Consider the following 576,716-nt stretch of genomic DNA (forward strand, 5'->3'; position numbering starts at 1 on the left):
TTGTGTTTAAAAATGTACTATCCTGCAAAAGAATGATGTTGGACCTTTATCACACCATAAATAAAAATGAACTTAAAATGGATCAAAGACCTAATTGTAAGAGCTAAAACTCTTAGAAGAAAACATAGGGCAAAAGCTTCACGACATTGGACTTGGCAATGATTTCTTGGATGTGACAGCCAAAAGCACAGTTTGGGATGATGAAAAAGTTCTAGGTGGTTAATGGTGGATGGTTGCACAGCAGTGTGAATTACATAAGTAACTACACTAAGCTGTACAGTTAAAAATGGTTAAAATGCTGAACTTTGTCATGTACAGTTACCACAATAAAAATTATTATATTTCATGCGTACTAAAGAATATAACATATATAACGTAAAGATAAAAAGGAGCACCTATGTGCTCACCACTGGGTTAGGAAAGTAATAACGGTCATTCCTTCCACGGATAACCACTCTTCTGATTTTGTGTTTCTCATTCCCATGTTTTTCTACCTTGATATATCCCTAAATGATGTATTAATTATTGTATGTGTTTTTTTTTTTTGCGGTACGTGGGCCTCTCACTGTTGTGGCCTCTCCCGTTGTGGAGCACAGGCTCCGGAGGCGCAGGCTCAGCGGCCATGGCTCACAGGCCCAGCCGCCCCGCGGCATGTGGGATCTTCCCGCACCAGGGCACGAACCCGTGTCCCCTGCATCGGCAGGCGGACTCTCAACCACTGCGCCACCAGGGAAGCCTTATTGTATGTTTTTAAACTTTATATAAATGATATTTGGTATGTATTTTGGAAGTGCTGTTTCTTCCTCATGATTTTTAGGTTTTATCCACATTGATGCATGTAGCTGTCATTTATTCATTTTCACTGTGTTTGGAAGGCATTAAGTAAATACACCACATTTTATTAATCCATTCTCCCGTGTATGGAAACATCAGTTGTTTTCAGTCATTTTGCTGTTTGTTACCAGCAATGCCATGCTAAACATTCCTGTAAGTGTCTTGCAGGGCACATATCTAAGAGACAAAAATAGACTTAGTAGTACTGTTCCTGCCTCATGGGATAAAGACATTTTCAGCTTTATATGAGAATGCCAAGTTCTACGCACCGTTTTACAGACGGTACGATTTACAGCCCCATCAGCAGTGTATAAGAGCCCTATTGGCTCCACATACTTGTCAATACTTAGAATTTTCAAGACTTAAATATTTTTCCCTGACTAGCAAGTTGAAATGGTATCCTATTGTGGTTTTGATTTGCATTTCCCTTAAGTTGATCATCTCTTCCTTGTTTATAGGTCCTTCCTGATTCCTCTTCAGTGAAATACCTGTTCACCCCATCCAGGAATCATTTGGGCAATTGCCACGGAAGAGTAAATCACCTGTGAGGATTTGAAGGTAGTTCCCCTCTGATGCATAGAAATAGGGTTCCTGGAATCACTGAAAGTTGTCACCGGTAAGAGTGTGGAAATATAGCTCCATTTCCCAGGAAAGGGGTTACAGTCAAACCTTTTGTGCTTGTACTTCTTGTCTTTCTGTTAAGACAAGAAGAGGTTCAGCACTCTGGATGGAAGTAAAATCTCAGCCCAAGTAGGTTTAAATGATAAAGGAATTTATGAGCTCGTGTCCCTGAAAAGTCCAGCGGTAGGATGGCTGTCCAGCTCACTTGGATCTAGAGGCTGGAGAAGCCATCAGGGCTCTGAATCCATTTCCCTGCTCCTCTTGGGCCTCAGCTTTTTCCTCAGCCTGGGTCCTGCCATCATCATCCCCATCCCCATCATCATTGCCTGGACTTACTGAGCATTTACCATGATCCAGGCATCGTTCCAAGTGTTTAGTATAATGAAGCCATTTAACCCTCTCAATAACCCTCTGTGGTAGGCGCCAGAATCCCACTGCGCATATGGGGAAACTAAGGAGCAGCCCCACAGGGGGTAAGTGACTGCGCTACACAAGATCTGAGGATTCTGGCCCAGAGCCTGCACCTGGCGCTCTTCCAAGTCTCCCTCGGAATTCCACCCTTCAGAGAAAGAGAGCAGCTATGTCCCAGCACTCCTTCTCCAGAAAAAGGCCTGAGATTTACTCTAACTGGACCAGCTTTCGTGACATGCCTACCTGTATTAGTCAGGGTCCCAGAGAGCTAGAACTAATAGGACGTGCCACTGGGGTTGTGAAGAAGTAGGGACAGTGCTCAGGACGGGGCGGATGGGGGCAGAAAACACAGGAGTGGAGCCAGCGGGTCTGGAGCCTCGGGGGAACCCGGAGTGGCGCGGGGAAGCTCAGAGGGACTGCAGGACCTACGAGGCGGGTCGTTAAATTATGGAATATACTTTCATGTTTGGGAAATGAAAAAAAAAACAAACTACTGCTTTTATAATACAAATACAGAAAATAAAGAACTACAAGACATCCTGGATCCTTGGGGTAAACTGAATGGTTAGGTATGGACACTTCCCTGCGGAAATATATCTTCCCTGTGGAGTAGGTTGATCTATATATTAGTTCTATATTTTGGAATTATTAGCTTGATGTTTAATGAAAATATAAATGAGAATATTATTATTTATCTTATAGGATTACCATGAAGATAAGAGATAAAGAATCTGGGGCTTCCCTGATGGCGCAGTGGTTGAGAGTCTGCCTGCCGATGCAGGGGACACGGGTTCGTGCCCTGGTCCGGGAAGATCCCACATGCCACGGAGCGGCTGGGCCCGTGAGCCATGTCCACTGGGCCTGCGCGTCTGGAGCCTGTGCTCCGCAACGGGAGAGGCCACAACAGTGAGAGGCCCGCGTACCGCAAAAAAAAAAAAAAAAAAAGAGATAAAGAATCTGGAGGTTCCTAGACAGATAGAAGGGCTTATCATTTCTTTCTGTGCCTCTTTGCTTTTTTTTCTAGCAAGCTCCTTCTGTTACATGTTCTGTTCAGCGCTGTGTCCACTAGGGGGCAGAGGAAGAATGGGCTGGAGATTGGAAAACGTAACCAGAGACCAGAGCTATTACCCATGTTCAGACATTGTCAATAATGTTTACCGTCAGTTCAAAGTGGGTTCAAGATTAATAGGACTAGACATCTTAACTGCCTTTGCTCAACTCATTTTCCCCTTCATGTGCAGAATCCTCTTCCATAATTTATCAAATCCATTCCTGTAAGTTTCCCTTAAGGCAAAGAGTGTAATTTTCTATCGTGGGAAAGAAAATCATTTATTTCTTCAATTTTCCGACTTTCTTTTGTAACTTCTTACAGCACCTGCGAATTACTGGGTACACAGTTATAACCCACTAAACTTGGCAGTTCTCATTGGGAAGAAACTAAAGTTGTTATCTGTTTCAAACAGACCAACGGCTTGACATCTACAACTACAACACTGCAAAACAAACTTGAAACATCCCAGGAGGGCGAGCCGGGGCGGGGGGGGGCGGCCAGGAGGAAAGAGACCTTCCCTTGGATGCCCCCCTTTAAGAAAAAGGGGAAATAAAAAATCAGAAAGGAAGTACTATTCGGTGTCCTTTAAGTTGGAGGGCAGAAAGATTTTTCCATCGGAGCAAACTGCAATGACATTAGCTCCCTCCCCAGGTCATGTGCTTTCCAACACTGCCCTGGCTCTGATACCCGGCTACTAAACTTGTTTGCTCTGTAACTAATGTTCTACTTTTTCCAGACCTAATTGGCACTTCTCCTACCCAAGTTGAGATCACATGGCTAAGTAGGTCGGATCACTACATCCTGACGATGCTGTGTCTCATGTTTCAGATTCCGTTCCCAGCTCCCTGCAGGACTCAGAGGGTCTGGTGCAGGAACCCTGGCAGGAACATTCTAGCAAAATCCAGGATTTCACTAGCCAAAAAAACCCAACTTCCAATCTGTGAAGGGAATAACTTTATAACTTGTACAAGGATCAAAGGAGCACATAAGCGGAGAAAGAGAAAAGAAAATGGAAGAACACCTCAAAGAAAAAGATTTTCTTAAGGAAAAAAGGGACATAAAATTTCTACAGTAGAAACTTGTCTCCATGATTCACTTTCAAGCTCTGGTCAAAAAAGAACTTTCTGGAAAAAGTTTTCATCCTTGTGATGACCTTGCTCACTCGGACATGACTTTCGGGTGGCCTGAGGACACACACAGTTGTGAGGCTGACCTTGTTCAGAACGTTCCCAGCAAGCAGGGTCCTTTCCTCAGGGATCCTTTCTGCTCAGCGAGCAGGTAGGAGGGGGCAGTGGAAGAGCCAGGGACACTTCAGACAAGCTCAGGTCAGACAGGCTTCCCTCTAACCCCAGGTGACACAAAAATCTTCTTCCTAGAGCCTTCTGTAGAAGGAAACGGCTCCCCCCGCCCTCTGGCTGCCACCCTGTACCTCATGATCTAGCTCACTCACCCCGTTGACCTTGTGCCCTGGCATGAAAAGATCGTTATCACTCTACCCCCTCCACCTCACACCACTGCCAGCCACAAACATGCTCGACAACTTGTTTCCTGGGCTTGGAGAATCAGAGAAGTCTTCCTAGAGGAAGTGACACCTATAATCTCACTGAAATAAAGGACAGGAGCCAGCCACCGGGGGGGGGGGGGGAGTAAAAGAGTGCTCGAGGCAGGGTACATGTGCAAAGGCCCAGGGGCGAGTGAGAGCATCATGCATTCTGGGAGCTAGAATGAGCCCCATATGGTTGAACGAGTCGGGGAGGTGGCCAGAGATGAGGCAGGGGCCCTCTAGTTCCTTGCCCCTCAAAGTGCAATGCACAGGCCAGCAGCGCTGGCTTCAGCCGGGAGCTTATTAGAAATGCAGAAGTTCAGGCCTGATTCCAGATTTACTCTCCCCCAGGGGATCTGATGCGCAATCACATTTGCCAAGCCTTCTTCTAAGTACATTCAGCAGTTCAGGCTTGAGAGCAATAGGCAACATCGACATGATTAAGCAGGTGAATCACATGATTAAGGCACATGACTTAGAGAAACCATTCTTGCTGCAAAGTGGAGGGAAAGTGGGTGAGTTAGTAGAGACCAAAATCGAAGGCAAGGAGGCGGAGTAAGAGGCCGGCGCGGTTGTCCTGGCAGGAGAGGCGGCCGCCCTGCTTGGGTGGGAGGACTAAGGGATGCAGGGAACTGGGTGGATCTGATGCACAGCTGGGGACGCAGCAGCAGGGGCAGTGGCCAAGCTGCCTGGGGCTGCCCTGGAGTTTCTCCCAAACGCAGGGCCTGGTGACAGCTCCGCCCAGGCAGGGCCGGGCAGCCGGCAGGAGCCCATGGGGTAGGGGCAGCAGTGTCGTGGGTGCGGGGAAGCAATAGACTCGAAAACAAGAGTCCCTCTGTGTCTGCGCACGTGGCCCGACGCAGCACGTGAGCCAACTGGTTCCGCACCCGTGCCAGGAGTGTCGCAGCCGAGCAGGGACTCCAGCGCCCCTGGGCAGCACTGCTGTCGCGCCCGTGATTCACCATCCAGCTCAGCAAGCCCCGTGGAAAGCAGGAAGCCTGCTCAGGGTTCTTGGGGGAAAATCCAGCAGCCTTCGTATTTAGCAAGGACGATTTGTGTTAGAGAAATGTGACAGCCCAAACGGTCCCCTCCCTAAAAATCTCAGCAAAAGAAAGTGGCTAAGAACTTACATGCAAAATACATTTGTGGAAAAAAACCCTGCTTCCAGGCAAGAGCAGAATCTCTCTGTACCTGAAGAATGGTGCCAAGAAGCAGAATTCACCCAGCAAGACTGCCACCATTCGAGCAAATCAACAGTAAAGGAGTTAAAAGTCAAAAGGAAAATTCTAGATTTCTTTTTATGCCAAATGTATGGATAATAAGGAAGGTGGGTCAGTCTTCCAATTCCTCTTGCTGGGTGAAGGGGTGAGATCAAGATGAACACAGGTCTGAGCACCCACTGTGGGATACAGGAGTGAAAGGCGGCTGGGCAAGGGGGTGGGTGGAGGCGGGCTCGCTCTGCTCAGAGAGGACACAGAGCTCATCCTCAGTGCTGTGAGCCACAGGAGAGTCCCCTTCAGTCACACGCACAGCCGTGGCCACCGTCCAAAATAACCGCGGAGGGGGTGGAGGCTGGAGGACGGGAGGGATGCTCGGGGCCTGACTGGCTAACAGATCCATCCCTCACCTGTCACGGTGCTGCCAGAGCCTTCTGCCCTCTGTCCACCTGCTCTGCCCAGCAGTTGGGGACAGACAGGCAGCTTCTCTTCTGCTGCCATGAAAAGCAACAATCACTGGGAATATGGATGAAACACAAAAAGGAAGGTCCGGAGTCCCTGGCATTCACCCTGCCCCTCCTCATAGCCGGACTCAAAGCGCACTGGAGACTGTAACTGCACCCGAGGCGCTAATTAAGAAAACTCATCCAACATGACGACTGGGCCCCTGAGACGCTCAGGGCAGTGGGCATCACGCCATGCAAGGGGAGGGTCAGGAGGGAGGTGGCCCAGACACAGAGGCCCTGGAGTCAGAAAATCCAGTTCAGCCACTTGCTAGGACAAGTCAGCCGATCTCTCCAAGCCTCAGTTTTCTCATGCATAACAAGGAGATGATACAATGAAAAAAAAAGAAGAAGAGGAAATATTCAGATAGGAGCTCCCTAATTGTTCTGCGTCAATCACCTTGGATCTACCTGTATCTACCCCCGCATTCCCTAGCCCCCTTCCTGTTGCAAGGCAAGAATCATCCTATTGAAATATCCCACCGATCTCTGCACTTGACTGTGGGCTCTAACCCCTCCCGCTCTCCGGACAGCCTTGTTCTCCCCTAGTTTCTGCATCATCATTTTCTGTGATGATAGGTCATCATCATCACATCACATCATAACGCTCTGTATCTCTCATCTTCAAAACCACCACCACCAGCAAAGAAGAGCCAACCTCTCCACCTCCCCTTCTTCTCCAGTTACCATCCATCCACTCATCTGACTTCCTTCACGGCAAAACTTCAAGACAGAGCTGTCCATCCTTCTTCCTGGCTCCTAGGAGTTCAGGCCTCAGCCCACTCCAGCAGGCTGCTGGCTTCCCCACTCTGCTGGACACTCATTGCCAAGGTGGACGCCATTCCCTGCTACAGCAGCACACCACATAACTGGCCCACCCCTCCCTCCCTTTCTGAAACACTTCTCCCTCTGGGCTTCAGGGATGCCACGTGCTTGGTTCCTACCTTCCTCATGGCAGGTGACTCTCAACCCCCGTTGCTGGCTCCTTCATCAACGCCCCACTGTGGAGGTCGCCAGGGCTCCGTGTGGGGCCGCCTCGATTTCCTATCCAGGTTTCCCGGTCCCCAGGTTGCCTGATTAAAGCCCCTCAGCCTGAAATACCTTTCCTGTGCTGCGGACTTTGCAATCTGTTGTCTCCTGACTCGTCTTCTGAGGCAGTGGCCCCCAACCTTTTTGGCACCAGGGACCGGTGTCCTGGAAGCCGATTTTTCCGTGGACGGGGGAGGGGAGGGGGATGGTTCAGGCTGTAACACGAGCGATGGGGCGTGGCAGATGGAGCTCCGCCCTCCCCCCACCCGCCGCTCACCTCCTGCTGTGCGGCCCCGCCCCTAACAGGCTGCGGACTGGTGCCGGGGCTTGGGGACCCCTATTCCGAGGTGCAGACTCGTATCTATCTTTATGTGGTTGTCCAGCAGGAACCTCAGATGGAAATTGCCCAAACCCAACCTCTTGATTCCCTTCCCAAAACCAACGCCCCGGGGTCTTCCCGTCTCGGTAGGTAGGGCTCCACCATCCATCCAACGGTGCTCACCCCCGAACCCTCCCTTTTCCTGATTCCCCACGTGACGGGTACCACCTCCAGCTGCTTTCGACTGTCTTCTATCTCCACTGCCACCAACCTGGTTCAGGCTGCCTTACACTAAGCCTGTCCTGACTGGGTTTCCGTGCTTCCCCTCTGATCCCTCTGCAGCCACCAGGAGGGGTTCATTCAGGGAGTGAACTCCTTGTCTCAAAACCCTTCACTGGTTTCCTCCCGAGAAAAATCCAGGTTCCATTCTGGGCTGCAAGGCCTGGTAACCGGCCCTCCTTCTTCTGTAACTGCTTTCGGTTCCACTCTTTCCTCTGCTTACGATGCCGCAGCCGCACTGGCTTCCTTTCAGGGCCTGGACTAGAGTGAGCTCTTTCTTGCCTCAGGGCCTTTGCACTCACTGCTTCTGCTATTTGAAACCTCTTTCTCCAAAGCTTTGCAAGGCTGGTTCCTCCTCATTCTTCAGGTTATCACCTCAAGTGTCACCTCCTCAGAGACCTTCTCTGACCCCAACACTTAAAATAGGCCCTTGTGGCCCCTCGCCAAGACTCTACGCGTTGTTTTCAAGGCACCCATTGCAATCTGAAGTTGTTCATTTGCTTTCCTGTTTACTGTCCATCTCTCTCGGCTAGAGAGTCAGCTGCCCCAGGGCAAGGATCTTGTCTGCTGTGCTCATTGCTGCGTCCCCATAGCACAGAACTGTGTCTGGCACTTAGCTGATGTTAGACACAGAACTCTGGGTGGATTACCTGCCTCACAGGGGTTTTGTGAGCATTAAATGAGAACGTAAGTCAGAGTCCAGAATGCTAACCATCACACCATGTAACCCCTCTGAGAATTTAAGAGCGCAGCATAGCTCACCACCCAGAGCGAGCCCGCAGCCCCTTAGAGCTGTTACTACCTCCGTAGCTGATGATTCCTAGGACGTCCAAGGGACCACATGAACATGCCACAGGTCTGTGACCCAGCTCTACACTTACTTTCCTCCTGAAATAGAGCGGCAGGTTCTACCTAACTTTTGGTCCTTGATGGATTTGGGGTTTCCAACATCACAGAGAGCAACCATATTTAATTTTTGATGACCCATGAACCAGTATAAAACTGGGAAGTGGTACTAGCCTCTGCTATGACAAAGAACCATCATTAGGTAGGAATCAAAACCGTCTGGACCAAAGCTTAGAGGCATAACTGCTGGCACCAAGAAACAATCCAATGACACGTTTTGTCAGGAGGTTACTGGCACAGGCAGACAAGAAACCTCCATGGTGTGAAGCTGAAAGCTCAGTGTCCAGAGGCAGACTGCCCAGCTCCAACTCTGTTCAGTGTATGACCCTGACCCAAGTCGTGTGCTTCAGTTTCCTCACTGTATGATGGGGACACCAGGGGCATTTGGCTCAGAGGGTTGCAAACATGAAAAGGTCACCTGTGTAAGATGCTCAGAAGAGTGCCCGGTACGTGGCAACACTCAACACATTTTAGTTCTTCTTCGTTTTCTTCTTACTCCAAGTAATCTAAAAAGCAGAAGTGAGGCAAAAATACTTTAACTACCAAATGCCAAATATACTTAAAAACAAACTGTTTTTCTGAGTCTAGACACAGAGTGAGGGTGTGTCAGAGCTGGACCTGCGGGGAGGGCAAGGTGAACTCTCAGGGCAGCAGGGTCACTGCTGCCGGATTGAGACAGAGACCCCTGGGCTTGAGGTGTGGTTTTGATTTGGGGGATGGAGTGCCACTGTATACAGTGCACCATGAAAGTTAAGAATTGGAAACAGTGTTTAGGGGTTAATATCCAGAATATATAAAGAACTACTACTGCTCGATAGCAAAAACCAATTTTTAAAATGGGCAAAGGACACATCTCTGAGGAAGATACACAAGTGACCAATAAGCACACGAAAGGATGCTCGATCTCATCAGCATTAGGGAAATGCAAATCTAAACCACATGGGATGCCACTTCACACCCATTAGGATGGGCGTTGCCAAAAAGAAAACAGAAAGTAAAGTGAGGATGTGGGGCAACAAGATCCAATGCAGCCAAAACTAATTAATTAATTAAAAAAAATGACTTCACCTTCCAGTGCAGGGGGTGCGGGTTCGATCCCTGGTTGGGGAGCTAAGATCCCACATGCCTTGTGGCCAAAACCAAAACAAAAAAACAGAAGCACTATTGTAACAAATTCAATGAAGACTTTAAAAATGGTCCACATCAAAAAAAAAAATCTAAAAAAAACAAAACAGGGTCTTCCCTGGTGACGCAGTGGTTAAGAATCCACCTGCCAATGCAGGGGACACAGGTTCAAGCCCTGGTCTGGGAAGATCCCACATGCCGTGGAGCAACTAAGCCCGTGTGCCACAACTACTGAGCCTGCGCTCTAGAGCCCGCGAACCACAACTACTGAAGCCCACACGCCTAGAGCCCGTGCACTGCAACAAGAGAAGCCACCGCAATGAGAAGCCTGCGCACCGCAACAAAGAGTAGCACCCGCTCGCCGCAACTAGAGAAAGACCACGCGCAGCAACAAAGACCCAACGCAGACAAAAATAAAAAGATAAACAAATTTATTAAAAAAAACCCCAAAAAACAAAACAAATGAATAAACAAAATGTGGTGTAATTTTTTTTTTTTTTTTTTTCGGTACGCGGGCCTCTCACTGTTGTGGCCTCTCCCGTTGAAGAGCACAGGCTCCGGACATACGGGCCCAGCCGCTCTGCAGCATGTGGGATCTTCCCGGACCAGGGCACGAACCTGTGTCCCCTGCATCGGCAGGCAGACTCTCAACCACTGCGCCACCAGGGAAGCCCAATGTGGTGTAATTGTACAAATATTATTCAGCTATAAAAAGTGAGAGACAACTCGAATGGACCTCGAGGGCATTATGCCAAGTGAAATAAGCCAGACACAGAAGGACAAACACTGTATGATTCACACATATGCGGCACCTAAAGTAGTCAAATTCAGAGACAGCAGAATGGCGGTGGCCAGGGGCTGGGGCGAGGAGGGAATGGGAGTTATTACTTAATGGGCAGAGTTTCAGTTTTGCAACATGAAAAGTTCTGGAGATGGATGGCGGTGACGGTTGCACAACAGTGTGAATGCACTTAATGCCGCTGAACTGTATGCTTAATAATGATGAAGATGATAAATCTTATGTGTATTTTACCAGGATTGTTTTTAAAAAGAAAACAATACAGTGTTTCTATCAACCTCATTACAGAAGCTTGGTTCAAAATTTCAAATATTTGTTCAAATGAGAGTAATTTAACAAACACCCACCAGTTGCTAAGTCCTGTGCTGGGAGCCCAGGGAGGAGACAGAAAGGTCACAGTTCCCGTGAGGGAATGAGAGCAAGAGGGCGCAGGGCAGAAAAAGACACGAGGAACTTGATAACCTAACTAAAGAGGCAGACTGGATGAGGAGGCTTTTTTTTTTTTAAGTTTTTTTGATGTGGACCATTTTTTTTTTGAAGTCTTTATTGAATTTGTTACAATATTGCTTCCGTTTTTTAAAAAATTTATTTATTTTTGGCTGTGTTGGGTCTTCGTTGCTGCACGCAGGCTTTCTCTAGTTGCGGCGAGTGGGGGCTACTCTTTGTTGCGGTGTGCGGGCTTCTCACTGAGGTGGCTTCTCTTGTTGTGGAGCATGGGCTCTAGAGTGCAGGCTCAGTAGTTGTGGCAAGCGGGCTTCAGTAGTTATGGCTCAGGGGCTCTAGAGCACAGGCTCAGTAGTTGTGGCACACAGGCTTAGTTGCTCCGCGGCATGTGGGATCTTCCCGGACCAGGGCTCGAACCCCTGTCCCCTGCCAATTCTTAACCACTGCGCCACCAGAGAAGCCCTGCTTCTGTTTTATGTTTTGGTTTTTTGGCCCTGAGGCATGTAGGATCTCAGCTCCCCGACCGGGGCTTGAACCCAAACCCCCTGCACTGGAAGGTGGACCGCCAGGGAAGTCCCGTGTATGAGGAATCTTACCAGAGAGGGGTGCACAGGGCTTGAGCTTTAGAGGAAGAAAGCAGACATCAGCACCCCAAACCCAAGACTGCAGGGAAAGAGGACTGAAAACAGGCTACAGAAAAACTTAGGGGGTGATTAACCAAGACCTCTGGAAAAGAAAATCTTTAAAATGACAGCGTAGGGTAGTGATAGAAGAAAAGAAACAGTTGGCTGCTGTCAATGGGGCACCTTCTCCGACAGTTCCACAGGGAGAGAATGACTCCAGCGAGGCCGAATGAAATCCACCCCAGGACCACCAACTGCAGCGATGCCTCCTGCACTGTCGCTTTCCCCCTGAGAATTTGCACTTTCAAGAATATCCATGTTATTCACACCAAGACTTTCTTCTCTGCAACATAGCAGAGCCGTTGCTGGGAGCTGGCCAGGGCCCTGGCGTCAGCAACTGGAAGTGTCGGGATGACTGCGTCCTAGGAAGCAGACCTGGGAGGGAGGAAAGAACTGGGAGGCTGAGGTCATTCTTGCTCTTCGCTTGTGCACATCAGAGGCCACGCCGAACACGACACCTGATGCAAAAAGGGAGGCTTCACTCACTTGAAATGCAGAAATATTTATTTTGGTTTCCTTCATTGTTTTTGGAAATTCTGTTTTGGTTTATAAAACATAGAAATAGCCAACACTTAAAGCAAACATTCAAAACCCCATTGTGACAAATTATTGACTTCTTGTGCAATTAAGAATGCACATATGAAGCTAGGCTACCAAATAGCGTTATTACAACGACAACTCTTTAGGGCAAACCCTGTTGTGCTTGTATAATACAGGTAGTCACATATCCACAAACAACTGCTTTCAACATATAAATGACAACTAAATTCAGTCACACGTGGCAAAGACTTGCAGTAAAGTGAAATGCTGTTAATTACCCAAATTAACTTAAAAAAAAAATCCCTTGAGAAGCTAATCCCAGGAAATGAGTTTTCCAGATTCCTATGTCTTAGAATTTTGGCTTGTCAAATACATTTCATAGAAATCAGGTAGCATTATGATAGAAGAGCATTTATTAATTACCATCCATTTCAATAAGTACCCAAGTGTATCTACTCCCTTAATTTTTTTTTTTTTTTTTTTTTTTTGCGGTACGCGGGCCTCTCACTGCTGTGGCTTCTCCCGTTGCAGAGCACAGGTTCCGGACGCACAGGCTCAGGGGCCATGGCTCACGGGCCCAGCCGCTCCGCGGCATGTGGGATCCTCCTGGACCGGGATACGAACCCGTGTCCCCTGCATCGGCAGGCGGACTCTCAACCACTGCGCCACCAGGGAAGCCCCCTTAATATTTTTAAAGACATGCCTTGCCTGAGAGTTTATTCTGGGGAAAAAAAGCCACTTAATCACAACATACTCTTCTGATATGAAAACCACATTAAAAACCATCACAGACAGAGCGACGGGTTCAGTGAAGATAAAGTGGACAGTTCTTCAGGCGTCACAGTTGAACATGGCTGATCCAGGTCATCGTTTCCTTGTTGAAATGCTTGTCTTCACTGCAGAGTCTAAGGCAGATTTTTTTAATAACCCCTGGGAAGGGATGGAGGGAGGGAATCGGGTCTCGAGAAGAGGGTCGGCGAATATTCTGCTCTGTGGACGCCAGAATCCACCCGCTCTGGTGAGCGGCCATCCATCCATACCTGCGTTGTTCTGAGTTAGGTCCATCCTCTGCTCCAACAGGAGTGACAGGGGTTAATCAGAAGGGTCACATGAGATGGGGAGGGGACGGTGGCAGGGATTAAAAAAAAACCTCTGGTCCACTTGCAACCTCCTGCAGCTGGGACAGTTCTTGTTTATAAGGGACGGTTCCCTCCAGTGCACGGTACTCTTCGGAGCAGCAGACACCTGCAGAATTTGCAGCAAGCAGCAGACATCTCAGAAATAGCAAAGTCCTAACCACTTGGTTAGCAAAACAGGGAGACAGGTTTTCACCCTCCTTTTAAACTGAGGAAGTCGTAAATAACTTAGCACATTTATAGTTTCCCCTTTACAATTTTTTTAAGGCTCATTTTGGAAATTATGTATCACCGTGAACATGGTCTGCAATGCGACGTGACCATAAGGCAGTGTTCCATTCCCTCTAAGCTTCCTGTCATGAGAATCTGAACGCACGAGGCAGACAAAGACGCTCCTTCCCTACTTGCTGTTGTCAAAACTACCCACTGAGGCCACGGGCGGGAGAAGACCGCGGAGGCATGCGGCCTCTTCCCAACTTCCTTCCTCGCATTAGATTTTGATGGTGGAATAAAGTTCATCGATCTGTGACCTGAAATACTTCCGAAGCTCTGGCCTTTTAGCCTTCATCGTTGGGGTCAGAAGGCCGTTGTCGACAGAGAATAATTCAGGGTGGAGACTAATACCTTTGACCTGCAAAGAAACCAGGCAGTCAAAGGAGGAAAGGGGCACGGAGGCCACCTGAGTCTAAAAAGCACTTAAGCTTCCCAAGGGATAAAGACCCTTCTGGGCGACTCAAGCCAGCCTCTCAGGCCAGGTCCCGCTGCACTGTCTCAACAAAGGGCAGTGGCCTGTTGTCAGTACAGAATCAGGACTGTAGCCTGACCTCCAGGAAGAGAATTCACACCCTTGGTTACAAAAATCCCCTCCCCTACCAAACCACTCCACTATCCCTTCCGCACAGATGTCTTTACGTCACCTCATCCTCTTCTATAATATATTCACAAAAAGCATCCTCCAGTCAAAACCCCGTTTTGCAGGAATTCATACACTTGGATGCAAGTCTTACCTGTTCAAATGGTTTTAGGCCAGCATCCTTCCCAAGTCTCACCATGTCTTCCAGAACAGCTTTTTGGACACCCTAATAAGGCAAGAAAAGTAAGATCCTTACTCCCGTGGCGGGAGTCCCTGAACTTTGCACTTAATGCAAAGGGCGGGTCAGAAGTAGGCTGCACACTTCAGAACCTACCTTGCTTCTGCACAGCTCTTCAAAGGAGCCTTCAAAGCCTCGCTTCCGGGCCCAGGGACCTAGCGTCTCAATATCTGGTACCACAATTGCTATGAGAAATGCCTTTAACAGAGACAAGTAAGTTATTAACGGGCTTGATCCAGATGCTCTAAAATTGTGGTTCTTTATTATCTGCAGCCTGGGCCCCTGGGAGAATCTGATGGGAGTTACAGATCCTCTTTTCAGAGCATGTTACCAGCCCCAGAGTCTGTGGGGCCCAGGTTAACTCCTGCCTCTGAAATATAGACAGCGTTGGGGATTTTGCAATAAATGTTTTAAAACAACCATTGGAAATCAAAACCTAATAAAACCCTAATTTTTACTTACTCATATATATTTTAAAAAATAAAACAGGGTCAAATAAGCAAACAAGGGGATAGATATCAGATAACTGCTTTACAAAAAGAGAAAATGTATGCAGATTCATTTAGAAAAAACTCTAATACCTCATTCTTTACAATTTAGAGACAACGAAACTGAATAAAAATTAGAGGCATGGGTATGATTCCAGGTCGAAGAAAAATAGGTTCACTTTCTTGTAAGAAAATATTCTTCCAAAATTATTTGAAAATTTCAAGATTTGTAGAAATATTAACCCTCAGGAAACCAGACACCCTTCTCTTCCTTCCCACCATCTGTCCAAAATTTTAGCAAATGATGTCTCATTGCAATACTGATGTTGGTTTTCGACTTTAAGATATGTTGGCTCACAACCACGATTTGCTCAAAAATGACGTAGGAGACATATCATAACAAGTTGGGTTTAATATGTTTGAAAATTCTAAACTTTCCTATAACCTGCATATCAATATTTCCCCTCATAATTAAATTAGAAGCTTATTTTACCCACTCCCTTGGTATCCTTATCCAACTTCCCTTGGTAATATGAAATTAAAGAGAAAAAAACTTTTCTGGATAAGAATTGCCAAGAATAAGAGGTACAAATTTCCAGTTACAAAATAGATGAGAAAAGAAAGAAACGCCAAGCAGTAAAAACCAGTAACGTGTTGATAACATTCCAGCACATCAGACATGAAAGTCAACTCACACCCATCGCAAACTTCCCATCACACTGAAAGGCCCTGGACTTCTAGGCCCGGGCCACGCCGGCCACAGAATTCACGGCTGGGGCAGTGCGTACCTGCAAGCTCTCTCCGTGGACAAACACCTGAGCGACAGGTTCACTTCGCTGGTAGATGTTTTCAATCTTCTCTGGAGCTATGTACTCTCCTTGTGCCAGTTTAAAGATGTGCTTTTTCCTGTCGATGATCTTCAAGGTGCCATTCTGTTTGGAGGGCGGGGAGCGGCCTGTGAGCAGGTCTGGCAGCTGCATTCCCCCCAGCAGCAGGCATTTCCTGTACACTATCATTTAATCCTAATAACCTCTGGCAGGGGTCAGCTGTTAACCCATTTTGCAGAGAGGCAAACTGAGGCTTAGAGAGATTATGTAACCTCCCCCAGGCCACTGAGCAGAGTAGAGAGACAGAGAAGGGACTTGGGAGCCCCCCTCACTCCCAGCCAACCAGAGCACCCCACTTGCTCCCTTCAGCTCAGCAAGTTTCACTTTGTCTCATATCTGAATCGGCCGCTCGATGGGGTAAAGGTCCTCGAGAGCTGAGACGCGCTCATCCTCCCACAGGGCTCTGCGCAGAGCAGGGGCTGCAGAGGCAGCAGCTCACTTCCCTCTGTCCCTGTTCCAGGGCGGGGGCAGGAGGGGGCTGTCAGCTGCCCCCATGATGACTGTGGGGATGCGAGAATCTCCAGACCAGACTCGCCAAATGCCAGTAGCTCCCACCTCCCCATCTCCCGTAAACAAAACCCCATCCCCACCCGAGGCCACTCTCTCGCTTCGTAGGGTCATCCACTGGAAAGTTCTCTCAGCCCACATCAGTTTTCCTCCGTTTCCAAAGGGAGCCGACTGAGGTCCAGGGAGATTATGAGATGTGCTCCTTAGAGCCATAGTCAGAATTAGAACGGATACTTCATCCCTCCTGAGTCTGGAAAGAGGGACTTAATTTATTTCTAAATAGCCTGGGTGGACTTGCCTGCTGGTCCAGTGGGTAAGATTCCAAGCTCCCAATGTAGGGGGTCTGGGTTCAATCCCTGGTGGGGGAACTAAATCCTGTATGCATGCCACAACTGAGAGTCCACATGCTGCAACTAAAGATCCCACATGCTGCAACTAAGACCCAGCGTAGCCAAAATAAATCAATAATAAATAAATAAATAAATATTAAGAAAAAGAAAAAAAAGAACCATGATGAAGTACCATAATGACTATGAAAAAACTAAATAGCTTGGGTACTCTGAAATTAATTGGGGGGGTATTCTTCAAAACAATAAAAATTTCAGAGTATAAAGCACCATAAAAGAGGGCAGACAGCAGAAGCAAGAAGAACTACAGTCCTGCAACTGGTGGAACAAACACCACATTCACAGAAAGACAGACAAGATGAAAAGGCAGAGGGCTATGTATCAGATGAAGGAACAAGATAAAACCCCAGAAAAACAACTAAATGAAGTGGAGATAGGCAACCTTCCAGAAAAAGAATTCAGAATAATGATAGTGAAGATGATCCAGGACCTTGGAAAAAGAACAGAGGCAAAGATTGAGAAGATGCAAGAAATGTTTAACAAAGACCTAGAAGAATTAAAGAACAAACACCTAGAAGAATTAAAGAACAAACAAAGATGAACAATACAATAACTGAAATGAAAAATACACTAGAAGGAATCAACAGCAGAATAACTGAGGCAGAAGATAAGTGACCTGGAAGACAGAATGGTGGAATTCACTGCTGCGGAACAGAATAAAGAAAAAAGAATGAAAAGAAATGAAGACAGCCTAAGAGACCTCTGGGACAACATTAAACGCAACAACATTTGCATTACAGGGGTCCCAGAAGGAGAAGAGAGAGAGAAAGGACCAGAGAAAATATTTGCAGAGATTATAGTCGAAAACTTCCCTAACATGGGAAAGGAAATAGCCACCCAAGTCCAGGAAGGGCAGCGAGTCCCATACGGGATAAACCCAGGAGAAACACGCCGAGACACATAGTAATCAAATTGGCAAAAATTAAAGACAAAGAAAAATTTTTGAAAGCAGCAAGGGAAAAACGACAAATAACATACAAGGGAACTCCCATAAGGTTAACAGATGTTTTCTCAGCAGAAATTCTATAAGCCAGAAGGGAGTGGCATGATATACTTAAAGTGATGAAAGGGAAGAACCTACAACCAAGATTACTCTACCTGGCAAGGATCTCATTGCGATTTGATGGAGAAATCAAAAGCTTTACAGACAAGCAAAAGCTAAGAGAATTCAGCACCACCAAACCAGTTCTACAACAAATGCTACAGGAACTTCTCTAAGTGGGAAACACAAGAGAAGAAAAGGACCTACAAAAACAAACCCAAAACAATTCAGAAAATGGTAATTCAGAACACACATATCAATAATTACCTTAAATGTCAATGGATTAAATGCTCCAACCAAAAGACTCAGGCTCGCTGAATGGATACAAAAACAAGACCAGTATATATGTTGTGTACAAGAGACCCACTTCAGACCTAGGGACACATACAGACTGAAAGTGAGGGGATGGAAAAAGATATTCCATGCAAATGGAAATCAAAAGAAAGCTGGAGGGCTTCCCTGGTGGTGAAGTGGTTGAGAGTCAGCCTGCTGATGCAGGGGACACGGGTTCATGCCCCGGTCCGGGAAGATCCCACATGCCACAGAGCGGCTAGGCCCGTGAGTCATGGCCACTGAGCCTGTGCGTCCGGAGCCTGTGCTCTGCAACGGGAGAGGCCACAACAGTGAGAGGCCCGCGTACAACAACAACAACAACAAAAAAGAAAGCTGGAATAGCAATACTCATATCGGATAAAATAGACTTTAAAATAAAGAATGTTACAAGAGACAAGGAAGGACACTACATAATGATCAAGGGATCAATCCAAGAAGAAGATATAACAATTATAAATATATATGCACCCAACACAGGAGCACCTCAATACATAAGGCAACTGCTAACAGCTGAAAAAGAGGAAATCGACAGTAACACAATAATAGTGGGGGACTTTAACACCTTACTTACACCAATGGACAGATCATTAAAAATGAAAATTAATAAGGAAACAAAAGCTTTAAATGACACAGTAGACTAGATAGATTTAATTGATATTTATAGGACATTCCATCCAAAAACAGCAGATTACACTTTCTTCTCAAGTGCGCACGGAACATTCTCCAGGATAGATCACATCTTGGGTCACAAATCAAGCCTCAGTAAATTTAAGAAAACTGAAATCATATTAAGCACCTTTTCAGACCACAATGCTATGAGATTAGAAATGAATTACAGGGAAAAAAACGTAAAATACACAAACATATGGAGGCTAAACACTCCGTTACTAAATAACAAAGAGATCACTGAAGAAATCAAAGAGGAAATCAAAAAATACCTAGACACAAATGACAATGAAAACACGACCATCCAAAACCTGTGGGATGCAGCAAAAGCAGTTCTAAGAGGGAAGTTTACAGCTATACTAGTCTATCTCAAGAAACAAGAAAAATCTCAAATAAACAATCTAACCTTACACCTAAAGGAACCAGAGAAAGAAGAACGAACAAAACCCAAAGTTAGCAGAAATCATAAAGATCAGAGCAGAAATAAATGAAATAGAAACAAAGAAAACAATAGCAAAGATCAATAAAACTAAAAGCTGGTTCTTTGAGAAGATAAACAGAATTGATAAACCATTAGCCAGACTCATCAGGAAAAAGAGGGAGAGGACTCAAATAAATAAAATTAGAAATGAAAAAGGAGAAGTTACAACAGACACCACAGAAATACAAAGCATCCTAAGAGACTACTACAAGCAACTCTATGCCAATAAAATAGACAACCTGGAAGAAAATGGACAAATTCTTAGAAAGGTATAAGCTTCTAAGACTGAACCAGGAAGAAAAAGAAAATATGAACAGTCCAATCACAAGTAATGAAATTGAAACTGTGATTAAAAATTTTCCAAACAAAAGTCCAGGACCAGATGGCTTCACAGGTGAATTCTACCAAACATTTAGAGAAGAGCTAACACCCATCCTTCTCAAACTCTTCCAAAAAATTGCAGAGGAAGGAACACTCCCAAACTCATTCTATGGGGCCACCATCACCCTGATACCAAAACCAGACAAAGATTGTACAAAAAAAGAAAATTACAGACCAATATCACTGATGAATATAGATGCAAAAATCGTCAACAAAATACTAGCAAACAGAATCCAACAACACATTAAAAGGATCATACACCATGATCAAGTGAGATTTATCCCAGGGATGCAAGGATTCTTCAATATACGCAAATCAATCAATGTGATAAACCATATGAACAAGATGAAGAAGAAAAACCATATTATCATCTCAATTGACACAGAAAAAGCTTTTGACAAAATTCAACACCCATTTATGATAAAAACTCTCCAGGAAGTGGGCATAGAGGGAACCTACCTCAACATAATAAAGGCCATATATGACAAACCCACAGCAACATCATTCTCAATGGTGAAAAACTGAAATAATTTCCTCTAAGATCAGGAACAAGGCAAGGATGTCCACTCTCACCACTACTATTCAACATGGTTTTGGAAGTCCTAGCCACGGCAATCAGAGAAGAAAAAGAAATAAAAGGAATACAAATTGGAAAAGGAGAAGTAAAACTGTGACTGTTTGCAGATGACATGATACTATACATAGAGAATCCTAAAGATGCCACCAGAAAACTACTAGAGCCAATCAATGAGTTTGGTAAAGCTGCAGGATACAAAATTAATGCACAGAAATCTCTTGCATTCCTATACACTAATGATGAAAAATCTGGAAGAGAAATTAAGGAAACACTCCCATTTACCACTGCAACAAAGAGAATAAAATACCTAGGAATAAACCTACTTAGGGAGACAAAAGACCTGTATGCAGAAAACTATAAGACACTGATGAAAGAAATTAAAAATGGTACCAACAGATGGAGAGATATACCATGTTCTGGGACTGGAAGAATCAATACTGTGAAAATGACTATACTACCCAAAGCAATCTACAGATTCAATGCAATCCCTGTCAAATTACCAATGGCATTTTTTACGGAACTAAAACAAAAATCTTAAAATTTGTATGGAGACACAAAAGACCCCGAATAGCCAAAGCAGTCTTGAGGGAAAAAAACGGAGCTGGAGGAATCAGACTCCCTGACTTCAGACTACACTACAAAGCTACAGTAATCAAGACAATATGGTAATGGCACAAAAACAGAAACACAGATCAATGGAACAAGATAGAAAGCCCAGAGGTAAACCCATGCACCTATGGTCAACTAATCTATGACAAAGGAGGCATGGATATACAATGGAGAAAAGACAGTCTCTTCAATAAGTGGTGCCAGGAAAACTGGACAGCTACCTGTAAAAGAATGAAATTAGAACACTCCCTAACACCATACACAAAAATAAACTCAAAATGGATTAGAGACCTAAATGTAAGATTGGACACTATAAAACTCTTAGAGGAAAACATAGGAAGAACACTCTTTGACATAAACCTCAGCAAGATCTTTTTTGATCCACCTCCTAGAGTAATGGAAATAAAAACAAAAATAAACAAATGGGACCTAATTAAACTTAAAAGCTTTTGCACAGCAAAGGAAACCATAAACAAGACGAAAAGACAACCCTCAGAATGGGAGAAAATATTTGCAAACGAATCAACGGACAAAGGATTAATCTCCAAAATATATAAATAGCTCATGCAGCTCAATGTTAAAAAAACAAACAACCCAATCCAAAAATGGGCAGAAGACCTAAATAGACATTTCTCCAAAGAAGACATACAGATGGCCAAGAAGCACGTGAAAAGCTGCTCAACATCACTAATTATTACAGAAATGCAAATCAAAACTACAATGAGGTATCACCTCACACCAGTTAGAATGGGCATCATCAGAAAATCTACAAACAACAAATGCTGGAGAGGGTGTGGAGAAAAGGGAAGCCTCTTGCACTGTTGGTGGGAATGTAAACTGACACAGCCACTATGGAGAACAGTATGGAGCTTCCTTAAAAAACTAAAAATAGAATTACCATATGACCCAGCAATCCCACTACTGGGCATATACCCTGAGAAAACCATAATTCAAAAAGGCACATGCACCCCAATCTTCATTGCAGCACTATTTACAATAGCCAGGTCATGGAAGCAACCTAAATGCCCATCAACAGATGAATGGATAAAGATGTGGCACATATATACAATGGACTATTACTCAGCCATAAAAAGGAACGAAATTGGGTCATTTGTTGAGATGTGGATGGACCTAGAGACTGTCATACAGAGTGAAGTAAGTCAGAAAGAGAAAAACAAATATCGTATATTAATGCATATATGTGGAACCTAGAAAAATGGTACAGATGAACTGGTTTGCAGGGCAGAAATTGAGACACAGATGTAGAGAACAAACATAGGGACACCAAGGGGGGAAAGTGATGGTGGGGGGATGGTGGTGTGATGCATTGGGAGATTGGGATTGACATGTATACACTGATGTGTATACAATTGATGACTAATAAGAACCTGCTCTATAAAAAAATAAAATTAAAAAATTAAAAAAAAAAAGTTCTAAACTAATGTTCCCTAAACCAATGGTCATCATGTTTTTCTCCTTTTTTCAAACTGTCCAAGAACAGCAGAAATAAAGGGGAATTTCTATGTAATCATTCCTCATAGGTGATAAATAAGTAAATAAATAAATAAAGCACCTGTAAGACTAGAACAATACAGAATAATAAAAATTACACTAGCCATTTGAGTGCTTGCAATTAAGCACAGTAACAACTTTAAAAACCAGTGGTGTCACCACAACAAGCAAAAGTGGTGAAACCTACAGGTCGGCTTTTTGCACAAGCATCTCACTCCCAAGACGGACTCTGTATTTCTCTACAATAAACGGTTCTGAGGCTAAGTTCAAAGGGATGGCCTGATCCTCTAAGTACTTATCCTGTTTTTACTGAGATGACAATGCTAAGAAACATGTGTGTTCACAAATTTTCGCCTGTCGTACATGCCTGGCAGCCTATGCAGTGCCCCCAGACCTTAACTAAGGCCTCAACATCAAGGCACAGCAGTGAAATGTGAAAAGCCAGACACAGTGTCTCCGGATTTCAAGCCGGAAGCAGCAGCCGGAAAGGATGTCAAGCATCAAAACAAAACATATTTGCTGCCGTTAAAGTGAAAATGCTACACGAGGATGCTAAGTATAAGCCTGTTTCCTGCAGAAGATGGAAGGGTCTATGCTCCACCACTCGGTGAGGAGAAAGGGGAGGGAAAGTTAGGGTGCCACCGCGACGTGGGGCTTTTTCTTCCCTACGGTGGAACAAAAGGGTCTGTGAACAAGGGAGGGGACCACTTACTGGTAACCACTTTCCAATGTCCCCTGTGTGCAACCAGCCGTCTTTATCCAGAGCTTCTGCTGTGTTTGTTGGGTCCTTTAAGTAGCCTTGAAATACATTAGCCCCTTTCACACACACCTGAGGGGAAAAGATCGGGAGGGAGGCGTGGGAGTTGGAAGAAGGTGGATGAAAGGTACAAACATCCAGTTATAAGATAAATAAGGACCAGGGGTGTCATGTACAGCATGGCAACTATAGTTAGCACAGCCGTATGGAAGATTTTAAAGTTGTTAAGAGAGCAGATCTTAAAGAGTTCTCATCACAAGGGAAAAAACCACATTTCTTCTTTTTTTTGTATCTTTATGAGAGGATGGATGTTTACTAAACTTGCTGCGGTGATCATTTCACAATATATGCGAGTCAAATCATGATGCTGTACACCTTAAACTCACACCGTGCTAGATGTCAATTATATCTCAACAAAACTGGAGGGGGAAAAAGATGATCTGTTAAGAGCACTGACTGGGGCTTCTCCAGAGAAAACTCGTGTGTGTGTGTGTGTGTGTGTGTGTGTGTGTGTGTGTGTGTGTGTGTGTGTGTGTGTGTGTGTGTGTGTGTGTGTGTGTGTGTGTGTCTCCCAGAGCTACCAGAGCCCCGCTGGCATCGTGGCAGCACCTCCAATCCCCCACTTCCCTTCCATAATGGCCTTGGCTGTAGTCAAGTTCCAGGGCTCACGCTCACCCTAGGCTCTGGATCAGAGCTTCTGGAAAATCCCAAAGGGGGTGAAATCCCAAAGCAATTTGGCCTTCCTTCCTCTAGCCAGTAGCTCACTAACAGGCATGGAGGGCAATTAGCAGACAGGAAGCCGTGGCCCAGGACTTCAGGCCCTGGAGCCTCTGTACCCTCCTGGGCCCTCGGCCCCATCGTGGCTGGCGGCAGAAGGCAGGCATTAGAGCCCCCCACCTCCCTACCCGCCCTGCGAGTTAGGCATAAATGTACCGTCAAAAAGAAGCCTGTGTGACTCAGGGTCACCAGCAACACCAAGCTCAGTGGCTTTACGTGCTGTGGTGCTGAGAGGTGGCTGGTTACTGGAGGAGCCCGCAGTGAGGGGGTGACTGCGGGATTTCACTCACCTCGCCCTCGCCCTTGGCAGCCATGTAATTCATTTCTTCCACATCGACAAGCTTTATAATGTTGCAAGGCATTGGGGCACCAACATGGCCTGTATATCAAATAAAAGATGATCACTCCTACCGTGACTACCGATATCCTTAGGACAGATCACTTTTATCACAAACAAGCCCACTCACGATGAGAACAGAGGGTATAAACCTCTGGTTTCGGCAATCACAGCCTGTCTCCCCCTGGTAAATTACAGAGGTTATTCCTAGAAAAGAGACAAAAACAGTCCAATGTCTCCTAGGGAGCTTTCCCAAGCCTGACGCTCCAAATTATTTTTCAAAGTATAAATGACCTGGCTGCTCATTTTCAGGGTTTCTTTGAACACCTGGAAGCAGGTTTCCTGAAACTTTCACCTGGTTCCCATGATCTGAGGGCCCTGCTCTCCCTCATACAGAGGTCACGTCCCCGTTCTCTATAAGAACAGACCTTGATGGGTCAGATGGTTCTGACTAATACGGCCTTATTCCCTTGATTATAAACGAACATGTTTTACATGTAAGTTTATGAAGACAGGACATGGATTCTTTTCACAACTCACTTAACTCTCTTGCCAGACAGTGCTAGGACTGGGTTCTTTTCCCAAAACAAAAGTAACAGATATTAGATTAAGTTTTAAGAGCATCACAAGTCATTCTTCCTATGTTTTGATAATTTTAGCTTAAAGAAATCACTATTCAAATTCTCTAGCCGGTAAGGCACCAGGAGTTAAAAATTAAACAAACAGGGACTTCCCTGGTGGCGCAGTGGTTAAGAATTCACCTGCCAATGCAGAGGACACGGGTTCGATCCCTGGTCCGGGAAGATTCCACATGCCACGGAGCAACTAAGCCCGTGTGCCACAACTACTGAGCCTGCGCTCTAGAGCATGTGAGCCACAACTACTGAGCCCATGTGCCACCACTACTGAAGCTCATGTGCCTAGAGCCCGTGCTCCACAACAAGAGAAGCCACCGCAATGAGAAGCCCACGCACAGCAACGAAGAGTAGCCCCTGCTCGCCACAACTAGAGAAAGCCCACACGCAGCAACGAAGACCCAACACAGCCAAAAATAAATAAATAAATAAATTTATTAAAAAAAAATATTAAACAAACACCATGAAAAAGGTTCACAGACTGTTAGTGCCAATCGCAGAGGAATTATGCTACTAGAAAGTGCTTGATACTAGGATCTATGTCATTAGATGCTCATACGTGTAAAACAGCAAACAAATCACAGAATTTATTTATCACAGCGTAGAATACACTGCCGGTGTGGGACAGGGGAAAGCACAGGAGTTTTGTGGTCAGACCTGGGTTGGAATCCTGGCTCCAAAACATAAAGCTGTGTAAATTCTTATACATTACTGACATGCTTTTTAGCCAACAATCAGTCATGTCCTCGCAGAGGTAACAGGGCTTCTCTCACAGGGGCGCTGGGATGAAGCACATATAATATGCATCATAAACTCCTGAGGCAGAACCTCAGGCAGGACAGTTTGTCCTCCCCTGTTTTTTCCTTTGGGGACAAAGGACTTGTGTTTATTTCTGTCTGGAGTCTCTGGAAATTTAATTAAAATTTACCAGCAAATAATTAGGCCCCAATCAATTCCTGGAAAGCTCTGTTGGGCCAAACATTCTGAACCTGGTATAAAGAACATCATCTCTAGATGTGACCTTCAGGATCTACGTAAGTCTCTGTTGCCACCCACCCAGGTTGACAGTCAGAGCCTCAAAGTCACATCCCACTCTGCCACAGGGCCCCCTGGTTTCCAAGATTGTTGACCCCAAGGCCTAATCATCAGAGACACAGCACTTGTTTAAGTTGGTTTATTAACCCAATTCCAGTCATTCCAATGCCAAAAGTAAGATCCCAATAAGGAAAGTCCTGCCATCATACCTGCGGTCCAGTCCCCAGGCACAGTCAGGCAGCACCCGGCAGTGCACTCGGTCTGTCCATAGCCTTCGTAGAACTGGGTCACCAAGAGGTGGGACAGGAAGAGAGGGGGACAGTCACACCTCTGCTGGAAGTGCTCAGTAACTGAGTTCCTCTAGCTCGTTTGGTAACCTCAGCCCATACACTACAACACGCTTTATTACAGCACCCAACGTATTCACCCACGTAGGAGACAATGCCATTCACAGGTCACGCCGTGCACTACCTGCCCAGGGACTCACTCGCTCCGTCGGCTCGCCTACTTATCACCCAGTCTCTGCTGGCTCCCCCTCCCCCTTAAGAAAGGGTCTCTGCATGCTTTGCAGGTCGCCTTATCACTTACTGCCAATCCCCATGCCCTCACACTTGATCTAAAGGCATCTTCTGTGCCTCATCCTAGAGAAAATCACCCAGCGGTAGACACAAATGCATATTCTGCCTGGGGTAAAAGATATATACAGGCACACTTCATTTTATTTGCTTTGCAGATACTGCATTTCTTACAAATTGAAGGTTTGTGGCAACGCTGCGTTGTCAGATGACGGTTAGCAATAAAGTATTTTTAAATTAAGATATACACATTGCTTTTTAGACATAATACTACTGCACACTTAACAGACTACAGACTAGTGTAAACATTACTTTTATCTGCACCAGGAACCCAAAAAGTTCACGTGACTGGCTTTACTGCGATATTGGCTTTGTTGCAACATTGGTTTTACTGCAGTGGTCTGGAACTGAACCTGCTGTATCTCCGAGGTGTGCCTATACCCCTTTCTCCAAGCAACCTAGGAATAACATGATCTTCCAAACAACAATACGGCACACGGAGGAGAAGAAGAGTGCCTTTTGGAAAGCAGACTCCTGGGCAGGACTCGGTCCGAGACCAGGGGTGGGTGCGGAGGGAGGCGCCTCACCTGGCAGCCCAGCGCGGCTCTCAGGAAGGTCAGCACGGTGGCGGACACGGGCGCTGCTCCTGTGATCATCAGCCGTACTTTTCCTCCCAGGCTTGACTTGCAAGGCAGGGAGAGGGGAGAGGGTGAGGGGCAAGTGACTGGAAGGTGGCGGGCTTCTCAAAGATTCCTTCTTGGAACCCCGATACTCTAACCCACCAGCTCCTTGTCTGCAGGCTGCACAGAACTCACTGCGCCCGACGACGCACAGGCACCCCAAGGGGGACACCTGACTGGAGTTTGGTTCCACCCGAAACCACTCCATTCACTCTCGACAGGTGTGGAAAATAAAGCAACACCTCTATACCTGCAGGTGTTTTAAGGAATTAGAACAAGAGTGTCATGGGTTTATAGCAACCACCACCTTCTGGGGGACATAATATTATTCCGTATTCTTTATCACTCATGCCTAAAAAAATACCTCAAGAGTTCCAGAACGGTAAAACAAAATGGAGAATCAGAAAGGCTATGCTACCTGATTCCTTTTCTGCCCTGGATAGCTAAACACTGTTCAGATTTATCTTGGACACTGAGGTTTTGCTAATGGCTTTGTCCTTAGTTTTTAGAAATGTGCCAGAAATTCTCCCTCTCACCTTCTCTTTTAAAAACAGTCCTCACACAATATAGGGGTAGGGGATTAAGAGGTACAAACTATTAGGTATAAAATAAGCTACAAGGATATATTGCACAACATGGGGAATATAGCCAATATTTTATAATAACTATAAATGGAGTATAATCTTTAGAAATTGTGAATTACTATATTGTACACCTGTAACTTATATAATATTGTACATCAACTATACTTCAATTGAAAAAAAAAAAAAAAGAGCCCTCACAGAAAGTTTGAAACGCAAAGGCGTTTACATGACAAATAACCGTTGTGAGTCAATGTGCTACCTGTATTTTGTGGAAGATCAACTTATCCCACAGGCTGTTGTTTCTAATGATGCCACTGCGAAGCTCGGCTTCTTTCCTCCTGGAGGCAAAGTCCAACAGCCATCGCTTCAGCGTGGTGTTTGCCTGAGCAAAAATCTAAGTCAAGAAGCAAGAAGGTTTCACAATAAGTAGGATGGCGAGATACTAAGAAGTCAGATAATAACAAGTGTCGGTAAAAATGTAGAGAAATTGGAACCCTCATACACTGCTGGTGGGAATGTAAAATGGTGCAGCTGCTTTAGAAAACAGACCGGCGGTTCCTCGGTTAAACACAGAGTTACTGTACAACTAGCAATTCCGCTCCTAGCACATACCTGAGAGAATGAAAACACATGTCCACACAGCCTCTTGCCCGTGAATGTTCACAGCAGCATTATTCATAATAGCCAAAAAGCAGAAACAACCCAAATGCCCATCAATGGATGGATGGATAAATAAAACGTGTTGTATCCATGCAGTGGAATATTATTTGGCCATTAAAAGGAATGAAGTATGGATGCATGCTATGACATGGATGGACCTTGAAAGCATACTAAGCAAAAGAAGCCAGCAACAAAAGAATATTGCGTGATTCCATTCGCATGAAAATCCAGAATAGGGGAATCTATAGATTCAGAAAGTAGATGAGTTTTTTGGGTGGTGGAGGGAGGTAGCAGGGTGGAGGATGATACCACATCCTTTTTGAGGTGATAAAAATGTTCTAAAATGGACTGTAATGATGGTTGCAGAACTCTGTGAATGTACTAAAAACCTTTGAATTGTACACTTAATGGGTGAATTGCATGTAATGTGAATTATATCTCAATAAAGCTGTTTTACAGTTTTTAAAAAAGAACTATTAAGAAAATGAGAAGGTTGGCACTTCCCTGGTGGCGCAGTGGTTAAGAATCTGCCTGCCAAGGCAGGGGACACAGGTTCGATCCCTGGTCCGGAAGATTCCACATGCCGCAGAGCAACTAAGCCCATGCGCGACAACTACTGAGTCTGCGCTCTAGAGCTCGCGTGCCACAACTACTGAACCCATGTGCCACAACTACTGAGGCTGCACGCCACAGCTACTGAAGCCCGCGTGCCTAGAGGCCGTGCTCCACAACAAGAGAAGCTACTGCAATGAGAAGCCCGCGCACCACAGCAAAGAGTAGCCCCCGCTCATCGCAACTACAGAAAGCCCGTGGGCAGCAACGAAGATCCAACGCAGCCAAAAATAAATAAATTTTTTTAAAAAATGAGAAGGTTCTCATAGATGATGAAAGCCATGTCTCAAAATAAAGAGTATTAGAATTGCCCAGTCCAAATTCATTCTGGAGACTGCTCACACCACACGGGTCCTGCCCCAGCTGTGGGGTCCGTGCTCTAAAGGCTCACCATCTCCTCTCGGTCCCTGGTTTGGTTTAGTCACGTCTCTCAGGGTGGCTAAGTAAGTAATATTTTTCATGCAGTGGGGCTTTACAATTTATAAAGCCTTTTCATATGATGTAATTAGCATCTTTATGAGATGGAGGAGGTAACAGTCCACTGTAAAGATGAGAAAACAGAGGCTCAAAGAGTTTATCATGAAAATAAAACAAGCTCCACCTCACACCTGTATTGTGCCTTCCAGTTGACAAGGTGTGTCCACAGGCACTTTCTCTTATAACCGTCACTCACAGCTCTGGGAGGTAAAAGCACTCAGCTTTATTAGCAGAGGGGTAAACTGCAGTCCCTCGAGAGAGTAAGGGCAGCGGCCATGGTCACACATGGTCTTGGACTCAAGGTCTGGACCTCTGCCCCTTCTCTTCGCTTGGCACTTACTCGGTCAAACATCCGGTTCAGCAGTCTGGGTACCACAGGGAAGACGGTGGGTTGAAGGGTCTTGAGATCATCCATAAGCAGCCTGATGTCTCCTTGGAAAAATCCTATTTTAGCTCCGTGACTCAGCATCAAAAACTAGAGAGGTAAATGGAAACATCCAACATGTCATCATTGCAGCAGGCATCACACAACACACACAGACACACAAGGCTCCAGTGTTAGCATTTCAGACCAGCTTCCAGAAATCATAAAGTTCCTAAATGTAGGGAGCTTTTAAAACAACGTGCTTGCGTCCTTGTACAACACGGGCACGTGGCATCGCTCTCGATTATCCTGAAGATAAAAGGACTAGTAAGAAACCAGGGAACGTGGTTTTCAGTGATTATCAGAGAGCTTCTGCTATTTTAGCTTCAATAATAAATATCTGCTGAATGAATGACATGGTATGCGATAATCCAAGTATTTTTAGCCTTCTAGAAACTTTAGGTCTAACTTATTCTCATCAGAAAAACTTAGCTACTTGCCTTAGCTTTTTAAAGTCTCATCTCTTCTATCTGAATCTAACTAAAAAATTCTGAGTAGTCAGAATACGCTGCGGCTGAGGCACTAGGCCATCTGTACCGCAGCAGTTTGCATTCAGCTGTAACCTAGTGCCTGAATTTTTTCCTGTCTGATGCAAGCTGCACTGGCAAGCCACAGGCACTTGACAAAGAGTCTGCCTGTTTTAAATTTTAAAAAGAAAGAGAGATTCAAGAGATGATGCAACGGAAGTACAAACGGTCTCAGGCTTGAAAGCAGAAACAACTAGAAAGGTTCATTGTTTAAAAATTAAAGCTCGGAGGTTTCTGTTCAGTGTGGCCTGCCTCCTGGGCACACTTTGAAAACTAGTTCCACTGTCAACACGTCTGCAATCACTCTGTAAACTCACAAGGTCTCCTGAGGCGTGCAGGAGACACAAGTATCTGATGGAAGATCCTTGATCCTTTGGGGGAAGTGAATCCTACAGGGCAGCAGCTAGTCAAAGGGCCGGGATTTTATCAGCTGCCCCGCTCTCTCTAACACCTGCCCAGTACCTGCAACACAGCTGGTGCCCCGTGAACATTCATTAAATGAGTGAGCAGTGCTCACTGCTTCTCCTATAAGCATACAATCCAAAACTGTCCAAGAAGGAAAAAAGATGGTTCTTGGTCAGTTTTTAAATTAGTCACACACTCGTGTATGAGGAGCTCAGGCAGAGGTCAGCTAAAGGTCATCCCGCTTTGCCAAAGGCACTTGGAATATTGCTGAAAAAATGAATCTGGAATCAACTTGTGCCTTATGAACAAGCAGTCAAAAATAGAGACTTCCCTGGCGGTCCAGTGGTTAGGACTCCGTACCTTCCACTGCAGAGAGCACGGGTTCGATCGCTGGTCGGGGTACTAAGATCCCAGAAGCCGTATGGCGTGGCCCAAAAAAAAAAAAAAATAGAGACTTCTTACAGAACTGAAGCCTCACCAGCCTTTGTGGGATGGTATTCATAAAAATTCTACATTCACAGCTCATCTTTCTGAATTCACGTCCATATTCGTGTCCTTCAAAAGTCTGAGCTTCCAATTTTAAAATGAGTATTAAAGTTCAAGTATCTGGACCCAGAAAAAAAATTATACTCTTAAATAATTAGCTCAATTTCTAAAATGGGCCTGAGCAAAGAACTCTCTACGTAGAGGACAGTCTGCACACTCAAACTTATCTGCATGAACCACTCATGCATGTGTGCAATGGTAAAAATGAAATGTCTGTGTCACTAGCATTCAAGACAAGTGCTTTCTGTAAAACACAACAACTTAGCAGAACACAACCAAACACATATGCACAAACAAAATAAAACTCAGTGCCTACCTCTACAACTTTCTCAAACATGTGGGCGAGAGGCAAGAAAGAGATCAAAGTATCATCTGAGGAAGCAACGAATGCACCCTGGAAAGCAAAGACACCAGATAGGCAGAAAAGCATTAGAATTTCCAGGAATTTTCCATTTTATTATTATAAATTACAAATTATTAATCTTAATATTAACATTAACTGTAAACATTTACTTCAATGATTCATGAATTCTAAGTTTTCTTTGAAGGTCAATAAGGAAATTAAAATTTCACTTGGTAAGGTACTAAATGTTGAACTCTGTTTAGAAAGTATATACAAAAAGGATTAAGAAAGTGTAAGTATAAGTGAAAGTGAGATTGAGCTTCTGCAGTCGCCAAAGGTGCCCATTCCCCGAAACCATTAAGCACAGGCTCCTACCACGAAAAGTAGACCGTATGGAGCCCTCCCAGAGACATGTAATTTGCAAAAGCAAATTATGTAAAAGTGTGCAAAGGATATGAGGGAAAGGCATTCATTATATTTTTCAATAAGTACTTTTTTAAACGGCAAGTTTGAAATAGACCTTTGGCGTTACAGACTGAATTGTGACCATCCCCCTCAAAGTCATATGTTAAAGCCCTAGCCCCCAAAGTGACTGTATTTGGAGACAGGGAAGGTCATTAAGGTTAAATGAGGTCATGAGGGTGGGGCCCTGATCCAATAAGGCTGGTGTCCTTGTAAGAACAGGAAGAAACACTAGAAACCTCTCTCTTGTTCTCCATATGCAAACAGAGGAGAGGTCGGGGGAGGGGTGGTGAGGGGCCTGCGGTCTACAAGCCAAGAAGGGAGCCTTCACCAGAACCAAACCTGCTGGCACCTCGATCATGGACTTCTACCCTCCAAAACTGTGAGAGAATACATGTCTGTTGTTTAAGCCATCCAGTCTGCGTTATTTTGTTGCGGCAGCCCAGGCAGACTAAGATACTTACAAAGCAAACTTTAAGATTATAGGAAGTAACTAAAGTTTGAGGCTTTAATCCTTCTTATAAAGTGGAAGTCAAATCCAATCAAGCATAATAAATAATAAAAACGATAATAATCCAAAAAGCCTTCAGCAGCATTTAATATTTCTTTGTCAACTTAAAGAAATTAATTCTTTTCCATACTAAAATAGGAGATAAAAACAAGAGAGTCAGTTCTTCTCTGTCCTTTCCTGCAAACATTTATAGAGCAGTATCCAAATAAAGTTTTACCATATAAAAGATGGAATAAATTCTATCTGTCAATTCATCCTAACGGTCACAGCAGGAGTTGGGGATTAGGTCCACAGTGAAAACTATTTGGGAGAAGGTGAATGTACGAAAGCTCAGACCTTATCTGTATTTCAGACAGTGTTTCAAATATAGCCCATGCCTAACATGATAGGGTGGCTTTTACCACCTTCATCCTTGAGGCCTGATGCCAACCAATGGAGATGAAGAAAGATGACAATATCCCCAAAGTTTACCTCTGTCATTTTAATAAATGCTGAACAATCGCTCACTACATTTTGATGGGTGATCAGTGCTCCTTTGGGGTTGCCTGTGAACACATATGAACAGAACAAAGTTAGAGGACAGAAACTCCATCCAAGAATGATGGACATGACAGAAGCCCAGAAACCCCATATCATTAGTGCCTCTGATGCCTGTAGTGTGAGGTACACCCATGAAAGCCAAAAGTTAGTCACATTAAATTCCTGAGCCATCTGCAATCCTTTAAAATGAAACTTATTATCTTAAACCATCTTTACTAATATGGGCAAGTTTTAGAGGGTGTGTGTAGCAGTAAGAGAAGAAAATCCAGCAATTTTATTTCTGGAAACCATGGATACACTTTGTCCCAGGAAGATGGGTGATCCTACCTACTGTGACCTTTCATAAATGTTTGAGGACGTACTCAGATTCTGGGAACGTCTTATAGAGCTACCGTAAGACAGGCTTGAACACTTCTGTCTCTTCTAGTTCTAGTCCATCTATAGCTCGAATAAGTCATCCACAAGAAGAGGCAGGGAATATACACTTCCAGATACCACTCAGAAACAGTTCCTTTTCAAAACTGACCTGTAGTGCCACTTGTGAAGCAAATTATTGCAACATCTTCAGGTGCTGGAGGCTGCAGCATATTAAAAAAAAAAAAAAGCCAGTATAAATCAGAATAGAATAGAAAACTTTAAGTCATAAAATAATCACTCAAGATTTCTACTAGACTCTGAGCTAATTAGACACGGAAGCTACACAGAGGCTGGGGCAGGGTCGCACATGGTGCACTCACCTTGGGCTTCCGTCTGTTGGCTCTTCCCAGGTCCTTAAAGAGAAGAGAAAAAAAAAATCTTAAATGGAAACATTTTCTAAATGTAAAGAACAAAAGTCACATCAAGTCAGTTCAAGCTGACTTTTCTGTGGGATTCACTCCCAGCTGACTCAAAGACAGCACAGATTTCAAATTAAATAAACTACAGCAATTTTCATTAACCTGAACCCAAATACTTACCCATCGTTCTAAGAAGCCATTTTCTGGTTGTTTTCTCTCTTATATAAAACTATATCAATGGTATTAGGACTGGCCTTTGAAACAGGATTTATTCAGAAGACAGGAATCCAAGTCTTTTACACGTTCTTCTGGTTTCCACTCCCCTATCACAGCCTTTAACAAAGCCCGGCTCTGCACCGTAATCAGAGAACCACAGCTGCTCTGTATCCTTCCAAAACCAGAGCTCAGCACAGATATGTGATCACCCCATTCTGCAGAACTGACATCTTCAATCTGGAGAGAGAAAATCAGTCTCTGCCAGACTTAACTGGTGGCCATTCTGGAGAGGCTCAACTATCTGTACTCCCCACATGGATCAGAGGAAGGATTGGGGCATCTCCAATTATAAAACAGGCCACGACAGAAGCTTTAAGACCACTCGCGAATGGCTATGAAGGTTAAGAACGACAGATTCATTTCTGAGGTACGGCATTTCCCAAAGGCGGACTCCCAGTTACTACCAAGGGCTAATTCTGATGGTGTTACTTCATGAAGGTGTCTCCATGACCATTTTAATATCTATTAATTTTTTTAATGAACTATTAATATTCTTTTCCTATGAAAATCGAACAGCTTGAGTGAGCATGTGGAATGAGCATGCCTAGAAATAAATGGAAATTAGATGGGTGGGCTCAGGGCTCAGTGAGTTTCTACCCAGCATACAGTTTTAAACAGTTTTTAATCCTAATCACACTTTAAATTATATATATAACAGACCACTAATTAAAAATAGGAACATTGACATCCAAATAGAAGTCAACTAAGAGTTAAAGTAATGATAATTCCACCAATCTTTTTTCTAAAATAATCTTTATCAGATCCAAATTTCCACTCATCTTTTTAAAATTCTTACATTAACTTCTTAAGATCTCTAATTCTTCAAAAATTGATGTTAAGTAAAATAAAGCAAGTTATATGCAATTAGAGTTTTAATTTATTAGAAAAAAATTATCCAAATTAGTCCATTATTTTCCAAGAGAGTTTCATAGCCTGAAGCCTGACTTATGTCATTATTTAGGAAAAAATACAGCTATTATAAAAATTAAAGTTGTCATCTTTAGGTTCCAAATGCCAAAATAAAAAAGAACCATAAACAGAAGGAAAACTGAATTCTACTTAATGAAGTATTTGGGGGTGATAAAATTTGTACCCTACTGAAAATGAATAAAAAAAGACAAATCAGGGCTTCCCTGGTGGCGCAGTGGTTGAGAGTCCGCCTGCCGATGCAGGGGACACGGGTTCGTGCCCCGGTCCGGGAAGATCCCACATGCCGCGGAGCGGCTGGGCCTGTGAGCCATGGCCGCTGAGCCTGCGCGTCCGGAGCCTGTGCTCCGCAACGGGAGAGGCCACAACAGTGAGAGGCCCGCGTACCGCAAAAAAAAAAAAAAAAAAAAAAAGACAAATCAGTGAAGTGAATAAAGAGATAGAATGATTAATCTGTGATAAAGCAGATATATTAAAATGTTAATTGTAGACTCTTGGTGGGATATAGTGGTCTACTGCTCAATTCTTTCAACTTATTTGCATATTTGAAAATTTTCATAACAAAATATTGGAAAAAATGCAAAAATACCAATGTTTCTATTTTTGATGCTATAAAAATAGACATTAATAAAAATTAGATCACATGATCAACCAAAAAGTTAGTTTTAAATTCATTGCTTAAAAATTTAATATTTTGCTTATAAAAATTTTAAAAACCCAATATGGATCATATTATACAGGTAAGTGTAAAACAATGTCTTTTACAAATATTTTAATATAAACTTTACATTATAATCTTTGGTCACTTACTTATCTAAATTTTAATCTTAAGATTACTTCTTTATCATACAGAGCAGTCAAAAAAGACAAAAAGAAGCTTGTGTATGTGTCTGTGTGTGGTGGGGGCAGCAGGAAGAGGAAAAATGGGGGAAAAGATATAATTATGAAATGGGGTTACAAGTAAAAAATACAAAAATAGGGAAATGCTAGGTGAAAATCTAGTTAAAAACCCAATTTAACAATTCAGCACATCCATTAGCTCTTATGGACTCCTGTTGTATGCTATCGTGTGTGTGTGTGTGTGTGTGTGTGTGTGTGTGTGTGTGTGTGTGAGAGAGAGAGGCAGAAGCTCTGACAGAACAAATGACAGATTCTCTGTGACAACTAAGTTCCCCAGGAAAAGTTTTATAGATCCTTCCTCGTAGCTCAAATTCTTGATAGAAGGAGAACTGTAAATAAAATTCAAAACCCTATTTTTATAACAGTTCCAGGAAAATATTTATAATATTTTCAGAAAGAGAATGACTTATTCTACTGAACCTATTACTTCCCGTGATGTGCACATAATAACAAGGGCCTCCTCTTGCCCAGTTTTGGATTGAAGTTTAATCCAAAAACTGAGGAGACTAGCTTCTTGTAGGATCCGAAGTCAAACAATCAATTAAGGTATGGACCACACTCATTTTCCTAGAATGGTTACCTTTAAAGTTGTGATTAATGTGAATCTTAAATATAATACAAGAATAAATCAAATCAAGCCTCTATGCTAGACATTCACCAGGACCCTATAAAAGCAACCTGGGGAAAGGAATAACGAGGCAGATTTCTATGTCTGGCTCCGTTTAAGAGATAAATCAGTAAGTAAAAGGTGTTAAAGCCTAAAGAGGACATACAAACTTAAATCTCTGCCTGAATCTGAATTCCCATTTCCAGCATTTATTGGCATGGCTTGTCAGTGCTCTGGAGTGAGTATGTGAGCACTGCAGCTCGCCTGACGAGAACACTTCCTGTAAAATGTGATGGATTACCACTGGGCAGGCGGGTAGAATTCTTCTTTCCAGTAATGAGACAGAGATCTCTGCTCTCCATCTTTTACAGGACCAGCCAGAGTTGGGACTTTGTGGCCGCACTGGACACCACATTTGAGCCAAAATGACCTCAGGGAAACCCTGCAGCGAGGTGGGCAGGGCAGGGTGACTCACCTCCATCGCCTTCAAGCTGATGAGCTCCACCCCGCACTTCTTGCCTCGGTCGGACAGATTACTGCCATAGGAGTCCATGAGAACGATAGTTTTAAGGGATGGTGTTAATTTATTTTCTACACCTTCTAATAAGAGGATGGCCTTCCCTGGTTTGTCCACAAAAACCAGAGAGAGTTCAGCTGGAAGTGAAGAGACACAGTGAGGAACCAGCTCTGGGATACTAAAAGCTTGACTGTAACATCTGACACCAGGTTAAGTACTACATTTTTGAATAGGAGGGTAGATGTACATTTAAATGGAAAAATCCCTATCATATAATGTATCAGCAAATGTAGCCTCTGTATCTAACCAATAACTATGCCAAGTGCCCCTGAAGGCCGAAAACATACCTTTGTTGATGATGTAGGTGATTGCTTCTGCCCCGAGGGTGTCATAGAGGGGAACGATCACCATCGAATAAGCAAAGCATCCCTGTTCAATGATCACCCACTAAAGAAAACGTAAAGATCAGGGTGAGAAAATAAGATATTGTGGAACCACTCCAGGGAAAACAATACTCTATAGAGATTCAACATGGAAACACCAGATGTAGCAAAACTGACATCTGTGTATCTACTACTATGTGCCAGGCACCAAAGGGATTCCTAATGAGAGCAAAACACTTGCTCACTTCTTAAAAGGAAAGTACAATTTGCCTGAAAATTTGAGGCAAATATGTGAAAAGAGAATGAACAGCATGAGAGTGACGGGCTCAGAGGCAAGACAGCCTGCAGTGGGCCTCCTTGGTCGGGGAGGTAACCGAACTTGCCCTTTGCAAGAGCAGCACGATTTGGACAGGTGGAGTGAAAGGTAAGGGGACTCTGGGAGCCGGGACTGTGAGATCAAAGCAGGGAGGGTAAAGGGAGACCCAAGAGGGAAGAGATATGGGAACATATGTATATGTATAACTGATTCACTTTGTTATAAAGCAGAAACTAACACACCATTGTAAAGCAATTATACTCCAATAAAAATGTTAAAAAAAAGCAGGGAGGGTGGTCCAGTGGGTAAGAATCTGCCTTCCAATGCAGCGGTCGCAGGTTCGATCTCTGGTCAGGGAACTAAGATCCCACATGCCACGGAGCAACTAAGCCCACGTGCCACAACTACTGAGCCCGTGTGCCACAACTAGAGAGAAGCCTGCGTGCCGCAATGAAAGATCCTGCATGCCGCAAGGAAGATCCCACGCGCCACAACTAAGACCCAACGCAGCCAAATAAATATTTTTAAAAAAAAGGCAGCGAGAGGGGGCATCAGTGAGCTACCAGGCTGGCAGGGACGGCCCAGCAGGGCTGTGGGGACTGGCTAGGCTGGAGCGAGGGCTGGAGCCGGCCTGAGGCCATGGGGGAGCCTGGCTCTATGTCCCTGGCAAGGTGCAGCCTCTGGGGTTTCTCGGCCAAACAGCAACTGGGGCTCTAAGGGACAGCAATCTGGCCACAGTGTGCCGTAGGGCCTGGGACTAGGGGAAGAGGGACACAGTGTCTACCGGGAAAACTGTCCTGGAAGGTTCCCTAGGAAAGTGAGGAAGGAAAGAAGTGACACAGTCACTGGTCATCTTCCTCTAAACACATCAGCCACACAGCAACTGACCCGCCTACAAGGCAGATGCAGCAGAGTCCCTCTTTCGCTTATAATCCTCAGTGGTGCCCATCGTCCGCAGAACACACGGCACAGATAAGGGCACAACGGCCATGGCGAGCAAGCACAACCCACTCACATTCACTTGGCCTGGAGCTGTCTCTCTCTCTCATCCTGCCACTCCACCCTCCACCACAGTGAAATGCTTCATCCCCCATCACAGACATGCTGCTCCACGCAAGCGTGCCATTGTTCCTGACATTCCCTTGGCCTCCCCACCCTCGTAGGCATCAAGACTCCACCTTGGACTTTGCTGGTAGCGCAGTGGTTAAGAATCCACCTGCCAACGCACGGGACATGGGTTCAAGCCCTGGTCCGGGAAGATCCCACATGCCACGGGGCAACTAAGCTCGCGCACCACAACTACTGGGCCTGCGCTCTAGAGCCTGCACGCCACAACTACTGAGCCCATGTGCTGCAACTACTGAAGCCCACACGCCTAGAGCCTGTGCTCCCCAACAAGAGAAGCCACGGCAATGAGAAGCTCGTGCACTGCACGAAGAGTAGCCCCAGCTCGCCGCAACTAGAGAAAGCCTGTGCCCAGCAACGAAGACCCAAGGCAGCCAAAAATAATAAATAAATAAATTTATTAAAAACAACCCGCTGAGAAACCACTCTAATTTATAAAATAGTAGCACAGGGATTGAACCAACATGTCTTTTGGACCCAAGTAGGTCTAAGAATCAATTCAATTTCTTCAAGCCCAGTGCTTGAATTTTTCTGCACCAGCTATGCCACTATTTGTTTACTCACACTACAGGCAATAGCTCCAGAGGGCTTCTCATTTAAATGTAATTTAATACAGTGGTTTACAGAAGCACCAGGCATGGGCCTGGATGGCTAAACAACAGTCTGCTTGCCCAAATTAAGGCCAGCTCCCAGTGAGGCCCCTTCCCCATGGCCCCTGGGATTTTAAACTTTATAATCTGGGCAGAGAGAGCCCAGACCTTTTAGAGAGAAAGGATGAGAGTTTGCTACTGACAAAAATGTATCCAAGTTTCTCTGTCATTTATTAATGCCATTTTTCTAATCACAGAGGAAGCCCTTAAAGTGGGAAGACTTCTTTGTTAGTTATTTGTTCTAAGACCTTCTTCACTCGTTTTTGTTTGGGGACCTGATTTTAAAAAAACAAAAACCATGATTTTCTTTAAAAGTGATTTTTTTTTTTTCCTACCTAAAGGCTAAGAAGGGCCTGGTTTGGGTTTTCATACATGTAACTCTCTAAGGCATAACACAAAGTCATGTTCTTAGAGGTAATCAGACCAAAGAATCTGGTCTGAAGCAGAGACAGGTGTGAACCCTAACTGGTTCTTCCATCTGAGACCTCTCCAAACCATGTACGGTCAGTGCCTAATGGTTAATACCTCAGGTCTGTTCTGAGAAAAGATGCCGATGAACTGATCTGGGGCCGCCTTGAAGCCCTTGTGGAGCAGCGCCGAGCCCACACACTCTGACATTTCTGCAACCTAAAACGGGGGAGAAAAAATGAGGAAGAGCATCAGGCCCAACTCAAGGAACACAGCTTCCTGTGATGGCCAAGCCTAATACCTTAGCCAAGAAGCAGCACTGCCTGCGGGGAAGAACAGGGGCAAACAGGTATTCCTTTAGTTACACATTTTTGTAAAGTTCAAGGTTTGAATCACCAGAACTCACTGTAAGAAAACTGATCATACAGTTCCTTCTGCAAAGCAAATGAACTTCACCCCAACAGCTGCAGGTCACAGATGATACATGTCAGAGTTTCTATACTTTAGTTTCGTTTCTATACTTTTATACTTCAGTTTTATAAAATTATAAAAGCAATCCAGGGACACAGAACTTTGTGTCTGTGTTTATAAAGAGCAACCAAGCAGCCAAAACTTGTCCTTTGATATAAACACACAAACAACAAGTTTGGGGGAGATCGTTTAAAAAAAAATAAGAACAAGCTCTTATCATTACGCTCCACAATTGTATTCTTGAGAATTTATTCTTTGGAAATAACCCAATCCTAACCAGAGGTTTGAAAAAACTTTAGGTACAAAGATATGTATTTCAAAATTATCTAAAGTCACAAAAGTCTAGGGGAAAAAAGACCAATGGCTGGATGGTTAAGTAAATGATGGTAAATCTCTAAGAAAATGTTCTACAGCTAGTAAATACTACAGTTATGAAAACCATATCAAACAGAGTATTTGTAACAATTTTAAGTAAGATAAATGAATACAAAAACGCATACTATTAATTACAACTATGTAAAAATAGGTAGATTCATAAAAATTAGGCAGGGCTATATCCCTGCCCCCATCCCTCATCCTCTCCTCATTCTTACCCCAAATGAACTAAAAAATTTTTTTTTGAATCTTAATTTGGAATTCTTTTCTTTATTCTCAGTTGGTAAATTCTCAAGAGCACTTTAAATCCACACTCACACCCGCAGAAAACAGAACCACACCTATTCCTACCCCAGAAGCCTGTGGGTTCTGGCACACAGTGCCCCCCCGTACGCAGCAATGGCGGTGAAAGCAACACTGGCCAGGCGACAGCAAGAATGACATTAACATGCTTATTACTTCCATACCCCATGCACTGTTTCACAACTCCTGCTTGTGTGTAAGGGCTGGGAACCCGCGAGTACCTAGATGGTTTTCAGAGCTTATTGGGATTCTATGCATGTACTTGTATCTCTAGAACGAGGGTCCAGACCTTTCTTCAAAAAACCTTACAGGGGTTCCTAGCCCCAAAAGCTAAGAATCACTGGGCTAGGGGGAAAAAGTGATTTAAATATACAAATTCAGGGCTTCCCTGGTGGCGCAGTGGTTGAGAGTCTGCCTGCCGATGCAGGGGACACGGGTTCATGCCCCGGTCTGGGAAGATCCCACATGCCGCGGAGCGGCTGGGCCCGTGAGCCATGGCCGCTGAGCCTGCGTGTCCAGAGCCTGTGCTCCGCAATGGGAGAGGCCACAACAGTGAGAGGCCCAAGTACCGCAAAAAAAAAAAAAAAAAAGTAAAAATATACAAATTCAAAGTTAGCTTAAGTCTATTTTTTTACTCTTCACCAGCCTCTGTCTGAAATGTACAAATGTACTTCTGAAACCCCAGTGATTTCCAATCTGCCTTCAAACATCCCACCTGCAATGGACCTGTTTTCTCTCCTCCAGCCAATATATCAGAAGCAATAGAGGAATAGATCACTGTAGGTAACTGTAGTGTAAACCCCAAGGCTGGGCTTTCTCTTGTTTTGTAATGCAAGTGCCTGCCTTAAGCTTTGATCTCTGACCATCCACTTCCAAGCCAAGGCTGACGCATCACCAGCCATAGGCTAGATAAGGAGCCAGGCCCCCTCCCCGCATGAGGCTCCTTTGTTTTACAGATCTCCGTTGATGTTGATAACTGACAGTCTGAGCCACTTGTTTTCTCTCTTCCTGTGCTTTAAGTTCCTGCTCTTCTGTTTCAAATTCATTAATAAGAGTGAGCCCTCGAAACCCTAGGCCCCCATCTTTGACCCCAATAAAGCAGAACCCCAGGTGCTCTACGCTCTCTCTCCCCCTACCCGAGGCCTCGCTTGTGTGGCCCAGGTGTGTTGCGTCATTTCCATGTCCTGTAGTAAGAAAGCTTTATTTTTTCCAAGTTTCCTTATGGTTATTGCTGAAAGGCGTCTTGCAATCATAATATGAACCACGAGGGCTGGTCCAGCCACAATACTGGTTATTGACAGGCTGAGACCTGAACAAAACAGTAACATGACAAGAAGATGATGTAACCCAGAAGCACGTGAAGATTCTGTGAGGCCTGAAGACCATCGTGCAATGTGAAATTTCCAACACACATGAACTGTTTTTACACCACTTGTGAAAACGAGGGATCTGAAAACTACTATTTGGCTCTGGTAGGACAGAATAAACACTGAGAAATCCCTCTGCCCACCGGACCTACAGCTCATTACTCCTTCCTGCCCGACGTTCAACGGCTCCAAGAACTGCCACGTTCCAGCACTGTGGCTCGCGTGAGGCGGCCACACAGCCAGCAAACTCACCTGCTTGTATGAAAGCCATTCATAGGGTTGGTCTGGTTTCCTAGAACCTAAACATGGGCCATTATCTGAAAGGAGAAAAAAATTAAAAAAAAAAAGGATGGACTTAACATGCATAAATATTCCTAGATTCTCGTTTTAACACACATAAATATTCCTGGATTCTCGTTTGTATCTTTCATTCCACAAAGTATCAGGTAGATTCTACTGTGGTCCTCAGATGTGAAACAATGAATTCAGATTGGAAATGTTTTCTCCCTGGGTTTTGGTCTGAGTCTTTGTTTGTTTCTTTATTTCTATTTTGTTTCTTACATGGGGCAGGAGGGAGAGGGGCTGCAAGGCCGGGCAGCTTCTGGGTACCCGGGGTCTTCCGTGCCATCCTCAGGGATGAAGGGCAGTCCCACGAGCTGACACCCCACAAGTGTCTCTGACGGAACCCCGCTTCCTTGGATGTCAGTGTTTATTTCTCAAAATACGGGTCTCCTGGTCAAGCAAGTTTGAGAAATGTTGGATCAGGCGCAATTAAACAGGTCTCTTTACTGCAAGAAACGCCAGAGCCTATTCTGAGCTAAAAGACGTGTGACCACGGAAGCCCCTTGGCCGCGGGGCACACCCAGCGGGACCCGTGTGCAGTGAGACTCACTCTGCGGAAGTTATGGGAGGAGACAGGGAGCTTGGAGCCAGACTGAGTGGGAGAAAGTTGGGAGCAAATATGGCTTTCTGACAAAAGACCCCTCTTTCTGAAGGAGAAACATGAAGCATTAGTCACACGGATTCAGTCAAATGCTCACTTGAGATCTGTACGCCCCTCTGGAAACCTTCATATAGCGTTCTGACGTCATCATAGAAATACACCAAGGGCTCGTCACTGTCCAGGAGCACGGATCTCCGGGCACCATCGCTGCCCTGGGGAAAAGACAGACAGACAGAAAGCACGTCAGCAGGAAGTATCAAAAATAAAAGTCTGCCGTGTGCACCTTCAATCCTCTCCAGGGTCTGGGAGCAGCTGCTCGGTGAGCATTTGCTGGATGAACTCCAGGGCGGGACGTGCTGGCGTCTGGTATAAATCATCCACCTGGAGACAAGTGCAGGCTTCAGAGAAGCAAGGCTGGGACCATGTCCATCCAGGACCCCTGGGAAAAGGAAGCAACTGAGGGAAAAAGAAAAGAGGCTCACAGACCTCTAAGCACTGGTCCTGCCAGACAAGGCTGAGGAGTCTGAGGACTGGACACCAACCCCCTAAATGCACTGTGCTGATTCTCAAACTGTGCCCAGCAGCACAGAAGACCGATTTTTGTCAGGTCTTGAGGAAAGAACACACTGTTCAGTTTTACTTCCATCATGTTAGCTATATTCTTTTGGAGATCATGTGTACTGCTTTTTCTCTTTGCCAACTTCAGTTTCTCAGGTAGCATCTACTAGTTACCATCATCAGCTATAAAATGTAGGATGTGCATGGATACACTGACCTGCAGCACTTGTAAGGAGGCAGAGTTGCTACCGTTGTGCCCCCTCCTCTAAGTTGCCATCTGTTGGCTCAGAAAGCACACCCGTTATGGACAAGAACCCCTAACTGGCAAGTCATCTCAAGAGGCAGGAATTCTCAACCAGTGAGCAGCTCAGCATGCTGGGGCCCCAGAGATACTGCAAGGGGTAGAGATGTATTTTTGTTTAAAATTTCTTGGGGGAGATTAGATTATGATACAAGGACTTCTGGTACCACAAGAAAGCACGGTTCAAAAGTGGGAGACATTGTTTCTAGCATGAGGTTTGAAGGAAGAAACTAGGAAAGGCTTCACGAAGGGGCAAAAGGCGAGGTCTCAAAGAGGAAACAGTCTGAAGAGGCAGAGCTGATGGGGAAACAGGATGCACTCCAGGGGACAGACCAATGTGGAGACCCTTTATAAGGCAAAGAGACAGCCAGACAGGTGCTGGTGGATTCTTTTCCTTGTTGTTGTTGTTTTTTAAAAAATAGGATTCTTCACTCCTCGTCCCATTAGCTCTTTCCTTCCCCTATTAAGTTATTGTTTATAGGGGATTTCCCTGGTGGTCCAGTGGTTAAGAATCTGCCTTCCAGTGCAGGGGACATGGGTTCGATCCCTGCTCGGGGAACTAAGATCCCACACGCTGTGGGGCAACTAAGCCCGTGAGCTTGGGAGCCTGCGCTCCGCAACTAGAGAGAAGCCCGCGTGCTGCAACTAAGACCCAACACAGCCAAATAAATAAATAAATATTTTTTTAAAAGTTATCGTTTAGGGCTTCCCTGGTGGTGCGGTGGTTGAGAGTCCGCCTGCCGATGCAGGGGACAAGGGTTCATGCCCTGGTCCGGGAGGATCCCACATGCCGCGGAGCGGCTGGGCCCGTGAGCCATGGCTGCTGAGCCTGCGCGTCTGGAGCCTGTGCTTCGCAGCGGGAGAGGCCACAACAGTGAGAGGACCGCATACCGCAAAAAAAAAAAAAAAAAAGTTATCATTTATATACTTATTAAAATGTTTAATAGTATAGAAGTATGTCGAGGAAAAAAATGACTAGCCCCTGTTATCAGTTTGGTGAGCTCCTTCTAGACATTTTTTTTTTGCTTATATGTTTATATACATTCTTTTAGTATCTACTATGTGCTACATATGTGTGTTTAACTCTTGCTCTACAACTGCTAATAGTCTTCTGGGGTAAACATCACCCAATCGTATTTTCTCATCGTCACACAGTCTTATCTTGGCAGAAACTTTCTAAGACCTGTAGCCATGATTCCAAAATACAATTATTAACTACAACATGCTACTTTATAAAAGCAAAGAAGTTATTCTTCGTGCACATAAAGATGGAAAAATCTCTTCCCTTGAGAATCCTGCATTATTATTGCTTAATCTCGGAGTCTGTTTTCTTTTCTGTAAAATGGGGATATCACGTGCCCATGTCCAGGGTTAGTTTTAGTTAAACAAGAACTTTCCTGTAAAACACTAATGTGTAGAATGTTACTCAGACACCTGATAACGTGTCCTAACTACAAGGCCAGTCCTTCTTAGCCTATATCATTTCACCAACAAATATTCAGATTAAAATTCAGAAGCAATTCGTGGCTTTATAGTAAACATCAGAAGCCTCTTCAACCCAGGAAGCTACCCCAAAGACCCAGGGTATCGAGGCTAAGACAGAAAGAGAGAGACAGGAGACTGAAAGACACAAAATGGAAGGAGAGAAAACGCTGAGAAAAGTAAAAGGTGCGCCTGCTAAAGGGGAGCCAGCCGCCATTAAATAGCTGTCTCCTGGCCACCCGCCGACCTGCGACCTGCTCTGCGTGTCACCACATGGCCTGAAGGCCCAGGCAGCCCGGCGGCCCGCGGAGAGGCCCTCATGACCTCAGCCTAGCGTGGTGCCACCTACACCTCTCCTCAGGACGGTCGCTCATCCGTGGCACTACTCAGTTGTCTCTCTGCAAAAGCAATAATGCCTTCCCAGTGCGTTCTGCTGAGCGGTGCCCACGGCTGCCAACAGAGCTGGTGGGAACCAGGCAAATAAGATACAGGGTTTGTTCTGAAGGCAGCTAAACCTTATCCCTACATGACCAGAGGGACTCCAGGAGTACTGGCTGAGCAGAGGAGCGTGGAGGGAGCTGGAACGAATAGAGAGGAGAAGCCTAGAATCTACAGAGCACAGGCTCACCCCAGAGCTGAGGTCCTCAGAGGATGGTCAAGGTAACACCTGGCCCTTGTAGGGAAAGCATTTAGTGAGCCCTCTGCCAGATCTACCAAGTTGGAAACTCTGGGGGTGTGATCCAGCAGCCGCGTTTCAGCTGGCCCTTCCGGGGACTCTGGTGCGCCAGCCTGGAGGCATTAAGGTCCCCAGCAGGGGAGTGGTGAATATACGGGTAATGCTTTAAAATCTACAAGGAGGGTGAGCAGTGTACGGAACAGGACGGACAGAGACCAGCTGACGTGGGCCTAGACTAGGGCAGGGACGTGAGACTGGAGGCGCTAAGCACGAATGAATGGGACTGGTAGGTAACTGGATGCAGGAAAACAGGAAGGGAGAGTCGGAGGCCTGAGACAACAGCAGTTCCGATTTATCCAAAATAGGAAACTAGGGATTGGGGGTAGGTTTGAAAAAAGAGATGAAGTTTAGCTCTGGATATATGGAGACCCTATCTCTTCAAGACAACAGGTCAACTCCCCAGTTCCAACTTTGAGAATCACTGCTCTGGAGTATTGTTTTATAACAAACTTTTGCCTAAGTAATTCTTTGGTTACGCTACCGTTTTGGTGGTATATGATCTTCAGGACTTTGAGAGGCATGCTGGTAAAACAGCCAAATCAAAGTTAAAGAAGCTAATCACATCCCAAATAAGGCCATCATCTTGGCAAAGGAACCCGAGGACAAGACATTTATTATTACTCTAATTAGCAAAGTAGCAAAAGTTTGACGATAAAGCAGTAAATGAATTCTATGCCAGAACTGTACAATTTAAGGTATAGGTGAAACACTGGGTGACAGGTCACATTGTCACTTAACTGTAAGGCGTAGTCTATAATTTCAGGAGAGGAGCTGAGTGAAATGAGGGTAGGGAAGACCGAGCAACAAGGTCTGTGTTTCGTTGCTCCATGATGATCACAGTATGCCCATAAGGCCTCATCATTTTTTTTTTTAATGGTTAAGATGGTAAACATTATGTGTATTTTATCACAATTAGAAGTAATATTTTTTAAAATTTTTAAATTAATTAATATATTTACTTTTGGCTGTGCTGGGTCTTCGTTTCTGTGTGAGGGCTTTCTCTAGTTGCGGCAAGTGGGGGCCACTCTTCATCAGGGTGCGTGGGCCTCTCACTATCGCGGCCTCTCTTGTTGCGGAGCACAGGCTCCAGACGCGCAGGCTCAGTAGTTGTGGCTCACGGGCCTAGTTGTTCCACGGCATGTGGGATCTTCCCAGACCAGGGCTCGAACCCATGTCCCCTGCATTGGCAGGCAGATTCTCAACCAATGCGCCACCAGGGAAGCCCGGGACTCATCATTTTTGATGTGCATACGAGTTACCGTTCATCTTGAACGAAAGTGCTACCCATAAACCCTGGGTGTTAGCAACCTTAGTTACACCTGCAAGGTGAGGGCTTACATGCTGAGTGCAACAGAAGCTCAAATGTCCATATGTGCTACAGAATTGAGCCATTTCAAAGGCAGGGCATTTAACTATCGGGTTATCCAAGTACATGCAGCTATTTCTAGGAACACCTACTTAAATGAAGAAATATTTTAAATCTGGCCTCTCTGGACTTCTGACATAACCTACAGATGGGGGGTGAAGGTGCGGGTTTCAGTTGTACTCAAAAAACAGGGAGAGCTATGCAGACAACCCCAGTGGAATGTGCAGGAAATTGGCCAATAAGATTGAGTCAGGGAGGATCAAGGGTTTTTTCTTTCCTCTTTAATGTGGTTTATACAGTTTTCCCAGTTTTAAAAAAAGAAAAGATTGTGAGTCAGTGGGTAGTGACCATCCTACCGTCAAATCGCGGTCACGAGGATATTTGGCAATGGCTATACAAGCAAAGGTTCCTCTAGAGGTCAGTCTCCCCACGTGGGCTGAGTTAGGAAATAAAAGTTCAAGTTCCCCTCAGGGGCAGTAAGGACAGGAAGACAGTGAACATCTGTGAATCGATGGTTCCCAGCACTAGAGCTCTTGCCAATATTTGAGAAAAAGGAACATCTGATGGTGAGACTCATTTTGCATCACTCCCATATTTAAATGCAAAAGCAGGGACTTCCCTGGTGGCACAGTGGTTAAGAATCTGCCTGCCAATGCAGGGGACAAGGGTTCGAGCCCTGGTCCGGGAAGATCCCACATGCCGAGGAACTAACTGAGCCTGTGCTTTAGAACCCATGAGCCACAACTACTGAAGCCTGTGCGCCTAGAGCCCGTGCTCCGCAACAAGAGAAGCCACCGCAATGAGAAGCCCACGCACCGCAATGAAGAGTAGCCCCTGCTCGCCGCAACTAGAGAAAGCCCGCGCGCAGCAATGAAGACCCAATGTAGCCAAAAATAAATATAAATGAATGAATGAATGAATGAATGAATGCAAAAGCAAATTATTACATCCTTGAGGATTTCTCAGGGATAGAAAGGCCTGAGCTTTACAAATTGTGGTCCCACTTATCTCCATCTAGAAAATGGCCCCAACAGTCAACCACCTATTATGTTACTACCATTTATTTCCTCTAAGGAGATGGATTGGGGGAGGGCAGGAAGTAGGAGGGAGGGAGGGAGGGAGGGAGGAGGGGAAGGAAGGGACAGAAGCAGAGAGGGAGTGGGGAGAACCCAGTAACATCTAAAGAGGCTGCTGAAGACTGGGCTGGATTTTATCTAATCCACCTCTAGGGAGAAAAGCAGCAGGTGGAAACCACAGTTCTCGGGGGTAAAAATGACTTTTTTTTGCTCTTTCCAATATCGTCCATGTAAAATACACTCCTCCCAGCATGTAGATTTCACATGCATCTTACCTGTTCAGGCCACCATCACCTGCAGCCTTTTATAAACAGGCACACAGAGACTTTTCCATCCGGGGACCTAGAGGCTCTCTGGTCATCAGTTCTATCCAGCAACACGAGATCTTTGACAGAGCAAACTAGGGCCTTTATTCAAGACCAGCCAATAGGTGATGTTCCCAACCAGATGTTTTAGGATAATGAACAGGGTATTTTAAAAATACCTAGACTCCTCCATTATGTTGACATAAATGTAACCACGCAACCATGAACCCTCAGGTTTACTACTTGCGCTCACCATTTAACCAGCCAACTTCCTGAGATCCTTTACACACAGTGAGTGAAGAAGGGGCAGAAGCATCCGTTACAACTGGTGCTGGGTGTTCTCATCTGAGTGCAGGAGGTTTGGAAGGAAGTATTCACTTCGAAGATGAGAAAATGGACAAACAGACAGTGGGGAGACCTTCCCGTCTCAGTCCTACGTCTAAAATGCGGCAGAGCGAGCTTCAGACCAGCCTGTAGGACATCCGGGTTCAAACTCGCCCACACACGGTTCATCTCCACCTTGCAGGAGACAAGCCCAGATCCTGGTGGCCACCTGGGGGGGGTCTGGTTCTCTATCACTCTCCTCTAATCCTCAGGAGGCTTTCCTGTCCCCCCACCTCAGCTTCCTCTCCAGTTTTCAGCTTCCTGAGCGCCCCCTGTACCGACGGGAGGACCTGCCTAAGGGGTGGGGGAGGCCGACTCAGTACTTAGCAAACCAGTTCTGTGCCGCCAAACACAGGTCAATCTCGTCACCAGAGAAAACTAGCCAACTGCACGAGGGAAAAAGCTCCCTCCCACCTCCGTGGAAGGGGAGAGAGTTCAGAGGCACAAAATCCAAATTCCCACAAACACACACTGGTCCAGCAAAACAAGCCTGCCTGTAGCGTCTCTGCGTGCTGGCCACTGAGAACGTGCGAGGCACTAGCTCACAGGCGGAAGGAAACGCGTCTGTTCCTTACCCTTGCTCGGCCCTTTAGAGGCTGCTGTGAAGGCGAGGTTTTTGCCCAGAGGCTCAGAAGGCCTACATCTGCCATGTTTCATTCGACAGGAGTGGACCTTGCTTGGGGCGAGGCTAATTAATTAATTTACTTATTTAGTTATTTATTGGGCCGCGTTGGGTCTTCGTTGCCGCACGCGGGCTTTCTCTAGTTGCAGCGAGCGGGGGCTACTCTTCGTTGTGGTGCGTGGCCTTCTCATTGCGGTGGCTTCTCTTGTGGCAGAGCATGGGCTCTAGGCACGTGGGCTTCAGTAGTTGCAGCACATGGGCTCAGTAGTTGTGGCTCGTGGGCTCTAGAGCCCAGGCTCAGTAGCTGTCGCGCACGGGCTTAGCTGCTCCGCAGCATGTGGCATCTTCCCGGACCAGGGCTTGAACCCGTGTCCCCTCCATCCCACCCTCTGTGCCCCAACTGCTAGGACAACTGGCTGAAAATGCCCTCTGAAGTTGTGATGTTTCTGGAAAACCTGTGTGAAAATTCTCTGAATTTCACAGCAGCAAGGTCGCCAGTGGTGGGGCTAGAAGGGCACATCTCTGCCCACCTCTTTACCTGACCACATGCATAATCATATCACAGGGGAGAACAGGCCGTGGGGAACAGTGACAGAAGCTTGCAATTACAAATGGTAAGTAAGTGAGCGTTAATGCCTAATCACAGATCTACACAAGGATCCCAGACAGATATGAAGCCAGAGCCTCATACCAAGGATTCTTCCAAAGTCTCACACGCTCTCCTAGTCGACTGTTCCCAGGCTTCCCAGAGATGAGAATGAGGTTCACGTTTACGTTCATATTTACACATGACTGCAGGAACAAGGCTGCCCCCTCCCTTCCTCCTAGTGTGGACCTGGCTCAGACCAAGGCCTGAGGAGGCTAACGCCCCTCGCAGATGCCCTGCCAGTCTTCCGCACGCCCACAGGGCTGTGTCAGAGGAGTGAGTGATCCCGCCATCTGGCCGCACCTGCCCTTCCTGGACAACCTTCCTCTTGCTCTGCCCTTGCAGCTTCCCCTCGGGCTCGTCCCGACGCTGCTGCCCCTCATCCTGCCCAATTCAACAGCTGCTTAAGCCCCTCCACTCAGGTCCAGAAGGGCATCGCCATCCTCGCTGTGCTTTTCCAGCTTTGCTGAGGTGTAATTGACAACACTGTAACATATCTACAGAGGACAATGTGACGTGATACACACACGCGTCGTGAAAGGATCCCCCCATCGAGTGAATTAACACATCCGTCACCTCACATATTTACCCTTTTAAATCTTTTTTGGACACTTAAGTTCTACTCTCTCAGCAAATTTCAATTATACGATACAACATTATCAACTACAGTCACCATGTCAGACATCAGACCCTCAGACCTTATTCCTCTGACAGCTGAAAGTCTGGACCCTTTACCAACCTCTCCCTGTTTCCTCCACCCACCCAGCCCCTGGCAACCACCATTCTACTCACTGTTTCTAGGAGTTCAACTCTTTTTTTGGGGGGGCACCATCATCACCCCTTTGTCTCCACAAGTCCAGGGTAAGAACTTCATAAAAGCTTTCAAACAACGACCTGCTCTCTTCTCGTGTGGAAACTGCTTTGCCAGTTTGCAAGGAGGTCTTTACACCCACACCCTGTGTTGAGCGTGACTCTGCCAGCCACGGGGGAAATCCTACTCAGTGACAGACTCCATAGGCACCTGCACACATGGACTAAGAATGCCAGTCCGTGTCACAGTGGGCACGTGAGCTGGGAGGCCAGAGGTTTGTCCAGATGAGCAATGGCATCAAGAAGGCCTCCCTGGAGGAGGGGACTTTTGAATTCGAAAGCCTTGCTATTTACTGAGCACGTCTTCCACAGGCTGGATGTGCTACCTTTATTTGCTTCTTTCAAGTTCTTCCTGATAAAGAACCGTGGTTCTAGTTTTATGGCATGAAGACAAGTCACTCATGTGACTCTTAGTTTGAGGATGGCCCTTGTCCTCTGCCAGGGCTGGAAGGAGTCCTTGGTGGTCCTTCCTGCTGGACTGTACACTCCACAAGGGCAGCAGCCTCTTCCTGCCTGATCTGGGCACACCATGTATTTGCTGAATGAATGCCCATCTCACACCTACTCTGTGACTCAGGGAGGATCGAATCCAGAGTGTCACAGCCTCTATATTTGACTTTCAGCAGCACGGGATTAAAATGCTAAGGCAAGTTCCTCACCATATATATATCCCAACATATGAATGTTTAAATCTCAACCTTTCATGCAAAAGGGTCACCCAGCCAGCATGTGACCTGGATGTCATGAGGTTATCTGGGGTGGAAGTAAGTCATCCATCACGGAGACAGGATGAGTTATACCCAGAGAACTGGTTCTACATATTGAAAGGTATGAACCCACACTAAGCCAAGCCCTGGTAACAAGTCTAAACAGTGACTGTTAAAGACTGACTGGTCGAGTTACCAGAGGTACATTTTCAACTAAGTTGTGACAGTCTTCAAATGAAGCCTTTAAAATGCTAAGGGGCTTCCCTGGTGGCGCAGTGGTTGAGAGTCCGCCTGCCGATGCAGGGGACACGGGTTCGTGCCCCGGGCCGGGAAGATCCCACATGCCACGGCGCGGCTGGGCCCATGAGCCATGGCCGCTGAGCCTGCGCGTCCGGAGACTGTGCTCTGCAACGGGAGAGGCCACAACAGTGAGAGGTCCGCGTACTGCAAAAAAAAAAAACAAAGAAAAACCAAAAAAACCAAAACGCTAAGGACTGGAAGGTATAAAAACGTTTTTACTCGCTACAATGTATTCCCTTCTCTAATTTTTAAGAACAAAACAGTTAACTTGAGTTTTCGTTTCAGTGCATTATAATCTCGTGGTAGGTCTCAAAAATCTTTCCAACGTAATTTGAGAAGATAGCCATCTCAATGCGTGTAAGACATCTTTCATCAATTGGAGGAATTCACATACTCTTCCTGCCACCTCCTTCCCGCAATGGCAATGGTTCTCGTCTATACTTTGTAATGGTTTGTTGCCTAAACCCCTTAAACCCAGGCCCACGACCCCATGAGCACCGAGTTCTGCTCTAACCCCACCTATGCCCGACCCGGTCCAGGGAAGGCAGAAGCTCACCACAACTCGCGCGGGCTGCTGTCCAGGTTCTGACAGCGCTCTGCCCCTCCCCCGGCCCCCACCTCCACCTCATTCTTGACAGTTTCTGATCCTATCGATACATCCAACCTGTGTGGGGGACCCCAGACTCTGTTTCTTACCCTACCTGTACCTTCTCCTCCTTCCATTACTACCTTTGGACTCATTTGCCTGTAACTCCGTTTTCAGAAGAGTCTGCCCCTGGGTTTAGAAACTCTAGCCACTGACTCATCAAATTTACCTACCTACACGGATCCAAAGTTTCCTTATTATCCTGCTTTATCCTTTTCCCCCGACCAGAGTCCTAGTTATAGTACATAACTTTCAACTACCGTAATGAGGCAGCATAACAGAGTTCCAGAACTTCCACTAACTGTATGGTATAATTTCACCTCTATGGGCTCAGTTATTTTCTCGTGTATAAAATGTGAGGGTTCAAAGAGAAGACCTTCATGGAAGAAGAAACTAACATTTACTGAACACTTCTCTTGGGCCGAGCGGATGCTGCTTGCATCTGTGCAGTCTCTGAACACGGCGGGAGGGAAGGTCCCATCACTTCCGTTCTCCAGATGAGGAATCTGAAGGTCAGGCTGGGTGAGCTGCCCAAGGCCGCCTGGTCCAAGCAGAGCGGTCAGGTCCAGCCTCGGCCACAGCTGCCCCTGTCCCTCTGGTCCCTTCCGGCTCCAAAATGCTCTCCTACGCCCCGTAACTGCAACTACCACGGCCTGGGCCCTGACCAATCCCAAAGGGTTTCTGGTCACTCCAGCAAAGATCACCTTCACAAGTGGGACATGAGATCTCAATTCCAGAGAACAGGTTGAGACCAGCTAAAACTGGAAAACTTGCACATCACTTGTGAATGTGATTTGAAAAACAAAAACCAAAAAAACCCAGATATACACACAAAAACTTGCTTTCATCCCCTGCTCAAAGTTACGGAGCTACAGTAGAGAAACGCTGTGGAAGACAGAATTCTTCCCGGACACGTACTGTTGCAGGTTGGGAGCTGTACCTGCAGACAGAGGGCAACGGCTCTCTAAATAGGGTCTTGATCAAACCAGGCTCAAACATTTATGAGAGACTTTTGGGATTCCGTTGCCAACTCCAGTTTCGCTGCCCTATGCTACAGCGTGTGTCTGTATCACCTTTCCTGCACAGGTCTACAGCACGGGTGCTAACATCCACTTTATTACCCTGATTTGTAAAAGGAAATTTTAGAAGCTTTAACTTATCCAGAACCTCTGTGCTGCTGCTTTATTTATTTATTTTCTTCCTTTTTTTTGGCCACACTGTGCGTCATGCAGGATCTTAGTGCCGTGACCTGGGATGGAACCCACGCTCCCTGCAGTGGAATCGTGGAGTCCTAACCACTGGACCGCCAGGGAGGTCCCCACTGTGCTGCTGCTTTAAAAGAAAAGTGTGACTGGGAAGCAGCCCGTGTGGGTAGTGATGAGATGCAGCCAAACCCAAAGGGCAGATTCCTCTCATTCTCACAGCCATGAAGAGTTTACGGGAAGAGGAGGGTGAAAAAACTGCCTATGCAAAATGGGAGGGGGGTGTGAAGGTGGGGATGGGCAAATGGTGCTTACTTGGCTTCAAAGTGGGAACAAAGCAACAATGCTTTATTCCGCCGATCAGCCCCTTCAACAGTGCCAGCCAGACAGGCTCCTGATTAACACTTAATGAATTAAGTTACTGTTTCTGCCGTGCAAGTCCATATGACGATGCTAGCTAGACAAAAGTATCTATGTTACTAAGTATCATAATCCCAAATTCAATATTTTAAGTTCTTTTTTAGATATGCAAAGCAAATTTTGTATCTCTTCCTAAGACCTACAAATTCTGAAAATCAGAGCTAAATCTATTCCTATAAGCAAGGAGAAAAATCAGGAAGCCATACCCCAGGTAATGGAATTAGAGATTTTAATTTTCTTTCTGCTTATCTGCAGTTTTAAATTGTTCTACAGAGAACATGTATGATTATTTTAATAAGGCTCAATAACTTTATGCTAAACTGGAACTTAAAAACCACATTGTAAGTGCCTCTCCAATTTCTCATACGATAAGAATTTGGCTTTTTAAATTTTCACAGTTACTGCTTAATTAAAAATATCTTAAATCTATACTGGCCAAGTACTCTTTTCAGAGTGATGGCAATGCTACGGTGAGACACCAGGTCCTCTGCCAGAAGAGAAGGGATGCCAAAAACTTCACACATATTAGAAAAAATTAACTTCTATTTACGTTTGGTATATGACTAGCTGTTGTGAAATACTAAATTTACCTTCTAACTAGAAATAAAATACAAAGCCAGCTTTCCTCAGCAGTAGTTCATTCTATTTTTACATTTTGGCATGAATTACACTGACATATCATTTTATATATTTTAAGAGTTTCACATTAATGAATCCAAGAAATTGTCTGAAATGAAACAAAGAACTGAAACCCTATAAATAACAAAAAGGTATTAATTAGGCCAGGGCTTCATTTGGAAGGACACACTCTCCTGCTCGTGACCATCAGTCCAGGTCAGAGGAGGGCAGGGAGGGCGTGGGGGGCGACCATTCACTGCTACATCTAAAAGTACATGAGGTGATTCTCTGTTTCCCACTGCTTTTCTTTTGCGAGTCATAAATCCTGAAAATGAATTCTGACCTGGGTAGGGGAAAGCAGGAAACTACAGAGAGTAGGTGAAGAGTCAAAGCACCAGGGCTTCCCTGGTGGCACAGTGGTTGGGAGTCTGCCTGCCGATGCAGGGGACACGGGTTCGTGCCCCGGTCTGGGAGGATCCCACATGCCGCGGAGCGGCTGGGCCCGTGAACCATGGCCGCTGAGCCTGCTCGTCCGGAGCCGTGCTCTGCAACGGGAGAGGCCACAACAGTGAGAGGCCCGCGTACCGCAAAAAAAAAAAATTAAAAAAAAAAGAGTCAAAGCACCAGTGAACACCTGGCTGCTTCATCTTTTCTATTAACCTTAAAAAGAGATTCTCGAGGGAAGGAAGGTAGAGCAGGAGCGCTGAGACCCTCCCTTTGGACTTCCCGATCACCTCCCCCTGCAGTAAGCCCGAATTACGGAACATCACTCTCTGCTTGGTTCTTAGAGCGATGAGAGCCTGACCTTTTGTTTGGCCAAGTTAAACACAACCATGGCACCCAACTCTACCTTACATATCTCTTTTTTTTTTCCTGATTTTTTTTTTTACATCTTTATTGGAGTATAATTGCTTTACAATGGTGTGTTAGTTTCTGCTTTATAACAAAGTGAATCAGTTATACATATACATATGTTCCCATACCTCCTCCCTCTTGCGTCTCCCTCCCTCCCACCCTCCCTATCCCACCTTACACACCTCTTGAATGTCCTTGATTCTTCAGACCCATCCTAAATTCTGTGGCCACATTAACCCTGCAGGCTCCCAGTCCGGCCTCATCCTATTAGAACTCTCCAAGTCCCAACTCCCTCACGTGAGAGGCACCGGCATCACAACTAACTGCCGAACAATCGTCAACAGGAAGACACCGGAACTCACCAAAAAAGACACCCCACATCCAAAGACAAACGAGAAGCCCCAGTGAGACGGTAGAGGGGCACAATCACAATAAAATCAAATCCCATAACCGCTGGGTGGGTGACTCACAAACTGGAGAACACTTATACCACTGAAGTCCACCCACTGGAGTGAAGGCTCTGAGCCCCACGTCAGGCTTCCCCACGTGGGGGTCCGGCAACGGGAGGAGGAATTCCCAGAGAATCAGACTTTGAAGGCTAGTGGGATTTGATTGCAGGACTTTGAAAGGACTGGGGGAAACAGAGACTCTGCTCTTGAAGGGCACACACAAAGTAGTGTGCGCACTGGGACCCAGGGTAAGAAGCAGTGACCCCAGGGGAGACTGAGACAGACCTACCTGCTAGTGTTGGAGGGTCTCCTGCAGAGGCGGGGGGTGGGTGGGGGTGGGGGTGGTGGTGGTGGTGGTGGTGGTGGCTGTGGCTCACCTCAGGGACAAGGACACTGCAGGCTCCAGTGCTGGGTTGCCTCAGGCCAAACAACTAACAGGGAGGGATCTCAGCCCCACCCATCACTAGACAAGCAGATTAAAGTTTTACTGAGCTCTGTCCACCAGAGCAGCACCCACCTCTACCCACCACCAGTCCCACCAACCATGAAGCTTGCACAAGCCTCTTAGATAGCCTTATCCACCAGAGGGCAGACAGCAGAAGCAAGAAGAACTACAATCGGGCAGCCTGTGGAACAAAAACCACATTCACAGAAACATAGACAAAATGAAAAGGCAGAGGACTATGTACCAGATGAAGGAACAAGATAAAACCCCAGAAAACCAACTAAATGAAGTGGAGAGAGGCAATCTTCCAGAAAAAGAATTCAGAATAATGATAGTGAGATGATCCAGGACCTCAGAAAAAGAATGGAGGCAAAGATCGAGAAGATGCAAGAAATGTTTCACAAAGATGTAGAAGAATTAAAGAACAAACAGAGGCGAACGATACAATAACTAAAATGAGAAGTACACTAGAAGGAATCAATACCAGAATAACTGAGGCAGAAGAACGGATAAGTGACCTGGAAGACAGAATGGTGGAATTCACTGCTGAGGAACAGAATAAAGAAAAAAGAATGAAAAGAAATGAAGACAGCCTAAGAGACCTCTGGACATTAAACGCAACAACATTCGCATTATAGGGGTCCCAGAAGGAGAAGAAAAAGAGAAAGAACCTGAGAAAATATTTGCAGAGATTACGGTCAAAAAATTCCCTAACATGGGAAAGGAAATAGCCACCCAAGTCCAGGAAGCGCAGAGGGTCCCAGGCAGGATAAAACCAAGGAGAAACATGCCGAGACACATAGTAATCAAACTGACAAAAAAAATTATTAAAAGCAACAAGGGAAAAATGACAAATAACATACAAGGGAACTCCCATAAGGTTAACAGCTGCTTTCTCAGCAGAAACTCCACAAGCCAGAAGGGAGTGGCATGATATATTTAAAGTGATGAAAGGGAAGAACCTATAACCAAGATTACCCAGCAAGGGTCTCATTCAGATATGACGGAGAAATCAAAAGCTTTCCAGACAAGCAAAAGCTAAGAGAATTCAGCACCACCAAACCAGCTCTACAACAAATGCTAAAGGAACTTCTCTAAGTGGGAAACACAAGAGAAGAAAAGGACCTGCAAAAACAAACCCAAAACGTTCAGAAAATGGTAATTCAGAACACACATATCGATAATTACCTTAAATGTCAATGGATTAAATGCTCCAACCAAAAGACACAGGCTCGTTGAATGGACACAAAAACAAGACCTGTATATATGCTGTCTACAGAGATGCTCTTCAGACCTAGGGACACATACAGACTGAAAGTGAGGGGATGCAAAGAGATATTCCATGCAAATGGAAATCAAAAGAAAGCTGAAGTAGCAATACTCATATCAGATAGAATAGACTCTAAAGGATGTTACAAGAGACAAGGAAGGACACTACATAATGATTAAGGGATCAATCCAAGAAGAAGATATAATAACAATTATAAATATATATGCACCCAACATAGGAGCACCTCAATACATAAGGCAAATGCTAACAGCTATAAAAGAGGAAATTGACAGTAACACAACAACAGTGGGGGATTTTAAAACCTCACTTACACCAATGGACAGATCACCCATACAGAAAATTAATAAGGAAACAAAAGCTTTAAATGACACAGTAGACCAGATAGATTTAATTGATATTTATGCAACATTCCATCTGAAAACAGCAGATTACACTTTCTTCCCAAGTGTACACAGAACACTCTCCAGGATAGATCACATCTTGGGTCACAAGTCAAGCCTCGGTAAATTTAAGAAAACTGAAATCATATCAAGCATTTTTTCCGACCGCAACACTGAGATTAGAAGTAAATTACAGGGAGAAAAACGTAAAAAGCACGAACACATGGAGGCTAAACAATACATTACTAAATAACCAAGAGATCACTGAAGAAATCAAAGAGGAAATCAAAAACTACCTAGAGACAATGAAAACACGACCATCCAAAACCTATGGGATGCAGCAAAAGCAGTTCTAAGAGGGAAGTTTATAGCAATACAATCCTACCTCAAGAAACAAGAAAAACCTCAAATAAACAATCTAACCTTACACCTAAAGGAACCAGAGAAAGAAGAACAAACAAAACCCAAAGTTAGTAGATGGAAAGAAATCATAAAGATCAGAGCAGAAATAAATGAAATAGAAACAAAGAAAACAATAGCAAAGATCAATAAAACTAAAAGTTGGTTCTTTGAGAAGATAAACAAAATTGATAAACCATTAGCCAGACTCATCAAGAAAAAGAGGGAGAGGACTCAAATTAATAAAATTGGAAATGAAAAAGGAGAAGTTGCAACAGACACTGCAGATATTACAAAGCATCCTACTACAAGCAACTCTATGCCAATAAAATGGACAACCTGGAAGAAATGGACAAATTCTTAGAAAAGCACAGCCTTCTGAGACTGAACCAGGAAGAAATAGAAAATAAAAACAGACCAATCACAAGCAATGAAATTGAAACTGTGATTAAAAATTGTCCAACAAACAAAAGCCCAGGACCAGTTGGCCTCACAGGTGAATTCTATCAAACATTTAAAGAAGAGTTAACACCTATCCTTCTCAAACTCTTCCAAAAAATTGCAGAGGAAGGAACACTCCCAAACTCATTCTATGAGGCCACCATCACCCTGACACCAAAATCAGAGAAAGATACTACAAAAAAAGAAAATTACAGACCAATATCACTAATGAATATAGATGCAAAAACCTACAACAAAATACAAGCAAACAGAATCCAACAACATGTTAAAAAGATCATACACCATGATCAAGTGAGATTTATCCCAGGGATGCAAGGATTCTTCAATATACACAAATCAATCAATGTGATATTAACAAATTGAAGAATTAAAACCATATGATCATCTCAATAGATGCAGAAAAGGCTTTTGACAAAACTCAACACCCATTTATGATAAAAAGTCTCCAGAAAGTGGGCATAGAGGGAACCTACCTCAACATAATAAAGGCCATAGATGACAAACCCACAGCAAACATCATTCTCAATGGTGAAAACCTGAAAGCATTTCCTCTGAGATCAGGAACAAGACAAGGATGTCCACTCTCACAACTATTATTCAATATAGTTTTGTAAGTCCTAGCCACAGCAATCAGAGAAGAAAAAGAAATAAAAGGTATACAAATTGGAAAAGAAGAAGTAAAACTGTCACTGTTTGCAGATGACATGATACTATACATAGAGAATCCTAAAGATGCCACCAGAAAACTACTAGAGCTAATCAATGAATTTGGTAAAGTTGCAGGATACAAAATTAATGCACAGAAACTTCTTGCATTCCTATACACTAACAACAAAAGATCAGAAAGAGAAATTAAGGAAACAATCCCATTCACCACTGCAACAAAAAGAATAAAATACCTAGGAATAAATCTAAGGTTTACCTAAGGAGGTAAAAGTCCTGTACTCAGAAAACTATAAGACACTGATAAAAGAAATTAAAGATGACTCAAACAGATGGAGAGATATACCATGTTCTTAGACTGGAAGAATCAATATTGTGAAAATGACTATACAAAGCATTTGCAATGCTTTGCAAATTTAGCAATGCTTTAGCAAATTTAGCAATGCTTTAGCAATTTAGCAATTTAGCAATGCTATGCAAATGCTTTGCATAAAGCAATCTACAGATTCAATGCAGTCCCTATCAAATTAACAATGGCACTTTTTACAGAACTAGAACAAAAAATCTTAAAACGTGTAAGGAGGCAAAAAGACCCTGAATAGCCAAAGCAATCTTGAGGGAAAAAAACAGAGCTAGAGGAATCAGACTCCCTGACTTCAGACTACACTACAAAGCTACAGTAATCAAGACAATATGGTAATGGCATAAAAACAGAAATACAGATCAATGGAGCAGGATAGAAAACCCAGAGATAAACCCAAGCACCTATGGTCAAACTAATCTACGACAAAGGAGCCAAGGATATACAATGAAGAAAAGACAGTCTCTTCAATAAGTGGTGCTGGGAAAACTGGACAGCTACATGTAAAAGAATGAAATTAGAACACTCCCTAACACCATACAGAAAAATAAATTCAAAATGGATTCAAGACCTAAATGTAAGACCGGACAGTATAAAACTCTTAGATGTAAACAGGAAGAACACTCTTTGACATAAATCACAGCAAGATCTTTTTTGATCCACCTCCTAGAGTAATGGAAGTAAAAACAAATATAAACAAATAGGACCTAATGAAATTTAAAAGCTTTTGCACAGCAAAGGAAACTATAAACAAGTTGAAAAGACAACCCTCAGAATGGGAGAAATATCTGCAAATGAATCAACGGACGACGGATTAATCTCCAAAATATACAAGCAGCTCATTCAGCTCAATATCAAAAAAACAAACAACCCAATCCAAAAATGGGCAGAACACCTAAATAGGCATTTCTCCAAAGAAGACATGCAGATGGCCAAGAGGCACATGAAAAGCTGCTCAACATCACTAATTATTAGAGAAATGCAAATCAAAACTACAATGAGGTATCACCTCATGCTGGTTAGAATGGGCATCATCAGAAAATCTACAAACAAATGCTGGAGAGGGTGTGGAGAAAAGGGAACCCTCTTGCACTGTTGGTGGGAATGTAAATTGATATAGCCACTGGAGGTTCCTTATAAAACTAAAAATAGAATTACCATATGACCCAGCAATCCCACTACTGGGCATATACCCAGAGGAAACCATAATTCAAAAAGACACATGCACCCTAATGTTCACTGCAGCACTATTTACAATAGCCAGGTCATGGAAGCAACCTAAATGCCCATCGACAGATGAATGGATAAAGAAGATGTGGTACATATATACAATGGAATATTACTCAGCTATAAAAAGGAATGAAATTGGGTCACTTGTAGAGATGTGGATGGATCTAGAGACTGTCATATAGAGTGAAGTAAGTCAGAAAGAGAAAAAGAAGTATCATATATTAATGCATATATGTGGAATCTAGAAAAATAGTACAGATGGACCTGTTTGCAAGGCAGAAACAGAGACACAGATGTAGAGAACAAACGTATGGATACCAAGGAGGGAAAGCGGCGGGGGTGGGGTGGTGGTGGTGGGATGAATTGGGAGACTGGGATTGACATGTATACACTAATATGTATAAAATAGATAACTAATAAGCTGCTGTATAAAAAAATAAAATAAAATTCAAGAATTAAAAAAAAGCTTAAAAAAACAAAAAACAGATGTACCATACTAATGTTAGATGTTAATAATAGCAGAAATAGATGTGGGATTTAGGAAATTCTGTAATTTTTCTGTAAATCTAAAACTGTTCTAAAATCTCAACTAAAAAAAAATTTGATATAAAGAAGCAATTAATGAGTATGCAGCCAAAACAAAAAAAGAAACAAATACCTGAGTCCTTTTTAACCCCTGTGCAATGTGTTCCAGGTATCAGACAACCACAGGTGAAATCCTTCTTTCTCTAACAATTGACTACCGTCTTCTCCGCTGAGGGCAGGGACCCTGTGCCTGTCCTTTCCCCTCTCAGGATCCTCCGGGCACAGCTCAGAGCCCAGCGCAGGGCAGAAGCCCCATGAGATTACGGGACGAGCCTCTGCTCCGTGTGATGTGGCCAGACACCCAAGCAGCATCACTGCCTGTGTCCCTCTGCCCTATTTTTTTGCCCTCCTCTTCTCATCACTGCTGAAATTCTGTTTGGGGAGCACATTCAGTTTACAAAGTGCCCCACCAATATCTGCTTGTGATTAGGATCTTGCCCGACGCCGCCTTCGATGGGGCTTGGAACCTGTGGAGAGAGAGGCAGAGGCCCGGGGGCGGCCAGGCTCCACTTACCGCCACCTGCACCGACTGCATGGCCAGGTCGCACGGTGGCTTCAGGGCCCGCGGCCGTGTGGCATACCAGAAGGTGGTGAGCGCCGCGAACGCACCGAAGCCCATGAGCGTGTTGGTTGGAAGGGTGCGCACGTACTGCCGGAAGTCAACCATCTCTGGCATCCGAAAGAACTGGGACAGCTCGTGGGCTTGCATCGTCCTGGGTTGGTAGCACCCTACACCGATATCTGCCAGAGAGAAAAACGTCACGTTCATTCCAGGGTGGCGCGATGCTGCTCCAGACTCCCCGGGGCCGATCATCAGCTCGACGCTGGCTGACCAATCGGGGGCATTAAAGCCACAGGCTGATGGTCCAGGTCTTTTCCTGGCTGTCAAATCTCATTTTTCTAAAAACATTTTAGGAATTCGTTTTACTTCTATCACCTTGTGTAAAGTTTTCGTTGACCATATTAAAAAGATTTAGTCACTCAGAATTCCTGCCATATAATGTTCCAAGGGGCATAAGTTACTATTTTCTTGCCTTATATTCTCTCTCTTGTTCTCTTCCACCTAATCAAACACACTCAACTCTCATTATCACAGCTGATGGGGAGGAGAACAGAGAGCAGAAAGTAGCCCGAACCACCCGAAGGCCATCAGTTTCCATTTCTTCTGACAAAGCTCAGCACAAGCTCCCCAGCTGGTGAAAGAGACCAAGCCAGGTTTTGAGTGGGCCCCTCACCTTCCCCACAAAAGCAGCCGTATAAGCGCAGGGGAAACTGGCGTTGGCTATGCTAACAAAACAGTGTCACTTATATTCCTCAAGCTATTATAGCTAAAATAAATAATAAAAGGGTGTGCATAAATATCTAGAGATATTTATCTAGCAAATATCTAGAGAGATTATAGCATAGTATTTGAGAGAAAGTACAAAATAGTATTTAAGATCCTAGATTCTACAGCCAAATCCCACCCCCCCCCAGCTCATCAGCTGTATGACTGGGGACAAATCACTTGCCCTTTCTGTGCCTCAGTTTCCTCAACCATAAAAACAGCACCTATCTCATAGGGCTTTTATAAGGACTAAATGGTTCACATAAAGAGCTTAGAATGGTGTGAGGCACCACAATGTGTTCAATCCACGTTGGGCATTATTATTATTTCCTCTATCGACATTCTGTGATTAGTCCTGCATGGAGAACAGTAAGAGACAGAGGTAACAAAAGATGACACAACTACGAGGAGTTTACATACAAAATTAAGAAGCCAAAACACACAGAAGAAAATCAGATGAACAGCCCCATATATATATTAAAGCCTCAAATTGAATATTATAAACAATTTATATATATATATATCAATGTAAAAATTAATGTGCAGTACAGAGAACAAATAAGAATAATTCTAATTAGAAAATTATTGATGAATAACTGCTCTAAAGTATGTTTGGCAGTACAGGGAAGGAAATCCTAGGAAACGATCTGAAAGACTTTTCTCAGAAACTGCCTGGCAATGCGACATGTTAACCTTTATCATTAATTCAGACGGTATTTTTGAGCTCCTTATTTTATGTTTTTTAAACAGCTAGGTCCCAAGACTGAAAATCGTTTTTTTTTTTCCAAATATAGAAATCCTCTTCAAATTTAAATCTTCATCACCGTATATATCTTTTTACAGAGCTGCAGAATATCAGGGGCTTTCACTGGCCGTCAGTTCTCTAGGAGGCAATGTAATGCAATCTTGTGCTACAACAGCCCTGTGTAGGCATACGTACACACACACAGACACACAGACAATTTTGAGCTTTAACATGACAACGGAGAAGGAGCAGGTAAGTGCATTTCTGCAGGTCATAACTGTGCAGAGAAAGCACCAGCACTTATAAAACCACTGACCATCTGTGCCACCAACAGCTGGCTGCTGGGTGACACACCACTGCAGAAACAGACTAGGCCGCGGGGCAGGGGCGGAGTAGGGGGTGGACGTGCTCACCCAGTGCTTAGCCAGCCTGCCAAGGTCTCTCAGGGCATCCGTCACATGCGCAGTCCTGTGCTGCTGCCCACTGGGCTAAAGGTAACTAGCAGACAAAATCCGTACTTGACTTCCCAAGAGAACAGACAGTGGAGGATAGGCCAATGAGAAGCTGGGCGCAGTCACCCCACTGGGCAGGGACAGGACCAGTGAGTGTCAATGCCGGTGCCAGTTCCGAAGACAGACACTGTTTTCTTTCTGCTCAGCATCCCAAGAAGGAGAGACAATGGGCATATTTTTTTTAAAACCACTGAAATGAACGATCAGATGTTGGGTGGTCATGTCAAACGGACATAAGACAGATCAAGAAAGTAACTGATTATCGGTACACTGACAGCGGGTTTCTTCTAGATGAATTCATAACTCGAACTGAACTACCCCAGCCATTCAACAAATCTGGGCATCTTGTGTGGGCTAGGAGCTGGGAAGAAAGTGCCAGATGAGCTGGTCTGGGCTCTCAACGGGCTAACCAGCTAGTGGGGGAGATAAACAAGCAGTATCTGTCTGCAAGGTGGAGTAAGTGTTAGCACCGTTAAGATCCAGTGATCAGGGAAGACCTCTCTGAGGAGGGGATGTTTACACCGAGACCTCGAGGATAAGCAGACAAATCAAGTCCAGGTCTTACTGGCCCCGAGTGGTCAGATTTCACAAACAGTATTGCAACCCCACGGTTGCGCAGAAACCTTATGCATACAGTGTGCACACCTGCCTTTCCCTCCAATCATCTGGCTGTCTGCATCACCCCACAGCACTTCGAGTCTGGATGGGAGGTACCCGCCCTATTTATTACACACAAGCCTGCCCTTCCCTCCTCTCTCCCCAGAGTCCCTGAAGTCATTTCCATGAAACCTAGATCGTGCGAATTTACAGGAGTTGTTCAACAGACTCACATCCCTGTGTGAGAATATTAAATCATCCCCCCAGAAACAAACACAGTCATAAACAAGTGATTAATTTTTTATATTCTATTATATTCAGCATCAGCAATAGGCAAGCTACAAGTAGACGGCGTTGTACTAAGGAAGAAACGTCTACTTCTAGAAATAGGTCTAGGAAAGAAAACTTAAAACAAAACAGAACCCAGAAAATTGCTGATTCGGTAGCATTATACTAAGAAAGAAATAAGTCTATTTCTAGAAATAAGGAAAGAAAACTTAAAACAAAACCCAGAAAATTGCTGATTCGGTAGCATTATACTAAGAAAGAAATGTCTATTTCTAGAAGTAAGTCTAGGAGAGAAAACTTAAAAAAAAGAAAAAACAAAACCCAGAAAATTGCTGATTCAGTAGCATTGTACTAAGAAAGAAATGTCTATTTCTAGAAATAAGTCTAGGAAAGGAAACTTAAAACAAAACAAAACCCAGAAAATGGCTGATTCGGTAGCATTGTACTAAGAAAGAAATGTCTACTTCTAGAAGTAAGTCTAGGAAAGAAAACTTAAAAAAAAAAAAAAACAAAACCCAGAAAATTGCTGATTCGGTAGCATTATACTAAGAAAGAAATAAGTCTATTTCTAGAAATAAGTTTAGGAAAGAAAACTTAAAAAAAAAACAAAACAAAACAGAAAAGTGCTGATTCAGTAGCACCCATGCAAGAACATTTTATTAGGTACTAATCCGTAACACTAAGGATTTCAATCCAGCTAAATTCTTATCTTTCGTGGGTGATGATGACAAGCTATCGCAGTTTAATTCATGCCTTTTAGCTGGCAGCCAGGTAGCGAGCTGCCAGTCCACTTTGCTGAACAAATGGGCTAATGCTGTCCATGGGAGAACTACAGTCCACACAGGGAAGAACGCAGGCAATGCCTCACGCAGATCCACGTAAGGGAGAACTCTTCGATGTGAATGGGGAGCGTTATAAATCTTTTCCCTGCCATTTAACTGCTCTTAAGGAAACGGCACTTGGGCTATTTAGAAATGGAGGCAGACCTACATTCAAAGAAAATTAGCCACAATAAATAGCCTTTCAATGCTCCAGCTGAACACAAACACCACGTCTTAAGACAGTCCCAGCAGGTCTCTAAGAAGTATCAAGACTCACGTACTTGCCAACAAGCGGTTAAAACCCAGATTTTATGCTTGTTCCAACGGTGCTCTAGTTGGAATCTTTTTCCTAATTCTTAAATTTCCACATCACCATCTCAGGCAGTTTTTTATAGCCCAGGCATATAATCATGGTGCTGTTTGCTAAGAACATGATTCAGTCGGCTTTTAAGCCGGCTTAAGCGGCCAGTATTTGTTGCACACACAAGGCTACTGGCAGCCAGCTCCTCCTCCCCTATAGCTACTCTCACACCGACAGAAAGTGAGCTCGCTCAGTTGAGTCTTTTGAAATTCCTATAAAGCTGGAGTCTAAAACCACAGGATGACGGGGAGTGTACCAATGGTGGGGGAAACCTGGCACAAGCTCACTGCAAAGAACCAGAGCAGAGGACGCCTTTAAATAGACCTGGGTAGAAATAGATGTACGAGCAGGGGAATAGAAACTGGACTGCATGACTGTCAGAAAACAGAAATCCTGGCACCCATCTGCCCGAACTTTGGGAAGAGGAGCTAAATGATACAATTAGCATCAATGTGGTGTTTTGGAAAGGCTTTCACATCGTGTGTCTCACTTAAACATCAAAATATAAAATCTGATGAGGAAACAGAGGCTGGACACTTAACAAGGCTTCCGGAAGGTACCTCCCAAGACCGGGACACCAACCCAACTAAACTCATGCTTTTTCCTCTACAGGAACAATTCTTACCCTGTGCTGGGCCGCTGACTCGCTCCACTGAGAACATGCACGTGCTTGTTTGCACCTGGGGCTCCCAAGCCCCCCACAGCCCACACCCCAGGTTAGGAACCATGAGAGCAGGCGGCCTCTACAGGTCCCTCCAGCACTCACACGCCACAGTATTAGGAGAGCTCGCCATCTGAAATCCATCTCACTCTCCATGTCCTACAGAACCGCTAGCATTCACCCCTTTACCTTGGCCTGGGAGCATGTGGGTTCAAGGCCCACTGTACACAAAGGGTCACCTCTTACCATTCCGTTTGCACCAGGAAAAAAGTGGCTCAGAGCCAGAGGTGACTCACAAGGGCATCATTCTCTATGGACACACACACACACACACACACACACACACACGCACGCACAGCTCCTGCGATTCTGCAAACAGATACTTACATTAGCATTTTATTTTCTTCGTGTCATTTATAAATCCCCCAAATGGGTGAGCTGGATGTTTCTCTCCTTCTAAAGTTCCTCGAGCTTTCATCCAGCTAAATAATAGCGGTCTGATGGACTATTTCACCAGGAATGCAGCCCTCAAACAAACCCACACAAATAGGACCCTTGCCCCGGCAGCAGCAAATGAAGAAGTCCTGACGTCTCGACTTCAAGTAGCAAAAAGCCAAGCTGGCGAGATGCTGCCATTCTTTATCCACCTCCTCCCCTGCACAACAGGCTATTTACAGAGGCCTGAAAGTGCCCTCTGTGTCCCGCACTAGCTGGGCACAGCTCAGCCTCGAGAGCAACAAGAGAGCAGCAGCCAGACCGTGCGCTGTTCTTTCAACGGGGCCTCTCCAGACCCGCTGGATTCTTGCTCCTTAACCCTGGCTGGCAAAGTACCTAAAGCTAGATTTGCTTGAACCATCCCCTCTGGAACCGAAAGAGCAGTCAGGCTCCCTGCAGAGAGTGGGAGCTACAGAAGCTCCACAGAGGTGCCCAGGTCTGCTGTTCCAACCCCATCCCACGGGGGAATTCCTGACGGCGGTCGCTGCCCCTGGACCATCTCCTCATCCTGAGCACAAGAAGGACAAGGACCACTTGGGTCACTCAGGGATCCCAGGCACAAGGAGCAAGTAGTTCCACAGGGAATTATCCCCATCCGCCGCCTTGGGGCTTTCCTCCACAAGGAAGCATAGTAAACCTTAAAGCCGCCTAATTTTCATTAAAGTGATTCTGTGTGTGGATCCCCAGTTCCATTTCCAAGGAGATTTTAAAAGGACAAAGGGAGCGGAGATGCTTTGTTTTTAGAAAACTGTTCTATTGAAATAGTTGAGGCAAGCTGAGTAATTCTACACTCAAGCACTCCCTGCCCATCTCCTTAAAGCTGTCCCAGAGCGGGACACAAAGCTTTCACAGGCAAGTATAGGGCTAGACTGACTTTCTACCAGTAAGATTAGGGCCAGGCCTCACCCGTTCACACTGGCCACCGGCCACCACTATCACATACATCCCAAAATAAAGAGATTCTAAATATAACGTGCCCAACTGGAACAGATCAACTTTTAGGGATCAGATGAAACTGGTCAAATGCCTGCTTATTACAGTCTCTGTATTCACCAAGCTATACATATATTTAAGTCACACAACAATATACATTACTTTAGAAATATTTACTGGTTTTCTATTCACATTTCATTAATATTTTATTCAAAGTCTTTGAACATGCTTCTTCCAACAGGGTCTTCAGAATCTCCAAAGCCACATTTTGAGGATTAACAGTTTTCTGTGGCCTATCTTCACATTTTTCTCTTCCATTTAAGCTGGTTAAGTGGAAGCATTTTTTGAACTCCCATCTGCAGCTACCACTGCAAAAATTCTCCCAGGTCACAGGACCACATCTGTATAATGTTAGGACAGTTAAAAAAAAAAAATCTGTCCTATGGGTCCATATTCATATAACTAAACCACATACTTCACTGCTTTTTAAACTGATGTTTAAAAGGTTTTTATAATAATATCCAACGCTTGCCTTTGTAAAGTCCAACCCCCAGAAGTAATTACCCAGCCAGCATTCAATTTCTTTGCCTTAGACTTTTACAAGAACCCAAGATTTGGATTGGCAGGTGTGGCTTCAAGACAGGGTGCCCAGGCTTCCCTGGTGGCGCAGTGGTTGAGAATCCGCCTGCATTGACACGGGTTCGAGCCCTGGTCCGGGAAGATCCCACATGCCACGGAGCAACTATGCCCGTGTGCCACAACTACTGAGCCTGCGCTCTAGAGCCCGAAAGCCACAACTACTGAAGCCTGCGTGCCTAGAGCCCGTGCTCCACAACAAGAGAAGCCACCGCAATGAGAAGCCCACCCACCACAACGAACAGCAGTCCCCTCTCGCCGCAACTAGAGAAAGCCCGTGTGCAGCAACGAAGACCCAACGCAAACAAAAATAAATAAATAAAATAAATAAATGAAAAAAAAGACTGGGTGCCCCTCTACTGATGTTGTTCAAAATAAAGTGCCCGAGAGAGCACTCTGTAGCATGAAAGGCTTGGTAAGACTTTAACGTGAGGACTGAAAGAGGGTTTGGGAAAACCTCACCTTCTATTGGACACGTACATGATTTAATATCCACTTGGGGGTACAAACTTCGAAAACTTGCAGACGCCATTCATGAGGCTTGGAAGTAAACTGCATAACAACAATACAGACAGAAAATAGAGAATAACAAGGTGCCAGTAGGTGCAAAAGAAACTGTGGACACCATCACACCGTCTCGGGGGAGCTGTGTGTGGACGCAGGAGGTGAGTGTGGCCTAAGAAAATGAGCGTAACTTCAGGCTCCGGGGATGAGAAGCAGCTCCCCACCTCAGCTCAAGGATTTGGAGCAAGTTAATCCGGAACGCATGACAGGGTAAGCTGCACGGGAGATGGGAAGGAAGATGTTTGGGGAAATCAGCGTGAGGTTACGATGTCTGTGAGGCCACTGTGAGTGAAGCACGTAGCACGTGTCAGGCCGGTGCGAAGCAGTCACCCATGAGAGCACGTGTAGTAACAGTCCTCACTGCACGGAGTTGTTACTGTCAATGCAAAGACCAGGAAACCGTGCGGGGAAGGTCAAGTCCCTCCCCAGCACCACACAAGAACAGGACTAGAGGCTGGGCTGAGGGCAAGGCCACTGGACCTTAAGAGGCAAGTGCTGGCACCCAGGCACACGGTGATTCAAATCTACACAAAGGTGGGACACAATGCAGGGGATGACAAAAAGCGAGGACACATGGGGCTTTAAAAAGCTGGGATGTGACCCCCAATGTCCACCCACAGGTGAAGAGATAAACAGAATGCGGTGCATGCACACGATGGAATATTCTTCAGCCTTTACAAAAGACGGCAATTCTGATACACGCCATGACGTGGGTGAACCTTGAAAACGTTATGCCAAGTGAGAGAAGCCAGACACAAAAGGACGCATACCATACGATTCTGCTTATACCAGGGGCCTAAAATAGGTGAATCATGGAGACAGAAAAAGACACACGGGGGTGGGGGGTTTACTGCTTCACAGTACAGTTTCTGCTTCGGAAGATGAGAAATTCTGGACTAGAGTGTGGTGATGGTTATACAACGCTGGAAATGTACGTAACGCCACGGAATGGCACACTTAACGCCACAGAATTGCACACTTAACGCCACAGAATTGCACACTTAGTGCCACGGAATTGCACACTTAGCAATGGTTAAAATGGTAAATTTTATATTACTCATATTTTACCAGAATTTAAAAAAATTTAATCACTGAAAAAAAAATATGTAACAGGATTCAGTAACTAAGTGGATATAAATGGAAAAAAGAGAAGGAATTGGAAGGTGAGTTTTGGAGTCTGGAGAATGGTGGTGGAGCCATGAAGTGCGGAGGTGGCCGTGAGGCATCTCTAGGCCCTCGTCCTGGGGCAAGTGGAAGGGCGATCCCCCCTCTCCCCCTGTCCTCTGGGCTCCTCTGCCAACCCAGCCTCAGGGCTGCCACGGAGGCAGGTGTCACAGCGCACGCCACCTCCATTCCTCCTAGGCACCCCTGCCCTTGCTGCACCGTACGAGCCCCCCAAAGCCCAGAAGAAGGTCCCTGTGCCTCCAAACCCACTCCGCAGTCCCCTCACCTACAGCTCTCCTCCCTGGTCCTGCTTTAAGATGTCCAGGGCTTCCCTGGTGGCGCAGTGGCTGAGAGTCCGTCTGCCAGTGCAGGGGATGTAGGTTCGAGCCCTGGTCCGGGAAGATCTCACATGCCACGGAGCAGCTGGGCCCGTGCACCACAACTACTGAGCCTGCGCTCTAGAGCCTGCGAGCCAGAACTACTGAGCCTGCGAGCCACAACCACTGGGGCCCGCGTGCCTAGAGCCCGTGCTCTGCAGCAGGAGAGGCCACCACAATGAGAGGCCTGCGCACTGCAGCGGAGAGTGTCCCCTGCTCGCCGCAGCTAGAGGGACCCTGCGCACAGCAGCGAAGACCCAACGCAGCCAGAAAAAAAAAAAAAAATGTCCAAATCCTACCCAAATAGGCCAGAGGCTGCTTTCCCGAATAAATTCTTACAGGACCCACTCAGTCAGAAGCCGGGAGTCCTTCCTCTGAATTCCAGGAATGCTTTAGTTGTAGCCCTCGTGTGGTCCTTAGCGTCTCCTGTTTTGCGCTTATGGCGAGTGTATGCTTCCCTTGGGGAGAGGCTACCCCTCCTCATGGACCAGAGCCCTGGCCCAACCGTCTCAAGATGCCCTCAGTGCTTAACATGGTGCCCTGCCCAGAACAGGTGCTTCCTAAACATCTCCTGAGTCATGAACGACCCTCTGTGATTCTGCCCAGTTCTCTACTGCAAGCCTCTGGAAGATGTGTACACAGAGCTGTGATTCTCCAAAGAGAAAGCGGGTATTCAGGCCATTTCCAAACTTCAGCATCTTCCCTTGGCACCCTCGCTGCTGCTATGAGGCAGTGAGCTGGGAGGAAGCAGCACCTTCCAGGGGACCTGAAGGGGAAAGAAACAAACCAGCAGACAGGATGGTAAGCCACTGACTGAGAGGCTACCTCAGAATGTCCATTTTCCCATCTTCCCATTGCCTATTTCTCAAACTCTTTCACTTATGTATGATGTCACCCCCAAGGTCATCTAAGGGCAAGGGTCCTCACTTCTCCTTTGTAGAAATCCATTCAGACATGTGATTGCAGGTTAGTTTACAACAAATCAAGGCTGCCCATGAGGAAGACAAGACAGCAAACCCCTTTCTTAAATAGAACAGCCAATGCCAGCGGAAGGGCTGAGTCCAGAGCCTGACCCCAGGGCTGGCCACCAATTTCTGTAAGTGAGTTTTATCTCTGAAAGGAAAGCAAATCCTCCCAACCACAGAAACTGCCCAGGGGCTGGAACACAATGGCAGGCTGGCGTGAGGAGCCCTTAGAAAGGCCCAGGGCGTGGACGGGTGGGTGGCCATCTGGGATGCAAGGAATGCTCGAAGCAGGACCTGTCCAGCATTCCCCAGAGAGAAAAAAAACCACCAAGCACAGCTCTCCTCCCTTCTCTCTTCAACACAGATACAGAGACCTGTCAGGCACATCCACTTGGGAAAACGATAATTATAGTCAGGCCCTGCCTGGTGAAGATATGCAGGTCACCTAAAAGCCTCTCTGTCAGGGTGAAATTTTAGTGGCATGGATTTAAGAGGAAATGTTTCCATTCAAAAAAAACATTCCGAAGAGAAGCAAGATGTTTCCACTGGTCTTCAAACAGCGATTCACTACTGTTAAGTGGTATCTAGATACGAGTCACGACGGGGCAGGGCTGTTTCCCAGGAAGAGCCAGAGAAGGGAACGGCCCTGGACAGAGCAGACCCACAGTCCGCCGGCTCTGCTTCAGCGGCTGGAGACCGGGCGGCTGTTTGTTAGGCTGGGCCCAGGCTTCTGCGAGAACCAAGACAGAAGAGGCTCCTGCAGGCGAGGCTTCCCGCTCATCAGTGGGTCTGACAGGCATGTTGTTTCAGCTGATCTGGGCACACGGAGGGTCCTGATTACGTCTGGGGGCCTGCATGTCACAGAGAATGACACCGTGGTATGGGGCAGTCAGGCAACACAAGGAGAGCCTGTTATGATAATAGCTGGAGAAGAAATAAAATTCCTGTGGCCACTAAACAATCCAGAAGAAAAGATTCTCTACCTTCCTGGCATGTAATGAACCACAAAGTAAACCCCGAAGCAGAAGGCTCCCCGAGAGGAGGGGACAACAATCGAACAGGAAACAGGACCCACGTCTTTCACAATGACCAGGGCTGGACCCAGCCGGCAGGGGCCCTCCTCTAAGGGCCTCAGGACCAGGAAGAGGTCCATTTGTTTGAGCAGCTGCACACAGAGAAGGCACCGAAGTCCTGGGGTCCCTTCAGATGCTCTGTCCAAAGCTAGCAACTTCCGGTAGTGGCTATGGGAGCGGGCAGAACAGAATCATGAAAGAACGCTAGACCCACAGGCACGGAGCTCTTTGTCCAGGTACTGGCTGTGCCCCGTGAGCTGCAAAACCTGAGCCAGCCCCCTGCTGCCTGCGCAGGCCCCCGGGGGACAAGGAAGGGAGGGGGAACAGAGGGAAGCTCCGCCCCTTCTGTCTCCAACACCACAGAGCATCTCCAAGGTGATGCTCAAGGAGGCAAAAGCTGGCCAGGCAGTCCTGGCACTTGGGACTAAATAACAGGATCCCACCCACCCAGAAACTCCGGGTGATGGAAGGACATAAAAAGAAAACAGCCCATTGTTAAAAAAAAACCATCAGGGCTTCCCTGGTGGCGCAGTGGTTGAGAGTCCGCCTGCCGATGCAGTGGACACGGATTCGTGCCCCGGTCCGGGAAGATCCCACATGCCGCGGAGCGGCTGGGCCCGTGAGCCATGGCCGCTGAGCCTGCGCGTCCGGAGCCTGTGCTCCGCAACGGGAGAGGCCACAACAGTGAGAGGCCCGCGTACCGCAAAAAAAAAAAAAAAAAAAAAAAAAAAAAGAAAAAAAGCCCCCATCAATTCTATGGGTATTTGTTTTATGGTTTTATTACTCTTTGTACTTTGCTGTATTTTTTTTTTTTTTTTTAGTTTCTCAAGATAAACAAGCTATAACTAGGTCAGGTCAGTTCATTTCCTCCTGTATTTATGTATTTCCCACCTGCTCCAGAAAGGGCCCTGGGTGGTAACCTGTCCTTCCAGCAAAGTGACAGATGGGGTGAAAGCCCCTCCCAGAAAATATATATCTAAGCTCTCACCGTCTGCCCTAACCTGTAAGAGTTAACACACCTGCAGGAGTTAACTCACCTGCAGGAGTTAACGCACCTGCAGGAGTTAATGCACCTGCAGGAGTTAACGCACCTGCAGGAGTTAACCAAACTATGCAGGGCCCTGGGCTCCAGGAGCCAGAGGGGAGAAAGCACTGTGTATGGGCTGGAGCACAGAGGGAGGGCAGTCCAGCGAGCCGAGAGCCAGACAGGAACAGGCAGAGGCAGCTGGGGGTGGGGAAACGTCAAGGCCCGGCCTGTGCTGGCAGCACTCGGGGTGGCGGGTAGGTTAAGGACAACAGTGACATAGACCAGAGGCCCCGACACGCCTCTCTCCCAGGAGAGCAGCCTGGCGGCAGTCTGAGCAAAGCTGGTGCAGGAGCCAGAGGGAAGCAGGACCAGCCCTTGCAGCTCCCAGAGGTTGCAAATGTCAGTGACCTGGATAAGCAGGCTGAGGGGACACAAGGTTGGGTAGAGATACTTACACCTCTGAAAACAGACCAAGGTTCCAAAGGGACAGATAAACCAGAGAAATGGCTAACAAAGCAGGGGTGAGTGGAACACAGAATAAAAGGCAGATTTCTACCCAGAGAGAGAGCAAGGCCAGCTACTCCCAAACTTGGAAGAAATCCACTTTTGAGCGTTGACAGATCTCAGCTCTGGGGACACCGTCAGTGGTGCGGCAGGAAAGCGACAGGAGAAACAGAGAAAAGGTTCAAGAGGATTTGGCTCACTGTGTGAGAAGGGATGAGGGAGGCCTCGGTGAGCGAGGGTTACACCCAGAGTTCAGGTAACTATAAGAGGTGATTAGCCCTGGGGAAGCTAAAGACAAAACGAATCTAACCAGTTACAGAGGATTATAGAATAATGACCCAGTGTTTAAAAGAAGGAAGGGAAAAAAAAGAGATTGTCCCATCTGGCCGTACCTCCTCGGAACAGGTGACGCTAGTTGGGGGTCTTTATTTTCCCTTTATGTTTTGTTTAAATTTTTATTATGAAAATTTCCAAATCTATTCAAAAGTATACAGGGTAGTATAAGAAGCCACCACGTACCCATAATAACCCCAGCTTCAGTTTCAATAATGATCAACATCTTGTCAGCATTGTTTCATTCTTAAAAAACAATTTAAAAGGAAATCCCAAACTTCTTATCATTCAAGTGACACTTCTGAGGCCCGTTTTAGCTCTACGATCCTTTTAGCTCTACGATCCTACAGCTTTGAGAACTTAGTTAAGAGGAGTAAAACGGGCACAGCTGCTGTAACTTGCCACTGACCAAAGGTTTAAACAAAGACAGCCAACTCAAATATTGACTTGAAGTGGCCAACCCAGCATGATATTTAATTGTCCTGCAAGAAAAAGGTACATATGTACACACTGAGAATATTTAGGCAGCACCCACTCTACATCAAGCACTGCCTGACGCACAGGAGTGAATGAATAAAACAGAAAAAAATGAAATCCTTGTCCTAAAGATGCTTCTTTCTACATTGTCAAGTTTTGGCCAAAGGCAAAACATCTTCCAGATTTAACCTGGCTCTCCTAAAGTCAGAGGCTAATTTGACACGAATCACAACCCAGTGTCACAAAGCAGTGTCTATCCCCCCTTAACTAACAAATTCCTTTCTTTTAACAATGGCATTTGGAGGGGTCTTGCCCTACTGGTGGCAGAGAAGGAGTTAATTTTCTGGCTCTCTAAACTTCTGACAATGCATCAAAAATCATAAGTAAATGTATCCCTGATATGTAGATGCACTTATTTATAAACTGTATACATGTACAAATATTTTCTGAACATTATGAAACATACAATTATGAATTTAAAAAGAAAGCTAAAAAATAAATATCTACAGAAGTTCTAATACATCCACCTGCACCCTTATAGATGGTCTCCCCAACCTGGGGCACATGCACCCCATCTTGGAGACCAGCGCCCCACCTCCTCTCTGTCACCTGCCTGGCTAGAGTCTCTGTCAGTTCCCGACTACGGGCAGCGGTAAATACAACTGCTAACCGGAGCGCCTGCAAAAGCCCGCGGCGCCCAGGACGCAGGGTAACAGTGCCGGCCCAAGCTGCACACGGACTTTCTATCCAGGGGGAGACAAAAATACTCCGCGTCGCCCTGTGATGGAAAGAAGCGTGCCGGGGAGGGCAGTACAGCACACGTCACAGGCACCCGGGCTAGTGCCGAGGCCAAGCGGACTGAGCGGGCTGCTCTGGAGGAAGGAGACTCTAGGCAAGGGCCCTGGCAGGTTAAGGGCCTGGCTCATCGGAGGCGGTCTGTCCCGGGACCTCAGCTAGAGTCCCTGCGTGCCCTGCAGAGAGGCCCTGGAGTCTGACGTGCTGCTCTCTGACTCATGCCAGGAGGGGAAACACAGCCCGGCACCGGCATCTAGCCTGCTTGGGCTGCTGGGCATACCCTCTGCATTGCGGGTCCCTCCCCGGTGAGCTGGTTGGTTGGATGGTGTGACAGCAAGGTCCCTGCCAGCTACTCAGCCTGGGGCGCCTCCGGAGATTTTCAACGCCTTGATCTCAGCTACAAGATCTAAGCCTTGCACAGGATCATAACATACAAACCTGGAACGATGAAATGTACATTCTTGTCAGTGACACCGTCTATGAGACATCTGTCCATCTGAATGTCTCCTGGTCTCAATCAATCATCAGATAACACTAAGCACTTACTGGCAGCGAGGCCCTGCGTTAAACGCTGCTGAAAACAGAAACAACGGTGACTAGGTCTCCTAAATGCACAGAGCTCAGGGCGTGGCTGGGGACCTAGTGCGGAAGCGAGCTATGCGCGTACGAAGAGGCAAAGGAAGGGCGCTGGGGGGCGCTCAAAACGCGGGGTAACCAGTACAGCCTGGCACCAAGCAACTGGAAAAGAAGGAGGCCGACCACCAGAACAGGGTTCAGGAGAGCCTCCCCGGCCAGGCGCTAACTCTACAGTTTCTGAATTAGGGGTGAGGGCTCTTGGGGTAGCAGCTGTCTTCTAACCGGAATGGGAGTGTTTCATCATTTTAACCACCAGTTGCTGTCAGCCGAGGGTTTCAGTGAGTGATGTGGAGTCTGAGGACGGCGACGGTCCCTCTGGGGAAAGTGCCTCTGAAGAGTGGAGCGATGCGCAACGAGGGTGGGATGAAGAACGTCACTGCAGACGGGGGACGGTGGGCACACAGGCCCGGGAGCCTCGTCCGGGGCACGGGACGGTGAGTTGGGTGGAAGACAGAGTAATGGGTGCAGAGGCCTTGGTTCAACCCTGTGCCACCAGAGTCTCTTTCCAAAAGTCCCAGCTTGGGCTTCCCTGGTGGCGCAGTGGTTGGGAGTCTGCCTGCCGATGCAGGGGACACGGGTTCGTGCCCCGGTCCGGGAGGATCCCACATGCCGCGGAGCGGCTGGGCCCATGAGCCGTGGCCGCTGAGCCTGCGCGTCCGGAGCCTGTGTTCCGCCAACGGGAGAGGCCACAGCAGTGAGAGGCCCGCGTACCGCAAAAAAAACAAAACAAAACAAACAAAAAAAAGTCCCAGCTCGTGGTGGTTTGGGAGACTCATGGGAAACAGCAGGTTGGAACCAGACCCCAGAAGCCCCCGAGAGTCAAGCTACGTGAAGACTTGGGGCCTTCCAGAGGGGCCCTGGAAGGCTTCTGGGCGGAGGAGGGATTCAATCCGAACTCTGTGTTAGGAAGAGTCATCATCCTCCCCTTCTTTTTTTAACTAAGGACTTTTGCTGTCTAAACTGGAGGTGAGAGACTCTGGATCAGGGCAGTGACATGGACAATGAAAGGAAGAAATGTGTGTGTGCTGGGCAGCACGGTACAGAATAAGCAGGACCTGCTGACTGGCAGGATCTTGGGGCACAAGTCAAGGATGACCCCGAGGTCCAGCCGTTCCTCGAACAGGCATAGGGCCCAGGGACAAACGCCATGTGTGTCACGGCCCGAGGGGAACACAGTGTGTGTAACCTTGGTAAGTCACCTCCTCTCCTGCACCAGGTACTGCATCGGGCGATGAGTGAGTTAGGCTCAGGGACCCAGGGAACCTGGGGTGCGCTGGAGTGTCTCAGAGGTGAGGAAGCAGCCGCGTCTCGAGTCTCTGTGATCTGGGATTCCCACCCCTCCCTCCTTAAACCATGGCAGCCCTGCTTTTATTTATTTCATATATTGGGGTTCTGCCTAAAATTGTCCTGGGGAAAGGAGGCCATAACCACTGGACTATACCTCTGTGCCTTCAAACCCTGCAAATCCACAATTCTATTCTCTTGTCTATTAAAAGTCTCCAGCGCGATCTAGAACAAGACTAACTTCCAGGGCACGCAAAGCCTTTTACTCTTTAATTTTCTAGAACGTCACAGCTGTGTAACAAGTGATCTCGTCACTCGCCGAATGGAGCTGAATCAAAATCTGTTGTCGTTTCAGCCCGCTGGTAGTAAAGACAGCGTGTGAATGAGATAGGGGATGACCAAGGAGCAATGATACGGAAGAAGAACCAGCTCTGTCCTCAGTCTTGCTGGATAACCTAGAACTTTCCAGGCCCCCCCGGACTAAGAACCCTTCGAGTTCAAGAAGCAGAGCCAAGCCATTAGGCGCTCCGGCCCTGAAGCCAAACTGCCGAGGTTCAAACCCTGGTTTGGGAGACTTAATCCCTGCACCTGCTCCTTTACCTTCCGTAAAATATGGATAAAAGTAGGACCTACCTTACAGGGTAGGTGGGAGGATTAATGTGTTAACAGATCTGAAGCACCAAGAACAGTGCCTGGCTCTATGAGCTGTCATCACCCCCCATCCTGTCCACTCAGCTGACACTGCCTTGCTCTGCAGTTGACAGCTGAGCCTGGAGGGAGAAACGAGCTCCTGCAGGAACTTTCTCTTTACTCTGGTTAACAAAAGAATAAATGGTACTCAGGGCATTTTGGCCTTACGTATATGGATATTTTTCCCACAAGAAACCTGTGGGGAAAGTGCCAACTTCTACAGCGGCCAAGTAAGTGTGCAAATGGACAGATAATACATTTATCAGAAGTCCCTCTAGAATGAGGAAATGGTGCAAAAGGCAGCCCACATTTCCTCCTGTGATGCCCTAACTTCTTTTCACTTACCTTTCCAAAGCATGAAATCCTTATTTGAACAGCTTTTGACTAGAACACATGAACCCAAAAGTCCATTAAAACCATACACTAATAAAAATAATTTCCAAATCATTGTCAGTTTCAACAATTTTAAAGCAGAACTTGCCCAAACTTAAAAAAAAGATATACTGAAATACATAAGAAGCTTGGTGAACTGCTCTGAAATAGACAGCTGTTCCTAAATATCCAACGATAGGGGAAAGGTGAATAAATTATGGCGCATCCCGTAAACCATAGAAGGCAGTCACCTTCAAAACTCATTTTTTTCAATAGTATGTAACATGAAAAAAATTGTTCACGATATAACTTAGGTGATTAAAATTGATCAAAAGTTTTATCTTCTATTAAAAATATACACTTAAGCTTAAAAAAATCTGGAAAAATACCAAAAGGAAATACATGAAAATGTTACTAATATTCAATCTCTTGAAGAGAGGTTTTTGTTTTGGGGGGTTTTTTTTGGCCATACCATGCAGCTTGCAGGATCTCAGTTCCCCCACCACGGACTGAACCCGGGCCACAGCAGTGAAAGCCCAGAATCCTAACCAGTAGGCCACCAGGGAACTCCCAGATTTATTTTTTATAGTTCACAAATTTTCTATAACAAGCATAGATTTCTATTACAACATTAAATGTATATATTATAAAAATGATGTCTTATTGTATACTGTATTTATATAAACATATAATTTTATTTATACATACAGATTTTCTGAGGCAAATGGTTTTGACTTAGATATTAGACAGCTTTCAAATTTTATTTAGAACTTGAAAACTACATGGAGGCACCAGGCCTGAAATCTTAGATTCTAGAGACAAGACGCTGGCCTCCAGCCACATGTATTCTTCTGCAGCAGGGAAACAGAGTCCTCACCCCCAGCTAAGTTTTTGGCCAAAGAAAGTGCCACCCCTCCAAGCCGGCCAAATTTCAGGGAAGGCTCTGTCATATTTCTCCTTCCCTCTTGATTCCACAAAAGTTATGACTAATAACTGTGTTGCCTCCAACACAGTTAAGAAATTCTAAATGTTAGGATGTGAGAAAGCAGAAAAATGAACCGAACTCAAATTATGTGACCCTTTTCTCTTGTCACTGTGGTACAAATTATGTATCACCTCGAGCTTACACAAACTAGGATTTCTTAAGAGCTGGCATTCAGCATTTTAGATGAGGAAAGGGTGAGGAAATGGCATGGAGTTGCGGACACAAGCACTGGTAAGTTTGCCTCTACCTTCTAGTTCATCACGTACAGCTATGACTTCGGGGCTTGTGCTTGTTTAAAAGCTCTCCAAAGCTCCTTTAAGTACTAGAACGTTGAAACTCAAACTCAACCCCTGGCACCTTCTCTGTTCCCTGAGACTTGGCCTCCAGGCAGGAGTGTCAAAGCAAAGTGACTCTAATGTGTTTGTCTGCACATCAAGTTGGACCGATAACCTTCAATAAAAACTCTGGCATCTTTGATCTCCCTCCTGACTGGCCACGGCCTGTCAGACAGCAGAGCTTGAAGAGGACTTAGGATAACTACAGCTCTGAGCTGCCTTAAAGGATGTTCTTTTGTATTTTCTAAGACAGGGAGTCTAACACATTGCATCATCCAAACAATACTGTTCACAAAACGTGATCAATTCTGTCAACACTGACAGAATTTGGTTATAACAGATAGTAAATGCAAAAGAATAATGGACATAGGTGGCAAATTTGCACAATAAATTCAGCAACCGACCTTAAAAAATTATCTATTCCCCCAAGGTTACTGAGTATCACATCTAGAAACTACTACTATTCCTACAAGTCTCCCTCTTTCCAGAAAAGTGAAACTTGAAGGGAGAGAGGAGAAATCCCCAGCTGTAATGACAAAACATGATCTTTCCCCAGGCCCTCCTCCAAACTTCCACAAGACAGCTACATCAAAAACCAAAGATGTAACCAGCCCTGGATATCAAGCAGGACACTGTGGCGTGCGGTACACTGTCAGCTATTCCAAAGCTCAACCAGAAGCAGAGACAGTTATGAACACTTGACCTTTGTGATATAAACAGACACCTGTCTCTACCTGCCTTTGTCACAAGTATCTATCTCTTAAATGCCCCAAATTTAAAAGCCCAGAGATTCTTTTTAGTCAGGCTGCTCACAACGATAATAAAAATACTGCCAAACTATGCATAACAGAGACGGGAAGGAAATAGGTCAACATGCTTATAATTGTGAGAGAAGGGCGATTTAATAAAAGTCTTTTCATTTTACAGCAAATGCAGAAAACAGAAATCTGTAACACATGGTCTATGATGCGTCTATCTTATTTTAAGTGGGGGAGGGAGGTATGAAGTGTGCTACTCTTCAGGGTTTGCTTTTTCTAGTCACAGAATTTTAGCTGTGAAAGACTTTGGTCTAATGCAGTCTTTTCCAAATGAGGAGTCAAGTTTCATACTAGGAAGGGATTCTCCCAGTTGAGTCAGAATAAGAAAAAAAGTCTCCCAGGACTGGCTCTACCCTGATGGCAAGCGAAGGTGAAAGTCCCACCTTCTCAAGCCCACCCAACCAGACTGTCAACTCAGACTTTAAGTTTTAAGCCAATCTAACCTGCCACCTCCATCTGAAAACGCTGCATCAAACCAGAGGTTTTGACTGGCTTTTTGTTTGTTAAGTGTTAAGCAAATAATTGTTTACATTGAGATAATCACAGGTGAAATCTGTGTCAGAAACAAATTTAACCAGTTTCTCTTATGCTAAGCAAAGGTCAAGAATAAAAGTAAGAATATTAACAGTTAGGGCACTCTGTATATTCCTGCATCAACAAGAAGCTTAAAAGTCTGAACTTTCAAAGGCAAGGGCACTTTTATAATGGTCTTAGTTAAGCTCCATAACCTTGAAAGTGAGTGGGGTGGGGAAGGAGTCTGGTCTCTCGGTTCTCGCGCACGTGTTCATTCAAGTCACCGTCTAGGCTACACGGTAATAGATAACATGATTTTTGCTTCCTAATTTCAAAACATGCCAGGCTCTTTGTTCATTCAAGTCACCGTCTAGGCTACAAGGTAATAGATAACATGATTTTTGCTTCCTAATTTCAAAACATGCCAGGCTCTTTAAATGACTCCATCACGGCCATGTGCAGCGGATATGGGCACTCCTCTGCAAGCACCGCGAGAATTTCCACATGGTGGCAACAGACTTTTGATGCTGCCTTTGACCCTCCCGCGGGCGCTGCGCGCAGGGGCCACCGTCACGCCGAGGCTGGGAGACCGCCTGCTCCGATGCTTCCACGCGCGGTCCGAGAGCGCCTGAAACCCCGCCACGGGGGCAGGAAGGAGGCCGCGGCCCAGAGAGCACCGTCACGGCCCCGCCGGATCATCGCCTGGTATCTGCAACTCCGGGTCCGGCTTCCCGCCGGGCCGGTCCCCGCCGCCACACAAACAAGGACCCGGTCCGGCGGCGCGCGTCACACGCACCACGCCGTGCACCAGCCCCAAACCCGCGCCGCCCGTGGGGAGCTGCGGGCCGGCATCCCCGGCTCCGGCACGGGAAGCGGCGGCGGCTAGGGCGGCCCGGAGGCCTCCGCGGCGGCGGGAACCCGAGGAGCTGCGGGGCAGAGGCCAGAAAAGCGGAACGTCCCTGCGAGCCGAGGCCCTGTTCGCGTGCCTCCGCTGCGGCCGCAACCTCCTGGGCTCGGGCCGGCAGGGCAGCCTCAGCCCCGCGCCCCGCCGAGACGCCGGCGCCGCAGCGGGCACGGATGCGGCTCCCCGCGGCAGGAGCACTCACCTCCTCCACAGGCTCGGCTGTGCACCGCCGGCTGTCACCGCAGCCCACTGCTGACCCCGAGCCGACTTCGGATCCTATTTAAGGGGGCCGCCGCCACTGCGTGGCTGGCTACGCCCCACGCCCCGCCGCCTTGTAGCCAGGCTGCGGCGGGTGCTCGTGCCGCGCCCGCCCCGCCCCGCCCCGCCCGCCGCGTTCTCGCCTTCCCGTCTGGTCGCGCGCATGCCGGGAGGGCACGGAGTGTCCCGGGGCACACGTATCTCTAGTCGTCCGAACTGCCGTGGATTTCGTAATGAGTCCGAGGAAGGGCAAGGGGTAAATTGTGGTGGCTCAGCCCGGAAGGCTGCGGTGCTGCGGCGGCCGGGAAACGCCGTTTTGCGTTTTCCACCCGCAACCGCGTGCCCCGCTGACTCCTTGGCGGGAGGGGGCTTTTGCAGTGAGGGGCCCTGGGGGCCCGAGGACTTTCCTTTCCTATTTTCGTTGGCAGCGACGTGCGTAACCCCTTTTAACCTGATTTCACTACGGCCCCCACATAGAGTTTCGCCACACTCCCTGGCTGGGAAGGGTCTCGTCTGGATTTCTGCAGAGCCCTGGACATGAAGCAACCCGGACAGATGAGCCCAGGTATAGGTGGAGCAGAGCGCATGCTCGACATCGCTCAAGGGCGGTGTTCACCTGACAATTCTTGTGGCCTGTCCACTGCTCAGTCCTGGCTGTGCTATTTTGAGGACTTCTGTCTGCGAGCATGCGATGCCGATTTGGGGCTTTCAGAAGCCAACGCAATTTTTTTCAGGCTCGGAGCCCAAATGTTATTTTTCCTCTTAGCACCTGTGGCCTGCCAGTATCCTTAACCTCTAATACCGGTGGTCCCAGTTACAGTGGCGCTTGTGCCCCGCAGTGCGTGGAGGGCACTTATCTAGTACTGCTTGGAATTGGAGGCAGGAGAAGAATTATTGTTGTAATAAACACCTCTAATAATGACAGATAACTTTTACTGAAACATTTCACACACATTATTTTATTGAATCTTCATCATAACCCTATGAGGTGGGTGCAGTCATTATTCCCTTTTCACAGATTCAGAAACTGAGGCCCAGAGAGGTTGAATGCTAGTGAGGGCAAAAGTCACTGGGAACTCAGGCAGTCGGCCTCCAGAGCACGTCCATAATAGTCAGGCCGTGCAAGTGTACTTGTACTTAACATTCTGGTGAACTTGTGCTCACAGAGACCTCAAAGCGGACTGCAGCTGACTCCACGATAATCTCCTAAGGACTTCCCCCTGGGCTTCTCTCACTGCTCCAGAAGCTGATGGTGAGGCAGCCCACACCCCGGCGGCCTCTACAACAGCTCACTTCTCCTAGGCCCCCTTCTCATCTAGATCTGCTAGATCTTGACTCTCCACTTAAAAGAAAAAAATGGACTCCACTTTCGTTTGTATGGGTTTCCACTTGCTAATCCTGGATTTAGATCTCTGCCTGTGTCTCCTTCTCCGCACCCATAATTTCATCATTTCAGCCCCTCCTTTGCCCCCTGACTTCTCCTGCCGGTCCTTCAGCCCCGGTGCCTCCTCAGATGCTTCCCAAGGTCTGTGGTGCATTAGTTTGCTGGGGCAACCATAACTAAGTGCCACAAACTGGGTGGCTTAAGCAACAGAAAAGTATCGTCTTACAGTTCTGGAGGCTAGATGTTCAAAATCAAGGTGAGAGCAGAGTTGGTTCCCTCTGAAGGCTGTGTGGGGAGACTCTGTTCCAGGCCTCTCTCTAGAGCCGTCCTCTCCCTATGTCTCTTTGTGTGGCTCTCCCTCCATATGTGCCTGTGTCCAGATTTCTCCATATAAGGACACCAGTCCAACTGGATTAGGGTCCACAATAATGACCCCACTTTAACATGATTACCTCTGTAAAGACTCTATCTCCAGATAAGGTCACATTCTGAGGTCCTAGGGGTTAATACTTCAACGTATAAATGGGGGGGCCCTCAATTCCACCCATAACATGTCACAGTTGTCATTGGCTGCCTCCTCTTATCCCTTCCCTCTCCAGGGACACTTTTCTCCTAATGAGCATGCCTGTCCCTGGGTTCTAGCCCTTAATTCAGGCTCTAGACCGGGACCGGCACACGACCGGGGATTGCATCTCGATTCCTAGCCCGCTGGCAGAAGCTACTCTGTGACGCTGGGAAGCAACTTCACTCCCCAGAAGTCCAGGTTTCCCCTCAGGAATTAAGGGGGCTAGAAGAAATAATTTCTCAGGTCCTTTTCGGCACTAACACTTCTTTTTAACATCTTGATTGGAGTATAATTGCTTTACAATGTTGTATTAGTTTCTGCTGTATAACAAAGTGAATCAGCTATACATATACATCACCTCCCTCTTGCATCTCCCTCCCACCCTCCCTATCCCACTCTTCTAGGTGGTCACAAAGACTTTTTATAAAGCCTTTGCTCTGTAATCATTTCAAAAACTTTCACAGTTTATGGGGTTGTCCTGTGACCATCAGATATAGACATGATGGGTGGCAGTATTGCACAGAAGTTGAGAACACAGGCTTTGGGATTGGGCCAACCTGCATAAAGCCCCATTCCATCCTCTGTAAAACGAGATTAAGAGTACGGACCTTAGAAGGGTGTCACAAGGACTGCCATCCTCTGGCCTCAGTCTTCTCATTAAATGAAAGTTCCAGACTCCACAGCTGGGGGTTCCATTTTGTGACTCGCGTAGAAGTAGGAATCCAGTCTCAAACCTCTTTTCTACTTTATTTCTTCCAAAAGACTCTCTACCTGAGCGACCAAGAGCCAACTGGATGTTTCAGTGCAATGAATTTCCTAACAGAAGCTTGAGTCTTCTCAGTTGTTCTCACCCCCATTACATTTTGGCTTGATTAGAATTTTGTGGCTAATTCCAGCTAGATCTAAATCTACATCAATCTTCTAGAGAAGCTAAAGTGAGTCAAAGTCCTCCTTTGGAGACAAGCTGAGGGGCAGGTTGACAATGGCCTTGTCTCCAAAGCCCTCACTTGCAGTTGCCCCCTGTGAAGTTGTGATGATTATTAATCGTCTACATCTGTTGCTTTTGAGCATGGTCCTCTGAACTAAGCCACATCAGTTAATAATGGCTGGATTGTGAAGCAACTATATTCCAATAAAAATTTTTTTTAAATGTATGAACAATTAAAAAAAAATGGCTGGGACTTCCCTGGTGGTCCAGTGGGTAAGACTATGCGCTCCCAATGCAGGGGGCCCAGGATTGATCCCTGGTCGGGGAACTACATCTCGCATGCATGCCACAACTAAGAGTTTGTATGCCACAACTAAAAAATCCCACATGCCGCAACGAAGATCCTGCGTGATGCAACTAAGACCCGGCACAGCTAAAATAAATAAAGTAAGTAATAATGGCCAATGTGCTTTTACTTCCAGACCTTGGGAGGTGGATGGTTAAAGAAAGGGTTGGCATCAGTAGACATCTACGTTAGACATATAACTGTCTCCCCCATGAAACTGTAAGTGTCTGGAGAGCAGGCACTGTATCCTATTAATCTTCATAAACCACCACCACCCCACACGCCTATGCAAGTCCTAGCATACTATTTACAAACAGTACATACTCAGTTGTTGAACTGGACATACTTTTCTAACTATTCACACATGATCAAACAAGCATGGATCCAGGTTTTGTGGAACTGGAAGTTTATGTAATTTAGGGGGCCTCCTTAAGAAAATTACAAAGTTGAATACAAAAGAGAAAGTTTCTATAGATTGAAACAAGAAATAAAAATAAATTTCAAATTTTAAAACTTTATAACACCATACACTTCACAAAAACTAGGAGAAATCTAAACATTTTATTAATTTTTTCCGACCTCTATAATAAGTTTTTACCGCTACCATTTTGGCTGCATACTCATTAATTGCTTCTTTATATGAGATTTTTTAAAAGTTTATTTATTTATTTAAAATAATCTCTATTTTTAAAAATATTTATTTATTTATTATTTATTTTTGTCTGCGTTGGGTCTTCGTTGCTGCACGCGGGCTTTTTCTAGTTGTGGTGAGCGGGGGCTACTCTTCATTGCAGTGCGCGGGCTTCTCATTGCGGTGGCTTCTCTTGTTGCAGAGCACAGGCTCTAGGCACACAGACTTCAGTAGTTGTGGCACATGGGCTCAGTAGTTGTGGCTCGCGGACTCTAGAGCACGGGCTCAATAGTTGTGGCGCATGGGCTTAGTTGCTCCGTGGCATGTGGGATCTTCCTGGACCAGGGCTCAAATCTGTGTCCCCTGCATTGGCAGGCGGATTCTTAACCACTGCACCACCAGGGAAGTCCTAAAATTTATTTTTTAGAACAGTTTTAGATTTACAGAAAAATTGCAGAATTTCCATGAACCCCACACCCAATTTCTGCTATTATTAATATCTAACATTAGTATGATACATTTGCTTTTAGTTTTTGCTTTCTTTTCTTTAATTTTTTTATTCTTGAATTTTCTTTTTTATTTTTTATGCAGCAGGTTCTTATTAGTTATCTATTTCATACATATTAGTGTATATATGTCCATCCCAATCTCCCAGTTCATCCCACCCCGCCCCCTGCTCTCCTCCTTGGTGTCCATACGTTTGTTCTCTACATCTGTGCCTCTGTTTCTGCCTTGCAAATGGGTTCATCTGTATCATTTTTCTAGATTCCACATATATGTGTTAATATACGATATTTGTTTTTCTCCTTCTGACTTACTTTACTCTGTATGACAGTCTCTAGGTCCATACACTTCTCTACAAATGACCCAGTTTTGTTCTTTTTATGGCTGAGTAATATTCCATTGTATATATGTACCACATCTTCTTTATCCATTCGTCTGTCGATGGGCATTTAGGTTGCTGCCATGACCTGGCTATTGTGAATACTGCTGCAATGAACATTGGGGTGCATGTGTCTCTTTTTTTTAAATTTAATTTTATTTATTTTTTTATACAGCAGGTTCTTATTAGTTATCTCTCTCTTTTTTTTAGTGTTTTTATCTTCATTTTTTAAAAAAATATTTATTTATTTATTGAATTTTAGAATTTTATTTATCTTTTTATACAGCAGGTTCTCATTAGTTATCCATTTTATACATATTAGAGTATATATGTCAGTTCCAATCTCCCAATTCATCACACACACACCCCCCGCCAGTTTCCCCCCTTGGTGTCCATATATTTGTTCTCTACATGTGTCTCTGTTTCTGCCCTGCAAACTGGTTCATCTGTACCATTTTTCTAGATTCCACATATATGTGTTAATATACGATATTTGTTATTCTCTTTCTGACTTACTTCACTCTGTATGACAGTCTCTAGATCCATCCACGTCTCGACAAATGACCGAATTTCGTTCCTTTTTATGGCTGAGTAATATTCCATTGTATATATGCACCACATCTTCTTTATCCATTCGTCTGTCGATGGGAATTTAGGTTGCTTCCATGACCTGGCTATTGTAAATAGTGCTGCAATGACCATTGGGGTGCATGTGTCTTTTTGAATTATCGTTTTCTCTGGGTATATGCCCAGTAGTGGGATTGCTGGGTCATATGGTAATTCTATTTTTAGTTTTATAAGGAACCTCCATGCTGTTCTCCATAGTGGCTGTATCAATTTACATTCCCACCAACAGTGCAGGAAGGTTCCCTTTTCTCCACACCCTCTCCAGCATTTGTTGTTTGTAGATTTTCTGATGATTCCCATTCTAACTGGCATGAGGTGATACCTAATTGTAGTTTTGATTTGCATTTCTCTAATAATTAGTGATATTCAGCAGCTTTTCATGTGCCTCTTGGCCATCTGTATGTCTTTGGAGAAATGTCTATTTAGGTCTTCTGCCCATTTTTTGATTGGGATTTTTGTTTTTTTAATATTGAGCTGTATGAGCTGTTTACATATTTTGGAGATTAATCCTTTGTTGATTCATTTACAAATATTTTCACCCATTCTAAGGGTTGTCTTTTTGACTTATTTATAGTTTCCTTTGCTTTGCAAAAGCTTTTAGGTATCATTAGGTCCCATTTGTTTATTTTTGTTTTTACTTCCATTACTCTAGGAGATGGGTCAAAAAAGATCTTGCTGTGATTTATGTCAAAGAGTGTTCTTCCTGTTTTCCTCTAAGAGTTTTATACTGTCCGGTCTTACATTTAGGTCTTGAATCCATTTTGAGTTTATTTTTGTGTATGGTGTTAGGGAGTGTTCTAATTTCATTCTTTTATATTTACCTGTTCAGTTTTCCTGGCACCACTTATTGAAGAGACTGTCTTTTCTCCATTGTATACCCTTAGCTCCTTTGTCATAGATTAGTTGACCATAGGTGTGTATATTGAAGAACCCTTGCATCCCTTGGATAAATCCGACTTGATCAAGGTGTATGATCCTTTTAATGTGTTGTTGGATTCTGTTTGCTAGTATTTTGTTGAGGATTTTTGCATCTATATTCATCAGTGACATTGGACTGTAATTTTCTTTTTTTGTAGTATCTTTGTCTGGTTTTGGTATCAGGGTGATGGTGGCCTCATAGAATGAGTTTGGGAGTATTCCTTCCTCCTCAATTTTTTGGAAGAGTTTGAGAAGGATGGGTGTCAGCTCTTCTCTAAATGTTTGACAGAATACACCTGTGAAGCCATCTGGTCCTGGATTTTTGTTTGTTGGAAGATTTTTAATCACAGTTTCAATTTCATCACTTGTGAGTGGTCTGTTCATATTTTCTATTTCTTCCTACTTCAGTCCTGGAAGGTTTTACCTTTCTAAGAATTTGTCCATTTCTTCCAGGCTGTCAGTTTTATTGGCATAGTGTTGCTTGTAGTAGTCTCTTATGATGCTTTGTATTTCTGTGGTGTCCGTTGTAACTTCTCCTTTTTCATTTCTAAATTTATTGACTTGAGTTCTCTCCCTCTCTTCCTGATGAGTCTGGCTAAAGCTTTATCAACTTTGTTTATCTTCTCAAAGAACCAGCATTTAGTTTAATTGATCTTTGCTATTGTTTTCTTTGTTTCTATTTCATTTATTTCTGCTCCGATATTTGTGATTTCTTTCCTTGTATTAACTTTGGGTTTTGTTTGTTCTTCTTTCTCTAGTTCCTTTAGGTGTTAGATTAGATAGTTTACTTGAGGTTTTTCTTGTTTCTTGAGGTAGGATTGTATTGGTATAAACTTCCCTCTTAGAACTGCTTTTGCTGCATCTCATAGGTTTTGGATGGTCGTGTTTTCATTGTCATTTGTCTCTAGGTAGTTTTTGATTTCCTCTTTGATTTCTTTAGTGATCTCTTGGTTATTTAGTAATGTATTGTTTAGCCTCCATGTGTTTGTGTTTTTTACGTTTTTTTCCCTGTAATTTATTTCTAATCTCATAGCGTTGTGGTTGGAAAAGATACTTGAAATGATTTCAATTTTCTTAAATTTACCAAGGCTTGATTTGTGACCCAAGATGTGATCTATCCTGGAGAATGTTCCATGTGCACTTGGGAAGAAAGTGTAATCTGCTGTTTGAGGATGGAATGTTGCATAAATATCAATTAAATCTATCTGGTCTACTGTGTCATTTAAAGCTTTTGTTTCCTTATTAATTTTCTGTATGGATGATCTGTCCATTGGTGTAAGCGAGGTGTTAAAATCCCCCACTATTATTGTGATACTGTCGATTTCCTCTTTTATAGCTGTTAGCATTTGCCTTATGTGTTGAGGTGCTCCTATGTTGCGTGCATATATATTTACAATTGTTATATCTTCTTCTTGGATTGATCCCTTGATCATTATGTAGTGTCCTTCCTTGGCTCTTGTAACACCCTTTATTTTAAAGTCTATTCTATCTGATACGAGTATTGCTACTCCAGCTTTCTTTTGACTTCCATTTGCATGGAATATCTTTTTGCATCCCCCACTTTCAGTCTGTATGTGTCCCTAGGTCTGAAGTGGGTCTCTTGTAGACAGCATATATATGGGTCTTATTGTTGTACCCATTCAGTGAGCCTGTGTCTTTTGGTTGAAGCATTTAATCCATTGACATTTAAGGTAATTATTGATATGTGTGTTCTGAATTACCATTTTCTGAATTGTTTTGGGTTTGTTTTTGTAGGTCCTTTTCTTCTCTTGTGTTTCCCACTTAGAGAAGTTCCTGTAGCATTTGTTGTAGAGCTGGTTTGGTGGTGCTGAATTCTCTTAGCTTTTGCTTGTCTGGAAAGCTTTTGATTTCTCCGTCAAATCTGAATGAGACCCTTGCTGGGTAATCTTGGTTATAGGTTCTTCCCTTTCATCACTTTAAATATATTGTGCCACTCCCTTCTGGCTTGTAGAGTTTCTGCTGAGAAAGCAGCTGTTAACGTTATGGGAGTTCCCTTATTTGTCATTTTTCCCTTGTTGCTTTTAATAATTTTTCCTTGTCTTTAATTTTTGTCAGTTTGATTACTATGTGTCTTGGCGTGTTTCTCCTTGGTTTTATCCTGCCTGGGACCCTCTGCGCTTCCCGGACTTGGGTGGCTATTTCCTTTCCCATGTTAGGGAATTTTTTGACCATAATCTCTTCAAATATTTTCTCGGGTTCTTTCTCTTTTTCTTCTCCTTCTGGGACCCCTATAATGCGAATGTTAGTGCATTTAATGTTGTCCCAGAGGTCTCTTAGGCTGCCTTCATTTCTTTTCATTCTCTTTTATTTATTCTATTCCTTGGCAGTGATTTCCACCATTCTGTCTTCCAGGTCACTTATCTGTTCTTCTGCCTCAGTTATTCTGCTATTGATTCCTTCTAGTGTAGTTTTCATTTCAGTTATTGTATTGTTCATCTCTGTTTGTTTGTTCTTTAATTCTTCTAGGTCTTTGTTAAACATTTCTTGCGTCTTCTCGATCTTTGCCTCCATTCTTTTTCTGAGGTCCTGGATCATCTTCACTATCATTATTCTGAAGTCTTTTTCTGGAAGGTTGCCTATCTCCACTTCATTTAGTTGTTTTTCTGGGATTTTATCTTGTTCCTTCATTTGGTACATCGTCCTCTGCCTTTTCATTTTGTCTATGTTTCTGTGAATGTGGTTTTTGTTCCACAGGCTGCCCGATTGTAGTTCTTCTTGCTTCTGCTGTCTGCCCTCTGGTGGATTAGGCTATCTAAGAGGCTTGTGTAAGTTTCCTGATGGGAGGGACTGTTGGTAGGTAGAGCTCTGATGGGCAGAGCTTAGTAAAACTTTAATCTGCTTGTCTAGTGATGGGTAGGGCTGAGTTCCCTCCCTGTTTGTTGTTTGGCCTGAGGTGACCCAGCACTGTAGCCTGCAGGCCCTTTTGTGGAGCTAATGGCAGACTCTGGGAAGGCTCATACCAAGGAGTACTTCCCAGAACTTCTGCTGCCAGTGTCCTTGTCCTCATGGTAAGCCACAGCTGGCCCCTGCCTCTCTGGGAGACCCTCCAACACTAGCAGGTAGGTCTGGTTAAGTCTCCCCTGGGGTCACTGCTCCTTCCCCTTGGTCCCGATCCACACACTACTTTGTGTGTGCCCTTCAAGAGTAGAGTCCCTGTTTCCCCAAGTCCTGTCGAAGTCCTGCAATCAAATCCCACTAGCCTTCCATGTCTGATTCTCTGGGAATTCCTCCTCCTGTTGCCAGGCCCCCAGGCTGGGATGCCTGACGTGGGGCTCAGAACCTTCACTCCACTGGGTGGACTTCTGTGGTATAAGTGTTCTCCAGTTTGTGAGTGACCCACCCAGCAGTTATGGAATTTGATTTTATTGTGATTGTGCCCCTCCTACCCTCTCATTGGGGCGTCTCCTTTGTCTTTGGATGTGGGGTATCTTTTTTGGTGAGTTCCAGTGTCTTCCTGTTGATGATTGTTCAGCAGTTTGTTGTGATTCTGGTGCTCTCGCAAGAGGGAGTGAGCACATGTCCTTCTGCTCTGCCATCTTGTTTTAATGAATTAAAACAAGATGTTTGTTTTAATGAATTTTTTTTTGGCCATGCCAGGTCTTAGTTGTAGCATGTAGGATCTTTGTTGCGGGGTGCAGGATCTTTAGTTGTGGCGCATGGGATCTTTTATTTGCAGCATGTGAGATCTAGCTCCCCAACCAAGGATCAAACCTGGGCCCCCTGCATTGGGAGCGTGGAGTCTTAACCACTGGACCACCAGGGAAGTCCCCAGTATGGTACATTTGCTAACATTAATGAGCCACCATTGATACTTTTTTATAACTAAAGTTTATACTTCATTCAGATTCCCTTATTTTTTACCTAATGTCCTTTTCCTGTTCCTGACCAGACACTATACTACATTTTGTGGTTGTATCTCCTTAGACTCCTCTTGGCTGTGACAGTTTCTCAGACGATCCTTGTTTTTGATCTTGACAGTTTTGAGAAATACTGGTTATTTTATTTTGTAAAATGTCCTTCTATTGGGATTTGTCCGGGGTTTTTCTCACAATAAGTATGGATTTTGGGGAAGGAAGACCACATATGATATTTTTATTATATAATTTTCTACAGAGAGAATAGAAGGAAAGTTCATTCTTTTCCTTCAGCATGGTTGATGGAATTTTTTTTTAATGATAGCTTTGATTAGCTGTTGATGAGAACCAGATCCAGTGCTTTCCATTTTAAAGAAACGCTGATCAGAAGAATTTTCAGTAGTATAGCTTCTGGCTATGTACCTTTCACCCTGTGTTTCTCTTTCATTGCCCAAATACTTCCAGATGCCTTAGGACAGGTTGATAAGGAAATATGAGCACTGGCCCTGAGATTTTCTGCCAGGATACTGCGTGAGTTGGCAGAGAGAATAGTCCTGAAGGCTTTCTTACACTTTGAGGTTATGAATATGCGTGCAAGTGACTGAACATCCCATATATATCTCCCCAAACCCACAGTAATATATGCCCAACTCCAGTTCCCCTTAGCTGGGTGCCAAAAACGACCTGACCACTTCAGCACTGCCAAGGGAGGGGTGGTGACAGAGGGGACTTGGAGTAGAGAATGGCAACAGTGTTAACTGATTGCAGTTAAATTATCTTACTTTTGCAAATTTTGCAGAAACATTGAACTATGTGAACATGTTGCTAGAGCCCTTTCCAGGTCTTACAAGGGGCTCCTGTAAGGAAGGGACCTGAAAATTAAGCTACGTTAGCTTCACAGTTGGCAGGACTTTTTGCAGAGCTACCGTGCTACTGGTCAGATTTGCTAGTGCAGCTCTCTTGTGCTTCCAGCAATAGGGAGGGAGGATATTTCTCCAAAATGACACTGTTCTGGAGCTACTGATGATTATCACATGGTCTTTAGTTGCCCTAATGAAGCCATAGTCCTCCCGTCTCCCACATCCCTTTTATTTTTTAAATGCACTTGGACCACCGACTCTGTTAACTTTATGAGGGAGAGCTAGACCACAGCTGCGCAGGCAGTGACTTCTCTGGGTTTGCCCCTCTTCCTCCTGGGTGAGGGTCCACCAGCTCTCCTAGAGGCGCTCTCCAGGCCCTCTCCTGGCTTTTCAGGGCTGCCCCAACACAGAGCTGTTGGATGAGGACAGGACTTCCAGACTCTATCCTGCACTCCCACAACACTAGACTTTCTGTTTCTTGAGGTGGGATGAAGATTGTTTTTTAGTCCATCAAATAGAAATTGTAAGAACCCCAATCTTCCAATTCAACTGGCTTCTCATTGTCAACCAATGAAATTCAAACTCTTTATCAGAACTTGTGAGACGCCCTTCATAAGATGCTGGTTGCTTTTCTCACCAGCGAGCTCTCTGGCCACTCCCCTCTCCAGCTGCGTGGAACTACTTGCAGGTTAAGAGCTAAAGTTTTGAAGTCAGACCATTTGAATTCAAATTCCACAATTTGCCGGTTGCAGACCTAGGGCAAAAACCCCTCTGGACCCTAGCTTTCTCATCTGCCAAATGAGTATAGTACTGTATTTTGTCCAATCTAAATCAAAATCAATTGTAAGATGCACCATTACTTTATGTACCCCTGAAAAAGAAAAAAAAAATGTTGCGCGTTATAACTGCAAGACATCATCTGTTGGGTGATGCATCCTATATTGATTAGCTTTTATAGCAAATCACCTTAAAACTAAGTGGCTTAAAACAATGATCGTTTATTAGCTTATGATTCTGTGGGCTGGCACTTGGGCCAGGTTCAGCTAGTCAGTTCCTCTGTTAGTCTCTCTTGGGCTCTCTCTTGCAGCTGGTCAGCTGGTGGATAAACTGGGGCCAGATGGTCCAGGGATGGCCTCGCTCACATGTTTGATGGTTGTCAGGCTATCTGCTGGGGTCCTTTAGTTTTCTTCCACACGGCCACTTCAGTTAGCTAGTTCAAGCATGTTCAATCGGTGGTCTCAAGGCTGTAACTCAGCGAAGGGGACAAGCCCCAATGTACAATTGCTTTTCAAACCTCTGCTTGCATCATGTTTGCTGCTCTTCCATTGGCCAAAGCAAGCCACATGACCATGTCAAGAATCCATGTGGGAAGGAACTACCCAAGGACATGGATACAAGGAGGGGAACCGTGGTGGCCATTTTGCAAACTATGTACCTCACATCCTGATTCTAGAGATGTAAAAATTAAAAAATAAAATCTGGAAAATTATGCAGCTAAGAATACACAAAATATAGTAATAGTGATGGACTAGACTTGTTATGGTGATAACTAGACTTATTATGGTGATCATTTTGCAATATATACATATCAAATAATTATCTTGTACATCTGAAACCAATATAATGTTATATGTCAATTATGTCTCAATTTAAGAACATAAGGGAGAGAAGAAATATATTTGCTAAAGGGAACATAGAGTTTAAGAATATTTATTTTGTCTGTAGCTTTAACTTATAAAGGTGGGAGAAATTAGAGCATGTGTAAACCTACAAGCTTTGAGTCAGAAGCCAGCAAAATGGAAGAGATTGAAAATAAAATGGGAACAGGGATTATTGGTGGAGTCCGACCTCAATGTTGGAAGAGATGGGAGGGAAATGTTTTTGAAAACAGGTAAAGCTGCTAGCAGAGGAAAAGACCTTTTTCTGGGACTGGAGGGAAAGAAGTACAAGAGGATACAGATAAAGTTGGAAGATATTAGAGTTGAAGGAGAAAGGAATCCCACCCTTTACTCTTATGACTAAAGTAAGTCAAATATTCTCCATTCTAAACAGTAGATACTTACAAAGCCTTCCCCCTCAGCCCCCATTTCCTTCAGAGATTACAATCCTGCAGTCCTTTTGTTTTCACAGAAGAAATAATGCTCTTGCAGGAAAAATAATGCTTCTGTGGGTTTTTGCCAAGGAAATAGTTCCTTGATCAACCTGAAAGCATGTAGGACTGCCCAGTTCAACGGAAGACAATGGTACACACAGCTTCCCCTAAGGAGTGTCTGCTCTGGAGCATTCCTGGCAGGTCCACCATTTGAGCCCTCCAGCTGTACATAAACTTCACTGAGTCTGCACAGTTTATAGAATTAAAGCTCCCAATTCATAGCCACTACTGCTCTGACAAACCACAAATTCCTGGAATGTCACTTTAAACAGTTTAGGGTGACAAGATGAAATATATCACCAAGAGAGCTCCTTTCAAGGTATTTAAGTATGAATCACAGTCCTGTCTTCCATACATGGTACTCTCTTTTCGCTCAATAATCACTCAGCCAACCTAATAGAGGAATACTTAAGCCAATATTTTTGAAAATGTGTTTTCTGCTTATTAGAAGAAAACTATAATTTCTGAAGGAAAGAAAATCCTATATCTGATTCCTGAATAAACACTGGGAGAGATATGGATAGATAGGTAGATGATGCTGATAGATAAATAGATACAGATGGATGGATGGATGGATGGGTGGATAGATGTGTCTGGAGTATGGTAGGCTCTTTTGGGGCTGTTTGTCACCTTCTATCCAAGAAAGGACCATTACGTTAAAAAAGGGGTGTCTCTCATGACATATGTCACAGAGTGCTTGGCACCAAGTGAACACTCTATAATTACTAGTATTTTTGCTTCTCTTTGGAAAGCCTTTGTATCTATTCCTCTTTCTACCTACAACCCCTTAAATTCTTATTTATCCTCCAAAACCTAACTGAGGCACCACTTTCTCCAGGACACGTGCACACGTGCACACACACACGTTTCTTGTTCCCAGAGCTGTGCTACCCTGCACTTCAGACGCAGGGCCTTTGTTGTGGCCTGGCTTTGAGCTCCTTGACAGCGCATACGCGGCGTCTAGACATCTTCCAGCCCCGTGCCAATGCAGTGCCTGGCACTTGATACGCGTTTATTTAATTGAGCTGACAGGTCACCTCCGGTAGAACTGCTTCTCATTCCCTTGGGTATAATCCTTCCTTCCTCTGGAGGTGCTCCCACAGCTCTTTATAATGTTTCTGGTATAGGACTTGTCACATTCAATTGTGATCACTTGTTTGTGCAACACGCACACATATAGACTGTGCCTTGTTCACCTTTATATGACACAGAGCTCATAGCACCAAGTCTGGTGGTAGCAGTGAATTATCTACAGACACCTGTTAAATGAATAATAACAGCATTTCAAATCTCCATTCCTCTTATACTCAGGAAGGCAGATGGCAGGAACTGGCCTGGGTTAGGTAAGCCTGGAGTAGGCCTGGGGAGACCAAGTTTCCAGTTCTGGCTTTTTCACCAATTAACTGTGTGATTTGGCTTCCAACCTGGGCTTTACCTGTCTGGGCCTCGTTGGTGTCATCTTAAAATGCTTTGAACAGGTAACATAATTCTAATGTGGTCCATTCTACCTTTAAAGTTCTAGGACTTAGTTTAAAGGTACATTGGAGGATGCACATAAAAGGCCTTAGGGGACTTCCCTGGTGGTCCAGTGGTTAAGACTCCGTGCTCCCAATGCAGGGGGCACGGGCTTGATCCCTGGTCCTGGGAACTAAGATCCCACGTGCTGAGCAGTGCAGCCAAAAAATAAAGTTAAAAAAAAAAATCCTTCTGTTTTAGGAAAAAGGTACTTAAACTACTTATTTATTTATTCAACAGATATTTATTAAGTGTTTTCTATGTGTCAGGCACTGCTCAAGGTAGGCTTCAGGGAAATAGCAGTGAACAAGAAAAGTCCTCACCACCGTATGAGAGCTTACATTCTAACAGGGAGGGGGCCAACAGTAAAGAAACAACTCTAACAATGTAAGGTGGCGATACATGCTATTAAGAAAATTAAAACGATAGAAAAATAAAAGTTGGGATTGAGAGTGACAGAAGGAGAGAGGCACTCCCTACATAGGCTGGGAGGGAAGGCTTCTAGAGGAAGTGAAAGAGCTTTTTGAGCAGAGGTTTAAACGAAGGAAGGGATTGAGTCCCATGAAAACAGGTGGGGAGAATTTTCCAAGAAGAGTGATCAAATAAAGGGCGAGTGCAAAGGTCTCAGGTTGGCGTGTTTAAGGAAGAGCAGGAAGGTCAGAGAGGACAGAACGGAATAAGGAATGTTTCAGGAAATGGGACAAGCAAGTGCAAAAGCTCTGAGTCAAGTTTAAGAAGGACAAGGCTGGGCTTCCCTGGTGGTACAGTGATAAGAATCCGCCTGCCAATCACAGGGGACACGGGTTTGAGCCCTGGTCAGGGAAGATCCCACATGCCACGGAGCAACTAAGTCCATGCGCCACAACTACAGAGCCTGTGCTCTAGAGCCCATGAACCACAACTACTGAGCCTGTGTTCTAGAGCCCACGAGCCACAACTACTGAGCCTGTGAGCCACAACTACTGAGCCTGTGTTCTAGAGCCCACGAGCCACAACTACTGAGCCCATGTGCCACAACTACCTAGAGCCTGTGCTCTGCGACAAGAGAAGCCACCGCACCGCAACGAAGAGTAGCTCCCACTCGATGCAACTAAAGAAAGCCCACATGCAGCAATGAAGACCCAACACAACCAAAATAAATAAATAAATAAACAAATAAATAAATAAATTTATTAAAATAAAAATGTTTAAAAGAAGAGAGGGCAAGGCTATCAACAGAGTATAAGAGTGAGCCAGGAAAACAGACAGGGATGACTTCAGAGAAGTGGCCAAGGGTCAACCTTCGTCCACAAGTTTTTTATTATTCCCTTATATCAGGGTGGCAGGCACTGTGCTAAGCTCTGGGAACACAGCCCTGAACTGGCCCTGCCCTCAAGGAGCTTAAGTCCCTTCAATGGACTCCCAAGTATGTCAAACACGTTTTCAGTCATCAACTTTATTTTCCATCACTTCCTATCTTGCCAACTTCAGTCGAACTCTTCTAGTCCATCAAGCTTTTGCTTAAGATGTGTGCTTTGCCCAGGTTTGCCCTCATTACCATCTCACACATGTAAAGCTTCCTTAGTCTTTATGGCCCAGCTCAAATGCCAGTTCCTTCAGGAAATTTCTAACACCCTAGGCTTGAAGAAATCGCTGCCGTTCCATCCATCCATCTATCACATTCATTGATTCTTTTTCTTTCTAACAGGTAGCAGGCCTGTCCTGGGCACTGCTGATGCAGCAGTGGGCAAAAAACAATCTTACTTTTGACAACATCAGAATGTAACGGCAAAGTTCAACAAGAAATCAATCATTGAAATACAGGGAAATATTACCATCAGTCGTTTTTTTAATCAGGCACTTGCTGTATGCTCAATGCCATATTAAACACGAGAAGTAACAAAAAGTAAAATAGGAAATCCTGACTTTAAGCATGTCTCCTGCTTTACGAATAGAATTTTTAAACAATTTTTCAGTGTAGAGAATAGATATTAAATATCTGCTTATTAAAGATTTAATATAAAGTCCAAACAATAGAAATTCAATTGGATAATTGAGTATGATGATGAAAATATCTATATATGACTTTCACTGATAATGGAGTAGATCTCTCAAATAATAAATTTCTATAGAAGTCAATCAATTAATCAAAAAATATTGCAAAACACTCTACCAACTAGACACTGTGGGAGAATCCCCCTCAGGGTGTTTATATTTATATTTAACTGTGGGGATAAGACCTACACATACGAAAAGATAACTGCATTTAAGAAATGAGACAGTGAAGGATCGGAAGCAAATCAGTAAATAATATAAATTCAGAGAAGTATTGCGGGGGGAGGCTTTGAATCAGTCCTTTCATGATGAGCAAAATTCACAGGATGAAAATGAGCAAAGGTGGAACTTCAATTTTGGGAAATAATGACTGCAAAGGCCTGTCTAAGAAATGGTGAGGTATTACAAATCACACAGAAGAGTGCAGAGTTCATTCAGACTCGGGGAGTTAGCACTAGACTGTTTCACTCATCATCATCCCCAGCACCTAGCATATGGCCTGACATAAATATTTGTGGGATGAATGGATTTTTTAAAATGAATGAATAGGCCATAGGGGGCTACGTAGATTCATATTCAGGAAAATGACTTAGAAAAAATGGTGCTTCTGGAAGATTAACCTGGTAGAAATGAACATGATGAGTAGGACTGAGTAGGGAGGAAAGTGAAGAGCGGCCCACCCCCTGGGAAACGTGTAGTCACGGGGAAGAACGTGATGCTCCAGGTAGTGCCCACAGGTCTAAGAAACATCTGAAGCACTGCACAAGAGTTGGCGATGGATATGAGGGATCGGGGGCCTAGGAGGATGGCCGTGGTTTGTACGGGAAGAGGATGTTTAAGGAGGATCGTCCCAGGACAAGGTGAAATTTAGGGGCTGGGGAAGGGAGGCCATGGAGATGTAGAGCCTTAGTCTAATCGCAGAGATGAGCAGGGAAGATGCCTGCTCTCCTGTCATGGAAGGGAACAGGCTGAGGTCCCTGGGAAAGCTTCCTGCTCAGCATGTCCCTCTTCCCTTAAGCTAATTTTCCTTGCAATTCTGCAGCAGTACAAGCTCATTAAATAACCCAGTCAGCAAAATGTGCCTGTGATTTAGTCCCATGAATGTTTGATTTCTTTTATCTGTGAGCATTCATTTTATCTGTGATCCAGCAGTTGAAAGCTATTTGTATGTTTTGTATGTTCTAAGTGGAGGGGCGAGGGCTCTGCTTTGCTTGCTTCTGAGCTAGGGAGCATCGTTGGTGACGTGCCCAAAAGCACCGGGATGGAGAGTGATGCTGCTATGGCTACTGTACCCACCACCGGGGGAAGGCCGGGGTCAAACAGTTAATAAACAGATAGGCAAAGCCTCGACCCGCCTGCCTCTGGATCCTACATCTGCAGAGAGCTTTATAAATAGAGTTAATTTCTGTCTGGACCAGCCTAACTGAATACTTGCTTGAAGGCAAGCGTATATTTAGATGACTGCCCCAGCTGTTTCCATCCCGCAGTTTGTGTGCCTGATTGAAGCACGTTTGTTAAATACAGATAAAAATGTTCTTATGGTCAAGTTTATTGGGCATCCATTTCTTTGTCTTTGTCAGAAGGATAATAATGGTTCACAGAGTTTCTGGGGGCAGTGGCAGCAACATGTGGGCCAATTAGGAACAGTAGTGCCAGTGAAAGACCAAGGCGGCTTGTACCAAAGTGGTAGCAGTGGTGGAGAAAGTGGATATATCTGGAATATATTTTATAGTAGAACCAACAAGACTTGTTTCTTGATTGGATGGGGTTGGGTGGTGTTATTCATGGGGGAAATAGAGTACTTAAAATGATTAGGTTTTTGCCCTGAAAAACTGGTGGATCGTGGTTCCATTTATTGAGATTAGAAGGACTTTGGCAGAAACAAGTTTGAGAGAAAAAAATAAATAATTCTGCTTTGGAGATGTTAAGTTTGAGAGGTCTACTACCCATCTAAGCAGAGTTTCTGAGCAGGCTGTCAGATGTACACTCAGGGGAGCTCCGGCAATGGAGATTCAGATCTGGGAGATAGAGTTTGCAAATCTCCAACCTCCTTCTCAGGTGTTAGGCTAAGGTAAGGAGGGGGAAGAAATCCTTCTCGGCTTCAGAGAAATGAGGAACTGATGTCTATTTGTCAATTTATATTTTCATTTGTTCCTCAGATATTTATTGAGTGCTTTTCAGTGCTAGATGGTGTGTTGAATTCTGTGGTTACAATGGTAATAAGATGAGTAAAAATAGATACAATCACTGCCCTCATCGACCTTGACACCTAGGTCATAGTTGCAACACTATGCAACACAATCTGAGCTTCGTATGTAAATTTAAATTTTCTAGTAGCCACATTAAAAAGCTAAAAAGAATTAGATGAAATTAATTTTAATAATATATGTTATTTAACCCAATATGTCCCCAAATAATATCATTACAACATGTAATCAATATCAAAATTATTAATGAGATATTTTACTTTTTTTAAATTAGGTGTTCAAAATCCATTGTGTATTTTACACGTACAGCACATCTCAGCTCAGATTAACCACGTTTCAAGCATTGAGCAGCCATACGTGGCTATTGGACAGCTCAGACCTAGAGTGTGCTGTACAACTTTGCTCCGTGATATGCAAACCCCTCCCTCTGCCCACTGATTATCTCAGGACATCGGGGACCATCTGGGGCTCCAGGTTGCTGTACAATAGCGAGGTGGAACCTCTGAGGATCACAGCCCCAGAGCAAAACCATCAGTTCATGCTGCCTGAAGGGCCAGCAATGGCAACCTGATGACACAGGTGTTATCATTCCACAGATCAGTATCCAGCTGTCCCCAGCCACACCTAGATTAATTAGTGACCCACTGGAGGATAACTGCTGTGTGCTTTTAAAATGGCAGCATTGCCACCATGGTAAATATGTTTACTGGCAAGGTTAAAAAAAAAAGTTGGCGTTCTGTAAATCAAGCTGTCTCAATCCCGCATTCTCTGTGGACAACCTCCCTTGTCATGTGTCCCTGACACGTGCTGGTGACTCCACTTGGTGGTATTTCTCCTCTGAATCCCAGCACCTGGCCATGGTAGGGCTCACTGTGTGTTCAGCAAGTGAACACGGGAATGGTATGCTTGTTCCATGACTCAGGGGAGGAAAGTGTGTAGGATTATGTTTCTGAACTTGGTTTCTTCTTCAAATGACAGATATAGACAAAGACTAATGCCTTCTCTGACATCTTCCTCCCAGGAAGAATCAACACGGGTATTTCTTTCTTTAACAAGTATGCGTCATAGCTGGTTGCCTCTTCCCCATCACGTGCAGTTCAAAGGTCAGTAAAAAGAGGTCTTGAGGACAGCGGCTTCTGAAACCTAAGAGAGGTGCAGAAGCTCCAACAGTGAGATGGGGCTTCATTGGGAGCAAGCTGCTAGGAAAAGTACTTCTTCCCGACCACTTCAAGAAGGCTGCCCGTGCAGACATGCCTGTGGCAGTTTCCCTGCTTAACTTTTTCCCTGAAGATTCCATGTCTAAAGACAGATTCAGCCCAGCGTGGGCATGCATGTTGAAAATCGCCCAGCCTTTCTACCTTTTGCCTTTTTGGTTCATCTGCTATTTCACGAGAGTCTGAACACTAGGTCCTCCCCCGGCTTCCTGAGCCTAGAGATGTGCCTTGCGGGGGCGTTGGCCATGAAGGAATGAGACAGGCTGTGATAACCTGGGGCCTTCGAAAAGCAGTAGACAAGGACTGATCAGGGAGCTGCAGGAAGGCGAGCCTGCCCGCGGACTTGAGGGAAGGAGAGGAAGGAAGCTGGGATGGACTCTTCCTCGCAGTCGTGGTAAAGTTGGGCAGAGCCAGAGGGAGCCTGAGACAGAGTCCCCAGCCAGCCAGAAGAGCTCCATGTCCCCCAGGAAGGGGCCGTTCCTAGCGCCCCTGCCACCTTCAGTCATCGGTGGGGAGCTGCCTGTGGGGAGCGAGACCTTGGCCAAGGCAGAGATGGATTTCAGAGCAGCAGCTGGTGTCCTGGACCAGCGATGCTCCTGGTAGCTGGAGGTCTGGAAGGTGCGCCCCCATGGCCGCTTTCAGGCCCGTGCCAGTTTCTCTCATGAACAAGCTGTGTGGGCCCTGCATGGTTCATACACAGAGCAAGTGCCACATGACATGGGGGGCTGTGCCCTGGAATTGACACTGAGGTCCTAGGTCAAGCTCCTGATCATCACTTATTAGCTCTGTGACCTTAGAAGAGTCACCGAGCCTCTCAGAGTCTTGGTTTCTTGATTTGAAACCAATACCTGTCTCACGGTGTTGTGGAAAACGAAATGAGCTCACGTGGGAGAGAGTGCTTTGTACAGTGTTGATACAAATGCTGAATGCCCGAGTTGAACAAAATCAACAAAGCACAATTATTAAAGACCAACAACAGAAAGTCTGGAATCTTGCTCTAAGGAAGGTCTGTGGCAATGAGAGGGACTTTCCCCATCTTTGTGGTTACATTTGTGGAACACGACACGCTAGCCCAGTATGCAAGTTCCACAGGGTCTCTATCACTTAGTGGATGTCAGTTGCTAGACTATGTTCCAGGCAGATATTTATGAAAATTTTAAAATGCACAAAGATTGGAGAAGATGAAGAGTGTTTTCAGAAAGGCCTAAAATTTTATAGAAGATGGCTATTCTGCAGTTCCTGAATAATTTACAGTGGAGGATGATTCGTGGTGAGTCAGTGGTAGCTGCCTACTGCTTCCCTGCTTTCCTCTTCTGCCTTCTAAGGTGAGGAAGATGCTGGGAACAAAAAGCTGTTTGAGTTACAGGTCATCTGGCAGTTTTTATTCCAGGGCAATATTGAGATTTGAAAGTCTGGGGCCCTGCCTCTTAGAGACCCCAGAGTGACAGCACAGAAGTAAGCAGTGACTCAGAGGCCTCTTCCAGAGACTCAGATTCCAGGGCAGACTCGCTCACTGGGCAAAGGATTCTAGAAGATGGTGAGAGTGAAACTGGAAGAACAAAGCTGGAAAGACCCTGTGAGTTTATTTTTAAATAGTTGAAGGACTCAGAACCACATAGATTTTATTCCGGAAAAAAGGCATTGAAGAAGCTAATCTGTTAGAATCCAGGCTTCTAATGTTAGCTCTGAGTAAATGAAATTAGGCATTGGACTGGTAGCAACCGGGTAGCCAAGGGTGGAGACTGAACTGCACGAGGTGATGCACACCATCAACAATTTACTCAACTATGAGGAAACAGGTCAACCCACCTGAGGACACCCCCGGACGGAAGACTCCCCAACCAGGCTACTTGCTTCCCTGCTGAGCTCCGTGAAGTGTTTTGTTTCATTTAGCCACCACCCACAGATTAAAGGCAATGATTTCTCCTTCAAAGACAGCCCTGGAGTTACAGCTTTCCCACCTTCTCTTTCTTTCTGGCCACACTACCTCTTCCGGTCCATGGCAGCCCACAGCCAGTTCAAAGGGCACAGGACACAGCGTGAGCGCGTAAACCAGACACCGATGGAGGGGGTCTGAACAAACCAGGGTTTCTGCAAGTGTGGTCCATGGACCACCCGCATCAGAGTCCCCTGCATATCTCACCAAGGAGGAGATTTCAGCAGCCCCACCCAGACCTACTTATTCAGAATGTCTGGGAGTGGAATCCAGAATCTGCATTCTCTCCCCACCAACACACACTAGTTTTCCCCAAGCCATTCTTTTGCACACAAGAGTGTGAGACGCAATTAGATGATCACTAAGCTCTCAGATCAAAAACCTTCATGATCCTGATTTGAGAAAATATATCTTATTTTTCAGTTATTTACAGTTTTAAAGTTTTAAGCTCTTTTTTCCCTGTATATACTCTCTGGACTTTCTCTTTTATTAGTCAGGGATCTATTTTTTAAGTCTCAACAAAGTATTCATAATGTATATAGTATATTACATGCACAACCCTATGTTTTCATGGGGGACGGGAATACTGACAAAAATATACGAGGCGCCCTGCCCTGAAGGTGCATACAGGCCACAGGAGGAGCTAAGACTACATGGAACCAACTTTGCTGCAAGGCGGAGGGTCACCAAATCACAGGATAGATAACTCAAGAGGCCCCCTTCTGACTGGTCGGTACTTGGCCTTGCCAGTAGTGAAATATGCTGAACATCAATCGTGGCAATAAGTACTATATGACTAGTGGAAACAAAGTTCGTCAAGGTTTGAGAGGAGGAAGATATCACAACCAACTGAGGCAGTGAGGGGAGCTTCACAGGACACGTGGCAACTGAGTGAGCCCATCAAGGATAGGTAAGATTTCAATGGGAAGAGGACATTCCAGTAGAGGAAATGGTATGAGAAAGGCATAGGGGTAGGGAATTGTGAGGTGTGGTCAGAGAATGCAGAGAAGTTCAGTTTGGAGTGAGTGGAGAGGGGTTTCATTGGAAAGATGGTTGGTTCCCGTCAAGTCAAACCACTCCAAAACCTAAAGGCTTAAAACAACAACAGCCATTTATTTTGCTCATGAATCTATAGCTTGCCTTTGTTCTACTCAACATCAGCTTAATTGGGGCTGGGGGATCCACTTTCATGAGGACCCCGTCCCACGGCTGGAGGGTTGGCTGTCTCTTCTTCTTTATGTGGGCTCCTCTATAGTTTGGGCTTCCCCACAGCTGCTGGGTTGCAAGAGTAAGCATTCCCAGAGAGCCAGGTGGAAGACGTGTCGCCTTTACGACCTAGTTCAGGGAGTCAGAGTATCACTTTGGCTGTGAGCAGGAGCCCAGATGCAAAGAGAGGGAACAGGGACTCCGCCTCCCAATGCGAGGAGCATCAAAGTTCTTTGTAAGAAGAGAAGGTGGGAAGGGAGAAGTGATAGCCAATTTTAGAAAATATATGTGAGAACCATCTCTAATGATGCATTAAATGTAATATAAAGCACTTTTAAAAAACACAGATAATTTTATTATTATATCATGGCAACCTTTCAAATAGGCAAAGCTAATATTATTCTTATTTTGCAGATGAGGAAACAAAACTGAGAGAGACAAGAGTAGAAAGGTGGATTTGCCGTGAATTTAATGAAGCTTTAGTTTCAGAGGCCCTCACTAGCACTGACACTTTCTTCCAAGGCCCTAAGAGGATCCCAGAATTGTGTTCACAGGGTCATATGTTTTGTAAATTTTCAGAGGTAAGATATCTTAACTGCAATTGGTTAAATCCATTGTACTTTTCCACTTTGACCTCCTCTCCATCACATTACTCCTTGTGTCAGGTGTCACTGGAATGATGATGAGCATTTTGGAGATCCTGTTAAGGGGAAAGTGAATTATGGATACATTTAGTTTTGGTGGAGTGGGATTTATAGATGTGGATTTCAGTAACTTCAACATATAGTTGTTATTACTGGGCTTCCCAAAGCAGAAATGACTTCCAGAAACACTCCTATGGCTTACTGGAACTCATCCAGGAATGTGATACTAAAGTCCGAGGCCAGAGCTCGTACTGTGATCTGACTGTGTCCTATGGTATCTGGAATTAGAATGAAAACATATGCGCGGTGGAGGAGAAACAAAGTGTGAAACTTATATAACCAGAAGCTAGTCTGTGGAGAATTCTTCCAATCAGAAAATAATTGTTGTACCTGCCCAAAGTCAGAATACAATGCAAGGAAAGCAGGTAAACATTATGATACAAATATTAAGAGAGAAACTCTCTGAAAGGAAGAACTGGAACTCAGAGCTGCTGGCAACCAAGAAAGTTAACGATGCCTGCAGCGGGTTTGCAGGAAGTGGAAGAAAAATGAGGCTATCTGGCTGTTACCATGAAAGATGAACTTGTAGAGAATAGGAATGGGGTCACAATCATTATCAACTCATCAACAAAAAGCTCCAATAAAGTACCATTTTGCACATTACACTGTGCAGGGATACTGGAGTGTAGAAGATGGCCTTTCGTTACACATGCTGGATTAGACATGGTTTCTGACCGGTATAATGGAAGGTAACATAAAATGAAGCTAACTCAGGCTAGCTCATTGGGTAAAACCAACAACAGAAGGAAAATAAGACACTACTTACGTGATGCAATAACTGTATCTACGTTGTTCATTGGCACACAATATTTGTTACTTGAAATGGAATGCAGGTAGCATGTTTTGGAAGAAGAAAAATGGGAAATAATCATTGAAGTCCTATGCTTAAACAGGGCAGGAATCAGAGAAATCCAACTGCAGAGGGTTTGTGGAGGAAATAGGATTCTAAGAATCACAAAGTTGGCTGGGCAGGGAGGTTATTCCCAGTGCATGCTCCAAATAACTGTTGGGTACATTTCATGATGCAATTACAGTGTAAGAGGTAAAGGAACTTTGAGCGTGCTTGAAATGAGTGATCTGAATAACAATTGCTATCCTTTTTTAGATACCTGTGTCTAAGCAGAAGAAAATAAATTAGGTAAAATAATCTTCATTCCTGATGATGCCTTTGAAAGAGAAACAATCTTAGTTGTGCTTGTTAAAGATCATAGGGTCCACAACATCATCAGAAATGGTGGGTTTGGGGTCCAATGGATGAAGTTGATGAGTGCAGTAGCAATAGTGAGATCTAAAGGAGAAGATGAGAGTTAATAGAGGTCAGACTAGGACGGTTTTAGTAGCCATGGGAAAAGGCGGCATGTCCATGAAGAGATGACCGTGGCAAGGGGTGGAGATGAACGGAAGCTCACTCTGAGGATTACTGGTGGTGTTGGCCTCTCCAGGAACAAGAAATAACCTCCTATGTTTGTCTTGCTACTACCTCTAGCTACAGCCTCGTTCTCTCTGTATATTTATGTCTCACATTAATGGGCAGTGCCTGCTAACTGGGTTCCTCCCCATCTGGGTTCCATGCTGTCATGGTAGAAGTCTTTTCCTAATCCCCTCAGTCTTTTCTCCCCACAGGAGCCCTGGGCACAGTAGGGCTCTCTCCTTTTGGAAACTCTCTTCCCTGATTTGTGACTTCCGTGACCTACATTAGTGTCTTATCTCTCTCTCTCTCTCTGCCCCTTCCTTTCATCTTTCAGTGACTCCTTTCCCACATCATGCTCCTCAACTGTGGGCACCCCCAGGTGTCAATCCTAGTCCTCTGGTCTGCTCTCTTTATACTGGACTCTTGTTCATTTTCACTTTTCAAATAAATACATTTATAATAATCTCCAAATCTGCATTTCCACAGACCACCTTTTTGTCAAAGCTTGTAGTACATACTCCTTTATGTATTATTATCATTTCAAGCTCAAAACATCCAAAACTTACCTCCTCAGCTATCTCCCAAAACTAACTCCCCCCCTCACTTCCTAATTTCTGGCCATGTTATCACACTTCACACCCAAATTCTTCTAAATTTGTGTCTTTGGGCTTTTGTGTTCCTTTGTCCCTTACATCAGTCACCAAGTCCTGTGGACTCATCTTTGCCATGTTGGCAAATTCATACCTGTCTCTCCTTATCCCAAGAAGCCCAAGCCATCTCGTTACATCTCTCCAGGGAGTAGAATGTTTGTTGTTTTTCTCTAAATTATCTTCCTTAAACACTGCTTCGGTAGCAGTGGTAGTAGTATCATAGTAGTATCATAACTAAACACTTACTGTATGTCAAGTACTTTAGTAGAAGCTTTAAATACATTACCACATTTAAGCCTTTCAACTCTATGAATTGATACTACTGTTAAACACATTTTACATTTACTGAATCTCAGCAAGTTTAACCATGTTTCCCAGAGTCTACAGCTAACATGAATGTGGCCTTGAACTTCTGTCTTGTCATGCTACATATGTGCTAAAAAATCTACAACAGTCTCCTGTTGCTTTTCAGGTCAAATCCAGCATCCAGTGTCTCCATAATCTAGCCTCACCAATCTGTCTAGTTTACTGCCTTCTGCTCTCCAGAGTGGCACCTTTCTTAACGGCCCCACCTTCCTATGTAATGGGTGGAGCACAGACATTGGATCATGAATCTGACATCTACCGCTTCCCTACATCTGAGTTCTCTTATTTGTGAAATACCTACCTCATAATCCCAGGATGGCTGTGAGGACTCGATACAATGAATGTAAAGGGCCTGGCATGGTACAAGGAACATAATAGGTGCATAATAAACAGGACCCACTGTGGCTGTTACTATTATTCCTGCCTCTGTGCCTATGTTCATGATATTCCCCATGTAGGAAATGCTTGTCCTTCATATTGCTCTAGCCTAACAGTTCCTGAAGGCCAAATCCCATTTTTATTTTTTAATCATTTTTATTTTTTATTATTTATTTATTTTTAAAATTGAGTATAGTTGACTTATGATATTATAGCAGATATTATATTAGACAGTAGATATTAGGTTAGATTTGATATTTTTATAGATTACAATGTTATTATAAAATATTGACTATATTCTCTGTGCTGTACATTACATCCCTGTGGATTATTTATTTTATAACTGGTAGTTTGTATGTCTTAATCCCCAATCCCATCTTTATTAAAGTTTTCCTTTACTCCAGCACACATTGGTCTCTCCCGTCTACAATTCTGAATGCACTTTTTATATAACTAGACAACTAGTATCATATACTATCTTATTCTTGAATGGTTTTGCATAAATCAGCCTCACAAGTTACTTGTGAACTTGTTTGTGTTTCTTCTGTTCTCATCTCAAAGCTCTTGGCAAAGTGTACCAAAGTGATTTGTTAATTGATTGATGGGGAAATTTAAACATTAGGAGAAATGTGAGAGGAAAAAGGAGCAAATTGGATATTCTCTTGTTTGATTTGATTTAGCAATCAATGATGGTGTTTAGATTATCCTGTAAGAAGCCTGAACCAGTAGGGGAGATACAGAAAAAGAATTGATATCAACTGTAGTATAGGGACAGAGAAATGGTAGATCTCTGTATTATTCATCTCTTACTTTTAAATTCTTTCTCCTAAAGAAGAGATAAACCCAGGAGGAAATGCTGTGAGACACATCTTCAGGCAGTGAAAGAGACAGAATGGTGTGAAGATGCACTGAGCTGGAAATACTGAAGAGAGGGTCCAAGACATTCACGTTTGTAAACCACACAGAAAAAACCAGGAAGCACATTTAAACAGAAAAACCCAGGCAATATTAAAGAAGTGAGATTGTGACTGATGAAAGAGTAAGAGGAAAAGCCTTAAATGAACTCAAGGACCCAGTAAATTCGTGGAAAGCCAGATTCATTGCTTAACTAGCCACTAAGGAAGGAAATCAGATAACCATATTATTTTGAAAGAAACCAGATTATGTTTATTGAGTGACCTGGAAGAAGTGAAAAAGGCTAGATACAGGTGCTTTGTTTTGGTTTCTGAGATCGAGTCATGCCAGGGAGCCCATCTGCTGTATTCATAAGATGCCAAAATCGGGAGAGATCTTGACAAGCTGATGAACTCTGACTGGTGGGACTGGCCACCATGGACGAGCAGCCAAGGAGAATTGAAAGGAGAGCATGTATTCATGGCTTTGAAGCCCTGTATTATTCTGCAGAGGGGATGTAGGTTATATTATATGACGTGAAGGCAGAGTAAGTAGCCAGCTTGCTGTAAATCACCTGCAGAGCAGCCTTGTTGGCCTCAGGCCAAGGCAAGTAGGCAAGGCTGCTTACTCCAAAGACTCTGCAGTCACTAGCTTGTTCGACTTAAAGGATAAGAGGGATGTGTTCACCAGGTGTGCAAACTGCTATATCAGACAATCCCAGAACTCTAATGTCCAATCAGGTGTTAGGCAGGTGGCCTTCCACATAGTAATTCAGGGAAGCAGCTCCGTCAGTGAAGTTCTGCTGTCTTCAACCCAAGATCATCCTGGAATCATCCATCAGCGAATGGGGGAAGTGGGAAGAGAACTTCCTTAGTCCCTAAGTGGCAGGATCACTTCCTCTACATTCCATTGATGAGAACAAGTTGTAAGGCCCTACCTAGATGCACTGGTGACTGGGAAATTAATTTGACTGTTTTCCTAGGATTATGGAATAGGAGGGGTGAGTTAATCCCTATGGAGGAAAATATTGGGTTGGATTTTTAAAAATCCAAATAATGATTCAAATTTTTCTACCAATCAACATGCCTATAAGCATGGAATGATTTAATTTTTCATTTCAAACAGATGTTTTGGGTTGTGAAGACCCAAAAAGCCTATGGGTCTCATGTGCTTTTTGGTAAAAGAATGTGAGTAAATGGAGATTGCAAAAGTTTATTTGTTGAATCAATGAGTTACTAAATTAATGAAGCTTCTATAGGGATATAGTGGGAGCTAATTCTTCCCCACCAAGAACATAGAAATAAAAAAAAAAGTCTAAGAAACAGAAATGAGAATTATGAAAATTAATCATTCAGCCAAGAATTACAGCATTTATTAAGAGACAAAAGTACAGAGTTTTGAAATAGCTGAGCTCTAGGAACTTCAATGTTTCAGTTTTGCATCAGGGTGCTATTTCGTTCCCAAAGTTATTTGAGGTCTCCAAACCTCTTTCAGATTGAAGGAAATTATCATGCTTTTCATGCAAGTACCTTAATGTAGCAAGTTGAGGGTATTTTATAGAAGTGTCAAAGGTAGATTTGAAAATTAAAAAAAATGACCAGTATGATAGAGGTTATACAGACAGAAAAGATCATTCTCAAACAATAGCATGAGAGATATGAGTTGGGAATAAAGACTAGAGTTCTTTGTCTATGGCAGAGAAAATGTGCAGAATCTCCCCCTGGAAGACAGACAGACTTACTTAAAGTCATTAGACCAATAACCGTGTTTTCTCTCTTAGAGGTCTCGGGTAACAGAAAAGATGTTTCAGCTCTAAATACAGTTTTATAGCAGAAAGATGTCACCTAATTTAATGCCCACTATAAAACTAAAAGGAAGTAAAGTCTTGAAGCAGTAAAATAATTTGCCCAATGTCACAGTTGGAGTGAATAGTCTAATTCTACTCCATAAAGAGGTATTAGCAATCCTATGGTTGTGTTGAAATTGAGGTTACTTGGATGCAAAATATCATGGGTCCTTTGACAAAATGGGTGACAGGAGGGAGGAACAGAGGGATGGGAGGCCCGTTTCTGAAGCAGTAGGTAAAGAAAGTGTCTATAAGCAGGTGGGCAAGGCCTGGGACTGGGGGACACAGGCAGCCTTCTAGTGCTCAGGAGCCGAGAGGATGAAGCACGGTTCCCAGACATCTGTTTATGGCAGGAAGTGACACTATGGGTCAGTTCAAATCCCAGAGACGGGGCCAGGCTGGGTGCCAAGTCCACTGACAGTTGAACCGGGATTCAGAATAAGGCTGGCCTCCCCATGGCCTACAGACTAGCTAGGGCAACAGACCAGACTTAAGGAAGCGGTGCTTAGCTAGAGATGGGCGCAGGGAGAGAGAGGGCTGGGGACTAGGTGAGCCCCCTGGATGCTTCTGGAAGCTGCCAGGTCTCACACAAGGTCCCTCCAAGAGTCACCTAAGCCCAGCAATTGTGGCCAGGCCACAGGACCCAGTCTGGGCTGGTGGCTTATCCTCAAGCCCCCTAGGTATGTGAGGAGGGGTGGAGACACTCATGGTTTGCATCTGTGGCGTCCAGGACTGACTCCAGGGTTGCGGGGGATGGAAGGATGTAACTGCGGGTTGATTAGGAAGGCAAGGCCCCCAGAGCAGGGTCGATTATGTGGAAATGTGGTGGATCAAGTGGACATGAAGAACAGACCCAGCAGCTCTGCTGTCTCCAAAAGGTCCTAGGTTGGTCCTCTGAAGACCGGGAACTTCAGCTCAGCTTTGCCACTCATTGGTTGTGTGCCCCAGGCAAACGGTTTGTATCTCTAGGTTGTGGCTTCTTCCTTTTAAGGGAGGAACCATACAGCTGACGAGGAGGGTCACCGAATCTCAGAGAGCTTGTGCCGATGGCGGGGATGCTGGAGCATCAAGGGGTCTGAGGCACACAGAAGTGCTCCCAGAGCTGGAAGCCGCTGGACAAGTGGCAGCTGTCACCCTTCTCAGTCACCTCTCCCCTGGGGCCAAAACCCATTCTTCTGGATTTTCCCTCACTGGTCAATGATCCATTTTCTCCTCATAGGATCAAGTCTAGAGTTGAACAAAGTCCATGAAGGAAGGACTGCCTACCTAAATAATGTTATTCCCTATACCCATTCAGGCAACACCACTACCAGCGAACAGTCATTGAATCCTTCTTCAGTTGCCAGATTCCACACTAGGTGCCTTGCATTCCTGACCCCTCCCCCAACAACCCTATCACATAGTTTGTCAATTAGCCCCAATTTATAGATGAAGTCACTGAGACACGCAGAAGTTACAAACCAGTGGTGGAATCAGAACTTGAACTCAGGCAGCCTGTGCTTTATAACCACCAAACCACACCGTCTTTCCTAGGCAAGGCTGCTAGATCACGAACAAGCAGGAACAGAGAGTAGAGAAGGAATTTTCAGTGGTAAGAACTGGTAACTGGAGATTTGGGGAAAGAGAAATGAAAAGAATTGAAATGGAGAAGAGAAAAACATTAGTTTTTTGTGGGGAAAATACAGGGAATAAAATTTGTCTTGAGAATAAGATGAAAATGAAGCCGTGAAAGCCAGTTTTATTCATGCATCATAGACTTATAAATTAGACATTCACTGAATAGCTAGAATTAAACATGATATCAGCTTTTAGGGGACTCACAGTCTAAAAACCAGATGTTCATACACCTCCAAAATCTAGTTCAACAACAGGAGAGGTTTCTAGTAGAGTGTGGAAAGGGCTGCCTAAAATAGATCCCTAGGCCAAAAGTTACAGAAGAATTGCAAGAGCTGGCAGGGGAGGGAGGGGGAGGTTCTTGTGAAGAAAGTCAAATAATTCCACTCATTCAGGTCAAGCTTCCTCCCCTCATCCCAGCCGTATCAGACAAGAAAGAACAAACTTAGGGTCAATTATTTGGGGGCAGAGACAGGATGTAGAAATGAGGCCACTGGGGACTCCTTACTTTGCAAAGCCTTGAAATTATCTCAGTTTTGCTCTGATTCCTCGGTGGAGACGTGTTGAACCCCTGAGTCTACTGACCTCTGCCTGATATTTGCAGATCGGCTTTGTGAGTCTCTAGAAGACAGTTCATGGCCTTTTGTAAGTAGAGAGAGGGCCAACACAATGATTCAAAAGCTGTGGCAGGACTATTTTCAAAGAAATAAAATCCTGGCGTTAGAAAAGCGAAGCTCTTAATCTTTCGGATACGGATGTAAACCATCGGAATGGGATGCAGTGGGCAGGATTAACAGAGTAACTGTAGTCCAGATGCTTCGGGAAGCTGGAAAACCCAAAACATAACAGGGAGAAAAGCAGGATGGCAGACTGAGCAGGAACCACAGGTCTCTCTGGTTCCGTAAATTCTGATTCCCCCCTCAGCCCCTCACCCATCATCAGGCCTGTTCTCTATACGGATGGGGTATGAGTTTACACCAAGGGAGAAAGTCCATCTCAACTGCTTCTCTTCTTTCACTTATGTTTTCTCCCCAAATATAAAAATAGCACACTCAAGAGAAGGATTTAGAAAATATAGAAAGAGATAAAAAAGAAAGAATTTCTTATAATCTCAATATTTGTTATCTCCTGCCCTAAGGGGCCACCTGTCTTGTTTACCAAGCTCTACCCCCAGATCCTAGAAGAGTAACTGGCACATAGTAGGCATTTAATTCCACATCTTTTCTGTATGAATCAATCCCAATTTTAAAAATGAATCAATCGGTATCCAGAGATTACATCTTAATATCAGTTGCACATCATCTCATATTTCAAAGCATGCATTTTCTGTAAACTTGTGTATTTTTTTCCTGGGCATGTTTTTATTGTGGTAAAATACACCTAACATAAAATTTATCATTTTAACGGTTTTAAAGTATACAATTCAGAATCTGCCTGCCAATGCAGGGGACACGGGTTCAATCCCTGGTCCCAGAAGATCTCACATGCCGCGGAGCAACTAAACCCGTGCGCCACAACTACTGAACCTGTGCTATAGAGCCCGCGAGCCACAGCTACTGAGCCTGTGTGCCACAACTACTGAAGCCCGCGTGCCTAGAGCCTGTGCTCTGCAACAAGAGAAGCCCACGCACCACGACAAAGAGTGGCCTCTGCTCGCCGCAACTAGAGAAAGCAAAGAAGACCCAAAGCAACCAAAAAAAAAAAATCACAGGACTAGTGTGGTCTGTTTGCCTAAAGAATTATTTTTGTGTGTGATTCACTGGTAACATTTCTTCTTCTTCAAGACAGAATTAAAGCTTTTTTCATTGTCAAAAAGAAAAAAGTATACAATTCAGTGGCATTAAATATATTCATAAGATTGTACAACCACCACCACCATCCATTTCAGAACTTCTCATCATCCCAAACTGAAACTCTATATTCATTAAACAGTACTCCCCATTCATTCCTCCTCCAGCCCCTGATAACCGCTGCTCTACTTTCTGTCCCTATGAATTTACATATTCTAGGTACCCCCTATAAACGGAATCATACACTATTAGTCCCTCTGTGCCTGACTTGTTTCACTTAGCGTAATATTTTCAGTGTTCATCCATGTTGTAGCATGTAACAGAATTTCATTTCTTTTAAAGGCTGACCACTATTCCATTATGTGTGTGTGTGTTTCACATTTTATTTATCCATTCATTTCTTGATGGACATTTGGGTTTTTCCAGTACATATTTACAATTTTGCATCTCCTTTTTTCACTTTATAGTATCTCATGATCATTCTCCATTTTATTAAAATATTTCTTATTGTATATTACATATAATATGAATATATTTACATATATAATAATTATAGTTATTATAATTATGTTATATATTTATCTATTTTATTATTTTCTTTTGGCAGGCACATTTTATCTGATTGAGAGACAGTGTCGCTATAATCGTTCTCCTAAGTTTGAACACTTAGGTTATTTTGCCATGGTAAGCAAGGCTGCAACACCCTTGGACATAAGCCTTTGTCCAAGTGTGTTTGTGATATTATTATTTTCTAAGGATAGATTCTTAGAAGGTGAATTACTGTGACAATTATGTTATCTAAACCTCTCTTGATGTTTTCTTTCCAATTTGCTTGGCAAATGGCTTTCCAGAAAACAGTATGGTGGTTCCTCAAAAAATTAAAAATAGAACTACCATACAATCCAGCAATTCCACCTTTGGGTATTTATCTGAAGAAAACAAAAACAAAAATTTGAAAAGATATCTGCACCCCCATTTTCACTGCAACATTATTTGTAATAGACAGACATGGAAGCAACCTAAGTGCCCATCAATGAATGAATGGACAAAGAAGATGTGATACACACACACACACACACACACACACACACACACACAGAGGAATATTACTCAGCCATAAAAAAAAGAATGGAATCTTGCCATTTGCAACGACATGGATGGACCTTGAAATACTGCATGATTTCACTTATATGTGGAATCTAAAACAAAACAAACAAATAAAAAAGCCAAGCTCATAGATACAGAGATCAGATTGGTGGTTGCCAGAGAGGGGATGTGAGGGGTGGGCAAAATGGGTGAAGGAAGCCAAAAGGTACAAACTTCCAGTTATAAAATAAATAAGCCACAGGGATGTCATGTACAGCATGCTGACTATAGCAAATAAGACTGTATTGTGTATTTGAAAGTTGCTAAGAGAGTAGATCTTAAATCATTTTCATCACAAGAAAAGATAATTTTGTAACTGTGATGACAAATGGTAACTAGACTTATCATAGTGATCATTTCACAATGTATATAAATGTCAAAGCATTATGTTGTACCTGAAACTAATACTATAACATTATTTGTCAATTATACCTCAATAATTAAAAATAAAAATAAATAAATAAAAATAAAAATTTTAATTTTTTGCTTGTTGTTGGGATAGAAGGATACAATCGATTTTTGTATATTGGTATATCCAGTAACCTTGCTAACTAATTAAATTTAATAATTTAGCTGTAGATCATTTTGGATAGTCTATGTACACCACCAAATTGCCTGTGAATAGGGGCAGTTTTCGTCCTTGTGTTCATATTCTTACACTTGTTTTCTTTATCTTTCTTATTAGTTGGCTCAGATATTCTTGTCTCATTCTCAGTTCCAGAGGGAAAGTTTTTAACATTTAATCATAATGTTTGTGTACGTTTTTTTTTTTAGGTGCATTTTATCAGATTCAAGCAGTTTTATTTACATTTGCTAAAAGCTCTAATCATGAATATATATTGAATTTTGGCAAGTTCTTTTTTGGCACTTATCTATAAGGTAATATGATATTTTCCCCTACTGTTAATATGACAAAAATTTTCAGGTGTTAAACCATTCTTTTTTTGTTTCAAATGTGATGGTTTTATTTTATTTTCTTCTGATGCAAAACCAAAGATTCCACTACAGCACAGAGACCAATATAATAAAAGGTCATGAGGAAGTGAGGGACAGGCAGGACGTGATGTACAAACTGGAGGATCATGTCATTTCTTTATAACATGACAGTACATCGTCACTGAGGAACACACTCAAAATAACACTTCGGAACTAAAAGGTGGCACAAACGTGACAACCTCCAGGAATGCCTTCAAGCACCTCCCTTAGGATGGACTTATGATCTCTAGACTTCAGTATGGGCAAGATTACAATTCTTCGGAAGAATAAAAGTTTGCACTTTTCAAATTTCACAGAAGACCTTGACTAAGGTCAAGACATAGTGGGTTCATTTCTCTTAATTCCCAGGGACAAAGCTGGTGCATTACTCAAAACCACATTAAGCTTCTTAGTTCAAATCCCGACCCAACCTTGTGATTTCCCGCATTGAAGTTCCTTCCATCAATCAAAGCAGATAGGGTCAGTCTGACTCCTGGGCAAAGTGTTCGGGTATGGCCCTGTCCAATCAAGCTGGCATGACTTACTTTAGCAGATAGAGAAGTTCTATAAGTCACTTTGTATTTAGCGGTGATGTCAGAAACGGGTATCCTTGACTGCCAGCCACCCAAGAGAGGTTCGGTGACATTTCAATCTGCTCCTTAACCTTCTGCTGGATAGAACCTCCAAATTCAGGGCCATGGTTCACAGAAGTGAGGAGCTGGAAGTCTGCAGCCTTGTAGCCCAGGGCAAAATTATTCCGTGACAGTTTGGACTTGGCTGTGTCAAAGCTCATCAAAGCTCATCTGATAGTCAGCAAGCCAGCCCTCAAAGACTGACAGAGGCCACTCACAGATGGCTGGTTCAGAAAAATCGATCAGTTAGTTCATTACTAGGTACAGTTTAGTGATATTCTATTGTGTTAAAATTCCATAATTTGTTTATACCTTCACCGTTTGGTGGACATTGGAATTGTTGCGTCACGTGTAAGTGTATGTTTAACTTTTTAAGAAACTACCAAATTATTTTCCAGAGTGGTTTTGCCATGTATTTTCATTTTTATATATTTAAAACCCCGTAAGACTTCACTATTATGGTTTCAATCCTCAATATTCGTTTATATTTCCCTTTATGTTTATCTTCTATTTTTCTTTTCACTCTTTTTTGCATCTCTGAGCTACTAGCTGGAATCATTTTCTTTCTGGCTGAAGAACATCTTTTAGTATTTTCATTAGTGTTGGTCTGCTGATGATGAATTTTTTTCATTTTTGTTTGTCTGAAAATGTATTTGTTTCACCTACATTTTTGAAGGATATTTTTGCTGTCAGTCTGGTTGCTCCTTTGAAGCTCATTTTTCTTCTTCTGTTAGCTACATTTAACACCTTTTTGCCCTTCATCTCCAGCAGTTGTACTGTGGTGTGCTTAGGTGTGATATGTTTTATAGTGACCTTCTTGGTTTTATTGTGCTTCTTGAATCTGTAGTTTGATATCATCCATCCATTTTGGAAAATTCTCAGTTGGTATCTTGGCAAATATTGCTTCTGTTTAATTCTCTCTTTCTTCTTCTTCTGGACCAATTCCTCATACAATTTTCACTATAGCTCCTATGTTTCTTAGCCTCTTTTCTGCGTTTATTATCCTTTTGTTCCTCTGTGCTTTTATTTTGGATGTTTATTACTGATTTTCCAGTTCACTGTTCTCTCTCCAGCTGCTAAACACATTATAAAATTTTTCTGTTATAGAAGTTTCATTTTAAAAATCATTTCCAGTTTTCTACATAAATTCTCAATTTCACCTTTTATCTCTGTAAACATATTAAGTACAGTTATTTTAAGGTTTGTGTCAGATTATTTGTATACTTGTAAGTCTGTTTTTATTATTGTTTGCCCCCCTTGGTTAGCTATCACATTAACTTGTCTCCTCATTTTCCTGATTTTTTTTTTAATGAGTAGCAGATACTGTATATGAAAAATTGGGAGATAAATTGGAGTCTAAGATGATGGTATCTTTAAATAGAGCACTTATGTTTTTCTTCTTGTTAGTAGCTGAGATTATCTGAAGCTTGCTTAAGTCCCTTTGAAGGTCAGTTCATTTAGAGTTCACACTTAGTCCTAGAGTGTAGCCTTGTAGCTTATCCAAAGCTTAGAGGGGTTCCTGGGATCCTCTTCTTCGGTAGTTTGTGAATTCCAGGTTTTTCTCCTAACTTCATGAATTTGTCAGTACCTCTGTTGAGCTGCTCAGCTTCTCATCTGCCTCTTCCGGAAGCTCCAGAGACCTGAATGCAATGACCATCGCTTTGTGTTTCCTTCTTTTTTAAGATTGTGGATCCTTGATTCTTCCTGACTTCATAATTCCTTGATGACTTCAAACATTAAAAAAATAATTGTTCAGATATTCTAGTTCTCAGCAGGAGGATTAATCCAAATTATTTACACTACCACATCCAGAACTGGAATTCCTAAGAACAAAAATGTTTAGGTATAAATGAAAAGAATCAGAGTGAAGGAGAAGGCAGACTACAAAATAAAATATTAGAAATCATATGTACATGAACATAAATATGAAGAACATAAAATGAACATAAGTGAAACATAGCTATAGACTCTTAATATTCCTCAATATTTCTTTTATCTTTGACTTTCCATATACATATGAATATTCATATATATATGGATATATATTCTCCCCTATGAATATTCATCTCCTTATTTTGGTACATTTGCCTGAGAAGTGTGAGGAAATTTGTTACATAAACCCAAACTGTCAAGTTATTTGTGAGAATATATAAGAAATTTAGAGGGGGAAAAAGAAATGGTATACACTGCAGTTACTTAGTAATAAAACAATATAATAAGGTATGAATAGTAAATTAATTATTAGGGACAGAAAGTTGCCATTCAAAAATTAATTACAGTCATTCCTCAGTGTTCACAGGGGATTGTTTCCAGGATCCACACCCCTGCCCCGCTCTCCCATACCAAAATTCCCTAATGCTCATGTCCTTTATATAAAATGGTAGTACTAGCATATAACTCATGCACAACCTCCCATTTACTTTAAATCATCTCTAGATTACTTATAATACCTAATACAATGTAAATGCTATGTAAATAGTTGCTAGTGTGTGGCAAATTCCAGTTCTGTCTTTTGGAGCTTTCTGGCATTTAAAAAATGTATATATTTTCAATCTGCAGTTAATTGAATGCGCAATTGTGGAACTCACGGTTACAGAGGGCCAAATGTAGTTGATAAAAATATGTGAGAATAGTAAAGACTTAAAATATAATAATTAGGATGACTACGGTTCCTGGGAGGGAGTGAAAAAAACTAAGAGCAGATCAGTACTACCAAAATAAAAGCACAGCAGCATTAACAAAAAGAAAAAAAAGAAATCTTAAAGAAACGTTATCACCAACAAAAATAATAGAAAATCAAGTGGTGCTAGAATAAGATTTAAGGAAATAAAAGTTCTTAAACAGAAAACTCCCTTAAATATAAATTCTTATTGCAAATCAGTTTTACATAAGTTAATCTATTATTTCCCACCTCAATAGTTACAATGCATATTATATATTTCAAGATTTTTTGTTATTTTAGGACTTTATAATCAGCTTTTTAGGATCACTACTTTGAACACAGTCTTTATTGAACAGATGGAAATATGAAATGTGTATGGGAATAGGATGAATCTACACAGACTCAATTTATCCTGGACTATGTTTTTGGAAAAAATTCCTGATATAATTTTTGTTTCCTTGTATTGGCTTCTTTTTCATAAAAACCTGCTTACAAAAAGGTTCCAGTGATGTGATTAATCAATGATATGAAGTAAAAGTACAACTTTCAGAGTTGTAGCAATTCAGTACAACAGTACAAAGTCAAAAGATACACTTATAAATGCAGGAGAAGAAAGGAAATAGAATTAGTGAGGATGGAGAGTTAGAAGCAGTTAAACGAGTATTTTAGCTTGAAGCCATTCGTTGGTTATTATGACAAGGAAGTCTACTGAATGAGGTTGAAAGCAAAACCAGCCGACCAAGGCTAGGACTTAAGAGCATGATAATTCGTTTACTTGAGAATGAAAGAGCACACCATGTACAGCACTGCAGGCACTCAAGCTTGGTATATTCTAGAAGTCAACATGGAGAAGAAGATGCTAGATAGACACAAGAACATTGAGCTCTTTTAGTCCTGCTTTTATAATTGGAGAACAACTTGAAAATATGGAGAGCATATTACAGAAAATACATAGTACTGTAGAACATAAACCTGGTATATGAAAACTGAAAACCGGGTCAAGAAACACAGTGTTCATACAAGCCACTAAAGTATGAGGCCAAAATATAAGTGAAAATACATAGATTTCACTCTGAAAATAGGATATATTTTTCTTAATCTCACTTTCTGACTCAGGGGGTCTCCCTTATGGGTTTCTTTTCCCGAATTATATGAAATGGTTTGATGGACTCATCCACTGATTTGATCCAGAAATCCTCCTCCTGTTTTGAGTAATCCTAAATTGTCTTAAAGAATGGTATGAAATCCCTAAACAAATGAATTACCAGTTGTAATTTGCTTTAATTAAAAAACTAAATATGTACCAGAAGGGATTTATGGAGACCATGTGGGATGTTGTAAAACCAAAAAATCCAAGAGTGCATCCTTTCTAAAAAGTTTGGAATCCTTGCACTACTTAAAGTATATATGTGCCACATCTCCTTTATCCATTCATCTGTCGATGGACACTTAGGTTGTTTCCATCTCTGGGCTATTGTAAATAGTGCTGCAGTGAACATTGTGGTACATGACTCTTTTTGAATTATGGTTTTCTCAGGGTATATGCCCGGTAGTGGGATTGCTGGGTCTTATGGTAGCTCTATTTTTAGTTTGTTTGTTTGTTTGTTTTTGCGGTACGTGGGCCTCTCACTGTTGTGGCCTCTCCCGTTGCGGAGCACAGGCTCCGGACGCGTAGGCTCAGCGGCCATGGCTCACGGGCTCAGCCGCTCCGTGGCATGTGGGATCTTCCCGGACCGGGGCACCAACCCGCGTCCCCTGCATCGGCAGGTGGACTCTCAACCACTGTGCCACCAGGGAAGCCCTATTTTTAGTTTTTTAAGGAACCTCCATACTGTTTTCCATAGTGGTTGTATCAATTTATATTCCCATGAAAAAGAAATGAAATTGAGTTATTTGTAGTGAGGTGGATGGATCTAGAGTCTGTCATACAGAGTGAAGATAAGTCAGAAAGAAAAACAAATACCGTATGCTAACACATATATATGGAAACTAAAAAAAAAAATTGGTACTGATGAACCTAGTTGCAGGGCAGGAATAAAGAGGTAGACCTAGAAAATGGACTTGAGGACATGGGATGGGAAGGTGAAACTGGGGCGAAGTGAGAGTAGAATCGACATATATACACTACCGAATGTAAAATAGTTGGCTGGTGGGAAGCAGCTGCATAGCACAGGGAAATCTGCTCCATGCTTTGCGATGACCTAGAGGGATGGGATAGGGAGGCGGAGAGAGAGGCTCAAGAGGGAGGGGATATGGGGACACGTGTACACGTATGGCTGATTCGCCTTGTTGTGCAACAGAAACTAACAGTATCGTGAAGCAATTATACTCCAATAAAGATCTATTAAAAAAAAATCTCCCCCCCACACACAAAAAATAAAGTGTATCTGAAAACACTAATTTCCATACATATGTCTCAAGGTGGTCTGAGGCTGCAACATATCAAACAAACCCCAAGGAACTGAGGGGAAAAAGTCATGGTTCCAGGACGCTTAATATAAACAATGGGTTGATTTATGCTTTTTGCTTTTCATCAAGTTGAGTTCTGTGTCACTTGTAAAGCTATTGTCTCTCGAGTTCCAACTTACTTTCTGTGTTCGGCTTTGTAACGGTGGGGCTGGGACTCCACATACATTTTTCTTTTGCCAGCTGGCTCCCTCCTGCCAATAAGGTGCCCTAGAGGAAGACTGGTGGGAGGGAAGGAGGAAAGGGATCTACTCCTTCTGGTGGCTTCCAGTGGGCTTCCTGGTTGCTTCCTGTTCTGGTCGGCATCAGAGCCTTGCTTCTTCCCCACTGCAGCCGTGCTTGTTGCAGATGCAGCAGTGTGCAGCTCTCCTAACCTTCCTAGAACCAGCCTCATTGTTCCCTGCATACACACCAGCACCAGCTGCCAGCATCGGGGCCTCAGAGCCTAGGCTTCTGCTCTGTGGGTCCCTTTTCTAAGCATCTAAGTTTTAAACATTCCAACATCTTTCCTTCATTGGAACCCTAGGGGGGTATCTGCTTCCTGCACTTGCTGATTCAATCTATGAAGTGTGGTACCTTCTGTTCTGTTTTTGCCTTGTCAGTTACTTTGATGGGTAGAATAATGGTCCCCCGAAGATATCCATGTCTTAATCCCCCACACCTGTGAATATGTTACCTTACACGGCAGAAGGAACTTTGCAGTTAATTTAAGGATCTTGGGATGGGAAGAGTATCCTGGACTATCTGTAATGTAATCACAAGGGTCGACATGCGTGGGCGCAGGAAGGTCAGAGTCAGAGAAGGAGGCGTGACAATGGAAGCAGAGGCTGGAGTGACGTGAGGCCAGTGAGACAAGAAATACAGGTGATCGCTCAAAGCTGGAGAAGACAAAAAAACAGACTGTCCCCCAGAGCCTCCAGAAGCAACACAATTCTGCTGACACCTTGATTTTAGTCCAGTGAAACTGATTTTGGACTTCTGACCTCCAGAACTATAAGATAATAAATTTGTGCTGTCTTAAGCCACTCCATTTGTGGTATAATTTGTTACAGCAGCAATAGGAAGCTGCTGTAGTTACCTAGTTTATAATGCTTTACATTAAATTCTGTCTGTTAAAATAACTGCTGAGGTTTGTACCCCCTGACTTGCCCCTGACTGATTCAAGTAGAATCTGCACATCTAGTTCTGCATTGTTAAAAGGGTAAGTATTGCTCAGTTAGTTTTTTAATTTGAATTCTCAGGTCTCAGTTGTATTTTCCAAGTTTAACATTAGTTTGTGATGACATACTTAGCGTTGAATTTTTGGAAAAGAGTTTTCTTCTCCTATTTGTAAAATCTCATCCTTCTTATTAAGGTCAACTTTATATTATGGAATATAACATTAAAATATAGGAACTAAATTAGAAATTAAAACAAAGGACACAAACATAAATTTGTAAGGTTGTCATGACAATCAGGAAAAACGAGTCTAAGATCTGTGGTGTTCACTATGGTCACTGGGTGGGAAGCAGGGCAGAACACCTGGACTGGCTGGGACTGGGAGTCCAGTTAATGACGAAATGAGTGAATGTTACTTCTCTGGACATGAAGGCACAATCCAGTGACTGGGAAGTCCAGGGAGACTGCGAGACAGAAGCAAATGCAAATGCTAGGAGTTTAGTGAAGGTATGAGGTCACAGCTGTGCATAGTGGTTCTGGTAATTGAGCTGAATCCAACATCCAGGGAATGCCCAATGAACTAGAAGCAAGGCTGCCATCACGGCTTTTAGTAGACAAATAGAGTTCGTGGTCTAGGGGAGTCTACAAAGGCAGTAATGAGCAGGTGGATCCCAACAGGGTCTCTACAGAAGGGATTTTGACCTCTAGTCTCAAAGCAGATATGTGAATAGATGTAGTGTTTACTCTGATTTCTGTAACGTCTACCCCTCACTGTGAGGATATGCAAGGACTCCAAGTCAATTTAGAGGTTTCAAAAAAACATACATATATAAAGAGATTTATTTCAAGGAATCAGTTAACACTATTTTGCAGGCTGGCAAGTCCAAAATCTGCAGGATGGGCCAGCAGCCTGGAGACCCAGGAAGAGTTGATGCTGCAGTTCAAGTTGGAAGGCCGTCTGCTGGCAGAATTCCTTCTTGCTTGGGGGAGGTAAGTCTTGGTTCTATTAAGGCCTTCAACTGATTGGATGAAGCCCACCCACCTTATGGAGAGTAATCTGCTTTACAAAAAGCCCACCAATTTAGATGTAAGTCTCATCTAAAACCATCCTCACAGAAACATCCAGATTAATGTTTGACCAAATATTTGGATATCATGGCCCAGCCAAGTTGACACATAAAATTAACCATCACAACCTTCTTGCCTAGCTACTGAGGTAGAGGAGGATATTATATTTTAAGATCAGAGGATGTTAACATAGCTTTTCTTTCTTCCCATACCCTGAAGACAGAACAACTCGAGAAGTAAATTATATAGTGCTCTCTTCAAGCACAGGCTCTCAGCTTAAACAAACCCAATTTTACTTTGTTTCAAGGCTTAAAAAATTATAATTATAGTAGAACATCATATATTTAGAAAGAAATAATCTGGGGAAATGTTTCCCATATAATGTAATTGCAAAGACAGAAATCTTCCCCCTGGGGTGGTGGTGTTGAGAAGCAAAAGCTTCATAAAGCACATGCATGTTTTTTGGGTTTTTTTATCTAAAGGAGAGGCAACTGTATGAAACATAAGACCACCAATTACAACAGTGAGACAGTGAAGGAAGTGAGAAGTGAGAATTCATAGCTAAAGGAAACAATAACCATGAGACCTCTGATTGCTTTCTACTTCTTCAACAAACAATTGAGTGTCACTTAGTATTTGGGTACAGTAGTGCCACACATCTCAATAGCTCCTGAAGGTATTTTAGTCCTAGAGCACAGGACAATAATTAACAAAATAACTGAGTTATTAAATTGGCTTATATTCAGTACAACACTGAATCTATAAGAAAGGGAGAATAGATATTGAATCGAGATGGAAAACTGAGTGTACGTTTCTACCCCCATGCAAAACATTCAGAAAAAATACCTTAAAACATTAAAAGAATGAATTCAAAAGAGAGAGAGAAAATAAGAGGCACAACCAGAAACTTAAAACTTTGAAAAAATTCATGAATGATAAAAAGCAGAAGGGATCATATTAACCGAGGAAACCCTAAACCAAAACACATTCAGAAGGTAGCTATGGGGTCAGGGGAGCTTCTGGCAGAATTCCAAGCTCAGAGTCAAGGGAACAAGGACCAGAAGTAACCGAGGAAATAAGCAAGTTGCCAAGTGAACAACCGAGAGAGGTAGGCCCCTCCTCCTTCCTGCTCCTGTGTGGAGTGCCAGCATCGGCAGAGTTTAGCACCTGCTACAGCAGGGCTGGCCAACCAGAGCACAGGATCTGCGCCATTGTCCCCAGAGAGATCTGAGATGTGTGTCAGACGTCCAAGCGGGATGCCAAATAGGCCACTGCAAATTTGACTGTGGAACTCGGGAAAGGTAGGGGCTGGAGACACAAATTTGGAGTCATCATATTTGGATGGTAATTAAAGCCATAAGTAAGACTAGATGAGATCACCTAGGGAAATAATGTGTACAAAGAAGAGAAGAGGGCCCAGGACTGAGAGCCAGGACACCCCAACATATGGAGACAGGTTATATCTGTGTGACACTGAAACAACCAGTTAGTTAAATTAGTTTAAACATGTGAAAAAATGAGTGGAATGGGTCACTGGTGGTTATGCAGAAGGGGACTTGCCCACATAGACCAGAACTGAAACATGGTGTAGTCCCTGACCAAATCCAGGACAGTTTGACTGGGAGCTTTGTTGTTTTGTTTTTTTGTTTTTTTTTCGGTACGCGGGCCTCTCACTGTTGTGGCCTCTCCCGTTGTGGAGCACAGGCTCCGGACGCGCAGGCTCAGCGGCCATGGCTCCCGGGCCCAGCCGCTCCACGGCATGTGGGATCCTCCCGGACCGGGGCACGAACCCGTGTCCCCTGTATCGGCAGGCGGACTCTCAACCACTGCGCCACCAGGGAAGCCCTGCCTGGGAGCTTTTTGAGAAGAGCCTATTTGTTCATCTTTATATATCTGAGCTGCCACACAATAGGTGCTTGATAAATGTTTAATGAACAAATTTGTAAATTTAAAAACAAACTTTGCACTGTTTGGGGAGAATTTCGACCAAATTTCTAATTGTTGTTAAGCATTTTCTCCACCCATCTCAATGTTTGCTCTCCGTTTTGGTCCCTTTGCAAGTAATGTCTAGAAACATACCTTTTAGATTCAAAGACTTTTAAATAATAAAGGACCTTCTTCCTTTTTACCTACCTCAGTATTAAATTAGCAGTTTGTCATTTATTTCTAATTTTCCAGCTGCACTAATTTCACTTTTCCATCAAGACCTTTTTGAGAAAAACATGAGATAAGGAAATATTCCCTCCATGGAATCCTCCAAGGATGATGGTGGAAGGTGATTATCTGAGGATAAGAGTTGTGACTACACGGTTCAGCTACTTTTTCCCAAAAGAAGGTCTCAGTACTTTACTAAAATACATTTACGGATGAAATAAGATGTCTAAGGTTTCTAGTGTTGGGGAGCCATTGGTAGGGACAGAGGGAGGATAAAGCGACAAGAAATATATGCAAAAGAAAAAAATGTACTGTGGAATATTTCCATACCAATAAATATAGCTCTACCTCATAATTTTTTAGGACTTCAGAGATTTCCATTTTACAAATTTATAACAACTCACTTAACACAATCTACATACTTGGACATTTAATTTTCTCTTATCATAAACATTTGTTGCAGACAGTTTCAAACTCAGTCTGATTATTTTCTTGGGAGAGAGATTAGTAGATTAAAAGATATGCATTTGAAAGGGTTTTTGACAGGTCCTGCCAAATTTCTCTTCGGAAGAGTTGCATCAACTTAAATTCCCATTATCAGCGACCTCCTTTCCCACACCATTGCTAACTTAGGGTATTATGATTCTTTGAAATATTTGTCAATTATATGGGTGAAAAAGTAGCTTAGTGTTGTTATAATTTACTTTTTTTTGCTTACATTTTTTTCACATTTTTATTAAGGTGCAATTTACCAAGCTGTTAAAGAGGCAAGAAGAAAAATGGTACCTGGTGCCTCTTCTTTGCTCCAGAGTGCCTCGCACAGTGTCTGACTTTGCCCAACAGGCTTCCACCAAGTGCCCTTAGGTTCCAAGTGCCTGAGCAGTCAAACAGCAAGGTGCTGACTAGGCTGAGAAATCTGAGCCCGTGTCCCAACCCTTTGCATCTTGTATCGAAACCACGGTCTTTCACAAGATTGCAGAATGGTGTCTTAAGGATGAAGAAATATATCTCTTTTTAAACAGTTTATCAAATGATGAAAGACCCTTGTTATTGGGAATATGTTGGAGAAGAAAAAAAAAAGAACAAACCCTGTAGAAATCAGAATGTGAAAAGCAGTTCCAACAGCAAGAAGTTCTTTGCTTTGGGGGCAAATGTCAATCAAGAGCCTAACCCTAACCACACATCCCGTCTCAGGATTTAGTAGGAAACTTTATAACTCTGAGACGAGGAAGAGGTTTCTTTTGGAGTGCCCGCAGTTTGGGTTTGTGGTTCATTCTTGCCACCTGTGTTACTGACCTGAGAGGTGCGGGCTTTGGTTTCCCCATTGTCTGCTATGCTTGTCTCGGTCAGTAGCACAATGGAGTGAAGGCTTTTAGGCTCTTAGAGGACTACTGTACAAGTGATAATCAATCACAGCTCCAAAAGCATGAAATGGCATTTTATCACACAGTCAGTGAAGTGCTTGGGTTTTCTCTACAGGAACAGAAATTATTATATTGCATAGGGCCATCTTTTTCTTTAAAAGGGGAGAAAAATCCACTTCCGATTCAGGTAGGATATTGAGGATTGCAGAAGAGTGAATGCTTTTTGGAATTACGTGCTTGTGCAAGGAAAGGGAGTGAGGACAAAATGCTAATGAAATACAGAAACCAAACCTACTGAAGCATGGAAAAGGTCTGGCATCATATTCAAGCTGCAACAAAGTACTTCACTTATAGCAAAGCTGCACTCAGCCACTGATACTCAGCCTGTCCACATCAGGAGGGCTTCTCCCCAGCAGGGACAGCCCCCTCAGGAGACGGGACAGAATCGCATCTTAGAGCCCGGGGATCTCAGGATGTGCCTCGTACAGACTTCTCATAGCAGGGTAACAGCCAGCCCAGAGGAGACCCACTGGACACGCTGCTGGGCCATCACCCCTCCAGTGCTTTCCCTCCACCCACCCCAGGCCTCTCCAGCCCCCTCTCCTATCGGCTGCTCCTCTATGGGGGCAGGAGAAACTCTTCGGTACTTTACTAAAATACATTTACGGATGAAATAAGATGTCTAAGGTTTCTAGTGTTGGGGAGCCATTGGTAGGGACAGAGATGAAACAAAATGGCTATGAGTTGATAACTGCTAACGTTGATCATGGATACGTGGAGGTTATTGTACTATTCTCTCTATTTTCACCTATGTTTGAAATTTTTCATAACAAAATACTTTTTAAAAATCATGAGACAGTGAAAAAAAAACCAAAAAGGAAATCCTCTCTAAAAATCAGGGTGAGGGGAGCTAGGAGGTTCCTACAGAGCACTGGTCTGGTGTCCTCCACATGGCTTTTGACAATAATTATGAACAATAGTGTTAATAATCAGAACAATGAGTGAAAAGCCTGGAATTGTGAAGCTCAGTAGATATAAAGCCAGTCCAGGAATCTACCCTCTGAACAAGCACTTCAGATGACTCAGAAGTAGGTGGCCCAAGGGCCACAGTTTGAGAAACTCTTCACTAATGAGCCTGATTTTTTGCTCCAAATGGGCTCATTTTCTTTATTCTAGCAAGACCACTCTAACAGTAGGATATGGGCAATTAACTCAACTAACTGCATTAGCACAAAGGGTTTGAAAACTGTGATGATGGGTAAGAGCTGCCCAAGTGCTATGTACCTGACTACTGCACCCTAACATATTATTGACAGAACAATCTTCCATAGTTCTTAGAATTTTGTATGCCTCAGATTAAAGGACCACTGGTTAGAATAATATTGTTAGGAGATTGAATAGAAAAACTATTAATTATTAAGAAAAAAATAGGAAAATACTGAAAGTTCTTAGTATTGATGAAAGCCCTTGATTTAAAGTTTTTTTTTAAAACTTACATCACTTGATTGAAACAAAATATTAATATACTAGCATTTCTTTGGCATGTCTAGGGAACCAGGTCAAGTTCTGGGGAAGGGATTAACCAACAGTGTTCCCCTCTAGGTCCCAGTTGCTAATTTTGGATCAAGTCATGTAGTCTGTAACATTTGAGAGGAAGGTTGTAGGGAAACAGGATTTCTCATAACTTGTTTTAGGACTGCAGAATGTCACAACCCCAACTGAGGGAAATTCGGCAATTACAGATTCCTGTGCCATTTGACCAAGCAATCCTACTTCTAAGTATTTTCCTGTAGACACAACTCCACACGTGATACAGCATTGCCACATTGATTGTAATAGCAAACAATTGGAAATAAGCCAGCTGCCCATCAGTAGCAGAATGGTTAAATATGCCATATATTAAGATATTATTTGTTTGACTTTGAATAAAGAAAAGCTTGAAGGAAGTAGTGAAAATGGTTAACTATAGCTAGGGTAACCAAATTGTTTTTTTGCCTAAATGGGATATTTTTGAGAGTGAAAGGGGTCACTATTAATATTTGTACCAAGACAATAGGTACAGCTTGGTACAGTCCTAGACAAACCAGTCTGTACCTAGAGGGGTGGGAATGGGGTCTGGGGGACAGAGTAACTGGGGCCAGGTGGGAGTGACACTTCACAAAGTCACCTTGTTATGTTGCTTTGACTTTGGAATTATGCATGTATATTACCTATTGGAAGTAACAAAAATAAAACTGAGAAAATATTCGAGAAATTATCATGGCCTTTGTAAAATTTGCTACTGGATTTTAATGGTCTTTAATGGTAGACAAGCATTTAATAATTTATCAACTCCCTATTGGCAATGTTTGAAGACAAGACCAGAGCATGAATGAATGCAGAGCTACGTTCTCACAGGTGAACATTCCAGTAGGGAGCTGAGGATATTCAACCTTCATTGATTCCATCTATCCATTCAGTCACTCATTCAGCTTTCAGCATATATTAATTGAGCACCTTTTATGTGCCAGGCTAAGTAGGCACTGGGAGTTCTCTGGCACTCGGGATAGATCCTGACCTCCTCATGGACCTCTGGACCAGTACACAGGACATAAGAACAGCATGGTGAAGTGCAGACAGAAATGTAGCAATGAGACGGGTACAAGGGCTTCCCTGAGGAGAGCACTGAGCAGTTGAAAGTGAGTGAAAGAAAGAATGGGGGCTTCCCTGGTGGCGCAGTGGTTAAGAATCCGCCTGCCAATGCAGGGGACATGGGTTTGATCCCAGGTCCAGGAAGATCCCACATGCTGCGGAGCAACGAAGCCCGTACGCCACAACTACTGAGCCTGCGTGCCACAACTACTGAAGCCCACATGCCTATAGCCTGTGCTCTGCAACAAGAGAAGCCACCGAGATGAGAAGCCCACGTACCGCAATGAAGAGTAGCCCCCGCTCACTGCAACTAGAGAAAGCCCGCACGCAGCGACAAAGGCCCAACGTGCCAGAAATAAATAAGTACATTTAAAAATATAAATATTAAAAAAAAGAAAACTTCCCATCTTAAAAAAAAAACAAAAAAAGAATCGATGAATGAATGCAATTGCATAAAATGACCTCTTACATCTCTTCCAAATGTGCAATTCACTTGTTGTATGACACAGAGCTACTAATATTCTGGAAGAATGGGATGGAGTAAACTCAGTTGCTCAGCTTGGTTAATGAGAGGGGCTGGTAACAGGATAGTCCAGAGTGCTGGGTCTTAGTCCCCCTCGTCCACTGGCCTCTATGAGATTTCAGGGAAGGTAACGAGATTCTCTAAACTTTAGAAAACATAAAATAATGGTGTTTGGCAAATTGTTCTCTGTAGTTCTTCTAGATCCATAATTCTCTGTCCGATGTGCAGATTTTTATCTAGATATTTCCTTCTACTTCAATAGCAGACATTTAACTTTCTCATCTCAGGACCTTTGCAAACGCTGTTCCCTCTGCTTGCAATGGCCTTGATCTCAATCTTCACATCCCCATCTGTTAGGTCTCAATTTCACCTTTTCAAAGATCAATTATCAAAGTTGTGACCTTGTTAGTTTCTGTTTCCTTCCCGGATCTTATAATTTCCAGGTATTTTATCTGAAATTGTAGGCTTTGTAAAGCAGGAATACTGTCTGTCTTGTGTCTCTAGGGTCTGGCGCTGGGAAGTAGTGGGTTCGCATATGGATATGTTGAATGAATCAGAGAAAAGGTCCTGTCATTCCATCATACCCTACTTGCCTGAGGTGAGTGGGAGGTGACATCAATAACCTCTAAGGTCCCCGTTTCTGGCGTGGACAACAGCTGTGTCTTGTCCAGACCAACCTGGCACCAGCTCCTCCGCCCCCCATCCCCATTTTGCGGGGAGGGGAGTGCTTGCACTTGTGTTGCTGCAACACTTAAAGTGATTGCAGGCTGGGGTGGCAGGTTTTGGAGGCAGTTAATCCTGTTTCCAAATCTGGATATTTCAGAGAAATAGCTCCACATGACACTTGCTTTTCTGCCTGGATACAATTTTTGCAAAACCAATAATTATTTATAGCAGTTTACACAACTGACATATAATTCTGCTGGGACGAAAGTAGCAGAGTTGACAGGAAGCTTGCCAATTATGTAGTATTTCAGGCCCCTCAGTGCAAATCTATTCTCTAACAGACAGAAAATGATCTTTCTTTGGGTCTCTCCCTTTCCATGATTTTTTCTCACTTTTGCTGTTTTTTTTTTTAAATCCTTTACCGATAGTCTTTTATTATAGAGATTTTTGTAGAGCTTATACTTTTTAAAATATATTTTTATTTATTTATTTTTTGGCTGCGTTGGGTCTCCTTGCTGTGCGTGGGCTTTCTCTAGTTGCAGCGAGCGGGGGCTTCTCTTGGTTGCGGTGCGGTTCTCATTGCAGTGGCTTCTCTTATTGCATAGCACAGGCTCTAGGCGCATGGGCTTCAGTAGTTGCGGAGTGCGGGCTCAGTAGCTGTGGCGCACGGGCTTAGCTGCTCCGCGGCATGTGAGATCTTCCCAGGGCTCGAAACCGTGTCTCCTGCATTGGCAGGTGGATTCTTAAGCACTGCGCCACCAGGGAAGTCCCTCACTTTTGCTTTTGAATTGAACTTTAGAGGCTACAGCTAGCTTAATGTAGGAGTTACCATGAGGACCTATCACTCTACTCAAGCATTGATTCTCCTCTCCATTCACTTTATCAATGACATCAGCCCAGGCTGGAAATAAACACTGAGGAAAAGCCAGCTAATGGGAACAGACAAAGTTTTAAAAATTGTTTAATTGGGCTCTGCAAATGAAGAGTTATTTGGAAAATGTCCTCAAGGTCACCACTTAATCAAATGTTCTCTCCTCTTGCCTTCCGCTGACCTTTAGACCTCTGAGAATGCTGTAGAGCAATGGAACATGGAGAGCTGGCTGGAGCTGGGGATAAGATTCACTCCCAAAAGTTTGTTTGACAGGTGATGATGCGGAGGCCCAGATGGTGGAGCGTTTTGCCTGCAGCATAAGGCATGGGAGTGGCCGAGGTGGGAACCAAAACCCGGGGCCCACACCCTCCACATCTATCCCAGTTCATCTCCACGCCCCGCCTGTCAGCATCAGGGTGAGATGAGGCCTGGGTTTTCTGTTTTCTGCCCAAATCAGGCTGACTGCCTGGTGAAGAGGAAGCATCCCATCTGTATTAATTTGCCAGGGCTGCTGCAACAAAGCACTTCAAACTAGGTGGCTTCAAGCCACAGAAATGTGTTGTCTCATGGTTCTGGAGGCTAGAAGACCAAGACAGATCAGGTGTCAGCAGGGTAGGTTCCTTCTGGGGGCTGCGATGAGAATCTGCTCCACGGTGCTCTCCCAGCTTCCGGAGGCCCCAGGAGTTCCTTGGCTGTGGGAGTGTAACTCCGGTGTCTGCTTCCATCTTCACATGGCCTCTTCCTCCGGCCCCCAACCCCGCTGTGTGTGTCACATCATCTTCCCTCTGTGCCTGTCTGTCTCATGCCCAAATTTCCCCTTTTATGAAGACATCAGTCATATTGGAATAGGGCCCATCCTAATGCCCTTATTTTAACTTGATTACCTCTGTAGAGGACCTATTTCCAAATAAGGCCACATTCCGAGGTACTGGGGGTTAGGACATCCTACCTCTTTTTGGGGGAAATACAATTCAACTCACAACACAATCTAATCACTTTCCTCTGTCAACGGAACTGCGAAACTACCATCTGACAGGGCTGAACAGGGAGAAGACAGATAACGAAACAACACCCCGGTGGAGCTTAAACAAAGAAGCAGATACAAGCTGAAATTGAAAAGTTTTCTTATTATTAGTTGTTCTTGTTATCTGCTTTCAGCATCCTCCCTACCAAGTTTTCTGTTATTCAGTCATCAATTCATCATAGATTTACTGAATTCTTACCATGTGCTAGGTTCTGTTCTAGGGGCTAGATACGCAGCGATAAACAAAACACACAACTCTGGCCCTCATGGAGCTTAGTTCTAGTTGCCAGAGACAGACAAAAATATGTCAGATTATAGTAAATTTTATGAAGGAAAATAAAGCAAGGAAGGGTAACGAGTGCCAAGGGAGAGGAGTCATACGGTTTTAGGTTAGATAGTGAGGGAAGAGCTTCCTGAGCAAGTGACACCGGACAACGACATAAAGGAGCTGCGAGGAGGCCATGTCGACACCTGGGGGAAGAGCGTTCGAGGCAGAAGGAACAGCAATTACAAAGGCCCTGAGGTCGGAGCGTGTCTGGAGCATGGAGGACAAGCAAGGAGTCCGCGTGGCTGGAGCAGAGGGAGTGAAGGGGGACGGGCAGGGGGAGGTGAGGCTGTGGGGGGTGCACAGAAGTATACGGAGCCGTCAGCCTCCCAGGACATCGTAAGGATGCTGGCCTTTCGCTGAGATGGCAGCCAATGACAGGTTTTGAGTAAAGCAGTGGCAGGATCTGACTTACAGCTTAAAAGAATGCCTTTGGCTGCTGCACTGAGAACAGACTAGGACAGCAAGGGTGGAAAGAGGGAGGTCGGCCCAGAGGCCACTGCGGTGATCTCGGCAGGAGGTGCTGAGTGGACGGACAGGTGAAACGGGGCTGTGTTCTAGAATCTAGAGACTGTGAAGGCAGAGCTTGCCTGCTCCCCTAGTGGACCAGATGTAAAGTTTGTGAGAGGAAGGGAAGGGTCAAGAACGACTCCAAGACTTTTGGCCTGAGCAAGTGGAAGCATGGGACTAAGATGTGAAAACGGGGATTTGGCAGAGAAAGACAAGAGCTCAGCTTGAATCAAGTAAAGTCCGAGAGGCCATTAGCCTCCCAGAGGAGATGCCAGCGCGCTCGCAAGTAGCACGTGCCTGTGGCAGGGCCAGAGTCTTCCGAGGGCTTTGAAGCCCCGCCTTCTTTCCCAGTCCCGCCTTTCTCAGTCCCGCACAACTACCCAATGTTATCCCCATTCCTTTCTCCCTCTTTCTGCTGCTTCCTGCTCCTAAGACTTCTTTGGTGTTTTTCTCATTTTTGGAATGTCATCTCAACTCATTTCTTCCTGTCTGAATTCAAACCACCCTTTAGTTTTCATTTATTCATTCAACAAACACTCCTCTGAGGCAGACACTGCATAGGCTGCAGTTGGGTCCCTGTGCCTCTCGGGAGCCTTTCCCTTCATCCTCACTGCTCTCCTCTGGTCTCAACCACCGACTGAGCCCTCGCTGCCTGCAGCCCTCCTTCTGGCCTCCAGTCAGACACAGCCCTGACTGTCATGAACAATTCGGGGTGAATGTCCTGCTCCCTAATGAAGATGCAAGCTGTCCTCATCGAGCACATGTGGTACACGTTCGATGAGTCCTTGTGGGATTGAATTCACAGCTCTGGTTCACTGGTTTGGTCTGCAGAGCCTCAGTCTCTGGTAGCACCTCCAGACCCAGCCCAAGCTCCTCCCGCCTCTCCAGGGGTCTCCGCCACCGGTAAAGGAACAGGAGGGAGGAGGGGAAGGAGTGAAGGAAAGGGAGGGTGAGGGTCTCAGTTGTCAGTGTGGGACTCTTGGCCTTGATCTAATGGGCTGCGAGCCTTTGATTCTCCGGCTCCAGTGCACAGCCTACCCCCTGAGCCCAGGTAATGAGCACGTCTCTGAGAAGGAGGTTTCATGGTGTCATATAAACAGCATGGCTTTGCTCTGTAGCTGACCTGGGCTTGGATTCTGGCTCTGCTACCTGCTAGCTGGCAACATTAAGCAACCACTTAACTTCTACATTCCTCATCTTACTCACCTCTACGATGACACACTCTTCAATATGTATAGATGGCAGGTAGCACAGTGCCAGACATACAGAACGTGCCCAGGAAATAAACGCCGTATGCCTTGAAAGGGCCCACAAGGGCCTCCTCTGACTCCTGTGCTGGGCCATGCCAGTTCTAGGATGGCCAGTCCCTTGCCTACTGGCTTTGCCCGATTCCAGGGGGCCAGCATGAGCTACCTGCCCCACAGGCGTGGACAATGGATGTGTCCCTGGGAGAAGTAGGCAGGAGAGAGCATTTGTATGGGGGAGTCACAAAGAGCTTCGGGGGCTCCATGGGAACCTCAGCCTCCTCTTTCCCTGGATCTCGACAACCTCCCTCTCTCCCAGTTTGATAGGGCTTGATCCCAATCATCGTAGGTGCGTGGAGAGTGAGAGAAATCGAGCCTCTCTTTTGCTCTCAGAAAGTGGAGTGTGATCACACACAAGGTGAGTAGTTGCTGGAAGGACCAGCCACCAACCTCCTGCAGGATAGTGGAGTGGTCCTGAGGCTTCGTCTACAGAGGCCAAATCAAGTGGAGTCCTCTCTCCTCACCCAGCCAGGAATATCTGGGTCTCAGAGAAAGAAGGAGGGGATTATGAAATGAAAGTACAAGAGAACGATTCTCTGCACCTTCCTTCAGGGCACTTGCAAAGACGTGATTCCATGAACTCCCCATCCCTGGCCGAGGTGTACAGTCCCCAGGTCATAGATGAGGACATTGCCCAGAGCAATTTCAATGGAAGAGCCCTGACCAGAACCCAAGTTTTCCGACTCCAAGACCAGTATTCTTCCCCCGCCTCTATCCTGTCTCAGATACGGGTCTCAGTCCCCCTCTTCCTGCACAAGCATCCATGACAATCAGCTCACTGACTGATCCTACATTTTACGCCCTGCTTGACTTTTTGAAAAGATGACCTATGTTACACTGTTAAAGTGCCCATTTTCCTAGCACGGATGAAGAACTTGAAACCTGGCCAAGGGAGACTCAGGGCTGTGACTTTCCTTTGCTTGAGTTATCCAACATGCAATTGCCAAATCTGGGTACATCCCACTGCTTTCCCCAAACTGGCAGGAGCGGATCAGAACCTCTTATCTCTTTACCCTTTCTTCCATTTGTTTTTTAGGTAAAGGATGAAACGTTTCCAGCTCGGCAGAACTCCCAACAGATAAATAATTAATAGAAAAGAGCACTGAGCTAAAGGTCAGTGCCAAGTTCTGCCTGATCAGCAGTCTTCACCTTTGTCCCTGCACCAGCCCCCTTTACACGTCCTAAATCTGCAGACTCAACCTCAGTCTGGCCCCGGGTCAATCCTGTCCACAGTTTAGTGGATTTAGCCCAAGGCCGTAGCACCTTTTTCTGGCCCTTGCTTCGTGCACTCCTGCTTTACTCCCCAAATGGACTCCATCTTGGACTTGATCGTTGGATTCCTGCTCTATTTCTTAAACTTGAATATCCATGTGTGTGTCTTGCCAACCACTTCAGTCCTTATAGGGCTGAGTTTCTGAGTTTCTAGTGCCAGACACCCTTCCAGGAGCAGGAAACCTGTTCTTGAAAATGGGCCCAGTGCCTGGGGCCTGCTGCCTGCCCCCAGGGCACCAAACCCCACCTGCCTGCAAGATCTCCCAACGGTACCTGCTCCCAGCTTCTCGTTGGGTTCCAACAGCTGTCAGTTATACCACCTCTTTCTGTAGCCACAGCCTTCAGAGACCTCACTCTGTTTCGCAGAGTGTCCCTGCTCTTAGCAAAGGCCTCTCAGTGTGCTCTCCAGGTGCCTGTCCCATTCGGGTAGGGACACCTAGTCCCAGGATCTTATCCTCATGCCCCTTCCCATCTGACAGGTAACCAGGTCATGCAAGCCGTGTCCCCGGACAGGACAGTACAGAGAAATGGCTCTAGTCCTGGCTTTCTACTAACTGGCTAAGTAGCTCCAGGCAAGTCATGTGACCTCCCTGAGCCTCCCTCCTCAACCTCAAAATGGCAAGTACTAAAGCTGCTAAAATGGGGGGCAGGTGGGGAGAGTATCTAGAGGTCCCCTGGATCATTTGCAATTTGAGGATTTTGTGATTTACACAATTCATTTATATCATGAATAAGATGGAAGGCCCTTGTTCTCAACACATGAACGCACAGAGTGATGGTTAACTTTATGTGTCGACCTGACTGGGCTTAGGGATGCCCAGATGGCTGGCGAAACACTCTTTCTGGGTGTGTCTGCAAGTATGTCTCCAGAGGAGACTAGCATTTGAACAGGTAGTCTGAGTAAAGAAGATTGCCCTCACCACTGGGCATGATCCACTCTGTTGAGGGCCTGAATAGAACAAGAACAATAAAAAACACCAGGAAGGGCAAATTTGCTGTCTCTGATGGAGCAGGGACATCATCTCCTGCCCTTGGACATAGATGCCCCTAGTTCTTGGGCCTTTGGACCAACTGACCCCCAATTCTCAGCCTCCATAACCACACAAGCCAATTCCTATAACATATTTCTTATCTATCTACCTACCTACCTACCTATCTACTTACCTATCTGCATATATTCTTTCTCTATAAAGAACTTTAATATAACACCCTTGCTTTATGCCCAATTCTGGTGTGTTTAAAATAAAACAGGGCTGGGCTTCCCTGGTGGCGCAGTGGTTGAGCGTCCGCCTGCTGATGCAGGGGACGCGGGTTTGTGCCCGGGTCCGGGAAGATCCCACATGCTGCGGAGCGGCTGGGCCCACGAGCCATGGCCGCTGAGCCTGCGCGTCCGGAGTCTGTGCTCTGCAGCGGGAGGGGCTGCGACAGTGAGAGGCCCGCATACCACAAGAAAAAAAAAAAGAGTAAAATAAAACAAAGACGTTCAGTTGCTACAGCCACGATCATCCTAAGGGAGCTTGAGGCTCAGGAGAAAGGATGCAGCTACATGTGATGGGTGCTCATCACTCTCTGCCCCACCCAGGTCTGGCCTGAGACTCATTTTTAACGTGGCCCTCCAGGCAGCCTGGATCAATTTGTTGCAAGATGGAACGTATTGGTCTCCTTCCCTGGAGCAAACCCCACTGTGTGTAACCATTTCCCACAAATCCATGAACTCAGGTGAAATTCCACGCACGCTAGAGACAGCCTGGGAAAGAGAGACTGGCCCCCAAGGACAAGATGCTACCTGGTGGGGGCCTGGAGAGGACAGGGGCTGCTGCCTTTTGTCCAGCCCCTTCCCCAGGGCTGCGCCTGTAGGAGCTTCGAGCCTTTTCAGGCCTGGCTGACATGGCCCCTCCTGCTCGCCTGTGTTACCTGCACAGTCACACACTGTTTTCTGTTTGACAAGGACAAGTCCTCTCCCAGGCCTTTGGTGTGGCAAACCTCTGCCCTAGGCATATTTCAGGGCAAGGAGAAAGGATTCATCAATAATGCATCTACATGACCTATTCTGGGCATTTTCAAAATAAAATGTTTGGAACTGATTTTACTTCTTACACCTGAATAATTTTATAGATCTCAGTTTATAGACCAGAAGAAGACATAATTTCGTATCTGTAAAAATGAATAGAGTAGGTTTGCTTATAAACATGTATTTCAGTTTCTTTGGCCAGCTATCATATTTGTTATTTGTTCTCTGAATCTGAAAAGCTGAGCTTATCTTTCAAAATCAACAACAACAACAAAACCCTGCCTGTGCCCACCATGGAGCCCGTGGAGGGCTGGATGGGTGGACGTGTTGGCAGGTTGGGAAGGCTTCCTGCCTGTGGAGACACAGGCCCTTGGGTCTGTCCCCTCCAAGGCTGCAAGTGTAAGAAGGAAAACATCCCCCTCGTTCACAACAGTCTTGGAAGGTAGTTTGGACAAGTGTTACTCTTATTTTGCAAATGAGGAAATTAAGGCTCAGAGAGGGCTTTTCTGGAGATCTCTTGATTAGCTCTGAATGGAAACACAACTCAGTCCCCTGACTCTGCTGCTCTAGCTGGGACCTGAAGCTACGACAATTCTGCTCTGACATGCTTGAGCCCCATCCTTTCTCACCTTCCCTAGAGACACACTTCAGGCCCTGAACATCAATGCACACAGGGAGCCAGCCCCAGAGGAAACTGTTGCCTGAACTAAAAGATTCTCCGGGGAAATGGATACAGGCCCACAGTCACAGCTAATGCAGGAGAGACACAGGGGCCTGTGCAAGGAGTTCATGGAGGGGATGTGACTGCCGGTGGACCCATGACCTGGACCCAGGTGACTGGAGGCTCCTCACCCTGTCCCCGTCCTTAGAATGTGCGTTCAGCTTGCCATCCCTGCTCCCAGAAGCTGCCCCAAGGACACAGCCTTGACATAATGATGTGGGTTGAGACCATCTGGATGACATATGTGACTGAGCCCAGTGAAGGCTTCTATATAAACTTCTAAGATCTGGCGATGGACGTGGAGACCTACTGTCTTTCAGGGCCCAAGACAAGAGTCCTACGTCAGTCCCCTTGCTTATTTTCTTTTCTCTTTCTTTTTTTTTTTAAATTTCCTTTTTATTTTTGGCTGCGTTGGAACTTCGTTGGACCTTCGTTGCTGCGTGGGCTTTCTCTAGTTGCGGCGAGCTAGGGCTACTCTTCGTTGCAGTTCGCAGGCTTCTCATTGTGGTGGCTTCTCTTGTTGCGGAGCACGGGCTCTAGGCATGCGGGCTTCAGTAGTTGTGGCACATGGGCTCAGTAGTTGTGGCGCACAGGCTTAGTTGCTCCGTAGCATGTGGGATCTTCCTGGACCAGGGCTCGAACCCGTGTCCCCTGCATTGGCAGGTGGACTCTTAACCACTGCGCCACCAGGGAAGCCCCTCCCCTTAATTATTAAACCTGTCACCCACAGATCGGGAGTGTCTGCCTCTTTCTTCAGTCTCTCCTTGCCCTGTTGAGTACAGGGGCCAGTTTGTAAACCAACAGAGAGAGGTTCTCATCCTCCGTGTTGCTAGAACATGCCTATGTACGGAGGGAGGAATCAGACTTAGGACTTCAAATGAGGCGAATATTAAAAGTCCATTCAGATGCCTGTAGGTTCCCATTTCAGTGGTCAATCTGACAGTTTCCTTACCTACCACACCTTGCTAAGTGACAGCAAATCAAGGAACCTAGACCCCTGGGTTCTGGTAAAATGGGGAAAATAAGAAAACTCACCTCATAGGGTCATTATGAGGGCAAACTGAGACAATTAGCTTTGTAAACAGAGAACTTCTACAACAAAGACACCATGATTATTAGTAGGTATTTGGAGTGTGGACTATATGCAAATAGCAGGTGGTTTCTGCTTCCTCTTAAAGAGATTGTAATCTAGGAGGAGTACAAACTATATTCACAAGATGCTTTAAAGACAACTGCATTCCTGAAGAACTACACCATTCAAAACTTGTCTAATTCAAGTATAATGTTCTTATAGTTATAATCACAAAATGGGTGGGGGGGAACATGTTCTCAGAGTACACAAATCTATAATCATAGTAACATATTTTTGCTTTAATGATGCTTTAAAAAAATGTCTTAATAATATATCCCTTTTAGTTTGCAGTCTTTCTCCCAAATTAACAGCACTGCGGATCACGGCTAGGGCCTTCTTTCTCTCTTGCATCTAACTCCATTTCATAGTAATTTACAGCACATTTTCACCAACAGTACTTTTTTTTTTAATAAAAGTTTAGATGGTACTATCATAGGATAGAAAAGATGTCAAACTCTCAAAACGATGAATGTTAAAATAACATCACTATAGTCACCAAAATCACTCACAAAACCCCCTGTGCTTGATTCACAGAGACAAGGCCCTTGGGGGTTTCTGTTTACCGCTAATGTGGGTTGGCCCCCAGACAAGGGATTTTCCCTAAGTTGGTGTTCTGGATTTGTTATGCCCTTCTGGATCGATCATACAAATCTGAAGGAATTTGCACTATTTCAAATATTTTATTACTATTTTACACAGCATGATTTAAAATTTGCATAATTCAAATTCACATGAAATTTGAGTGCATTGTTTCAATGAGAGCAACTCAGAGCAAAGAGCATTCAAGTGGCTGCTAAGCCCTCCGAAAGGAATAAAGGTGGGAACAACTGCCTGGGGGGAGGAGGGATGCTGGCTAATCGGGAGATACTTTTTGAAGAAGGAACATTCTGAATACTTTGGATTAAAATATATTTTGAATATGTTTGAATGGAAAATCATTTGGAATGTGTTGAATAGAAGACATGCTCTAATTACTACGATATGCCAATTCTTTGGTCCCCCTGGAAATTGCTCAATTTCAGAATCAATAGTTCTTCTGATTGCTGCACTTTTGAAAAGACCTTGGATCCCTTTCTATTTTGAAAAGCTCTGCCATTATCATTTGGGCTTCACTCAGAATCATGGTAAACACCCAGGGGCAGAGAATGAAGCCACCACTAAAGGATAAGGTGTTCTGCCTCAGATTCCGGGGGGGGGGGGGCAGAATTTAAGTCTACTTCTCAAGTTCAGGGCATGGATCATGTGATATTTCTCAATAACTAAGAGTAACCATGAATATCTGCCTGAAAGAAGCTTAAGTGGGAGTTCTAGCTTCGGTTGCCAAAGGATACATTAAATGCTCTTTGGTGCTTATTGGAATAATGGAATAGATAATTTAGGTTGCTTAGGGCAACACAAAGTTTTTTTTGTTTTTTTTCCCTGAATGGACAATTAGAAACCCTGACTTTATAACAGCAACAAAATTCCTTCTCTGCTTGAACTAGCACATCAGCAGATTAATCAACAAATATTTAAGTTCCTGCAGTGGAACCTCTGACTTCCTTGTTTAATAACTCTTGACGAATTCTCTAATATCCTGTCAAAGAAAACATCTCTTCTACCAAATCATCTTAAAACATTTTTATTTTTCCATTTCATCCTTAGACTAGCTAAAAGTGGTGTTTGGTTATTACTGTTCATTTCCCCCCACTCCCACAAAGAGATGGGTTAATTCAGTCCTCTGTCTCTTTCCAGTTCTAAGTTCTACAACCTCAGGTCAGGAAAGCAAATTTATGTTTTCATGTTATAAAAGATGGACTCATAGGTTAAGATCACCTTGTCCAGTGGTTCCCAAATCTGGTTGTGCATCAAAATCACGTGGAGACTATATAGACATAGAGACACAGATATGTAACTGAATGGTAGCCAATGTTCCATTCATCTATAGCATTTCACTTAGGAACCACTATTCATCTTACAGGCAAGGAAACTGAAGGTCACAACTTGTGGCGGAGCTGAGCCAAGAGACCCCAAGCTCCCGACTCACAGGCTGTTCAAGTTCCACTGAAGCTTCCGTTACATTCAATAACTACAGGGATTAAAGAGAGAAACATCTCTCAGAGAAATTCCAAATGGATTTTTGGGCATATCTATTTTATCTCTTTCCTCTAGATCTCCACTCTTTATAAGAATATTGGGTCTCAAGTTCCTTACTAGTAAGAACCTTAATTAAAAGTGACTAATAGCACATAATCCTATCCCAAGTGCTATTGGAAACAAAAGGCAAAGGTTCAGTTTCAGCCCATTAGGAGCTCGCTGAATCTATCATCAGCATTTACTGAAGGCTCATTGTGTGCACGGCTCTATGCTAGACTCTCTGGGGTTATAAAAAAATTTTTTTTTAGTTAAAAAAACAATAAAAGGTGGGTTCCAAAGGAATTTGCAGCTTAAGAGAGGGAACCCAAACATATAAAAAGGTTATGACACCAATGTGTGCAATAGTGATTTCTCTTCTTGGGTGTGTTAGGGCAGGTTGACTGCTGTAACATACAAACTCCCAAATGTTTAATATAAATTCTTGGTAGGTGGACAGCTTTCCTGCAGGTGGGGACTCAGGCTCTCCATCTTTTTCCCATCTTTTAGCTCCGCCATCTTCACCACCAGTTTCCACGCAGTATCAGCTACCTGTTGATAGTGCTTTCAAATGATTAGAACCATAAAGAAGATTCCTCACTGAATCAGTTATAAGGCGGCTCTTCTGTTTGGGATTCTCGTTAAGCATGAAGGAGCTCACGGCTCAATGTCCCACTCAACCTTTGTAACTCAGCATGACCTCATCACAGGCATCCTGTGCACGAATTTCCCATCTAGTCTCCTCCTCCTTTACTTTTATTTTCCCTTTGCTCTGATTTCTTTCCTTATTTTTAAAAATTTTATGGAGGTATAAATTTTGGTAAACCCCAAAATACAAATGTAATAAGTAAAATCAAACCTAAGAATATAAACGCTGCTATGTCATCTCAAAGCCTTTCTAATGAAGTACAAACTGCACGTGAAGATATGATATCCTGCTACTGAATCCAAAGAGGAAAACAGGGCAACTTTGCCAGCTTCTGTGATACTTTTTAATCCAAAGAACCAGTAGCAAAACAGAGAAGGTAAGGTTCTCTTCCTAGACTGTGTGGTGACAGCCCTCGGACCCAGCTCCCTGCCCATGGAACACACGGAGGGGCAGAGGTCTTAAACGGGTCCCCCCTTTGTGGCCGGGATATGGGATCCAACCTCACCAACAGAACTGCTTTTAGCACAAACGACAACAACAAAAACCTTCCTTTTTGTGGGCGTGGGGCAGGGAAGAGAGGAGGTAACTGAGAAAACAGACTCAGCAGAGGAAAGCCCATTTTTAAGGATCATGTAATAATAGGCAAATTTTTCACTGCAAATAGGTACACAGCTACTCCTGCTAATCTTTAACAAGATTACACCCACTCGCCTTCCTGGCACCAGGCTGGGCAGAGAATTCAGGGAGCAGATATTTTCTGAGGATTCCTTTTGGCTCTTCCGTGGGCCCTGCACGATCCTGACACAGGCTACCAGCCAAGGCCGAGTGTAAGATGACTCGGGGTTCTCTGGCCAGATGGACTGGTGCTGGACAGACCATATGAGAAAACAGTATATGTATACACACATCTACATATATATTAAGCTTTCGCACACATATATAAAGTGCTTTTTTCCCCTATTTTGCAATATATACTTACAGTTTAAAAAAAAACCTCATGGAAAATTTAGAAAACAAAAATCATTCCTCACCCATCTCCCAGGGGCAAACTGTACTTTTACATACCTCTTTCCTACTTTCATATATATATACATGTATGTGCTTATGTGTGTATTTATATATATATATATAGATCACATAATTGGGTTCATATTATATATGTCATCTTGTAGTCTTTTTTGGATTCAACATTATATCATGAGATTTTTGGTCATCTCACTGAAAAATCTTTAAGGACAGTATTAGTAAAAGCTAATATGACTGGACCATGATTTCCCCCATCATTTCATATTATTGAACATTTCTGCTGTGTCCAGTTTTAAGTGTAACAGAAGGGAGAGTCGTGTGTACGTGTGTCACTGGCTGAGCTTCAGTGGCATATCTAAAAGGAGGCATGTGCCCAGACGCCCTCCTTTAACCCCCTGGGGGCGGGGACTGCTAAGGATGGATCTGCTTTCAAATATTGTACATCAGTGGCTGTGTGTTTGGTCTGAGCCCTATTTTAAAGACTGCTGTATCTCACTGCCTCTAGATGAGGACCAGCTCTCTAGCTGGAGCTAGAGTCCCCTCATTCCATCTGCCTTATATCCAACTGGGAGCATATATCCTGATTTACCTGGATGGTCCCAGTTGATGCTGGTTATCCCTGCGCAATTAGTAATAGCTCCCCTTTTCACCCTTAAAAGTGTTTACATCTGGAAGATCAATGATATGGTCACCACCTATACCCTGCCTGCTTCACTCACCTAAGTTCCTGCCATGGAAGCATCTGAGGTGACAACATGCTCCTGTGCTCTCTCGGGTGGTGAAGGAGCAGCAGGGCCTTCTGGATCTCCCTAAAACTTCACCCCAAGAACACTGGCCCTGTGGGTGTGCATAAAGCTTTCTACCTTCCAAACACATGCAGCATGTGATAAAAGCATTTCTATTGAGGTTGGTGGAAATTCGATTTTAGATCTTATATTTTTAGGTATATTACATGGATTTATTACAACAACTCAAGAGAATAAATATTTACCCATCTTATCTGTAGTTTTCTAACACAGCATTATGCACACAATAGATGCTCAATTAATGCCACAAATTCACTGTCTTTAAGATTGACATTAAAAAACAAACCTTAATAAAATTTGTGACAATTCTGATGTAGAAAAACTTCCTGCTAGACAAAGCTAGAAGAAGGGACAGTTGAACTGGAATGTTAACAATGTATTTTGAAACAAGCACTAAAATAGAATACTTTGTTATTTTTTTAATCTGAGTAATCAACCTGGCATTTATTTTTTAAAAACAGAAATAGTTCTATTTTTGTGTAATAGGAAAGTAAATATCACCAATAACGCCATCCTCCAAAATGAGCACTGCAAACACTTTGGTTCATATCTTTCCAGATTATGTACTATAAATGCAATCACCAAACAGGTGTGGGATGGGTAGCCCCATCTCCTCTGGGGGCGGGGGGGGTTGGGCAGCATTCTCTACACAGAGAAGTAATTGGAAACTGGCCACACTTTCTCTCCTGCAAATGTCCCTGCTGGATGACCCTCTGCCATCATGGGTTTCTACCATTGCCCATGTTGCTGTGTGGGACTCTGAGCTGTGGTCCTTCCAGCTGGAACCTGGGCAGAGGTTCTAGGTGAGAGTAGAGGGCTAGGACCTCCTCTATGCCACCTGACCCTTTTCATCTCCACCAGAGTAGCCCCACCCGACTGCAAGGTGAGGGCAATTGTAAAAAGGAATTACAATGACTTTCTCACCAATGTTCATAGCAGCACTATTCACAATAGCCAAAAGGCGCAAACAACGCACATGTCCGTCAACAGATGAATGCATAAAATGTGGCATATACTTACAACAGCATAGTATTCATCCTTAAAAGGAGTGAAGTTCTGATGCAGGCTACAACATACATGAACCTTAAAGACATTATGCTAAGTATGCTAAGTGAAAAAAGTCAGACACAAATGGACAAATACTGTATGATTCCGTTTATATGAGATACCTGGAAGGGGCAAATTCATAGTGACAGACAGCAGAACAGAGATTACCAGGGGCTGGGGAAAGGAGGACTGGGGAGTTGTCGTTTAATGGGTACAAAGTTTCTGTTTGGGATGATGAAATAGTTCTGGAAATTGATAGTGATGATGGTTGCACAACAGTGCGAATATACTTAACGCCACTGAATTCTACACTTAGAAAGGGTTAAAATGGTAAATTTTATGTTATGTATATTTTATTACCAAAAAAAAGAGGCTTTGAAAAAAAGAAGAATTACAATGTGAGAGAGTGAGTGTTAAGGTTCTACACATGGACAGTCGTCCTCGGGGCCCCTGGTGACCTAGTCTCCCGGGGGGGATGCCCAGGGCCCTTCCTACCCCTGCAAACCTGATTTTCTCATCCTCAGTTTGCATCCATGATCCTCTCATTCCAACACAAGCCCCCACTGCTGCCAGTGTCTCTGTTCATAAGTTCACCCCACCCTCTGAAAAACTCCACTCCTTCCCATAGGGTGCACCCTCATTCATGGGTTCTTCTCCCCACTCAGGGCACCAAGCGGGCTGCAGGCCTGTTGGGATTTTTCTAGCTGATCTAGTAAGCAAACACACCTCTTAGAGACAAATGATTATTCTTCCTGGAGACGGTGGAGTTGAACCCATCCTGAGGAGCTCCTCGATTAGCAAGGCACTCGCTCGGCTCCTAAGGCTAGTGGTCTCCAGCCTTAAATGGAGGAGAGTTTGGTTTTTGATGTTCTTCTAAGGAATCTCTTGCTGGAATCACGAAAGGGTCTTTTTCCCCTGTAACATCTACTCTCTCATCCCCTAGGAGCCATTTCATATAAATGACTCCAGAGCCATTTCATATAAAAGGTGGGGAGAGGGTGGCAGTTTCTCCTGTCACATAAACATAGAAACTCCAGCAACAGAGTTTTGATTGTGCCAAAGACTCAGATACACTGAAATGGGGAGATGCAGAGACAGTCCAGGTGCCGGGGACAGGCCAATCTCCTTAAAAATCAAGGGATGTTAAAGGACATGTGAGCAATCATCTAGGCACACCCTTGATTTGCCAGAAGCTCCATGGGAAGGAACTTGTATCCTGTCCAAAGCTGGGATCCCAGTGCACATGGAGAAAATCTGATGGGCTCGGTGGGCCCTGACAGACACGAGGTCCGAGCACCGGGTCCCCAGGAGGCTACCTCCGCACAGGTGAGGAAGGAGGGTTGAAAGAGCCAGACTCAGCAGCAGAATGGGCCTTGGGCTCTGACTCTCCAAGGTCATGGGTGATGTGCCCTGCCTCATTCCTAAGGTGGGGCACAGGCACCCCAGGAAGGAGAGTACTTGTAAAGAAGTAACTAAACTAAATTAAAGGACGATCTTCTTGGGAGCTTAAATCACCGGGATAAGGAACCTGCTCAAAAGGCTAGACTGGAGCAGTGGAAGGGTCTTCCCACAGGCTGGAGACAGCTGAAAGCCAGCAGGGGTGGAGCAGGTGAGGGGAGAACAGACACCCCAGGACCAGCAGAAGTCATGGGCGGCTGGACCACGTGAGCAGCTCAAGAGTCAGGAGGAAGCTGGCCTCACTGGGGGCACCAAGGGCTGTGAGACGGGCAGAGCTGCAGGGGCATCAGCTTGCCTATTTGCGAAAGACCCGTCTCCCATCACCATGCTTCCCTTATCCTCAGAGAAGCTGGACGAAGGATATTGCTTCTTTCAGAGGTTAAATGTTGAACCAGGTGTGATCTTGATAAAAACTAAACATCCTTCTGCTCTCTGCTCCACCTGCCCCTTTATCCATCCAAATAAACAAAAGCAAAAGTAAAAGACAATAATAGCAATCAGGTATATGAAAGGCCTGATCTAGACTCTTCTCCAAGGAGAAAGTCTCTTTCAATGGCTACCAATTTCTGTCACCCAGATCACCGCCACCTGAGTGCTACCTTCACAAGAAAAGACACCCATTGTCCTCCATGTTTTCATCATTGGGTTATCATGTCACTTCTTTGGGAAGATTACATGATGTTCCTATTTCAATGTGGATTTGAACAAACAGCCCAAGGGGAGAAATAATGTATTCTTTAAGGGGGGGGGGTAAGTGTACTTCTTTTCTCACGCACCTTGAAAACAGACTGCCTTCTGTGTGAGAACTGCCAATAAGCAGCAAGACACACAAGGAAGAATCAAGTAAACAGAAGCCTTTGAACATGCCACACATACTCTGCTCCCAACTGGTCTGACCACAGTGTTACAAGCCACGGCTTGGGCAGCCCTCTCCCCAGTCAGATAAGGGACATGTTAAACCAACAGTGCCAACAGTTTGCAAGAGAGGGAAGAGCACGGAGGGCATGATTTCATCCCAGAATTTCATTGCTCATTAGCCAACCTGCATAGCTGGCATGAGACCCTACCTACAGCAGGCCTGGCTGAGCCACAGGCAGTTTCTAGAAACTCCAGGGTACAGTTATTGTGTTAATTTCTCCCCATACCAATGCCCACGTGGGGCCTCTGCTCTCTGACTTCTCAAACTGGACTGACAGCCAGGGCCCAGAAGTTGGCCAAAGGGGTCATGGGAACAAGTACCTAATGCAGTTGATATAAGCTGGTGCACATGGAGCCCATTCACAAGCACATTGGGATCCATTCCGTTCCACCATTCAAGACCCCTGCCTTTGACTGGCACTCAGGAGAGAGCATGGCTTCCACCCATGTTTCAGCATCACGTCTCCCATAACCCCTGGGTTGCCAGATGTTGGTGGGTTGCCAGATGTTGGTGTCCTAGTGGAGTTACCCTGATGTCTTAAAAAGGTTTTATTCCTCATTCTAGAGGAGAAAGGGACTGTGGTTATAGGAACAAGAAATGTACCAAGTGGAGAAGGTAGCAGGGGTGTCCCCAAGAACTGAACAGTGACATCTACTGTGTCAGTACTGGCTACAGAACTTGTATTCATTCATTCATTCACTCATTCACTCATTATTTTATTTTTCTAAATTGTGTATATGTGTGTGCATGTGTGTGTGTGCGCATGTGTTTGCGTGCGTGTGCATGTGTGTGTGTGTGAGGCACAGCGTGCAAAGGTGACTTCTTTCTGCCCTGTTTACCGGTTTACTTGAGGCCGCAAGACTTTAAGTAGATGGATAAGTGGCGAGCTGGACTAAAGGAGTGCTTAAGGCACAGTGGCTTACCTTTGGGCTGAAGACAGAGTTAGGCTTTACTGAACTCTGTTCCAGTGCAGTTTTAGGTAATGCAGATGGAGGAGTGGGCCTAGAAAGGCTGAAAGAGACGTTTTAAAAAGACTGAGGTCAGCCCTAAAAAAGGGTGAAATCCTGCCATTTGCAACAACGTGGATGGACCTCAAGGACATTATGTGAAGTGAAATTTGTGAAGACAAATCCGGACGACCTCACTTATATGGGATATTTAGAAAAAAGAAAAGAAAAAACAAAAAAAACCCAGCTCATAGATGCAGAGAATAGACTGATGGTTGTCAGAGGCGGGGTTGGGGGAATTGGATGAAAATTGTCAGAAGTACAAACTTGCGGTTATAAAATAAATAAGAAACAGGGATATAAGGTACAGCTTGGCAACTATAGTTAATAATATGTAGTGCACATTTGAAAGTTGCTAGTAGTAGATCTTAAAGGTTCTCATCATGGGAAAAAAAATTATACCTATGTATGGTGATGGATATTAACGAGACCTTGTGGTGGGCATTTCACAATATATATAAATATTGAATCATCATGTTGTGCACTAAAATTAATGTAATGTTGTACGTCGATCTTACCTCAATTAAAAATTATTTTTAGCAAGTTATTAAAAAGGAAGAGAGACTGAGGCAGGCACAGCTGCCAGAGGGAATGGAAATTTGGGAGAAGAGGGTATGGCTTTTGTGATTCGCAGTTCCCACCTGTGCTGGGGCACTGCCAAGCCTGGGACCATGACCGATCCCATGTCTCTCTCCCACCATGTCTACCCACACCGGTGGTCTACGCCATTTTCAGTGACCATCAGCTGCAGATAGGGATTTTCTGTTCGGAGAAGCCTAGGTTTCTCAGAAGGGTTTTAAGGGGCTTTAGGGATCTGTGGTATTACTCCCTCTTCCACAGGCCCAAGAAACTGCCATTAAAATTCCATGTATTTTACACTGTAACAAAGATATAGACAAGGGGATAGGGCCTACCTCTGACCTGGGGAGTCAGGAAAGACTCAAGAAGCAGCTTTCAAACTTGATCTTGTAGGGTGAGTGGGAATTTTCTAGAAAGAAGAAGATGGGTAGGGAAGTGGGTCTCAAAAGCAAGCCCAGGACAGATGCTGGTGATTAATTTTTTCACTGGCCTGGGAAAAATGAGAAAAATAAGGGCAAGGTAGTAAGTTTTTCAAAATGTAGATTTATTCAATTTGAAGAAATTTTAGTTTGAGATGAGGTTTCTTCCTACTTTTGGAGTGTTGCAGTTTTTCGTTTTCTTATGAAATCAAGATGGTAACAAATTATATCATTATGATTTCAAGCATCTCTTGTTTGGCCCAATAAAAATAACACACATTAAAAAAAAAAGGTACTGGTCTTTGAAATTCCAAGACCTGAGAAGGGTGGGTAACCGTAGTCCAGGTTGAGGGAATTGATAATGCAGAGGCCGGCCTGCTGAGAAATACCAGGGCGCTTGTGGAGAAGTGGGAGGAGTCCAGCATGTGGTGGACGATGGGGTCAGAGCAGTGGTTTCGGGTTAGATGGGGGAGGGCCTTTTATAAGAAGCTCAGACTTTATCTTTTAGGAAGCAGGAACCAGTAGGGGTTTATAAGTGGAGGAGACAGCTGACTATATATCTTCTGTTGGAAGATGAACAATGCTCCAGTACAGCACATAGACTGCAGAAGAAAGAAATGAGACAGTGATATAATATAAGATGAGGGTGTTAATTATAACCCATAGCCATAGGAATGAGGAAACAGAACAAGACTTTAGAGACTATCCTAAGATGGAATTGGTCTCAAAGACATTCAGGGGAAGGCTATAAAGAATGCTTTAAGGCACGATCAACCAACAGAAATGACCAGTGTATCCGAGCATATCTGAGGATGTCTCAAAGCTGAGTTGTACAGCCTGCAAATAGCCTATCAATCCTCTAGGCTCACAACTCCCAGTTGCTAAACCAACCTGAACAGTTAAGAGCACCAGGGTTACCACAAATCCACACCACCTAAAAAAAGTGTGCTTTTGGGGCCACTGGCCACTGGCCAGGACTTAAATGTGGCATTTTTGAGAATAAGAGATGACAGTTTCAAAAGACTTTGGGGGCCAGGCAAATTTAAGGAGCAGAATGGATTTGTAAGTGCGATGATGAACTACAGCTGACACTAGGTCCCAGTGAAAGGGCTGCAATAGGGAACAGTGGAGACTGTGGCAGACCAGAGCCCACATGCCCTGCCTAAGGCTGGGCAGCTGCTATTCTGCACCAGTCTATCGTTGCAAAGTGGGAAAGAGGTCAGATCTTCTGGTATGTTTTAACAAAGCTGGAAATCTGGATTTTTGTTGTCAGCTAATTCAAGTTTAAAAAATAACCACAACATTATGGGAGTCAAAATCCACTCTGTTTGTAAGCTGAATGTATTCCATTGACCTCCAATCTGAGACCTTTAGACCAGGGATTAGATAACTATTAAGCTAATAGAGATCCACAACAAGACCTCACACAAGAAAGAAAAATGTGAAGCCATTTAGCAATAAGGGTAAGCTCTGAATCATCTGTGGGAAGAAAGAAAAGGATATGAAATATTTTTTAAATTCAGAATTAACAAACAGTAATCTTGATTCTCCACTTCTATTTCCAGTGGACACAACAATGGGTTTTGGAAACTACTTGTAACCTCCAAGCAATGCTAGGCGACTGTCACATTTGTTTTTCACAATTGCTTTCTATGAAGGAAGAACAAATATTATTATTCTCATTTGACTGATGAGAAAACGGAGGCAGGATGAGGTCTGCAGCTGCTCTAAAGCCGCCGAGTATGGTGGGAGCAGAGCTGAGGCCGGAACCTCGTCTACTGTCACTACCCCAGACGTCAGGCTACACAGCCACTCTGATGGGCTCCCCTGGTGTATGGGGATAATCAGGTTTATCCCCTCTCCGAACAGAAAATCCCTATCTGCAGCTGATGGTCGCTGAAAAGTGGCATAGACCATCGGTGTGGGTAGACATGGTGGGAGAGAGGGTCCAGGCAGCACAGAGCTCACCTGGGATCACTCATGGTCCCAGGCTTGGCAGTGCCCCAGCAAAGGTAGGAACCATGAATCATAATCCAGGTGTGTGAAGAGCGACCTCTCTTGTCTGCATCATCCCACAGGGGCTGCCCTGGGGGACTTTCTTTCTTCAGTTCTCTCCACCTGCAGGATGTCAACAGGATTGCTTTCCTGTCCTCAATGCTGTCTTCAGAACTGTTGCAGGGGCTGGATGTAGGCCTGATGGATTTTCTCCTAGGTTCCTAACTCTAGGAACTCTATTTTTTTTAATTAATTAATTTTTTTATTGACATATAGTTGATTTACAATGTTGTGTTAGTTTCAGCAAAGTGATTCAGATATATATATATATATGTTATACATATATATATTCTTTTTCAGATTCTTTTCTCATATAGGTTATTACAAAATATTGAGCTAAAGTTCCCTCTGCTATATAGTAGGTCCTTGTTGTCTGTCTATTTTATATATAGTAGTGTGTATATGTAAGGTAACTTATTTTGAAAGTCATTTTGGGGGGTCTATTTTATTTATTTATTTTTAAAATTTATTTATTTAATTTAATTTTGGCTGTGTTGGGTCTTCGTTGCTGCACGCGGGCCTTCTCTAGTTGCGGTGAGTGGGGGCTACTCTTTGTTGCGGTGCACAGGCTTCTCATTGCGGTGGCTTCTCTTTGTTGTAGAGCATGGGCTTTAGGCACGTGGGCTTCAGCAGTTGTGGCATGTGAGCTCAGTAGTTGTGGCACACGGGCTCAGTTGCTCCGTGGCATGTGGGATATTCCTGGAACAGGGCTCGAACCCGCGTCCCCTGCATTGGCAGGTGGATTCTTAACCACTGCGCCACCAGGGAAGCCCTGGGGGTCTATTTTAAAACTTCCATTCACTTTTGTAAACTAACATGAAAACATATGCAATACTTGGAAAATATGTGTGTAGTTAAGCAGTGATTCATAAATGTACACTTGAGGAAACTTGTATAAAATCTAAGAAATGAATGAGAAATCAAGGGGGCAAAATATTATAGTAGCTTAGAACAGGGATGGTGGAGCCAGGAAGCCTGGGTTTAAATCCTGGCTCTACCCTTTCCTAGAAAGGTTACTGTGGAAACTTACTCCACAAGTTCCCTAATATTTGTATCTACCTCGTAATGTCCTTGGGAGGGTTAAGTGAATGAGCGGGTTGACTACCTGGGAAACAGAGTCGGAATGGAGATTAGCGTGCAGGGCTTTGATTGGGGGCTGCTCTCAGAATCAGCTCAGGTGAGGGAAGACGAGGAAGCGAGTCTGGACACAGGGAGACGCTGGATTGTGATGTAGTCTCTTCAAAGGCCTCAGCCAACCCCACAAGGAGCTCTGAACCTCGTAGAACCTTTCAGAGCTGTCCCGAGTTGGGGTAGAGGGCCTAGACCTTTGTACCCCACACAGGTCGGTCAACGGATACAGGCTGCACCAGGGAAGGCAGGATGCCTCAGGCAAAATGGGGCTCTTCAGCCAAGAACAAGTCCCTGAGAGGGGCTGACACTGGAGAGCTGTCTGCAGGCAACACCCCAGCAGCTGCAGGAGCAAGTCCTTCACTCTGGCGTGAAGATCTGAGCCACGCAATGAAGCATCCGCTACAATGAGACCACCCACCCACCAAGGCAAATTCTATCTAAGTGTGGAAAACACAGTAGAAGTGATCAATGCATAACTTTCAAGTATTTAGGTCACATCCTTATTTTCAAAGCACAAACAAACATAAATATATAATCAGAGAATTACAGTCATAGAAGATAGTGGGCATTTTACTGTTTATCTCCTCCAGTTTCTTTATTTACGGATGAAGCAAATTGAAGAACAGAGAGGTTTAATGATTTCCCCAGGTCATGGCAGAGTCTAGATTTAAATTCAGGTCATTGGACTTCAGGTTCAGTGCCCCTGCCACCATGTCACAATAAGGCACATTGTAACAGGAACAGCAAAGAGACTCCATCTTTCATGCCAACTCTGATGAATTCGTAGTGGCTGCCTGGATGAATATGTTGAGAAGGAGATTTCAAATTAGAGCTTCAACAGAATAATCTCACTAGAGTCCTATTCTGGGTTTTATAACTTCCTTGGCCTAATGATGAACACAAAAATGACAAGCAAGTTAAACATAGGACTTTTAGAGGAAAGTAGACTATTACCCTAGAAAGAAGAATGCCAAATTTGGTTTATTTATAACTTGAAGGTATCTAGCTGGATTACTTTTTTCCCCACAGAAGGTGGTTCCTTAAGTTATATTTCCTCTTTCCTCACTTGCAAAGTGAGGGTGTTGAGCCACCTAATTTTGGAGGCTCTTTTCAGCATCCGGAAATCTCTGTTGGTGAATGACCGGGTTGTCTCTTGGCACCACTGAGAAGGCTGAGGACATTTCCAGCTCCCTGTAGGTGACTGCATGAAGGTGAGCAAGGGTACACATCCTCATTCCTCACAACAATGAGAGGCCTAGGGCTCCAGTGCCAAAGCTTATGGGAATAAAACTTTTTTTAAAATTGTTTTTATTGTGGTAAAATATACATGTCATAAAAGTTAGCATTTTAACCATTTTTATTTTATTGTTTTTTAAAATGTATTTATTTTATTTATTTATTTTTGGCTGCATTGGGTCTTCGTTGCTGCACACGGGCTTTCTCTAGTTGTGGCGAGCGGGGGCTACTGTTTGCTGTGGTGAGCGGGCTTCTCACTGCAGTGGCTTCTCTTGTTGCGGAGCATGGGCTCTAGGTGTGTGGGCTTCAGTAGTTGTGGCACGTGGGCTCAGTAGTTGTGGCACACAGGCTCTAGAGTGCAGACTCAGTAGTTGTGGCACACAGGCTCTAGAGCGCAGGCTCAGTAGTTGTGGCGCACGGGCTTAGTTGCTCTGCGGCATGTGGGATCTTCCCGGACCAGGGCTCGAACCTGTGCCCCTGCGTTGGCAGACGGATTCTTAACCACTGTGCCACTAGGGAAGCCCTTAACCATTTTTAAATGTATAATTCAGTGGCATAAATCCATGCACAGTGTTGCTCAACCATGTAAAGAATTGTTTCACCCTCTCATGCTGAAACTCTGTACCCAATCAACACGAACTCCCCTGTCCCTTCTCTCAGCCCCTCATAACCTCCGTTTCACTCTCTGTGTCTATGAGTTTGCCTATTCTAGGTACCCCATTCAATTGGAGTCATATAATATTTTTCCTTTTGTGTCTGGCTTATTTCACTCAGGATGTTTTCAAGATTCATCCATGCTGTAGCATGTGTCAGTACTTCATTCCTTTTTTGGGCCAAATACTATTCTGTTGTATGTCTATGTCACATTTTGTTTATCTTATTGTGTTTGGCTAGTGTGAATAATGCTATCAAACTTGGTGTGGAAATAATACTTTTTGCACCCAGTTCATGCCTGACACCTTAGAATCATGAAATCATTAGGGATTACCTATTGCTCATCTTATAGATAAAGAAACAAAGGCCCAGAAAGACCCACCCCTCACTCATGGCAGCCTTAACAGGAGACACCAGTACCATGAGATCTAAAACTTAGATTCACCATTGGGTGCAATCATGGTAAAATGAGTGCCCTGTTTTTTACAATCTTTGTTTGGTTTATCTGCAGCAGATAGGAGAGGTATGATTTTAAAATAACAGGACTTACTTTAATAGCTATCCAGTACTTGTCATACTAAGTGCTCAACTTACCTACTGTTTTACAACTAGCTTAAATTTAGCAGCACACTATTTTGTTATGTTCACAAATTTGGGGGGTCTGGAATTTAGACAGAGTATGGCAGGGGTTGCCTGTCTCTGCTCCACAATGTCTCGGGCCTCAGTCGGGGAGACTCAAATACCTGGGAGCAACTTGAACAGCTGGGCACTAAAATCATCTGAAATGTCTTTGCTCGTATGTCGGATGCCTGAGCTGGAATGCCTCAAAGGCTGGGCTGTTGACTAGTGCATCTACACTTGACCTCTCCTGGTGTGCTGGGCTTCCTCACAACATGGTGGAACCAGGGTAATCATGCTTCTTACATGGCCGCTCAAGGCTCTAAAAATGCGTATCCAGTCAACAAGGCAGGAACGGCATTTATGCCCTTTCAGGACCTGGCCTTGGTAGTCACATAGTACCACTTCCATTGAATTCTGTTGGCCAGAGAAGTCACAGGACTACTCACTTTCAAGGTAGGGGACACAAACCCCATCTTTCACGGGAAAAGTATCAAAGAAGTTGTGGCCATGATTTAAAACCACTGCAACAATATAAACTATTATATATAGAATGAATAAACAACAAGGTCCTACTGTGTAGTACAGGGAACTACATTCAATATCCTGTGATAAACCATAATGGAAAAGAATATATATATATATATACACACATGTATATATATATGTGTATATATATACATATATATATGTATCTGAATCACTTTGCTGTACAGAAGTTAACACAACGTTGTAAATGCACTATATTTCAATAAAAAAAAAACCCACCGCACCTAGTGAATATTGCCCCCTTCAAAGAAGACATCAACTGAATACTGTCTCCATTGGGATACCATGTAACTGACCCAGTGCTGCCGTCCTTGCTTACAGCTTTCTAGGGTGCCCTTTTGGAAATCCAGCTAGACTCTACTGAATATCCTTTTGACTTACTGGTGCTGGTGAGTCTTTAAAGGTGGATTTGATTTGGGGAAAATCCAGTGATGGAGGTGGACGGTTAACTGAAGATTCATCAAACATTTCGTGAACTACCAGTATGTGCTGGGCACTAGGGAGACTCATCGATATATAGTTCATTTTTTAGTTAAAAACTACCAGACTTGGAGTGTGACCGCCCGCCCCCCCAAATCTAACCAGATTGATTGTCTCGTATGTCTAGCAAATGCCCATGAAGGTACTCCCCCAAAAGGAGCACATTCAGAACCACTTATATTTTGGGCAGTAGTCGTGCCCCCTCTCCACCCCACGTCTTTGAAGGAAAGCCATCACGTGAAGAGGTAAATTCTGGTGTGTTTGTTTAAAAGATCACGTCCCATTTTCTAAGTCATAATTTTCAGGAGGGTGGTAAGCTAACTGGACGAGAGCTATGACTCCACGCGCCTTTTTCTTCTGGAGTCATCCAAATGGTGGAGCTGTGAAAGGGAAAACAGGAATATGTGTTCTTCTACTCAGGCGATCACACCAGATCTGTTTAGGTCTCCTGTTGACTGTCAGGCAGCCTTCCTGAACATAGCCTTGGGGCTTTCATGTTTCAGATATAAACGTTGTCAGGGAAGGCTTAATCACAGAAAGCCGTCTTCCTACAGACATCGGCCTTGCTGTCCGCTCCTCCTGTCCTAGAGGGCTGTTAGGTTGCCAAGGCAACCAGCAGTCCTCTGTGAAATGTTCCCAGCCTTTCCCATGAATACAGAATTTGAATCTGTAGCTTATCATCTGACTTTTTACGTAAGTGCACAGTAGGTTGAAGAGGGTAATTTCCACCTTGAAAACTAAGTGATAGCCTAGAGACCAGGCCAGTAAACAGGGCACACAGGGATGGCAAACCCTACACTTCCCCACCCTAAAAGTGATTGCCGTCTCTATGGTTTTCAAGGGAGCTCAAGCTCTCTCACATTTTGTATCTGACTTGCCCAAAAACCCATGCCTGTGAAAGAACTGTTTAATGTGGGTATCTCTTCAACTATACCAACTTATCTCCTTCTTTTAAATGCCATAGAGTGGTCCAACTAATGTTCTGAGTATCAGTCCTAAATGAAATGGGGTCACAGAAAACAAAAAACTGGAAGAGCCAAGACATGTGCTTTTCTAAGATGGCGATCTGGCTAGCACATTAGCCTGAGCTCTTGACCTGTATGATGCTTCTAGAAAAAAGGTGTTTCATTGTGCTAAGAGCACTGGGCTAAGAATGAGAGTCCTGGCCTTCTCTTACTGCATGACATTCTCATCCGAACCTCAGATACATCATCAATAAGATGAGAATCATAACATACTTCACAAGGTTGCTTTAAAAGTCCCTTGTAATATTTGATACAGTCTACAGATATTTTTTTAAAACCTCTAAGATTGTTCATTTTAAAAACAGTGTTAACCAAAATTTTCCAAGTATAAAACAAAACAGGAAACCCCCAAATTATTTTTACAACTTAAGTCAAGGACAAGATGGTTGAGATTCTCACAGATCTTGAACAAACTACCATCCTCTGAATATCAGAATCAGAAACTAAAATGCAGAGATTGATCCATAAGAATTAAGTATCTGTGAAACAGAAGGGAAGGAGGCAGGGCACAACCTTTGAAAGAATGACACAGGCCGAGGACATGACATAAACTGCTTAGACCCAAATGGGTCCAAGATGGCGGACAAGTCAACTTCCACTAGACCTTGAGCCTCAGTATAGGCTCACATCAGCAAGCTAAATGACACACCCACAGGAGCCATGACAGTTCCAAGACACCATAAGGATCAAAAGTGGGCGGTGGCCCAATTCCTGGAAATCCCCGCCCCTTCCTAAAATAGCTGGAACACTCCTCCCACTCATTAGCCTATGAAATTACCCGCTCCTATAAAAACTGACAGCCCCATACCCTGGTGCCTTTCTCACCTTCTGAGATGGCCCACACTCTGTCTGTGGAGTGTGTTTCTCTCTAAATAAATCCACTTCTTACCTATCACTTGGTCTCTCAGTGAATTCTTTCTGCGATGAGACATCAAGAACCTGAGCTTCATTAAGTCCTGAAACCAGGTGTGTGATCTCAGTTGGAAGACTGTGGGTTTTGGCCTGCTTTGAGTCCCAGCTGCATGGGTTTGAGTTCCAATCTGAGTTCTGGCCGGGTTTGAGTCCCAGCACGTGGGTTCAAGTCCCAGTCTGAAGTGTACACCTTCATCTGAGCTTTACTTACTATGTGGGGGCAGCCCGGGAGCTGGCTTAGGCTTTATTTGGCAATAAGCGAACCAGGTTACATACGCCTTTAGACATTGGACACAGAGCACAAACAGAGCAAGGCATGTGTGCAAACCAGACTCCTTAAACAATTTTGAATTAGGTGAACCTATAACACGGTCTGGAAGATCTCAAGCAAATTATTTTCTTTATTTAGGGGAAAAAACTCTGCATAATAAGACTAATATCACCAGCCTACTTGAATCCACTTAAGAAATACAAATACCTCCTTAAGTCAAAAGAGTCATAGCTGTCCCTTGGATATAGAATGAAAAATTAAAGATTTTTAAAAATTAAGTTCATTTACTATGCAGTGTTCTCATGTATATTTTCCCGGCAAGTAAGGTGAGGTCACTTAACGCTCTGACTTCCGGGTTCTTCCTCCTCTCCCCAGCATCTCAATACTGGACTGCCCAAGGGTCTTGGTTCTCCTTCTTTCTCTATATTCTCATTTCCTTGGTGATCTCACATAATCCGTGGCTTTAAATACCGTGCATTTTCCCTATGCTGACAGCATCCAAATGTATATCTCCAGCTCAGACCTCTCTCCTAAATGCCAAGCTGAGATGTATCCACTTGGATGTCAAGGAGAAATTTCAAAGTTCACATGTTTAACACTGCTTCCACCCTTAGCATTCTCACATCCCAGTTAGTGGCAACTCCATGTTCCAAATGCCAAATACATTCTTTTTTTTCTTTTTTTTTTTTTTTTTGGCTGTGTCAGGTCTTAGTTGTGGCGCGCGGGCTCAGTTGCCCCACGGCATGTGGGATCTTAGTTCCCCGACCAGGGATCAAACCAACATCCCCTGCACTGGAAGGTGGATTCTTAACCACTGGACCCCACCAGGGAAGCCCCCTGCCAAATATATTCTTGACTCCTTTATCTCACACACATCACGCAGCCATTAGGAAGTCGTGTTGGCTCTACCTTCAAAATATACCACGGATCTAAACACTTCTCACTCCCTTCCCTGTTACCGCTCTAGTTCACGCTACCGCCCTCTGTCTCCTCAAGCACTGCTACAGCTACATCCTCCTCCTGGGTATCCCTGCATCCATCCTTTAGTCTACCATTGACACAGTTTACATTTATTTTCAACACATAAGTTAGATCATGTCACTTCTCTGTTCAAAGTTCTCCAATGGTTCCTCATTCCACACCGAGGAAAACCCAAAGTCTTTACGATTGCTTCCATGTCAGACACTAAGATCGGTTCCCGTGAGCTCCCTGAGCTCATTCCCCCGCCACTAACATCGTCCTCGCACCCGAGGATGCGCCCCTCTTTTCTACGGTGTAAGCTCTGTGAGGCAGGGAGCTTGGTATGTGCTGTTCTCTGTTGCATCCTAAACTAACGTTATGGAGCTTGGCATGGCAGCAGACCGCTGGGTAAGCATTTGCTGAATGGATACGTGAATCAACGAACGCATAAGTCTCAGGCATCCCTTGAAAACAGGGAAGGAGGGTGAATATCCTCACCTCTTTGACTCCAGAGCAGGGCTGGGCAACCTAGAGCCTGCAGGCCCAAATCAAGCCTGCCACCTGTTTTTGCAAATAAAGGTTTACTGGAACCATGGCCAGGCCCATTTGTTTGCATGCTACCTGTGGCTGCTTACCCACACACTATACCAGCAGAGTTGAGCAGTTGCTACGGAAAGTGTATGGTCAACAGAGCCTAAAATATATACTATCTGGTTCTTTACAGAAAAAGTTTGCTGTCCCTTGACCTAGAGGGTGCAAACTGAAAGGGAGAATTCAGCTACTCCTTGCTGTTCATGCAAAAATCCAGCCACCAAACCCAAAAAATGAAACACACTCAGATTTGGGTGAGCCAGTCAGTCGGTAAGTACCATACAAATTCCACAACCTCACTTTGGGGGAATGGCTAGCCTAGAAATGCTCCTATCCCACGCACAGGCAGTATTCGGTCTGTCAAGGCGGCAAAAAGTAGCCCTGTCTGCCCACACACATCACTAATGGGAAGATGAGGCAAGTTAGTCTATTTTTTTACATCTACATCCATTAATGTCTCAAGAGTTGAAAAATTTCCTGTAACTGCCTATTTTTAATCATGTTGCCACAGAAAGGTCATTTGTATCACATGCTTTGACTCAAAGACGCACTTCATTTCCTTAAAATAGAGTCAGCTCTCATCCACCTTGAAGACAGGGCTGCTCAGAACCCTGACTGGCACAGTGGGTGGGCTGGGGGCTCAGCAGGTGCTGCTTCGGGATACAAACATCTGTGCCTGGAAGAGGCGAAGGGGGCCTGTGGGACCCTGTCTGAAATGAGGCCGTCCAGCAGGCGGGCCCTGGCTGGAGGGCTTCCCTGGGAAGTTGTTGGCCACAGGATGACTCAGGTTTGGGACTGCTGTGGGCCTGCCCCGGCTTCCCTGGGGATTCCTGGGATGTGGAAGGACTCTGTATAGAGGAGGCGACTGAGAACTGGGCAAAGTGTAGATTATACCCTTGGTAATGGCTAGAATCACACCAACCATCAGTAGCCGTGACCCCGGACCCATGAAATGTGGAATTTTGCTGCCTTTGCTCTAGTCACTGCGGAAAAACATTCCTACTTCTCCACTTCCCAGGCAGAACTGTCCCATGGGCTGGGGTCCTCCCTTAAGGAGAAAAATAAAAATCTGCGACGTGAATAAGAGAAGGCTGCTGAGAAGTGGAATATTTCCTACCCTATCAGTAAACAAAGGATGTCAGTCAGTCATCAGCAACTGCAGCCCTCCAATGTGAGCTGGTGAGCCCTGAGGGAATTCAGGAAGGAAAGAATACCTGCCATCTAGCAGCCATCAGACTGCAGCCACTCCTTACCATAGGCCCTGAGGAAACACAGGAAGTGAAAACACAGGATACTGGCCCAGATAGCTGAGATACTTATCAAAGGAATGATTTCAGTGAGCCCAGACTCTTGCGTCTTCCCATACATACAAAAGTGCTAAATTCCTTAACTTGGGATATCTGGTTCTCTTTAATTAACAATAATCTTTTGATGTTCCAACTACCTGCCCTTTGCTGCAAAACTCCTACATAACCTGGCTCCCCCCTCACCTCCTCGGAGCAGTCTCTCAGAGTTACTTGAGATGCTGCCCCCTGGGCTTGAAGTCCTAAGAATTCTCACCAAATAAAATATAACTCTCAGCTTTTAGGTTGTGTGTATTTTTTAAGTCGACATTGCGGAGGGGATCAATCAATCAAGTGGTCCCCAAAGACGGTGCCGGTCACTTTGTAAAACAAAACAAAACTCACTAGAATTCAATGCAAGGTGAGGACCTTCATTCAGGGGTAAATTCCACCTGATAGCCAAGGAAAACGCCAGATTGAAAGTTGATTTGAGGAACCCTCAGAATTGTTTGCATACTAGTAAGACAAGCCTTGATCCGCAGCAACTGATTTCTGAGCTCAGGTCCCTCTAGGTGGTGACAGGATTTTTATTCTTTGAAGAATGTTAAGACCTGGCTGGTTCTGTTAAGACTTATCCAAATCCAGAGAGCTGGGTTGTAGAAACCTCTAAACTTCTCTCCATGATTCCAGGAATGATTAAAGTGAAAAGGAAATTCAAGGACAAAGAACAGGCTGAGGGCCCTGGTGGATCTCTAGCCTCAGCCTCCCAGCTCTCTGCCCTGGAGCCTACGTCTCCCAAGTGGCTACTGCCATTGTTATTAACAGCATTACTTACCTGGAGACGGCTTATCTTCTACAGGAATGCTGGGGAACCAGAGGTACTTCCGCAGGATATTTCAAAGGCACCTTGGACTAGACCTTTGCCAGGTGGCTGTCTCTTTTCCTCAGCTTGGATGAAGGGAGACGAATGAGGGGAAATAACTCAGTGGACGACTCTTTCTTGGATGCATTACCTGAAAGTCAAGAAGGGAATACTCCTGAGGCTCTGTTCTGACTACTTTTCAGGCTCCACAAGGAAATAATAAGAATTCACAATAATCTACTAATTGATACAAAGGAAAGTTATTTCGTTGTGAGCCTCGACTTAGTATGTGTTAAATAATAGTGAAACCGTGCACCTCAGACTGGGACTTGAACCCACACAGGCGGGACTCGAACCCGGCCAACACCCAGTCTTCCAACTGAGATCACACACCTGGTTTCAGGACTTAATGAAGCTCAGGTTCTTGATGTCTCATCGCAGAAAGAATTCACTGAGAGACCAAGTGATAGGTAAGAAGTGGATTTATTTAGAGAGAAACACACTCCACAGACAGAGTGTGGGCCATCTCAGAAGGTGAGACAGGCACCAGGGTATGGGGCTGTCAGTTTTTATAGGAGCGGGTAATTTCATAGGCTAATGAGTGGGAGGAGTGTTCCAGCTATTTTAGGAAGGGGCGGGGATTTCCAGGAATTGGGCCACCGCCCACTTTTGATCCTTATGGTGTCTTGGAACTGTCATGGCTCCTGTGGGTGTATCATTTAGCTTGCTGATGTGAGCGAATACTGAGGCTCAAGGTCTAGTGGAAGTTGACTTGTCCGCCATCTTGGACCCATTTGGGTCTAATCAGTTTATGTCATGTCCTCGGGCTGTGTCATTCTTTCAAAGGTTGTGCCCTGCCTCCTTCCCTCCTGTTTTTTTTTTTTTTTTTTTACCGATACGCGGGCCTCTCACTGTTGTGGCCTCTCCCGTTGCGGAACACAGGCTCCGGACGCGCAGGCTCAGTGGCCATGGCTCACGGGCCCAGCCGCTCCGCGGCATGTGGGATCTTCCCGGACCGGGGCATGAACCCGTGTCCCCTGCATCGGCAGGCGGACTCTCAACCACTGCGCCACCAGGGAAGCCCCCTCCTGTTTCAATAGAGTTTACAACCTTTACAGAGTAAGTCACCAAACACTGTGAGGGGAGAAAGTAGAAAAGACCCATGAGGGAATACGCACAGGGATACACAGATAATTCTATTTTCCAAAAATATTTATTTATTTATTTGCCTGCACCGGCTCTTAGTTGTGGCACATGGAATCTTTAGTTGCGGCATGTGGGATCTTAGATCCCCGACCAGGGATCGAACCCGGGTCCCCTGCATTGAGGGTGCATAGTCTTAGCCACTGGACCACCAGGGAATTCCCTCTATTTTTAAATAAGGTGTTGAAGTGTCAGTTGCCTTTGACCTCAGGAAAAATACCCATACACAAAGTCACATCGAATTTGGGCCTGAAACTAGGGTCCTCACATGATTACTTGAATGTACCCCATCGCCTTCAACACCACAAGGGCAAGACTGCTACGGACGCTGCTGCCTGTGGGGGGCGCCTCCTCGCTCCTGGGAAGGGCACTGGCCCTCAGAGAAGGCCACCATAGCATTCAACATGAGCATTTTTTAAGGAATGGTGGCCTCTCCTAAAGACATCTCTCCCTGCAGCGCCACCCTGTTTCTGTGCTCCCCCAGGTATTGATATATCTCGTCCAGCCCAGGTGCCAGAACCTTCTCTGGGGAAACCCAGCCCCTCCCCTAACGCGAAGGGAGTCCCTGTCCCTTTGGAATCTGGCAAACACAGCCGCCTGGGGCTGTGGCCACCTACTGGTGTGCTTCTGCTGGCTTCCAGGGGGCTGGGAAGTAACGAAGGAACAGGATGGGGCCTGTGGAGGGCTTACTTCCAAACCAGTCTCTCCACCAACAAACAGTGCTGCTGGCTGCCTCTGAGTTTACCTCATTACCGTGAGAACTGCCTTCTTCGGAAAGTCACACTGTTCAGTCTCACAGGAGGAAGGGACATATCTCTAATTAACTTGACTTCTACCTACTGTGCCCATTTTAATTTCAAAACACACTCCCCTCCATCCAATTATCGGCGGTTCCTCTGAGTCCTCTGAAAGGCAGGCCCCAGCCCAAGATGGTAGGGGCATGTGGTCTCGGTTTTCCCACCACATAGGACTTTCTGTTTATGTCTGGTGTCTCCTGACCACGCCCGGTTTGCCCTGAGTCCTGTGCTGACCTACAGGACGCAGGGCTGCCTGACTTCAGACTGTCTTCCTGGGTCTGGCTCCTGTCGGCTCCGTGCTGAGGTTTCTCCCCTGTGAGGCTGTCAGCTCCACCACTCTCCCCGAGAACAAGCCTGCAAACAGTGCAGTGGGCATGCAGACCCTGGATGTGGGTGAGGGCAGGAGAGGCGGGCAGCCGCCTTGGCTAGAGAAGAGCGGAGGTCCCCTCTCACCTCGTCATCTAGGCTGGAGTGGGGCTACCCCCTCCCAGACTCAGATGTGACTGGAATCCTGGTACCTGTGAGCTGGAAGAAAACTTTGCTCATGAGTGAGTAAACCAAAGCCCACAGCTCAGGTCAAAGAGCTGAACTTGGCCTCTTGACTCTCAATCCACACTCTTTCCACTGCAGTGAACTGCCTCAAGCTTTCATTTCTGGTCAATTAATCTCTTCATTCTAAACTCTTCAGGTGCACAGAGGGAGAAAAATCTTCCAGTGGGTCCTCTGGAAGGGGTGGGGGGAGTTGGACAGAGGCAAGGTAGGTTTCTCCCTGCTCTGTGCTAACCCCTAAAGAGCTCTTCTAAAGTTACCATCTCTGAGCCTGGCCCCAGCTGCCTGGCATCTCATACCTACCGTCCTGAGCTGGAGGCCTGGGAGCATTTCCCAGGTCTTGGCCGCTGTCCCAGGAGGAAGTGGGGCTTCATAGCTGGTGAGATAACATCAGTATTAAAAATGCCTTCTTAGTGATACGCTATGTCTGTTTCCTAGAGAATGACCCGTGTGCTCTTGGGGATCTACTAATATTTTCCTTGTCTGTCCTGTGACCCACGACCTAGCGTGAACCTGGCTATGTGTTTCCTGGACTCCTGATTGCCCAGCAGATGACACCTTTGACCCACTGACCCCCTGATCTTCTGTATGTCTCTGGCCTCACTCTGGACACTCATGCTCTGACTGCCCACATCTGGGTCCTCCTCCAGGCCTGCTCTGTACCTGTGTCTGCCTCTAGCACAGCTCTCCCTGCCCTGCCAAGTTCTGAGACCTGGTTGATCTCTATATGGGTTTAAACCAGCCTGACCTTAAATACAGAAGCCTGAGAAACAAGCTCGTTGCTGTTTTGCCCATGATTATGTCACTGTACAGTACCATGGAACCACCCTGCACAAAACTTGACATATGAAATGCAAACTTTCCAAGCAAATACACCAAGAGGTGTTTGAGATTTTTTTACAAAGAGACTGGAAACATTGAAAAGTTAGATTTGGAAGGGACATTAACAATATTTCAGTCCAGCATTTCCCAAAGTGAGTTCTAGGAAAAACAAAGGAATATACGTTCATATATTATTCAATGAAAAAGACTTCTGTGCTCAAATGAATTGGGAAGACACGACATATGACAGCCCTCTCACAGGGATTAAAAATATATGTTAGCAAATTAAAGACTCTGGAAAATCCTCCCTCAGTGAAACCTCTTGAACTTTAACTCAATATTTCCCACGTTAATTTCAATAAAGAACGCTCTCTTCTTCCATACATCTTAATCCTGTAGATCTAGTGTTCTGTGGACGATATGCCAGGAGATATGGCTGAAGTGAGTCCAAACCTTCTTCCAGCAGAGGAAGAGGGGCAGCCTTAATGCGGATTCGGAGACTTGCTCAAGGTCACACACTTAGGACCAGGTAGAACTGTTTCCAGAACAGGACTTCCAAATTCCTATTCCAGTACTCTTTCCTCTAAACCCTGTTGATTCCTTTTTAACAAATGTATTCCTCTGAGAATTCCTCAAAATATTAAGCATTCTCAGTGCTCTTGAAATTAAATTCAAGGATCACAACTGTATTCACACAATGCTTCTGGAATATACATTTTTTATGAAGTGAGAAGAAAGCTTGCTTTTTTATTTAAGGCAACCAGTAGAGACTAGATTAACTATTCTCATTCATCACAGGGACTAGTTGGCAACACTGGTTATCAATCATTTAAAACAGCAGCTAGCTGTCTCCATAATTTGCATTTTTCAGGTTCCTGAGGCCTGGGACGAGGCACTTTTGTGATCTCTTTAGGCTCTTTGGTAAGTGATAATACAAATACAGAAAGTAGGGAAATCAAGGTAATGTTTCTTCAAACTGAGCTTTCTTCTTTTTCTTTTTTTTTTTTGGCGGTATCACTGTTGTGGCCTCTCCCGTTGTGGAGCACAGGCTCCGGACGCGCAGGCTCAGCGGCCATGGCTCACAGGCCCAGCCGCTCCGCGGCATGTGGGATCTTCCCGGACCGGGGCACAAACCTGCGTCCCCTGCATCAGCAGGCGGACTCTCAACCACTGTGCCACCAGGGAAGCCCTCTTTTTTTTTTTAAATTCAAAATCTATCCTGGCAAATGCAAATTAAAGCAATGAGATACCATAGATACCATTTTGCATCTACTAGAATGGCTAAGGACAACAACAAATACCAAGTGCTGACACGGATGAGGCGCAACTAATTAGAAGCCTCAGACATTGCTGATGCGAATGCAAATGGTGCAGCCTCTTTGGAAAACAGTTTAGTAGTTTCTCATAAGGATAAACATTCACTTACTATATGACTCAGCCATTCCTAAGTATTACCCCAGAGAAATAAAAACTTACGTTCACATAAAAATTCGTAGGCAAACATTTATAGAACCTTTCTTCATAAACTTATGTTCACATAAAAATTCGTATTCAGGGCTTCCCTTGTGGCTCAGTGGTTAAGAATCCACCTGCCAATGCAGGGGACACGGGCTCGAGCCCTGGTCCAGGAAGATCCCACATGCCACGGAACAACCAAGCCTGTGAGCCACAACTACTGAGCCCGCGTGCCACAACTACTGAGCCCGTATGCCACAACTACTGAAGCCTGCGCACCTAGAGCCCATGCTCCACAACAAGAGAAGCCATCGCAATGAGAAGCCCGCACACCACGATGAAGAGTAGCCCCCGCTCGCCGCAACTAGAGAAAGCCCGCGCGCAGCAATAAAGACCCAACACAGCCAAAAATAAATATAAATAAATTAATTAATTAAAAAAATTCGTATGCAAATATTTATAGAACCTTTCTTGATAATTGCCAACACTGGAAACAACCTAAATGTCTATCAACAGGTGAATGTATAAACAAACTCTCATAAATACATACAATGGAATACACCCCAGTAATAAAAAGGAATGACGTTTTGATAAATGGAACTTCTCCGGGGCTTTGTGCTGAGGGAAAAAACAAAACAAAACAAAACAAAAACTAATCTCCAGAGGTCACGGACTATATGACTCAATTTATACAACTTCTTGAAATGACAAAATTGTAGAGATGGAGAACAGGTTAGTGGTTGCCATGGGTGAGGAATGGTGGGAGGGGGTGGGGGAAGAGGGCGACTATAAAGGAGTTGTACTAGGGAGGTCTCTGTGGTGTTGGGATAGCTCTGTATGTTGGTTGAGGTGGTGGTTACACAACTCTGTGCCTGTGATAAAATGGCAAACATTGTATCAAGTCAGTTTCCTGCTTCTGATCTTGTACTATAGTTTTGCAAGATGCAACCACTGGAGGAAACTGGTTGAGGGTATAGGGGACCCCTTGGCACTATCTTTGCAACTTCCTGTGACCCTATTTCAAAATGAAAAGTTTATACACACACATATATACACACATGCATCCATGCACACACATATATGATACACACAATAACATGGATAAATCTCAAATACATTATGCTAAGCAAAGTAAGGTAGGCACAAAAGGCTCATGCATTCTGAATGATTTCATTTATATGACATTCTGGAAAAGGCAAAACTTTAGGGGTGGAGAACAGATTAGTGGTTTCCAGGGATTACGTGGGAGGCAGCAATGGGGAGTTGGGGATGATGAGACTGTTCTGTATCCTGATTGCTCTGGGGTCACATGAATCTAGACATGTGTTAAAACGTATGGAACTGCACATCAAAAAAATGTTACTGTTTGTAAATTTTTAAATAAACGTTAAAAAATAAATTGTCAGTAAAAGACAGAAAATTATAATTTCTATTCCAAGAAACTATTGTAATTGCTTTTGCATAAATTACACATCTGGTTTTCACAATGTAAATGTTCATAGTGACACTACCCAAAGGGGAAACACATTCCCTGAGATTGTGTGATTAAGTAAGGAGTTATCTTTGCATGCATTTAATCTCTTCAGTGTTTTAGATGTTAACAATACAAATGAGAAGCTGTGATGACTTTTGTTTTATTGACCAGCCAGCTCAAATTACAGCTGGATGTTTACCAAAGCTTGAATGATTATACCATGAAATTAAAGTCTGAACAGGGTATGGGAAAGCTAACCTGAAACCAAAAGAGAGTTTTGGGAAAAAAAAGAAAGGAAGGAAGGAAGGAGGGCGGGAGAGAGAGAGAGAAACGAAAGAAAGAAAGAAAGAGAAAGAAAGGAGGGAGGGAGGGAGGGAGAGAGAGAGAGAGAAAGAAAGAAAGAAAGAAATGAAAGAAAAGAAAGAAAGAGAAAGAAAGGAGGGAGGGAGGGAGAGAGAGAGAGAGAAAGAAAGAAAGAAAGAAAGAAAGAAAGAAAGAAAGAAAGAAAGAAAGAAAGAAAGAAAGAAAGAAAGAAAGGAAGAAAGGGAAAGAGAAAAAGAAAGAAGGAAGGAAGGAAAGAAAGAGAAAAAGAGAGAAGGAAAGAACTCAGGTGTACATTCCGTATTTAGCAGTTGATTCTTTGGACTCATTGGGAGATTTGGAATGTAATATGTTTGCTCTCCACCGCACCCCACCCCTGAGAGTCTCTCCCAGCAGGTTTATTTACTCATTGCTTAACTTCTGTGGAATGCTTTCTCACCTGAGTATATCAACAACAGGATAAGACTAGAGGATAGGCAACCAGAGCTGAATCAGTGGGACAGGTGACTGATAGATCAACAACTGTGAATTTCAAGTCACCACTGTTGTGCTCAGGTATTTTCTTCATGTTATTTTTGGCTTGGTTCCACATCAGAAAGTTTAAACGCTGAAGTTTAAACAGCTTTTAAGAAAAATCTTTTGATGTCCAATCATCTTTTCGTAGTTCTCAAGATTTCTTTCTCAGCATCATGACATATAAACATTAAAAACTGAAATCCCCAGCTGGTGTTTAGTCACCAATAAAAATGGAATTTCAACTCTGGCGTGTGCCTTCTCCCGCCTCTGGGAAGGTGCTGCTTCCCATTCTCTCTGTGTCTATCACACCAGTGCTAAGCTTCTCTTCACATTTAAAAATGGAAATTTCTGACTCTGAGCTCAAAGTGCCTCAAATGATGTTGGTGGGAACTGAGCTTTAAAATACTTATCACTTAATTTCCTTTACTATTATAGCTCAGAGAGGCATGCCATGTGGGCCTTTTGCTGTTTGTTTACATTTCTAAACTTTTTATTAAAGTAATAAAAGCATGAATTTTAAAGAGTCTAATAGTTCTACAACGTTTGTTTTGACAAACAGTAATTCCCCCACCAACTCTTCTCCAGAAGAAACACTTTCCAGCGTCTGAGCTGAAGCTTTTGGTATTGACCTCTACATCTCTAAATAAGATGCTCACGTATTGCTTTTGAAGGGTAGCAGGATAAAACGCCCCAAGATATGCTACTTTGGTGTATTTGTTATTTTGAGATGTAAACACTTGAAAAACAGCAATGAAGGGAGGGGCTTTCTCTGAACTCCCTTATCTGCCTAAAGACAGATCCTCCAAAAAGAACCAATGGTCACAGATCCCCTCTGGGAGTTTCATCAACCAGGAAAGAGGGACTCTTATCACCAGAAAGGAGACTAGAAGTTGACACCACACCCAGACACACATCATCACAATCTATCACACCTTCTGTCTACTCTTCCAAAGGCCCATTCATTGTCCTAAATATCACTTACTCTTCCCTCAGAGACCCACGTCCCCCCTCCCCTTTCCCTATGAAGATGGCAGTTAAGTTTGAATTCTAAGGCACTTCGGGAGTTTCTCAGTTTTCCTGTATATCTTCCACGCAAACATGAGGTACACATATTAATAAACTTCTATTTGTTTTTCTTCGTTCATCTTTTAGAACAGAGGTCTTAGATAACAACTCAGAAGAGTAGAGGAAACATTATTTTTCTTCCCACACAGTTTCCCTGATTTTTCACTTTTAGGCATTATCTATTGACTTACCACTTCGCAAGCTAGGAAGAGATTTGACTCTCTCTCCTCCCCAGACTCCCACGGAACACATACACCCTTCCCATCCCCTTATCTTTCCAGCACAGTAATATCGTAATTTTTGTTAGATCTTTATTCGGTGTTTATATCTTTACAACCACGTAAATGCTACACTGAGCGAAGTCTTGTAATAAACTACAATGACTTTTCCTCTCCTGAACAGCTTTTTATTTCCCTGGATAGTAACTTTGTTATGATGATGATGGTGATTAGTGCTTATCACAAATGCAAACACAAAGTCTCATTGAATTACATAAGCATGCACCCTCTCAAGACATTTGGAACATCACATATTTCATCCATTTGGCCTTCTCGAAGAAATATCTCCCTCATTCTCTGACAGGCTCCAGTCTGAACTGTTTGTTCCCAACAACCGGGGTAGAACCACCATCCAGGGATTTTCCTTCACCATCTTCCTGGGGGTTCCCTTCACTTCACTCTTGTGTTGGATCTCCTGTTTCCTGGATCTTGTGTCTTCTTCCTTGGTTTACTCCCTTGTTTTGGCAAAACATATCCTTTAGTAGCTTCCTCATAAAGACACGTGGGAAATACAAGTTTTGAAACATTGTCTTTCTAGAAATGTCCTTATTCAGTCCTCATGCATAATTGATGTTGTGCCTATGCATAGAATTCTAAGGTAGGAGCCATGTTTCTTCAGAGTTTTGAAGGCATTGCTTTATTGTCTTCTAGCCTCTGGTATTACTGCCGAGAAACCTGATGCCGTTTTAATCTGACCCATCCATCCTTTCATCATCTAAGATCTTCTCTTTATCCCAGGAGTTCTAAGGTCTCACCATGACACACCTTGGTTTGTGTCTGTTTTCCTCCCTGCGTGTCAGCCTGGAAACGTACCATTCTAACCTGAAAAACAGTTTTGGATTATTTTGTCCATGATTTCTTCCACTCCAGTTTGTCTGTTCTCTCTTTCTGAATCTCTTATTATTTAGATAATGTGACCTCACATAGGTTTTGGGTTTTTGCTCTACTTTTTGGAAGAGTTCCTCAGTTTTATCTTCCAATTTATAAAATTTCTATTATCATGCTTCAGAATTTGTTTAAAGCTCCTTTTTCTTCAAAAGTTCTGGTTTTATACCATTCAGCTACTGTTTCAAGGTTGAAATATCTTTTCTTGTATCCTGGAAGATACTAACCAACCCTGATTTTTTTTTTTTTTAAGCTTCTGTTCTTTGAATATCTCTGTTGTTTTCATGTTGCTTTCATGATGTTGGTTTGTCTTGGTCTGGATCTTTCACATCAGGGTTCTCCTCACATGTGGTAAATCTTGACCATATGCTCATTAGGGTGATATGTGGCAGGGGCTTATCAACAGTGAACTTCACCCTAGAGTGGTCTGGCTGAGTTGTTTCATTGGGAAACTCATCATCAGTATCTCTAAGATTTGCTTCTTGGGCTGGTCAGATTCCCAGAGGACTTTTCCAGTCTCATACCTGGAGGACAAAGGCCTGGCTGCCAGTATGCTCAAATATCATCAAATGAATGATAGAGTAATCCTTCAGAAAACATTATGGTGTCTATAAATTAGGCAGCCTGATGTAGTAGAGCTCTGGATTGAGAGTTTGAAGTCTGGGTTCTACTAACATTTTGGCTATAATCTATCTGGTGACCTTAAGCAAATCCCTTTATATCTTGGAGGCTCAATTTTCTCATCTAAAAAATGAGTGCCACTTCTCAACTTTAATGTACATGAAAATTGACATTACTGTGTTCTGGGTCCCACCTCCAGCGACTCTAATTTGGTTCTTCTGAGATGAGGCCAAGAACCTGCATCTCTAAGAAGCAACTTGAGTGATTCTGATACAAGTGGGCTGGCGACCACACCAAATGGAGCATCGATTTAGACCTTTGTTTATGTATCCAACGAACATTTACTGAGCACCTCCTATATGTTTTAGGAGCTGGAGAAGCAAGAAGGGCCCTGCTCTCTGGAGTTTACACTCTCGTGGGGGAGACAGCCAAAAATACATAAATAAATAGATAAATAGCACCATACAATACTAAGTGATAACTGCTGCGTAGAAAAAGAAATGAAGCCTAGGGACAGAGAAGGGTTGGAACGAGCAGTCGAGCCTTCCAGCTGAAAGACGATCGACTCACCTAGCACGTGTACACCACAGTGTCCAAACAGCAAGTTGTATTAGACACTTGTCCTGGCCCGATTGCTTCTAGAGGCCACGGATGACACCAGAGAAGTGTGGCGTGCAGCTGGCTGCTTATTCTTCAGCAAAGAATGTCACTGGCAAGCAAGCAGCAAACAGTTCCAGAAAATGTGCAATTATGTGCCCCACAGTGTGGTGCTGATTCTAAGTGCAGTGGAAGTTTTCCAAGGATGGGGATCAGCCTGGGCTGAAGTGGATAAAGAAGCTTCTTGGAAGACGGTTCTGAGACAGCGCTCAGAAGATGTGTTGGTTTGAGAGATGGAAACCAGTACCCCAGTGGGCTTTATAAAGATTTTTAGGTTGTTGATGAGGTTGGCAAAGATGTTCAAACCTAGAGAGGTTTGATACCTGCAGCTGTCAAAGGAGAAGCACAACCGTGGAGGAAAAGCAGGGATGTAATCTACAAATGATAAATGTAATTAACACTGCTGTATGTTATATATGAAAATTGTTAAGAGAGCAAATCCGGGCTTCCCTGGTGGCGCAGTGGTTGAGAGTCCGCCTGCCGATGCAGAGGACACGGGTTCGTGCCCCGGTTTCGGAAGATCCCACATGCCGCGGAGCGGCTGGGCCTGTGAGCCATGGCCGCTGAACCTGCGTGTCCGGAGCCTGTGCTCCGCAACGGGAGAGGCCACAACATTGAGAGGCCCGCGTACCGCAAAAAAAAAAAAAAAAAAAAAAAGAGAGAGCAAATCCTATAAGTTCTCATAACAAGGAAGAAAATTTCTTTTCTTTTTCTTGAATTTTATATCTATATGAGATGATGGATGTTCACTAAACTTATTGTGGTAATTACTTCATGATGTATGCAAGTCAAATCATTATGTTATTCACCTTAAACTTAACCAGTGCTGTATGTCAATTAGATCTCAATAAAGTTGGAAGAAAAAAATTTTAATAAATAAATAAAAGTTTAATAAATAAATAAAATTTTAAAAGGAGAAGCACAACCTTGGAGAAAAAGCAGGGGACACAAGCTCTCACCTTGCCTTAGCCACAGATTAATTTTAGGGCCTTGGACATATCATTTAATCTCTCTGAGCTTTAATTTCTTCACTCATAAGAGAGGGATAATAACTTACGTCAACCTCTTCCACGGGCATAGAGTAAGCGGAAAAAGGAGCTGATAGCTGGGAAGACAGTTAGGATAATAAAGAATAGTTGGAAGAAGGCTATTAGTAAGTATGATCTTTAGGATTTTACAGCTCACAATTGGAAATCTCTCTGTAACTGCACCATGGAGAGTCTCGAAGCTATGAACTCCCTGTGGGCGCCTTACCTTCAAACCCATCAGATTCCATGGATACTAAACCCAGTTTTTATGGTTTTATCTTCCACTATATAGATTTAATATTCACCACTGGCTTAGATCCCTGTATCTCCTTCCAAGCAGCCCCTGACTCACTGCTTGGGGTGGCCTAGGCACACAGGAGAATAGCGACCCAAGATCCCTGCTCTGACTTAAGCTACATAAAAATGGAATACATGGCACACTTTAAAATCAAATTTCTCATATTTTGAGCGAAAGATCAAATCCGTAATTTGTGATCAGCCCAGGGCTCTGGGTCTCCAACTGGCCCATGAGGAGTGGGTGGGTGGAGGGCCACACGCGGCACGTCTTCCATGAGCATCAGCTCTGGTTCATGGAAAGGAACTTTAAATCTCATTGTCATATTAAGTCAAACATGCTTAACTTGGCATCTTTGGTCTCACAAGCCTGTGTCTAAAAAGGAAATTCTAATCCTCTTTTAATACTAAAATTACGATGTCATGAGCTCACACCAGGCTGCTCACTGGAATTTCTAAGAATTCCCAACGGCACTGCCTCACATATTCTAGGACATATTACTTTGCTTTTGCTACCCTTACCCTTTGTTTCTTCAAGTTGTTGCCATAATGGAGTCTCTGATCTCTACAGTTCCGGGAGCTATCTGCCCCTTTGGGCCCAGCTGTCCTTAGCTGGTGACCACCACTGCCACCCACACTCAGCCTCATGGAAAGGACAGTCCCCTCTCTCAATCCCTGCAGCTCAACTGAGCTGGTGTGCTGTGAGCCTAGGGGTAACTGAAGGGCCATACAGAGGTGACGCACCTGCACTGGAAGGGTTTAGCGGTCGCCCCCCCACCCCGTCTTGGTCACCCTCACGATCACCATTCTGCCCTCAACAGGCTTCGTGGGGCACAGGGCGCCATATCACCACCCACTGCTCACAGCCCACCAGTTAGAATCCCCATGTAGCTCCATACCTTGGAATCGAAGCCAAATAAACCCCAGAGGAAAAAAATCGTACTTCCCCCAGTCTCAGTCCCCCTCTTTTCCTACTCTGGGATTAAGTTTTTTTCAGGATGACCAACGGTAGGAACGTCCATTTGTTCAGAAGAAAACACTCACTCCCACCCACAAGGTCTGGTCACCACCGGCCAATACCACTCAGTAGAGTAATTAACAATGCATTTCACAAAATCCAGCCCAGTCAGTTTCTGGCGCGGTCAAGAATCAGTCCAAGAGGACAAATATTGTGTGATTTCACATACAAGGTTCCTAGAGCGGTCAAATTCCTAGGGATAGAGAATAGAATGAGGGTTGCCAGGGGCTGGGGGAGGGGGCATGAGGTGTTAAGATGTAATGGGCATGAGAGTTTCACTGGGAGGAGCTAAAGCTGTTCCGAATGGCGGGGATGGCTGCACAATAATGTGAATGTACTTAATGCCACATTTTACAAAACGGTTAAAATGATAATTTTTTTTGGAATTTTAGAATTTTATTTATTTTTTTATACAGCAGGTTCTTATTAGTTAGCCATTTTATACATATCAGCGTATATATGTCAATCCCAATCTCCCAATAAAATGATAATTTTTATGTTATGTATATTTTACCACAATTTTAGAAAAAGAATCAGCTCAGGCTGCACTGTGCCAGTCGGCCAGTTCTTGTCACCGGTTTCCTTCCGGCGTGAGGTGACATGGAGACCAGGCCCTCGGGGCAGAGCCCAGCTCTCCTGTGCGCATGACTGGACTGAAAGGCGTACAACCATTTCCCAAGAACAACAGATTTTTCCTGCTCAGGCTAAATCCACATTTGGAGAGAAAAAAATTTTTCTTCTAACTCTTCAGGGGTGCAGTTGGCTGGTACTCACAACTGCCCTCAGGGCATTGGGGGCTCCCTGAGAACATTGAGCTTGTGCGTGCTTCATGGTTCTGTGACCCAAAGGCCCCTCTGGAATGACTTTCTCAAAACAGAAAAGTCTCTGCAGGGTATGTAGAGCCTCAGCTTCCGGTGCAGAAAACTGCTGGCAACTTTTAAATGGCAGAGAGTAAACTAGCCAGGCTCTATAAGCACCTGTTTGCACACAGGGAGACACTGGTGCGTGATCAAAATTTGCACGGATTTGACAGTGCAAACTTGAGTTCAAAGACATTTTAGTCTTCCCTCTGGCTACACCCTCCTTCCTTTTTGGATTATTTGTTCTCTGGCTCTCAGCCCTCAGGAGCGTTTTTATGGAAAGGTTTGGGAATCCCGATCCAGTTGTAGCTTTGGCTGGAACTGCCTGCTTCAAGGAAGTCCCAGGTTGAAGCCCTCCTGGATGGAGGACCCACCCAGACACCTGGGAAACACACACTGTTGAACAGCATAATATTCTCCACGGGTACGCATTGTGATTACAGGGACTGTAAAGGGAGTTTACACAGGAGGAAGGAAAAAAGAACTACTTTTTGTGCTTCAGTGAAATCTCCCAAGAATTCCCCAGTGTGGTTTACAGGCCCCCCCTGGAAGAGTGTACTGCACACCCGTCTGGCCCGGAAATGCCAAACCCCTCATCAGCTCTCGGTAGGCCTCAGTGGGGCTCTGGAGTCCAACACACTCACCCAAGAAAAACAGAATTCCAAGATGTCGCTATGAATTACCCTAAAGTGGTCATAACAGGTTCTCTTAAGATAGGATTCTGTTCAGCAAGAAAAAATATTTGAGTGCCGATCAAACCTGGACCTAAGCTGATAGATTTTGTTTACTACCATTAAAAAGGCTGTCTGCTGCCCCAACTTTCTGAGAAGTTTTGTAAGGAAATTCACTGTTATTCTGCTTGTCTGCCCAGCATCTAAACTTTGCATTTCAGAAACCTCCCCACCCCACCCCCTTACTGAGGCAAAGTTTGCCTTACACGACAAAGGAAGAAAATGCCAGAGACTCACTTCCCCAGACTCCCTTGAAGGTCAGGCAGTGACCTAGTCTCTGCCCATCAGAGGGCCCCAGCCCAGGTTTTCCACTAGAAGCTACTGATGTGAAGGAAGAGGCAGAGGCAGCACCCGCAGTGATGCTGGGTGGAGGCAGCCGCAGGAGCTCTAGGAGCACCAGCCAGCACTCCTGGTAGCCTGTAGTCCTACCAGAGGCAGCAGGGTTTCTGCGTGTGCTTTCGGCAGTTGTTCCTGGTTGTGCAGTCCCCAAGCCTAATTCTCCAGCCTTCCTGGCCATTCTATCAGCTATGCAATATCCTTTTTCAGAAAATCCCTTTCTAGTAAAATAAACCAGAGTCACTTCCTGCTACTTAAAGCTAAAATTCCCAAATGAAGTATTCTGTTTGCATTATACACAGTGTTGTGTAAAAGAGAATCTTCGTTTTGTTTTATTTTATTCTTTAAAGATTTTTTGATGTGGACCATTTTTAAAGTCTTTCATTGAGTTTGTTACAATGTTGCTTCTGTTTTATGTTTTGTTTTTTTTGGCCCCAAGCCATGTGGGATCTTAGCTCCTAGACCAGAGATCGAACCTGCACCCTCTGCATTGGAAGGTGAAGTCTTAACCACTGAACCACCAGGGAAGTCCCACCTTTGTTTTATTTTAGATTAAACCCTCATTTTGACACAAAACATGGAACATAGCAGGGTGCTTTTAAATTGATACTCAATTCTCTAAAAACATCAGCAGTAAGGCTATATTTCCTAAAGCACAGGTCTTTATAGAGGAGAGGAGAGGCAGAGGAATGGACATTATAAAGAATCTGTAGTGCACAAAATATTTCCCAGTGGTCTGAGTAATCCATGTACCTAACAAAGATACCTAAAACTCCAAGAGTGCCAGATAGTAGGAAGCTCCTAGGCCAGGGCATGCAGGACCCAGAGGGAGGATCAAGAAGGAAGAGGCTCCTGGTTTTCATTCTTTCTCCCTCATCCATCCTCTCCCAGTGTTCCCAGGGCAGTACATTACCCATCAGTATAAAAAGAGCAGTGGGGCCCTTGCTGACCCCTGCAGGGACTTGTGGGAACAAGGCAGAGAGCGATGCATAGGACTTGCTTTCAAAACCTTTGGCCCTATGCAGCCACTATAGAAAACAGTATGGAGGTTCCTCAGAAAACTAAAAATAAAATTACCATATGATCCAGCAATCCCACTCCTGGGTATACATCCAGACAAAACTATAATTCAAAAAGATATATGCACCCCCAAGTTCATAGCAGCACTATTCATAACAGCTGACAAGGAAACAACCTAAATGTCCATCGACAGATGAATGGATAAGGAAGGTGTGGTACATATATACAATGGAATACTACTCAGCCATAAAAAAGAATGAAATAATGCCATCTGCAGCAACGTGGACGCAACTAGAGATTATCATACTAAGTGAAATAAGTCAGAAAGAGAAAGACAAATACCATATGATATCACTTATATGTGGAATCTAAAATATCACACAAATGATCCTGTCTACAGAACAGAAACAGGCTCACAGACATAGAGAACAGACTTGTGGTTGCCAAGAGGGGGCAGAGAGGGGGAGGGATCGACTGGGAGTTTGGGGTTGGTAGATGCAAACTATTACATTTAGAATGGATAAACAACAAGGTCCTACTGTAGAGCACAGGGAATTACATCTAATCTCCTGGGATAAAACATAATGGAAAAGAATATAGAAAAGAATGTGTATATATGTATAACTGAGTCACTCTGCTGTACAGAAGAAATTAACACAACATTGTAAGACAACTATATTTCAGTTAAAGAAAACAAAACAAAACTTTGGCCCTAAGCAGGGCTGTTCCCAGCTGTGAGCTGGTTCCTGTGATTGGTTCATGCTCATGGTCATGTGGGGCTTCGGGTTCCTCACTTGTAAAATGGGGGGAGGGGTGTGAGTTAAATCAGTGGTTCTCAAATCCCAGCTCCAGAACTGGTTCTGGACTGGGAAGAAGTCTTCGTTTTTCACAGATCCATGTAGAAATGAGAAAACACTCCCTAAAAATCTAATGAGTTTTTCATAAAGCTAATTTATTTCTATCAAAACACTAAGTTATATTTCGTTTAATATATAATTATAGTATGTAATGTAATTATAATATATAACGTAACAGGGTGACAGTGAATAATAGGTGCTTTAAATTATTTTATTTGAATAAATTAAAAGTTGGCAACTCGGTACAGGTCTTCCAAATCCTTTTTAGGAATTTTATCAGTCTGTGAAATCCAAATATCTGGAAACTGTTAGGTTAACTAAACTCTAGTTTCCCTCCTGCTCTAAACTTCTTTGTGTCTATGCATTTGACTCAGTGAAATACCTGGGGAGTAAATAGTTGAGAGTCAGATTTTAATTTAATATTAAACTGAGCGTAATACTCATGCAATAATATATTCCTTTTATTTAAGAGATTTTATTCATTTTATTTTATTTATTTATTTTCGACTGCGTTGGGTCTTTGTTGCTGCGCGTGGGCTTTCTCTCAGTTGCGGCAAGCGGGGTCTACTCTTCCTTCTGTTATGTGGGCTTCTTGTTGCAGTAGCTTCTCTTGTTGCGGAGCACAGGCTCTAGGTGCGTGGGCTTCAGTAGTTGTGGCACGCAGACTCAGTAGTTGTGGTGCACGGGCTTAGTTGCTCCGTGGCATGTGGGATCTTCCCAGACCAGGGCTCAAACCCGTGTCCCCTGTGTTGGCATGCGGATTCTTAACCACTGCGCCACCAGGGAAGCCCAATAATATATTCTTATGGCATTGGTTGAATTTAATTAATACCCCTGCCTTAGTCCCTAATATCTACTATAAATGGATTTCAGCAAAGACTGTATGCCTCCCTTTAGCCAGTGGTGAACAGTTAACTCTGACTGCAGCTAGCCGCCTGCCTCCTTTCAGAAAACCTTGAGCGAAGGACAATATTCTGACCTTTTACCTAGTTAGCAGTCAGCATTCGCACTATTACTAGTTCTGCCCACTGCTTCCCAGGCATGACTTGCTGCCAAAACTGGGCCCATGCTCAGCACGTGTCACCTGGATCCATTTCAGAAACAGTTGGGGGGTGACTTCGACTGGCAGGGCCCTACACAGGTGAGTCTGTGCTTTGAGAACAGCTGGTTATTTCTAAGTCTCAGTCTGTGAGTTGCTTAGAGTGTTGATTTCCATTCACCCCAGGACGTGCTGGGGATAGAAATGGCAGGAATCTTAATTTATGCTGGTATTTAACTATCACTATGCTTACAATATGAAGCTTTACTAACTGAAAAGTAGCTCTATTGTTTAGTTTCTCGTTTTTGCCCGAGTATCCCAGTTCCCACTCAAGGTATAAAAATACCCAACCTCTTCCTGAGTCCTACTCTAAGCTAGGTTCTTTTTTTTCATGAAATTGTGTCCCTTTCATCCTGAGGCCTTATCTCAATCTGTAAAGGGATATAATTACAGTTGGCCTCCATACCTGTGAGTTCTGCATCTGCAGACTCAACCTCCTTGGATACAGATGGCCTACTGGACCACCCCATATTACATAAGGGACTTGAGCATCTGTGGGTTTTGGTACCAAGGGCGACCTGGAACCAATTCCCCACGGATACCAAGGGAGGACTGTACATGTTTATTTGTGTGATTATTTGAATAACAGCCACCATTTGCTCTGGGTGCAAAATACTAAGAGATCCAGGATCAGGTACAATTTTGTTTACCATTTTACACCCAGCACCATATGCCCAGCACACAGCAGGCATTCAGTAAATGTTTACTGACTGAATAAGCAAGATGAAGTGCCCAGGAACGTGTCTCTGCTTAAGGGCAAGTTGTCAAAAAATACTTGTTCATTCTCAACAACCAACTTTCTGCTACTCTGTGGCTTTGAATCTAATGACTTGGGCTTCCCTGGTGGCGCAATAGTTGAGAGTCCGCCTGCCGATGCAGGGGATACGGGTTCGCGCCCCGGTCCGGGAAGATCGCACATGCCGCGGAGCGGCTGGGCGGGTGAGCTATGGCCGCTGAGCCTGCGCATCCGGAGCCTGTGCTCAGCAACGGGAGAGGCCACAACAGTGAGAGGCCCGCGTGCAGCAAAAAAAAAAAAAAAAAAAAAAAAAAAATCTAATGACTTTAAGTATATACTAAAACCAAGTCAAAGTGCTGATACTAACCATTTGGAAGCTGATTCTTGGGGGAAAATCAACTGACAATAGTGGCTATGCTCCCTGTGTTGTACAATATATCCTTGTAGCTTATTTTATACCTAATACTTTGTCCTTAATCCCCTACCCCTATATTGCCCCCCCTTCCCTCTCCCCACTGGCAACCACTAGTTTGTTCTCTATATCTGTGAGCCTGCTTCTTTTTTGTTACATTCAGTAGTTTGTTGTATTTTTAAAATTCCACACATAAGTGGTATCATACAGTATCTGTCTTTCTCTGTCTGGTTTAATCCACTTAGCATAATGGGTAGGCTCCTTTTAGAACCATAGGCTGGAGGAGGAGGTGCCTCCTTTGTCCTGCAAGCAAGGAGCAGCCCTATGCCAGGGACAAGAAGGTTCTGGGAACAGGCGCAAAGGTTCTTCCAGGTCCCTGAGCAGTCAGGTGCTAAAACAAGTCCTGGCACTGGCTTGGTCTTAGGGTACAGAGTATGTGCTAACCAAAGGAGATGATTTCTAGCGCAAAGAAACTTGTCCTCCAGGTCATGAGGACCTCGTGGCCGGCCATGACTCGGCTGGGAATTTAGCTTTCCCCTCAAGTGCTGGCATGAGGGCCCCATTCCAGAGTTCGAAGTGGTGAAGCTGCCCCGGGCACACCTTGTCAAGGACACCTTCTCCTTAGCTGCCTCAGGACAGGATGGAGCCAGACCACCCCCCTGGGCTTGACAGTCTGAAGGTACGAGGGGTCACCCCAGGTACCTGACATCATTATGGGACTCGGGCAGACTCTTCTTGTCCCTGTGCACGTTATCAAAGTCTCGTGCTCCCACCTGGTCTTTCCCCATTAGCGATGGGGTACAGCCCAGCAGGTAAACAATCGGGGAGTTTGATTTGGTTTGCTGTTTGTTGTTTTGAGGGAGAAGTGAACTGACACTGGGGTTCCCTCACCACCTCTTTCCCCCTCTCTCCACTGAAATGGGGCACTTCCGAATTGTCTATCCTTTGCCCTGTTTGTCACACAGAAGGCTCATATACTCGGGACTTCTTTGGTGCCCCTCCCCCCATTTATACCACCTGCGGGGGCTCCATCCCACATCTGCTGAGTACTTCCTCCCAGTGTGCCCCATCACCTCAGACTCAAGTTCAAAGCTTACTTCTTCATCTGTCCTCCAACAACCTTCCCCTGTGGAATCCTGTATTTCCCTCACTGATGCTAATATTCCCTCATCACCCAGGCTGAAAGTCACCTGCCTCCGACCTGTGCCCCTGCCATCAGTGACAGGCCTTCCCAGTCTTCCTCTGCAGCCCCTCTTGTCTACCCTCTCCTTCCACTGCAGACCCTGGGCGACACCTCTATGACCCAATGACCCCCCACCACCAGCACATCCTGAATGGTCTCACCTCCATCCTCTCCATTCTTTAACCTATGGGCCCATGGATTGGGCCTCCCGAGTCTCCCAGGGAACTTGTTAGAACACGGAGGCCTGGACCCCACTGCAGCCTGACTAAAATGGAACCTTTGGAGGTGGGACAGTGGCATCTGCCTTCAAACTGAAAGCCTGACACTCAATCATATTCTGAACTCATCCGGGATGTCATGGTGATGACACAGACTTTGGAGTCACACGCTCCTTGGGTTCAGATCCCAGGTTGATCACTTACTGGTTTTGTGATCTTTAACAAACTATTTAACCTCTTGCTGCCTCAGTTTCCTCCTCTGTAGAATGGGGGTCGACGTGAGGATTAAATGTCATGATACATGAGACACACCTAGATCAGCAGAAACACTATTTACGGTTAAGATTCTCCCACCTAGTACACCAGCCATGGATGAACCTTCCATTTCAAAGCACCACTTTCATTAAGTCACTGTCCTTACTCAAAAACGTCCAACATTTGCTTTCAAAGAGTAGAGTTTGGAAAGCAGGAAAAAATAATTTTATGGTGAAGAAACCTGACAAAGAGTAGCTTGGCCAGGGGGTCGAGAATAACATCAACCATGATGTCACGTTGACAGTATGTGGCCCCTAATAGGGTGAGATTACAGGGCGTTTTACCTCTGTGGTCTCCCTCCAAAAACCCAGATCCCTAGTGTAACCACGAGGAAAATATCAGACAAACCCAAATTAAAGGACCGTCTACAAAATACCTGACCAGTACTCCTCAGAACTGTCTGGGTCACCAATCTCAAGGAAAGTCTGAGAAACTGTCACAACCAAGAGGCACTTAAGGAGATATGACATCTAAATGTAATGTGTCCTGATATGATTCTGGAATAGGAAAAGGACACTAGGTAAAAATTAAGGAAATCTGAATACAGCAGGGACTTCAGTTAACAGTAATGTATCAACATTTGTTCATTAATTATAATAAGTGTACCATACTAACATAAGATATCAGTAATCAGGGAAACAATGTCAAGTTTGTGAGAACCCTCTGTACTATCTTTGCGCTTTTGGATGGGTACAGATTTGGATGGGTATCATGATGGAATGAATCATGGATGAGAAAAGGGGCATTAGGGGAAATCTGAGTAAAGAGTGGACTTCAGTTAAAAATAACGTATCAGTGTTGGCTCACTAATTGTGACAAATACACCATAGTAATATAACATCTTAACATCGGGGAAACTGGGTGAGGGCTATATGGGAACTCTTTGTATTGTCTTTGCAACTTTTTGGTAAATCTAAAACTATTCTAAAATTAAAAATTTATTCAAATAAAAAAGGAAAGTCCAACGACTCCCACCGTCTACTCCACCAGCTCATTAGTCTGACATCCAACCCCGTCTCCCACCGCTCTCAATGGGAACCCTCCACTCCACCTCGCTGGGTCTTCCAGGGACTCACCACCCAACCCCCAGCAAGCACTGTGCTCTGAGCCCCTACCATGCGGAGCTCGGCCTCACTCCCACCTCCTTTCAATACTCAAGATCCTACCAGACTTTTTGGGCCCAGGTGGGGTGGCCCTTCTTCACAATTCCTGCCGTGACCCAGACTGCTTCCTCCTCTGAATTCTTACACTGCTTCCTTCTTTCCCTCCCTCTGTATTTGCATTTTGCCTGGTAGTGTGGTTGAATCCATCTCTCCCCCACCAAAGGCAGGACTACCTGGCCTTTCTCTGTGTCCCTGTGTTACCTATCATGTTCCTCTAACCCTCCAGACCACTCTCCTCCTCCTAAGAGAGTCTTTGCAAGTGCTTTTTAAAAAACTGTGGTAAAATATACACAACATAAAATTTACCATTTTAGCCATTTTTAAGTATACAATCTGAGGCATGAAGCATATCCACATTGCTGTGCAACCATCAATACCATCCATCTTCAGAACTTTCATCTTCTCAAACTGAAACTCTATCCCATTAAACACGCACCTTTCCCATTGAGTCCTCCCTCCGGCCCCTGACCTTTGTGTTATATTTGCCAACATCCGTTTACAGACATAAGTAACACCAGCATCAATAATCAGATTAAAAAGCTCTTGGCCAAGCCTCAGATGGATTAATATATAAAGGTGACTACCGTATCCACCTCTCGTCCATCCTCTGCAGATGTTATAAGCTTGCTCTTTGCTCCAAAGAAAGGAGAATCAAGGAAATCAAGCATTCTACATGTGATAATGTTAATAGTATCCACTGGAGGATAGCCCATTCCTCCCATTTGGCCCTTAGCTGACTGAAATCTAAGCCTTAGTTTACATTTCCTCTGACCACATATTTATTAGTAATAGTGTTGCTGCTGTCATATGCTATTGGAAATAACACTTGATTGTATTGGTCAGAGTAAGCAAAGGTAACAGCCCTAAGGACAAATCCTTAAATCCCAATAGCTTAATACAGCTAAGATTTATTTCTTGCCCTTGTAAGTCAGGTGGCTCTCCTGCATGGCACTCCTCCAAAAGGTGACTCAGAGTCACCTTCCTTCTTGTGATTCCACTGTCTTGGAGTCCTTTTCTTCTAGCCATGCATGTAAATGGCAGAGAGAGAAAAAGCAGAGAAGGAACCCTGATCTAAACAGCCTCAGACTGGAAATGACGTTTCACTTCTGTCCACATTCCATTAGTAAGAACCAGTCATATGACACCACGTGCAAGCGGGGAACATACCCTTCCTGTGTGCCAGGAGGAAAAGAAAATGGTTTGATGATCGCATAGCATTGTCTCAGCTATAATAACATCACAGATACCTTGAGCTTGGTGATCCTCTTTGAGACCAGTAAGGTCTTTGGCTAATTCTCTGGAGAGATTTGTCCAGAAAATTCTGTTGTCGGGCTTCATGATAATAATACCCATCATTTACTGAAAGGTTACTGCACGTGAGACAACAAACTAAATGTTTTACATGCATCACTCTACTTAATCCTGTAACTACTTTAGAAGCAAATATAATTGTTCAGATTCTTATTTTACACATGAGAAAAATAGTTTTGGTCCCCTGTACTAGTTTAGCTTGCCGATGGCCGCCTTCTCGTTGCGTCTTCACATGGTTTTCCTGTGTGCATGTGCATATCTGTGTCCATACTCCTTCTTATTATAAGGACACCAGTCATCATATTAGGGCTCACCCTAGAGACCTCATTTTAACTTAGTTACCTCTTTAAATGATTTGTCTCCAAATACAGTTACATTCTGAGGTACTAGAGGTTAGGACTTCAACATATAAATTTTGGGAGGACACAATTCAGTCCCTAACATCTCCCAAGTTTTCTTATGTGAATTTATCCTATAAAAATAATGAAGAATGTATGTAAAAATTTCACAAGTTGTTTTGTGCAACCTTGCTTCTAATAACAAAAATGTTCAGCTGCAATGAACAGAAAACCCAACTTAAAGTGGCTTAAACATAACAAGGAGTTCGGATGTAGGTGGTTATTGATATTGGGTTAAAGGCTCTCTGAAACCCTATTACTGTTTTCTTATGCCCATCACCTGATGGTTACATAATGGCTACTGCAGCTCCAGACATCGTGTCTGTGTTTAAGGTAGGGGAAAAGGGAAAGAAGAATTGCATTTTCTATCTCTTTTCATCAGGAAAGAAAAACTCCCAGAAATCTCCACAGTAAACTTTCTCTAATGTTTCCTGGGTTAGAACTGGGTCCCTTATCTAGCTCTAGCTGAACAACTAGGAAGGAGAGAGCTTTAGGGTGAGTTTAGAGTGTATAAAGCTCCAGGGTGCCAGGTTGGAGAGAAGGAAAATCTGCATCAGGGCCACTGAGGCTCCCTTTTAAGGATTAACATTACTAGAACATTCTGGGTGAATCAGGACTGCTCCACTTCATTGGGGAAGAAGTTAGGATCATTGATGTGAGCTCAGCAAGTAGTTCCATGATATATGGCTGACACTCACCCAGGGTGTGGCTCCAGCGGGTCTCCCTTACAGACTTAGCACCCTCTTTTGGAAGCAGTGGTTAAGTTTATGAGCATAAGCTTATAAACTTGGAAATCTGATTGTAGGCATCACTGTTGCTTGTGTGGCAATCTAGCGCACAAGAGGCAAACCAATTTTCTACAAGGGCACTATGGCTGGTAAGAGAACAAAGCCAGTGAATCACCCAGGATCTGGAGGGCTGTGTAGCCTCTCCATCATCGTCTCCAGTTGCATTTAGAATAAGAACCAAGCCTTCTGGACACCTGGGATTATTAGACAATTGAGGGGCAGGGAGGCCCAACCGCTATGAGCAAGGTTTCCATTAACTGGAAGAATAAAAGGAGAGTCTGTGACTGCACGCCAGGTGGGTCATAAACACCCCGAGTAGCTTATTTTTTCTAAAATGTCTAAAATGTCTACAATGAATATGTTCTAGTTTTGTAACTAGGGAACAAAACATAATAAAATGGTCTTAAAAAGAATAAAGATAGGTATTACTATTGACCAAAAAAAAAAAAAAAAGCCAAATTCTTAATTATTTCAAGGTATATTTTACATAATAGCAAAAAAATTGTAAACAATCCAAATGCATAATGTACTGTCATACATTCATCTGAAAGAATATAGAGCCATTAAAACAGTAAATATATGGACTGTGTCAACACACGGAAAGTGCACAGGAATAAAAAGAACAAAGGCACACACGATCATTGAATGCTGCCATGGAAAGTCATGTTTAGACAGTGATAAGAATGAAAAATAATAGAGTTAGGTCAATAGTTGGCGTTTTCAAGCAAAAAGATTCTTTGTGTTTAGGAGAGGTGTGAGGTATAAGTCTCCATAGAAAGATTTTTCTTTTTTAAATAGCAAATCTAGTTGATATGGTCTCTGTTAGGGACAGTGTGACCACATTTTCCCTGGGGTTCAGGGCTGTCTCAGGCAAAAGAAGAATGTACATTTATGCCCCAGCCCTCTTGCCTAGCTTTGCCCGACTCAGGGCTCCTCTCTCTCCCGCTCTCTCTCTGTCTCTGTCTCTGTCTCTCTCTCTCTCTCTCTTTCTCTCTCTGTCTATCTCTATCTCTCTCTTTAATCTCTCTATCTCTTTCCCTATCTCTCTGCCTATCTTTCTGTCTCTCTATCTCTCTATCTTTATCTCTCTCTTTATCTCTCTATCTCTCTATCTCTATGTCTCTCTTTATCTCTCTCTATCTCTCTTTCTATCTCTCTCCTTCTCTCTCTCTCTCTCTCTCTCTCTACCTGTATATCTCTTTCTCTGTCTCTGTCTCTTGCCAAAGACCAAATTCGTTAAGTCCATTCGCTCAGGCCTTGCCCTTTGCTCCTTGGTAGGCAGCCAATGTGGACGAATTAACCTCTGCTTATATATAATCAGTTGGGACACAGCAGAATGTTTCCCTTCTTAGAAAACAGTTTTTTTTCTATACAATATTATTTTCTACTCCCCCTTTCCTCCGATTAAAAAAGTAACAGGTACCCATTACAACAAATTTCTAAAGTTTACAAATTATATTGGGGAACACTGTTATGTTTGTGGGGCCTGCCACATTCACAGCCGTTCCTAGGGGTTCCTTACCCACAGCTGGCCGTGCTGTGTGCTGTGTGGCTCTGCCCTCCGCCCCCACCCCAGCCACGGCTGGCTGGACCACGGTGGATACCGGGCTCAAGGGCAGCCAAACCACGGGCTGGCCGCGGTCCACGGGGTGGGCTCCTGTGAAAGCCTTCCCCTGGTTTCACCGTGACTCACTGAGCCCATCAGGTCCTCTCTTGGGGAGTTTAAATGGGAGGCACACAGGAGTGGAAAGTGTGTAGGAGGAACGTTAGTCTGAGGACATTCGGAGAGAGAAGGAAGGAAGCGAAAGCTGGAGGAAGCGGACTCGCACACAGACAGGAGGCATGGAGGACAGGCGGAGTTTAGCTGGTGGTAGGAGAAGAGAGAGAGAGCCTAAGGCAACGTTAGACTCCTGGCTTCATGAGGGAAGGGAGCACGTTTGTATTCTGTCTGGAGAGAAACAGGGCCTGGCACATGGAAGTCATCCAGTGAGAGTCTGGATTGACTGACAGGATGAGAGACGAAGACAGGGAGGGGCAGATGGACGTCTGAGGGCAGCAACCTGCTGCCTCTGCAGACCTCTGAGCAGGCGACTGCCTCCATCTCACCCCCAAGGTCCCCATTCCAGTCTCCCCTGCGGACAAGGTCTTCTGTATTGCCTCACAGTTCCTCACAGTAAACCTCATCCTTCCAGTTCTTAGAAGCTCAGAGAGGCCAACAGAGAAATGTACAACAAAGAACAAAACAAAACTCCTCCATGAGCCAGGGGTGATCACTGTTCACTCTCATCCTGAAAACCTATTTTGTGTTCCATTATTTTAATATTAAACAAGTGAAATATCTCCACACCACAAATAATCCTCTCAAAACATGGTTTCAGTGGCTGCACTTAGTCCCTTCACTCTAAGGAGTATTAGGTGTTAGGTGTCAGACACTGAGGCTATTTCTGACAGCTTGCTTCGTGAATAACGCCCTGCTGTCCACACAGAGTCTTGTACGTGAATGTTTGTAGCAGCTTTATTCCTAGTGTCTGCCAAACACTAGAAACAACCCAAACACACAACAACAGGAACATGGATAAACAAACTATGGTACATCCATATGGTGGGATACTACCCAGCAACACAAAGGTACAAACGACTGATGGGCACAATACCATGGATGCATCTCAGAAACACCATGCCAAGTGGAAGTAGCCAGACAGAAAAGGCTACACACTTGTGTGATTCCACTTATATGATCTTCATGGAAAGGCAAAACTATAGGATGAAAAGCACATCAGCGGTTGCCAGGGGCTGGGGCTTGCGGGAGGGAACTGATGACAAGGGGCAGCACAGGTGAACTTCTTGGAATGATGGAAAAACTTTTGGTTGTGCTGGTGTTTACAGGACTATATACATTGACATAACTCATCCAGCTGTATACCTAATAAGAGTAAATTTTATGGTATGTAAATGATACCCGCAATAAATATGACCTCCCGAAAGTAATAGTGTCATGAAGAAAGTCCCTTCTACAGGTCTCTTTGAATAGCTATGAGTTTATCCTTTGGATAGATTTCCAGAAGCAGACTCACTGGGTCAAAGTGTATGCACATTTTAACTTTAGTTAATTAACAATTAAATTTAAATAGCCACGTGAGGCTAGTGGCTACCGTGTGGGCCAGCACAACTCTAGAGCACATCTGGTCCCTCACTGCAGGAGCAATGGCACCAGCGTCCAGTCGGCCTCACTGCAGGGCCCAGGCCTGATTACTCTCTGCCTCCTACTCCAGGGTCAGGACACAGGGTCCTGTTTTGCTCCTGGTGCTGGAGTACCTGCCTCTGTGCACTCCCTGGATTCTCTCCCCGTGCTCCTGGGCGCCTGCCCTACTTGACACAGCCCTCTGGGGACTGGAATCCTGCACTCAGCACCTTGGCAGGTGGATGCCAGGGCTTCAGGTACCACGCTCTATTCACCTCCAACCCTCCTAGGCTGTCTGTCTTCCTACCTGTCTGGGCTTCTGCCTTGTTTACTGCTAGGACTTGCCTCTCTAGAAGCCTGGCTCATCCATGGTCATCACTGGAAGGAGAATCTTGATAATCTTTTTTTTTTTTGCGGTACGCGGGCCTCTCACTGTTGTGGCCTCTCCCATTGTGGAGCACAGGCTCCAGACGCGCAGGCTCAGCGGCCATGGCTCACAGGCCCAGCCGCTCCGCGGCATGTGGGATCTTCCCGGACCGGGGCACGAACCTGAGTCCCCTGCCTCGGCAGGTGGACTCTCAACCACTGCGCCACCAGGGAAGCCCTCTTTTTTTTTCTTAATTTATTTAGTTGGTTGTGCCGGGTCTTAGTTGTGCTAGGCAGGCTCCTTAGTTGCGCTAGGCAGGCTCCTTAGTTGCGGCAGGCAGACTCCTTAGTTGCAGCTTGCCGGCTCCTTAGTTGTAGCATGCAAACTCTTAGTTGTGGCATGTATGTGGGATCTAGTTCCCTGACCAGGGATCGAACCTGGGCCCCCTGCAGTGGGAGTGTGGAGTCTTAACCACCGTGCTGCCAGGAAAGTCCTTATTGTCTTTTTTATGATCTCTCTCTCTCTGTCTCTCTCTTTTATCTTTTATTCCGAGTCTCAGCACTTATCTTTGAAAACTGACCTTGCCCTTGGAATCTCCTCCTAAATACTGGTGCCATCCACGTCCAGGTGTGTCAGAGGGCTGGGTGGAGAGAGGGGAAGCATGTGGAGATCAGCAGCTGTACAATGCAGGAGACACGGGTTCGAGCTCTGGTCCAGGAAGATCCCACATGCCGCGGAGCAACTAAGCCCATGTGCCACAACTACTGAGCCTGTGCTCTAGAGCCCACGAGCCACAACTACTGAAGCCCGCACACCTAGAGCCTGTGCTCTGCAACAAGAGAAGCCACCGCAATGAGAAGCCCGCGCACCGCAACGAAGAGTAGCCCCTGCTGGCCGCAACCAGAGAAAAACCTGCACACAGCAACGAAGACCCAACGCAGCCAAAAGTAAAATAAATTTTTAAAAATTAATTAATTTTTAAAAATTAAAAAAGAGAGAGAGGGAGGGAGAGGCTCCCTTTCCTAACTCGGCCAAGGTCAACACCCACCTTCAGAGCTTCGTTTCTGACAGAGGGCATGGGTCTTCCCCAGATGATAACACTGGAAAAGCCCCCTTCCTCAGAGAAGACCAGCTCTGCCCACAGGCTGTGACCTTGCCTCGTAGTCTCTCCAGTACAAGGCAACAGAGCACAACGGTCACCTCCCATCCCTAGGAGAATCGGGATACCCTTGGGGTTGGGGTGTGGGTGGGATATGAATGGGGGCCATTTGCTCACACTGCCTCAGTCCCACCCTGTCCCCCTGGACCACAGCCTCCCTGGTTCTGCTCTTCCAACGTCAGCTGAGCCGAACTGGGCAGGAGGCCTCTCATTCCTCTGTGTCAGGACGTCTAAGTTATCCGACAGGCAGAAGCACATCTGGGGCAGGAAAGGAGATGTGGCTCTTGTCCTACACAAGCAGTCTCCCAAAATGACAAGACATGTCAACGATTGTAGAGATAACATATTTCACTGCTGACACGGCCAATATGGTGAACAGACACTGGAAGAAGCAGCACGGGGTGTGTACTGGAGCAGGGCGTTGGGACGCACACAGCACTAGAGGGGTGCCTTGTGTACACACTTGTTTTCCCACAGCCAGTGCTGTCCCTGCCCTCAGCACACACCGTGAGCCGCCAGCGGTGCCCCTCGGGTTGCACAGAGGAGAGTGAATTCATAATAATGGGGGAAAAAGAAAGGCGACAGTCTGGAAAACCTAATGCTCTGTTAAAGGGGTTTCTAAATGGCAGCCACAAAAGTATTTTGTGAGTCTATCATCTGCCTGGTCCCTTAGCAACTCAGCAATCAGTGTCAGACCTTTGACGGGATTAGCTCAAATGTGATCGACTATACATGTGGTATTTTATATGCATACTCCCCTGATGTCCATTGCCATCGAAAGATGTTTAATATTCAGACTGGTATTTATTTTACCAGTAAAATGTGGCATCTTTGGTTTAGCTATATAATATGTAACACAACGTGATTGCAGAACAGGAGGCTCTGAACGAGTTCATCTTCCAGTTACAGGATCCATCATGCCCTTCAGACACAGCCTGTAATCAGGGTATTGAGGACTGGAAGGGATTGGAGAAAGAGGTCACCGATCTTCCATGAGCTTCAAGGCAAAACAAATGATCGTTGATGCTGAAATTTTCTGGTCATTGTTCAGTCTTCCTCTGTTGATTCGGAGGGTTTATGAGGTCCTCGCAGAGACACCCTGAGGATACCAGCCCAGGGCTGCAGAGGACACAGGTGTCCAGGCTGATTCTAATGATGGACTCTAGAAACCGTGCACGTTGGCCTCTGTCCTGTGGAGGTGTAGCACATATTGCGCAGAGTATTTGGTTCCATAAGCTGAAAAGTTTGGATTTTAGTTGAAATTTTAGAGATTAGTAAAAGGACATCCCATCAGCCTTATGAAGCAGATGGTAAGTACTGTACTTATGACCATTCTTTGCAATTTATTGCACCTTATTATACCTTGCACAGAGGTGCTAAGATCCGGTGCGCAGTTCAGACTTGAAAAAACTCACACAGTTTTTAAAAGGTCTGAGCGATTTGAATGATTTAACCCAATACGAGAGCTTCAGCTACTCCACAGCCCCCAGTAATTCCCCACATCTCTTGCAGAGCCTAAGCTCCACCTCGCCGCTTCCACAGTTCCCTGGACACCCGACCTGGGTCTCCCACAAGCATCTCCAGCTCACTTGCCTCAACTCTGGCCTCTCATCTCCCTCAGAAGCACCTGTGTAACCCCCCAAGCTGGGAGCTCAGAGGCATCCCTCCTCTCTGCTCCCCTTTATCCCCGGCCGCCTGGCCCCCAAGCCCGTAGATGCTGGGTAAGAAACACCGCTCCGCTGCTCCCCGTCTGTTTCCGGGTTCCTCCTCCCACAGGCTCACTGCAGCAATTCTCCAACTGGTCCCCCTGCCTCCAGGCTCCACCCCTCCCACCTCCACCTTGTCTAAGAGCCATTCTTCTTGAGACAGATCTGCTTAAAAGCTTTCAAAAGATCAAACTGAAACTCTGCAGAGGGGTGAACAAAGCCTTTCAGCGTCTGCCCTCCAGGCTGACCTGAAAGTCCTTTCTCCTCCCAGCCCCCAGACTCCCAACTCACAGCCACACTGAGCTGTGCTCCAGGCCCTGACCACGTGCAAGCACCCACCTCATGTTCCCTCTGCCTGGCACACACCCGCTATCCATCTGGTACACTCACTCACCCTTCGAGACCCTCCTATGAAACATTCCCAACTCCCCAGCAGCTACACCTCTTAGAGTCCTTAAATAATTTTTTGTTTTCATGTGTGACTGTGTGTGTGTGTGTGTGTGTCCCACTAGATTACAACCTCCTGGGGGGCAGGGGGCAGGTAACTCACGCCCAGGGCACACCGTCTAGCACAGAGTGGAGGCAGTTCTCGTCCATACAGATTTGAGCAGTTCCATTACGGCTGAGACAGGGCTCGAGAAAAGTGATTCTTTATAACCACTGAAGAGGTACAAGGGTAGTGACCCCTTGTCCAAAGAGCCTCTTAATCCTAGACATCACTTATGAAGCATTTATACTAGGGGTCAGATTCTGCACCAGACACTTCCCTCATTGTTTCAGCAAATCCTCACTACCATGCTATGCAGACAGAGGCAGTACTACATTTTATAGGAAACTAGATTCTACAGCACAGGAGCCTCCGAGAGGCTAAGCCACGGGCCCAAGGCCTGGACTCAGCTACCGCACTGGCGAAGCAGCAGCTCCAGAATGTGTCCTTTCCTATCCGACAGTGGTGGAGTGGATTCTGCTCCAGGCAGGTGTCCTTGAGGAACTTGCTAGGGTTTAAGGGTGGCTGTGGGAAGGAGAAGGATGCTGGCTGGGTCGGAAAACTCAGGGAGACGTTTCACTTGTAGTGGCTTCTGATTGGTTGGACACAGTTTCTTTCCATCTGAGCTTGATCTGTTGCTCACCAAGTGCATTCTAAGGGCCCTCAAAGTCCACCAACAAAGCAGAGACATCCAGGACCCTGGTGATCCAGCCGATGGACCTGTGATTAAGTGCGGCGGGGCAGTGGGGACTGCAGCTCCCAGGGAACCCCAGAATAAAAGCGACTTTGGCTTGCTTGGGTAGGAATCCATCCAAAAAGAAATGTATCATCTGTTTCTCTCCAACATCTGCAAAGGACCTTCCACAGATTGGGCCCACGTGTGGGTCTGGGGCAGCTCCTTGCCAGATGTGTGCCAACTTGCCCTCTCTCCAGAGGCCCAACCTGGGGTTAATCGTCTCCGTATCTATTCTCAGCCACATTCATTTCCCATGGTGGAAATTAGGTTTTGACAGTGTTCCTTTCACATTTAATCTGTTGATTCTAATGACAACCAGACCAACAGCTCAATGATGACTCTTTCTCTGTATTAAACAGATGGTTCCCCCAGAACACAAGGCCCCTTCAGAAAGCCCCTCCCTCCCCCTACTTCAGCCCCTCCTCGTGAGACAGGAAAGCATCCTATTTGTTCAGCTCTTTACCTTTATTCCAAAAAGGAAGTGCAGGGAAGCAGCATCCTAGATAGAGCTTGCTAGCCAGGGGGACACCTAGTGATGAGAGTGATGAAATACAACAAGGAGGGGTTAAGAATAGTCTTTTTTTTTTTAACAGCTTTACTGAGGTATGACTGACATACAAACATTGAATACATTTAAAGTGTACAACTTGATCTTTTGACACAGTACATCATGAAACGATCACCAAATCAAGCTAATTAATATATCCATTGTCTCCATATAGCTACTGTCGACAAAAATATCAAACAACATTCAAGCTAAGAAGAAAGAAAAGAGAACTTCATTCAAGTCAAACTGAGGATTATAACCCGGAAACATTCTCAGAAGCTCTGAGAACTGCTCTATTGATCAGGAGTTAGAAATGGAGATTTGTACATTTTAGAGACAAAGAAGTTATGTATCATACTGACAGGTTAGCATTGTGTACACAGTTCATCAAAGATTTTTTTTCCAATTATGCATGTAGAGACAAGCTTTTGGTCAATGCAACCCCTTGTATGAGATGAAAAAGAAATATATTAATCATAGAATTACAATGCTGGCATCTGAAGAAAGGGGCCAACTTTTTCTCAAGGTTTGATTTCATCTTCATGCTTTGAGGAGGTCTGGTTAATGTATAATGTAGGTACACATTGCACATTGGGAAAGGCCTGCCACAAAGGGGGCATGGCATTTGTTTTTTTTGTTTATATGTTTGGTTTTCTTTCTGTCTTAGTTTGATTGTCCTGCCATAGATAATTTATGATTTTCCTCATCACTACCATTTTCTTTTGGGTTTTTTTGGGGGGGGTTGGGGAGTGGGGAGGGTGTTTGTGTGTGTGTGGTGAGAAGACTTAATGCAAGATCTACTCTGTTAGCAAATTTCAATTATACAAAACAGTAATTGTTAACTATAACCACCACGCTGTACGTTAGATCTCAAGACTTATTCATCTTGCATAACTGAAACTTTGTACCCTTTGAGGTTAAGAATATTCTTTTGAGTCTTTCCTTTTTTTTTTTTTTAGGATTTGTAAATTGTATCACTTAAGATGGAATGCTACAGGTCAGAACCTCACCACATTTTTAAAATCTGGCATTTCTAGGGAAATTGTCATTGGTCACCCTTTCCACTGCATTGGGTCCATGAACGTATATTTTAAAACAAAACAAAACTCTTACTTTCAAAGCTCTTTGTCATCCCCCCCAAAGTATTTTCAGGCATCTCATAATTTGGGGGGCAGAGTTAGCAAAAACAGAGGCAACAAGAGAGAGAGAGCCTCAGCCAGTGTGCAGGGGACAGGATTCTGGTCCCTGCTCTGTCCCAGTGAGTGTAGGGCAAGTCACTGACCTCCCTGACCCTCAGTTTCCTTAGCAAGGTTGAACTACAGGATCTTTAGGGTTCCTTCCAGCTTTAAAATTACTTAAATGTATGATATATAATCATGCAATGGATAATTATTTAGACCTGTTGGGGGCTAGAGGCTGAAGGCGGAAGAAAACTAGCCTCTGTCCTTGGTAACCTTTCTGGTACTAGGCACTAGTCATGTAGGTCATAGGGGAAGGGGCCAAAGGGTCCTCCACTCCCATTTTACAAGCCCACTTATGAATTATTCATGTCTTACACACAGGCCTAAGGGGGTGGGAGGGTGGTTAGGATTAGGGTTAGGTAATTGCTGGTTTGACCTCTGAGAGGAGATAAACTGGGGAAAAGGAATGTTGTTTGCTAAGAGTAGGTAGAGCACGGGCTTTTCAGACGGAAAGGGAACTTACAGATTATCTAGTCCACAACCACCTACTTCCAGGCCAACAAACTCCAATTGCCCTAAGTGACTGGATCAAGATCATAGAGCTAGTTAGTTGCAGAGTCAAAACAGTCCACTGCAAGGAAAATCTGTTCTGAATAGCAAGAAACTCATGGTATTCATAACCCCACACATCCAATGGTAGAGAGGCTGGTTTCCACATTAATGATCACAGGAGTCACAGAATACAGCATAAAACTGTGACATATGTTAAAAGTCATCACTCTGTGCATGCATTAATCACAAGCAGACCCCCAGATGCCCTTGAGAGAGCAGAAGAGAGAGGTGGTCCCCAGGAGAGGGAAGGGACAACTCTTAGGAGGCTATTTGTTTCTTGGATACAGAATCTGATCAAAGACAAAGGCCCCTTCCTCCGGAAGCTTGAGCCAAGTACAAAATATTCCATTTAAAACATTTTAAATATTGTTTTTGAACGTGAAGAATTAATTACTGCTGAATTTCTTCCCTGAGGTTTTGCATGTTGGAAAGAGGTCAGTTTGACCAGCCTCATCTCTTTTTCACTCTCCTCCTCCCTGACTCTCCTCCAACCACACTGATGGCCTCTGTCCTGGTCCCTGAACCCGGCAGTCACCCTCCTGCCTCAGACCCACGCACAGGCTGCCTGGAATGATCATCTCCCATAATCCGCCTGACTCACACCTTCTCCTTCAAGTCTCCACTCAAATGTCATCTTCACAGAGGCACTCGCTGACCACCCTATAATTTAGGCAACAGTCCCACTCCTGGTCCCCTTTGCTCAGCTCTATTCCCTTCAACACTCTATATTGTTTACCTGTCTCCCCTCTAGTGTGGAAGCTTCAGGAGAGCAAGGCCTTGATGTTTTGCTCCCTGTGGTGCCTGGGGCCCTACAACAGTGTCTGGCACGTGGGAAGCACTTAATCAATATTTTTAGAGTGCATGCAAGCTCTTACTCACTTCCTGGTTTTGCCCCTGCTTGCCTCAGCCTTCAGACTGTAGCCTCTTTCTCAGATCGGCTCAAGTCCCAGCCCACAACTGGAAACAGTTCACCTTCTGAGCAGAGACAGGATAGTCTTGATGCTGAAAGCTCAGCCACTGTACACTGGTGCCAAATCGAATCTCAGAGACAGGATTTGGGGTGAAGTACAAAAGAATAGCTTTATTGCTTTGCCAGGCAAAGGGGGACATAGCGGGCTCCTGCCCTTGAAAACTATGTGTTCCAACCCAGGGGAGTTTGGTGAGGAGTTTTATGGCAAAGGGTCAAGGGTGAGGTTGCTGATAAGGTTAGGGTGTGTGCAGGGCCTACATTCCTTTAATCTTGTCTCAGGTAATATTCTTCTTCTTTTTTATTTTTATAAATTTACTTATTTTATTTATTTATTTTTGGCTGTGTTGGGTCTTCATTGCTGCGTGCAGGCTTTCTCTAGTTGCAGTGAGCAGGGGCTACCCCAAGTTTTTTGGGGAAAAAACTTGGTTTTAATCCCCACTTCAGGTTTATGCTTCCCCGTGTCTTTCAGGGAACAGGGCAACAACCACTCTGACTACTTCCTGCTGAAATGGGGCATAGTCCTGTCTAAATTTCAGGGAATAGATACCAAATTAGAAATATTTGAGTTCCAAGTCCTGGATCCGAGGCTTATATGATTAAGATCTCAATCCCTTAGGAATAAGCTTGAAACCATTCCGGACCTGGCACTTCAGACAGACTGGTAGTCAGTTGTTTTCAAACCATTCCCTGTAAGGGGAAGACTGACCAAGGCAATCCTCAGGACCCTGAAGTAGGAAGTTGATCATATATCCAGCAGTCAGAATTATCAAAAGAATCAGCATATGAACCCATAGTTTCATGGGGAAAGGTAAAAGGTATGAGAAAGGATAAGAGAACAGAATTCTCATTTTGCTTGTCAGAAAAAATACTTAAGGTCTCCCAAAGGGTAAGATGCCCACTTCTCGGGAGTCTGCTTGCTGGCTATAGGCAGGCTTGGCTGGTCAGTCTCTGGTAATCTTCTTACTCTAGGTACCTGAGGTTTTGCTCCATCCAAATTTATTTTTTTAATTAATTTATTTTTTATTTATTTATTTTTGGCTGCATTGGGTCTTCATTGCTGTGCGTGGCTCTCTCTAGTTGCGGTGAGCCGGGCTACTCTTTGTTGCGGTGCACGTGTTCCTCACTGTGGTGTCTTCTCTTGTTGCGGAGCACGGGCTCTAGGCACACAGGCTTCAGTTGTTGTGGTGCACAGGCTTAGTTGCTCCACAGCACGTGGGATCTTCCCAGACCAGGGATCGAACCCGTGTCCCCTCCACTGTGCTACCAGGGAAGTCCTCCATGCAATTTTAGAGAGGCATGGGTTTTAAGAAGTACATTACAGGACCCCTTCCATTTCTCTTCAAGCTGCTGCTCAGGTCCTTGCTCTTGTCATACTTTCAGCAGCAGCTGCAGCTGAAGGTATGCAAGAGAGCTTCCAGGCAAGGGAGAGACATGTGGGACACAAATTCATGCATAGCAGTTAACACTTGACCAATCTGTTGTATATACTGTTTAATTTTTACCTCCTGTGTTAGAAGTGTTTCTCTTCTCTTTGTTTACTCTTAGGAGTGAAGAATGGTCTCTCATATATAATTTTGTAGGGCTCAATCCTAGCCCGCTTCTAGGGGCGACCTGTATACAGAGGAGAGCAATTGGCAAGATCTTGTTCCATTTTAGATGTGTTTCTTGGCATAGCTTTCCGAGAGTTTTCTTCAGAGTGTGATTCATCTTCTCAGCCTTTCCCGTAGATTGGGGTCTCCATGCTGAGTGAAGTTTCCATTTTATACCTAAAGCTTTGTTTACTGTTTGTCTTATGTCTGCAATGAAAGCAGGTCCATTGTCACTCTGAATAGTAGAGGGAAGGCCATACCTAGGAATAATGTCCTTAAGAAGGGTTTTGTCACTTCTGATACTTTTTCTGTTCTGGTTGGAAAGGCCTCTACTCAAACTTGAACCAGGTGTAATCCTCTTAAATCTTTAGCCAAAATCTCATTGAAGAGGGTGGGAGAATTTTTAAATCCTTGTGGCATCCCAAGTCTGACATACCTCAGAAAATTCAAGTTCACAATAAGAATGTGTCTGAAATCACATCCACAGTGGTCACCTAGTCTTACCATAATTACTCCATTTTGACTTTCAAATGCATTCCCCTCCTCAATTTCAAAGCAGATGTAAAATGCATGTCTCAAAGGCCACAAAACAGGCTGCTTTTTTTGGTTTTTGATTTTTGTTTTTTTTTTGCGGTACGCAGGCCTCTCACTGTTGTGGCCTCTCCCGTGGTGGAGCACAGGCTCCAGACGCACAGGCTCAGCGGCCATGGCTCCCAGCCCCAGCCGCTCCGCGGCATGTGGGATCTTCCTGGACCGGGGCACGAACCCACGTCCCCTGCATCGGCAGGCGGACTCCCAACCACTGCACAGGCTGCTTTTTTAAAAAGTTAAACCATATATAGGCCAGAGTGACTTCCTCATATCTCAATACATGCACATTTTTCATCATTTCCCCTTTTGATTGCAAATAATTCAATAGAAAACACTGATGATCCAAATATCTGTCCCTTGACGCCAGGGTGAGTCAGCTGTTTGCCCCAGGTGTCAATAATGTTCCTCGGTGCTAGGCCTCCTTTATATTTGCTTAGTTAATCCACACTGGGGGAAAACTGATCAGGTATCATGAACAAACTCAGTGGTATGCTTATGAGGAAATGCTTCATAGGCCATATATTTTATCATTTATATCCAGTTGTCACACAAGCATTGTACATGTGCTTTAGCAGTAGACCTAAAGCAAACAGTGATACATCATGAGTAATTACACTCTAATAACTTCACTAGGTAATTTTCCTTTCCTCCTAAAGATCAGGGCAAAAATGTGGTTAACACAGTAACTTTCATAATTGCAGACTTCAATTAACAGAACTAGAATTTCATATCTATTGAAACATAACCTTTTTTTCTAAAATTATCCTCATCTCCATAACTCAAGAGTCTCCAATTTCTGGAGGGACCAGGCAGAGAGAAAAGAAAAATATTTCAATTTTACATACAGAGGTGTAATTTACCCAATTGCTCTAAGTCCTAAGTAGCCTAAGTACATCTGGAAAACCATAAACATTATTTACCAGTTCACCCAGTAACTAATCCTTTTGTTAACTTTTTATGAAGCCATCAGATTCTCCATTAAGATTTTTTTTAAATTTCATACCCAGTTCAGCAGCATATGAAATTTATCAGAGACTTGTCCTTGTCAACAGGTCATTTGCATAAATTTTCTTGAAGATGAAGACCTTTGCAAAAGCATCAGAGTACAACAGTAACTGTCTATAAATCAAGGAAAGGCTTAAAGAGTCATGGTTAAACATTTGATCACAATGTAATTGACAAGAGAAACTTAGTTATTACTGTGACATGCAACATTTTAAAATAGCCAGAATTATGACATAATATTTTACCAGGACATACATAGGTCACTGTGAGACAATAGTTATTCACTTAGCTGAAGTGACAATTAAAAATTTCAAAGGCAATATAGAACAGATCACTTGGAAGGTAAAGAAACTTACAAGCTGTTATCAAAAGCAGTATTACAAAAAAACTTTGGAGGGAGAAAGCAAATCCCTCTTATTTATCAAAGACGTCTCAACCAGTCAATGGAAGTACTGACACACATACATACAAACCACAGACATGGTCCCACAAACAAAATATCAGACAAGGTGGAGCCCAAAGGTTTCATTTCCACTCCCAGACAGAGGACGCAAAGTGGCTCAAAACGAACAGGCAGAATTTTCCCACCCTGCCCAAGCCAGAGTGGCTCACCCCAAAACAATACACACAAAAACACAAATGACAGATAAGCTATAGTCACACAGACAGAAAATCAGAGGAGGTATAGTCTAAAAATTCCACTTCCACTCCCAGACATAGGCCTCCAAACAGATTGGCTCAGTTCTTGAAAGAGAACAAATCCAGAGTTGGTTCTCAGGGAGCCCAGATTGGCTAGCCCAGATGGACTGGAGAGAATTCCCAGTCTTTCTATTCCTGTGACAAAACAGCTCTAGCTGGAGAATAGTATAATAATTTAGGCTACCAATGAAAGACTGCCTTTCCCATTTTCAAGAATGTGCATTGGCCAGACAAGATTATAATAGAATCTCATTCCTTTTTCTTAGTCACAGGTTTATAGCTGTAGGTCGACCAGTTTGCCTTGCCGGGGGCGGGGGCTATCAGATGGAATTAAAGAAGCGCCTCCCATATTCAATCGAAAAACACTCACGTGTGGACTGAAAACAAACCAGAACCCTTGCCAGCAGCCGGAAGGCTTACGCCAGAAAAAAACAGACAGCACAAAGCTCAGAGTGGCTGCTTCCAAGTTCCACTTAGCTCATTACATTAGTCCAAGCGGCGCCTTACGGATCGGATTTCCGAAAAGGAAAATCACAGATGGGAACCGAATGTGCCCCAGATGGAACCAAAAGTTCTTCAGAGGGACAAAGTCGAAGCGGCCTTGGAGTGCACGCCAGGGGACTTATCCAGATTCTGGCAGAGGTGTTGCAATGCCAGATGCTATCTTTTCTGCTTGCCCAAAATAATTCCTCAGAGTGTGAAGTCCAGGGTGGCCCAGGCGGAGGAAGAGAAGAATGTCCTCAAGGCAAAGAGGGCCCCGGCAGCTGCCAGGGCAGTCCCTCTCCTGCTGTCTACTCCTGCCTTGGAGTTCCAGCTGCCTGGATGGCAGATGGGGTATGACTGGAGCTCAACCTTTCCAGGCAAGGGTCCCAAGCGATCTGGCCTCTAAAGGAATTCTCCAACCCTCCACTCTCTCGAAAGGGGCTGACGTGGAGAAAGCCTTGAAGCATCCAATGAAGCCAGGGGACGTCCCTCTACCCCAGGACTGTCCCCAAGTCGGCCCCATGTTGGGCACCAAAATTGATGCCTGGATTATCTGGGTGGACCCTACATGTAGGGTCACAAGTATCCTTGTAAGAGGAAAGCAGAGGAAGATCTGACTACAGAAGAGGAGAAGGCACTAAGATAGCAATGAGGTCAGAGGAAGGGGCTGCAAGTCCAGGAATACAACTGGCCACTAGAGGCTGAAAATGGTGAGGAGACAGATACTCCCATGGAGGCTTCAGAAGGACCCAGAACTTGACATCAGCCCAGTGAAAATGATTTCAGACTTCTGACCTCCAGAACTATAAAGAATGAACCTGTGTTGTTTTATTACACTAAGCTTGTGGTGATTTGTTACAGTAGCAAAAGCACCACAATTTATAGTTGACTTTATAAACTGCTATATTTATTGCATTTTTACAAATGCTTAAAAAATTTTACTCCCGAACTTCAGACTATACTACAAAGCTACAGTAATCAAGACAGTATGGTACTGGCACAAAAACAAAACTATAGATCAATGGAACAGGATAGAAAGCCCAGAGATAAACTCACACACATGTGGTCACCTTATCTTTGGTAAAGAAGGTAAGAATATACAATGAAGAAAAGACAACCTCTTCAATAAGTGGTGCTGGGAAAACTGGACAGCTACATGTAAAAGAATGAAATTAGAACACTCCCTAACACCATACACAAAAATAAACTCAAAATGGATTAAAGACCTAAATGTAAGGCCAGCCACTATAAAACCCTTAGAGGAAAACATAGGCAGAACACTCTATGGCATAAATCACAGCAAGATCCTTTTTGACCGACCTCCTAGAGAAATGGAAATAAAACCAAAAATAAACAAATCAGACCTAATGAAACTTAAAAGCTTTTGAACAACAAAGGAAACCATAAACAAGACGAAAAGACAACCCTCAGAATGGGAGAAAATATTTGCAAATGAAGCAACTGACAAAGGATTAATCTCCAAAATATACAAGCAGCTCATGAAGCTCAATATCAAAAAAACAAAGAACCCAATCCAAAAATGGGCAGAAGACCTAAATCAACATTTCTCCAAAGAAGATTTACAGATTGCCAACAAACACATGAAAGAATGCTCAACATCATTAATCATTAGAGAAATGCAAATCAAAACTACAATGAGATATCATCTCACATCGGTCAGAATGGACATCCTCAAAAAATCTACAAACAACAAATGCTGGAAAGGGTGTGGAGAAAAGGGAACCCTCTTGTACTGTTGGTGGGAATGTAAATTGATACAGCCACTATGGAGAACAGTATGGAGGTTCCTTAAAAAACTAAAAATAGAACTACCATAGGACCCAGCAATCCCACTACCGGGCATATACCCTGAGAAAACCATAATTCAAAAAGAGTCATGTACCAAAATGTTCATTGCAGCTCTATTTACAATAGCCGGGACATGGAAGCAACGTAAGTGTCCATCGACAGATGAATGGATAAAGAAGATGTGGCACATATATACAATGGAATATTAGCCATTAAAAGAAATGAAATTGAGTTATTTGTAGTGAGGTGGATGGACCTAGAGTCTGAAATACAGAGTGAAGTAAGTCAGAAAGAGAAAAACAAATACCATATGCTAACACATATATATGAAATAAAAAAAAAAAAAAGGTTCTGAATAACCTAGGGGCAGGACAGGAATAAAGACGCAGACATAGAGAATGGACTTGAGGACACGGGGAGGGGGAAGGGTAAGCTGGGACAAAGTGAGAGAGTGGCATGGACATATATACACTACCAAATGTAAAATAGATAGCTAGTGGGAAGCAGCCGCATAGCACAGGGAGATCAGCTTAGTGCTTTGTGACCACCTAGAGGGGTGGGATAGGGAGGGTGGGAGGGAGACGCAACAGGGAGGAGATATGGGGAAATATGTGTATGTATAGCTGATTCACTTTGTTATAAAACAGAAACTAACACACCATTGTAAAGCAATTATACTCCAATAAAGATGTTAAAAAAATGTTTTTAAATGCTAGCATTTTGGTTTCTAACGGGGAACAATAGAGATATACAGATTTGGTGGTGGTTTTCAGAAAGATCCAATGTGAATGGTAAAATCTTTCAAAGTGGTGGTGCCCTAAGGTATTACTATAAAAGAATGTATGATGAGTGCTTCAAACATATCTAGGGACTTCCCTGGTGGTCCAGTGGCTAAAGCCTCCACACTCCCAATGCAGGGGGCCCAAGTTCAATCCCATCAGGGAACTAGATCCCATCTGCCGCAACTAAGAGTTTGCACGCTGCAGCTAAAGATCCCGTGTGCCACAACTGAAGATCTCACACGTGGCAACGAAGATCCTGCATGCTGCAACTAAGGCCCCACGCAGCCAAATAGATAAATAAATTTTAAAATTTAACATATCTACACCATTATTACAAAAATGTGAATGAAGAATAAAAAGTAAAATGGTAAAATAAATGTGGATACAATAAAAACATCTAGGAATAGGAAAAACTATATAATATAGTAAAATTTGGCTTAGTGGTTAGAAATTACCAGTGAAGTTTGATAGAGTACTTAAGAAATTGGAAAAAGAATCCTAAAACTACTATCCAAAGAAAGTCAAATAAAAATTGATATCCTAGCAGAAAAGCTTTCATATAAAACACTGAAATTTGGGTCCCTGGTGATAGAATATGATTTACTGGATCCTAAGTATATTTATTCATAAGAGGACTATATTACCCTATGATTGTTAGCTTTCAAGAAATTGAACATTACTTTCAATACCGCTAGACAAAACTGAAACCAGTTAACTGAATCTTTCCAGAAAACTCTGTTTGCTATTAAAGTCATTCTTATTCAATATGAATGATAAATTTGGTAAATCCGCAAATGTGGTCAATTCAATGAATTCATCATTAGCCAAGTTTCATTTCCACAAAGTCAAATTTTAGTCAATCAGCTTTTATTACATTTACCTAAAATCAACCAAAATCCACTCCATCTCTTACAAACAAGAGATAACTGATTACAGCGGGGCATCACTGGCAAAAGACCAATCATTTTTTGTATGAATTGACCATAATTTACAATTTGCCCCCAGTTCAGCCCTGAGTTCTAGTGCATTAGTTATTACTAATGCCTCCTTCACATGGCGGGAGCTGAACTACTGAAAAATTAATGAGACACAGCCATGGAAAAGGCCAAAACTGAGCCCCCGTGTCACCCTTATCAGAAGAATGTGGCCTCAGATATTAATTTTCTGCCCATACTAGTTTCCTAGGACTGCCGTTACAAATTACCACACACTGGGTAAGACAACAGAAATTAACTCTCTCAGTTCTGGAGGCTAGAAGTCCAAAATCGAGGTGTCAGCAAGGCCGTGCTCTAATCTGCTCTACCTGTTGCCTGCTGTCCTGGGCCTGCAGCTGCGTGACTCCAACCTCTGTCTCTGCTGTTACATGTCTTCCTCTCTGTGTCTTCATACCATCTTCTTATAAGGACAACAGTCATGTTGAATTAAGGGCCCACCAGTCTGACCTCATGTTAATTAATTATATCTGCAGTGACCTTGTTTCCAAATAACGTCAGTCCTTGGGGGTTAGGACTTCAACACATCTTTTTGGAAGACACAGTTTTAACACCGTCTTTGCCCTCACCGCCCAGGCACTTATGGTCAATGACAGTTATATTTTAGGCATTTCTCTCTCATGTCCCTTGTCCTTTCTCTTTTTCTAAGTTATCTGAAAATATTTTTAAGTGATAAATTGTACAGACCAACATGCTTGACTAATACAAAAGCAGTTTTGGTTAAATTAAGCTTTGTAAATAAAGTCTCTTACTGAAAAACCTGGCTAAAATAGAGTATATAATTTCCCCCCTTTTCTATTCCTCTTATTTTTCTACAACTGCTTCACTTGCCTCAGCAAACTTTCAGTCCATATTTTCTAGAACAATTCAAATTTAGTGTAACTTTTCAATAAAATTGGTAAAGAGATCAATTTAATGCAATGTAATTGCAATGTTTCTTCAGGCTTATCAAGCAAATAAATCCACAAATGAGAAAATCTCCTTTGTCAAGCATCCCAGTTTGGGGATCAGAAAATCTCACTAACCAGTGGAGATAAACAGAGGCTGATGGAAACTTGGGCAGGGGGGTATGTAGGAGGGCACTGATGTCTGAAGAGAAGGCCAGGGTATGAGGGTAAAAGCAGGAATGGGCAGGAGGTACATCCCACCTGTCTCCCTGTAAGTGCCACACCACTGACAGGAAGGACACCATGATTTCATAATAATTTCATTTTTAGCAGAAATACGTCTTCCTGGTAAGTACTTCTTCCTGGTAAGTAAATGTCTGAAGAAGGAACTTGAAGCCAAGACTAGAAAAGGAAACAGTGCAAGAGTTGGAACTGGAAAACAAAAGCTGAGATGAAGCCAGTAAGGAGAGCAGAACCAGGCCAGAAAACGTCACAGTCCTGGTGTCAGGTTCCTCTTCTGGCCCATCACGAGAGCTGGGACCTGGTCAGAGGGCTTCAGAGTCCATTTTCACAGGGTAAGGTAGGTGTCAAGAGGATAGAAAATGAAGGAAAATTCAAGATATGACAGAGAGGATAGTTTTCTCTGAACAGAGAGACTGGAGCGAAGAAAGGTGGGTAATAAAGAGATGAGAAGGGAGAGGAACAGATCTGTGATGTGAGACAGCTACTCTGCGACCCTGACATGGAAGCTGCATTTGCAACAGAAAAAGAGGGAACAGCTACTAAGGGGTTTAGGGGTCACAATAATCCCAGCAAATACCTGCTGAGCATAAGCTAGGTGCCAGGCACTGCATTAGAAACCTGGATATGGATGGGAACAGATGTGGTATCTGCTGTCAAGGAGTTTACTGTCAGACTTGCATCTGTGTGATGATACTACAAGATAATTACCATATTGGAGGTATGACCAAAGGGCAGTGAGAGAGGTATGCCGAGCATCTCCTGGGTGCCTCTCAGAAGGCACGTCCGAGCTGAGTCCCTATGGAAAGCAGTTGCTGCATGGCTGTAGAGAGGACGGGTGTTCTCAGCAGAGAACACAGCAAGCAGGTCGGTGTTGCGAGAGCAGCCCAGCTGGGACCTCTGTGAAAGACTTGGGCGCCGCGGAAGAGGCTTTAAACTTTGTCCTTTGTCCCAGTGCGGAGCCACTGGCAAATTCTGATGAGGAAGGCAACGTTATCTGATTTGTGGGACAAAAAGATCTTTCTGGGCCCTTTTTGGAGGTTGGTATAACAGGGAGAGAGGATGGAGGCAGGGATGCTTGAAATAAGGAGAAATTAGCCTCTGAGAGAAGGAGGAACTCCTTGTCAGAGTGATGGGGCGAAGGAGGAAGAATGAATGGAATATGGGTGCGTGAAGGGGAAGGGGGAGAGAGTGGAGGGGGAGAGAGCGGAGGGGGAGAGAGCGGAGGGGAAGAGAGTGGAAGGGGAGAGAGTGGAGGGGGGAGAGAGCTCCTTTTAGTGGTAGCTATTTTCTTTGTGAAGTAAGACACCAGGGTATCTCCAGAGAAAAGCGTGTCAGGTGGCATGGAGGTGGTGTGAAGCAAGACTGGGATGATGACATGGGGCGGGAGGGGTGACGAGAAGCAGGTGAAAGAGCTTTGCTAAGCAGTCTTGAGGGTGCAGTTGGGGTTGGATGTCAAAAAAGGGGAATGCTGATTCGGGATTTATCAGCATTACTCGGGTCCCTGGTTTAAGGAGAAAGATGTAAAGCTGAATTGACATCGTGCGTGTTGGTCTGCCAAAGAAAAGGGACAAGGGCATTGAGAGAGCTGCTACAGGGTGGTTGAAATGATGCACCGTGGAGTCCGGGTGGGAAAGGAGTAGAGGCAAAGAGAAGGGGCTCATTACGCCTGAAAAATGTGGAAGAGACAAGAACTAGTTGTCACGAGGGGATGGGTGGGGGTGCTTCTCTTCACAGCATTTGCCTCAGTTTAATTAAGACTGAATGAGGTCCTTCTTTGATGGCTGTTCTCCTGCAGCAGGTACAGGCTACATGAGAAGGGACCCTGTCTACTTGGTTCATCACTGTATCCCAGTGCCTTGTGCAGTTCCTAGAGCATAGTAGGTGCTAATTAAATTTTTGTGGAATGTTTAATTAGAGAGCTGGAAGGTCTAGGAAAGGCTGGATTATGGTCAGAGGCATTTGGACTCTTTCACAGGTGGAATTTTCCAAGGATAATGAGACCCAAGGCAGAGCACTACAGCTGGAGGCTGAGTGGAGACAGAAAAGCATATAGGTGAAGCGGTCAACATGCAGATGCATTGAAGCCCCAGTGTTACGTTTATGGGATCACATCTATGGTGATGTGGAAGCAGAGCTGAGACAAGGTAGTTCATGGCCTTGCAGTAGGCAAGCCTTGGGGTGTGAACGAATGAGCAGCTCAACAGGAAGTGGTCTCCTCAGACAGGGTCTGGGCGGGGAAGACTTAGCACGAACAGGGCAGGATGGAAGATGCTGAGTCACAGGGTCACGGTGACTTCACCTGAGGAAGCACACGGGGGAAAGAAGGTTGAACGCAGGAGTGGAGGTGATTGGAGATGAAGGGGATGAAAGGCCAAAATGAACTGGCTCAATTTCTGGCTAGAACTTTATCTAAAACACATTTGAGATTGCCGCAGGTCCCAGGTGTGGAGAAGGCTGTAATCACTGCGTGTATCTAGTTGTGACACTGAGTGGAGGGAGTGTTGGCTAAAACCAGGAGCAAGCGTGGAGAGAGGTCACCCAGGCCAAAATCATCATCGTGAGGAAAATGTTCTGCACGTGACGCATTTCAATTTTAGGCAGAAATTACCTGTGAAAGTCAGTTACGATGCAACTGTTTCATGTCAGCTTTTCAAAATTCCTCTGCAAATACTTTTCCTTTTGCATGACTGCTGAATCAGATCTGCCTTTGCAAATTGCAGAAGTCTTTGGGTAAAAAGACTGTGTATCATAGTATTATTTTTAATAAGCCTGTGACCCAATTGGTTTGAATCATTTTATTCTAATGATTATTCTGTGATTCCGATCAAACATTAGATTAATTTGATTATTCCTAGATTGGCTCTAATGATTTACATTTTACCAAAGAACCAGCTTTTGCATTTGGCACCACCTTCTTTCATTTTCTGCTTCATTAATTTCTGCTTTTTATCTGTGTTCCATTGCTTCCTTTGGCTTTGCTTTGGCTTGTTTTATTGTTCTTTACTTAAAACTTTTTTTGAGTTGAATGCATAATTCACTTCTTTCTTTCTTTTTCTTTTTCTTTTTTTTTTGGCTGTGCTGTGTGGCTTGCAGGATCTTAGTTCCCCGACCAGGGATTGAACACGGGCCCTCAGCAGTGAGAGCACAGAGTCCTAACCACTGGACTGCCAGGGAATTCCCGACTTCTTTCTTTCTTTTTGGATTGATTTAAATATTTAAGACTATAAATTCTCCCATGAACTCAGGTTTATCTGTGCTCTATAGGTTTCATTATTGCTGTTTTCTAGAAATTTTACAATTTTGATTTCTATATCTTCTTTATATCAAGAATATTTAATAAAGGGATTTTTAAATTCTTTAATGGGAAGTCCCAAACATACACAAAGTACAGAGCATAGTAATAATGAATTCCTATGTATCCATCACCTACCTCCCATAATAATCAATATATGACAAATCTGGGTTCATTTTACCCCAAATCCCAGACATCTTATCATTTCCTCTGTAAATATTTCAACATGTAAACGGAGAGATTTTTAATTTCCCAGTGGAAGGGACATTTTGTTTCTGGCTTTATTATTAATGTTTGGTTTTACTGCATGATGATCACTGAATATTTTCTGCACTATTTATACTCTTGGAATATCTGTAATTCACAGTGTTACATGGGCACTTGTGAAGAAGGTACATTCTCTGTTTCCAGAATACAGAGTTCTATCAATATCTATCAGTTAGATTTGCCTTACTTAATTGTGCGGACTAGTAGTAGTAAATGTAGACTTCTTATATTGCTTGTAATTTCTACTTTATGAACAGAGTTGCCGTGTTATCCAGTGCACAAATCCCCATTACTATTATATCTTCTTGTAATTACACCTATTAGCATTATAAAATGCCCTTACTCAATAGGGGTTTTTTTGGCCTGAATTCCATGTTGTCTGATATTAAGAATGAGCTCTCTATTTGTATTTATTTGTTACACTAGAGCCTGCCCTTTGTTTTCAGGGTGGTTTTTTTTTTAAAATAAATTTATTTATTTTTATTTATTTTATTTTTGGCTGCATTGGGTCTTCATTGCTGCACGCGGGCTTTCCCTAGTTGCGGCGAGCAGGGGCTACTCTTCGTTGCAGGGCACGGGCTTCTCATCGCAGGGGCTTCTCTTGTTGTGGAGCACGGGCTCTAGGCGCACGGGCTTCACTAGTTGTGGCACGCAGGCTTCAGTAGTTGTGGCTTGCAGGCTTCAGTAGTTGTGGCTTGCAGGCTCTAGAGCGCAGGCTCAGTAGCTGTGGCAGACGGGCTTAGTTGCTCCGCGGCATGTGGGATCTTCCCAGACCAGGGCTCAAACACATGTCCCCTGAATTGGCAGGTGGATTCCCAACCACTGTGCCACCAGGGAAGCCCTATTTTCAGTTTTGATCACAACCATTCTTCTAAACATCTTAGACTTTATCATATGTTAGCAGTCTTATCACTCAGGGTTTTTAATTGCAAACAGCTGAATTCACTACAGTGTTTAAACAGAAAAGGATATTAGGTAGCTTACAGTAGTTCCAGGACAGGCAGAGAATTAGTCCAGGGGCCACACAGCCAGGAACAAAGTCTGACTGGCACAGTCTAGGTCAATTCCTGTGCCCTGACTTCAAGGGAAACTGGGACACTGAATTCTCGTTTCTGCCTTTGGTGGAGATTTCCCCAAATATAAGAGGTCATGTTTGCCACAGTATAATAAATACTTTTTACAGCAGTGTCCCTGAAGTTTCAGGTATAGAACTTTAACTCCTAACTAAAAATAGTTCATGAATCTATAAACATATTCCCCTGATATCATGCTGTGTGTAGTTGTTTATTGAATGAATGCAGGACGTTCTCTAAAAATGTCCCTGCCTTTACCAAAAAATAATATGTGATCACAAGTTTTGATTTCTCTTTCTTGCTTCTCTTAGAATCACTACTTCCTCCTTGTTTTTATATCCAAAGCTCTTATTCTAGGCTTGCAGCCTCTCACCCAGGATACTAGACTCTTTTCTGATGGTTCCCTGCCTTTTTTTTTTTCCTTTTCCCAAACCATCCTACATACTGCCCATATCAGACTCTCTGGCATTATGTTCTGGAAGCCTGGTGTCAGGGTCCAGGCTTTGTATAATCTCACTTGGCAAACACGTGCTGAGTGACTGTGCCATGCTAGGCAATGCGTTTGGACCTGGGGGTTCAAATACGAGTAAGATAAAGCCTAACCTTAAGGGCCTCTCAATCTAGTGGGGCAGACAGACAACCAAATAGGAAAATACAACATAAAGTGCTACAATTGTGACACACAGAAAGAGTACCTAAACCAGTCTGGGGCAGACGTAATCTAGGGAGGCTCCTGGAAGAGGGTATCTCTGAACAGGGTGGGGAAGGATACGTTGGATTCACCCAGGAAAAGAGGGGCGTTGTAAGCATAAGAAACTGCCTGTGCAGAGCCAGGTCGACGTGAGGGTGCTTAGTGCTTGAGGAAAAGCTACAAGTACTTTAATACAGGACTGTCGGCTGCTTAAAAGAACAAAGCAGGAGAGACCAGTATCTTAGGGCAAGGTATGACGTATTGAGGAGCTGGGATACTTTTTTTAAAGCCAACAGGAAGCAGCTGAAGTCTTTTTAGCATTTTAGAAAGATCAATCCAGCAACAATACATCTAGAGTGGATTGGAGGAGCTTGCTGGTGGCAGGCAAAAGGTTAGCTGTCGCCAAAGCGCGTGAGAGAAACTGGGTGGCCCATGGTGGTGGCTGCGAGGATACCAAGGGTGGACAGGCTGGAGAGGTGTCCAGAGGGAATCAACTGAACTCAGTGACCATGGGATGGAGTAAGAGAAAAGCAAAAGTAAAAGGAGATTCAGGATTTGTGTTCCGTCAGCAAAGGAATTCTAAATCGAGGCTTTGAGAGGAGGTGTGAATTTGGGGAGAGAGGGCAGAGTGCTGTTTTGAATGTTCCAAGTTTGGGACACGCATGCGGAGGGATGCAGCGGGAATCTGGAGAAGGCCAGATGCCCTGGGAGCGGCTGAGGAGCAGCTCTGCCCGACCTTGGCACTCCCACTGCAAACACCTGGAAGCTTTGAAAGATGCTGAAGCCTGGCCCCTGCCCCCAGAGGTGCTGATACAATTGCCCGGGGAAGCAAGATCAAGGCACCCAAGGGATTCTGCTGGGCAGCACGGGCTGAGCCCCACTAGTACAGAGAGGAGGGTCAAGCCTGCAGGGTGCCCTTCCCCTCTCTACCATTTACCCATCAGGTGACCATGACAAAGTCATTAGCCCTCTGGTCTTAAGTTTCCTCCTCTAGGTAATGAAGATCGTAACACTTCAAAGAATTACAAGTATTAAATAAAATAATGTGTATACAGCACCTAACACCATTCCTCGCACATACTACAGACCAGACGAGCTGCAGGACCACATCTGAGGAAAGGCATACTCTCGGCCACATTCCTAAAGAGAATCGGCCTGTTTAGTAGGAAGGGAAACGAGGAATCTCCCAAACCTTTAATGGACAGAATGACACCCCTTTGTGTCCATGCAATCTGGTGGCTCATGAGACAGTCTTAGAACTGACTGCAGGAAACAGAAGGCAGTATGACATCTCAACACTCAAAGCAAGGTTCCAGCAGCTACAACTCTTGGTTAAGATACGACACTAGAGATGCAATAAATTCATCCACCTGTGTAGACAGATACTCATGAAGCTTGCACTGTGTGCCAGGCAGCGTACCTATTTGGCATTCCTTCATTCTTTAGCCAACATGATTGAGTACCTACTGTGTGCCAGACACCACACTAAGTTCTGGGGAAATAATGATAAACAAGAAAGTGATGGGCTATAATCCTGAAAGGGACAGACCCTGCCCCCTGACATCTCTCTAGTCTGTCCACTCCCAACATCCCCATAGCCACCACCACTGCCACCCCGTAACTTCTTCCATGGGTTTCAGCAATAGCCTCCTAACTGTTTTGCCTGTCAACCTCCTCCAATCTGTTTTACACTCATTTTACAGATTATATATTGAATAATCACTCAAGTAAGTGTTAAATAACTACATGATTATGTGTCACAAGCACATGATCCTATGGGGCCACATATTAGGGGGTTTCAACCAAATAGGAAAGCCAGAAGGGCTGCCCGAAGGAAGTGACAACCAAACGGAGAAAAGTAGACGTTGGCCAAAGGGGAGGGAGTGAGAGGAGATTTCTCGGGCCTTGCACACCTCCCCATCACACCTCCACATCTTCCTCACTCAACTCCCTCCGCCTGAACCATCCCTGCACTCAGCCCTCTGGCCAGCACTACTCGTCATCCAAGGTGCAGCGCAAACCTGGGTCTTCCTCACGGTCCTTTCTCCAACACCCCTCCTTTGTGTCTCCACTGTCCACCATCCACCATCCACCATCCACCATCTATCATCAAACCTTTTACCTCTTAGTGCAAGAGACATAGATGGCCGTGTCTCTCAGGTCTGTTTATAACTCTATCCAGCAGTTAATACAATACCAGGTATATTAGTCAGGGTTCTCCAGAGAGACAGAATCAATAGGGTGTGTGTGTGTGTGTGTGTGTGTGTGTGTGTGTGTGTGTGTGTGTGTGTGTGTGTGTGTGTGTGTGTGTGTGTGTGTGTGTGTACGAAATAGAAAGTTGGAGAGAGGAAGACAGAGACAGAGGTTTTTATAAGGAATTAGTTAAAGCAATCATGGTGGCTGACAAGTCCAAAATCTGCAGGGTGGGCCAGCAGACTTGAGACCCAGGGAAGAGGTGATGTTGCAACTCGCATCCAAAAGCAGTCTGGGGGCAGACTTTCCCCTTCCTTAGGGGACCTCAGGCTTTTTCTCTCAAAGCCTTCAACTGATTGGATGAGGCCCACCCACATTATGGAGGATAATCTGCTTTACTCAAAGTCTACTGAGTTAATGTTAATCTCATAAAAAATAACTTCACAGCAACATCTAGCCTGGTGTGTGACCTAATATCTGGGTACCACGGCCTAGCTAAGTTAACACATAAAATTAACCATCACACCAATTAAAAACAGGTGTTTGGTAAATATTTGTGGAATGAACTTATGAAATCTGCTAATCATAGGTTTATTTTCTTCTTTATTTTCCTTTTTCTCTCTGCTTTGTCTGCTTCTCTTTGAATGCCATTCTCATATCCCTACACTTTTTTAACTTTCCTTCTTTTGTGTGTATCTTTCCCCCAGTGGTTTTTTCCAGGCATGCTGGGGGTCCCATCAACTGCAGAGATATACAAGGAGTCTGCTGTAGCAGAAAAGACCCTGGCTATGACCACCCCCATCCCTGGAGAGTCTCCCACTTGGCAGGAAAGGAAACCACAAGGAGAGGAACTTATCAATGTCAAACATAAGAGAATCAGCACCAGGTCTCCTGGCAACCAGAGTTCTTTCCATTTTCTGTGGCAAAACCCTCAAGTGGGTATGGGCAGCGAAGGAATAAAAGGCCCTGTACAGGAGAACTCACCTCCTATAACCTGTGCTTCACAGAAACCCTGTTACACTGATCCCTGCCCCACTCTTGCAGGCAGAAAGAACCTGCTTACCTTGGGAGTCAAAGAATTCAGGAAGGTTCCAAGCCTTGGGTGTCAGAACCCAAGTGTTCACTCATCCTCAGGGTGGGCAGTGTGAGACCCACAGCAGCTGTGGACCCCCTCTTGGTCAGTTTTCTGAGTGTGGGGCTGCAGCACTAAGCCCCACTTCCCAGGACTTAACCTTTACCACCTGCCATCAACCTTTACCTGCCATCTCTGAGTAAATATAAGCTAGACCACACCCTACCTTCCTTCCTTTGCCTTCCTTCGTTCCAACAAATGTTTACTGGGCACTTTCTCCATGCCAGGCACTGCACCAGATGTTAGGGACACGCAGATGAATAAGCAAAGGCTGCAGGCTCAGATAACTCACACGCCAATGGAGACAGCCTTGGGTGGCACGGCGGGGCTGACACAGCTGGGCCCTCTTGCCTGGATGTCACGTATGACTGGTCTCCTGGGCAGCCCTCAGGACGTGCTGAATCCCTGTTCCCTGATATTTTTGTCCGGTCTTCCAATTTGTTTATTAAAATACTGCAGCCAGAGAGGTGAGGTGCTCTGGCAAGACACAGCTGATCTTCAAACAGCAAGTGGAAGGCTGAACCCAGTTTCTTTTTAAGGCGGCCGCTGAAGTGGGTTAGCCCTTGTCTCAGAAGTTGTTGAAAAGTTCCAACCACTAGAGGGCACCAACCAACCCTTGATCCATCCAAATCTGCCCAAATCCTGAAGAGCTTCCATACTAGGTCATTCTGCTCCCAGATCTGTAACGCTAATATCTTTCATTTTTCTCAGAATGAGCCTTGAGAACCAGGCAAGCTTTAAACTGAATCCACAGACTGTACTCTTGAGCCAATCAGAAGGTAAGGGAATTAAGCTGTCCTAATACAAATACGCCACAGATTGTCTTATTAATAAATAGATCAGAACCCATGACATAAAAAATTTAAAAAACCTATGCTCAGGGCTTTCTTGCGGCACTTGAGAATCCGCCTGCCAATGCAGGGGACACCGGTTCCAGCCCTGGTCCAGGAAGATCCCACATGCCACGGAGCAACTAAACCCGGGCGCCACAACTACTGAGCCTGCGCTCTAGAGCCCGTGAGCCACAACTACTGAGCCCGAGTGCCAGAACTACTGAAGCCTGCATGCCTAGAGCCCATGCTCTGCAACAAGAGAAGCCCCCGCAATGAGAAGCCCGCACACCGCAACAAAGAGCAGCTCCCTGCTAGCCCCAACTAGAGAAAGCCCACGTGCAGCAACAAAGACCCAACACAGCCAAAAAAAATTTTAAAAACACAAAACAAAAAAAACCCAAAACCTATGCTCATCATCCTATCCATCTGCCAAAATCCAACATCAACAGATAACCATAGCATAACTTCCCATTATTGACAAGCCATTGTACAGCAATGGTGTCTAATAACTGCCAGACTGTGGACCAGTGAACCAGTGCATCAAATTACCTGAGTTTGTTGGTTTTTCATTTTTTTAAAGATACAGATTCAAGGACCACATCCACAAAGTTTTTTTTAATGAGTCTGTAATTGGACCCAGGAATGTGTGTTGTCCAAAGGCTTCTGATGTGTAAGAGTCTGGAAGCCATTGTTATATAACTGGAGTATTAGAAATGTGGAGAGCAAAAATGAGAAAGAGTTGAATTCAAATACCTGGTGACTTATGGGTATATTGTACCTTTAGGAGCTCTGAGAGGGAGACCACTGGGCATACTGAGAATTGCTCCCCTGCTTTGTGAAGCAGCAGCTACATTTGGTCATTGGAAGGTGGGTAGAGTCTTTGGGCTGAGAAGTCTCTCCCGTGACTTGTAATCTCAGTGGGATCAAGGCTATAGCAAGGTCAGGCGTCCTGCGGGAAGGGACACTGGTAGAGTTGGATCAGCTTGTTTGTATCAGCTCTACCACCTCATGGTTATGGACCTTGAATTCCCCAAGCCTTGATTTTCTTATATGTAAAATAAACACAATACTCATCTTATTGTTGTGGGGATTAAATGAGCAAAGATCTGCAAAACACTGAGAGCTGGGAGGGGTTCAGTGCCTGAGAAGTAAGGGCTGCTGTTTGTGTGTTGACCTGTAGGATTACTAGCCTGTGAGAGAGAGCAGGACAGCACTGCCCCTGCCCCCCCGCAAGGCACCAGTGGCCTGGGCTGTCAGCAGATCTATGTTACAAGATACACTTTATTTAAATCCAGCTGGTGGTTTCCTAGGAGGACTGTCTTTTCTAACATACAGTCTAAATTCATCATGCAAGAAAGCACTCATATCCTCACAGTTGAGGTCAAAGAAAGAGAGTCTGCTCTCCCTTTCTGTTTCTACCACTCTTCAGAAGCTTGCAGAGTTTGATGATGACCTCCATGCTCAGTCCCAATGGACCTTTTGAGTCCTGTAGACATTTCCTGCATCTCTCCTACATCAGATCCTGGCGAGCGTCTCCTCCTTGAACCATCTGCACCTTTGCTCCTAGGAATCCCAGGAGCCTCTGAGCTCTCCTCCTTCCCTTCTGATGACCCCTTCCTGGCTGATGTCCTTCACCCACTCCTTGCCCATCAGCTTCCCCCAGGACTCTGTCCTTGGCCCCCTGCCCTTCTCCTTTAAGCTCTTCTTAAGTGATTTCATCCATGGCCATTGTCTGTCAGTCCCTGCAGGCCAATGTACCCTTTTTATTTCTGACCTTCAGTTTCCTATCTCAGCTGTCTCTGGGCATCCACTTAGGGGGTGTCCATATGAACTTTAAAATTAATATGTCCAAAATTAAATTAATCATCTTCTCCTACATCCCCTTCCCCCATATACACCCCCCCCAACAAATGACCTTACATTCCTCCTTACTGCTAACCTCAATTAATGGTGTCACCGCATAGTCAATTCCCAAACCAGAAATCCAGCAATTCTCTTCCCTATTCTTCTCCCACCATGTTTAATCCTACCCCATGCTCTGCAGATTTTCTCTCTCAAACATGTCCAGCTTGTCCCTAACCCCTATGCAGGACTTCAGCATCTTGACCTGAACCACTGTGATATAAGTAAGTTAAATTCCTGGGTACTGGGCTCGCCCCAACCCATGACTGCCTCTCCACTCACCCTCTACCACACTCCTCCTCACAGTTCATGATCTAGTCAGACTATGTTGTGGTTCCTCAAAACCAGAAAGCCATTTCATGCCCTCACACCCTTCCTTGTGCCAATCCCTTTACTGAGAGCCTCCCTTTACCTCCCACCCATCTTCACTTGGCTACCTCTTACTCACTGTAGTGGGTTGGTTGATGATCTCCCAAAAGATACATCCACGTGGAACCTGTCGATGTGACCTTATTTCGGAAATGGGTCTTTGCACATGTGATTAAGGGTCTCAAGATGAGACCGTCCTGAATTATTCAGGTGGGCCCTAACTCCAATGAGAAATGTGCTTATAAAAAGAGGAGGAGATGGGCTTCCCTGGTGGCGCAGCAGTTGAGAGTCCGCCTGCCGATGCAGGGGACGCGGGTTCGTGCCCCGGTCCGGGAAGATCCCACATGCTGCGGAGCGGCTAGGCCCGTGAGCCATGGCCGCTAAGCCTGCGCGTCCAGAGCCTGTGCTCCACAACGGGAGAGGCCACAACAGTGAGAGGCCTGCGTACCGCAAAAAAAAAAAAAAAAAAAAAAAAAGAGGAGGAGAGACACAAAGACAGCCATGTGAAGACGGAGGCAGAGACTGGAATCATGCTGCCACAAACCAAGAAGTGCCTAGGCCACCAAAACTGGAGAAGACAAGGTAGGAACTCTCCCCTAGAGCCTTCAGAGGGCACGTGGCTCTGCTGATAGCTTGATTTTGGACTTCTTAGCCTCTAAAACTGGGAGAAAATAAACTTCCATTGTTTTAAGCTACCAGGTCTGTGGTAATTTGCTAAGGCAGCCCTAGGAAACTAATGCACTCACCTTTCAGGACTCAGTTCACGCATCATCTCCTCCAGGAAGTCCTCCCTGATTTTCTCCTACCATCACCCCACTCCTGCCAGCTTGTATCTGATTCCCTTCTTTTGTCTGTCTCACTTGATAAACTCCTGAAAGGCAGCAATTGGGTTCTTTTTCCCATTGTAATATGAGGGTCCAGCACTGTTTCAGAAATAGACCAGGTGCTCAACCAGATAAACCCATGAGAATCTCAGCCCCGGTGCACCTCCTATGGTCTGAATATTATGCCAGGAACTTCACAAACATTCCCTCACTGATGCATCTCAATAGGCCTAGGAGGTAGGTACCATCATCTCTGCTTTATAGATGCAGAAACTGAGGCACAGCAACTTGTCCACTTTGTAAGCAGAGTTAGAATTTATATCCAGATCTCTTTGATGAGCGTGAGCATGGCATTTTCAAAAAAACAGTGGCCAACTAGAAGAAGAGGGATGCTGGAGAAGAGTGGGGAAAAGATTGGGTCTTAATTTAATAATTAATAATTTTTAGACAAAGTCATTGTGTGCATGTACATGTCTGTGTAAGTAGTAATGAGGGTCGGAGTGTAGTAAACTAAAGAGGATCTAACTCATAATGCAGCATAAATATATCACAGCAGCTTCAAACCTGAGGCCTGAGAGCAAGGGGTGTTATGATGCATGAAGGATAAGAAAGGATGAACAGGGAGAAGGGGAAACAGGAAGGAAGAAGAGAAGGATAGTTCTTCCATGTTTGGAAACAGAACATGATTCTCTTTATCTTCTCCCCCACTTCCTCTTGCCCACGCCTTTGCCCCTGTTCTCAGAGCATCAGTGCACAGATGCTATCTCAACTCCTACTATGGTACTTGACCAGGTACAGGAGGCTTTGGCCTCCAAAAGACACCCATGTCCTAATTCCTGGAACCTGTGAATGTTACCTTATAAAGGTCAAAAAAAGGACTTTGCAGATTTGATTAAATTAAGTGTTTTGAGATGGAGAGATTATCCAGGTAGGCCCTTAAATGCAACCATAGGTATCCTTATAAGAGAGGAGCAAAGGGAGATTTGACACAGAGAAGAGGAGACATCGATGTGACCACAGAGGTGGGGACTGGACTAATGTGACCACAAGCCAAGGAATGCGGGCAGCCATGAAGCTGAAAAGGTAAGAAAAGAAACAGATTCTCCTCTAGCCCCTCCAGAGGGAGTGTGGCCCTGCTCTCACCTTGATTTTGGCCCAGTACTACTCCTTTCAGACTTCTGACCTCCAGACTGTGAGAGAATAAACTTCTCCAAAGTTTATGTTAATTTGTTATAGCAGCCACAGGAAACCAGTATTGAATACACCAGCTCTTCCTAAATTACCTCCCTCTCATTCAAAACTTGTTTCTTGACAGCCTTCTTTAGTTTGGCATTAGAGAGGATCAAAATCCAGTTACATCAATTCACACTAATGAGAGACCCTTAATGCCCTCAGAGGCAACGATGTTTTAAAAGGAGGGCATTTATAACTCCTCAAATTAATGTCTAATTGGTACGATTAGTGTAAAGAAACAAAGTGAATGGAAACTGCTAGCAGTCAGGTGAAAATTTAGGGAAATGGACCAACAAACAGGTAAATTAGGGTTGGGGTCTGCCCTCAAGAACGTTCCCCTTAGTCAGGGTCTTCTTTTCACTTGTGAGAACATATAGATTCTCCAAAAGTTCTCTGTTTGTTCTCAGTGATTCCAATGTTGCCCTGCACAGTGCCTGGCACACAGTTAAGTGCTGAATCCTGGTGGTGGATGAACGAGGAAGGCAGAGAGAGAGGGTGGATCCAGGGTGTCAGCCACATGAACAGATGGGGTGTCTGACAGACTACTGCTACTGGATTACTGCCCATACAATGGGATCTGTTAACACTCCTGGAATTTTCTCCTCCTCCTGAATCTTCTCCCCAAGTTCTGTGTTATTTACTGCAATTTACAACAATTTCTTATTGTCAGCAATATACACCTCTAATTTTGTGTGCAAGGTCGCCCTGTAAAGCAGGTGAAACCTTTGAGCTGTAGAAAGCACTCCCCTCAGTTCTCTAAGCTGAAGCTCCCCACGATGACTTCTGATGCTGCTTTAATACAGAGCAAAAAGCTGGAATTATCAGCCCCAAAGAAAAGCCAGTTGCCTAGAAAAATCAAAGCCCAGAATCAACACGGTTCACAATATCTGTAACATACTTTCTAAGTGATGTTAATGTCAAACTATGGAAAACAACTCCTTCACCTATCATGCAGCCTCCCTAAGTGTTCTTACTCAATAGTTACATTTACGCCTCCCCTTGTTAGTTCTTGCAAAAGTCCAAAAATAAATGGTAAGATATGACCCTACGGGGCCCTGTGACAGATTGCCAAAATAATCCCTGAAGCCCCTCTTCCAGTTTTCCTTCATTCATCAAAACTACATTGAGCATCTACTACTTGCAAATTCTGGAGAGACATGCAGGAAATAAATCACTGCACATAGGAGGCAGTACTAAGGAAAATATTGCAAACACCCCATAGAATATTTGAACAAGCAGTGCTACAAAGCCCCCCTTGTTCACAGGAAGCCTTTCAATCTGTGCACTGAATTATTTCTACTTAGGACAGCCTGAAAGTCCCCTCCACCTTTGCTGTTGTCTTTCTAGGCTACCCCTTCCTACCTGGCACTTGCCAACTGGTAGCCTTCAGCTGTTAAATACCAAATGGTGGCCTCCAACTTCAGCTAAAGTGGTGTTTCACAAACTTTGAAGGGCACAGGAGTCAACTGGGGATCTGGTTCAAATGCAGGTTCTGATTCTGTTAGGTCAGGGGAGGAGCCTGAGGTTCTGCATTTCTAATGAACTCCCAGGTGACTATTACGCTGCTGGTCTGAGGACCACATTTGAGTAGCAAGTGATTAAGTAAAAAGAACTTCCTTTTTACTGAAAACAAAATACAGCCAACTTCATAAGGCATTCGATTCTAGAGGCATAGGTGTAATGTTTCAGGACTTCCGTAAGGAGAGAGAAACTGAAGGCATCGGAGCCATTGGATAGACGGTGGGGCTGGTGCCTAACCGTGATTTCAGAGCTGCTACCTCATTCAGCAAAAACTCAGGTACTAGATCTAAAAATAGAGTTAGAAAGCAAAGAACTAAACTGGGTCAGAGACAAGAACAAACGAGATACAGACCAAAATCTGGGGAATCACTCTATTACGGATACAGTTTTCCCAAGTCTCTGGTCGCCTTTCAGATTTGGGGTTTAGATAAAAGCCCACACCTTCAGTGTGTGTCCTCATGGCTGGAGACATCCCCCCACCGTCACCTGGCTGCTCTGACAAGCACCGTCTCCTGACACGCACTTCCTGCTGACGTCCTTGCTGAGCTGAGAACACTACTCGTGATCAGAGGGAACAGAAGAATTTAGGGTGCTGAGTAAGGAAAAGCCCAGAGAAGTCACCAACCCAATAGGATGTGTGCTGCATGGCTTCTAGGATGGGCACTGGGGGTGAATGGGCACTGAGGGTGACTGCTGTGTTGAGGCTTCTGTACCGGGGTCTGACACAAACACAGACCTTTTCTTCCTTATGAGAGGACACGCCCCTGAGCCATGTCCTTTTCTGAGTGGTGTTCCCAGCCTCTGGCTCACATCAGTGCCCACAACGTGCTGTCATCACTGGACTTGGGAGAAGCAGGAACATGTGGACTGAGGCCCAAGGACACAGTTGATGCCTCTGACAGCGATCACACCAGCCAAAGGCAGCAGGTGTCCTACAGAATGTCTGCCAGTCCTGAATCACAGCGTCCCTACTGGAACTCTCCTTGCAGTAACAGAGGAGTAAACTGAGGCCGTCGGCCCTGGAGGTCACACAGCAAATCAACAAACACTTGAGACAGTGGCTTGCTGTGCGCCATTGTCATTCCCAGTTCCCCTCGTGGCACCTCAGATTCTTCGGTGGGAAAATGGGTATCGAACCTGATGCTCTTCTGGGCTTCTTTCAGAGGAAACATCCTACAGTCCCACATTCTGGGATCCTATTCGCTTCAGAAATAGAGCCCAACGTGGGTTCTCTTTGTGCCTTGACCTCCTGGTACTTCAGAAGTACAGGAGAGTCAGCTACCGCTGTGTTTTCTCCACTCTCTGACAAGACTCCTCACATTTCCCCACTTGATAAAATCCCCAGGCCCACTAATGAATCTACAAAGTCTGTGTATTAAGATGGGAGGAAGAGGGAGAGATTTGAAATCACCCAGAACACCGTCTTAGAGCAATTTGGCTGAAATGACCAAATACCCACTAGATTTGTTTTCTTTCCATTCATTACCCCTTCCCCTTCCCAAGCCCATAAACCCTCAGTTTCTAGAGTTGGAAAGAAACACAAAAGAGTCAATTTTTCAGTGTTTGGAAGCTGTATGTCAAATCTATGTAGCTAAAACATTTTTTTAAAGTAAAAATAATAATATTAACAATAATAAACATTTTCTGTTTATGATTGCTGTATTCTCCAACAAAGGTCTTCAGATGCCAGGAGTCTAAGTACAGACTACTATTGAATTAGCATCGTCTAATTTCTAAGTAGTCTTACTTCCTAGTTTTCCTTTGATTTGGATGCTAATGTTTGAATCACTTGAAATGGTCATGCTGTTGAGTTGAGGGGCTTCTGAACTTGGAGCCTTTTTTCAGCCTCACACCCCATGGGAGACACTGCTGGCCACCAAGCACCAGGTGATGTCACCTGTTCGAGGGAGCATCTAAAGGCCCCCCATCATTTGCCTAATTTGGGTCGATTTAACAAACCTCAGGCCAAATACTGGGGCTTTTTTATGGAGAGTGAAGCTTTCTCAGCAATGGGAAAAACTATGAAATGAATGAAAATATCACACAACAGCACAAACCCCACAAAACACCACTATGTGAGAACCACTGTAGAAGTGATTTCCAGGCAAAGTAAAACAATTCATTGAGTAGGTAAGCCTTCTTTTAGGTGCTCTGCCCATGTTTACTTCCTTCATCCCAGTGGCCACCTTGTGACCTGGTAGATACAGTAATTATCTCCAATTTACAGAGGAGGAAACTGAGGCACGGCAGGATTCAGTGAACAGCCTGAAGCCTCACCCAGCTGGTATGTGGTGGAGCTGGAATTTGAACGACTGTTTGGCTCCAGGGACCAGAGCTCTTCATTATTCTGCTCTCATTTTGAGTGGAAACTCGGTCACCATCAGGGAACACTTTATCACCATCCTGGGAAGTAGGAGTAAAGGGACGATGACTGTGAGGGTCCCAGCACCCCCTTTCTGGCAGTGTGATTCAAGCCTTCCTGCCGGGAAGACAAAAATAAAACACACCCTTCCCCTCACCTGAATGGGAAAAGGCTTTCCCAGCCTTTCAGAAAGGGCTGCAGACCCAGAGGACCTGGTGAGGATGGCCACCTCTCCACCCCACTTCCCCTCACTTCCCCACCTTCATTTGGGCCCCTCCCCCAAGCCATACGAGGGGACTTGCAGCCCTGGGCAAGATCTGGAGCCCAGCTCCCAAGCAAACACGGGAAATTAAACAGTTTGCACAGAATGAAGTTTGGCCCGTGGAAGGTGCCCGCAGCTGGCGGTTAACACCAGCTGTAAGAGGATCAACTCCTAGTCCGCTGGCTTAAAAAGGGGATAGGGGTGAGAAGTGTGCGCGCTCCCTTTTACCCATTCACGTTAGTTAATTTGGATGATAAGGGTTCGTGTTTAATCCCCTTGTGTGCAAGTGAATATACTGAAATCGACAACCTCTGAGAGGGCACCGGCGGCTGGCAGAGCAACCTGCGGGAGGGTGCGGGTCGTGCCCAATCCAGCGTGAAGTAGAAAAGAAACGTCAAGAGGAGACTGAGAGTACGACGGGGAGGACACCCTAGGGGTGCGTGGTGCGGACCGAGCCCCACACCTCCCAGACTGCAGCAGGTGGGCTGCTCGCGTCCCCGAGGCCCGGCCCGCCAGGCCCGCCTCTGCGCCCTAGGAGCCCCCTAGGTGCCACTGGAGAGCAGGGCTCCCCCCCAGCCACCTCTGCCAAGGACTAACGACACCCAAAGGGAGAGCGCGGGCCCTGCCGTAGTCCAGCAGAGGAGAGAGAGTTTAGGCAAGGTGGGGAGCAGAGAGGGAGGGAAAGATGTGTCAGGAGAGGTCTCGGTTGTTCTCAAATGCAACAGATTAGAAAAAGGTGAGAGCTCAGCGGCTCCGGAGCAGGTCATAGAACAAAAAGCATTTTTACAGTTTCCATCTGCAAGAAACCTGGCCCCCACGCACAGCCCGCAAGCCTGGAGCCCCCAGAACTCGGGTTCCGGCGCAGCAAGTGCCAGCGAGGCCTGGCGGTCGGGGAGGAGGCCCCCGGCTGCTGGGCCCGGCTGCCCGCAGAGGCGCAGGCGGAGCAGAGCTCCCAGCCGCCGCCGCCCCCCTCCTGCCCCTCGCGCCAGCCCTGCAAATTTCCTCCCTCCTTTCGGTTCGTGCCTTCCCTCCCTCCTCCTCCCCCGATATATTCGCTCTCTAAAACCATAAAAAAGAGATCAACCTCCCTAACTTCACGGAGCCCTTTTCAGTGACAAATATTGATGCCCAAAGTGTCTGCGCTCTCCCGCCCCCAAACTTTAAGGCGCCCGCGAAAGGGAGACATAAAAAGTTAACAATGCTGTGAAAATATGTTTGCAGAAAATAGACAATCGTTGGATTAAACGTATTCAAGTATGAAATAATGCCTTTTTGTGTCAAAACTTGGGCGATGGGCGGGTACAAAAGTTCCCTGTGGCAGCTACTTGCTCCCTTTGTGAGCCGTGCGCTTTGGCGTCTCCACTTGGGCGCATTACTTAGAGCCCTCTAAGCGCGATTGTTTCTCCCTTTCTAATGACATTTACCGGATCAAAACATGCTGTTAATTCGATCAGAAGGCTTCACCCTCTCTGACAAAGCCACAATAATTTCTCCTGAAGTTTGTTAAATTGACCAAAATTAGGCAAATGAATAGGGGTCTGTAGGCGCCCCCTCTCGCAGGTGACGTCGCATAATGCTCGCCTGGGCCAGCTGCATTCCCCCTTTTCTTCTCAGCCCACTCTTCTCCGTGTTGCCCCCCAATCCTCCCACCACCCCCCTCACACACACACACACACACGCACACACACTCACACACACGCCTGCCTGTCTTTCCTCCCCCACCCTCTGGCATTATTAAAATTTAGCCCAATGAAACTATTCATACTTTTCAATGGACATTTTCCTTATAGGATAATAGGCTACAAATTGAGCCTCTTCCCCCCGCGAAGAGAGAGCCCGAGGGGGGAGAAAAGAAAGGCGGCGATGTGGTCAGGGAGTAGGGGGGAGCGTCGCGTGCCAAAGACCTGCGGGAGGGGCGAGGCGAGGCGGGAGCCTCTTGTGCCCGCCGCAGCCCCACACCTGCCGGGATGTCCGGACAAATAAAACGGTGTAAACAAAAAGGGGGGAGATGGACGTGTCACCAAGTCGTGTGAGAAAAGCCTGGGAACAAACGGGGCGCCTCCGTCTCCAAGAGCTCTCCCTTGAACCCGGCGGAACAGCCTATTAAAGGCTTACTTAATTACTTTAATGACTCTGGACAGGCTTTAAAACGCACTCGGCGCTGAGACTGCGGGCTTGCTGGGATTTGTAAACAGGCAATCGTGTGAGACTCAGCGGTGGGACTAAAGGAGGCGACACTGTTTTGTGAGGGTCCTCGCCCCCCGGCGCCCGCGGCCGCTGCGCCCCTGCGCTCGCTCGTCCGCCGGCGCAGGTTTACCGCCTCCTTCCCGCCCCGGCTGTTGCCATGCTAATGTTATTCCCCCGCCGGTCACGTGTCCTTTGAAGGGCCACGTGGATTAACAAAGCTGATCTGCCCCCAGCTCGCCCCCCTCGGCTGCTAATTTTTTTTTCTTAACTTTAAAAAAAAAAAACTGATCTTGAATGCATGCATCCCCCAAACGCAGCTCCCCTAATCCTATGGAATAATTCAAGCCGTGAATGCACTTGGAGCCCTGGATGACCGCTTTATAAGGCAGCCCCTGGTAGTTGGGAGGCTGCAGTCTACCTGGGACACTCGAGGAGGCACACGAGGCGAAAAGTGGACGGGTGCCTCGCGCCACCGCCTCTCCCGAGGGCGCGTACTGACCAGAATGTCAGGAAAGCTCAAGGAACGCAAAGTGAGTCGGCTGAGCCCAGATGGCTCTTGCGCCAACAGGGTGGGGGCGTCTGACGCCCGCAGCACCACCTGGCTGGACCGACAGGCAGGGACATTATCACACGGGACTTCTCCTGGAGAGGAATCCTGAGTGGTTTGGGAAGGGGATGAGGATAGAGGAAGGGGACGCCTCAGTCAGGGAGGAGCCCACGCCTGGAGGCTGGTGGCCACGTCCCCACTGCCCTGGTGCTCAGCACGGCGGTGTGGCCCAGCGGACGCTGGAAAGGGAGCGCACCAGCGCGGGTGTGAGAAGGCAGAGCTTATGTGACCCACTGTGGAGGGACAGGGGCCTGGGGCGAGTCCCTGGGCAGCGTTGAGGGCTGGGAGACAGCTGTGCCAGCCGTGCCTTTCACGACTCTCTGGGCAAAGCCATCCTAAACGTACAAACCTCTGTTCGCAGAGAACCCCCGTTTCCCACAAAGTGATAGAAAAGCGGAGGAGAGACCGGATTAACCGCTGTTTGAACGAGCTGGGCAAGACGGTGCCCATGGCCCTGGCGAAGCAGGTAACGTCGGCGGCCGAGAAAACGGTGCTGGCGCTGGGGATCCTCTGCCGCCAGTCTCGGCAGTGATGCCGGGAGTCTGGAGCCTGAGAGGGCCTTGCACGTGTGGGCTCCCTTCCCGGGTGCCTGAGCGCTGAGTGAGCCCCGGGCGGCCCTCGCGCAGATCCACAGCAGCGCCCCACTCGCTGGTCCTCTCCGGATAAAACCTTGCACCCAGCCTGCCCGGGTTGGCCGGCACCCGCTGGGCCGCTTCGAGGAGCCCTTCCTCCTTTTGCAGAGTTCCGGGAAGCTGGAGAAGGCGGAGATCCTCGAGATGACCGTTCAGTACCTGAGAGCTCTGCACTCCGCTGATTTTCCCCGGGGAAGGGAAAAAGGTGGGCGCGGGTTGCGCAAAGGGGAACCTGGACAGGGACCGTGCGCCACACGGAGACCTGGGGGCGGGAGTGGGAGTGAAACGGCGCTCGCTAGAGGTCTCTCGCTCTCTGGATGCTGCCGGGGCGGGGGCGGGGGCGGGGTGGAGGTAGGAGCGGACTCCTGTGAAAGCTAGGGGGACTGGAGCACAGGTGTCTGGGGATACAGGTTCCGCGGCCTCCTCTCAGGTGGGGAGGGTGGGGTCAGACTCTTAAGGAAAAGGAAGTCGCTAGTTGGCGTTTTTCCAGTCTCCAGCGTAACAAGAGGAGAGGGCGGGCGTCCAACGGAAACTCCGGCCAGGAAACGTGATGGGAGGTGCTTGGCCCCCGCCTCGCACTCCCGGTCGGAAAGGGCGCTCACAGTTTTTTTCTTTCTACGGTTTTTCTCGCCCCTCCAGCAGAACTGCTAGCGGAGTTTGCCAACTACTTCCACTACGGCTACCACGAGTGCATGAAGAACCTGGTGCATTACCTCACCACCGTCGAGAGGATGGAGACCAAGGACACCAAGTACGCGCGCATCCTCGCCTTTTTGCAGTCCAAGGCCCGCTTGGGCGCCGAGCCCGCCTTCCAGCCGCTGGGTTCGCTCCCGGAGCCGGATTTCTCTTATCAGCTGCACCCAGCGGGGCCCGAGTTCGCAGGCCATAGCCCTGGTGAGGCGTCCGTGTTCCCGCAGGGCGCGGCCCCGGGGTCCTTCCCCTGGCCACACGGCGCGGCCCGCAGCCCGGCGCTGCCCTACCTGCCCAGCGCGCCCGTGCCTCTTCCGAGCCCTGCGCAGCAGCACAGCCCCTTCCTGACGCCCGTGCAGGGCCTGGACCGGCATTACCTCAACCTGATCGGCCACGCCCACCCCAACGCCCTTAACCTGCACACGCCCCAGCACCCCGCGGTGCTCTGACGCCGACTCGCCCGCAGATTTCTTTGCGCTTCGGGCGCTGCCTGGGAGAAATACTGTATATTGTACAAGTGTAAATACGGTGCCAACAAAAGAGCTGGGTGGGGGAAGGCCAAAAGCGAAAGAGTCTTCTGAAGGATCTCCCCCTTGGCAATAAACGTTTTCTGAAGGTACCAGAAAGATGGATTTCTTGTTACCTTCTGCTCTTCCAAAACCCACCCCCTCCGAGGTGTCTCGGGCGCAAGGCTGATAGGGGCCAAGGTGACGGCCCTCAATAGTCTGGGTGGGGAAGGGGGCGGGTCGCTGCGGTGTCTGAGGAGGCGGGGAGGCTAAGTGGAGGGGTGGCTTCCAGGCTGGATTCGCGTTTCCCCCGGGGCTCCAGACCCGCACGTGCCTCGGGCGCACCTTGGGCATTTGCCTGGGGGAAGGGCAGACTCGAGGAACAGGGCCCTCAGCTCTCAGAAAATACAAATCGAAGGACCCTCCCCAAGCAGGCTTTGGCGGACTTTCGCCAGTTCCGATCTGGGCGCCCTTCCCTAACCCGACGAGGCCCCGGACACGCGCGCACCACATGCCCGCTGGTCTGGAGCGCGCCGAAACTCAGACCATCGGGATGCGTGACTAGGTTTACGGCCTCAACCTGTCTGGTAAAAAATATGTAGAGGAGGTAGCTTCCGAGTGTGGCTTAGAAACAACAGACGATGAAGTTTATCTTCGAATGACAGCTACTCGTCGGCACCGAAGGGTTCGGGAAACTGGAGTTGCCTTTGGCGCACAAATCAGCTCAGCTTAGGGGCCGCTGGGCAACCTGGTGAGAGGCCGCCAGCGACCGGGTTGGGAGACGTGCTCCCCCGAAAGGATTGTTCCCTCTGCCCACACCCACATCCGGCCACTGGTGCGGCGTTGAGACGCTGGGTTCTTGGGCCTGCTGAGAAAGGCTTCTCCACCTTTTCCTGGGGGAGGGGGATTTTAACCTCCTCGCTCCACCCAGAACATAGGAACGTTTTGGGGTCTAGGGAAGACTTGGCTAGTGATCTGTAAGGGGCTTGTAGTTTTCAACGACAATTCGATCTGTCTTACCCACAAAACAGCAATACATTTAAAATAACAAGCTGAAATCAGGTTTTTCTAGGACCCAGAGAGCAAAATAAGCCTCACTGTTGTTCTATGTTAACTGGTAAAATGAACAAGGTAACCAACCCGTTAAAGTTGTCTTTGTGAGAATTTAAAATTTTTCCTTCATTGATTTTTTTTCTTTGTCTTTTCTTTCTGTTCCCGTTCCCTTTGATGCCCTTTAAATAACTCAAAATTAGGTAGCAGGTTTTCCTGTTTCCTGAGGCCATTTAGCTGAACTACGATTATTTGTCACCGCTCAGGTTAGCTGGAGTGCAATAAATTAACTTATTCCATTTCTGTGGACAGGGCTTAAGGGAGCTCTGACCTAGACTGTTTACTGAGGTCATGGAGGAAGATGGCCTACAATTTATAAACCCTCAAACTTGATTACAGAGACAGGACCAAAAATACCACACACACACACACACACACACACACACACACAGCCACTTCATTATGTTGTCCATAAAGTGAAACTTAAATCTTAAATGTGTATGTTTTGGGGGCAGGGAGAATCTATAAACTTTAGAAAAAGTCTTTCAAGTAAAGGGTTCTTGCCCTTACACGCACTATATATCACTACAATACTTATCTATAAAATCTGAGATGCAAACAAGTATCTCCTCCCTTATGAAATGATATAGTTGGAGCATGAAAGTCAGTGTAAGGTCAGGAGGCCACTGGATAACAAATATATATTGAGCAATATGGGATGAAAACAAATTATGCAGAAATGGGAGAATGCATGGTGCCTATTATTGGAACACATGTCTTACACCCATTTTTATCAGCGCTGGATACAGAATATGAAGGAAGGCCTTTCAGCCTTTTTTTCTCTGAGCATTAAGCCAATCTGAATTCCCTTTGGCAGTGAAGCATTAAAGATATAGTGTTACCCTGGAAATATAAATTATTAATATATTCAGCATTTTTGTCACTTCTCAACTGTTAACCAAATTAGACAAAACTTTCTTTTGCTAAGTAGATTTTCTCTTTGGGATTAGCTTTGGGAAAGCACAGGGCCACCATAGTAAAAACTTTGGTCATTTACATATAATTTTGCAAACTTCCACTGGCCCATGACAGTCTTTGTACCTCAAATGTTGGTATTCTTGATTTTTTTTTTTCTTTCTCATTTAACTGTGGAGGATAAAACCCTGCTTTGGATTTACAATGACTTTAGGATAAAAGTCTCCCTCCCCTTTCTCTCCCTCCCCCTTTCTGTGTGTGTGTGTGTGTGTGTGTGTGTGTGTGTTGTGTCTTTTTCTGAAACCTTCTTCCAAAGTTCCAATTCTCCAGGCTTGGCGAAAAGTCAAACTTTGCAGAAGATTAAAAATGTCACTACAAAATGGAATCGACTTAAATCAGATTGTGACTTTAATGTGTTCTTCCTGTACTTTCTCTGACAACACATTACTTCCAGCCTCTCTGTCCCAAGCCCCCCACCTACTCCCCCCTCTGTCTGAGTCTCTTATGCCCAATCCCTCCACTCTTTCTTTTAAGTAAGTTGTATAGTAATGGTTTCCAAGAGAGGCTCAACCAAACCCAGAAATAACAAAAAACAAAAAACAGTGGGTTTGGCTGGAGGTGACCCATTGTGATACTTCTGAAAGGGGCAACCCCTTGTTTCTTGGGCTTCATCCTTGAGTGGGCAAGAATAAAAATAATCATCCCCATGAAATCAAAGGTTTTCTCTAGAGGCTTGAGGAACAAAGCTGATGGCTGGTGCTTTGGTTCAGTCCCTGTGGCTCTGTAGGGCTACAACTAGGAGCTTCTTGGCCCTCCAGACACCCCAGCGAAAAGGCGGTAATACAGAGCTCACTTGTGCTTCCAAGCGTTATTGAACAAACACAGCCATGTACCAGTGGGGGCCCTGCAGTCTGGCCTGCTAGATACCAGACAAGGAAGGTGGAAGAGCAGCTATGCAAGTGCCTACCTGACCCCACAAAGGCACGGAATTCCTAGGAACCTGGTAATGGGTATCTGCATAGAGTAACACACCAAGAAAAGTAAGGCAAGATGGGGCATGTAGTAGGAGCTCAATAAACATGTGTGGCATGACATCATAGTACTGAGTCTCTTGGATTCTACATCTCCCCTAGACCTCTTGTTTCTGGCCCTTAGTCCCCTCCCCACTTCAGTAGAGACCAGAAAGTACTTGTACACCCACCCAGAAATCTGTGGAGCAACCTACACACATTCTGAGGGTTTTCAGACAGACCAACGTCCCTGCCTTTGCCTAGAAATTCTACCTTGTGGTCTGGCAGCAGGAGACACACTTGGCCTGCTTGGTTAAGGCAGTTAACTCTTCCTGAAGGCCCAGCTAAATGCAGACGCCAAATCCAGGATTTGAATTCAAAACTAGCCTGATGAGGGTTCTGCTCCTTTCACACGGGAAAGAGCCAAGACTGGGCTGAGTCGACTCCACCCTCCTCTTTTCTGCACCATTAGCTGTTCAGACCCCACCTGGATCTGCATTCCAGCTCTGCTTCTTACAATTCTGGGCAAATTGCTAAGCCACTCTGCATCTGTTTCCTCATCTATAAAATAGAGATATTAAAGGTGCATATACCTCATAGGGTTGCTAAGAGGATTAAATGAACTGGTACACTCAAAGCACTCTAGACAGTGTGTGGCCCACAGTGAATGTTCAATAAATGTTAGCTATCATAATAATTATCTATTCCTCCCCCCTGCAAGTGTCAGATCCTTGGGACCACCTCAAACTGAAAAATAAAATGTCAAGGCACATGATGAAAAAATCTTGAACCCCAGGGCTCTTTCTTAAACCCCAAGGCTTATTCTGAAACAAGGCAATATTCTTCATTTAGGGCAAGTGGGGGTAGGGAGCTCAAATTCCATCCCATGGTCATTTTGAGGCCTATGAGCCCCATTCCGAGTTATGGTTGGTACTCGGGGCCCCTCATAACCTTGGAATGCTATCTCTTATGCTCTTTCAAATACAGAAATCTAGCTTTATGTTATTTTGTTACAGCTCTTATACCCACATTCCCACATTCTCTCTCAAAGTACATATTCTAATGCCTATTATTAACATACAAACTTGGCTGTTGCGGATTCTTTTCTGGATCATGGAGTAAATAAATAAACTAATTCAATATTCCTTAAATACACTTTCTCTGGCAGCTTTATGTTCCTCTCAGCATCTCCCCCATTTTTTCCCATTCAAGTCTTCTGTCCATCCTATTTGTCACCTGTCTGCCCCAATGCTGGCTCCAGACCCACCCCCTGATGCAGGTGAAGGCAGTGCTGCAGACCCCCAGCTGCCTGGGTCCCGACCCCTCACTCTCACTCCCTTTCTCACTTGGCCTTCGTTTCTCACACTCTCTGGTTTTCTGATTGCTCGGCTCCCAATATCCGATTCTCCATGCACCCACGGCCTGGGGTAAGAATGATCTCTGCATGTGTGTGTCCACAGGAAGAGGTATCACTGGGGTAACACTCCCAACCTCTCTCAGCAGCCCTTTCACATTTTTCAGCTACCCCACTGGAGGGTTTAAAAGGTGGACCCAAGCACACTCACCTCAGCCCCTTTATCTTTGGGCGCCAACCTGCCCACAGGAAGCAAGCAAGCGTTCTCATCTAAGCTGGCTGGAAGATTTAGGGCTCTTCCTATGCTTTTGATGGCTAAGTTTAATTCTAAGGTGAAGTGTTACAAGCCCACTCTCCACACACAGATGTCACATCCTCCAGTCAGTCTCAAAACAGACATTTTTTTCCTCCACCTGACGTCCCATATCCATATCCTAAATGATTCTGAGAACAGGTAAGAGGGAAAAAAAAGACATTTACTTATTGGATGCCCTAAAACCCCAGAACCTGGGTGCCTATATGTGTGCAGCTAGGAAGGCGGATATACATATATGCCTGTGTGCGTTGAGCAGTGTAGGCACAAGAGTGTCCGCATGTGTGTGCACAGGTGGCTGCTGCGTCCACAAGTGTGCGTGGAAAGACGAGCTGGGACCAGAGAAAAGACCACTGAAGAGAGTGGCTAGATTAGAGTTTGAGGGACCCAACTATTTCTGGCTCACTTGGAAGATAAGAAGCAACCATTATGAAGGACTGCAAATCTGTCCCATTATAATCTCTGACAAACCCTCTATATATTGGGAAGAGCTGCAGCAAAGCAGGAGAGAGGCAGTAGACAGTGTTATGCTGAATGGGGGCGTGGAGGATAACAGGAAAGTTACCAAAACCACAGACGATGGGGGTGGGAAACTTGAGCAGGAATTCTGGGCTGAGCTATAAAGAGAGGGTGTGAGGAAAAAGAACCCCAAGGGAAATGGGAACCTGAGTACTTTTTGCTATTCCCACCTAGCCTCATTTATTATGTTTAACTTAAAAGCAAGAGTCAGTAAAACATACTAGTTAAAGCTTTATAAATATGATGAAACATTCTTGGTACAATATTTCTAGAAGCCCCTTTGCAATGTTTGATGAAACAAAAAGCAAGCCTCCTCTATGGCTGTTTTGTCATAGGTTGTCAGTAGAGGTCTTCCACAATAAAAGACTTTCATCTCCATCCACTAAGAACAGAACTTTATTTTTTACATAAACATGATTTCTATTTTATATTTATGCCAGGCTATATAAATCTGTGATCTAGCCCTATTATTCTTTCTAAATATAACCTAAAGTATAATTAGTGAAGAAAATAATTGCTATAAAGACATGGAGAGGACGCACACAAGTTTTAGGACTACAAGTTACGACTCATCTCTCTACTTTTTTGATGTATTGTGTGCCATGTATGTGGCACACCTACAACTGCAACCTGTCTAGCCTCAGCAATACTGGGGAGGAAGTCCGGGAAGTCAATTCTGGGTACTTGGAGAAGCTGTTTGGAAAAAGTCAAATTGAAGGGAGGGTCATTTGTAAATATATATTCTGGCCACAAGCCACAAGCAATAAATTTGTGAAAGCTTGAAAAATTCCTAATTTCACAAACCCCTCCTACTGTGATGTACAGTAAAGAGGCAGAGATGAATACCATTGAACCCTATCTGACTTACATGACAGCCCAGTCAAAAAGACAACAGCAGGGGCTTCCTTGGTGGCGCAGTGGTTGAGAGTCCGCCTGCCGATGCAGGAGACACGGGTTCATGCCCTGGTCCAGGAGGATCCCACATGCCGCGGAGCGGCTGGGCCCGTGAGCCATGGCCGCTGAGCCTGCGCGTCCGGAGCCTGTGCTCCGCAGCGGGAGAGGCCACAGCAGTGAGAGGCCCGCGTACCGCAAAAAAAAAAAAAAAAAGACAAGAGCAATGTGGATACTGTCAAATTAGAACTGAATAATAACTATCATGACCCTGAACCCAAGGCTGATGATGGCCCAAACATATATGGTGAGGGGAGGCTGCAGGGGAAGGAATTTCACTGCTATATCATTAATTTCAAAGGGAAGAAGTTAAGCTAAGAATTTCTTAGAATACTATAAAAAATGTAAAGATAATTTCTAAAACTACTGAAAGTAGCATTGTGTTGTCTGTTTCCTTGTCATGAAGAGAACATGTATCAGTGAGACAACACTTTCAAATCTTTTCAATTATGTATTACAGAAAGAGACACCATGAAAGCTGAATATGCTTTGGTGATAAGGGAGTTTAGGAAACGGTAATTTCCAAGAAGCATCAAATGACTTGCTATGAGGACAGGAACCAAGTGATGTGGGTAACAAGAATACAGGATGAGTTTATGTTGCACTTGATGGTGGGTTTTTGGGTATCAGGTGTTTGCTATTGTTAGCAAGCTTCTTCCAAAACAAATCTGTAGTCTATTTTTCCATATAACTCCCAGTCATACTTTGATAAAGCTCATCTTCACTAAGGAGGAAGTTGTAGAACTTAAGAACTGATTTGAATTCTGCGAAGGAAAGGTAGCCACTACTATCAACACCCAGTTTCTTTCTTTTTTTTTTTTAATTTTATTTATTTTTTTATAGAGCAGGTTCTCATTAGTCATCAATTTTATACACATAGTGTATACATATCAATCCCAATCTCCCAATTCATCACACCCCCACCCCCACCCCCCACCGCTTTCCCCCCTTGGTGTCCATATGCTTGTTCTCTACATCTGTGTCTCTATTTCTGCCCTGCAAACCAGTTCATCTGTACCATTTTTCTAGGTTCCACATATATGTGTTAATATATTTGTTTTTCTCTTTCTGACTTACTTCACTCTGTATGACAGTCTCTAGATCCATCCATGTCTCTACAAATGACCCAATTTCATTCCTTTTTATGGCTGAGTAATATTCCATTGTATATATGTACCACATCTTCTTTAACCATTCATCTGTCGAAGGACACTTAGGTTGCTTCTATGTCCTGGTTATTGTAAATAGCGCTGCAGTGAACATTGTGGTACATGACTCTTTTTGAATTATGGTTTTCTCAGGGTATATGCCCAGTACTGGGATTGCTGGGTCGTATGGCAGTTCTATTCTTTTTTTTTTTTTTTTTTTTTTCAGTACGCGGGCCTCTCACTGCTGTTGCCTCTCCCATTGCGGAGCACAGGCTCCAGATGCACAGGCTCAGTGGCCATGGCTCATAGGCCCAGCCACTCCGCGGCATGTGAGATCTTCCCGGACCGGGGCACAAACCCGTATCCCCTGCATCGGCAGGCAGACTCTCAAACACTGCGCCACCAGGGAAGCCCCTATTTTTAGTTTTTTAAGGAACCTCCATACTGTTCTCCATAGTGGCTGTATCAATTTACATTCCCACCAACAGTGCAAGAAGCTTCCCTTTTCTCCACACCCTCTCCAGCATTTGTTGTTTGTAGATTTTCTGATGATGCCCATTCTAACCGGTTTGAGGTGATACCTCATTGTAGTTTTGATTTGCATTTCTCTAATAATTAGTGATGTTGAGCAGCTTTTCATGTGCCTCTTGGCCATCTGTTTGTCTTCTTTGGAGAAATGTCTATTTAGGTCTTCTGCCCATTTTTCAATTGGGTTGTTTGTTTTTTTTAATATTGAAAAGCCCTCTGTAGGCTCTTCCAGTCACACTGGATTACAGAAGAGAAAATTATTGGACAAATAAATTCTTCCTCCCCAAATATATAAATATATCAAAACATAAATGTTTCCTCCCTTTGCTTCTCCCCTTTTTTCCCTACCCAGCCCCTTCCTGCCCAATCACCAACTTTTCTTCTCTTATGGGGTAGGATACAGTTATCCTGAAGGTTTCTTTTTTTTTTTTTTTTTTTTGCGGTACGCGGGCCTCTCACTGTTGTGGCCTCTCCCGTTGCGGAGCAACAGGCTCCGGACGCGCAGGCTCAGCGGCCATGGCTCATGGGCACAGCCGTTCCGCGGCATGTGGGATCTTCCTGGACCGGGGCACGAACCCATGTCCCCTGCATCGGCAGGCGGACTCTCAACCACTACACCACCAGGGAAGCCCCTGAAGGTTTCTTTTGAGGCTCTTAATCTAGGCAAAACCATGTCATGCAATAGGAAACCACTAAGGCCTTATTTCCAGATCTATCCTCACCTCCAGATAGATTCACAATCTGTCTCTCCTTGATTCACCACTATCCCTTGACCAGCTTCTCACCCTTCTCCTAACTCCACATCCAAACAGACATCAAGACTTGTGGATTTTACCTTATATCTCTTGATCCATTCATTTCTATTTCTTCTGCCACAGCCAAAAACCAGGCTGTCAGTGACCGTTTTCAACTTCCCACCAATCTCACAAGCGTCCATTTTTGCTTCCTCTAATTGATTTTCAGCATATCAACCAGACCGTTTTTCTAAAACACAAATCTAAAATTCCTGTTTAGAATTATTCAATGCCTGCCTGCTCTTACTCTCAGGAAAAAGTCCAAGTTCCTTGTCAGCCTTCCCACTGTGGCCCCTGCACACTTCTCAGGCCTCATTGCTTGACACTAACTACCCCAAATGCAACATCAGGCACACAGACACTGATTGATCAGGCACAGTGACACCGATTCACACCCCAGGCTATCGTGAATGCTGTTTTTCAAAGGCAAAGTTCAGAATACCTTTTCCCTTAGGCGACTAATCAGCACTCTCAAAGCTGCTGACTCTTCTCTAAGGAAAAGTTGATCTTCATTCTCACGTGAAGGGAAATGCATAGTTGCAGCAGCCTTGTGCCCATTCACACAAATCTGCCTCTTAAATGGCTTCAGAAATTCTTGGTACGAAACACTGACAAAATTAGCTGACCCTTGAACAACACCGGTTTGAACTGCGTGGGTCCACTTATACACGGATATTTTCAATAAACACGTACTACAGTATGACACGATCTACCGCTGACTGAATTCAAGGATGCGGGACTGCGGTTATGGAAGCCGCCTGCAAAGTTGGATGTGGATTTTTTACTGCATTGAGGGTCAGCGCCCCTAACTTCCAAGTTGTTCAAGGGTCAACTGCACATGAAATCTATGTTCTGGTCTATTTTTTCTGGACTTTTATAATCAAACAATATCATTATTTGACATTAAATACTATCAACAGGCAAGGTGATTAAGAACATGGGCTCTGGAGCTAAGCTGCTAAGTCCTGGTTCTGCCATTTTCTGATTATATGACCTTGAAAATTATTGGACAACTCTGGGCTTCAGTTCCCATCATTAAATGGAATGATAGTACCCCTCCCATAGGGTTAATGGGAGGATTAAGAGAGTTAACAGCAGTGTCTGGCCAGTGGTCTGTACCCAATAACTTAGCTAGCGTGACTAAAATCTGCATGAGGTTGCTGTATAAACTAAATCAATTTCCTTTGAAACTGCTGACCTATTTACAATATTGAATTTTTGAAATAATGGTTTTTATTTTGTCAATTCATTGCCCCTCCCCTTTTTTAAAACCAGTCTTAATCTGAGTGTTTTCTTCTCTGCATCAGAAAAGACATGGAAGAAAGGTATTGATAGAAAGAGATCTCTTTTTTAGGAAGGGATTTGCTAAGGATCAGGTACAGGGGCAACTCCAGAAGTTCTAAATAGACTTCAGAGCAGCCACCTGGTTGGAACAGCTCTAGGGGATTTGTCTTAAGGCTGCAAACACAGTCTGAGGTGGCCTTAGTCGTGTTAATGGAAATCAAGAGGGAGCTAAGGTCCCCCAAAGGTGTTCCTGGATGTCTCCCCTGACCTGGCCCAGTGTTAGGGGCTTTCACACACGGTTACACCATTTACTCTCCACAAACACGTCTGCAGTAGGAAACGTTACCCTCAATGTTCAGATGACGCCTAACTCAGAGAGTTTGTTGAAAGTCACATAACTATTTTGTGGCAGAGCTAGCATTTGAACTATAATATGTTTGCTTCCCAGTCCAGTGCCCTTTCCTCTATGCAACAGCTGTCACAATCAGGAACACTTTCACTCTTTCTTGGAATTGCATGATTTAGATCTAAGTTTAGGAATACTCTTCTTGTGTAAAGCTGTAGTCCTCCAGGATCTCAAAACTGGGCAGTTGGATGTTTCTAAAATTCAGGTTTAAAAAAATAATGTAACTTTAAAAAACTAATGGGAATATATGTATGCATATAGCTGATTCACTTTGTTACATAGCAGAAACTAACAGAACATTGTAAAGCAATTATACTCCAATAAAGATATTTAAAAAAGCTAATTATCAAAGCAATATATGCTCATTATAGAAAATTGGAAACACATAGGAAAGTATAAAGAGGATACAAAAACACCTTTAATCTCACCATCCAATGTAAGCACATTTTTTATGTTTCCTTAAAACCTTTCTATGCACACACTAATTTTAAAATACATTTTGAATAGCTAGTACATTTATATAGTACAAAATGTTAGAAGTACAAAAGGATATACAGTCAAAAGTCTCCCTCCTACCTCCCCCCAGCCCCGCAGTGCCCTTCCTAGGAAGCGATCACTATTACCAGTTTTTATGTCACCTTTAAAAGATACTCCGTGTATACACACAAACTGAGTAAATTTTTAATTCTTTTTTTAAAAAATGGTACATTGTTTCTTGAGTAAATACAAACATACACCTAGATTTTCTTACTCTCTAGATCTGACTCACCTTCCTTCTCCTTTAGTATCACATCTCCTTCCTGGCAGTCCACACGCATATTCATTCAGGTTGTTGCACAGCCCAGTGAAAATCACCTTAAAATCTGCCTTGCTGATAAATCCAGTGTGAGAGGGATCAATTCTTGAAAATTTTTCTGAAATCTTCCCTTAAATAACCTCACCTAAGAGAGACAAAGAATCAGAAACTATAAGATGTTGAGTCTTTCAGCAGGACTGCATATAAACTATAAGATGTTGAGTCTTTCAGCAGGACTGCATATATTTCTTGATGTGTGATGTTGTGGCACCACTCTGTACAACATTCTTCCAATAAATTAAGTCTAAGTAGTAAGGGTCACTGGGTCTAAATAACATGCCTATTCTGACCCCTTTTAGTTGTCTTCCAAAATATTTATAATTTCCTAAACTTGTCAAGCTCTCTCCTGCCTTTGCGTAGGTTCTTTCCTCCTTCTTTTAGAAATTCATTCCTCCACCATCCCAGCCTCCTCACCTCCTTTCTTTACCAAGAAAATTCCACCTTCCCCCTTTCTTTTTTTATGAATTTATTTTATCTATTTATTTTGGCTGCTTTTGTTCTTTGTTGTGGTGTGCGGGCTTCTCATTGCGGTGGCTTCTCTTGCGGAGCACAGGCTCTAGGTGTGTGGGCTCAGTAGTTGTGGCACGTGGGCTCTAGAGCGCAGGCTCAGTAGTTGTGGCGCACGGGCTTAGTTGCCCCGCAGCATGTGGGATCTTCCCAGACCAGGGCTCGAACCCGTGTCCCCTGCATTGGCAGGCAGATTCTTAACCACTGTGCCACCAGGGAAGCCCCCCACCTTCCCTTTTAAGATGAAAACTTTCTCTGATACCCCATCTTCCTACCTCCCAGTCTCATTAGGCACTTCTGTGTGTTACTCATTACGCTTGTACAAAACCCCTATCATTCATTTAACAAATACCTGTTAAGTGCCTATACATGCCAGAGATTAAGGAAACAGGGGATAAGGCAAGTGACATCCTGATAGCAGTTATACAGTCTAATGGGGAAGAAATTAGGTAAGCAGTTATTAAAGTATGATAAATGCTAAAAGGGAATATTCAGGGTGCTTGGGGAGAAGGGGAAACCTAGAGCAGAGGCTCCCAATTGGTCCTAATGAGGCAGAGACAGTGACATTTCAGCTGATGCCGGAAGGAAGTGTAGGAATTAACCAGGTGAATTGGGGACGAAGAGGAAGGAAGAGGGTTTCAGGTAGAGAGAACACCTGTGTGAAACCTCAGAGGTATTCAATACGAACAAGGAACTTTTGAGGAATTCACGGTTGTCCATATGGTCAGTGAATTGTTTTAAGACTTGATCAGATATATCTTTTATAAAGATGGCTCTGGTTTCAGTGTGGAGAAAGAACTGGAGAGGAGGAACACTGGAGTCCGAGGGACTAGTGTTTGTAGCATTTACATAGGATTTCTCCATAAAGAGTTGAAGCCCAGTATCAGATTATTTGCATTTCATAATTCTGAATTATTTTTGATGGTCTTGTTTCTGAGCTTTTTAAAAGGGCACTAGATTATACTCATCTTTTTAGCATCAGAGCCTAGTGGAGGTTCGCACAGAGTGGGTTAGCAAGAAATCTCTATAAGAGACAAATGGTAATACTTCCTCAGAGTAGCTTAAGCTTAAGATTAGGCTCTTTTCTTGTTAAATTGAACAGAGCAACACAAAATGGAGTCTCTTACTATTCCTATTAAAATATACTATTAAATTAAAACAACAGCATCTTTATTAAATAAACACCAATTTCCAAACTTGACAACAAATGACAAGTATTATCTACAGTAGTGGAAGCAATACAGAGATCCCACCACAGGTGAGTCGTTTGTAGGCAGCCACTGGAATTGATCTTTATGGAGGCAATGCTTGACATGGAAATGAATAATAATGATTTCAGGAATGTAAATTATTTATGCATGAGAATAAAGAGCTGATGTAAACTTGGCCAAACTGCATTGCTAAATTATGATGAAAGGATTATGAATGTTAGAGCAGAGACTAAAGATGATAACATGCCTAATAAGAACTAAACATGTTTAAAAATCTTTTTATTGTAAAATTAAATAAGATACAGAAAACCACATAAAACAAATATTATTTTAATGATTTATTTTAAGGTGGATACCATTGCAACTATGGCAAAGGTTAAGAAATAGAATTTTGCCATCTCCATGTAGCTTCATGCCAATCCCAATCCCTTTCTCCCCAACCAAGTAACCATTATCCTGACTTTTACAGAAATCACTTACTTGGATTAAAAAAAAAGTTTTATCACCCAACTGTGTATCCTGGACAATACAGATTTTTCTTGCTTCTTTAAAAATATTTGATATGTCTTTTAAATCTCTTTTAAGTTTAGCTTTTCCCTCCAACCCTTTCACTTTCTTACAGTGTTATCTGTCAGGAAGGCCAGGCTACAACAGCTGTAGTTCTGCGGAGGCTGGATGCCGCTGGTGGAGGACTCATGTGTAGCTCATCATGTTCCTCTGTCTTCTCTATCCAGCAGCTGGATCCAGAGACTACATCAGAATCAGGTTTAACCCCTTTGACAAAACTAAGCACTTAAAAAAAAAACTGGAATGAACTATTAATATTAAAAGTCTCAAATTTCACCTTTAGCCCCTTCAGAACTGTTCCCAGCTCTGCCTCTCCACTCAGCTCTTGGGTGCATCCTGCTCTTTGCTGTCAGTCATGGAGATGCTCACTGTGTTTGCACACACCCTCCTTCTGGCTCTAATTGCTCGTGGAGCTAATCAGTTCTTCTGAGAAAAGTGACTAAGGCTTTCACTGCTTTAGGCAGAAGCTTCCCTGGCCCACTGAGTTGGGAGTTTCCAGTCCAGCCTGTTTGCTGACACCCCACCTACAAAGCTTCTCGTGGAATGAGGGACATCCTCTCTTCCTCCACTCAAATACACCAGCCTCTTCCCCATTTGTTTCCCAAGTATTACTTTCAATCATATTGAAGGGAAAAAATGCCTTTAAAATTTAAACTGTTCCACTGACCGAATATAAAATTCTGAAATGCAGGGGTTTTTTTATTACAAAATTTTTATTTTGGACTTCTTATAGCTTAAGAAGCATTACAATGTAAAAAAGATATAATAATGACAATTTAACAGACATAGTATCTCTAAATAGATGATTTTTACATCATTTAAAAATACTGAAAGATTCAGAATTCTAAAAATAATTATTTTAAAATTAGGTAATTCCTTTTCTTTTTCTTCAATTTGGGATTTTTATATACTCTTTGTTAATGGGATATTCATTAGTCTACTTATTTGATTTCTACTGGCTTGATACCATTTTGTTAATCACTTATGAATAGGTTTTCTTATGAAATGTTTCCTTTCATGGTTTGCAAACATCTATTTCTGAAAATCATTTTTTAAAAGCAGTATTCTCTAAACAACATCTGCATCTTCAAGACTCAGTTTAAACACTAATTCTGACTAATCTTCCTAATCCCATAAAAGTCTCTTTCTGATGTGGACTTCCTCATTATGCCTGTATTTTAGTGGTTGTCAGGTACATAAGTGTTTTACAACATAATTTAATTCCTTGATCTTGAAATGCAGTTTTTTGTTTGTTTTTTGTTTTTGCGGTACACGGGCCTCTCACTGCCGTGGCCTCTCCCGTTGCAGAGCACAGGCTCCGGACACACAGGCTCAGCGGCCATGGCTCACAGGCCCAGCCACTCCGCGGCATGTGGGACCTTCCCGGACCGGGGCACGAACCCGTGTCCCCTGCATCGGCAGGCGGACTCTCAACCACTGCGCCACCAGGGGAGCCCGAAATGCAGTTTTTATGGCACCTTTTATCTTCTGAATGCATCGAGGGATTTAAAACAGTAAAATAAATTACCCATCACTGTCATCATCATATCCTGTGATTCAGCTGATCAGAAACTAAGTTTGATCATGGTAATGGAGAGCTTAGAATAGCCATTCTAATAATCAAAAATTTTGCAGCATTATCCTTTGAAGAATTAAAAGTAGCTTAGCAATTCATTTTGCCCAGGGTGAAATAACAGATCCGATTTTTCAGATCAGACTGAGCCACACGGCCACCTATGCCTAACATGACAATGACACACCATTCAACTAGGTACCTTCCTCTCTCTCTTGCCTACACATGCAATCCAGCAGCAAAATCTTAAATCCTTCCACTTTTCTCCATGTCCTCTCTGACACTCTCATGGTCCAAACCACTATTTCTCAGCTGCAATGCTGCCAGTTTCCAATCTGTAGTCTCCCAGGCTACACTTCTGGTTCCTCAAAATCTATTTCCACACAACAATCTGCATGGCCTTTTAAAATGAATTTACATTGTATTTTCCTCCTCCGCTAATTACTTCCATAACCTCTCACTGCTGCAGTAAAATCCAAACTTCTCACCACAGCTGGCAAGACTCTGTGCCCCAACTCTTGCCACTCCTTCCGACTCACTGCCTGTTCTCCACATGGGTCTCTGCATGCCAACCACCCTGGCCTTCCCTCAGCTCCTCAGAAGTGCTCAAGTTCTTCTCAGCGTGCAGCCTTCAAACATTCTGCCCCAATCTTCACTCTTTCATTGTTGGCTTTCAGCAATGCCTTCCTGGACCACCCGCACTTACCCACTCAAATATCTGGTAGCAGAAACCTGTTACTTTTCTCCCTTCAAATTACTCATCATAATCATTTTTTTAATTAATTAATTTATTTTAAGATTTTTTTTGATATGGACCATTTTTAAAGTCTTTACTGAATTTGTTACAATATTGCTTCTTTTTTATGTTTTGGTTTTTTGGCTGTGAGGCCTGTGGGATCTTAGTTCCCTGAACAGGAATTGAACCTGTGCCCCCTGAAGTGGGAGCACGGAGTCTTAACCAATGGACCACCAGGGAAGTCCCCCAAATTATTTTAAATTGTGGTAAAATATACATAAATTTTACCAATTTAACCATTTTTAAGTGTACCGGTCTATGGCATTCAGTACATTACACTGCTGTGCAACTCAGTTGACCATCCATCTCCAGAACTTTTTCATCTTCCCTTACTGAAACTCTGTACCCATTAAACAACAACTCCTCATTTCCCCCCTCTCCCTCTCCCTTAGCAACCACCATTCTACTTTCTGTCTCTATGAATTTGACTCTTCTAGCATGTCATATAAGTGGAATCAGTCAACATTCGTCCTTTTGTGTCCGGCTTATTTCACTTAGCATAATGTCTTCAAGGTTCATTCATGTCTCAGCATGTGTTAGAATTTCCTTCCTTTTTAAGGCTATTATTATTCCATTACACGTATATACCATTTTGTTTATCCATTCACCTGATACTTGGGTTGCTTCCACCTTTTGGTTATTGTGAATAATACATTGTGAACTTGGGTGTACAAAATTCTGTTCAAGTCCCTGCTTCCAATTTTTTTGCATATATACCTAAATGTGAAATTGCTGTAATTTGGTAACTCTATTTTTGTTTTCCGCGGTAGCTGTATCATTTCACATTCCCATCGGCAATGCACAAGGGTTCCATTCTTCCCAATACTTGTTCTTTTTTTTTTTAATAATCATCATCCTAATGGTTATAAATTAGTGTCTCGTGGTTTTGATTTGCATTTCTCTAATGATTAGTGATGTTGAGCATCTTTTCCTGTGCTTATTGGCCATTTGTATAGCTTTGGAGAAATATTTATTTAAGTTCTTTGCCCAATTTTTAAAATTGGGTTGTTTGGCTTTTACGTTGTTGAGTTGTAGGAGTTCTTTATATAGCCTAGCTATTAACCTTTTATCAGACATATGATTTGCAAATGTTTCCCTCCATTCCTTGAGCTATCTTTTCACTCTGCTGATATGTCCTTTCAGGCACAAAAGTTTTAAGTTTTGATGAAGTCCAATTTATCTATTTTTTCTTTTGTTGTCTGTGCTTTTGATGTCATATCCAACAAATAATTAATAGTCTTTAATTATGTATTTATCTGAATGGTTGTTTTTTCTCATAAATGTCTACTTTAATAGACTGGAAGTTACACAAAGTCAGAAACCTCTGTTTGCCTACACTGAGAATAGTGACTAGTAGGTGTTCCAGTATATATTGGTAATCTAATGAATGTGTATCTTCTGATATTTTCAATATATGATGTTATATGATACCCTATTATTTGTACAATTATGAAAAATATTAATAAATGTGATTTCTGTGTGATATTAAATTATCTTTAACATGAAAATTCATACTAACTTAAAACATAAATTTAAGTCAAACTACATGTAAAGTTTCAAGAAGTGTTAGGGAAAATATTAAACAAAACAGAAACTATTATCAATTCATTATTATCAAAGCACATTATTTTTTTCCAAAACATTACAGATCAAAACTTAAATGACTAAAAACCCATCTTCCAGATTTTAGTCAGTCCATTTCAGACCTTACGTATCTTCATTATATATTGCTTCATTCTTCACTGGCGGTTTTTCAAAAGTGGTATAGACCTGCTTCTTAGATCAAAGGAGGGGTATAGCCTCCTTGCACTAGCTTAAGTATTAGTACAGATAAAACGCTACAAGAATCTTCCTTTCCTTTCTAATTCTGTAAACTTTCAAGAGAAAGTTAACAAGTATTAATATGCCTCTTAGATCAAGCAAACCCCCAGGGTTTTACTTGCATGCTTCTCGGAATTAAAATTGAATGGGGCTTGTATTGTCAGCTGCAAAACAGCAGGGGGAGCTCATGAGGTTTCTAAGGCAGCTATTACCAGCTATACTCCCCCTCCAAAAAAACAACATTGCTTTAAGTATAAACTGAACAGTACCAAGTGGAAACCCAAACAAAGAGAAAAGTAAGCAAAAAATAATAATAAAATGTCTTCTAATGAGAGGTGAAAACAGCCAAAATCAATTGTATAATAATAGGACTGATACAAACTAACATAATCCAAATCTACAAGCCCAGCTCTCAGGCGCTCCTTACTTCCCCTAACAAACCAATGTACCCCTGGGCGCCCAACACCCCATCATTGCGCTAGACCCTTAACCAACGTTTTCATATGTCAAAACGAAGTTATTAGGCAGTTGGCTTAAAACTATCGTGTTTAAATTTCTAAACATGGGGCTTCCCTGGTGGCGCGGTGGTTAAGAATCCGCCTGCCAATGCAGGGGACATGGGTTCAAGCCCTGGTCTGGGAAGATCCCACATGCCACAGAGCAACTAAGCCCGTGCACCACAACTACTGAGCCTGCACTCTAGAGCCCATGAGCCACAAATACTGAGCCTGTGTACCACAACTACTGAAGCCCGCACGCCTAGAGCCTGTGCTCTGCAACTAGAGAAGCCACCGCAATGAAGAGTAGCCCCCGCTCGCCGCAACTAGAGAAAGCCCGCACACAGCAACGAAGACCCAATTCAGCCAAAAAAAAAAAAACCCGTCTAAACATGATTTTTTCTTTCCCTAATATTCAGTGAAATTTGGGGAACACCTTAAATAGTGTAAAAAAAATGGGCTGTAAACCACAGAATAGTGAAAGAATATATGAAATCTAGCCCCTATTAATTGGAAAGAGTAAGGGGAACCAGGAGCTACATACTGAGTTTTAGGGTCGGGATAAGAAGTCACTCCCTATGAGGACAGGAGTGGTGTGACAAATATGAACAGAAGAGTATTTCCTATTTGGGAGAAATCACAGGTGACATTGGTACTACTTGCCATGTTGTCCTCTGAACCTTGTCCTGGGAGATAGGAATCAATATTCAGCATTAACAAGCCAGCAACAGAAACTTCAAATTACAGTTATCTTGAGGAACCACAGAAGAACACCACAAAAAGTCCCGTGGTGACAGAAATTCACTTAGAAACATATACTATAAGGACTTAATAAAACAAGTAGTAAATCCATAAGAAGGAACAACAGCCCTTAAACTTACAAGTTTAATAAGACCCACACTTACCAGGTAGATAGCTCTCTCCTAACACACGGCTCAGTAACTGATAAAATATCTGATAAAGATGGTCTCTGCCAGGCTCTTCTCATGTGCTAAAAGTACTGACTACACCAACCACCAGTTGAAAAAAAAACCCAATGGTTACTCCAGTCATTTATTCCCTTACTGTTGATCACCCTATACATAGGCAAGATGCTTATACTGAGTGATCCTCTACTGGTCAGGCAGGATTTTGGTCCAAGGACATGTTTTCTGTTTCCTATCGCTATAGAAATAAGATCCAGAAAAGGACCTGTAACTTCAAATAAAGTTGAACTTTATTTGAAGTTCTGAACTTTATTTGAACTTTATTTGAAGTTCTGAGCTTCTAGAGGAGCTCAGGGTCTTTCCTCACTCGCCCTCCCTCTTTGTTCCCCGTAGGGATGGGCCAGGACATTGCCTTACTCCGCCCCACAAGGCCAAGGACATTTTATTGTTCACTATAAAAGTAGATTAGGGACTTCCCTGGTGGTCCAGTGGATAAGACTCCACACTCCCAATGCAGGGGGCCTGGGTTCGATCCCTGGTCAGGGAACTAGATCCCACATGCATGCCTCAACTAAGAGTTTGCATGCCGCAACTAAAGAGCCCACATATCGCAACTAAGACCTGGTGCAGCCAAAGTAATTAATTAATTAATTTTTTAAAAAGTAGATGAGATATTCCTTCTGTTGAGTTGAAAGGTCCTGATGTAAGTTTTGTCTAAATGGGTCTTCAGTGACTATGACAAATGTTGAGGTATTGGGGTGTGACTAAGGTATGATATGATAAATAAGAGTACCCTAATCCTGCCTTCGACACTTGTTTTCAAGGGATTCTGAGGAAGATGTAGACAAAGATGATGAAACAGAGCAAATAAACACATCTGAAAGGCATACAATTCTACCCTAACCGTTAAAGCAGAGCTTGAGTGAGCTAGCCTGAACTTGAAAAATTTCCTTTCTCCAAGTTTGATCAGTGTAAACTGCAGAACTAAAGCAGGTTGTAAGAACAGATCAACCTGCTTTCCACACACCCAGAGCACACACCCAAGTCTCAGATCTATACTCCAATGTATGGAGCCAGAGCACATGCGGCCATTTCCAAAGAACCAGAGAAAAGAGGAAATGATAGCAAAGGAGTGTAAAAGATGCTAGACCACGGGACTTCCCTGGCAGTCCAGTGGTTAAGACTTCGCCTTCCAATGCAGGGGGTGCAGGTTCAATTCCTGGTCAGGGAGCTAAGATCCCACATGCCTCGCGGCCAAAAAACTAAAACATAAAGCAGAAGCAATATTGCAACAAATTCAGTAAAGACTTTAAAAAAAAAAAAAAAAAGATGCTAAGGACTTCCCTGGTGGTGCAGTGGTTAAGAATCCGTCTGCCAATGCAGGGGACACGGGTTCAAGCACTGGTCTGGGAAGATCCCACATGCCGCGGAGCAACTAAGCCTGTGCACAACTACCGAGCCTGCGCTCTAGAGCCCGAGAGCCACAACTACTGAGCCCACACGCCTAGAGCCCGTGCTCCGCAACAAAGGGAAGCCACCGCAATGAGAAGCCCGCGCACCGCAACGAAGAGTAGCCCCCGCTCGCCTCAACTAGAGAAAGCCTGTGCGCAGCAACGAAGACCCAACACAGCCAAAAATTAAAAAATAAATTGAAAAAAAAAAAGATGCTAGACCTCAGGACTGCTTTATACAGTTGGACACACTGGCACTGCACAAAGGCACAGGGAACAGGGATCTCTGGGGGCTGAAAATCCCCCCTGCACTCTAAGTGTTGTATCCTGACGTGGAGCTGTGTCCACCCAGGAGGTGGGAGATACCTTTCTTAACTTCATACAAAGGTGACATTGAGCTAGAAGTTCTTTTGGACAGGCCGCCTCCCCCACTTTGATGAAACAGCCATCTACTTTATCAAGTATATTTATATGTATCAAAGATTGACCTCTCACTGCACTTGGAACAGTCCTCGTAAGGTTTCCTAATAAACCTTCATTGCAGATACAAGATCTTGGCATTTTTCTTATCAGTATCTTCCAGTTCCAGTTCCTTAACATTTTTCTGAGAATTTCCCATCTGCTCTTGGCCCTATTCTTAAATATGTCTAGATGCTGTTCTTTATCATCAGACACAGGTTTAGCTACTTATCATATGTGCTGATATAATAGGTTTATAGAATCACAGGCTAATGATGTTCATCTCCTAGAAACTAGTTTGATAGCCATTTGTTGGTTTAAATCTATGCCTGATTGTTTTGTTACTGATTTATGCCTTCCAGCTGAGGAAGAGATCCTAAAGTTAGGAGTAGGTACGGGAAGGCTTCCCACAGTCTTAGGTGTTAGAAAGAGCCTTGGCACATCTGATGGGAACATACTGTAGAGCTCGGGGAACTCTACGTAATGCACTGTGGTGACCTAAATGGGAGGGAAGTCCAAGAGAGAGGGGATATCTGTACGTGTATGGCTGATTCACTTTGTTGTGCAGTGGATGCTAACCAACATTGTAAAGCAACCATACTCCAATAAAAATTAAAAAAAAAAACTAAACCCAAAATAACCTATTTAACCATGGCAAAAAAAGAAAAAAGAAAGAGCCTTGGCATACTTTTACATATGATGTAATACTTTTATTTTTATAAACAGTAAAGGGTATTATTTCATAACATTTTTATCATTACTTATTTATTACCTAATTATTACTTTATAATTACTTGTCATTACTTAACTATATGATCAATGATAACATGTAAAAATACATAAAAGAACTATATAAATTAATAAACAGAAACCTCAATTAAAGAGAGTCAGGAGGCCAGAAGTGGGAGCTCTCATGCCCTAGGAAGACAGCAGAGCCCAACAGGAAAAAGACTCCTTTTCTTGCCTGACAAGAGTTCAGCCAATGAGAGACTGTCACAACTCAGCCAATAAAGACCCACTACACTTGGAACTCTCAATTCCGCCAATGGATTCTTTGTTTACTATATAGTCCTCCCAACTTCCTTTTCCCCTCTTTAAAAGAGTTCTCTCTTGCTGTGCAGGGGCTTGCTCCTGGCTCGCCATGGTTGTAGACCTGGAAATGCAATTCTTTGCTGATCCCAGATAAACCCATTTTTGCTGGAGAAGTAACTGGAAGTCAATTTGTTTTAGGTCAACAGTACAAGGAAGAAAAATCCCAAATTTTGTAAAAATCAACTGTTGACCTTTTCATTTACATTCCTCACTCTCTGTGTATATGTGTATATACAACATTTTTACAAAATTGGAATTATACTTTCATTCTAGTGGGTAAATTATGGAAACAAAGAGAATGGAAGTAAACGTTCCTTAAAAACTATAGTTATCCTTTTTTTTAACATCTTTATTGGAGTATAATTGCTTTACAATGGTGTGGTAGTTTCTGCTTTATAACAAAGTGAATCAGCTATACATATACATATATCCCCATATCTCCTCCCTCTTGGGTCTCCCTCCCACCCTCCCTATCCCACCCCTCTAGGTGGTCACAAAGCAGCGAGCTGATCTCCCTGTGCCATGTGACTGCTTCCCACTAGCTATCTATTTTACATTTGGTAGTGTATGTAAGTCCATGCCACTCTCTCACTTTGTCCCAGCTGACCCCTCCCCCTCCCCAAGTCCTCAAGTTCATTCTCTACGACTGTGTCTTTATTCCTGTCCTGCTCCTAGGTTCTTCAGAACCTTTTTTTTTTTTTTTTTTAGATTTCATATATATGTGTTAGCATATGGTATTTGTTCTTCTCTGACTTACTTCACTCTGTATGACAGACTCTAGGTCCATCCACCTCACTACAAATAACTCAATTTTGTTTCTTTTTATGGCTGAGTAATATTCCATTGTATATATGTGCCACATCTTCTTTATCCATTCATCTGTCGACGGACACTTAGGTTGCTTCCATGTCCTGGTGACTTTAAGTAGTGCTGCAATGAACATTGTGGTACATGACTCTTTTTGAATTATGGTTTTCTCAGGGTATATGACCAGTAGTGGGGTTGCTGGGTCATATGGTAGTTCTATTTTTAGTTTTTTAAGGAACCTCCATACTGTTCTCCATAGTGGCTGTATCAATTTACATTCCCACCAACAGTGCAAGAGGGTTCCCTTTTCTCCACACCCTCTCCAGCATTTATTGTTTGTAGATTTTTTTACAGTTATCTTGAAAGTTATCCTGGGGAGGCTCAAAAGGGAACATGATCAGGAAGCAAGACCAAGAGGGCTTCAGTTGCATCTGTAAATTTTTTTTTTTGAAGAGCTGAAGCAAATATGCAAAATGTTAACATCTGCTGAATCTGAGTAGTCGGTAAATAAGTGCTTGCTATATCACTCTATTTTTCTGTAAATTTGAAATGTTTTATAACTTCCAAAATAAGGAAAAGCTAGAACTGCTGTTAGGACTTAGCATGTGATGTTTGTAGCAGTTTTACCATTTCTGGAGGTCTCTGTTTGCTACAGTCTTCTTTCTGGGAGTGTAGACTAATCTGATTTTTCATAAATTGCTCTTCACAAAGCTCAGAAAACATCCAATACAGATTTTTCATCAAAAAAGACTGGGTAACTCTCCCCTTAAAAGAAAGGTACAATCGTTTCAAAAAGGCCTTCTCTTTCTTTAGTAATGTGAAACTGTGATGGCCCCAGTGTCTCACAGAGTGCCCAGCGTAACTGTGGGAGAACAATGCACATTGAACACAAACTGGTAATGCAAGCATTTGAAGTTGTGTCTTCTCTTTGCCATTACCGTCCCAAGATGATGGCTCTTTCAGAGGATGAAAGTTGTTGTTGTTTTAAATGGTTCAGAGATGACAACACTGATGTAATTCATGACTTTTGGTTTGTGCTGCCTGAAGGTTTGCTTGAGCTGGAGGCCATCAACACACAAAATATGACTCTGGTCAGAGAGTTCCCCTTACACACATCAGCATGCTCTTCCAGAGCTTCCTGAGCCAAGGGGTTTCATTGACAAGGTATCTTAACTCCATCTGGGGCCAAGGCTACCTTTTTAGGATTCAGATGGAGGAACCAAGTACTTGGAGGGCTTTGATAGTTCAGCCTAGGTAATCTGTCCTGGAAAACTGCTGAAATGCACCGAAATACATGAAAATCCACTCCCAAAATTTTATTATATATATAATAAAAATTATGTAGTAGATTTCCATGTTGGTATTGGAGCCTACTTTTTGAAACTTTCATATGGTACTACGATTTTCATTAACATCTTCCTTAAATACTCCAGAGACTCACTGCTACTAAAAAGTAATGATTGTAAGACCCTACATAATATAGCAAGTTTTTATTCCATGGTCCAGAGGAAGGAAGGAGAAAAAAAATTACAAAGAAAATATTTTTGAAAATCCAAAAAACTTGTCAAAAATCATGGAAAACTTTATCAGAACTGTTAAAGGATATTGAACAACTGATTTAAACAGTCTGTGAATTTTTCAATAAAAACAGAAGTGAGGAATGTGGTTCCCATTAACTGAAGGCTATTATATTCAGCCAACACAGGGTCTCAATCTCCTTCCCCTCGCCCATTGAAGGAGTTGACTTCTTGGTGGGGGGGGGGTTGCTGGGGTAATGACTGGTGAGTGGGCAGTGGTGATACTGTGTGAGGAGGCCTCGCTACACAAGGTTAAGACGTGGGGATCACAGAGACTTGAGAATTAGGACTCCTGCTGCTGGGCCTACAGCCTAAACTGAATGTGCACCCTGAAAATGAGGAACTGGCAGCAATGTCCTAGCCAGCTTAGAAGAGAGAAAAAAGCAATTCCCCATCCCTCCCCCAGCCCCCATGAAGGCTTTACTGAAAGACCCCGGGAACAGCCTGGGGCAAAGGTGTGGGCGGGCAGGCACAGGACCTGGTGCTATCACTGACAGGGTGGCTAGCAGGGTTGAAGGGGAGGTGGCCCAGCTCCTCCAGGACCTGGGAGACCTGACACAGGCACACCCAAGTACATTAGATAAAGAGGCCTCAAAAACATGGTACCCCTTAATGAGTTATTTTTGCGCTTGGGCTGTTTCAGGAGGCTAGTGACGAAAAACCTTCCAGGCTTTTGTGTGGAGAAATGGCAGGCACTTTCCATCCGTTTTTAGGAGGATGCTATAAAGAAGGCCTTTCAGAGTCTTCACGGGAGATGTGGATTTTAAGGGCGACCTCAGGTCATACAGAAGTAATCAAGTGAAAACAATAAGAAAACGAGCCTGACAGCAAGTATCTGAGGACTTTATCAAAAAGAATTAGAAATGGACAAATTCACTGGGAGCTGCAAAGGATCAAATCTGCAAGGTGGCATTGTGTGGCTGGGATTAAATTATTTATTCATTGTTAATTTATTTATGTATGTATGTGCAAATGACCTTGCTGCTGCAGGTGCTAAGGGGCTTCTGAAAAGGCTGGGTTTTTTACATCCAGGCCTAGAATATTGGTCCATTTAACTCATTCTTTTCCTTAAGGCGATCAGCACTGACTTTTATCTAAGGACATAGAGGAGGGAAAAACCATATGTGTGCAGGGAATGATGCAGGATTTAGGCAGCCCTAAGGACCCAAGTATTCCAGCTTCATTCAAGATTCTGGGGAAGGCTCCATGCAGTTTAATGTCCAAGAAATTAGCAAATGAATGCTTATGTCAATATGTGAAAAATCCCTGGTTAGTTTAAACAGATAAAAAGCCTCTGGGGAAACCCCAGAAAATGCAGGCTCTTTTTCTTTCCCTTTTTAATTAATTTAATTTAATTTTTGAAAGAGGACACAGCACTTCTGGAGTTCTATGGAAACTCACAGAAAAGTTACAAAAAAATAAAAAGGGTCTAATGGATGCTTGATCTTGTACATGCTTGAAATAGTCTCAATGTGACTACTGGAAGAAATAAGGAGATTTTATCAGCCATTCTGTACTGTGTTCATTATTCAATAGTGTCCTATTCAAACAGAGAAGCAGAGAATCCACCTTTATCTCTCATACATGTCTACGGCATGAAAACAAATAATTACTGTGCATATCAACATAATTAGTAAGGGAAACCCAAGGGTAAAATCAATAGTGATATCATTTTCTCTAAGTTTAGGCAAATAATGAAAAAGGAAAATGGTCATCCTGTGTTCCTGCTGACCCAGCACGGTGGGGACGCTGTGTCAGACATGACCTCTGGAGGAGGAGAACATAAGAACTCAGCATGGGGGATTCAGACAAGAAGCCACACATATTGAAGCCAGAAACTTCATGCCAGTGAGTTCTCCTTAAGGAGAAAGCCCTGCTTACTTTGCAAGAGATATATGACAGCCAAAGGTGCCTGGAGGAGAATCTTTCTACTCAATTGGTAACAGATGCTAAGCAAATGATCTGACTTGGGAAACACTGCATTTTATAATATATAGCTGCCTCTCAAGATGAATAAGAAACTCTTCTTGAACTACAAGGAGGTAAGCTTTCCTCAAAATGGGGAGAAAGGAGAAAAAAGAAAAAAGAAAAGAAGGACCAAAGGAAATGTCTTCAGATATAATAGCAAGATTTTATTCTATATATTCAGTTGTTCTTGGTCCCTAAAATACGACAGATTAGCACCCAAGTACTAAATAAACTACGTAAGTTCAAAAGGAGAAAAGGAAAAATATAGAGGACTTTTCTATATTGCTGAACATCATTAATTTATTCTCTACTATTCTGAAAGTTGTAGGTATTTTGACACTAAATACCAAACTGAGTAAAGAATAAAAACGTCAAAATAATTTCTCCCCTCATAAATTTTCTTGGATTTACCTGAGAGTAAGGGGATAGTTGGTCTAAAACCAATAAGTTATAAACCAAAGCCTCAAAAAATCATGAATTCCTCAGATGTATTCTCAACCTCTGAATCCTATCAATTTTTTAAATATAAATTTATTTATTTTATTTTTGGCTGCATTGGGTCTTCATTGCTGCGCACGGGCTTTCTCTAATTGTGGTGAGCAGGGGCTACTCTTACCGTGCGCGGGCTTCTCATCGCGATGGCTTCTCTTGTTGCGGAGCACAGGCTCTAGGTGCACAGGCTTCAGTAGTTGTGACACGCGGGCTCAGTAGTTGTGGCTCGCGGGTTCTAGAGAGTAGTTGTGGCACACGGGCTTAGTTGCTCCACAGCATATGGGATCTTCCCGGATCAGGGTTCGAACCCGTGTCCCCTGAATTGGCAGGAGGATTCTTAACCACTGCACCACCAGGGAAGCCCCTATCATTAATTTTCATATGTTAAAGTTCTATTTTGTTTGTGGCACACTGCAATATAATATACACCTGCTTTGAATAGGAATTTCTTTTTTTTTGGCTGCATGGGTCTTCGTTGCTGTGCGTGGACTTTCTCTAGCTGTGGCGAGGAGGGGCTACTCTTCGTTGCGGTGCACGGGCTTCTCATTGCGGTGACTTTTGTTGCGCAGCATGGGCTCTAGGCGTGCGGGCTTCAGTAGTTGCGGCATGTGAGCTCAGTAGTTGTGGCTCTCGGGCTCTAGAGTGCAGGCTTAGTAGTTGTGGCACAAGGGCTTAGTTGCTCTGCAGCATGTGGGATCTTCCTGGACCAGGGATCGAACCTGTGTCCCCTGCGTTGGCAGGCAGATTCTTAACCACTGCGTCACCAGGGAAGTCCCGAATAGGAATTTTTTTTTTTTTTTTTTTTTGCGGTACGCGGGCCTCTCACTGTTGTGGCCTCTCCCGCTGCGGAGCGCAGGCTCAGCGGCCATGGCTCATGGGCCCAGCCACTCCGCGGCATGTGGGATCCTCCCAGACCGGGGCACGAACCCGTGTCCCCTGCATCGGCAGGCGGACTCTCAACCACCGCGCCACCAGGGAAGCCCCCGAACAGGAATTTTTAAAGTACTTTATTCCTAGTTAGGTATTCATTCATAATCTGGATAGTGATGTATTTGAGGTAATGAAGAGGCACATTTAAATTTTTCTCCATGTTGAACAGATGAGCCTTCTTTCCCATTATTCCAGACTAATGAGAATTTTATTTTAATAATACATAGAGAACATATGAGTAAAAGTAAAGATTTATCCCAATGAATTTTATAAAAACACCTACTTAAGAGCAGATTATTATTCATGCTACAAGATAGAACATGTCATTTTTAAAAAAAGACATTCATCTATTAATTTATGTGCTATAAGCAATTTACAAATGAGTAATAACTATGAAAAGTTCCAGCTGAAGTATTTCAACCTCAAAATGTTTTATGGGGTGAGGGGAGAAGAGGAAAACCTCCATCATTTTCATATTCTCTTTTAATCTATGAAGTGTGATTTACTGGTAACTACCAGGGCAGAAATTAGCAGGTATCATCAAAATAGACTCATTCTTAAAGTCAGCACCATAAGACTGTTCAGGGAATAGATTGTGCTCAGAAAGAAGTTAGCTGAAAAGAAAACACAAAATTTTGAAGTAACAATTTTCCAATTAATTTTCACCATCAATACCCATTTTACTTATGTTGTTTGTAAGCTTGAAATGTCAAAATAGTCATTCAAAAATAAATACAGTTCACATACCAAATTTAATCATTAAAATATTTTGCGGTTTCATTGAGTGCTGGGAGAGCTATTTGTTGATCACTGCTCATGCAGAACACCAGCTGATGCTCTGGTTCGGTGAATGCCTCGTAGGACACTGCCTCTCAGGGTGATTCAAAGTTGGCAGAGGCACTCAAAATTGTCCTTTATAAGCCCTGATCTTGTACAGAGCAACTAAAACAAGAAGGTGTCAATATTTTACTGTGCTCACCCTTTTCAAGTTCTGTATAGGTATTCATTCTCTCCTTCTGTAATAACAGGCAGTAAGCAAAAGCAACAACATGCACTGTTGCCTTAGAATGTCCTGGGGATTGTGCTAAGCAATTACCATAGATGATTTCGTTTCAGACTCAAAATAACTGTGAAGTAGGTATTATTATTTCCATTTCCAAAGGAGGAAACTGGTCATCAACAAGATTAAGTAACTTGTCCCAGGTCGGACAACAGTAAATGGCAGAACTGGATGTGAACTTGTACTGGTCTGATTCCAGAGCCTGAGCTTGTAGATACTATGTTTCTGCCTCTCTTAAGCATCTTTTCTTTCTGCCTTTTGCCTTTAAATGATTAAAAATTATTAGAATCCATACTGCAAAATGGATTCTAACTTACTCAGCCTTGTGTTTATCATTACAGAGGCCATAACAGTGTGCTTTCTGTAGGGTTACTTGACTTGTCTTTGAAGACTGACATCACTCTATGAGGGTGCAGGGGGCTGCTTTCTTCCCTTAGCCCAGAGCCTCTGGTCCTTCTCCAGGGTCACTGATTCCGCTCACCAGCCCTCCTGATCTCCATCTACCCCCACTAGAATCCTCATAGTCACCATTCTCTTTCCTCTGCATTTTATGCTTTATTATCTCCTCTATTATCTAGTATACAATAGTGCCTGATAATAATAACAAACATCTATACATAGCACTTCTATGTGCTAGGCACTGATCTAAACACTTTACATATATTAACTATTTATAACCATATAACAACACTACTGGGCAGGTATAATCATTAATCCCCACTTACAGATCTGGAACTGAGACACAGTCAAGTAACTTAATGGAGGTCACACAACTAGGAAATGGTACAGTTCATGATCTAACCAATTTACTATATTGTGTGATAGCACCTTGAATGATTTATGTCTTAACTGTCTGCCTCCTACTTCTACTATGTAAGAGAAGAATTTCTGCCTTACTCACCATAAAAATCTAGAGCACTCAGGACAGTACCTAGTATACAGTAGGTGCTCAATAAATATACATTGACTAATTGATGGCTTCTTTCCCATCTTTCAGTTTTCAAGGCCATTTCCCTGACCCTATGGAAATGGCCAGATAATCCAAGCACCTCTTTACTTTCACATGAGGTACTGGTCATTCACAGAGTATCAGGTATAGTCTTTGGGTCTTTTGCTCTTTTTGAATTGGGAGTGGGGTGTAGAATTGGGCTGTCTGCTATGAAAATCATAGCCTCAGAGCTTATAGATCTCTGAGATGGAAGAAACTTAGAGACACACTTCTCTACTCTGCTCAGAGACCTAGGAAGTTGATCTCTCCCGACAACCTGCAGTACCTCATCTCCCATACCCTCTGGCTTCCAGGTTGGTTTGCCAATGAGAGATAACAGCAGAAGATGGAAGGCTGAGAGGAAGTTCTACTCTGCTGTTTCTCTGCCTTGGTGCACAACTTTGCCAGTGGCTGCTCCCTCTGTGGCTACCAGCTCCTCCTGGGTGGCCTCCTTCCACTGTTGGAGACTCCTCTTCCACAGCTCCACTGGGATCCTCGAACAGCACTGCCTCCCTTTGCCACTTCAGGCCTGACGGTAAAGGCCTTCCCACTGTTGGTAGTTGTTGGGTACCTCAACATCCCTTACAGGCTCCCGCAATCTTGCTCACACCTCCGAAAATAGTTCCTTCATTACACACTCTTCAAAATCCCAGCTGAAAGTTCCTTTTTCCTGCTGGGATGCGAATACAGAGACCACCTGGTCCAACATCCCATCTAATGCAGCAGTCCCCTCTGCAACATCCCCAGCCTCTAGCTGCCCATTTCCAGCATTCCAAGGAGTCTTCTCCACTTAGAGACTATTCTATTTATTAAAATGTTATCCCTTTTTCAGAGGCAGGAAATAGCTGCTTCCCATGAAATCCTATTTCTGACTCTGGAACACACAGAATAAGCCCCCTCTTTCCTCTACCTGACAGCCCTGTAAATATAAACACAGCTGTCATGGTCTCCCCCAAATCTTCTTTTCCCCAGGCTAAATGCATTCAACTTATTTTACACTTTGTAACTCTCCATGCCTAAAAACAAGGGAGTGGAGAAATGGGAGAATAAATTTATAATAATTGATAGGTATAAGTGGTAGGATAAAGGAACCAGGAAGGAAGCAGAATCTGTCTACTTCTAACTTTATCCCTGGGGCTAATTCATCAACTTCTCATTATACATTTTTTATTGTTATTACCACTTAAATTTATATACCACTTCATCCATTCTCTTTTTTTTCATTTTTTATTGTGGTAAAATATTCATAGTATAAAGTTTACCATTTTAGCCATTTTTAAGTGTATAATTCAGTGTCAGTAAGCACATTCATACTGCTGTGCAACCATCACCACAATCCATTTCCAGAACTTTTACAGCACCCCAAACAGAAACTCTGTACCCATTAATCAATACAAAAGAAAAACTGGTAAGTTGGACAACATCAAAATTTAAAACTTTTATACTTCAAAAGACATCATTAAGAAAATAAAAACACAGACTGAGACAAAATATGTACAAATCATATATCTGTTAAGAGACATATCAGAATATATAGAGAATATTTACAATGACCAATAAATAGACAGTGCTTGATGAGTGACCAAATTTTTAAATAGGCAAAAGATCTGAATAGATATTTCTCCAAAAAAGATATAACTATGTCTAATAAGTATATGAAAAGATGGTTAAAATCATTAGTCATTAGGGAAATACAAATTAAAACCAAAAATGAGATACCACTAGGTACCCACTAGGATAGCTATAATCAAAAAGATAGACAAGAAGTGTTGGTGAGGAAATGGTGAAAACTGAAACCCTCATGCATTGTTAGTGGGAATGTAAAATGGTACAACCACTTTGGAATACAGTTGGCCAGTTTCCTAAAAAGTTAAACATAAACTTAGGATATAGTCTAGCTATCTCACTCCTAGGAATCTGTCAGAGAAATGAAAATGCATGTCCACACAAAGATATGTACACAAATGTTCACAGCACCATTATTCATAACAGTCAAAAGCTGGAAACATTCTAAAGGTCCATCAATTGATGAACGAATAAACAAAATGTGTTATATCCATACAATGAAATACTATTTGGCAACTAAATGGAATGAATTCCTGATACATGCTACAACATGGATGAACCTTGAAAACATAATGCTAAAGGAAAGAAGCTAGACACAAGATACATACTGCATGATTCCATTTATAGAAAATGTCTAGAAAGAACAAATCTATAGAAACAGAAAACAGATGGAAATGTTATAAAACTGGATAGTGGTGATGTTCCATAACTCTATAAATGTACTAAAATCACTGAGTTGCACACTTACAATGAGCGAATTTTATGGCATGTAGTTATAGCTCAATAGACCTGTTCGTAAAAATCAGACACCTGGTAAATGGTAGTATAAAACATCAAGGAAAGTTATTTTGAAAGATCTATAATTACTAAACCTATTTAAAAAGGTAGGAAGTAGAATATAACTTGGTACTAGATTTCCTCAACCTCACTAAGAATTAACAAAAGCTTATCTGGGGTGGTTATATTAAGCAATAATACTTCAAGTGATTCTTTCATAAGAAGCCAATAATTACTTTTACAGCCTTTTACCTTTTACTGTGTTTTAGATTTCTCAATTTTCTCTTCAGTCTATTATATCCCCTAAGATTCTGTTAAATATATGGGGTGGATATCTTTTTGTGATTTTATTTTAAACTTTAATTCCTGTAACTGAAAGCATTCTAGTAAAGAGCAAAGAGTTACTGTGAATGTAATCATATGACATAAGAACAATCTCAGAGCTTCTCTGAGGACATCCAGATGACTGCCTACTGAGCTAATTGCATCAATCATGTATCCATAGTTACTATTTCTGAAAATAGTGGTTACTATGAACAGCAAAGCCTTCACAGATATGGATAGAATATTCCACCTAAATTACTGTGGCAGGTGCTTAGTTATCTACTACAATATCCATCTGCCCTTCCACCTGTCTCCCTTCCTAGCAGGGCACATTGTTACTCAGAATAGAAGACTACATCTCCCAGCCACCCTTGCTGCTGGGTCTATCTATATGCCTAAATTCTTATAAGCAGAAATACTGTGTGAGATTTCTGGGAATGATGCTTAAGGTGAACAGACTCAGCTGAAAGGAACCCCCCTTTTGCCCTTCTGCCTCTTCCCCTTCCTCAGGCCTGATATGAGAACATAAAGGCCCAACCTTCAACAGCCACTAGAACTATGAGGTGACCTTTAAAGGATGAAAAACAAGCTTAAAATGGTAGAGCACCCTGCATCCCTAACAATACCTGGGAGCTGCCATATCAGCTCTGAGCCGGCTGCCTGCATTCTTCTTTTATGGGACGGAAAAATACTTCTATCTTGTTAACACACAGGAGCCAAGTCTCTTTTACTCACACAGAACCTCAATCCAACATACCATCTAACAGAAAAAGGATCCAATGGAATCATTTCCCTAAGAAATGAGGGGAAAGAGGAGAGCAAGGAAGTAAAATCCTAATGCTGTCAGCAACATGTCTGTGAGGCCTCAGCAGAGGGGATACAGGGATACTCAGCAGTCATGGTAACGGTGACTACAGCTTCTATATTGGAAGTCATCTCAATAATAGGATTTATAGAACTATACTTAATGACTGCTGCCTAGTGAGGCAGCAAATGGTAAATACACACACATAGCAAATGTTCATTTCCTAAATCTGATTTATCTTTCCCAAAGATTGGAGAATTATCATAAGGTGAAAGCTAAGTCCATCCAGGAGTTCCTGAAATGCTGATCTAATCAGAAGAACATTCCATCAAAACACAAAATTCTCAAACAATTTGAAGTTACTTAAAATTCTTAAAAATACAGTACTTGTTGGATATATATAAGTTGAGTATATTATCTAGTGTCTTCTGTGACTTTTTAATCTAAATTATGTACATTCAGACTTAGACTCACCAGGTGTTGAGGCCTACATGTGCTAGGCACTCTCTAGTGTTCTTTAATGAACATAATATAGTGCTTATCTTAGTACTATGTGCAGATAAGTGTTGAATGAATGCTTTAGATGAGACAAATTTGATGATGTTATAACCACTATAATGGTGATGTGGTTGTAATACAGAAAAGATAATGTGTATACCAATGTCCTCAGTAAAGAAATATTACAAAGTATATGCCTTAGTGCTGGTGGGATAAATGTGGGTTGGTAGTTTGAGCTCTAGTGCAGATGTATTTGTAAGTTAGGCTTAGAAATGTTAAATGACTAAGAAAAGTACTTAGACTCACATAAAAATTAATTCCTGAAATTTTTTTTTTCTCCAGAGGCCTTAGGAAGTCACCTTTTGAGTCTCAGAGTCCTTCCCGGTACCAGAAAGAAGACGGACAACAGGACCTCGAAGGCTCCTCTTAGTGCTAGCATCCTAAGAATATGAATTTTGTCCTGAGAGTAACACAGGATAAAAATATACAGAAAAGTAGCATGCATGTTGAGTAAGTACACTGTCTTCAGACAGATAAGAGGAATTTTCTGGGAATAAACGAACACATTTCCTAATGTAGTAAGCATAAATGATTTGGATGCTGAGACAAATGAACTTTCCTTTAAGATTCCAAGTTACTAGTTGTTTTAGATCATTAACGTTTACAAAGTACTATGGTAAAACTCCAAATACATGGTACTGTTGAAATCAAAAGGGACTTGGCACAGAACTGGCTGTCCATTCCTAATACTTTTAGGAGACCTACTTGGTACAGATACCCTGGGATATCTGCTCTGGCTAAGAGAAACACGTTCCGAGCTATCCTAATGGGTAACTAAATGCAACTCTGTGGGAATAAAGTGCTCACAAAGTCCTTCTGCTTTTGGCTTGTTTAGCTTTCTTACCTATAGTTTAAAACTCAGTGTGTGATCATTCTGGTCAGTATGCCTAACTCGCCTACACTGAAGCAACCTAAAGGAGCTTGGAAATTAGAAAGTGTGGCTGGGAAGCTCCTAGGCTGACAGATCAAAGGAGAGCTATTTACTTTGACCTTCTGAGAATCTAAAGTCCTCCCACAAGATACATTTTAAGTTCCTGAAATCCTAAATCTCTCTGAAATCCATACAGCTTATCAACAAGAACTAACAGGACAGACATAATGAAAGTTGCACAGTTAGCAGTGACTCATCATGCTGTGATGTCCCATTAAGTAATACTTCTCCTCATGTATTTAATCATCCCATATTAATTTGTATTCCAATATATTCTTATTGCTAAAATCATACAAATTCTGGAATAGGTAAAGTATAGGAACAGAGAACAGACTGGTGGTTACCTGGGGCTGGGGGAAGGGCTGACCATAAAGAGTGAGGACAATGTTCTGGGTCTTAATTGTGATGGTGGTACCCATTTACCAGAATCCATTGAATTGTATACCTACAAGGGGTACATTTTATTGTGTGTAAATTATACCTCAAATCATACATCGAAAGACACAAACCAGATAATTATATTTAATTCAATTCTCTGGGCATTTTAAACAATCCTCCCTCTCCCCACCAAGAGAAGAGAAAATTAATCTTTAGAGAAACTGAACCAGCAAGGTTCTAGACTCAAAGAGACGTTAGGGAAACTGGGCCCAAGGTCAGGTGCCATACAAGAATTAAGTGGAAGTCTATTCACTCAATAGTTTGACTCCCAAATGCTTTATCCCATTTGGCCCCCAGAATACTGGTAGCTAGGGTTATATTCCCAAGGCAGAAGATGAGAAGATTCTCCATTAAGAAAGTGACACTCACAAGAGAAAAGACATAGAAATTAATTTGGGAGGTGGGGTCACCCAGTGAAATGACTGGACCCTCAACAATCACTATGTTTCCACCAACCACAGGGAGCATTCGTCTAACTGACTTGAATACCTTACTTTTAAATGTAAATGAATACAGACCACTAAACATTTAGGAAAGTCTCTAACATGAAAGATCAAGATAATAAAAAATAAAATGGCAAGAAAAAGAAAAGAAGGGAGGTTACAGAGACAATGTAGGGAGAAGAAAACTTAAAACAATCTCCTATAATTAATATCCTCTTAGGATACAAGAAGATATATTTATCATTCATTCAAGAAAGATTTATTGAGCATCTCATATACACAGCCATTATTCTCATTTCTGAGGGGCTGAGGTTTAAAAAGGATACAAAAATTCCTGCCTTCATGTAGCTTATAGTCTTGTGTATAATGTGTCTATAAACTAGAACAGAATGCCATGTGAGGAATAGTCACACAATTTTTTAAAAGATCGCTAATAAAAGAGATCTCCTTGCATCAGATTTTATCACTGTCACTTCAGTCCATCTTTCTCATAGCTGCTAGAACGATTTTTATTCAAACAATACCTCTTGACCTTGTCACGCTTCTTCCTGAAATCCTTTAATGGTACTTAATTGCCTTCAGGATAATATTCAAACTACTTAGCAAGTTATTAAGGCTCTCTATGATCTGATTCCTGCTTTTTTTTTTTTTTTTTTTGCGGTACACAGGCCTCTCCCGTTGCGGAGCACAGGCTCCGGACGCGCAGGCTCAGCGGCCGTGGCTCACAGGTGCAGCCGCTCTGCGGCATGTGGGATCCTCCCGGACCAGGGCACGAACCTGTGTCCCCTGCATCGGCAGGCGGACTCTCAACCACTGCGCCACCAGGGAAGCCTCCTGCTTATTTTTTTAGCAGCACTACCTTCATGCACCCCATGTTACATCCATATTGAATTACTGCTTGTAGTTTTTTGAACACATAATCCTCTCTTATGCCTCTAGACTGGTGGTTTTCTAAAAAGTTTTTATTTCAACCAACAATAAGAAATACATATTTACACTGCAGCCCAGTACACTGTCTTCCTCCCCACCCCAGCCCCACGCACATACATACATATGTACAACCGGGAGAAACGTTTCACGAAAGAATATTTACCACCTTACGTGTAGTGTACTCTGACATCTATCCTATTTTGTTAATTTTTAAATGCTGGTCATGACACATTAAAATGATTTCATGACCTACTAATGGGTCCCAACCCATTTGAAAAACATTGCTTTAGGTCTGTGCATGTGTTAATGTCTGTGCTCGGAACACTGTTCACCTTTTCTTCTGGCTCATTCTTACCTGTCCTTCAAGGCCCAGTTTAAAGTGCTCACCCCTGTCCTTGTTCCCTGGATTAGGTACCCGTCTGTGTTTCTGTACTACCTCATGTACACCTGCCCTTCTCTATTACCACTGTCTCTTCGTCAGCCTGTTCCCTCTACTTGGCTGTGAGCGTCTAAACGGCAGTGAGAGGGTTGCTCATACACGTACCCCCACTGCCTGGGAACAAGTGCCCAGCACACAGAAGACCCTCAATGAACACTGGTTTCTGAATTCATCCACTCCATTTTCAGATGGGTAAATTGAGATGTCCAAGATCACAGAGCTACCAGTCCTGAACTTTTTTCCCATTTGAACAAAGCAAACTACCTCCTGAGGGAACTCTTACACATTTCTATTAACAGAGCTGTCCAGCTTTAGGCAAGAGCACTTCCTTCCCATTAAGGTTTACAGCAGCAATTTTCAAACATTTTGGTCCAAGAACCCCTTTATACTCTTAAAATTAGTGAGGACCCTCAAAGAGTTTTGAGTTATGTAAGATTTTATATATATATAAATATATGAATGTAAATATTATTCTATTTTATTACAGTTGATACAGTAATATTATTATATTTATATAACTATTATTTATATTTAATTATTTACTGAGAAGTCCAGAATGCATACATTCATTACAGTTAACAATATTTCTCAATAACAGAACAATACACAAGAACATTTTCCAGTAGCTACCAGAGCAATGATGTTATCACACATCATGTAAGCCTCTGGAAACTTCACTCTACACCTGTCAGAATGAGAGTGAAAAAGGCAAAGAACATCTTAGTGTTACCTGAATAAATATTACTCCACAACACTGAGCATCAACTTTGTTGTATTGCAAAAAATGTATTTTAGCAGAGTACCAATTTTACAAATTTTCCTTATTACTAAAAAATTCTGCCTAATCTGTAAACTTCTTTACATTTACATTTAATGAATGAAACACTGAGGCGTGATTTATATTCACAGAAACAGGTACCACATTTTAGTACAGTAACATTTGCATATGTTAATGTCTCTGCTTGGAACACTGCTCATCTTTTCCTCTTCCAGCTAATTCTTACCTTCACCTGCAAGTGCTTTCCTAACATTTTAAATTGTTTTTAAAAAACCTCAGATACTTGTAATCTATGTGAGAAATAATGCTCCTTTTAAAAATAACTCTAAGTTAAGAAACGTCTACCTTTACTCCTGCTGTTCAATAAAGGCAGGTCCTGGAATGGGGATGGAAATGGTGGTCCACGCTTTCAAAAACTATCAGTTTATTTCCTAGAGTTGGGTAGTACCTTGACCAAAGATCAGAGCTAGATTGTTTTCCATAGCTAAGGGTACAATCTTCCTGGTTTCCTCAAACACTGCACACAAGATTAAGCAGCATTATACATAAACAATATCTCTTGAGACTATAAATTCATGACACAAAGATCTAAATTAAAGTCTCTGATGAGCACTGTCAAGTCTTTCCTGACAAATATGAATAATTTTGTTGAATGGATACTCTTAGCCTAGGGAAGTCTCTGAACTAGTCCTTCATTTTCCCATCTGTCTAAGAGGTAAAAGTTCCTATACTTATTGTGTTTCAGGTAGCAAGGCTTACATAATTTCCACTCCAATAAATGCCTCTTAGAAAAGAGATGTTGATGACATTAGAATTACAGCATAGTTTGGATATCAACGCCAGAGAAAAGAGGAGAGATGGGAAGAGAGGGTGTTACCATTAAACAAGATATAAAAAAGTAAATTTTCCCATGTACTTTACAGAAACATAACTTTTTGGCAACCAGAAATAATTTAAGACGTTTTGATCCAGAGGCAATAATCCAAATATTTTTACAGATTCATCTGAAAAACAACTTAGGATAGATAAGAGTTGTTTTATTTTTTATAAAAATAATGCTATAGTGATTTTAAATGAAGCAATGAGACAAAAATGTAAGACTAAAACTTTTCTAAATAATGACTTATGCGTAAGTCAAGGCATAACTTCCTTTCAATTTGGAATAAAAGTGTGATTACTAAGGTATAAAACAAGAAATTTAACTCTAGCTTCATTTTATTTTTTACATTTTCCTATGCCAAATAAATAAAGTTTTTTTTTTTCCTTTTGATTTCTGAGGGGGTGATCTTTATGAAATGAAATGGAAAAGTGCTCTAAAGCTTACATTCATTCTTTCTTGTCTTCTACCACCTGGAGTTTTTACCAAATGTGATTCACTCAGTTATGTTCTTCTGCCCAATCCCCACTATCCTGGTGTGTTTGCTTAGGTTTTAAATTACTCCTAAGTTTTTAGATTTCTCTGAGCGCTCAGACCCATTAGGAGTAGAAGTTTTCTTAGCAGCAATAATGTTAATGAAGTAAAACCCCACTGTTTATTAACTATGTATATAATTTCCTACTCAAATACAAATTTCAAAGTTAAGTGTCTTCACCAAATAAACTGAGAAGCCCTAGACAGTTGAGAGACACAAGCATGCCTCATGTTGCCAAAGAAAATAAGACCTGACAAACTACAGGCTAAGCATTAGACAGACACATAGAATCAATGTGCTTTTTCTCATGCAAAGAAAAAAAATTAGATGCAAACTTTACATTTAAAACTGCATTGTTCCCCTTTAATCTGGCCACCATCCGAGTGGTGATCTGGATGTTAGAGAAGAGATGAATGGGAGACATTGGCAGGGATTGAAGCTTGGGGATGAATGTGGAAATGTAGAATGGATGTTTCTTTTTTCTGGCTTTGAGTTGACTGTTGTTTCTGTCTGTTTTTTAGAACTGATCCGAGAGGACAGGGAAGTCAGTGTGGGCGGCTCTAAGGAGCCTCCCTCTCTACAGCTGCGGCTCAGAGGATTATGGCGCTTCATCCACAAGGCAACATTGCACAAGTAGCCTTTGAACAAAAGTCATGGATACTATTAATGATATGGTAATCCTTAATCGAGCTACCTCCCAGTAGTGATTATACTGACATGGGAAGAATATCTAAGTCGTGGAGGCAGCCCACAACAACACTGTGTCATTGTTCCCCCCAGGCTTGACCACGACTAACTTTTACCAGCATCTCTAACGTCACCTTTCCCTCTGGAGCCTCCCCCATGCCCTGGCCCCAGCTCCCGCTCCCACCCCATCATGGTAAAAAAGTGGCAAAGAAAACCCTGATCCTAAATCTTTTTTCAGATTTGTTTTTGCAAGTTCCCACACACATTTAGTGCCAACTCAAAATTCATGCTGTCAACTGTCACTAGGAACCATTTCCATCTGAGAACAAGACCACACAAAGGTTAGTTCGGTAGGTCTCAGTGAAGATGTTTTAATTGTCTGACAATAGATTCTTCTATCATTTGACTTGCAAATACTGTCCTCTTGCTCTCGGATAACATGTTCAGAATTAGAAAATTTGTCAATAATTTCCAAAATCTCCTTAATGATACTGAGATACCAGTGGTTTCCCCATTTGACATGACTCAAATACTTTCGAGCAGAGAAAATCTAACAACTCACTATACTGTGGGACTCCTCTAAGGGTCAAACCTATTTACTCATAGACAATTCCCTTTATACAAGGAAGGTGACTTTCATGAAGAAATACATTTATGATTTTTATATAATTTTATGTGTGGGATAAACATGTTTACATTAACACTTCAAATGACTTGCAGTGAATGAACTAATGATGATAAAGAAACTACACTCTAAACATCATCCTGACCTAATTATTTCTTTTCCATGGATTATTAACATTTTAAAGCAATGCCATTTCTCTGCCATCTAAAACAAATCTCAACAAAACCAATAGCTACTATAATTTTATGGACCACATAATCTTTCTAAACCACATAATAAACGTGCTCAGCACACAATGAAGTTGTCACATAAAAAAATCTGATTTTTCTAACAAATATCTCTGGAAAAGATAATTGTTCTAAATCAATTTTCTTTAGTGTTTGAAAAAAAATCTTTGGGAAATTATACATAATTTTAGTAGAACTGCCATCTTTGATGAATATGAGATATATACGTTTAACCAATATATGGCTATAAAGGACAAACAAAAAATTGTATACGTAAAATTTTTTTTTTTTTAAGTCTGGACTTTTTTTTTTTTAATAAATTTATTTATTTATTTTTGGCTGCATTGGGTCTTCGTTGCTGTGCTTGGGCTTTTCTCTCTCTAGTTGTGGCAAGTGTGGGCTACTCTTCGTTGCGGTGCATGGGCTTCTCATTGCTGTGGCTTCTCTTGTTGCGGAGCTTGGGCTCTAGGCATGTGGGCTCAGTAGTTGTGGCTCGTGGGCTCTAGAGCGCAGGCTCAGTAGTTGTGGTGCACAGGCTTAGTTGCTCCATGGCATGTGGGATCTTCCCGGACCAGGGCTCGAACCCGTGTCCCCTGCATTGGCAGGCAGATTCTCAACCACTGCGAATTAAATACGAATTTGAAGCATTTACCTATTATTTTCTTTTAGCAAATTGACGTGCCACCAAGGAAGCCCTAGAATATCTTTAAAGAATATTTTCTAGTCAATATAAAGGTTTATATTGAACACTATGACAATTTATGAAAAATTTTAGAACCATAAGACTATTTAATGTATTGACTTCTTTCATACTAAAATTAATAATCAGCTGTTTTGGTGGGGGTTTTTTGCCACGTTGGGTCTTCATTGCTGTGTGCGGGCTTTCTCCAGTTGCAGCGAGCGGGGGCTGCTCTTTGTTGTGGTGCATGGGCTTCTTATTGCAGTGTCTTCTCTTGTTGCGGAGCACAGGCTCTAGGCACGTGGGCTTCAGTAGTTGTGGCACGTGGGCTCAGTGGTTGTGGTGCATGGGCTTGGTTGCTCTGCGGCACGTGGGATCTTCCCTGACCAGAGCTTGAACCTGTGTCCCCAGCACTGGCAGGTGGATTCTTAACCACTGTGCCACTAGGGAAGTCCTAGCCGGTTATTGTTGAAACTGGATTTGGTGGAAGACGGTAAGGCCACCTCCAAATCTTCTTTTGACTTTATATGATATACTTCTATAATATTTGGATATTTACAATAAGAATGTGTTGCTTTTCTAACTTAAAAAATAATAACAATAAGTGGCCAAAAAACATGGATTGCTTGGAAATCTGAATCTCTTATCCTCTTTAAGTGGTCATATTTTTGAAACTTATTCATATGAAGGTGCCACTGTGGCAACTTTACAGTCACAGTAAATTCAGAGTGAAAGTGCTGGGATTCTGGTTTATGTCAAAATCGGCTACACAAATTAATACATCATGTCAAATAACAGCATAGAAGTTTTAATCTCATCTGATCTACCTATTTCCCTCTTCCATTCCTGATGGGAATCATAGCTGAACACTACCACACCTAAAATTTAAGTATAATTTTCATTATCTGGAAAGTATAATAGAAAAGTACTAGCCTCAGAGCTAAGAGTGAGAGCCCTGCACCTTAACCTCTCTGAATATCTTATTAAACCTGTGAAATGGAGATAACAATACCTTCCCTTGCCACCTCACAGATCTATACTAAAGTAAATGATCATTATTAAAATAATGATTTTACTAAAATAAAATTGTAAAGCCAGAAATGACGGTGACCCTCCACACCACAAAAATATTTTATGTATCTGGAGTTCAAAGCTGCACATCAATTTGCTAAAAGAAAATAATAAGTAAATGCTTCAAATTCGTATTTAAGCTAGATTAGCTGCTTATTTATATCATTCCTACCTTCCTAGATAATTGTCTAATTTTCTGTAAACAGTGTGCAAAATGATAATTCATAATTACTTTTGCTCAATTTGTTAATTAAATTTGTGAGGAAAAATTTTTTTCTATCACATTTTACAGATAGAGAAACTAAGGCACAGGGACTTTAAGAACTGGTTTATTTGAAGTCAGATAATGACTGAAATAACTCCTTCTTCCCATTATGCTGCCTACTCTAATTAGAAAGATTTGCTGTCTAATTTAGCGCTGTCCAATAGGAATACATTGCAAGCCACATAAGTAATTTAAACATTTCTAATAGTACATTTTAAAAAGCTTTTAAAAAGGTTAAATTAATTTTAATAATTTATTTTATGTAACCCAATGTATCCAAATAATTATCATTTCAACATGTAATCAAACATAAAAATCATTAATGAGATATTTTAACATTCTTTTTTTAATGATACATCTTAAAAACCTGGTATCTTATACTTATAAAAATATCAATTTGGGTCTAAAAAATCATAACAATAAGTGGCCAGAAAACATTATTTCCTTGGAATCTCTGACTCTTTTATTTCATGTACTCAATAGCCACATGTAGCCTTACTGGTTAGCACAAATTGCTCCTACTTACTGTCCACAGAGGCAGGGTAGTATTAGGAATCAGCCAGGCTGGGTTTGCACACTGGCTCCATCACTGCTAACTGGGTGACAATGGGTAACTGACTTCCTATGCCCCAGGCTTCTTATACATAAAATATTTAATAGGGCTGTTTTAAGAATGAAATGAGTTAATATTTAGTGCCTGACAAGTAGCAGGCATTAAATGTTAGCTATAGTTGTAGCTCTCTCACAGAACACATGGGAAATAACTCTTATTTGTGCCTTCCCTCAAATAAATTTGTAAGACATCCAACACATTAGGTCTGTAACGGGATTTGTCATGTGTTGAATTGTCGCCAAAAAGATATGTTGAAGTCCTTACCCCTAGTACCTCAGAATGGGGCTTTATTTGGAAATATGGTAGTTGGAGATATAATTAGTTAAGGTGAGGTCATACTGGAATAGGGTTGGCTCTTAATCCCATATGACTGGTTTATAAGAGGAAAAATTAGAGACAGAGACATGCAGGGAGAACACCATGTGACAACAGAGGCAGAGACTGGAGTGATGCAGTGTCAAGACAAGGAATGTCAAGGATTGCCAGTCACCACCAGAAGCTAGGAAGAGGCAAGGTAGGATTCTACCTAGAGTCTCAGAGAGGGTAGAGCCTTGCTGTCACCTTGATGTCAGAAATCTAGCCTTCAGAATGATGAGAGAATAAACATCTATTACTTAAAGCCACGCAGTTCGTGGTAATTTGTTATGGCAGCCCCAGGAAAGTAATACAGGGTTCTTTACCCAAAAGGAAGCACTTTGTCTTACAAACCGCCAAGGTTTGGATGACTGACAACATGGCAATTGCAAAGTCTCCCAGAATCAATGGAGGCTTTTATAAAGCCTGGACAGTCCCATGTTCCAAAGGGATCTTAAGCTGGTCCCTAGCTCCATATATACACTTTCGAAGGAGAATCCTGCCCTTGAAGCTGCCTGTAAAATGAATGAGCTAAGTCACAAACCCAGAGAAATAATTCCATTGGTTCCTTGGAAATTATACTGGTGTGAGCACATCACAAAGTCTAGCTTTTGTTTTTAATGGACTTGGTAATTTTTTTGGCCACATTTTTTTCCAGTCTATTTTGATCAAAACATATTAATTTTAATTGGGTTCTTTATGAAGTTTGAGTATTTCTGCATATCCTTAAAAACTAGGGCACTAAAAGGTGGGGCATACAAATAAGTTAAAAAGAATAATCTAAAGTGATATGGATTTTTATATTTTTAATACTCTTGGCACTGTTAACTGTTCTATATAGTTTTCTACAGTTCTTTGTTCTCCTAAATTACTGACAGCTCCATTCCTTTCCTCCACATATGTATACATTAAAAAAATTTAAAAATTATGCAGGTTTTGTGACAAAATTAGCAAAGAAATAATTTCTTTAAAAGAAATATTTGTTTTCCCAATTCAGGAGTGCTTGACTGACTGAAAACACAGAATACTCAGTACATGTTTACTGTATTGATTTTAATCTGGTGATTCTAAAATACTTTTATTTCAATGTTATGTTTTGTTAATTCTTTGTATTTGCCAGGAAAACATGTTTCTACTAGAGCATCATTTAAGTATATTAAATGACCCCTTCAAATCTCCATTAATATTCATAAGAATATAAACTGCTTCAATCCTTGTTTTCTTCCAAATTTGAATGTAGTTTTGGAGGTGTTTTTTGTAAGAGGAAGAGAGGTTTGAGACAGTTTCCCCAGACCACTCCATGGGAACAGATGAAGATTATCTATAAAATCTTTTTAAAAATTAAAATATATGTGTGTGTATATTTTATATATAAATGTAAGGAATTTTTGAATAAATATGGTAAGGAAAAAAATAAATAAATAAACTGCTTCAAGCAGAACTTTAAACCTAGAAAGGACTTCAGAGATATTTTGACCTGAACTTTTTATTTCACAGATGAGAAAACCAGAGCAAGGAAACGTTAAAGACTTGACCAACGTCACAGAGTTATTAAATGAAAGTTCAGACTATAACTCCTATCACCCAAGTTTCCTGAAACCCAGTTCAGGGGCCCTTATCCAACAACACGAAGAAATAAATATGATCATCCTGTCTGGCAGATGAGGTGGATAGTTAGCAATCAATCAGTGAATTTAAGCAGAATTTAGAAGAACGGTCTCTACCATTAAATGAAATAATGCATGTATAGCTCTTTGCACGACGTGGGGCAAATTATAAACACTAGTTAAATGGAACTACTCTCGTTGTTGTTGTATAATTCAGAGTTACACTGTGGAATAGTAGAAAGCCTGTGGACTTTCAAGTCAGATGGACCTGGGCTCAACTGGCAGTGTCTACTCACCGTTTTATGTCATCTGGGAAAATCACTTAATCTTTCTATACATCTGTTTTCTCACATGCAAGATGGCAATAATAATGAGATAAGGAATGCCAAATATCAGATTGGTAGAAGTATTTGTTAATATCAATAATGAAGCTACAGTCTGTTATTTGGTATCTTTAATCAAGAATATAAAGAATTTGGGCTTCCCTGGTGGCGCAGTGGTTGAGAGTCCGCCTGCCGATGCAGGGGACACGGGTTCGTGACCTGGTCTGGGAAGATCCCACATGCCGCGGAGCGGCTAGGCCCGTGAGCCATGGCCGCTGAGCCTGCGCGTCCGGAGCCTGTGCTCCGCAACGGGAGAGGCCACAACAGTGAGAGGCACGCGTACCACAAAAAAAAAAATAATAATAATAATAATAATATAAAGAATTAAGAGAGCTGTCTCCTGTCATTAAAACTTATCCACCCAAAATTGAAAAGGCCAGGCTGACATCAGCTGTACCATTATCACCCCTCTACTTCACTCCTTCGCCACCTCACACCAGTCCTCTGGCGTTGACACTTCAGCCTAAGTGCCCTTACACTGCTGCCTCTGAGTGTTCAGGAAACGCCCCCAAAGCACCCTGCTTGAGTCTCTCTCTAAGGCTCCATATATATATATATATATTTTTTTTTTTTTGCGGTACGCGGGCCTCTCACTGCTGTGGCCTCTCCCGCTGCGGAGCACAGGCTCTGGACGCGCAGGCTCAGCGGCCATGGCTCACGGGCCCAGCCGCTCCACGGCATGTGGGATCTTCCCGGACCGGGGCACAAACCGGCATCCCGTGCATCGGCAGGCGGACTCTCAACCACTGCGCCACCAGGGAAGCCCAAGGCTCCATATTTTTAAAAACTCTCTGCCTTCCTTCACTTCATTTTCTCAGACACCTGATCTTGACTTTCTAAGGTAAAGACTACTTAACGGATTAACTTAATCTAACTATGGTAGCTTTCCCAAATTATGTTCTGTGGAAAACTACCCTCTAAGATGCTCCATGAAAGAAGGTCAAGTAAGTTTGGGAAATGCTGTGTACTAAATCCCACTGTAGCAGATGCCACACCTTTAGATAAGGCCTACCCATATCTCCTCAACACCCCCAGTAGCCTTTTACACTGAGGGCTTTCTACTGCAAGCACTGTGGACTCGGCCTCGGGACACTCTCTGACTGGGAGCACGTTCTGCCAGACTCTGTGCAGAGCCAGGTATTTAGGCTGCCGAGAGTAGCCCTCAACCAATGGCAGGTGGGAGTTGATGGAGATCTACTCCAGCTTTCTTGTCCTCAGCTGGCACAGCTCTGAGGCGGTTCTATACAGTTTCCAGAGGTCGTTGGCAAGAGAGAGCCCCAGATGCCCACACCAATAACCTGCTCATTAATGAATCCTACATTGGCTTTCTTCTCTTCCCTGTCACTTTACTTCCCTGATAACTTACTGGTATTTCCTGGGATCATCGTTGACAAAAACTACTTGTCTTAGGATCTGTTTCTTCTCCCTTGGAGATTCACAACACACGCTAGCAATATTAAAGGTTATGTGAGGCCTTCGTTTTCTTTCAGGAAACAAATTCATTTTTAGAAACTTCATTTAATAAGTTTCTCAAACTTATTTGGCCACGGGAACCTTTTTAAGGATCAGAGCTTTGACCATCCTATGAAACCAGTGTTCCTCTGATACACTTTGGGAAATGCTAAACTAAACATTAAAGACTGACAAATTAAAGTATCACCCCTCTCAGAGATATTAGTATCTTAACAGCTTCTTCTGCAGATCAGTACCTTCTGACTCCAAGAACTGGGTCTCTTAAGGTGAGAACTTCAGACCCTATGATAGGGATGATAGAAAATAATTTTGGAGAGATGTGTCTTGTCATACCCTTCAAATCAAATCAGGTCTACTCTGCTATCAAAAAGCTAACAGGAAATGATGGGTGGGTTTCATGGTTAAGGAGTACAGTTATGTGATTTGGAAGACGGTGTAGGAGATGTGTGGGATGAAGACAGTTATTTCCTGAAATTGCCTTGGAGAAAAGAATTGCCTTTAGGAAGAAGGAGACCACCTTTCAGCGGTCTCAGCCAAAAGACAGCAGATGTCTGGGACTGCAATATCCCTTACAGTGTTTGAGGAATGATGGTCAATACTAATCAGAATTTTTAATACTTAAGCTTTGAACTACCCTGTGAAATAAAAGATTTTAGAAAACAGTAAAAACTTGGGTTCCGTGATAGAGAATTTAGATTGGGAATATTTTAGGAAGCATTCTTGCTCTGCTTTTAACACAATCATTGGCAATAGCCATGTACTCTACTGTCCAACCTGGACCCCACTGGAAGGAAGTAGTAAGAAGTCTTGTAAATGGGCAGCACCTGGGAGGTAAGTGAGGGGGCATCTCCAGGACTTGACTTTTGCCACTTACAATTCTCTTCCCAGCTCTGAAGTTTACACTCCTCTCCCTTTGTGACCTCAGTTACACTATCCCTTCTCATGTCAGTTTTTCAGATGTTGAGGTATTAAATATTTTTAAATGAATTGCCATGAATCGATGTTAAAAGATTCTACTTTTTTGTTAACATTGCTATTTTGAAAATCTTTGTCACTTGTAAAATATTAATAAATGAGATACAAATCCATAAAGAGAATTTTTAAATAACCTTAATTCTTTTGGGGGTCTATTCTCTGAATTAAAAACATCAAGAATAGGGACTTCCCTGGTGGCGCAGTGGTTAAGAATCTGCCTGCCAATGGAGGGGACACGGGTTCAAGCCATGGTCCAGGAAGATCCCACATGCCGCGGAGGAACTAAGCCCGTGCGCCACAACTACTGAGCCTGTGCTCTAGAGCCCGCAAGCCACAACTACTGAGGCCTCGTGCCACAACTACTGAGGCCTGAGTGCCTAGAGCCTGTGCTCTGCAACAAAGAGAAGCCATTGCAATGAGAAGCCCACGCACTGCAACGAAGACTAGCCCCCGCTCGCTGTAACTAGAGAAAGCCCGCGTGCAGCAAGGAAGACCCAAAGCAGCCAAAAAATAAATAAATAAGTAAATGTATAAAAAAGAAAAAGAAAAATGAAAATAAAAACATCAAGAATAGAAAACTACTAAGGAATGAGAAAATGTGAAAGAAGAGTACCGCGAATCAAACATGGCCATGAATTGGAGGTATCTGACATTTCCATCTTCATCAAGGGGGATTCTGTCAAGTAGCAACTCAAACTCTTCATCAGTAATCTCCACACCAAACGTGAAACAAATAGCAGTTAGCATCAGTCACCCCCAAGTTCACATTTGGGTCACCCATAACCACAATACCCTAAGCATATGGTTGCCATTAACGCTTTGTGACTGCTGCAGTCCTCAAGATCAAGAGCACCACGTGAATATCAGAGGTTAATCAGGGTTTTGATCGCTTCAGCTTTCTCAAAGAATGAGAGTCTACCACAGAATCCCTGCATTGGTGGTGCACAGAAATAGAAATACCGGCATGCTGAATTGTGTGTGATTGTCTTCTATAAAAAGTTATTCATTACACTAAAACACTGGTATTGCTTAAACAACTCTGAAAGGCCTTTCAACTGAACTGCTTAGCATGAAAGAAAAGGTAAGAAAAAAAAGTGCCTTTCGAAAAACAGCTTCCTAATGCTTTTGCAAAGCATTTCATAATGGCTTTAAAGACATTCTGCATACAAATATTTAAAAAGTGGCAGTGTTTATTCATCAGCAAGAAAGTGTTTTCATCTCTCAAGAACAATCAAAACATAATCCTTGACTTACTAGCATAAATAAGAATGACCTAAGCAATAATAATGAACAAGGCATTCATTCATCATTTTGCAAAGCTGATAAGACCCAGCTGACTTTTGGAAAAGAGAAGAATATATTTTCTTTTGGCAGAAACATTAAAAAGTTTTTTTTCCACTTTCCTTATTAATTCCTCAATAATTATAAAACAAAACATATGTGTCATCAAGAATAATGCAACAAGCAAAAATGACTTTCTCATAGGCTGCAAAGAATTAAGTTATCACATATTTGTATTTCACAAGTATGTGAATTTGAACAGCATCTCAGGGACTTTGCAATTGGGTGTCCTTTTTTCACTCTCATAAAATTAGAAAAAAAGGATAGAATCAAGTATTTAATGATACATATAACACTTCTTATCTTAGTCTCTGTTATTCTCTTTTCTTTTTCGTTTCTTAACAGTGAAGTTACCAGTACTAATGAATAAACGTTTGGCACTTTGCCTGAGAAATTAAAATTAATTCTCAGGTTTTATTTGGACTTAAACTCAGTACTTAAACTCTTAAATTCAGTACTTAAAAAAGAAAATAAGTTTTTCATAGACATACTGGAAAAAATACCAGACTAAAAGTCAAGAGAACTGAATCTAGTCTATATCCACCATTACAGAGCTGTGTAATCATGGCAAAATCACTTAACTTTCCTATTTCAGTTTTCTCAACTCTCAAATGGTCTACAAGTTCTCTTTATCTTAATTAGTAGTGGTCACAGGATAATGATAATGAAAATAAAAGTGCCTTGAAAAAACAGCAAGTATCACATGGACATTATGTATTGTGCATTTTTATTATTGATATAGAGTACGGGTTTTTTTAAATCCTCAAAAAAATATTAGGATAGACTGCTTAAACCTAACAGTGATGCAAGGAGCCCTTTTCCTCAAGAGGCCTTCTTTTTGGGTGGTAGTATGATGTGATGGAGACAGCATGGGTTTCAGATTAACTGGGCCAGCAGCTGAATCCCAGGTCTGCTACTTAGCAGCTATATGTGGCTTCAGTGGTTTACTTAATTCCCTGAACCTCGGTTTCTGTATCTATAAAAAGAAAGGTTACTTTTAAAATTGAACAAGCGAATATACATATATATAATATGCACATACTCTCTTTAATGGGAAATGTATTTTCTTAACAGTTAAACTACCTTCATTTTATTGATAGATAAAATGAGGCTTTCCCTAACCCTTAACTTCAATCCCACCTCTGTGTCCTAGTCACTGCCATATCACACTGTTTTTATTATTACTTTCTTTATCACTGCCTGAAATTATCGTATTGGTTTACTGACTACTTGGTTACTGACTGTCTTTTGTTTCCACTTCTCACGTAAGCTACATGAAAAGAGGTACCTTATTTGTCTTGCTCACCACTGTATCCCTAGAACCTATAACAATGACTGGAAGATGCTCAATAAATATTTAATAAATGAACAAATGAATAGCTCATGTCTCCTATAAGGGTATATGTACTTCTAAAAAGAGGAACTTTTTAAAGCTACCATTCTATTACCCAGTCTAACAAAAGGTATCTGGATGACCCATAACAGTGAAAAAAATTAAAGTCAGATAGGTTTGATTTGGAATACATTTTACACTTCTAATTAAGTATGGATATCTTATATTCACAAATTTAACCAGACTTCTAATAAAATAATAAAACCATATTTATTCATTCTTCTAGCTATTCAACAAATATTTGGGGACCACCTACTATATGTTAGACACATATTAAATGCTTGGAATACAGAGATAAGACACCTTACTCTGTAGCAAGGAAGACAGACAATAAACAAGAAACCCTTATTTAAGGAATGAACAGAGAACGAGGTGCTGGCAAGAGAATCTAAGAAGTAGTAGAATGAATGACAGAAAGGAAGCAAAGAGAAATGGTAATGGAAGCCAAGAACACAGAGGGAGTCTTTTTTTTTTTCCCCTTTAGATGAGTAGTACAAGCCCTGTTAAACTGTTAAATGTTGACAGGGGCAGTATCAAGGCAGAAGTTAAAAACAGAGAAGAAAGACAGGGAATTATTGATGGATTGGTGAAAGAAAGATCAGGAACACAGGGAGACAGAGGAAATGAAGAAACAATAGGTCTGTAATCTTTTAAATATCAGCTTCCCTTTTTACTGTGAAGATGCAAGGTTATTTACTGAGAGTGAGGCAGGGAAAGAAGGTAAGTGAGAGGGTATGTGTTTTGAAGAAATTGAAAAAGGTCTGAAATAAGCACGGTGGAGAATGGGATATAGAGCTGACTAAGAGAACACAGTAGGGAGGGACAGAAAATGTTGAGAGCACAGGTGAGGTTGGTGACACTGAATTTATAGTGATATAAATCTACCCCTCAGTAGTGTGATTTTCCCCAGCAACCTGAACACAGGTGACGATAAGATGGACAGTTGGGCTCATCTAGGTCTGGGAATCTGCCAGATAGATGTCAATGAAAGACAACAAAGCAAGAGAGTCTGTAATATTGACAAGAAAATGAATAACATGTGGGAGAATAAAATCTAAGTGGTGTTCCAGCTTAGAGAGGGAAGTGGGAACAGTGCATAGTGACAGACTCGGGGAAAAGCAGAGGGGTCAAAGGCCTAGAACGGATAGAAGATAATAGCCAGGAATAGGCTGCAAGTATGCTTCCATAGTTGTAGTTATTTTGGATGATGACACTCTGTTGGGAGAGGCAAACAGACATAAGAATAAAAACTAATATTTACTTAGAATTTAATATGTTCTTGGCACTGTGCTAAGCATTTTGCATGCACTGTCCCCATATAATCCCTACAACTATCAATTAAGTACTATTATTGTCCCCAACATTGTCCTGGTAGTGTCAGTGAGATCTGAGGTGCCTAAAGAGGTCTGGAATTGGCACTGAGGGGTGAGGGCAATGAGCAGCTTGCTACTGGAAGTCTTCTGGGGACCAGCTTTCGGTTAAACTAGACTATAACACTTACAAGAGGTTGAGGATGTAGCAAAGTTTATTCCTCGTGCACTGGGTGTTCTGACAGGCACAGTGGGAGGATTTTAGAAGGAAGGGAGGAGTGAGAGTTTGGAAGCGGGAACAAGAAGCGCAGATGATGGGATAGGATAGGAGAACACTGAGAGGGTATATAGGTAGGACAAGTGAGGGCGTTACATCACGGGTAGTGTGATCAGGAAAATGGGTGTATGGCCACATGGATTTAGACTTTAGAAGAAACCTTCAAACAGAACCATCCAGCCCCTATTTTTAGCTCATATCTCATTCTGTCTCTACAGGCAACACTTTAAATAAGTAACTTAAATTCTCAGACTGTAATAATAGCCAATATTTATTGACTGTTTACTACATGTCAAACACATTACCTGTATTAATTTATTTAATCCATACAACAACACTATGAGGTATGTACTGTTATCATCTCCATTGTACAGTGAAATCTTAAATAGCTAGTATCTGGTAGAGCTTGAACTAGAGCCCTGCTCACTGACTCTGGAGCCCTAAAGCTTACCATGTTGTTATTCTTACTACTTGATCAGGGCTGTCATTTCTCTCCCTACAATTGTCTTTCCTATATTGTACACTTCCTCTAGCAGAAAAAGGTCTCTCCATACAGTAACATTTAAAAGAAACTCAATGACAGATTATGACAATATCAATACATCTGAAACTAACCTTTAACAATATACTCTATAAGTGGATTTTGAAAAAAGGATGGTCATCTTGGACTTTATCCAAGAGAGCTTACATTCTTCAGTACCCAAAGATATCCCTTACTTAGAAGATAGTCTTAAGGCATATGGCCCAAACATAGTATTTTAGCACAGATCTAGTGTGTTTAAAAAAATCATCTGTAAAAAAAAAATAATAATAAATCATCTGTCACACAATAACTTTATTCTGTCCTCAGGGTGGAAACTAGCCTCTGCTACTTCTTGCTGAAGACAAAAAATAAGTTACTGTCAGGCTTGACATTTTAAATTCTGTAACAGACGATGTCTTGGGTTGTTGTTGTTTTTAGCTCCATACATTTTTATGTTTATAACAAAAAACACTATCAAAGTAGCTTTCATACTTATAAAATGAGCAGAAAACCCATTGTAGAAATCCCGCTTTTCTGTTAGTTAGCAGTTTTAAAATATCAAAGCACAGTAGTTTCCCCTTATCCAAGGGGGATATGTTCCAAGACCCCCAGTGGATGCCTGAAACCACAGAACCCTATATATGCTATGTTTTTTCCTATCATACATACCTATGATAAAGTATAATTTATAAATTAGGCAGAATGAGAGATTAACAATAACTAATAATAAATAGAACAATTATAACAATATTCTGTAATAAAAGCTATGTGAATGTGATCTCTCTCTGAAAATACCTCATTGTACAAATTTAATACCTTTTCCATCTTAACTAAGCACTAATTGTGCTCTGTGGCTGTAACTTTTGCAGTCTGAGGTGCGCCTGCAAAACTAGCACAAATTTCTTTTTCCTTCTTCACAATTTCATGGATACAACTTTCATTCTTACCGTAGATCTAGCAACCTCAGCATACAATGTCTTTTCTTTCCTTATTAAGTCGAAAATTTTCACCTTTTCATTTAAAGGAAGCTCTTTACGGCTTCTCTTAGGCATATCAGAATTGCCAGCATCACTACTCTTCGTGCTTTGGGGTCATTATTAAGTAAAATAAGGTTACTTAATAACACAAGCACTGTGATACCTTGACAGTCGATCTGATAACCAAGACAGCTACTAAGTGACTAATAAATGGATTACACTGGACTAAGGGGTGATTCATGTCTGCGCAGGACAGAGAAGGATGGCAAGAGATGCCATCACACCATTCAGAACACTGAGCAACCTAAAATTTATTAATTGTTTATTTCTGAAATTTTCCATTTAATATGTTCAGACTGAGGTTGACTTCTGGTAACTGAAACCATGGAAAATGAAACTGTGGATAACGGGGGACTACAGTTGTCTGTGTATAGAATGCAAGAAGTAATAAAAAGTAGAGATTCAGAACTTCCCTGGAGGCACAGTGGTTAAGAATCCACCTGCCAACGCAGGAGACACGGGCTCGAGCCCTGGTCCGGGAAGATCCCACATGCCGTGGAGCAACTTACCCGTGCACCACAACTACTGAAGCCTGTGCGCCTAGAGCCTGTGCTCCGCAACAAGAGAAGCCACCGCAATGAGAAGCCCACACACCGCAACAAAGAGTAGCCCCTGCTCGCCACAACTAGAGAAAGCCTGTGCGCAGCAACAAAGACCCAACACAGCCATAAATTAATTAATTAATTAATTTAAAAAAGACATTAATTAAAAAAAAGTAGAGATTCAGCAAAGAAACAAACTGCATTTGGATTCTAACTATCTTAATGTTGATTTAGCAATCAGACTTTGCTTTAAGTGGGTGGCATTTCCAAGGAAACTAAAGGACTTAAATAGAAATGTGGTGTGAGGCTTCACACTTCATGAAGATCTTTTATTTACTCCAACAGGTTACTACAATAGGAAAGCTTAAAATTGAAGTATTTATATACCAATTACTTTTAAGCTCTTCAGTAAGGACTGTAATTTTTACTAAAAGACCTTCTTCAGAAACAAAAAAGAGTAGAATCTGTATTAGCTAAATATATTTTGGAGTAGAGATAATATTATGTCTGCTATCATAAATTTAGGTTTGTTTCATTGTATTTTAGCATTTATTCTTCAACCAAATACCTGGGGATGGAACCATATATTTTCCTGATTAATCTAACTTTAACTGGATACTTAAATTATTTTAGTGTGATTAAATCACATTCAGTATTCAAAAAGTACTTAAGAATGATACTCTTTTCTTTAAAGCAGTATTTCTTTAAAGCAGCATACAACTTTAACTTCTTACATCAAGCTTTTTTCCAAATAGACCACTTTATCTTTAAAATACAGACAAGGATATACAGTGCAGAAAAAAAAGTGTTCTTCATCATCCCTGTTCCTTTCATTATTGTCAAAATCCTTAATACCATGTTCTCTCAGAAAACATCTGTGTACTATTATAAAATAAATTCTCTTAAGCCTTTACTTCAAAATGGAGAAATAATCTAAGGTAATGTTCCAGGAATATATTTTGCCCACATTATTAGATGTTAAAAGCACAATATCAAAAAACACTGATCAAACCTAGGGTGACGGAAAACCCATTAACCCAGACCAAGTATGCCAGATCTCCTGGCACATGACATACCCGCCACCTGTACTGAGTAATATGTATTGTCTTTTCTCCATCCTGTATTCCAAAGTCAAGCTGAACTACCCTAGGAGATCCATGGGATTGAGCTTGAAGGGGTTGGGGGACCAGGCAGAACTGAGCCTAAGATGTGCGAATCACTACTGTGATGCTTGTATTATCAACCACAAGTGATCAGGGCCATTCCAAATCCTCAGAGGACCTTCCAGGTGCTTTTTGAGCCATATCACATAGACAGATAGATAGATAGGCAGACAGATAGGCAGACAGACGGAGGTAAGAGATGTACATGTATCTGGGGGGGGGGGTGCTGTTTGCTTTTTTTTTTTTTTTAAATCAGACTACCCTCAAAAAGAAAAAGATATTTGATATTGTAGGGTCGTCTTTTACTGATGTTAACCAAAATGAACACCAGTGAAGCACTTTGAATAATGGCTTTTTTTCTTTTAAGGAATTTCAGCATGGGTAATAAAGTGGGAAGTCCTGGGTTTCAGTCCTCGGTTCTGCCACTTACTAGATGTGCGACTTTAGCAAGTCTCAATCTCTGACAGATTGCTTCTTCATTTGTGAAATGCGCAAGATAATCACACTTAACCTACCCACCTACAGGATTATTTCTAGGGTCAAACTGGTTAATAAACATGTAAAACTACTCTATAATTCCTAAAGCAGTGTCTTGATGTCCGACATTCATAATCTTAACAATACCATTGGGTAAAGTCCGCATCCACTTCAACACTATAACTGAAAGTGTGTGGCTAGTTTCCTCACACTCCCTTTGTATTCCCTGTTCCTCCAGACAAAGTAAAACCTGGTTCCTGAAGAATATGATTTAATTTGAGTTACTGGGAAACAAAGCAATTAGACAATGAATAATAGCCCAGACAAGATACAGCTGAGGATCTGTGCAAAAGAATGAGGAGCTGTCTGATCCTGAGCAGGTGTTCTCCCTAGACTGTCTAACCTGAAGATGATTTAATTTGGAAAATAGGGCTTGTTCCCGGGTGGGTAAGCCTTGGGGCCTTGGCTTTTCGGGACTGGGACCGTCACAGGAAATCCTGTGGGAGGGGGTCAGGGAGATTTTCCAAGTATTAAGGGCCTGGGTGGAAATCTTACCTTGAAGAAGTCTTGTTACCACACACAAGCCCTTTTCCTGAAGTAGCGGCAGCAGGAAAACTCCAGTCTGCTGGACCTGCTCAGAGACTGCTGTGGAGAGACGCCCTTAAGCCCCTGAGAGAGAGTCTGCTGCAGCGGGACACGCGGGGAAGACGCGAGGAATGCCGGGAAGGTGCAGGGCATGACGGGAAGGTGCAGGGCATGACGGGAAGGTGCGGGGCCTACTGGGAAAGTTATGGGGCCTCCTGGGAAGTCGCCGTGCTGACCCTGAGGGAGGAAGAATGGAATGCAGGGCCCTGGGACCTTTACGGGACAGAGATGGCCCTGGAGCAGCATGTAAAAAAAAAGAAGCAGCATTTATCTCAGAAGTAAAATTGGCCTAGTAGTGTCCATTTTAGAGCTGTTCTCACAAGACAAGACAGCTTGGATTGTTTCCAACTAGCATCTCTTCTCCAAAGATGTCTCCCCCTTTGGGTTTCCCTAGTACCTCAGCTTGGTCCAGATGGCCCAAAGGGGACTGTTTCCTGTGGCCTCTTTCCACTGTTACGAATGTTAACGATCCCCACCCGTACTTACTTCCTCATCCTGGCTCGTTAAGCCTTCTCTACCTGGGCTCTAAGTTTTTACAACACTGCGGGGAGAAATGTCTCTGAAGTTTTACTTTTCCACCTAAAATGGATAGTCCAAGCCCTCAAAACGTTCCAAAATCATACTTTAAATCCCAGTGTAAGTTTTTTCATTTTAGAAAAATTCATTTTACGCTTGCGTTAATTTGGGACAGAGCCCCAGCCCTATGTGAGTGGATTATAGATGAAATCCTATTAAATAGAATTCTATTGGACCTGACTGCAATATGAAAACAAATTGGAACACAGCTTCTGGGTCATTTTGAACACAACAAAGGATAAAGGATTTACACTTTTTCCTCTCTCTCCTACTTGCTCTCTCAGCATTTTTTTTTTTTTTTTTTCTCTTTTTCTATATGACTGTGCCTGAGATTGACAATGCACTGGATAGATTCTTGGTCTGATTTCACACTGGAGGTTTTCCTAAGTAAGTGAAAGAATATCCTAACTCCCGGGTGGAATTATCATCATTACTCTCTTTTTTATATGTAACCTATAAAATATAGGAAGAATAAAATATAGCAGAAGAGTTGAAGGAAATAATCCAAGTTAATCAGAAGAAAATATTCAATCATTGGGCTTCCCTGGTGGCGCAGTGGTTGAGAGTCCGCCTGCCGATGCAGGGGACACGGATTCGTGTCCTGGTCCGGGAGGATCCCACATGCCGCGGAGCGGCTGGGCCCGTGAGCCATGACCGCTGAGCCTGCGTGTCCGGAGCCTGTGCTCCGCAACGGGAGAGGCCATAGCAGTGAGAGGCCCGCGTATCGCAAAAAAAAAAAAAAATCAATCATTGACAAAGTATTAAGTACATCAATAGGTAAGTTATGGATTATGTCTAATATTCTATTTTAGAGTGAATACAGTATAATACAGAACACATTTATAATCATCATCATCATCTATTAAAAGTCTATCACTTGTGTCATTTTAAACTAAAAAACAATTTTAAATGCAGTTAAAACTTTTACTTTGGGATCACCATTTCATGGATAAAAATACAGATGTGAGTATAGATATAGACACACCTCTGTATAAATTACTTCAATGTTAAGTTTTACTGCAATATATCTCTTCAACGTTACATGTACTGTTTCTTCTTTGCAATGTAACTTATTTCTATACTTGTTATTGATTTTTTTCCTAATATACAATGGAAATTATATGAATTTTATAAAAACTGTCTGGAAAAGCACAAAAATGTGTAATGTAAAACATAACACCCTTCCACAATAAAGGTTCCCTTCCTCACCCAGAAATAAGTATTGATACCTTTGGTTGCTTGATGCTTCATCCTCCAGACTTTTTATCATATATATACTAACATATATTATTATTTTAAAATCAAATTATACTTGACAAATTATTCTGTCATTTTATTTTTCCACTAATCAGTCTCCAGATACCTGTGTTAATATTTGTATACTTAATTCTCTTTAAAAGCCTATATAGTATTCCTTGTGTGGATGTACCATAATTTACAAAACCAACCCCTTTCTAATGTATATACTGGTTGTGTCTAATTTCTCCTTACATTTCATCCTCTTGAGCTGTGTCTTTTTTCCTTTCCATTGCAAATCACCACCACCCCAAATTTCGTGTTTTCTAGTGACCAGGACCACTTCATTCCTTTTTCATTTAGCCTGTTTTCTGAAATGTTTTTCTGACTTTCAGGTCTTGTCCTTTCGTTTTGAATCTTCTCTTTTTATTCTCCTATTTTTTTCTCCATTAAGTACAAAAAATCTCTTATAAAAAATCTCTCCTCTTTATTACCTGTGTCCTCTCTTCACACTCTTCCCAACCCCAGCAGTGAAGAAAAAGAGGTGCTTAATATCAGGTTTCTGATAAGAAACAAGGGGCTGCTACCATCAGGGAGCTACCATCTCCCTCATTCTGAGCACTCCATTCCCACGTGAACCACAATGGATGGAGATTCCATCCACCCACCCCACATTGTTCAAGTTGTCCTTTGCCCTTTCTGTCAAATCTTGGCACCCAGGAGACAGCAGAACATGTTCTGAATTCAACCCTGGGGAGCTACCAATCAATATCACTTGACTCTTCTTACCCGTTGGTTCTCTTTCTATGCCTGATGTGGAGAGACGCCTATGCTATTCTTTGCCATGGCCCCTTCTCAGTTGGCCCAGCTAACCCCTATGGGGTAGGATGGCTCTGTCCATCCCCTAGGCAGAGTGCCACAGGCAGAGAGTAGAACAAGGGCAAAGTACAAGGCTGAGTCTTAGGACATAGGTTCTCTTACTGCTTCAGCTGCAGGCTCAGAGTCTGTGCAGAAAGTTAGTATATTTTATCTTTTCGTGATCTTAGTTATCAAATACCAGTTAAGAATATTAACTGTCCACTTAACTCACAGAACACTATAAGAATGGAAATCTATAAAACACTTTGAAAATAAAATTCCAAAGAAACAGTTTCTTATTTTATATGTCTCTTCTTTTTTGTACATATATTTTAACTGACTTCCTTTGTTTATATCTGCAACTCATTTCTGGTTTTTCCTGCTATACATACCTATTCCTTCCCATGAATTAGTTCTTATTTATGAAACACAACAGTATATTTATATTTATTTCCAATGAGACCTTCTGCCAATGAGACCAGCAGAGGTTTTGGTGGCTTTTTGTTGTTGTTGTTTGTTTTTGAGGGGAGAAGGGTGGATTCAGAGAGGGAGAAAGACACGGCTGTTGTCATTTTTTTTAATCTAAAATTTTTTTATGTTCCTCAAATTTCTTTTATACCTGAAACATTCTCTGGAATTTTTATATGATTATTAAGGCCTTAGTTTCAAGTGGCAACATTCAAATAAGCAAAAAAACTTTATAGGGAGACTAAACTCCTGTCTGATAGTAAGTTAGGTACTTAGAAGAAAATTTGAGTAATTCTTTTTTTTTTTTTGCAGCACGCGGGCCTCTCACTGCTGTGGCCTCTCCCGTTGCGGAGCACAGGCTCCGGAAGCGCAGGCTCAGCGGTCATGGCTCACGGGCCCAGCCGCTCCGCGGCATGTGGGATCTTCCTGAACCGGGGCATGAACCCGTGTTCTCTGCATCGTCAGGCGGACTCTCAACCACTGTGCCACCAGGGAAGCCCTAGAGTAATTCTTCTAAGCCATAGATAAGTTGGTCAAGAAAAACCAAAACCCTAAACCAACTCGGTGTTTGATTGACTCTGGGCCAACGTCTTAATCTCTCTGTATTTGAACCTTCCAACTTTTTTCTTTTTTTTTTTTTGGCTGCATCGGGTCTTCGTTGTGGCATGTGGGATCTTCATTATGGCATGTGGGATCTTTGTTGCAGTACGGCAGGCTGTTCATTGCAGCGTGTGGGCTTCTCTCTAGTTGTGGCCTGCTGGTTTTCTCTCTCTAGTTGTGGCGTGCGGGCTCCAGGGTGTGTGGGGTCTGTAGTTTGCGCCACGTGGGCTCCGTAGTTGAGGCGCGTGGGCTCGGTAGTTGTGGCGTGCAGGCTTAGTTGCACTGCGGCATGCGGAATCTTAGTTCCCCGACCAGGGACTGAACCTGCGTCTCCTGCTTTGGAAGGCAGATTCTTTACCACTGGACCACCAGGGAATTCCCTGAACCTTCCAACTTTAACACTGGTGGAACTTTGATACCAAATGCCAATTGCCTTCTAATAATCAAATGACAGATTGTGGGATGGTTAGAACAAATCTAAATGACACTGAACTCCTTAGGAAAAAGGTGTTTTAATGCTTTTCAGGTTTAAAATAAAGAAACATTTTAGGAATTTAAAAGGGATAAAATTTCAGAAAGTTGCAGCTCTCATGGTAAAAGAAAAGAATGAGAAATTCTGTTTTAACTGTCGTTAAATTTGTTTTTCAATTATAAAAAAGAGCCTTGGCTATGTGTAAGTGTTCTTTTTCTTTCCTTAGTTGAAAACAGCCCATTTCTAAGCATCCATTAGTATCACTTACTTTCTAATTTAGTTCTTCCTTCCCCAGTGATTTTTTTTTTTTTTCGGTATGCGGGCCTCTCACTGTTGTGGCCTCTCCCGTTGCAGAGCACAGGCTCCGGACGCGCAGGCTCAGCGGCCATGGCTCACGGGCCCAGCCGCTCCGCAGCATGTGGGATCTTCCCGGACCAGGGCACGAACCCGTGTCCCCTGCATCGGCGGGCAGACTCTCAACCACTGCGCCACCAGGGAAGCCCCCCAGTGAATTTTAATACCATATCAATAAATTCCAACAATACACTATTGTTTTGGCCTTTGATTCTTAAGGAAGGGGGAAAATGCAAATTTTTCTTTTATTAATAAGTGCATAACTTCTAATAGATTATACACAATCTCATAACTCATCTCAGTCTGAATAATCAACATCATTTGAATTTTCAAAGGTAACACTTCACTGTCATGAAAGAGAGCCCAGTGACTCAGCGTTCAGTAGAACTATACAATAGTGGATGTCATATTGCTGATTAAAGTGATTAAATTTAATGATCCCACCAAGCATTTCTTCTTTGCTGTGCAAACTACAGAGACTCAGGCCATCAAGTAGAAGGAAGGGCCTTAATAGAATTTGTGACAAGTAACACAAGACTGCCAATGGCCCAAACTTACAGCTCCAGTAAACCATGGAAACTTCATATCTGCCAAATTGGAAAACATTAGCGTATTAAAGACTTCAGAAGGGAGTTGAGCGTAAATAGTGTTAATCACTAGGGTAAGGTTCCAAATAACTACATGGCTTTAATGAGGAGATCTGAAATAAGCGGTACCAACGAAAGAGTTGACTACAAGAGTTGATTACATGTAAGATTATAAATCAGGCCCTCACATAATAAAGGGTTGAGGCAGTCACTGCAGAATATTCTTTAACAAAAGGAAGACCTTGTGAAGTGTTGGCAGAGGATGCGGTAAGCCAAATGGCCTGCTAACTGGTTAGATTAGCTGAGGCAGATATGCTCCTGGATTTGTATTTATATTGGTCTAATTTGGGTTAGTTACCCTGGACTCTCCGTGAAGTTACCCAGGCTATCTAGGGGATTAGGAACTGGAAGCATGAACAGCTCCCACCAAAATAAGTCCTGGACCTAATCTCTCTCCTCCCCTCCCCTCCCCCCAGCCCCTGCTTTCTCCACACCCTGCCAAAATCTATATTCAATGTATCTGAAATCAAATGAGTCCAGAACATGAACAGAGCATCCACGACGAGCGTGAGTTTGGGAGTTAGACAAACCTCCCTTGGGATCCCAGCTCAGCCACCTACTAGTTGTGGGATCTCAGTCAAGATATTTAATTTCTCTGAACCTCATTTTCCTCATCTGAATATCTGAATAAGGAGGACAAAAATATCTATCAATACTTCACAGAGTCACCATAAGGAGTATTTATTTTAGCCCAGTGCCTGGAATGTAGCAGCCAGAAGAATGTACCAGTAGTATTATTGTTAAGCTGCCTGATTGGTCTTTATATGTCTTCTCTCTCTCTCCCCACCCCATGCACACACACAAATAGAATAGAAGATAGAATTAATACCTAATTCCCAGAAAGTACTCACCCTTCCCACCAAAGAAGGACTTTGCTGATAATAACGTATGAATACTGTGTAATTTTACTATTAACACCACCTTACTTCATCCCAAAAAAAGGCTTTGTAAGTAGATATGTCCTCATAATACATCAGTTGGATAACATTTGTAGAAGTTTTGGATGGCAGCAAAATAGCCTTAAAATAGTTGGAGTTCACAGCACTATTTTAAAACGTGTTCTTCTGTCTCATTAAAATTAACACTTCTACTCTTCAAAAGATATCATTAAGAAATGGAAAAAGCAAGCCACAAACATATGTTTGAAAAAGGACTTACATTAAAAAATAAATATATAAAGAGAAAACTGGACAGCTACATGTAAAAGAATGAAATTAGAACATTTTCTAACATCATATACAGAAACAAACTCAAAATGAATTAAAGACCTAAATGTAAGACAGGAAACCATAAAACTGCTAGAAGAAAACATAGGCAGAACACTTGACATAAATTGTAGCAACATTTTTTTTTGGATTTCCTAAGGCAAAGGAAACAAAAGCAAAAATAAACAAATGGGACCTAATTAAACTTAAAGACTTTTGTAAAGCAAAGGAAACCATTAACAATACGAAAAGGCAACCTACTGAATGGGAGAAAATATTTGCTAATGTATGACCAATAAGGCGTTAATCCAAAATATATAAACAGCTCATAAAACAAAACATCAAAGAAACAAATAACCTGATTACAAAATGGGCAGGAGAATTGAATAGACATTTTTGCAAGGAAGACACACAGATGACCACAGGCATATGAAAAGATGCTCAACAAAGTTAATTGTCAGGGAAATGCAAATCAAAACCACAATGAGCTATCACCTCACACTTGTCAGAATGTCTATCATCAAAAAGCCCACAAATAACAAGTGTTGGTGAGGATATGGAGAAAAGGGAACCCTCGTGCACTGCGAGAATGTAAATTGCTGCAGCCACTTGTGGGAAACAGTATGGAGTTTCCTTAAAAATGAAAAATATAACTACAATATGATTCAGCAATTCCACTCTTGGGTATATACCCAAAGAAAAGGAAAACACTAATTCAAAAAGATATATGCACCCCAGTGTTCATAGCAGCATTATTTACAACAGACAAGATATGGAAGCAACTTGTGTTCACCAACAGATGAATGGATAAAGAAGATGTGAGATACACACACACACACACACACACACACACACACACACACAATGGAATACTACTCAGCCATAAAAAGAATGGAATTTGCAACAAGATGGATGGACTTGGAGAGAATTATGCTTAGTAAATTAGTCAGACAGAGAAAGACAAATACTGTAAGATATCACCTATTTGTGGAATCTAAAAAATAAAACAAACTAGTGAATACAACAAAAAAAAAGGAACAGACTCACAGATATAGAGAACAAACTAGTGGTTTCCAGTGGGGAGAGCGAAGGGAGGGGGGGAGGTAGGTGTAGGGGATTAAAAGGTACAAACTACTATGTATAAAATAAAATAAATAAGCTACAAGGAAATATTGTACAGCCAGCAAATATAGCCAATATTTTATAATAACTAGAGATGGAGTATAACCTTTAAAAATGTGAATCACTGTATTGTACACCTGAAACTTACATAATATTGTAAATCAACTACACCTCAATAAAAAAAGAAGAAAATATAACGAACTTATAACTCAGTAATAAGAAGATAGACAATCCAATTAAAAATGAGCAAAAGATTTGACCGGATTCACAAAAGGAGATACATGAATGGCCAATAAACTCATGAGAAGATGCACAACATCCTAAGTCATGAAGAAAATGCAAACTAAAACCACAATGAGTAACTACCCTATACAGCCATTTAAATGGCTAAAATTAGAAGGACTGACAATATCAAGTGTTGGAGGAACTGGATTCTCAAACATCGTTGTGGGAACATAAAGTATCACAATATTACATTTGGGAAAACTGTTTGGCCGTGTCTTATAAAGTAAACCAATGCTTATCATCCAACCCAACAATTCTACTCCTAAGTATTTACCCGAAGGAAAGTAAAACATATGTCTACACAGAGACCAGCAGCTTTGTCCGTAATGGCCTAAAACTGGAAACAACCCAAATGTTCAACAGATGAATGGATAGACAAATTGTTGCACATACAGGGAGTGGAATACTACCCAGCACCAACAAATTACTGCCGAACGATGGATGAATTTCAAAAACATGCTGAGTGGAAGAAGACAGACATCAAATAAAACATACTGTGATTCTCTCTCAGATAGGTACATAGATATAAATTTTAAAATATATGTCATAGGGGACTTCCCTGGTGGTCCAGTGGTTAAGACCCCATGCTTCCACTGCAAGGGGTGCCACGCTGCATGGCCAAATAAATAAAACACCTTTAAAAATAAATGAAATATATGTTATATATAAACACATATATATATATTTATATATATGATTTTTGCTGGGTCATCTTTGCCCTTTATTGGCCATAGTCCCTCCAGCCTTCAGTCTCATCAGCACACAAGTGGGGTGAGGGGTGCATGGGGCATGGGCAGGCTGCCCCTCACTGGGCGGGGCAGTGAGGAGAAGTGGCAGCCCCTCTGGCTGGATCCTTCCTGTCCCCTAGGCCTGGATCCTTGCCTCCTTTCAGCTCTCTCATATATGTATGTACACACACACATACACACACACACACTTGCCACACAGGCAACCAGTCATGCCAGTTCTTCAGAGTAAGAACTCTGAACCACAAGGCTCAGGCAGGCTTCCCTAGTGGCAGTATTCCATGTGTTACACACACGTACCAGGAAAATAATGCATACAAGACTCCACGGAGAGAAGACCATGGGAGCTCTGTATTTAGTACTTTTCCTGGACTCTGCCCTGTGCTCTTCTTCCTTGGCTGATTTTAATCTGCATCTTTTCCCCAAAATAAGCTATAACTGTGAGTTTAAGAGCTTTCAGTTTGTTTTTTTGAGTCCTGCTAGCAAATTATCGAACCTGAGGGTAGTTTGGGGAACGCACCCACTCCGCACGTGCAATTAGTGTCGGAAGTGAGAGTGGTCTATGGAGAACTGTATTCCTGTTAATTCTGCAGTTTCCAAAACTCCCAAAGAGTTAGCTCTAAATTTTAGCAATATCATAAAGGTGATTGTTTTTTAAAAGTGGTCGTTTTCCCTCATCTACTATGTATGCATGTGTGTGTGTGCGTTTGCGCATCTGTGCATGTAATCAAGTATACACACACGTACCCACAATGGAACACTGTGCTTTTAATGCTGGGAAAGAGAGAATCTCTTAAAAAGGCAATTTTGGAAGCATCTCAATATTTTGTACTTCAAATTTTAAAGGTACAAGTAGATCTTTATAAACTTAGAAGAAATATGAATGAATGAGCATCAACTAATTAACAGAAGGAATCTAGACAAAGTAGGGAGAGAGAAGATAACAGGGGTTGCCATATACTGTTCTCTAAAAATATCTAAGTGGTATGATTAAGGGCCATTTTTGTGTTCTTATGTTTTTCAGAATTTTTCAAATTAATGAAAGAATAAATGTATCCTGGACAAATTTAGAAATACATATATGTGTATATTAGAAATATATATTAGAAATTTAGAAATATAAGAATTTCACACATTATTTTATGGTCACAGGAAATATAAAACAATTTATTTTGTTTATACACATAAATGTTGTTCTCTTCTTGTTGCAGAGAAGAAAAATAGGGTGGTCAAATCTTTTAAGCATAAAACATTTTCTATTAATATAAAATTCTGTGAAGGAAATACAGTGAAAAATAAGATGCCAAGAAGAAAAAGGAGTGAAAAGACAAGCTCATTTTGGAATTTTTTAAAATAGATGATGATGGCTATCAAACCCCTACAATATTTTGTATTCAATTAGATTTATTTAAAGGAATGCCATAAATTTTATTTTTAAATTTCAGTATTTACAGTTTGCCAGAAGTTACCTCTCTTTAGTTATTTAACCTTTTGTTGAATACTTTTATACATAAACTTAAAATGTGTGGAGGGTGTATATGATTTAAAAAATATTTTAGGCATACATGAGTGAAAGATTTGTAGGCCACTCACGTTAGCTCTAAACTACACTTGGCGATCAGCGGAAAAATGCAATACTGTTTAATCTAAGCCAAGGATACTCTGCCACCTGGTGGCTTAGAAATTTTCATGGTCACTAGACATGAATAAAAACCTCTCCTCAGACCAGGCGTGATGATGAACTGATTCATAGTATACAGAATCAGGGAGATGAATTCCTTGATTACAAAATGTATGGATACAGAGAAGGAAGCAAAATGATTGATTCTGAATATTATCACTGCAAATCCAGGGAAGTATCATTGGTAGTTTTTTACAGGGTAGGAAAATATCTAAAATCTCTCACCTAAGATCAACTAATTTCAGAAATGCTTAAAATGATAGTTAATACAATTTTATTCTGTGAACTTGAGTAAAAGCAAATTTCTCTGTCATTTTATTGTGGAGAAACAGAAAAAAAAGTTTTGATCCATTTCTGTGCACTGTAGAAAATTGAAATTACCAAAGGTTCCATACTTTATTGAAAAAGTATATATGTAAATTCTTACTACCTGCATTTTTTTTTTTTTGGTTCCTTGCTTTACCTTGGTTAATTTTTCCATGGTTCAGATTTCATAATGAAAACAAGAACTCTCTTCTAGAAGTTGGTGGGGGATTTTTGGTTATTTATTTTGGGTTTTGCTTGTATTATGGATGATCCTTAAAAGAAAAAGCCCAATTTATTTAAACATATTATGTTAATAAAATAATATATTAATATATGTGTATATAGTGTTATATAGTGTGTGTGTGAATATAAACAAGCTTTGAAGGTATAGCTCAGCACTAAATGGGGCTAACATTACAAAAATACACCTGTAAAAATAACTGAGCAAGTTTTAAGGAAGAGTAGTGAAGATGACCAGCCCTACCAGATAGTAAAACATAAAGTTACTGTAATTAAGATGGTCATACTACACGTGACTAGACACCTTAGCATAGTAGAAAAGGACTGGAGTACATGTGGAAGTGAGTACATGATAATGCTGGCATTTCTGAGTGAAAACAGAGCACAAAAAAATGTATTGGCACATATCCATTTGTGTATGTGTAGCCGTATAAAGGGAATAATATTTTAAAATTATTAGTGGACTCTCCTCTTTGTCTTTCTGAGTACAGGCCTAGGACACTTAAGGTATCTACCTGCCCAGGAGAAAGTCTGGCATCTGCTTCCTGTGGTAGATGCTATTGTGACTTAGCCAATTACACTTTATCTTCCCCTTCTTCCATGGGGACAGATAGTCGCACAATAGATCCTGTGGAAATGCCTGACATTTTCTTCCCCAGTCTTCCTTTCAGCTGTGGGTATCCATGTGACATGGTTATGGATAATATGAAATACAGAGAAGTCTTCTTCTCTGGAAGAAGACTGGAACTGCTTCTGGAAAGATTTTTCACCATGATAAAAAGTAGAGAGACATGGGGAGATGTTTCTCCACTATGAAAGCCCCCTTTCTCTTGCCTTTGAATGAGGCTGTCTGAAGTGATGTCCAGAGCAGCTGCAGCCATCCTGCGACCTTGAGGTGATAAACCTGAAGATGAGACATCAGCACGCTGAGGATGGCAGAGCACAAAGTCTGGGCCCTGAATGGCATTGTGGACTTGACAAACCAACTCTGGAAGCCCTTAACCCTCAGAGTTTTTGTTTTGTAAGATTATTAAATGTCTTCACAGTTTAAGCCACATTTAGTTGATGTCTTCATTGTTTAAGCCACATTTAGTTGGATATTGTCACTTGTAGCCAAAATCATTCTAACTTCTACACTACAGAGGAATGTCTAAAGACTGACAGAGGTAATGTGCCATTACTGATATATAAAAACAGAAATTTACCGAGAAAAGAATGTTCAAACTCCCTTATCTGTCCCTTGAGAATATCAGCATCCAAGGTCAGAAGACCCATGTTCACTGGGTTCCCCACATGGTGAAGAAGTTAGCACCTCTGTCAGGGACAATCAGACCATGTGTTTGTCTTTTAGTAAATGACCTCTGGTGCGGGGGGAGGTTAGACAAGCACGGGTGACAGTGAGGGCAGTGGGGGAAGCTGCACCCGCTCCACAATCCTCTGTCTGACTCTGGGAGGCGCCACCTCACGGGGTGTCCCATTCCAACCTGGTGCGGCCACAGCAGGACAAACATCATCGTGCCTGTGGTCAGGTGGAAGGTCTAACGCCAGGGTTAGCTTTGCTGAGCTGCCCTTGGGTCTCACGTGCTGACAGGCCCCAGAAGTAACTGAGAACCTGGCTGGGCCGCTGAGCCGAGGCAGCTGCCAGGCGAGAGCAAAATGCTGTGGGGAAGGCTGCAGAAGGGGGCATGTCAGCCCAACCCAGGAGGGCCACAGGGCCATCAGAAGCCAGGCTGCACTCAACTCAGCCCAGCGCAGCCACCAGGAGTGGTGCGCCAACAGCAGGCCACTGACCCTCCTCAAAGGTCTGCAGGGTAGCCCTGACCAGAGGGATAAAGCTCATGGCCCAGGGGCGGGAGCCAGAGGCCAGCGGACATACACCCAGTGGACTTGAGAATATTGGCTGCAGGTCACATAAGCTGCCCCACTCCCCCTGCCCCCCACCCCCGCCGCCTTCCTGAAAGGTGCAGGGTGAAAGACAGGCTATTGAGAGACTGACATTTTGCATCCAAGTAAGGCTGAACACCTCTCCTAAAGGAGCGGCTTAAACAATCAGGTAGACTAGGGTTTAAACGAAACTGGACACTGGGTTAGTTTTTCTGCCGTTAGCCCATGAGTAGGGGTGGTGGAATGGTGGAGCAAGGGCGGGAGCAGAAGCAAAGCCAGGTTCATTACAGGCAAAAATAAAGAGCAGGGCTTCCCTGGTGGCACAGTGGTTGGGAGTCCGCCTGCCGATGCAGGGGACACGGGTTCGTGCCCCGGTCCGGGAAGATCCCACATGCCGCGGAGCAGATGGACCCGTGAGCCATGGCTGCTGAGCCTGCACGTCCGGAGCCTGTGCTCCGCAACGGGAGAGGCCACAGCAGTGAGAGGCCCGCGTACCGCAAAATAAATAAATAAATAAAATAAAGACCATACATTTTATCAACACATCTAAATTGTAACGTGAGCTAAATGTATAACCTTGCTACACACTATATTTCATAAAAAAGACCTAGGAAAGTGACAGCAGTTGGCCCTGGGGGAGGGGCCGGGGAGGCTGGGGGTCTGGAAGAGGAGGCTTACTTTCCTCTGAACACTTTGTGCAGTCTGAATATCTTTCTGTGTATATATTACTTTTTCAATTAAAAAACAAAAGAGTACTTAGTAAAAACCAGTGAAAGTAAACGGTATGGCACTTCCCTGGCAGTCCAGTGGTTAAGACTCCACACTTGACTGCAGGGGGCACAGGTTTGATCCCAGGTTGGGGAACTAAGATCCCATGTGCCATGCGGTACGGCCAAAAAAAAAAAAAAAAAGTAAATGGTATGAAAATGGTAAATAAATAGAAAATAGATAACTAATCATTCTTTTTCATAGAAACATTGTTTTAAAAGCTAGGGGTAAGACAGGAATAAAGACACAGACCTACTAGAGAATGGACTTGAGGACACGGGGAGGGGGAAGGGTAAGCTGGGACAAAGTTAGAGAGTGGCATGGACATGTATACACTACCAAACGTAAAATAGATGGCTAGTGGGAATCAGCCGCATAGCACAGGGAGATCAGCTCGGTGCTTTGTGACCACCTAGAGGGGTGGGATACGGAGGGTGGGAGGGAGGGAGACGCAAGAGGGAAGAAATATGGGGATATATGTATACGTAGAGCTGATTCACTTTGTTATAAAGCAGAAACTAACACACCATTGTAAAGCAATTATACTCCAATAAAGATGTTAAAAAAAAAAAAGCCATACTGGATCAGCCTAGAAATTATATAACTTGAAAACCACATCTAGCAAGTAAAACTAAACAGTGGTGAAGGAGGGCAGCACAAACGCTCATGGAGTCACCAGGGCACAGGGAAAGACTCTTGCCTGCCACGCACTAAGGTGAATAGTCCCTAGCGGGAGTGAGTATGTCTAACTGCACAGGCCGTGTGGGGAGAGGCAGTGGGCCAGGTGGCTGCACCGATGGACTTAGACACCAGTCTCCTTTGGTTTGATCTGGGCTGCCACTTACTAGCTGATTACTCTGGGCGAGTTACTTAACCTCTCTTGCCTCAATTTCCTCATATGTCAATTGAGAATAATATTAATATAGTCATCATAGGGTTGCTTAAGGATTCAATGTAAAGCACTCAAAATTGTTCTTGGCACCATAGTAAGCACTCAGCTATCACAGCCATTTCTGGAATTGACTGAGGGGGGGGAAAGGTGCTGAGTCTTCCACCTCCTAAGCTCAGAGAAGCGTCATGTCTTGGGGTCAGTCATCACCCCAAAGGGGCCAGTCAACAGAACTGGCGTCAACACCCTCCCCATCTCCTCAATCCAGCCCCGTCAATATGGCAGAGGACTTGGGTTAAGGAGAAAGCACAGTGTCCATCAAGAGAGGATAGCCCCATCACCTCATCTCACCTGCCCAAGGAGACGGGGCAGTTTTGTGCATGGGTGGCCAAGGAAATAGCATGTAGAACTGTGGAGGCCCAGGAGCAGGGGAATCCTGACATCTCATTTCCTGGCGAGGCTGCGGCTTGGCCATGGGACTTACAAGAGAAGGGAGGAGATGGCATGGTGTGAGAAGGGGGCAGTGAGTGCACCTGCTGGCTCTGAGAAGTGGAAGACGGATCCTGCTCCTGTCTCCAGGCCCCTGGAGCTATAGAAGGCAAGTAAAATTGGGGGCATAATCATCCTGTGCTCTAGATAAATATGCTCAATTAATTGGAAAAATTAAAGTAAAATTTGTAAATCCAATATAAATAGACCAAGCCAAAAATGAATTCAGTCTTTAAGGAGTTTGCAATTTAGACACAGTTATAATAGAGTATGTAATGAGTTTTATGAGAGAGTTACAGGAACATGGAGCAGGGTGTCTAAATCAGATGGAAGGATCCAAGAAGTCTTCCTGGAGGAGGTGACACTTAAACTGAATTTAAAGGATGAGAATGAGCTAACTAGAAAAAAGGGGAGGGATGGGAGAGTATTTCAAGAACAGCACATGGAGAGAAGTGGAGGTAAGAAATCACACACTACATTTTAGAACTTACATCTGGTTTGGAGTGGCTAAGAGGGAGGGTGGATGTGGGAGTGAAAGGAGATGAGGCTAGCGAGGAACGTATATCCAGATAATGCAAGACCTGGCATGCTAAACCAAAAGGTTTTTAATTTCTTCTTAAATCAGTGGGGAGTGATTGATTTTGAACAGGGAAGCAACACGATTACATATGCAGTTTAGAAGCATCATACATCCAGCAGTGTGGAGGCATCCAGGCTGAGGCAGGAAGGCCAGCTAGGAGGCTACTGCTGCCATCGAGGCAAGACGACACAGTGACAACACGGCGCCTGAGTGAAGGCAGAGATGAGGGAGACGATCAGGAAGCAGACTCTATCCTTGGTGACTTTAAATGTGAGATGAGGAAGAATGGGGAGTCTAGGATGCTTTCTAGTTACATGACTTGGACAGATGCCCAGAGAGGAAAAGGAGAAGGTGGAGCATGGTATTTTTTTCTTTTTCTTTTTTTTTTTTGCGGTACGCGGGCCTCTCACTGCTGTGACCTCTCCCGTTGCGGAGCACAGGCTCCGGACGCGCAGGCTCAGCGGCCACGGCCTACGGACCCAGCCGCTCCGCGGCATGTGGGATCCTCCCGGACCGGGGCACGAACCTGCGTCCCCTGCATCGGCAGGCGGACTCTCAACCACTGCGCCACCAGGAAAGCCCTTCTTTTCAATTTATTTATTCATTTATTTATTTTTGGCTGCGTTGGGTCTTCGTTGCTGCGCGCGGGCTTTCTCTAGTTGCGGCGAGCGGGGGCTACTCTTCGTTGCAGTGCGCGGGCTTCTCATTGAGGTGGCTTCTCTTCTTGCAGAGCACAGGCTCTAGGCGCGTGGGCTCAGTAGTTGTGGCGTATGGGCTTACTTGCTCCGTGGCATGTGGGATCTTCCCAGACCAGGGCTTGAAACCCGTGTCCCCTGCATTGGCAGGCGGATTCTTAGCCACTGTGCCACCAGGGAAGCCCCGTTTGGGGTACTTTTTGTCCAAAGAATATTATTTCGACTTTTGGAACTCTACAGAACAAGGTATTATAATGACATATTTTTTTCCTACATTTCTGAGAATTACGATAGTTTATTTGTACATATATCCACTAAGTTTCATATCAGTAGTACATACTTACAAAGTCGTAAAGTAGTACAAAGTCTGAAGCAGTCTTTACCAAAAAAATTCCTGAAGTCATTTTCACCGTGCTTTAGAGGATGCTGTGGGAGAATCACAGTAAAACATTGCAGAGGCTCCTCTCCCTCAAATCCTAACAGGTAAAATGTTGTGTTTCTGTTAGAAAGATTGCCAGAATGTACTGTAACCTCACACTTAGAGAAGAACTCCTACCTTCCAGTCATAAACAAAACTGAAAGCACCAAGCCAAAGGCCCCTCTCAGAGCCGATTTTAGTCATCCTTTGACATCAACCAAAGGACATGCATACTACATCACAGGGCCCAGTCTCAGGTGAGGTTTGGAAGTTCCTTTCCTGGTTCTCTCTATTGGAGAGCAGAAAAAATAATCCCTCAGGGTTGGAACACACTGTCAAGCTGGACATCACTTCGGGCTGGAAATCTCCAGAGTTTTCTGCTCACGATTCAAAACCAGGGCAGGTATTAAGACTGAAAATCATGCTGACAAGTACATTAGGGGGGAAAAAAAGAGCAAACTGTTCACAAAAAGACAAGCTGAGTGAGATTCTCCGTGTTCCTCTTGAAACAAAGCCCACATATGATCCGGGATTGTATGACATCCTTCTTGGTGGATGTGCTGTGCTTGGGAGCACTGCCCAGAACCCCGGCCAGCAAGTCAGAAGCAGGCCTCTCAGTTCTAGAACGTTACTAACTAGCTGTTTGACTCTGAGTCCCTCTCTGGGCTTCAGTTTCCCATAAATAAAACGTCAAAAAATTGACCATGTGATTGCTAACAGCCCTTAGCTCTAAAAATCACGGATTCTTTTTTTTTATCATCTCAGGAAATATGTGTATTAAAGTGTCTCTAAATGACAATAGGGCACATGGTAAACTCATAATACATGTTCCTTGAACTAATTAACTCATTTGGGCACCAAGAGCAAGAGGCTCTTCTGTGGCAATTATTTGATAAATTGTAACTACGGACATTTTTCTCTTTCAGAGGAGGAAGAGAGAATGCTACGTAATAGCAAGCAGCTGAACTAAGATATCTCTGGTGCTCTGCTGCTGACTCCACCCTGTTAGATTTGCGTGGCCCAGGAGTCAAATTCCCCCGTTAACCTAAAAAAGCCCGTTCATCCCGCCCACAGGAGTCCCATGCCCAGAATGGAACGTCTTGACCATGCGTGGAATGCGTTTTACAAACAAAACTGAAGAAGCACAATCCCTAACAAAGTGCTGGGTACTTCCTGAACAAAGAAATAACCTGGGCAGATGATTCTGTTTCAAAGATGAAATGGAATATTAGAAGACACAATTGCTTTTAAACAGCTAAATACAGAGTAGAAAATAAAAGCATTGAAAGGGCTGTAAATTGCGTGAAAGGACTAAACACTTACCTCTGTTATTTATTTTTATATTTGTTGGGCTCACTTTTGCCGTTACCTAACGTTTAACGTTGAATGAGTTACTTTTCTATTTCTGGGTCTCTTGTCTAGAAAAAGTAAAGTTAGGGGTTGGGGAAATTGGTCTAGATAAGTTCTAGAGTTATTCTAGCTTCTATGATTCTATGCAAAACTTCTTTTCTGGTTACAGAGGTAATAGAATTCATAACAAAAATTTGATTTACCATGGATGAACCTCGAGGACATTATGCTAAGCCAAATAAGACAATCGCAAAAGGACAAATACCATATGATTCCTCTCATATGAAGTTATCTAAAGCAGCCAAAATCATAGAAACAGAAAGTAGAAAAGTGCTGGCAGAAGAGGAGAGGAGGAATCAGTGTTCAGTGGGTATGGAGTTTCAGTTTTGCGAGATGAAGAAGTTCTAGAGATCTGTTGCACAACAGTGTGAATATAATTAACACTACTGAAACGTACACTTAAAAATGGTTGAGATGGTAAAATCAATATTATGTTTTTACCTCAATAAAAATTTTTGTTTTAGTATAAGAAGAAAGAGGAAATGTTAAACCATCCAATATTCAATCACTCAGCGAAAACTTCTATTAACCACGTGATACTTATCTGCCAGATATGGTCACGGTCTATTTTTCACCACTTAATGAGTGCCTACACTCTGGTACAGAACAAAATAGTGGACATGACAGACATAGACCCAGCTCTCATGGGTAAGGAAATCAGTAATTACACTAAAAAGCAATACGTTCTACCATAAGGGGGCATACAGAAGGCAGTGGAAGCACGGAGAAGGAGCTTTCCCAGGGAAATCTTTTTTTTTTTTTAATTAATTTATTTATTTTTGGCTGTGTTGGGTCTTCGCTGCTGTGCGTGGGCTTTCTCTAGTTGCGACGAGCGGGACCTACTCTTCCTTGTGGTGCGTATGCTTCTCATTGCGGTGGCTTCTCTTGTTGCGGAGCACGGGCTCTAGGCGTGTGGGCTTCAGCAGTTGTGGCATACGAGCTCAAAGTTGTAGTTCGTGGGCTCTAGACGCAGGCTCAGTAGTTGTGGCGCATGGGTTTAGTTGCTCCGCGTCATGTGGCATCTTCCCGGACCAGGGTTCGAACCCGTGCCCCTGGAATTGGCAGGTGGATTCTTAACCACTGCGCCACCAGGGAAGCCCAGGAAATAATTTTTAAAGGCTGCATGGTAGCTCATTGTATGGATATTCCATGATTTATTTAACTACTCTTCTATTTTTGAAGGGAAAAGCTTCTAAGTTTTTGTTATTCTAAAACAAGTGGGAAGCAGCCACATAGCACAGGGAGATCAGCTCGGTGCTTTGTGACCACCTAGAGGGTGGGATGGGGAGGGTGGGAGGGAGATGCAAGAGGGAGGGGATATGGGGATATATGTATACGTAGAGATGATTCACTTTGTTATACAGCTAATACAACATTGTAAAGCAATTATGCTCCAATAAAGATGTTAAAAAATAAAATGAAATAAACAAGTGGGATGCATATTTTTGTATAACAGCCTTATCCACATTTTAAAAATATTTTCATGAATGTTAAGATTATACTAATCTCTTGCAGCAGATGGCAGAAGAGATGTAAAAGAAAAAACATTGTCTTACCAGACACGCAAGGCAATGTTTTTTGTTTTTTTTAAACTTTTTTGCCCCCCCACCCCTGCACCTCACGGCATGTAGGATCTTAGTTCCCCAACCAGGGATCAAACCCATGCCCCCTGCAGTGGAAGCGCACAGTCTTAACCACTGGACCACCAGGGAAGTCCCTAGACATGCAAGGCAATGTTACCAAAGAGGTGTGTGTGCATGAGTATCTGTGTGTGTATGTGAATATAAACCATTTTGCTTTGTCCTAAAAGACCATTCTGGATTGCAGATCTTCCAAAGAAGGCATATCTAACACATACATGCCCTACATTGCATGGGACAGGGAGGGTTATGGGTTTGAGCTCCACAGTACATTGCTCTATCCAGGCAAAAGGTCAAGTGCTGCAGAAGACCAAAGCTAAAAATAAAATGTGGTGTCGGGAATATTACAGAGTGAGTCAGACCAGATTAGCACTTCTGTATCCCCCCATGCACTGTGGTAACCTCTTCAGCTAGCGAAGGCAGACTGATTCTTCCATGAAAGTCATTGTTATAACATTACTAATAATTTTAGTAACAACGCAGAGTAGTTTCATGTTAACACCTTTGTTCCTAAAAGCCAACTTCTCGTGGACCATCTATGGACCAGACTGCCACTTGTCCACAATTCAAGGTCTCCAGGAAGACATAGCACCACAAAGGTGAGGAACCTAAGGAGCTGAGTCTCCTTGAAAGTTTATCAATAGTCTGGTAGGACTTAGTGGATTAGAAGAAAGGAAATAACAATATGGAGCGTGTGGATGGGCTCAGGGAGGATTTTGTGTGTGATCCCTTCCTTCACCATTGTGATCCTGCACATTTCTCGGAAGATCCAAATAATTAATGCTATTGGGACTATTTACAAGGTTGTATCTCTACAGGAAATCGTCAGAATATTCCTCCTGCAGATGTAAGTCAAACTTTTTCAGGACTGAAATCTTTCTTTCCAACCTCCGAGAGAATGAGAGAGAGAGAGAGAGAGAAAGAGAACCACACACTGCTACTTACAGAGTTGCCACATAAATCATAGGTCTGGGTTTTTAAATTTTTTCTTCCTGTTAAGAGTCATGGAGAGGATGGTGGGGAACAATTTGGGGACTGCATTTAGCATATTTTTTTTAGAGTATCTACTGTGTATGTATAAGACACAATAGGGCTGTAAAGTCATAGTGACTATCTTCTTGGGGTTTATATTACAACTGGAGAATTAAAACTCCATGTTAATAGTCATTTATACAAGATAACAACTACATATAAGGTGCTACAACAGTCCAGAGAGGGAGAGCTCATTCCCTGCTAAAACATCCAGAAATAGGAAGGCAGCTGCGAAATTTTTTAGTGAAAGGTTATTTCTTTCTAATTAGAACCTGTATATTTCAGACTAACTTAATTAAAAATTTTATAAAATTATGTCATTCATAAAATGATGAAAGAATATATACAAACAAATGCTCAACGCTTAGATCAAGTATCTTTTCCAATTGATAACTTGATCTCTAGGTTCATTCTCAATCTTCATTTAACTCAACTGATTCATACCTTTGGCAGAACTAAAAACCAAAGCAAATTAGGTTGACTTCGCATTTTGTTTACTGTGTCCCCACCTTGCCTAGACTTCTTGAGATTTCTAAAAAATCAGGGAAATGCTTTTCAGAGACTCACAGTAAAAGAAGAAGAAAGCAGAACTCCTTGATAAGATGCAAACTGGATAATCAAAACGGGGAATTATTTACATGAATGACAACTATGTACCTTATGAATCTTGAAATTAAAAAAACAACTTAAAAGAATTTAATAGAATTTTAAGAAATTAATAAAAACAACCTAGAAGAAAATAAGAATTCTAACCAGGTTAAGCCTGCAGAGCCTACTAGCTTCTTTGTCTTCAAGTTGATTTAAAAATGTAATTCAAATGGTAAGTGTTTACTAAATGCCAATTATGTGTTGCCCAGTGGGGTCACAAAGATCAGTAAGACAAAGGCCCTAGCTTCAAGTACTACTGTCTAGTATGGAAAATAGACATGTCAATGCAGGTTAAATGACACAATACCATTTACAACCATTGAACTGATTTTAGAAACTACTGAGATTGATAGAACCTACTGTTGCAAGTGTTAGGGACTGAATTGTGTCCTTCCAAAATTCATATGATGATGTTGATGTTCTAGCCCTCAGTACCTCAGAATGTGTCTATTTGGAGATAGCATCTTTAAAGAGGTATTTTGGTAAAATGAGGTTGTTAGGTTGGGCCCTAATCCAATAGGACTGGTGTCCTTAGAAGAAGAAATTAGGACACAGATTCTCACAGAGGGAAGACCAAATGACATCACAGGGCGAAGACAGCTATCTGCAAGCCAAGGAGAGAGGCCACAGAAGAAACCAACCTGAAGACACTTTGATCTTTGACTTCCAGCCTCCAGAATTAGGAGAAAATAAATATCTGTTGTTTAAGCTACCCAGACTGTGGTATTTTATTATGTCAGCCCTAGCAAACTAACACAGCAAGGATATAGTCAAAGCAGAAAATTTTATACATTGTTGTTGACTAAATTGCACAACGATTTTGGACAATGATTCCATTTGAGGTGTCTACTCTGGAGAAAGTCTTAGAAAATGTGCTCAAGAAAATGTATAGAAAGCTGTTCAGCGTAGCATTACCTCTAATGTGAAGAAATTGAAACTAACCTTTCCTTATGAGAACATTGATACAAATCAGTAGAAATCAAAACAATGCAAATAGGGCTTCCCTGGTGGCGCAGTGGTTGAGGGTCCGCCTGCCGATGCGGGGGACGCGGGTTCGTGCCCTGGTGCGAGAGGATCCCGCATGCCGCGGAGCGGCTGGGCTCGTGAGCCATGGCCACTGGGCCTGCGCGTCCGGAGCCTGTGCTCCACAACGGGAGAGGCCACAGCAGTGAGAGGCCCGCGTACCGCAAAAAAAAAAAAACCAAAAACACTGCAAATAACCTATAAGATAAACCATTATCTTTAAAATCTCTAATAAATAATACCCATGTGAATATGTCTTAAAGAAATAGGAAATGATTCGTTCACACCACAGAATACTACACAGTAGCCAAAATGACTGAACTAATGTATCTGCATGTATCCACTTATATAAATCTCAAAAACAATGTTCAGCGAAAAAAATTCAAAAATATTTGTACAGTATCATATGTATGTATTATTTTAAAATAAAGTTGTATATATTATTTATGGATATATACATATGTATAAAGTACAAATACATACATGGGCATGAGAAGCATATAAGACAAGACTAGTTAAGAGCATGGACTGTGGAGCTTCCTTACTTACCAGTCACATAATCTTTGATAACGAACAAAAAAATCTGTGTCTCAGTTTCCTCATTTGTAAAATGGGATTAATAATAGTGCCTTCATTACTGGATTGTTGGGAAGACTGCATGAAAAAATGTACATAAAATGCTTAGTTCAGTGTCTGGCTAATTGTAAATGTTCAATAAACATTAGTTTACTAGATAAAATATTAACTTAGAAAAAAAATATGTTCAACTATACAGGTAATCAAATGTAAGCAAAGTAAAATAAAATTGAGTTGTTAGTTTTGGCAAAGCTTTATCAAAATGAAAATACCGTGATAGTCTCCAGATCTTGGTGTGCATGCCCTTGTATAATGCCCTCCCCTTGAACGTGGGCTGGAGTCAGTGACTTGCTGTAACAAACAGAATATGGCAACATCATGGAACATTACTTCCAAAATGAGGTTATAAGAAGACTGAGCCTTCGTTCTTGGGTACTTTCTCTGTCTTGCTTGCTTGCTCTGAGGGAGGCCAGCGGCTGTGTTGTGAGCTGCCCTGTGGAGTGGCCTACATCACAAGGAATGAATGTGTCTGGTTAACGGCCAGTGCCTGAACTTGGAAGTGGATCCTCCCCGGATTCAGGCTTCATTCAGCAGCTCTGGCTGACAGCTGAACTGTGTCTCATGAGAGCCTCTGAGCCAGAGACACCCAGCCCAGCTTCCTGACCAATTGAAACTCAGAGATAACAAATGCTTACTGTTTTCAGCTGACAAATTAGGGTGGGAGGGTTACTTGTTATACAGCAATAGATAACTAATACACCCAATGTAGGCCAGGGAAGCTAATGCTGGTGTGTGTATATAGTGTTAGTAAGAATGTGAATTGGAATTTCTAAAGAGCAATTTTGGCAATATTCCTAAAGATATTCACAATTTTTTTGTCCTAAAGAAATAAATACACAAAAATGGATGCATATTCATTGAACTATTAAATATAATAAATATAATAGTGAATAACTGGTAATAACTTACATGCCCAACACTAGTTGGAGAATTGTGATGTGATATAATAAGAAACACATACTTTGTCTTTATCCCTGGTTCCTGGCCAGAGCTCCCACAGCCTTTGTAATTTCCTAAGTGATAAAAGTGCTAGGAGCATCTTTTGTTCTAATATATGGTCTTTGACCCCAGTTCCTGACCCAGAGCCCCTGAAGAACCTAATCTTTGGAATGTCCTAAGTGATACGAATGTCTCCTGTTCTAATGAGGTAACTCTTGCTGGGCTCCTAGATGGGGGCTGGTCTCCAGAAAGACCAAGCCATGATTAGAAGCTTGGGCTGCTCAGCCCTGCCCCACCCCATCTTCGGTGGAGCGGGGGCTGGAGATTGAGTTAATAATCCATTATGCCCATGTGATGAAGCCTCCATAAAAATCCCTAAAGCACAGGGTTTGGAGAGCTTGTGGGCTGATGAACACATGGAGGTGCTGAGAGGGTGGCATACCCAGAGAGGCATGGAAGCTCCGAACCCCTCCCCCATACATTATCTTCTGCATTTCTTCCATCTGCCTATTCCTGAGTTGTAGCCTTTTATAGTAAAGTAGTAATCTAGTAAGTAACCTGTTTTCCTGAGGTCTGTTAGCCATTCTACCAAATTCTTGAACCTGAGGAGGGGTCATGGGAACCTCTGATTCATGACCCGTTTGTCCGAAGCACAGGTGACAACCTGGACTTTGCACTTGGTGTCTGGAGTGGGGAAAGGCATTCTTGTGAGACTAAGCCTGTAACTCGAGAGCTCTGATGCTATCTCCAGGTAGCAGAATTGATTTAAATCATAGGACATCCAGTTGGTGACACCCACAGAGAACTGGAGAATTGGTTGGTGTGGAAAAAACCCACACACATTTGGTGACAAGAATTGGAATATTGGAGTGTAGAGTGTTGAGAGTAAAGTAGAAAAAAGTAGGGTTTTTTATGGTCATTTGATAAAATCTTGAGCAGACTTTAAAATTCATGTGAAAATTCTAGTTAATGGTTTGTTGAAATGTTCACAATATAATAGTAACTATGTTCACAAATAAAAGTAATTGGGGCTGACCCTAATTTTTGTTTTATTTATTTGTTTACTTTTTAAAGGACTTGATAGAAATATACCAACATGGGGACTTCCCTGGTAGGGCAGTGGTTAAGAATCCGCCTGCCAATGCTGGGGACACGGGTTCGAGCCCTGGTCCGGGAAGAGCCCACATGCTGCAGAGCGACTGAGCCCGTGTGCCACAACTACTGAGCCCGCATGCCACAACTACTGAAGCCCATGTGCCTAGAGCCCGTGCTCCGCAACAAGAGAAGCCACGGCAATGAGAAGCCTATGCACCGCAATGAAGAGTAGCCCCCGCTCGCCGCAATGAGAGAAAGCCCGCGTGCAGCAACGAAGACCCAACGCAGCCAAAAATAAATAAATAAATAAATTTATTGTTTTTTAAAAAAAGAAAGAAATATACCAATATGATAATGGTGATGGTCACCAAGTAATGGAATTATTAGGTGATGTATATTTTCTTGGTCGTACTTTCCTGTAGGTTCTAATTTTTCCACAGTGAATATGTATTATTTTTAATCTGAACTATTCTTAAGTACAAAATAATTAAATGTGGACCTAGTATGATTCTTAAAACACATTTACCTTACCTATTTTTTCTGGGTCATATTTTTCAAATTCTTCTCTCAAGTTTCTGAATCCTTCCAGCCACTTCTCAGTATCAAGTAAATCTTCTTATTCTTCCTCTATTCTTGATATTTTCCAACACGGTCTCTAGATATGACTGAAAAGGAAAAACACCAAAGTAAATCTTGATTTTAAATTATATAAAATCTAGGGGTGCCCCGGTGGTCCAGTGGTTAGGACTCTGCACTTCCACTGTAGTGGGCGTGGGTTCAATCCCTGGCTGGGGAACTAAGATCCCACATGCCACGTGGCCAAAAATAAATAAATAAATAAAATAAAATAATATAAAATCTCAAAAAGGTAACTGGATTTGACCTTTTGCATAAAGTATGATTTTACTTCAGGAAATAAAGATTTAAATAAGTTTACATAAAAATCCAAAATGTATTTATATAAGTCTGGATTTCTTAACCCAGGCTCCATGAACATCTGGGGGTTCACAAGTGGGTTTCAGGTAGTTCATGAAACTTTACACAAAATATCAAGTATTTTTGCCTCTTCCTTGGAAGAGAGTTCATAGTTTAAGTAGGTTCTCAGTCGGGGCTGTAATCAGAGTGACAGCTGTCCTGGTTCGACCAGCACTGTTGCTTTTAGGACAGAAAGTCCTGAGTTTAGGAACCTCTCAGTCCTAGGTAAACCAGGATGTTGGTTACTCTATCTGAAATCCAAGAAAGACCGATGAAAAATAACACAAAGATTTAATTAAACTCAATTGAATGTACAAGTAAAAATTAGAAGACTACTTCTTAAATCAGAATACTGCCATTTCTTCTTATTTAACCTATGTCCTGAGAATTATTTTGTATATAAACCAAAGCTCCTGGTATCTTTCCTACTTAGTTTCTAGACTAACTGCAATTTGCAAATGACCCCCGCCTTGTTACTGTGAACTTTTACCTTTTGTCCTGTGTATTTGGTGGCTCCTGCATTACTAGGTTAAGGTAGGACTGCCCTGGCATGATCACCCCCAGAGTCAGTCCCGAAGGGAAATGCATGTCATCACATAAGAATCCAGATCTGTGGCAGGATAGGGAACTCAGGTGATCTCCATTGGGTTAGGTGTTGGGGCACTCCCAAATGGTATATATTAAGCTAATTTCTGCCCTCATTGGGGGTAGGCTAGAAATCAGTAGAAAGGACCCAGAAGAGGCCTTTCCATTTCTGCAGAATTCCATGTAAGGAAGGATGGGGTCCATGACCTCCGGAGATAAGCTCTCTCTGATTAGGAGTACTCAAATTATGGTATATCTTTTTATTTCTCTTTTGTAATCCATCGACCTTTGGTAAAGTCTTTTTGAACCATCAGCTTTGTGTCAGCTGTGCCTCAGAGATAGGGGGACTTTAGGCCACAGCTGGGGAGAGCAGTTCTTATGGAGGGCACAGTGGCAGCAGCAGGAATTAATGAGACTTCGATGCAAAAGTGCATCTCAGGAACAGAGTCTCTGACTCAATCAAGGAGATTCTCTTTCCACTCTTCACCTTGGAAGTTCTCGTTTTGTTCTACTAAGAAAAGTGACTTTTGGACTTCCCTGGTGGCACAGTGGTTAAGAATCCACTTGCCAATGCAGGGAACACAGGTTTGAGCCCTGGTCCAGGAAGATCCCACATGCTGCGGCAACTAAGCCCGTGAGCCACAACTACTGAGCCTGCTCTCTAGAGCCCACGAGCCACAACTACTGAGCCCACGTACCGCAACTACTGAAGCCCATGCACCTAGAGCCCATGCTCAAGAGAAGCCACCTCCATGAGAAGCCTACGCACCACAATGAAGAGTAGCCACCGCTCACCGCAACTAGAGAAAGCCCACGCACAGCAACGAAAACCCAACGCAGCCAAAAATAAATAAATTTTTAAAAAAAAAGAAAGGTGACTTTTATTATATACTTTACAGTGTCAAAAAATCAACATAGGTAGTTTTCTTCCTCTGCTTAGTTTTTAAACCGGAAACACTGGTGTTTTTGGATGATGCATTGTGACCTTCAATCCCCAATTTTTTTTAAGTTCCATCTCTTTTTTTTTTTTTGCGGTACGCGGGCTTCTCACTGCTGTGGCCTCTCCCGTTGCGAAGCACAGGCTCCGCATGCGCAGGCTCAGCGGCCATGGCTCACGGGCCCAGCCGCTCCACGGCATGTGGGATCTTCCCGGACCGGGGCACGAACCCGTGTCCCCTGCATCGGCAGGCGGACTCTCAACCACTGCGCCACCAGGGAAGCCCCGAGTTCCATCTCTTTTGAGAACACCTATTCTGTTCTCATCATACCTGCCTTAGTAGAAATGATACATGTGATGTAACATATAAGCTTTATAAAACTGACAAGTACATGATCTTGAGATGGCAAATGTGAGCCATGTGGGCCACAGATTTCACATCCTGGGCCCAAACCAGCAACTCTATTAATCACAGCATTATTTCTGTTAAGCCCAGACTCAACCTCAGAAATTTTCACAAGTCCTACCAGACACTTATTTATTTCTGTGTTCATGAAATATATTTATTTCTGTGTATATGTATATACATATATGCATACACACATATACATATACATAATGGATTCATCTATTCTTTCCATGTAAAAAATGAATAATTCTTTAAAAATTCTTTGGCAGGGATTTCCCTGGTAGCGCAGTGGTTAAGACTCCACGCTCCCAATGCAGGGGGCCCGGGTTTGATCCCTGGTTGGGAACTAGATCCCACATGCATGCCACAACTAAGAGTTCACATGCCCGGGAGATTTTTCAGCAGAGGACTGAAGCTTCGGCCCTAGAGTTCTCACCTGCCCTTCCTGCCAGCCTGCACTACAGATTTCAGACTCTGTGAGAGCTCCTACATTCCTAGAAAGAGTCTACATTCAGGAGGAAGTAATCCCAGAAAACGAAGAACAGGCAGATCAAGATGTGTAGCTCTGTGGCCGCCAAGTTGTGGTTTTTGACAGATCGTCGAATCAGGGAAGACTATCCTCAAAAAGAGATCTTACGAGCGTTCAAAGCCAAATGTTGTGAGGAGGAACTGGACTTTAGGGCTGTGGTGATGGATGAGGTGGTGCTGACAGCTGAGCAAGGAAACCTGGGTCTTCGTATCAAAGGAGAACTAATTACTGCTTACCCTCAGGTGGTGGTAGTGAGAGTACCAACCCCTTGGGTGCAAAGTGATAGTGACATCACTGTTTTGCGCCATCTAGAGAAGATGTGATGCAGGTGGATGAACCGACCTCAAGCCATCCTGAACTGTGGTAATAAGTTCTGGACGTTTCAATAGTTGGCAGGTCATGGTATTCCTCTGCCAGATACCTTCTCTTATGGTGGTCATGAAAATTTTGCTAACATGATTGATGAAGCTGAAGTACTGGAGTTCCCAATGGTGGTGAGGAATACGCGGGGCCATAGAGGCAAAGCAGTTTTCTTGGCTCACGATAAGCACCATTTGGCTGATCTAAGCCATCTTATTCGCCATGAAGCTCCATACCTGTTTCAGAAGTGTGTTAAAGAGTCTCACGGAAGGGATGTACGTGTCATTGTTGTGGGAGGCCGTGCGGTTGGCACCATGTTACGCTGTTCAACAGATGGGAGGATGCAAAGCAACTGCTCACTGGGTGGTGTACAGATGATGTGCTCATTGAGTGAACACGGGAAACAGCTAGCTATCCAGGTGTCTAACATCCTGGGAATGAATGTGTGTGGCATTGACCTGTTGATGAAAGACAACGGCTCCTTCTGTGTCTGCGAGGCCAGTGCAAATGTAGGTTTGATAAGGCTTGTAATCTGGATGTAGCTGGTATCACAGCAGACTACGTCACCTCCCTTCTGCCCTCTGGCAGGCTCACCTGGCGTATGTCCCTGCTTTCCGCGGTGTCCATGGCCAGTGAGACTAGTGAGCCGGAGCTGGGCCCCCCAGCCAACACTGCTGTCGACAACCTGAGCAAAGTTCCAGCTCTGTTGACAGCGACCACGAAACCACAGAGCGAGAGCTGCTCACCAAGCTCGCAGGGGGCCTATTCAACGGAAACCAACTGCTAGCCAATGAAATCAAACTCCTGGTGGAGTGATTCCATCAGTAAATAATTAACCAACAAAACCCTTGTAAAACTTCCTTTTTCCCTTTTTTTTTTTTTAAACAAACTTGCAATGCTGTTCATGGAAAATGCTCAGGAAGATGAGAGGAAATTTGAGTAGGATTAGTTACGAGGGAAGGAGGGGGAGATAGACGAGACCTTTGCTACTAAGATGTTACTGACTTTGATTTACAAATCCTACAGACAGAGAGGCAGAAGAGGTGAGATACAGAAAAATGTCAGGCTCTCATAGTTACCCTTTTAAATTACTCAAAAATGTGTAGGCTCTCAGGCCACGAAGAACATAATTTTTCCATGGTCTCTTGCTTTTGTTTTTGTACAGTTGGTACAAATTTCAGAGTAGTGTAACTTCACATTGTGTTGTAATCCATGAGGAAGACATCTACCTAAATTATAATTTTTTTAATACAAATCTGAAAATTCAGCCTATACACTATTATCTAGGAGCTTTATGTTCATAGTTATGAAATCTTGAGGGGCTCTTTTATTGACTTTTTCCCCCTTAATTTGGGTAGGAGGGCAACGTGGATGTGACCCAATAAAGGTTTTTTTAATGATAAAGTTGGCATGTTTGCACGATAAAAGGGAAATGAACAGTATTGCAATGTCTGGCACACAAAATAACATTTACTCCATTGTACATACAATTGCACTAGTTAAAAATATGTGCATTGACTTGTATTTGTTAGTGTTTTAGCCTTTTTTGAAAGATATATGCTATGTTTATGTTGCTTTTTTAAAAATACATGCTAGTCTTAACATTCCCTGATCTATGCCTGCATCTTTAACAATGCAAAGTGAAGAAAATGCTACCATTTTTGTTAACAAGGCACTGACTTGAAACAGATGCATTTAAAGCCTTTTATTTTTTTCCTTTTTTCTTTTGGTGGTTGGGCATTTAAAGAATAAGGACAAGGAAAAATATTTTGGGGGGCGAATCAAGGGTCTATAAGTTCCTAAGTATAAAGCTGAAGTGATTTCTAATACCAGAGTTATATATCTGCATTTTTCACATTTTAGGGGGGTGTGTGTGCGCGCGTGCGTGTGTGCGTGCGCGTGCACGCTTGCATGTTTATGTGCTTTGCTTTTTGTTTACACCAACCAACCAAAAAGATTCTAGAAAATGGAGCAGGATGGGAAACAGTTTTTTACTTTAAAAAGAAAAAACAACCGAGTTGTTTTCATAACTATAATCTACTGGGTAGAGGTACTCACCTAAAGACATGAGGGGAATAGCTGCTTCTTAGGCTTTTGTGTATATGTATGTTGTTTGCTTTTTTTCCTTTGGTTCTAGACTGTTCAGTGTGTGATTTATTCCACGCTACATGCTTTTCCTCTGCTTCTTGCTGTGCATTTTCTCCTATTACACATAGGTTTTGGGGTGGGGTGGACTGAACATTTTTGTTTGGGGACTTATTTAGCAGTATTGAGTCTTTTATAGCCCTACTCTGAATCCTTCAATATTCTACTCTTTATATTACTTTACTTCTGAATTTATAAAAGCCCCCAAACTGCATATAATATGAGCCTTTAACCATGGGTAAAACTATCCCAGTGAATGGTTTGGAAGGCGTGTTAAGAAATGGAGATGCTCCAGAGCTCAACGTAAGCAGCAAGTTCCATCTCCCTACAATCCTCTGAAGCTTTTTACCCGAGTCCTTTCTTGTCTCTCCAGCGCTTTTTTCCTTCAGATGGACCTTAAACATAATTTCTTGGACACTACTAGAGAGACTTCGAGGCAATAAGATCAGTATTAACCAGCTCTAACAGACGTTTGATCATGCTTACTTGCACAGTTTTCCCCCCATTTTAAAAAAGGAATGCAATAAAACTTGTTTTTTCCATAGAATTAAATAATATTAAAATGGAGTGAAAGGTTGATTGTTGACAAACAGAATAGCACCTCTGATCTGTGCAGTGTCTCATTTCACCTTAGAAAAAGATACATAAGAGGAGTTTCTAATTTATTTTAGGATATTCTCATCTCATCTAAAGAATTTGAGTTGTACAGGGTTATTGTGTGACATATTGTGGAATATATAAGTACCTCTGGCTCACTTGGTACTTCTTTTACTAAATGACCATACTTTGGAAGATGCACACTATTTGGGATAGAGAAATAAACAAGGGAGAAGGCACCGCTTAATTAAATCATCATTCATATGTGTGTAGAGACCATCTGGTTGCCACATAGATGATGATACATATACTTTGAATAGTTACATATCACATGTATATAGATTAGTGAATTTTAAAACACAAATAGAACACCTTCTCTATTTGATGAAAAACTCAAGGTTTCTGTTGGGTGGGATAAGGCACCAGGAAAAATGTAGGTAGCCTTTTAAAAAAATTATCAAATTAACCAAGTACATTAGAAGAAATATCTGAGGTTATTTCACTGTTAGTTTTACTCACTATCCATCTTTTGTGCAGACACACTATGTTAAAACATAGCCTTACCAACTATTTCTGGATCGTCCACTGAATGGACAAGAATGGACATCTTAGAGTTTAAAAACATGAATATCCTCTTGAATTCCCTCAAAAAGTAAGGCAAAGAATATGAGCAAACCATACTGGAAGAACCCAAACAGCCCAGCTATTAAGTGAAAGTTAAATATATTTTCATATTGTTTAGTAACTTTCTTAAAATCTTTGCTATTATGAGAGGTAAAAATGTATATTTATCAAATATGCATAGTTATTTTACCATGCAAAAATCTGAATTATTGTAAAACTATTGTACATTGTTAAAATTGTAATTCTGAATTGTATTTAAAAGTAATTCTTTCTGCTACTGTTTTTATGTCACCCACGATGAAAAGCGGACTATGTATATACACAAACACACTAATACGAACTATTCCATTTAAAATTTTTAATAGTTATTTTCTTTTGATTGGTCATTTCTGCTGGCTTTAACTCCACTGAACTTTGAAGTATTTCTGTATATGCTATCAAGTAAGAAAATACCCTGGAACATTAGAAAAATCCATCAAGAGACTTGCTTTCGTCAAGCGCTTTATCAGACTTTTGAAAAGGCATCGAAGGCGTTGAAAGAAGTAATTGACTTTCAGGATCATCCCCTCTTTTTCTCAAGAAGAAAACAAAGGAAAAAGAAATTCTCTTCATTCAGTGAGTCCCCAGTTTGGGGTCTGGGGCGCTTAGAGACATTGTGAAATCAAATCTCGCGCTACATTTTTCTCCTGGCTCACTCTTTTTTGAGAAGGTTTATGGGCTATATGACTGGTGAGACACCATCCCCTCCTAAGAAAATGTAGGTGCTCAGACAGGTAACCTCTGCTGCTACTGTTTTTATTTGTTTGTTTGTTTCATTTCTTTTATAATTTGTTTTTGTTGTACTAGGATATTTTTAAATGTAATATATTGCAGGATTTATAACCAGGTTCACTGCTTTCTTTCCTTTTTTTCTTAACAAAAAAAATTTTATTTAAGATACATTTAGGTGCCTGTGAAGCTTGGATTTTGGAATATTTCAGTAGTGGACAGAAATCTGCTGTTGGAATCTTCTAGTCTTCCAGGTTTAATTTGAAATGTTTTTAGCTTTGTTTTGGATTTTTGTGTAGTATTTTATTTCCTTTATACCAATGCCCTTTTGCCATGCTGTTTTGGGGTGGCTGCCTAACTCTAGTGAAAATTCTTTCTATATTAACGAAAATGTGGTGTTTTAAATTCCTTAATGTTTTGCATTTTTAAAATTGTTTTTAAAGAAATATTCTAACTTATTAAAAAAAAAAAGGAGTTTGCATGCCACAACTAAGGAGACTGACTGCTGCAACTAAAGAGTCCGCCTGCTGCAATTAAGGCCTGGTGCAACCAAATGAATAAATAAATAAATAAATAAATATTAAAAAAAAATTCTTTGGCAGATCATGTGTCCTGATTTGGGGCTTGAAAAAAACATATTATCATTGTATGCGGGACCACATATACTTTTACATACATAATTATGGAGAAGTACAACTAACTGTTCCTGCCTTGCCCTTAGAGGGTGACTAATAAACCTTTGGCTTGTTAGTGGGTTCATTCTGCCCTTCCTGATATCCAAAGTATATATATATATATGTGAATCATTTTTGGCTTGAAGTCATGATCAGAAATGCAACATATGAAGACTCAGTACCAACACAGTGGTTGAATAGCACAAGCCCTGAGGTTTGACAATGACTAGGTTCTGAATCTCTGTCCTGACTCTGCAGTTTGTAACTTCTAATTCTCTCTCTCTGCGTCTCAGTCTCTTCACTTATGAAACGGAAGAAATAACACTCACCTCACAGGGTTGTTAAGAAGTAAACAGTATATTGTATAAAGAGCCTAGGACAGAGTGTGGCAATTAATAGGCCCTCAGCGAATGGACTTCATGAACACTATGTTGGAACTAGACTAGAGCTGACCAGAGCTCGAAGCCGAATGTAACACAGGAGCAAAAGCTGAGAGAAAATTACAAAGTAAGGCTAGGATTCATCCGTTCAACCAGCATTCACTGAGGGTCCACCATATGCCAGGTACCACGCTGGGCGCTGGGGTCAGAAAAGAGAAGGGAGGAGTAAGAGCAGAGGGCAGAAGGCTCCCTACCCCTGACCCTCCCTGTTATTACCTATCTGGATGGGTATGTTCACACTCAAGTCACCTGCTCGGATTCCTTGTGACAATGACAGGGACCTGGACAGCCAAGGAACTGACAAGGAAGATAAAATTAGGAGCCAAGACCTCACTAGTGAATGCAGCGTGGATGAGAAAACACGGACTTTAAAATCAGACAAACACAATTGTTTGCTTTTTAATAGTTTATCTGCTTACAGAAAAAATGTTAAATTTTTGGTAAAAATTCATTTTAATAAAACTAATTTTAATAAACGATTAAAATAAGAAAAGTAATAAATGTAATTTCATTGCCCAGAGATAACTGATGGTAACATTTTGGTGTTTAGCATTCCTGTTCTTTTTCTGTGCATATGTTTTAATGGTTGAGATTATTATGTATATTATCATAATTAATTATTAATAACTATCAATTCATTATTATAATTAATATAATAGATAAAAATATATCCTAACATCTTGTTCTTTTCACCTAACCTTATTACATGAACATTTTCTCACAGTTTTACAAACTTTGGGGGAAGGATTATTTTACCACCTGTGTAATATTCCATCCCATGGAAGCTCCACAGTTTACTGTTTCCTTAGCCATTTCCCCAGTATTGGTTACTAGGTTCATTTCACATTCTACCTGTTATGAATAACTCTCTAATGAAGAATTTTATTCAATAAGCTGTTCTCTATATTTCAAACTATTTTCTTAGGATAACTTTACATTAGTAGAATAACTGAGTCAGAGAGACTGAATATTTAAGCCTCTTGATAACATTTCCTTCCAAAAATCTATAAATTGGTACTTTCTCCAACAATGTCTAGGAGTGCCAGGATATGAGTTTGAATCTAATTCTACTTCTTATTGACTGAATGATTTTTATTTACCTTTTATTTACCTTTTATTTACCTATTTACCTTTTATTTACCTAATGATTTTTATTTACCTTCTCTGAGCCTCAGTTTTGTCATCTGTAAAATGGAGATGCCTACCTAACAGATTTATAAAATTTAAAAGATGTGACATGTGTAACTTGGCACAAGTTCTGGTACACAGTCTAAGTTCTCAACCGAAATATTAGCTCCCTTCTCACTTTCCCCTATTGATTTTTCCACTGTTGAGTAAAAAGGAAATACTAAACTTCACGTTTGTTCTATTTCCTATTAGTCAGTCATTTAGAACATAGTTGAAACTTCTTAACCACAAGGCATCTGAAGTAGTTAACTGTACAAATATAGGCACATTGTTTGTATCTGGTTTACAGAACCCACTAGATGCTGTGTCACTGAACTAGAAATAAATATTTGGTGCATCTGTTACTGTTACTGCATTTCTGAACAAGATTAGTGTTTTATATGTTTTTCTTTTTTTATTCTTATGCAAATTATTTACCATCTCTGTTCCCAGTTTCCCCATCGGAAAAATAAAGATAATACCTGTCCTATCTTATTTGTGTAATAAAAGCACTTCTTACTGACCACTGAGGTTTTCTCTCACAGATGGACTATATGCACACTGAGTAAGATATGGGTGGGATTCGCCACACATGTCAGAGAGACGTGGAAGGGAAGAGGAAGAAAGGAGCTGACCTTTAACCAGAGCCTGCATTTCACACACATTCAACACACACACACACACCCCAATCATGACAGGTGCATCAGTTTCTCAAATGTTACAGGTAAAGAAACTGAAATGCAGCAAATTTAAGTAATTTCTTCAAGGTCCCAACCTACCATGAGGTGCAGACACAATTCAAGTACTAAACTGTATCCTGAGAAGCAGAAGGGCATTCTTACGCTTTAGCAGCTAAGTCATTATTAACACCATTGTGGGACTGAATGAGAAAATCGTTTTTTTTAACTTCCACTTCGTTGCTTAGAGAGAAAAACACAACAAGGTAAATTCACCTGAAAAATTAGTTTTGTTAGCTCTGAATATAAAATATGTAAACAAACTCCATCTGGAAGACAGTTCTATTACTGTAGAAAGTACTGAGTATGACCTCTGTGAGGGCATCACGTGCCTGTGACCATGTGTAACCAACATGAGCTTCCTGCTAGGATGACAGTCATATGCAGCTCTTGGAAAGGAGAGGCACAGAAGGAAAAGGATTCTTATAGTACCCAGTGCTCCCGTCCCACACCCCAAAAGGAAGAAAGATGCAGGCCCAAACTGGCCAAGACTGTAAAATAAAATAACTAATATCACAGTAAGTTAAGCCATATGAAATTATGGTTTTGTAGGGCAAAATCAGTCAAATACCATCATTTTCATATGGTTCAACATATACATATGACATTGTTCCAGAAATCGAGAAAGGATTGTTTCTGCAACTGACTTCAAAAGTGACACTTGGTAGTTAGGTTTTGATGAGCTATTCCCTCTAAATTATATCCATCGCTTTTATAATGGAACCATGAAATATTTTGATGGATATTTCAAACCACACAAAAGGAAAATAACTTCATTACAACAAAATCTCTTGTTTTCTAAGTCCTAAACTTCTTTAACTTCTGCACCTGAAAAAATTGCATGTATAACAGGTGGAATAGTATTTGTGTACATTGTGATGGCTGAAATGTGTGATACTTTATAGGAATGTCTATATTACTGCAGATATGGGGGCGGCATTAAATAAGGAACCAACTGCCTTATAGGTGTGTGACCTTGGGCAAAGCTGCTGACCCTCTCTGGGCTTCAGTTTACATCCATGTAAAACAAAGATAATCACCTGCTTCATGGAGCAACTTGTGATTATGACATGAACTGTAATAAAGTAAGGGAGAGGGGACTTCCCTGGCATTCCAGCGGTGAAGACTCTGAGCTTCCACTGCAGAGGGGCGCCCGCTGGATCCCTGGTTGGGGAACAAAGATCCCACATGCTGAGCTGTGGCCAAAAAAAAAAAAAAAGAAAAGTAAGGGAGAGATCTTTACAATGATAAAGTGTTATTAAAAGTTGGTTATTATATGTCAATAAAGTGTAATGCTGTAGATGACTGATGCATTATATCTCTGGTTTGAAAGGAGCTTAAATAGATTGTTTCCAGTCCCCTCTTGCAGGGTAAGGAGAGAGCTACCTACAAAGACAGGCTTCTGCTAGATCCCAATTGCTGAATTGAACGAAATTCACCCAGAGGATGAATGGCGGGGCTTTTAACAGCTGCACTCTTGTGGAGGCTGAGACCAGGCCACGGCTGGAGGTGCTTCACATTTTTGCCCTGGCCTGGAGAGGTCATACAAGGCTAGGGCCTCTTCCCAGATTCGCGCACCTTAGTCTCCAAACAGAGGTAGCACCGCCTACCTGGGTTTGCTGAAAGAATTAAACGCGATGATGGATTAAGAGCCAAGTACGGTGCGCAGCACGAAGTCATCGGTGTCCTGCAGGGCGGTAGACTCGAAAACCGAATAAACGAACCTCTGGGGACGGGTGAGGGGCCGGTAGGGAGCTGGATTTAGAGAGTTCGTCATGCCGTTCGTGATGTGTCGGTGTCTCACGGATGCAGGACGACCCGCCCCGGAGGGACCGCGGAAGCTCGGCGGCGTTGACCCCGGGATGTCTCACGCCCGCACCTGTGGGCCGGGGCCACTGGGGGTCAGCCCGCGGAGGGCTGGGGCCACTGCGGGGCTCTCCGGGCAGCGTCTCTCCAGGTCGGTTGCTGCGCAGGGTCCGGGCCGGGCGCCGCGGCGGGACTATGGGGGCGGGAGGGGACGCGCGCATCCCGGGCCCGCGTTCCAGGTTGACCCGGGCTCCCCCAGCGGCCGAGAGGCGCCGCCGAGAGTCCAGGCGCGCTGGGCTGCTTGGGCTGAAAACCAGGCACCGAGAACGCAGGGAGGGCTGGTCCCACCCGGCTTCCAGCCTCTCTTCGGCCCCCGTCGTGCCCCTAGTCCACACCCTGGCCGCGTCCCCGCAGCCGCGCGGCTCGGCTGCTTGCTCCCAGGAGTCCGCTCTCCTGTTCCTGAGGAGCCGAGAGGCGCTGGGCTTGGCGCCCTGGGCTCTGCTAGCCGCCGGGTACGGGTTGCCACGGCAACGGGCCCAGCCCCCAGCCCCCTCTTCCGCATCACTTCTCTAGAAGCCCCCGGCAGAGCCCTGGGGCTGAGAGGAGGGATGAACGCAGGAGGCCGACCCACCGCACCCAGGGCTGTGTGTCCGCCGCCCCCAGGCCCGACTTCCCCCCGGAGGCACCGGGGAGCGGACAGCAGAGCGGGCGCCAGCCTGGCCCTCCGCGACCTCATGGTCGCGCCCCTGCGCCTCGGGGTTGGTGGCCCGGGTTGGGGGACAGCGCTTGAGGCGCCTCCAAACGCAGGGATAGCGGGGTTGCCCGAACTCCAGAAAAAGGCCTAGCAAGAGAGGGTAACTGCAAGAAAGGGGTTAATCTAAACGTAGCTCCGTTCTTTCTACATTAAGCAAATAACCCCGCTGCTTTCTGGGTAAATCAGCCAACGTGGACCGAGTACTGTACCAGGTGCTGCTCGGAAACGCTAACGCCATCCTAGCCGTCTCTGCTTTCTCAAAACAAATTCTGGGGACTTACCGTGTCCCTCTCTACCCAGCTTTTCGGACGAAGAGGTTAGAATAGTTAAACAGATCTACTCTTTACCAGGCCATTCTATTAGCATTTCCCTGCGACGTTTTTTGTATTTTGTTTTGTTTCTCAGCGGAATGGTGGTCGGTGGAGTTAGCGCATGCGTAGCGTTAGCGGGTACGATCAATTATTTTTCCAAAGTGGCTGTGTCGTTTTACATTTCCACAAGCAGTGTATGAGGATTCCAGTTGTTCTGCATTCCTGCTAACGTTTGGCAGTCTGTCTTTTTAAATTTTAGCCTTCTGAGATGTGTGGTGGCATCTCACTGTGGAGTTTTCTTTAGGTTGAACCATATGAAATTGCTGAAAATTGACTTACAGAAATGGCAATGTTATACGATTGAACCAAATTTGCATTTCCCTGGTGAGTAATGATGTCAAACGCCTTTTCATGTGCTTATTAAACTATGAATATAATCCCTTTAGCGAAGTCTATGTTTCTGTTCAAGTCTTCATCTATTTTTAAATTGGGCAAAGTCTTATTTTCTCTCTGATTTGTGGTTTGTCTTTTCACTCTTATTGGTGTCTTATGGACTGAACTGTATTCTTCCAAAATTCGTATGTTGAAGCCCTAACTCCCAGTACCTCAGATTGTGATCCTATTTGGAGATAGAGCCTTCAAAGAGGAAATTAAGTTAGAATAGGGTCATTGTGGTAGGCCCTAATCCAATATGACTGGTGTCCTTATATGAAGAGGAGATTGGAACACAGATACACATAAGAACAACCCCATCACAGAGGAGCGATGTGACCAGGACACAGGCAGCCATCTGCAAGCCAAAGAGAGAGGCCTCGGAAGAAACCAAACCTGCTGACATATTGATTTCGGACTTCTAACCTATAGAACTGTGAGAAAATTAATTTATTGTTTAAACCACCCAGTCTGTGGTATTGATACTCTGTTATGGCATCTTTCACAAACTGATACATGGTATAATAGCTACGTGTGATCCCCCCCTAGTGGCCACATTGAATAATATTATGAAATTCAAGCAATTCTTCCAGAGAGCATCTTATGCACAGCAAGCTGCACATATTTGACCACTGTGTCAGTTCCGAATTAATTTGACGTCAGTGTTTTCTGCAGCAGCAAATAAATTGGCATCACAGTCCAGAGAGATACTCAGTGCCTAAATAGACCAAGAGAGAAAACTTGGCATTCTCAGAACCTGGCAAAACAGTAGCCACCTAAAATAATTAATAACCATTATAGTGTTATTAGCACCTTAATATGTAAGTCAGAAACATATATAATGGTTGACATAGGATATTCATGGTAGATAAATAATGTAAATGGTAACTTTCAAGGACATGAACAAGGAGGACAAATAGAAATTATAAAATAAAATGGCACAAGTAAAAATTTAAAATATGTGTAGTGATTCCCTGGCAACTTCCTGTGAATCTATAATTATTTAAAAATAAAAATTTTAAAATACCAATGGTCACAACAAATGGAAATGGGTCCAAACTCTCCAGCTAAAAGAATAAGAGTATCAACTTAGACTTTTTTAAAAAGGGGAAAAGAAAATATAAAAGTTTATGGAAAATATACCTCAAATATACAGAATGGTTGAAAGTAAAGGAGTAGAAAAAGATAAACTAGGCAAATACAAACCAAAGAAAAGCAGGTATTTCTCTGTTCATTTAGGGCGTTAAGAATTTAGGGCACAAATATCACTACAGATAAAGAGGACTAAAACTTAATGATAAAAGTTAAATTCACCAAGAAGGTATAACAATTCAAATTTTCTTCGCCTTTAAGAACAAAGCCTTAAAACGTATAAAGGAACATTTGTCACAACTACAGGAGAAATTGACAAATCCACCACTGAAGTGGCTATGATTTTACATGGCGGGCACACATTAGAGACAATCATATTTCTGCTAGTATATTTACTCCTACTTTATATGATGAAATCCTATGTACCCACATTTCATAGTGCTACACCAAAGTTAAGGTGGGTTCCAGGTGCTCCATTATTGAAAAATTTAAGAACTAGTACACCAGACAGAAAGAGAAAGACAAATACCATATGATATCACTTATATGTGGAATCTAAAATAAGACACAAATGAACTCATCTACAAAACAGAAACAGACTCACAGACATAGAGAACAGACTTGTGGTTGCCAAGAGGGAGGGGAGATGGGGGAGGGATGGTTTGAGAGTTTGGGGTTAGGGTATGCAAACTATTGTATATAGAATGGATAAACAACCAGGTACTACTGTGTAGGACAGGGAACTATATTCAATATCCTGAGATAAACCATAATGGAATATAAAAAAGAATATATATATATATATATCTGAATCACTTTGCTGTACAGCAGAAATTAACACAACATTGTAAATCAACTATACTTCAATAAAAATAAATAAATAAAACATCATATAGGTTCACTGTAAAAATAAAACTAGTGCACTAGAAATTGAAGCTTGATATTTCCCTACTCATTTAAAAAACATTTATTGAACAACTATTGTGTTTAATACATCATGGAGCTTGTAAACGAGTCAGTTACTGTGCCTATTTAGTTTAGCCATTTAATAGAAATGCAAAAGTTGGAGTCTCACAGAGATTTATAGAGTAAACTGCCCTGACGGCCCTCCCTCTCAACACTCCCTCCCTCTGTCTCTCCCTCTCAATTTAGTCTGCATCTCCTTCTTAAAGAAATGTGCTTGACAGAATGAGCAACGGTGGTTTCCGAAACTGTGATATGCCTTTAGTATATTGGTTTTTTTAATTAAGAAAATACTACAGCAAGTACAAATACTGCCCCACAAACTCAACTGTGCAAAGCAATTTAATTTCTATGAAGAGGCTCCCTTTTGCCAAGTGGTAGAAACAGTTTGGGTCCCCTTTTTCTCTCCACTGCTTTCCGGTGGATTCCATCTACATTCCAGGGATGTCTGTAGCACTAAGTCTGGGGAGGAAGGGCACGTGGTCTGGATCACCTGCCAGGTCCTCCCTTATTCCCTTCTGGTCTTCAGTCATTGCCACGCCAAGGTCACGCCTGACACTTGCCTCATTTCCAGCCACAGGGCTCTTCAGGTCGGTTTTGCCCTCGGCTGACTTTGGTGTCCTTGGTTACAGAATGGTATTCTGGTGCTCTCACGCCACACAGGGGCAGGAGGAATGTAATGGGTTTTTCTAGGGTCCTTCACCTGAGCAGGCAGGTGCCTGGGATTTGTTCTGTTCCCTTTCATGCTGGATGAACTCTGCAAGGCTGTCTCTGACTGTGTCCTAAACCACCACCCAGCCATGTCTCCCTGGCTTCTCACAGCCTCCCTGGGCTTGGGAGAGTACAGGGCCCCGTCTCCTGAAGACCCAAACGAACATATCACTCCTTGCTTTCTCTCTAACTCTCTTCCTTTCAACGCAGGTTTGGGAAAACTTGAGGTAATCTTTGAAAGCGTGGGCTGGGCAGGAAGTTCTGCTTTCCCTCAGGTATTCTACCAAATCTCCTATGTAGATGTGAATTCTTTCTCTTCCTTTGGAAATTCGAATGCCAAGAATAGACTGTTTATTTTCTTTGCTTTCTGAATGTTTTCTTTTTCTGAGGCCATGACACAGAATGTCTAGCTGACTGAAAAAGGAAGGGTCATGGGGTAAAAGCAAGCATACGGGGGAAAAGACTTCCTATATTAAAATAGCAACATATTGTTATTCAACAGTACAGATGAGCAAAAATGGACTCTTGGATAACACTTATTAAACACTGATTTAAATAATAACAGGAATAAAGCAAGTATTTAAAAAAAGCAATTCTAGGATAAAGAAACACTAAATACTGGGGAAGCCAGTTCGAAATGTACAACACTTACCAGTCAGGACAACTCCAGGTGAGTATTGGTTTTATTCATAGAGGCTGTAGTTCAGTGAAATCAGAAGCCCGTAAATCATGAAGGGTGGACGGTTATGATCAGAAGACATTATTACACATCCATAAAAATGAGCTTGACTGTATTACAGAAGACTGAAAATGCTTACTGGGGTCGCGGATGAAGTAAAGAGCAGGTACTAAGATTGGGTGGGAGAGAAGAGGTTATGGGTCTCTTTAGGAAGGGGGTGTCCAACTCTGTGAGTGGGGGACAGGCTGCAGAGGCTGAAAGCTTGCAGGCTCCTCCCACCAGCAACTGCTGAGCCCACTTCTCCAGGGAGGAGGGACTTCTGGGAGAAGAAATCCCTCTGACCATCTTTTTGATGATTCAGGGGCTCCTCTGCCCCAGAAATCACCTCCTTTAAATAATAATGCCTAAGATCCTTCTAACAAAACTTTTGTGTCCTAAGCGTTCCTAAAATAAAAATACAAGTTCTGACTCAGGTAGCACATTGAAAGTCACTCACCTGGAAGTACAACCACAGGCCTACTTGGACCCTTGTCACACCACCTTGGAACACCCTTATGGACAGCACAAGTATGTCTGTTCCTGCCATGTGAGCTTCTCTAGGGCAGCACTCTTACCTTTCTGATTTTTGTATCACCAGTGCCCAACAGTGTTTGGTGTCTAGAGTAGGCATGCAATAATGCTTGTTGAAAGATGAAAAGGAAATGAATGAATGAATGGTGAGTGAATGGTTCAGATCATTTCTATTTTGATGGATAAAGGAAGGAGGAGAGTGGATACCCAAGGAGTTGATCACTAAAGGGTAAGCAGTTTCTACAATGAATAAATAGGTTAAAAAGAAGACAGATTTTGTAGTTGCATAATTTTCTTGGCATGAGCTAAGTAGGAGCTGGTAGTTGGAGTGTTTTGCATGAATACACATGATTTCTGAAGGCATGTGATGTGTGTGTGCCCTTTAAAAAGGACTTTACTATTAAGACACTTTCTTATAAAGAATTTGTTAATTAAGGTATCGTTCTAATTAATTAAGCTGCCCCAAGCGAGAACTGTGGAGAAATATAGCATTTGTTTTGTTTGGTCTTTTGGAAACGATGCATCAATGCATGAAAATGAATGCGTCTACTTCAATCTTTGACTGAAATTCAGCAATTCATGTATGGTCTTATATGATCAAAAAATAAATTTTCAGAATTCATTCCTCTTTGTTTAAGGCCGGAGTTTACCACATGAACAAATAGTAATAGTGTGTTCTACTTCGTTGCAGTTTTAGAGGTACACCTACACGCAGGCAGTGCATTAGCCCCACCATCACCAAGTCCTTAAGTGTTTTTTGTTTTTTGTTTAAATTTCTTGTGCCTTTTTCTCTTTAGCAGCTCCCATTCTCTAGTCCCAATTTGGTAAAAAGACACTAATTCTTTAAAAGCTGCCACTAAAATCCCAAAACCCACTCAATACACTACTCTCATTTCTACATAGCCCTCCCCCCATCCCACCCCAGTCTCCAGGACACCATGCCACATTTGAAAGCAGAGTTTTCTCTCTTATCTCAGATGCCTTGCCCATCCTCAGGCTGGCAGAAAGCCACCAAGTACTGGGATTGGCAGGCAGGCGCATGTTCTACTGAGCGCCATTTTCACCCCTGCCTGTGTAAGTGATACCCAGATCTTGTGATCACAGACAGCCCATGCTCCTGGGGGCATCTGAGGCCTCTCCTTTCTGAGAAAGCCCATGGGGGGAGAGGACAGTGTGCAGATGTCCACGGAAAACCTCTTGTCAAGGATTCCAGCTACAGCTCCTCTGACGTGACAGGATAATTGGACAGGAGCCAAGGAGAGATATGATATCTCCCACTTAGGAAATACTAAAAATTCTGATTGGTAAAATTAAGTGTAACAAAGATGATAAAACTTCCTGAATTAATATAAGTTAATATTTAACTTAAATGTCTGTTTAAAAAAACTTGTGATGTTTAAATAACTGAACAGCTCGACAGTAAAAATAAATCCAGGCATATAGGCAGACAAAACTTTTGTTTGTTTGTTTGGCCACATCTCACAGCTTGTGGGATCTTAGTTCCCCAACCAGGGATTGAACCTGGGCCCCAGCAGTGAAAGCACGGAGTCCTAACCACTGGACCACCAGGGAATTCCCAATTTTTTGAGTTTTAAGAGGTTGTGGACTTTTCTGTTTATGCTGAATCCTTGACCTTCTGCCTGCTCTGACCTCTCACCTGGATTTCTGGACTCTAGTCTTCTCCAACCTCAGATAAACGCGTACCCTTTGTGGTCCTGGCACCCAACTACGTGACCTCAGCTCTACTGAAGCCTCCAAACCCAGAGTGACACAAAGCTGCAGCTCACTCAATGCCTAACATGATATCTGTCTGCACTCAACAGCAAGCTTGTGAAAAAAGTGAATAAACTTTGTCCAGTGTACAAACGAACATGAACAAACATGGCAAGAGAATTGGATAGTGTGAAGAGTTTAGAGCAATCATTCTAGGGGAAGGAACAGCTGTATTTGAAAACCTGTATGATCATATGAACTGTCTAGAAAAAATGTTAAGGAAAATCAAAGCTCACAGTAATATATTTTCTTAAAAAATACTCCACACATTAATTGCAATCCATTCCTAGGACTAGATAGCATATATCTCCCCCACCCCAGGTGTCTATTAAGAAGAGGCAAATACAGTCAAGGATTCGACCTTCTCTTACTTGACATCCCGGTCACCCAGCTACTCCAATGGGAAGGGTAACAGCACTGACCCTCAGAAAGCCGCCAGCTGCCTGAGAACATTCCGCCCAGAATATGTGCTGAGATTCCATTGAGAGCAGGGTGGAACATCAAGCCCTTAAGGGATTTAAAAAAAACAAAAAACAAAAAAACGTATCCTGTATCCTATAAGGTCCTTGGGGGTATGTATCATGGGGTTACAGGCTGACCCAATAGAAAAACAGCACACACACACACACAACTTGCTAAAATATTGCTTAAAGTATTCACCTAGTGGCCCCCTGCACTCGGCCTGTCCTGGTGGCGCAGAGCCCCCGGCACAGAAACATTTGAGAGCAGAATGAAGGACTGAACGATTGAATGGTGAGAAGAGGGGAATCAGCGGGTTGCCAAATTAGATGAAGCAACCATAGCATCAAGTGACGTTAGTGTATTTATTTTGGCGGATCTTATCTGTGAACGCACACAACTCTTTAGAGGCCCACATCCAGGCAGGGAGCTCTGGTGAGGGACACAGTTACAAGGAAGAAGAAGAAAAAGTAGCATTTCAGGCCTTGGCCAGGGGCGGGTCGCGGGCAGGCCCGAGGCTAAAGCGAGTTGGGCTGGAGGCTGCAGGTCCTGTGTCTGAGTCCAGGTAAGGCCCGGGACTAAGCCTCCTTGTGCTATAAATACAGCGGCCCACATGCTGCACAGACACGGTGTTCCCTCTGCTCGTGGGACAGATAACATGAATTCGCCCTTTAAACGTCCCAAGTAAAGGCACAGTACCCGGGCCACCCCTGCCTCCCGGAAGCGCCTTCGCCCCCTTTGCCCTCTGCAGAGGAGGGGGCTGGCAGGGGTGGGGTGGGGTTCCGCGCACCTGTCCAGCCAATGCGCGGGGCGCGCACGGCCCCGGGGTCCCTACTCCTCTCGCGAGAGGCTGGGCGGGGCATATAAGGCCGGCTGCGGGGGGGCGGGGGCACGATCGGCCCCTTCGCGTCGCGCAGGGACAGAGCTGGGGACTCTGTGCCTGGCCAGGCGAAGAGAGCGAGAGCGCGGCTCCCGGAGGCGGTGTGCGCCCGGCTGTCACCATGAGCGACCAGGCTTTGAGCTTCTTGAAGGACTTCTTGGCTGGCGGCGTCGCCGCTGCCATCTCCAAGACCGCGGTTGCCCCCATCGAGAGGGTCAAACTGCTGCTGCAGGTGGAGACCGAGCGGGCGCGAGCGCGGCGAGCTGGGCGCGGGGCGGGGCGCGCGGAGCCCGGGCGAGCTGCGGGGCGAGGGGAAGCGGGGCGCCGCCGAAAATCCGCTGTAGGCCTGGGCCCGGCGCGCGGCCTGCGAGAAGGGGAAGGTGCCCTCTGCTCAGAGTCAGGTCCAGCGTCAGTCAGTAGCGGGTTCCCGGTGTCGGGTGGCGCCCCGCGTGCGGGTGTCTATATATGGAAACCCACCCGGAGTAGGTTGCAGCCAGCCAGATCCTGCTCGGGGACAGCGCGGACACTCAGGCTTCTTGGGTCGGCCTCACCTCTTGATTTTCAAAGCCCCTTGCATCCTCTTACCTGCATCCACCTTTTACAATAAAAACATCAAAATAATAATTATTACTCGAGATTATTACGATGTCCCATGCGCTGTGCTGTAGGCTGACATATCTATTATTCATTCATCTTTGTATGACCTCTGTAAGGTAGGTATTATTTTTCCCCATTTTGCACATAAAGAGATTTTGAGAGACTAAGAAACAATTTTCAGAATAAACTTAGATCGCTTTACTCATCCTTTCCCCAAATCCTTTCCTCCCCAGCCTGGTCTCTGAATGGTTTGTTCTCATCATCCCATGTATCCTTTTTTTTTTTCACTTGCCCAAAAGGCAAGGGTCCCTCCAATGAGGAATTGGGCGTTTTCAATTTGGGAGTCAAAATGATCAGTAACAAGAAAAACCCCAACAAATTGCCCACGGCAACAAACCCCTCAATAATTAATTACTTGGATAATCCTCTTGAAAAATTTCAGGCTTGAATGCCTAGTGGATTCCTTCTCCTGCTGTTAGAACATCTACTACTCAGAGATCCTGGTCTCCGGGGAGACTAGATAGAGACTGAGGAATTCTCATCTCCTGCCGATCATGTTTGTCAAATCAGAGCAGGTGTCCTTTGGGGCAAGGATCTTTAATCATTTCTTATCTCCCAGTAAGCCCCTAGTATAGTTCTGGCACCTACGGAAAAATGCAACAAATAAATGACTCCCTTTATGTAATCAAATCGTCCTTTCTGTTTATTTGGAGCAGAAACTTTTCTCCCAAATGCCCTGATAATTGAGGCAAAATTGGGTTTGGGGGGCGCATTATCCAAGTAGCTAACACATTTACTCAGTATTCATTTGATTTCCCCATACTTTTTAAACAAGGAAATCCAGGAAGTGCAAACCTTGTTCTCCTGTCGTCTTTCCTTCTCTTTGCCCTGCCTGTCCTCCACCACCCTCCTCCCCTCCACAGGTCCAGCATGCCAGCCAACAGATCAGTGCTGAGAAGCAATACAAAGGGATCATTGATTGCGTGGTGAGAATCCCCAAGGAGCAGGGCGTTCTCTCCTTCTGGAGGGGTAACCTGGCCAACGTGATCCGTTACTTCCCCACCCAAGCTCTCAACTTCGCCTTCAAGGACAAGTACAAGCAGATCTTCCTGGGGGGCGTGGACCGGCATAAGCAGTTCTGGCGCTACTTTGCCGGTAACCTGGCTTCCGGTGGGGCAGCTGGGGCCACCTCTCTCTGCTTTGTCTACCCGCTGGACTTTGCTAGGACCAGATTGGCCGCCGACGTGGGCAAGGGTGCTGCCCAGCGTGAGTTCACTGGTCTGGGCAACTGTCTCACCAAGATCTTCAAGTCTGATGGCCTGAGGGGTCTCTACCAGGGTTTCAATGTCTCTGTCCAGGGCATCATTATCTACAGAGCCGCCTACTTTGGAGTCTATGACACGGCCAAGGGTGAGAGAAGGGCATCAGGGGGTGCAGAGCGGGGAGGAGGGTGTGTGCAGAGAGGATCCTGAGAGATCTCTGATAAAGGACTTTGTATTTGTTAATCTTGTTTGTCCCTTGCCCTGGCCTAAACTGAGGCTTCTCAGTGAGGAGGTGTTGAGGCGTGGATCAATAGCTGGGGGATTCTCCTTGTCCTCTGCTGAAACAAACTGGCCTTGAGTTATTCGGCGGGGACGCATGAAGGGGGAGCCCAGCTCCCTCTATCAGTTGCCAAGTTTAACTTGGAGCCACTTCAACATGCCCTGTGCACTACTGTGCACAGCTCTGGCTTTGAGGATCCAGGGAGTGTGCCACCAACTTTTGTTGGCTGCCTGGTTACTCATGAGGCACCCCACGAAGGGCAGACTCTTCTGGAAGGGTAGGGCATGGAGTTGGAGGTGTGGTGGCCTGTTCTCCATCCCCACCTGCTTTTTGCTCAGCTGCTCAGAGGAATCATGTCATGGTCATTTGGTTTCTTGGCTCTTCCCACAGGGATGTTGCCTGACCCCAAGAATGTGCACATTATCGTGAGCTGGATGATTGCCCAGACTGTGACGGCAGTCGCAGGGCTGGTGTCCTACCCTTTTGACACTGTCCGCCGTAGGATGATGATGCAGTCTGGTCGGAAAGGGGGTAAGCCTGAGACCTATCAGAATCTTATTTTTCTGCTCAAGGAGAATACTAGTCAGTGCTCGTTTCAGCCTTCACTATTCTAAGTGGTTAAAATTGTGCTAAGAATTTAGGAAAGAAAGATGATAATGAATCCTCCCCAACATTCTCAACTATTCCTTGAAAAAAAGATTTATTTTTATCAAAGAAATGATAACACCAAAAACGGGATATTTAGAAGTGAACTTAACTAGGTGTCTAGCATCATAGAGGCCTTAGGCCCTTTTCCCTTAGAGCCTGGGTGCAGAAACAAGGGAAAGAATTGAAGTAGTCAGCTAATTTATTTAAAAATACTTCTTCTCTTATCTAGTTATTACAAGTATTATTGGGGAGGGTGATTTAACTGGGGGAGAGATGGCCTGAAGCAGTTTGTTGCGATAGGAAACGTTTTGGCTTCCATAGGTTGAAACATATGAAATTGCCATGTTTACAGTAAAAAAACATCGAATGTTGGCCGTTTCTTATGGTTCAACCTAATAATTGCATCTCTTATTTTAACCTTAGGCAGTACAATCTGAGATTAGGCCTCAGTTTTCTCATCCATAACAAAGGGGACCACCCAGCTTAATACTTCCGCTTCACCCAGCTCCCTTCCTGTTTCTCTGTTTGACTTCTGTGAATTAGCTGGTTCATCACCCCAGTTCTTCAGTTGATCTTGAGTTGAGCTGAAGTAGGAATCACCAGAGACCCTCCCTCAGCAGTTATGCAGGGGGAGGGGACGTCCCGTTGAATGTGCATAGAGCTGGGCGGAAGGCTCAAAGTGACCTTTATAACACTGATGACTATGTGGGCAGATGTCTTTTGGAGGAAAAGTCTCTTTCCCCCAGACTTATGGAGCCCTTACCAACATTTGTTTCCACAGCGGATATTATGTACTCTGGGACAGTGGACTGCTGGAGGAAGATTGCAAAAGACGAAGGACCCAAGGCTTTCTTCAAAGGCGCCTGGTCCAATGTGTTGAGAGGCATGGGCGGTGCTTTTGTATTGGTATTGTATGATGAGATCAAAAAATATGTCTGATGTAATTAAAACTCAAGTTCATTGGTTCCAGATCCATTGTGTGGTTTAATAGACTCTTCCTAGGGGAAGTAAAAAGAAAGATCTGGGATGAAACCAGATTGAAAGGAATACCTCAGGAAAAAAAAAAAAAGGCTTCATTGAGTATTCATTAAACCACAAATGTATTTTGTATTTATTTTACATTTAAATTCCCACAGCAAATAGAAAAGAACTTATCATACTTATATAATTAACTGAAGACACAATAATGAATAACTGAAGGTGAAATGTCAGTAAAGACCACTTAATGCACGATATTTTACTGAATTCTTAACTGCCAAATGGATTAAAATCATAAGACCATCCATCTTATTTTCTAGCATGACTCATTTATAACTCCGTGGCCAAGCTTCTAAATGTCAGATATTATACTGTGTATCATGTGAGCACCTACAGGGCTTAAAGTTCTGGTTTTCAAACTGAAATAGGTTATGCCGTCTCTCTTCACCTTACCTCCTACGATGCTGCTGTAGACTCCTAGTGGTAACACGGATCGTAGCTTCTATAATCTTACCTTACTTTATGCACTTTCATACTGTCTTCAGGAACTCTGAGGTTCCACTAAAAGCTTTAAATCACAGTTTCAAGAGCTTTGCATAATTAGGAAGTGCTCTGTATTTGTGCCTTTAGAGAATTGTGATGCTTGGAATTTTATGACCGGTAGACAGTATTCACTGAAAATCAGTTAGCAAGCTGGTATTTAATGCCTGTTAGGTCCTGTGGAAGATACAAAAAGGCAGGAGCCTATTCTGAAAAAAGCTTAAGTGGGGTTAGGAGAGAGGAGTGACATGGCATTGTTCGATAATGTAATGTTCAATACAGTGAATCCTGGCTGAGTAGGGACTAGAAGCCGGGAGATGAACTGGTGGGGCGGGGGGGTGGGGGGTGGTAGAAGGTGGACCTTGAAAGAAAATAACTAGATTTAAATACGTGGGTATAGAAAGTATCTGCCAGCACTTCTTTTCAGCAACAATTTATCAAGACCTAGAGGAAAAGGCAGTTTTGGATTTGGCTCTCATAAACCTGTTTGCGAGAGGAAAGGAAGCATTACTGGTGCAGAAGAGCACGCGGTTCATGTGGCCCTTGCTTGCTGGGAGTGACCTGGAGGAAACAAGTCCCTACCTGCTGGCGAAGCCTGGAGGGCAGGCACGTGTCTTTTGTGGTTCTCCTGACAGGTGGTTGAAGGGAATCTCGGTACCCTCTGTGTTTTTGTTTTTGTTTTTGGCTGCAGGACCTTAGTTCCCCGACAAGGGATTGAACCCAGGCCATGGCAGTGAAAGCGCAGCGTCCTGACCACTGGACCGCCAGGGAAGTCCCGGTACCCTCTGTTCTTTACCCTTCTTCCCAATCTCTTCTCCTTACTCCCGCCTCCCCGGTAAAAAATCGGCTGCCTCATTTCACTCTAGTAACTAAGGTCTGTGTTTGGCCACCTCCAAGGTTACATCCTTCCTAATCTAGCAGTTGTCTCTGCCGCTGGAAAAGGCCAGAGAGCTCAAAAGAAAGTCTCTTAAGGCCATCTCGAGGCCAGGCCACAAACACTGGCTGTTAGGCGCCTTCTGGATACCTTGTCCTCATTGGCTTTCCAATGCTAAGGATGAAAGAAACGGCCCAAGTTCTGTTGCTGATGGAGAGAAAAGAAAAGCAGGGCAGGCTAGGAGGACAAATACTTTTGTGAAGTATATCTCAAAGTAAGGCCAGCCCTTTGAGTATTTTCAAGCCTAAGAGTTAGCCGGGGGTGCGGGATGTGGGGTATGAGAAGCAGGTGGGCCGTGTGAGCAGTGAGTGAACAGCGGGCCCTCCCTGGCAGGAGTGGAAGTGGAGAAGGGGACTGAACCTTTATTAGTGTCACTATCCCCCTTCTGCACGTGACCCAGACGTTGGCCTCCTCCATCCCTGTGAGTGTTATCCCTGAGGCATCGGGAGCGGAGATTTGTGTAAGGAGCCTGTGGAATCCGTCCTCAGCCCAGCTCCTGAGCACACCCAGAACCCCCAGACCCCTCAGCCTCTGACAGGCAGTATCTCTGCTTACTGTCCTAGCTCTGCAGTCTTCTCAACGTGCAGAGCTGTCAGGCTTGAAGGTCTGGAGGGTTGGGAAGTGTTTAAAGTAACAGCTGGGAATGGAGTGTCCCGCCCCCAGGGATTCCTCACTAGCCCTCTTTCCTGCAGAGCTCTCTCCCTAAATGCACCCCTTCTCTTACTAGCACCCCCAATAAGCCCTTTTCATTTTTTATGGATATTCTCCCTAAAAGCCTCACCTATGGGTATCTTCTGTCTTTTTAGCCACCTTATTTTGTATTTTGAGTGTATGGCAAAAAGTATGGAGGCTGACAGAGAAGAAGGCAGCTCATAAGGGTAACTTTGACAGAAAGCTCGCCTCCATGGTTTGTGTTTAAACCTCAATTAACTGAATAATGGCTTCCATTCTGTTTTACTTTGTGTAGAATATGGACCATAAACTGTGCTGAGGCAAAATTTAAAAACACCTACAGCGTGCAACGCAAACTCAGGACAGTAATCATCTTTTTCACTGCCTTGTGCCTGGGACATGGGTGGTGTTTGATACGTATTTGTTGAATGCAAGAATGAATGAGGAAAAGGTGCATCTGAAAAAAACATAGAGAACCTGGGGAGTATTTGGGGAAAGTCGAGTCCTCCAGTTGGGTGGGATCTTTTTTTTTTTTTTTTTTTTTTTTGCGGTATGTGGGCCTCTCACTGTTGTGGCCTCTCCCATTGCGGAGCACAGGCTCCGGACGCGCAGGCTCAGCGGCCATGGCTCACAGGCCCAGCCGCTCTGTGGCATGTGGGATCTTCCCGGACCGGTCACGAACCCGCGTCTCCTACATCGGCAGGCGGACTCTCAACCACTGTGCCACCAGGGAAGCCCCCAGTTGGGTGGGATCTTGAACACACAGAGGGTAGTAAGTGGACAACCACGTTGGGGTCATGTATTGACCCCAATATAATGTTATGGATGAAAATTTATGGCTGCCTTAAATTCAAATTTCAAGTCCTTAAATACAATTTTACAAAATCTATCATGCCATAAATTCCTTTCATTTTTCTGCTTCTCTTGAATATCAGTTTTTATCAGTGCATGAAAAAGTATACTTGTTCCTCATTTGCAGATTCCATATTTGCAAATTAGACTCCTCTCTAAAATTTATTTCTAACCCCTGTGTGTTCATTCTTGGACATGAACAGAGCAATGAAAAACTTGCCTGACACGTGTCTTCCCAGCTGAGGTCAAACTAGTCCATGACCTGCCTTCGTGATTCCGCTCTGCTCCCACTCCAAAAACGGGGCCTTTCGTGACCTATTCAGTGCCATGTTTTTCACCCTTTTTGTGCTTTCTGTTGGTGATTTCATTGTTTAAAATGGCCCCAAAGCGTAGTGATGAAGTGATGTCCAGGGTTTCTAAGTGCTGGAAGGCTGTGCTGTGCCTTATGGAGGAGATATGTGTGTTAGGTGAGCTTCCTTCAGGCCTGAGTGCTGTTGGCCATGAGTTTAATGTTAATGGATCAACCATATATATTAAGTATGTGGCTTTAAACACAAACACACGTAAAACAAGGTTATGTATTGGTTGGTTGACAAAAATGTGACCAGAAGCTCAAAGGAACCTAACCTGTATTTCCTTTAGGAGCAGTGAACCAGTATTTGCTAATTCAGTGTTCCTGCTAACACTGTAGGACATGATTACCACAAATAATGAGAATCTACTGTTTTATAATTGTTAAGGTACAGTGTATGTATTAAGGTTACCTATGTCTCATAAGACATTTTGTAGAATATAATTTTTCTGTATTCTATTCATTTTTAATTCTTGTAGCCCTTTACTAGAGCATCTTTAAACATTTTATTGTAGCTCAGTTTTCCTATTTCTTGCAGTTTCTTGCAAATATGGATGAGCCAAACATTACTGAGTGACACTCTATGGTCTCACATGTGCCTGGATGCTGTGGCAGATCCAAAAGCATGATGGGGTCTCTGCCCTCAAGGATTGTCTTTTGCTTTATTTGGGATGTAAAACACGGACTAAAGTCAATACCTGAGACCATATGACTTAAGTACCAAACCACATGATATATAATCTAAAGTCAGTGCTTCCTAAGCTTTCTCTAAAGCCTATTTTAGTAATCCAAATACGATGTGATAAAGGTGTGGATTAGAGTGATGGCAGTGAAAATGAGGAATATGTTATATTTTGAAGAATGACAGGACATAATTCAGACACTGAAGAAAAATGTTAATAAGAATGCTGAGCTTTAATGTTTGAGAAAAAAATGACACTACCCTGATGGCAACAGAAGTTAGGAGGCAGCACTTGGGAAGGTCAGTGACTTCAGTTTTGGATATAAGGATTCTGAAGTAACTGAAAACATCTAAAAGGGACCCTAAAAGTAAAGGACTATGTAAAAGTAAAGGAAAGAAGACTAGATAGAAATTTGGAAACTATCTTAAATGTAGCATTTTTTTGTAAACAGTCCTTAAGAATCAATAAAATGAGTAAGTATAAAAACAACAGAGAAGGGACTTCCCTGCTGGCGCAGTGGTTAAGAATCCGCCTGCCAATGCAGGGGACATGGGTTCGATCCCTGGTCCGGGAATATCCCACATGCCGCAGAGCAACTAAGCCCATGTGCCACAAATACTGAGCCTGCGCTCTACAGCCCGTGAGCCGCAACTACTGAGCCCGCGTGCTGCAACTACTGAAGTCTGCATGCCTAGAGCTCGTGCTCCGCAACAAGGGAAACCACAGCAATAAGACCACGCACCGCAACGAAGAGTGGGCCCCCGCTCGCCGCAACTAGAGAAAGCCCGCACGCAGCAACAAAGACCTAACGCAGCCAAAAATCAATCAATAAAATTAAAAACGAAAAACAACAACAGAGAAGATGCCCAAGATGGCCTTAAAGAAGAGTCACCACCATTAGGGGTTGGAGAGACAGGTGCTAGAACAAGTCATCAGGCAAAACCCAGGGAAAGAATTGAGGTAACCCATGTGGCATCAAAGTAAAGTAGAGGATTATTTCAAAGAGGGCCAATAATAGCCAATGCCCCAGAGAGGTCAGAAAAGAAGGAGGTAGAGAGAAAGGTCTTGGGATTTGGCAAGGAGGGAGCCATCAGTGACCTGAACGGATTCAGTATGGTGCTGATGAGGTAAGGCAGCATTTTTAAGAGGTTATGGAGGGAGTGGGGCAGAAGGGGGACAACACATATTCACCCCCCACACCTGAGCACACGCCAAAGCAGCAAGTCAGGCACTGGAGCCAAAGTTAATGCCAGACTGACCCAGTCCCTGTCACTGGAGGGGGAGTCTTAACAGAGGAAAGAAGAATGTAAATAAGTAACTGCAGTAACTTAGAGACTCCAAGTCCCACAACAGAGGGTTGGTAAGAGAGAAAAACCAAGTGATAGGTTATTGGGTGAATGTGGCAGGCCTGCAGCGAGATGTCAGAGGATTCAGAGTACACACCCTTGGGCTTCTGGAACCCAGTGGACCAGGGGAGACAGGTGGCAGCCAAGGTGGAAGGACCCCCGTGTACAAAGAAAGAATTCTCACACAGCATTCTCAATTTAGTACAAAGAAATAAAAACAGGGTAGTAGCCAGAGGCTCGGTTAGACAAAGGGAATTTTTGCCCCCAAATCTGGAAGATGGGCTCATTTGAAGCCCAATGACTAAGAGGACAGAGAACGGTAAGAATAAAGGGAATGGTAAGCATGGACACAATTGTTTTAGCTTATCCACCAGTCCTTTCATACCAGCATGTGAATACCTACACTGTGCTAGAGCCAGAGAACATACAATTCCAGTAAAACATGATGTCTGCCCTTAGGGAATTTATAGTCTGGGGGGAGGCAGAGCTTAAGGAAGGCTGAAAGGGGTCTGTGGGCGTGATGAGAAGTGAGGCTAAACAGTGAAGTGCTTAGTGGGCTCTTCTGAAGAACTTCCATTTTTCTACAACAGTCTCTCGAGAGCCGTTGAACTTTTAAAGCAAGGAAGTGACGTGATCAAGTTTCCGCTTCAGCACTTTGGCAGCAGCGTGGAGAAGGGATTGGGGGCAAGGAGACAGCAGTGGAGGTGAGAAACGATTACCTGGAATCAAAGCGATAACAGCAGGATGACGTGAGGACCTGCAGTGGGTTTAAAAGGGGTAGAGAGTGAGCATGGGGGAAGAGGCTGGGGTTATTCCCGGGACTCAGTCACTGGTGGGAACCAGACGAACGGGGATCACGGCCACCACCACCCTCAACCCTGGGGGGGCTAAAGGGGGGATAAGAAAACGGGGCTGCTTCATCTGACAGCTGCCCAGACCCCTCCAGGCTCAAGACTAACGCGACTCATTGGGCAGTTTCACTGTAACATCGAAGAATCCTCTCTCAAAGGACAGTGTATTTATGATTCGTAAAGGATTTCCATACTGGCAGACCAGGTAATGCCAACCAGTGGTCTCTCTGCAAACGACTAGAAAAAGGGTTCAAACTATTTAAAAGAAAAATTTGCTTGAAGGCAGCGGGGAGCTAACAGGGCATGGGAAATTGGGGCCAAGATTTTGGGGAAGACATCCTGAGAAAAGAGTCTGGTGTTCGGGGTCCATTTCCCCAGGAGGTGGGAGGTGTCTGAAAGTCGTGGAAATATGGCTGGAAGGCTGAGAACTAGAAAGTGATTCTGAGAGCCTCTCAGGGAGGGAAGCGGGGCCCGCCCAGGGAGGGAAGCCCTGGGAGCCCTCCTGCAGCAGGAAGAGGGAACCGGAGACCCGCTGGCCCTGCAGTCGCTGATGCCGGCCTTCAGTCCATCTCGTCCCTTTAGCTGGATTAGGGAGGTTTGGGATTGTGAGCACCCCTGCTCCCTGCCAGAAGCAAAAGTAAATGTCGTCTGCAAGAAAATATCATCCAGAGCAAAGGGTCAACAAATGTTTTCTCTGAAGGACAAGGTAGTAAATATTTCAGGCTGTGGCAGTCAGATGGTCTTTGACACAGCACAGTTCTGCCCTATTGCAAAAGCAGCCCTGGGTAAGACAAATGAACCCAGCGTGGCTGGTCCATAAAACTTCATGTACAGACACTGAAATGTGAATTCCATATAATATTCACACATCACAAAATATTCTTTTGACTTAAAAAACCATTTAAAAAGGTAAAAGCCACAAACATGGGCTCTGGGCTGCTGAATTTGGCTAATGTGCTGTAAGTCGCTGAACCCTGATCTAGATAGAGCTTCTAGTTTTTCCTACAATTTTTCATATGAACTAAACCAAAACCACAAATATAACTTTAAAACATCCTATAAAAATATATTCTAAAGGGCCATGGTGTAAAAAGTGGAAATCAGAAGGGCAACTCAAAAATATTTTGAACTTGAAAATAAAAATACCATGTTATCAAAACTTGTGGGAAACAGCTAAAGCTATGCTAAGAAGAAATTTATAGCCTTTGATGCATCTATTGGAAAAGAAGGGCTGAAAATCAATGAACTATACGTCCATTCCAAGAAGTTTAAAAAATAACAGCAAATTAAACCCAAAGAATAAAGCTGGAAGTAAATAACTAAAGTAATAGAATTAATGAAAAAAGAGACAATCAACAGTGCCAGGTGAACTGCATATTTAAGTGTGAAAGGCAAAACTTTTAGAAGATAACTGAGCAGCATTTTTTCATGTCCTCGGGTAAATGAAAATGTATAAAGCCCAACATTTTAGAAAGTACTAATCATGCAAGGAAAGACTGACAAACTGGACTAAACTAAAATTAAGAATTTCTGTTCAGAGACACGATTTATAGTGAAAAGGCAAGCCAGACTGGGAGAAAATTTTTGTAACATGACTCCCCTGGGACTGATCATATCCAGAACACATAACTGCTCCTGTAACAAGAAAAAGACATCCAACCAACAGAATAACAGGCCAAAAGCTTGAAAAGGTACCTTACAAAAGATATCCCAGGGCTTCCCTGGTGGCGCAGTGGTTGAGAGTCCGCCTGCCGATGCAGGGGACACGGGTTCGTGCCCCGGTTCAGGAAGATCCCACATGCCGTGGAGCGGCTGGGCCCGTGAGCCATGGCTGCTGAGCCTGCGCATCCGGAGCCTGTGCTCCGCAACAGGAGAGGCCATGGCAGTGAGAGGCCCGCGTACTGCAAAAAAAAAAAAAAAAAAAAAAAAAAGATATCCCAGTGGCCAATGTTCAATCTTATTAGCCAGAGTAATGCAGTTAAAAAAAAAAAAAAAAAAAAATCACAAGATAGGGACTTCCCCAGCAGTCCAGTGGTTGACCCTGCCTTCCAATGCAGGTGGTGCGGGTTTGATCCCTGGTTGGGGAACTCAGATCCCACATGCCGAGGGGTGTGGCCAAAAATTAAAAAAAAAAATTTACAAGATACCATTACATACACACCTAAATGGTTAAACCTTAAAAACAACCGACACTAAATATGAGTGAGGATATGGAACTACAGGAACTAATACACTTCTGCAAGAGCGTAAGCTGGTACATTCACTCTGGGAAACTCTGGCACTATCTATCGAATATGTAGACTGCACAGCAACTCCACTCCTAAGCATAGGCCCCACCAAAATGCACGCGCAGGTCAAGGCACATCTACAGAAATCTTTGTACTGGCATTACTTATAATAGTCAAAACCTGGAAACCACTTGAAATGTCCATCAGCCACAGGCTGGATAAATGGATCGTGGTATAGTCATACATTAGAATACTACACAGAAATGAGCACCGACGAATTACAGCCACAGGCGACGACGTGGAAGAATCTCACAAATGTAAGTACATTCAGCAAAAGCACTGAGACACAAAAGAATATAATTCCATTCGTATGACATTCAAAAACAGGCAAAACCACACAATGGTGTTAAAAGTTAAGCCGGTGGTTACCTTCTGGCAGGCAGAGAGGATTGTAACAGGGAGGGATCCCCACGGGATCTCATGAGTTCGCCCCACAGGCCCACTGAATTCGGGAGAAGGTGGTGAAAATCACAGCCCAAGAGGTGCAGACAAATGACTCGAGAGAAGTGGTCAATAAATTGATTCCAGACAGCACTGGACAAGACACAGAGAGGCTTGCCAGCCTATTTATCTGCTCCATGAAGACTTGTTAGAAAAGTAAAAATGCTGAAAAAGCCCACGTTTGAACTGGGAAAACTCATGGAGCTTCAAGGTGAAGGGAGCAATTCTGGACAAGCTTGGGGATGAGGGAGGTGAAAGAGCTGGTGGAGATGAACCACCAGTCCAAGAATCTGTTTAAAACTCAGATTCTGGGGCTTCCCTGGTGGCGCAGTGGTTGAGAATCTGCCTGCCAATGCAGGGGACACGGGTTCGAGCCCTGGTCTGGGAAGATCCCACATGCCGCGGAGCAACTGGGCCCGTGAGCCACAGCTACTGAACCTGCACGTCTGGAGCCTGTGCTCCGCAACAAGAGAGGCCGCGACAGTGAGTGGCCCCCGCTCTCCGCAACTAGAGAAAGCCCTCGCACAGAAATTAAGACCCAAGACAGCCAGCATAAATAAATAAGTAAATAAATAAATTTATTAAAAAAAAACCTCAGACTCTGAATGATGACAAATAAAAAATCTCATTTGTGAAAAAGAAGTCGGGGGGGCAGATCTTGTGAGTTCTATATTCAATATAGAACTCAATATAGTTCAATATTCTAACTCTTGATTTGGTTAGTGGTGACCCAGGAGTTTGCTCTGTGACATGAGTTGTACATTTGTTTTGTGCCCCTTTCTGTATTTCTGTAATACTTAAACAGCTATCAACAAAATCTATGGAATGTCATTTTCTTGTGGATATTCACCTCAAAGACCACATTCCTCTCACATTCCCCGAAATATAATTTAAAATGAAATCTTCTCAAATTAACAGTAGAATTAGGTTTTTCTAGTTTGTATACCTAACTACATGGGAAGCAGATATGTTTGCTTAATTTGGGATATTTTCTTCATGAAACATAAAGATTCTCATAATGAAATAAAGAAACCAAAGCATACTCAAAACTTGGAGATCAGCTATAATCCCCAAATATATGAAATAAATGTAACGTGATTTTTGGTGAAGACTATCTTTGTAATATACATACTCTAAGAATTTCAAACCTTAATTTTTAATCATTTTTTTCGTGACTAGCCAAATTCTTTTACTATAATGGTGGATACAAAATTAGGTTCATAGGAAAAAACCCCGTGTCTCATTAAATTATAGTAAAACAATGACATGTTACCTTGTAAATTTTACTTTGTAGAGCAGTAAAACCTTAAAAATATCTAGAACAAACAGTGCAATTTACCTGAGCTTACAAACTGGATTCTGAAATAGAGACACAGAACATTAAGATTGTATTATGGTGGCTCCAGAAATATCTCTAAGTGGACTAAAAAACAGTCACCAGAATTTTAGAACCGAACAAAATTTTCTGCTGTAATGTAATCTTATTTGCTATAAGCATCCTTTAACTTCCTAGTTGAGAGCTCAAATACACTACAGCAGAACTACTCAGTGATTTACTCCAAAGGCATTGTTATTTAACCCTCATCAAAAAAATTCCTAATGTTTTAGCAGCAACTTTTAAAAAGAGTATTTCTTATCATTCATAATACATATATTACATATGAAATGTTGATGTGAACTTTTTAAAAAACACTGCTTCAAGCTATAAAAGAGTGTTGTAGCATCATAACAATTTTACAGGACAAATTAGATGATGTGGTTTGATGAGATGAGGATCAAGAATGTAATTTCTTTTTTAAAATTTATTTTATTTTTGGCTGCGTTGGGTCTTCGTTACTGTGCGTGGGCTTTCTCTAGCTGATGTAAGCGGGGGCTACTCTTTGTTGTGGTGCGCGGGCTTCTCATTGCGGTGGCTTCTCTCGTTGCAGAGCATGGGCTCTAGGCACGTGGGCTTCAGTAGTTGTGGCACGTGGGCTCAGCACTTGTGGCTCGCGGGCTCTAGAGCGCAGGCTCAGTAGTTGTGGCACACGGGCTTAGCTGCTCTGCAGCATGTGGGATATTCCCGCACCAGGGCTCAAACCCGTGTCTCCTGCACTGGCAGGTGGATTTGTAACCACTGCACCACCAGGAAAGCCCAAGAATGTAATTTTAAGTAAACACTTTGCCACATAAATGTCATAGTTTCAAAGATATAAATATTAATATCCTCTTTCCAATTTCATTCTCGCTAATTCTTAGTCATGTAAGGCACAGAAAAGTTATTCTAATTTTTAAAATGGAAATAAGAGAGTGCATTTGAGAGACAGACATAGGATCAAAACTCAGTCATCTTTCATTCTTTTCTTTGTTTCTTCACTGTGCCAAGCTAGTTCTTCATCCCTAAAATGCATTACAGTGGACTGGAAAATTAAAAAAGGATGTTGATTTTTAATTTTCTTACTATCTTTATTCATAGAAATAAAGTATTCATGAGCATTAAGCACATTTTCTAGGATGGTTTACAATCATTTATAGGTTTAGACTTCGGCATTTAAGATATTAAACATTTTATGAATTTAATTATTAAACAGAATAACTTAAACTTGTGTCTCCAACTTTATACTGGTCATAATCCTTTTCACACTGTGCAGTACTTGAATTTGAAGATGAGAAGTACACAATCATGTCCATCCCAATGACCTCTTTTTAAAGTTATCTAGGTATCCATTTTGGACATTTGGGTTAACAAGCTGAAAACAACTGCATTACACTACATTTATAAGCAAACAAGAAAAATTTTATTCGGAGTAGTAGCTAAGAAAGCAGCTTTTTATGGAGATTGAAAAAAGGAAGTAGGGGAAGTATGAGGTAATTGCTATCCCTTAGAAAATAACTTTAATAGTTCAAAATCTTTCATAGGTCTTCCCTGGTAGCGCAGTGGTTGAGAGTCCGCCTGCCGATGCAGGGGACACGGGTTCGTGCCCTGGTCCGGGAGGATCCCACATGCCGCGGAGCGGCTGGGCCCGTGAGCCATGGCCGCTGAGCCTGCGCGTCTGGAGCCTGTGCTCTGCAATGGGAGAGGCTACAACAGTGAGAGGCCCGCGTACCGCAGAAAAAAAAAAACTTTCATAGAATCTTATTAAAAAGGATGTAACATCAGTTTAACATTTGAAAGATATGAAAATAACTCTCAATAAGAACCTTGCCTAGTAATTGTAGACCTTGGATTAGTATAATTTCTAGTTGCACGTGTAAATCTTCAAAATATATATCTTAGGTACAAGTGAACCAAATGTAAAGCAGTGCTAGAGGATCCTTCACTTTTTTCATGTTCTTGAAAATGAAAATAATATACTTATGATTCCTTCATAAAAACACCCCTTAAACTATGACATCTTAGAAGTACCTTGACTTATATCAGAAATATCACATTTTTCAACTCCTGTCCCTCTATTTATACTTATCATATAAACGAATCATGACAACAGAATTGTAAATTCCACTTTGAAAAGATGAATATTGTTGCTCTTCCTGACTTTTACTTCAAGTTGAACCCGTTATCAGAAATACTTAGATGAACCTCCCCTGTTAACGTAGTAAAAACTAAAGGCATTATATTAGTATCTAAAATCAAAATACAAAGAAAAAAAATTTAATGATCAAAAATAAAAGTACAGCCTTATCTATAAAATTATAATTGTATCCTGACATAGGGTAGCAAAGACCATACAAAATGTATTCAGAGACTAATGCTATTACATAAAAGGTTTCATACCTTTTTTTCTCTAACAACTTAAAAATCAATTTAAAAAAATTGGCTAACTCACTATTGAGCAGATATTCAAATGCTGAATTTTAAATTCAACATTATCATATCGCTCCTTAAAGATAGGTTGTTATACAAACATTAAAAGTGCAATAAGTTAAAAAACAAAACAAAAACCGTGGTTTAGTATAGCTAAAATTTATATATAAAGCAGAGCACTAAGTGATGGAAAAATCTGTTCACCAGAACAGAATATCAAATAACAGCGAAGGAACATTATAAGCTCAAAGGAAGCAGCAGAAAAATCTCACAATCAGGTTGTGTTCACACAAATTTTTTAACCCCATTCTTCCCACGTTTCACAGGCCCTATCCGAAACAAAATCTATCAATACAAACTAAGACCAAGAAATTCTGAATTGATGTTCAGTAAAATGCAGTTTGGCTTACTGCCAAAGGTATTAAGAAAAGTAAGTTCGGCGTGCACGCTACAGAGCTTGAGTTAACCCAGAAAAACAAAAAACAAATCTTACTGTGGTTACAGATAAAAAATCCACACTAAGAAAAAGAAAGATTTAGCATTTAATATAGAAACTTTCCAATACATTTTAAGGTATACAGAAAAGGCCAGTAATGAAAACAGTGATAATTAGGACAGCAGAAGCAACATGACCTAGATATACTTTGTTGTATAATATAAGAGCCTTTAGATTGACAGAAAAATATTCTAATTTTAAAAGTCAACTATATTACACCCCACTCGCCATTACTAATTCTATTTAAGATTATTAGGACTTTAAAAGTGGGACTGATAAAAATGATACTTCCAGGATTCAACACAAATGCCCAAACCAAAACAAAGCAAGAAAGTTAGCTGACATTTAAAGTAGCCTCAACAAATTTTTTTCCCCTTTATCATTCACATTTTTAGTTTTCTTTTTCAGCCCTTAAAAACACTAGCTGGAATTTCTATAGCTGCGAGACAATGCATTTCTTTCTTTTCTTCTCACTTAAAACAATAAACTCTAAGGATAACACAACTCATTAACAGCATCACTTAAAACACTGTCCTGACACAACTCAGGATCTGCTTCTTGGCTCTTCAAACTGGTGGTGCTATTTTGCTGATTCAATAGATACTTGCTTTTGCTTATGATGATCTGGTCCTTGGACAAACTATTCACAATGCAGTAGCTCTAAAGAAACCTAATTTCTCAGAATCATTAACTACTTTCCCTGAATATATAAAAACATGAAAGAGGAGCTTCTAAGTTGAGCTTTCTAATACTCACAGTTTGAAATGGTTCAGAATGGTTGATAACGTGTTTGAGATCTAACTCAGTTCCCTTCTGTGGAAGTAGTAGGCACCTCTGGTGAATCCCAAGGATTGCCCCAGTTCAAGCTTCACTCAATCTGCTCATCAAATCTAAATCAGCTCCACCAATGAAAACAAATTTCAAGATTTGTTTCATAATAACTATCTTATAATTAAGTTATAAGTCACACTGCCCAAGTTCTGAAGCAAAGAGAAAACAAAGTCAGTCAGGAGCTATGCTCATGTATAAAGCTTACAAGAAATGAAAAAAACAACAAACAAGAACTATATAGCTAAACATCTTGGGTCCAACATTCAGCGATGCTATCACAACTGTTTTGTCAGTCTGACAGCTGAACCAATTTCTATGTTGAGAAAATACACCGGCATACTACCATTTCTCTGTAAAATACATACAAGTCTCCTATAAACTCCTCCTCACAGGAAACACTGATTTTATATTAAATTGTCTTTTTCAAAACAATTTTGCATCAAATTACAATAAATTACAAGTTACTGTTGTACACCTTAAATTGCTTAAAGAAGTATTTAGATGTTTATACAGAGAATGATAGTAATATACAAAAGCACTTCAATAAGAATTTGATGATCAATGTTTAAAGTAAAAAGAGTTTTTATAACCAAGCTGTACGGACATTAGGGGGCTTAGGTCTTAGCAACAGGCCACTGGATGTGTCAAAAGCTGATTGCTCACTCTTACAACTGAGACCACTGGTAGCACTGGATGTCCTGGAAGCTCCTCCTGAAAATACATAAAGAATAAGAAATGATTTGAATTATTTAAACTAAATCATCATCTAATAAACAACTTCTCCTATCTTGAAGCCCAGAATAAAATTGTCTTCCCTATCTCACAGGTGTTTTTAAGTCTAATGTGATTCTCAACCAGGAATGTACTTCTGAATTCCCCATGGAACTTAAAAATATAATAACAAACATGCCCAAACGCTATTTTAGGGCATTTTGATTCAATAGATTTGGAGTGGGAATAAATGTTTTTAAAAGCTTCTCAAAGGATTCAAGTGGGAAAAAAATCTCTATGTATAACCATTTATACATTTATTCAACAAATAATTTACTGCTTTCAAGGCATAATACTAAGTGTGAGTAACTGGAATAAGACCCTTTCTTAGTCATGAACTCTGCCAAGGAAATGATGCTTGAAGGATGAGTGACTGGAATTACTAGTCATTTGAGTGTTTAAGATTACAAGCGGTTCCAACTTTCTCTTAGGATTAGCTTCTACAGACTTTATAGTTTTTTTTTTTTTTTTTTGCAGTACGCGGGCCTCTCACTGCTGTGGCCTCTCCTGTTGCGGAGCACAGGCTCCGGAAGCGCAGGCTCAGCGGCCATGGCTCACGGGCCCAGCCGCTCCGTGGCATGTGGGATCTTCCCGGACTGGGGCACGAACCCATGTCCCCTGCATCGGCAGGCAGACTCTCAACCACTGCGCCACCAGGGAAGCCCCAGACTTTATAGTTTTGAACACGTACATGAACTAACAAAACAGACTTCTGTAAGGAAAAAAGGTCTGGCCTTTCCATGCGTCACACGCCCTAGCACTCAGTGGTCACTCCCACCTGCGTTCTCCGGGACACACTACCCCGGGACACACTACCGGCCAGGCATGTAACGGATCATATATTAAGTATTAAGAGGGATTAATCTGATGACTACAGATTTGCTAATTCTTCTTTTAGTTACCAATGAGGAAGAAAAAGCACATATTAGGGCTGGAAGATACTACTAAAAATTCTTAACTGGCTAAAGAGAATGTTACAGCGACTTTAAATAGCATATCTGTTCATTTCTTCCTTAAATAAACATATTGAAAGTAAAAGTGTCTCCTCCATTACCTAAGAGATAACTGGTATTTTCAATTGTTTTTTCTCCTGGTTTCCTTCCTATGCTGCCATTATACACTGTAAATGAAACCTGAAATTAATGAAGTAACACAAATAAAACAAAGCATGCCAGTGAAAAACAACAGACAGCATTCCAGAAGTCAGCATTTTAAAACTTTATCATAAGAACCGAAGTTATATGTTTTTAAAAGGACAAAAGACACGAACAAGTACAAAATAATTTTGAGTATGCTTACTTAACGGGCTGTACTGGCCAAGAGTGGACCTCACTCGTCTGGAGGTCGGGGATGAGCTGAAATAACCCATGTTGCGGTGATAGTCTGTCAGCTGTTCTGAGCGTTTCATACCAACTGTTGGTTTCACAGCTTCAAGCCGTTTCAATAAAGCCTTCATTTAAAGACAACCCATTTAAAAGCCAACGTTAGAAAAATAGCAATAGTTTTTTAAAAAGGCGAATACTTTCTAGAACCTGAAATTCACAAAATGAAGTAGAAAAGACTTTAAGTCACTGTGAAAAAATATTTCAAATAATGTACTTTCAGGAAAATCTAAGGGTTTTCACCTAACCTATGGCTAACCAAAACCACTATGATTTTAACAACCGACTGTAGGCACATCTCTCTTCTTTGTCGGGTTACAATCTTAGAAAAGGTGCTGTAAGCTGAAATACATTAAACCTGATTTTCTCATAGAAATGACATAATGGGAGCAATAATGCTAAGAGCCCAGTGTTCAACCCTAGAAATGACTGTGAACACATCTAAGCTACTATTATAAGTTCTATCTATATATGAGCACAGAGCAGTGACTGTCAACCTGTTTACTTTCCAGTGGTGCCTCAGGGCTCCTAGGACGTTGAGGAAAGGCCAGTGGGCTGGCCTCTCAGGTCTCCCACTCCTAATTTCTACCGGCCCAACCATGCTTTCTGTATTGTCTGTTTTATATATTGAAGATTCTGCATAAAATTGTTTGGAAAAAAAAAGTTTTTGCTCTTAAGAAGTTTGAAATCAACTACTACAGAACATAAAGGTTTTTAAAGATTGTATAAACCAACTAGCCAATGCAAGACAGTATCCAGTAGCGTGGTATGTGCATTAATACGATTTTGTAACAGAGGCTAATGTGTAATGTCCCTAATTTTATTCATAATCCTTCCTTCACAAATCAGAAGGTGAAAGAGTTTCTTTTGTTTGATTTTCACAGGCTTCAGTGAGAAAGGAATGTTTAAGTAGACCATATGGATGGGGGAATTGATCCATGGTTGTGTTTTATTATTTTCTTTATTGACTTAAACTTCCTCTGTAGCAAGTTGATCTTTGTTTGAAAAGAGAATGCTGTCCTGCACTAAGATTCACATTATAAAGTTAGCCTCATGAGTTTAGTCATAGGACAAGTTTTCTCTGGACAATCTTTTTTCCTTCTCCCTCAACTTAGTTTTATCTTTGTATTGTGGTATAATCCACATAAGATTTACCATTCTAACCATTTTTAAGCCTACAGTTCATCACCACCAACTGTCTCCAGAACTTGTTCTCAACTGTTATCAGCCCCCTCCCGCCCTGCTATTCTGAGGCTCCATTATCAGTGTGTTCCTGCGCGATTCCAGAGAAGCCAGAATATTGAGGGAAGAGCTATCGAGGAAAGGAGAGCAAGGGTTGTAGAATGAAAGGAGCTTGCAGACAAACGGCAGAGGCGCAGGACACAGGAAGAAGAAGCAGCCGGACCCACCCAGAGGACTCAGCCTGCCAGCTCACCTTCCTGCATGAAATGGCCTTCTTCAGTTCTGAGCCTTCAAAAGCTAGAAAAGAGTCAACTCCTCAGTGAAGTCTTACACAAGTAGAGGAACGGTTCTCTTTGCTGAGTTCAGAGTCAGGATTTATCTGTGGTTCCACCTGACTATAAAGTCTACGGTCTTTCCATAATAACATGCTGTCTTTCTCTCTTTGTAGACAGAGAAGCTGTACAATTTAGGTGCCAAGACCTACCAACTAATATAGCTCCTCCACCTGCAGTTTATAACTGAGTAAGAAACTTGCTGAGTGTCACATCATCAATGTATTTTACTGGGTAGAGAACCATTCGCTGTTTTATCTGATTATCCTATTAACTACCCATTGAGCTGTGCACGGTGGAATGGACAGCACAGAAAACTTGGTATTTTCAGTTACCTACCAATTTTGTTTTCTTGCTGGTAGAAGTCTCAATGTTTTTTAGATAAACTGCTAATTCCCTAAATTTATTCATTTGGTTGTATGTATATTTTTCTTTTACAAACTTTAAGAAAATTGCAATGCTTATTTATCAGATATAAAACATATAAAGTAATGTGATCAAAATCAATTTGGAAATAAGTTAACAATAAGGCAAAAAGTAAACCCATTCTGTAATGCTGATATGTCACTTATCAAGTTTACATGCAGAAACCTGGGGAAATAAGAGAGCAATGATTTGGTTCAGCTATCCAAATCACACGGAACCGTGCCATGTATCTGTGTGAGATATGAACACAACAAGCTCAGCAAAAGCTAAAGGAATGATTTCAGATACAAACAGCTCTTACTTGTAGAAACAATATATTGATAAAAATATGAAGGATTACAGTAGAAACCCTAACATCAAAAGTATATACATTTCAATCTAGTCATCAATTTACAACTCCTGAGTAAGACTTAAAAATGATAGGTCAAAATACTGTAACACCTGTAATTGAGTGATAAAAAAATGTAAGTTTTCTAGTCAGAAAGACCTGGATTTAAACCTTCGCTCTGCCATTGATTGTGTGACCTTGGTCAAATGACTTAATAGTGATATTAACAATGAAATAAAACTCAAAGAGTCAGTTTAGGGTACTAAATGAGATAATGCATTTAAAATGCTCAGAACAGTGCCTGGCATATAGTAAGGACTTATTAAATATTAATTGCTATCCTTAATACTGCTTTGATTATTTTCTAGTTGTTTGACACACTCTAGTATTATCTTCATAGCTAAGTTATATATTAAATGACAGGGCAGTATTTTATATTTTTTCTTATATCCATTCCAGTTTCTTACATAGCTCATAGCAGACATTAAACAAATATCTGTTTAATGGATTGAAAAATGTAAGAATGGTTACTTATATTCCCATTTATGGTTTACAAAATCTTAGAACTGCTACTCAAATCAGATTCTAATAATGAATTCGAACAGTTTGTTCAAATATCTCTGTTCTATCTAAGAAGTATCATTCTTTTTCGAAAGAAAATTAACCCAGCCTGAATCCTGTCTTCTGAGGTGGAAAGGTTAAAACAAATGAATGGACAAACAGTGAGTTAATGATTTCTGCAGCTGCCGGCAGAGGAGAGTTGCTTTATTGTTTCTAAAGTGAAAAAGCAAAGACCCCGAAGGACATTAAAGAGTAACAAGTGTCCTACAGTCTGGGACAATCACGACTGTTCTACATATTTGTCTATAGCTGGAGTTGTATTCAGTTATCGTTAGCTTGCTTTCTTCTATGGAAGGAGATAATAGACAATAAGCAGAGGAGGAAAACCAAAGCGAGTGAACTGTAAATTATTTCAAGACCTTGGAACAAAGGTACTGACTAATCCACAGATAATACTCATACTTGGTATGAGATTTGCTTTAAAACTTCATCTTTGTGACAACATATCACTCTCTAATAGTTTTCACATCTATCTAACATTACCTCCCTAAACCAGCAGACAAAGAACAGAAGAGGGAGGAAGGATTTTATTGCTCATCTAATGTTTTTAAGACTGGTTTGAATTTTATAAATTTACATTGGGTTGGCCAAAAAGTTCGTTTGGGTTTTTCTGTAAGCTGTTACAAAAGCCCGAACTAATTTTTTGGCCAACCCCATACATGCGTTACTTTTACTTTAAAAATAATATTTTAACACAGTAACTCATGAGTGGAAAGATTATGGTTTACTTTATTAAATTACTCCTCTCCCCACCCCCTTTTCACAGCTCAGGAAACTGACGGACATACATTTAAGAGCATGAAATAGCCTCATTATTTTTAGAGTAAGGTGAAACTATATCCTCACTGACCCCTTCTCCTTCTGCTAAGGTTATTCTTGCACTCTTTCATAAAAACAGAATTCATATTATGTCCAAATGAATATAAAGAGACATGGTTTAACAAGAATATTTCAAAATTCATGAATTAAAAAATTTGTTCCCTTTTGAAATAATGAAGTTCTAATATAATTGAGTCTATATGTAGCAAGCACGCCCTCTACTGGATAGAGGGCTCTCCTTTTCTACCTCTTCTGCACAGCACTACTTCGTCTCAAGTCTAACAGCCTCTGGATTACTAAGGAACTAATTTGAGAGTACTGGAACAGAACTACTTTAGTCATCATGCCTGTTAGCCATCTGAACTGGCCTCTATCACTGGAGATGGAGCAAAGGAAGGATTATAAATCATGAAAATTATAAAGTAATGGACCCTGCTTGTGCAGTACACCTGACACAAAAGTGCTGTATGAGCACGTCTGTACCCATGCATGTGTGTTTTGACTACGAACAGTTTAGCAAACAGGTTAAAAAGTATATCATCTCACCCTGAGGAACTATTAGAGCCAATGTGGCTCTAAATAAGGATTTGGTAGGTGGCTGCTTATATAATAAATACACAAAAAGTGATAGTTTACAAAAGTAACCAATTAGAAAATGTAATGAAAAATTTCATGGCAATAGCATAAAAATATACAGTTTTAAAAAAAACTATAAAACCTTACTAAGGTAGAGTATAAGAAGGCTTGAGTAAATGGAAAGACATACCATATTTCTAGATAGGAAGGTAATATTTTAAGAGTGCCAAACACTCTGCAATTAAAATGTAAAGTCAACACAATTCCAACAAAAATTTAATTAAAAAACTTTTTATAAAGAAAAAAGTCAGTCAGTATGAAGAATAAATGCAAAGGAATAGCCAAGAAAAAATTTTAAAAGGTATAGAATTAGTTTTATTTTGGTATAGACGGTGAAGAGTTAAGCATAAATCTGGAAGATTATTTTTCCTTACAATAACGTAACAATATTTTATAATAAATTATGTTTATTTTCCTGTTTAGCTTTAAGCTACTTTTTCCACTTATGAATTAAGCTTTTGTTTCGGAGCTGCACTGCCCAAAGCCACAAGCCATATGTAGCCACAGAGCATTTAAAATGTGGCTGGTCCAAATTGAGATGTGCTCTAAGCATAAAATATACAACGGATTTCAAAGACTTAGTACCAAAAAAAGGTAAAATCTCAATTTTTTATATTGCTTAACATGTTAAAAAGAAATATTTTTTATTTAGTCAGTTAAAATATTATAGCAGAATAATTTCACCTGTTTCTTTGAACTTTCTAACGTGGCTACTAGAAAAATTTAAATTATACATGTGGTTCACATTATATTCTACTGTCCTAGAGTATAACAAATAAGACCTTACTATGAAATGGAGAAAAATATTGCTCACATATACATATTACTAAGCATACAAAGTAAAAAGAATAAAATAGTGGTAATTTTTCACTGTTTATTAAAACAGTTGAGATGTACCACTGATATGGGGGATGATAAAAGCTGTAAACAGAAGCTGCTTAACAGTTTTCATCCTGTTCATACCAGTAAAGCCTCTAGACAGTATGGCTTCAGCTTCTCAAAAGTAAACCCAAGTTCCTCAAAAAGATAAACACAGAATTACCATATGACCCAGCAATTCCACTCTTAGGTATGCACCCAAAGGAACTGAAAGCAGGGACCTGAACAGATACTTGTAGTCAGTGTTCCCGTGCAGCATTACTCACAGTAGCCAAAATGTGGAAACAACCCAAGTGTCCACCATCAGATGAATGGGGAATCAAAATGCGGCACATACATATATGGAATATTATTCAGCCACAAAAAGGAATGAAGTTCTGATACAGGATACAACATGGATAAACCTCAAAAACATGCTAAGGGAAATAAGCCAGACACAAAATGACAAATATTCCATTATTCCACTTATATGAAATATCTAGAATAGGCAGATTTATAGACAGAAGGTAGATTAGAGGTTACCAAGGGCTGAGGAGAAGGGAGAACGGAGTGTTATTGTTTGGTACAGAGTTTCTGTATGGAGTGATCAAAAAAGTTTTGGAAATAAGTAGTAGTGATGGTTGCCCAACATTGTGAATGTAATTAATGCCACTGAACCAATCACTTAAAAACAAAATGGCAAATTTTATGTTACGTATATTTTACTACAACTTATGAATTGTACACTTTAAATGAGTATGGCATGTGAATTATATCTCAAAAAAGCTGTTAAAAAAAAGTAACCCCAAAGCTAGGTAACCGGGACATGATTCTGCCACCTGCTAGCTGTTTAACCTTGAGGAAGTCCCTGCGCCCTACTCAGTGTCTCGTTTTCTCCTCCACAACAACAGTAAGTGTGTCTTTAGGTTGCTACGAGGATTAAATGACCTAAAATTGTAAAACAGTATGCACTATGCAACTGCTTGTTAAATAAAACAAGACTCCAGAGCCATGTGGGAGAGTGAAAATAAGGTAAAACCAGATGTTCGTGACACACACTAATTCCAAATTTTTTAAAATCATGAATGAATCTTGAAACTGCCAGAGTGACGTGCAGGAAGTTATCATGTAGCTCACTACCCACCAACCTCACTTCAACTCGTTTTGCTGTTACCTACTTCCTGCCACATTCAGGGTGACTCTCCTAAAGGGCCCAAGAGTACTATTTTTGTAAATATACCAACCCAGCTCGCCAACTCCTGGTGCTAGTGATGGTAACAAAGAAATTCACAGGAGTTGTTACTCTTGCAAGTTCAGGTTAAGTACATAGTCAAATAGAACTGTACTGATGACGAAACATAATGAGGGTGAATTTTGCTAATTATTCTAGTAATTTTAATAATAGCTTTACCAATTATTTTAGCTCTGAATGTATGTGCTCATTAAGGGTCTAATTTTAGTTTAAGATGCTACGTGGGTTTAAAATCTTGGCTTAGCCACTTCCTTACCAGCTCCTTGTCCATGGATTAATTATTTAACCCTTTTAGGTCTCAATTATTCCATTTGTAAGATGTGGATAAAAATAAAGTACCTACCTGAAAGAATTATTGTCAGGATTCAATAAGCTAATATTTAGAAGACACTTAGAACAACGCCCAGCATTAAAGAGCTCAATAAATATCATCAATTACTATGAACTGCATTTTATAAAGAAAATGATATGCTATGAATAAATAGGTTTTAATGTGAAGATTTTCAACAGTTTCCATATATATTCCTTAGGACATCAAAGCGTACTTATATGGTTTTTAACAATCAATGTCTTTCATACATTCAAGCAGCAGGGCAACAAATTTGACCTCTCTGAGAATGTATTTATTATTTAAAATAAATGATATTTAAATTATTTTAGCTTTCGAGGATAAAATGAAGTGAAATAGATTTAGCTCTCCAGAAGAGACATGTATCTCACCCTTGGACACCATTTCCTGTACTACTATAGTGATTCCACAGATATAGTCAAATAAATAATGGAGCTTTCAGTATTTTCATTTAATATTCCCTTAAAATATAGTTTCCTGGATAAAAAAGCATACATTGTACCTTCCAGGCTCATAGCTCATCATGTATTTCAGGCCATACGTATCTATTCCTACTTTTATATATGTAAGTTAGAAAATTTCGCTGTATTGGGTTTCCTGAAAGTTGGACTAACAAATCAGTACAAATGCATTTTCTTTGATGACTAAAAAAATCTCAGTTACTTACCAAATTTTCTCTTTCAATCCTTTGTTGTTCCCTCTGTCTGTTGAGAGCACTATGATATAACCTAGGTGGAGGACCAGTCGATCTTCTTGGAATCGTACTTTTGCTTCCTGGTTTTTCAGCCTGTCTCGACAGTTCTTTCAAAAGCCTCTGATTTTCCCGATCAATCTGTCTCACCTCCTCTCTTGTGAAAGAGTAGTTTTTCCTAGGTGCTACTGAAGGCTGATCAAAGTGATGTTTTTGTGGTCCCTTTTTATCTAATTGCAGAAAAGCTACAGAAGTGAGCAAAAAAAGGGAAAATGGCTAAACAAAGTAGCACAGAAATATGATGGTATATGCTTTAGCTCCTATAAATGGAAACAATTACATTAAGTCATGAAAAGGGATGTATGAAATAATGCCAGTGACATCCAGACTACAACTGGGTAGAAAAAAACTCAGAGGCAGCTTAGAGTTTTCTGCTCGTTGGGTTCTTTGGGAATAAAATGCTAATATAAAACCATGAAGATATTTTAATGAGAAATGTTCATGGCACTGGTTGTACACTGCTGGTATAATTTATGGAAAATGCCTTTGTCACATTCGTTTTATGTTCTCCTAAGGCAGTTTAAAAGTTAGAAACCTCTGGTGGAGTGTACTGACGCAATACTTAGTTGAGATGGTTCTTACTGGTTGGAGGGTATACTTCAAAAAATAAAATGTCCTCAGCAATGCAAACAATGGCCAGAAAATGGCAAAAGCAAACCCATAATATTCTGAAACCTTCAACTTAACCTGAAAATATTTTACTACACAAGATTTATGACCTTAATATTCGCATTAAAACAAACACTTGTATAAAAGTCAAACTTTTATTCCTGACTAAACAAAAGCCAAATAAATACATTATATAAAAGGAGTTTTTAACAAAGAAAAATATTTTCCATACTATGATTATCAAATGAAGCTTTTATCAACATGCTAAATTCTTAAATTTTCATTATTATAACAATTTTCAGTAAGCACAATTATTACTAAACATTTGTCAGAAGTTTCTAAAAATATTAAGCTGGCTCAGTGTTTCGGCTTAAGTCTGTGCTAAAAATGAATACATTATATCAGATTAACAGAATGGTACATTTGTTTTGTTTTAACAATATTTTTTTAGAGTAACCATTATTTGTTTTTATTAGAGTGTAGCTTTATGTAAACTCTTTTACTTCCTTAGTATTTTATACTGTTAAAAGCACAGTGCTGTAAGGTAAAGAGGCATTTTAAACTCCATTTAAAAAATGTGACTGGTGCAAAAAAGTTAAATCCTTTGAGCAAAGTCACAAAAACTGTAAATCTACCTCCCAAAGCTTAAACTGAACACTATCAAAGATTACAGAAACTTTAAAAAAAATGAGTAACAGTGGCTTCCTGAGGGGAAAACTTAGGAAATTAGTGGTTGGTAGTTTGTTGAAAACCATACCACACTAATGACAAAACCTGAATAGGAACCCATTTAGAAAGATATATATGGGGTTCAAGATGGCGGAGTAGAAGGATGTGCGCTCACTCCCTCTTGCGAGAGCACCAGAATCACAACTGACTGCTGAACAGTCATCGACAGGAAGACACTGGAACTCAACAAAAAAGATACCCCACATCCAAAGACAAAGGAGAAGACCTAATGAGACGGTAGAGGGGCACAATCACAATCAAATCAAATCCCATAACCGCTGGGTGGGTGACTCACAAACTGGAGAACACTTATACCACAGAAGTCCACCCACTGGCGTGAAGGTTCTGAGCCCCACGTCAGGCTTCCCAATCTGGGGGATCTGGCAATAGGAGGAGGAATTCCCAGAGAATCAGACATGGAAGGCTAGCGGGATTTGACTGCAGGACTTCAACAGGACGGGGAAACAGAGACTCCACTCTTGGAGGGCACACACAAAGTAGTGTGCACATTAGGACCCATGAGGAAGGAGCAGTGATCCCACTAGAGACTGAGCCAGACCTACCTGCTAGTGTTGGAGGGTCTCCCGCAGAGGCGGGGGGTGGCTGTGGCTCACCGTGGGGACAAGGACACTGGCAGCAGAAGCTCTGGGAAGTATTCCTTGGCGTGAGCCCTCCCAGAGTCCAACATTAGACCCACCAAAGAGCACATAGGCTCCAGTGCTGGGTCGCCTCAGGCCAAACAACCAACAGGGAGGGAACTCAGCCCCACCCATCAGCAGACAAGCAGATTAAAGTTTTACTGAGCTCTGCCCACCAGAGCAACACCCAGCTCTACCCACCACCAGTCCCTCCCATCAGGAAACTTGCACAATCCTGTAAGATAGACTCATCCACCAGAGGGCAGACAGCAGAAGCAAGAAGAACTACAATCCTGCAGCCTGTGGAACGAAAACTACTTCACAGAAAGATAGACAAGATGAAAAGGCAGAGGGCTATGTACGAGATGAAGGAACAAGAGAAAATCCCAGACAATCAACTAAATGAAGTCGCGATAGGCAACTTTCCAGAAAAAGGATTCAGAATAATGATAGTGAAGATGATCCAGGACCTCAGAAAAAGAATGGAGGCAAAGATCAAGAAGATGCAAGAAATGTTTAACAAAGACCTAGAAGAATTAAAGAACAAACACCTAGAAGAATTAAAGAACGAACAGAGATGAACAATACAATAACTGAAATGAAAAATACACTAGAAAAAATCAATAGCAGAATAACTGAGGCAGAAGAACAGATAAGTGACCTGGAAGACAGAATGGTGGAAATCACTGCTGTGGAACAGAATAGAGAAAAAAGAATTAAAAGAAATGAAGACAGCCTAAGAGACCTCTGGGACAACATTAAACACACCAACATTCTCACTAGAGGGGTCCCAGAGGGAGAAGAGACAGAGAAAGGACCTGAGAAAATATTTGAAGAGATTATAGTCAAAAAAATTTCCCTAACATGGGAAAGGAAATAGCCACCCAAGTCTGGGAAGCGCAGAGAGTCCCAGGCAGGATAAACCCAAGGAGAAACATGCCGAGACACATAGTAAGCAAACTGACAAAAATTAAAGACAAAGCAAAATTATTAAAAGCAACAAGGGAAAAATGACAAATAACATACAAGGGAATCCCCATAAGGTTAACAGCTGATTTCTCAGCAGAAACTCTACAAGCCAGAAGGGAGTGGCATGATATTGGGAGACTGGGATTGAAATGTATACACTGATGTGTATAAAGTGGATGACTAATAAGAACCTGCTGTATAAAAAATATATAAAATAAAAAGATATATTTGTACTATATATAATTGAAGTATCTTCTTCCAAGAAATATCCATTTTGTAGAATTTAATAAGGTTTCTTGATTAATTTAGCCATTTATGAGAGGCTTTAAAATTAAATTCTAGAGGGAATTAAAAGTAAGCTATTTTCCTAATATCATTTTTAAAAAGGTTTTAAAAATAAAAGAAGGCAATAGCTAAAAAATAAAATAAAACAAGAATTTCAGTCTAATTCATTTAAAAAGATAGCATTCTAACTCTCCTTGATGGAGAAGTATATGTTGGATGTTATTTAGTGACACCAGGTATCACTAGCACATTTTTCTAAAGTGGCTGCTGTGTGCTTCAGCACATGGCAACCTCCAATATATAATCCATTGTCTTTCCAATTAAGATCTAAAAAAAGTTAACTTGAATAAACTTTCAGGGATACAAACATATTTATATAAATATGTACATATTTAAAGTCACACATTTAGCAGAAACTAACACACCATTGTAAAGCAATTATACCCCAATAAAGATGTTAAAAAAAAAAAAAAGTCACACATTTAAGAAATATTGCTTTTTCCTAATTTTCTTTAATGAAACAATTTTGCTCAAACTCTTTACAGTATTTCAATATGTCCATCATAGCTAGAGCCACTTCTTGATTCATCTAACTACTGGAAGTACCAGCTTAACTTGCACCTAAGCTAATTGAGATATGACAGCATTTAAATATGTTATGTGTAATGTTATTAATGGAAAATTTATCCCAAGCCATATTAAGTCCTTATTCACATAATATTAGTTCTTAAAAAAAATCCATCCTGTAGGCATATTCATGATCCCTATTTAAAAAAATCAATGGTATTTGCTTTTTAAAATGATTTTTAAAGGTTTAAAAAAAATCCAACTCTTATAATTGAGAGGTGACAATTCAAGGAATAATAACTAAGTTTACTAAGCTTCTTTGTCTTCTTTATGAACATCTTGTCAGATGAGAACTTCTGTGACATTCTTCTGGTCTCCTTCCTTTGCATCTCGGCAGGCCTGTGATGGCGTGGACCAACACAATATAGCCCAAGGCTCAGCAAAAACGGAGACAGACACAGGCCACCCCCCCCACCCCTTGTTGGCTGGCCCAGGGGCCCAAGCACAAGGATTCCAGCATCCTGGAAGTATCAATGGTTTATTTTACCACAATAATAAGACAGGATAGAAAGAGATGAACTAAAAAAAGGAATGGGGGGGGCTTCCCTAATGGCGCAGTGGTTAAGAATCCTCCTGCCAATGGAGGGGACACGGGTTCGAGCCCTGGTCCAGGAAGATCCCATATGCCATGGAGCAACTAAGCCCGTGCGCCACAACTACTGAGCCCGCGCTCTAGAGCCCGCGAGCCACAACTACTGAAGCCTGCGAGCCACAACTACTGAAGCCCGCGTGCCTAGAGCCTGTGCTCTGCAACAAGAGAAGCCACCGCAATGAGAAGCCCACGCACCGCAACAAAGAGTAGCCCCCGCTCGCCGCAACTAGAGAAAGCCCGCGCATAGCAACAAAGACCCAACGCAGCCAAAAATAAATACATAAATTAATTAATTTTAAAAAATGGAATTGGTCACTTTTCAAGCAAAATTTAGACAGAATATAAGAGTCAGGACTTTTGGGATTCAAAAGTATAATTACTACTTCAGCTTCCTAGTCTCTCCCGGCAGAAGATTTTCAAAGTACTCGAGCTATAACCGAGGAACCACGCCCGAGGAGCCACAGCCGCACCTGGACTCGATTTAAACCCTGGATCTCCAGGTTGGAGGATGTATTTGGAAAGGGGGAACATTTTTGCACTGGGGAGGAATGTAAATCAGTGTATGGCCAGAGGCTGGACTGAAGAGGTTTTGAAACATGTCCATGTTATTTGACACTCCTCCCATTAAGGAGCGTCTATGCCCTGGGAAGGTTTATAACCATTTAAACCAATAGAACATGGAAGAAATGATGCTATGTGACTTCCAAGGCTAGGTCATAAAAGGTGATGAGGTTTGTGCCTTGTTTCCTGGAACACTGTCCTTGGAGCCCTGAGCCAGCTGCGCTGAGGCTGCGGTATGTGAAGAAGCCAGGCCACGAGGAGAGGCCACCCGTGGGTCCTCCACTCAGCAGCCCTGGTCTTCAAGTCACCCCAAGCCCAGATATCTGACGTGTGAGTAAACCAGCACTCAGATGATTCCAGACCCCCAGCTGTCAAGTCACTCCTGCCTTTGAGTCTCTCCATACCCTAAATGTTGGGGTGATTTGCTATGTAGCAACAGAAACCGATATTTCATCACTTAAAAATTTTTTCTGTGTGATAGACAAACAAAATACCCATGGCCAAGAGCAGTCTACAAGCAGGTAGTTTATGCTTTTTTTGTTTTTTGTTTTTTGGTCTAACTGATTTGGTCTAACCAATTTGATCATCTAGTTCTGCTTTGCTTTTATTATACATTTTAAATCAATGGCTATTAAATCTTTTTAGCATATTTGGTCAGTTTATTAATGTAAAACACTCTTCTTTGTCCCTTTCAGTAATTTTCACATCCTGAATGCTATTCTGTGTACTACTAAGATTGATATTTCTATTTTCTCCTTGTTACCTGTTTGGCATATCAAAGCTCATTCCTCCTATACTTTTTAAAATATCTTTGCAGGTTGGATTTGATTAAAAAATTTTAACCCCCTCTGATATTATCTTCTGATAAAACCATTTACTTATATTGTTTGATCTCTTTTCTCACAATTTTATTTCTTTAAAAAATGCTTTTTTGGTTATTTCTTCTTTTTTCCCCATTTTTCCCCCTTTTGGAAGACTATGATAAATTTTTTTTTCTCTAATTGACTACAAATGCTATATTCTAATTCCATTCTTCTGGAATAGAAGTTCTTAAACTTCTTGGTCTCAGGACCCTTTCATTACATCTAAAGATTATTGGGGACCCCAAAGAATGTTTATGTGGATTACATCTATCAATATTTATCATGTTAGAAGTTAAAAGGGAAAATTTTAAGGTATTAATTCGTCTGAAAATAACAATAAACCAGTGATATGTGAACATCACATTTTTATAAAAAAGGTTAGTGAGAAGAGTAGCAGAGTTGAACATTTCTGCAAATATTTTAATGCCTGCCTTAATAGAAGACAGCTGGATTCTCATATCTGCTTCTGCACTCACTCTGTTGTGCTGTCATTGTCATGTAGCCCCTGGAAAGCTCCACACGTGACAGGAGAGAGTGAAAAGCAAATCATGCCTTCGCTTTACGAGTGAAAATAGTTCTGTCCTTGCAGATCCTCTCTAAAATCGTTGAGCTTGCTCCTTTAACACTGTTTCAGGCATTAGGTTCTTCACACGAGCATGGTGCCTCTGTTGATTTGAGCTTTTATCAAACCTTCGGTAGTATCTGGTGGTGGGCCGAGGGTATCTGAGATTTCCTGCCTGCCTATCTGAACCCTGTCTGCTGCAGCCTGCCAGCAAAGACAAACAACGTGCTGCCAAGGGATGTGCCAGCAGCCACTAGTCCCAGTGTGGGCATCCTCTTTCTTACCGAGGGTAACGGGGGCTGTATCTTCCCCTTGAATACCATACTGTTTCATTTCCTCCTATGTTGCTATCAGTTTAGCAATAGGTCTGACAGGTTTCTCTGCTCATCAATGCTTCCTTATCCCGTTTCTTTCTCTTATATTAGTTTTCTTTCTCTTATATTAGTTTTTCTTCCCAGGATACACCCTCTAATAATGAATCTAATTATTTCCTACAGAATCTAGGTGGTAAAATCGGAAGTGGTGCATTTCTAAACCATCTCTGTTTCGCCCTCCAGATTCTTCCTAAACTGACCTCATTTTACCGTTACAAAGGATGAAAGGTACTTTAAAATCTAGTCATGTCAACTTCACTGCTCTCCAAACAGGAGCCATTCATGCCATAAGCCAATGCCTAACTTTGGTTTCCTCCACTACTCCACTTTCCAATGCCCTCTCTGCCTATTCAGGGATAAACAGCCCAAGGCCAAAGAACTAATTCCAATCATACCCTTTCGACATTTGCACAGCAAAGGAAGGCTGGGGATGGGAGTGGGAAGTCCCCCCAAAGTAAGATGTCTAATAATTCTAGTCTCCACTGACTTTCCCTTCTCACATTCTCACAGAACCCCAGAATCCTGTATTTAATTCGGACCTTAGCAACCTATATCAACTACCCCCATCTTACAAATGAAGAAACTAGGGCACAGAAAAGTTACTGCTTGTCTATGGTCATGTGGATGACACCCAGAAGCCTAAAAGTTGCTCTTTTTAAGTCTTTATTGAATTTGTTACAATATTGCTTCTGTTTTATTTATTTTTAAAATTAATTGATTTTTGGCTGCGGTTGGGTCTTTGTTGCTGTGTGCGAGCTTTCTCTAGTTGCAGCGAGCAGGGGCTACTCTTCGTTGCGGTGCGTGGGCCTCTCATTGAGGTGGCTTCTCTTGTGTGGAGCACGGGCTCTAGGCGCACGGGCTCAGTAGTTGTAGCACATGGGCTCAGTAGTTGTGGCTCGTAGGCTCTAGAGCGCAGGTTCACTAGTTGTGGCACACGGGCTTAGCTGCTCCGTGGCATGTGGGATCTTCCAGGACCAGGGCTCGAACCCGTGCCCCTGGAATTGGCAGGTGGATTCTTAAACACTGCACCACCAGGAAAGTCCCTACGTTTTGGTGTTTTTGGCCCCGAGGCATGTGGGATCTTAGCTCCCTGACCAGGGATCAAACCCACACCCCCTGCATTGGAAGGAGAAGTCTTAACCACTGGACCACCAGGGAAGCCCCAGCCTAAAAGGTTCTGATTCCGCTTTCAGAATTTTCTTCACCCCTCTGTGTGAGTATTCAAGTTCAACACTGTTTCATTATCCCATGGCCTATAATTGGGACACTTGATTTTATGTTCTTTTATTATTAACTTTTCTTTCACAGGTTTAATATTTTTTCGTTTGAACTCACAAACTTATTAACAAAACATTTTTAAACCAATAAATAATGTTAACACTGTTAGCTAATAGAGGCATCCCTATCTAAAGTCTCGCCCAATATTTGCTGTAATAGCTTGCAAAATATTTACCTCAGAATTCACTATCTGAATGAATGAAGTGTTTTACTGTAGCTGTACTTGAGCTAGTGAGAATGTTTAAACTGAGAGGCTGCAGAGCATGCTGTGTTCCTACTCAGCTGTTCTCTGATGGGATCACAGGTCCTGCTCATACTTTTTAAAATGTGTTACCATTATCACTATCATCTTCCTCTCATTAAGTGAATTTAACTTCCCAGGAAGTGGAAAAGGCTGTGAAGAAATTAGGTGAGCCAAGGAGACCTAAAAGGCCCACAGAGTGGGGTAAATGTTGGAAGTAATAAGGCTTATTGAGATATGAGTGCAGAGGGGCATAGCTTGGCCAGGCACACATCGCATCTGACATGTCCGTGGAAACTGGACATGTGAAAACTTAATGAAAGAAATGAAGAAAACTTAATGAAAATATTCTTGGATCTGAAAAGCTTCACTGGGTAAACCGAGAATGAAAAATAATTTGAAAAATCTAAAGAAATACCTTATGCAATAGACTGATCTCCATAATTAATATTTAAAATACTTTACTACTATAAAGAATCTTTGGTGGTTTATTACTGACTCCAATAACAGATGTATCAACGGGCAAAACGCTGCTTTGTCCCTGTGCCTGTAGAAGCCCTGAATACCGCCTACTGGCAGGTCACTGCGATCAGGGCTCCCTACGGTGCAGCAGTATGAATAAAGCTTTCCTTTTACATTTTAGCTCAGTTTCTGGGTTAAACCAGTGTTTGAGTGTTTCAATTATATTTGGGAAACGGATAAGGGATTTGGGGTGGATTATCATTTTTCCAACTTAAAACTTAAAAATATATAGGCTTTCTGTATCTAAAAAGTTTCAGAAATGGACTAGCTAAGAGTTTTAATTATTTTCAATGGGACCAGGTAGTTTTTTTAATGTCTTGATACTCAGACTAGGGTCCTTGAATCAGCAGCATTGGTATCACCATTGGGCTGGCTAGAAATGTAGCTCCTTGGATTCTACTCTAGATTAACTGAACCTGAATCTGCATTTTAACAGGATCCCCAAGTGATTTGTATGTATATTGAAGTTTGAGAAGCTCTGGCCTAGTAGATAAAGCTGGCTGCCCAATTAGCATATATTCCTACTGTTGGGGTTCTGGGCAGATCACCCCCAAACATGCCAAAGTGCCATATTGATGATTTTGAATTAAAGTTACTTAAGAAAAAGCTGGTGCAGGAATGACACTTTGACCCTCCTGTCTCTCTGAAAACAAGAACTGAATCTCTCAATGTGAAAGGTGCCCTCCCTGTACCAGGAGGGAGAGAGCCAATCTTATCACCAGTGATAGGGAACCTAGGACCAAGAAGGCTGCATAAACAAGCCTTGTTCTTCTTTGCTGATTTACTACTCCAAGCCCAATCCCTGTTAAGATTCTTCACTAATTAAAAACCCAAACCTAAGTTTCTTTGTCCTGTCAATTCCTCACAAAATTTATTGTTTGTCTATAAAGTATGAAAGCTGCCTGCCTTGCTTACTTCTTAGCTCCTATTTCTCTGAGACCTCCGTAAGTACGATTTAAATTTATTTTTTTCCACTGTTAATGTTTTGTCTCAATTTAATTTTTAGGCCAGCCAAAAGAACTCAAGAAGGAGAAGGGGAAAATTTTCTCCTCCCTGACACTACTTTCCCCTCCTTCTTACTTATTAACACATCCTGATTTTTAATTTTTTTTAAATTTTTTTTAAGACAGCTAGCTCCTCCCCATGAAGCTATGTCCTTAAGAGGAAGTTGACCTCCCTCTCCGGACTCCCAACCCTGACTCCAGAGTGAGTTTACTGGCCTGGAATAATCCCATTCCCCTTGCCAGTCACTGTTTCAGGAATGGGAGTGTAACTCAGTTCTGAGCAATGAGACATAAGTGGAAGTCAGTTCAAGGTTCCTCCACTCTAAGAGAGCCAGACGTAGAGGCAGCTTCCATTTCTCTGGACACTGTCATGTCTGCATGTGGATCGTAAAAGTTGCTGCAGACATCTCTTGGTAGCCTAAGGATGAAGCCAACACTAGGGCTGGGGGAATACAGTGACAGAACCTGGGTCCCTGAGGACATTTTTAAGCCACTGAGTCAGTCAACCCTCAAGCTGGTCTATCTCTGGACTTTTTGTTATGTGAGAAACATTGTTTCATTAGGAATTTCTGTTTCTTACATCCAAAATCACCCTAAATAATACAAAGAGATAATCATTGATGGTACTGAACAAAAAGCTCAGATATCACAGACTATTTTCCATTAGATGGTTTTTTTTAAAACCTGACAATTCCAAAAGGGTCAAATGTTTTCTCCCTAAAGCAAGATAAGATTTTTATTGGCTGTGTCCTCTCTCATTCCTAGAATGGAGTGATGCTTATAATTTGTGGAATCAAACAGTACTTATAAGAATAAAAAAATGGAACAGTGAGCCCTTAAAATGAACCTACAAGTCATATTATACATTTTCATTTATCTTCTGTAACGTTTATTTTCAATATACTTACTTTTCTAATCTAAGAAAATTTTGTAAGATACTTTATAATGCCAAACGTTTGGCTGCTACTTTTAAACACATATAAATCACAGTAGAAATTATTAAGAACAATGTAGCAATAGACATTTGACACAGAAGAAACAGCAAATATATTAAGATGCATATTATTAATACAAAACATTAGGAGCAGTCTGCATTATCACATCAGATAGATTTTTATGCTTTAATTTCTTTTTTAATTTTTATTTATTTATTTTTTTGCAGCACGTGGGCCTCTCACCGTTGTGGCCTCTCCCGTCGCGGAGCACAGGCTCCAGACGCGCAGGCTCAGCGGCCATGGCTCACGGGCCCAGCCGCTCCGCGGCATGTGGGATCTTCCCAGACCGGGGCACGAACCTGTGTCCCCTGCATCAGCAGGCGGAATCTCAATCACTGCGCCACCAGGGAAGCCCCTTTATGGTTTAATTTCAACTACCTTCCAATTTTTTGCATTACAAATATGATTTTAAGAAACCTGTCACTTCAAGAAAAACAACTGACAGTATCTGTTGGCAATCATAAAATCTGAGCATTTTAGCAAAAATTAGAATTTTTGATAAACCTGAGTTTGATAGCTTCCCAAGAGCTTTCTAGTGAGATTGGTAGTGATATTAACAACTGTGATTTCTGTATGGTGTACTATGAAATATGTCAACATTTACATGCTCAGTGAACCAACATTTTCCAAATAACCTGTATATCATGTTACAAAACCATGCAAGGGCAAACAATACGTTCAAAATGTAAGACGGAGCAATAAATTCTAATGTAATGGACTACAAATTAACATCAGTTTCAAATTGTACATTGCAACTAACATTTAAGAAACTACTACTTGTGGAGTCTTGGTGTGGTATCAAAAAAATATCTAAAATTAACGGAAAAGGCCATTAAAACGCTCCATTTCCAGTTATATATACTTGTAAAGCCAGATTTTCTTCATATACTTCAACCAAAACAATATATCACAATAGCTGTATGCAGAGGCTGACATGAGAATCCAGCTATTGCCAGGCATTAGAAACTAGCAAAAATCACTAACTTTTCTGGAACTATAGTTATGTTGTATAGAACACGTTACTTATATTAATACATAATGGGTTTACTATTACTTTTTTTTTTTTCAGTACGCAGGCCTCTCACTGTTGCGGCCTCTCCCGTTGCGGAGCACAGGCTCCGGACGCGCAGGCTCAGCGGCCATGGCTCACGGGCCCAGCCGCTCCGCGGCATGTGGGATCGTCCCGGACCGGGGCACGAACCCGTGTCCCCTGCATCAGCAGGCAGACTCTCAACCACTGCGCCACCAGGCAAGCCCCCACTATTACTATTCTTAAATGAAGTAATAAATATTTTTTAAACTTCTGATTTAATTTCTAATATGGTAAATATTTATATAGATATAACCCACTAAACAAAAGCTTCCTGGGGTCCTCAATAATCTCTAAAAGAGTGCTTTTAGTCTTAAGGTCAAAAAGTTTGAAAACTGTTACGCTAGAGCACTGGGACTGATGCTGGAGATCCGGAAGAGATGAAGACAGAGGCAGCCCTCAACCTGACGAATTATCAACCCAATTTGTCATACACCTGATCTTACAGACTGCAAAGTGGCCATTACAATTATTTTTTAAGTGAAAATTGTTACACTGAATGGCTTGATAAAAAATTAGAGATATTGGGGCTTCCCTGGTGGTGCAGTGGTTGAGGGTCCGCCTGCCGATGCAGGGGACACGGGTTCGTGCCCTGGTCCGGGAAGATCCCACATGCCGCGGAGCGGCTGGGCCCGTAAGACATGGCCGCTGGGCCTGCGCGTCCGGAGCCTGTGCTCCGCAACAGGAGAGGCCACAACAGTGAGAGGCCTGCATACCGCAAAATAAATAAATAAATAAATAAATACTGTCTATTATGTGCCAATACTTGCTAGATTTGGGGATTCCATCAAGAAATAGGATGCTGCCCTCATGTTGCTTACACTGATTCCAGAGTCTCATGGAAGGAAATATGTTTTTGTGACAGAGAGGCAGAGGTGGGGTACGCAGCTTCTACACAGAATGTTCAGAAAGAGTATCCCTGAGAAGGTGACATAGAAACTGAGACCCTAGAAACAGACTGAAGTAGCCTCTACAAAGAGAAAGGCCAACGGCAAGTGCAAAGTGCCTCATGAATGCAAAGTATTCTGAGAACAGTAAGGAAGGAGTGTGACTGGACCAAGAGGTAATGAGAGAGAGAGAGGAAAGGAGATGTAGGCAAGTATCCATATGACGGACAGCAATGAATCATTCATCACTCTTAACTGCATATTAGACCAAGTGCATCAGAATCTCATGGCAGAGCCTAGGCATCAGTATTTAACAGTTTGTTTTGATAATTTAACAGTTCTCCAGGTGATGCTAATATACTGCCTCGGGTGAAAATCACTGATGTAAAGTCTGTTAGCCTATGATGAGGAATTTGGATTTAAACTAAGAGTAAGCCCACTGAAGAGTTAAGAAGAAAACTAATAGGATTGATTTATTTTTTAAAAGATCACTCTTGGTTGTTAGGGGAAGAAGGAGAGGGGCAAGAATAGAAAACTCAATCCTGAAAGTTTTAAGAGACTGAATGAGCATTTATCAGGAAAGATATATTGAGTAGAGTCTTAACCACTAGATGGTAATAGCCAATGCCAAGAATCTGATTTTTCAGACACACTAAACAATCAATAGGTACGATCAGAGCAAAGAAAACCTATAAAAGAAGGAACATTCACAAGTGTAAACTGCTCCAAAATACACTTTATCAATCTATGCGACTCATTTGACTAAATAGGGGATTTACTTATGCCCTTACATTGCCACCATATGTAGCTGAAGATTTATTCTTTCAAATAACATTTCAAACAAACAAAGACAGTGAGTCCTATTTACAACTTAAAAATTTTATCTCCAACTGCCTCAAAACCTAACCAGCAAGCTCAGTATTTTTACAGTTTTATATTAACTAGTCAAAGATAAAGTTCAAAGTTGCTTTTATTTCACCTGGAATATTCTGTTCCTTTCAAACTAAATAATGGGTAATAATAAATTGAGACAAATACAGCAATCAGGATTATCCTAATTCTAAAATACTTCTATCTTAAAGTAACTACAACTTGAATTATGCTATTTTATCAACTTGGTAATTACTTTCAAGTAATGCTCTTCAGCCTTTCATTTAAAATCTGAAGAGTCTCCTACAGTTTACTTTACCTTCTCTAATTTGCCAGCATTCTTGCCACTTTCCCTGAAACAGGTCAGGTTATTTTAACCTTAGTGCTTCTGCCTTTCTCAAAGAAGAAAGTGAAACATATCTTATGCCTGTGTCTCTACCAAAGGTGGGAAAACATCTGGCTCCCCTTCTCTTGTTTACTTTATCCATCTGGTCTCTCCAGGCATTTTGAGTTTGTAAGGCACTAAACAGAATCAGTATGAAGTAGTTTCTAGTCCTAGCTGAGTAGCTTTGCAGTAATATAAACAATGATATTCCAGATATTTTAAAATGGAATATTTGGTAAAGCTATGATAATATCAATGATTCCAAACAATACAATTTTTTTAAGTGAAAAATCAAGGCAAATTCATATCATTTAATATTTAAGCTCAATATAATATTAAGTTTAATATTTAAATTCAATACACAGTTTTTAAAATTACCTTTTAAAAGATGATTCAGGTCCATTGTGTCATGTAAGACTTTTTCCTTGTATCTGTGGTCTAAACTGGAATCCAACACTGCCGACACTGAGGCAAGACTGGGCTCATGTTTTTCTTTCCCTTTTTTGTCTGATTTCAAAGACTTTGAATTATTTTTAAAATCCTCAACATTTTCATATACTTCTTGACTCACGTTCTCTTGCCTTTTAACTTTCATTTTTTGATTGTTTGATGCAGCCAGTTCAAAAGACTGAACAGGGCTGATGTCCGGAGTTGATAAAGGACTGACATCTGTCACAGTATCTTCAGATTCCTCGGTGTAGTCACCGACTTTTGGCTTAGTACCTGAAGTTTGTGCTCCTGTTGATTTTTCTCTCAGTTTATATTTCTGTTTTGGTGGCAAGTGGGTTACACCAAAGAGACGCTTCTTTAATGATGGAGATGAATCAGATAAACAGACATCAGACGCGGTATTTGAACAGTCTGTATCAGAACTTGAAGACGAGGAGGACAGAGAGGAAGAGGAATTACTTCTGGAATCCTTTTTACTTGCGCTTTTCTTGAAGTTATTAGATGGTTTAGCTGACTTTGACCTGACATGATGCTTTTTCTCATCATCACTGCTTTCCTCTCCATCTGTATAGTAATCACGTTCACCTTCTTTTACAATTTTGGGAATGCTACTTGGGATAGGCAAGTGTATTTTATGTTCTACTGTAGCATCACACAGTTTTGATCGTGAAGAAGTGGTCAAGAACAAAGAGTCCCTAGCTTGTATATTATCATTTTCTATGGGGTGTTCTTCTGGAGAAATTTTCTCATTTCTTTCAGTTCCCTTCTCAGTAAGATCACTTTTCCTTCTCTGTATTCCAAATTTCAAGTTTACATTTTCCATATCTTTATCTATTCTCTCTTCAGCGTCATCATTTTGCTTGTCAAAAACTGAGTTACTTTCACATTTCTTTGCTTCTTCAAAGTCACTGTCAAAGAAAGAATGGTCCACTTCACCTTCTGATATATCTCCAAACTGATCCATGATGGCAAACATATATCTGAAAAGAGGGAAAGTGTAACCATCAGACAAAAGAGTAATTTCCAAATACTTTTCATTTTTATACAGTAATTGCAAATTTTCCAAAACTGAGAAGTTTGGGTAATAGATAAAGAGAAACATGAAAAAAACAAAACAAAAAAACACTACCAAAAACCAATAACTTGGACTTCCCTGGTGGCACAGTGGTTAAGAATCCACCTGCCAATGCAGGGGACACGGGTTCGAGCCCTGGTCCAGGAAGATCCCACATGCCGTGGAGCAACTAAGCCTGTGTGCCACAACTACTGAGCCTGCGCTCTAGAGACCGTAAGCCACAACTACTGAAGCCCGCTTGCCACAAGTACTGAGCCTGCACTCTAGAGCCCACAAGCCACAACTACTGAAGCCCGCGCGCCTAGAGCCCGTGCTCCGCAACAAGAGAAGCCACAGCATTGAGAAGCCTGCGCACCACAATGAAGACTAGCCCCCATTCGCTGCAACTAGAGAAAGCCCATGTGCAGCAATGAAGACCCAACGCAGCCAAAAATAAATAAATTTTTAAAAACACCAATAACTCAGTGAAATGATAATGGGGCTACAGGGATAATATCAAGTAGCACCAATGATCTGAACAGTAAGTAAGTCTAATAGTTTGGTTCACAAGAAAATAATAAGAGATCGTCAGGCATATCACAAACATGGATACCTAGACTGGCCTCCAAGGAAAACCTGAATGCTATAAATTAAGTACAGTTAGAGTTTAGAATAAGAAAGGATGGTGTTAAAACCTCTTCAGATCAGCCTAGCCAGCCCAAACACACATCATTCTGGTAGAAATAGTTCAATGGGGATTAACAAACTTCCCTATTTCAGAACTTGTCTTTGTCCTATTCTGCTCCTCCACTGCCCTCACTGGGGGAGCAGCAGGAGATAAATCCTATTAAAAGTAAAAGTTCCCTCTGTCTCTTCTTAAAGAGGAACAAAACCTCTAAGACACATGTATACACAGTACAGGGAGCTTGGAGGAAAAACTTCCGAATATTTAATCACATATTGTTACATAACCACAATAAAAAGGGGGAAGTATGCATGTCTCATTGTGCTAAAGGGAGTCCAGCGTAAGAGAGATTTAGTATCTACTGAGATAGTAGACAGGCTTCTAAAATGGAAAAATTAAGGCATATTATTTAGACACGTGGAGTTAAATATCAGAAATGGATTAAAAAGTTCAAAGCAATTGCTGCTAACGTGGTGCCGGGACCACTATTTTGGCTATAAATCTTAAACTATTAGTTGACCTGTAAATTTATATGTGTACTACTAAGGTAAAAAATCAAAATTGATTTTAAAGTATTTTAATACTTCATGCAATTGGGATTAAACTGGAAATGTCAGTATAAAGTCATATTTTTCTTTCTCTCCTATTACAGGGGTCTACGCAGCAGTGTCACAGTATCTGTCACTAATAATCTAGAATTCAGAGTTTGACCTCTCTAATACTATTCTCCACTAAAACCACTCCCCAAAACCAAGATCCTTTGGAAGGCAGCTGATTCCATTTCTGGAGGTAAAGACAAACAATAAGCCCAGAGTAGTGGTAATAAAACAAAGGATTCAGTTTAAAGGGGCTTCCACTGTCCAAGCTGGACAATCCTGCACTGAAGAACAAAAAAACACAAAATACACTTAAAAATAAAAAAGTAATTCTGTGGAAAGCCATTAGTTGATAATGAATTTCAAAAGAGGCAAATAACATGAGCTATGTCAAGGGAAAGGTATATACAAAATTCCAATAATAATAATAATATGTAGCCAACAATCCAATTATGGGTTCACTATATTCAAATCATGATTAATTCCATTACACCACATCAAGCAATAAAAGACTATGTAATCTGTATCCTAAATCAGCCATGATACTCTGCAGCCTTTGTTTAAGTGACCCTGCAATCTATAAAAACAAGTAGGTAGAGACATGATTTAAAAAGCAACCAAACTTATACTATTAACACTAATGTGACAGATTAATATGATAGGTTAAGGTTTCTGCCGTTAAAGTTTTGAAAAACTTAAGAGATTCTGATATATTAAACTTGCAAAAATTTAACTGTAATCAACTTTTAAACACTTAAGGGAATCTGATTAAATCAGTAAGTTTAGACTTAGGTTTACAAAAAACATCTAAGTACTTAGGTTTCCTTTGTGAGATCTATAAGTGTGTCTTGTTAGCTGTTTGAGGTACTTAAGAAAATCAAATATACTAAAATTGTAATCGTGCCATTAATTAAGCAGGTTTGCAAATGGTATAAGTATTCAGGAAAATTTAAGCTAAATGAAGATAAATTAAGAGAGGATTAAGTACAAGTGAGTTTTAAAATTCTAACACATTATTATATTTAAACTGAAATAAGATGTAAGTAGATTTTAAAGATTTCAGAGAAATTAGACTAAAACTTATAATATTTATTGTATTTAATAAATATTAAATACAAGAAATATTATTTCCCGCAGCATGGATTAATGCCCTCTTTATGTTTTAAAATTCAAATCAACAGAAGGAAGCCTCCTCCCCAAAGGATTTACATATGTTAAAAAAAAAGAAAAATTCAAACAAGTACATTTTAAAGATCTAATTGGCTTTATTGAACAATTCATGAATCAGGCAGCATCCCATCCAGAGAGTAGAGGGGAGCTCCAAAGGGCTACAGAAAGGGAAAGGTTTTTAAAGGCAAGACAAGGAACTCATATATAAAAAAGACTATTTCAGGCTTAGGTAACCTACCCATGGGGGACGAAAGGGGTCTGTGTGGCAGTTTACCTCATCTCCCTTTGGGGGATGGACAGGGCCCTGTGACAGATTACCTCACTGGTGCTGACCAGAACATTTCTGACTGACCGGTTAAGACTACATTTCTGGGGGAGGTTGAAGCTTCAAGTAGGTTAGGTATGAAGCCCCAGTTTGGTGGGGCAGCCCAGCAGACGTGACTCCATCTGGAGCCTGTAGTTTTCTTTTTAACAACTCCCCCGTTTTGATCAGACTCAGTTTAAATGAGAGATGTGATTAAAATCTAAGGCATTAGCACCACTCTCAGCTACTGCTCTGAAGTTCTCAAAGTTTGCTGTTCCTTTGTGTGGCATCCAGAGGTTATGATGCTTTTGCTTAACCCATGTGATATTCACAGGTCACAGCTTCAGGCTCAATCTTTAAGTCAGTCGTTTTCTTCTTTACTTTTCTGACGTTCAGTCTTAGGGAGATCATTTCCTTGATGGTTAGTGGCTGTGACTGTGCATTACAGCATTTCTTTTAATACAGAAAAAAACTTGAATATAGGAATATTATGAATCCATTAAAATAATTATTTAAATCAGGGGTCAGCAAACTACTGTGCCTGGGCTAAATGCAGCCCACCATTTGTTTCGTAAATAATGTTTTATTGGGATACAGCCCCACTTACAGGTTTAGGAACTGTCTCTGACAGCTTTCCCACTACACCTGCAGAGTTAGTTAAGTAGCTGTGACCAATACCATAGGGCCCACAAAGCCTAAAATATTTACCAACTGATCCCTTTAATGAAAAATTTTGTGGACACCTGATTTAGGTGCTATTATCAGCATGAAAAATGCATAATACAAAATTGTTATCCATCTTGGGTTAATAATACAATTTAGACATTTAAACAAAAACTAGGGGAAAAAAGAACAAAAATGAAGAGTTGAAAAATCAACAATCCCGCTGCATTTTTAATATTTCCATTACTGTTATTGTAATAGTGTTCATGCAATAAACTAAGCAAGTAAGTGATGACAGGGAGTCTGCACAGTGAAAGAGAACAAATTGAGCCAGACACTCAGGCTCAAAACTTGGTTCTGATGCTTCCCAGTTGTGTGTTCCTGGGCACAAGTACAAGGATGTTCATCACAGCCCTGTCTGTCACAGCACTGACTTAGAAAAAACTCAATGTCTAGTAAGAGGAAAATGGATAAGCAAAATGTTGTATATGATATATTATATATCAGTCAAAAAGGATAAGCTGAGATCTACAAAAGTTATGTTTACCAAGAGAAAAGAATTAAATGAATGACAATACAATTATGAAAAACAACACACACACACAAAACAAAACTAAATTCTCAAGGGCACAAACACATAAATAAAATTCTACAGCATGGGCTGGGAGGACATACACTAAACATCTAAGAGTATGAGCCTATAAGCGGAGGGAGGAATGAGGCTGGGAAAGTGGACAAAGGAGAAAAGTTAAGAACCTGGGCAGAGGCACAGAGGCCTGTGATTACGGGTCATCACAGACCTAAAGAGTACGACTGATCGTTATCAATCCAATTCTGCCCACCTGAGTTCAAAAAGAAAAACAACAAATCAAATCAGCTGCTGAATGATGGGCAGCTCTTATTAACATTGTCATTAAATTCTCCCCAAAGTCAGCCTTTTTTGTAAGGTAATTCACCCTTTAATCCAAAATGTCAAGGGCTGGAATAAAAGAGCTGTGGTTAATGTTTTTCCCATGGTTAAGACTGCCTTTAGGACTCAAGAATTTTTTTTACAAGGTTCTTAAAATTTTAAAAGCGAATGGTTTCATAGCACAGCCCAGAGCACAAATTTCCTAGCCAGTTTAAAAAACAAATCTTTTAAAAAGCTAATCATCCAAATCATTCCAACTTCCATCCCTCTGCAAAACTTGTTTACATTTCTATGGAAATAAAATTACTAACATAACTAAGTCTCACTTGTACTAGTGCTGTTATTCTACTACTACTAATAGCCGGAAGTATTGAGTATTTACATGTTAGCATCATTCTAAGTGCATTACAAGTATTAACTCATTGAATCTCTACAATAACTGTAAGAGATTTCATCACTCCCATTTGGCAGAGAGGAAGCTGAAGCAGACCAAGAACTTGCCCGAAGCCATAGAGCTAAGAAGCGGCACAGCCAAGATTCTAAAGCAGGCTGTCTTGAGGACCATGCTACTAACCACTGTTCTACTCTGCTTCAAAGTATGGTCCTTCCAAAAGGCTAGGAACTGAGACTTCCTTTTTTGAACTTTAAAACACATTGTTGTGATATCTATTATTTATTTGATGGTAAACAGTGGGCAAGATAAGAAGACCTTCCCCTCACAGGGATTTTTAAGGGAAATGGGACTTGTTTAGCAATAGAGCTTTAGAAACAGTTCTTTGCAAAAAAGGGTGGTCTGTACAGTTAAAATTAGATACATATGTCAGTGTTTGCCACACATTTTACTAGATATATTTGCTGTGTAGCAGTTTTCCTCTAACAAAGTAATCTGGAACAAATTTCATTGCCATTGCAAATTAAATAAACCAGTCACCTTAGGTAAATTGTTAACCTAGGTAATAAGAATTCAGAACTTTGAATCAACTTGTGACTCTCTATCCCAAGCTGAGCTTGGGACCCAACCCCCTTTCCAAAGAGAGTAATAAATTCCAAAGGTATTTCTGGCAAGGAGAGTGACATTTCTGGAAGTCATTAAACCTGGAGTAGCAACATACAGTGTAGGACAACTTGCATTACATTCTGCTTGGTCAAACCATTGGGTTAGCCAAAAAGCTCGTTCAGGTTTTTCCGCAACATCTTTTTGAATGAAGCACTTAGCCCTGGGTGCGCTATGGTGAAGAGTCTAGAACTGAAGTTATGATTAATTGTTTATCAGACCAAGGGCTCATAGGAATAAAAGAAATGACTAAGAGAAAGGGTGTGTTCAGATACTTGAAGGACTGTGATATGAAACAGACTTGAGAGCTATTATTTGTAGCTCCAGAGGTAGAACTTGCATCAACAGATGGAGTGCATACGAAAGCTGTTCTGAGTTTAACATTAGAATTGCTGAAAAATGGAATGGGCTGCCTTCTAAAATTAGGAGCCGTAAGTCACTAGATAATGTTGGAGCGAAGACTGGATGGCCATTTGCTGGGATGTTGCAGAGGGAATTTATAAATTTGGAGGCTATGACCTTTCCCAGCCCTAACATGAACTAGGTCTAAATCCCAAAGTCTAACCGTAAGCCAAATGATTACAGATCCTTCTTTGAAATCCCTGTTTCTCAAAGTTGTTTCCTGCCTTTCCTGTCTTACCAGACTGGGAACTCCTGGTATCTTGCTCATCTTTATATCCTAGTGCCTAAAGTAGGACCTGACAAATACTAGACATTCAAAGAATGTTTATCTGATGAAGGAGTTTGGAGTTAGGAGATTTAAGGCTGGGCCCTAGTTCTGCTCTTTGCTAGCCAGTTATGTAAGCACAACAATCACCTCTTTCACCTGAGCTAGTTTCCTACAGCTGTCCCTCATTCCCCGCCCCGCACACACACCGGAATCAACTATCCCCTTATCTGCATTTATAAGGTTCCTGTAGTCCCCAGTAGGTGTAAGCATCTGTCTCCCTAAGGGGTCACAGTTCACGAGAGGGGTGCATAGCCCATTGCCTGGGAGACTTTTCAGGTTTAAGTTTAGGTTCATAACATCCAACAGACCGGTTATTGTAAGGACTTAAACATTCAGGTGATTTAATTAACGGAAAAATTATCCAACTGTCCCGCTAAGCAATCCTTTTGATAACATTCACTTCAAAGTGAGATTCAAATCAAATGACAGTTCATCAGGCTGCAATAACCCTGCTCGTGCTCAATGAGGACAAATACTTGCCAAAGGTGCCCGGGAATCACTTGGACACACAATTTGTACAGCCCCTGCAGAACCAGCAATAGAAATACTGATGCTTTCACGTTCCATCAGGAAAACACACAAATAGGAATCTGGCATTTTTAACTGCCATTTTGATACTATGACATTACATTTCTGTAGTTTTGACATATGATTTGGTCCGAAGAAGGTAACCGATTGGGTACACGAAAATCTCGGGCCAAAGTAAACACCCGTATTCCAGGAACTCTGGTTCTTTACACGACCCCCTCCTGATCTCGCTAGGTAGCGGATAATAACTGACATCCCCCTCCCGCCTCAGGGGTCAGGGTCAAGTCCCCGGAGGTGGGCGGCTGTGCCCTGAGCCGGGATCCCGGTCACGACCACGTCTTAAATTCACGGCCGACCCCGACCCCCAAGCCACCCGCGAACGCGCCCCAGGGCAGGCCGGGCCGTCCCACCGCGGCCGGCTGGGGTTGCGGGCCCCGTGGTCCCGCCGGCCCAGACGCCTCCGCGGTGGTTACACCCGCCGTGCGAGGGTCTGCCCGTGCCGCAGAGGAGGCGGGGCGCAGGGCTCGGGGCCCGGCCGGCCCGCCTTCCTAACCTCCCGCGCCGGCTTCCGCATACCGACCCTGCGTGCTCGCCGAGGCCTGGGCTCCGGAGACGAAAAAGTATCCTGAACGGGGGGCGGGGGCTCTGCGAGGGGAGGAAGGGTCGCCCGCGCGCCGCTCACCTGGGAACCGCGACCACCGCAGCAACCCAACGCCGCCCGCGGCGTTCCGGCCTCGCGCACGCGCACGCGCTCCCGCAGCCCCGGCGGCGGCTCGAGCTTCCGGAGGCGGAGAGAGCGGAACTGGAAAAGAGGTCGCAAGGGTACGCGGCGAGTCCCGTGGGAACGGGGCGGTGCCAGAGGCCCCGCGCGGCGCCGTTCCTCGCGGCGGGCGTCACAGAGTGCGGCGGGCCGGCCCCGCTCCGGCCGGCGGGGGGCGCGAGGCCTGCCCGACGACCCTCCTCTCGAATGGCAAGGGACGCGGGAAGAGAGTGATCTCCGCGCCCTCGGCTGCCCGGTGCCCCGCCAGGGTGTTACTGCTGCTGCCTCTCGGCTGTTAACCGCAGTGCGGGTGGACCTAGTTGTTGCAGTGGCTGATGTCATGGGGAAAGCTGCTTTAATTATCTTGTACCCGAACAGCAGCAATGATAATAAATACGAAGGCGGCTGTGCCTGTGATTATTTCTATCAGCAAAGTTCAGTTCAAAGAATTAGTTAGCTTTATGGGCCAGGGGCTGGTAACACATTAGAAAGTCCTCTGACTACTGGTAAATGAGATGGGTAGTTAAAACAATATAGGAGGGGCTCCCCTGGTGGCACAGTAGTTGAGAATCTGCCTGCCAACGCAGGGGACACGGGTTAGAGCCCTGGTCTGGGAAGATTCCACATGCCACGGGGCAACTAGGCCCGTGAGCCACAACTGCTGAGCCTGCGCGTTTGGAGCCTGTGCTCCGCAACAACAAAGGCCCGCGCACTGTGATGAAGAGTGGCCCCCGGTCTCTGCAACTAGAGAAATCCCTGGCACGGAAACGAAGACCCAACACAGCCAAAAATAAATTAATTAAAAAAAATAACAACAATCTAAGAAAAATGATTTCTGTCCAATGTATTGAAGGCAGCAATTTTTCGCTTTTGAACTTGCAGGCACATAGTAGGTACGGTAGAACAATGGTGCCCCGTAGATGCCCACCTCCTATTCCCAAACCTGTGAATATGATGCTTTACATGGCAAAAGGGACTTTGTGATTAAGGATCTTCAGATAGGAAAATCAACCTAGGTTATCCCAGGTGAGCTCTATGTAATCATAAGTGTCCTTGTAAGAGGGGAGGCAAGAAATTCGGGGTCAGTAATAAAAGACATGGCACTAGAAGCAAGAGGTTGTAATACACAGCATGGTGACTATAGTTAATACCCTCTTGTATATTTGATAGTAGCTGAAAAAATAGATCTTAAAAGGTTTCATCTTAAGGAAAAGAAATTTGTATATATGTGAGGTAATCAATGTTAACAAGACTTGCAGTGATCATTTCGTAATATGTACATAAATCATTTTGTTGTACACCTTAATGTTATATGTCAATTATACCTCAATAAAACTGGGTTAAAAATTTTTTGTTTTAAAAAAGAAGCAGCAAGAGGTTGGAGTAAGGGGCCGTGAGCCAAGAGTTGAAGGCACATCTGGAAGCTGACAAAAGGAAGAAAGGGGATTCTCCCCTTGAAGCCTCCAGAAGAAATGCAGCCCAGCCCATACCTTGATTTTAGATTTTGACCTCCAGAAAGGTAAGAGAATAAATTTGTGTTGTTTTAAACCGCTAAGTTTGTAGTAATTTGTTACGGCAGCAACAGGAAATTAATACAATAGGTACCCAATATTTTTTACATGAAAGTATAGGGAAAGGAACTGGTTAGCCATATCCTAGGGAGTCTCATTAAGGAATTGGCTCTATTTTTGTTCTTCATTATGCATTTTGTACTTACTGGTCGTAACTACCAACAAGCACAGAGAATCATTTCTCTGTCGTTTTAGGAGGCTAAAAGGAAGGATTTCACTTAATTTTGCTTGAAAAAACTATGCTAACACCATTTTCCAGGGATGGTTGTCCACCCTGTGGTCAGAAGTTTATTATACAAAGGAGTTGAATAGCCATTTCTCCAAAGAAGATGGCCAATAAGCACATGGAAAGGTGTTCAATAGCATTAATCATTAGGGAAATGCAAATTAAAACCATGAGATATCACCTCACACACATTGGGATGGCTATTAAAACAAAACAAACAGAAAATAACAAGGGTTGGCAAAGATGGGGAGAGATAGGAACCCTTGTGCATTGTTCCTGGGAATTTAAAATGGTGTTGCTGCTGTGGAAAACTATGGCAGTTCCTCAAAAAATTGAACACAGAATTACCATCTGACCTAGCAATTTCACTTCTGGATATATACCCAGAAGAATTGAAAGCAGAGTCTCAAACAGATATTTATACACCCATATTCAGAGCAGCATTATTCACAATAATGCTTCCAAAGGATGGAAGCAACCCAAATGTCCATCAACAGATGACTGGATAAACAAATGTCCATCAACAGATGACTGGATAAATGTGGTATATACAAGTAATGAAATATTCAGCCATAAAAAGTAACGAAATTCTGACACATGCTACAATATGGATGAACCTTGAAAACGTTACACTAAATGAAAGAAGCTAGACATGAAAGGACAAATATTGTATGATTCCACTTACATGAGGTACCTAAAATAGGCAAGTCATAGCAACGGAAATTAGGGTTGAAATTCCCAAGGGAAGAAGGGAATGGGGGAGTTATTGTTTAATGGGTACAGAGTTTCAGTACGCAATGACAAAAATATTCTGGAGATGGATAGTGGTGATGTTGTGCAACAATGTGAAAGCATTAATGCCACTGAATTATATTAAAAATGACTAAAATTGTAAATTTTGTGTATATTTTACCATGATAAAAAATAAGATTATTACATCTCAAGCTTTAATTTTGGCTCTTTTCTGTGCTATGAATTTGTAAGTTTTGCCCTTTCCCTGATTTTCTTTTCCTGAAGGAGCATCTATATTGAATGAATGAACCAATGAACTATATTGTAAATAAGCTCCTTCATGACAGAGATTTTATTTGCTTTGTTCCTCTTCATAGTTCATATGAGGTCATCAACTCATAGGTGAAAAAAGGTCTTTCCCCAAATTCACTGAATCTGGACTCTTTTGTCAGAAAAGATGTAAATATTGTCCCTCCTGTCCTTTTTAAAAATTGTTCCTCACTTATTTGTAAACCTCCCGAAACAATTAAATAGAAGAAATTCAGAAAGCAAAATGACTTAGATTCCCAGGAAAGGTAACATTTGAAATTTCCTTAACTCCCACAAAGCAGAAATAGCTCGCCTCTTGTCACCCTAGAACTCGGTAATACCTTTCTTATAATATGTATTACATTACTTTATGCCTCCCTTCCCCACCCCCTTTTTCCTCCCCCCACCCCAATTAGACTGTGAGCTCTTCAAGGACAGAGACCGTATTTTATACTACTTTCTAGCAAAGCCCCTGGCTAATATTTTTGGACTGAGTGAGAGAATGACTAGAAGTCACGTACTGCCTTCCAGAAGTTTACAATCTATTTCCCTGGCAGTCCAATGCAAGGGGTGGGGTTTGGATCCCTGGTCAGGGAACTAAGATCCCACATGCTGTGTGGTGTGGCCAGGAAAAAAGCCAAATGAATACCATTATTATTGTATTAGTTTTGTAAGGACATTTTCATGTAATGTAGAAAGCAGTTTGTTTTGTCCTTTGACATTACTTTTAACTATTGTATTTGAAGGATAGCATAATGAAGGAGAATCCTATAATTTAGGTCCTACCACCAACTAGCTATGTGATTTTGGGCAAGTCATGTAACTTCTTTGAACCTCAGTTCCCTCATCTGCAAAATGGGATTTTAATATTTAACTCTATATTCCTTTATAGAGTTGTAGTGAGAAACATATGTTTTAAAAAGGATTTCTGAAAGTTAAAGTTCCTGTTCAAATATGAAATATTTTTATTACTGTTATTTTGTCTGTTCAATTATTCTAGATATATTTTCCTAGAAGGATAACATTTATTCATTGAAAAATATGTAAATTAAGGGCCTACTCTGTGCCAACCCCTGTTCTGAACTGTGATTAATTCTCTAATACTAATTTTTACTTCCCCAAAATATGTTCTCTTTCCTATAGCAAATAAATGACAAATCAGAGACACTGGCTTCTTTTAGGTAGTGTATAAAAGCTTTATATAGGGCTTCCCTGGTGGCGCAGTGGTTGAGAGTCCGCCTGCTGATGCAGGGGACGCGGGTTCATGCCCCAGTCTGGGAAGATCCCACATGCCGCGGAGCGGCTGGGCCTGTGGGCCATGGCCGCTGAGCCTGCGCGTCCGGAGCCTGTGCTCCGCAGTGGGAGAGGCCACAACAGTGAGAGGCCCGTGTACCGCAAAAAAAAAAAAAAAAAAAAAACTTTATATAATCTTAAATGCATAGCATTAATCTTAAACTATTCAAGATCCTTTCCTAACTTATGCAAGTACGTGTAATAATTGTGCACTGCCTACTTTATATTTTATTCTACTCATGACAAATATGAAACAGCATATAAGTCAGTTCAAAGTTTTTCAGCGTTCATATATTTTGGAGAAATTAGATAAAAGGTAAACAATTTATTTTCTTTCTCTATAATCTGCTGTCCAATAATACTGGATATCCAAATCTGAATGAGCTTAGAATTTTCTTTTATGCTTTGTGTTTCATAGCTTGAAAATGTTAGGGTAAAATAAGGCTAACGGCTACATCACCAAACTTCCAGCTGACATAGTTGTACACTGCCTCCTATGTCCCTATCCTTACCCAGGCTCTTTTCTCTATCTCATAGGTAGGTGGACGCAGATTATGAACAAGAACAGGAACAAGAAATGTGAACTTTAACATGTTTGAGGGATAAGTCCTTAGATGCTACTGATTTTGGTGACCAGCTGGATGATCCAACAAAAACTGATGAGTGTATTCTGTCAAAGTAAATTGTGGTGGGTTGTTAAAGTAATGGAACCAATGAATTACACTTCCCAACGCTTAACTCCACACGTAGGCCCCCTCTCCTATTTAACTCCTGGTTGGGCCATATGATTTGCTTTGGCCAATGGGATGTAAGCAAACATAACACAAGTGAAAGCTTAAAAAGAACTTGTAGTATATATCACATCTCTGAGATTGTCATGTGAAGAAGCCCAAGCTACCTCTTGGAGGATAAGAACACAGGGAGCAGAGACAAGCCATCTCAATGGAGGCTCCATAGTCCAAGCAGCCCCAGCTTATGCACCAGGAGATCACAGCGTTGTTAGTGACCCAGGCAAGAAGAACAGAACTAACTGCCCAATGACCCCAGCCCAATTGCTGACCTACAAAATCATAAGCAAATAAAATGGTTTTTATTTGGTGGTAGTTTGTTATACAACAGCAGATAATTGACATACTCTATTTCCCTAAATTTCAGGTCAAAACTTAAGTAAATTGAAATTATCCTTTTTTGTGTGTGATCTACCCTCGTCAATTCTTTATCTTGATACCAGCTAATTTAGTTTACAATACTTTCCTTTGTAATTCTCTTTCTCTTTGAAGATTAATACAAAGACACTTCTGCCTGAAAGTTTCCCAATATGAATAATTTTACTTACTAATAAGGAGCCTCACTCAGCATAATTTATATATCTGTGTTCTAAAATTTTGTTCAGATTCACCTTCCTCTTCGAAATGCTGTATATGTTTCCTTTAAGCTTTAACAGTCCACTATTTTTTTAATAAATTTATTTTAGTTAATTTATTTTTTTGGCTGCATTGCATCTTCGTTGCTGCTCGCGGGCTTTCTCTAGTTGCTGTGAGCGGGGGCCACTCCTTGTTGCGGTGCGTGGGCTTCTCATTGCGGTGGCGTCTGTTGTTGCAGAGCATGGGCTCCAGGCGTGCAGGCTCAGTGGTTGTGGCTCGCGGGCCCTAGAGCGCAGGCTCGGTAGTTGTGGTGCACGGGCTTAGTTGCTCTGTGGCATGTGGGATCTTCCCGGACCAGGGCTCGAACCCGTGTCCCCTGCATTGGCAGGCAGATTCTTAACCACTGCACCACCAGGGAAGCCCTACTATTTGTTTTTAAAGTATTTTATAATTTTTTCACTTTTATTTTTTGAAGTTTGACCATACTTATATCTGTATTTTCTGTAAATCACACTCTGCTTGAAAGTTACAGAAAAGAGAGGTTAACGGACCTGTTAGGGTCTTGCACTGAATCAGTAGGAGAAACTATAATGATACCTAGGTCTTTTGATTCATGTTAATACCTATTCACAATTTTATCCAAAGTGGTCAAAGGCAAATACTGTGGTTTTCTCTCTAATCCTGTGGTTACCTTCAAGGAGAGCCAGGGGGTTTAAGGAGAAATATACTAAATAGTGAAGGGGAAGATGCATCACATATTTTGACAGAGATTGGGTGTTGTCTACCTATTTACACTATCTAATATTTTAAATGTCAAATTTTCACTTAATTTGTCCTTATAATATCCCAGTGAGTTCAGACAAACACCATTCCCATCTTACATAAGAGAATAATGAAGATAGCCTGTGGAGCATTTAATTATAACCTGTCAGAATATGCTGGCCATAAGGAATATAAATAAGGCATCTCTACTTAATTTGGTTTTTAATTTAGACCTGGTAGGACTCAACACCGACTTCTGGGAGGGAACACCGGATTCTAATTTAATACCTGACTTCTCCCTCAATACCTCCTGATCCCGGGCACTCCCTTGTATATCGTACCACCTCTCAGTGTTCCTCAGACCTTGCACAGTGTAGAAACCCAACTACTACTTGTTAAGTAAATTTTTTTTTTTTTTAAGTAAATGTTTGAATTGTCAATGCTGACTTAGCAAATACGACATATACTTTAAGGAAGTTTTCTGACCACGAATGTACATTTCTCCAGATCTGCATTCCTGGCAACAATATACAGGTGTGTTGGAAAGATCATGGTCTTAAGAGTTACAGACCAGGGCTCTCAATAAAAGATAGTTTCCCCTTTACTGATTGTGGTTTTACTGACTTTAGTGATTATTATAAATCACTTTGCACTTGTCAGGGGGCTGGCTAAGATACGAGCCATAATCACAAAGCAACAAAACTAAACACTTTTAAAAGCATGGAATACAGGTACTAAGCTCATGGATTTAAACCCTGTTTTTTCTCATTTGGAATAAGGGATGACGAAACGAGATAGAGTTTTTACGCCTGCGTGTCCGGAGCCTGTGCAGCGAGAGAGGCCACAACAGTGAGAGGCCTGCGTACCACAAAAAAAATAAAAAAACAAAAAAACAAAAAAAACCCAATAAACTTAAAAAAAATGACAAATGTGAACATATTTATTTTTATATAGGTACATAAAATAATTCATTTCTATGCTGTTTTGTTAGGGCTTAATATTAGGGATAATTTTTTTTAGACCTCCTACTTCATCTCCCACTTGAAATCCATGCCATTCCAGGAAAATTTATTACAATGATGTGAATACATGGGTGGGCTGTTTATGTCTATGGACACTGGTATTTCTTCTTTTGATTAATAACCTCTTCGATAATACTTTGTTTTAAAAGAATAAATATCCACTAAATAGTTTACTTTGTATGAATGTTATATATTTTTTCCTCTTGAAACGACAGATATTGCTTATAGAAAAACCCAGTATAGTCACAGTATTTGAAAATATATTTTAATGCTTACTTTTCCTAACTATGTCTCCTGGGAAGCAGGATATAACTCAATTTATTAGGAAACAATAGCGCTTTTAAACTGTTGAAATTCTTCATGACTGCTGCATGGAGAGAGTTCTGGGCTTTTGCTTTTTAATGTTTCCCGTATCCTTCTCGGCTTCTCTCATCTGTTTACCTCTCTTTCCCTTTCTTCCCCTTTCTATTGTTGATTTGCCCTCTCTATCACCCCCTTTTAAATTATCATTAACGTCTTTAGAATTCCTTTATTCATTAAAGATACATCTGCTGCTTTGCTGGCGTTCATAATTTCTAGTATTTCGCATGTTGGCATCTTCTCAGTAAGCATTATCTGTATATTAACGCTAGGACCATGATAGGAGAAGAAAATATGTACTCTCAAAATTATCTGGACTACTTTCACTTGCGTGGGTAGTAGCATTTGTACTGAATCGTCGGCGACAAAAATACAGGGACTTGGAGCCAGTGACTATGGCAGCTGTGCACACCCTCTGGCACCAGGCAGACTTTTTTGGGCCTTTCCGTAAGTAGGAATTGCAGGCTTCATCTACTGCTCCACATTTGTCTGATTCCGTTCCTGAGGCGGCTGCGTGGGAAAGGGAAGGTTGTTAGGAGAACTGTGTTAAAAGTGAGGATCAGGAACGGTTGCCTATTTAAATAGCAGGTGCAAACGGCGCAGAAATTTTGGGGGCTGTAAGCATGCGAGGAGGTTACTTGTCAGTGATGCGCGGGGAGAGGATTAAGGGATCACCTGAGCTCGAGAATTACAAACGCTTCTAACACCTGCAGCAAAAATGTCCATCAACAGACGGTATGCTGGGGGAGGGGCGGGGAGGAGCGCAGGAAGGCAGTTTTCGCCGGGATTGGTGGCGCCCCTTCCCCGCTGGGCAGCGGCGAGTCGGACCCCGCCCCCGCACCGCGGGTGGGCGGCCGGGCGGGGCGGGGCCGGGCACCTCCCAGCAGTTGCTCAGCCGGCCGCTGTGGTTCTCCGCCCCCTTCTGACACGCACTCCACGGCCGCCCCCGTCCCCGTCCCCGCCCCCACCCGGCCGGCTCGAGTCCCAGCCGGGTCCGGCTACCTGGGCACGCCCGGCCGGGCTGCTGAGGGCCCGGCGCCGCGTGGCGGCGCTGAGGGGTCGCCGAGAAGAGCTCCGCGGCGTCTGTTGGAGCCGTTCCCTCGTTGGGCCGCCGGCGAGGGCATGAGCGCGGACTCCCTCTGCCTCCAGAGCGGCGGGAGCGGCGAGGGGAGGAGGCGCCGCTTGGAGGCCACCGTCCAGGGCAGCGCCGGGAGAGAGCAGGGCAGGAGATGTGCCTGTCCTTAGCGGCCCAGGAAGCAGCATGCACCCCGAGGCCACCGACAGCAGCGGCGCCGGCCTCACGGAAGCCCCGAGCGAGCGGCGGCCGGATTCCCGGGAGGACGCGGCAGCCCCCGGGGGCCCTGGCGGCGGGAGCTGGCGGGCGCCGGTGGCCGTGGCCGCCCTCGCCGCCGTGCCCCTCTGCTTCCTGGGGCCCGGCTGCTGGGAAGCGGGAAGCGCGGGGCCGGGCACCGTCCTGCTCAGGCTCAGCCTGTACCTGGGCTGCGCTGCGGCCGCCTTCTTGCTGGGGACCTTGTTCTCTCTGGTCTGCCGGAGCCCGCGAGCTCCGCCGCCCGACTTCGCTGCCGCCTGGAGACGGCTGGCCGCGGCCGCCCGCCGCCCGCCGGAGGTGAGTACGGGTCTCCCCGCCGCAGCCGCCGCCGCCGCCGCGCGCGCCCGCCCGCAGCCTCGCCCGGCCCGCCCGCTTCCGGCGCCCGCCGCCAGCTCCGGGAGGGCCGGGGGTCGCGGCGGGCCCGTCTTCTCGGCCCGGCTCGGCGGACGCCCGAGGGAAACGGGGCTTGGGGTGGGCCGGCCCGGCGGGGAGACGCTCGCGTCCCCTCGGCCCCCGCGCGGGGCGGGCTCCGGGCTCCGTGGGTTTGCCGAGATGCACGTTAGTAGGCGATGTAGTTGCTCGACACCATCCTCATTTCCAGCCTCGGTAGCTGAACAATCCTTCCAGACCTTCGCTGTGGCTCTGCAGCTAGCGAGTGGGAGCGAGGGGAGCGCGGCGGTCGCTGTACGCAGGCGCTGCTCCCTGGGCTGGTCATTACCTTGGGTTCCGATAACCGTTCCCTGTCGGGATGACTTTATGCCCTGTTACAGACGAGGAAGCTTGACGCAGAGGGGCTGACTTGGCTTAGGTCACCCACCCGTTAGACGTTAGAATTCTTTAGAGTATTGTAAGACGTTGTAATTCATTCAGGACGTATTTATTGAGTATTTTATGCCAGCCAGGTATTATTTTGGAAGCTGGGGTTGAATCAACAAGGCAAAAGCCCTGCTTTCTGGAGACTGTATTCTTATGGGGGAATCAGGCAATAAATAAATGGAGTTACTTTTGGGTAGTGGTAAATGCTTATGAAACCAAAAGTAACTAAGAGTCAAAGTGATTAAGAGTGCCTGATATGTGAGGGCAGGAAGTTTAGATGGTGGGGTCAGGGTCAAAGCTGTAGGATTGCAGCTCACTCTGAGGGCTTGGAAGCCTCATGTTGTGGGTTACCTCCCCTTTTCCTGGAAAATACATCCCCTCAAACCTCCCAACTCACTTGTACCTCTGGTAAAACTTGGGTTATCATCCGGGAAGGTGCTTTAGTAGAGGAAGCAGAGAAAATACTACATTAAAGGTGACAGAAAATGAAGCAGCATATGTAATCTCTCATGTATACTACCCAAAGATTTCAGGCAGTAGAAGAGGTGAAGTATGATTTAAGGAAAGTAGATTATTGGTCATTTCTTTTTGAATTCAGATTTCTACAATGTTAAATAAGAAAATAAGTACACTAGGATGTTTACTTTCTAGGTTGTGTTACTTAGAATTGAAATGCATATTATTCACATAAAATTATATATATATATTTACAGTACCAGTCAGTTTACTCAAGCCTTTTGTTGTGCTGTATTTCCAATAATTTATGCTTAAGATTTTAAAACAATGTTCTTTATGAATGGAAGCATAAGCATGTGGTGTAGTATAAACTGTCCTTTCTGTGGTGGTAGGAGCTGGACCACACCGGTCATCTAACACAGGTGGAGGGGAGGCTGTTTTGGAGTGAACCAAATGGTGCTTCTTACAATACAGTGACTACTTCACTACAGAAGTTTTGATTCAGCATTAAGAAAAGAATCCTCATTTGTTCTTACATATTTTGGGTTCTTCTAGTGTCAGCTAGACGTGTCAGACACGGGGATCTATCCTATCTGTCCATCTTTCCTTCCTTCTCTTTCCTTTTTTTTTTTTTTTTCCTTCTTGGCTTCCTTCTATAGAGGAAAAAAATACATACACTATTAAAAGCAGGCAACCAGAGAAGCCTAAACTAAAAGGGAAAAGGTGTTTTCATGTCTAGGAGTGTTCAAATGCTCCTGCATGCTTCACAAGGTAGTTATTGGCTGTCAACTCTATGCGGTTAGGACTCATGACTGACATCTTTTGTGAGTGTTTGCTGATGATAATGAAGAAAATTATGTCAGTGTGCGGTCACTAACTCTGTGCTTTCCCCCTTAAGTTAATCTAATACTTACTGGGCGTCTCTTATGTGCAAGGATTTTGATTTTACTTGGCTGGGAATCACTATTGATTAAAGTGGTAAAACTAAATTTTCATCTCGGGTAGAAATAACATCCAGTGGTATATCCAGTGATCATTAACTCTGTGCTTTCCCCCTTCAGTCAATCTAATATTTACTGGGTGTCTCTTACGTGCAAGGATTTTGTTTTTACTTGGCTGGGAATCACTATTAATTAAAGTGGTAAAACTAAATTTCCATCTTGGGTAGAAATAACATCCAGTGGTATATTCAGATGGCAAAAACCTGTGTAAGGTCAGAAAGGTTGATGGTAAAGTCTTGACAGTTGCTACCTGGGCCCCACTTTAGAAACACTTGGGCTTTTTGTAGGCCAGCCGACTGGAGCTGTGATGCCATGGGGCTGGCTTGCTCCTGGGCAGCAGCTGCTAGCCCGCCTTTGCTGAGTACACTGCCAGAGTGTGGTGTTCTGAGCCCAAGGTCGTAGTTTGGTCTTGTGCCAGGCCAGTTAACTCATGCGGACCAAGAGCCTTAGATTCACTAGCCACAGTTACTTGACCCTAGCACATGATCTAACCAAGGCAGCACCAAGAAGAATATGGGAATAGTGAATCAGTAGTTCAGAAAACTTACTTTCATTCCTGGACCAGCAGGATCTAAGTGCATCTTCATAGAATGGAAAAAAGGGAAATAATTTCTTACATTTTGGCGATAGGAATAAGAGGGAATAACTTCTTTAAATGTCAATCATGGGCTTCCCTGGTGGCGCAGTGGTTAAGAATCCGCCTGCCAATGCAGGAGACACGGGTTCGAGCCCTGGTCTGGGAAGAGCCCACATGCCGCGGAGCAACTAAGCCCGTGCGCCACGACTACTGAGCCTGCGCTCTGGAGCCCACGTGCCACAGCTACAGAAGCCCGCGTGCCTAGAGCCTGTGCTCCACAACAAGAAAAACTACCTCAATGAGAAGCCTGTGCATCTCAACAAAGAGTAACACCTGCTCACGGCAACTAGAGAAAGCCCGTGCGCAGCAATGAAGACCCAACCCAGCCAAAAATAAATAAGATAAATAAATTTTAAAAAGTCAATCATTCACATAATAATTATGGATTTTTCTCTTTTACATTGTAGTTTATTAGACACTTCTTGATTTACATCCCATTAAGTTAAAAAATAAGCAGTTAACTAATGAGGATTGGAGGGCTGATGCAAGAAAGTCCACAAGTCAGGCGATTAGTAGCATATGGGAAACTGCGGTCCATTGCTATGTGAAGAAAACATTAAAGACTTTTCTAAGTTTAGACAGATAGCAAAGTTCAAGAAGTTCATCAAATCTCTTACATTTACTGAAGATCTGGTGCATATCTGCTTTTCTGATCTCGTGAGATCAGTTTTGGCCTAGTTAGTTGCTGAGTGTCAGTGCCAGGCACATAAGTAAGTTCTCTGTAGATGGATTTTTGTCCTGAGTGAATGGATTATTGTTTGAGATGAGAACAGACTTGAGAATCCAACTGACATTTTTAGATTTGAAGTTTCAACCACAGTTCCCTAGAGAAGGGATCATAGTCTTGCAGTAGGTGTCACTGAGAGCTTCACTAATTGCTTTCTGTTAAGTGCATGGCAGTGTTTTTAGTGTTGGGGAGGAATCAAAGGTGAACAGACTCTCCCTGTTCCCATCCTCTCAGGCTGAGTAGATTAGACTGATAGGGAAGACTGGAGGGGAGAGCAGATGTTTATAGAGACAGTAAAAACATTCACACAGCAACCCATGGTGCCACTTGGCTTGGGTAGGACTTCTAGAATCCCTAAATGAGTTCTTTTACCAATACAAAAGTGCTTTTGAGTAAAACAAACTTGATTTAGTTACTCGAGGGAAAAAGGAAAAGAAACAAGACTTAGGGAGACTATACACAGCCTCTTTGTGACTTCCCTTTATTATGCTAATGTGATAAACTAATCCTCAGTAATTTGATAGTGGATAGTGGCATAATACACTTACTGTCTTCAGAATATTTGATTGTATTTTGACTGGGGGATTTAAGTCATGGTGGCTACTGGGAAAAATGTTTTTGAGGAAGTTGGCTTTTGAGACCCCCTTAAATCTACCTAACTCTGTAGTGTAAGGTTTGTTTGCCTTAAATTCATTCAAATCATAATTTTTAAATTTAACTTTTTATGCAGGTTATACAATCACATGGCTTTAATAAAAACACATATAACAAGATATGCAGTGGAAAAAAAATCTCTCTTCCTTATAGGCAGCCATTATTAACAGTTGATTATTCTTCCAAATGTATATTATGTATATACAAGCAAATACAAATATGTACTCAAAAACGGGAGCTTTTGATACCTATAATCTCTTGATATATAAACAGTGATTACACATAAAGGAAAATTATTTTCTGTATCTTTATTATGAAGGAACTATTTCTAAGGGTTAGTAAACATAAGTTATATATGAATAGTGATAACTTCAAAGTAGGAAGCTACAATACACGATTAAACCTGAACATAAAAAAAATGCTCATCAAAACTAGCAAATGTATTCTAAGAAATGATGTGTGTGTTTTTGAATTTAGCAAAACTGTCTGAAGGCGGCAATATATATTTTCACAATTTGTACAAAACCAAAACAAACCCAGCAAATCGTTTTAGAGACGGAGTACATGTACTTTTTGGGTTTTGAGTTGCCGGCGAGTGTATGAGATGAATCCTCAGAGGTAGGATTGCAGAGGTAGTTTGGGCCAGGCTGTGGAAGTCCTCAGCTGGGAGAGTAGGGTTGGATTATAGTCTGTAGTTGGGGCAGGTACTCACACTTTCTGAGCTCTGGAGTGTAGCATCAGAGCTGGGCTTTAGAAATGTTAAATGGAAATGTGATTGGGAGGGACTCAGGAGAAACACTGATCAGTTGCACTGATAAAAAGTGAGAGTTAATGAAGTTGTGTGAATGGAGTCTGGAGGCGAAAAGTCAAGATTGAGTGAGACGGTTCTTTCATGTTAATTATCAGTAGTTATTACAGATTGGTTCAAGAATCTTTTCTAGAGTATCTTAACATTCCCTCTAAATAATAAATTCAAGCCCCAAACCAAAGGGTCCTACTGTTTATTCACAAATGTGAAGACCAAAGTCTCCAAGCTTGAGTGGTCTGCTTGGAGCCTAAATTCTGGTCATTCCCAGGAAGCTTATTTCTAACTCCCTTGAATCTTAAGCTGCTTTTGCTTTGGCAACATGCTACGATGTCACCTTAGTAATTGAATGTTGCCTTCTTAAAAATACCTTAGGTTTCATTTCCTAACCTTATCATTTTGGGGGTAGGAAGTGCCCTAGATTCCTTAGAATGTATGAACCCTGTGCAGTCAGAATAGTGCACACAATTGTACTTAAAAAAAGGTGACTCAGCAAGTTTGGTGCTGAGGGCTTAGGCTTTAGAAAAGGAAGTGTCTGTAGAAGGCTGTTAGTATTAAAATGATGGCATACCAACTTGCCCTTTTTTTTTTTGCAGCTTTGCTTTTGAAAGACTTGCAAACTTGGAACTTGTATTTTTACCAACTTCACTGTTAGGTCACTTTCTAAATGAGGGTTGGTTGTTTGGGTGGAGATGACATGACAGGGGTAGGTAGGCAGCCCTTCTCAGGGACTCTGCTGGGTACCCTGGGGGGCCAGGGCTTGGGTTCAGTTACTCACTCCTACACCCTCCTTTAGTCCTGGGGTGTTTTATTTAGTTTCTCTAAGCACAGTGGAGCTTTCCAGAAAGCCCAGTGGGGTTTGGTTGCATTTTGGTGGGCTTTTCAGCTCAGATGCTGCTTTGGGAGAATGCAGTTAGGAGAGTGAGCTCTGCCAGTCTGTCCCCAGGGCTGGCCCATGCTTATCAGTGACTCTAGGCACTGGCCAGTCCTGGTACATTTGTCAGTCAGCCTGGGGTTTCCATGTATGAACGCCATGAGCTGGATGTAGAGGAAAATGAATATGGTAACTCCAAGTAAAATGCCTCCGAGGCCAAAGGGGAAACCGGAATGAATAGTACATTTTTAGAATAAGACACTGGAACTTGTTTAGGTCACTAAGATCTGTTTAGTAAGCTTTCATTTTAGTGTAGAATACACTTCTTGGAAAGTTGGATGCATTTTTAACAAATACTCATTTCTAAAGTTACCTGAATTTCTGTAGTTCTCACCCACCTTGTATGTGTGAGTGAGTTTACATTAATAGCAGTAACTCAAATTGTCTAGGGTTTGCTCCTGTGGCCTCATGCAGGACCGCATCCCGCAGCTCTCCCCTCATTTCTGCCAGCCCACAGGCAGTATTTATGTGTTTATGAATATGTTCACTTATGTTCTTCCATTCCTGGTGCCTGAAAAACATTTGAGAGAGCCTTCTTTCTGTCACCCGTGCCAGTCTGTGAAAAAGCACATTTCTTCTTGGGCTACTGCTGTCTCAGTCCCCTAAAAGTGGATATCCAGGTGTGCTTGGTCCTTCTGTTTTGTTTTTGTTTTTCTCCTGAGCCAAAGCCGCTTTATGTGCTTTTTGGAAGTTGAGAATGTAGCCTTGTTTCTTTCACTCGGGTATACTTAAAATTTTTTCTTTTTTACCGTGTAATAGAAGCTGAGGAGCTTACGTCTTTGTTTGCATCTCCTGTGAAGACAGCCCCATCCCTTTTGTCTGTCTCCTTTCTGTACCTGGCTCAGAGCAGCCCCTGGGGTCAAGCTCGGGCTCTCTCTCCTAGCTCCAGAGCTTTCTCTGTCTCCAACCTTGAGCGGCTACACGCAAGGCACCTCCCAAAGGCCTCTTCCTCGTATACAAATATACTCCAACAAATATACACCTGAGGGCCATGTGCAAAGCCTGCCAACTTGTTAGGCGTGGAATTAACACCTTAAACATCCCAGAAATTGTGACGTTTTTCCTGAGTCACAGTTGTTAATCTCATATTCCTTCTGATTTTTTTTTCCCATTTCACTAAACCTTTCTGAGATTGCAACCCCTAGATTAGCTCAGGAGGTTGCTTTGTTTTCTAGATTTGAATTTTGATCATCCTTGAGATCCCATTTTTGGAAGTATCTCACTCTTGGGCGGGCTTCCCTGGGGACCCCTGCAATAACCATCTCTACACGGAGTCGAGATTTCCTCCTCAGGCTTAGACTCACTTATTCAACTGCTTAACTTGACCTTTCCATGTGGTACCCTCAGTGGTGCCTGAAACTCAACAGGTCCAAGGCCCCATCTGTCTTGTGATCAGTGTCTCCGTCCCTCTCCCATTGCTCCTTGCGTCAGTGACTAAGCACCTCCGAAAGTCCTGCAGCCAGAAGCCCGACTCCTTCCTGACCTCTCCTTCTCCTTCCTCCCCACCTGTAGTCCATCCTCCAGACCTGTCTCCTTACCTCTTGAGTATCTTACGTCGATCCACTTGTTTCCATCTCTCCTGCTTGGTCCCAGCTGCCATCATGTGCCTCCTAGGTGACTGCAGTAGCCCCTCAGTTCATCTCTCTGCCTCCCTGTCGGCTCCTCCAATTTCTTCTCTTAAAAATGCACACCCAGTCCAATCCCTCTTCTGCAGCAGTTTTAATTAAGAGCCGTCAGCTTCCTGTTCTTGCCAGCTCTCCAGCCTGGTCTCCTGTCATAATTACCTTCACTTCTCATGCTCTATCCTCAGCCCTCAAAGTGCCAACCTTGCTCTTTGGATGGCAACATTGAACATCGCTTGCTCTGCCTGGAGCCCCGCTGCGCCCTTACCTGGCTAACTTCTCCTCAGTGCTCAGCCATCACTTTTGCAGAGAGGCTCATATATTCTTGTGGCACCGTAGACCTTTTCTTCATTGTACTTAGCACAGTTGTGTTTTATACTTGGACGTTTCCTTGTCCGTCTTTCTCATTAACCCTTGAACTCCATGAAGGCAGAAACTCCCCGCTGTGTCTTTAACATCTAGCATGATTAAGTAGGTAAGCAATAAATATGTCTTGAGTGACTGAATCCCTGGGGATCAGTAGAGCATAGGCATAAAGAGAATGGTTCTGGAGTCAGCCAGTTATTTGAATTTGAACCTAGCTCTGCTTTAATAACCCTGTGACAGTGGGCACTTAAGATTCCTAAGCCCCAGTCTCCTTATCTGAAAAGTGGAGATAGTAAATACCTTAAGAGGTTGTTTGGAACAATGTGATAGTATTTGAAAATATAAATACTAGTATTTGTAAAAGTGCTTTGAATTAGAAGGTGTTAAATGGTAGATGTTACACTTTCACCTTTTTAAAAAAACTTTTCTATAAGAATAAAGATGCAGCTTCAGAAAAATTACACAAAATAAACATATAGTTGGATGAGTGATTATAAAGACAATACCCTTGTAACTTCCAGAGGCCCCAGAAGCCCCCCTGTATCTCCACCCCAATGGCATTCCCTTCCCTTCCACCTAAGTAACGCCATCTTGACTCTATAATAATCACGTCCTTACGTGTTGTTACAGTTTTATCAGTCAACCATGCATCTGTGGACACTATGGTTTAGTCTTGCCCATTTGAAAAAATTAAGTCTTCCCAGTATCCTTTTCTTTTCCCTATGGGTTATCTGTTGAAGAACCTGGAGCAGTTGTCCTGTAGTGTCCTATAGTCTGGATTTTGCTGGCTGCATATGAATGATACAGCTCAGCTTGTTCCTTCCTCCTTTGTATGTCCTGCAAATTGACATTGGACCCAGAGGCCTGATCAGACTTGTGTTTGACCCCTTTGGCAGGACTGTAGGTGGTGGTGTGACCTTTCATCGGGAGGCACATAATATCTGGCTGTCTTTCATTTTGTCATGTTAGTAGCTGTTGATCCTCAATACCTGGATCTATTAATTTTTGGGGGGTGACAAATAGGGATGTTTTAATTCTGTCATTTGTCTTATTTATTGGTTTGAATATTTTTTTAAAAGAGACATTTTTCCATCATCTACTATTTGGTTGCACAGTGGTACAGTTCCTATAGAAAAGCAGGATAAATGCTAGATTCTTTCCCATTATCAGTTTTCCAAGATAATGAGTTGGTTCCCCATCATCCTCTGAAGGTGACCAATTAGTTATGTGTTTAAAAAAATATTGTGAACTCATGGATTTGAATGTATTTGGTGGGTTTCAATTAATTGTAATTATTATCTTTTTTGAAGCTTAGGCAGTCCCATCTCTGCCCAGTGGGAACCTTTTCAAGTTGGCTCCTGAGTCCTTTTGATATGACCCTACTAAGTCTGAGAGTTTTCTTGCTATCTGGTATAATAAGATATTTCAGGTTCATTTTGAGCATTTTCTGCTCACACCTGGAATTAGCCATTTCTCCACAAAGAGCCCTGATTTCTTTTAAGGGAAAATAGTATTTCATGAACTCATTCTGTTTCAGTTCTAAGCAGCACAGCCAGACTCAGAGCCAACTGTTGGGACTTCACCTGCTCATTTGTTTGTAGGGTGACCAGTTGTCCTGGTTTGCTCAGAACTGTCTTGGTTTTAGCACTGAAAGCCCTGTGCCCCTGAGAGAGTGGGGGACTCATTCTAGGTGTTAGGGAGGCTCATAGCTGTTGGTTTGGTCATTGTGTCTTGGCCTTCTCTGTGGAGAGGTTGGAAGAAATATGTATGAGGTCTGTCTTTTGCAGAGAATAATCACTCAGTAGTTAGATTTATATACTCTATGTCTTCTTCAAGACAGGTAACACTTAGTTTGAACAGTGCTTTGCAGTCGTCTTTGCCATTCGCTTATGATAGCCTATAAATTGACATTGTTTATGGGTTCAGGAAAATGGTTTCTATGGCCTCAGTTTGATTCATTTTACTCTAACCCATGGCTGTGAATACAGTGGACCAATAAATGCACTACAAGAGTCATAATGTGAATGTCATAAAGTGACTGCCTTAGTAATTGCTATAGCTAAACTTAATATTTATTGCATTTACTGTATGCAGGTGCATATATGCATTACCCAGTTAAATTTTTATATCTTCCACGTGAGGTAGGGACTGTTAATCTCATTTTACAGATGGGAAAACTGAGGTTTAGAGAGGCTAAATCATGTGCCTGGAGCAAGTGGAAGAACTAAAACAAACCCAGGTCTTTCTTATTTTGGAGCCTCTGTAGTTAACCATTTTATTACCATTTTAATTATTAAACATTAGTTTGGTCTAATTTAAAACCTGATTCACGTTTTAAAAAACTTGGGAATCTTTGGGCTGGTTCTAGGATCTGTTTAGGAATTAGTGTCACGTTAGAGGTCTCAGAATGATGTCACAGCTGCCCTTTCTGTGCTCATGGCAGTCATTGCTAATCAGGTAAGGCAGCTTTTTCCCCCCCCCCCCCCAAGTCTGGATGAAGCCTCAGAATCCTTTTCAACATAGCATTCCAGGCAGCCACTAAAATTTTACTAGAGTTGAGATATAATGTGAGACCCACCTGCCATTCTGAGTGAGAACCTCGTAGAATGGCAGTGAAGCCTCTGGGGTCCCATGGCACTTTTTCTGTGCTACTCTGCTGTCACTATACTGTATCGTAACAGTCAGTCATACATTCTTTTCATCTGTTCTAGGAAAAATCAGTTTTCTACGCTATGATCCATAAACACTTAATTTCAGAGATGCTTTTAGGTATACTGCAAAAACAGAAGAGGCAGGATGAGAGGCTTGCGGGGGTTGGGGGGAGTCGCATAAATTTGAGAAACCAAGTTCTTGAAGCTTTACACTGTGTATTGCTATGCTAACGTTGTGAGAAATCCTAGTAAATGAACCTGTTTAGCTGTTTTTTAACCCAGTGTTTTCTAAACATGACTTATACCTGTATCCCTACTTTTTTTTTTTTTTAAGCAACAAGGAGTTTTATTACCTTAAGAAATGATACATAACCCAGAGGTAGGGCAGGCTCCACGTGGGAATATCCAGCCTCAGCACCATCTCTGTATCTTTCTTAGCTCTGCCCTCCCCGTGGGTGCGCCTGACGCCCTGGCTAGTGGCTAGATGGCTGCAGGCATTTCAGGCACCATAGCCACACAGGATGAGATCTAGATGGGGAAAGGCCCTTTTGGAACAAGGAAAGTGTTCTTAGAAATGAAGTGGCAGTGTTCCCTTCGTGTCTCTTTGGCAAGGTTTGGGCGGGTACCCGCCTGTATGGAATTGTTGGCTGCGGGAGGGGACCATGATGCTGTGACTGGCCTAGCCAGCCCTTTAAGGAGGAAGGAAGCAGTGGAGTCCAAACAATGAATGTTTCGCTTCATAGCCAAGGTTTTCAGGATAGGAGGATGCTCTCTTTTTAGCCTTTCACACCTTCACTTACTCCTCACTTTAACCAAGCTTCTCGCTGTTCCTGAATTTACCTTTATGGGGTGTACGTGTTGCACCATGGGCCCCTGGGAAGACCTCTGCCCCCATTTCTGCACATTCAGTTCTTGTTGTTAAAGACCTAGTTAAAGCTCTTCCATCCGGTCAACTCTACCACGCTCTTCAGTTCTGCCCAATAAACATTTGTGGAGGGAGGAGAGGGAAAAGTCAGGTGAATTCCAGGTTTCTGACTTGGGTGGCTGAATGGACATGGTCCACGTGGGCAGGTTTGGGATGGTGGAAGGTGAGGAGGTAAGTTTTGACCATGCGGATTTTGAGATGCCTGTGGTTATGTTCAGCCTGCACGTAGGCTTGCAGCTCTGCTATTAGAGGGAGAGATCGGGGGAACAAGTCTGGTGGGGGTCAGTGTGCACGTGTAGTTAAAGCTACAGGTCCATGAGACTGCCGAGGGTGGCCTGCCGTGGTTGAGAAGCAGCAAGCTGAAGGGCAGGCAGAGGAGGGAGAAGGACGGTGCATAGGAGAGAGAAACCCAGAGAAGCCAAGAGAGCAACAGGGACCCAGTGGCCAGAGGTGCTGGGTGAGGTGGGGGGAGTCCAGAAAGAGGGCAGGGAAGTGTCCTTGCATTTGGCCCTGGACACCTGTGCGGGTGGTGTCTGGGGAGGGCAAGGTGGACGTGGGGCAGATGTGGTATTTATCCTCTCAGGTGAGGGGTGGGGGACAGGTGGGGAGGCTGAGGCGGGGTGCACGGTGCCCCCTGGGAGCTTGGACGAGAAGGAGAGAGGGCGGCGTTCACAGGTGCGTGTGGTGCTTGTGCTTTGGGAATTTTTGTTGTTGAGGAGAGATTTAATCACATCTTTGGGTTAAAGAGGAAGCTTGAAAAGTAGAGAGGGAAATCCCAGAGACAGGATGCTTGCTAGAGCAGCGCCCAGGCTGACGGGACCAGAGCACTGGTGGAGGGTTTAGTCTTGAGACTAATGGGAAAGAGGTAAAAGTGGGAGCAGAGAGAGAAGCTCGCAGGCAGCCGGCAGGGAGCTGAGATGTTTCAAACTGGGTTGCCTCAACTGTCTTGGTAACTGAGAGGCAAATTAATTGCCCACAGTGAGGAGGATGGCGTGTTGAGGTAATTTTTAAGACAGGTGGAAAGAGCTTCGGTGAATCCTTTGTGACTGCCCCAATTTATGTAAAATGATTGCTCTACTCCTGTCTTAAAATAAATCTTCCAAAGAATAAAACAACTCAGCTTTTTTCAGGGGTCATAATCTTTTGTCGTCACGACCACTTAGTGGTGTTTCTCAAGATGGGGTCTAAGGATTTACAAATAACTTAGGAATTCTTGCTAAAAAATGCTGTATGTCAAAGACACACCTTATAAACTTTCTGAATTAAGAATCTTTGTGGGGGGAGGGAGGAATAGGATCTAGAAATCTGCATTAGAACAGATTCCCCAAGTGATTCTTGAAAATGAGTTAGTGTATTTTCAGGCAGCGGATGGGGGCCTCCGGATGTCAGCAAGGGCCGAGGAGACTTGGAACCGCGTGCGGTGTCCGTGTCTGACGGACCCACACATGAGAGTCAGCGTTGCTGCATTCTCTCTGCTCAGAGGTAGAGTGGCTGCCGCACTAAGGCTTGTCTTTAATACCATGTTTCTCATGAGGGAAGGTTTTATTCTTTGAATTTGAACACATTTATTTTAGATAGAAATGGAAGAAAGAATTTTTATGATCTAGACCTAGGCTGGGGCAGATGATTTTTACTCTCCAGTTAGGAGGGATGTAAAAATCGGCCTGTTTGAATTGTATTTTTGGTTTTTTTGCAACTAGTAGTTTTATGGTAGTAATCCATCTCACGCACCTCAATATCTTGTACATGTGTGTTATCCGGGCCACTGCCCAGAGCTCAGCTTTTCGCTTCAAGGGAACTATGAAAATAGAAATCCCGCTGGAATTGGAATCAAATTACCAATGTGATATTTTTCTAACCAGGTCCTAAATGTCTTATCACCAGTTTTCATTTAAAAGCCAATCAACAGATTTAATAAGAATGGTATTACGGTATCCAGGACAGTAACAGAGTTTAAAAAAAAAGTGATTGCTTTCATTACTAAAGATCTCTGTGAAAAAAAGCAGTTCTGTGTGACTCATTGAGTTGTTGGGTTACATGATAGCTTTGAAGCAGGGGCAACCACTCTTCTACATTTATGTTCAGTGGTTTCATTGCGAACTCTTATGAAATGAGAATAATTTTTGTAACTTCAGTATGTATGACCTTCAAAATTCTCATGAAATGATCTCATGGATTGGTTGTATATTTGAGTAGCTGTTCTCCTGTGACCTGGACCGGAGTGTGGAATGTAGAGGAGATACCAGAATGGGAAGAATGTTAGAATTCCTAAGCAGAGCCTGCCCCATTGTTAGAGCTCATCAGTTACTCGATTATGAGCTTCTGTTCCATCAAGGATAGATTAAGCCCCTTGAGCACAGAGAATGTCATGTATTTACCTTTGTCTCTGGTACCCAACTAAGTGGCAGATGCACAGAGTCCTTAGTATGTGTGAGATGATTTAATGAGTTGATGGAAATGTGATTTATATCTTGGAAACCTCTGATTTCCCTTATGAGCTCAAAATTACAATGGAAGCCAGTGATAAAATGGCTACAGAATTTTTATTCCTACAGACCTTTGCAGGAATGCAAAAAGCTAATGCCAGTTTTCAGTGATCTTTCCTAAGCCAATGTGCTTTTTCTTCATTCTTCTCCCCCAGCCCTAGTCTTTGTTCTATATTTGCCAGTTTAGACAAACTGCTGCTGCCTGTATACTTTCAAGTGCATGTTATAATTTCAGTTTCCAAATCTGTGTCTGGTTTGAAATATACTTAAATTTCCCTTGTAATCAAGTGGAGTGTGTTTTCTAAGGATCTTCAGACTTGAGTCCTTGACATTAGAAATGAAGCACATATTTTCTTCCCACGAGTCTTAATTCTTCCAACTGAATGGAAAAACAATCCTTAGTATATTAGCCTATCTCAAGAAATACCTCTATTGATCAGTTAATAGAGATTTTGCATTTGCATTAATAATCATTTTTCTCTTAGAAAGCAGATTAATCACCAAGAAACATTATTAAAGGAATCTGCTTGTGATACTAGTCAAATCTGAAAGTATGATAGGTCATAATACTAATCACGTGTAATATAACTATAATCACTCTTTGATTAACATCGTAAAAAATTTGGACTAAGACTTTTGGCACCATAATAACAATCTATATTTGAATACTGTTTTGTAATGTAAAAAAACCCCTTTTACGTGCATTATCCTTCTTGAGGTGCATAATAATCCTTTAGTATAAATAGGGCAGGCATTATTTAAACTGAATCTCAGAGAAATGGACATGTTCATTATAAGCAGCAAGAAAATGGCAAAGAATCAACTATCGCCTACTTTTACCTGGGTCTCAATTAAGTGCTCTTGCCACTATCGTGTGATGTCATATGCTTTTGCCATAGTAATAATAATGGGGTTATGCTCCATCCTGAAGCACATTTGAGTTTCAGGTTTGTTCAGAGAAAAGATGTAGCTGATTTCGTGCCCAGTCATAGGATCTAGTCTCAGGATCTATCCTGATTATCTTTCATTGTAGAAATGGAAACAGAACCTTGATTCCTACATCCGCATGCAGGCAGGGTTGGCCTTCAGCCTGAACGCAACAATACTTCGATAACTGGAGTAATAAGCTACAGAAGCTACTGATAATCTAATCTACCATTGATCTCTTGCCAAATTCATTTAGGTAAAATCATGATAGAGATTTATGCTTTCGGAGGCCAGAGTGGTTTACTTTACTGTGTAAGTATCCCTGAAGGTAGAGAAGGCCCTGACCTGCCCGTGTGGCCATCACTCATCTCCCCACCTGGAAATAAATACCCTGCAGTGTTGGGCTTTCAAGGCACGTAGGTTAGTGTTGGTTGAAGAGTCTGGACAGGGACTTTTCCTGTTCAGCTTTGCATAGTTTGTGCTTCAGTGTCCCCTACCCCCCACGCCCTGTTGTCCCTTCAGTTTCTCGTTGGCTGATAGAAGACTCTGCTTGAAGCACATCAACATTCTCGAGGCGCACAGTCCTTTGCAGTCAGAGTCCAAATCCACTGTATGGTTCACAGACACTTTTAGTATTTTTTAGAACATTTTTGGTGGTACTACACTTAGATCAATAGCATGGAAAGGAATATGTTTTTCATTTAAAATGGGAAAAAATGGTGAGGCCAAAGTAAATACGCAGTAGTTATAGTTAAATTACAGTATAAGTCAGTCAAAATAATATATTCCAAATCTTTCATTACATAAAAGATGCTCATGATATAATATTGAGCATGAAAAACCAGGTGCAGAACTGTGTGAGTACTGTGATCCTAATTTCTTCAAAAGTGTATGAAAATAAGGGCTTCCCTGGTGGCGCAGTGGTTGAGAGTCCACCTGCCGATGCAGGGGACACGGGTTCGTGCCCCGGCCCGGGAGGATCCCACATGCCGCGGAGCGGCTAGGCCCGAGAGTCATGGCCGCTGAGCCTGCGTGTCCCGAGCCTGTGCTCCGCAACGGGAGAGGCCGCAGCAGTGAGAGGCCCGCATAACGCAAAAAAAAAAAAAAAAAAAGTGTATGAAAATAAAAAAGTACCAATAGTAATTTTTATAATTAATAATGTGTTGTCAAGCATTGTTTAAGTGCTGCATGTGTGTTAACTCAGTTAATGCTCGTATCAACCCTAAGAGGTAGGTACTGCTGTTATCTTTGTTTTACAGATGAGGACATGAGGTACAGAAAAGTACGTTGTCCAAAGTAAGTAATAGTAAGGATTGGAGTCGCTAACTAGGAGGAAATAGACCAAAATATCAATAGTGATTATCTCTGGATAATGGTGTTATCAGTTGATTTAATTTTGGATTGCATCTATAATATAGAATGTGTTTCTGCACTTGATATAATTAGAAATAGTATTTTTAAAAGAAATTGAAGCATCTTTGGAATCTAGAAAAACCATATGAGAACATTTGTAGGTTTGAATTTCAAAGAATAGCTTCTCCTAATATCTAAAACAGAAATTATTCTTAAGAGGGGTAAAAACACACAAAACCACTACTTTCTGTCAATACAGTCTCCCTAAATGATAACCTCTCAGTATATGTTTGACAAATTTCTTTTAGCGATAAGGAGAACAAGACCTTTTCTAACTCATGGTTAAACATTAATATGATTTCAATTTTCTTAAATTTACCAAGGCTTGATTTGTGACCCAAGATGGGATCTATCCTGGAGAATGTTCCATGCGCACTTGAGAAGAAAGTGTAATCTGTTTTTGGATGGAACATCCTATAAATATCAATTAAATCTGTCTGGTTTGTTGTGTCATTTAAAGCTTGTGTTTCCTTATTAATTTTCTGTCTAGATGATCTGTCCATTGGTATAAGTGGGGTGTTAAAGTCCCCCACTATTTTTGTGTTGCTGTCGATTTCCTGTTTTATAGCTGTTAGCATTTGCCTTATGTATTGAGGTGCTCCTGTGTTGGGTGCATATATATTTATAATTGTTATATCTTCTTCTTGGATTGATCCCTTGATCATTATGTAGTGTCCATCCTTGTCTCTTGTAACATTCTTTATTTTAAAGTCTATTTTATCTGATATGAGTATTGCTACTCCAGCTTTCTTTTGATTTCCACTTGTATGGAATATCTTTTTCCGTCCCCTCACTTTCAGTCTGTATGTGTCCCTAGGTCTGAAGTGGGTCTCTTGTAGACAGCATATATACTGGTCTTGTTTTTGTATCCATTCAGTGAGCCTGTGTCTTTTGGTTGGAGCATTTAATCCATTCACATTTAAGGTAATTAATTATCGATATGTATGTTCCTGTTACCATTTTCTGAATTGTTTCGGGTTTGTTTTTGTAGGTCCTTTTCTCCTCTTGTGTTTCCCACTTAGAGAAGTTCCTTTAGCATTTGTTGTAGATCTGGTTTGGTGGTGCTGAATTCTCTTAGCTTTTGATTTCTCCATCGAATCTGAATGAGATCCTTGCCGGGTAGAGTATTGTTGGTTGTAGTTTCTTCCCTTTCATCTCTTTAAATATATCATGTCACTCCCTTCTGGCTTGTAGAGTTTCTGCTGAGAAATCAGCTGTTAACCTTATGGGGATTCCCTTGTATGTTATTTGTCATTTTTCCCTTGTTGCTTTTAATAATTTTTCTTTGTCTTAATTTTTGTCAGTTTGCTTACTGTGTGTCTCGGCATGTTTCTCCTTGAGTTCATACTGCCTGGGACTCTCTGTGCTTCCCAGACTTGGGTGGCTATTTCCTTTCCCATGTTAGGGAAGTTTTTGACTATAATCTCTTCAAATATTTTCTCAGGCCCTTTCTCTGTCTCTTCTCCCTCTGGGACCCCTCTAGTGAGAATGTTGGTGTGTTTAATGTTGTCCCAGAGGTCTCTTAGGCTGTCTTCATTTCTTTTAATTCTTTTTTCTCTATTCTGTTCCACAGCAGTGATTTCCACCATTCTGTCTTCCAGGTCACTTATCCGTTCTTCTGCCTCAGTTATTCTGCTATTGATTCTTTCTAGTGTATTTTTCATTTCAGTTATTGTATTGTTCATCTGTTTGTTCGTTCTTTAATTCTTCTAGGTCTTTGTTAAACATTTCTTGCATCTTCTCTATCTTTGCGTCCATTCTTTTTCTGAGGTCCTGGATCATCTTCACTATCATTATTCTGAATTCTTTTTCTAGAAGGTTGCCTATCTCCACTTCATTTAGTTGTTTTTCTGGGATTTTCTCTTGTTCCTTCATCTGGTACATAGTCCTCTGCCTTTTCATTTTGTCTATCTTTCTATGAATGTGGTTTTCATTCCACAGGCTGCAGGATTGTAGTTCTTCTTGCTTCTGCTGTCTGCCCTCTGGTGGATGAGGCTATCTAAGAGGCTTGTGCAAGTTTCCTGATGGGAGGGACTGGTGGTGGGTAGAGCTGGGTGTTGCTCTGGTGGGCAGAGCTCAGTAAAACTTTAATCTGTTTGTCTGCTGATGGGTGGGGCTGAGTTCCCTCCCTGTTGGTTGTTTGGCCTGAGGCGACCCAGCACTGGAGCCTATGTGCTCTTTGGTGGATCTAATGTTGGACTCTGGGAGGGCTCACGCCAAGGAGTACTTCCCAGAGCTTCTGCTGCCAGTGTCCTTGTCCCCACGGTGAGCCACAGCCACCCCCCGCCTCTGCGGGAGACCCTCCAACACTAGCAGGTAGGTCTGGCTCAGTCTCTAGTGGGATCACTGCTCCTTCCTCATGGGTCCTAATGTGCACACTACTTTGTGTGTGCCCTCCAAGAGTGGAGTCTCTGTTTCCCCCAGTCCTGCTGAAGTCCTGCAGTCAAATCCCGTTATCCTTCCATGTCTGATTCTCTGGGAATTCCTCCTCCTATTGCCAGATCCCCCAGATTGGGAAGCCTGACGTGGGGCTCAGAACCTTCACGCCAGTGGGTGGACTTCTGTAGTATAAGTGTTTTCCAGTTTGTGAGTCACCCACCCAGTGGTTATGGGATTTGATTTGATTGTGATTGTGTCCCTCTACCATCTCATTAGGTCTTCTCCTTTGTCTTTGCATGTGGGGTATCTTTTTTGTTGAGTTCCAGTGTCTTCCTGTCAATGACTGTTCAACAGTTGTGGTTCTGGTGCTCTCGCAAGAGGGAGTGAGCGCACGTCCTTCTACTCCGCCATCTTGAACCAATCCATGGTTAAACATTATAAAGCATAATCCAGGAAACTGATTCTGATCAAACCAGGTTTCGTTTGAATACTTAAAAACTTCACCAGTGATAGAAAGTGTAGAGGTACATACGCAATAGAACATCTCCAGGACATGGACACTTTGCTCTCTGCAAAGTACAGCCTCAAAAGCAACAATGCTTTGGGAACACTGTTCTATTATGTAGTGTCTTAATTTTGGTGACTTAAGTTTCAGCCCTTCTCTCTTGCTTTTGTTTCCACTATACCTTTACCTTCAGAAAACCAAGAAATCTGCTGTTAAACCAACCAGCTGATTAGCCTCAACTTGTCGCAAGTTGATTCCATTTTGAGCTTTATTAGTGATAATAGCTGTACTTTGCTATATGTGCCAGGAATACTGCTAAATTTTTTCCGTGAGCCAGCAATTACAGACCAGATGCCCAGCGTTCCAATGTGGCTCAGGATTTGGTCCAAACAGTGTAATCCCACAGTGTTTGGAGTAAAATGAATTACTTGGAGATATGATATAAAATTCTTGATTTCCGTTTTTTGTTGGAAACAGTTGGGACCCCGAGCAACCCCCTTAACTCGTTTATTTTCCTGCCAGGCTCTTGCTGTCTTGTTTCTTTTTTGGACCCTTGCTATTATTTCCTTTAATTCTCTGAGGTGTTATAAGCCCACTTCAGCTAGAGAGGGAGTGGCTGGGACAAGGACTTACCATTAGTAAGAAGTCCTGTTGGACTTGGGAGCCCTCATAATTCCTCACGGTGGCCACTCGGCTTCCATTCTGACATGACTGCTGTCATTCATGTCACAGCCTTTCGTCAGGGTCTTCCTATCTTCCTCAGAAGGGATATGTGTGGGTCCTTTGTTTCTTTGGTTTTGATTAAATTATTTTTTGAGGAGGAGGCAGAATATGGTTGGTTTGAAAGGAGCCATGGTTTTGAGAATAACATAGTTTAAGAATGAGAATATTAGTCATGAGATCCCGGTAGACTGTCAGATGCTGAAAATACTTGGAAACACTCGGCCACGTGACAACTCCACGTGGATAATGATGATTGGGGGTTTGTGTTTGTTTTCCTAACATAAGTCACTCTTTCAATAGCTTTACAGGAAATTATACCCATCACTCCTTCAATTGCTTTTCCTTTTAAAATAAACCAAAATAAATAATTTTTTTTATTATTGTTGAAGTGTATAGCAAAGGAGAGAAACACTTGTTTATTTGAGTAGCTCAGGTAATAGGCATGAAAGGAATTACCAGTCATGGACTGGCTGTTCTAGCCCCAACTCTGCTCCCACAGCAAGGAACACAGTAAGCAATGTCATCCTTGTAAACAGTGGAAAATGAGGTGTATGTCTCAGCTGGATTCCAGATCATTCCTGGTTGTCTAGTTGCTAATGGTGTCAGAGTACCCAGGTCTCTCCACGTGGATTCTCTCCGAATGTTGTTCCCTCAGGAGAGGGTGTCTTTACTCTGACACAAAGAGAATTTGAGTGTATCATGGCTATAGACTAACAGCTGACGTTCAGGAGTAAACAGAAAGCTGATATGTACTCAGGAAAGCGTTTGTTGATATGGCATCTATTCCTTGTTGCTGAGAATCATATATCAGAGAAGAGCTTTCAGGTTTTGCCCTGTCTTTGGAAAACGTTTTCTTTGGTTTTTATTTATTTAGTTTTTGGCTGTGTTGGGTCTTCATTGCTGTGCGCAGGCTTTCTCTAGTTGTGGCGAGCGGTGGTGCGCGGGCTTCTCTTGTTGTGGACCATGGGCTCTAGGCACGCTAGATTCAGTAGTTGTGGCTCACGGCCTCAGTAGTTGTGCCTGGCAGGCTCTAGAGCTCAGGCTCAGTAGTTGTGGTGCATGGGCTTAGTTGCTCTGCGCATGTGGAATCTTCCCGGACCAGGGCTCGAGCCCATGTCCCCTGCATTGGCAGGCGGATTCTTAACCACTGCGCCACCAGGGAAGCCTGGAAAACGTTTTCAAAATGAGCAATTATATGTTGAGGCTGCTCACTTTCTCTCCCCAGGGAACTCACTGAGTGATTAAAAGTGATCTTGACAAGTTGGTTCTAAGCTAGGTTTACATCTTAAAATGAAGACAGGTTTCATTTATTTTAATTAAGTAAAAAATAAGGTGTATTTTTTACATGGCAGGGGTTCTGGTTCACCAAACTCCCATCTATCTTAATATTGGGATATGGAGGCCAAACATCAGATGAGGGTGGACTGCTCAGACTGTACTCGAAGTCCTCAGTTCTGGATCGAGTAGTGAAGACTTCTGTCACTTACCCTTTGTGACAGAGGGAGAAGGATGCCCATTTTTCTCTCACCTTTCCTAAAACCAGCATTCTTAGGAAAGTGGTTGTCAGGAAGAGGCAGGCTTTCCCTGAGGGATGGGAGGGACCTGCGTAGTGCAGAGAGAGGGAGGTTAGCATTTGCTGTAACACATCTTTTGGGGAAGTCTCTGTCGTGTGGAGTTCCTTTTTTCAAACCTATAAATGGAAGGAGAATGAAGACAGGTTTTGCTCCACTGCCCTCTGGGCCACAGGAATGCACATGTGCCTCTGTTTTAGTGCCGGCCTTCTCCCTTTCCTTCCCTTCCTCCCCTTCTTTCTCTCTTTCTCCACCTCGGGATAATGATTAATTAGTGAATTCCATCTCTGTGATCTGAAAGAAAAGGAGTATGTAGTGACTAATCTACACTCATGTAGTAGTTTAGCCACGAGGAGATTCTGGCTCCATAAATATTAAATCCTTAAAAAAGGAATTTCCATGCATGGTTACCCAGTTACTTTGGGCCCGTGATGCTTTCTTTTATCTTCCTGTTCTCCTTACTTACAGACTCGCCATCAGGCTGTGAGGATGGGACAGGGCTGAATAACTGTTTTTTCTTTCTATTAAGGGCCAGTGACCCCCTGGGGGATGGGGTGCAGGGAAATCCAAAATCAGTTTGGAAAATGAGATGGAAAAAATAATAGCGCTTTTAGGTAAAGAGCCAACATAGAAAACGTTATTCTCATCTAAGCTTTTTAAATTAAAGAGAGTAAAGGTCTAATTCAGGTGCAGTGAGTAGTGACAAACATGTTTATTGTAGGTATTACATCTAAGTATGAAGCAGAGAGAGAAAAGAAATATGCAGACAGATGGCAATAATTAGTAAAGCCATAACTAGGGAGAGAAAGAAAAGATAAAAAGTAAGAAACTGTTTTGAAGGAAGTTGTAACGATAGACACAGGAGCTCACAATATGCTTAGATATGCACGTGCTGTCGTATTCACACCCGCTTCTCTCCCAGCCCTTAAAGACAGTTTCCATTTTAAGAACCCAAATTCAGGAACTTCTCAATTAAGCGTTGTTTGGCTGTGGTTTCATCATCCGGTTAGTACTGTGCCTGAAAACTGCCATACCTATATTTGGGAAGCTATAACAGACTGCCGAAGACTTGAGAAGTTGTGATTAAAGTTATTTATCAGTATAGCGCTCTAAAAGTATTAACTCAATTAAAATTTTGTCCCCAGTTCATAAGTTGTTGAAATATCTGCCTGATGTTCTAAAAAGCACTAGAATTTAAAAATTCTTATCTCTTTAACTTTTTTCTTTCACAAACTAAAATTTTTTAAATTGCAGTAAAATGTACTGACCCCTTAATTTTATAACAAGCTACTCAAGAGACTAGAAAATGGTTTTAAACGCATGAGAGTATATTTCTTTTAGGAATAAAGTGGCTTTTGTCTATAGGATTATGTATGATTAAGGTTTTTCCTAAAAATGATTCCTTGGGAAAGTGTTGAATGTTATATGTTAATTTGTAGCATAAAGGGATTCTTGAGGCTTTTAAAAGTGTTTCAGCTAAGGAATCTCAAGACTATGGCATTTGGGACTTCCCTGGTGGCACAGTGGTTAAGAATCCGCCTGCCAGGGGACAGAAGTTGGAGCCCTGGTCTGGGAAGATCCCACATGCTGCGGAGCAACTAAGCCCCTGCGCTACAACTACTGAGCCTGCACTCTAGAGCCCCCGAACCACAACTACTGAGCCCATGTGCCACCACTACTGAAGCCCGCGTGCCTAGAGGCCGTGCTCCACAACAAGAGAAGCTACCGCAATGAGAAGCCCCCGCACTGCAACGAAGAGTAGCCCCCGCTCACTGCAACTAGAGAAAGCCCGTGCGCAGCAACGAAGACCCAATGCAGCCAAAAATAAATAAATAAGTAAATTTATTGAAAAAGACTATGGCTTTTGTTTTTTAATAACAGTGATCACAAAAATGGTTGATACTCTTGGCATTTGACCCATGGGTAGTGTGAAACTAAGCCAAGGACTAGAAGTTCTCTGCTCATGGTCGGGTGGTCCAGGGCCATGGGGTTGTTTGCAGCTGTGTTGGGGTGGTCTGCCCAAGAACAAAGGGACTTCCTCATGCTCATTTACTGGATGAAGGTGATGCTAACATGAGCCATTTAGATCTCCTGAGTGACTGTGGTGGTGCTAGTAAAGCACTTGTAATATTTCACATGCCTAAAGAAGTGCTCTACGTTCCACTACTAGTAACTTTTTTTTATTGCTCTGAAACCAATAAGTGGCCCAGTTACATTATACATGCTTTTGATCACTTTGGTATGTGATCAATTAAAAGTTTTCCTCTTTAATGTCATCTTACTAGCCAGATAGTGGGATTTAAATCTGATACATTGCCTCTCTCTGTTTTTGTTTTTTTGTTTTTGCCAGCTAGTATCTTTTTATAATTAAAAACTTAAAATTTACTGTTACACAGACACATGTGGAGGAAGAAGTTAAAATCCTATGCCTCTGCCTATTAAAGGAAACCACTTTTAATAGTTTAGCATGTGTGCTTCCAAGCATTTTCCATCGTGGAAAACTTTCCATGAAGGCATATGTATCCCTAATTCATTCCTTTTAAGGGTTGCGTTATATTGTAAAATATGAGCATATCATAATTTAACTCTTTGGCTATTGATATGCACTTGGGCTATTTCCAGTTTTTTGCCCTTACAATCAACACAGCAGTGAAATTCTTGGTATATATACTTTTTTGCAACGTGGAGGTATTTTATGCTGGCTAGATCCCTAGGAGTGGAATTGCTGAGTGAAGGTAGTGCATTTAAAATAACTCTTATACTTCGTGTCTTATTTTAGAGAAATCTTCTCCATCCCAGGATTCAACACAGCGTCTCCCTTGTTTCCTTTAAATGCTTTTTTAGTTGAAAAAAATATTTAGCGTTTTAATCACTTTGGAGTTATTTATATATGAAGTGTGAGATAAGACTCTAATCTTTTTTGCCACATGAATATCAGATTGTCCCAACACCACTTATTGAGTCGTCTGTTTTCCTCACAGATTTCAAATTCTTTCTCATTATGTTCTTAATTCTCACATATAGATATGTATCTATATATAGGTATTTTTGTACTTTCTACCATTCTGTTGATTTGTTTATTCCTACACTGATATCATACTGTTTTTTTGATATCTGGTAGGGAAAATCCTTCCTTAATTCTTCTTTTTCAAAAATTTCTTAACCTTAAGCATTTATTTACTTTTCCAGAAGAACTTTATAGTCTGTTAAGCAATATTTTAGTGCCTGTTTAAATGGTTTTTCATACCTTTGGTTTTATTTTTATGTATGATTTATTCATTCAGTAATATGCATTTTTTATTCTTCTTCTTCCATTTCAGAGTCCTGTGTGTGGAAACTCACACGAGTCAGTTCAGTCTAGAAGGGTAGTCATTTCTCATAACATGGACAAGGCTCTGAAAGAAGGTAAGGATTAAGTTAGGATATATAATTACCATGGGAAGCAATTCATTATGTTCTAAAAGGAAAATAATCATTCCTAGCAAATTTATCTATCCTTGTCTACATGTTGCATTTGAATTTTTTCTTCATGAATTTTTACTTGAAGACTTAATAAATACATCCATATTTTAGTTAAATGGATGGGATCTAAACATTGATTAAGTAGGAATTTGCAGGTCACATGAAACTACCCAGCTAAGTGGAGCTAGTTCCAGGATAGGAAGCAAGGATCTGCTCTCTGTTACCTAAAGTAGGTATCAGGAAACTTTGTTTCTTTTAGATATAAACTAGAGAAGGTGTGTTGGGGATGAGTACACTCAGGCTCGCTCATGGACAAACCAGTTAACCAAATTTAGGGATATCAGTCAACCTTATAAAAGAATGAAGGACATTCACGTGAAACTTGTATTAAGGATGATTGGAAAGGGGATTGTGGCGGGTACAATATTATCTGTCTAGAAATGGGGACAAGTAAGTGTAATTACAAATATTAAAGTTTAAAAGAGAATAATATATTTTGATCAAATTAAAGTTTAAAAAGATATTTTAAAAATTAAATTTCTAAAAACTGATAATTTCAGTTATATGTACAGAAAAAAATGTCTGAGGTTTTTCAGATGAAAATACATGGTGTTAAATATGAAGTTAGGAGAGAACTGGCAGCTATACCAGACACCCTTAAAAGGTTTTCTCCTGAAGTTACATTTCCTAGAAAACTGACAGAAGATAGACTTTTTTGTTTGTTTGTTTTGTTTTTGCGGTATGCGGGCCTCACTGTTGTGGCCTCTCCCACTGCGGAGCGCAGGCTCAGCGGCCATGGCTCACGGGCCCAGCCGCTCCGCGGCATGTGGGATCTTCCCAGACCGGGGCACAAACCCGTGTCCCCTGCATAGGCAGGCGGACTCTCAACCACTGCACCACCAGGGAAGCCCAGAAGATAGATTTTTAAAAATCTTTTTGACTTGCTATTAAATCTCACTAGATCCATAGCCTAATTTTCACTAGGCTCCCCTGAATTATCTCACTAATGTGGGCCAGAGAATTTAATTCAGTAATTATCGCGTACCTGCTGTTTGTTTGCTCAGTAGACCTGGACTACTCTAAGTAGACAGACTGCTTATACTGTCCAAGGATTAGATGCTGACACAGCGGAAGCAGAGCTAGTACCTCAAAGAGCATGACTTCCCCCTCCCCATAGGCTCAACTTACCTTGTTCATGACCCACTCTTCCTTCCTCCCTCCCTCCCTCCCTCCCTTCCCCCCCTTCCCCTCTCTCTTTCTTTCTTGCTGTGTTGGGTCTTCGTAGCTGCATGCGGGCTTTCTGTAGTTGCGGCGAGCAGGGGCTACTCTTCGTTGTGGTGTGTGGGCTTCTCATTGCAGTGCATTCTCTCATTGTGGAGCACAGGCTCTAGGCGCACGGGCTCAGTAGTTGTAGCACATGGGCTCAGTAGTTGTGGCTCGCGGGCTGTAGAGCGCAGGCTCAGTAATTGTGGTGCACGGGCTTAGTTGCTCCGCGCATGTGTGATCTTTCCGGACCAGGGCTCGAACCCGTGTCCCCTGCATTGGCAGGTGGATTCTTAACCACTGCTCCACCAGGGAAGTTCCTCATTCATGACTCTTTACCTAGTGGTATGAAATATCTGTCCATTTTTGTTGAATGAATGAATAGATCAACCAGTGACATAACCTAATAACCTCAAAATCTTCCCAGAAGATGACTTTCGTTCTGCACACAGAGAGTAATTATTAATTGCATTTTTGAAAACTTTGTACACCGTAAAGGGCCATCTATATGATCAATGAAATTGTTGTTCTTATCATTATCGTTGGGGCAGTTCCTGGTGGAATGCGGACTGTTTCTTTGTGCCAAGAGACTCAGGTCATGGACATTTACCACCTGCGGGGCTCTACCTCTTGGGCATGGAAGATTGCACCCTGAGTTATCCTGGGGAGAAGGCAGAGATGGAAAATGGCTCTCTCGGAGCTTCTCTCTCATACTGTTTACTTAGGTTGAGTCATTCCTTGTTCTGAACATTTATAGATAGAGACTTAACCTAGCATCACATTTTCTAGACTACATGGTAGCTTTTTAACTGGTCTCTTCACCTCTAGTAATTCTCTACTTTGTTACCCTAAATCCTCTTTTCAGGTTAATCTAACTAAAGCTGAAAAGTTCTAATCATGTTATTTCATTCTCTCTAATCTTCAGTGATTCCCTCTTACCTACTTATTTCTTTGACAGCCGTCCTAGAAATTAGATGTATTTGAGTGATAATAGCATCTGAATTTTTGTTGGCTGTTATGCCTTTAGAAGAAAATCTCTTTGCTTGGCAGTGAGAATAAGTGTTCTTTCACTTCTCACTGTGGTTTGTTACATTTCTTACACTTATTTCTTAATGAAAACCATAAAATGATTTTATGATCACGAAGTTCTGTCTTCTTGAATTGACCTAGAAGGTATATTTAAAAACATTTTGTTCATATGTGTACTTGTGTAGGTGAGTGTATGTAGTTAGGTAATACATACTTAGAATCATGGCTTTGTTTTGTACTTTTTATATTTGTTATATTTTTATGATACTTAGTTTGAAGAGGGTTACTGATGAGCTATTGATGGAAGATATGCCTGTGGCTAACATATATCTCTATTACTGAGTACAGATTTTTGTCAGTATTTATTTTTATCCATTTCTCACCAAAACCTATTATCAGAGGAGTATTTTAGGTGTGTAATAATTAGAGTATGCAGTGTGGTTAACAAATGTAGTGAGACATTATGTAGGTGAATATGCCCTTCACATAAATCTTTTAGCTGAAAAGATCTTATTTTTAGAGATTAAGTCTCTTATAATTGCTCTTAATTTCCTGCTTTAATTTGAAATTAAATTTTAATGAAAGGAAAAATGCTTCTATTTTTCCAAACGTTTTGGTTTGCAGATTTATTTGCCACTAGCTAAAAATTCTTTGGCATGAAAACTTTGTTTGATACAAGAGTATGAGAGAAAGAATTGCAAATGAACGAATTAGCAGTGTTTTACTGGCAAGGTGTGTGTCATCATGCTCTTGTTGCTTGGCCTCGGGGTTCCCAGAAGGAGGGTAAAAGGCTATAAAAGCCTGGAGGTCATGTAATCCAGCCCCACCGTCTCAGGAAGTAATTTTTCCATGTCATCCTTGTCCATTAGATACTCAGCTTGTTTAAAAATTTCTTATGATGGAACATTCGTCATCTAATATGGCAGCCTCTCGAATAGCTTTAATGTTTTTATTCGGTTCTTCCTTATGTTGAACAGGAAAAACAACTTCCTTGTGATTTCCACCCATTGGTCCTATTTGTACTGTCTAGAGCAATTTAGAATTAAAAAAAAAAAAAATCAGAGGGTTTGGTACCAAGATAGAATATTTAAAGATTGGGCTATCTGAGAAAATCCAGTACCTATGGCCACCACACCCCCAAAATTCTAGTTAGATGAGAATCTCTCATTTTGAAAGGCTTCAGGGAAGAGTGTGTCTTCCCTTGTTTTGTTTTCTACTCTCTTTAAATTTTAAACAGTGAGGGACTTCCCTGGCTGTCCAGCGGTTAAGACTTTGCCTTCCAGTGCAGGGGGTGTGGGTTTGATACCTGGTTGGATAGCTAAGATCCCACATGCCTCTCGGCCAAAACACCAGAACATAAAGCAGAAGCAATATTGTAACAAATTCAATAAAGACTTAAAAAAAAAAAAGGTCCACATTTTTTTTTTTTTTTGCGGTATGCGGACCTCTCACTGCTGTGGCCTCTCCCATTGTGGAGCACAGGCTCCGGACGCGCAGGTTCAGCGGCCATGGCTCACGGGCCCAGCCACTCCGCGGTATGTGGGATCTTCCCGGACCGGGGCACGAACCCGTGTCCCGTGCATCGGCAGGCAGACCCTCAACCGCTGCGCCACCAGGGAAGCCCGGTCCACATATTTTAAAGTGACTACTAAATAGCAGGTGGCCAGCTTCCAGTAGAAAAGCCGTCTCGGTGTCTGTTGCTTTCACCCAAGTTTGACGCGTTGCTCTGTCTCTTCCTGGTAGTGTTTGACTACAGTTACAGAGACTACATCCTGTCCTGGTATGGAAGCCTCAGCAGAGACGAGGGGCAGCTCTACCACCTGCTTTCCGAGGACTTCTGGGAAGTTGTCAGACGGCTGCGCCACAGGCTGAGCCGCGTGGACATGGTCAGAGTTGTCTGCAGTGATGTCGTGAGAGCTTTACTCGCTCACTTCTGTGACCTGAAGGCGGCAGACGCCAGGTAACTGTTATGATGGGAACAACCTCCCCTTCACCTTTATTCACAGTAGAATATTTTCCTTATTGAGAGGGTCGTTGAAGTCAAGACAAAACTCGGGCACATTCATCCTGTTGCTGGCACTCGGCTGGAAATGTAGACATACTGGGGGGGATAATTATAATGTTCTGATAGAGTAAACTTAAAAAATTTTTAACAGAAAACCACTTTGTGGACTTGTTTGCTTTTGTAAATAACTGAAACAGTGACGTGAATTTTATGGAGCCAGCAGCACTATCATGAATGTATTTAGACAGTATTAAGGGTGCCTAGAAACAACATTTAAATATAGCGCTTTACACTCGGAAGAGTGTCAGTGAGTTTTCAGTTTTCAGGAAAGTTTAAATGAAGTTCATTTTTTGTGTGCATGTGAGTCCTGTGTTAAGAGCTCTGTTGCGTCACAATATCCTGAAAATTGATTTTTAAAAGGAACTCACGGTTGGAGCATGTGGGCTGTGATTGGAGAAGGTCTTCCAATGTGAAAATTGCTAATATTTAGGCTTTAGTTAGCCTTTTGCTCTGTTACACGGGAAAGGTTTGTGTCTGTGAGTTGACTCTGCCTATGGAAGAAGACTGCAACAAGGCCTTTCTGTGCTCATAACAAATTCTTATTCTCTTAGGTTTGCGGATAGGATTTTAAGTGTTTGTCTTACTCTTGTGTGAGTGACAGCATGGTGACTCATAGCACCTCTAACTGGGACATAGAAAGCAGTCTTACTGCAATAAGTAGCCTTCTGCCTGTTTGCATCTGGACTCAGTTGGAGTAGCAGCAGGCTCCCTACAGCTCCTGTGGCCTCTTCTCATTGACACTGCTCTGCCTCTGCCGTCGGGGACAAGAGAAAGTATTTGCAAAATACATAAGGGGATGAGTAAGCAGAGGCATCCTCGTCGGGCAGGTGGGAACTCACATTCTTCTAAGAAGCCCTGTCTTGCGGCTCTGTCAGAAAGTACTCCCTCTCCTGCCTGTGAGGTTGCTCTGGGGCCTGGCTGCCAAGGGCACTCGGTCGTGCAGCAGCAGCCCTCTGTCCTTGGCTGTGCCGCCTCTTCCCATGAGTTGTCCCCTCTCCCCATGTCCACGCAGCTCAGGTTCACGTGGCCAGAATCCACAGGGCCGCCATATGCCTGTTCTTCTCCAGCTTGCTGACCCCGGTGTGTTTTGCAAACTTTAAAAATAAAACCAGGAATACATTTTATATTGTGATGCAGTTTCATCAAATAATGCTCAGTACCTGTGAAAACTTTGATATTTTTTGTTCTTTACCATTTAAAAAAAAATGGCATTTGAGACTAAATTTTATTTTGTTCCTTGTGGGTCACAACCCACGGTTTGAAAAAATTACTGTAGAGCTACAGTTTTCAGATTTCGTGGTCTCAGAATCCCTCTACACTCATAAAAGTTATCAAGGACCTGAAAGAGCTTCTGTTTAAGCGGGTTAGAGCCGTGGTGTCCCAGGGCCGGCTTGTGCTGGGTGCGGGAGCGGACGGTGCACATCTCTCAATTCTGAGGTCAGTGGTGATCACCTTGTCGGTTTGTAATTGGCCATGGCGTGGGTATTTACTCCTTGAAATCGGCAGATGCTACAAATCGGAGCTTTTTTTCCCCCTTGGAGAGCCAGTTGAACATTTACCAGCTCACCACTCATCCTATCGGTCAATATTTACCATATTAGATATTAAACTAAGACTTTTATTTATTTATTTATTTTCCTGGTACGCAGGCCTCTCAGTGCTGTGGCCTCTCCTGTTGCAGAGCACAGGCTCTGGACGCGCAGGCTCAGCGGCCGTGGCTCACGGGCCCAGCCGCTCCGCAGCATGTGGGATCTTCCCGGACTGGGGCACAAACCCGTGTCCCCTGCATCAGCAGGTGGACTCTCAACCACTGCGCCACCAGGGAAGCCCGAGAGTATATTTTTCACTGAGACGTTTATTTACCAGCTTCTGAAATTACTGCTTTTGTGGATAATATAAAGATATTGTGATGAGTAAGCATCACAATAATAGAAACAGAGAATTGATTCCATTTTAGAAGCTCCTTTCCTGTGGAATTACAGTTTTCTCGTGCCAAGGGTACATTTAGGCTATGCCCAGAAGCTTCTAGTTGATGATTCTTATTAAAGGAAAAAAAATCTACCATTGTTCTCTGACATTATGGATATTTGAAAAAGTGCCAGTAGGTCACTGGTGTTTTGCATATAGATGATCGTGCCCTGGAGGTGAATGCTGGGGATCTAATATCTGATTGTGCATCACTTTCTACAAATCACACAGTGAGAGTGGCAGAAACCTAGGTTCGATGGTTATCTTGGTACTTGCCTGCCCCAGATAAACAGTGCCCTCGCCCTGGAAATCACCCTTGGTGTACAGGTTTCCACTGGCTGCAAAATGACTGTGGCAGCCAGGAAGCACCCAACTGAGTTGGCCACTATCAGGCAAGAGAATAATAAATTGCATTAATAAAAGCAACGCATCCTCTGGTTGACTGTTAGGCAGTTGTGTGAGGCAGTTTTCCGGTCAGCCTGTATTCATTTCCCAGCTGACGTTCTGTTGGCTGCTTTAAGCCAATCCAGATCATACTTAATTTTTGCCTCTGCTTCCTCTTCCTTTGCCCCATCTGTCTTGTCCAGCATGTTTCAGGAAAACCTAAAGATGATTGTTTTTATGCTGTTACATCAATGGCATCTTTAATTTCACAGCCTCCTTTTTACAATCTGTGCATTTTGTTTACTGGTCAAGCACAGGCATGTTGTTTAAGGCACAAAATAATGCTTGTTTTCACATATATTTCTTCTGTATCTCTGAAATTTTTTTTCCTTTTCACTTTAACAATCTCTGATTATGGTGTAGCGTTAAAGAGTCTGGACTTGAGAGTCAGAACAGGACCTGAGAGTTATTTCTACCATTTGTTACCTCTGTGACTTTGGACTGTTCACGTGATCATTCAGATCCTTAATACTCTCATCTATAAAACGGTGATGATGATACCTGCTTCTAGATGTAGGTGGGAAGATTAAATAATACTGCACGTATGAAGTGTATGGAAGGGTAATGTCCTTTTGCTCACTCACGGCATGAGAACCCAGAGGTAAGTACTAGTAGTTGGAATAAACAAGTAGCAGATCCACACTGACAGGAGGACGCTGCCGGGAGCTGGTGACCCTGGTTTAATGCTTTGTTAGATTTTTTATTTTTTTTTTGGAGAAATGAAGCTATAGATCACATTTAGGGAGAGAGCTAGGAGACTTAAAAATAATCTAGTTAAAGAGCTGCTCACCCCTTTCTAGATTGTTGCTGTGACTTGGGAGTCGTGTATGAGGGTTGATGCTACTTAAGGTTGGAAATCCCAAAAGGCCATGCATTTGCATTTTTCCAGATTAGTCTGTGGTTGAGAAAATTACTGACTGTTGATATAGTGAAAGAGTGGACATAGTTATTAAAACTGTGGCGTTGCCCATTTGAAATTTTTTTTTACCTAATGGTACATAACCAAGCTGTTTCTAGAAACGTCTTTCCTTCCCTTTCCCTCTCTTCATGTATTTATTTTTTTCAGACATGAAGAACAGCCGAGGCCCTTTGTGTTGCATGCATTCTTGAGGAACTCAGATGATGAAGTAAGATTTCTACAAACGTGTTCTCGGGTTCTGGTGTTTTGTCTCCTTCCCTCAAAGGATGTCCAGTCTCTCAGCTTACGCATAATGCTTGCAGAAATTCTCACAGCAAAAGGTAGACTTTCATAACTAATTGATATTACTAATGCGATACTTGTGCAAGCTAATGTGCTACATACGAATGTGATAACACTTTATACGACACCTATGCAGACCTTGTATACTGTGGGACATACGGGAATTAAAGTATTTTCAAAAGGTCAGGTTTAAATGTCACTCAGAGAAGGCATCACTTGGCCCTACGTGATAAACAGATGTTTCATATAACATATTACCAAATACATAGTCCACTCTGCTGTTTATAATAGGCAACCAGTCCTTATGCCCACCACAGTGTAGCATCCACCTGGGATAGATTTTGAGTCACCCAGGCCAGTTATGTGCTTTATGAAAGACTGTCTATACTCAAACTCCAGTATGCGTTTGCTTAAAATACCTTTGCTTCAGGATTCATTGGCAATGCCTATATGTGACTTAGAATAAATAGAAGAGGGACTGTACCACAAAATAATGTGGTTGTTAGAAGAAAAGTGTATCCAGGGAAATGCTTAGCTAGGATAAGGAAAAATGGAAGAAGATATCGTCTGAGAGAAACTTTTCCTGTCTCAGAATCTCAAACAAATAACGTTGTGTTTGATGTGCCGTGATTTAATATCTCATTTATTATCTCTGGGTTAGCCAGCTGTACCCATTAGCTGGTATAGCTAACCACAGAGAAAAGGGGAACTTTCTAACCTAAAGTTAGTGGGATGAATCTGTCATAGTGTCATTGACTTTTTTAACAACTTCCTCCCTGACGTCTGTTTCACCAGTTGGGAGAATGTTAACTTTCATCTTTTGGCAGACAAAACATATTGAGCCTTATAAAAGAAATCAAAGGGAAAAAAATGAATGTACTTAATTTTGATAGCTTTGTTAACAACTTGGGTTCCAGATGGCTTTCTTTCATTATTCTTTTACATGTAACTCATTTGTTAAAACGGCCACTTGGTTGTAGCCATAACTAGTAGCAAACCCAGAGGGATGGGTAGCTGTGTGTGGGGGTGTGTGTGTGGGTGTGGGTGTGTGTCTGTGGCCCATTTGGGTAGTTTTAAAATGTTTCCCAGATGTAGTTTCAATTATATAACATGAAAGCGGTTCCTTTAAAGGAGAATACCCTTTTTAAGTGGTGCTCTCTTCTCTGTCCCACAGTCTTAAAGCCAGTAGTGGAGTTACTTAGTAATCCAGATTACATTAACCAGATGTTGCTTGCCCAGTTGGAGCACAGAGAACAGGTGAATGAACATCACAAGAGAGCCTACACCTATGCTCCCTCCTATGAAGAGTTCATCAAGCTTATTAACAGCAACTCTGATGTTGAGTTCTTGAAGCAACTAAGGTATTTGGTCTTCAATTATAGTGTGACAGTGCTACTGACTATCCTCCTCTACCTAGTTAGGTAAAAAAAAAAACAAAAAACTGTGGTTGTCAGGGAAGAAGAAATAAAGGAAGTCCATAAAACGTACTAATCAGTAACAGCAAAATGTATCCAACTTCTCCCTTGGCAGCGGAATTCGTTCAAAGTATCATGTTTTTCAAATAATTAGGTTATAATAGAAAGCTGTTCAGTTGTTAGAACCTGCGTAGCTGCTCAGGTGCTTACCTTGGAAAAGAAGTGGAAGGAAATACTGTTTTGGGGGGGGGTTTAAAGGATAATTTTTTTAAAAAAGTTTATTTATTTATTTTTGGCTGCATTGGGTCTTCGTTGCTGCGCGCAGGCTTTCTCTAGTTGAGGCGAGCAGGGGCTACTCTTCGTTGCAGTGCGCGGGCTTCTTACTGCGGTGGCTTCTCTTGTTGCGGAGCATGGGTTCTAGGTGTGCGGGCTTCAGTAGTGATGGCACATGGGCCTCCGTAGTTGTGGCTTGCTGGCTCTAGGGCGCAGGCTCAGTAGTTGTGGCGCACGGGCTTAGTTGCTCCGCAGCATGTGGGATCTTCCTGGACCAGGGCTCAAATCCATGTCCCTTGCGTTGGCAGGTGGATTCTTAACCACTGCGCCACCAGGGAAGCCCAATGCTGTGTTTTTAAAATTACAGTGCAGACCATTTGTGTTGATTTTCATTTTTCTTAGGAAATACAGAGGCCCAGGTTTGGGAATAAAGGGTTCTTGACTAATTGTTTTGAGAAAACACATTTGAAATATACCTCAGGAATCTAATTTATAAGGGAATTCAGTCTCCTTTACGGTACTTGAGGTATTTTTAGGGGTGAGTGTGTGTGTTTATTTTTAATTTTTAAAATACAGGTTATGCATATACAGTATGATTATATAGTATTGTGTAGTTTGTGGATTTTCTAGGCTTCTGTTTCTCTAGTTACCCTTCTGTTTTAGTGTCCCCAAATAAACATGCATGGGAAGAAAGGAAACTCTGGCCTGTCAGTTTTGCTTCTGATAGGTAATTTTTGTAAGTCTCTGGCGGAAAAGTAAAATATTGGCTGAAATTGGGTCTTTGAACTGTTTGAGGGCTTTGGACTTGCCACATTTATTTGCCCCTGAACCAGGGTCAACATTAAAGTGAGTTATGCTGCTACATTTTCTAATCTGAATAATACACCCTCTAAGAAGCACACACTGTGAATGCCTCTGTGTTCTCATAAACTGTGCTGTGTCTTAATCTAGGTCCCACAAATGTATAATGATGGGTTCGATTGTATGACTTTGTTTATAAGTAATTTAATTCTTGTGAGATATAGTCTCTGAAGATTTTAATCATGTTTCTCTTTCCATTCATAATCTTGAATAAGCTATATGGTACTTATTTATTATAGATTTGTGATTATTTATGTCTGAATCTAGAAATTCCTTTTTCATAATTGTGGCACTTGAGCTGATAGAGAACCCAAGAGCCAGTATTCCAAGTTTGTCACCTGAGGCTTACAGGTCACATCTACTCAAAGATCATCCTTACTGTGGCTTCCTCTGACTCCTTTTGAAGTGTCATTCCACAGAAAGTGAAAGAGCCCACAGGTCAGACACCCTTGTTGCTTCCTCATCACCTTAAAATTCTCAACACGACAACCCACACACACCAAGCTCTGGTTCTAGAGACGCTGTTCAAACTTATACTCTAATATTCCTCTCCCTGGTGCTTTTATAATATTGTTCCCAGATGTGCTGTGTGTGGCGTGACCAAGGTAATGTGATGACCACCCTCCATGGAATTACAATTTCCTCCTAAGACTGTTTATGAGCAGGTGATACCTCATGTTGATAAATTGTGGGTGCATTGAATTCCTAAGCATTTTCCTCTGCCAGACAGTCTCTCCACAGTAAGGTCAGACATGGACCATTTGAAAACTCCAAGGAAGTTTAAGATAACAATCTAGAATCTAGTATTCATTCTTCTTCCAGACTTGTGCATGAGTGTTCTATTTTCTGAACCAAACAAAAGATTCCAGCACTGCACACATGGTGACATAGTTAATGGTGTAACAAAAAGGCACCAAAAGACATTTTTTGATCAGAACTAATTATTTTGAATGATCAGCTATTGGTACTCTAGCACCATCTGTCATTTTGTATCTGAGCACAGTTCCTATATTATGAGTGGATCTTGGTAAGAATTGATGGCTTACCTTCTTTAAAATGTACTAGCGAAAGTCTCCAGACTATTTGAAATACTATGAATGTCTTAATGTTGGCAGTCTGTCATCGAGTAGGTAAAGAAGTAGCTCAGCAAGAGCTGCCTTTTAGAAAAACAGAAGCATGGTATCTACTGTCCCAGGATGACTGGACAGCCTGCTTTCGTCACGGTCGGAGTGTTATGGATTGCCCTCACCGTGTGACAGAAGATTACACTAGAAGTGCTGCATAATTTTCCCCTTTCCCTCTCATACGTGATGGAACAAAAACAGTATAAGCACTTAAATCTTTTTTGACATCACTTCCTCTCGATCTCATAAATAGGGCAACACTGAAGGGTATCCCACTGGGGGTCCCAGGAAGCAGGCCCTCTGTTGAGCGCTGCGAGACTTAAGGGGCCGTAGAAAAGCTGAACTAAAGAATGGCTTTTTCAAAAATTGAGATATAAGTCACATACCATAGAATTCAACAATTTTAAAATGGACAGTTCCGTGGTTTTACTGTATTCAGAGGCCGTGCAACCATACCCACTAATTCCAGACTGGTTTCATCACCCTAAAAAGAAACCTTATACCCATTGGCAGTCATTTCTCATCCTTCTCCTCCCCCCAGCCCTTGGGCACCACTTGTGTGCTTTCTGTCTCAGTAGATTTGCCTATTCTGGACATTTCATGTAAGTGGAATCATACGATATGTGTCCTTTTGTGTCTGGCTTCTTTCACTCAGCATAATGTTTTCGCGGTTCCTCCATGTTGCAGTATATATCAGTACTCCATTTTTTTGGCTGAATACTATTCCACTGTATGAATATACCATATTCTGTTTATCCATTTATCAGTTAGTGGAAGATTTAGGTTGTTGCACTTTGAAGAATGCCTTTTGAATGATCATTGAGCATCTTCAGCAGTACTATCAGTGACTGCTGATAAATGAGAGTAAAATAAAGTGTTGCAGGTTCCTAACCTCTTCCTCTCACCACCTCCCCTCACTCTAAATACCTGCCCCCAACAAGGAGTGTTGGAGTACAGACACCCGGAAGGGGTGTTCGTTTAGTGCATTATTCCTTTTCCACATATTGTCTTCTCTTTTGTGTCCTCCACCCTACTGTTAGAAACACCTTACTTTAGGTTTCAATGGGGAGAACACTTGGAGGTACTTTGGTGATTAGACAATCAGACTCTTAAAGTGCCTTGTCTATTAGAAGCACAAAGAATCCATTTTCAGATTTAATTAAGTGGACGTAATGACCTATTCTTCTGACCTCCATCCCTTTGTAAGCTTTCAGTTCCTCGTGTAAATCTTGGGAAGTATGTTGATAACTTCCTTTAGACAGGCTGCAAAATTCTCTTGTAACAAGGGGCATGAACTTCTTCAGAGAGTCAGATGCACCTGACAACATCAGCTCTGGGATCGTAATCCTGAAGAATGTATAGTCTCCTCAACAAGCCTGGCAAAGAACCTTAGGAGAAAATACTGTGAAAGGCATTTTTGTCAATGATAGATACACACATCCAGAGTTGCTCTCTGTATACTTGTGTAAATAGTGCATTGTCCTGGGGCATCTTTCCTGGACCTGTGACCACGAGACAGTTCCTTGGGCATTGCTTTATTGTGACATTTTAGGTGGTTCTCTTCCATGTGGCACTGGTATAGCTTTCGTCCTTGGGGTGGGTGTCCCTTTTCCTTGTACCTGAGGCACAGATCTGAGGACTAAGTTTTACTCCCTGCTTCTTGCCCTAGAGAGGCTACCAGGAACAACTCTGTGATGGGAGAGATTGATCTTTTTGCTCAAAGAGTAGGTGATGCTGCATAAATTATCTTGTTACTTGGCTGCTTACTGTTCACCTGATTAAAAAAAATTGCCCTCTATTTAAGGGTCAGTTCTGCTCACTCGTATTGACAGGCAGAATTGCTTTTTATCAGACTTCTGTCTACAGCCCACGTTGACGAGGCCTATCGGCCACATAGCACGAGTGGAGCTGCTTTCTTCAGCCATAGTCTCAGCTCTTGTGTTGTTTTTCTGGTACAGTTAGAGTCCTCTGCCCTCTGACTTTATTAGGGTTTTAGGTCATTGTCTTCAAATTGCTCTCAGTAAAATTTTGGGATAGGCTGCATAAGCCACGGAATGCGTCTTATTTAGACTAAGTGAAACCATCCACTTTTATTTTATACATATTTGGGAGTTAGATGAATGTTTTCTAAAGGAAAGAGTCATTCAGCTCTGCCAGGCTGGAGTGCATTAAAAATAAACAAACAACAACAACAACAAACCCTTAAAGGTGCTATTTGTAATTCTGCAGTAGTTTGTTGTTTTCTCTGAGCGACCATGAGATCTTTTCACAGTAGGACTATAAAGCTAGAAATGTGTCCTTCACGTATACTAAGTTAGTGGGGTTGTTGTTTGTTTTAACATCTTTATTGGAGTGTAATTGCTCTACGTTGCTGTGTTAGTTTGTGCTGTATAACAAAGTGAATCAGCTATACGTATACTTATATCCCCATATCCCCTCCCTCTTGCGTCTCCCTCCCACCCTCCCTATCCCACCCCTCTAGGTGGTCACAAAGCACCGAGCTGATCTCCCTGTGCTATGCGGCTGCTTCCCACTAGCTAGCTATTTTACATTTGGTAGTGTTTATATGTCCATGCCACTCTCTCACTTTGTCCAGTTTACCCTTCCCCCCTCCCCATGTCCTCAAGTCCATTCTCTACATCTGTGTCTTTATTCCTGTCCTGCCCCTAGGTTCTTCAGAACCTTTTTTTGTTTGTTTTTTTTTTTTAGATTCCATATATATGTGTTAGCATACGGTATTTGTTTTTCTCTTTCTGACTTACTTCACTCTGTATGACAGATTCTAGGTCCATCCACCTCACTACAAATAACTCAATTTCGTTTCTTTTTATGGCAGGGTAACATTCCACTGTATATATGTGCCACGTCTTCTTTATCCATTTGTCTGTTGATGGGCATTTAGGTTGATTCCATGACCTGGCTATAGTAAATAGTGCTGCAATGAACATTGGGGTGTATGTGTCTTTTTGAATTATGGTTTTCTCAGGGTATATGCCCAGTAGTGGGATTGCTTAGTCGTATGGTAGTTCTATCTTTATTTTTTTAAGGAACCTCCATACTGTTCTCCATAGTGGCTGTATCAATTTACATTCCCACCAACAGTGTAGGAGGGTTCCCTTTTCTGCACACCCTCTCCAGCATTTATTGTTTGTAGATTTTTTAAAAATAAATTAATTTTATTTATTTATTTACTTAGTTTTGGCTGCGTTGGGTCTTGGTTGCTGCGCGCGGGCTTTTCTCTGCTTGCAGTGAGCGGAGGCTACTCTTCGTTGCGGTGCATGGGCTTCTCATTGCGGTGGCTTCTCTTGTTGCGGAGCACGGGCTCTAGGTGCGCGGGCTTCAGTAGTTGTAGCATGCGGGCTCAGGAGTTGTGGCTCACAGGCTCTAGAGCGCAGGCTCAGTAGTTGTGGCACGTGGGCTTTGTTGCTGCCGCGGCACATGGGATCTTCCCGGACTAGGGCTCGAACCCGTGTCCCCTGCATTGGCAGGCGGATTCTTAACCACTGTGCTCCCAGGGAAGCCTGTTTGTAGATTTTTTGATGATGGCCATTCTGACTGGTATGAGATATTGTAGTTTTGATTTGCATTTCTCTAATGATTCATGATGTTGAGCATCCCTTCATGGGTTTGTTGGCCATCTGTATATCTTCTTTGGAGAAATGTCAATTTAGGTCTTCTGCTCATTTTTGGATAGGGTTGTTTGTTTTTTTGATATTGAGCTGCATGAGCTGCTTGTATATTTTGGAGATTAATTCTTTGTCAGTTGCTTCATTTGCAAATATTTCCTCGCATTCTGAGGGTTGTCTTTTCGTCTTGTTTATGGTCTCCTTTGCTGTGCAAAAGCTTTTAAGTTTCATTTGGTCCCATTTGTTTATTTTTGTTTTTATTTCCATTTCTCTAGGAGGTGGGTCAAAAAGGATCTTGCTCTGATTTATGTCATACAGTGTTCTGCCTATGTTTTCCTCTAAGAGTTTTACAGTGTCTAGCCTTACATTTAGGTCTTTAATCCATTTTGAGTTTATTTTGGTGTATGGTGTTAGGGAGTGTTCTAATTTCATTCTTTTACATGTAGCTGTCCAGTTTTCCCAGCACCACTTATTGAGGAGGCTGTCTTTTCTCCACTGTATACTCTTGCCTCCTTTATCAAAGATAAGGTGACCATGTGCGTGGGTTTATCTCTGGGCTTTCTTTACTGTTCCATTGATCTATATTTCTGTTTTTATGCCAGTACCGTACTGTCTTGATTGCTGTTGCTTTGTAGTGTAGTCTGAAGTCAGGAAGCCTGATCCCTCAGCTCCGTTTTTCTTTCTCAGGATTGCTTTAGCTATTCGGGGTCTTTTGTGTTTCCATACAAATTGTGAAATTTTTTTTCTAGTTTTGTGAAAAATGCCATTGGTAGTTTGATAGGGATTACACTGAATCTGAAGGTTGCTTTGGGTAGTATCGTTGTTTTCATAATGTTGATTTTTCCAATCCAAGAACATGGTATATCTCTCCGTCTGTTTGTATCATCTTTAATTTCTTTCAATCAGTGTCTTGTAGTTTTCTGCATACAGGTCTTCTGTCTCCATTGGTAGGTTTATTCCTAGGTCTTTTATTCTTTTTGTGGCAGTGGTAAATGGGAGTGTTTCCTTAATTTCTCTTTCAGATTTTTCATCATTAGTGTATAGGAATGCAAGAGATTTCTGTGCATTAATTTTGTAACTTGCTACTTTACCACATTCATTGATTAGCTCTAATAGTTTTATGGTAGCACCTTTCGTATTCTCTGTATAGTACCATGTCATCTGCAAACAGTGACAATTCTTCTTCTTCTTCTCCAATTTGGGTTCCTTTCATTTCTTTTTCTTCTCTGAATGCTGTGGCTAAAACTTCGAAAACTATGTTGAATAATAGTGGTGAGAGTGGGCAACCTTGTCTTGTTCCTGATCTTAGTGGAAATGGTTTCAGTTTTTCACCATTGAGAACAATGTTGGCTGTGGGTTTGTCATATATGGCCTTTATGATGTTGACGTAAGTTCCCTGTATGCCTACTTTCTGGAGGGTGTAGGCATATCATAAATGGGTGTTGAATTTTGTCAAAAGCTTTTTCTGCATCTGTTGAGATGATCATATAGTTTTTATCCTTCAGTTAGTATAGTGTGTCACATTGATTGATTTGCATATATTGAAGAATCCTTGCATTCCCGGGATAAACCCCAGTTGATCATAGTGTATAATCCTTTTAATGTGCTGTTGGATTCTGTTTGCTAGTATTTTGTTGAGGATGTTTGCATCTATGTTCATCAGTGATATTGGCCTCTAGTTTTCTTTTTTTGTGACATCTTTGTCTGGTTTTGGTATCAGGGTGTTGGTGGCCTTGTAGAATGAGTTTGGGAGTGTTCCTTCCTCTGCTATATTTTGGAAGAGTTTGAGAAGGATGGGTGTTAGCTCTTCTCTAAATGTTTGGTAGAATTCACCTGTGAAGCCATCTGGTCCTGGGCTTTTGTTTGTTGGAAGATTTTTAATCACAGTTTCAATTTCAGTGCTTGTGATTGGTCTGTTTATATTTTCTATTTCTTCCTGATTCAGTCTCGGAAGGTTGTGCTTTTCTAAGAATTTGTCCATTTCTTCCAGGTTGTCCATTTTATTGGCATAGAGTTGCTTATAGTAATCTCTCACGATCTTTTGTATCTCTGCAGTGTCCGTTGTTACTTCTCCTTTTTCATTTCTAATTCTATTGATTTGAGTCTTCTCCCTTATTTTTTTGATGAGTCTGACTAATGGTTTATCAATTTTGTTTATCTTCTCAAAGAACCAACTTTTAGTTTTATTGATCTTTGCTATCGTTTCCTTCATTTCTTTTTCATTTATTTCTGATCTGATCTCTATGATTTCTTTCCTTCTGCTAACTTTGGGGTTTTTTTGTTCTTCTTTCTCTAATTGCTTTAGGTGTAAGGTTAGATTGTTATTTGAGATTTTTCTTGTTTCTTGAGGTAGGATTTTATTGCTGTAAACTTCCCTCTTTTGCTTTTGCTGCCTCCCACAGGTTTTGGGTCATTGTGTTTTCATTGTCATTTGTGTCTAGGTTATTTTTGATTTCCTCAGTGATCTCTTGGTTATTGAGTAGTGTATTGTTTAGCCTCCATGTGTTTGTATTTTTTACAGATTTTTTTTTCCTGTAATTGATATCTAGTCTCATAGCATTGTGGTCGGAAAAGATACTTGATACAATCTCAATTTTCTTAAATTTACCAAGACTTGATTTGTGACCCAGGATATGATCTATCCTGGAGAATGTTCCATGAGCATTTGAGAAGAAAGTGTATTCTGTTGTTTTTATATGGAATGTTCTATAAATATCAATTAAGTCCATCTTGTTTAATGTGTCATTTAAAGCTTGTGTTTCCTTATTTTCATTTTGGTTGATCTGTCCATTGGTGAAAGTGGGGTGTTAAAGTCCCCTACTATGATTGTGTTACTGTCGATTTCCCGTTTTATGGCTGTTAGTATTTGCCTTATGTATTGAGGTGCTCCTTCTTTGTCTCTGGTAATAGTCTTTATTTTAAAGTCTATTTTGTCTGATACGAGAATTGCTACTCCAGCTTTCTTTTGATTTCCGTTTGCATGTAATATCTTTTTCCATCCCCTCACTTTCCGTCTTTATGTGTCCCTATGTCTGAAATGGGTCTCTTGTAGACAGCATATGTATGGGTCTTGTTTTTGTAGCCATTCAGCCGGTCTGTGTCTTTTGGTTGGAGCATTTAATCCATTTACATTTAAGGTAATTATCGATATGTATGTTCCTATTCCCGTTTTCTTAATTGTTTTGGGTTTGTTTTCGTAGGCCTTTCCCTTCTCTTGTGTTTCCTGCCTAGAGAAGTTCCCTTAGCATTTGTTGTAGAGCTGGTTTGGTGGTGCTGAACTCTCTTAGCTTTTGCTTGTCTGTAAAGGTTTTAATTTCTCCATCGAATCTGAATGAGATTCTTGCTGGGTAGAGTCATCTTGGTTGTAGGTTTTTCACTTTAAATATGTCCTGCCAGTCCCTTCTGGCTTGCAGAGTTTCTGCCAAAAGATCAGCTGTTAACCTTATGGGGATTCCCTTGTATGTTATTTGTTGCTTTTCCCTTGCTGCTTTCAGTATTTTTCCTTTGCATTTAATATTTGATAGCTTGATTAATATGTGTCTTGGCATGTTTCTCCTTGGATTTATCCTGTATGGGACTCTCTGTGCTTCCTGGAGTTCACTGACTATTTCCTTTCCCATATTAGGGAAGTTTTCAACTATAATCTTTTCAAATATTTTCTCAGTCCCTTTCTTTTTCTCTTCTTCTTCTGGGACCCCTATAATTTGAATGTTGGTGTGTTTAATGTTGTCCCAGAGGTCTCTGAGACTGTCCTCAGTTCTTTTCATTCTTTTTTCTTTATTCTGCTCTGCAGTAGTTATTTCCACTATTTTATCATCCAGGTCACTTATCTATTCTTCTGCCTCAGTTATTCTACGATTGAACCCTTCTAGAGTATTTTTAATTTCATTTATTGTGGTGTTCATCGTTGCTTCTTTCCTCTTTAGTTCTTCTAGGTCCTTGTTAAATGTTTCTTGCATTTTCTCTATTCTATTTCCAAGATTTTGGATCATGTTTACTATCATTATTCTAAATTCTTTTTCAGGTATAGTGCCTATTTCCTCTTCATTTGTTTGGTCTGGTGGGTTTTTACCTTGCTCCTTCATCTGGTGTGTATTTCTCTGTCTTCTCATTTTGCTTAACTTACTGTGTTTGGGGTCTCCTTTTCACAGGCTGCAGGTTCGTAGTTCCCATTGTTTTTGGTGTCTGCCCCCAGTGGCTAAGGCTGGTTCAATGGGTTGTGTAGGCTTCCTGGTGGAGGGGACTGGTGCCTGTGTTCTGGTGGTGAGGCTGGATCTTGTCTTTCTGGTGGGCTGGACCACGTCTGGTGGTGTGTTTTGGGGTGTCTGTGAACTTATTATCATTTTAGGCAGCCTCTCTGCTCATGGGTGGGGTTGGGTTCCTGTCTTTCTAGTTGTTTGGCTTGGGGTGTCCAGCACTGGAACTTGCTGGTCATTGAGTGGAGCTGGGCCTTAGCGTTGAGATGGAGATCTCTGGGAGAGCTCTCGCCGATTTATATTACATGGAGCCAGGAGGTCTCTGCTGGTCCAAAGTCCTGAACTCGGCTTTCCCACCTCAGAGGCTCAGGCCTGATAGTTGGCGCATAGCTTTGGGGAAGTCTGAGATCTTCTACCAGCGTTCAGTAGGTGTTCTGTCGGAGTTGTTCCACATGTAGATGTATTTTTGATGTATTTGTGGAGAGGAAGGTGATCTCCACGTCTTACTCCTCTGCCATCTTGAAGGTCCTCTCTCTTCACACCTCCTGTTTCTAGAGGATCCACATTTCATCTGGAAAGGACATAAATCTGGCAGTCTCACTTCAGGCCTAGCCCTTCCACCTTTTTTCCCTTTGTGCTTGGTCTGTTTCACTTGCTCATAGCGGGCCCCGTGCAGAGGCCTTGCCCCCGGCCCTTCAGACCAGAGTTCCTCAAGAAACGGCCGAACTGACACCTCAGCTTGGGGCGTTTTCTGAAGCTCCTCACAGGACACTCAACTCAAGATGGCCTAAATTAGTGGTTTTTAACCCTGTCTGTATGTTAGAATCAACCAGGCTTTAAAACATTACAGTTTGATATCCTGCTGTCCCTTTGAGATACTCCCTTTTCTAGCATCCAAGATGTCAAAATGAGGATATGAGAGCTAGACTGGTTTAATATTTTGAATTTTCTGGGTCTTCTAGTAGGAGCAGTGATCAACTCTGCTAAAAAAAGAGGAGCCAGAAATCTGAGTGTCATGTTGATGCAGGATTTTAAAGGGCAGATGAATAGATTCCCACCTGGTGTGGCTGGGGTGTGGGGGTGATGGCCACCATCAAGGAAGGCAGAGCAGTGTTCAGGGTCCAGGTGCATCCATTTGTGAAACCCCACGTCACAGCCATACTAGAGAAGGGACTGTGTGTTCCTTTATTTTGAAGATAAAGCAGGAGTCAAAGTGAATGTTAAGCAAAGGAGCAGTGAAAGGTTTTGCCCCAATGGAACCTCTTGTAAAGAAGTAGGCAGACCGTGGTCCAGGAATCTGCCGCATCCAGGGCTGCCTGCATTCTGTACTTCTTCAGTGCATTTGTGAAAAGTACCCTGATGGAGATTATTTGGTCCTCCATGGAAGGTACAGATGCCTAGGCTTCACCCCTCAGGAACTTTTATGTAACTGGTCTAGAGTGGATCTTGGTCATCAGTTCCCCAGGTGATTATAAAATGCAATTAATACACCGAGAATCTCTTTTAAACGTCATGTGCTTTCACATGCTGCCAGTCTGAAGTCTCGGCTAGATGTCGTGTCATGTGATTCATTATGTTCTGATTCTTTGAAAACTGTTTATTACTGTTTGAGATGTCTGGTAACTCTGTTGAGGAGAATACTGACTAATCAGGACACCTCATTCTTCTGCCATGATTATTGTAATGAACAGAGGGCATTTTATCACTGACCTTCCTGAGAGATGTGTTTAACCCGAGGTTTCTCAGCCTTGGCAAAACTGACACGTGGGGCTTGATAGCCCTTTGTTGTGGGAGTTGTTCTGTTAACTGCAGAATGTAAGCGGCATCCCTAGCGCCTGTACCCACTGAATGCCAGTAGCACCCGCACTGCAGTGTCAACCAGAAATGTCTCTGGACGTAGCCACATGTCTTCTGGGGGACAAAATTGCCCTTTCTTAAGAGCCACTGGTTTAACCCCGTGAACAGTTTGGAGGTACTGTACTTATATTAGTTAGGATTAGATTCAGCTGAAAATTATAGAAAACCCACAAAATAATGATGCCTTGTCAAAGTACAGAGGGTTTTTCTTCCTCCTTGCTTAAGGGAAGTCTGTAGTACCCAGTCCAGGGCTGGTGCGTGGCCCCGCCTTCCTCAAGGACCCAGGCTCCCCCTGGCTCACTGCTCTGCCATCCTGTGTTCCGGAGTCCTCCTGGCTCAGGATGTTCTCTAGGGTGCCATCCGTCATATCCTAATGCCAGGAAGTGGGATGGAGGCAGGGAAACATGGTGGCAAAGGTCCTGTACTGCTTGTCTTTTAAGGATATTTCTGGAAGCTGCTACATGACATTTTTGTTTATATTTCATTGGTCGAAACAATTGAGAAAAAGCAAGTAGTCTCATTCTGGGCACCCTTAGGCTTCGTTAAAAATGGTGGATTCTATTACTGAGGAAGGAAAAAGAATGGGTATGGAAGAGGCAAATAGCTGTTTTTGCTACAGTACTTCATGTTTTGTAGTTATAGTGAGGCAGGATAGCACTGCTTCCCACACAGGCATTGGAGAAATGGCTGCTTCCCTGGACTGGGCATTTGCCAGGGTTAAAGAGATGCCAAGCAAATGCTCAAGAAAGGAAAACTTTCTTTGTTTTTAAGCTACCCTTTGTTGAATATCCAATATGTGTCAAGCACAGTGCTAGGTTCTTTATAATCATCATCTGATTGTTATAACCACCATGTGAAGTAGGTACTGTGATTCTCATTATTTGGTTGAGGAGGGGAAAGCGACTTGCCCCAGATTACAAAGCTAACAAGTAACAGAGCTGGGATTTGAATTCAGGTCTGTCTGACTTCAAACCCCATATGTAAAGCTGGGTAACTTGCTAGCCAGGTGGGCAGAGAACAGCAGTGACACATGGCCCCAGCCTTGTGGGATTTTCTGCAAGTGTGGAGATAACTCTCTACTGTTCGTGAGCCTTTGCAGGCACTAATCCTTATGTGGGGAGCAATACCATCAGAAGTACCATCACCTTTCTCTGCCAGAGAAACAAGTAGTAAGAAAGAAAATCAGAGCAGCCTGTCATTGCCATAATCTCATTTACCACCAGCCCAAATCTTTATTAGATTTTTCAGTTCTGTATTTGTTTACTTCTGACCCTCATTTAAACAGCAATGTAGAGAATCTAAAAATAGATAGGAGGGCTTCCCTGGTGGCGCAGTGGTTGAGAGTCCACCTGCCAATGCAGGGGACACGGGTTCGTGCCCCGGTCCGGGAGGATCCCACATGCCGCGGAGCGGCTGGGCCTGTGAGCCATGGCTGCTGAGCCTGCGCGTCCGGAGCCTGTGCTCCGCAACGGGAGAGGCCACAACAGTGAGAGGCCCACGTACCGCAAAAAAAATATATATATAAATAAATAAAATAAAATAAAATAAAAATAGATAGGAAATTCTAATAATGAACGAAAGCTTTAAAATTAAAGCGATTAAGGATTATTTAGTTTGGAGAAGAGAAGGGGAACCTTTTATCTAGCACATACTGAGATTGGTATGGTGTTTTTCAGTTTTACCATACTAAAGCAAGAGGCAATGGGCATAATGAATGGATTAACTTAAGAGATCATGACTAGCAATGGGTTACTGAGGGGTTGCGTAGTATTTTTTTCTTTCGATATCATAAGGGGGTGGATTTTCAACTCTGAATCAGTTTAGGTGCATTTGCACATGAGGATAATATTAAAAGTATTAAAATTCTTAAAATTGCATGCTTCTGTGTAGAAGAATTTAAATTAGTTGAATGTGCGGCGTTTTGAACAGTGATTCTGAAAATGTGAATCTTGCAGTAAAATAGGATTACATTGTAGAGGAACAAGAAAAAAGAAATCAAGCATACCTAAGACAACCTGCTGCAGCGTGTAAGAAATCACTGAGCGCATGTGAAATGCTGAGGAAGGCTCGTGTGGGTGGACAGGGAGATGGAAATTCGTAAGTGTAAAACAGAAGCCTGGCAAATTTTTATGAAAAGAATAAATGAATATAAATTTAGTTTAAAAAAACACATTAAAATGTGAGGCTGCCTATGAAAAGTGTTCTAAAATATCTTTCAGCTTTATGAAAAATAAAAGTACATTGACTTTAGAATATAACTGCTGCTAGTGTCTGAGAAATAGCAGAGGGCACAGAGGGTGGGAGTTAAACATACCCGAGAACACAAATTATTTTTGTTTAGGAGGAAAGACAATTAAGTGTTGGCAGCAATGTAAAATTTGATATGAGAAGGGGAATCTTGGTATGAAGAAGTTTATGATGTCTCTGAAATTAAAGAATACATTACGTGCTTGTGTTTGGAACAGCACTGGTGCCGTGTTAGGTGTGGGTAGAGTGTTACCTGCTTTCTGAACGACATTTAGGACCACAGGTCAGTTCATGTAAAGCACTTGGCCCAGGACCTGCATGTTCCTAATTGTTAGCTGACACTATTATTGTTACTGTTTATGATCATTAGACTAAGGATCACAAATAGATTTAGTTTCTTTGGGAAGACTGGGTGGTTCCTAATGGCCCACTGGGATGCAGTGTTTCATCTAGGGGTTTGAGGAGGCCTAATGAATAGCAGTGGTCCTCTCTCCATCCTGAAGGCTGACCCATCTTAGGGCCAAGAAATAAGGCAAATGAAGACCACAGTGTCACTCTTATTACTGGAGATCCTGGACAATGTAGTTTATATATGCAGGCAGTGCGCTCTCTAAAACTGAGTTTCACGATTAAACATTCTTTCCCACCTGTCACTGCTGGGTCGGAATCCCTCTCCTTGTCCCCGCTGCTCCCTCCTTCCGTCTCCCTGGTAGGTGCAGTCTGCTTGCTGGCTGCCCTTTGGAGGCAGAGAACACACGCCCTTAAGAGGAAGGGGAACAGAAGGGCTGTGCTTCACAGGCACAGTTCCTCCTCTGCGATCAGATTAAAAGCTTATTCCTCTCTGGAGAGGAGAGGAGAGGAATGAGTGAGAGGTGGAGGGAGGCCAGAGATGGTGCTTCTTGGACTTAAAACATGAAGAGTTGAGGGAGCGGGGAGGTCAATAGGTACTGCTTGCTTCTTTAAAAAACAAAGACAAAAATTGTGCTGAGTGCCTCCTCAACAGAAAAGAACTTTATGGTTCACAAGTAGAGAAGGCTGGAGACTTCCCTCGCGGTCCAGTGGGTAAGTTTCCGCGCTCCCAATGCAGGGGGCCCGGATTAGATCCCTGCTCGGGGAACTAGATCCCACATGCGTGCTGCAACTAAGAATTTGCATGCCTCAGCTAAGGAGCCCGCATGCCTCACCTGTGAGCCCGCATGCCGCAACTGTGAGCCTGCGTGCCTCAACAAAGATCCTGTGTGCTGCAACTAAGACCTGGTGCAGCCAAAAAAAAAAAGGTAATGAAGGCTGATGGAAGGGTGGTAGTGAAGGGTGGAGGAATGGATGTAAATAACCTTGAACATAGGTAATAGTAAAATGAATGAAATTATTAGGAAGCGATGAGTTCTGTTTTTGTTCTTTTTTTTTGTGGTACGTGGGCCTCTCACTGTTGTGGCCTCTCCCTTTGTGGAGCACAGGTTCCGGACGCGCAGGCTCAGCGGCCATGGCTCACGGGCCCAGCCGCTCTGTGGCATGTGGGATCCTCCCGGACTGGGGCATGAACCCGTGTCCCCTGCATGGGCAGGCGGACTCTCAACCACTGTGCCACCAGGGAAGCCCAACGATGAGTTTTGAGTACTTTTACTTTTAAAAAAACAGTAAGTTTGTGTAATTTAATTTTAATAATGATGGGTTTAATTGCTGAAATGCAACAGCCAGCTCTCCTGAGCCGGCATAGGCCTCGCAGGCTGACTTCAGCCCAGCACTGAGTAGCAGCAACGTGCGCTCTGTCTTGCGATTCCCCAGCGCTTGACAGAAATGCAACTCTTCTAGAGGCCGAGGAGCATTCGCAGCACAAGAGGTCAACCTGTAGTGACCGGTCCAGCACCAAGGCAGACCCTGGCCACGAACACAGGCTCAAAGGTCCGGCAGGCCTGGATTTCACAGACCTGGTTTGCACTGTGGCTTCACTGCTTGCGGAGTGCATGGTCTGAGGCAAGTCATTTACACTCTGATCCTCAGTTTTAACTGTGAAACAGAGAAAATAGCTCCTACTTCATAGGGTTGTTGTGATAATTAAATGAGATGATGCATGTAATGTGGGACATCCAGGCTCCCAGTAAGAGCTGAAAAAAGTTCCAGCTGTTGGGAGCAGGCTAGAACATGCTCAGGCCCCGACTTGAGCGGGGTTAATGGGTGAGCCGAGATGACAATAACTTCTTTCAGAAAAACTTTGTTCAAAATGTATAAGAAGGGCTTCCCAGGTGGCGCAGTGGTTGAGAGTCCGCCTGCCGATGCAGGGGACACGGGTTCGTGCCCCGGTCCGGGAGGATCCCACATCCCGCGGAGCGGCTGGGCCCGTGAGCCATGGCCACTGAGCCTGCGCGTCCAGAGCCTGTGCTTCGCAACGGGAGAGGCCACAACAGTGAGAGGCCCGCGTACCGCAAAAAAAAGAAAAGAAAATGTGTAAGAAGTCATTAGGACACTTTAGATATGGAACTTAAAACTAGGCAACTGAAGATGATATTGAGTAGCCATTCTAAATGAAAATGCTTTAGGTAAGGGCTGGGAGTGGAAGATACTGCCGTGGTGCTAAACACACATCCGTAAATACTTTGTAGCTATATTAGTAGCTGATGTAAAAATATGAGGAACACAAGTAGAAACTAGATACAGACAACAGAGAGAAAACTTTGGCTTTCCTGAGGTTAGCTAAAGGGCACCAGCTGGCCTGTGGTGACAAAGCTTTGGCTGCTTCTGTACCATGTAATTTCTGTAGGCTCTGGGAACTAGAAAATGATATATGGTAGTTATTTTAGGAAGATAAAAAGATATAAACAAGATCAAGAAAATAGAAATCACTTATTGCAGACAGATAAAAACTGTGAATACTTGGTGTATATATATATTTCCAGATTATTTTCTGTATATATAACATGAATCCTGTGTGTGTGTGTGTGTGTGTGTGTGTGTGTGTGTGTGTGTTTGCATACACTCAGGATTCCTCAGGCTGCTCTGGTGCAGAACTTTTCTAGCTGGTGTAACTCAAATACAGTGCATGGGTGTTCAGAGATGACTGGTCTCTTAAGCCCACGAGGTAGCTGGGTAGGGCCTGGGATGGCTGTTCACCCCAGTGTCCTGATCAGATATTGTCACTTGCTATGTGTGCCACGAATGGAAAAAGGCTGGGAAACGTGCCTTAGACTCTCTGTGAAATCGGCTGCCCTCTGCATACTGGAAAAGTGGAAAACAGGTTTAAAAGCCCCTTTAGCGGAAAGTGCCTCTTACTCCTCTGAGCCCTAACTGAAAATGTTTCCCCTGCTTGTGTTACAGCTCCGGCCACTTCCTGTTTAATACCATTAAATATGCCTCCTGAAAAGATAGCTCAGGACCTTGCTGTCATCCTCAGTAGTACTCAGTCATAAAAGATATACTTTTCTTTGTTCATAATATTGGTGAAGATTAAAAATTTAACACCTAGTGTTATCAAGAGTGTAGGAAGATAGGCAACTTCATGTCCTGCTGGTAGGAGTAGAAATTATGGCCTTTCTGTTGCAGTTTTTATAATCTGAACAAAGGTCACAAAGTGTGCATTTTGTGATACACTCTTGTGATACAAAGTGTGCACTTTTTGATACATTCATTATTCATAAGAATTTATCTTAAGAAAATAACCATGATTACATGGAAAGATTTTTCCAAGAATGTTTCTTGTAATTTTATTTAAAATAGAGAAAAGCTCTAAATAATTAAAATGTCTAACAATAAGGGTTTGGTTTAAAAGGTTTTGGCTCATCTATACAATGGATTGCCGTGTAACAATGAGGTTGCATCAGAATATTTAATAATATTGGAAGATAGTAACTATACATTTATAAATTAAAAAGGCTCTAAGCCAGTATTTATTAACATAAATTCCATCTTATAAAACAAAAAAAATTGTGTTTGCATAGAAAAACGTTTATAAAGATATACCAAATGTTAATAGTAGTTAACTTTGAATGTTGTGCTTTGTGTATTTTCCCATTTTCTTGGAAGAGCATATGTTACTTTAGAGAAAGTAAAAATGGGCTCGGACTGAGAAAGTAAAATCTGCCAGTCTGTTTATCAGGCTGGGATAACAGACACTAAAACCAGCTACCCAGGTAACAGGAAACAATACTTCTTCCAAATATATTCAGTGGCTGTAAAATGTCATAATGATTCTCCTCACTTAGTGACTACTGCTTTCTTATCCACTGAGAAGCATTGCTCTCTAAATTCTATCAGAAACTTTGCTGTGTGAAATTATATCCGTGGGAATGACACATCCTCTTCTTGCCTGGAGGATTTCAGTCACTTTGACACAGAGAAGCAGTCTCATTTTAATCCAGAGGCAGAGCTGCAGATAAGGGGTTTCTGGACTCAGCATCCCACATTTATCCTAACTTTGTAGTTTCCAAGGCAGTGGGACCCTATATCCATCTGAAATTGACCCCTTTACAAGCCCCGCTTTGAGCCTGTCACAATGCTGCTTCATTTAAATTTCATCCACACCCCACCCTTCCCCAGAATCCAGTAGTAACCTTATCTTTTGCTTTGTTTGGGGAGATGTCTCATGGTTCCTCTTGCTGATGGCAGTGGGTCAGTAAACCTGAGGCTGTTGGACTACAGTGACCCTGGTGGTCTTCGATTGATCAGGCTGAGACACTGTTATAGTCTGGAAAAAAAGTAAGTTTGCTTAAAATGGCTTTTATAGATATTTTACAAGCACACACACATACCATCTCCCTAAATTGCACGTATCTGAAGAGTCAGCAGCAGTGTTAAGGAACAATAATTGTTAACGGTCATTAAACTCTCACTGAGGGCAGGTGCTGTTCCAGATATTGTAAAGGTGTTCTCTCATGTAGTCTTCATAGCAACCCTAGGAGGAAAAATGCTGTTATTCCGCTTTTTGCAGATGAGGACTCTTCAGTTTTGAAAAGCTTGAATAATTTTCCCAGGGTGACACAGTAAGTGTCGAAAGCAGCATTTGAACACAGGCCATCTGGTTCCAGAGCTCACATTCTTAGCTACTCTGACCCACTCCCTAAATAACCCAGCAGACCTTGTCAGTAGTGCTGTGGATGTGGGAAGCAGCTCCAGCTTAGCTAGCGGAAGTCACCATGGTTTCATTTCTTAAACACTTTAATCGAAGTCTCTTTAATGAAAACATTATCCCTAGTAGCCTAGTACAAAGTAGCCTGTGACAACTCTGAAACATTATTTTTAAATTCCTGATTTTTTCTTAAACATTTGTGTGTATATGGTATTCTGTTCCATAATAGATCCTTGCTAATTTTGATATAAAACGGCATTTTAAACCATTTACCATATGGTACACTTAGACTAGGGTTTGTGCAGCCTTTGACTCCCCTGAGACATTCCAGCATGTGCACACCCAAGACAGCTCTAAAGTAACACTCAACAGGTGTGCCTGATGAGATGGCGAGACTAATTTTTTTGGTTTGGCTTCTAAGTAACTTTGAAATCAGTTCTAATAGCATCCCAAAGCTGTTCTGAACATTTGACAGTAGAAGGTGTTGATTTCTAAGGTGATTACTTTGAAGGACTGTGTAGCATTCAGGCGAGATTAACATTGTGGGAAGAGTTCATCAAAACAGTCTTCTTCCAAGTCTGTTAATTCAGCGAGGTGTATAAAACTAAAGAGAGGTGAGGTGGCAGCTCAGAGGGACATTGGCAGCTAGCTGTGTGTGACGTTTTCGTTATCCAGAGACAAGGGGTGCTCTGGGTAGGATCTTGCCAGAACTGGAAAAGAGCTGAATTCTTGGTCCGCTGCTTCCTCCTAAAACTTGAGTTTACAACGTCATTTTGGAAAAACGTACTAACAGTCTCTGCTTTTCTGATCAAGAGCGTGTTGACAAATAGTAGTCCTGATTGTAGAGCCTCCCTTGGCACCAGCTAGGCCATGTCCGCCTCTGGAGGAGGAAGGCCAGGTGAGTGCCGGGTGCCCCCGAATACCCCCCAGGTGACTAAAAAGCCTGTGCCGTCAAGGATGGCCAGCATTTGGATGTATGTGTTGCATGGTTTCGCTGAGAATGAGAAAGTCTCTCATTTCCTACTTTGCCTCTTGGTATCAAGTGAAAGTGAATTCTACAGGTTCAGTAATCATCTCCAGACGCCTCCTGTGCACAAAGCACCGTGTGAGGAGGGCCTGGTATTTGTAAAGATGAATCGCTTGCGGATCTTTGGATTCTTTCCCCGCCATCAAGGTGTTCCTTGTTCAGTGTAGGAGACCCCTGTGGGTGTAAATAGCTAAATATGAAGCAAGGTAGGCCAGAAGTAGAGTGTGAACAGCTGAAGAAGTGGGTAGGAGCAAATCTTTCATCCTGTAGCCGAGAGGAATCTATGAGGCCTGGGTGTTTGGGAGTGAACAGGATTTCAGCAGGTGAGGGGGGAGGCTGTGTGTGAGAGGGAGAAGAAGGGGAGCAAAGGCTGGGAGGCAGGAAAGAGCTGCGTTGCGTTTGTGGTGTTGCACATGGTCTGGTTTGGCCAGAAAATGGTATGTATCCAAGAGGGATATGGAAGGCAGTACGGCTGGAAAGATGGTCTGGGCTTGGCCATGCTGATGTGCTTTGAAGGGCCTTAGACAAAATAAACACTAACATATGTTGAATTTTAGGGCAGCCAGAAAATGGTTAAGAAGGTGAGCTTCAGAATCAAGCCCTAGGTTGTAATTTTGGCTGTTGTACTTAAAAGCAGTGAGACCTTGTATAGATTTCTTCATACACCTGCACTCTAATCTCTTCCTCTGTAATGTGGGGTTAATTACAGCACCTTGTGAGGATTAAATGAGATACTATAAATTGTCTAATCTGGTACCTGATGAAAGGACTCTGTTAGGTGGTGTTACTTTATAATTTTATGGATTTGTTTGAACATTTTACCTCTTTCTCAGACGGCATGTATTTTCTTCAGTACCATTGATGACTTATTTGTCGCTGAGTGTGAATCACTAAGAATATCGAAAGAACAGATGGTTCAGAATGTTACGTGTGCCTGTTAAGTGTTACAGATGTTAACACTTATTAATGTAGCTCATTAATAAGTCAGTTTGGACTGCTATCACAAATATACCATAGAATGGGAGGCTCAAACAACAGTTATTTCTCCTAGTTCTGGAGGCTGGAGAGTCCAAGATCAAGGTGCTGGTAGGCAAATTGGGTTTCTGGTGAGGGCTCGCTTCCTGGTTTATAGACAGCAGTCTTCTTGCTCTGGCCTCATGCGGTGGAGAGAGCTCTCTGGCTGGGGAGTCTCTTTTGTAAGGGCACATACCACCCTCGAGACCTAATGACCTTTCAAAGGTCCCACCTCCAAATACCATCACACTGGGCATTAGGCTTCACATATGAATTTTGCAGGGGACACAAACATTCTGTCCCTAGCACTCATTAATATTTACTGCCAAGCTAGGTTCGGTTGGAGAATCCAAGACTCAATCCCTATCTTCGAGGCTCATGATCTAGTTGGAGAGAAAAAAAAGGTAGCATATCTTTTTTTATAGACAAAGCCACAATTTTGTCTTAGGCTCAGACGTGTGACCATTTTAAAAAGAAGGGCGAGGCCCTGAACACACTGGACACACCGTTTTCTTTGTTCACAACACTCTTTGTGGAAATGTGACTCTCTAAAATAACAGTATAAAATAGTAGATAAATGGGTACTATTATAGAGCAGAAGTAATTTAGGGTTTCAGCGAGGAGAAATGTTAATGTGAATTAGGGGGATTGGGAATGACTTGAGGGAAGAAATAGCATCTGTAAGATCTAATTAGGTGGACAAGAAGGGAGATGGTTTTCAGAAGGAAAGAGCATGAGCGAAAGCCTGGAAAGTGACTACAGGCTGGGGAGAGCAGTGTGGAAACGGTTGGGGCTTCAGTCCAGGCTTATATGGGGGTCGGGTGAGGGGGCCAGTGCCAAGGTGCAGAGCGAGCGGGAGGCTTGAGTGGAGGCTTCCTCCTCTGGGGGCGTCCCTGGAGGGGGTGAGCGGGGGTCGAGGAGCTGAGAGTGGGCTTTGAGGAAGGTGTTTTGACAGGGGTGCTCGAAGTGGGCTGGGTGGGAGATAGAAAGCTTGACATCAAGGAGACAGACCGTTTAGCTAATGCAGCTGACCCACGGGTGAGAACGCCTGGAATAAGGTGGTGACAAGAGGAAGAGGAGGAGAGGAACTTATTTAAAGATTCAAAGGACTTTGAGATTCATATTTATGGGAGGGCAGATATCGAAGATGATGAGATCGCAGTGTAAAGGATAGAAGGATGATGAGGCTGGTGTAAAGAAAGCTTCCTGTGCAGGCAAGAAGGTAAGTCTGTTTGAACTGGCTGAGATAGATAAGCAGTTTGGGAACAGTTTTAAGATGACTTATAATTCTACCATTTTAATACGGTTGCCCTTCATTTTTATCTCTGTTTTGCGTTGTAGCCCTGGTTCACATACCCACATATTTACGTATCTGCCATCATAAGCGTACATGCCATTTTGCATTTTAGAATCAGTGTGTCATTAAAATCTATTTTTATGTAGTCTTTCAAACATTATAGGCTGAGCGTTTTCCGCTTAGTCTGATATATCCCCAGAGCTTTCTGAAAGCAGATACCGTATTGGTGTTGTTCATTTCAGTGTGTCTAGAAACTGATTTAAAAAGTGTTTGTTTAGTGAAAGCATATTGCCCACATAGATTATTCTCATGCTTTTCTTCGTAGAAGTTTCTGCAACAAGCATATGTTTGGAGTTGGGTGACATGTGTTGGAGTTGAGTGAAAAGTCAGTGCTTTCTGCTTAGAGAACCTAAGTCCAAGGTTAAATTAAAGACTTGGTTAAGGAGTGTTTGACTTTGATGATTCCAGGTTTGTGTATGCTTCTTATAAGCTGTTTCCTCATCTGTTCATAACTGGCAGGAAAAATCACGTGAAAAGCTACTTTTGTGTTTTACCATTAATGGAGGAATGAAGGCAGTTCCATGAGACAACTTTATTGATCATTAATGTCCTAGCAAGGCCTCCTTTTGGAGAACATCACCTGAGTGTGTATTCAGCCTGGAGATAACTTCTCTATGGATGGAGACTTCAGAGAGCTGTCTCTCAGCCAGACAGCATTTGGCCGTGAGACGTATCGACGCACAGTTACTTAAACAAGTTAGGGATTTATTCTCCTCAATAACAAGATGTCCTGAGATGGACAGGCTGGGGCTATTTTCATGGCTCAGTGATGTCACTGGACACCTGAACTCCTCCTGTCTTCTCCCGTCGCCACGTGGCTTTCCTCCTCATGGCTTCTGTGCTTTCATCCAGCTGCATCCTTGTTCCATGGAGGAAAATTGAGGAAGGACAAGGACAGAAGACTGAAAGGGCTTTTCCATGGAGTCTGCCCCTTTAAAAAACCTTCCTGGAATCCCCTCCCGGCAAGTTCTGCTCATATCTCACAGGCTAGAACTATATCAGATGGCTGTCCCTAACTGCTAGGGAGGAGGTTAGCGTTTTGAGCTGGGTGCATTGCTTTCCCCTATAAATGTGGTCCAGTTAGCGGGGAAAAAGGAGAGGGAAGGGTGTTGGCAACCAGCAGTCTGCCAGAGTCTCCCGGTGACCGCCGGCAGTGCCCCTGACAGCCTGTTCTCTGAGGTGGTGAGAACGGGCATCGATATTCTTACCGCACAAGTGAAGAAACAAAAAGATGTAAAGTTGTGAGGTGTCCACGAATAGCTGTGACAGATGAATTCACGTCTGTCATCTGGATTTTAGTTGAAAAGCAAAAGAACATATCTTGTGTTCTAAAAGCCAACCAAATGTAGCATTAAATCTTAGAATGCTGCAAAGTTTGTGTTCAGATAAAGAGTTAATGTTAAATAGCTTTATTATAGGCAGACTCTTAATCAGTCAACATAATTAAGGGCTAAGAAACACTCAGGGTAGATAAGTTTGGTTAGGGCAATACTTAATAATAATTAAATAGCACTTAAGAACTTGGGGTCATAACTCACCTGACTTGAATATGCTCAAAATAGCCACAATTCTAGGGTTGTACTTGGCACTAAAAATGTAAGCTTTTCTTTTTCCTCACACAGAGGTGACCTCAGTCACATGTACATCTACCTGGTGTTCTGCTCTAGTGGCTGTCAGCTCTCTCTGTGCGTGGGAATAACCTGGGGAGCTTAGACACTGTTGACACCAGAGTCCCACTGCAGATGCTTTGAATCTGTTGGTCTGGAATGCTCTTCTAAGTGAGGAGTAATGCAGGAAATCACGAAGGTGGTGACAGTGGGACTGGAGGGGAGAGGACAGCTTTGAGAAGTGTGTAGGACAGTACCATCCAGTGGAACTTTCCGCAGTAATGGACGTGTTCTCTTTGCACCGTCCACTGTGGTCCATGAGGTCCATGAGGTGGCTGAGCACTTGAAATGCGGCTGGTGCAACTGAGGAGCTACAGTTGTGGTTTAACTTAAGTAGCCCACGGGGCTCGTGGCCACTTCATTGGACAGTGCAGGCCTAGGAGGTAGGCTCTGGTTACTGGTAGGCCTAGGCTCTGGCTCTGGTAGGCTTAGGAGGTAGGCTCAATAGGCTCTGGTTACTGGTAGCAGGGAGGAGAGCAGAGGTCGGGGTGGGGGAGAGGGAGCAGCTGATCATAACCTCAAGGTTTCCCTCTTCATTGGGGGGCCAGGTGGGAGTGCATCTGTACAGGGAATGGAGTGGGGGAAGTACGTTCACAGCTCTTACATTCCGGTCTCAGAAATGAGTAGCATGTGGCCCAGCACCCGGACCAACGACTTCATCCATGTTGGGTGATACTTGGGCAGGATTCACAGTGTTATAGTTGATTAGTACAAATATAGTCTAAACGCATCTCTGAAAATAGTACTTTTTTCCTATTCAATCTTTTCTTGTTTTCTCTTTTTAAAACTCAGGTATCAAATTGTAGTGGAAATAATCCAAGCAACTACAATTAGCAGCTTCCCCCAGCTGAAGAGGCACAAGGGTAAGAACCAGTTTGTTTTCTTCACGTAGACATACTAAAGGTTGTAGGTCTGTCTCCAGCCTTCTCTCTCCTGTCAGAGCTTTGACAAGTATGAGCGTATATTTAAATATTTCAGATTTGTTTAAATAATGGTATAACAACATAAGAGAAAGTAAGTGTCATTTCATCCTAATAAAAGTCTTCGTTTGTAGCTCTGTGTTCCCGTACGCACTTCATTCATCTGTAGTCATAACTTTTAGAATATTAGTCAGTGAGTGCATACTGCTTCTCTTCTGTTATTAAACTAAACATGGTTTCATAATTTTTTCTCATTAAAATTTAATCTAAATATTCATTGATATTTCTATATTGGAACATAATCTTGATAGTGATTTGAATGACTTTCGTGAGTTGATGTTTCATAATTTACTTAACCTTTTCCTTTATATTTTTATTAATGTTTTAAAAAATATTTATTTATTTATTTGGCTGCATTGGGTCTTAGTGGCGGCATGCGGGGTCTTTCATTGCGGCACGCGGGCTTCTCTCTACTTGTGGTGCGTGGGCTCCAGAGCACGTGAGCTTAGTTGTCCCTTGGCACGTGGGGTCTTAGTTCCCCAACCAGGGATTGAACCCATGTCCCCTGCATTGGAAGGCAGATTCTTAACCACTGGACCACCAGTAAAGTCCCTCCTTTAGTTAAACATTTGTATTGTGAACATCTTTCCTCCTCTACTCTTGTAGATTTAAAAATATACATAAATATGTTCTATAATTTTTTCCTGTTTATTTCTCTTCAAATAAAGAGTTGGTTATCCAGGCTTTGATACTGAGGAATAATCAAGGTCTGAAGTTGGCTCCCACCTCCCTACAGTTTGCCCAGTGCTTCATTTATGAAGTTGCAGGACATGTTACTCTGTGGAGGGCAGAGAAGGTCAGGATTCCTAGCTGATAGGCACCAACACTACTACCTTGTAGGCTTGACTTCCCACGGAAACCTCCAGGCCCCCTCAAGTTCCTGTCTGGGAGTGGAGGGTCCCGAAAGGACAAGAAGACGTGGGCCAGAGACTCTAACCTGTGCCCAGGTTTCTAATCAGCACACAGAGGCAAAGGGTGCTTGGGGACTTTTACTTGTCTTTCTGAGTCTCTGACAGAAGGTAGGAGCCATATTCAAAAAAAAAAAAAAAAAGGGTATAGACTGAAGAGGCACTTACTCTTCATCTCAGCCCAGTGAGGAAGATTGCACAAATGCATTCATTAAAAAATGTTTATTGAACGCTGACTAGGTGATTAGGATCCAGCAGTGGACATGGCGAAATCTCTGCATTCACTGAGTCCCTGAACTAGGCTGGGAGGCAGTCGGACAGTCAACAAGTAAAATGCAGAGCATTTCAGACGGTGAGACGTGCTTTGGGGAAAAACAAGTTCTCCCTTCTTGTTGAACTGTGGCGAGGTGGGGGCTGGTGATAAGGAATGCTGGCTCAGCTAGAAGGGGAGGATTTTGCACTTGGATAGGGTGACCTGGGGAGACCTCGCCCAGGTGGGGACCTGTGAGCAAAGCCCTAGTGGCCCGAGGGGGTCTGGAGAAGGACAGGTGCAAAAGTCTGAGGCAGAAGCATGCAGACTTGCTTGAGGGGTGGGTGGGGGGAGAGAAAGCCAGAGATCAGAGGTGGCAGGAGACCCTGTCCTGAAGGGCCTTACTTATGCTATAGGGGCTTCAGCTTTTTCTCTGAATGAGGAAGTCTTTGGAGGCTTTTGAGCAAAGGAGATGTGATCTGATTAGTTCCTCCAAGAGTACAGTTCCTCCTCTCCTTTTCCTCATTGTTCCTGCAGAGAAGATAGTTTATTTTCAGACAGTTTGACAGACATTTTAAGGAGAACACTAGAGAGGGACTTCTTGTTGCCGCCACTGTCTGGCTTTTCTCAGTGCTTCCCCCTGTTGTGTGTTTAGTCAGAGACACCTTTCTTATCTTCGTTATTGTGTTAGTTTACTAAGGCTGTGTAACAGAGTGCCACAGAGTGAGTGGTTTAAATAACAGAAACATTTTCTCATAGTTCTGGAGTCTCAAAGTCTGAGATCCAGGTGTTGGCAGCGTTGGTTTCTTTTGAGGGCAGTGATGGAAGAATATGTTTCAGGTCTTGCTTCTTGGCTCTTACATGAGAGTCAAGCAGTACATCTTTGGCAGGACATCTGCAAAGACCTGTTTCCAGGTAAGGTCACATTCACAGGTACCAGGGTTTAGGACTTAAGCGTATCTTTTGGGGGGACACAATTCAACCCGAAACATTATAACTGGTAAGTTCAAGATAGCATTGTAGGGACTTGCCTGGTGGGGCAGTGGTTAAGAATCCACCTGCCGATGCAGGGGACATGGGTTCGAGCCCTGGTCTGGGAAGATCCCACATGCCGCGGAGCAACTAAGCCCGTGCACCACAACTACTGAGCCCGTGTGCCTCAACCACTGAAGCCTGTGCACCTAGAGCCCATGCTCTGCAACAAGAGAAGCCACTGCAATGAGAAGCCTGCACACAGCAACGAAGAGTAGTCCCTGCTCGCCGCAACTAGAGAAAGTCTGTGCGCAGCAATGAAGACCCAACGCAGCCAAAAATAAATAAATAAATTTATTTAAAAAAAAAAGATAGCATTGTAGTTCCTCTTTCGTGAAAATGCTAGAAGCATTTATTTTCAGTAAGGTCTATAACCACATTAAGATTTACTACATTACTTTTCTTTTGGGTTAATTCTGTTACCAGTAGTTAGCTTTTCCTAAATTAGTCTCTTTTAAGTCTATAATAGGGTTTAGATTAAGAAGTAAAATCTCAGAAAAAAGTTGGGCAGCCAAAACCATATAGGCAATTTCAGCTACCGTGTGTCTTCATGTCCAGAACAAAGACAGGTTCCATGGAATCAGTATTCTAGCAAACTGTGTGGTTCTGTATAAGAATGAGGGGAAGTATAAGTGACCAGAAAAAGGTAAATTGGATTTCATCTAAAGTTAACAACTTGTGTCTTCTGCAAGAAAGTAAAAAGACAACCCTCAGAATAGGAGAAGGTATTTGCAAATCATGTATATGATATAGCGCTTGTATCCAGAATACATAAAGAACTCATACAACTCAGTAATCAAAAGACAACCCAATTGGATAATGGGCAAAGGATTTGTATAGGCACTTCTCCAGAGAAGATATACAAATGGCTAATGAACACTTGAAAACATGCCCTACGTCATTAGACGTTAGGAAAATGCAAATCAAACCTAATATGAGATACCACTTCACACCCACTAGAGTGGCTAAAATAAAAGACAGAGGGTGACACAGTGTCCAGGAATGACGTATAGCAATCAGGGTGTAGATAATGGTGGTGAAAAGGAAGGGATTGATAAGGAAGGTTATAAAGGAAAGACAGCCTAGTTGGCAACTAATTGGATGTGGGGAGGGATCAGATGGGGGGACATGATGGCGCTGGTACCACCTGCTGCCTTTACAGATGAGGACATGGCTGTCCAGAGCTTACGTCTGAGGTCCCAACTCCTAGTCTGCTGCTGTTCCTGTGAGGTCCTGCTGCTTCAGGTTGGTGAGATGAGGTTTGGGTGCAGAAGAAGAAGTGCGGGAGCTGGAGTTTAGGAGGGCTTGGTTCTCTTGCCAGCTTCCCAGTGAAACCTGGGCACGTCCTTCACTTTTCTAGGCCTCAGTTTCCTCAGTCTTTGGGTTGCCTGCTCTTGGTGATCATAAAGGGTTTCTCAGTGAAGACACTCAAAGAGTCAGGAGATGTGTAGGAGTCTGGGTCAGGGGTGAGAGAGCTCACCGGTCCTGGCGTTGTGGACCTGGGATGACAGGAGGGTGGAGAAGTGCCCATCCGGCGTTTGTAAGCTGGGATTCACGCTGTGGGGAGAGAGCAACCCTGAGGAGAAGTGCTTGGAAGTGACAACAAAGAGGTAATAGTTAATCGTCTCCTATTTATGTGTATCTTTACACAGCCCATTGTTAGGAGAGAATAATGTGTTAAGAGTCTGAAGTGACTTCCCTCATAAATAATACCATCTGCTGTCTCACTCTTGAAGTTCATGTGTAGGTGGTTTCAGTCTTAAAGAATTACGTTGTTATAATTTAAGTGCAGGTTTTTTGTTTGTTTGTTTGTTTGTTTTGAGGTACATGGGCCTCTCACTGCTGTGGCCTCTCCCGCTGCGGAGCACAGGCTCCGGACGCGCAGGCCCAGCAGCCATGGCTCACGGGCCCAGCCGCTCCGCGGCATGTGGGATCCTCCCGGACCGGGGCATGAACCCACGTCCCCTGCATCGGCAGGCGGACCCTCAACCACTGTGCCACTAGGGAAGCCCATTTATTTTTTTAATAAAATGGAAGGTCAAATTGAACATTCCCCATTGTCCTTTTTCTTTTAATAAAATGTCCAGTAACATATTATTATTGGAAACAGTTCTTATTTCTCTGTGACCTTTGATGTACAGCTGTCACATAAAAAGTTACTTTATCTCATTCTTTCTCAAATTAATCTGTAATTTATTTCCAGACAGATGTTTTTTGTGTGTGTTTTTTTCCCGCCCTGTAAAAGGCACTACAGAAACTTTGATTTTTTTACCATTAAAAGGCTCACCTCAAATAGAATCGTTTTGTTGTTTTTTGAGGATAGTGCGATCTAGTGAAAATATCATCGAGCGGAGAATCTGGGGAAAGCCTCAGTCTGTGTGTTAACCTCTCGTCACCAGCTGCACCTGTCTGCACTGTTTCCTTAAACCTGGAAAATCGGGCTGTGCTCAGAGTGACCGTGTAATGATGCTGCCGGGTTGTGTGTGAGGTTTTAAGCAGTTTCGTTTCCAGTGTTGTTTCTCCTTATTTCCATGTCCTGTTTGTGAGTGGGAAACTGAAGAAGTTTAAAAAAAAGAATGACCAGGTGGAAGATACTAAGAATACTTAGGATTCAAACTAGAGATGGGAACTTTATTTATGAAAATAGTATATATATGCTAAAGTATAATTTTGTTGCTACATATAAATATGTTTCAGGCAGGTCTTTTTCAACTATAATTGTTGATGATTAAGAAATGGTATGCAATTGTGAAAATAGTTTGAGGATTCAGCGGAAAAAATGCCGTATAACAAGTGGGGAGAAATTACCTGATTGTGTTTCCTCTGAAACCTTAAGGAATTAACCAGCTGACTCTGCATTGACTTTTTTCAGGATGATAGAGTAGGGTCGGGGGGACCGCTTTACTTTGTATACACAGGAAGGTTCAAATAAGGCTTCTGAGCGTCAACAGACTCCAGCAAATTCACACAAAACTCTGTACATGTTTTAGGTTCATAAGTAGATTAGTTTATCTTAAATGCAGAGCAAGTTCCTCTCTTTAACAATGTAGAAATTTCAGTTTGATTCTTTCCTTGATGGCTTTTTTCTTACGGTACTTTGATCTTTTTAAGAAATCAGGTATCGAATGATTTTAAAAGTCTTTACAGTGCCTCAGCTAGTTTAACTGCTGATACAATTCTAGGGAAAGTAAATAATCATAAAAATAAAAGTTTTGAGACCATCTAACTCAGATCCTTGTCCTATGGGCAAGAAAATTAGGTATGATTAGAGAAGGAGGTTCTTAGAGCAAATTCATAGATATTAAACAATTTGAAGCCCTTGGTCTCAGAAGTTAAGTCTGCTCACAAAATTTTCTTGCCTCTGACCTTATTTTACCATTCATGCTGGCCAAACGTATTGGCGGAGGCCTGAATTTTACCTGCTAACCACGTCAACTTCTTGTTGGTGATGGGATTTGGGAAGTTTAGTAAGTCCAGCTAGCTAGTTTCAGTGAACATTTTTCCGTCTTCATCTTTGACTGTTCGGCAGCATCTTTGAGACATTGGTGACTACTGTCTTGCTGAGCTTTCAGCCTGCCCTGGCTAACACTCTGTCATTCTAGTTGTTTGTTTGTTTTTCTGCTTGCTTATTTGTCTCTATTCAGCTTTTAGATGTTGGAGTTCCTCAGGATTTGTTTCTAACTCTCATTATTTTATACCTGTGCTGTCCAATATAGTAACCATTAGCATATGTGGCTATTTAAATTAACTGAAAGTAAATAAAAATGTAAAATTTTGTTTCTCAGTCACATCAGTTATGTTTCAAGTGTTCAGTAACCATGTGTGGCTACCGTATTGGATAGCGTGGAACGTATCCTTCATCACCACAGTTTCCTTGGGTGGCACTGCTCTGTGTTCTTTGTCTGGTTAGTCTTTCCTTTATCTATATGCTGATGACTTTCCAAATTTCTATCTACAGAACCTCTATTCTCTGCTTTTCTACTTACCTACTGTTTACTGCACATTTTTATTTGGATATCAAAAGACACCTCCAAATGAAAAGGTCCAGATCAGGTCCCACGTAACTGGCCATCTTCTGTAGTTTCTTGTCTCTGTGAATGGCATTGCCATCCGTCCGAGTAAGTCAGAAACCTAGGAGTCCTCCTTGTTCATTCCTTCTCCGTCATGCGCTATTATCTAGTCCATTATCGTCCCACAGACTGACCTCTAAATATATCTCAACTCGGCTCTTTCTCTGCACCACCATTTTCCACCACCCGTCTCTCTCGAACTAAGGCAGTAGCTTCCTAATTGGTTTCCTTGTATCCACTCCTGCCCCTATTCAATTTATTTTTCATACTGAAGCCAGAGTGATTTTTTAAAAATACAGATCTTAATCATGCCACCCTCATGCTTACCTTTCATTATCTTCCCATTGTTCTTAGAGTAACAGTGCTTCGAAGTGAAACCTGCAAGGCCCTGCTTGCTCTGGCCCCGCCTCCATCTTCAGCCTCATCTCCCGCCAGACCACCCCCTCCCTCTGAACTCCAGCCACCCTCACTTTTCTCTTTCCTCAACTCACCCCAGTTCCTCCCGCCTCATATTCTTTGCACATTCTGTTTCTTCTTCTTGGAATGCTGCCCTACACTCAGTATCACTCTGCCTAGGTAACTCCTACTTATCCTTTATATTTTATCTCGAATTTCTCTGCTTTGTTCACAACACCTCCCCCCCGCCCCCCGCTGATCCTGGGTAGATGAAAGACCACCTGAGTTCATAGGACCCTTCACGTCCGTAGAGAAAGGACTCTGAAGGATATCTTCCTTCAGAGAAGGAATCGCCAGAAGTAGGTCTTCAGTCACTCAGCAAACATCTTGCGAGTGCCGTTATGTATGAGGCACAGCTGTGCAATGCATGAAACGGTCCCCGACCTTCAGGAGGAGACAGGTGGATACACAAACAAAATCACAGTACAATTTGGTAAATTCAGTGAGTGTTGCAGGTTCAGGATTGAGTAGTGGCACAGATGTGTGGAGTGTCAGCTCTACCTGGGCCAGAGCTCAAGAAAGGCGTTTTCTTAAGGGTAGCAGAGTTGAGTCCAAAAGATTGAGTGGCTCTCATCCCCTTTGGGCTTGTCGGGTGTCTGCGGCTGGATGCTGCCCCGTGTGCGTTTGTATGTGGGTTATGTCAGCTGAGACACTGTGCAGGTGCTTGGGATGTAATGGAGAGATGAGCCTTGATGGGAAGACGGGGGCCGATCCTAAAGGGCCTTGGGAGCTGTCCTGAGAAGTTCGGGCTTAATCCTGGAGACCAGTCGTTCTCAAACTATAGTGTGTGTCAGAATCACCTGGAGGGCTTGTTAAGATGCAGGCTTCTGGGCCCCAAAGTCTGTGATTCTGTGGCTCTGAGTGGGCCCTGAAAGTTCGCATTTCTCACAGGTTCCCCAGAGATGCTGATGTTGCTTATCCAGTAACCACACCGTGAGGACCGCTGCAGTAGAGCCAGTGATCTGTTCGCGTTTGCATTTTAGTGCCCAACTCTGGCTTTTTATTTACAATTAGAACAGCCCAGGTAGTTGAGAAGTGGTCTAGTAAAATTAGCTGGCTGCTAGGGTCTCAATAATCGTGTTCCCCCAGAATCCTTTCGTTGAAATCCTAACATCCGAACTTGATGGTATTAGGAGGTGAGGCCTTTGGGAGGTGCTTAAGTCGTGACAGTGGAGCCCTCATGAATGGACTTGGTGACTTATAAAAGAGGCTGCAGAGAGATCCCCAGCCTCTCCCATCGTGTGAGGACACAGCAAGAAGGTGGCAGTCTGCCACCGACAAGAGGGCCTTCACCAGGACTCAACTGTGGTGGCACCCTAATCTTGGATTCCCAGTCTCCAGACTGTGAGAAATACATTTCTATTGTTTATAGCCAGCCGGTCTGTGGCATTTGGTTATAGTTGCCCGAACTAAGATACTGGCCAAGTGTAGGAATTCTAGTAGTAATGGAATATGTGCTACATTTTCCCTGCAGTTGGATGTGAATGAGACCAGTATTTCAGCTCCCTTTAAAGCTTTCCCCCACCCCACTGCTGTTCTGGATCCTGAAATGTTATCAAGAATAGATAAAGTGGGGCTTCTCTGGTGGCGCAGTGGTTGAGAGTCCACCTGCCGATGCAGGGGACGCGGGTTCGTGCCCCGGTCCGGGAAGATCCCACATGCCGCGGAGCGGCTGGGCCCGTGAGCCATGGCCGCTGAGCCTGCGCGTCCAGAGCCTGTGCTCCGCAACGGGAGAGGCCACAGCAGTGAGAGGCCCGCGTACCGCAAATAAACAAACAAAAAAGAATAGTTAAAGTGATCACTAATTAAGAACCTGCTGTACAGCACAGGGAACTCTACTCAATACTCTGTAATGGCCTATATGGGAAAAGAATCTAAAAAAAAAAGGGTGGATATACGTATACATATGACTGATTCACTTTGCTATATACCTGACACTAACACACAACGTTGTAAATCAACTATACTCCAATAAAAATTAAAAAGCAAAACAAAACAAAACACATAAGCTGTTTCCCCGGTAGGAAATAAAGGATCCTCTATGGACAAACAGACCCTGCAAATTAACAAGACTTCTGACTAATGATACTGAAACATTAAATGAATTGTTAAAGAAAAAAAAAAGAATAAAGTGATTCAAGAGTAGTATTTATTCAACTGACTGCAAAGAGGGACATAATGTTGATTTGAGTCTGGTAGAAACTGCCGTATATAAATACTGCACTCTTGGGGGTGACGTGCTCGTAGTGTAGATTGGGAGGTGTTGGCAACATTGTGTGTGTCTCGTTTAGAGTGTAAGTAAAGAGTTTTGGAACTGAATGTGTCAAGCAGAAGTGTAGAAGAACTTCAGACTATATTGAGTATGTACATACACACAGTTACTTGTTGATAAGAACCATAATGATTTCCATTAGGAATTATTTTTTTAATAATATTTCTCATCTGATTTGGGATGTAAAGGTGTCCCTGCCTGAACGAAGGAGCTACTCTGTAGACTCTAGCGGACTTCTCAGAGTCCTTTCTAATGCTCTGTGATCTAACTTCCTAGCATTGCAGTAATTTGACACAGTTTCTAATTTATAAATGACCTAAACTTAGAAAGCACCCCAGGCCATTGCTGCAGGGCACTTGCCAGGGTTTCCCTCTGCCCAGCCCTGATGCTCTGAGTGCGGCAGCGTCCAGAGCCTGCGGTTCCTTCCCCAACATCCAACACAGCCCCATCCCTTACCTGCCTTGCGGGACCGAGGACTCAGGGCACTTCCATTACACTCTCTACAGAGAGTGTAGTTTTATATAGTTACATATAAAATTACACATATATAATTTTATATCCAACTCTGCTCCCACCTCTCTTCTCCCAGAAAACTTTAGTCATCTTCCATTCTAAGACCTGCATTTATACGAATAAAGTTCAGGTCCAGAGATGTTAAACAGGTACCTGGTTAGTCACATGCTGATCTGGAACCTGAACCCACGTCTCCTGGACTTTAGTCCTGGACTCTTCCCACCGCACTGCTCACTCACACAGGCAGATGCTACGCGAGTCATGCTCCAAACTTAGAAATCGTACGCGTCAGAACTGCGTTCTAAGTGTCTGTCTTCTGTCTGTTCACATCACAGTTCTAATGTGGGAGAAGGGTTCTCCCGGCAATTTGATGTGTGGATTTAAGTGATAGGACGCTATTATTTAAAGAATCTATTGCAAGCATGCTGGAGGGCCTTAAGCCAAAGGAAGTACTGGAAGTTTCAGCCCTTGAGATGTTTAAAGGAAGGAGATAAAAAGTGCGCTGTAGGCACCCTGACTTGGCCTTGCCTGGCCCGTGAGGCCCCTGTATTCTTCTCCACTATAACATGAGAGGCTCCACCATCAGCTCCTGCTATAGGATCTCTGCTTATTCCTCAAATATACTTTCTACTAAAGTGGAGTGACACACTCCAGACTTTGAAATTTCAGGTGTTTGGTGTGGTAAGAGAATCCCACTTGTAAAACAGAGAACATTCCGGCCTCAAGTTGAAAAGGAAGGTAAATATTGTTTTAGTTCCTGGGCAGCTTTTGAGGTGATTTTCAGATAACTCTGAAGAAGTTTGTGACGATCAGTAACTACTGAGAATTGCCATCAGCTTCACAGTAAGAAGGAAGCACCATTTCTCCTTTGGAAACTGGACTAGTCCCTGAGTGAATCCATACCTGTTTCTTGAACCCTCTTCTCAAGGGGGTTTATTGAAACTTGTATTTCAATGTCCAAGAAAGATTCAAAGACTTGTTAGCCTGTCGGTGACATTTTCTAGCGAGGAACCCCCTAATCCCTTCCCTTGATTGCATGGGGGGGTGTGAGGAGACCTGTGCATCGTGGGGGACAGAACCCAATGCTGGGGAGTCGGGGTAGTGTAGCCTTGCCTTCTGCACTCTCACAGGAGCTGTGCCTCTGTATTAATACTTCTCAGTGGGGTGGGAGGACAGGGCCATTTGACAAGGTCTGGAGACATTTTTGGCTGTCACACAGGGGGAAAGGGATGCTACTGGCATCTAGTGGTAGAGGCCAGGGTTGCTGCTAAACATCCCATGATACACAGGACAGCCCCACAGCAAAGATTTATCCACCCAGAATGTCGCCGGTGCCCAGGCTGAGAGATCCTGCCGTGTGTCATCCGTGGAATTCCTCAGTCAACCTGCCGAGGCTGTTGCAGTTAGGCTGTACCTTGGAATTTGATAGCGCACTATGAGAAAAGAAATAATCTATTGTTGACACTTTTGAGTACTTGAAAAATACAGCGGTGCCATTTGAACCCAGTTATACTTGTGCTACTTCTGGAGCCCTTGGTTTGCACTGTAGGTTACTTTACCCTCCTTTGCCACATTGGAAATAGTATCTAACAGTTGTCCCCTGGTGTTTTTGTTTTACTGCAAGTCACTTTACTCACTTAAGGAAGAACTATGTCATGGGCAGAAGGCTTACAGCAAAAAGCAGTTCTGTGATGTTGTTCATAGGTCCACTGAAATATCCTTAAGGGTTCGCCTAAGGTCTAGTCCAAATGTCTTTTTCCGCAAATGACCCCCTTTCCTTTTGCTCTGACCTCAGTAGAATCTAGACTCTATAGGAAGGAAAACAGTCGACATTTATAATTAATTGTCGTAGAAGATTATATCACTCGTGTGTTCTTCTCGGCACCCGTGCAAAGAGCCACTGCCACCCAGTGTGTCACCTGCCACTGTTTGTGGTCTCGGCCTTCTTTTTTAAGCTGGATTAAACATTGTGTGGTTAACCGGTTTTTAACAGTGTGCAGCATTACCTAGGTCTCTGCAGAGAGACAGCTGCAGGAGTCTCGCTTGAGCTGGGCAGCGCATCTTCCACCCTCTTGCCTGCGCTTCTCTTGGCGTGAAGATTTCTTGGATGGACGGGTTCTCAGGTCACCAAGAAGCGTATTCATCTGCATCGCTGGATTTACTGGGATTTTTGCACGGCAGTCGCGTGCGCTGCTGGAGTGCCCTGTTAGTCATTTAGCCCTGAACATGGCATTGGTTTTCTGAGGCAAAAATAAACAGAATTGTCTAAGCAGCAAGTTGCCGTAGCGTTTGTTAGCAACAAGCTTTGTCATCAGACAATGGCTTTGTCTTGCCCTTAACAAACAGAATGCATTCACGTGAGCAGGGGACATTCAGGCAGGACTCCAGAATGTTTTCTCAGCTCTGCAGCTGGGTTTTAGGGGAAGGTTTATTCTCTTTCTTCCTTCCCTTTGGAATTTGCCTCAGTTTTTGTCCTTTTAGAAAGACTTTTTTAAGCCTTCTCAGGAGAAGAATTTGGTTGTTGTTAAATGTGTGTCAGTTTCTTTCTCTATATCTTTCTTTTTATTAGTCTATTTTAACCCAAAATTAAAATTGCAGTCTAGGTTTATTCTATAAAAGGCAAGTTTTTGTCCCCCAATTTTAAAGTAGCTTAAATGTTATGTACAGAATTTAGAGTTTAAGGATGTATGTTTCGAATGTTTAAAGTAAATGTAACCAAAGCAAAATAGTTTAAGGATATGTGCTTTAAATCTATTTAAAATAACTGTAATCAACATGCAGAATAGTGGATTATAACTGTAGGAGTTTAAGCTCCTTAGAATCTAAGTATAATGGAACTAACATGAGCTTTGGAGGTAGAAAAATAAATGAAAACTTTTCTGAAAAATTCACTAGTCCCAGCATGTATTTCTTTAGGTATACACGCGAATAGTTTTAGTTTGCAATAGGCTAATTTGGGGACAGACTGCATTTACTTTTGTCTTCCCACTAAGGGGGCTCTGAAATACGCTTTTTTCCTCTCCAGATGAGTGCTGAGATAAGTTCTTTGGTCAGGGCCTCTCTGTCAGCCAAGAATAGGATATGCTGAGAAACCATCACTGAAGTCAAATGAAAATGTCTCCTCAGCACATGTACAGAAAACATCCTGTAATACCTGACAGACCCTCTTGAGCAAGGCTGACGTTGACTTGAAGTCTGCCTGTGACCGTTGGTGATAAATGTCAGAAAAAGCTGCTCTGAAAGACACAGTGTTTTGTGGTCCTTGCCTGAGTTTTTCCAGTTGATTGTTCAGCCTGCCTAGGTGCTATTGTAAGCATCTGCACGATTGACTCTGTGACACGAGGGCAGTGACGACCACCCTAGAGAATTGGAGGTCTCCCTAGGTGTGTAAAACTTCACTTAGACTCCGTGTCCAGGGGCATCGAGAAACACAACACCAACCCTCTTTTATTGTCGCCGCTTCCAGTCTAAGTCATGTGTGTTCTGACTCACCTCCAGAGCTGTGCTCTGACCTGCCCGGGAAGGTTTATACCCATCCAGAGGTCGCCTCGTCCCTGGACACCACTGGAAACAATCCCGCCGTGTTTCTGAAGTGAGCTTGCTCTTCCGCTTTCCACAGTGGCTTTCACACTTTGCCCACTTTCCTCAGGCCTCTGTCCCCTCCCCCTTTTTACGCACCTCCCTGAGCAGATAACCTCCCTCCCCACTTCCAGAAACCAGAACCCAGGAAGGGAACTGCTCCAGCTCCCCATTTGCTTGTGTCTGCATCCATCGCTGTGCCTTGCCTGTTACCACAGTGGAGGAGGTGGCCTTTCCCAAAGCCACCCTCCTCAGGTGTCTACTGGGTACCCATCTGTCACCTTTTTTTCTTTTAACTGGTTCCTGCTCATCAGCATTAAAACCAGCTCATTTCTTGCCCATTTAAAAAAAAAGAAAGAAAAGAAAAATGCCTTCCCTCAACCCAGCCCTTCCCTGCCTTCAGGTGTGTATGCAAAGCCAGTCAGTTGTCCACAAGGAAATGCTCAGCGCTCATCGTTTTTAAAAATTAATTTCGTGTGAGTCTTTTGCTTTTTATAAGTTATATAATGTCAGCTTAAGAAAACAAACCATTGTATATGTTTTTGAGGTGATTTTCTATTTTTTAAAGAAATTTATTTATTTGTTTTTGGCTGTGTTGGGTCTTCGCTGCTGCGCGTGGGCTTTCTCTAGTTACGGCGAGCGGGGGCTACTCTTTGTTGCGGTGCGCAGGCTTCTCATTGTGATGGCTTCTCTTGTTGTGGAGCACGGGCTCTAGGCATGTGGGCTTCAGTAGTTGTGGCACACGAGCTTCAGTAGTTGTGGCTTGCGGGCTCTAGGGCACAGGCTCAGTAGTTGTGGCGCACGGGCTTAGTTGCTCCGCGGCATGTGGGATCTTCCCGGACCAGGGCTCGAACCCGTGTCCCCTGCTTTGGCAGGTGGATTCTTAACCATGGTGCTACCAGGGAAGCCCATTGTAAATGTTTTTAAATTAAATTTTTAAAAAGTCTCGCTAAGACCATGTAGCTCGTGGTGGCAGAGCCCGAATTCTAGTCTGATTCCAGACTCTACTGACAACTGTCTCCTGCATTTGATATGGAGGTCCACTAGTGATCTTGGCCACAGTGGATTTGATGGAGGGGAGGGCTAGACACTGTAACAGAGTAAGCTGAAGAATGGGAGGTGAGGAGACTCACCCTGGTTCTCTCCTTCACAGCCAGAGTTCTAGAAAGAGCACAATACCTGATCCACAGCAAGCACTCAGCAAAACGTTAGCTATGTTGTGTTGCTCTCTCGGTAACGTTTGACACAGATCATACATCCACTCAACACATTTTATGAGTCCCTCGTGTGTTGCCAGGCACTCTCGTAGGTGCTGATGGTACAGCAGTGTGTGAACAGACAAAACGCTACCTTTATGAGGACATACAGGATAACTAAGTCGAATATGCAGTATGGCAGTCGTGCTGTAGAGCAGGGGTCCCCCAACCCCCTGTCAGGAGCCGGGCTGCCCAGCAAGAGGTGAGCACTGAGCCAGTGGGGAAGCTTCATCAGCTGCCCCCCATCGCTCGCATCACTGCCTGAACCATCACCCCCCCACACCCCCTGTCCACGGAAGAGCTGTCTTCCACGAAACCCGCCCCTGGAGCCAAAAAGGTTGGGGACTGCTGCGCTAGAGAAGGAAAGACGGGAGAAGACTGGTGTTTTAGGGTGGAGGTTGCAGGTAGAAAGAGAGTGGCCAGGGAGGTCTTCCCTGAACCCTGAACTAGGGACCTGAAGGGGGCGGGGAACTGAGCCAGGCAGATTCCTGGGGGATGAAGGGGCCAGGCTGAGAGGATGGATAGTAAAGCCCGGAGCAGGGAGCTACCCAGTGTGTCCAAGAAACTGGTCAACGTAGACCACGTAGTGTGTGACTCCATTCATACGAAGTGTCCAGGATGGGTAGTCCAGAGACAGCCCTATAACGTAGTGATTCACTATTTTTATAGATTATACCCCATATAAAGTTGTTATAAAATATTGGCTATATTTCTTGTGCTGTATGTTATATCCTTGTAACTTATTTATTTTATACCTGGTAGTTTGTACCTCTTAATCCCCTTCACCTGTGTTGGCCCTCCCCATATACTCCTTCCCTCTGGTAGCCACTGGTTTATTATCTGTATCTGTGAGTCTGTTTCTGTTTTGTTACATTCATTCGTTTGTTTTAGTTTTTTTAGATTCCACATATAAGTGAAAACATATAATATTTGTCTTTTTCTGTCTGACTTATTTCACTAAATATAATAGCCCCCAGGTCGATCCACATTGCAAATGGCAACATTTCATTCTTTTTATGGCTGAGTAATATTCCATAATATATATTGGGTGGGTCAAAAAGTGCCTTTGGTTTTTTAAGTAAAAATAAAAGACACATTTTTCATTTTCACCAAGAACTTTACTGAACAGTGTATTCATCCTTTTGTTCTACTACCTTCTGCCATTTTTCAGGCAACTTCATAATTCCACCTTCCCAAAACTTATCTTTTTGAGCAAAGAACTGTTCCAGGTGCCTTTTACAGTCTTCCAGGGAATTGAAATTTTTTCCATTAAGAGAATTTTGTAAAGTCCGAAATAAATGGAAATCTGAAGGTGCAATGTCTGGTGAATACAGCGGATGAATCAGAGCTTCCCAGCCGAGCTGGAACAGTTTTTGCCTGGTCATCAGAGAAACACGCAGTCTTGCATTATCCTGATGGAAGATTATGTGTTTTCTCTTGACTAATTCTGGACGCTTTTTGTCGAGTGCTACTTTCAGTTGGTCTAGTCAGGGGTAGTGCTTGTTGGAATTAATTGTTTGGTTTTCCGGAAGGGGCTCATGATAGAGGAACTCCCCTCCAATCCCAGCATATACACACATCATCTTCTCTGGATGAAGACCGGCCTTTAGTGTGGTTGGTGATGGTTCATTTCGCTTGCCCCACGATCTCTTCTGTTCCACATTATTGTACAGTATCCACTTTTCATCGCCTGTCACAATTTGTTTTAAAAATGGAACGTTTTCATTACGTTTCAGTAGAGAATCGCATGCGGAAATATGGTCAAGACGGGTTTTTTTTGCTTAACTTACATAGACCCAAGCATCAAAGCAATTAACGTAAAACCAAGCTGGTGCGAATGATTTTCAATGCTTGGTTTGGATATTTTGAGTATGTTGGCTATCTCTCACGTGGTATAATTGATTGTTCTCAATTTTTTTTTTTTTTTTTTTGGTACGCGGGCCTCTCACTGCTGTGGCCTCTCCTGTTGCGGAGCACAGGCTCTGGACGCGCAGGCCCAGCGGCCACGGCTCACGGGCCCAGCCGCTCCGCGGCATGCAGGATCCTCCCGGACCGGGACACAAACCCGTGTCCCCCGCATCGGCAGGCGGACTCCCAACCACTGCGCCAACGGGAAGCCCTGTTCTCAATTATTGTTTCGATTTAATTGTATCAACTTCAGCTGGTCTGCCCGCCCGTGGAGCATCTTCCAGCAAGAAATCTCCAGCACGAAACCTCGAAAACCACTTTTGACACGTTCGATCAGTCACAGCATCTTCTCCATATACTGCACAAATCTTTTTTTGCATTTCAGTTGTGTTTTTACCTTTCTTGAAATGATAAAGAATAATATGCCAAAAATGTTGCTTTTTTCTTCCATTTTCAATATTAAAATGGCTACATAAAAATTCACCAATCTTGGTAAGTCGTTTTTTAAATGCACGCTGATGTGACAGCTGATGCATACAATCTAACGAAATTGTTTCAAATGAAGTTAAAGACAACTAAGTGCTACTAGAGCCATCTCACGGAAACAAACAAACCTTTTGGCCAACCCAATAGATATGTGTATCACATCTTCTCTATCTAGTCATCTGTTGATGGTCACTTAGGTTGCTTCTATATCTTGGCTATTGTAAGTAGTGCTGCTATGAACATTGGGGTGCATATATATTTTTGAATTAGTGTTTTCATTTTCTTTGGATACATACTCAGGAGTGGAATTGCTGGATCATATGGTGGTTCTATTTTTAATTTTTTGAGGAACCTTCATATTGTTTTCCATAGTGGCTGTCCTTTAGTACCCACTGCGGCTCAGAATGTACCACATCAGACATTAATTTGGCCCACAGCTGCTGTGTTCCCTCTTTTGTACCTTGTCCTCTGAATGTGTACTATCCATCTATCTCATTCAAGGTAAAGAGACTGCTGCCATGAAGGCTGATCTCCTGAGGGCCAGGAACATGAAAAGGTACATTAACCAACTGACTGTGGCAAAGAAGCAGTGTGAGAAGAGGATCAGAATCCTGGGAGGCCCTGCCTACGACCAGCAAGAGGATGGGCCCTTGGATGAGGGGGAAGGGCCTCAAAGCCAGAAGGTGGAACTTTGTAGTTTCTTGTTTTGCCGTTTCATATTTGTTACGAACACGGCTTTAATCACATAGACAATCTTTTCACTTCTTGGTATTTAACCTAAGACATATATTCCAGAACATAGACTCACATGTTGTTCTTGTAGGGCTCTCAGTCTATCTTTCCTTCTTGACTTCCATACTGTTATTAGTTTGCTAAATTTTTTGGCCTGAATACAAATCAGGTAATTTCTTAAAGAGAGTAAATATTTTATTATAGTTAAGAAGCTGTGCTACAGAGTCAGAAAGCCTGGCTTTTAATCCCAGGTCTGCTGGGGATTGACTTTGGGCAAGTTAGTTAGCCTCTCTGTACTCTATTTATAAAGTAGGGTTAACTGTACATACCCTACAGGGCATGATAATCATTAAATTAAACAATGCACATAAAATGGTAAGTATGGTACTTGGTGTATAATGAGCACTTAATAAACATTTATTATTACTGGCAGTAATTATTCAGGGGTATGTTTAGTGATGTTATAAATGTAAGAGGAACCCAGTTGTGGTCTCTCCTTTTGGGATAAAACATTAGTCCCAAGGTCCTAATTCTCCACATTCTCATTAGTACGCCGTAGATAGTCTCGTGAGTGTATCGTAGGTATTCGACAGCTAGAGAATCGTGGGCCTGGGTCCCTCTTGGTAACATGTTGGGGGTATTAAGAGCACATTTACTTACTCTTCTAGGCCTTGTGGTCCTTTTGAGTGCTTAGGGGGTATATTTCCTAGAGAAAAATTAACCTGCTGGTCAAGGGGTAATACACACAAAACATAAAACTAAGTTAATAGAGTATGCATCATGAAACCAGATCCAGTGGGTCTGGGAGATAGTGAAAAAGGAGTAAATAAAAATCCCTGAGGGGAATAAAGAACAATCTGCCTTCATAGGCTACCTTCCAGCCTGAAATACTTCATGGCCTTTGGCATATGTGACATCCACCAGGACAATTTTTTGTCTTCTGCCCAGAGATTATTGATTGTGGCATCAGCCCTCCCAGAATTTACCAGAAGTCTTAGGACAGAAGGAAACGTGCTGATCCAACAGAAGGAAATTAATGCAAGAGCACAGTGTTTGCTATATGGAAGCCCTTAGTAAATGTTAATTGGTATTACATTGTCTCTCTCTCTCTATATATATATTTTTTAATCATATATTTAGCAGTAGTGTCAACGTGGACCTACCCAGTCTTTTCTTTCCACTTCCACACAACAGGCTCAGAATTACTGAGATTAGTTCATCTTACATTAACACAATGAGATTGAGTTCATCTCACGTTAACACATTTGACTCAGAAGTGTGCAGTCTCCTTATCCTGGTGACACAGACCCACACCGTTAGTGTAGGTGTGAATCAGTGAAAGGCTTATGCAGGCTTCAAGAGAAAATAGAAAACAAATGGAGTAGAGAACTTGGTTAATTCACCACTAAGATATGAGATATATCAGATGTTCAGTTAGACTTGAGATATATTTGCTGTCATTTATTTGCATATATTTGCACTTTTAGAACTAAACATAAGAGTGTTCATAAGACACAATAAAAGAATCTAAAAGTGGCTAATTTAGAAGATGTTTTGGACTTGATTTTGCAAATATGTGGATTTGTATCGAACTTGAAATTCATTTCAATCCATGAAATTATACTGGGAAGACTTCCTTAGAATTGTTGAGAGTCTTTCCTGCTCAGCTCCTCCCCATGTTAAAAATGGATTGCTGTCTGAGTGATCTGTCATTCCCAGCCAGAGTCGACATGGGAGCCTTCAGACTTCTTTGGAGCCTGTACGGTTAGGATTTGTACCGAAAAATGCTTTGCTGGTAGGTGTACATAAAGTGAGGATACATGCTACAGTCTCCCAAAGTTAGTAAACTAAATCCTAAATATTAATGGTCTGTAGCAAGGGATCACTTTTGATTACTTAGTTATCAAAAGTTATTAGAAAAATGCCTGCCCCTTTCTGTCCACAGAACAGATTGAGGACTTACTGTCAGTGGCAGAAAGAGTTGAACATGCATTGATCATATGCACTTGATTTTAGAAAGATCTTAACTGGTAACATTTCTGAAATTTTTCCAATTGCCACAATATTAATTTAAAAAATCTTAAATGTAAGTTTTCTCTTTGTTGCAGTATACATAGACATCATTTTTATTACTAATTAATAACTAAGGATATAGGAGTTAAACTCCTTCTAAATTAATTTGAGGCATTTCTCCTAGTTGAGTCATGAATTATTATGAAACTCATCTGCTTTCTCATATTATAGCAGTCCATACTCAAGATTGATCTCACTGTGTCTTCAAATAGTGGTTTTTCTTTTCTGTAAGCATTCAAAATAGTAAACAAAGGAGTAATTGTGATACATCTCTACAGTAGTTTTATGGGCCAATTAAAATGCATACAAAAGATTTTTTTAAACGAATGTGATATTATAAACAAAAAGACAAGGTATGAAATCATTTGTAGATTTCCTCAGCTATATGAAAATAGGATGGAAAGCAAAAATGCCAAATTATTAGGCTCCAGCTTCCTGGTCTTTTATATATTTCTCTTCATTTTTTCTATTATTGGCACGATTGCTTTTAGCAATACATCCCATAAGGCAGGGATTTTTGTCTGTTTCATTTCCTAGAAATGTGCCTGATACAGAGTAGATACCAAATAAAGCTTTTGCTGAATGAATGAATGATTAATAGAAAATTGGTATTTATTGAATATGTGCATTTTGAATATTCAGTAAACTTTTTAAATTTAAAATTTAGGAAGGTGAGAGAAGTACTCTATTACATTGACTATGAACTTAGAAAATGAGACATGTTTTCCTGAATGTAGAAAGTAATCCATTGGAAGTTAAAGCAAACTGATACTTAAAATTTGATTTTTAAAAACTTTCTCTTAAATTTCCTTCATAGATTCTTCAGTTTGAAGATATCTTGGCCAATGCTTCCTACCGAGAGCACTTTCGAACATACATGGAAAGGATGGACAGGAGAGCTCTGATTAGCTTTTGGGAGTCTGTGGAATATTTAAAGAATGCTCACAAGGTAGGATATATAGGCCCAAAGGAATATTAATCACTAGCTGATGAAAACTTGTATGTTAGGCAGTATGTCTGTGTTTCTTAATCAAGCTGTAAGATAAGATACATTAAAAGAATACTTTAAACCAAATATATTATCAGCATTATGTTCTAGCCCATAATGGTAAATAGAATTAGATTTCATTTTTACAAAAAGTGCTTTTGAATGTGTAGTCAAGGAAAAAAGATTTACAAATATTCCCAATTATTGAATTTAGTTTCAGGTAGTTATTTTTTAACCCATTATAAAAAAGGCATATACTTATTACCCACATGGCTGTTACAGTAAATTTGGTCTTATCACCTATACTTCAATCTCATAACCTTGTTATTTTTAATATCATAATGTGCACATTTTACACAACTGTCCTCCTTTTATTTAATTTAAAATATGATTGTGTTAAGACAAAAAATAATTTTTGGTCACAGATGCCTATTACAGCACAAAGCCCAACAATAAGCATTGTGTTCTGCACTTGGCAAGTTCTCGATATATAGTTAAGAGTTAAATTGAAGAGTGTGAAATATATGTGTGTGTGTGTGTGTGTGTATATATATATATATGTCTAAAAATATATATAACAATATGTACAACATATATAATACATGCATTTTGAGAGGCTTACTTATTTTTAACATTTTTATTGGAGTGTAGTTGCTTTACAACGGTGTGTTAGTTTCTGCTTTAAAACAAAGTGAATCAGGTATACAGGTACATATATCCCCATATCTCCTCCCTCTTGCGTCTCCCTCCCACCCTCCCTATCCCACCCCTCTAGGTGGTCACAAAGCACCGAGTTGATCTCCCTGTGCTATGTGGCTGCTTCCCACTAGCTAGCTATTTTACATTTGGTAGTGTATGTATGTCCATGCCACTCTTGAGAGGCTTATTAAAGTAAGCGTAAACAGCACTATGTACATTAAATTACTCATTTGCACTTCATATGAATGTTGCTAGGGCTGAATACCAACTTAAAATACATCATAAATTACAAACTACTTTGGTTAAGGAACTAAATCCAGTCTCATAGTATTTTTAAATCTTCTTAGGAATGTCTTTCATTGTTCATTTATAAGCCACAAATTACCTCATTTTACGCAATATTATATTTGCCAACTTTATTACATATTTTATTTACCAGACTTGACTACAAGCTTGACTTTTGGCTGCTCTCAGAGGAATATTGAAAAGAGCAATCTAAAAAATTTTCCTAAACTACTGAAAACAAGTTGAAAAATGTCAATGCAATAAGAGGATATAACTTCCTCAAATAGCTGTATTTTGACCTAGCAACACTGATTTGGATGTAAAACTTCCGGATTGTTTGTTGTATTCATAATATTCGTTAAGTCGTTTGTCTTCTTTTTTTGCTACCGTCGAAGACTTTTCGTAACATTTCTAGAGTTAATAAGTTGTCTATAGCGGCAATGTAAAGGTTATGTTAATGAGATGTTTGCACTTCCGAATTAGGCTTAGTACACTTAGGCGGAGACCTTGTTTAAGACCAAGCTGTGTAATACAAGCTTGATTACAATGTAGTAAGTCATCATTCTGAAGAATATTTCTCTTGCTTTCTTTAATTATACAATTATTATTTTTGTGGTACGCGGGCCTCTCACTGTTGTGGCCTCTCCCGTTGCGGAGCACAGGCTCCGGACGCGCAGGCTCAGTGGCCATGGCTCGCGGGCACAGCCGCTCCGCAGCATGTGGGATCTTCCCGGACCGGGGCACGAACCCGCGTCCCCTGCATCGGCAGGCGGACTCTCAACCACTGCGCCACCAGGGAAGCCCTAATTATACAATTATTATATTGACTTTCTTCTGAAGTGAGAAGTTGGCATTTCTAATTATTTTTACTGGATGAAAAAGTCATACTGAATTTAGCTGATCAGTTGTATTCCTGTGGAACTGAGATTTATGAGAAGGAATCCACTGCAAGAAGAGAACTGTTCTCATTCTTATTTTTTTCCTTCCAGCATTAAAAAGAAATTACATTTGTTAACTGTTCAACGTAAAGTGTTCCTTTTAAGGAACCAGTTGTTTTTTCAGGGTCTGACACTCACCCCTTGGCCCTGAATGTGCCCACAAAAGCCTTTGCACACTCATCCTACATTCTACGTGTCTCCCTTCCACCTTTAAAATGCAGATAATTCAGAAGAAAATAGTTTTTCTCAGAGATGGTATTACTTTCTTCATCTTCCTGTCTTTTCAGAACGAAATTCCACAATTAGTTGGTGAAATTTACCAGAATTTCTTCGTGGAGAGCAAAGAAATATCTGTGGAAAAATCACTTTACAAAGAAATCCAGCAGTGTCTTGTAGGAAATAAAGGAATCGAAGTGTTCTGCAAAATCCAGGGAGACGTTTATGAGATGCTGAAGGATAGGTATTACCCTTCATTTATTGTCAGTGATCTGTATGAGAAATTGATGATAAAAGAGGAAGAAAAGCATGTCTCCCAGTTGATTTCCAACAAGGATGAAATGGTGAGTCATGTTTAACTTTCTGCTCCCTTTTGAGTGGATAAGCTTTGAATATGATTATGTGGGTGCAGACTTTGTGAGCCAGATTTGGTGTGCACCTTTATCTTTTGGCATACAGCACTTTTTTTTTTAAACATCTTTATTGGAGTATAATTGCTTTACAATGTTGTGTTAGTTTCTGCTGTACAACAAAGTGAATCAGCTATACATATACATATATCCCCATATCCCCTCCCTCTTGCGTCTCCCTCCCACCCGTCTAGGTGGTCACAAAGCACCGAGCTGTGCTATGCGGCTGCTTCCCACTAGCTGTCTGTTTTACGTTTGGTAGTGTATACATGTCCTTGCCATTCTCTCACTTTGTCGCAGCGTACCCTTTCCCCTCCCGTGTCCTCAAGTCCATTCTCTGCATCTTAGCATACAGCACTTTAAGTGGAACTTTAAGTTGAATTTCCTTGTTGCTTCTCGTCCTCACTTCTGTCTTTGTCCTTCTGACCAGCTGGGTACCACCAGCCGCTGCTGAGTCAGAGACCGCCCCCTGCTCTGTCTGCCTGAGACACAGCTGGGTTTGACTCCTGAAAAGTGAGGGCAGAAAATCTGTGGGGTGGGACATTTGTGACCAAGTAAGAGAATCATTAGCACAACAGTCCCGCTGGAGAACAGACAAAAAGGACGGGGAAGAAATGAGGAGAGGTAGAGGATGCAGGAGGAGTCTGCAGGAAATATTTTGGAGTTTAAAAAAAATCAGATGAAATTAAGATGTTTTGAAAGAAACCTTGTCCAGCCATGCCTGAAGTCTGATTTTCTTATAGTGTCCTGGGTCATTTTGGATAGCCCCAGTTGCCGTCTCCCTTTACTACTAATGACCTATATGAGTTTGAAGGTTTTGAAGGTACAAAGGAAAAGTGTTTTAGAATCACCTTATATAGAAAGATTGTAATTTATCTTGGATTCTTTCTTTCTGTCCAGTTCACTGTATCTCAAGCCCTGAGGAATCAGGTACTTGTTCATGATGGTATTAGAAGCAGATGTCTCTGAACTGTTGGTAAATTCATTCATTCAGACTTTTGAAAAAAAGTTTTGTTACTTGGTTCTTTACATTTTCAGTGTATAAAACCACTGAACTAATTGGTCCAAAACTCGTTACTCCTTGCATTTTATTTTTAGGATAGCACAGCTAAAACAAACCGATCTCTCTACCTCAGAAATTAAAATGGTTAATATTCAAATGTTGTGAAAAGTTTGTCCAAATCAATACCCAACAGATAAACTGAATAAGGACTTGAACTGACAGTTAATATGAAAGGTAATAAATAGTAAACAAACGTGAAAAAATGTGCATCTTCACCCAGCATTCAGAGCAGGGTGGTGTGTATCACTGATCTTTTGAAAGCTCCTACTCTTTGTTGCAGTAGTCCCACTTCTAGAAATTTATCCTATGAAAAGAACTAAAATGTAGGAAAAAAAAAGTTTATGCACAGTGGAGTTTATTTTAGGTTTTGGGAAGGCAAAAAAGCAGAATCAACCCATAGCAATAGGGGTGTGCCTCAGTATATTATCAATTCATAGAATACTATGCAGCCATAGCAGTTATAACTTGGAAGACTACAATACCCTCAAATATACAGCCTTGTATATTATGCGAAAAAGGCAGAATACCCTCTTGAATGTATACAAGGAGTAGGACGATGTCATAATATATATACTCATGGACAAGGATTAGAAAGAATATACAAAAATGCTTGGTGTTCTGGGATTATTAATACTTTATTTTTCTTTGAAAAATTTCTTTTACTGTTTGTTACAATTAATAAAAATCAGACGAAAAAAATCTGGAAGAAAGTTAAGGAGTAAATGAACCAGAAGACAGTTCTCAGCAGTTCTTTCCATGCTGTTGCTGCTCATGAATCTAATGACTAATATGCTATTTGCTGGTAATCTGTTCAGGTTTTTCCAAACTCTGTGGTCCTTTATGAATCTTAAGTCACTTTCAATGCTAACCATTTTACTTGTAAAATAATCTACCTGTTGATTAGTAAAAATAAGGACTGAGCAAAGTGTATACTGAAAATACTTTCACTAGTGGGAATTTGGGAATTCTATTTTAATGTATTCGTAGGTTCTGAAGATTAAGACACGCACATCTTTTTTTAATTTATTTATTTTTATTTATTTATTATTTTTGGCTGTGTTGGGTCTTCGTTGCTGTGCGTGGGCTTTCTCTAGTTGCGGCAAGTGGGGGCTACTCTTTGTTGCGGTGCGGTGGCTTCTCTTGTTGCGGAGCACAGGCCCTAGAGCACGGGGGCATCAGTAGATGCAGTGCATGGGCTCAGTAGTTGTGGCTCGTGGGCTCTAGAGCGCAGGCTCAGTAGCGCACGGGCTTATTTGCTCCGGGGCATGTGGGATCTTCCCGGACCAGGGCTCGAATCCGTGTCCCTTGCATTGGCAGGCAGATTCTCAACCACTGGGCCACCAGGGAAGCCCGGAAATTCTATTTTAAAGGGACACGCGTGAATTTTTCATAATATTCTTAGGAGCCCAAAAGGAAGCCAGGTCTTAGTGTTTTTTTGTCAAAATTTAGGCACAGAACATTTGGGTTGAGCTGGGAAGATAACTCAGTTGCCTTCCTTGTTCTGTGCAGGTTCCCTTGGGTATACCATTTGGGAAATAGTGGTGTGGCCTTTCGCTAGGCTATTAAATGTTTCTTTTTTTTCACTGCAATTCCAAATACCAGTTACTTTGATTCTAAATACTGGTCCTTTGCTTTTTCACTTAGCTGAGAAAAAAGTCTACTTCTAGGCTTTCTACCATGGATTCGTAGTGGAATCCAGTGCTTTGGAGCAGTGTATTGTAATGATCTAGAACCTATACTATAGGTAATACTTAGGGAATATTCCACCACTATAAGATATGGTGGTTCATGTGACGTTTTCCCCCAGGACCCGGGAGGTGAGGCTGGTGAGGAATCTGTGGATGACGGCACCAGTCGAATTAATGAACAAACCAGTTTTGCTGTAAACAAACTACGAGAACTAAATGAGAAACTTGACTATAAGAGGCAAGCTCTAAATTCTATTCAAAATGCACCAAAACCTGACAAGAAGGTAACTCTTCTGCTTTCAAGGTTGTCTTTAAAAGTTTCCATTTTTCTAATTTGATAAATAGTAGTTTTCAGTTTATGTTGAGAAGTGTTTCTTTAAAAAGAATTTCAACTCTAAGATCCATTGGCTTTTTTTTGTTTTTTGTTTTTGTTTTTGCTTCTAGTATAGAATTAGCAAAGCATTTGTCTTTTATCTATTATGATTTGGGGTTCTTTCCCATCCTCAGCTGTAACTCTGTGTCTTTTGTCCGACTTGCCTACAGTGCCTTTGGGGAAGGGGCTGAGCTTCCCCTTGTGCCACAGTTGTTTCTGGAAGTGAGTTAACTCTGCAAGGACAGTCTTAATTTTTTTTCTTTTGAACACTGCAAGTACAACTTAGAGCACCTCACAGAATTATGCAAGAAATACATTGTTTCGCTAGAAACCAACAGAATTTGAAAGTTTAAAAAATGTAAACAGCATCTCACTGTGGTATTCCTCACACCCAAGGGGTGGTGTGGCTTTCTGCTTTGTGTTCATGCCTCTTTGGTGGAAAAAGGAGGCTTCCCTAATGTAGGGAGGAATGGCTGGCACGCCTTGCTTCCCCAAAGTGATCTCCTCTGGCCCTTTTCGAATGTGCGTTCAGAAGCCTGAGCGATGAGTAAGTGCAGGAGGCTGTGCTGGTCACCATGAAGAATCAGTGAAACAGAGTCTAACACCTGCCCTTGGGGAGCAAATGTGCTGACTGTGGAACCAAACATTACAGCCCTTACTGATGATAAAATGCAGGATGTGCTTCCTGCAGGCTTTCTGAGGAGGGTCCTTGTGGGCTGCATGTTTAGGAGAGTTGAACATGCAGCCATGAGGCAAAGTTGAGGCAAAGCTGCTGTCCTCAAACTACAGAGTTGCATAACCTTATAGGTTTTCTCATTAAAAGAGATCCAAGGAGACGGTGAGCACAGAATTTTTTAAAAATTATTTATTTTTTAAAATTGTAGCCAAGTATACATAACATAAAATTTACCTTGTGTACAGTTCACTGGCATTAAGTATGTTCACATTGTTATATAACCAGCACCATCCATCTCCCGAATTCCTTTTCATCTTGCAAAACTGAAACTCTATACCCAGTAAACAGTAATTCCCCATCCCTTACCCCCAGTCCCTGGCAACCACCATTCTCCCTTTGCCTCTTATGAATTTAACTACTCTAAGTACCTCCTGTGAGTAGAATCATTCAGTGTTTGTCCTTTTGTGACTGGTTTGTTTCCCTTAGCATAACGTACTCAAGATTCATCCATATGGTAGCATGTGTCAGAATTTCATTCCTTTTTAAGGCTAATATTCAATTGCATGTATATACAACATTTTGTTTATTCATTTATCCATTGATGGACACTTGGTTTGCTTCCACATTTTGGCTATGGTAAGAAATGCTGCCTTGAACATGGATGTACAAATATCTCAAGACCCTGCTTTCACTTCTTTGGGGTATTGCTGGGTCATATGGTAGTTCTGTTTTAATTGTTTAGGAATCTCTGTATTGTTTTCCATAGTGACTGCACCGTTTTACCTTCTGACCAGCAGCACATAAGGGTTCCAGTTTCCCAGTATCCTTACTGGCACTTGTTACTTTCTGGGGGTTTTTTTTTTTTTTTTTTTTGTGGTATGCGGGCCTCTCACTGTTGCGGCCTCTCCCGTTGCGGAGCACAGGCTCTGGACGCGCAGGCTGAGCCTGCGTGCTCCGCAGCATGTGGGATCTTCCCGGACCATGGCATGAACCCGTGTCCCCTGCATCGGCAGGCGGACTCTAAACCACTGTGCCACCAGGGAAGCCCACTTTCTGTTTTTTGATAGCATTTGTTCTAATGGGTGTGAGGTGGTATCTCATTGTGGTTTTGATTTGCATTTCCCTAATGATTAGTAATGTTGAGCATCTTTTTATGTGCTTTTTGGCTATTTGTTTTCTCTGGAGAAATGTCTATTCAAGTACGTTGCCCATTTTTGAATCAGGTTGTTTTTTGTTGTTGAGTTTTAGGAGTTCTCTATATATTCTGGATATCAGCCCCCTATCAAATAAGTGATTTGCAAATATTTTCTCCCATTCTGTGAGCTGCCTTTTTACTGTGTTGATAGTGTTCTTTGCACAAAAGTTTTAAAAATTTATGCAGTCCATTTGGCCTGTATTTTCTCTTGTTGCCTGTACCTTTGGTGTCATAGCCAAGAACTCATTGCCAATCCCGTGTCATGAAACTCCTCCATATTTTCTTCTGAGAATTTAATAGTTTTAGCCTTACGAGTAGGTCTTTGATCTATTTTGAGTTAACCTTTGTATATGGTATTATGTAAGGGCCCAACTCCATTGTTTTGCATGTGGTGATGATCCAGTTTTCTCAACACCATTTGTGGAAAAGACTGTCCTTTCCCACTTATGGTCTTGGCACCCTTGTTGAAAATCATTTGATCATATATGCAAAGGTTTATTTCTTGGCTGTCTATTGTATTCCATTGGTATATGTCTGTCTTTATGCCAATGGCATACTGTTTTGATTAGTGTAGCTTTGCAGTAAATTTTGAAATCAGGAAGTGTAAGTCCTTCAACTTTGTGGTTCTTCTTCAAGATTGTTTTGGCTATTCAGTTTCCCTTGAGATTCCACATGAATTTTAGGATGGATTTTTCTATTTGTGCAAAAACATCATTGGAATTTTGATAGAGATTGTGTTGAAACTGTGGATTGCTTAGGGTAGCATTGAGTCTTAGCAATATTTAGTCTTCCAGTCCATGAACATGGGATGTCTTTCCATTTACTTATGTCTCCTTTAATTTCTTTCATCAGTGTTCTGTAGTTTTCATCATAGAAGTCTTTCACCTCCTTGCTTAAGTTCATTCCTAAGTATTTTATTATTTTTATGCTATTGTAAATGGAATTGTTTTCTTAATTTCCTTTTTGAATTGTTCATTGCTGGTGTATAGAAACACAGCTGATTTTTGTGTGTTGATTTTGTATCCTGCTACTTTGCTGAATTGCATAGCATTTTAGATGGTTTCATGACTCCCAGGATGTTTTTCCTGTGGCAGATTGTTTCTAAGTTGAAGGAGGAAATAATTCTAATAGAGAAAGAACGCACAGAACTTCAGCTGCACATGGCAAGAACAGATTGGTGGTGTGAGAACCTTGGTATGTGGAAAGCCTCCATCACCAGTGGAGAGGTAGGTTTGTCTGCTTTTCTTCCCAGTTTATTAGGTATTTATTTCCAAAGTTTAAGTTTGACTTTATCAGACAAGATTTTGTTCCAAATAATTAAGGTTGGGAATAGAAAACTTATATTCATTCTTCTAGACTGCATTGGTCTTGCCTTCCTCACCCCGTATTTTCACTCTGGTTCATGACTGGGAGCTGTTACTGGGTTGCCTGGTGTAGATCTGATCTCCCTCCACTTCAGACAGAAAGTTGTCCTTGTTCATTGGAATCATAAGCAACTTTCAGATAGGAACAATTAATGTCCTTGAATTACCAATTTACTTTTCCACTGAGGGTTGAAATAAAATGGAAAGCACTGCTGGAAATTTGGAGATGAAGAATTTTAAATGTGTTTCTGATTGATCCGTCCTGCTGACTTCAGTGGCTCAAATGTCAATAGCTCTCAGATCTTTAATAATGAATATGTTTTCCCTTGAAGTAGAAAATATTTTGCTATTCTCTGAGGGATATGGGACAATAGTTTTCAGAATACACTGTATCCCTTTTCTTTTGTCTGTAAAAATAATTTCATTTAAAGGAAAGATATTTGTATGCATTTACATTGTTAGTGTTGACAACTCCTTCCTTCCCACCTGCCCGACTGTCGAAACCTGGAGATGAAGGTCAGGTCCAGAGCACCTAGAGATGATGTTACTAAGTGAAGTAAGTCAGACAGAGAAAGACAAATATCATAATGATGTCAGTCATATGTAGAATCTAATTTTAAAAAATGATATAAATTAACTTATTTACAAAAGAAACAGACTCACAGATTTCTAAAAGAAACTTATGGTTACCGAAGGGGAAACATGGCGATGGGGCAGAGATAAAATAGGAGTTTGGGATGAACACACACACACTACTATATGTAAGATACATAACCAACAAAGACCTACTGTATAGCACAGGGAACTCTACTCAATATTCTGTGACAATCTATATGGGAAAACAGTCTGAAAAAGAATGAATATATGTATATGTATAACTTTGCTGTACATCTGAAACTAACACAACATTGTAAATCAACTCTCCTCCAATAAAATTAATTTTAAAAAAAAGAGAAAGTCCGGTCCACCGTATAGCACACAAATGACAAGATCCTGAGTAAGTCATTGTGACTGTTTGGCCCCATCATTGCCTCAAATGGTTGGTCAAATACTCAGCTCCTGAGACTTGCAAGGGCCCACCTGCCCAACTTATGTGTCCATCCCTGCTTTTCCCGTCAACTCAGTGGCCTGACACTCTTACCGGGGGAAGGGCTTAGAATTCACAGTCTTAAATTCCCTTCTAGTTTAGGCAGCAACACCACGCATGTTCTCCAGGAGCCAGCCTGACAGCACACGTGTTGCGTGAGAGCTTACCAAGTGCCCTTAGTGTGTCTTTGGTGCTTGTTGAGCCTCCCTTTCAGGTGAGCTGCAGGGCCAGATACCTTTCTTGAGGGGAGGGGAGGGCAGTGGGGAGGAAAGGTTGCACAGAGCCTGGAATACCGTGTACAAACGCTTGGTCACCGCAGATGGAGTTGCCTCTGGGATGGACATCTAGGAAGGGGGGAGCTCAGGGGATGTGATGTCAAAAGGTAACAGGAGGCCCTTGGAGGGCAGAGAACACACATTCTGTCACCTTCTCACCTTTGCGTAGAGCTGCCTCTGACATTTCACAGTTTATTATAACTATCTTCCAAAGGCAAATACTGAGGGAGGGAGGAGAGGAGGAAAAACCCTCACGAGGCCCTTTGCCCTGGTGATCAGCTATCGCTCAGGGGCTTGCCGCGACCTTGGTTCCCAAAAAGATAACGGAAATGGACCCAGAGGGGTCACCTGACTGCCGAGAGTTCACGAAGCAGCCCCGTGTGCGAACCTGTGGAGGATGTGTTTGCCTCGTGCCAGCCTCCCTGGAGCTCTGAGAGGGCTGAGCCGCCGTGAGCTGTGTGCTCGCCTCCACCCCCCGTCCTCACAGGGGCACGGTGATCCTACCTGGTGGGGCTCAGCCGGTGCTAGGCAAGTTCGCTGTCTCCTTCCCTTGCCTTTCTGTTGATTCTTCGTCTCTAATTTCGGTTCATGACACTAATTCAAGCTTAGATTCAATGTATTTCCTTTTTGTTTCTTCTCTCATCCATTTACATGAAGAGCAATGGTGGCTATTCTGAATTATGACAGGGTGTGTGTGTAAGTGTTTAAGAATTACCTTAAGTTGGGAGGTAGGGGAAATTAGGTCTCCCAATGTGAAATTTCTCGAAAATGGAAATCACAGCTTGTGGAATCCTGTATTAAACTGGGGAAACCCTCATCCTTCTCTGAGAGAGGTTTTGGTCTCTCACACCTGTTCGCTTCCTGTTAATTTGCTTTTTCAAGGAAACCCAGTTAGGATGTTAAGTCTGCTATGTTAGTTTTCTTTTGCTGCACAACAAATTACCGCACATTTCATGGCTCAAAACATCACCCATTTATTAGCTCACAGTTGTGTAGGTTGAAAGTCCAGCGCTGTCTGACTGTGTTCTCTGCATCGTAAGGCTGAAATCAGGTTGTTGGCCAGACTGAGTTCTTGTCTGGAGAATCTGGGGAAAATCCACTTCCAGGTCCATTCAGGTCATTGGCAGGATTCAGTTCCTGGTGGTTGTGGGACTGAGGACTCTGTTCTTTTGCCGTCAGCACGATGTTGCTCTCAGTTCCTGGCAGCACTCCCAGACCCTTTCCGCATGGCCCTCTCCATCTTTACAGTGGCACATGTCAGACTTTTCTCGTGCTTCCTCTGATTCCTCTTCTGCTACTCGCCAGAGAAATCCCTCTGCTTTGAAAGGGCCCACATGGTTAGGATTAGGCCCTAGTTTAAGGTTGCTTGTCCATGTGGCATGCCCTAACTGCCAGAATAGAACCCATCATTTTCAAGTCCTGGGGACTGTGTGGGGCATACATGCCAGGGAGAGGGAGATCCTGGGGGACACTTAAACATCTTGCCTACCGTATCGCTCACTGTGCTTTTCGTTGCTGTTGTGTTCGTCTTGTTTTTTCCAAGGTTACAGAAGAGAATGGTGAACAAATGCCCTGTTACTTTGTCATGGTAAGCTTACAAGAAGTTGGAGGAGTTGAAACTAAGAACTGGACAGTCCCCAGAAGGCTCAGTGAGTTTCAGAATTTACACCGGAAACTTAGTGAGGTATGAATTCTTGTGAACACAGATTTAGAATAACTGAAGAAGAGATTTAAGAGCTCATTTCAATTTTTACACACAAAGAAACGGCTTCATCTTTCTCCTTTGCTGTTGATACTGGCAAAGTGGCATTTTCAGCTTGACGTTTAGAAATTTACTTGAAGATCAACCATCTAGTCTAGTCTAAATCCTTCAGGATAGATAATTGTCTGACCTCCGTTGTATCCCCCAGAACCCCAGAGCTGGAGGAGAGCTGGGGAGCATCGATGGCCATTGGTTTCAGAGCTGCCAGTTGTGACCCACTGCAGGTAGTGAGATCAGTTCTGGGTTGCAGCAATAGAAAGAGGATAGAATATATTGCATTTCATCACATAAAGGAATTGCATCAGTAGAGTGCGGTGGTTGAGAGCACAGACTCTGCAGCCAGGCTGCTCGAGTTTGGATCCAGTTTTGATCCTCGCTTTACTATTTACCAGCTCTGTGACCTGGACCTGTCACTCTCTCTCTTTATACCTCTTTTTATTAATATCTGTATTCTACTGATACTAATAGTGCCTTACTTACCTATCTCACAGAGCTGTTGTAAGAATGAAGGGAATAAGCGTGTACAGAGCATTTAGAAGAACGTGCTGCACATAGTAAACATTATTTGTTTTTATTAGTAGTAGTTACAGTAGTAGTAGTAATGAGCACTGTTTCATGGTACTTTTGCTTCGGTTTTATGGGTGTGTATATTATAAGTATGGGTGTGTATATTGCATAGATGGATGTGTGTATGTCTGGGTGTGTGTATTGTATGTCTGGGTGTGTATACGTTTGGGTATGTGTACTGTTATGTCTAGGTGTGTGTACTATATAATATATGGATGCATGTATCTGCATGTGCATTGTGGGTTGCAATGTGGTATGTATTTCCTACTGTGGATTTTAGTTTAAAATGTTTGAAAGCTACTAATCTAGGTCAGTTCTTTTATTTGATAGATGAGGGAACGTGATCCCAGAGAGTTTAACTGACTCGTAGTAGGATGTATACATAACGGCCAAAGCAGGACTAGAATCCAGGTTGTCTTAGTTTCCATTCACGATTTTCCCATTTTTCTCAGGAGTTGCATCTTCTCTAACTCTCCATCTACTGGAGCTAATTGCCCTTTACCCCAGCAATTAAAGTGTTCTTCAGTTGTTTCTACCTTCATTTAAGTCCATTTTTCTCTTGCTCAGAATGAACTGATGCTGGTAAAACCCTACGGTCACCTCTCAGACCCTTCTTTTGCAAAGGAAATATGTCTGTTTCCTTTCACCTTTTCTTCTAGGGTGATTTTTTAAAAACACTTTTAATCAGTAATTTCTATCAAGAACAATTGCTCTGAAGCGTTAGAGGAAACAAGCCTTATAAAATTTCACGTCTGTCCTTTTGTCTCATTATATTTCTTCCTCTGTGGCCTGATTCCTGGGTTCTTCTCTCACCTTTGGCATTTCGTATTGTGTGAGTTTTTTTCTTTTCTTACTTACTTTCTTTTTTTTGGAGTTTTCATTTTTTGAAAGAACTCTTCCTGTTGACAGCTGTGATAGGTCCCTGTCGGGGCTGCTGTGACCCTGAAAACAGTAGGAGGGAAGGCCGTTGCAGGCACTCTGTGCTCACTTACTTTTCAGCACCAGTGATCTAGTCAGCATATTCCAGTGGCCCCAGTGCCTTAGTGAAGAGGCAGCGTCTGGAGCATTTGGAACCCACTGTCCTCCCGGCGTCTGAGGGGCAGGCTGCAGAGTCCTGCGGGCACTGAGGCCAGACTTGATGGCCAGATGGATGTGGGTTTCAGCCCCGATCCTCAGTTGTCCCATATGTAAAGTAGGGGTGACTCAGAGCCGTTACACACACCCAGCCTCTAGCACAGTGCCTGGCAAAATGCAGGATTTAATCCACAGAGGGAAGTTTATTATCTGTTAACATACTTTATTATTATTAATATATTTACATTCTGCAGTTTGCCCTTGAAAGGCAGTGATAAAGCTACAACCTGAGTTATTCTTTCTCTCCATGGTCTTCTTTTGTCAACCCTGATAACTTTTTACAGAGATGTTGTAAACAGAGCACATTCTAAGAGAAAAGTTCTTGCTGGGAGCCACGTGTCCGTACCCCACACACTGTGCTCTGTGCCTGTGGTGCAGACCCACCTTCCCAGCCCAGCTCCACAATTTCCAGCTTCCAGGCGTTTGTAAGTCCAGGGACAGGCGTTAGCTTTTTTCGTCACATGTCCTGTTCCTCCGGATTCCTTGAGCCTGGTTAGAACAGGGAGGTTTTCAAGGTCTTCAGTCTCAGAGGAACCTAGTATAGGAAGAGGATACTCGGTTTGTTCTTATTAAAAATCTAAAATTTTTTTAAAGATTTAAATGTAATTTCAATATACTAACATTTAATTTTTTTCCCTCACAGTGTTTCCCTTCTTTAAAAAAAGTCCAGTTGCCTTCTCTTAGCAAGCTGCCTTTCAAATCTGTAGATCAAAAGTTTATGGAAAAGTCAAAGAATCAATTAAATAAGTTTTTACAGGTAAGCAAACTTTCTGGATATGGGAGGAAAATTAGTTATTTGGGGGTTATTGGGGGTTGAACCGTCATCATTCTCAGAGTTTGCCTGTTTGCTTCCTGTTCTCACAGGTCAGGACAGATCCTCAAAATATCTTTGGTTTTGGGTTCTGGGGTTTGTTTGTTTTTTGGTGATATATGTATGTATATATGTGTATATATATGTATACTCTACAGACAGAAAATGCAGATACCATGTGTACGGCTTTCTCCAGTTTCACAAACTGGACACACCCTCATAACTAGCACCTAGTCCCAGACACAGAGTGTCACCAGTCCCGCCAGTGTCACCGCAGGTGACCGTGGTCCCGACTCACGACCATGCGCTTACAGCTGGTTTTGAACTTCACATGAGTGGAGTCACAGGGCGTGGACCCCCTTCACTCAGGATCGTGGGCCTGAGGTCCTCCCATAGGGCTATTTCAGTTGCAGACCGTTCTTTGATTTCATTCTTGTTCTCGTTTTCATTGTTGAATGGGCTTCTCCTGGCGTGAAACCCCTGCAGTCTGTTCGTGCTCTTGTTGATGGGCGTTGGGAGAGTTTCCAGGTGGAGGCTATTAATAAGCTGTCAGTGCTTGTCTTTCGGTGAATAGCTGCTGGGGAATCCCTAGGCATTTGGGGTTTTCAGTTTTTGTGAGTGGTCGTAGCGGTTTGTACACTCTCACCAGCGGCATGCAGGCTTCTGTTCACTCCACACTGGACGGTTTCTTTTGTGAAGTTAAAGTTGTGTCTGCTTTTCAGTCGTGTTGCCTGTCTTTTCCATATCGCTTTGCAGGAGTTTCGTGTGTGTTTTGGATGTGCATCTCTTGTCAGAGCAGATGTGCTGTGGCTATCTTCTTTCTGTGGGTTGCCTTTTCAGTCTCTTAATGAGCATAAGTTCTCAATTTTAATTTAGTCCAATTTATCCATTTTTTTTCCTTTTGTGGTGAATGTCTTTTGTGCTTGTGGAGAAATCCTTGCCTACTGCAAGGTTCTAAAGGTAGTTTCCTTATTTCCTCTAAACGCATAACTGGTTTCTTTCACTCTATCTTTAGAACATAAGACCGAACAAAGGTATACTGTCTCCAGTAGCAAACCACTATTTATTTTTTCCTTAGGTGGGGCCTCTGTATTCAGGGTCTTGTTAAGTTGCTCACACCACAGCCCCCAAAGCCCGTATAGTTCTCGGGGGGCATGGACCTTTGCCTTGTGAAACACTTTTTGCCAGTGCAGTAGTAGCTAGAAGTCCTGAGACTTAATAATGGATGTTGCCAAATTCTTAGTAAAGGTTATGTTATATTCAGTTGGACCAGGGTGTGAATCATAGTTAAAGTAGGTACATTTTAGCCGGAGTTCCCTTGCAAGTGTTCCTAACTATTTTTCTCTCATATATTCATCTCTCTCTAAATATATATGTATTTTTTATAAATATATAAATCTGTGTGTGTGTGTGTATATATATATATATGTATATGTATATATTTCCCTCAGGAAATAAAATAATTGCACCTTTGAAAAACTTTCCGAGTTTAATTATGGCAGAACTGGGATAGAGAATCATTAATGTTTAAATGCTATTACAGGAGAGAATTTAAAACTGAAATATTACCATCTCGTTGCTGATTCAGAACGTCTAGGAAATATTAAACCCACTCAAGCATTGTACCTGATTAAATTGTTCAGATGAACTAAAGGTCTTGTTTGTGAAACGAATATGTATTATTCAAAATCGAAGCTTGTGAAGCCCCACGTGTGTAGCTCTGGGATCTTGCAGCTGATGCTTCCGTTTCCTTCCAGCCTCTGCTGTTGGGGGAGGGAGGGTCTCGGGTTGTCTGGCGCTTCCAGCCCTTCAGCTGCCTTTCCAGTTGTGCTGCAGAGACCGGGGTGCCCCCTGCACTTTTGGGGATGCAGGGAGGGGTCACTTGTGCCCCTGTTGGGTTGCTGGTGATGGAAATGGGTTAGTGATTCCTGCCCTGGTGCCAAGAGAAGCATGTGCTCTGTGCTGCCAGTAGGTGGCGTGGGTGAGGCTGGGGGCGGGGACCATCTGCCTGAAGAGGTGGAAGGGGCATCTCAAGGGGCCATTTGTCTTTTGATCAAGAGGATTGTAAGTCAGAAAGTAATGGTTTAAATTGCTTTTCATTTCCTCAAAGACTTCACGTGAAAGTGCTCACTATTTAATAACTTTAGGTAGATTACACAGCAAACTGAAGTTTCAAAATATCATCCCACCAGCTGCAGACAGGAAAAGCAAGATGCAAAAGGTTTAGTCTGAAAGGCAGATATTATTAGGTCCACAGGACCTTCCAGAAAAGAGGATTCCATTGAGTGTGTGTTTGTGTGAGTATTTATATATGACACATGGTTCCCTTCGAGGTATAGTGATAATAGATAGTAATCCAGCCAGTCGTCCCTCACACACAGGCAGCTTACTCTAGCCGTCCCCGCAGTAGTGCGGCACCCACTTCTGGGTGTGCACGTGCTGTTCGCTCTTCCTGGAATGTTTTACTCTCCTCATCTCACACTGACTAGTCCTCTTAGAGACTCCACCTGTGTAGGACAACGTGCTCTAAGCCTTTGGGGGGAAGGAGTGGGAATTAGGATTATATTCTCAGCTTGAAGATGTGATAATATCCCCATTACACCTTGCCCCATAGACATAATCTTTGAGAACATTTCTAAGTTCTCATACATGTTCAATTTGGTTACTTTCCCTCATGATAGTATATAACTTAGTCCAAAGACTTGTCATCCTTAATGATTTCCTTAGTTACGTTGATTGCATTATTTGAGACTTAGCATTGGTTATCATTTGCTACTATTTGATAAAAGAGTGCTGGAGTGGAGATTAGCTAAAGGAAATCAAGGTGGAGGGAGGCTGTCTCACTCCTAACCCACCCTCACGTGCAGCTGAGCATCTAATGCTCTACAAAAGGAATAAAGGCTCGGGGGCCTGCCTGGGAAGGCAGTAGTGACCCCAACTGCCTGTCCCCTAAATCTCCTTCCCCACGTCTGAGGCAGAACCTCCCTCTTCAGGCCAGTCTTCCGCAGGACACAGGAAGCTGACGACCACTGGAATGCGGTGGGGGGGTGCCCGGGACCCCCGTCCCCAGTGTGGCACTATTGGGCTGCTCGGAGGTGCTTTTCTAGGGAGGGTCACAGGGTTTATCAGATTTCAAGCTTCGTCTGAGCAAACATAATGTGAACGTCATGGACCAACTCCTCTGGGACCAGAATGTAGCCTGTTCTCCCAGCAGAGAGGGTTCTGCCATCAGAACCCCAGTGTTCCAGCCCCCCAGGGAGTTACATCATCCATGGGGCAGGATTTCTCATTGGTTCATTTATTCCTAAACCCTGTATCTGTGAGCACCAGACATGTGCGCGTTCTTGTGGTCACATTGTTAATTTTCCTGTCTTATCAGCAGTACTTGCTTCGTACGTCGACTTGATGCACGTTCTCCTTTCCTTTCTCCTAAGGCCAGAGAACTTGAGCACATTTCCAGTTTATGGGCCAATAAAAAGTTATAAAATTATGTAAACATACGCTGCCTGGGGAAGGTGGAGCACAGGGACAGAAAACTACTGGCTGCCAGGCAGTTACCACCACGTGACAACCCAAAGCTCTTTTTTCAGCTCATGTACAAAGTCCGCACGCACGTAGCCATGAAAGGGTTGGGTGGGATCCTTGTGTAGTGTGCGGAAAACACCTATGACTTTTGAAGGCGGCAGCCCCCGGACCCGCAGGCAGTTTGCACAGTGAGACTTCACGTCGCCCTGAGCACGAGCAGGGCGCTCCAGTTAACCCACAGAGTGCAGTTTGCCATCAAGCTCGGTGAGAACTCATCTAATATATTTTATTTCAGGAGGAAAGGGAAGTGGTTTTAGGTTCAGAATTACGATGAAAGTAAATTTCCCGGGACAGTCAACTCTGCCTTCACTCCTCGTGGCTCCCAGCTCACAGACGAACCACGCAGGAGGCATTAATCCTCTTTCTCCCACAGAATCTGCTTTCAGATGAAAGACTGTGTCAGAGTGAAGCACTTTATGCCTTTTTGAGCCCTTCTCCTGACTACCTCAAGGTTATTGACGTGCAGGGGAAAAAGTCCACGTTTTCATTATCCTCATTTCTGGAAAGACTCCCTCGCGACTTCTTCTCCCATCAGGAGGTGAGCTGTCTGAAGGTTGTACGTTTTTGAAGCATATTTAAGCACACGTCTTCTGGAGGCTGTTTGATGTGGCAGGTGTTTGTGGAAGGCCTGCTACAGATGGGGAGGAAGCAAATACCTTGAGTCACCATTGCTGTCATATTTGGGGACAGGGTTGATAACAAGGTAGGTGAGTGGCATGTGGATGGAGGTTCTGTGGGAGGCCCTCTGCGGAAGGTGGCCTGGCCGGCGCCCAGGACGGGGGCCGGCACCGCAGAGGGCTTGGAGCTAACGTTGAGGTTCAGGAGCAGAGGGTGCGTGTGCGGAACAGTCAGCAGGTCTTTGGGCCGAGGGGAGGCTTCGGGAGCGTGCGCTGAAGGAAATGAGGCCGAGGGTAGGAGGAGGGGCAAGGCCGCCGCGCTGAGGAGTTTAGGTTTTATCTGAGGGAATGGAAAGCCGTGTCACGTCCTGAAGCACGATGCACCTCGCAGTGATGCGGGTGGGTGAAGGAGTGAATAGACAGGCTGCAGACATTTGCCATCTCATGCCTGGCCCTCGGGCTTCCCTCCAGGGGCCCCTGACTTGGCTGAGGCCTGCGGCCCCTCGTTTGGCTCTCCAACAAGCTGCACGAGACCATCTCCGAAATGTGGCGTCTCCTTAGTTCAATGCCAGACGCCACCGCCTCTTCACCAGAATTGGTTTAACGAGCTTGGACAGAGGGAAGTAACCGTGGAAAGGAGCATCTGCTTTGCCGCGTCCAGAGCTGGAGCAGAGCCCACGAACCACAGGGTTCCGCCTGCCTGCCTGCCTCCCTCCCTCCTGGGCACCTCCCCGCCTCTTTCCTGCACGCCACACGTGTCACGTCTGGCCGTACTTGGCCCCTCCCCTCTGTCACCTCCCATTTATCCCTGCACCTCTTGGGATTCACCCTATGGCCCAGTCACTCCGGGAAACTGCTCTCGGCAGGAGGAAGGCCAGTGGCCGACCGGCAGCCTCCTGCAGCCTCTGATGCTGCTGGATGTGCAGTGAAGCTGGGGGTGCCCCTCCGGCCGCTGACTTCTCATACCTCTGCTCTGCTCTGCTCATCACGCCCCCAAGGCCCTGTCGTTGGGCCGCTGCTTGTTCCCGCAGCCTCAGCTGCCCCCCGCACACATCCGAGTGAACTTCCTCAGCTGTCCTTCCACTGCCTGACGTCTGCACCCCTGTTGCAGCTCTTCACCCTGCTTGGAGAAGCAGCCACGTGCATGCTGGCCACCTCCCCGCAGAGCTAAGGGCCTCTCAAAGTCGGGATCCACGTCACACTCGTTGGCACTAGCCTGGTGCCTGGCATAAATGAGTTTTCAACGGAAATTTGCTGATACGCAGATCAAGAAGTGAGACTAGCTGAAGTACAGAATAAAAGCTTGAATCAGAGCTTTAAAAATAACTAAATTACTTTAAATTATACATGTCTTTAAAAAAACAGTGAATTTAAAATATTTCAAGTTAAAAAGCCTTCCTTTTAAAACTCAAAATGGTTAGAAAGCTGTTTTGTTATCTCCGAATTCACTCCTCATTAATACAGTGACAGAGGCTTTTCAGAATTATTTTAGACCTTGAATGAGGCTTTAGGATCAAGCTATGCCCTGAGTTTAGATACACTTTGGCCTCTTTGTGAAAATGCATAGGTTTCTGCATGTAGGGAAGTTGAAGGATTGTGTGAGGTTGAACTATAAGTGCATCATTCGGAATTGACCCTGGGAGGAGAACGTATCACCTTCCTTGGATGAGTGACCTGCTGCTTCCTGTGACTTTACTGTTCCCCCAGGAGGAGGCAGAGGAGGACAGTGACCTGTCAGATAGTGGTGATGACGTGGATGGAAGGAAAGACTCTTTGGCTGAACCATGTTTCATGCTGATTGGGGAGATTTTTGAACTTCGAGGAAGTAAGCTTCTTTATTACTATTCAGTGGTTTTGCTGGTTAAGTGGTTACACACACACACACACACACACACACACACACACACACACACACACACACACACACACACACACACACACACACACACACACACACACACACACACACACACACACACACACACACACACACACACACACGTACAATATCCCTTTGTTCCTGAATCAGACATGTATTTATATTCATTCAGCAAATACTTTTACAGGCCAACCAGATACCAAAGCAGGTTCTGAGGACACAACCTTAGGACAGATATCCCTGTACTCATGGAATTTAGGGTCCTGCTTTACCCTGCACCATGTTCCTCTGTATACAGAAAGCTTGAATGCTTTGAATTTCTTTTTATGTGACTTAGCATCGCCTCATTGCTTCATCACCGAAAGGTATACAAAAGTTAATTTTGCATAGCAGAGGAAGAGCCCTGTTGTTAAAGGTGAATATGTGGCCAGGGACGCAGGGACGCCCGAGCCTGCTTTCAGCCTCCTTTCCTCCCTAGAGGACTGGTCATCCGTGGAGGCGTGGGGGCATTTTGTCCACAGGGGACACTGGCATGTCTGGAAACAGTTTTGGTTGTCACAGCTCGTGGGAGGGTGCCGCTGGCATCTCGTGGGGCGGAGGCCAAGGGCGCTGCTAAAGCATCCTCCAGTGCACAGGACAGCCCCACAGCAAAGAGTTATCCTGTCCCAAACGACAGCAGTGCCAAGGTGAGGAATCCTACCCCAATAGTTCCTGAGGGGAGACGTACTTAGAAGAAACAAGAGCAAAAGGAGGATCAGAATACTCTTTTGTTAAGACCTGAGCAAGTGCCTCTCTCCCGAAGCAGTACCGGGGTGAAAGGTCAAACAGTACTTCTTGGCTTTAGTCTTGAGTCCTGAATAGGACTGTCTACCCGCCCTCACCTTCCACAGTCCCCAACCTGTAAATGGCGACGCCAGCATACTCGGTCACACCTGGAGCCTCGAGTCCTAGCTAGAGGTGTGCCAGGTGCCTAAAGGCACAGCTGAGCGCCTAGCAGAGGAAGCGCACAAGAGGAGCAGGGTTTCGCAAGGCACAGCAGTGCTCCAACCGGGAGCACGTTGCTCGGAGAATGTCCTGGGCTCTGCCCACTTGGATGAGCATCTTTTCCCTTTGGGCAAAGAAGGTGGGCTGGGAGTTGGTCCTGTGCAGGAAGCCGGCTGTGCATTGGTTCTTATTTATATATCCCTTAACATGTCGCTTAAAGAATTCTTCGCAGATGAAGAAACTTCAAGTGCTTTTACAGGCTTGGGCGCGTCTTTTATGTCTTCTAATCCTTGGTATCTTTACAACGATTGATGCATAGTAGGTGATCAATGAAAATGCTTGGATGGATGGATGGATGAATGAATGAATAGGCAAGAAAATGTTCAGTGCCGGGATTGTTTTGGTCATTGAACTTTTTCTTCCTCTAAGCCAAATCTTAAAATAATCAGCAAACACTTTGGGAGCTAATGTTTTAGATATCGCTCCATAGGGGAAACAAAAATCTCTCAGAGGTAGATTCTTTCTTCGGTGAATTTACAACATAATGGTTTCAAAAATGTAATTCACATTAAGCAATAGACACAAATTCTAAACTCCAGGCAGAGATTTATAGATAAGCATGTTCCTTTGAGCATAATTACAGTAAGGAAAAATTGGAACTAAGCTAAATTCAGAAATGGGTGATAGTTAAATTAAGAAATATCCACATGATGGAATATCGTCCAACCATTAAGGATCCTTGCAGATGAAAAAGCTATAGCTGGTCCGACACTTTAAGATGTGCTGGTGTTGAACTTGGTTCAGTACAGGCTGGAAAAAACAGTTCTCCCCCAAACCCAGAGGCTGGCTCCTCCACAGTGAAGTCTGCCCATTAAATCATGAGTCCTCCCCATGTCCCACAGAGTCGGTAAGAACGAGGAAGCACCGTCTTGGCCTTGGGTCAGCGTGTTCTCTGCGACACAAAGAGACTGAGAAGCCTGGTGGACGTGCCAGAGGCAGTCAGGGCAGGAGTAGGGCTCCAAGTCCTCTCTGTGGTGTGCATCTCCTCCCTCATGTGCACCTGCTCAGAATATTTGGTTTTGCTAGTGACTTTCCAGAGGGGAGTAAACAGAACATCATTGATAATGAGATGTGATATATTTGCCATCAGCAAAATCCTAGTGTTGCCGCAGCTGCCTCCATGGCCTCGAACGAATGAGTCCTTGGAAAGAATAATGGGGCTATTCTGTGTTGGAGTGGGGGACTAGGGAAGGGCAGGAAGATGTCGTAGAGTCAGGGGCATCAGTGATGGGAGAGAATCTGTAGCAGAGCCGTTTTGGGTTCCTGCTCTAGTTCAGTTTATGAAAATGGACCGGAAGTGTAGCTGTTTTAAACATTTATAACCAGTCACTCGGCTGTCCGGCACTCTTCCTGGAGTTGCTCGTGTCTCCAGACCCTGTGGGTCTGAGCTACCTGTCTGCTGCCTGAGAAAGGTGGAGGGAAGTTCTCATCCCTGCCAGACACACCCCTCCCAGCCGGGTCGCCAGCCTCAGATGGGCACGCCTGCAGCGCGCTCTGAATTCCATCAACACTTAGGGCACTTCTGAGGCGTGGTCCTGACCCCAGGACTTGACACTTACTTGAAGGATTACCACCACTGCACCTGGACACTTAGATCCATTTTTAAAGTTAGAAATGACTTGAGAATGTGTTAAAGTCTAGCACCAAGTGTGTGTTAACTGTTGATTTCTGTTTGGGTGCCTTCCCTTGTACAGAGGTGTTTGTGAATTTACTCCTTTTTTTCTTTGGTGCAGGAGCCCTGAATTCTTGGCCCCATCATAGCCAAGTCATGTGTCACTAGCTAAACATTGCAGTGGATGGAAGTGAATATATAAGCGGAATATTTGGTTTCGATTCCAATTTGCAGACCAAAAATATCCTCACAGCATTTCTTTGCCTTCTTTTGGTTTATATTCATATTCTACACTTATAACAATGTGTCTCCTAATCTAATGCTAATAGTAAAAGTTTAGATATGTAGGACCCTTCACAAAACTCTTTCACACAAAGTAGTGCCATGACTCTCCAGCAAAACGAAAGTACATGCTAACACTGTCCTTTTCCAGATGAGGAAACTGAGGCTCGGAGAAGGCGATGGTGGCCGCCTGCTCCGGGCGGTGGTGCAGGAGCGATGAGTCCATGGCTCACTCGGAATCCTGGGGCTTCCCAGTCCCCCTTTCTTCCCCCACGGGCATAAAATATATTAAAATGCATGATCTACAAACTACTATTCAAAAGGGAGCGGTTAGACCTATCAATTTCTTAATATTTCAAAATATTTGTCAACATCTGACTACAGATGCTTCTCGTTCAGAGCCGTGTATTAGAACACTGGGTTCAACAAGCCAGGCACAAATCTAAAAGGAATTGCACTGTCTGCTAGTGGAAAACAGACGTCAGTAGCCCGGGGACACATGAAGTGAAGTTTTAGTTCCACTTGCTAGCTCAGCTGTTGTTAGGCATTGAAAAGCTGTAAGAAGTCTTAAGTTTCCTCTCATCAGTTGCAAAGTAGAAAATGAAAGCTTATTCATTCGAGTATTCCTGGGCAGAAGTTTGCTAACCTAGACCCAAATTCTGTGGATATCAAAGCCCCTTAGTGTCCAGACTTGGATTGAGTGACGTGGTTAAGATTTATGCTTTGTGCTGCTATGAAAATGTCACGATTGTGATAGCCTGTGGTAATGCTTTTCCTCTGATTTATATTTTAGTGTTTAAATGGGTGAGAAGAACATTAATTGCTCTCGTTCAGGTCACTTTCGGAAGAACCATCAACAAGTGAGTTGCACGAAACTAATGTTTGAATTCATGCCCTAGCCTTTGCCTTAACAGTCCAATTACATCCCCAACTAAAGGTTTTTTCGTTTCTCTCTTTATTTCTGATATGATTCTAAGATTGGATAGGGAAGCAGATTTCTACAAGACTGTCTCCTCCAGAATGCACGGTGCACCAGATAACAAGCTTGGGCTGGCTCTGGCAGGCTGGTTGGCAAGGGTCAGAAGATTGTTCTGGAAAGTTCTCTGTTGACCATGATGACTGGTTTTAATATCTTGGGTACAGCGTTTTTATGTCACATGATGTGGATCAGTTTAAGGCTTAGACTCTGAGCCAAAATGAAAGTAGGATGAGCATCGCACGGCAGGTATTTATTTGAAGGGAAATGCAAACCATATATTTTTTTAGAGTTGTGGTGATATTAAAATAGTAGTTCCTCATTAGTTGATAGCTAGGTATCCATGAGGGGTGTGTGTACCCTATAACACTATTATAAGCCATACGTGTATTCTGAATTGTATCACGTTACCCATATCCTTAAGGGTTATACTCTATGCCCAGTACCCAGTGCTTACGAGGCTGTAGCATTATGACGTCCCCACACAAAAACTGGGAGTCAACTGCTAAAAGTAAGGGGAAAAAAAAATCTAAACTAAACAAGCCCCATATTATATTTTTATTCAGTTGCAAATAGAATATATTTTCCTTGTGGTCATAAACCAAAATTTACTTCTGTTTATTTCTAAGTTCTTTTAAAAAATGGTGGGGCTTCCCTGGTGGCGCAGTGGTTGAGGGTACGCCTGCCGATGCAGGGGACACGGGTTCGTGCCCCGGTCCGGGAAGATCCCACATGCGGCGGAGCGGCTGGGCCCGTGAGCCATGGCCGCTGAGCCTGTGCGTCCGGAGCCTGTGCTCCGCGACAGGAGAGGCCACAACAGTGAAAGGCCCATGTGCCACAGGAAAAAAAAAAAAAAAAATGGTGTTAGTGGCTTGTTTAGTTGACTTTTAGTATCGTGAGCTTTTAAGCGGAAAAATGCCCTGTTTAACTTACAGTTTCAGTCTGAGGCAAACCTCTTAACCTTAGTACTGACAGGCCTTGGATAAAGAAGTTTTCAAAATGGCCCTATTTTTCTCAGAACTCCAGACTCGCTAACTTATTTCTTTTTCAGTTTCAGAAAATCATGCATACATTCCCTGCTCCTATTTATGATATTGGCTCTTAATTTTAAGACGAGCAGCTGTGGTCTGAGAGTGGTGAATACATTAGGCGGGGGAGGGGCACCACGTAGGGAATTTTCAGGCTGTGGGTTTCAGTGGGCTTTTTTATCAGGTAGAGAAATTACGGAGCATCTGGCCCTGTGCTCTTTTGCCTCAGGCAGACGAGGACACATCATAAAATTAAGTAGCAGCACAATATGTGCCTCTCGCCTTGTACCAACTGTAATTTCACATCCCAGAATTGCTGCAAAAGCTTCCTCCAGTTTTGGCTAATACAAAGTCAGACCTAAATTGATAGAAAATGCTTAGGTGATGGCCTTTGGTAAGTCACTCACCTAATTTTAAGTTGCAAACTGAAATTTTCCTTCTTCATTTCTTCACGCAGTGCTGGTGAGTAACCCAAAGACTACAGGCAAAACAAGCTGTGTTCTTATGTAGATTTTACTTAGGCAGGTCAGCAGGTTCTCAAAGCCAAAGCCCCATTCAATTAATAAAATTGTTTTATTTGATCTAGATATGAATTGCACAGTTCTAAGCAGTATCGGGAAGTATCTTAGGAGACATGCAGTTACAAACAGGATTACCATGGTTCTGACTCACAGTGGAATTTAGACTTCATTGGTGACTAGTTACTGTGTGCAAAGTGCTGGGCTTGAAACATCTATTTCAGATATTATTTCTGAAAACCTCACATTGTCCCTTTAAAAATCTGGTTGGGAAGTCAGATTCTTAAAGGGCTTTCTGATTTATTATTCGTGAATTAAGTTTGAAACTTCAGGTCTTTCTTGCACTAATAGTCCAAGGTGATTCTGCTCCCATTTTCTGCAGAGAGACTTCCCTTCCCAACCTCAGCACCGCTCCTGGCTCTGTGAGCTGTGCTGCTCTCTGCAGCAGTCCAGTGGTTGGCTGGAATTTGATGAAGTTGGGTTTATGGAAGACCTGGGTAACCAGATAAAAGCCACTTATTTATAACCGTGCAGGTCAAGATCTGCCCGATTTTCACTCCTGTGGGAAGGTGACGTGGCTGGATAGCAGTGTATCTTTTCAAAGTCCCCCCCTTTGTGGTGAAAGGGGGGTGTCTTTTCCCCCTTTGCCCCGTGAGCATGTGAGATGTTTCCGGGGTCAGACAACTCTGCCCAGCATCCTCTGCCGTGGCCGCCCCAGGGGACAACTAGTGAAGAAGCTTGGTTCTCCCCAGGACTCCCAGAGCTCAGGGAGCTCTTCACAGTCTTTTAAAACGGATTGATGCTTTCAGTTTATACCACTTCATGGAGAAATTAGTATGTTGAGTACCGTGCACAGTTAAGAGTAGTTGCAAGCTTCAAACAAATCAGTCTCCTCTCAGTTCTTGCTTTTCCAGATTGAAAGACACCGTGCGGCAAACATTTAGAGAATTCAGTACCAGTGAAAATGTGAGCTCCAGGAATGAATGGCTGTCAGTGTTACCAAAATAAAAAAAAACTTTCCGAGTCAGAGTTTAAAAATCCAATTCCTAGTTTATTCATCAAACGCTTATCTTAACCTACTCATTGATAAATGCCTTGTGAGAATAGAGAATAAGATTTTTAAAAACCTCATCCAAGAAATATTTTGCTCTTGAAAGACAACTCCGGGACGCAGTGGACTGGGCTCTCAGCGAGCAAATGGTGGTCTACTACATCGGCGCTCTCCGGGATGCTTTGTGGCCCGGTGGGAATTTGGCACCTCCGAACACAATCCCAAGTGAAGAGCAAAGCCAGGAAACAAAGCGGAGAGCACAGCAGAAGCTGCTTGAAAACATTCCAGGTGAGGCCTGGGCTCTGACCCTGAAAGTCACATGAAAAGGGAGTGTTGATGGCCCTTCTCCTTTTTCACTTATAGTTTGTATAAATGCCTTATATTGAAAAATTCTAAATTTTCTCCTTAAACATTGGAAAGAGCTGATCACTCATGTTCCTCGCGTCTCCGTGCCTTTATGTGCTGTGTGTGCATATGTCGTAGCCCCTCACTGAAGGTCCGTGCAGGGTGCACTTTATCAATAGCAGCATGGAATATAAACTTAATTTTTCAGATATGCTTCAGAGCCTTGTTGGACAGCAAAATGCCCGTCATGGTATAATAAAAATATTCAACGCACTGCAAGAAACGAGAGCCAATAAGCATCTGTTATATGTGAGTAACTTAAAGCCTCCCAGAGGATTCAGTTTCTTCAGTTCTACGTTTCTGTTCATATACGGGGGTAGATTTTAACTTTTTATACGCTTAATCATTCTTATTGCTTGTAACTCTGAACCCATTTTCTCTGCTTCATTTTTGTTCAATTTGGTTAAAAAAAATACCCCCCTGTGGGTGCAGCATCCCCCTCCTCGCCTGCTGGCTGTTTCTCTCAACTTGTGCTGTAACGTTTCTGCCTGAGTGCTTGGCTTGCTTGTTTCAGCAAAGCAAACTGTTTCCCAGTAGTCTGATAATACTGTTGGTGGTTATAACGGACCGTGAAATAAATCAATCTGATGCTAAATGGAGTTTATAGAATACTAATTCCTTTTAACCCTTAGAGAAAAAGACATTTTTTTTTTTCTTTCTTGGTTCAGGTGCTGATGGAACTGCTGCTAATTGAATTGTGTCCTGAGCTGAGAACTCATTTAGATGAACTTAAAGCTTGTCAGGTTTGAGACTCCACAAATAAACCACCAGAGAAATGTCTGTAATAATAGACATGAAACATTTTCCTCTTTTCCACAGAGGGCTTGACTGAGAACCATACCGATCTTTTAGTTACCTCCCTCTAGTTTTATGTGAATTAAGCAGAATTGGGGGGAAAACTTGATGCTGTATATTAGGCAACAGAAAAAAACACTTGTTAATTATTTTTATTTTAATATAAATCCTTTAAAGGTCAACATACTGATTGAAATATAAGTGTTAATACGTGATAAGAACCTAGGAAATATTTTAAATATTTATTGTTTTGTTTTTAAAAAGTTTGTTTTAAATGAATTATGAACATTGTACAGTTAATTTCCTCACTGAGGATTCTGAACATTCCTATATTCGTGTGTGTTGAATATTGTTGTGCAATGCTTTGTGTGAAGTTATTGTGAAAATTTTATTGTCTTTATTTTTACCAAAGATTTCCCATAGTTTGAAGCATCTGAAGCAATAAAATATAAAAATGAATCATAGCGCTCTGATGTTTAAGATGCTTATATCTCAAAAAAAGTTGAAGCACTTAAGATAGTTCAGATACTTATCAAGTGCCTTTTCTGTAGAAAACATTGCACATGTAAGTACTTCCGTAAGGAAGTATAAAGTTTGTTGCCTTTCTCCAGACACAGAATGAGTGTGAAAAATATGATTTTTGGTGTGAATGAGAAGAGCCAAAATTGGTGCTTGAAGTGCTGTTATTAGGGAGGTGGGATGGATGGGCAGGAATGAGATGGGGAAACAAAGAGGAGGGAAGTTACTTCAGGCTGTTCAGGACTTGATTGTGTCATCAAGTCTTGGGGACCAGTAGGGGCATTAGGCGAAATCCAGGGTGCAGATGTTGCTTTGTTTTTAGTAGTGGGACCATGGACAAGTCACTTAATTTTCCTGGGTTTTACCATTTATTATGCAGTGATAATGAAACACTTTCCCCTTTCTAACCCCCAGGAATATTGAAAGCAAGCCAATTAAGCAGAAATTCAGTTTGAAATCCATGAAAGAAACATACTATGTATATATAAAGTGGTATTAATTATATCATTGTTAGATCATACCTGCTGAGTTCCTGATATGCCTAGTTATTGATATGAAACATAAGTGCTGAAAGACAAATGGTTAAAAATTAGTAAAGCAAATTTTATCTTTGATATTCTTTTAGCTACAGCTCTTTGATCCTTATTTCAAACCAAGATATTTGATACTTTCGAAAAAACTCAGTTGGCTATTTATATGGATAAGAATTATCCTTCATAGGGATGTAGAAAAGACATTCAGAGAAGAGAAGCAGTGTGAAGTCACCAAGCCCCAGGAACTCATAGCAGTTACTAAAAGTGACCATCTTCTGCATAATTAAACCACGGCTGTTATGACTCCTCAATCCTTAAGAAGTTGTCTTACTTTTTCATAAGTTATCAACTGTAAGGACTCTTACAGAAGTTTTGATTTTTTTTTGAAAAAAGTTAATGACCTTGAAGCTTCACCTCACTTAAAGGGTGACTCCAATCACAGATCAAGGTGTGCACCATGTTGGGAGTAGTGGTAGTTTGCAGGGGCTCACCTGGGCCAGGTTTGCCAGCTTTATGGTAACTAGAGTAAACTGAAATTTTAAATTCTGTGTTGGGTTCACTTAGGACATTTAAGCACAGCATATTACCAAATATGACATGTCAAATTCCTACCTTTAGGATTTCTCAAACCGTGTTTTAATGGCAGTTAAAGTGGCCTTCACTTTGGGGATGTAGAGTGAGTGAGCTATGAAAGTGCTATTACAGTCCCCATACACTGCCTTATTACATTTCTATTTTAAGATTCTTAAAGGCTTAAGGAACTGGATTGAGTGTGGAGAAGAGAATACCGTTGGAAATTTGGATCTTCAAACCACTGAAGGAATGTTCTATGGATGTTATTAAGAAAACAAGAGCAAAAGCAAGTGGGCTTGTATTGTAGAACGATTTACGTTAGGTTTTATGAAATCTTTTAATGGGCTAGAGACATGGAAATGTTGTTACTGGGGAAGAAGAGCGTCTTCAGCAGAGATTTTAAAAGCAAAGGAATGGGTTTCAGGGATTATTTAAGTTTCTACTCTAAGATTTAAAGGAGAAGTATATGGCCTATGTTTGTCTTTAGATACAGGGAAGAAATTTCAACAAAGTTCAAATAATATAGACAAACCAGAACATAAAACAAGAGCAAGTAGTTTTGTGCCATATAATACTTCTTTAGTGACAGGCACCTACATATTAATTGCATTTTCCCAGTGCTAAGACTAGATCTTGTAAATCACTTTGGAAAGGATGGTTGTGATTTTTAAAATAAAGCCATAACATTTACAAAGAAGGTGTTGTTCAGGTATCTTAAACGTTATTTTCAATATCTGTTTCACAGATGTATATTTCTTTAGAATCTTTTGCATATGGATTCTATTTTTACTGTCGGATTTTGCCTCTGTAGATGTAATTGATAAGGAAAGCCTCTTGCTAATTTAACAGTTTAGTTATAGTTATATTGGTAGATGATTTGAAATTTTATCTTGTTTTGAAATACATTAAGGGTTTTTAAAATGTAGAAAAGGACCTGAAGCACAGAGAAACATCTTGTTTCAATTGATTACCAGGAACATAGCAGTTTTACTCATTAAGATGTTTAGGGGAAGATATGGAAAGGCAAGATTGTAAGCAATTTCTTAAACCCACTTATTTTGAAATTTAGATTTTTAATTTTCAATTTGGAATTTTCTGTTTTAGAAGTCTTCAATGACTGAAATAAAATTAAAAGTTATTCAAAATTCACAACACTAAGGAGTAAAGAAATTTAAAGAATTAAACTTCAGATTTTTTAAAATAAGTTTGTAGCATTTATACTTCTGAAGTTATTAAAGCTAAGATGACACTAAGTCTTTCAGGACACTATTTAAGAAAGGAAAGAAATACTTGCTTTATGGAATGGTTTTCAATATTTGACATGGTCTTGGTCAGTCTCTAGCCTAAGAGCTGGATCTTTGAAGACTCTTCCTGCAGTTCGATCCTGTAGCTACGTTTCAAGTTGCAACATTTTACAAATTCAAGAGGGGTGGGATGGCGGGGTGGGATGGGGGGGTGGGATAGGGAGGGTGGGATGGGGGGGTGGGATAGGGAGGGTGGGATGGGGGGTGGGATAGGGAGGGTGGGATGGGGGGTGGGATAGGGAGGGTCGGAGGGAGACACAAGAGGGAGGAGATATGGGGATATATGTATACGTATAGCTGATTCACTTTGTTATACAGCAGAAACTAACACACCATTGTAAAGCAATTATATTCCAATAAAGATGTTAAAAAAAAAAGAATGAAGGTAACCTGTCATCAGTAAAATACCCAGGATAATGTAACATGGGAGAGCGAAAACAAACATAGCTATTATAAAAAATTATAAAAATACACACATTCTAAGTTGTTAGGATCGATGATCTTTGTTGAAGTACATTGTAGTCTAAATTCTCTGACGAATAAGTAAAGTGTGAAGTTCATCTGCCAATGAAGGATTCAGAAGACAAGCCTTAAAAATCAAAGAAAAAGTTATTTAGACATATTTTGAATTGTTGGATCTTTTGTTTTTAAGAAATAGAGTGCAATGATTTAAGGGAATTTCATAGTTATACATTTCTATTCTGATTTCTTAATTAGGGAGATTCAAGTTAACCTATACAAAGTATTAATAGATCATAACTAAAAATAACCATGCTATTATCCTTTGGGAGAGAAAATTCTCAGTGCTAAAAATAATGGATTTACACATTGATAGTATTCTAAGTTATGAATTATCAAAATAAGTAAAATAGAAAGCATTAACATTTGGTCTCAAACCTGTTATGTGAATAGTAGCATGCATAATTTTTTAAACATATGATCTTGTTATGCCTAAATTAGCAATAAGGTGCATAATTTCATAATATGCCAGGAATTTGAAAGACAGAAGTTACCTCATCCAGACCTTACTCCATGCAGAAACTGTCCCTTTTAGTACCCATGACAGTTGGTTACCAGATATTTGCTTGCTTGCTTCTAGTGGCAAGAAGTCAGCACCTTGGCTTCTGCACACGGCCCCCCAAGCTGAGGTGTTGGCACAGCCATTTCACACTAGGTTCAAGGCCTCTACTTGTGGCACCCTATGAGCTAGTCAAACTAGAATAAGCACAAAAGGAAAAAGAATGGGACTTACACCATTGGTTCTCCTGGTTCTCAGGCCTTCAGACTCAGACTGGAACTAAACCACCAGCTTTTCTGAGTCTCCCAGCTTGCAGATGACAGTCAGTCTTTGCAGTCCCCATAATCATGTACAAATTAGTATATATAGGGGATGAGGATAACATGGCAGACTAGAAGGACCTGAGCTCACCTCATCTCACAAAAACACCAAACTCGCAAGTAACTGCTGAAAAGCACTGACAAAAAAAGGACTAGAACCTACCAAAAAAGATAGTCTACTTTGAAAAACAAAGAAGCCATAACAAGACGGTAGGAGGGTTGTATTCACGATACAATCAAATCCCATATCCACTGGGTAGGTGACTGACAAACTGGAAAATAATTATATTGTGAGGTTCTCCCATAGGACTGAGAGTTCTGAGCCCCCATGTCAGGCTCCAGTGGTCTGGCATTGGGAGGAGGAGCCCCCAGAGCATTTGGCTTTGAAGGCCAGCGGGACTTGATTGCAGGAGCTCCAGAGGACTGGGGGAAACAGAAACACCACTCTTGGAGGGTGCACACAAGGTCTCATGTGCACCAGGACCCAGGGGAAAAAGGCGTGACTTAATAGAGGCCTAGGCCAGACTTACCTGCTGGTCTTGGAGGGTCTCCTGGGGGAGGTGGAGGGCAGCTGTGGCTCACCATGGGGACAAGGACACTGGTGGCAGAGGTACTGGGGAGTACTCATCAGCGTGAGGTGTCCTGGAGGCTGCCATTGCAACGCCAAGACCTGGCCCCACGCAACAGCCCAAGGCTGCAGTGCTGGGAAGCCTCAGGCCAAACTACCAACAGGGCAGGAGCACAGCCCCACCCATCAGCAGACAGGTTGCTTAAAGTCTTCCTGAGCCCACAGCCACCTCAATACACCCCTGCCCATCAAAGGAACAAGACCCAGCTCCACCCACCACTGAGGAGACATCAGTCCCTCCCACCAGGAAGCCTGCACAAGCCTGTTAGATCAGCGTCACTCACGAGGGGGGCAGACACTACAAGCAAGAGGAGTTACAATCCTGTAGCCTGCAGGACAGCAAACACTGAAAGTTTGATAAAATGAGATGGCAGAGGAATATGTTCCAGAGGAAGGAACAAGATAAAACCCCAGCAGAACTAAGTAAAGTGGAGATAGGCAACCTACCTGAAAAAGAATTCAGAGTAATGAAGTAAAGATGATCCAAGGTCTCAGAAAAAGAATGGAGGCACAGACCAAGAAGCTATGGACAATACAATAACTGAAATGAAAAATACACTAGAAGGAATAGCAGAATAACTGAGGCAGAAGAACAGATAAGTGAGCAGGAAGACAGAGTGGTGGAAATCACTGCCCCGGAACAGAATGAAGAAAAAAGAATAAAAAGAAAGCAGGACAGTCTAAGAGACCTCTGGGACAACATTAAACACACCAACATTTGCATTACAGGGGCCACAGAAGGATAAGAGAGAGAGAAAGGGCCTGAGGAAATATTTGAAGAGATAATAGCTGAAAACTTCCCTAACATGGGAAAGGAAACAGTCACCCAAGTCCAGGAAGTGCAGAGAGTCCCATACAGGATAAACCCAAGGAGGAAAATGCTGACACACATTAATCAAACTGACAAAAGGTAAAGACAAAATATTAAAAGCAACAAGGGAAAAGCAACAAATAACATACAAGGGAATCCCTATACAGTTATCAGCTGGTTTTTTAGCAGAAACTGCAGGCCAGAAGGGAGTGGCACAATATATTTAAAGTGATGAAAGGGAAAAACCTACAACCAAGAATACCCAGCAAGGCTCTTGTTGAGCTTTACAGACAAGCAAAAGCTAAGAGAATTTAGCACCACCAAACCAGCTTTACAGCAAATACTCCAGGAGCTTCTCGAGGTGGAAAAGAAAAGCCCACGACTAGAAACAAGAAAATTACAAATGGGAAGCCTCATCAGTAAAGGCAAACATACAGTAAACATGGGAAATTATCCACACACAAATATATCGAAACCAGCAATCATGAGGACAGTACAAATGCAGGGTATTGGAAATGCATTTGAAATTAAGAGACCAGCAACTTAAAACAATCTTGTATATATATAGCCTGCTATATCAAAACCTCATGGTAACTGCAAACCAAAAATGTACAATAGATAAACATGCAAAAAGAAAAAAATCCAAACACAACACTAAAGTAGTCATCAAATCACAAGAGAAGAGAACAAAAGAGGAACGGAAGAAAAAAGACCTACAGAAACAAATCCAAAACAATTAACAAAATGGCAATAAGAACATACATATCAGTCATTACCTTAAATGTAAATGGATTCAATGCTCCAACCAAAACACACAGACTGGCTGAATGGATACAAAAGACCCATATATATGCTCTCTACAAGAGACCCATTTCATATCTAGGGACACATACAAACAAAGTGAGGGGATGGAAAAAGATATTCCATGCAAATGGAAAGCAAAAGAAAGCTGGAGTAGCAATTCTCATCTCAGACAAAATCGATTTTAAAATAAAGAGACAAAGAAGGACACTACATAATGATCAAGGGATCAATCCAAGAAGACATAAAAATTATATATGCCCCCAACATAGGAGCACTTCAATATGTAAGGCAACTACTAACATCCATAAAAGGAGAAATTGATGGTAACAATAATACTGGGAGACTTTAACACGCCACTTACCTCAATGGACAGATCACCCAGACAGAAAATCAGTAAGGAAACACAGGCTTTAAATGATGCATTAAACCAGATGAACTTAGTTGATATTTACAGAACAATTCATCTGAAAGCAGCAGAACCCACATTATTTTCAAGTGCACATGGGAAATTATCCAGGATAGATCACATGCTGAGCCATAAAGCGAGCCTCAGTAAATTTAATTGAAATCATATCAAGAATCTTTTCTGACCACAATGCTATGAGATTAGAAATCAACTACAAGAATTAAACTGTAAAAAGCACAAACACGTGGAGGCTAAACAATATGCTACTAAACAACCAATGAATCACTGAAGAAATCAAAAAGGAAATAAAAAAATACCTAGAGACAAATGAAAACAATGATTCAACCCTATGGGACTCAGCAAAAGCAGGTCTAAGAGGGAAGTTTATAGCAATATAGTCTTACCTCAGGAAACAAGAAAAATCCCCAATAAACAACCTAACCTTACACCTAAAGCAACTAGAGAAAAAAAACAAACAAAACCCAAAGTTAGCAGAAGGAAAGAAATCATAAAGATCAGATCAAAACTAAACGAAGTAGAAATGAACAAGAGAAAAGATCAATGAAACTGAAAGCTGGTTCTTTGAAAAGATAAACACTGATAAGCCTTTCGCCAGACTCATCAAGGAAAAAAGAGAAAGGGCTCAAATCAATAAAATTAGAAATTAAAAAGGAGAAGTTACAACTGGCACCACAGAAATACATAGGATCATAAGAAACTACTTACTACAAGCAACTTTATGCCAATAAAATGGCAACCTAGAAGAAATGAACAATTTCTTAGGAAGATACAATCTCTCAAAACTAAACCAGGAAGAAATAAAAAATATGAACAGACCAATTACAAGTACTGAAATTGAAACTGATTAAAAAACCCCAAACAAATAAAAATCCAGGACCAGATGTTTTCACAGGCAAATACTATCAAACATTTAGAGAAGTTAACACCTATCCTTCTGAAACTATTTCAAAAAATTTCAGAGGAAGGAATACTCCCAAACTCATTCTATGAGGCCACCATCACCCTGATACCAAAACCAGACAAAGATACCACAAGATGAGAAAATTACGGGCCAATATCACCAATGAACATAGATGCAAAAATCCTCAACAAAATACTAGGAAACCAAATCCAACAACACATTAAAAGGATCATACATCATAATCAAGTGGGATTTATCCCAGGGATGCAAGGATTTTTCAATATATGCAAATCAATGTGATACACCATGTTAATAAATTGAATAAAAACCATATGATCATTTTAATAGATGCAGAAAAAGCTTCTGACAAAATTCAACACCCATTTATGATAAAACCTGTTCAGAAAGTGGGCATAGAGGGAAACTACCTCAACATAATGAAGGCCATATATGACAAACCCACAGCTAACATCTTAGTAGTGAAAAGCTGAAAGCATTCCCTCTAAGATCAAGAACAAGACAAGGATGTCCACTCTTGCCACTATTATTCAACAGTTTTGGAAGTCCTAGCCACAGAGAAGAAAAAGAAATAAAAGGAATCCAAATTGGAAAAGAAGTAAAACTGTCACTGTTTGCAGATGACATGATACTATACGTAGAAAATCCTAAAGATGCTACAAGAAAACTACTAGAGCTCATCAATGAATTTGGTAAAGTTGCAGGATACAAAATTAATACAGAGAAATCTCTTGCATTCCTACACACTAACAATGAAAGATCAGAAAGAGAAATTAAAGAAACAATCCCATTTACCATTGCATCAAGAAGAATAAAATACCCAGAAATAACCTAGCTAAGGAGGCAAAAGACCTATACTCCAAAAACTGTAAGACACTGATGAAAGAAATCGGATGACACAAACAGATGGAAAGATATATCATGTTTTTGGATTGAAAGAATATTGTCAAAATGATTATACTGCCCAAGCCAATCTACAGATTCAATGCAATCCCTATCAAATTACCAATGGCATTTTTCACAGAGCTAGAACAAAAAATTTTTAAATTTTTATGGAAACCCAAAAGACTCCAAAAAGCCAAAGCAATCTTGAGAAAGAAAAGCGGAGCTGGAGGAATCAGTCTCCCTGACTTCAGACTATAGTATAAAGCTGCAGTATGGTACTGGCACAAAGACGGACTTGCAGATCAGTGGAACAGGATAGAAAGCCCAGAAGTAAACCCACGCACCTATGGTCAATTAATTTACAACAAAGAAGGTAAGAATATACAATAGAGAAAAGACAGTCTCTTCAATAAGTGGTACTGGGGAAACTGGACAGCTACGTGTAAAAGAATAAAATTAGAACATTCTCTAACATCATACACAAAAATAAACTCAAAATGGATTAAGGACCTAAATGTAAGACTAGATACTATAAAAGTCATAGAGGAAAACATAGGCAGAACACTCTTTGACATAAATCACAGTATCTTTTTGGTTCCACCTCCTACAGTAATGAAAATACAAACAAAAATAAATGGAACCCTAATTAAACTTAAAAGCTTTCGCACAGCAAAGGAAACCATAAACAAAATGGAAAGACAACCCACAGAAAGAATATTTAATCCCTTGTTGGTTGCATCATTTGTAAACTCCAAAATATATTGGGTTGGCAAAAAAGTTCATTTTGGTTTTTCCATAAGATGTTATGGGAAAACCCAAATGAACTTTCTGGCCAAGCCAATGCAAAATAATTGTACTTATGCAGCTCAATATATTTTTAAAAACCCAATCAAAAAATGGGCAGAAAATCTAAGACAGATGGCCAAAAAGCACATGAAAAGATGCTCAATGTCGCTGATTAGAGAAATGCAAGTCAAAATTACAGTGAGGTATCACCTAACATCCGTCAGAATGGCCATCATTAAAAAGTCTACAAGAGGGGCTTCCCTGGTGGTGCAGTGGTTGAGAGTCCACCTGCCAATGCAGGGGACACGGGTTCGTGCCCCGGTCCGGGAAGATCCCACATGCCGCAGAGCGGCTAGGCCCGTGAGCCCTGGGCACTAAGCCTGCGCATCTGGAGCCTGTACTCCGCAACAGGAGAGGCCACAGCAGTGAGACGCCAGCATACCGCCAAAAAAAAAAAAATCTACAAGGGGAGGATGGGGGAAGATAGAGGAAGAGTAAGATGTGGAGATCACCTTTCTCCCCACAAATACATCTACACGTGGAACAACTCCTACAGAACACCTACTGAACGCTGGCAGAAGACCTCAGACCTCCCAAAAGCCAAGAAAGTCCCCACGTACCTGGGTAGGGCAGAAGTAAAAAGAAAAAACGGAGACAAAGAATAGGGACGTGACCTGCACCTCTGGGAGGTAGCTGTGAAAGAGGAAAGGTTTCGACACACTAGAAGCCCCTTTGCAGGCAGAGACTGTGGGTGGCAGAGGGAGGAAACTTCGGAGCCACGGAGGAGAGCACAGCAACAGGGGTGCGGAGGGCAAAGCGGGGAGATTCCCGCACAGAGGATCGGGGCCGACCAGCACTCACCAGCCCGAGAGGCTTGTCTGCTCACCCGCTGCGGCGGGTGGGGGCTGGGAGCTGCAACTCAGGCTTCGGTCGGATCCCAGGGAGACGACTGGGGTTGGCAGCGTGAACACGGCCTGCAGGGGATTAGTGCACCACGGCTGGCCGGGAGGAGTCCGGGGAAAAGTCTGGACCTGCCGAAGAGGCAAGAGACTTTTTCTTCCCTCTTTGTTTCCTGGTGCGCGAGGAGAGGGGATTAAGAGCCCTGCTTAAAGGAGCTCCAGAGACGGGTGCGAGCCGGGGCTAAAAGCACGGACCCCAGAGACAGACATGAGACGCTAAGGCCGCTGCTGCCGCCACCAAGAATCCTGTGTGCGAGCACAGGTCACTATCCACACCTCCCTTCTGGGGAGCCTGTGCAGCCTGCCACTGCCAGGGTCCCGTGATCCAGGGACAACTTCTCCAGGAAAATGCACGGCGCGCCTCAGGCTGGTGCAACGTCATGCTGGCTCCTGCCGCCGCAGGCTTGCCCTGCATCCGTACCCCTCCCTCCCCCCGGCCTGAGTGAGCCAGAGCCCCCGAATCAGCGGTTCCTTTAACCCCGTCCTGTCTGAGCGAAGAACAGACGCCCTCCAGCAACCTACACGCAGAGGCGGGGCCAAATCCTAAACTGAACCCCCGTGAGCTCTTCGAACAAAGAAGAGAAAGGGAAATCTCTCCCAGCAGCCTCAGGAGCAGTGGATTAAATCTCCACAATGAACTTGATGTAGCCTGCATCTGTGGAATACCTGAATCGACAACGAATCATCCCAAATTGAGGAGGTGGACTTTGAGAGCAAGACATTATTTTTCCCCCTTTTCCTCTTTTTGTGAGTGTGTATGTGTATGCTTCTGTGTGAGATTCTGTCTGTACAGCTTTGCTTTCACCATTTGTCCTAGGGTTGTGTCCGTCTTTTTTTTTTTTACTTAAAATTTTTTTTCTTAATTATTTTTTTATCTTTTAATAACTTTATTTTATCATACTTTATTTTATTTTATCCTCTTTATTTCTTTTTACTTTTTCTCCCTTTTATTCTGAGCCATGTGGATGAAAGGCTCTTGGTGCTGCAGCCAGGAGTCAGTGCTGTGCCTCTGAGGTGGGAGAGCCAACTTCAGAACACTGGTCCACAAGAGACCTCCCAGCTCCACGTAATATCAAACAGCAAGAATCTCCCAGAGATCTCCATCTCAACACCAACACCCAGCTTCACTCAATGACCAGCAAGCTACAGTGCTGGACACCCTATGACAAACAACTAGCAAGACAGGAACACAGCCCCATCCATTAGCAGAAAGGCTGCCTAAAATCATAAGGCCACAGACACCCCAAAACACACCACCTGACGTGGACCTGCCCACCAGAAAGACAAGATCCAGCCTCATCCACCAGAAAACAGGCACTAGTCCCCTCCACCAGGAAGCCTACACAACCCACTGAACCAACTTTAACCACTGGCGACAGACACCAAAGACAACGGGAACTACGAACCTGCAGCCTGCAAAAAGGAGACCCCAAACACAGTAAGATAAGCAAAATGAGAAGACAGAAAAACACACTGCAGATGAAGGAGCAAGATCAAAACCCATCAGACCTAACAAATGAAGAGGAAATAGGCAGTCTACCTGAAAAACAATTCAGAATAATGATAGTAAAGATGATCCAAAATCTTGGAAATAGAATAGAGAAAATGCAAGAAACATTTAACAAGGACCTAGAAGAACTAAAGAGGAAAGAAGAAACGATGAACACCACAATAAATGAAATTAAAAATACTCTAGAAGGGTTCAATAGCAGAATAACTGAGGCAGAAGAATAGATAAGTGACCTGGAAGATAAAATAGTGGAAATAACTACTGCAGAGCAGAATAAAGAAAAAGAATGAAAAGAACTGAGGACAGTCTCAGAGACCTCTGGGACAACATTAAACACACGAACATTCAAATTATAGGGGTCCCAGAAGAAGAAGAGAAAAAGAAAGGGACTGAGAAAATATTTGAAGAGATTATAGTTGAAAACTTCCCTAATATGGGAAAGGAAATAGTTAATGAAGTCCAGGAAGCACAGAGAGTCCCATACAGGATAAATCCAGGGAGAAACACGCCAAGACACATACTAATCAAACTGTTAAAAAATTAAATACAAAGAAAACGTATTAAAAGCAGCAAGGGAAAAACAAACAAATAACACACAAGGGAATCCCCATAAGGTTAACAGCTGATCTTTCAGCAGAAACTCTGCAAGCCAGAAGGGACTGGCAGGACATACTTAAAGTGATGATGGAGAAAAACCTACAACCAAGATTACTCTACCCAGCAAGGATCTCATTCAGATTTGATGGAGAAATTAAAACCTTTACAGACAAGCAAAAGCTGAGAGAGTTCAGCACCAGCAAACCAGCTCTACAAAAAATGCTAAAGGAACTTCTCTAGGCAAGAAACACAAGACAAGGAAAAGACCTACAATAACAAACCCAAAACAATTAAGAATACGGGAATAGGAACATATATCGATAATTACTTTAAATGTAAATGGATTAAATGCTCCCACCAAAAGACACAGACTGGCTGAATGGATACAAAAACAAGACCTATATATATGCTGTCTACAAGAGACCCACTTCAGACCTAGGGACACATACAGACGGAAAGTGAAGGGATGGAAAAAGATATTCCATGCAAATGGAAACCAAAAGAAAGCTGGAGTAGCAGTTCTCATATCAGACAAAATAGACTTTAAAATAAAGACTATTACCAGAGACAAAGGACACTACCTAATGATCAAGAGATCGATCCAAGAAGAAGATATAACAATTGTAAATATTTATGCACCCAACATCAGAGCACCTCAATACATAAGGCAAATACTAACAGCCATAAAAGGGGAAATCGACAGTAACACATTCATAGTAGGGGACTTTAACACCCTACTTTCACCAATGGACAGATCATCCAAAATGAAAAAAAATAAGGAAACACAAGCTTTAAATGATACATTAAACAAGATGGACTTAATTGGTATTTATAGGACATTCAATCCAAAATTAACAGAATACACATTTTTCTCAAGTGCTCATGGAACATTCTCCAGGATAGATCATATTCTGGGTCACAAATCAGGCCTTGGTAAATTTAAGAAAATTGAAATTGTATCAAGTATCTTCTGCGACCACGCTATGAGACTAGATATCAATTACAGGAAAAGATCTGTAAAAAATACAAACACGTGGAGGCTAAACAATACACTACTTAATAACGAAGTGATCACTGATGAATTCAAAGAGGAAATCAAAACATACCTAGAAACAAATGACAATGGAGACACGACGACCCAAAACCTATGGGATGCAGCAAATGCAGTTCTAAGAGGGAAGTTTATAGCAATACAATCACACCTTAAGAAAGAAGAAACATCTTGAATAAACAACCTAACCTTGCACACCTAAAGCAATTAGAGAAAGAACAAAACCCCCCCCAAAGTTAGCAGAAGGAAAGATCAGATCAGAAATAAATGAAAAAGAAATGAAGGAAACAATAGCAAAGATCAATAAAACTAAAAGCTGGTTCTTTGAGGAAGATAAACAAAATTGATAAACTATTAGCCAGACTAATCAAGAAAAAAAGGGAGAAGACTCCAATCAACAGAATTAGAAATTCAAAAGGAGAAGTAACAACTGACACTGCAGAAATACAAAAGATCATGAGAGAGTACTACAAGCAACTCTATGCCAATAAAATGGACAACCTGGAAGAAATGGACAAATTCTTAGAAATGCACAACCTGCCAAGACTGAATCAGGAAGAAATAGAAAATATGAACAGACCAATCACAAGCACTGAAATTGAAACTGTGATTAAAAATCCTCCAACAAACTAAAGCCCAGGACCAGATGGCTTCACAGGTGAATTCTACCAAACATTTAGAGAAGAGCTAACACCTATCCTTCTCAAACTCTTCCAAAATATAGCAGAGGGAGGAACACTCCCCAACTCATTCTACGAGGCCACCATCACCCTGATACCAAAACCAGACAAGGATATCACAAAGAAAGAAAACTACAGGCCAATATCTCTGATGAACATAGATGCAAAAATCCTCAACAAAATACTAGCAAACAGAATCCAGCAGCACATTAAAAGGATCATGCACCATGAACAAGTGGGGTTTATTCCAGGAATGCAAGGATTCTTCAATATATTCAAATCAATCAACGTGATACACCATATTAACAAATTGAAGGAGAAAAACCATATGATCATCTCAATAGATGCAGAAAAAGCTTTTGACAAAATTCAACACCCTTTTATGATAAAAACCCTGCAGAAAGTAGGCACAGAGGGAACTTTCCTCAACATAATAAAGGCCATATATGACAAACCCACAGCCAACATTGTCCTCAATGGTGAAAACTGAAAGCATTTTCACTAAGATCAGGAACAAGACAAGGTTGCGAACTCTCACCACTCTTATTCAACATAGTTTTAGAAGTTTTAGCCACAGCAATCAGAGAAGAAAAGGCAATAAAAGTAATCCAAAGCAGAAAAGAAGAAGTAAATGTCATTATTTGCAGATAACATGATTCTATACATAGAGAATCCTAAAGATGCTACCAGAAAACTACTAGAGCTAATCAATGAATTTGGTAAAGTAGCAGGATACAAAATTAATGCACAGAAATCTCTGGCATTCCTATACACTAATGATGAAAAATCTGAAAGTGAAATCAAAAAAAACACTCCCATTTACCATTGCAAGAAAAAGAATAAAATATCTAGGAATAAACCTACCTAAGGAGACAAAAGACCTGTATGCAGAAAATTATAAGACACTGATGAAAGAAATTAAAGATGATACAAATAGATGAAGAGATATAGCATGTTATTGGATTGGAAGAATCAACATTGTGAAAATGACTCTACTACCCAAAGCAATCTACAGACTCAATGCAATCCCTATCAAACTACCACTGGCATTTTTCACAGAACTAGAACAAAAAATTTCACAATTTGTATGGAAACACAAAAGACCCCGAATAGCCAAAGCAATCTTGAGAACGAAAAACGGAGTTGGAAGAATCAGGCTCCCTGACTTCAGACTATACTACAAAGCTACGGTAATCAAGACAGTGTGGTCCTGCCACAAAAACAGAAATATAAATCAATGGAACAGGATAGAAAGCCCAGAGATAAGCCCACGCATATATGGTCACCTTATCTTTGATAAAGGAAGCAGGGATGTACAGTGGAGAAAGGACAGCCTCTTCAATAAATGGTGCTGGGAAAACCAGACAGGTACATGTAAAAGTATGAGATTAGAACACTCCCAAACACCACACACAAAAATAAGCTCAAAATGGATTAAAGACCTAAATGTAAGGCCAGACACTATAAAACTCTTAGAGGAAAACATAGGCAGAACACTCTATGACATACATCACAGCAAGATCCTTTTTGACCCACCTGCTAGAGAAATAGAAATAAAAACAAAAATAAACAAATGGGATCTAATGAAACTTCAAAGCTTTTGCACAGCAAAGGAAACCATAAACAAGACCAAAAGACAACACTCAGATGGGATAAAATATTTGCAAATGAAGCAACTGATAAAGGATTAATCTCCAAAATTTACAAGCAGCTCATGTAGCTCAATAACAAAAAAACAAAGAACCCAATCCAAAAATGGGCAGAAGCCCTATATAGACATTTCTCCAATAAGATGTACAGATTGCAGGGCTTCCCTGGTGGCACAGTGGGTGAGTGTCCGCCTGCCGAGGCCACAACAGTAAGAGGCCTGCGTACCGCCAAAAAAAAAAAAAAAAGATATACAGATTGCCAACAAACACATGAAAGAATACTCAACATCATTAATCGTTAGAGAAATGCAAATCAAAACTACAATGAGATATCATCTTACACCAGTCAGAATGGCCGTCATCTAAAAATCTAGAAACAATAAATGCTGGAGGAGGTGTGGAGAAAAGGGAACACTCCTGCACTGCTGGTGGGAATGTGAATTGGTACAGCCACTATGGAGAACAGTATGGAGGTTCCTTAAAAACTACAAATAGAACTACCATATGACAAGCAATCCCACTAGTGGGCATATACCCTGAGAAAACCATAATTCAAAAAGAGTCATGTACCAAAATGTTCATTGCAGCTCTATTTACAATAGCCAGGAGATGGAAGCAACCTAAATGTCCATCATCGGATGAATGGGTAAAGAAGATATGGCACATGTATACAATGGAATATTACTCAGCCATAAAAAGAAACGAAATTGAGTTATTTGTAGTGAAGTGGATGGACCTAGAGTCTGTCATACAGAGTGAAGTAAGTCAGAAAGAGAAAGACAAATACTGTATGCTAACACATATATATCGAATCTAAGAAAAAGAAAATGTCATGAAGAACCTAGGGGTAAGACAGGAATAAAGACACAGACCTACTAGAGAATGGACTTGAGGATATGGGGAGGGGGAAGGGTAAGCTGTGACAAAGCGAGAGAGAGGCATGGACATATATACACTACCAAACCTAAAATAGATAGCTAGTGGGAAGCAGCCGCACAGCACAGGGAGATCAGCTCGGTGCTTTGTGACCACCTAGAGGGGTGAGATAGGGAGGGAGACGCAAGAGGGAAGAGATATGGGAACACATGTATATATATAACTGATTCACTTTGTTATAAAGCAGAAACTAACACACCATTGTAAAGCAATTATACTCCAATAAAGATGTAAAAAAAAAATGTCTACAAGTAACAAATGCTGGAGAGCATGTGGAGAAAAGGGAACCCTCCTACAAGGTTGGGGGGAATGTAATTGGTGCAGCCACTATGGAAAACAGTATGGAGTTTCCTCAGAAAGCTAAAAATAGAGCTGCGATGTGATCCTGCAATCCCACTTCTGGGCATATTTCCGGAGAAAACCATAATTCAAAAAGAACATGCCCCCCAGTGTTCATAGCAGCACTATTCACAATAGCCAAGACATGGAAACAGCCTAAATGTCCATTGACAGATGAATGGGTAAAGAAGACGTGGTACTTTAGTTGCTGCATGCCAGGTGTTCATTGCAGCATGCAGGATGCTGCAACTAAAGATCCCACACACCGCAACAAAGATCCCACGTGCTGCAACTAAGACCTGGAATAATGGAATAATTCCATCTGCAGCAACAATGGATGGACCTAGAGATTATCATACTAAGTGAGTAAGCCAAAGAAAGACAAGTATATGATATCACTTATATGTGGAGTCTAAAAATGTGGTACAAATTAACTTACTTACAAAACAGACTCAGACTTCAGAAACAAACATGGTTACCAAAAGGGAAAAGTGGGGCAGGAGGGATAAATTCAGAGGTTGAGATTAACATATACACACAACTATATATAAAATAGATAATCAATAAGGATCTACTGTATAATACAGGGAACTCTACTCAATACTCTGTAATAACCTATATGGGAAAGGTATCTGAAAAAGAATAGATACATGGGGCTTCCCTGGTGGCGCAGTGGTTGAGAGTCCGCCTGCCAATGCAGGGGACACGGGTTCGAGCCCTGGTCCGGGAGGATCCCGCATGCCACAGAGCAACTAAGCCTGTGCACCGCAGCTCCTAAGCCTGTGCTCTAGAACCTGCGAGCCACAACTGCTGAGCCCACGTGCTGTGACTGCTGAGGCCCACGCGCCTGGAGCCCGTGCTCTGCAACAAGAGAAGCCACCACAATGAGAGGCCCGCACACTGCAACAGAGTAGCCCCCAATCGCTGCAACTAGAGAAAGCCCACACGCAGCAACGAAGACCCAACACAGCCAAAAGTAAATAAATTAAAAAAAAACAAAAGATATATGTATAACTAAATCACTTTGCTGTCCACCTGAAACCAACAACATTGTAAATCAACTATACTCCAATATAAAAAAAACTTTTTTTAAGTCACCACCTTGGGTTTTCCTGGTGGTACAGTGGTTAAGAATGTGCCTACCAATGCAGGGGACACGGGTTCAAGCCCTGGTCTGGGAAGATTCCACATGCCACGGAGCAACAAAGCCTGTGCACCGCAACTACTGAGCCCACGTGCCACAACTACTGAAGTCTGTGCACCTAGAGCCCATGCTCAAGAGAAGCCATCACAATGAGAAGCCTGCGAACTACAATGAAGAGTAGCCCCCACTTGCCACAACTAGAGAAAGCCCACATGCAGCAACAAAGACCCAATACAGCCAAAAATAAATAAATATTTAAAAAGTCACCACCTTTAGGAAATAAAAACTAAGGTTTTACCTATAAACAGTTATTTTAGAAGATTCTTTGTATTAAGCTAAAATCCCCTATCCCCAACCCTTTAGAATCGTTGACTGTTCCTAGGAGGACATACATTGCTGGTTTCCTGGAAACTGAGAGGGAAAGGAGTGGGTAGTCACCCAGTCTGAGGGTGGCAAAGCTGAGACCAGGCCTGGGGCTCCTGACTTTCAGCCCAGGGTCTCTTCATCTGCGGCCTTATCTTTTCTGTAACATACTGCCGTGGGCTGTCATTCTCCCTTCCCTACAATGCCTCTTTTGTAGGACAGCCTTTCAGTCTGATGAAGACTGCTATCAGAAGCCCCTCACGTCTTTTCTCTGAGTAAAATACTCAGAGTTTGTTATTGTGCCTCATCTGACATGATTCCAGGTCCTTCACTGGCTTACTTTTAAAATGGAGAAAACTTAGAGGAAGTATCCCCCATAAAATCCAGTGGCCAAAATTGAGTAACGGGGCTGTATTATCTCCCACTATAAGGAAAATAGTTTTAAAATTGTAATTTGTTTATTATGCTTTTATTTAGGCTGAACATATACCATATTTCAGGATATTTTCCACCCAGAGCTCTCTGCTATGTTTACTTGGAAAGGGTACCAAAGATAGCATAGAATCTGAAATTGACTTGGTTTGGAAATTGGTATAATATACAGAACACTTAGATTAAACAAAGACAGCTGTTATTCATACTAATGGTGTAATGGTAAATATCTCAAAGGTCAGTTGTATTTGTTTTTTTGGCTGTGCTGGGTCTTCGTTGCTGCGCATGGGCTTAGTCTAGTTGCGTCGAGCGGGGGCTGCTCTTCTTTCCAGTATGTGGGCTTCTCACTGTGGTGGCTTCTCTTGCGGGGCTCGGGCTCTAGGCCCGCGGGCTTCAGTAGTTGTGGCTCGCGGGCTCTACAGTGCAGGCTCTAGAGCGCAGGCTCAGTTGCTCCACGGCATGTGGGATCTTCCCAGAACGGAGCTCGAAGCCATGTCCCCTGCATTGGCAGGTGGATTCTTAACCACTGTGCCACCAGGGAAGCCCCAGGTCAGTTGTATTTTTGTACTGTGTTCCTCTATTTGTGTTGGTATGGGTTTAATACTCTGGAAATTTTAAATTTCCAACAAAATAACTTAGATTCCAAACTTGCCTACACATTGGAACCCCCTGGGGAGCTTAAACAAATCTGCTTGTGTCCCATTCTGGGAGATGGTGATTTAATTTTTCTGAAATAAGGCCTGAGCTTTAGGAATTATTAAGAGATTCCCCATGTGATTTTACTATGCAAATAATTTTGAGAACCACTGCTGTAACGTGATCAGATTTAGGCAAGGGACTTAGAAAATTGTTCCTTGCCTTGTTCCCTGGCTCCAGCTTGAACAGTTTGGCATTGCATGAAATTTTATGATCTAATTCTCATTTGGACTTATGGATGTCATGGACCTAAGTTGTGCAGTTTTTTGTTTTTTAAACTTGCAGTTACTATTCATGATTCCCTTTCACACTCCCTCTGCACTTTTTTTTTTTTTTTTTTTGGTACGCAGGCCTCTCACTGTTGTGGCCTCTCCCGTTGCGGAGCACAGGCTCCGGACGCGCAGGCTCAGCGGCCATGGCTCACGGGCCCAGCTGCTCCGCGGCATGTGGGATCTTCCTGGACCGCGGCATGAACCCGTGTCTCCTGCATCGGCAGGCGGACTCTTAACCACTGCGCCACCAAGGAAGCCCCCTCTGCACTTTTTAACAGTTGATTTTAGATGTGAAATCCATTCACTATCTAAATAAATTGATCACATGGATTAAAACATGAAAAGGCTTATTTTAACTGGTTAACTCAAATTCATCAATATCCACCTAAGTGTGGTAGATGTCATGCAAAAAGAAACCTTAATGAAATGTACTCTAATGTACTAGAATGAAATAGAGATTCACACTTTTTCTGGGTGAAAGAAGGCATGCACGTTCTGGGTTTAAGGTCTTGGTGCTGGGCTTTAGGCGGCAGACAGTGAAATAGAATAATTTGCATCTAAGATAGAAATTTTAGGGCTTCCCTGGTGGCGCAGTGGTTGAGAATCTGCCTGCTGATGCAGGGGACACGGGTTCGAGCCCTGGTCTGGGAGGATCCCACATGCCACAGAGTGGCTGGGCCCGTGAGCCACAACTACTGAGCCTGCGCGTCTGGAGCCTGTGCTCCGCAATAAGAAAGGCCGCGATAGTGAGAGGCCCGCACACTGCGATGAAGAGTGCCCCCGCTTGCCACAACTAGAGAAAGCCCTCGCACAGAAACGAAGACCCAACACAGCAAAAATAAATAAATTAATAAACTGAAGGTGTCTTGTAGGCACAGACTATTAAAAAAAATAGAAGTTTTACCATCTGTGTTTAATTATTAAAAAGAATGACAGAATTGTTTGCAAACAAGCTGCATGTCTGACATCCTCTTGGTAGACAGAGGTTATGTGCACAATAAGTAGGAATAAAAACACTGATTTAAAAAGATGTCCAAGTCTCAACTAAAAACCCAGAAATTTCTATTGAGTCAATTTATATTTGTTGTCAGGCTTACTTTAGAATAATAGTGTTTAGCTGTTGCTTCATCCTTTGTGATACCCAAGCCAAGCTGCAGACACCGTGCGTGGTAGAAAGAGGCCATGGCCATGCCTCTGCTGATGAATTCTGGGAGACAGTCCGTGACCTGGGCTATCATGGGGATGTCATGAATCTCATCGTAGTCAGCAATCCTGTTACAACATCCAGTTGTGAAATTAAAAACGGTATCAGTTATAGTTTACATTTTTATAAACATGCCCAGAAACTGTCCATGTGCCCCAAGTGGTTTCTCTATTATTTCTACCAGTTTGAGAACAAAATTGTTTGCTCTGTGGTGAAGGGTAAATAGAACAGTCAACTAACACCAGAAGAATCGGAACTAACTACAGTGGTTACTATATGGCTTCCTAGGATTATACTGGTCAGGCTTAATAACCACTAAAAAAAAATTAAGTTTAAAATATTACAAGAACTTGGGCTTCCCTGGTGGTGCAGGGGTTGAAAGTCTGCCTGCCGATGAAGGGGACACGGGTTCGTGCCCCGGTCTGGGAGGATCCCACATGCCGCGGAGCGGCTGGGCCCGTGAGCCATGGCCGCTGAGCCTGCGCATCCGGAGCCTGTGCTCCACAACGGGAGAGGCCACAACAGTGAGAGGCCCGTGTACCGCAAAAAGGAAAAAAAAAAAAAAAAAAATATATATATATATATATATATATATATAACAAGAACTCATCACTTTGCAGATTTAAACAATGGGAAAAAAATATTTTTCTATCTCTTTGGGTATTTAAACATCAACCTTGAATTTGGACTTTAGTCACACAGGACCAGAAAACACATTAATAAACTTACACATCTATGATAACGGGCAATAAAAAGTCCTTCTCTATAACCCAGATACAGCAATGGAGAACTACATGAAAACAAGTCAACTCCACGTCAGCCATAATACTGTGGGAAATAGGAACATGGAAAGTTTCAAAATTTTTAAAAGAACTGTTCGAAGTCTTAGTTTTAACCATATGGGCACTAGAGGATTTGAGACATCAGAGACCACACCTTTAAGTGGCCTGCTGCCTGGAGGCCATGATGTTGGGGAGGAGAGGGTAAAAGCAATTCCTTCATCCTTCAGTGTGGATGTCTGCCTCACACTGGGCTCGGGGAGAGGGGAACCTGTGGGCTCCGTGGGAAGGGCATTATTGGGAGGGAAATGGCAGCATGGCCTTATAGCCATTTTAGAGGACACCCAGGTCTGTTGCATTTGTACATTGTGGGTAAATGCAGGAAAGTACATGGCCTCAGAGAAGAGAAATTTCCATATAATTTATGTTAGTGTTGGAGTCTTTTAACCATTCTCATTGTGCAGTCCTCATCAAGCTATATTGTAATTGTGCAGTTATAGAACTTATGGCTAAGGGTGTAGGAAAAAAAGTTTAGTATTTCTCATGTGCCAAGCTGTGTTAAACACTTTATATTCACTATATTTTTTAAATCAAGAAGAAAATACTTCTGCAGGATTACAAAAGAACTGATGCCCCCAAAGTTAAACTTGTGTAAGATTACTTAGCTGGTATACAGAGCAAATAGCACTGAAGTTCTGCAGACTAACAGATGTACTATCCAATATGGTAGCCAGGAGCTACGTGTGGCTATTAAAATTAAAATCCAATGAAAATTACAAGTTCAATCCTCAGTTGCACTGGCCACACTGCAAGTACCAATAGCCATCATTTCCAATACTGCAGCGAGTTCTATTAAACAGACCTGGCATAGAACATCTAGTAAGAGTTTTTGTAAATACTTTTATCCAGCTTACCTTTTCGAAAATGCAGCACACTTTGTAAAAAATTTCATCTTATAGTAATACTCCACGAGATTCCCTTGAGCGTAGACATTTCCACGCTCTGCTGCTTCCCTCAAGCAATGCAGGGCAGCCTCGGTATCCTGGTGGATGCCTTGTCCATAAAAGTACATGAGCCCAAGCGCACCCTGGGATTCCAGGTTTCCATTGCCACAAGCTTCTGAATGCCAATAAAACGCCTAGGAGAAAGCACAATTCCCTAGTATTCACAAGGCGGATTATAAATGGAATATCTCTATAAGATAGTACTATTAATTCATCTCTAGGACACCGTTCTAACCCCCTGAATGTATGTCAGACTAGCACCAACTTCGCATGCCTGAGAGAGGGTGCTGAGGGGAGCCCGCCCGTTGTCTGCCCACAGTATAGGCGAGGTCACTGGCTCGAGCTCAGCTGTTCAGGTTTCAGGATTTTCAGATTTTCCAGAGGAAGGACCAAAAAGGTGGGAAATAGGAACCAAGCGTCTGAAAGGCTTTGTAATGAGGCACAGCAAGGAGAGGAGAGCAGCTGATGTGAGATTGCAGCTATCTCTCAGATCCTCTTGGAGCTCCAACGGGATCAAAGAAAACCAAGGATAAAAACCTGCATGTGGTCCAAGCACGTTTGCTCAATACTCAGCTACAGTGCATCTGAGTTAGTTCAAACCGATTTCCAAGTAGCTCCTCAGTTATCTGACAAGGATCTTGGGGGTTATGTGCCTCCTACAAGTTTGCCTTTAACGCCTCATTTCCTTCTCCTTGTAAGATTTCTTGGAAAGGGTTTTCCATCATTGGTGATTAAAGAGGTTGTACTGACTCTCCCTCCTCTTTTACCTTTTATGGTAGAATATTTTGTATGTGTGCTTTTTATAGCATACAAAGTGCTCACATCCGTGGTCTCCTTTGGTAGAGGCAGGGAAGGCAGCATTCATAGTTGAGGAAAGGTGAAATGAGTTTGGAGATCCTAAAACGTAAGCTTTCCTTACATTGAAAGAAATGTAAGAGATATTCAGACTACATACTTACTCCTCACCCAATATTAATCTACACAGGATGCTAGGATTTAAACAAATCACTGTTACCTTCTCTAACTCTCTGGGTTCCTTTGTTGAGTAATACAATCCTAGGATACTTTGAGCCTTCACACTAGCTTTTGGATTTCCATTGTCTGCAGCAAAAAGCCACAGTCTAGAAGAGAAGGGCAAGGCAAGTTATTCTTTGTTTAAGGCATTTGATTAAAACAAAAATCTTGTTCTCAAGTCAGATTACCTTTCAGCTTCCTCGTCTGATTGTTTAACACCTTTTCCTTCATAATAAGCTCTTCCAAGGTTGTAAGCTGCTGCAAATTGTAAGTGTCTTGCTTTGGGACATGGAGAATCAACGATTTTCTTCATATATTCCACTCCTTTTTCCTTCCACAAAGGAAGAGAACAAAACAGAAAGTCCTAGTTTAGTTTTACCCAAGTTAAGTTTTCTCCCAATAATGCTGTAAAGCGTTCACCCTCCGACATGAGGTAGAATGTCATGAGTCTATACCTAACAGGTATGGTTGTCCTGGACTCTGCAGGGCTAGAAATAAGTCAAAGTCCATCTCCTGGCTCAGCGTTCCCAGGAGCTCTGGGATATAAAGCATTCTCTTCATTTTATAGCTTCCACATTTGCATTACCTCTCAATATGGTTTCCTTCTTCTCTCCTCATAGCCCTTATTCTGAATCGGCACAGTTCTTAGAACTTATAGTGTAAGGATAGCCAGTAACTTCCACATTTTTAATCCTTACAGGACACGTGTAAGCCCCAAACTCTGTCTTCTCTCTTCAAGCACACGTTCCCTAGCTGTGCTCAGTGATAAATTTACGTCTACTACACTCATCTTCATACGACATCTGCATAGTCACAGAACACAGAGGACGTTCTAACCACCAACAAAAGGCTTTCCTCCCTCCAAAAACCCAGACACAAATTGTTTACTAGACTATGTTCCTCTTGTCCAACGCACAGCAAGCCAAAATGCTGAGCCCACGAGGTTTGCAGCAAAGAGGGTTTACAAGGCAGCCAAGCAGGAGATGGGAGAACAAATCTCAAATCCGCCTCCCCAAAGGCAAGGAGCTCGGGGTATTTATAGGATAAAGAAGAAAGCAGCGGGCAGTTGGAGGTGTGGGGAGCCTGGAGAAAGACGATTGGAAAAGGTGCGGGAATCTTTGCTCTGCACAGGTGTAACTAAGCTATAGCCCTCTGCACGTTCAAAAAGCCACTAAGCAACAGACACGCATGCCCAGTTGAAGGGTCGGTGGTTCTATCCAGTCTTAACCAGCTCAGCTCAAACTACACACAGCTGACTCCAAGTTCCTAGAAAACAACTCAGGCAAACATCTTGTTTAGGCTACATGCTGCTTGGAGCACATGAGAGTCTTAAAAAAACCACCTTGATTACTGAAGGCAGGTGAAGTGGATTTGACCCACGGTTTCAGTCCCCCCTTGCTTTTCGATCATTACTCAACCTCTTGAGGAAAAAAGGTGAGGACAGCTCTGGCTAATTCCTGCTGATAAGGGGCATAGGCCTAACAGGGGCTTGAAGAATCAAACTATTTAGCACTCATTTGAGAATATTCTCTTGTTCCTGGTTTCAAGTTAACATTTTGATCCCAAACAAGTACCACTTATGCACCAGCTGTCAAGGCATTCATAGGCCCAAGATTGGTAATAAAAACTGTAGACAAATAGGTATGGGGTGGGGCAAATATGTACACTGTGAGGGCATACAGAACACCAGACGTGCGAACACTTTGACTCATTTTTAGGGATTTTACCTAGGACACTGGCGAGCCAGGGATCGGGGTCTTACTTTTTTACGAATTGGAGTGTGTTGATCATTATCACCTTTGACTGAAACAGATAGTATCGAAGGAACACAGGCTGGGAGAATTAAGTGTGGTTTCTACAATATCCTCACCAAATAGAACCCTAACAAGGGTAGGGGCCATTTTTTGTTGTTTGTTTTTTGGTTGTTTTTTATTCTGAGGACACAAGGAGACCAAATTTTGGCTTATTCAAGAAAAAAACACGACAGGACATTTTGTTGATTAGCCTAATTTGATATGTGCACACCTGAAGTCACAGTGAAGTCAGGGATGGTCAAAAATTAACGACAGGCACAACCAAGGGGTCAGCATGATCAAATACAGAAGGTTTTAGATGACATATCCAAAAGCTAGAGAAATTACCTACTTTTGCCAAAGATTGAAAAATCCTAATCACTGAATTGTCCAAGCCTGGGAGGTTCGAAACAAAGAGAAGGCAGAACAAAAGAAAATCAATCTGGTTACTAGCAAATTATTTAAATTGCTTCCTAAATTTTACTTTTCAAAGCCACCACTGCAGCAATCCCACTCACCTTAATTGCTTTCCCGTGGCTTTTTTCTGGGGGTTTGCTTGCCCACTCGGGAAAGTCAGCGTCAGGGTTGGAATCACTGCGGTATTCCTCCCGCAACGTGCTTTCTCCCTTTTTCGCTGCATTCCTCATAAGGTCCCAACCCGCGAAGATGGACCTGGTCTTCAGGATGTTTATCCTCCATGATTTCAGTCTAGATGTTCATTGTCTCCTTTAAGAGCTTCCTAAATGGGTTTTGCTATGAGTCCAAAGTTGGGGACCCAAATACGGCAGAACCCAGCCATTCCCAGAAATTCCTGCAATTATCTCTTGGTGGGAGCTGCAGCCCTAGCTAGAGCTTCCCTTCCATTAGAGGGCAAGTCTCTCTGTCCTTGTGAGAGTTCAAAACCCAAATATTTAACAGAGGGATTGAGAACTCTGTGCTTTTTCTTGGATACTTGATAGACCTGTTCAACCAAAAAGGTTGAAATCAAAACCATATTCTGAAAAAAAAAAAAAAAACCCACCATATTCTGGTCTCAGGTGTCCTTTGTTTTACTGGTAACCAGCATCAACCACGTCCTGGAGCAGGGCTCCCTCATTTAGTTGAGGGTCCCTCAAATCTTTTTGCTAGGATTTCTCCAAACATCGCAGGTAAAGTTTTAAATCCCTGAGGAAGTACTGTCCAGCAGTACTGTTGTTTAATTCTTAGTACCAAGATTTTCCCATTTGAAAACAAACAACTCTTGGGATTTAAAACAAGGATATGCAAGAAAAGGCATCTTTCAACTCTAATACGGTAAACCAGCAATGTCTGGACAGATTAGTGAGCAGAGAATATGGGTTAGGGACTACTGGATTAGTCTCTTTTACAATCTAACTGTTCTTAAATCGTGTACAAGCTGACCTCAGGTGGTATCCTAAGCTGTATAGGCCTAGCTCTTTGCTATTCCCAGCCTCCCGTCTGCACAGGTCTTCGGACTCCCCTTTGCAAATCTCTTCTGGAACAGTTGCAGGCTGTTCTTTTGGGGACTGGAGTAATAAAGCCTGCAATGCGCAAGCCTGCTCTGGTGGTACTTTAATGTCTGTCCACTCAGGGGCAAAGGTAACCCTGATATTTAGTTAGTAAATCTCGTCTCAGAAAGGGAATGGGGCATTCAGGAATGTATACAAAGGTATGCTTCAGATGTGTTTTCCCCAACTGACAGTTTAGCAGCTGGAAAAAAAGGCATTTTCAAGGTTTCTTTGGACACCCCAGTTACTAACATAGTTTTAGAAAGAAGCTTAGAAAGCCAGGTATTTAAAACTGAGTAAATGGTCCAATATCAATCAAAATCCAAGTTAATTTCCCACGGTCATAGTCATCCAGGGCTCTGCTTAGGAAATGATGGACTTCACAAGATTTAAAGGAACCCCTAGGGCCTGGCATTCTTGGTCACTGTCATTCTCAGCTCGGGCATCCGATGTGCCAGCTGTTTACCTTCAAGAGGCTTACTTAGGACGGGACCCTCTTTTCCAGTGTCCCTCCTGTTTGCAATATGCACACTGGCGGAGTCCGGCTATTGGGTGCCCGTGTGAGCGGAAGCTTTTGCCGAGTCCCTTGTGAGAGTCCTTGATTCCATCCAGCTCTTCCCGGTGCTAAGGTAGCCGCCCGCAGAGCAGCCTCTTTCATTCTCCATTGTTCCCTTTTCTCCTGAACCTGGTCTCCGCCATTAGAAACTTTAAAAGGCAGTTTCAACAAGTCAAGACATAGACATTCCTAAAGGCCCTTCCATCTTTTGCAGTTTCTTCTGTATACTGGGTGCGCTCTGACCAAAACTGGTCACTCTGACTTTTATAAGTTCTCTTTGTATGTTGCCTATAAGCTTTAAAGACCCTTTCTGGAAATTCTGAAGGATCCTCATTTGGTCTGTTTTACCTCCTGTACTTTATTAAGGCTTGTTTTGGCATCCCTCTTCGCAATCCTGCAAGAACGCAATCTCCGTAAAGTTCGGGCCCGTCTCCAGCATTCACATCCCCATCAGGATCTGCTTTTGTGTAGCCCCGCATGCAGCAGCCCTCACCGGGTTGCCAGGGGTTTCTGCACGAAGCAGATCTGCCTCCTCTCGAGGCAGCACCATCCTATGCTCTTCTGAAGTGAGGAGGGTATTTAATACATTTTGAACATCTGCTCAGGTTAGTTTGTGGGTTGCAAAAAAAAAAAAAAACCAAAAATCAATGAAGGTTTTCCATTCTCGAGTCATCTCTATAAGTTGGCATATTATTCTTCCAGTTAAATAAATCCAAAGCGGACAGGGAAGTGGACCCAGATCCATCCCAGCAGCTGCCCAGCCTCGGCATTCACAGACCCCGTGGGGACCTGCCTTAAGGGATATTGCCCTATCCGCACTTGGGTCGCACCCATGGCCAAGCTGCACACCCTGGCAGGTAATGAGAGGGGAGGCCATTCCTGTTTCTCAACCCTCAGACACTGGGGTGGAGGGCACAGGGGCCCGAGAGCCTGAGGCTCAAATGCTGACAGTGAAGGAGCGGCAGCGCCACCCTGTAAGGGTGGAGGGGAGCGTCCGAGCGGCCACTCAGCCCTCAAGCCACCCTCCTTCTCATTAGAATCCAGCAAAACAGATGTCTGTGCCTTTCCTTCCTGTTGGACCATTACCTTACATCTCCTCTACACAGGTTTATTCTGATACAAGAACATAAGAGACTGTACATAAGGTATTTCATCCCGTTTTTATTCCTGTTTACAAAATAAATCTACTTGCAAAGTTTTATTGTAATTTAAGGATCCATTTTCAGGCCATTGTGCTCCAGAGTCCAGAGAATATTATGGTCACTTAGTGTTACAAAAAATAACCATCTTTTATTTCTCCATGGATTCATAACAGAAAGTCTCCCAATTTTGGAGAATGTAGCCTAGACGGCTGCAAGAGGGAACTGAATTAACATTGCCCATTTTGAAGGAGCTTTGTTCCCAGGTGGGTGCAGCAACTAAATCTTAGGGTCCTTGCTACAGTCGCCAAGAAGCTCAACCCCCGGTAGCCAATTCCTAACAATTAAGACAATCAGACATAGACAGACATGGACAAACAAAACAAAAACAAAAACAAAACCCAGAGCCCTGGGCCGTAAACTCAGGTACAGAGTACCTCAGCAGCAGTAACCTTTTATATTGTCTACCAAAATCCCATCAGGTGGGCCTCTGACCCACGATCCTTCAGGGTTCCAAAGACAATCTAGGCACAAGTACATTTCTTTAACGAGATTTACCCTAAAAACATGTTCCAAATCCAAAAGCCCAAAACCCCAAAAATGTCACTAAAAGACAGGTCTAGCTGCTCGCCACTCAAAAACCAATATTCAAGAGGCAAGGCTACTGGAAAGTCTGCTTTATTTCTGAGGCCGGCAACGGGGAGAATGGTGCACTTATGTTCAGAGACTGATTCCTCACTGACAAATCAGAGGACAAGCACATTTTTTTTTTTTTTTTTTTTTTTTTGCGGTACGCGGGCCTCTCACTGCTGTGGCCTCTCCCGTTGCGGAGCACAGGCTCCGGACGCGCAGGCTCAGCGGCCATAGCTCACGGGCCCAGCCGCTCCGCGGCATGTGGGATCCTCCCGGACCGGGGCACAAACCCATGTCCCCTGCATCGGCAGGTGGACTCTCAACCACTGCGCCACCAGGGAAGCCCTGGGCAAGCACTTTTAAAGGGGAGTTTCAGGGGTGTTTAGGCGGAGGGAGGGGGCTACATGCAGAAACAGCCCAGTCAGCTCCGACAGTCACCTTGAAATTGGTCACGTGGTGGTCTGGTCAGCGTCATCTTCATTGTTTTAAGTACAGTTAGTCTTCAGTTCCAGGGTCGGTTTGTTCCCATTTCTTTGAAGCCAGTTCTCAGAACTGTGGCAGCTTATGTCATGGCTACACAGCCTGGTCATCATGTAGTTAATTGCTTTCACCTAGTGGGGGTTTCAGTATCTATAAAACAGCTGAAAGGAGACGGCCCAGAATATTATCTATAGCCCTATGAGGAGGGACTAATGGTCCCCGACTTCATTCAGTGACTAAACTATTACTACTTGGTCTTGTTTTCCTTTGCTTCTGCACTTTCTCACATCTCTGAATTTATTCTTTGACTAAAGTTTTTCTACAGACAGAAGACAGGCAGAGGGCATGGAGGGGAAGCACCATAGGGTCCTGCTCCATTTCCTCTCCTTGCTACAAGATGAAACTAAGCACGGAAGGTCAGCAGTGCCTCCCTGAAAACCCAGGGTCAGTCTGGGAACGGACACGCCAGGGAGCTGCTCGGGCTGGCCCACCGGACCTCAGTGCCTGCAAGGGGCCGACGAGCCGTGGGCCAAAGGTTCGCCTGGACTCACCTCTTGGGTGGCTCACCACATGTGTTACCGAACCAGATCTGTCTTGCCAGACGCACAGCAAGCCAAACGCAGAGACACCGAGGTTTGCAGCAAAAAGAGGCAGCCAAACCGGAAGACGGGAGAACAAATCTCAAACCAGCCTCCAGCAAGCAGGCAGCTCGGGGTATTTATGGGATAAGGAATAAAAAACAGCAGGGCGGTCCGAGGCATGGGGAGCGTGCGGGGCGTGGCGAAACGTGATTGGGAAAAGATGTGGGAATTGGCGGGTAATCGTCTCTCTGCGCAGGTGCAGAGAGATGCAGGCCTCTGCACGTTCAAAACATCATGAAGCAATGGACGCCTGTGGATGCCCAGCTGGAGAGTCGACGGTCCTATCTAGTCTTAACCAGCTCAGCTCAAACTAGATGCCACTGGCTCCAAGTTCCCAGAAAACAACTCAGGCAAACATCTTATTGTTTATGCAAGTGCAGCTTGGAGGACACATGAGTCTTAAAACGACTTTGATTAGTGAAGGCAGGTGAAGTGGATTTAACCCACAGTTTCAAAACCTTCAAAAATCACTCCAAAGAGGAAAATAATATTTGACGGTCACGTACATTTGTATACACTGCATTCTAACTTTTACTCCTCACTAGTCTCTCAAAGTGCTATTGCTGGCTAAACAACACAGTAATAGATGAGAAAATAAAGGTGTTTTACTGAGTCCCACATCATGTGGATTTACTTCTGTGAGTGTGTGAGGTAGGTGTCTACCATTTTTTCCCCCAACTGGTTAGTAAGAGAGAACGTACAGTATAATGGTAGTAGAGTGAAGTGTTCGTGTAAATCCTCCCACAGATAGCAGTGATTAAATCAGGACCAAACATAAAGAACAACTTTCTAAAGGCACTGGGAGGGACTTCCCCGATGGCACAGTGGTTAAGAATACGCCTGCCAAGGCAGGGAACACGGGTTCGAGCCCTGGTCTGGGAGGATCCCACGTGCCGCAGAGCAACTAAGCCCATGCGCCCCAACTACTGCGCCTGTGCAGAGAAGCCACCGCAGTGAGAAGCCCGGGCACCGCACCAAAGGGTAGCCCCTGCTCTCCACAACGAGAGAAAGCCTACACGCAGCAACAAAGACCCAACGCAGCCAAAAATAAATTAATTAATTTTAAAAAAGTTATTAAAGGCACTGGGAAGTTTATCAAAGCAAACACAAACTGGAAGAGGAATGACTCTTGAGAACTGCAACTGAAAGGGATCATTGAAGTTCAATGAACTCCAGAGAGGATAAACAAACACCCTCTCCTAGGCATGCATCATAGTCAAACTGCTGAAATCCACAGAAATCCTGCAAGCAGCCAGAGAAAAAGGACACATTATATACAGGGAACATAATACAATCAGAGACTGAGTTCTTGTCAGAAGCTAGAAGAGTTTACAACGGCATTGTTTTTTTTGGTTTTTTTTGCGCGGTTCGCGGGCCTCTCACTGTTGTGGCCTCTCCCGTTGCGGAGCACAGTCTCCGGACACGCAGGCTCAGAGGCCATAGCTCACGGGCCCAGCCGCTCCGCGCCATGTGGGATCTTCCCTGACCGGGGCACGAACCCCTGTCCCCTGCATCGGCAGGCGGACTCTCAACCAGTGCGCCACTAGGGAAGCACTACAATGGCATTTTTAAAGTGAGGAAAGGAGAAACTCAACCAGCAAAGCAATTCATCAAAAATGAAGGCAGAGTGAAGACATTTTCAGGTAATTATAAAATTGGAGATAACTCATTACCTGCATACTTACAAGAAATGCTCTTTAAAGGAAATTCTTCAGGTTGAACGGAAAAGGAATATGGTGCCAGATGGCAACGCAGATTGATAGGGAGGAATGTAAAGCCTCAGAAATGGTAAATATGTACAAATATAAAAGGATACCCAGGCACATATATACATACCTGTGTATGTTTTCTTTTCAATTTCTTTCAAAAGTTATATGACTAAAGCAAACGTAATGCAGTTTTGTATCAATATTTTGGGGTTTATAACACGTAAATTTCAAGACATTTCAAACCTACCACACAAAGCATATTTGTTTCCACCAGACCCTGGACCAAATTAGTGTCAAGAACTCGGTAAATTAATAAAATGATAAACATTAAAAGAATTTGCTCTTTGCCCCTTTACCTTGGGTTAACTGAACAGACCTACAGAGGCCATCTTCTTTTTTGCTCCATTGGCCTCCATATGTAATTAAATTTAAGCCATTCTATTTTGGAGTTGCCATATGCCAACCCGTCGAATCTACCAATTTTCCTGGTCTTTCTACACCTTCGTGTTCTTCCCACATCAGCTTATTCTGTATCTGTCACTGTACTCATTCCTTTGTCCCTCTTTCCCTCCATGACACTCACTCATGTGGCAGATATCTTATTTCTCCAGCTACTCTGCTGTACTTAAACCACTGAACATGGCTGGAGAAAAACATAACCATGCTGACAGGTCCTTCCTGCAATTTGTGACTTCAAATTTCAGAGCGAGCTCTCCCCTCACAAGCAATACTATCAGTTTGTCTCATCAATGATCTCTCCCACTTATCTGGAAGAGAAGATACTACTTCAAACCTTTTCCTTTCTCTTCAGACTTCTGCTGTCCCCTCGCTCCCTCTCCTCAGTCTCAGCTCATGGCTTCAACTTTTTAAATATTTTTATAAAAAATATGGAACAGTTCATGGAGTTGTGTGTCATCTTTGCACAGGGGCTATGCTTATTTTCTCTGAATTGTTAGAATTTTAGGATACATGCTGCCACAGCAAACACATGGCTTGTCTTTTATTTCACTGAGAAAACAGAAAGAATTGAAAGAAACACCAAATCTATCAGTTTACCTGATTCATCATCAATTTTTTCCTCTCTACCAGATCGTGTGTCAACTTACAAATAATAATGTAATATCTTTGATCTGGGAGAAAACTCTCCCTTGATCCCATGATCCCTCCCAGTTATTGCACATATATTTGTTCTACTTTATAACAAAGCTCAGTGCTTATCTCCACTTCCTTACATCCGTATGTCTTCTCCACCCACTCCAATCTTGGTCCCTTATGACCTTGGTCCCACTGAAATGGTTTTGTCAAGATCTCCAGTGAAATTCATCTTAGTATGTCTGATAGTAAGTGCTCAGTTTTCATTCTACTCACCTCTCAGCAGAATTTGATACAGATGATCACTCCCTTCTTCTTTTTTTTTTTTTTTTTTTTTTTTTGCGGTACGCGGGCCTCTCACTGTTGTGGCCTCTCCCGTTGCGGAGCACAGGCTCCGGACGCGCAGGCTCAGCGGCCATGGCTCACGGGCCCAGCCGCTCTGCGGCATGTGGGATCTTCCCGGACCAGGGCACGAACCCATGTCCCCTGCATCGGCAGGCGGACTCTCAACCACTGCGCCACCAGGGAAGCCCCACTCCCTTCTTGAAACAATTTCATCGTTTGACTTTCAGATCACCACACAGTCCTCATTTTCCTCTGTCCTCCCTGTCTTCTCCTTCTCATTTCTCCTTTGCTGGCTAGCTGTTCTTTCCGTTATGACCATGAAATACTGGAGGGCTTCCAGTCCCTGGCCTTGACCTGTGGCTCTTGTCTATGATACTCACTCATTCAGCAATCTTATCCAAGCTGGTGCTGTAACTCCCACTGCTCCACAGATAGCCCCCCACTGATTTCTCTAGTCCTGATGGCACCGTTGAGCTCCAGACTCTCTACCTGACATCTCTACTTAGGTGTCTTAACAGGTACTTCAAATGAAACACTCAAACATAAATGTTTCGCTTTTCCTCCTGTACGCCAAATGTGCTTCTCCCTCAGTCACCCCATTGTTATTAAATGGCAACATCATCCACTCAAGACAAAAAGTAGGAATCATCCTTGATTCCTCCCCTTATCTCTGCCCCTCTCCCAATCCATCAGAAAGTCCTGTATCCTCTTAAGAGCACATCCTAGATCTGTCCACTTTTCTCTATTCCCACCACTATAATTTCAGTTAAAGCTGCTCTTTTATCTGCACTGGCTTCCTCACTGGACTTCCTGCTTCTACTCCTGCCTCCATTCAATCCAATCTCCACACAACAGACAAAATGATCTTTAAAAATGTTAATCATATTAATTGCACTCTCTTTTGGTGTCTTCACACTGCATTGAGAATACAATCCATTTGGCCGTAGTTTGCCAAGTTCCACGTGGTTTGGTCCCTGTTTCACTGTTTTGACTGTATTCCAGCTGTACCATCCTTCCTCAGGCCTGAACACTAGCTATTTCCTCTGCCTGGAATGTGATTCACCTAGACCTATACGTTGCTCCTTCTTGCTGCTCAGTTCTTCATTCAAGTATCAGATAAAATGGTGGAATGACACAGGGAGGAAAATGTAATCCCAGAGCCAAAGTCTTCAGGTTAACATTAGAAAATTCCCAATAACCAGGAAATTGATAGAACTAGGAAAGCAAGGAGTTGGTATGAACTTCAAAGTAGGTACACTTTGTGCCTGAGGTGAAGGAGAAATAATAGCTAGAAAGTGAATTGGGAAATGAAAATAATACCAGCTCTACCTTTGAGCACTATGGTACTTTGGGAAGTTGTAAGGAGAGGCCTCCTCTAAAGAGGGCTGCTTGTGGGACAACCAAGTTTCTGATAAGGCAAGGAAGTGAAGGAAGTAGTCTGAGAAAAAGGCTGAGAATACAGAAGATCTAAGAATGGCATACAGAAAAGTAGAAAGAGTATTACATAAAAATTTGCATAGGGCTTCTCTGGTGGCGCAGTGGTTGAGAGTCCGCCTGCCGATGCAGGGGACACGGCTTTGTGCCCCGGTCCGGGAAGATCCCACATGCCACGGAGCGGCTGGGCCCGTGAGCCATGGCTGCTGAGCCTGCATGTCCGGAGCCTGTGCTCCACAGCGGGAGAGGCCACAGCAGTGAGAGGCCCGCGTACCGCAAAAAAAAAAAAAAAAAAAAAAAAATTTGCATAACTACCACATAGATTGTCAGTAATAACATTTTGCTATATTTGCTTCATCTGTCTTTTTTGGTGACTTGTTTCAAGTTATATGCCGATATGAAAATATCAGGACACTTCACCCCTAAATATTTCAGTATGAATTACAAAAGAAGACATTTTTCTGCATAAGTACCATATAAGTGTCACTTCTAATAAAGTCAGTATTATGAAAAAAGGCAGGAGAGAGAGTTAATCTAGATTAAAGAAACTTGTAGATATTACAACTCAATGCATTGGGTGGTCTCTGACTGAATGCTGGCTTGAAAGACTACTTTGGGACAATTTGAGAATTTTGAATATAAACTGGGTATTAAATGGTATTAGGGAATATGTGTTAGTTTTGGTAGATGTATTCAGTATAAATTCTATTTTTGGAAAGTAAAATTTTTAAAGATTTGTTTTCACAAGTTTAAGTTGTTTCATTGCAATTTGTTCCCCAGTCTTCTCATGTTTGATTGACAAAATGTGTTTTGTTAACTTTTTGAGACTAGAGTTCAATTGTCATCTAATTTCTATTGTATTTCTTCTGGTTAGGCCCTGTCAGAAATTAAGCATTTTATTGCTTTCCGCTTTATTTTTGTGCAGCCAATATTTTTCACTGGTATTATTATTATATCTTTGGTAAACTCAAATTGTTGATTCTTTTTGTTTATGTAAATTCTTTCTGGTTAGATTGTTTAAAAGTTTTAAAAAGATATAGTGATGAATATTATCCTACTGTTATTACCATTTTCCAAGGACTTATTTCTAAATTCCATGTTAAATAATCCTATAACTTGGGTGATGGTGCAGTCATGATACCATTTAAATAGAAATAGGGGACCATTGAGTTAGAAAGTATAAAAACCAATTTTTCAAAAAAATTCGCATTCTAGAGAGAGACTTAAGAAGTTTCATAGCAAGTGTGACTGTCTAATGAACACATTCTGGTTTCAGCTTATCTTTTTTTTTTTTGCATAGGGCAATACATGGAAGAATATACTCTAATAACAAAGTTCATATTTGATAGTAAAATTTGGAGTGATCTTATTTTTGCTTATTTTCTAACTTTTCTCCATGTTCATGTAGCTTTGAAGTAACTTTTAAAAACAAAGGAAAACATTTTAAAGCAAAAATGTTATTGACGGCTAATAGTAGCAAGGAGAGGGGCAAAAAGAAATTTGTTTTTCACGTAAATGTAAAAATGACTACTGCTATCCTTTAAATGCTGAAATGATAATTATTTAAATATAAGTAAGAAATATATCATTAAAATATAATTTTAAATATATCAAATAATCCATAAACAATGAAATCTTAAACACTGTGAACAAAACAATAACTTACAGCGTCTGCGGTCATCCCCAGACCATCATAATACATCACTCCTAGCTGGTAAGTTGCCTGATGATCCTTTTCCTTGATTTCTTCAAACTGTTCTAATGCTTCTTTATACCATCCCTGTAAGCTCCCAGGAAATACTGAATTATTTTCATTATTACCTTAAAGTAATCCCAAATACTTAGTTCCCACCTAACTCTAGCTAGCAGCACCAAATAAAACAAGACAGCAACAAATTTATGGAATTTGCAAGTAAGCTATTGACAACAATCAACACACTATAAAATCAATAAAATAAACCTAAATATGGCAACTGAGGGAACTGACCAGGAGGAACCTGGGTCAGACTCTCTTTGGCTTTCACTCTTACTCTTGGCTATTGCCAAACCGCTGTCTAAATGATAGCCTAGCCCTCTGCTCATTCCAGCCTGCCATATCACCCGCTACTCCTGGAGTATGAGAAACTTCAGAGATGGGGCCAAAGACTCTGAGAAAAGATAAACATCAGGATATCCACTACTACTAAATATCCACTATGATATGGCTCTTCCAGTTTTGCCATTTTCTAGCTAGGGAGAAGACACAGAAAAACAAACATGTGATTCTCCAAAATTATCTTTCTCCCATACTTCCTATGAAAACCTACGTGTTATATGTCATTCATTTAAGGCTCCTCAGCGTTATAGGATATAATAACAAATACGCTGAAGTGTAAGGAACAAAAATGGGGCTTGGGCTTCCCTGGTGGCACTGTGGTGGAGAGTCCACCTGCCGATGCAAGGGACACGGGTTTGTGCCCCGGTCCGGGAAGATCCCACATGCCGCGGAGCGGCTGGGCCCGTGAGCCATGGCCGCTGAGCCTGCGTGTCCGGAGCCTGTGCTCTGCAACGGGAGAGGCCACAACAGTGAGAGGCCCGCGTACCTCATTAAAAAAAAAAAAAAAAATGGGGCTTATGTCTTAATCCACCATGGAAAATGCCTTACGCTAAAGAATAAATCATTTGTAACAGTGGAAAGAGAGTCTCTGAGTTGGAAGGTCATTACTAGGAAGAGCAGGCCAGAGAAAAGCAACTTTTGGAAAACACAGAAACAATTGAATTTCTCTTTTCATAAACTGTAATTAATCAACAAACTGATAAAATTAATAAAAACTGTACCAAAATGCTAACAAATATTTATCTTAAAGAACATACAACAATGAGTAAATGACTGTGTTGTAAAGATTCATTCTCCTTTCTGGCTAGTGTTTGGCCAACATATAAGAGGGCTGGAAAACTTAGAATACTCTATACAGAGGAAGAGAAAGGAAGTCCTTTTAGTTTTTCATGATTTTAAATACCAGATACATGCTGGAAAATCTCAGATATATACTTTCAACTCAGACTTCTCCTTTGAGATCTAGAGTCTTACATGTAGTTTCTACTTTGAAACATGTATACTTGGATGACTGAGGGGAATCTCAAACATAAAATGTCCAAAAACTGACCTCCTGATGGTTCCCTCAAAACTCACTCCTCCCCACTTCTCTATTTTTCAGTCCATGATGCCATTACTTGTATCTCCAAAATAAATCCAGGACCCAGCTCCACCGCTGGGTCAAGATCACCATCCTCTCTTGACCCAACTAGTATAATTTTCCCCTAAACTGGTCTTGGTTCTATGCTTCCCTTCCAATCCATTCATCACAGTCTCAAAACACTTCAATGGCTTCTCACTACATTTTAAACAAGGCTTATCTAGAGTCATTCTCTGCCTCGCTGACCATGACATTGGTCTCTTAATTCCTAGAGCTCACCAAACTCTTCCTCATCTCAGAAACGTTGCATTTGTTCTCCCTTCTACCTGGAATGCACTTCCCTGTGGCTGTTTGCATTAACTGTTTCCTTTTCTTCAAGTTTTAGTTTCAACAACAGGTATTTCCGCCCTATCCCTAAGTTATTCTCTCTCAGAGTACCCAGTTAATTGCTTTCATAGTACTTTAACTTATTTTTAATTATATATTAATTTAATTTCTTCCTCTAGACTGTAAGCTCTATGAAATGGGGCCCATTCTAACCCCCTCATTACTGTATAGCTAGTACCTAGCATAATAGTAGCAAATACTTATAAAGCACTTACTAGGTGCCAGGCCCTGTTAGTATTTTTACAATTAATATACCCTCATAATAGCTCTATGAAATACATATTATTACCCTCTTTTATAGATGAGGAAACTGAGGCACCAAGAGGTTAAGCATTTGTGCCCAAGGATACAGTTAACAAGAAATAGAACCGTATTGGAACCTATGCCCAAAGCTGAAAGATCATTCTCTGAACCATTGTGCTATGTGATCCTCACAGTGACAGGTGCGTTATGAGTCCTCAACAAATATTTGTTGCCAGAATGAATGAAGGGGCCATCAAAAGATAAGTAAGTGGGATATAGTTGAACAGCTGCCCAAACATTCAATGGATAGTGAGGGGTTGGGGACAGCTGGTCCCTTTTCACATCTTCCCTTGGGGTTCAATGAACAACTGAAGCTATATTGCTGAAGTTGGAGTGATAGTTTGCATAGGTCCTCCTAGACCTACTTTGCAAACCTCAGCATAATGTGGATAAAGAGGGAAATTCCCTCCTTACTCCATACAGGAACATATAAAGCTGCCTTTAAGTACTAGATAAGAATCAGGATTTTTCATTGTTAATAAAATGAAAATATTTTATAAATGATGTTGAATATATCGGGCAAAATATAAAAATTAGATTTTTAATTTATCATGTGAAAATGGATTTCATACCAAAATGACTCCTATAAATGACATTAATTAGAATGATTTTTATGGAGAAAGGTTGAATATTCCGTAAGCTGGGACCAATTTATCATACTTAAATCCACAACAATAATCTATGGAATTTGACAGAATTTCCCTGGTTTAACAATGTAAGGAACTCTATAGGAAATTTTGCTATGAAGATCTAACAGCAGCTTTATATGAAAACAAATCAACAAAAAATGATACCTCTTCAAAATACAGTTGACCTCGTAGGAAATATGCCAGAGTATCCCCTCTTCTTATTCTTTCCTTCAAGAGGTGCAATGCCTTTTCCACCAAACTAGCATGGCTGTAATGATCTGATTTTTTAAAAAGTAAAGAATTCCATCTTTATCCATACAATATGAATTTTCTCTCTTAAACTAATAAATTAAATAGAATTCATCTGACACTGTACTAGTTTCCCTCCTAGTTCTCATTCCTAAAACTGACCTCCTTAGTTCAAGGAAAAAGCACTACCTTAAAAAAAGAAAGCACTATCACAATACCTCACACTGTGCCTTATATAATTAAGAAATATATTGGCTGGTTGTCAAACTAACCCTCTTTTCTACTAGGCAGGAGCTCTAGCAATGCAGTCTACGTGGAATTCTTTAGACAAAGCTGGCCTCTGGGTGAGTGAAATTCTTAATTTGAGCCTTAATTAGAACTACTCTAACTAGATGAGCTAACCATCCCCAATTTAATTTTTTTAAGTCTATAGAAAAAAATGGTAGCTTTAAATGCTAATTTCAAGTAAAGCATGGTACTGTTCTCTTTAACAGAACTGACATCTGGCTTCTCTTTTCCAGAAGGGTGTCCTAAAGTCCTGAGAGTAAAACCAGGATCAGGATCTCATTATGAAACTTCTTCACTGATGATCTGCTACCAGGTAGCTTCAAGCAATTTCACAGATTCTTACAGAAAAGCTAGAAAAGACTGTAAACTTAACCGCTTGCTTGCCAGCAATAAGACTCATATTTCTTGTTTCTTTTGCTCTGGTGTACCTAATTAACTTTTAGTGAAAATATTATCAGGATTTGTACCAGTCTTTTCCTTTCTCCATTGGAAGAGTTTTTGTTTATTAGCAGCATAGTGGGATAGAGAAGTATAAAAGGGGTTCTTGGGCAACTTTTCACTGGTCAACTTCATCCTGTCTCCACAGTAGGTATTCTGTAAATTAAAAAATTATATTAAAAAATAATATGGTAGAATCTTCCCCCAGAAAATGCAAAGAGAGACTCCACTCCAACTTGGCAGTCATTATAAAAAGCATCTTCCTCTCATCACCTAGGGATAGGGCACCAAACTAACAGCTCTGGGATGTGAACATTCCTTCTTAGGAAACCAGGACCCTCTATAGCTATGAGAAGCACAGCACTCCTCCATGTCTGTTTCCACAGCATGGGATTAATGATCAGAGCTGTTTGCAAATCCTTTCTGGCTATGAGATCACACACTCCAGTGAGTCATGTCACCCACCACAGCTGCTGCCACTAGTAGGAATTGGTGACACTGCCCATAGATACAGTTCCTGTGCACTGGTACCTTCCTGTTGCCTTGTAACTGAAGCTCATCAAACTAATCCATTTTAAATGAAAGCATTTGTCTATTTTACCTGGGAATATACTTTATTTTAGCTGTGTTGTTCAGTTTTATCTTCCTGTCTGTATTGGATTGCCATGTTATAAGGTGGATCACAGTTGAAGGGAAAATCAGAGCCTTCATATAAAATGTAGAGGCCACCTCATCTGGGATGAAGGAGTCCAGGTTGGCCTAGGCTCAGGGTAGTGAGACAGCAAACTCAGTTGTTGCTATGCTTTTTTGTTTACTCCTTGGAATTCCACTGTTACAGCAGGCTTTCACCAATCAGGAACAAGCTTCCAGTAAAGGTTCCTGATTGGTGGTGAAGAGAACTCAATAGACCTTTAGTATTATTGGAAAGCAGCATTTATACAATTTTATGATACTATTTTCGACAATAAATTGCTTCATTAATGAGAATGAAGTTGCAGAAAAGGGAGATAATTCAGTATACCAGAGAGAAAAAATCACCGAAGTATCTGTGATTTTGGAAGAGTCATATAATCTTCTTAAGAGTCAATTTCCTCATCTGTAGTTTAGACTATAAGTAGTTTGAACTAGAGGATTTCAAAACGTCTGTCCCTAGATATGTAAAATTCTTTGATTATAGGACTCTAAAAATCTATGGTTGCACTAGTAAATGTAAAAGCTTCCAATGAACTTTAGGGTGAAGCAATATTAGGTGAACTATTTAGAAGAAAGACAATCCAAATAGGATGATGTCTATAGAACCATCAGTTTACTCAGAAACTGGTTATAGAAGTTTTTATTTCACTGAAGACTTAAGCCCATGTGCTATTGTATCCAAAAAGGCTAAGAAAAAAGTTGACACATTCAGGAAGGTCATCAGAAAAGAAACAAATCAGAAAGCAAAATCCATTTAAACTCACGTTGCCTTCTGTGGTTACAATACTCCACAGGGTTTCTGTTGCTGAAGCTTAAAAGAATATTTGGGGAGGACCTAGAAAATATAAGCAAAGATTTATTGAGCTCTTACTATAGGCCAGGATTTGTTCTTTGTTCTAAGTGCTTTACAGGTACTAACTCCTACAAAACTTTATGAAATACTGGTGGTTATGAGGCCCACTTAATGTGGGAGGAAACTGAGGCACCAGTGAAGAAGTTAAGCAACTTGCCTCAGATCACAGGGCTGGCAGGTGGGACAGCTGGGCTGCCAGAATGCCTGTGTACTTCATCATTATTCCATACTGTTCTCCAAAAAGCAGAGCTAACATGATTGTTTAAAATGGCAGGACTCCCACAAGAGGGTAAGCTAAAATTCAGTACTTTTTAATTTCAGAAAATGAGAACTAAGAGAAGATTTTAAACAGCAAGAATATATGTTTATTTCTGCCAAATCTTGGGATAAGATATAAAATTATAATTTGAAACTTGACAAGTGTTTGCATAGCATGCAGTGAATTTAGAAAATGCTATAATAGAAATTATAGATCTTAATCGATGATGTAAAATCTGAAAGAAATATATGATTTTAAAAGGAAGGGCAGGTGTAGTAGAGACTGACGGTGACCTTCCCAGACCCTCTTTACTAGTTAGTGCCCTATCTCCAGTGCTGTGAATGTTAATTGCTTAAGGTTGTGCAACCACCACCAATATCTAATTCTGGAACATTTTCATCACTTCAAAAGAAACCCTGTAGAAATTAGCAGTCACTCCCCAATCTTCTCCTCCTTTCAGCCCCTAGCAATCACTAACCTACCTTCTGTCTCTACAGATTTGTCTATTCTGCATACTCCATATAAATGGAATCATACAGTATGTGGCCTTTTGTGTCTGGCTTCTTTTACATAATGTTTACAAGGTTCGTGTATGTTGTAGCATGTATCAGTACTTCGTTCCTATTTTTGGCTGAATAATATTTCATTATACGGATATAACACATTTAAAAAAATCTGTTCATCATCTGATGAACATGTGAGTTGTTTCTAGCTTTTGGCTATCCTGAATAATGCTGGTAGTTTTCACATATTTGTTTTTGTGTAGACATAGGTTTTTAATTCTTTTGGGTATAAACCTAGGAAGGGGATTGCTGGGTCACATAGTAATTCTATGTTTAAGATTTTGAGACATTGCCAAACTGTTTTCCAAAGTGGCTTTTTGCTTTTCCACCAGCAACGTGTGAGGGTTCCACATCCTCACCGACACTGGTGATTGTTCATCTTTCTGATAATAGCCATCCTAGTGAATGTGAAGTGTTATCTTGTGGCTCTGATTTGCATTTCCATAATGAAAAATGATGTTGAGACTCTTTTCATGTGCTTATTGGCCACCTGTTTATCTTATTTGGAGCGATGTTAATCCTTTGCCAATTTTGTAGTTGGGCTGTCCTTTTATTGCTGAGTTATAAACATTCTTTATATATTCCAGATACTGGACTCTTATCAGGTATATAATTTGCAAATATTTTCTCCTATTCTATGGGGTCTTTTCACTTTCTTGTTTCTTTTGATCCCTCGATTTTTTAAAATTTGATTAAGTCCATTAAAAAAAATTCCCAAATCTTTTCTTGTAAATTTTTTCTTTTTTAAAAATCACTTTGAGGTGTTTCTTCCCTCTTTGTTTCCTGGTGCGTGAGGAGAGGGGATTAAGAGCGCTGCTTAAAGGAGCTCCAGAGACGGGCGAGAGCCGTGGCTAAAAGCGCGGACCACAGAGACGGGCCTGAGACGCTAAGGCTGCTGCGGCCGCCACCAAGAAGCCTGTGTGCGAGCACAGGTCACTCTCCACGCCCGCCTTCCGGGGAGCCTGTGCAGCCCGCCACTGCCAGGGTCCCGTGATCCAGGGAAAACTCCCCCGGGAGAACGCACGGCGCGCCTCAGGCTGGTGCAACGTCACGCTGGCCTCTGCCGCTGCAGGCTCGCCCCGCATCCGCACCCCTCCCTCCCCCCGGCCTGAGTGAGCCAGAGCCCCCTAAGTCAGCGGCTCCTTTAACCCCGTCCTGTCTGAGCGAAGAACAGACGCCCTCCGGCGACCTACACGCAGAGGCGGGGCCAAATCCTAAACTGAACCCCCGTGAGCTCTTCGAACAAAGAAGAGAAAGGGAAATCTCTCCCAGCAGCCTCAGGAGCAGTGGATTAAATCTCCACAATGAACTTGATGTAGCCTGCATCTGTGGAATACCTGAATAGACAACGCATCATCCCAAATTGAGGAGGTGGACTTTGAGAGCAAGATTTATTATTTTTTCCCCTTTTCCTCTTTTTGTGAGTATGTATGTGTATGCTTCTGTGTGAGATTTTGTCTGTATAGCTTTGCTTTCACCATTTGTCCTAGGGTTCTATCCGTCTGTTTTCCTTTTTTTTTTTACTTAAAATTTTTTTTTCTTAATAATTATTTTTTAATTTAATAACTTTATTTTATCTTACTTTATTTTATTTTATCCTCTTTCTTTCTTTTTACTTTTTCTCCCTTTTATTCTGAGCCATGTGGATGAAAGGCTCTTGGTGCTACAGCCAGGAGTCAGTGCTGTGCCTCTGAGATGGGAGAGCCAACTTCAGGACACTGGTCCACAAGAGACCTCCCAGCTCCACGTAATATCAAACAGCGAAAATCTCCCAGAGATCTCCATCTCAACACCAATACCCAGCTTCACTCAACGACCAGCAAGCTACAGTGTTGGACACCGTATGCCAAACAACTAGCAAGAAAGGAACACAACCCCACCCATTAGCAGAGAGGCTGCCTAAAATCATAATAAGTCCACAGACACCCCAAAACACACCACCAGACATGGACCTCCCCACCAGAAAGACAAGATCCAGCCTCATCCACCAGAACACAGGCACTAGTCCCTTCCACCAGGAAGCCTACACAACGCACTGAACCAACTTTAGCCACTGGGGACAGACACCAAAAACAACGGGAACTACAAACCTGCAGCCTGCAAAAAGGAGACCCCAAACGCAGTAAGATAAGCAAAATGAGAAGACAGAAAAACACACCGCAGATGAAGGAGCAAGATAAAAACCCACCAGACCTAACAAATGAAGAGGAAATAGGCAGTCTACCTGAAAAAGAATTCAGAATAATGATAGTAAAGATGATCCAAAATCTTGGAACTAGAATAGAGAAAATGCAAGAAACATTTAACAAAGACCTAGAAGAACTAAAGAGAAAAGAAGCAACAATGAACAACACAATAAATGACATTAAAAATACTCTAGAAGGGTTCAATAGCAGAATAACTGAGGCAGAAGAACGGATAAGTGACCTGGAAGATAAAATAGTGGAAATAACTACTGCAGAGCAGAATAAAGAAAAAAGAATGAAAAGAACTGAGGACAGTCTCAGAGACCTCTGGGACAACATTAAACACACCAACATTCGAATTATAGGGGTCCCAGAAGAAGAAGAGAGAAAGAAAGGGACTGAGAAAATATTTGAAGAGATTATAGTTGAAAACTTCCCTAATATGGGAAAGGAAATAATTAATCAACTCCAGGAAGCAAAGAGAGTCCCATACAGGATAAATCCAGGGAGAAACACGCCAAGACACATACTAATCAAACTGTCAAAATTTAAATACAAAGAAAACATATTAAAAGCAGCAAGGGAAAAACAACAAATAACACACAAGGGAATCCCCATAAGGTTAACAGCTGATCTTTCAGCAGAAACTCTGCAAGCCAGAAGGGACTGGCAGGACATATTTAAAGTGATGATGGAGAAAAACCTACAACCAAGATTACTCTACCCAGCAAGAATCTCATTCAGATTTGATGGAGAAATTAAAACCTTTACAGACAAGCAAAAGCTGAGAGAGTTCAGCACCACCAAACCAGCTCTACAACAAATGCTAAAGGAACTTCTCTAGGCAAGAAATACAAGACAAGGAAAAGACCTACAATAACAAACCCAAAACAATTCAGAAAATGGTAACAGGAACATACATATCGATAATTAATTACCTTAAATGTGAATGGATTTAATGCTCCCACCAAAACACAGACTGGCTGAATGGATACAAAAACAAGACCTATATATATGCTGTCTACAAGAGACCTACTTCAGACCTAGGGACACATACAGACTGAAAGTGAGGGGATGGAAAAAAGATATTCCATGCAAATGGAAATCAAAAGAAAGCTGGAGTAGCAATTCTCGTATCAGACTAAATAGACTTTAAAATAAAGACTATTACCAGAGACAAAGAAAGACACTACATAACGATGAAGGGATCAATCCAAGAAGAAGATATAACAATTGTAAATATTTATGCACCCAACATAGGAGCACCTCAATACATAAGGCAAATGCTAACAGCCATAAAAGAGGAAATCAACAGTAACACAATAATAGTAGGGGACTTTAACACCCCAATTTCACCAATGGACAGATCATCCAAAAATGAAAATAAACAAGGAAACACAAGCTTTAAATGATACATTAAACAAGATGGACTTAATTGATATTTATAGGACATTCCATCCAAAATTAACAGAATACACATTTTTCTCAAGTGCTCATGGAACATTCTCCAGGATAGATCATATCTTGGGTCACAAATCAAGCCTTGGTAAATTTAAGAAAATTGAAATTGTATCAAGTATCTTCTCCGACAACAACGCTATGAGACTAGATATCAATTACAGGAAAAGATCTGTAAAAAATACAAACACATGGAGGCTAAACAATACACTACTTAATAACGAAGTGACCACCGAGAAATCAAAGAGGAAATCAAAAAATACCTAGAAACAAATGACAATGCAGACACGACAACCCAAAACCTATGGGATGCAACAAAAGCAGTTCTAAGAGGGAAGTTTATAGCAATACAACCCTACCTTAAGAAACAGGAAACATCTCGAATAAACAACCTAACCTTGCACCTAAAGCAATTAGAGAAAGAAGAACAAAAAAATCTCCAAAGTTAGCAGAAGGAAAGAAATCATAAATATCAGATCAGAAATAAATGAAAAAGAAATGAAGGAAACGATAGCAAAGATCAATAAAACTAAAAGCTGGTTCTTTGAGAAGATAAACAAAATTGATAAACCATTAGTCAGACTCATCAAGAAAAAAAGGGAGAAGACTCAAATCAACAGAATTAGAAATGAAAAAGGAGAAGTAACAACTGACACTGCAGAAATACAAAAGATCATGAGAGAGTACTACAAGCAACCCTATGCCAATGAAATAGACAACCTGGAAGAAATGGACAAATTCTTAGAAATGCACAACCTGCCAAGACTGAACCAGGAAGAAATAGAAAATATGAACAGACCAATCACAAGCACTGAAATTGAAACTGTGATTAAAAATCCTCCAACAAACTAAAGCCCAGGACCAGATGGCTTCACAGGTGAATTCTATCAAACATTTAGAGAAGAGCTAACACCTATCCTTCTCAAACTCTTCCAAAATATAGCAGAGGGAGGAACACTCCCATACTCATTCTATGAGGCCACCATCACCCTGATACCAAAACCAGACAATGATATCACAAAGAAAGAAAACTACAGGCCAATATCTCTGATGAACGTAGATGCAAAAATCCTCAACAAAATACTAACAAACAGAATCCAACAGCACATTAAAAGGATCATACACATGATCAACTGGGGTTTATCCCAGGAATGCAAGGATTCTTCAATATACACAAATCAATCAACATGATACATCATATTAACAAATTGAAGGAGAAAAACCATATGACCAACTCAATCGATGCAGAGAAAGCTTTTGACAAAATTCAACACCTATTTATGATAAAAACCCTGCAGAAAGTAGGCATAGAGGGAACTTTCCTCAACATAATAAAGGCCATATATGACAAACCCACAGTCAACATCGTCCTCAATGGTGAAAAACTGAAAGCATTTCCACTAAGATTAGGAACAAGACAAGGTTGCCTACTCTCACCACTCTTATTCAACATAGTTTTGGAAGTTTTAGCCACAGCAATCAGAGAAGAAAAGGAAATAAAAGGAATCCAAATTGGAAAAGAAGAAGTAAAGCAGTCACTGTTTGCAGATGACATGATACTATAATTAGAGAATCCTAAAGATGCTACCAGAAAACTACTATAGCTATTCAATGAATTTGGTAAAGTAGCAGGATACAAAATTAATGCACAGAAATCTCTGGCATTCCTATACACTAATGATGAAAAATCTGAAAGTGAAATCAAAAAAAACACTCCCATTTACCATTGCAAGAAAAAGAATAAAACATCTAGGAATAAACCTACCTAAGGAGACAAAAGACCTGTATGCAGAAAATTATAAGACACTGATGAAAGAAATTAAAGATGATACAAATAGATGAAGAGATATACTATGTTCTTGGATTGTAAGAATCAACACTGTGAAAATGACTCTACTACCTAAAGCAATCTACAGATTCAATGCAATCCCTATCAAACTACCACTAGCATTTTTCACAGAACTAGAACAAAAAATTTCACAATTTGTATGGAAACACAAAAGACCCCGAATAGCCAAAGCAATCTTGAGAACGAAAAACGGAGTTGGAAGAATCAGGCTCCCTGACTTCAGACTATACTACAAAGCTACAGTAATCAAGACAGTATGGTCCTGGCACAAAAACAGAAATATAAATCAATGGAACAGGATAGAAAGCCCAGAGATAAACCCACGCACATATGGTCACCTTATCTTTGATAAAGGAGGCAGGAAAGTACAGTGGAGAAAGGACAGCCTCTTCAATAAGTGGTGCTGGGAAAACTGAACAGGTACATGTAAAAGTATGAGATTAGAACACTCCCGAACACCATACACAAAAATAAGCTCAAAATGGATTAAAGACCTAAATGTAAAGCCAGAAACTATCACACTCTTAGAGGAAAACATAGGCAGAACACTCTATGACATACATCACAGCAAGATCCTTTTTGACCCACCTGCTAGAGAAATGGAAATAAAAACAAAAATAAACAAATGGGATCTAATGAAACTTCAAAGCTTTTGCGCAGCAAAGGAATCCATAAACAAGACCAAAAGACAACCCTCAGAATGGGAGAAAATATTTGCAAATGAAGCAAGTGATAAAGGATTAATCTCCAAAATTTACAAGCAGCTCATGTAGCTCAATAACAAAAAAATAAACAACCCAATCAAAAATGGGCAGAAGACCTAAATAGACATTTCTCCAAAGAAGATATACAGATTGCCAAGAAACACATGAAGGAATGCTCAACATCATTAATCATTAGAGAAATGCAAATCAAAACTACAATGAGATATCATCTCACACCCGTCAGAATGGCCATCATCAAAAAATCTAGAAACAATAAATGCTGGAGAGGGTGTGGAGAAAAGGGAACACTCTTGCACTGCTGGTGGGAATGTGAATTGGTACACCCACTATGGAGAACAGTATGGAAGTTCCTTAAAAAACTACAAATAGAACTACCATATGACTCAGCAATCCCACTAGTGGGCATATACCCTGAGAAAAGCATAATTCAAAAAGTCATGTACCAAAATGTTCATTGCAGCACTATTTACAATAGTTGCAGGAGATGGAAACAACCTAAGTGTCCATCATTGGATGAATGGATAAAGAAGATGTGGCACATATATACAATGGAATATTACTCGGCCATAAAAAGAAACGAAATTGAGTTATTTGTAATGAGGTGGATGGCCCTAGAGTCTGTCATACAGAGTGAAGTAAGTCAGAAAGAGCAAAACAAATACCGTATGCTAACACACACATATGGAATCTAAGAAAAAAAAAATGTCATGAAGAACCTAGGGATAAGACAGGAATAAAGTCACAGACCTACTAGAGAATGGACTTCGGGATATGGGGAGGGGGAGGGGTGAGCTATGACGGGGTGAGAGAGTGGCATGGACATGTATACACTACCAAATGTAAGGTAGATAGCTAGTGGGAAGCAGCCGCGTAGCACAGGGAGATCAGCTCGGTGCTTTGTGACCACCTAGAGGGGTGGGATAGGGAGGGTGGGAGGGAGGGAGACGCAAGAGGGAAGAGATATGGGAACATATGTATATGTATAACTGATTCACTTTGTTATAAAGCAGAAACTAACACACCATTGTAAAGCAATTATACTCCAATAAAGATGTAAAAAAAAATCACTTTGAGGTATGATTGACATATAAAAAGCTGTATATATTTAATGTATACAACTTGATGGCGTTGGACGTAAATATATACCCATGAAACCATCACCACAATCCATGCTAAGTATATTCATCATCTCCAAAAGTTTCTTCCCACCTAATTTATTTGAACACTAAAGCATAAGAGGTACCCTCTTAGCAAAATTTTAAGTATACAACACAATATTGTTAACTGTAGGCACTGGGCTGTACAGTAGATCTCTAGTACTTGCATAACTGAAACTTTATACCCTCTGCCCACCACCTCCTCATTCCACACACACCCCCAACCCCTAGTAACAACCATTCTACTCTCTGCTTCTATGAGTCTATTTTAGATCCCTCGTATAAGTAGGATCATGTTATATTTGTTCTTCTGTGTCTGGCTTATTTCAGTTTGCATAATGTCCTCCAGGTTCTAAGGCTGAATAATATTCCATTTACATAGCTACCACATTATCTTCTCATTCAGTGACAGGCATTTAGGTTGCTTCCTTGTCTTGGCTATTGTGAATAATGCCACAGTGAATGTGGAGGGAAAAACCTCTCTTTGAGATTCTAATTTCAAATCCTTTGGCTATATGCCCAGAAGTGGGGCTGCTGAATCATATGGTAGTTCTATTTTGAATACTTTGAGGAAGAGTGATAGATACTGCTTTCCATAGTGAATGAAGCAATTTACAGACCTAATTTTCAAAGTATTTTGGTTACTTAGTTCTTAAAAAACATTAAGCATGTAAGAAATTTATCAATGGCACCTGCATAAAACAACTGGATAATAAAAATGATTTATTAGATAATTTGGGAAAATGTGTCAAAAGTTTGAAACTCAGCTGTTTTACTTCAAAATTACACATTATTTAAAGTAGCTGGAAAATGTAGAATATTAGATATATGCTTTGAGTAGAACTTATCTTGACATCATATATTACTGTTATTTAGTTGTTTTAATAATTACTTCATTAGTAAAACCAACATTTTATCTATATATTTTCTCCTCATAGGGACAAAGATTAATTTGAGTAGGATGTTAACAAATTTTGACAAATCTGAGTTACTGTAGGAAAATGAGTTTCAACTTTCTACACTAGATAAATTATATATCAAATATATCAATTAGCTATGGCCTACACAAAAAATATAATGCATGCTTTTTCTGAAGGTATTCTATATATTCAGCTACTCTCTGTTTCCTAAATGAAAGAAATAGGTTGCACAATCAATGCAGTAAGAGCCCTCTTATCTGGTATTATTGGGACTTGTAGTTTATCAATTAAACAAGAATCAAGGTGGAACTTAATGTGAGTATACGAACATATGATATACATTTTAACTTAAAATATGTAAATGTAAATATATAGTTATTTTCCCACCTTTTCACTTAGGGTCAGAAGCTATTGCTTTAAATAGAGGATGAATGTGAGAGTTCAGAACTGTCTTTCTTGCATAAACCATATGCATACAAATTCCAGATTATGTTTCTTTAAAATGGAATATGAATTGAAAAATGCCTGTGGAACAATTTGAGGGCAGAACTATTTCTCCCCATCCTTTACTGTTGATTTATCCTCACCTGCTTTGAAAGCATTTTTCTTAGCTACTTGAGGAATCTGAAAGCATTCAATTTAGTCTTCTTAAAAATTATATCTCTCACTTCTTACCCATATCTCACCAGTTATATAATATTTAATTATATTATATATTATAATAATCCTTATAGTATGGAAAAAAATTCAAACTGCTGTGATCCCAAGTAAATGAGTATTCTACAGAACAGCCTGGTAAGATCTCCCAGTGACCAGTGCAACCGGCAGTGTGTTTTACAGAGGAACTAAAGTGTATTGGTTAATCAGAATAAAAAATTAAATAGTGATCAGAATAAAAAGTAATAAAGTTGTGAGAAATTGTGAGATTTTTCGTTCCTTGTTTTATTAAAACTAGTTTCATACTGGTTTAGGTATCTTCTGTCATTACTAAATCTAGAAAATTAACTAAGTGTAACTTTTGCAGTTTGAGGTGCGACAGCAAAACTAGCATAAATTTCTTTTTCCTTCTTCACAATTTCACAAACAGAAGATTTGTTCTTACTGTAGATCTCAACAACCTCAGTGTTTGATTTCTTATCTTTCCTTATTACATCAAGAATTTTCACCTTTTTACTTAAAGGAAGGATTTTATAACTTCTTTGGCATATCTGAATTGCCAGCATCACTACTCTTGTGCTTTGGGGCCATTATTAAGTAAATAAGGGTTACTTGAACACAGTAACCCAGTAAATCTGATAACCCAGATGGCTACTAGGTGACTAACCTGGACAAACGGATGATTCCTCTCCCAGGAGGGACGGAGATGGAGATGGAGTGAGATTTCATCATGCTACTCAGGGTGGCATGCAATTTAAAATTTATGAATTGTTTATTTCTGTAATTTTCCATTTAATATTTTCAGACCATGGTTGGTCTGAAACCACAGAAATTGAAAATGTGGATAACGGGGGACTACTGTAATTTTCTCTTTCTGTTCCAGGATCCCATCCAGGTTATCATGCTACAGTTAGTCATCATGTCTCCTTAGCCTCCTCTGGTCTATGACAGATTCTCAGGTTTTCCTTGTTTTTTTTTTTTATAACTTTGACAGTTTTGTACTGGCCAGATATCCTGTAGAATGTCTCCCAACCTGGGTTTACCTGGTATTTTACTCATGGTTAGACTTGGGTTATGGACTTTTGGGAAGATGCAGAGATGAAGTATCCTTCTCAACACATCATATCAGGGGTGCATGCTATCATCATGACTTATCACTGATAATATTAACAAATACCTGGCCAGGGTAGTATTTCACAGGTTTCTCCACTGTAAAGTTACCTTCCCCTCTTCCTATACTCTTACTCTTCAGAAGCAAGGCATTATGTGTAGCCCACACTCAAAAGAACAGTGTGGGGAGAGGATTAATCTCTGTTTCCTGGAGTGGGGAGTGTCTACGTGAAGTATTTGGAATTCTTTTGTAAGGAAGAGTTGCCTTTTCACTCCTTCTCTTCCTTCCCTTCCCTTCCCTCCCTCCCTCCCTTCCATCTACCTATCTGTCTATCTAAATATCTATCTATCCTTTGTGCCACAATATCCTGGAGCAGCAGTTGTTTATAATAACTATATAATTTATTACCTTCTCCAAGAAGTTTGAGTAAGCAAGGCTGGAAGGGTTTATATAATAAGGCACAAGGAGAATTTATTTGTGGGAAATCTTTGGTTTTACAATCATACAAGGATCATACATGGATTTCCTGACTGCGCATGCCAGTGAAGACAGAATTACATTTGATTAGTTCAAGCACATCTAGCAGCAATTTAAACATAAGTAGAATCAGCAATGCTTGGAAGAATGACTGTTGAATATGCATCTTAGACCATTTTCCACTTTAGAAAATTGATCCCACTTGCTACATGTTCAGTAAAATCTCCAGTTACTTGCCAGTAAGATATTGTCCCCCAAATGTATTTATTCGGTATATTTTTGTACTCTACCAGCTTTGTTCAGTTTTTAGACGGCTTTTAGGCCCATTTTTAAGACTAAACCAAATACTTACCTGAGATATAAAGAATTTTTTGGAAACATGAGCAATGGACAAGTATGCAGTGATTAATGGGATAAAAGCTTTAACAAGTACAACATTCCCTTTCCTTGTGAAATTTAAATATGTCACCGGAAGTTAACAATAATTACCAGATTTAATGCATGCTGAACAGAATCTTGTTTTCAAGAGAAAGGATGTAATGTGGAAGTGCATCCATTACACAAATATCCCACTGCATGATACGTTAACTGCAAAACCTATGTTTAGAACTCTAGGAACTTCTTTGATAATACCTTGTATTAGTTAGGAAATCCTGAAAATGAACATCTGTGCAAATTTGAAGCTTTGAAAAACAGTACTTACCTAATTGAAAAATATGAGAAAAGGAAAACTGGCAATATGGACATGTGTTCTCATGTATCTCTGATATTCTTTAGCATAAAAATGTACTGTGAATAGTTTAAATATTTAAAAAAAGAACACAAGTACGATTCTACATATGTGTTTGAACATAAATACATATACACGTTTATGTTCGAGTATGCATATAAACAAAGACGTTTAAAACTACCCCTTTGCAAATAAAAGAGCAAAGAGCATTTTGCTCACCATCCAAGTCTTCAAAGATTAACCCGCTGCAGCCGCTGAACAACAGGGCACTGGATGCTTCAGATGAAGAGATTAAGGTGATAACAGGATGGGCAATCTGTGCTTCAGAGGAAATTTAAAGATGAAAACGGGAGGCTCTGTGCTTTGGACAAACAGGCCCTTAGACACATGCATTTCACGAAGAGTTTTAATGAACCCCGCTTCCCATACATAGAAAAGCCCTATAATCATTAACTTGGGATATCTGTTCTTTGTGACGGGCAGTGATCTTTTACCAAGATACATTTGACTGCACGTGTTCCCTAACAACAACAACAAAATCACATATAAAGTAGCCTCCCCCCACCTCTCTGGAGCAGTCCCTCAGAGCTATCCGAATGCTGTCTCTGGGGCTACAGTCCTCAGTAAGACCCTGAATAAACCTTAACTCACACCTCTCATGTTGTGTATTTTTCTCTCAGTTGACACCTTGGATCACTGCATAAGTCTAGTAATATGAATTACTGCAAAATTATTTTATGGCTCTTATTACAAAATAAACAATAAACCGTAACCAAAATTAGAACTAAAAGACCACCTATCTTCACAGGACAATGAGCTTGTCCTCTACAAGCATTATAACAAACTATCTTTCAGTCCTGCTGTCAAAGGTATCAGCAGATAGAAGGGAATCGCTGAAGATGTTAGGGAAAACACATATATGGCTGGAGCTTTAGCTTTTAGCTAGATTAACCCGAATAAAAAAGTGCTTAGGGAAAGAGTCCAGAGATTATCTGACAGGCGGTCAATGGCTACGGTTTGAAGTCAGGATGTCTGTCTGTTCCTAAAGCTTTACAAAAACGAATGACTCAAGCTAAAGGAATGGCTCAGCATAAAGAGCTCCGGAGAGCCTTCCTCCCGCCACCCCCCAGCGGTTCAGAGCTAGTCCGCCCTGCCCACGGGGAAGAGCCCCAAGGGTCCTCAGCGTCCACGGCCCGGGCCCTTCGTTTATCCCCTAACTCTCCACATGATGAGTGGGGGGCTCCCGCCTCGGCAAGTTCAGGGCTAAAAGCTGGGGACCCTCAACACTTCCCTAGGCGGCAAGGCCAGCACTGCGCCTAACCCACCTCCAAGAGGGGTCACATTACAGTGGTTGGCTCGTTTTACATCATTCCCAGAACGGACATGGTATCATGTTAAACCCAAAAGGGTGGGGTTTGATAAACCATTTAAACCAGATGTTCAGTCCCGGGAGGGCGTGAGCTTTGACAAAGGCGAGAGGGGTGCTGGAGCGGGGGGGGGGGGCGCAGTCCCTGCGGGAAAACCCATGCCCTTAGCTCACCTTAGCCGCCCCTCCTCCTGCCCCCCCCATCGCCCCCTCAGCTTCCGCTTTCCTCCCTAAACGTCCAGGGCCTTGAGGGACAGAGCCAAGCCTGGAGCGATTTTGAACGTGAGACAAGAAGGAATTTTCATTCCTCAGGAGCCGGAGGCTGGGACCCCGGCGCCAGCACCAAGCGTAGCAGCTTCCAAAGGTCGTGTTGCAGCCGAGCTCCTTGTAGCTCCCTGGTTTCCTGGTTACGTGCGTGCCAGCAAAAACCAAAACCTCCGCCCGCGACTTCCGCTTCCCCAAAGGGCCTAAAGAGGTGAGCACGACAGCGTGAGACGTGCCGAACTCAGCGCGACTCATGGCGGCCGCTGAAGCCCAACCGCCCGGAATCCTGTCCCTCACGACGCACGCGCACAGGGGCTGCGGGGGAGAGGCTCGGGGCCCCGCCCCAAGGTGGGCGGGCCTGACGCCTCACGCTGGGCCAATCAGCTGGCAGACCCGCGCTGCCTCCTCCTCCTTTCTCCCCGCCAGCGTTTCTGGGTTCCCAGTTGCACGTGTCAGTGTTTGTGTACGTGCGGCTGCAGCTGGGCGGAGAAACGCCGGCAGCCCAGGGTTGGGCTGCTGGGGCGCAGCCAGAGCTGTGGCGCGGCGGGGAGGGGCCGGCCCGCTGGCCCTGGGGATCTTTAAATTCTCCTGCTCTTGGGCGGCTTGTGCTCTCTTACCTGTTTGTCTGCAGCGAGCGCCTCACCGCTCTGCTCTCCCAAGCACTCCAGTCCTCTACTTTAGGTGGGAGATGCTGTTGCTCGATTGCAACCCCGAGGTGAGACTCAGGCTGCTTTTGCCCTGCAGGCTTAAGTCTTCTAGGGAGGGCTAGCTAGGGTGATGGCTTACTGACCACTTGGCGTTGCCAAGCCAAGCTTCTTCAGAGTTGGAAGGTTTTTGGAGTGGAGGAAGATGTTCAATCCAGGGAGGGCATGAGCCTTGACAAAGGCGAGGCGGTGCTGGAGCTGTTCTTTTCTCGCAGGTGGATAGTCTGAGGCATCTGCTGGAGACCGGGGCCTCCGTCAACGCACCCCCGGATCCCTGCGAGCAGTCGCCTGTCCACTTGGCCGCAGGTGGCGGCCTTGCTTGCTTTCTTCTCTGGCAGCTGCAGACCGGCGCTGACCTCAACCAACAGGTAACTAGGTAACTGATTGTTGCCGTGTGCAACCCTCCCCCTCCACCCCAAATCCACACAAACACTTCTTAGACGCCGAGATATTCAGTCGTTTCAATTATTAGAAACATGACTGTCGCAGCGATGTCCAATAGAAATATAATGTGAGACACGTATGTTAAGATTTTCTAGTAGCCACATTAATGAAGTAAAACGAAACATGAAAATTTTAGTAACCTAACCCAATTAATCCAAAATATTATCATTTCATATGTAATCAATATAAAACATTACTGATATTTTACATTTTCTTTTCATGTGTCGTCTCCATCTGCTGTGTATTTTACATTTACAGCACATTTCAATTCAGACTAGCCACATTTCAGGTGCTCATTAGCTGGATATATGGTTGCTGGCTACTACGTGGGACAGCATTTCCAAGGTCTACAGTTCATTTCCAAAGGAACAATTGCTCCATTACCAAATTAAAAGTCTCAGGATAGCAATACTTGTGAGGCATGCTCACAACCAATACAATTCCTTACAGAACTTTCTTAGGGTAGTTTTCATCTTCATTGAATATTAAAGTATGATGAATTTTAAATTGTAATTTTTTTACTTCTGTAGGATTGTAGTTTGCTTTTATTCACTTAAAACTTAATGTATGTTTGTAGCTGTGGCTGCACATATTTTTATTAATGACAACTTTGTATTTAATAGGGCACCAAGTGAATTTTATTTTAAAAAAAGAATTAAAAAATTCGGTCCAGTACAATACATTTCTAACCCCGCTTCCTCAAATAGCTTCCTCAAACAATAGACTTCACCCACCAACTTCCACTAGAGTGTTTCGGGGAGAGACTAAAATGTGCTGTTTTGTCTGTAAGGATGTTTTTGGAGAAGCTCCACTACACAAGGCAGCAAAAGTTGGAAGCATGGAATGCCTCAGCCTGCTTGTAGCCAGTGACGCCCAAATTGAGTAAGTATGAAATCAGTGGCTTCAGATTTTATATTTTCTTGGATTAAACTAATCAGACTCCTACAGCTTAATTACATGATGCTTGCCGTTGATAATGTTAATGTTTAAATGTTAACTTAGGCTGTTAATGACATCTAATACTATGTATTGAATTTGAATAAATAAAAAATGGATCCTAAGCAATCAGAGATACAGTTCTATTCATCTGTCATGGCAGTGTTACATCTTAGTTTTGGTTTAGAAAAGCCATTCTATAGAAGTTCTCACTGACTTCCTTTGCATACTTAACTCATTGTAGTGAACAAAGAATACTCTTTCATTCGTGCAAAAATAAAATGCCCACTCTGTGCTGTACTCTGTGCTAGCCATTGAGGATAAATAGTGAGCAAAAATGGAATTCCTCTATGCTTCCTTTACCTCTTCTATTCTGCAACCAACATTTGTATGAGCCCAAAGCGCCTTTGTTAGGAAGATATAAAAAAAGGCTAAACTACTGTCAACTTTTACTTAACTAATTTTTTGTCTCAAATTCAGTTTATGTAATAAGAATGGGCAAACAGCTGAAGATCTTGCTTGGTCATGTGGATTTCCAGAATGTGGCAAGTTTCTTACAACAATTAAATGTATGCAGACAATAAAACCAAGTGAACAATCCAATAAAGATCATTGTGTTCCAGTGCTCAGACAGAAACGAAGTTTTGGAAGTAAAGAAGATACAAATGGGAAAAGGAAGTGTTGGTAAGGAATTCATAGTTTCTTCTTTCTTCCTCCCTCAAGGATCTCTTATTTAGCACAGAATTTATTGTTTCATTTAAATATTGGCAGTCTTATTTCTAGTATAACTTTTCATTCTCATTAACACATTTTAATACTCGTTGTAGTAACTACTACTAGATTCTAGAAACCAAAAATTGTCCTGCATGGTGGAAGATTGGGAAGGAAACCTTTTTTAAAAAAGTTTTTAATGTTAATATGTTTTTTAACAACAGATGTCGTATTGGTTATGAAGAGGTGTGGAGAAGGTCTTCACTTCCTGCAGATCTACTGCTCAGCTACAAGCTATGGCTTTTGGCTCACCAAGTGTGTCTAAACACCTTCTAAGAAGGAGGAAAACTTTCTTCTAAGTGAAGATAACATTCAAGAATACATGTATTTATATGCCTGTAACATTCTGGTTGTGCATGCTTTGTCTTTTAATTTATTAAAGGAGTGTGTAAAGAATAAATTCTTTTCTTTGTGTAATATTTACAACCTTTACAAAAAAATCATAGAAACCATCAAACTACACCCAGGATTCAATTTGAAATTAAATTTATTCTTTATCAACAAATTTATAAAGTACAACTTTACTACAGTCTTTGAGTCCAAGATATTTTAAATAGTATTTGGTCGCTGAGGAAGACATAAGTTATAGTAAGCATCGCTGTTCCAAAAGTCTGGACCCTTCCATCCACACCAGCCCTAGATTTGGGAGAAGGGAAAGGAAAACCTTTTACAAAGTTATAGGGCTACATGATTGAAACTGTAACATTTTACAATCCTGCTCTGTCAGCAGGGTCTTGGAATAAGGCTCTAAATACCTATATAATTCAAATATTTGAGTTCCTGTAAAGCATAGAAAAGTAGCTTATTTGGTTCCATTTCAGACAATTCTATGATATTTAATCATAGGAATCATTAAAAATGAAAAGCTTCATTATGGTACTGTTACTCAGTACCACATTTTATTGATTTTAAGATGCATAGTTTTATAATTCTGGCAGTCGATGGCATGTGATAGTTTAACTGGCATCTGTCCATAACAAGACTACAGACAGTGAAAAAGACTGAACTAGAAAGTGGGGAGCCACCAAACTGGCCACTGCCTTGATCCCGATTTCCCAGCAGTGGCATCTCAGCAGTGATACGTGGCAGCGAGAAATCTGAGATTGCCCTTGGAGTTGCATTCTATGCCCTTCGTTTTCCTCAGGCTGTAATCATGCCACTTTGCAATTTTATGTCAGTATTAATCCTTTTCCCCAGCAGAGAAAATTGCTTTCGAACAAAATCTCATTGTGAATAGAAGTTTATCAAATTTATTCTAAGGCCATTGATTTATCAATATTTTCTTAAAGACCCAGCTCACGACTTGTCTGTGTTACATCATTCTGAAATGAAATGCTTTGTTTGCAAATACTTGTGAGGAGACTAGTGAGGATTCAAAATGCCACCATGTGAGTGACAGGTAGTAGTTTTACCCCTTACCCTACCTAACTGGGAAGCTGCTGGGCATTCTGGCAGCGACCTGAAGTCAAAGGTCATAGTTCCTACAGGAGAAGATGGTGTGTTAGTCTGTTTTTCAGTGTGGAGGTGGGAGGGTTGAGTAGAGATGCTCTTTAGGTTTTTCTTTTTTTTTTTAATAAATTTACTTGTTTTATTTTGGGCTGCATTGGGTCTTCGTTGCTGCACATGGGCTTTCGCTAGTTGTGGCGAGCAGGGGCTACTCTTTGTTGTGGTGCGCGGGCTTCTCATTGCGGTGGCTTCTCTTGTTGTGGAGCATGGGCTCTAGGCATGCGGGCTTCAGTAGTTGTGGCTCGTGGGCTCTAGAGCACGGGCTCGGTAGTTGTGGTACACGGGCTTAGTTGCTCCACGGCATGTGGGATCCTCCCTGACCAGGGCTTGAACCCGTGTCCCCTGCATTGGCAGGCAGATTCTTAACTGCTGTGCCACCAGGGAAGCACTAGGTTTTTCACTTTTATTCTTCTGATTGCAGAAATAAAGATACATATAAAGTTCAAATGAGGTGAAAAGTAAAAAAAAAAAAAATCCTCCACCAGTCCTGCCCCCCCTCCACAGGTAACCACCATTAAGTTTGGTTTATTATCGTTGAGAACTGTTTCTTTACATAAACAAACTTTTTTTTATCATCTCATTTTTTTCAGCAAAACTTTCTCTAATGAATTTCATGTCCTAAAATCTGTTTTCTTAATAATAAATAGAAACAAGGCTTATACTTTCTCTGTTTTAATCTTTCTGTGGTCTTTTCACACATGTGGGCCATCTCCAGGTAACCAGACTCAAATTGTTCCCCAGAGAGGTGGGTAGAGAGGGTACCCAAACCAGAAACTGGGGGAGTCAGTAGGGGAGCCAGACTTCTTTCCTTTGAGGTGACTGGCTTGGGAACTTCAAACAGGAAAGCTCCCCAAGTGGGTAAACAGAGGTCAGGCAGAGGTGCAAATGGCCCTCTGGCCCCTGCCACAGACTGAATGTGTCCAAGATTCATATGTTGAACCCTAATCCCCAATGTGATGGTATTTGGAGGTGACTGGGTTATGAGGGTAGAGCCCTCACAAATGGGATTAGTGCCCTCATTAAAAGAGGGCCCAGAGAGCTCCCTCATCCCTTCCACCATGTGAGGACAGTGAAAAAAACTACCATCTTTGAACTAGAAAGTGGGCCTCACCACCCACCAAATTGGCCAGCACTTTGATCCTGGATTCCCCAGCCTCCGGAACTGTGAGAAATAAATTTGTTGTTATAAGCCACCCAGTCTATGGTATTCTGTTAGAGTAGCCAGGATGGACTAATAAGACAGTGCCTTAGATTCTTGAGTCACGTGAGAGTCAACAGCACTTCTACTGATGGCCCGGCCTTGGCCTCAAGGTTTCTTGCATGTGTGAAGAGAGCAAAGGGTTTTTGCTATTATAAAGTTCTACAGAAATATAACTAGCGAAGGAGGGCTTCTCTGGTGGTGCAGTGATTAAGAATCTGCCTGCCAAGGCAGGGGACACAGGTTCGAGCCCTGGTCTGGGAAGATCCCACATGCCGCGGAACAACTAAGCCCGTGCGCCACAACTACTGAGCCTGCGCTCTAGAGCCCATGAGCCACAACTACTGAAGCCCACACACCTAGAGCCTGTGCTCCGCAACAAGAGAAGCCACTGCAATGAGAAGCCCGCCCACCGCAATGAAGAGTAGTCCTCGCTCACTGCAACTACAGAAAGCCTGCGTGTAACAACGAAGACCCAAGGCAGCCAAAAATAAAATAATTAAAAAAAAAAAAAGATTATTGCTAATCACAAAAAACAGACATCTCAAGTTAATGCTTAAAAAAAAAAAAAACCTAGCAAAGGAGAGTGCAGTTCTCAGAGAAGGCAAGCAGGGACAATGCCTTACTCTATCTAATCGCATCAGAAAACCCTACCTAAATAATTCCATTTAGTCCAAAGTCCGTCAAGCCAGCCAAAAAGAAGTAATTTTCTTATCTGTATTATGCCTCTCATTAAAATCCTAAGGCGTCTCACTGCCTTTAAGATAAAATCTGAATGCCTGGCTCCTCTGCCTGGCTCCCGGCACCCATCCCCGATTCACCTCCTGCCTGTCCCTCCAGCTATCAGCCACACCGCTTCACCAACTCTAATCACGTTAAAACTGCCACAGTTCCTGGAACATGCCCTGCTTTCCTTTCACTGTCTGTAAGTGATGCCTCTGCAGGAGCAGCCTTGTGAGCTCCAAGACCCAACGCAGCCAAAAAAAAAAAAGAGCAGAGAAACCTTTTTATGGGTACTAATGATATTGACTTAAGTGACAACATGACAAAAATGAAGGGTAGTGGATAGGATATATTCATTGGCTTATAGCTGGAAAGGCTGTATGCATTCTTTGTAATTTTAATATATTTGGCAAAGAATATAAAACTTATTTAAAACTCAGGTTAATTATGTCTTATAACACTTCCCTCCTAAAGATTTAGTACTGAGTTTCATGAAAATTTAGTACTAATTTCTCATGAAAACTCAGTACTAAGTCTGAATTAGTTGCCTATATATTAACTTAAATTTATACCTTCTTTAGCTGGTAGTTTAAGCATCAACAAATACTCTTAAATCTGTTTCAAATATAACTCCTTCATAGAGTGAGATGAAGTTATATGTAAATAAATTAAAGGCAGTCAAGCCTCCATAATGTCCAGCATACTGCTTAACTAATTTCTGGTTAATTCTAAAATTATAAAGGTTATATACTCCACTCTATTTCAAGGCATTGATATATCTCACTATATTTATATTTATGCAAAGCTGTAAGTCTCCAGAGGAATATATTTATGAGTTTCGCATTCTATTAAGTTTAATAACTGAGAAAGTCTTGATAAATCTAAGCTAACTTTTGTCTTTCACAATTTACTTTAGTTCCCCCTTGTCCTCTGTATCTAGAGAGAGAGTTACTCATCACAGCCTTAGAATCCCTCCTTACAGTGAGGACCCCTGCCCTCAGTTCATAATCCATCTTTCTGTTAGCTGCCAGTTTTCTATCCTTTGGTTCTGGGTTCTTTGCCTTGTATCTAAATTTGTGTTAAACAGACACTTACCTTTTCTAAAATAACTTGTAGATCTTCAGCGCCTGTATAATGTGGATCTAAAATCAGAAATTTTATCTGTCCTGTAATCTCATTCCATGCAACTCCTAGTATTGTGTGGGCCAAAACTCCTCCCCCTATTGAAAAGGAAATATGAAATGAGAGGGCATATATTAATCTCAACTTCCCATTCAATTTCAATTTAAAAGGATTATTTTGCCTATTAATTGATCTAACAGCATTAAAATCAACTGGCGTACACTGTAAATGACACAATGTCAAATATACTCTGAAAAGATAAAATTACATCTTTAAGACAGAAAAGAAACAATTGTATCTATAATCATATTAGGTTTATATTTCACTGCAATATCCATGGAATTACCTAGACTGGATTTAAAAAGGGCCACAGAGGGTCTAAACTCCACCCAACGGAGTAACAATCACTGCTGTTGGTACCCCTCTCAGCAGCTGGGCAATGCTGCCTCTGCTCTGAGTACCTCCAATGGTGCTGCCCAGCTACTCTTTCAATACTCTCTGTATTTTGCTGAAATCTGCCTACCCGCATTTCTTACACACCAGTCTTACCTTGCCTTCTGTCATCACAGGACAAGTCTTATTTCTCACAGAATCGTGAATCTTTAGATTAGCTAATCCAATCCTCTTATTTTACAAATAAAGCCCGAGAGGTTAAGCAATTTGCATAATGTCACACAGCCAGCCAAGTTAGTGCTAGCCATGACTTACAATGCTCAGCTCAGTGACCACTGCCTCTTTTCCATTCTGCTCTCAACTCTTCAAGTATTTGAACACAGTTATCATTTCTCTTCTTAGCCTTTACTACTTCTGGTTATTATCTTTTTTGTAACTTTCCTCCTGGCCTTGGAAATTTTAAAATAATATCCAGAGGAAGTATGCATGATGTAAAAGCTAATTTTAATGTGTTTAAAAATGACTGATTTTATATGCCATTACATATTTTTATTAACCATAAGTTTCACATACTCTCCACTCTACCAAAAGAACCCGAGATATCCACCTTACCAATCATTACTGGCGTTCCTTCACTCTGGAAATGATTAACCAGTTCCCGTCCCTGAGAGGCCATTTCAGAACCTTGGCTAGAAAGAAACCATTTTCTATCAGATGAACTATTTCTAAGATAGTTGGGAATATATGAATAATGTTTTGCTGTGCCAAAACTCACTTTTTAATCACCATACGCTTCACTACTTAATCTATCACTTATTTGTTAGCACTGATTTCCACAGCCAATCCAAACTGCAATTGTGAAATCAGAGATATTAAAGTACTTGGACAATAAAAATAATAACACTATAGTTAGCAAGGTTGTTGTAATAGAAAATGTATTGAAAACATAAGCTCATAAATAAGGAGTAAGCGGGCTTCCCTGGTGGCGCAGTGGTTGAGAGTCCGCCTGCCAGTGCAGGGGACGCGGGTTCGTGCCCCGGTCCGGGAAGATCCCACATGCCGCGGAGCGGCTGCGCCTGTGAGCCATGGCCGCTGAGCCTGCGCGTCCGGAGCCTGTGCTCCGCGACGGGAGAGGCCACAGCGGTGAGAGGCCCGCATCCCGCAAAAAAAAAAAAAAAAAAAAAAAAAAAAAAAAAAAAAAAAAAAAAATAAGGAGTAAGCTAGTGATGGTCATAGATATCAATCTCATATTAATACTTGCTCATATTTTAATACTAGAATTGTGATTAAAATATACTGGAAAAGATAAAATGAATGTATTATTTGGACACATTATTAATTTATTAAAATCTTAGGAAGAAAAAGAGTAGGAGATAAACAAAAAGGTGAGTCATAGATCAACATTTGATTTTTTCCTTTCAAGACGTCTCTGCCTTAAGCATTAAAAAACTAGACTTTCTGGGGACTTCCCTGGTGGTGCAGTGGTTAAGAATCTGCCTGTCAATGCACGGGACATGGGTTCGATACCTAGTCTGGGAAGATCCCACATGCCGTGGAGCAACTAAGCCTGTGTGCCACAACTACTGAGCCTGCGCTCCCTAGAGCCCACGCACCGCAACTACTGAGCCCACGTGCTGCAACTACTGAAGCCCGTGTGCCTAGAGCCCGTGCTCCACAACAAGAGAAGCCACCGCAATGAGAAGCCCACGCACTGCAATGAAGAGTAGCCCCTGCTTACCACGACTAGAGAAAGCCCAAGCACAGCAATGAAGACCCAACACAGCCAAAAAATAAAATAAAAAACTAAATAAAAAGAAGAACAAAACAAAAAAACTAGACTTTCTGTAACTCTACTCAAAACTGACATATTTGCAAGTTTTCCTCTTTCAGACTAAGATTAGGCCTAGAGCATATAAGCAGATACCACAAAGTTCACTCATAAACTCAAATATCTTCTAAAAAATAACAAAAAAATTTAGGGCTAGAAAAATGAGATTTATAAAGCAAGGAGGCAATGTGGAGGAAGAGAAAAGAGTGACAACAAATGTGGGGGAAAATGCGCTTTTTCTTTTAATAAAAATGACAAATTCTCTTTGAAATGATTTCTCAGATTTCTTAAAGTGTCCTTACCTGACAAAAAGTATTTTTGAAGTTATACCAATCAAATGGTTCAGTACCAGCTGCACCTCGATAGATCCAATCCACTGCCGTGATCCGACAAATGTTGCTGGTTTGTCCCCAGCATCAACTAGAGCCTTTGTGTATTTAAAAATACAAAAAGATCCATACACAAGACAGCTATTAAAAATTACGTTTAGGGCATTTTCCCTGATTACCAGTATTTATACTTTTTTTCTTCAAAACAGAAATAAGTCTGCACCATGAGGTAGGAATAATTATTAATGGTATATTAAGGGTTAATGAAACATCCAACTGATTACAATTCAAAATGGCATGTTCTGTACCTGCTGAATTTCTCTGTGTGTTGGAATGGATCTCTCTGTGTATCCCTGGTGTTTGAACCAAGAGCAGATAGTCTGCAGAGACCGATAAGCACAGCCCCAGCCATTGTCATCGATCCGATCCTGCATATAATGATGGTAACCATATATGCCCTGGACCACAGAAATCTATATAAAAAGAAGAAACATAGTAAAATATTAACTTAAGATAGATGTATATATTATATTACACATACACATACCGAGTCATTTTACTATTCCTGGAGCTAGACTTACTTTATTTAGTTCCTTATAAAAAATTTTTTAAAAAAGAGGAAATACTCCCCAACTCTTTCAATGAGCCAGTATACTACTGATACAAAAGTAAAGTAAGAACAGTATGAGAAAAGAAAATTATAAGACAATATCATTCATGAACACAGATGCAACAATCTTAATAAAATATTAGCAAACTAAATCCAGCAGAGAATAAAAAATAATAATCATAACCAAACTATCATGAATGCAAATCTAATATTGTTTGGAGATTTGCGCTGGAAGTATTTAGGAGTAAATAGCATGATGCCTGTAATTTTCTTTGAAATGGCTCAAGGGGAAAAAAGGAGAAATGAAGCAAATATAGCAAATTGTTGACATTGTTGCATATATGTAACAAGAGACATGTACAGTAACGTTCATAGCAGGGTTGTCTAAATAGCAAAACAACCTGGGGGAAAAAATGATACCAAGGTATATTATCCAGCAATAAAGATAACTGAACTACAGTTATACACAATACCATGGATAAATCTTAGCTACATGATACTGAGTGAAAAAGCAAGTTGCAGAAGACTATACACAGAATGACACCATTTTGGTAAAACTCAAAATCAAGCAAGACTAAAAGCAACACTGTTGAGAGAATATATACATATATGGTGAAACTATTAAAAGAAAGCGAAGTGAATGATGAACCCAAAACTCAGTATAATAGTTCCTCCTGGGTGTCGGGGAGGCAGAGGAGTGGATAGGAAGGAGAACACAGTCAGACTGGCCACATCCTAGTTCTTAAATGGGGCAGGGAGCTCTCCAATATTGATTTCTTTACTGTGCTTTATAACTTACATGTATGTTACATGCACACATTAAGTATCATATAATAAATATTAAGAAATATATAAATGCTTCTTGCATTTTTGCAATACAGATAACCAACCCATTTCATTGTCAAAAAACAATCAGTATTTATTCAGTACCTTCTGAGTGTCCCGGCGCTTAGTAAAGAACTATTAGGAATGAAAAATGAATATATGATATAATACTTACCCTAGAAGAGTTCCAAATATAATCTGAGAGAGAAAACATTTATGTAATAATCTATGGGAAAACTATCAAGAGTTATGTTGCTTGTTAGAGACTCTAAATTTTGTATTTCCTATTCTATGATTCTATGACTGTGACAGAACAAGATTTTCAATCAGGAACAGTTCTCTCAAGATTTCCTCCCATATAAGCAAAATAAGTGAAATCATTCAATGTCACTGAAATGTTGACTAAAGTCTCATTTGTATGCATGTAACGGTGAGTGCCCAGCCAGAGCTGTTCTATGCGAAGCTGGTCTGCCCACAGCTCTCGCAGGTGAAGCTGCTGTCCCAAGTGCATGCTGATGGCCAGAACCGGAAGCAGGCCCCTAACTGCCCTAAGGTCAACATTGTATCCCGTACTCATCTTTAATTCTTAAGATTTCCTTACAAAGCACCTGGAGGCTCAGCAGGTATTGAATAAATGCCATGACAAGATGGGCCAATCAAGTTTTCTCTTATGGGAATTTGAATTGAGAGGTGCAGAGTGAATCAGGCAGTAAGTGCAAGGAATGAAGCTGAAACAATGCATGCAATGAGCAGCTCTGAGGGAGAGTAGGAAAAGTTATGTCAGGCTGAAAAAATGAGGAAACAGAAGACAAGGCTGAGAAAAGTAGAGTAAAGGGAAGGAACAGGCCAGTTAGGCTCAAAAGCACCCCCAAAGAAAGCTGAGGAATGCCATCAAGGAGTGAGAGTACGCCTTGAGACCGAGGCCAGCCACAGCGCTGCTTTGTTCTAAGAGGCCCAGCTGTACGATTCCTATTCTTGGTTGCCCATGAGATCCTCTCTTACTAGCCTGCATGCATCCTTAGAGGAACCCTTCCCCCACACTCCTTTTCTGAGCTACCTTTAGTGAAAAGATCTACCCCTTACAACTAGGTATGTGCTGTACAGGAAACATGTAGTGCTTTATTAGCCTTTTCCTACAGTGTGAGTTGTGTAGAAATATGCCCTTAATTAGCATGATTTCTCAGGTTCAGAATGGAAATCAAATGGGACAAGCCTTTAAAGAAATTAAGGAGTGGAATTTTAGTAAGAGAAATGTGCTACACACTATCTAGTCCTAACCTTTTTAGACCACTGTGAATTACTGCCGTCTTAAGCAATGATCATTAAAAGAAAAGGGTGGCAAAGTATGTTTTAGGGACGATGATACCTGTTATGAATTGATCCTTACAACTTCCACTGCGTACAGACAAAAAACAACTAATGACACTTATGATCAATTGACTCACATAAAGAATTACTAAACTCACCATACCAGTCTCTATGTTAGGTGGATTGAGATAAGTATGTGGATTTCTAATGTAACCATCTTTGTACGGTTCATCTGGAAAGTGATAAGCATTAGACCTTTTGAAATAAGGTCTGTCATGAGGCAGATTGAAGAGATTGTGTAACTCCTAAATGAAATCAGAATCAAGAGGAAAGAAGAGAAAAAAAGTTAAATGATTTAGACTCCTAGTCAATAAATAAACTCAAACTAGATACAAAACAGAAAATTTACTATATATTGGTTATAAATGTTATCAAACTCACTTATGATTTAATTCACTAAGGTCAAAGAAAGTGAGATTTAAACTAAAACCAAAAATGATTTATTTTTGTTTATCTATGTATATGGATAGAAACTGGAAGGGAATGTAGAAAAATGATAATAATTCGTTAGAGTCAGAGAACTGAGATTATTTAAAATTACTCACTATAACACACTCTGTTAAAATACATCCAGGCTAAAGACTGGTTTTGAAACAGCCTCATAAATGAGTAAATTATAATTAACAATGATATAATTATATCAAAATATTTTTTAAAAATCATGCTTAGAGTACTTAACAAATATAAGGGGTAGTGATTAAATTATAGAGATTGGTGGCATGAAACCAACCAATACGGCATCAGAATACAAATACACATATATGTTTAAAAGGAAATATATTCCTGAATGTTAAAAACATGTTAATAGTTACTTTGAAAAGTCTGACATCTTCTTCTGCTATTTCCTATGTATTCTAGCAGTTTGAATGGGATCACTAGCTTATGTAACTGTTGCCTCTGCAAATCAATTCATCTGGCACTTACAGAGAGGTACAGAGGGTTACATTGTTATATCTCTTTTCAGGGACAGAAGAAACTGGGAAGATAGTCCCATGGTATAATTTGATGGATGCCAGGCAAGGCCACACATCAAAAATATGTACTCCCAAACCAGTCATTTTGCCAAGAAATCTCATTTCTTTGAATGCTGATCATGTTTTCTTCAAAATGCCTCTAATAAAACCCAAATAACCCTGGGATGTGGGAGATGGAGTAATACTATAAATCCTAATTAGAAACAGCATAAATCCTAATTTCCCTTCTCAGACTCTAATCTTGTCTCTTTCACAAATCTGGAAGTAACGGAAGAGAAAAGGAATAACACTCATCAGCTGCTCCAGGCATGTAAGCATCTTTTCAGTTCTAAATTTCATTACAGAAAAATAACATATGAACTACACTGAACATATGAAATTAAAATGTTACATATGGTTTAGCAAAGTATTTTTTTATTAATAATACTTTAAAAAGTTATAGAACAGAAGTTAAATAAGGTGTAAAGCTAATAGTCTGCGTCCACACTTTAAAATTAAATCACAAAACAATGTCCATTTATTAGAAACACATAATTAAACACAAAATAAATGATAGCTGTATTTTTTTTTTAAGAAAAAATGAATTGGTTTCACCTTTCTATAGGCCTGCAGCTGATCATCTGGAATTCCTGATGGATATGAAATTGTTACAAGATTTTTTTCCCCTGGTAATAAAAAGTGCAGTGGTTCAGGGACCACGATAGATGTTCCTTTCATGTATTTCAAAATGCATTTTTCCATATCAGTTAGTTGATTATGAATTGCATCAACCAGACGTTTACGAACTCTGAGGGGGGGAAAAATATACAAGTGCCTTAAGAGAAGTTATAGTAGTTTATGATACATGAAAGTGTCGAGTGACTATATTCCTAATGTATCCTCGATTGGACCAGGTTTATTAAAGGAAGTCTAAAAAATGCAAAGTTAAATGTTAAATAAACTAAATTTCCTCTGTGTAGATAAAGGGAAAACCCTACAGGTTTTGCATATTACTCTACTTCCTCCAATAAACATCTAATTACTAGATGACTCTTAGTTTAATAATAAACAAAGAGTAAATCATAGTAAAAACAACAACAACCCTGAATATGCCTATATGATAATTTAAAATGAGCTCTGATTACTTTGGGAGAGGGTCCTCATTTAAACGTGGCAGTAGTATTAGAAAATACCTACTTTCCCCACGTTTCTTCTGGAGCAACAGGTACAACTGCATCTACTGGTAAAGTCATATTAACATAGTGGTGTCCTCCGCTTTCTCTTTCAATGATGGGTGTTACAGCTGCCAGAGGGGTTGACATTTCCAGCATAAGATCTATATTTACTATTTGATGCTATAAAGATAAACAGTAAAAGTTAACTTGTAGAACATCCAACAATAATATAAAAGGTAAGTAAAAGGACTTTTTAAGGACCATATAAGCTATATTACAGTAAATTATTGAAAAGCACAAATCTTAGCTTAAAGAAAAAATCTTCCCTGCTTCAAAATAATCTGAGGAGAAGGGGAGAGTGAGTGGGAAGTAAAGGTGAAATCAGATTGATCACGTACTGGTAAACATTAAAGTTAGGTTCACCAGGCTTCATTTAACTATTTTCTCTACTTTTGTATACATTTAAAAATTTCAAAACAAAACAAAACAAATCAAATGAACAAGATACAATAACCACACACTGAAGCAACTTTTAAACATATATTATGACTA

At 42.6% G+C, this 576,716-nt stretch overlaps 8 protein-coding genes, 1 non-coding gene and 1 pseudogene across 29 annotated transcripts in view; 5 read left to right on the forward strand and 5 right to left on the reverse strand.

Annotated features, from left to right (window-relative positions):
- Positions 1-12,250: 12,250 nt before the first annotated feature.
- On the reverse strand, positions 12,251-320,115 carry ACSL1 (acyl-CoA synthetase long chain family member 1). 6 transcript variants are annotated; one of them, XM_060291706.1, is made up of 24 exons: positions 316,123-320,115; positions 313,471-313,575; positions 244,773-244,944; positions 166,633-166,810; positions 63,526-63,752; positions 43,750-43,864; positions 42,962-43,026; positions 40,311-40,412; positions 37,659-37,758; positions 37,270-37,448; positions 34,046-34,078; positions 33,835-33,886; positions 33,240-33,313; positions 31,769-31,846; positions 29,891-30,025; positions 28,061-28,195; positions 27,125-27,220; positions 26,172-26,244; positions 24,246-24,334; positions 23,134-23,250; positions 15,808-15,951; positions 14,628-14,729; positions 14,448-14,519; positions 12,251-14,071 (listed from the first exon to the last, which is right to left on the reverse strand). In XM_060291706.1, exons 5-24 carry the CDS (start codon positions 63,718-63,720, stop codon positions 13,931-13,933), a joined length of 2,097 nt encoding a protein of 698 aa, XP_060147689.1. In that variant the 5' UTR covers positions 63,721-63,752; positions 166,633-166,810; positions 244,773-244,944; positions 313,471-313,575; positions 316,123-320,115; the 3' UTR covers positions 12,251-13,930. The 6 variants fall into 6 exon arrangements, with proteins under 6 accessions (XP_060147689.1, XP_060147686.1, XP_030686908.2 ...); XM_060291703.1 differs by lacking the exon at positions 313,471-313,575; XM_030831048.2 differs by lacking the exons at positions 166,633-166,810; positions 244,773-244,944; positions 313,471-313,575; positions 316,123-320,115 and adding an exon at positions 84,406-84,577.
- Positions 231,740-233,614, forward strand: HELT (helt bHLH transcription factor). Of its 2 annotated transcripts, none has more exons than XM_030884008.2 (4): positions 231,740-231,766; positions 232,205-232,309; positions 232,584-232,680; positions 233,115-233,614. In XM_030884008.2, the coding sequence occupies exons 1-4, from the start codon at positions 231,740-231,742 to the stop codon at positions 233,612-233,614; spliced, it is 729 nt and encodes a 242-aa protein (XP_030739868.1). The 2 variants fall into 2 exon arrangements, with proteins under 2 accessions (XP_030739868.1, XP_030739871.1); XM_030884011.2 differs by having other exon boundaries at positions 233,118-233,614.
- Positions 319,048-320,202, forward strand: LOC115867675 (beta-citrylglutamate synthase B pseudogene; annotated as a pseudogene).
- A 16,755-nt stretch (positions 320,203-336,957) lies between these two features.
- On the forward strand, positions 336,958-340,726 carry SLC25A4 (solute carrier family 25 member 4). Its single transcript, XM_030831059.3, has 4 exons — positions 336,958-337,200; positions 338,489-338,975; positions 339,498-339,638; positions 340,537-340,726. Exons 1-4 carry the CDS (start codon positions 337,090-337,092, stop codon positions 340,692-340,694), a joined length of 897 nt encoding a protein of 298 aa, XP_030686919.1. The 5' UTR covers positions 336,958-337,089; the 3' UTR covers positions 340,695-340,726.
- A 13,279-nt stretch (positions 340,727-354,005) lies between these two features.
- CFAP97 (cilia and flagella associated protein 97) lies at positions 354,006-387,566 on the reverse strand. Of its 3 annotated transcripts, none has more exons than XM_070044619.1 (6): positions 387,418-387,566; positions 378,970-380,021; positions 364,427-364,695; positions 356,874-357,024; positions 356,629-356,694; positions 354,006-355,514 (listed from the first exon to the last, which is right to left on the reverse strand). In XM_070044619.1, the coding sequence occupies exons 2-6, from the start codon at positions 380,015-380,017 to the stop codon at positions 355,387-355,389; spliced, it is 1,662 nt and encodes a 553-aa protein (XP_069900720.1). In that variant the 5' UTR covers positions 380,018-380,021; positions 387,418-387,566; the 3' UTR covers positions 354,006-355,386. The 3 variants fall into 3 exon arrangements, with proteins under 3 accessions (XP_069900720.1, XP_069900721.1, XP_030686958.1); XM_070044620.1 differs by having other exon boundaries at positions 387,316-387,468; XM_030831098.2 differs by lacking the exon at positions 356,629-356,694.
- A 1,428-nt stretch (positions 387,567-388,994) lies between these two features.
- On the forward strand, positions 388,995-505,514 carry SNX25 (sorting nexin 25). Of its 4 annotated transcripts, none has more exons than XM_060291525.2 (19): positions 388,995-389,014; positions 421,383-421,467; positions 425,560-425,776; positions 429,360-429,532; positions 430,669-430,855; positions 456,010-456,080; positions 473,429-473,610; positions 476,550-476,681; positions 478,930-479,202; positions 482,139-482,303; positions 485,358-485,489; positions 488,533-488,673; positions 491,096-491,209; positions 495,222-495,386; positions 497,173-497,290; positions 501,076-501,142; positions 503,962-504,143; positions 504,409-504,509; positions 504,929-505,514. In XM_060291525.2, exons 2-19 carry the CDS (start codon positions 421,446-421,448, stop codon positions 505,007-505,009), a joined length of 2,523 nt encoding a protein of 840 aa, XP_060147508.1. In that variant the 5' UTR covers positions 388,995-389,014; positions 421,383-421,445; the 3' UTR covers positions 505,010-505,514. The 4 variants fall into 4 exon arrangements, with proteins under 4 accessions (XP_060147508.1, XP_060147507.1, XP_060147506.1 ...); XM_060291524.2 differs by lacking the exon at positions 388,995-389,014 and adding an exon at positions 395,718-395,869; XM_060291522.2 differs by lacking the exon at positions 388,995-389,014 and adding an exon at positions 396,074-396,761.
- Positions 502,799-561,534, reverse strand: LRP2BP (LRP2 binding protein). 8 transcript variants are annotated; one of them, XR_009560543.1, is made up of 10 exons: positions 561,190-561,534; positions 559,869-559,965; positions 545,202-545,314; positions 529,400-529,542; positions 529,213-529,318; positions 528,108-528,331; positions 526,308-526,482; positions 508,461-508,573; positions 506,096-506,141; positions 502,799-504,163 (listed from the first exon to the last, which is right to left on the reverse strand). XR_009560543.1 is itself a non-coding variant. In XM_060291526.1 (8 exons), the coding sequence occupies exons 1-8, from the start codon at positions 561,532-561,534 to the stop codon at positions 508,508-508,510; spliced, it is 1,269 nt and encodes a 422-aa protein (XP_060147509.1). In that variant the 3' UTR covers positions 508,229-508,507. The 8 variants fall into 8 exon arrangements, 1 of the variants encoding a protein (XP_060147509.1); XR_009560544.1 differs by having other exon boundaries at positions 502,799-504,473; XR_011377122.1 differs by lacking the exon at positions 545,202-545,314 and adding an exon at positions 542,208-542,321 and having other exon boundaries at positions 559,869-559,970; positions 561,190-561,330.
- LOC115841186 (U6 spliceosomal RNA) lies at positions 538,552-538,654 on the reverse strand. The gene has a single exon (XR_004034742.1). It is a non-coding gene; the product is annotated as a U6 spliceosomal RNA (small nuclear RNA).
- Positions 561,535-561,713: 179 nt separating the features above from the next.
- Positions 561,714-564,534, forward strand: ANKRD37 (ankyrin repeat domain 37). 2 transcript variants are annotated; one of them, XM_030831148.2, is made up of 5 exons: positions 561,714-561,994; positions 562,199-562,351; positions 563,218-563,309; positions 563,844-564,047; positions 564,299-564,534. In XM_030831148.2, coding segments are annotated over exons 1-5 (477 nt in total). In that variant the 5' UTR covers positions 561,714-561,967; the 3' UTR covers positions 564,300-564,534. The 2 variants fall into 2 exon arrangements, with proteins under 2 accessions (XP_030687008.1, XP_030686998.1); XM_030831138.2 differs by lacking the exon at positions 564,299-564,534 and having other exon boundaries at positions 563,844-564,051.
- A 59-nt stretch (positions 564,535-564,593) lies between these two features.
- The window catches only part of UFSP2 (UFM1 specific peptidase 2), a 24,938-nt gene continuing 12,815 nt past the window's right edge, over positions 564,594-576,716 (reverse strand). The window contains exons 5-12 of one of the 2 annotated variants that reach the window (XM_030831107.3): positions 576,187-576,344; positions 575,605-575,797; positions 574,135-574,281; positions 571,542-571,706; positions 571,207-571,331; positions 569,689-569,765; positions 568,657-568,781; positions 564,594-564,770 (exon numbers count right to left, since the gene is read on the reverse strand). In XM_030831107.3, the coding sequence (XP_030686967.1) occupies positions 564,684-564,770; positions 568,657-568,781; positions 569,689-569,765; positions 571,207-571,331; positions 571,542-571,706; positions 574,135-574,281; positions 575,605-575,797; positions 576,187-576,344 (1,077 nt within the window). In that variant the 3' untranslated portion in view covers positions 564,594-564,683. The remainder of the gene's footprint in view (positions 564,771-568,656; positions 568,782-569,688; positions 569,766-571,206; positions 571,332-571,541; positions 571,707-574,134; positions 574,282-575,604; positions 575,798-576,186; positions 576,345-576,716) is intronic. The other variant, XR_004034067.2, reaches the window with a different exon arrangement.

This window comes from Globicephala melas, chromosome 21 (assembly GCF_963455315.2).
Source record: "Globicephala melas chromosome 21, mGloMel1.2, whole genome shotgun sequence".
Lineage (NCBI taxonomy): Eukaryota > Metazoa > Chordata > Mammalia > Artiodactyla > Delphinidae > Globicephala > Globicephala melas.

What these genes read in the sequence shown, in the direction of transcription:
- SLC25A4 (XM_030831059.3), top strand. Translation starts at nt 337,090, where the DNA reads ATGAGCGACCAGGCTTTGAGCTTCTTGAAGGACTTCTTGGCTGGCGGC. An exon ending in GGGTCAAACTGCTGCTGCAG is followed by an intron (nt 337,201 to 338,488) that starts GTGGAGACCGAG and finishes TCCCCTCCACAG; the next exon opens with GTCCAGCATGCCAGCCAACA. An exon ending in AGTCTATGACACGGCCAAGG is followed by an intron (nt 338,976 to 339,497) that starts GTGAGAGAAGGG and finishes CTCTTCCCACAG; the next exon opens with GGATGTTGCCTGACCCCAAG.
- ACSL1 (XM_060291703.1), bottom strand. Translation starts at nt 63,720, where the DNA reads ATGCAAGCCCACGAGCTGTCCCAGTTCTTTCGGATGCCAGAGATGGTT. An exon ending in GAGCCGCGCTGGGCTGCCAG is followed by an intron (nt 26,245 to 27,124) that starts GTGAGGCGCCTC and finishes TTGGTGACCCAG; the next exon opens with TTCTACGAAGGCTATGGACA. An exon ending in ACATTGGAAAGTGGTTACCA is followed by an intron (nt 15,952 to 23,133) that starts GTAAGTGGTCCC and finishes CCCTCCAAACAG; the next exon opens with AATGGCACCTTGAAGATCAT.
- ANKRD37 (XM_030831138.2), top strand. Translation starts at nt 561,968, where the DNA reads ATGCTGTTGCTCGATTGCAACCCCGAG. An exon ending in GCGCTGACCTCAACCAACAG is followed by an intron (nt 562,352 to 563,217) that starts GTAACTAGGTAA and finishes TTTGTCTGTAAG; the next exon opens with GATGTTTTTGGAGAAGCTCC. An exon ending in GCCAGTGACGCCCAAATTGA is followed by an intron (nt 563,310 to 563,843) that starts GTAAGTATGAAA and finishes TCTCAAATTCAG; the next exon opens with TTTATGTAATAAGAATGGGC.
- LRP2BP (XM_060291526.1), bottom strand. Translation starts at nt 561,534, where the DNA reads ATGAGTCGCGCTGAGTTCGGCACGTCTCACGCTGTCGTGCTCACCTCT. An exon ending in CAGGAGGAGGGGCGGCTAAG is followed by an intron (nt 559,966 to 561,189) that starts GTGAGCTAAGGG and finishes TCTGAAGCACAG; the next exon opens with ATTGCCCATCCTGTTATCAC. An exon ending in TGTGCTGCATTTTCGAAAAG is followed by an intron (nt 526,483 to 528,107) that starts GTAAGCTGGATA and finishes ATGTTGTAACAG; the next exon opens with GATTGCTGACTACGATGAGA.
- CFAP97 (XM_070044619.1), bottom strand. Translation starts at nt 380,017, where the DNA reads ATGTTTGCCATCATGGATCAGTTTGGAGATATATCAGAAGGTGAAGTG. An exon ending in TGGCCAGTACAGCCCGTTAA is followed by an intron (nt 356,695 to 356,873) that starts GTAAGCATACTC and finishes TTTCATTTACAG; the next exon opens with TGTATAATGGCAGCATAGGA. An exon ending in AAATACCAGTTATCTCTTAG is followed by an intron (nt 355,515 to 356,628) that starts GTAATGGAGGAG and finishes ATGTATTTTCAG; the next exon opens with GAGGAGCTTCCAGGACATCC.
- SNX25 (XM_060291522.2), top strand. Translation starts at nt 396,396, where the DNA reads ATGCACCCCGAGGCCACCGACAGCAGCGGCGCCGGCCTCACGGAAGCC. An exon ending in AGAAATTCTCACAGCAAAAG is followed by an intron (nt 429,533 to 430,668) that starts GTAGACTTTCAT and finishes TCTGTCCCACAG; the next exon opens with TCTTAAAGCCAGTAGTGGAG. An exon ending in GAGTTCTTGAAGCAACTAAG is followed by an intron (nt 430,856 to 456,009) that starts GTATTTGGTCTT and finishes TTTAAAACTCAG; the next exon opens with GTATCAAATTGTAGTGGAAA.
- HELT (XM_030884008.2), top strand. Translation starts at nt 231,740, where the DNA reads ATGTCAGGAAAGCTCAAGGAACGCAAA. An exon ending in GAAAGCTCAAGGAACGCAAA is followed by an intron (nt 231,767 to 232,204) that starts GTGAGTCGGCTG and finishes CTCTGTTCGCAG; the next exon opens with AGAACCCCCGTTTCCCACAA. An exon ending in CCATGGCCCTGGCGAAGCAG is followed by an intron (nt 232,310 to 232,583) that starts GTAACGTCGGCG and finishes CTCCTTTTGCAG; the next exon opens with AGTTCCGGGAAGCTGGAGAA.